This window comes from Rhineura floridana, chromosome 2 (genome assembly GCF_030035675.1).
Source record: "Rhineura floridana isolate rRhiFlo1 chromosome 2, rRhiFlo1.hap2, whole genome shotgun sequence".
In the NCBI taxonomy this organism is placed as follows: domain Eukaryota; kingdom Metazoa; phylum Chordata; class Lepidosauria; order Squamata; family Rhineuridae; genus Rhineura; species Rhineura floridana.
The window spans coordinates 86,356,559-86,857,549 of NC_084481.1; the positions used below are offsets into that span (position 1 = coordinate 86,356,559).

A 500,991-nucleotide genomic window follows, 5' to 3' on the forward strand; every position below is an offset into this window, starting at 1 on the left:
TTGATTCGCTTACTCTTTGTTCTGTGGCTGCCCACATTCATTTGCATGCCTTGACCTCTCCTTCTAATTGCCTACCAACTTGGTTTGTCATTCTCTGGCTGGCTAGCTGCCTGCTCTTCTTTCTCCTTCTCGCCCACCCACCCCAGTTAGCTTCTCCTCAGTAGCAACAGCAGAGGTGCCTATGCTTCCCTGCTCGTTCTGTCTTCCTCCACAAAATCACATTCTTTTCTCAGTCTACCGCTTTTCCAGCAACTGTTCAGCTCCAAGTAAGCTGCCTCAGTAGCCAAACAATGATGCGGTTCTGTCCTCACCTCCCACCTCTGTCTCACCCTCCCTTGTTCACTGAACAGCCTCACAGAGGAGAGCAATGCCCCCTAAATAAGCAAAATGTGTGACAAAAGAGCGGAACAAATATTATAGAGATTAGATATCCTTGGTTGCTGTTGTGACTTGTAAGCAAAATGCCTTGTTGTATTAGTGAAAGAAGTATGTAAGTTTGAGCTTTGTCTTGGAATACTATATTCCAATAATTAACAAACTCCATTTTTTTTCAATTCATTTGTTAGCTGTGCATCCTTCAGTATCTCTTTCCCAATAGGTAAGTTTAGTTAATGCTTTGTCCTATAATTTTGAGCCAAATATCAAACCCAGAAAATAGTCACTGCAGCTGTGTTTACATCCCACTGACTTCAATGAGATGTAGCAGCCTGTACACATGATTGCTTCCTCTTCCCAAAAAGATATATTTGAAAGCAGCTTTCCTTTTACTTTAGCACCCCACACCATGGGGTTCTTGTGAAATGCTCTGAAGCCATTCCCTTACATATTAGCTTCCCCATTTCTGCTTATTGTAGAAATGCTTAATTGTGGAGCAATTTATCAAACCTGTGATTTCCGAAGCTCGTTCTTATAACTGCCTCCCAGGGGAAGCCCAGTTCCTCCGGCCTGACAACCACATAAATTATTTTTAGGTATTAGAGCTCTCTGTTATTTGAGGGTGAGTTATGCTGTTCACTTAGGGAAGCTCTTGGGCTCCTGAAGAAATCTCCTGTGTGATTGCTTCCCAACACCAGCATTATGACAAGTAGCCACAGCTCCTGGCCCTGAATCTTGATCCTGTCTCATAACAAATGGTCTCAATTAATGAAAATCCTCCAAAGGCTATGTTAATGCCAGCCTGAAAGAATTACATGGGTCAAAACTGGAGGTGGGAAAGCTCATTGGAATGAATTCTACAAGCCGGAAGAGATGGGTCTCCCTGAGCAGAACAATGCAGCTCTTCAGAATGTCAGCTTCACCCATACCTGGGTGACATACTGATCTGATCCAGGTCTTGAGAACAGAGTTTCAGAACAGGATGTGGCCCACACAAAAAACATGGACTTGTAATCAGCAAAGAAAAGAGTTCTCTAGTGCCCACCCAATGGTTGACTCGCCTAGGGGTCATCCTGGATACCAGAACTTGGTCCAGCTGATAGCCCTTGTAATGGTGGCAAGGTGACAAAAGGCTGATAGCTCTAGTGATAGCAATGAAGTATGAAGAGAGGTGTGAAATGAAAAGATGTGTTTAGACCAGGGATTGTAAAAATCTGGTAAGTAAAAAATTGGGGAAGACCCTCCTGAAATGATAAATCCAGATTATATGAGGGGAAAATATGAGAAAGCAGTTTGATGAGGATGACGTTGCATGGGTTCTTCAAAACACTTCCATGCATGAGCAACACAGAGTCCACAATAAGCTGCCATCTAGAAGCACCATCTGCCTCAGCAGACAAAAGTTACAGCCACACAAGGAATGTGTGGGCTGCAAACAGCTTCCTGTGAGCCGTCTGTTAAGCCATGCTACCTAATCCAAGACAGTAAATATTTCGTTTGTCTCATGCGCACAAACTGTTAGACTCTACCAGTTAGAGGATAATCATAGAAAAGAATAAAAATGCAAGGCTGTGAATGAATAATATGTTCATCCAATTAATTCAGGAAACTCTGAGGTCTAGGGGAAGGGGGAGAACTGTCTAACATCGCAGGTGACAGAAAAGGTCACAAAATTGCATATGTATTGTTTTGCCCTTTGCCTTTGTTTCAATGGGTTATTTGTCCTCTGCTCTTTAAGAAGTTAATTAAGTTGCAGTTTCTGTGTTTGTACATTTATTAATGCATGTATTTAATCAGTCTTGTAATTAGTTCCACTGCTAAGCTAAGAACAGCAACCTACTACCTGAGGCTTAGAGAATCAGTCTCATTTGTCTGTGGCTATGGTAGCCTCCAGCTGAAAAGAAAAGAAAGGAACTGGAGGGACTAGACTATTTCCAACCTGAAATAAAACCTAAGCAAAAGGCTGGTATCTTAAGGTTGGTCTCTATAGTAATTTTGAAATCTACTATCTCATCTAATTAAACCACTCAGGACCTGTGCCCAAACCTGTATAACCCCCATGCACATGGCTAAGCTAGGCCTGAAGAAAGGGGCAAAACTGGGCAGTCTAAGTGTCGTCTTCATCATGATCATTTTTCTGTACTCTACTTTTCCGTAATGGCCGGTGTGGTGGAGCAGACCCACAGAGCCACCCTCCTAACACCGATTATGCTATAACTTAGCATAAGGGCTGAGGTGGAGCAGGACAATGGTGAGGTCAATGCTCTGTGGATGCACCAATGGAACTGCCAGATTGGCTCCAACAGTGCATCTACACAGCCTCAGCCTCACAAATGGCCTGTCCCTCTGCCCTGGCTAAAGTAAGGTGTAGCAACACCAGTGTCGGGACACCAGTTCCACAGCTCCATCTCCACACTTTTTCTTCTAAAAGGAAGTCCAAAGCAGCTAACATTGTGCAAAAACAAATGGAATAGAAAAAGGCAAGCAATATGAAACATTATATGACAATTCCAATAATTACCAATACAAAATGTGTGAAACAACATGTCAGTAAACAATAAAATGACAAGTCATATGTTAGCCAGAAAATGCACACCAGTACAGCCCTCTTAAGCAGCCAATACATGAAGCCAGTTGGTTGTGATGAAAAAGAGGGTAAATCCACACTAGAGCAAGCCAAAGTCAAGAGATGAACTATCCACAAACAATTAATATAATAATAGCACAGGATAAAAAGGGCCACCATTCACCCAAACAACCCTCATGTCAAACCAGACTTCTCACGGCAGAAAAGGGGGAGGCAGCCCATACTATTCTCATGTCAAACTGGCAGTCCCCCAGAGATGGTTGGGGCTTTATAACCCTGCCTGCAGCACACCCATAAGGTGCTGATGACACACTTCCTCCAGGTTGATGGGGTGGGTACAGCAGTCTCAGCCACTCGCCAGGCCTGATGTTTCAGGCTGTTTTACTTGAAACTCAGTGCACCTCCGCAGGTATAATAATAAATTCAGGGTGGGGAGAAAACACAGGGCCCTTCCAGACTGCTACTGTTTGCAGGATCTACAAATCATCACCATCATCATCTGTGGGATTCATTGGCATACCAGCAAATTCAAGTTGTGCAACTAAAGTAGCTTGGGTACCCCTCCAAAGCACTCCCCCCAAAAAAAACCCTGACTTCCTGGGGTCAGGATACTGCTATAAAAATACATTAGAAAGCATTGGGTAGCAAATCAGAATGAATGCTCAATAAACAATAAAGGTTGTCTGAAAATGACCACAGTCCCTCGTCTGCTGTATGCTTCTTTCAGTCCCATTGTTGAAACTGCACAGGCAAATGCTCAGGGGTTTTCAGGCAGTGCCAATCAGCACACTGGAGGCACCTATAAACCCCACTTCCTTTGCCTGCACAGTTTGAAATCAAACCATATGGACAAGGGCACAGGGGTTTCAGCTACCACCAATCAGCTGACTGATGCCTAGGGATGGGATCCACTTAGTGGTGCCGGTTTGGATCATATTCCACCAAACTAGTAGGTGATTGCGGTCCATTTCTATTATTTTTCCCTCTCCTTTGCTTTTATCAGTTCATTTTTTCCCTTGAAAAATCATGATATTGTTATCATTATTTCTAACATTGTTTTCCTTTCAGAAAAAAAAGAAAGTAGCTTTCTCTCTGCCCCATGTCCACCTGCCCTATCCTCCCCTTCACCTCTTCCTCCCACTCTCAAATTGTATTGGATCTCCCCACCCCCAACTGTGGGAGAAAAGGAGAGATGGCATGGTCAGTTAACTTGAGACAAAGGGAGACATTGCCTGATCAGTTTCACCTCAGCAAAGCAAAGATGCTGATCAGTTTAATGTTAGCACAGCAAAGAGTCAGTTTTACCTTCACAAAACAAAGATCCATGCTGCTCAGCTTCACATTAGCACAGCAACACAGCACAGGGAATACAAAGATAATAATATTATTATATCTGATGATTTTTAAAAAAAATCTAGTGTCAGGAAAAACCACAAAAGTTCACAGCATTCAGGATTGATCTTCAAATATCACAAATGTGCATACTATGGGCCTTTATCTGTCCCATAACTGACATCATATATGACATCAGGTCTGGATTAGGGGAGGGGCAGCACATGGCTACCAGTTGCTTGTCGGGCCCAATTCAAGGTGTTGGTTTTGACCTTTAAATCCCTACACGGTTTCAGCCCAGCCTATCTGAAGGAGCGCCTCCAGCATCATCAGCTATGCCGCCTAACAAGATCGGCCTCAAAAGACCTTATCTCTATCCCACCAGTCAAAACAGCTAGACTGGTGAGGACTAGAGAAAGGGCTTTTTCAATTGTGGCCCCCACCCTATGGAACTCCCTTCCAAATGATCTCCGCCAGGCCCCCTCTACAATGAGTTTCTGCCGGGCTGTGAAGACCTGGATCTTCAGGCAGGCCTTTGGGGTGGGCTAGATTTTAACATCATTGCTTTTAGATTTTAATGTTATTGTATTGATGTGTCATTTTGTGCTATTTTGCTTATTTTGTACGTCGCCCAGAGTGACTGGTTAGCCAGCCAGATGGGCGACTAAGAAATCGAATAAAATAAATAAATAAATAATGACCTCATATTAGCATTGGCACTGTGTTTGCTGGGAGGGAGAAGGGCATGAATGAAGTACCAAAGATGTCAGGGTCGTGTGGGTGCAGTGATGGGAACACTGGATTGCCTCCACTGCTGCACTTACACCGCACCAACCTACCTGCCACCTCACTTCTCCCCCACCCAGTAAGCACAATGATGTGGGTGATGGGAGACCACATATGAGGTGCCACCACTCCCCGCTCACTGATCTAGCATCAGTTGTAATACAGGTGAACATGGCTTAGCTCCATAGGGCTATTACCAGGCCTAATTAGGCACACAGGTTCCCTGCTGCTAACTCATAACTCTTGTGCATCCCATCTCCTTATACTTATTCACTAATAGGCAAAAAACCTTGCAGTTGAAGAACATACCTATAGCCCACAGATATTTCTATCAAACTTTAAAAAGCAGGGAAATTGGGCAGCTATAGTGAATGCACCAGGGGAGCAGGAGACCTGACCTCCTCTCTGAGATGTTGGACTGCCCTACAAATTTGTCAGAATGCAAACACAATTTGGGTTGGTCTTTCACAGTCTAATCCACTTGCTGTGTAGCTTGCAAGAATTTGGTAACATGTGCCTCTGACACCCCCCCCTCACGCTGGCAGATAGTTTTCAATCCCAATGGAAACATTCTGTGAATAACAAATTGCTTTCCCTCGGTTTCTCGATAAAAGCACTATTAGACCTTGGTTTTTCCAAGGCTAAAGATGCCATCACTCAACGAATAAGAGATACCGAGATGCAAAATAACCTGAGTTTAGTAGCAGCCTTTCCAAATTTACGGCTCTATGGTGCCTTCCCCATGCCTGCAGCCTATCTGTCCAACCTTAGTATTCCTAAGTACAGAAGGGCGTTCACACTTGCAAGATTTAATGTACTTCCCTCAGTGCTCTTAGATGGTAGATTCAAGAGAGTTCCTTATGACTTATGGCTCTGCCCCTGTGGCTCTGGAGCAGTCGAATCAGTAGACCATGTTATCTTATACTGCCCCCTTTATCAAGACCTCTGTGACACCTTCATTTATCCTCCTATGTATAACATGTGCAGAGGCCCAGAGACAATTGTCGTTTACCAACTCGTGGACGATCGGGATCCACGGGTTACTAATATGGTGGCCAAGTTCTGTGTAGCTGCCAATGCACGCAGGAAAAAGTGGGCCTAAAGATTTTAAAAGTTTTTATGATAATGTATTTTATGATTACATTTTCTATCTGTACTGGCTGGTCCTTGACCGAAATAAATTTATTTACGATTTACGAGCTTATGGGAAGCATCAGAATGGCATGGGGGTATTTTCAATTTACCATTGTGGAATGTGAAAAATCCCCGCTGGCTATAGTATACAGCCACTCTTGTGGCTGTATAATAACATGTATGAGCTTACCCACATTTCATTAACACACCAAGTATAGTAGGACATGAGCATGGGCTGGTCCCCACCTGTACATGGAGCTGTACTTGAGGATGGAGAGGGTTGTGCCCTACATTCTTTTTTTCTAATTCTGATTTCTCCTCCCCCTCCCCCTTTTTTCTTTTTGGTGCTTAGCATGCTACAGAAAAAAGGGAGAGTTGCCCTTCTTAAGTCCAGTGGTTGAGATGCCCCTTTTGCAGAGTATATCATGTCACAGGCAGGAGTCTTTCCCTCTGCTGAGTGCTTGTTTAGGGTAAAACATTTGTTTCCTTTCCTTTCAAAATCTCACTTAAAATATTAATGGTATGATAATTTCCCACCCTATCTGCTACAGGAAGGGCTGTAGCTCAGTAGCAGAGCACTTACGTTGCACGCAGAAGGTTTCTGGTTCAATCCCTGTAATCTCCAAGTAGGGCTGGGAGAGAACCCTGTTTTAATTCCTGGAGAGCTGCTGACAGTCAGTGTAGGTGATACTGAGCTAGATGGAACAGTGGTCTGACTCAGCATAAGGAGTTTCTCATGTTCCTTTAAAATATATATATCTCTCAAAAGGCAGCATCAAAGAGGGGAGTTCCTGCTCTTTCTGACTCAGTTCGTATTTAATGTAAAATGTTTTTTAAAAACCCTCCTAATGTAAATTCCAAAGCAAACACAGATTGTTCTCTATGTGGCAGGGTGAAGGGGCTGTAACTGAGAGTGTGACTTATAACAACCCCACAGTGTAGTGCACATTGAATACGGCAGGTCAGGCTCTGAGTTGTTTATAACAACCCTGCAGTGTTGTCCAGCAGAATTAAATCTATATCACAGGTTGGGCTGAAGTGAGAGAGTACAGCAACCCTGAAATGTCTTCCATTGTTTGTATTTCCACATTGCAAGTTTGGCTGAGAGAACAGTACACAGCAACCCTGCAGTGTAGTTTGCTGCTATACCCCTATTGGAGGGCTGTGCTGTAAGACAGTAGCATACAGTAGCCCTGCAATGTAGTCCACTGCTAATACTGCAGCCCACACCTACATATATTACCCCCTCAGACCTCCTCCCACACCACTGACTTATTTGCATGCAAATCGGCTGCACTTTTTATATGTTCAAAAACTATAGATCAAAAGATGCATTTGAATGACCCAAATTAGAACAGCAGACTCTTGCCTTTGTTTCTTTCAACTTCTCAGGCCCGGGCTCAGGTAATAATACATAGGTGCCAGTCACGGGGCCCCTTGCAAACATATCACAGTTACTTTTGACAAATTGTATAAAGAAGTAGTAAGATTTGTTAAAATAATATATATATATTATATTAAAGGATTGATTTGTACCTCCTGCCCCCCCCCCCGAAATCTGATTGATTTTTAAAAGGCAATCGTGGCTCTGCCTTGGCTGTTCATTCACATTTCTGGACTTCCATCACAAAACAAAACAAGAAAAAAACTTGTTAATGCAGCCAGAATAAGTTCCAAAGACAAAGGTCTTGATTAAACGAACCAAAATGCTTTCACTTGTCTTAAAAAAAAAACCTTAACAGCTGGACGTTCAAAATAGCTGAGATCCCAGTTTCACATTATTTTGCTCCTCTCTCCAATTACATACAGCTATTTTCCCCCAGCTATTACTGCGGATCTGTGTGCACAAAATTTACAGAAATGTGTCAAATGAGAAAAGTAAAGGCTGTGTGAAATCTTCTTTTATCTACTAGATGGGAACAAAAGAGATGGCAGGAGATTACACAGAAAGGAGATTTCAACCACCTGAGTACAATCTACATAACAAATCCTAAAATAACACATCAGATGTACAAGGGAAACAATTCAAACCCTGCTTGAATAATCAGGTGTTCTTTTTGAAGCTGGGAAATTGTTGTCTGGTGCTTTTCTTTGGCCCCCTAAGCAGTTTTCTGTCCTTAGTAAGTGAAGAACCTTCAGTTTCTTGCCTGACTTAATATGCAGATAAGAAAGGTGTCTTCATTTGCTAATTTTCTTCCAGCATTAGATGAAATTACACAGCAGGTCAAGTCTAGGATTAGATATAGGTCTTGTAATGTTAGGTCTATTACAGCTAAAGTGCAATTCCTTCCCTATTAAATACAGCATCGTTACCTCCTGCGCCAAAGGGAACATTTTAGAAGATAACACAAGCCAGCGTGAATGGTTTCATATTCCTCAATGAAACCCTTTCATAGAAACCATCGATGGGGAATATGTAGCCTTCCAAATGTTGATAGACTCCAGTTCCCATCAGCCCCAACCTGCATGGCCAATAGCCCAGGACAATGGGAGTTGTCACCCAACACCATCTGGTGGCTCGCACATCCCCCCTTCCCTGATATAAAAGACTTCTCCTCCTTTGAAGGATTTCTACTTTATCCCAGAACATTTTAGGATATCCATAGTTAGCTCACTGGTATGGACAAATCATACATCATGGGCCCAGAACATCTCTTTCAGATCCTCCTGAGCAATCAAGAAGCGCTTCTGCCTGAATTGGAGGGAAAGGCTGCACATTTGGACAACACTGACAGCCAGGAAATAAGATGTCCCAGTAGTGATCAGCCCACGAGTTGCAGAATTAGTAGATGGACAGGCAAGGAGGCTGGACCTTTTTGTCAAGTTCAAGATGGAGATAATATGCCACCTGGGAAGTAACACATTCCTGCCTTTCCAAATAGCTGGGGAAGAATCACCAAGAGATTGTGATATTTTAAAGAGTAATAATGTTATAACTGCCATTCCCTCTCATCCTGATCACCCTAGGCTGGTGTTTCTCAAGTGTTTTAAACCTCTAAACTCATTCTAACATGTGCCCATCAATTAAATCCCATGTGAGCATACAGAGATTCTCATGCACGGTTGTTTATAGCCTAGTGCTTAGGGTTGCCAAGACAGAAGCATCCCTAAACCTGAGATTTCAGGGGTGGGCCTGAGTGATGTCACAGGGGCAGTCCTGAGTGATATCACAGGGGTGGGCCCTAGTGATGTCATTAAGCATGATACATTAATCATCGATCACAGTTGCTTGGAGCATACAATTAAAAAACGTTTCTCTGATTGGAAATTGAGATACAAACCTTAGCTAAAAGATGGAGCCTGGGTAGGGAACATTTAATCTAGCCTACTTGCTTTCGGCAAGAAGGGTTTAAGTGCCCTCAGGCCAGGCCAGTCACCAGAAGGTCACTGTAGGGACAAAGGAGCCTAGTGTTGTGGAGATGTTAGATGGGAGCTTTGGGGAGTAAAGATGGAGGCTCCTGAAGGCTGCAATTCTAAACACACTAACTAAGAGACTAAGCCCCATAGAACTCAATAGGACTTACTTCTCCATAGATATAGTTTGGATTGTGCTGCTGGTAAAGCTTGACTAAGGATCCCCTGAAATGATATGCATATACAAACAAGGTTGGCAACCCCCTGCCTGGAATGCCCTGCCCCTATCTTTTAACATGGCTGCTCCAAACTTCTTTACAGATTTAACCCTTCACTTCAGAAAGAGTTCTGAGAAATGAGTAAGAGAAGATTCTCTACCCTTTCTGTCTACCCTGTGGGCGGCTATAAACTCAATTTGACAGCCAGCCCAATTCCAGTGAGTAATAACTGACAGAGAGAAAACACACATGGTTTGGTCTGCCTTCACAGGCAGCAGCTTGGGAACAACAATTGCAGCCACACTTCCAAATATGTGAATTCTCTTTTACCACTATTGGTCAAGAAACAAACTGTTATGCAACCAACAAGGTGCATCATCAGTGGGTTTTAGGGGGTTGAGCCGAGCACATGGAACCACTGCTGTTGCTTCTATGGATGTACGGGAGTGAGGTTAAAGGTAAATGAAATGCAAACAGAAAAAGAAAAAAGACAGTGATGATTTCCTAAATGCAATACCATACCAACCACAACAAGATTCCTATGAGTAAGGCAGACAACTCAGTATCCTACAACCAGTCAGGATTCATAACCAAAACCCCAAACTAAAAAAAAATCCTGGCAGCCAGTCAGCCAAGGTCACAGAAATCCCCATGCCACACAACCTGATCCAGGGGCTGCAGTTAATGCAGAATGCTGCAGCACGATTGCTGACATGAGTGAGATCCTAACAGCACATAATACCTCTGCTCTGAAATCTGCATTGGTTGCTGATTTGCTACCAGGCCAAGTACAAGGTGTGCTTTCCATGTTATGGGTGCCTCTTGGAGTCTGGGCCTGGCAACCAAGAGGTCTTCTGTATCTTTAAAAGTTGTGCAAGGGGAAGGAAGAATTTCACCTCGTGGTTTTTCCCATTACAGTGTTGCAAGAAAACCTGCACTTGGCTGAATTTTCTCTTATCTTAAAGATACAAAATTATTCTCAGGCCTTGAACCTGGCAACCCTACTCTCAACATTCTTTACCCTCTTTATGGGCAGAGAAATGGGTGGGGAGGGATTTCGCCATACTTCTACAGGGGGAAGAGAAATTCTCAAACAGTGGTAGTGATTAGACCAAGGTAAACTGTAACTTGCAACTCATCCTGAGGGCTCTTTGACCTATTCCCCTCACCCATTCCTATGACCTCGTAATAATGTTAGGTAGATGTCAAAGTTGCTCTCTTTTCCTTTAAACTACAGGTAAATTCTGACACCATTTCACACTTGTAAGCTTTACTATTAATTCGTTAATTAATATGTTATGCGATAAGAGACTCAGACCAAAAAAGGAATAGGGATCTTTCCCACTCACAAAAGCATAAGGCCTGACCTCATTTCACAGGGGGGAGAAATTCTAAATCTAGAGCTTTGAAAGCTCTAATTTTTTCATTAGAGAAATGAATTAAACATTTAGAATCAAAATCTATTTAATCAGGCAGCAAAACTTTCTTCATTTGAAACAGAAGCACTGCAATGATGCTGTAATTCAGGATTTCTTGAAATGAAATGGCAAATGATTTTATTATCAAAAATATTAAATATTCAATTTATTTATTGTTCTGGTAACTATGGACCCACAGAAACATCCTCATCCAGTGGATGGCTAATTATAAAAGAATGCCAGTGAAGCAGTGACATTATCTTGCCTTTTTTGTTTGTTTGTTTGTTTGTTTGGTACTGCCATACCTTTATTTATTTATTATTTGATCTATATCCCACCCTTCCTCCCAGCAGGAGCCCAGGGCAGCATATATAATAGAACTGTGCTAAACCTTCAAATGGTCTATCTTTATTTTGACAATTCAAAGGGAATAGGAGCAAGTCGCTTCTGAAAACAGCAAGGGATGATGGTGGTGAGTGCTATAACTTCATTATGAAGAAGATGATTCAATGCAGGAGCAGGCCCAGCACCAGCAGTCAGTTGGCCAGGCTGGGCACTGGCCAAGAGCCCCAAGAATTCAGAAGGGCCCCTTACTTTCCCAACCCAGCTGTGCCACCACACAATACTTCCCTTGCTGGCCTCCCAAATGACCATTTTAGTGGTGGACAGGCAGAGGTGCCACTGTTGAATGGGAACCAAGCTCAGCTCTCATCTGTAGGGGCCACCTGGCACCTCAGTGTACTCAAAATTGCCACCCTGGGCTTCCTTGGGAAGGGTGGGATATAAATTTAATAAATAAATACATTGTCCCAGCCTAAAGATCTAGATTTAATAGATGTATAGGCTGGGGATTAGATTTTGGGTAAGTTAAGTTGATAGGTAGCCACAGAGGATGGGGACCAAGGTTGGCTCTCATTCAACAGTGGTAGCCTCAACCAGCCACTGCTGGGACACTGCCAACAGAGTAGACAGTAAGTGGTGTTGCTGCAGCTCCTACCATGGCACAGCCACAGTGGCACCATGCTGTGGGCCCTGTAAATTCTGGTGTTGACCTGGCAGGGAGGGTTGTGTTTGCTGTGGGAACTCTTTGAGGTAGCCAAAGGCTCTTTACATTTGCTTCTAATGTTTTTGAAAAGCCCCGTGCTACATGAAGTGGTGCAGAGCTCTTTGCAGATATGATTCCAGCATGGCAGGGCTTCCTGGAATGATTGTCACCAAATAATATTGCATGAGTCCCTCCTTCAAAGCAGTGTGGGATCTTTGCAAACAAGACTGAAGTCTGGCAGGGTGTCCTAAAACAATTGTGTATGAGCAAGTGTGGGACATTTTTTAAAAAAGGTGTTTGAAGCAAATGAAAAGATCCTTGGCCACCTCGTATAGTTCTTACGATAAGGGCACCCTCCCATCCCCTCCACTAGGATTCTTTATTTTTTCTTTAAGTCCTTTCAAGTCCTTTTTTTTTCTCAAGTCCTTGTTATGCATTAGCAGAGAATTGAAGATGCGGTGGAGTTAAGCTACATGTACTGTGTGTGATTTACCTGAAAGCAGCAAAGCTTTTACCCTGCTTTCAAATTACTGAAACTTTAGACTTTGTAAAAAAAGGAAAGCTACTTTATTTATAGAAATGCATAGTTGATAGGAAAGGAATAACTAGTTCTAACTAACTAAGTTGGAGGCACAACAGCCAGGCTTGATCATTCGCCCCACGCTAAGGGAGAGGAACAAAGACAAAATGTCTCCTTTGGCTGGATGGAGAAGAAAGGAAGGAGAAAGTGAGGTCAGCTCCATGAGAGTATCAGTTCACAATGGAACTAAGACAGGTAGAGGAACACGGGTAAGGTTAGGCAGCCTAGCCAGCTGGAGGACCATCTCTCTATCACCCTGCAGGAATGCAAAGAGAACTAAGCCGTTCTTGCCACTCTTCCAACAGTCCTCCAATTCTCTGTGAAAGAGGCAGGAAGAAAATGCCTGTCACAGGTGCCTCAGGAGAGCTAGAACTGCTGGTTCATATAATTAGGGTATCCAGCATGTGGGTTATACCAGTGATCCAAGTTTATACTCACCTTTTGAGTAGTTCATTATGGATCATAGACATAGCAAAGAGCTGAACCTACAGTTCAGGAATGACCAGATCTGTATTCTATCTGCCAGCTGAATCCCAAAACCACATCAATCTTAGTTAAATATAATTTAACATGTGATTTTTCAAACTTTCTACATTTGTGTAAGTCCTTTGCTGTTATTGTTAGATCTGTGTGTATAAAGCAGAGCTAGTATGTGGGGCTTTGATAATAGCTGTGATGCCACTGTGTTGTAGTACAAGGAGAGCTGAAGGGCCTTCTTTCAGAACAGGACCAAAGTTATATGCCAGAGTGCCATTTCTTTGCTCTGGCAAGTGTTTAGGTGATAACAAAATGTTCAAGTTTTACTTTTGTTTGTGACATATTAGCACAGAGAATGAGGAAAATAATCAAGCTGAGACTGTATACTTCTTTCACTTTCTTTGATGGGGCACCTACTTCATGCAGTTTAAAAGATAAAACTTTGCAAGATTGTTTGCAGTTCGAATTAGAAGCAAAAGATTTTTGTTAATATATTTGTTAATATTTTCAGCTAGCTGAAATGTGTTGTGCAAGATGAGTCTATGCAGTCAGAAGTAAACACCACTCAATTCAATGGAGCTTATTCTCAGATAACTGCATAGGATTGCAGTCATCATGCTGATCCTAACAAAACGTTTGGTATTATGTTATGTGCTAACTTCTGCTTTTGGGGTAATGTTTATTACACACCCACGGGCTTGTGCACATGCAAACACATAATATAAATATAGATCAAAATATCTGTCTTTTTTTGGACTTTCCTATGGGAGCTGTCATTATGTGCTCTTGTAATTCAAAATTTACCGTTACAATGCTGTGTGACACTCACTCATTAACTAGTTTGTTAATACTTAACGTGGAAAACTAATTCATTAGTACCTTCTGTGTTCTGATCAAGTGATAGTTCCATTGTTTTTCAGCAATCTTTGTTTTTCCTGTGAAAATGAAACAAAACCAGAAGTTTTAAAAACAAATCCCAAATGTTTGTGCAAATCAGCCCTCAGCAGTCAATAAAGATAAATATTCAGACATAATCAGGAACTTCAGATTATGAAGCATTGGTGTTTTTTTAAGCTGTACTTTATATAGTGTGAGTGTTTAATGATTTGGAGACACTGATGACAAGTTCTAAAATATAGAAAAGCCAGAAAAGATACATAATAATGAAATCATGCATATTTAATCAGAATATTTATCTCTAATTGTTCTCTGCTCTTTTTCTTTCTTACTTGCTTTCAAAGGGTTTTTTTAATGAACCTATGATGAAGTCATATTATGATCTAAGTATATGTTGCCAAGGCAAATTCCATGTTACTTATAAATATAGTGGGCAGCTAAATGGCTTCATATGGTCTTACATCTCTGGTAAAGCTTTAGAAAAATTGTTTTCTAGATTTGTAGAGTCAGGGACCTCCTGGCTCCCACCTCATACTCTGTTGGGGAAGACAGACATAATATAAAATGAAGGAATGTATAACACATTCTTCAGTTGTACATCTTCCACAACTGAACTAGTAAGTGAGTTTACCATAGTATCATTGGTTCAAAGCCATCACTATCTCCATTTCCAGCTGGGTAGACTTAATGTGTGCCCAAATCTGGGTCATTTGATGGACCAACAGAGCATTTATGCATCTCAGATAGCTGTTGTAGGGGGCGTTTGTTAACTTTCCCCAGGTGGGAGTGGGGGAGGAAGAAACAATGGTGGGCAAGGAGAAGGGAGGGACTGAGGGGGCAGAGAGCAGCAGAACTGACTGGCTTGGACCCATGTTAGATCCACTATTATGCTAATTCAGTTGTGAATGTGCTGTAAGTTCTTTTTTCATATTACATCTGTCTTAAGCCTTATTGTGAGAACTTTTCAATCAGTTCATCCAGCTATCATGAGATCTATCCAGAAAGCACTCATGTGCTTTTCCCTTTCTAAGTTTGTATGGTGTTGAGACCAGCCCGGTAGCCAGCCTTCCTTGTTAAGTGCATCAGCCACATTTCTAAATGGGGCATTTTAGGAGAAGAGGGGTGCATAGTGCCAGCCAATTCCCCCCACCCACTCACTGGTGGAGACGATGCAATGGCCAGGCCAAGGGAACTTTCCCCTCATTCCTTCCTCCGTGCAGACAATAACTTACATAAAGGGCTATGTAAAGGAATTAAATGACTGGCATATTTTTTGTTTCACAAGAAAAAAAGAATGTTAATGATACAGTGAACAAGGGGTAATAGTGTAAAACGAACTAAATAGTTTATGCTATAACTAAGAAGTTAAAAAGTAGTGTGGAGCTTGTTTCCTCAATGAAAAAGAATAAAAAATAGTCGCTATGGTTGAAAATATAGTGATTGCTTTAAAGGGGTAAAGGATATTTTTTCCTATCATTTTAAGTTATCTTGTTATTTCACCTTTTATCAGTAACTAACTCATCCTGCTCTACTCATCATAATAACTGCAGAATAAGCAAACTCTTACAACTTACTGCCAACAAACATGCTTCTTTATTGCTGGCTGGGTAGAGATTGAGAACAAGCTGAAACTGAAAAGCAGAGGAAAGGAAAGTCCAAGGGGTAGAGCCTAACTCTAAACTATAATATAAAATTCTAATATCTAACTCTTCAAAGGTCATGTTACTACACAGGCTTTTTTGTTTCAGGATCGCTCAAGTAATTATAGCGTGATTGTAATCAAGAAAAATCCACACTCAGGGAAAGTCATGAATGAGCAGAGTCTTGGGGGCTCTTCCAGATGAGACGGTTTTTGTGCCTTCGCCTGGCCTTAATCACTGGGGTTTTTTTCAGAGGGTCCTATTCTTAACTTGCTCGTGTTCTTAAAACAAGCGGTTGTTTCCAAGGCTATCATTGTCTGTCGTGGCACAAATTAAAAAGACAAATTTCCAAAACAATTCAGAGGGGGAACAAAGCAGAACTCTGGGGTGATGGCCCCATTTGCCCCAGGGCTGGTTGGGACCAGTGGGTTGGTGGGCCATTTTGAAGTGCAGGTGCTCATCACAACAGCCCCCATAGCCATGACCACAAGGAGAGTCCAAAAATGCAAGCACCTCTGTCGATCATTTATTGTTATACACACATACCAAAAAGTACCAATGTGTAGCATAATACCCAGTTGCTTGAAAGCATTATCCCCTCATCCATTTCTTCAGAGCAAGGAGGATCTATCAATTACCCTTGTACTCTAACAAATGATGTCATTGGTCCTACTCTGTGTGGGGGGGGAGTAAGCTCTTCATTCACAACACCACTGGTCAGGACCCATGGCAGACTTTTCCTCAGTCCTAATGGCAGTATGGGATATTGGAAAAGGAAAGAAAAAGTAGATGAGGGATGAGAACAAGAGTAATGAAAAAGAATGGCGCCCAACTTCTTTGAGAGCCACCAAAGAAGAAGGGCAATGGCAAGTACACCTTCCCACAATGATCAGATACGCCATCAACAGCTGAAGATGCGTTCAGAAGCAAAAGAATAATTGAGATGAGAAAATGAAAGAAGGTCCAACAAAAAACAAGACAAAATGATTCCTTTAGTGGGGGAGAAAGGTTATTACTAATCTGACAATACAGGGAAGAATTCATGGCACACTGCAGAGGATGACAAAGGAGATAATAGCAATTAGTGGAACAATATCAGAGAAGTGATCCTTAATGCTAAATTACTAGGTGTTCCTGACATACTACAAATTATTATATGATAGAGGAGGGACTTTGCGCATAATGCATGAGTGTATTATGAATAATTATTGAGAAGGATTTCCCCCCCTCTTCTGGTTAAACCTAATAAAGGCTTTAAATAGGGAAGATCTGGAATGGAAGACACTGATTTGGGTTGATTCACTTTTCAGTTTTATGAAGGATATGGCAGCATCCATGAAGACTGGGGTCTTTTTCATGGCTGCAATTCCATGGGTTAAACAGATCTTGTAGAAATAGCCCATCAAAAGTTAATTTCAAAGAACTGCTGCAGGTGTGGTCATGCAACAAAATGCTGCAGTGTATCCCATATGTGTGTGTTTCCTGAACCTTTGGCTGAGAGGACACAAAAGTTAGCATCAAAGACAGGAATCTCTGCGCTGCTTTAACTTGAGACTTATTTCATCTACATTTTATTTTCAAGTATCTGAAAACTTTTAAGTGCATATCAGTGCATGAGGCTTGAACTGAGGGCTTGATTTAGCCTGGAGGGAGATATTGGGGGGGGGATTTAAGAAGATTGACCTTTGCTGCAAACTGAGAGGTGGGGGGAGGACTTTTGACTGGGAATCCAAGCCAGCTTCAGCCCCACCTATGATCTGTAACATTAACAACGCAGTACATTGTGGGGCAGCTGTAAGTTACTGTATCCTGCCTGCTAGGGGTGTGCACAAGCCCCCAAATTACCTTGTATCTGTGCTTCAAAAAACAATTCTGATCTGTTTCTGGGTCACTCTGTACTCCTCTCTGATCTGTGATTCAGGTTCCAAGCTGCTCTACATAAAATGAAGCTGTGTTCTCCATTCACTCCTATGGGGAAGCTATAAAACTGCTGCAGTTTTCTGTTCCCCCAGAAGCAGATGAAATGTGCAAGCACAAGAGTTCCTCCAAAGTGGATTAAGCTTTCAAAACTGAAGGTCCAATGGCTTTTCTAGGAAAAGTAAAAGGGACTCACTTTCTTCCATAATCCATATTAGTGCAATTCCTTTATTAGGCCAAATAAAACTCCAAAATCGATATTAGTTTTGTATTTTTGAGGGGTGAGTGGGTATTTGTCTCTTGCTCTTTCTTACCTTAAAATGATTAAGAAGCGGCCAAGTAGTGTGTATTCTTCCTTCTAAATTTTTATTTTAAAAAATCGGCAGCTTCATACTGGCTTGACTCAAGGAATGGCAAATTACCACAAATCACCCTGATTTGCCTATGTATGTATGTATGTATTACAGTTATATACCACCCCATAGCTGAAGCTCTCTGGGCGGTTTACAGCAATTAAAAACATTATAAACAAGTATACAAATTTTAAAACACAAAAAACAATTTAAAAACACAATTTAAAATTTAAAAAAACAATTTAAAATCACATGCTAAAATGACTGGGAGAAGAGGAAAGTCTCGACCTGGTGCCGAAAAGATAACAGTGTTGGCACCAGGTGTACCTCGTCAAGGAGATTATTCCATAATTTGGGGGCCACCACTGACAAGGCCCTATCCCTAGTTGCCAGACTCCCAGCTTCCCTCCGAGTAGGCACCCAGAGGAGGGCCTCTGATGTTGAGCATAGTATACAGGTGGGTTCATGTTGGGAGAGGTGTTCCATCAGGTATTGTGGTCCTAAGCCGTGTAAGGCTTTATAGGTTAAAACCAGCACCTTGAATTGAGCTCGGAAACACCGCCATGCAGTTCCTCCCACTCCCAACTCAGCCAGTCTTCCCAGAAGGATACCATGGTCGATGGTATCGAAAGCCGCTGAGCGATCAAGGAGAGTCAGCAGAGTCACACTCCCCCTGTCTCTCTCCTGACAGAGGTCATCATATAGGGCAACCAAGGCTGTTTCTGTGCCAAAACCAGGCCTGAAACCCAGCTGACATGGGTCCAGATGATCGGTCTCATCCAAGAGTGTCTGGAGCTGGCCTGCCACCACTCGCTCCAGGACCTTGCCCAGGAATGAAACATCTGCTACAGGCCTAATTATTAAGATTTTCTGGGTCCAGAGTGGGTCTCTTCAGGAGTGGTCTCACTACCGCCTCTTTCAGGCGGTTTCAGTAGGTTTGTTTTGAATGTGAATTTCCACTGTGAAATCTTGAGGATTCCATGAGTTATCCCTTTCACAGGACAGTTATTACGTTGATATAAAATTGAGCCTTTAGTGTCATCAGCCCAGTTCTCTGGAATATTCTGCCGACAGAGGTTTGGCAAGCATTTTCTGTTTTAACTTTTAAATGCCTGCTGAAAACCTTTCTGTTCCACTAGGCTTATGCAGGCAATTAAGATGTCTTTTTGCAATAGTTGACGTTTGCTTTATTATATTTTTTATTGTATGCTTGTTTTTTTACTTGTAAGCCACATTGATGTTTTTAATGAAATAGAAGTATACAAATAAGCACCTAACATGATTGAAGTATGTGCCTCCGTATTACATCAGTGGTTCCTAAAGCAAACATATAAACTTTATAAGGTAAACACTGTAAAGCAAACATGTATACATTATGATGTGTTGACGCCATGCACACATCTTTGAAACACAGAGGTTGATGGGGTGGGAGGGCCTATTTAAGCTGCCTCAAGGGGAGGGTCTTTCCTGGAAGGGTGGAACTCCCAATCTATGACAGCATCGGGTTGCTGGGCCCCACAACCCAATGCTGGCATGGATTTCCAAGCAGGAGTTCCACCCTCCCAGCCTAAGGAGGCCCCCCTCAGGGGCCCTTCTGGGCTGTAGGGGCCCTCGGCCAGTGGCCGACCTGACTGATCGCTGGTGCTGGGCCTTGGTCCAGGGTTCCCAGATACATCTACATCAGTGTTTAAAGACAATGTGCAATCCACACAATCTTTGTGGGTCTGTGCTCCTCACTGGTGTTTAAGCAGCAGTCATGCTTGCTGTATACTATTTGCTGAGTTGGCCACAGTCTCAAGTACTGTGCGCATTTTTCATGTTTTAATGATAATGTCATACCCACAAACAATTATCCCCCAGAAGTAAGTTCTTCTATATTCAGTGATGCTTACTCCCATGTAAACATGCATAGGATTTCAGTCTTAATCTTACTTTAAACCATTTGTTTCAATGGCCCTAAGCATGCTCAGGTCTCTATTTTTATAAACAATTGCACTGGCCCAGAGGCACACATCCTGTCAGAATCAAGGGAGTGCTATCATTCTTATAAATTAACAAAGAATAACCACAGCACTGCTCAAAATACCCTGCCTTGTGCAACAACAGGATCTTGAATATTTCCAGGAGCAGTCCTTTCTTGAGAAACTTTCTTCTCCCTACTCTCTATGGACAATCTGAAACATTTTTTCCCCTCGCCCACAAAAATCTGAAATGGTGCCCTTAGGCTGTATCATCAATAAATTGGTGTTAGGGGCATCAAGGGAGAAATTCTATGCTCTTTGAGAGGGTGGGTGAGGGATCATAGAATGTTGTGGACATGGACAGAGGCCTTCCCAGTGTAACAGGGGAAATCTCTACCACTGTTACTCTGCTGCCAGCAGTGCTCAGCAGGTGCTATGGTCAGAAATTGTTTGTGTTGGGGGGCAGGGCAGATCGGTGGAGGCTTGAGAACTGCAGGATTCAAAAAACCCTCATTCCCACAACACCTCCCCCCCAAAGGGCAGAAAAGAACACACCTATGTGACTTCTGGAACTGATGTAGTTATTTTGCCTTTCATGGGTGTCCATGGGAGGGATTTTTTTTAAAAAAAAGTGCAGGGGAGGAAATGGAAAAAGCTGTCTCCCCCCTTCTGCTCTGGCTTGAGCAAGCAGCAGGGCTTAGACATTGGCAGCTCCTTCACTACAGAATCTTCTTTTTCAAGCTGCCTAGGATTGCTCATTTAGTTACCTCTAGCCTCCTTCATCCCGAGTTCCTATCAACCCTCCAAAGGGACAAAAAGAATATGACGGAGTTTATTGCAAAGCTGGCATAAAGTTAATCCCTTGGAAGCAATGATGAATAGTTTGGTTTTGGACATGTTTATAATGTCACTTAAGTGACAGTTCTCTATTCTCTAGTCATTCTTTTTTTTCCCTATGGCATTCAAAACTGCAGGAAAAGATGTATGGTTTATTGTATGCAGAATGGGAAGTAAATATAAAGCCACCAGAACTATTTGGATCTTGAATAAAAATGCAGCTAGGTAGAGAGTTTCAAGGGAATTGTTACAGATTATCACAACAGCTATTTAGCTATTGCCAGTGGATTTACAGAGACTTTTTTTTCCTCTAGTCAGCTAATGTGTGATTTCCCCAGCCCTGTAGCCAGCCTTCATTGTTAGATGGGGCAGCTACATTTCTAGGTGGAACATTGGAGGGAGGTGCTTAGCACCAGCCAATTCCCCCCCCCACACACACACACATAGACACTGGTGGGGAGGATGTGAGGGCCAGGCCAGGAGAAGGGAAAGGCAGTGATCTTCCATGTCACTCCTCCTCCATCCAGAGTGTGTGTTAACTTACATGAATGAAGTTTAATGTGTTGAACTGTCTCACTCTTTTTTGAGAGATCCCCAGGAATACCAGACTCAAACGCATGACTTTGCCTATAGCGACAGTCCCCTTTCACCTGTGGCCTGTCCCTGTGTTCTTATTCTTCATGAACTGAACTACTTTGGTAAAGACAGTGAGCTCCTGAAGTTGACTTTGATGCTGCATTAGGTATCTCAGTTTTAGATTCCACCTGAAAAACAAACTTGTCCATACTACAAGTTTAGGGAAGGGCAGAGAGAAAATAAATACTATAGGGTCTGTTTGTTAACTCCTCCTTTAGAGTCCCTCACTCTTGTCTTGTTCCTGGCCTTTAGATTTTCCTTCCTGTTGGACAATCAAGGGAAACTTTTTAACTGCCTGCTATATAAAGGACAAACTAAGCAATTGGAAACTAATTGTGGAAAGCAAATTTTTACTGGTTGCTGGATTGATTTTTCTGCCCACAAACCCTGAAAAGACCTCATGCTGAGCTGCACATGTTGGGAATCAGAAATTAGGCCTGAGTTATAGTCTAGGTAGCCAACCAGCCAGATAGCTAGCTGTAGTGTATACAGCAATATTTCTATTCCTCTATGGCTGTTTTCATCCTTTGCCATCAAGTAATCAAGAAAAAGAAGAAAAAATGATTGTGAGTATAGTGAGTGCTTTAAAAAATCACTTCAAGTTATCCCTTTATTTCACCCGTTAGCAATAAGCACCCAATCCTGCTCTACTCATTATAATAACTACAGAATAAACAAACTCTTACTTCTTACTGCAGGCAAACAAATATGCTTCTTTATTGCTGTCTGAATAGACAGCACAATGAAACTGAAAAGCAGAGGAAAGGAAAGTCCAAGGGGTGGAATCTAACTCTAGCCCATAATATTTAACTCTTCAAGGATCATGTTACTACACAGGCTTTTTTCTTTTTCAGGATTACTTAAGTAATTTTAGGGTGCTTGTGATCACGAAAAATCCACCCTCAGTCAGGGAAAGTCTTGAGTTAGCAGACTTTTGGGGGCTTTTCCAGATTAGACTTTTGTTGTGCACTTGCTTTGTCTTATTCACTGAATTTTTCAGAGGGTCCTATTCTTAAATTGCTCCTGTTCTTAAAACAAGGTATCTTTAAAGGGAGGTTGTCATTGTCTGTTATGTCACATATTAAAAAGACAATATTCCCAAAAATCCTAGGGGGAGGGCAAAGCACAGCTCTAGGAGTGGTGATGCCCCTATTTGCCGCCCCCTGGCTACAGGCCTGAGTTGCCCCCTCCTCTTCGGAGCTGGCTATTACTGGGATTCTCACTTTCCAAATATGGCATGGACAACAATTCTTCTTTTTTCAGGGGATTTGTCAGGCTCAAAGTCACTCTGAAATTTCACCCTACCAAAACCTAGTAGTAAAAATCTTATTCCTATTCATAGGAAGAGACTATCATTCTCACAACTGTAAGATGAACACATTATGCCCTGGAACTGTCTATCAGGCAACATGACATCTAGAGAAGTCTGATGAACATGCAACATTTATTTGTATGCTAGGTTCATCTGTATTGGCCTACAATTCACTTTTGAAAATGTATTCTGTGCACCAAGGCACTATAGTAAAAAAAATTCCTTTATAAAAAAAGTTCCTTTTGGAAATGCAAGAGCCCAACGCGTTTCAGCTTGTGGATTCAAGCCTTCATCAGGGGCTAAAATACATAAAAGATTTTTTGAACTTGCTTTAAAAATATTCAGACATTTTAAACACACAGTCAAAATTATAATTATACAGTCGAAATTATATGTACATCTTATTTAAATGATTTTTTTAGCGTAAGAAAAACAGTTACAGAGATGCTTCTACAACAATATTGCTTTTAACTTAAAACAATCTCAAAATATACTTACAGAAATTAACTCTTCAACAACATATAGAGACCAACTTTCACTGTTGTTTTCCTTATAGCTGTTAGCATGTAAAGAACCAAAGCCAAACCCAGAAATATAAAGCTCAGAAACATACAATAAATTGAACCAGCTTGATAATTAGCCCATCACACCTGATTTGAGTTGACTATTCTTTCTTTAAATCAAAGTAAAGGCAGGAGGTTGAATTCCTCATTTAACCCATTAGGAATCATGGTATCCAATTCTAAAATCCAATGTAGTTCTCTACGCAGTAAATTGTCTATACTTTTACCATAAACCTTTTCCAAAACCCAAAATTTATATTCTGTTATAGGGTAAGGGCACTGATTGTGATGTTCTACAAGCGGTGCCCCTCTTCTATTATTCCTTAAATTACTCCAATGCTCCCCTATTCTTATTTTTACCATTCTTGTGGTCTGTCCTATATACATTTTTTTACATCCACATTGTATAATGTAGATAACTCTATCTGTACTACAAGTGGAAAAGTGCCTCAAATGATATTTCTTCTGATTAATTGGATTAACAAAATTTGTCATTTTGCTGGTATTTTTACAAAAAATGCAATGGCCACAAGGATGATGGCCCAGGGGAGAAGTTATACCTGGGAGTAAACTTTGTCTAGATTGGATGACGTCTTTTAAGTCACTATGTATCAGGATGTCCTTGAGATTCTTAGTTCTTTTATAAGAAATCTGTGGAGGGTCCTGACAGCCCTTAAGATGTTCTACTATATGCCAATGTTTCCTTATACTATTCTGTAACTTGTTGGTGATATGGTCAAATGTTAATACACAGTTTAAATGAGTGGAATCTTTTTGTGATGATTTTTTTAGGAGTTCCTCCCGTTTCTTTTTAGCTGCTTGTTTGAAATTATTCTCGATAATAGGAGATGGGTATCCTCTATCCCATAGTTGTTTTTTTAAGGATGAAGATTGTGTCAAGAAATCTTCTTCTGTGGTGCAATTGCGTTTTATTCTAAGGAATTGTCCGTGGGGTAAATTATCTCTTAATGTTTTTGGATGTGAACTGTCATATTTTAAGTAAGTATTTTTATCTGTAGGTTTTTTATAAATCCTAGTGTGTAATTTATTATTCATTTTCTTAATGTCTAAATCCAAAAAATTAATACGACCCAAATTGCACTGATAATCATATTGAATATTGCTGTCCTTATTATTGACCCATCTTACAAAATTACTGAGGGATTCTGAAGTACCTCTCCAGATCAAGAAAACATTGTCAATATATCTCCACCACCCTATTAGTTGTTCAAAATGAGGTCCCTTGTTAATATCTTTTTCAAACTTTTCCATGTATAGATTTGCTATTTCTGGAGCCATAGGACAACCCATTGCTACTCCTTTGATTTGCCAATAGTAATGATTATCAAATTTAAAATAGTTGTTACGCATAGCTGTTTCTGCTAAATCATAGAGAAAATGGGTAGGAGGATAGATGTCTGTCTCAACCATGTTAAGGACTCTTGCTGAGGAGGAGGTGAGGTGGGAGACACTGAAAGCTGCTTTCCTACTTTCAGAAAACAGCCAGTTCCTGCTTGCTTATGTGAAAACTGACCAGCCTCAGTCACAGACTCACAGTGGAGGAGGAAGCTGCAGAGCCACTTTCCTTTATCAATAATTTCTTTTAAATTATCAATATTTTCTTTCAAAACATCAATATTTTCTTTCAAAATACTACTTTTTCAAAAACTATTGATGTTTTCTTTCAAAAATATCAATATTTTCTTTCATGTATCATATTTACTTTCAAAATATTGATATTTTGAAAGAAAATATTGATATTAATATCAATATTTTGGTGGAGGGAAAAATTGGACCAGAAAAAGCAGCAGAAAGTGGACAAAAAAAAGAACTCAGTTAGGTACTATCTATGTACTGCCTGCTAGGTCAATGGAATGCTTTTGAAGTGGCATGGGCCAATATATCCCATCCCTACTGTTGAGATCTTTGTAAAAGTGCAACCCCTTGTGGTTGCTTCCTGAAATGGTCCATGGAGAAGGCTTCCACCAGTATTAGAGTCCTTGTAGCCTTCAGATTTTTCCTCTAATACAAAGATATCCAAGTCCCCATCCTAGATGGTGGCATAGCAAATATTTGAATGATCCTTTAGTGATTACGGTATGTTGTCATCTTCAAGGACTACATTGTCCCATCCCTAGAGAGAAATAGAGAGAGAACTGTACAGTGTGATCAATGAATTCATATCTTGTTGACCTCTTTTCTAACCTTTGGAAATAAGAAATTGGTATTGCCTGAGTCCATGAATTACCATGAATTTGAAATCGGATTATAGGATATAAATGTGATTCAATTATGCATGCACAGTAAAGGGAAACTAAAAATGTAAATGTACTGCCTTCAAGTCGATTCCGACTTATGGCGACCCTATGAATAGGGTTTTCATGAGGCTAAGAGGCAGTGACTGGCCCAAGGTCACCCAGTGAGTTTCATGGCTATGTGGGGATTCAAACCCTGGTCTCTCAGGTCATAGTCCAACACCTTAACCACTATGCCACGCTGGATCTAAGAAGGGTTAATAGATTGTGGCCTCAACTGCCTTGTGATCAAGTGTTCATCTGGGGAAAAAAACACCTCTTTAATTATTTCTGCCGTCCATCTCTAGATCCTTTCTATATCTGAATACAGCTATTTGTCATGCTATTTAAAGGAAAGAGGAGAATCAGATGAGAAGCTTTTTTTAGCGTGACTGTGCAAGAAGACGTTCTCTTAATAATGTGTTATTAAAGAAGAAAATGAAAAACAACAGAAACATTTATTTAGGTCTTCTGAGCATTATATTTCTGATTAGATTTTACATCTATCAAGATCTGCAAAGTTTGAAGTTTTTCTCAAATGCCTTTGTCCTCTGAATTCATCATTATATGGGAAAGGACAGATTGGAATTCGCTTTTATACTGTATATTGTGTTAAGCCTTCACCCTGAAAAGACACGGGTAAAGGCTTAATTTTAAAGTTCTGTTCATAAATCTTGGCTATAATGGGGCTATTAGTGAAGACATCCAGTTTTGCAAACTAAAGAGTGTTGCACAGATGCCACAAAATGCCTCTGTCACTTCAGTCTATTCCAGCTGTACGGAAAGGCCACAGAACACATACTGCTGTATATTGAGTCAGGTCATTGACCTATCCAGCCCAGTCTACTCTGACTGACAACAACTTTCAAATATGTGAGACAGAAGTCTTTCTACACCCAGCTGCCTTGGAAGTCAAAAAATTAAATCTGCTGCATTCCGAGTCATATAATTTCTGTAGTGTCCCGTTCCTTGCTGTAAGGCCAAACGTTGAACTGGCAACATATTCTCTTGTGCAGTATTGCTTCTATCACTTCTCAAAACTATAGATCTGCGTATTAAATGTTTGTTTGTTTATTTATATCCTGCCCTTCCTCCCAGGAGAAGGAAGATGTAGAGATACTGCATCTTATAGAAAATAGTTCCCATAGATTTTCACCCAAAGTGAAGTTCAAATCAGCTTTTGGGATTCCTGCTCAGGCAAAATATCTGGTACTTTTCAAGAGGAGCCAAAAAGATTTTGGATGGCAATTTTTGCTTCTTCTGTCACAGCCGTCCACTTATCTGAACTTTGCAATACAGTTCTCCAACCAAGCAATGCTTACAAAAATGCATATATTACGGGAAAGTGTGCATAAAAATGAATATATAAATGAAAATAACATAAAATGCATTACATTAGAAGTTGTTTGAAAAAATGTATACATTAGTAAAAAAGGCATAAAAATGTGTGTTAAGAGAAATTCACACTAAAATGCTGAAGAATTTTCATGAGGATTGAAAAAATAAAACCTTGCAAGTTGTTGCAGAAATTAAGACTGGAAAAATGAGAAACAGAGAACTGAAACTGACAGATACTCCCATCCTTATTTAGCATCCCAAAACACCCAACCCCAAAACATCCCCACAGCTTTCAGAAGACTGCATTTTATTCTGCTTCACTTTTCTCATTTGACTGCAGAACTTCCACTTGCTATTAAAAGTTTAACAGCAGCTCTGTATGTGGAGTGCTCTTAAGGGCATTGAGCCCAGGCAGTTGAGAGAGAAAACTGAGGCATAATTGAGTTAAGGGCACCCTTTAGGAATCTGCTAATACATTATGACTGGTGGGACTTGGGGGTGCCATTTAGGCCTGACATGCACATTTTGAGTGAACGCTGGACAGTGGGGCCTGGCTGAGTGGGTTGGAATCATTCCCAAGGATCGCCTAGCAAAATTTCCTTCCCATCCTTTGCTGGGGAACAAGAGGTCTGGAGAGATGCTTCTCTACCAGATTTAGCTAAAGTCCTCACCTGCCTGTTCTTTCTGAATTTGGTTAATTTGGTTTGTGGTTCCTCCAAGCTGTTATATTAATAAATATAACCTTATTCCAATGTTTTCATCTCAAGAGTCTTCTTTCTGGGTGTGGGGCACTTCTCTACACATGTAGTAGAATGAAATAAGAAGGGGTGGTAAATTCCTGAGGTGGTATAATTGACTATACAGAGTACAGATGGGGGGAACCACATTTTTTGAATGTTTCCCTATGACAAGAATGTATCCCTGCAAGTAGAAAACCACCATGCTATCTATCTATCTATCTATCTATCACATTTATATACCACCTCATAGCCAAAGCTCTCTGGGCAGTTTACAACAATTAAACTATTTTTTAAAAAGTTGCCCAACCTTTCTTTTGTCATAGAATCCAAGGTGACAAACTTGTGGTACCAAGGCAATCTCCCATCCAGGCACTGACCTGCTTAGCTTTAAAACTTTTGTGCCTTCACACTATACCCAAGACCTTTGTCCTGGATATACATCTTTTTATGGAGGGTTCTTTTTTCTATATGCAGGAGAATTTCAAAAATGTCAGCCTGAAGTGGTACAGTCACTTTATTTTGCTTCACATGTAGAAGAGGCCTCAGTTAAAGACCCTTAGGGAAAATGCAATGAGAGATGGCAGCATTTGTGCCAGGTATGGGGAACATTTGGCCCTTCAGACGTTACTGAACTCCACTCCCATCAGCCCTAGCAAACATGACCAATGACTAGGTATGATGGGAGTTGTCGTTCAACAACATCTGGAGGGCCAAAGGTTCCTCACACCCAATTTATGTCTTTGGCATATACTGTATATATATGCTTAGCATATAGACTTATTTAATTGTCTATAAACCAATTAACCAAGCGGCTTCAATCCAACTTGGTTTGAACATGCTTATAACCATTGACATAAACGGTCTTAATGGAAGGCAGGCAGGTTAGAGAGACCAAACTCTTTCTATCTGAATAAAGGAAAAACTAGGAAATATATGACCTACAAATAATGAGCAGGACCATGAAAAACATGGAGTGTCCAGAGGAGCAAAACAAAAACAAGGGAAGAGCATGTTCAAAGAAGCTATGTGTGTATTTGGAGGGTGAGGTACAACATCAAAGGAAGATGGAGAAAAAGGTCACAAAGGGGCCATTTTGTCTAACTAGCAAGATCACACAAAATCTCTTTTGTTTCAGTCACAGTAAGAGGACCCATTGGTATGATAACAGAAAACCATACATCTAAGAGACAATTCAGATGTTTATAAGAAGAGCAGATTTTAGAAGTATCCTTGGCTTCTAACAAAATATCCATAGCAGGAACTCATAGATGTCACCACAGTGCTCAGGGGACATCTCAGCAGCACACAGATTTCATTGTAGGTGTGCAGACAACATGCAAACATTATCTTGGAATGGCCCCAATGATGTGCAAACAGACCAGCTTCCAAAGGAATATAGTAATGTGGAAATGCAAAGCTGAAGAGCTCAAGAGGGGACCCTCCATGCCTTTTCTGCCAACTTTGGCAATTTCCAGGTTAGCTCCTAGTTATGGAAGAAAAATGACAAGGAAAACCAAAGCTGGATGGGCTCAAAAGAAAAAAAGAAAAAGAAAGAGATGTGAAAAATAGAAGGAAAGAAAACCTGAAGTGTGTATGTTTAAAAAAGAAAGAAAATAACTCTCTGTCTATTATCCTCTGAGCAGAAAAAAAGACTTGAAAAAATTGCTGTTAAGACAACTTCTCTGTGATGATGTTTCTTTGGAGGGCAATGGACCTGCTGAATTGCATCTTATAATTGCAATTGTGCTTGTGTTTGCGTACAATGAGATAGAAAAAATAACAACAATCTGAACATGCTGCTCTTTGGGCACTCCAGGCTGCAGGCATGCCTGAGGCAAGCCGCATGTTGACTCCAAGAAATTAAAAATCAAACATGTATCTAAATAGCATTAGAACTCACTACTGAGATGTCTGTCTTCCATCTGTGCCTCTCCAAATGAATTTCACCTTTTAAAAAATGCAGCAGCTCTGCTTCTAGCTCTAAAATCCAAAGGAGTATCTCTCTTAACTGATTAAATTATATTTTATTTTTTGAAGGAAAAAACACACCATCATTTCTGGCTTTATTTATTAAAATATTTACACAGAAGGTCTTTCAGCTATCAAAGCGACAACGACAACAACAAACCATCTGGTGTTGCAAGAGGACAGGAACAATAGAACAATATTGGAACACACCAGTCAAATTGAAGGTATCAGAAGAAAACTGTTGCAATCTAGCCTTCTCTAAGATTTCTAATAACGTGAAAGAGCATGCCATTTTCCACTTATAATGGCTGTTCAGACAACAATTTCTCCTCTCTTCCTTTGGAAAGGACCCCCCACTGGCATTTCCCCTTTCTTAAACAGTCAACAAAAGCTACTTTATTTTTGCATTGCGCTTCTCATCCAGACTTATGTTCAATAGGGAAAGGACAGAAGAATGCTACCAGCAACAGTAATATGAAAGCTGTTCCCTGCAAATAACCATGTATTGACATTGTTCCATGTAAATAACCATTCAGCTGATATTCATAATACTGTGGGGGAAAGCTATAGAGGGGATATCTAGGACTGCCTTTTGAGACATTACAAGCCAAATAGCTTTTCTCTCTCTACATTACGAACTTTGCTTTTCTACCAATTTCACTGTCATGGTATCCCCAAATAATTCCCCAATGAAACTGTAGGTTTGGGAAGATGTTGATAATTTCCTAGCTCTTGAGTAGCTGACATGGTGCTTCCATCTGCTCCACCCACCACAGCCAATGGCAAGGGATGGTGGAAGTTATAGTCCAGCTACATCTGGATGGCACTATGCTGACTATACATGACTTAGATGACCCCCCGCCCCCCCACACACACATATACATAACTACAGTTCCTAGGATTTCTGAGGGGGGAGGCTTCCCCTTAACACTCTAGTGAAAGTTACCCCATCATGCTTTGCACAAGTACATCCATCCATGATAGGCATATACTGCTCTCTATGCTTGCAGGTGATACAGAAACCAATTTCCTCTGTACTAGCTTTAGGATCTAACTGTACTGTTATCTTTATTCTGTATATGTTTTTGATATTTTTTTGGTAAGTCGCTTTGAGTATCATCTTGGAAAAACAACAACTAATAAATATCAGTAATAAATAAGTACTAGTGTAAACGGACATGACATAGAGAGCTGAGATTCTCTACATGATGTAGTCACTACACTGATACAAAGGAGACCAAAAGTAAATATCTAAGGTACCCTGGGCAAGGGAAACTAGGACAGCACAGCTCCAGAACCAAGACCCCAAAGCTAAAAGGGATAAAATCAGAAAGAGGCAGCCACTGTTCACCCAGCTTGGTTAACATACCCATAATGTCCATTTAGTTCTACATTTGGTTGACTGGATATAGGAAGGATTGGACTCCTGCAGCATTAAGAGTTGCCTGAAGGGAACAGAATTTCAGTAAGTGCAGCTTTTCTTACCCCTTAACATGACAAGCTGCACCTGCCAAAACTGTCTCTTTAATGCAACCAGGCACAGCAGCCCTGTCCCCATTTATATCTAGTCATCCCACTTCTTACATACCACCCAACAGTGAAGAAATAACTCATTTTAAGATTTGTAGTGTTTGGGAGGGGGAGCTCCAATATTTCACTCCCTACGTGGCAAGGTGAGGACAAGAAATATAATAGGACATTGACAGTCTCCTTACTTAGAATCCCGGTAGGACTGCTTCTCACCCACCCCATAGCAGTGGCCAAGTGTGAGAGAAAATGCCTGCTAGGGGAAAATCAAAGGCTGTTCATCACAAATCCTCCAGCCCATAGCAAAAAGCAGCAATGAAATGGGCTGAATTTGCCCGCAAGAAGCCTTTCAATTTGCTGAATGGGACTTACTTGTGCACAGACATTACAAAATGGATCTTGGCCACAGGGAAGGCCAACATTGCTGGATAATGTGCTCTATTAGTGAAGTGGTGTCTGTAGCCTCCGTTTCTAATTTCACATCCAGGCAGCTAATTCCAGAAAAGGAATGCCTTGCCTGCAAGCATCCTGAGACTTATTGTGCCTGAGAAAGGGACAAAGAAGAAGTAATTGGCACATACATGCAGCTGGTAAAGGACAGGCTACAGCTTTATAAGCTGTGATTCCAGTTGACCTAGCATATAGGGAATATTAACCTACTCAGGATGACTTCTAAGAGGCAGCTTGCACATTAGCCCAGCCCCAACCAGCCTTCTCAACAGTGTCTCCCTTCCCCCTTTCGTGGACCAGTCTCCAGAGGAAGGCTCACCTGGTACGACATCTTTTTGGCACCAGGCCAACATAGAGCACAACAATCAGTTTTATGATTGATTTTGGTCAGTTAGCTTTAGCGTATTGCATTTTTTAAAATGGATACATTTCTTATTTATTGCATTTTTTGTATTTTATTGTCGTGAGTCACTTCAGGACATCTTTGCTTGTGGGAAGCAATGCATAAATGATGCTGGTGGTGATGATGATAATGATGGAGGTGAAGGAATGGCAACACAGAAAGACAAAATGCAGTTGAGTTCCCATGCCCTGAGCCATTCCTCTGGGGTGACCAAAGACTCCAAAGTCTCTTAATTAGAGCCTTCACAACGAGGATCTAGTAGGGTGGACAAGCCTTCCCACCCAAAGGCCACATTCCTGACCAAAGCAAAAGCAGCAGTTGTGACACAAGCATACAAGTAAAGTATTCAAACCAGCATGAAGAAACATGGGTCATCAATTGGAAGGAAGACCTAAATAAATAAATAAATCCCCCAAACCAGAAACTGACCTAACTCCAGAGTAAATCAGAAGCATTCCCATAGGGTGGCCATATGCCTTACTTTACAGGACTGTCTGGTCTAAGTCTAGTTTAAGGGGCCATGTGAGGGCGAGCAGGAGTCTTGAGGTTGTTCATCCACAGTTAGCAACTAGTCAACCAATTGAGCAGGCACACAGGTCTCTTGGTCCCAGTCTTCTCTACTGTGGTGAGATGTACTGAATTTCTATTTAATTTAGAGTATTTTTTTCTATATTGTGCACCCACATACATCAATTAGCATATGCGAATGTTATGCATATCTGTGACCTCTTTTGTCCTCTTTTTTGGGTGATGCTTTTCATCTTCTTTGGTGATGTAAAAGTGGACACCTTAGAACTGCAGGAGGCTGGGACTAATGACATAAATACTAAGGGCAAGCAATGACTGAGGTTGAGGGATGCCCGATGCCTAAGTAGATGGTCCTTCATGACCCTGGCCTGAAGGGCAGGGCAGAAAGTATACAAGCACAATCCCCACTCCCAGCTGGTTTAGAAAGCTGGATGGAGACAGGCATGTTGCTGCCCGATTGCTCCCTCTCTTCATCCTAGTCCAAGGAACACATGCCCGGGATAGAAACTGCCATAATAAGTGTAGATTCTTTCCATAATAATCTGTGTTTTCTATAAACCAAAAAGCTTTTTTTATTAAAAAAAACCCTTCAAAGATCTCTTAGCTTTTTTTCTCAAAAAGCCAATAACTGTAAGCATCAATAAAGAAGTGCTAACCTCTGTCACTAATGAAATGTACTACTAGTGATCGCTGCCTTTATTTAAATGGGAGGGGGGGGGCTGGGACTAAATCTTGCCTTAAAATCATACACTGACTTCAAAGCCATCTCATCTAATGCCCAATGAGGAAATATAGGGGCTAGGGCTGAGTTCCAGTGAGCCTTGGTGGGGATCTTTTCAAGAGCTTGGTGTTGACAATTAGATTCTGCAGCTTGGCTCAGCTATGTTATTTTAGGGACTTATGGTGCATTTACACAGCTATCATTGAAAGCTTTCTTGTTTTGCCAGTTTAGCCAAAATTTATTTCTAAATCTCTAAATTCCTGCTTGTTGGAAATTATAAAACCCCACCCCAACTTGCTGCCATTATATGTATATGATGAATTCAGCTAAGGCATTATGTGAATTCTTGCTCTAATTGAATTTTACCACTTGCTCCAAACACTTCATTCAGATCTGACTGGAGCAGCAGAAATGAACAGAGTTTTCCAGTTTGAAAATCAAATTGGAATATCCATTTTCCTTTCAGGGACACTTGCATTAGTTTTTCCCCAGCATATCTAGTATGAGGACTATGCACTATATGGTTTTTTTTCCTCTTAAGGAAGCAGAAAAAGAATGAAAAAAGTAGATAGAATACAAACTCAGTCCCAAAATGAACAGCATGTTGCATCCTATGTAGCCATCTGCTGTATCTGCACATAGGGAATAGTACAGCTTATTATAAATGAAATGGTGTAGGCAGCACTAACACATGTGTAGCATGTGTCAATAGTTTATGTCGTCTACATGCTTGCTTGGGAATAAATCCCATCTGGAACTAGAGCCCATGTTTCCCTAATGTTTTTGAACTTGTCTACCCATTTCTTTGTAATAAGCAGGTCGAACTGTAACTTTAATGGATCCCTCGGCATCACTGCTGCTCTCCTCTGCCTGGCCTCTTTCACCTTTGTTTCCTTTTGGGTTCTTTTGTTATGCTGTCATATTCTTAACTATTATCCAGTACACTACAGTTCCTTTTCCCTTGATTCTGCTAGCAATCCTGTGCATATATATATATTGCTTCATTTCACACATACTGCTTTTTAATTGTTCTGAATGAATTTAATTGTTGGACTTTCCATCTATGGATTGGCTTTAAATTAAACTGCAGTACAACAACTGAAGCACTAGCCAATCTAGATCCAGCTGGCTGGCTGAACCCAACAGAAACAGATGCTATGGAAGCCTATGGAATGCAATACAAAGTGTGCCTCCTGCCCATTGCAAGTCTTCACAGTCAGGGACAGTGTCTGGCACAGGACTGCCATGAGGCTCATTCATACATGCATATACATCACTTGATTCATTTACGTAATTTGATTCACGTATATGATATTGTTTACCATTTGATGACTCACAGATTGAATATGAAAGTTGTCTATGCAGAGCTTGGAAAAGTTACTTTTTTGAACTACAACTCCCATCAACCCAATCCAGTGGCCATGCTGGCTGGGGCTGATGGGAGTTGTAGTTCAAAAAAGTAACTTTTCCAAGCTCTGCTTACCAGAAATAGCAAGTCATTTGCACATGCATGTAATCACATGATACTATAGTAATCAAGTTATGAACATTCAAGTGTGAACCAGCCCTCTGTCTCCAGTGACATCATCCACTGGGTTGGGTCTAAGTCCCTGCACATAAAGCTGCCAACTGTCTGATCATGCCAGCATTAGGACCTTTTGAGATATGAATTAGCCTAGCCAGTCATTACTTTCATACTCCTCCTCCAGCTGTTGCTGCTGCTGCTGCTAGTAGTAGTAGTAGAAGTAGCAATAGTACTAACAATAATCTATAATGTGTGAGAGCCACTGAGTGTCAGAAATAATAAGACATGAAAATGATATTCCAAACCTGAACCATGGATACTTCCAAAATTGAAAGAATTCATCTAGCAGTATATTGCGGTGCTGCCACAGTTAATGAAGCTGTAGGTTTGAAGTTGGAAAAGAATGAAATAGGGGGAAATGTTAATAATATTCAAAACAAGAATTGGTAAAATTGCAGTATACATGCATTTTCACAGAAAAAACATTTTTCATTAACTCTAGAATGAAAAAAAAAGCTTAATATCAAGCCTGGTACAAATAATTTTATGACATCACTTATGGATTGCCTTAATACACAGAAGCAGAAATTGAAAAAGAGCACATATCTCATGGGACTGTAAGAGTTGGAAATGCAAACAACAGAACAACTTACATAGTGCCTGTCAAAAGCAATTCTACAGAGAATTGAAGAAAGACACAAAAACACCACTATTGAAAGCCCCCTTCATGTATTAATTGTATAAAGCGGGCATCATGTGATTACCAGGAGTAGGGCTGCACTGCTCCCCACCACCGACATCAAGGAATTGGTGTGGGCTCTCTTGATTGAAAAAGTGTATATGTGAGCAGCTACTTTTACATAGGCTTCCATGCGATTGGGAGTCCTGATCACATGGAAGTCTGTTGTTTGTTTGTTGGGTTTTGTTAACAGCTGCTCATACATAGGCTATTTCACTGAAAACAGTCTGTATTAATGCATCTGGGATGGGGTGGGCCAGCTGTGTGTCCAGTGCTGGTGGCCAGGTGAGCAGTACAGTCCCAGTAATTATGTAATACCCTCTGAGCATGAGTCACATTGGAATGGGCCTATAAATACACTAAAAACTTCAGGAGGGGGATCTAGTAGCTCAAAATGAAAAAAGGTGCATGGAGTTATATCACGGGTGCTAGAAGTATTACTATCAATACATTAACAGAAGATATAATAGAAGATGAAATCAAAAAGGTACAAAATGGAAGAGGCTAATACAGGAAAAATACAGAATATGGAATAATATAGAATTATTCTGGGGTGCTGCAGAATTATTGGCAGGAATAGTTTTAAAGAACACATAAACATCTAACACTTATTTTCTTCTGGAGCCACTAATCTAGACTAGGTCTCACTCTTGAAGTTCTCCAGGTTTGTAAGTCTGGTGATCCCTAAACCAAATAACTATTGTTTTACTACTAGCCATGCATGTATTCCTACCAATAGGAATGCTTGCAATTGCCCATTGTATCCACCATAACTGGGGTACCAACAACAACTATAATTACAAGGAAACAGAAAAGATGTTGAAGAGGAGCACACTGCTGCAAAGATCATTGTACTATGAATGTTCTAATTTTGAATCACACACATGTGAGGAAATATGATCTCTTGGTATTATACATTAATTACTAGAAAGCCTTTGATTCCATGCCAAAATACTGATGAGGTTTTCATCTACTTCAGGAGTACAACAGGAATCAATTATACTTTCAAACTACCATTCGCCAGCCTGGTACCCTCCAGATGTTTTGGACTATACCTCAGCATGGAACTGGCTTGGTAAAGGCATTGTACAAATTGCTGCATTGTACAAATAGTATTGTATAGTGAAACTATTATATAGTGATGCTTGGAAATTCTAATAGCAAACTCTAATAGCATAACTGGGCAATATTCAAGGAGATTCAGCTCAATGTGATTCTGCTTTCCTTTTCTAGTGCACTCAGCAATATTAAATCGATCATCCCTATAGAACACTTCATGGTCTAAATTTAAAAAATACAGAGAATTGCACCCCTTTTATATAACGTGTGTGTGTGTGTTATGTGCCTTCAAGTTGATTATGACTCAGGGCAACCCTATGAATCAGCAACCTCCAGTAGCATTTGTTATAAATCACCCTGTTCAGATCTTGTAAGTTCAGGTCTGTGGCTTCCTTTATGGAATCAGCCCACCTCTTGTTTGGTCTTCCTCTTTTTCTACTCTGTTCTGTTTTCCCCAGCATTATTGTATTTTCTAGTGAATCAAGTCTTCTCATTATGTCCAAAGTATGATAACCTCAGTTTCATCATTTTAGCTTCTAGTTCTGGTTTAATTTGTTCTAACACCCAATTATTTGTCTTCTTTATGGTCCATGGTATCCACAAAGCTCTCCTCCAACATTGCATTTCAAATGAGCTGATTTTTCTCTTATCCACTCTTTTCACTGTCCAACTCCTTTTATATAATGCTGATTGAATATTACATGCTAATTAGACTGACAGATTTTCAGCAAAATTTTAAAAAGTTGTTGATCTCTACGTGGGGCTGCCTTTGAAGACAGTTCGGAAACTGCAGCTTGTGCAAAATGCAGCAGCCATATTAGTAACAGGCACCAGACAGTTCGAACATCTAAAACCAATTCTGGCCCGCTTGCATTGGCTGCCTGTATGTTTCCGAGCTCGATTCAAGGTGCTGGTTTTAACCTATAAAGCCTTACACAGCTTAGGACCAGAATACCTGATGGAATGCCTCTTCCGACATGAATCCACCCGTACACTACATCCAAGGCTCAACATCCAAGGTCCTCCTCCGGGTGCCTACTTGGAGGGAAGCTGGTAGGATGCAACAAGGGAGACGGCCTTCTCAGTGGTGGCCCCCAAATTATGGAATGATCTCTCTGACAAGGTGCGCCTGGTGCCAACACTGTTATCTTTTCGGCCCCAGGTCAAGACTTTCCTCTTCTCTCAAGCATTTTAGCATGTGTTTTTAAATTGTTTTTAAATTGTATTTTTAGTTTATTTTTTGTGTTTTAAAATTTGTATATTTGTTTTTAATGTTTTTAATTGCTGTAAACCGCCCAGAGAGCTTTGGCTATGGGGTGGTATATAAATAACTAAATAACTAAATAAATATTAAAACAAAACATTTTTCAAAAACATACTAAAACAAAGCATTTTAAAAACAGCTTTAAAAACATCTTAAAAAGCAATTCCAACACAGACTGGCATAAGGTATCTACTTAAAAGGCTTGTAGAAAGGGGAACAGCTTCAGTAGGCCCCCAAAAGCTAACAGAGATGGTGGCTATCTAATATTTAAGAAGAGGGAATTCCAAAGGGTAGGCGCCACTACACTAAAGATCTGTTTCCTATGTTGTGCCAAATGGACCTTCTGATAAGATGGTGTCTGCAGGAGGCCTTCACCTCCAGAGTGGAGTGATCGATTGGGTATATAAGGAATAAGATGATATTTCAGATATCCTGGTCTCAAGCAGATTAGAGCTTTGTACGCCGAAACCAGAACCTTGAACTTGGGCTGGTAGCTAGTGGGCAGCCAGTGCCATTCTTTCAGCAGTGGAGTAACATGTTAGTGATACCCTGCCCCAGTGAGCAGTTGAGTCACTGCATTTTGCACCAGCTGCAACTTCTGGTCCAATCTCAAGGGCTGCCAAACATAGAGCGCATTACAGTAATCCAGCCTGGAGGTTACCAGTGCATAGACAACAGTTGTCAGGCTATCCTGGTCCAGAAATGGCAGCAGTTGTCTTACCAGCTGAAGCTGGTAAAAGGCACTGTAGCCAATGAGGTCACCTGGGCCTCTAGAGACACAGATGGATCCAGGAGCACCCAGAAGCATACAGGAGCTCTTTCAGATACCCATCTCATCAAGTGAACTCAGAGGGATGCTATGGTCAATGGTATCAAAAGCCGCTGAGAGATCAAGTAAGAATAACAAGGTTGAACTCCCGCTGTCCTTCTCCCAATAAAGGTTATCCATCAGGGAAAACAAGGCTGATTCAGTCCCATAACCAGGCCTGAACCCCTGTTGCAATGGGTCAAGACAATCCGTTTCATCCAAGAGTACTTGCACTTGCTGCACCATAACTGTCTCAATTGCCTTCTTTAAAAAGGGGATATTTGCGACCAGGTGGTAGTTGTCACAAAACCATGGGTCCAAGGTGGCTTTTTCAGAGGTGGTGGGATCATTACCTCTTTCAGGATGGCTGGGACCACTCCCTCCTGTAAAGATGCATTAACCACACCCTGGATCCACTCAGTCATACCTTCTTGGCAAGCTTTAATAAGTCAAGAAGAGCAAGGGTTGAGAGGACGCATTGCTGGATGCATCATCACAAGCACTTTGTCCATGTCATCAGGCCACATCAACTGCAACTGATCCCAAGAAGTTGCAGCAGACATTGCACTGGACACCTCACTGGGGACAACAGTAAATGTGGATGGGATATCAAGGTTGCTACACAAGTAAGCAACCTTACCCTCTAAGTGCCTCAGAAACAATTCACAGTGGACTTCCGGAGGGTCTAAAACTCCATTTCCTGGAGTTGATGTTAACAGACCCTGGATAAGACAAAAACCTCCACTGGATGGCTACTTGAGGATGGAATGGAGGCATAGAAGTGGGCCTTTTTTGCTGTCCACACTGCCACACAGTAGGCATGGTTATGTTGTTTCAGTCATGCCCATTCAGCCTCACAGCACGTCTTTTGTCACTTGCTTTCTAGCTGTCATCTGGCCTGTTTCATTGTCCTTAGTTCACTGATGTGCCAACATATAATTAGACCTTAAACCCCCTGAAATATATAACAAGTACCGCAGATACAGAGGGTTGAAGAAAATGTAAAGATAAATCAGGAACAGTAGAACATGTAATCACTGGCTGCTTTTCCTTATCCTGTGCAAAATATCTTAACAGAGATATTCTGATTGCAAGAACCATTCATTGCTAACCCAGCTAGGAATGCTGTACAAAGTATTCAAGTTGAGAATTCACAGGATTGTGAATTAAGAGCATGCCTGTTCATTTTTATTGCAGTTTATTATGATGATAGGAAGCAGAAAAGGAGATATGGAGAAGAACTTTTTTTTAACAAAGGTTGCAATCGAATACCCGCATACCTGGGAGTAAGTCCCATTGAATCCAGTGGAGCTTACTTCTGAGCAGACATGTATTGGATTGCACTGTTAGTCACTAGTTTAATAAACTGTCATTCAGTATCTCAAAAAAAGAGGCTCCTATCTGAAGATTTGTTGGGGGGGGTGTTGGTAGAATGTGCATTCATTTAAATGTAATTGATTAGCCCATGGTTAAAAGGTAGATGATTGATCAACTAAAATAATTTTGTTGCCTGGCAGACTCAAAATAATACTTAGATTTACAAAGCATTTTTCCAAAAATTCCAATAGTGTTTTTACACTGAAGCTTCAGCTGTTTTTCTGATTAATATTAACTTACATAGACACTCCTCTGTTTATTCTTGCTGTTCCATAGATGAGTATGTGTCTGTGGTGGGGAGATCCAGAGACAAAATCTTCTGGATTAACTAATTTGAAATAAAGACTGCCCTTCTTCAATTTCCACCATGGCTACCTCATATTAGTATTCCCAATTCTAGGCAGATCTACTCAGAAGTAAGTCCCACTGGCTTTGATGGCATTGCTCTCACGTACATATATGGGAGTATGCAGAGGATTTTTGTGGTTGTTAGTGCAACAAGCCAATACTGCTACCACTCAGGAAAGCAAGTGAAAGTAATTCCTTTCTGATTTCTGTATTACACAAACACACACACATGGAAGAAACATGTCTATTTGTTGTCATAAGGCTGGGAGGTGGGGACTGATTGGGTTATACCCAACATTCCTGCTCCACTAGCACAAGAGACTTCTGTTTGTGGAACAGAAATTGCCCCTCCTCTCCCCTGCAGACTTCTTGTGCTCCTTCAAAATCAGCTCTGGAGAGGTGAGGGACCTTTGGGAGCAGATTTTGAGGGCAGACAGAGGAAGGAGAGGAAGGAGAGGAAGGAGAAGTCCAGCTGCTTGAGCAGAGTTCTGCTCACAGAGCATTGGATACAACCCATTTCCTCCAAGTGATACAACCAGGATTTTTAATTTTTACAAAACCATCAGCTTATATATATATATATATATATATATATTAATCAACTAAGATATGGCCTGTTCCAAGGGTTCTGAAACAATACAGGGTGAGGGGGAATGCACTGGAAAAACCCAGGAAAACTGAGGAAAATGAACAGGAAGAAAGAATCCAGATGGCACTGTAGCCTTCAGGAGACTTTGGAAGTCATGTAGAAAGAGCCTGAGGTCTACATGCAGTCCCCAGATTGCAGGTTGCCCACCTGTGGCTTACTCCACATCCCATCTCCATCACTCCACTCTCAGGACTGAAGGAGAATTGTCAGCATTCTTCCCCATTCTCTTGTGCACACATGTGGAGAAGAGTGTGAATTGTGACTGCGGATGAAAAGGTCTGTCAATTTTGGTTCTTTCGGTTTCTCATTTTTCCAGTCTTAAATTTGGTTTTCTACATTCCTGCAGCAATTTGTGAATTTTCTTTTAAAGATCCTCATGAAAACTCTCCAGCATTTTAGTGCCAATTTCTCCTAATAAAAACATTGTTGTATGCAATTTTGACTAATGTATACGTTTTTGCAAGCAATGTATCCAGTTTAATGCATTTTATATGTTATTTTCACTTATATATTCATTTTTATGCACATTTTCCCCAGATACGTGCATTTTTGTAAATATTGTTTGGTTGGAGAACTGCATTTCAAAATTCAGAGAAGTGCAAATTCTGACAGGTGACTGTTTTAGTTCTCATATTGTTTTGGAAAAGAGTGAATCTGATAAATTCAGCTTGACATGCAAACTGAATCAACATTCTCGCCCATCTCAAATCAAACCTTTCCCCCATCCCTACTTGAGAGCTTTTTTCTTTCCATCCCAATAGCCCTTAACCATCTAATGAATGAATAGGGCAAAACTGAGATCCAGTGTTATTTTTCTAGGCAACCCAAGAGGGATTTTGGCTTGGTTTGGTTCTTTCCTGTCTAAACCTCTGGTATCGGATCCTACAGGGTTTTTGTGTGTGTGTCATTTGTCTTACCTAAGATTCTAAAGAGAGTCCAACATTCAGTAATTAAACTTGGAGGGCAGGGGACCTCAACCATAAATAAATTATTCTCGGCTTGATGCAGAGATGTACTGTTCCAGGGATCGGGAATCTGTAGCCCTCTAGATGTTGATGGACTATGGGCGTGATGGGAGTCATCATCACCATCATCATCATGGTTTATTTGTATGCCACCTTTCCACCATAATCTCTGCTCAAGGAGGCTCACAACATGAAAAAGATAACATAATGCACTGTTACAAAGCAAAATTCAAATAGTCAAACAATACAAACATCATAAGAAACATACAATAAATTGAAAGTACATTATAAAATATTGTATTATTTATTGTATTGTATATTATTGATGGAGTCATAGTCCAGCTGCATCTGGAGGAATACAGGTTCCCCATCCCTGTGTTAGTGGAACAAATTCTGGCAGTGGTCCTGTTCTGTGAACAGTTATGTAAGAAGAAGCAGAAGACATTGGACACTTTTAGGCGGCAACTGATGGCAATGTGGTGCTGCGCCACTCACCTGACCTGTGTCTGGCTGAGATGATGTAGCATACTGGGATGGAGAGGGGGAGGGACATAGTGACAATGAGGATGGTGTGGTGCAATTGTGCTGGCAGGAGCACTGGATTGGCTCCACCACACAGTCTGCTGCTGCTTCCAGACAGGCTGTTTACTGGGCATTCATTCTGATTTGCTTGTGAAGAGACAACATTACATCAAGTAACTGTTATTCACTAACAGGCAAAAAACCTTGCAGTTTAAGAATGTATAGCCCACAGATATTTCTGTCAAACTTTAAAAAGCAGGAAAATTGGGCTGCTATAGTGAATGCACCAGGGAGCAGGAGACCTCACCTCTTCCTTCATATATTGGACTGCCCTACAAATTTGTCAAAATGCAAACACCATTTGGGTTGGTCTTTCACAGTCCAATCCACTGCCTTTGTAGCTTGGAAGAATTTGGTAACATGTGCCTCTGAGCATATAGTGGGTGGGGGCAACACCTGCCATCTCCAAAGATGGAGAATTACATTTTTATATGTTTGTTGGCACTCTTCTTACTTTGCTACTTTTCTGTGTTACTACTGTTTCTACACAGAATCTAACCTAGAAACTTATGTTTCTCTCATTCATCATAGAAATCTGTGTCAAATTTATTTTTATTAATTTCAAAGCCTTTTTATTGGTCAATGTCATATAAATATAGCCTTTTGTGTTTCAAACTGGAGATTATGCTCTATTTCTATTTTGGGCACAATAACAGTTGAATCTGAAACTGAAGTTTGATGTAAAATAAGACAGATTACATTATGTTGCTACTTAAGCAATGACCGTAGCTGTTGGAAAAAACAAACTTGGCCTGCCCAAGATGCATGTTTTCAGCCTGCTATGCTTAAACTACTCCACTTAAGGAAAGGTGGACATTGTCAATTAAAAACATAGAGCACACCTAGAATTTTGCTAGAATATATTTCACCTCCCACTGTTTTATCTTGTGCAAACTGAGACAATCCTCATGTTCATTGGAAACTATTCTGCAGAACAGTCGGTGCTATTATTCCATAATTGTTTCTGGAGCTTTTTCAGGGTTTCCCCCAACTTTTTATTCTACAGCAGGCACATGCAGCCTCCCAACCAAATTTAAACCAAAGCTGTCCCTGGCCACATCCACACCAGACCTTTATTTCACTTTAGCCAGTCATGGCTTCTCCCAAAGAATCCTGGGAAGTATAATTAGTGAAGGGTGCTGAGAGTTGCTAAGAGATGCCCTGTTCCACTCACAGAGCTTCAATAAGAGCTACAATCCCCAGAAGAGGGGCTAACCGTTAAACCACTCACCGCTGGAGCTCTGTCAGGGAAACAGGAATGTCCTCTCAGCACCCTTTACAAACTACACTTCCCAGGATTCTCTGGGGGAAGCTGTGACTGTCTCACATGAAATCAAAGTCTAGTGTGGGTGTGGCCCCCTAATTAGGCAAGCTGAGCAGCTTGGGAGTCTGGCTTTTAGAACACTGACTTTGGTTCTTACTGAGCATGCCCAACATTATTGAGTTCAAGCCAAAATTTCTTAAATTAATTAAAAATCAGCCAGGCATATTTTTAACTTTTAAACTGCAGAAGATGAAGGTCAGCGTATGGGGCAAGGTCAGTAATAGGATTACAGGTACTCTGTGAACATGGCTGATTTTTAATTAATTTCAACAGATTATGAGAAAAAAGTCCAAAATGGGTCTGTTTTTTTCCTCTCTCTTTTTACACTTTGAATTCTTGATTCTATCTGACTATTTTGTGTATCACCATAAAAATTTAGAGGGTTGTTAAGGAAGCATTTCTGAGTTCATAACTATACATTGTGTAAGGTTTTGTTTTTAAATGAGTTTATGGGAAGCATCAGAATGGCATGCGGGGGTATTTTCAATTTAACATTGTGGGATGCGAAAAAATCCATGCTGACTATAGAATACAGCTGCTGTCGTGGCTGTATAATCCCACACTTTTCAGTGCATTTCCCCATCACTTTCCCTATTACAAAACGTCCAGTGTTTTGGGAGGAAGCACATTTGTTACACAATCAAATAAACTATAGTTGTGCAATCTGAATTTGCCAGTATATGATTGAATTCTACCTGAAAATAGTGACATCCTGGAAGTGTCCATTGTGTGATATTGTTCAGGATGTTGTGTAACAGCACATTGAGAGTTGTGCAAGAGATTTTGCAATTATCATATGCAGATGCAGCATGGCTCTGGATTTCAGCTCTCTTTTTTCTCACAGGGATCTTGAGCTAAATCTTTTTTTTTTAAGGTCTTTGGTAAATGAAAGAAACATTCTGCGTCTGAATCCAATCCTCAGTGTTTTGCAAGGAATTTTTTTGTGTTGTGGTATGGTTGAAATACAGTTTATTTGAAGGATAAAATAGCATAAACTGACTGAAAAAAGCAAATTGAGATCACCATAATTTTACTACACTTTCTGTCCCCAGCTAGGTTTTTTTTAGCCAATACAAGGGATTCATTAACCTTTGTATAATTTGCAGACCAAACACCATCTACACCTGTTCACCTTTCAAGTTAGTTCTCATCACAGGACAGAGGGAAATTGAGTAGATGTGACTCAAGCCTTGATGTGTATCATCAACCCAACCACAGAATGCAAATCACCAAGCTTCCAAAGGGGAGGGGGGGAAAGGATTTAGCCATTAGCATGTAAATAGACCCAATACTCTGAGGAAAGCTGGAATCCATGGTTTGCAAAACCAAAGAGGTGTGCATAAATACCTCCCTCATCATGTTGCAGCCTCCCTTAAGGGGTAGGTTCCTAGCTCAGCTGTAGAGCATATGGGGCCCAGGTTCAATCCCCTGAGAGCATCTCAACATAGGACTGGAAAAGACTCCTGCCTGAAACTCTGGGCAGCTCCTGCCAGCCAGCATAGACAATATTAAGCTAGATGGGCCAATAGTCTGATTCGGTGTAAGGCAGCTTCCTATGTTTCTGTCTTGGGGACTGACATCAGCTCAGGGACTAGTGGCACTTCAGAACCTCAGTCCATCATCTCTCCTATCCAATGGCAGAAAGAACACTGAACCAGGAAATATTTTATTTAATATACTGAATAATACCCCCTTCCTTTTTAAGTATCTTAGGCTACATCACTTAAGGCCACCCACTGCTTCCTTGGAGCAAGGCATGTTGAGGCTTTCAGGATAATTATTTCATTCTCAGGACAGGAATTCTCAATGGGCCACAGGTACAGAGTTTCTTTCCCAGCCAGCATCCATCCTGAGAAGGTAACATACTGTCCAGAAGTGGCTCTCCTGGCCTCTCCTTACCTATGCTACACATGTACTTCTGATGTGTCCAGCCCACACAAGACTTAAACATACTCCCAAGAGCATAGCAGAACCTTTTGCTGGATTCAAAACCCACATGTTGCTCTAAATATGTTATCCTACCCTTAATAACCCTCAAAAAACCCATACAAAGATTATGGGTGTAGCTGTATACTATAGCCAGCGTGGATTTTTCACATTCTGCAATGTTAAATTAAAAATACCCCCATGCCATTCTGATGCTTCCCATAAGCTCATTTGAAAACAAAACCTTACAAAACTTATACTCCTGAACTCAGAAACTCAAAACAGTCAGAAAGACTTGAGAGTTCAAAGTCTAAAGAGAGAGAAAAAAATGCCAGATCCCTTTTGGACTTTTTTCTGTCAGAGTTCTCATAATGTTGAAATTCATTAAACATCAGCCATGTTCACAGAGTTCCCGTACTCCTGTTACTGACCTTGCCCCGTATGCTGACATTCATCTTCTGCCATTTAAAAGTTTTTAAAAGATGCCTGACTGATTTTTAATTAATTTAATAAATTTTGCATTGAACTGAATGATAATGTCAGGCATGCTCAGTAAGAATCAACTGTCACTGTTCTAAAAGCCAGACTACCAGCTGCTTGGCTAGGCTAATCAGGGGGCCACACCAACTCCAGACTTTGATTTCACATGAGACAGTCATGGCTTCCCTCAGAGAATCCTGGGAAATGTAGTTTGTGAAGGGTGCCGAGAGGAGACTCCTATTCCACTGACAGAGCTCCAGTGGCCAAACTGGTCTGTGAGGGGAACAGAGTGTCTCCTAGCAACTCTCAGCACCCTCCACTAAGTACACTTCCCAGGATTCTTTGAGAGAAGCCATGACTGTCCAAAGTGAAATAAAGGTCTGGTATGGATGTGGCCAGGGACAGCTTTGATTTACATTTGTTTGGGAGGCTACATGTGCCTGCTGTAGAATAAAAAGGTGGGGGAAATGCTGAAAAGCAATGATACTCTTCACAATATTTTCCTTTTGGAAAGGAAAGGGGCTTCCCCTCTGCCCAGTGCCCACCAATCCAATTTCCTACCCTCCCCCTCCTCTTCCACTCCCTGCCCCTCCCCTGGGTCAGTGTTGGACTATGACCTGGGAGACCGGGGTTCGAATCCCCACGCAGCCATGAAGCTGACTGGGTGACCTTGGGCCAATCACTGCCTCTCAACCTCAGAGAAAGGCAATGGTAAAGCCACCTCTGAATACCGTTTACCATGAAAACCCTATTCATAGGATCAACATAAGTCAGGATCGACTTGAAGGCAGTCCATTTCCAATCATGATTGCACAGAAATAAATCCCACTGAACTCAAAAAGTATGCAAGTGGTCAAACCCATCCTCCCTTCTCATCCTTCCTATCCCCTCCTTCTTGCCCCTTACCTCCAATCCCCTCCCCCACCAATCCCCTCCCCCTTCTCCTCCCCATGGTCAGTTTTACCTATCTTAAGCATGATTGCACGGGAGTAAACACCACTGAACTCAATAAGCATGCAAATGATCAAACCTGCCCTCCCCTGCCCCTTCCCCTCCAATCCCCTTCTTCACCCTCCCTCTCCTTCCGCTCCCCTCTCCCCTCCCTTTCTCCTTCCCTCTCCTCTCCTCTCCTCTTCCCCTGCTTCTCCCCCATGGTCAGTTTTACCTATCTTAACCATGATTACATAGGAGTAAATCCCATTGAACTCAATAAGCATGCAAATGATCAGACCTGCTTTTCCCCTCCTTTCCCTCTCCTCTCTCTTCCTCCTCCCCTCCCCTCTTCCTCCTCCCCTGTCCACTCCAGCCAGCCCTCCCTCCCTCCCAGTCAGTTTTACCTATCCTAAGCATGATTGCATGGGAGTAAATCCCACTGAACTCAATAAACATGCAAATAATCAAACCTGTCCTTTTCCTCCCCTCCACCCTCCCTCCCCTCCCTCCTGCTCCTCCCCTTTCCATCCCCTGTGGTCAGTTTCACCTATCATAAGCATGATTGCAGGGGAGTAAATCCCATTGAACTCAATAAGCATGCAAATAACAAATCAATTCTCAGCAAGCTTGTACATGATCCCATTTCTTACCTCCTGGATTAAAAAGCAGAGAATTTCACTAACAGGCAAAAAACCCTGCGGTTTAAGAATGTACCTATGGCCCACAGATATTTCTATCAAACTTTAAAAGCAGGGACATTGGGCAGCTATAGTGAATGCAGCAGGGGAGCAGGAGACCCGACCTCCTCTCTGAGATATTGGACCACTGTACAAATTTGTCAAAATGCAAACACAATTTGGGTTGGTTTTTCACAGTCCAATCCACTATTAGTGAATATAATAAAGGTTGGCTTATTAAAAGAGCAAAAGGAAAGTATAGCATTCACTTTACAGTTAACAAATGGGCAGCTAATATAATCACATGCTAGAGCTATGAAAATTAGAGATATTCACACTCAAGATAGTGAGTACATAGACTCACACACACATAAAAAAATACCCCAAGAAAAAGAGAGGAGAGGAGAGGAGAGGAGAGGAGAGGAGAGGAGAGGAGAGGAGAGGAGAAGAATATACCTTTCCTGAAGAAGTTGAGACACAAAGTCAGGAACAAGACTTCTATGTCTGGCAAGAGTTAAGCTGTCCCTTCTGAATTAGCCAGCAACCAGACACAAAAGATCTCACTCTTCTTTAGTCCAAGGTCTAGTACAGTGAGTTGGTGATGTGACTTGTCCAGGAAACTGTTGGAGCCACAGTTTGTCCCGGGGAAAACCTTTACTTTAAATGTGTTTTGGGGTCTCATTGGGTTCCAGGTAAACTCGGAGAGGATGCAGGTAAGTGATCTAGGGATATGAAAGGATTTCCTTTGGACTATATGCCTTACCTAGGTAACATTAAATATTATTCCTGCTGTCTCTGGTGGTATGTATGAGTGTAAATTCCTGTTTCTGGGAAGAACTTGCCTAGCTTGTGTGTGTTACATTAATCTGACCTATACATCGGGCTAGGGGCCATTGTCAATTTAAAGGGATTATTCCTTAGGTAAAACCTCAATGTTGGAACCTTCCTCATTATTCACTAACTAATTGGTTGATGTCATCCTGAGGTCAGCAAAGCAATTCTGGGCACCCTGATGTTCGGGGTCATGCGGGCTGTTTCCCAGAGTGCACTGCAACTGAGCTCCTATGCCTTGATCCATTAATATGAACTAAAGAAGAAAATAACCAAAATGTGCATACCTCCTTACACCTACTCCTTTGCAGAGCTTGGAAGATTACTTTTAAAAAGTAATAAACTACAGTTACAATTACATGGCCCAAAAAAGTAGTAATTACTGTTATGATTACAATTGCTCTGAAAGTAACTGATTACTTTCTCAAAAGTAATAACTACAATTACATTTCAGTTACTTTTTAAAAAAATGCCTACAAGGTGCTGACCTTGGTTGATGCACAACTAAGTAGCCTAACACAACATTAAAAAATAAACACGCATATACAGAGGTAGTAGAATAATTCTTTTTATCCATAAGATAGGAGTGGTGGTCTCTCTGCTGGTAAGGGAGGCGGGGAGGGAGGCAGAGGCCACCACTCAGATCTTTGCATGTCAAACCAAGTGCGACCCCCCCCCCTCAGCCAGCAAGCATAATCTCTCTCACTTAACCATCTCCCGGACCCTGCCCTGCCACCATCTAAGGGACACTCACCCAAGCAAACATTTTCCCGAGATGGAAAATGTTAAAATACTGCACATGCAGCACAGTAGCCAGTGAGGGTGGTGGAGGCCACTTTGTGTGGCAAGTGCAAACACAGTTTTCTCTCTCACACACTCTCTCTCTGTGCCATCTTTCACTTCCACAGTTCTTTATCTCCATTCTGCTGCTCCCTCCTTCTCCTCCTTTATCCATGTTCTTGCCCTCTGGCTCCTTTTTCCCTACGTTCTTCAGAACCACCATCCATTTTTTAAAACAATTGTTTTCTCCACCCCGGTCTCACTCTCCACCTCCTCCCTCGTTACCTCCTACCCACACACAGAGCATGAGGGAAGAGCAATGCTGCACAGAAGCCCAGTTTGAGGCACATGATTTTCATCCACAAATCAGAGGAGCAGAATACTTCCCCTGCTCCCCCCCCAAGTAATGCCCCAAAGTAATGCTGGAAATATTACAATTACTCCATAAAAGTAATAAAATTACTTCTAGTTCTATTACAATCAAAATGTAAAGGAATTACCCACTCGTTCCTCAAAAAAGTAATGAATTACAAGTAGTTTGTTACTTGTAATGAATTACTTCCAAGCTCTGCTCCTTTGTTATCTTCTGACCCTCACTTTCTCGGTCTCTTCACTAGCCATCAGAAGCTTTTCAGGGGTGCAGTGGAGGGGCTCTTTCACCAAACACCCTTGCGTGGCCACTGCACTGGAGCCATCATGCTCAACAGCTTAGGATTTGCTTGTTTGGCAAACAGCTGCTTTAAGGAGAGAGAGTGTGGGTAGGCAAGGTTGCTTGGCCAAAGTCTGTTCCCCCATTTGCCAGCTATTTACGGCTGTGGCAACAAATGTCCCATTTTTGCTTCTGGACTCATCGTAACCAGCCATTCTTTGGGTATTCTTCAAGGACACATTCAAGTTGGCAGATGAGGATTTGCAAGATTTACAGCCCAATACTATGTGCATTTGCTCAAAAGGCCAGATTTGAGCCAGAGATCTCCAGTTGTTCAGACCTGCTCTGTAGGAAAGAATATTTTAGTGCTTTTTTCATTCTTTCCCCAAATCTAAACCTGCATTTCTTAGGTTCTGGAATGCTTAAGCAGACCGTTCTATGTGGAGTTGTAATACAGTTTTCAAAACCAGGTATCGTGTCTGAGCATGCCTCCCTTCTCCATGCTTACCTTTATCAACTCTTCATATTTCAGTTTGTACTAAGACGATCATCTAAGAGATCCACCAAGTTGAAGGTCCACTGCTTAAATTAACATCTTAGCTCCTAATACAATCTTGCCAATGCAATGTCCCTCTAGCATTATTTACACGACCATCTTCATGAAACAGCTGCAGAACTTTCCATTCCCATAATCCTGGGACACAAGGCTGCTGTATGAAATCCAAGGAAGGTAGTGCTGGTGAATAAATTGCTCAAATAGGGTCAGACTTGATCCCATTATCTGATCAAACAACTGCCTAACAGGAATATGAGGGTTTGCCTAACAACAGCACTACTGAGAAAATGTGTGAGAAGTAGAGATGGCTGAATATGTCAATTTCCGTTTCTCTCTACTTCTCATTTTTACAGTCATAACTTCAGTTCTCCAAATTTCCACATTAGTTTGTGTTTTTTTTTAAAGTTCTCATGAAAATTTGTCACCATTGTAGTATGAATTTCTCCTGATACACAGATTTTTGTACGCAATATTCCCCTAATATACACATTTTTGCAAGCTACTATAAGCCACTCCTGTAAAGCTCACCCCTTCCACCACACCTGTGCTCAGTATCTTAGATCTCATTCCCTATTGACCCTAAGCTCAAGTAAAGGCCTTTTCTCTGGTTTCTCTCCATATGTACATTGAACACATAGAGAGAGAAGGATTGTGCCCTCTTAGCCCTTATCATGATGCCTGCAGGCCACACAACACCATCTATTCACATTCAACTGAACATGAGTAAAGAACCCTTTCACCTGCATACCTGTATCTGCATAGGCAGTAGTGTAGTGGCAAATTCAGAAGTGCAGGGTCCCTTCATGATAGTCACAAATATGACTCTTTTTTTTGCTGTTGGGTTGAGAATCAGATCCTTGTTAATTCTTCTCCCACAATAACAGATGTCCCTAGGAGCCAATCAGCATTAAAGGAGAGAGTGTTAGCTACTAAGAAGAGTCTTCTCATTGGCTGACTTACTTCCTTTCACTCTGATTGGCTCCAATGAGCAGGAAAGGGCAAGGAAGCATGTTAGAAGACTCTTCTAACACAATCCTCTTTCATGCTGATTGGCTCATAGGATAGAGGAGACATAGGAACCCTGCTCCCAAAAAAGTAAGGGGTCTGAGACGCCATGAATCCTGGGATGACTACACCCCTGTGTATAGGGGTCATCTTCATAGATGCACAGGGTGAAGGCATGTTCATTGGGAATAGCCTCACCCCCCATGCACTCATGAGAATGAATGACAAGGACTTATGAATAACTGTATTTGTCTTAATTCATCCCTTGGGTCTTTGGCCAGACTTTATCTTCTCCTGTATTCCCTCTCTGTTGTCTCCCTCTGTCAAAGTTTAGCTTGTGTGGTTGAGAGCTGCTCCCCCCTCCCACAATTCCCTGCACTCTGTAAAGGGCCATGGCTGTATGTTGGTGATACTATACAATCATTATTGTTGTTTTGTTATTGCTGTTGTTGTTATTTTGGAAATGATGAGAGTTCAAGTAGTCTAGTGAGATTCCTGCTACATTTTCCTTTTTTGCTATTTTGGGGATGTTTTTTCCAGCCATGTGTTTGTCTTTCCCCTGCAATTAAAAACTACAGAAATTTAACCAATTCTCCCTCCCTCATCACAGAACGTTGATTTCCACTCCCTGTCTCCTCTCTTTTATATAAAGTTCTCCTAAGGAATCATTGTAGCAGCTTTAACAACAACAACAACAAAAACCTCATATAGAAATGTGATTTAGCTTTTGTTTGATTGTCCTTTTAAAGCTCACAATCCCATTTGCTGTTGCTTTTTTAATTCTCCAGGCTCTCTAATCAAGAAGCAAGCAGTTTTCCACAAAACATCCAAAGTGTGTGTGTCCTCCCCGCTTTCTTTGTTTCACCATGCCAGCAATTTTGAGCTCCACTCTGAATGGGCCCATCATAAAAATGTGGGCAAGTGATCTAAAAAAACCTCCTAATTATTTCTGACCACTCTCTGGCACGTTTATTAATGATGCAGACCAGAAAATCACTTCCAGCAAAGACCATAATGCTCCAAATAAATGATCTCTTCAAGGATTAAAGTTGGGATCACTAATGCACTTTTTATCCATTTTTTATTCAGGCTGCTATGATGTGGTCCAAAGCAGCAGCAGAGCAGCAAGATTAAGTTTTGGGAATGATTAAGCTCAGGTGCTGGAAAGGGCAGCAGCAGTGTGGTGGGATGATCAGAAATGAGTGCAACAAGGAAGAGGACAATATATCCCACCTGGCATCATTGGTACAAAAGGAGGGGGGTTCTCAGTCTGACACTTTCTCCTTTCCCACAGAAGAGCAAGAGTTGGATTCTTCTGACAGTCAGCACAAATGAATCAGTCAACTAGAAACTCGGCTCCAATAGTTGACGGAGTTTCCAGCCCAGGATGTGCCCTGTACAAGTGCAGTGGTGAAGTGACCACCAATTGCTTGAAGCGCTTTTCTGCATTTGCATGGGCAGATTATTAATAAATGAAAATATATGGTGACTCTGTTTTCAGGCAGTTTTCATTCATCTCATTCAGCAGGTATTCATTCATTTTCAAATCTCATCTTGTAATAAGCAGCCTTTTGATTATTATTATTGATAGAAAAGAGCTTCCTCGGCTGTGTCTTTCCTTCCCTCCTTCTGCCTCCCAGTGAGAAAGAGAGACAAAACACGATTATCAACGCTGTCCATTTCATGCATCCGATGAATTGGATTACAGAAACTCATGCGACAAACAATTTCTTAGATTTCAAGGGGGCACTAGACTCCTTGTTATTTTTGCAATAAATACACAGAATGCAATTAGATGCAGAATTTTTTTTTTAAGGGAAAGGTTTTTCCCCTGCATCTTTCATCGTCTAAGATCTCCCTTCTCTTTCCCTTTGCAGACAAGATCACAGAGATTTGCCCCTCCCCACGCACACAGTTTCCTTCCTTCCATTCCCACCTTTTCTTGGGTGATGTTAGCTCTTACCCCCACCGCCAACTAGCCCTATATGAGAGAGAGAGAGAGAGAGAGAGAGAGATGCGATGCGATGAGCAGCCAACTTCCACTGTAACTCGGACGCTTCTCGTCAGGGCGGGATAATAGTATCCAGAAAGGATCCTCCCTAAGAGCCGGGAGGTGCGACGGGGAGGAGGCTGAGAGGAGGTGGGGTGAGCGGAGTCGGCTCCTCGCGCCTATAAGGAGCTGTTCAGCGCCGGGCTCGCTGGATCCCAGTAGCAGCTCCTGGAGGTGGATTTCAGCACCTGCCTGACGCGCGCCTTTTGGCACCGAGGCACAGCTCCGTTTGCTTGTTGTGCATTGGGCCTGCCGCTCCTTTCAAGCAGATTTGGGGCAGGAAGGGGGGCCTTTGGCGTGCTCCCCTCCCCAGCGTTTTCCAAAGCATGCCTGGATGCCGGATGGAGTAAATGAGCAAAGGCAAAGGAAGCCGAGCCAAAGCAGCCGCTGTCTGAACTCAGGGATTAAGGAGGCAGGGACAGCGCAAGGAAATGGAGCCTATCCCTCAACTCTTCCGCGCCGTGACTTTGCTGCTGTTCGGCTTCTGGCGTCTGGGATCGGCGGCACCCAACTGTAAGTCTCCAGCGAGCCCTTTCCCTTGCTTACACCACGTTTGGCGGAGCTCCTGGAGCCAGGAGGTTTTTTGCTTTCTCGTAATGGGGGAGAGGGAGAGGGAGAGAGGCGCGCGGCTCCCCGGATAAAGTTCGCTGAAGCGCTTTCCCTGCAAACCGGCCTCTCTGTATAACGGGGAGCTCAGGTGATGTGACGGCCCTCTTCCCACCCTGACCTTTCATGAAAACGGCGCGTCCTTCCCCTTGCAATAGACCGATGTGCCCGGGGCTTCTTTTAACTCAGGTGGCTCCCTCCCCGCATCCCAGGGTGAATTGCTGTTTGTTGATACTCCTCTGTTAAGACTTCGTTTTTCATGCCGCTGATGATGTCAAGGAAATGCCTTCAGTCACTTCTGTTGCAGAGTGTGGAGTGCCTTCTGCAGAGGGTTGAACGATTCATAACTACCCTCCCGTTTTCTAAACTGAATGACACTCATACTTTTATTTTGTTGAATCCTACAGTCATGGAATGACTCCCACCCTCCCCACTGCATTCCTGGTGTTATTATTATTCTTTTAGGAAAGGCAGGAAACAATAGCCGAACCACACTAACAGCAGCGGCTGCTCCAGGTAAAAATCCTGGTGTCTGTTCCCCCACTCCAGGGCAGATTGACTACATATTGGAAGGCAGAAAGCCAGATCTTGACAGAGCATGACTTGTGAAGTGCATGTGACTGTCAAAGAGTCCATAATATGAAAGAAAAGAGCAGTGATGCCAATGTGACAATTGGACTGTCATCTGTAGTTTTTCTCTTTGCTATCTGAAACCATTGTCTGTTTGACTTGGATGATTCTGTCATCCATTTGACAAGAAGCCTCCATAAGCTCTTCTCCATCCACCTCCCTCACCTAAAGTGTTATGAGGATATTCCCCCCACACACACGTTTGTTCTTGCAGTTGTCCTAGTTGTGTAAGGTGTTGCTAGACAATTATTGTGATGAGATGTTCTGTGGAGTGCAGTATCACTGCAAAAGAGGGACAGGAAGCCAAGCACACTTATACTTTTGCTGAGCTTCATTTCTGATTCCTCCATGGAGCTATTGCCAGGGTAATCCTGGAGCATGACTGTGGGTAACTAACCATGCAGTTAGCATGCTGAGTCATAAGTAAGTCCCGCTGAACTAAACAAAGATTACTCCCCTGGAAGTGTGATGAGGATTGCAGCCTAAGAGTGCAATATAAGTCAGTGCTTTGCTTTAGAAGGTGAAATGGGGGGGGGGGAATAGGAGACAGTGGCAGTGTTGAAAACTCAGGATTTAAATGAATTGCCCATAAAACACTGCTAGATTTGGGTTAGTTTGTGTAATGCCTTTATGCCAGGAGAAATTACAGAGGTCATACCTGTCCATTGAAGTAGTTCCGAATCGAAACCCAGCTATACAAATTACTATAGGAAATAGATGATGACATCTGCCTTTAAAGAGATGCGTTTTGTTGGACCTTGTTTTGGATGTGGCTTAGCTACATGCTTAGCTGTTCACTGATTGCAGTTAAAAATGGTGGGAATATATTTTAAACAAATGACATTCTTCATGCAGTGATGGGTAAGAACTTGCTTTTTCTGGAGTTCTAATGGGTTGGTGAACACTAGAGGTCACTCTTGTCGTTTTAATTCCATACTATAAAAGCAGTGTGTGTGTGTGTGTGTGCTAAAAGGATATTTTACTCTTCTGTACATGAATAGAATACTTTAAATAAAAAAAGTGAATGCAATAAGCATCATGAATTGGTATGAGTCCTTTTAGTGGGTGTGCCTTCAGGTTTGATTTAAATTAATAAAAATACTAAGCAAGGAGTAAACTTTGTCTGAGCTCCAACAACACTTTGGTTAATATGGTTTAATAATGTTGAGGAATGCTAAACGGAGGCGATTTAAACAAGAAGCCTTGCTATTACCAATCTAGAAATAAACTTAATTCATAGCTTTTAAAAGGAAACTCTGCTTTAATGAGTTTTACTATTTTATGGGTGACACTTTAATTTCCCAGTACTCATAAATGTTCCCATTGAACATACAGACTGCTTCCTAAATATTTGGGATTCAATCTTTTTAAAGTACATGAATCGGTCATTTTATTATGCTGCACAGTTTTTACTTATTCACTGAGTAATGCATTAGGTTGCATGTTCTTTCCCAGGAGGTTACAGAAGTCACATTCACATTGCACATTTATCCCAAAGAATCATGGGAAGTGTAGCTTGTGAAGCTTAACAAGAGTTGTTAGAAGACCCTATTCCCCTCACAGACCTGCGATTACGAGAGTTCCCTGGAAAAAGGGATTGATTGCTAAACCACTTGAGGAATTGTAGCTCTTTGAGGGGAATAACATCTCCTAACAACTCTCAGCACCCTACAGAAACTATCTTTCCCATGATTTTTTTATTTTTTGGGGGGGGGGGAAGCCATGACTGTTTAGACTGAAATAAGAGTGGAACAAATATATGGGATGAATGTGACTAGATTCTTTCACAAAGCAGCAAAAGCTGAATGTTTCCAATGCATCTTAATAATTTGGCAGTATGCACACATGCTGCAGTGAAATATTATTCAGCCATTAGCATTTTTTTTTTACTTTTCAGTACCCTTCGTAATTTTTCTTCAGATGTTGACACAAATTCATCATTAGTGATACACTGTTTCCAGTAGTTAATAAGCTGGTAACATACACTGGGTTGGATCCAGACCTGTCATTCCACAAACACAAAGACTCCTTCTGTTTGCCAAATGGGCTCAAATGCAGCAGAGGCTCCTACCGGAGGATGGTGTATATATGGTGCTGTCCCACTGTTTCTGAAGGTTCCCAACCCTCTGGAGCAGATGTTGGAGGGCACAGGGGACTAAGGGGAAGGGAAAATTGGCAAAAGTGCCTTTTCTTCCACCAATAGGATAATTGATTGAGTGGAACTTGGCTCAGAGGAAATTTGGATTCAACTCAGTAATTACAGTACTCCTATTTCCTCTTGCACTGGCTTAACAGACATGCAAAAGATTACTTTGTAAAACCACCAAGCAGGGCCACCGGATACAAATCCTATGCGTGTTTACTTGGCAGTAAGTTTTAGTATGCTCGCTGCAGCTTGATCCCAAGGAAATACGCACATGAATGGAGCCATAAATAATGTGGCTTAAATTCTAGTTTCAGCGATATCATAGTAACTGGACAGCCCACAAAGGAAGATGCCAAGTTTGATGATCCGTGCATGAACTTTTTACACACAAATTACCAGTTGTAGTAAGACTGTGAATTTGTGCTCTGAAAATCTGAGATGCTTTACGCTTCACTTCAGTAATTGAGTGCAACACTAGTCAACTTTCAATGGATGACAGCAATTTCAATGGAACAAACAGTGTTTTTCAGGAAGGCAGCATACCTTCCAGTACTGTAATAGAATCCATATATTAAAAAAAACCTCTTCTCAGTTTATCTCTTCTGAGTCCATCATGTTACTTTACAGTAGCAATAAATTGGAAAAGTCCTGGTTTACCAAAGGACAAATTGGAACTAACAGAAGTCAAACTCTCATGTTGGAAAAAATGAATTCTAGTGAGTGTAGAGAATCATAGGATTGAAAGAGATCAGAAGAAGGTCACCTAGATCCAACCTCTGCAGTAAGGCAGGATTTACCAGACTCCTAATGGATTAGCCCCATGTCAATCCAGATCATAGTGTACCCTAGGCAAGGTGTTTGAAAACAGAAGTTCTTTCAGAATAACGAATAGCTCTGGCAAAATCGCTGGTGATTACTTCCTTTTCTCTAAACTATTTCTGCATGGGCTGACATTTCGTGTAAGATTTCTATTTTCTTATTTCTTCTTAGTACACACACTATCCTCCAATTCCTTATATTTTTGTAATTGAATTATGCTGATGTGCCTTTGATTGGTTATCTTCTTGATAAGGATATACATGATTACTAAGGAAACATCTCAAGAAATATTATAATTCCAGCTACAGGATATGAAGATGGGGTCAAGGGATATTGTCATAGATGTTAAAGTTACTTTGGTCTAATTCAGTTCCAGAAATACCTCTGGCTGGCTTCATCACAACACTTTATTAGATTAAATAACTACAGCAGCAATGAGATTTCTCCCCAGGATACTAATTACTGGGAAACAGATACAACAGACACACATGCGCTAGTGAATGCTGTATCACTTGTAGAATGGGCAGCATTTTAATCCAAGTTTAATCCAAAGGAAGTTTGCAAAAAGAACCCCCTGTTGAAGTTAGTGGCCTCTTTGTCCCCATTTGGTGCTTCCCACAACTGCTGTTATACACATATGCTCTTCTTTTTGTATTTAGTAGACTGTGCTGTGAATTTGGAAAGGTAAATTATGGGGGGGCTGTTTTGAAAATGGCAACAATACATGTGTATGTGTGTGCCTATGTTTACACACACACACACTAATGAATGTATGCAATGGGATGAATTCAGCTAAATCAAGGACTTAGCTTTGTCATGTCGATTGATTCTCACAGGTCCATTCAGTATGAATTAGCTGGCAAGGTCCATTGATTCTAGCTGGTCTACTCTGAGTGTGAATTAGATGGCAAGGCAGAGTCCAGGCTGGATACAAGGCAAGACGGGATGAGGTTCAGGTGAGATTACAGGGTTCAGGCAGTGCTCTGGGGAACACAGAGCTCTGAAGTTACTATAGCAAGACTCAAGCTGTAACTGAGTCCTTAGTAGTAGCTGCAGGTGCAGTCTGATTGTTAGCACCACCTGTGCTGCAAGCTGCTGCTAGACTTAAAGGGCTCCAGCCTTCTCTAGTAATTTCCTGCTGTGACAGAGGGAGGGATCCTCAAGTACTCCAAAGTTTTCTACATTGCAGGCCTTTGAAGCAGCGGATGGCAGTGCCACAACCTTGGGCACTGTCTCCACAGGTCTCCATCTGATAGCAGCACTTCTGGGGATGGCCCTGCTTGTCCTTTCCTTCAAATTCAGAGTCCTTGCCTCCATCACTCCACGAAGAGGAATATGAATCTTGGTCCCTGACCAAGCATGTGGTTCCTTCCATATGTGCATGGGATATTTTCAGTGTTTTGTGTTTGTATAAAATCTTCCCAGAACCCTCCTCATAAGTTCTTCATCCCCTTGGAGTCAGTACCTTATGCGGTGGGATGGGCTGCTGTCAGATGACAAATTCAGCCTCCCTGGTGTATGCATGGAAGCACTTTGTACTTTCACACGGTCTTCTCTGGATCTAATACATTCTACAGACCGAGAAATGGGTTAGTCTTTGTATTTTTAAATGGCAAAAGTAGAAGAGGAGCAGTGACAAAATTGTAGTGCTGAAATGAGACTAGACTATAAACCTATGACCAAACACTGAAGGTGTTTCCGTAATAGTAGTACTTGTTTTATTAAAGCACTATTTCTTACTGCACTGTACAGTTGAAGTGCAGGAGGAGAAGTTGGGACCGAGTGTGGATTTCAGAAGTTCCTTGTAATATATATACCAAATGATGGCAAAGGAGGAACCAATTGGCACAGGCAGAATGATAGATTCTTTTCCCCCTGCTGTAGCTCTGTTGTTCCCTGGACACAACAGAATAAGGAGGCTGGCAAGCTATTAATTTTTATTGGATCAAAGGGTCACATCAGATGCAAGAAGAGATCTGGCAACACAGAATGCTGCTAAAGTGATAACAAACAGATCCACTACCCAGTTTGCTTGGCATTTTCCTATTTCTGAAAATTTAGCCCCATTTACTTTAAAATGAATGCGAGAGGGACATCCGTAAGCTGATGGATGAGATAAAAGGCAAAGGGAGAGTGATTTTTGCTCTGCAGAAAGATCTTGGTGTCCAAGCAGGCCATACACAAAAGTTGCTGCTCCAAAAAGAAGCACTGGATGAGCAACTTGTTCAAAGAGGCAGAACGGTTCTATGGCAGCCCCAAGAAAGAACTTCGTCCTGGTGCAGGAGATGTGACTGAACCTGTGGGAACCCCGGTCTTCCGGGTGGCCCCTCCCTTCATCATAACCTACCTTGTTTATTCCTGGGAGACCGAAGAATTTGAATGTCTGAAAAGGAAGAACCCGGCTGACTGTGGAAATGATGAGTAATTTGATTGATAACAAAGAAAACAGTTGCCAGAGTTATTCTTGTTCTTGCCTTGTGGACATGTATATACAAGTATTTAAAGTAACACTTGCTCAATAATTTGCTTTTAATAATGTTATTTGTTATCTAATTTTGAGAATTGTTATTTAATTTTGAGAATTGTATTATTTTATTGAAGTATTATGTTCTATTGATGTATTGATATGTTCATTTTCTTTTGTAAGCCGCCTTGAGGGCCTTTTGGCCATAAGGCGGGGTTTAAATTTAATAAATAAATAAATAAATAAATAAATAAAAGATCTGAACATTGACATTCCATTTTAACTGGAATGATAATCTTCTTGTGATATCTTGTAACATGTTTCAACATTGCACAGTTATTACGTATAGCTCTTACAATATCTACAATAAATTAAGAAGATGTCCAAGTAGAAGGCAAATAAGGTTATTGTATTAAAAACAACCCAGGACTCTCTTTGCTAATAAAAGAGATGGGGCCGGTGGGAGTTGGGGTCCAACAAAATCAGGTTCCCCATCCCTGATCTAGGGAGTTGGAGCATCATTCCTTCAAAGTAAGGTACTCCAACCCTCCTGATCATTTTGGTTGTCCCTTTATGCCCCTTTCTCAGCTCTTTGATATCCTTTGGACGATAGGTGACTGTGTGCTGCCATTCACAATACACTACAGATTGATTGCTTCTTTTTCTTCTTTTCTTTCTGCGAAATGTTGCAGAAGGGAGTTGTGAGTTGTGTAAGGAATCAGAGCTGAGGAACTAAGCCAAACAAGTGAGAACCTAACAACACGCTGAAACACTCCATAGCCAGAAAGTCCCTTGATTGCTTGGGTGAAGTCTGAATACAAAGCCTTCTGTAGGCCTTATGTAGGCCTTCCAGTTTAGGAGGACCTACCGGGAAGCCTAGGTGGGCGGGGGTCAGTAGAGAATCTGGGAATAATTCATTGTGCAAGGAGATGCTTCTAACTGCAGTGCTGTGGCTCACCACATGGGATGGTCGTGCACAGAGCTGAGGATTTCAGGTCTCTGTGGACTCCTAACTAATAAGAATGGTAAAAGTAGCTGGATAGATTTAGGGCACTTTGGGCAGGAGCAGACATTTAGCTCCATTGGGTCAATTGTAAAGATTTATTTATTTATTTAAAATATTTCTATCCTGCCCTTCTACCCTATCATAGGGCACTCAGGGTGGCTTACAATAAAATCAAGCCCGTACATAATAAAATTGTACACAATAAAAATCACAAAAAACATTACACTAAATTAAAATACATAAAATGCAATTGAAATACATAAAATAATATATATACATATACACACACATACACACATATATGCACAAAGATGGGGAAGGAATCCAACAGTCTGTGATTCTGAAGTGACACACCTGATCCAATATTACGGATTATCTGGATCCATACCAATCGGGTTTCAGGACTGGACATGGAACTGAAACAGCCTTGGTTGCTCTGGTGGATGATATGAGGAGGGCATTAGATAGGGGAGAATTCACCTTTCTTGTCCTCCTGGATATTTCAGCGGCTTTTGATACCGTTGACCACGGTATCCTGTTGGATCCTCTGGAAGGATTGGGAATTGAAGGCACTGTTTTACAGTGGTTCCGTTCCTTTCTCTCTGACAGGTGTCAACAGGTAGCATTGGGAGATGAGGCTTCAGACCCTTGGCCTCTCACTTGTGGAGTGCCACAGGGTTCTATCCTCTCTCCCATGCTATTTAACATCTATATGAAGCCGCTGGGTTCCATCATCAGGAGATTTGGGCTGCGGTGTCACCAATATGCGGATGATACTCAGCTCTATCTCTCGTTTAAGTCCTCACCAGAGTTGGCTGTGGAGACCATGTCCAAGTGCCTGGAATCCGTGAGTGGATGGATGGGAAGGAACAGGCTGAAGTTAAATCCTGGCAAGACCAAGGTGCTGCTTGTGGGAGACAGGGGAAGGTTGGGTCCTGTTGACCTGAGGTTTAATGGGGTACAATTACCCCTGAAGGACCAGGTCCGCAGCCTTGGGGTTGTTCTTGATTCCAAGCTGTCCATGGAGGCTCAGATTTCGGCAGTGAGCCAGGCAGCCTGGTACCAATTACACCTCATACGTAGGCTGCAACCCTACCTCCCTGTTCATCAGCTCCCACTGGTAGTTCATGCCCTGGTCACCTCTCGATTAGACTACTGCAATGCGCTCTACATGGGGTTACCCTTGAAAATGGTCCGGAAACTTCAACTGGTACAGAATGCGGCGGCTCGTTTACTTACAAACAGTCGTCGCCGTGATCATATTACGCCAGTATTATTTAATCTACACTGGCTTCCAGTAGTTTTCCGGGCCCAATTCAAGGTGTTGGTGTTAACCTTTAAATCCCTATACGGTCTCGGGCCAGTGTATCTGAAGGAGCACCTCCAGCATCACCAATTATGCCACCTGACAAGATCAGCCACGCAAGGCCTTCTCTCAATCCCACCAACAAAAGCAGATAGATTGGTGGGGACTAGAGAGAGGGCTTTTTCGGTGGCGGCCCCCACTCTCTGGAATTCCCTCCCATCTGATCTTCGGCATGCCCCTTCCCTAGACACCTTCTGCCGAGCCTTAAAAACTTGGCTGTTTGGACAGGCCTTTGGGACCACCGGGATGGGCTAATTACATACTGAATGCCCGTTGTTTTGTACTGTATATGCTGTTGTTTTATTACTGCTGACTGTATTGTATTTTATTGTATTTACTGTATTTTATTGAAATTTGATATGTACGTCGCCTAGAGTGGCTTCGGCCAGATAGGCGACCTAAAAATTAAATTTACATTTACATTTATATACCTGGACTAATGTGGAGATCAGGGCAGGATTTCACTCTAGAATCCATGCATTGCCAGATTCCCACTCTCTTAAGGATCTTCATAAGAGGTGGCCTGACGGATGCCTATACAGTATGTCTTTTAAAAATGTTAGTTCAGCTGACTAACAGTGGCTAACTAGTGTACGAGGCTCCTGCCACCACATGGGTTGAAATGAACATTACAAATCCCACTGTAAGCACAAGTCTTGATGACATGCTGTCATTCTCAGGGGACTGTTATGTATTTTACACATTTGCATATTTTCCATTCAATTCCTCCTAAGATTCTAAGGGGCAATTGAACAAAATACATCATCAAGACCGAGTGCTCCCAGTGGGACTTGCTACACTGATTTCAATGTGTAGGGTGGGAAGAGCCCCATATGCCAGCTAGCCACTCTTAGGTGGCTCAAATTACATTTTAAAAATAAACAAAACAAAAGACAGTCAAGCTGCCCTCAGGTCACCCCTTGGGTACTCACAGCTTGGAGCACCTTGTGTGTGTGTGTTTTAAAAGTTTATGTCGAAAAAGCTCTGTGCAGGTTTTTAAGAATATATACATATTGTCCGGGAAAAGGATGGAACGAACTTTAGGCTTGCCCCATGATGAACCAGCCTGACACAGATTTTTTCATTGGGCCCATCTGTTGCAGAGGAATGTGAAGAGCAGATCTGAGCAGGAAAAGAACAGCAGGTTTGGCATCGCTTGAATTTTGCAGTTGTTTTCTAAGAGACTCTAAAGTTAGAGACCTGCTGAGTTGCAGATTCACAGGATCCAACTGTGTTTTGCAGGCTGCTTACTGCACAAGCAGACCCTCATGATGCTGGCTTATTGTTCCATTTCCTAAATCGTATTCAGTAAGACTAAATTAGCTGGATGATGGTATGTTAAAGACTACCAAATGCATATCATTCAGTAGAACATGGACTGAAGTGACTGTGGTATTTGAACATTTCATATTTCTACACAAGGGCCAAGTTTCACAAAATAAAAGCAGCTGCAGAGAATCACAAGTGACAGCAACACTATAGGATTGATACTATAGAGATGTGCACTGGCCACAAGATGAGACTGGTGTCTGTGGTTTTGGGAAGTAGCCCAATCTAGTTTGGAGCTGCTCTGTATGTTTCCAGACTGACTTGTTATTTAAGACCAAATTAATTTCGTTTTTAAAAAAGTGTCTATTCCTTCCCATTCACTATAATGGGGAAATCTAAAAACATCTATAACTGTTTCCCCTTCCCACCGAAGTGAATGGCATTTGTAGGCATATCGGCCCCTACAGTGTGGATTAAATCTGCCAAACTGTAGGCAGATACACCCAAGGGCTTTTGCGCAGGGCACCTTCAAAATTTGATTTTTTTTTTTTTAAGCAAAGGAATTTTGTACCAGAATTTAATTCAATTTTCAGGCATGGTCACCCCTTCTGAGGGAATGAAGCCTGCCCAATTTCAGAATGATGATAGCTGAAGCGGTTGTCCAGCAAGGACAGATGTTTAACATTTTGGGGTGCATATGGTAGGAATCACGGTGTGTATGTGTGTGAAAATAGAGCATGGACCTCCATCCAGGAAAGACTGAGATGGGGAAAATGTCACCCCCCCAGCAAGGGTCCTGTTTCCCCAAGGGTCATTGGGGGAGCTTCTCCCCTCCCCAGATTCTGCTTTCTCCCATTGGATACAATGGAGAACTCTCCATTGACTTACATAGGGAGAGGCATAGATCCATGTGGAAAACAATCACAGTTCTAATTCCTCCCTCAAATCACTGTGATTAGAGTTCTCTGAGAAAATAATTCACTGAATAAAAGCTAGACCTGTCTTTTAAAAGAAAAGATCCACACCATACCCTCTTGAGCTGTGGGTCTTCCCAAGTCAGCTCAGTTTCTTTTCTCAGGAAAAAGGCCATAGAATCACCCAGAAGTTCAGGGAGTCCCCGATCTGCTGTGGGCCATCTTGCTAACCTTTCATAATGCTTTGATAACCATTGATAACCTTTCCCTAATCACCCTGATTTACATTGTAATTCAGGGCACACACAGAGCTGATGCACAGCCCTAGTTATCAGTTAACACTTTCCCCCGTGCCATTTCCCTAAAATGACCCCCTGACCTGTTACTTGGATATGCTACTGTTTCTGTAAGTGTGCCAAAAATGTCAGCTCTGGTTTTTCTTGGGTTTACTTCACACAGAGAACTGCAGGGAGAAGACAATCACTCTTTCATGCTGATGCTGACATTAGCGCCTGTGAGCCTCCCCGTCTTAATACATTTTTGCTTGTTTAATAAAAAAACCCCTCTTTTTATTTCTCAGATACTTCACTCAAAGAGGAACATCACATTTACTGTGAAATATTGCTTTAGGCAAACTCAATGCCACCTCTAATGGGTATGGGATGTAGATATGGTGTTATGGATATGTGATATCCATCCATAGCACAGTGTTCCTTGGAGGAAAACTAAGTTATCCATTATTATTTCCCTTCTGTAGATTGTTCTGATTTTTTTACACTTTTTTATTCCTGGCTGTGATCTAAGTAAAGCTCAGTCATCCTACTTCATAAAAAAAGGAATCTAGTTCAAACTTCCATCTATAAATAAGCATAGATTTATGTACAGACTTTTTCCTTTCTTTTTAATCAGAGTAATCACACACACACACACACACACACACACATCCCAGTTCACTAAACTGTCCACTGTTTAAGGAACAGTTTGATTTCTTAGTTGTGGTAAAAATAAAAGACAAGATTGGATGTGCGCACAGAGATGTGATGCACTTTTACTTATGCAACACTTATGGTTGTGTCCTTGACCCAGTTCTAGTGATATGTCTAGTGGCAAGTATCCCACTTCACTTCCAGCAACAAACACATCCATCCAATTCACATAAGCCTAAATAACCATCAAAACGTGAATTTCCAAACTGAAGGCTGCGGATGTCTCTGCTCCACACAATGAAGAAGGAAGCCTCGTGAGACTTCCTTCTAAGGGGAGGGGGTGAGGGACTCTTGTTACCTGGCTTGTTCTAGCCAGTAAGGGGGAGTGGGTTGCCAGTATATGGTGAGATATTCTTCTTTCTTTGTCTTTCTGGTATCCTGCCCTCCCGTCCTATGAGCAAAATGGGCTTTGCAAGTTTTGAATTGGGGCTCAGTAGGAATTTTTCAGGTGCACCCTGATTGGCTTTGGGGTGCACTATTTTCTGCCTCACTGATTGGCTTTGGTAGCTTGGGTGTGCTTTAGAGGGCACTTCACTGATCATCTCTTATTGTCGATCCGGCGGCTGGGTTTGATGCTGAATGCTGAACAGTGGGAGTGGCTGTCCCACATCAGGTCACACACCACAGCTTCCTATCATGCCAGCTCGGGTGCTGGAGTTGATTTTGAGTGGTTTGGCACATAACAGCAGGCAAGCAATTTTCTCCCTTCCTCACTCGTTGTGTGAGATTGGCACACTTTCTTCCTAGTTCTATTTTAATAACTGTAATCTTTTACCAATTCCTCTCTTCTGAAGTCTTCATTCCAGGTGTGGGGCAATGAATGTGCATTGGCAGCTATTCCTAGGGGGTAATTTTTGGGTGATTTTTACTCTGGATCAATTTAGGAATGTATTCTTTTGAAGATGTATCTTGCTATCTTTTGAGCAAACAAACCATTTTCTAAACTCTTCATCTGGTCTTTTCACAACAGAAGTAGGAAGTCCCAGTGGGGTTTATCCCCATGTAATTATACTCTGCTTTCCCAGCCAAATCTCAAAGGCCCTGGCTGTTAAAGAAGGAGTATCATCACAGTGATCAACATGTCTGCCTAGTATCTGAGAAACAGGCAGATTTCTGTATACAGTACTGAGGAGATATCACTGATAATAAATTCTCTTATATTAATTTTATATTTGCATTTTCTGATTGCCCTGCACAGATTCTTATGGGCTGCTCCTGCCATCTGCTATACTGATTCAGTAAAATTGATTGAGTTTTAAGCGATGACAACAGTGCAATATAGAACCAAGAGAAAGAAATGAATGCCAAAATGCTGCTGTATTTTATTTTTAACTATCCAGGCTGTTACACAGTTTAAAAAGAGTAAGTACCAAGAATTCAGGAGTATGGTGACAAAACTGCCCTGACAGACAGATGCTCAGTAGGTGTTTCAGTTCTTGTCCAATATCTGCTGTACAAAAAAAAAAAAGGACAAAAAAGTAATTTATTAGAAGTGAATGGAATGCTTGAATTTAGCGGTTGTTTTTATTTTTCCATTAGGAACTCTTTCTGCTTTTTATTTATTATTTTCACCAGAAACATGCCAATATTCTTTTTGGCTCAAATGTTCAAAGTACTTCCCATGCATTATCTCGTTATTACCCTTACAACCACCATGCAAGGTAAGTCAACATTATTATACCCCCATATTACAGATTGGAGACTGAGATGTGCCTAGAGTTAAAGGCAGAGACAAGATTTGAATTGAGGACTTCCTGATTTAAAGCTCAGTCTCTTAGTTGCCTTACTGTACCATTTCTCTGCAGAACACATCCTGCTTTTCTCCATTCTTGTAAACATGATATGATATGAAATCTAAAGCCAGAACTAGATATTATGTGGCAGACTTTGGATTCCCAGCCCTGTGGTTACCACTTTATGTGAATATAGGTTCTGTGTGTTGGATTTTCAGGGGAAACATGTCAGGCAAGAAGATGAAGGCTTTACCCCTGTAATCCCTCCCCATTTTCTCACTACTGAACATTCTCCCATCTCAGTGCTTGACTGGGAGGAAAGCTCTGGTGTGAAGAGGTTGCAAGGGAAAAGCAGTGGGTGGGGAAAGGGTTAAGCACCCTACTTCCTTCCTGCTCATCATTTGCCTGCTGCAAATGTCCCCCGTTCCTATATCCACATTAAAAGGCAGAATGCCAAGCCCAGCCTCCAAGAGGTCTTCTGTATCTTTAAAAGTTGTGCAGGGGGAAGGGAGAATTTCCCCTTGTGGTTTTTCCCATTACTGTGTTGCAAGAAAACCTGCACTTGGCTGAATTTTCTCTTCTCTTAAAGATACAGAATCATTCTCAGGCCCTGAGCCTGGTAACCCCACTATAAGGCCATCAAGTCCAATGCCCTGCTCAATGCAGGAATCCAAATCAAAGCATTCCCAACAGATGGCTGTCCAGCTGCCTCTTGAATGCCTCCAGTGTCGGAGAGCCCACTATTTCTCTAGGTAATTGGTTCCATTGTCGTATGGCTCTAACAGCAAGTTTTTCCTGATGTCCAGTTGAAATCTGGCTTTCTGCAACTTGAGCCCATTATTCTGTGTTCTACACTCTGGGATGATGGAGAAGAGATGTTGAAGAGCACTGGGCCCCGGATCAAGCCCTGTGGTACCCCACTTGTTACTTCTGCCCAGTTTGAGAAGGAACCATCGATAAGCACTCTTTGAGTACGATTCTGGAGCCAATTGTGGATCCACCTGATAGTTGTTTCATCCAGCCCACATTCAGCTAGCTTGCTAATCAGAATATCACGGGGCACTTTGTCAAAAGCTTTGCTGAAGTCAAGATATATTATGTCCACAGCATTCCTACAGTCTACAAGGGAATTAGTACTTGTTAGTACTTCTGAATGTTTGCTTATAGGCTGGTGAAATTGATGAACTATCCAGAAATGTCATTTTTATCACCCCTGTGGCATCAGACATAATGCTAAACCAAAGTTTAGCATTAAAGGAGCATTCCTGCATAAGCCCCTCCCATCTATTCTTCCTTTGCACAGATAAGGAGATCAAATACTTCTGCTTTCATTTTACAACAAACCACTGTTACCCCATGATGTCTGAACTTGGGAAACTTGTTTGTTCTAAATATTGTTTGTGAACACAACTAGGGTAAAATTATGGTTTGATATTCCCATTTTGTTAATAACTAACAATAGTTCAGATAAACCCATAACTCTGCTTGGCCAGCAAATAAATCACAGCAGACTACAAAATTAACACAGCATCCAAAACATTCTCAATTGTGTATTTTAATTCTGTGTAGATATATTTTTATAGTTGGTTTTATATTTATAAAATGATGATGATGACGACAACAACCACCAGAATTCTTACCTTTCATGGAGACATTACAAACATAGGGATGAGTAGCTTCCAGTACAAAGTGGCGGTAAAGAACAGCCTTAAAACATTACAATGGTCTGCATCTCTTTCCACTCCATTCTCTGAAACACATCAACTAGATTTTAATTCTTTTGCCTAAGTAGAATGCATACTCACATGTACACTGAGGCAGAGAAGTTATTCCAGAAAAAGAATTTGCCACAGAGATCAGTTCAAACATAAACAGCAAATTATTTCACAATTATTTTATTTGTTTATTATTTATTTATTAGATTTATATCCCACCCTTCCTCCCAGTAGAAGCCCAGGGCGGCAATTATGTCTCAGAGAAGAAGTTACAGTAGGAACTGAAGAGAGGTGGCTATCGCATATCTCCACTGGTCTGGAAATAAATTTGCCAAGATAAATTCTGAAGGCAGCTGAAGGTGAACCCAAGGATCTATTTAAGGATATATAAAAAGCCAATATAATTAAATATTTAAAAGTCTTATTCAGCTTTCCTCTGGACTTTTTGCCCGCATTTTGCAGATGGGGGAAAGAGTACTGCAACTTTTCACAATTTGCACAAGGTTGTTTCAAAGGTCAGTGATTGGTGAAATACCAGCTCCATCTCTATTTAAAGACCCCTGCGTTATCAGCATGAGTGTTCTAATTAGCTCAATTAGATCCTGCACCCTGTGGATGTTTTGTGTGGTCTCTGAGACCCAGAGCTCACACATACTTATCCAGAGTCTATCTCCAGCTGAAGCAGTGCTCATTAAATAACTCCACCTCATACTGAGTTCCAGGCACTGCATCTTGTATGATACTCAAGTGTGAATATTTTCAGAGTTTTAATAATATTTCAGGGGCAACTGATACAACCATTTACAGTATCTTTTCCTGTCCATGAATCCCTTGCTGGTGCCCAAGGTTAAAATGAAGATGACCCACTTTGCCACTTGTACAGTGCCATCTGAATAAGAAAATTATCCCAGAAGGTTGCTTGCGGGCCAAACTCAAAATTATGACAAGACAGTCTCCTCCTTGCTGCCATTTCCTCCAATTGCCACTATTGCTCTGTTTCTGGTTTGCTGAAATTTCACTGATATGACTATTTTTATAGGGTTTTTTCTTATTTCTCCCTGGGCTCCTGCTGGGAGGAAGGGCGGGATATAAATCAAATAAGAAATAAATAATTTTACTATATTTAAGTGGATTTTTAAAAAAAAATGTGAATGGGCTTTACTTATCTTTTTGAAATATAGAGCGGTATTGAGCTAGCATGTCTCATCAGTGCAAGGATTTCCACTAGCACAGCTGGACTTTCTCCCCCTTCTCCTCCTCCTGTGCTCTTCTTCGCCCCCCTCAAAAAAAATCTGCTCCAGAGGGTTGGAGGAACCCCTAAAACAGGTTTATAGGAAGCATGGGGGGGAGGAGAGGGGGAAGAATGTTACATTGTGCAAACAGAAATCTTTTTACTGATGGAACTTTCATGTAGTGCTACATCGGGTACAATCCACAGTCACAGAAATACGTACTTGGTTAAATGCAAATCTCCAACCAGATGCAGTATTCACTGTTATGAACTACAAATTCTCACAGATAGAAGTTCAAGCCTAGACAATGTGCTTGGACAATGTTTAATTAAAATGGAGACTTGCTAATAAAAAAGTACAGCTCTTCACCAATTGCTGATCTTTTAGAGGGTGTGGACATTTAGAGAACATTTATTTGCAAGGACTAGCCGCAGTTGAGTAGTCTGTGCAGGTTGTATAGAGATGCTAAGTTTAGCCCAAACAAGCAAACACATTAAAGCTTTTAAAATAAAATAAAAAATCATGCTTTATTACTGTTGTTTTTGCATTTTTGCTGCCTTGCACTCTTTCTGAAAAACAGGCAAGCTAAGAGTTTTTAAAATAAAATAATGCAATCCATGCAGTAGCAATTCCCCCCCAGTTCCATGATTGTTGCCTTATCATAACCCTAAGCAGAATATTCTTTGCGGTATTCTTTGAATGCAATGACTCCAGGATGCAGCTATTAGGACTTAAAATGTCCCTTGAAAGGAGACTGAGGAATGGGGTTTGTCTTGTGAAGAGTTATCATCTGTCCAAGGGGTACAGCTCAAGAGGGCTGGGGTTTGAATACAGCGCCACTCCCACTCCTTAATGTGGGTGAATTTTCCACAAACTGCTTTTTGGAATAAGTATGACCTTTCTGTCATTACTCTGGCTGCATGGCTCAGACATGGGGTTTATTGCGTTGGTTTTACTGATTATAATAATAGCACTTCTGTCCCAATTTCTGGTATTCCTTTCACTGCAGTACCTGTTGCATTATGGAAATGTGGCCTTTTGACCAATATATAGTCACACCACGCTAAATTTCATTCACACCAGTGGGTGAGGTGTGACACAGCAGTGAATGTCAATGAACATGTCACTACTCCCTCACTCTTTCTGCACATGCACCTTTCTGTTCCCCCATGAAAATGGCAGGAAAGCACTGTATGCCAGAATACCTCCCACAATTGTCTGGATTAATGCGGCTGCAAACAGTTATTTTTTTCAATAAACACAAAAATTAATACTGAACTTCCACAAGATTACACTAGATTTCCAGAAGAGGCTTTTATGTCATCTGAAAGATTGAATAAAACGTGGAAATTATCAGGTAGGAAATGTCAGTAAAACAGAAAACTGCTTTCTGAATGTATCCTCTGTCTTACAAGTCTTCTTCCAAGGTGTGTGGGAAATAGCAAGTGAGAATCAAGCTCTATTCAGTCATTGTTGCTTCTGTTTTGAGCAGCATAGGAGCAGGGGATGGGGTGGTGCCAAGTAGCCCCACAATAGATGTTGTTCATGCCAAGTTCTCCCACCCCCGCCCTTGACTCTCTGCATATAGTGTGGACAGGGCCTTTGTGGCTACAGCTGAATATGGGATACCTAGAATCCTGATTGCATGGCGTGCCAAATCACATACAGCTGTCCATGCAAAAGCATTCTTCCTGCCGATATTTGTCCCATACACATGGACACCTTGATGAGCGGCTACTCAGCTCGTGCAATGTCAGAGGCAGGGATACTCAACACAGTCCTGCTCCCCGCTTCTACATGACTCTACTCGGGGGCAATAATGACAGAAGAGGTCTACAGAAATGCAGCCCTGATAACATGGTTTTTCTGATCATAGGCTTTTAAAGGCAACTTTCTTCCTGCCTAAAGGGTTGTCATGATGTTGTTGTTTTATCCTTGACAGAGCATCTGTGCTTTTAACCATTTCACAAACGGACGGAGAGATGTAAGAACCCTGCTAGATCAGCATCCCATTTCCCATAGTGGCCAAAGAGATGCCTTCAGGAAGTTCACCACCAAGGCTTGAAGTCAATAATTCTCTCTCTCTTTCTCCTGCTGTTGCCCCCCCAGCAACTGATAATCAGTAGGATACTGCCTCTGAAGATGGATGTTCCATATGGCTAATAGCCATAGATAGGCTTATCCTCCATGAATATTTTAATGCCCTTTTAAATCTATCTAATTTATGGGGGGTTTAGAGGGTCCAATCCCTTTACCTCTAGTGATGGCCCACTTAGATACTGGTTTTAGAAGGCTAAAGGGGGGCATTAGTTGACCAAACTTTTCTTGTTCCAGTAGGCATTTTAAGGTAGTGTTTGGTTTTATGATGATTGCATTATTTTATTGTTTATTTGATGTATGGCTTGTTTTTATGTACACTGCCTAGAAATGCAAATGATTAATGCAAATCTCCCAGGCATTTTAGCATGTGTTTTTAAATTGTTTTTTAAAAATGTGTTTTTAAATTTTTATATTTGTATATTTATTTTTAATGTTTTTAATTGTTATAAACTGCCCAGAGAGCTTCGGCTATGGGGCGGTATACAAATGTAATAAATAATAACAATAATAATTAAGTGGTATATAAATATTTTAAATAATAAATAAATCTGAGGGGGGGGAATCAAGGGTTGAGGCTTTTGGATTTCATTAAAGTTGTGCCTGCCTCATCTCCCTCCCCCCCCAAAAAAATTGAGCTCTGTTTCTTGTGATACATAATCTTTCTGAGAGAAAAAGAGAAAAAAGCAAGCCTATACAAAAATAATATCAAATTAAAGTCCCAACTTCATTGGGAAAAAATCTTCCTGCATTCTTAACACAAAAATTAGATGACTACTTTCCATTTCCCTCAGACTGTTACTATGTTCTGTGTATAAATAGTGCAGCTGAGCTACTCAGGCAAGATAAATGCTTCTGTCAAAAAGGAGAGTCTTCATGTGACCAGAAAAAATGGGCTGAATTTGCAGAGAATTTATTTTGTTGTTTTTGCTTTTGGATGTTATGAATAATTCATCCTGCTCTGCTAGCCTGGAAAAAACAAACAAACAAGCAAAACCTGTGTGCACATAAGAACTCATTAGAAAAGTTAATCCCACAAATGGCTGAATACAAAATCAGTTTTTTGTTGGTGCTCGTATTTTTTAAAAGCAGATTTGCTCCAATCTGCTCTAATATGATTTTGCTAGTGGAGTACAATTTAAGTCAGCTTGAGCAGGGGTACTCAATAAATGAAGCTATCAATATTTAATAGAGGACAAAGGACAATCTCTTCCAAGCAAAGGAGAAATTGCTCTTCCAAATGTTGCTGTTAAGGGGTTGAGGGAAAAGTTGAGGGAAATATTCCTTGTGCCTGCAAGTGACACCAGTGAACTTTCCACATGGAGCAAGAAGTCTTCTTTGTATTAACACGATTATGAAATGAAGGTGAGATGACCTGAACAAATATATATAATGTCTTTCCAACTTGACAACTTCCCCATCTCAAACCTGATTGCAAAAGGGTTTAAAGGCAGACATTCTCTCCCTACATTCTGTCAGGGAGAGATAAAAGTAGCTAGCTACCTTGTTCTTTTCTAGAAGAGGGTCCAAACATTTTATACTGCAGATGGACATGCAACAGACTTTTTTCCTGGTATAGGAATGCAGTTATGAAGAAAGCTTTCATAGCAGCGCAAACCCACCATCTGAGGCATCTTCATCATAGTTGGTCAACTTTAAGGAGATAGCTTATTTCAGCAATGCCCAGTCTGCATCTGAGACAATTTCACTGAACCCTGACTGAAATAAATGAAGCTGTATATTATTCTGAAACTGGTGGCTTTTAGTTTGTTTCCATTGACATATAGATGAACACAAAATAAAAAAAGAATCGGTAACACGGCCTATTTTTATAAATTATATTTTTATATAATATATGATAACATATATTTTTTTAAAAAATTATAAGCTGTTCTCAAAGTGAGCAGCTAGTAGATGGAGCATTTCCCATGGGGTTCCCTACAGGAAAACTGCAGATCAGCAAAAATAATGTTTACTGGTTTGGATTACAATATGCCCTTGAACACCCAGATTTATCAGTTAGTATTTGCAAAAAGCCTGGAAACTTTCATAGACAAGTGACAGAACTGTTTGCTGTCACTCAAAACCCTTCATAGTCCATCACTTCAAAAAGCTTGCAGTTATAAATAACAATCTGGATGGGGAAGGAATCCATTGGTGCTTAAATAGGGAGCTTAAGACTGCTGGGTTTATCTGAACACAGCAAAAATAATAATAAAATAAAAAAAATACCATGCAATGATGTGAAAAGGGGAGGTTTAGCAAAGAAGAGTGCCCCATAACCTTTCCCACTTCCTATTTTCATTTTGTTTACCTGCTTGAGATATACAGTTCTAGCCATGTGGCAAACCATTTATAGAGCAAAAAATAATGTGGCAACCCATTCATTTATAGGGTATTTACTTTAAATCAGGTGTGGGGAACCTTTGGCTCTCAGATGTTGCTGAACTACCATTCCCATCATCCTTGGCCCCTGGCTGTGCTTGCTGGAGTAGATGGGAGTTCTAATTCAGCAACATATGGAGAGCCAAAGGTTCCCCATACTTGCTTTAAATTATATGTTTAATCTGAGCCAAAGCAACTGAAAGCCACTTCAATGGCAAATGAGAGAGAGAGAATGTACATGCATGAGTGTATATATGTATTTAAAGATTTCTGTTCCATCTTTCTGGTGCTAATGCACTATGCATGGTGGCTTAAAACAATTTAAAGCCACAATGCCTTATAAAATGATGAAAAAGGAAAATACATTAAAAATACAACAAAGGCAGAGACCACATGTAAAACATAACCTTTACATAAAACAGCAGATATGTAGCAAGAAAAAGCCTGCTGGAATAAAAATATGTTTACCATTTAGCTCATATAATACTATGTAAATAGAAGAAATCAGAACCACCTAGTGGCTTCTGACACTTTAGGATAAACTGCTATTGCAACTGTAAAGATTAAACCTTATATCCTAGCCATGTCTATTCAGACAGGTTGAATCCAAATGCCACCAAACTCCACCAAATTCGTTTTCACGTTGTGAACTTACAAAAAGGAGAAGCCAATGGGAATGAGCTGTGACAGTTCAAGACTTCACCATCTGTCCCATCAAGCACTGTGATTAGAGAATGTTGGGTGGGATTCCAGCCCCAGATTGGAAGCTAGAGCTATTAGTGAGAAACGTCCAGCTCCCCTCCTTTCCTGATCCTGGCATTCACCTTATATGGTGCTGTAATTAATAATTTTAATACTTTGAAGATAGGCTATCTGGCTTCCTTTACAAAGTGTTTTGAGCACTGAAGCACTCCGGGTAGACCCAATTCACTCTGGAACATTCCAGAACTGCATCAGCCCAATCTGGAGTGGCCCCAATTCAGCCCAAATTGCTCTGATTCAATTTGGAATTTAGCCAAATTGGTTTCACAGCCCTACCAAATAGCATCCTAACACCTTGCTTGGGCCAACACTTTAAAAAGTTTGGTGTACAATTCAGACATCAACTTTTCTTGTCTGTTTCATGGTGCTGCCTGAAGTAGGTCACTGGGGTGTTGGCCCTAGCAGGGAGGGGACATTGGCTTCTGGGGCCCGCATTTCCCATAAATCTTGTGGAAATTCTTCACATATACAGTGCATGAAAGGGGGCTTAGGACACAGAGGCAGCAATGTCCTGAAATATGAATTCAGAAGGATTGTCCCCAAGCACGCCATTTTGCTGGAGTGCATCAGTGTATGTTTTGTATTAAATTCTTTATCTGGCATCAGTTTCATATCAATGAGCCATTGTCAACCACATTGAATCAATATTTCCATTCCATTTGGTTTCATGTTAGGCACTATATCTTTCCACTGACAGGTTGATAAAGATCTGCTGTAAAAATCAGATTTTGGCTGTCACTTGATATTTACCAGTACCATTTTCTAGTTGAGAATTATGTAAATTCTCTGAAGGTCTAGGGCCACAAGCATATGCAGAAAGAAGGCTGGTTCTGCTTTCAGGACTAACAATACTGTTCCTGGTGGCATTCTATGTGTTACCAGTCTGGTCTAGTACATTGTATATTATACATTCTGGGTGTTTTAGTTTAAACTGCAATCCTATATGCAGAATAAATTGAACTCTCTAGGACTTCAGTAGGGATGGGGAGATTTGATTTAGTTTGCATTTAAAGGCAAACCTATCTAATTCACACTTTCCAAAACTTATGCAAACCGAAAAACAGCCATTCTTCAAACTTGGCACTTCTCTGCATTTTTTCATTGCAGTTCTCTAGCCAAGTAATGTGTACAAAAGTTTATCTATTAAAAGAAAGTATGCATAAAATCATATATAAATGAAAAATACTTTGCAAAAAATGTGCATGATAGGCAAAATTGCATACAAAACATGTATATTAAGAGAAATTTGCACTAAAATGCTGTTAAATATTCATGAGGTCTTTTTAAAAAATTCAAACTGATGTGGAAACTAGAGAACTCAACTTAACAATGGAAAAATGAGAAATTGAGAGAAACTGAAACTGGCAGATTTGACCATCCCTATTTCTGAATGCATAGACTTGGGCTGTTAGACTAGAGCCTTCTAGATACGGTAGAGTTCAGGCTGGAATGAATGAAATCATGTCATCATACCAAATACATACTTAGAAACTCTTCACAGACATGGAGCTCTGGCACAAGGAGACGCTTTCCTTTTCACTTTTGTGTTCGAGACAGCTCTGTGTATGGACTCCTGGAGATCTTTGGGTTTGTGCTGCTTCAAAGTCAACAGTGGTGAGTCTGTGAAATGACTCAGATTCACAAAAGGCAAGGAGTATTCCTTTGCTCAAGTAGCTGTTATCCCATCCTGTACTAACAACAACAACAACAACAAAGCAAGGTGGTAAAATATCTCAGGAAGGGGGCATTTCATTTTCTGTTGACAAGCAAGTGCATTATTGAAACTGCGGCTCTTGCTATTATCCTGTATTAGATATTCACAGTAAAAACATTTCATTAAGGTATTTTGGACAAAGGGCCAACTCCTGTGATTGTGAAAGGTAGGGGAAATGGGGATCTCATACCTCTGGCTGCTTTTGCAGCAAGGGTAATAATAATGAAGCTTCTTTCAGATTTTTGAAATAGATGATCTGAGATGGATCTCTGCCTCTTCATCTTCATTCCTTGAGAGCCACTATGGGCAAAAACAAAGACTGATATGCCATCAAAAGAGCAAACTTCTATGTGCTTGAGGAAAGACACAGGAAATGCTATTCATGCCATGCCTAATTCTGAAATGAAATTGTCAAGGGTTATCCTACAATTCTGCTTTAACTAGGCCAGAAGCCACATGCATACATGCAAAGCAAAGCAAAACCAGAAGAAAATCCTAGGAGGAGGCTTCAAATGTAAAATGATGATTTGATTAAATATATTCATTTATGGTATTTAATGTTGCCTTTCTTCCAGAAGGCAATCAAGGCTATGCACAACATTAAAAACCAACAATACAATGTAACTGAACAGAAAATAATCAAAATGGAATGCAACCAAATATCAAAAGCAAATCAAAAGTGAAGACTTACAACAAACACTAGTGGTAACATTCTCTTTATCTCCTTGAACAACACATCACTAGATGGAGTAATGTTAACAGCAGCTGATGGGAGCTTGAACATGAAGTTGCGTCTATAACCTCTGTGTCCACTCATACCTATTAAGCACCAGCTGATGTAAGTTGGGATCTTGTACGGGCTGAACACGTAGATCAGTTTATCAGCTTATATGTCTCTACATCTCCACTTTATTTTTCTGGAGTTGTGGAGGATGACATGGAGATTCACAGTGTGGTCACCTTTATCCATGTATTAAGGCTACAATCCTATACACACTTACTTGGCTATATGCTCTACTGAAAACAATGAGATTGATTGACTTCCAAGTATACATGTCTAAGATTCTGAGTCTAGTAAGTACTTCAAATATTGTAGTGTAACAGAAACAAGTAATCATGGAAACACCTTTCAAATTGGCATCTCCGTGGCAAATGTGCGTTTTGACCTTAAAAGAATAAAAAAGCAAAAAGCCTCAAAAGATGATTTATGTTTGTGATGGGTGTAATGGTTGTGAAGACAGAGTTAATGATAGTCATAACTTGGATGAGATTCTCTCTCTCTCTTGTGCATTTTTTTTCTTTTGGCGACATGAAATTAGTTTGTCAGCTTTTCAACTTGACACTATAACTAATGCCTTTAATTGCAGTTTGGTGTGTAGTCATTACCTAGGGTTGGAGCTCCAGTTGAAATTCCCTACAGAACTATGGTCGTGGACCACTATTCTGGTCCATTTCCCAGCTCCATCTCTGTGTGTCATTTTTTAGGTTTTTGAAATTTTCCAGTGCAGCATATATATGGAGCATTCCTTGCTCCATGGAGTACATTTGCCCTTGGTGATTCATGGACTAATCTGTCACTTTCAATTTCCATATGTTTTCATGTTTCTAATCTTAAATTCAGTTCTCCACATTTCCACATCAGTTTGCAATGTATTTATTTGTTTTTTTAAAAAGTCCATGTGAAAATTCATCAGCATTTTAGTGTGAATTTCTCCTAATATACACATATTGGTATGCAATTTGACCTCAGGCACACATTTTTGCAAAGCAGTTTTCCCTAATCCAATGTATTTTTTGGTGTTATTTTCACTAATATCTGCATTTTTTTTACACATTACTTGGCTGGAAAACTGCACTGCAAAATTCAGAGAAGTGCAAATTTATAAGGATGGCTATGTTTCAGTTTGTGTATTGTTTCAGAAAGTGCAAATTAGGTATGTTTGCCTTCAAATGTGAACTGAATCAAATTTCTCCCCCATCTGTGTACATGAGTGTATGGTTTTTTTTAATGAATCTTCTGACATCTTGTGATAACAGCATCTAGACATGAGAAGTGTTAGATTTGTAAAAAAAGTTCCAGTGCTAGATTTGTAAAAGGCCATTGAAATTGCCTAGAGACCATGAGGTTGTCACACCAAATTGTATTCAAAAACACATTGACATTTGCCTCCAGATATTTCAGCTATAATTATTGCCTAAAGGAATGTCAGAAATAGCCATCATACTCTTGTCATCAAAATACCTCCTGCTACGCATAGATCTAGAGGGCATGCATCTCTTGTATATTCACTCAATAGTATACTATATTGGTGTATGATGGTGGTGCCATTTCTTGTAGACTATCCGTGGCAGCCACTGTGGTGTTTTAATAGATGAAACTGCTAGAGGTCATGGCATAGTGATAGAGTGGCCTTCCTGCCCTTACTTTCTGCAGTGGAAGAGGGGCTGAGGCAAACCATTGCTGACTGGATATATATCCTTCCTGACATCAGCAACCTACATCTATGCTGGGATTCTCATCCAGTCAGCAACTCTATGCTTGCCCAGAACTGACTTCCCTTGCTGCCTCCTGGAAACCCCTTATTTCTATTGCCATATCATAAACTTCCTGCTAAAACAGGGTGCACTTGGCCAAGAGACACAAGCCCTGTTCTGGTGTTATGCTTCAACAGGGAATGGTAACATGAATCAGGGGTATGGGAATGTGCTTGCCAGACCTCCCACAACATCCCCATGCATGTTGGGCCCACCCACAGCACCCCTGGGAAGGTCTGAAGCCTCCTTGTGATGGGGAACCCTGAAAATGCACGATTCTTGGTGGCAGGGATGTTTTTAAGTGCATTCAGCTGATGGCCCTTTCAAGGACTCTGTCAAACCCTTCTGCTCAATGTGGGAAGGTCGAGGTGATGGGGTGGGGACATTGGGGTGGGGTTGACACACACACTCCTTCACCTCCCATTCCCTGTTAAGGCATAACAGCTGAACATGGCTACAAAGAGACCAAAAAAGTCATTATTCCATTGCCCTATTCAACACTTTTGCTGGCACAAATTTGCTGGTCTGATGTAGTACAAAAGCATATATATTATCATATATACCAGGGGTAGGGAACCTTTTTGACTCCAGGGACCAGATCTTTACCTAGCCCCATGCGGGCCAACTTTGACAGGTGGGCAAGACAGCCCCTGTGTCAGTCACATGATATGACATGATATGACATGATCAAGAGGTGGGTTGCCCCACCTTCCTTTCAAAATACCTTGCGCTGCAGTTCCCAAGCACCCAACAGCTAGCTGGAAACAGCAGCACATGGGGTGTTTTGGGAAGTGCCAAGGATAGGGCTGGCAGAGTGCTTCCTTCTCACCTCCCCACTAGCTAATGCATGGGGGGGGGGAGATAAAGAATCCTGCATTTTGCAAGCATCAGTTGCAAGACAAATATAGTCTTCCAGCTAGAACAGCAATACTTACACACAAGTGAGAAGTATATTAGCATGACTCTGTGTGTGTGTGTGTGTGTGCGCACGCATGCGTGCACGCATGCGCATACATGAAGAACCAGAAAACCAGGTGGGAAGCAGGATAGACTAGAGTATAATAGAGGAGGGTATGGGCGACTGTCTTCAAACAGTAAAAGGAGCAAAATTTTATTGCATGTCCCACCTATATAATAATCATTAGGAAAGTGCTTTTTAGAAGCCAGCAACCTGAGCTACTTTTCTGATTCCTATTTTGTTCAGCTGTCCCAATACTGAACTGTCAATGCCATCATCTTCCCTTATAAGGAAGAAAAATGAAACGAGTCACTTTGAGCAGTCATATTTCTAGAGTTGCAAGTCCCACTGCTACAGTTCCAGCCTTCCAGCTGTTGTACCAAAGATGCCATGGGAAATCAGTTTGTCCTCTTGAGCTTAACATCAGACTGTGCATGGCTCCGATATGGAGACATCAAAGGGGGAGCTTTAATCTAGCATTGCGAGAAAGTTTGGCAAAGAACTTCCCGGCAGAATGCAGAAAGTTTATGCATGTAGCTTGCAAACATCAAGAGGCTTTCTTTCCCTTTTAAAAAATTATTATTTGCCAATGCATGGTTGTCAGTTAAACGACCCACAGCCACTGCCAGTTCTGTTTCATTCTCTCCCTCCCTCCCTCTTGCATGCTTTCCTGTGCTTCCACAGTGGCTTATTTTTCATCACTAACCTCATTACTCTATTTGCTCCAGGGAGTTATACAAGACTCCTACCTGCCACTAAGACAAATCTGCCTGCATCACTCAGGTTTTGATTGTAAGCTTTTCTGCTCATTTCTCCCCTCTTGTTTCATCAAGAAAAATACTGGTATGCAATGAACCAGGATATGCTTTAAATACAGCAGGGGGGCGGGCGGGCGGGAAAGCTGCCATCTAACTCTTCTCTTTTGGAGGGTTGTTTTGCTATTGAGACTTCTTGCAGCTCAGCCATTCTTGTTTTGGAAATTTTAGACACTTTATAACTAGTCAGATATCAGCCTCAGTCTGGTTTGATCACTTTACCAAGATTTATTACGACCCGACGGCACCCGTGGCATCTCCCACGAGATGCATGGAAGAAAACTGGCCCCCGGTCTCGCCACTGCAGGTAAAGTTGCTCATCTCTACACTGAAAAAGGGTAAGGCCCCAGGGGAAGATATGCTCCCCCCGGAATTGTTTTATAACTTCCCCGAGTGGTGGATTCCCATCCTAGCCAAATTATTCACACAGATAAATAATACGGGTACTTTTCCGGAGGGCTGGAAACAAAGCATAATTATCCCCATACATAAAAAAGGACTGAAAGACGATCCGAACAACTATCGCCCTATTAGCCTGTTAGATACTGGTGCCAAATTATATAGCAAACTACTTTTAGACAAGCTTGAAGAGTGGGTATTGGATAATTCAATAATTTTCCCAGAACAAGCTGGTTTCCGCCGTGGGCAGAGTACTATAGATCACTGCGCCACTTTATTATACCTTGCTAGGAAATCGATAAGGGGTCCTACAAAACACCTTTATGCCGCCTTTGTACACCTAGCGGCCGCCTTCGACTCAATAGATAGAGTTCGCCTGTGGACTAAATTGGGGCAAACAAACATGGACAGGCGCCTTTTATACCTAATTAGAGAACTCCACTCCTCTAATTCCACCGGAATCAGAGTGGGTAATAATCTCACAGATTCTATATTAATAAATAAAGGCGTCAAACAAGGATGTTTATTAGCCCCCACCCTTTTCAACCTATATTTGAATGATATTGTCACCGAGTTAGAGGGCCCAAAATTCTTTCCTCCATCTGTAGGTTGCAGAAAGATATCTCTTCTATTATATGCGGATGATATGATTCTTCTATCATTGACTCCTATAGGAATGAGAAGACTCTTGACGAAACTAGAATCTTACTGTAATAAGGAGGGCCTCCAAATTAATTATAAGAAGACTAAGATCATGGTCTTCGGTAATAGATATCGCCGTCATAACTGGTCTATTGGGAATTTCCCAATTGAGCAATGTCGCTCATTCAAATATTTGGGAATTTATTTTCAATATAATCTTGCTTGGAAAAAACAACTGGCAGCTATAAAATTAGCCACCTCTAGAACCGCAGGGGCGATCCTTAAATTCTATAGGATGGCTGGGGGATACTTAGCCTCTCCAGCTTTGAAAATATTTCAGAGCAAAGTCATCTCACAGATAACATATGGTGCAGCTATCTGGGGATGGATGGTCCCCTCGTTTCCGACATTAGAGACCATTCAAAATAACTTTCTCAGGTGCTTGTTATCTGTACCCCCGGGTACCCCGGCCGCGTTTATGAGAGCCGAAACCGGCCTACTCTCAGTTTCAGCAAGGATTCATGAAACACTCTTGACATACTGGGCTGCATTACCTAACACAACATCCAAGGTAATAGCAAAGGCATGCTTTGATGTGGCAACGACAGAAAAATTCTGGCTCACTAAATTTAAGTTGGTACTATCCTACTATCACATTTCAATACATTCAATTCCCTCTTTGCACAAGTTTAACTTTCAGGCTCAGATAGAGAGGAACAGTGTATGGCGAGATAGATTGGCTATCTTAAATTCTAAGTTCTCTAGATGGTATGGTTTAGTTAAAACCAATCATCTTAGAGCCAATTATCAGACTTATCCTTTACCTATACAGATAAGACATGCTTTTACGGCTTTGAGATTTCAATCTATGCCCAACGCCATTATAAATGGCCGATATCAACAGACTAAATATGAACAAAGACTATGTATTTGTCACCTAGGGAAGGTGGAAGATCTAAACCACTACCTATTTGAATGCCCGATCTATACACACCCCAGATCTAAATATCTTGACAGTTTGATAACCCACCCTAGACATGAGGAGGATGATTGTTTTGTTTCTTTTCTATTAGCAGACAATAACTTTCAAATCACCTATTCTGTAGCGCACTTCGCCCTCGCCGCTCAAAAGCTGAGGACAAAATTTCTGATTAACACAGGATTACAGAACTAAATGAGCTGTACCTATAAACCTGTCGGCATTTTAACTATAATTGATGTAGCTTATTAAAGATTGGTCTATGAGATAAATACAGATCTTATAGATCAAGGTTTTATTGTGGCATTCTGTGCTGTAATAGTTTTAAACACCAATGTTTTATCTTTTGATTCTGTTAATTTTTATATCTCTGTAATCTTGATGCTTTTATTGTCGTAACTGCTGTATTTATATATGTGTTGCGATGGCCTACGGCCTGCAAATAAACTATCTACTACTGCTTTAACATATCCCATTCTTGTTTTCAAATGCCTTTCTTAACAACAACAACAAAAGACCTCTGCCTGATATTTCCCACTGAGTTCGGACCATGCTACACAATATACAGTCAGTCACTAAATATTTGCCTGAAAGAGACCCCCTCAACTATGAATCCTGCCCAATGTCCTTCTCCACCAAAAGATACAGAACTTCAAGACAGAATGACGACATGCCATGCACATGTCTTGATATGGGAAAGGCAAAAGCCTCACATCCGTAGGTAGCCCATCAACCAGTGACTAACATTTGTCCACGGCAAGCACAACTTAAACAGAATGTGGGACTGGAAGCTGACAATGGCAATGCTGAAGTCATGGCTTAAATAGCCTCAGCACAGAGCAGAGGGAGGAAGTGTTCCCTCTAGTCTGCATTTGAGGCCCAGCCACCAACAACAACCAAGCACTCTGATGGGTCCATGCAGAGTCGCTACTGGTCCAGGCCATGGTTCAACAGTTCACTGACCAATTGGGAGCTGAGTCTGCTCCCTACCATCTGCTGCACTATGAGCAAAAGTGGACTCACCGTGGAATGGCAGCGAGCCAGTGCCTAGTGTACTTTCCCCCCCAAAACACATGTTGTTACACACTTAACACACTTTACATCAATATGTATTACATTGTAATAAGTTTGTAATAAACCTCTTGTGTGAATAAAAGACATGTTATCCCATTTAGCTGGACACAACCTGTGCAAAGCAAAATTAGGATTGTTAGATATTAGCATTCCGTTTCAAGTCATGCCAGTTTCTAATAGCGTTCCATTTTACCCACTTTTTTTCCAGTTAGCACACACAGGTGTGTTGCTCACATGGCGACTACAATATCAACTGATAAAATGCCTGTGAAAATTAACTGTGGCAGTTTAATACCACACACAAAAAGGTATATATTACCCAGCATTGCTTGACACAAATATTTTCAATGGAATGAGTGCTCACACTCATAGCCACTCATGGGCTTCACAGGGCTGCAAGATCTAACCTTGCCCCTGCAGATGATACATGCCATGGCTATGCCCCCTATACCCAGCACCCACAATGGACACGCTTTGCCACCATCCACTTATTTGACCAGTGCAGAAAGGCCTTTATATGTATACTGATATATGTGTATAGAGCTCCTTCTCTTACAAGAGAAGGGACTCTGATTGCCCCACCCCCACAAATGGAGGATTTCTATGTGCATGCATTGGTATGCACACGGAGCCTTTCCCCATGCCAGGTGAATGCAGAGACAGTGACAAAGCATTTCCACTGTGGGAACAGAGGGAGGGGCCATATCATGCATCATTCACAAGGGGCAGGACTAGAACTTCCCTAGAATGTACTATAATTGGGGAGAGAAATCATAAGAACATAAGAACATAAGAAGAGCCTGCTGGATCAGGCCAGTGGCCCATCTAGTCCAGCATCCTGTTCTCACAGTGGCCAACCAGGTGCCTGGGGGAAGCCCGCAAGCAGGACCCGAGTGCAAGAACACTCTCCCCTCCTGAGGCTTCCAGCAACTGGTTTTCAGAAGCATGCTGCCTCTGACTAGGGTGGCAGAGCACAGCCATCACAGCTAGTAGCCATTGATAGCCCTGTCCTCCATGAATTTGTCTAATCTTCTTTTAAAGCCATCCAAGCTGGTGGCCATTACTGCATCTTGTGGGATCAAATTCCGTAGTTTAACTATGCACTGAGTAAAGAAGTACTTCCTTTTGTCTGTCCTGAAGCTTCCAACATTCAGCTTCTTTGAATATCCACGAGTTCTAGTATTATGAGAGAGGGAGAAGAACTTTTCTCTATCCACTTTCTCAATGCCATGCATAATTTTATACACTTCTATCATGTCTCCTCTGACCCGCCTTTTCTCTAAACTAAAAAGCCCCAAATGCTGCAACCTTTCCTCGTAAGGGAGTCGCTCCATCCCCTTGATCATTCTGGTTGCCCTCTTCTGAACCTTTTCCAACTCTAGAATATCCTTTTTGAGATGAGGCGACCAGAACTGTACACAGTATTCCAAATGCGGCCGCACCATAGATTTATACAACGGCATTATGATATCGGCTGTTTTATTTTCAATACCTTTCCTAATTATCGCTAGCATGGAATTTGCCTTTTTCACAGCTGCCGCACACTGGGTCGACATTTTCATCGTGCTGTCCACTACAACCCCGAGGTCTCCCTCCTGGTCGGTCACCGCCAGTTCAGACCCCATGAGCGTATATGTGAAATTAAGATTTTTTGCTCCAATATGCATAATTTTACACTTGTTTATATTGAATTGCATTTGCCATTTTTCTGCCCATTCACTCAGTTTGGAGAGGTCTTTTTGGAGCTCTTCGCAATCCCTTTTTGTTTTAACAACCCTGAACAATTTAGTGTCATCAGCAAACTTGGCCACTTCACTGCTCACTCCTAATTCTAGGTCATTAATGAACAAGTTGAAAAGTACAGGTCCCAATACCGATCCTTGAGGGACTCCACTTTCCACAGCCCTCCATTGGGAGAACTGTCCGTTTATTCCTACTCTCTGCTTTCTGCTTCTTAACCAATTCCTTATCCACAAGAGGACCTCTCCTCTTATTCCATGACTGCTAAGCTTCCTCAGAAGCCTTTGGTGAGGTACCTTGTCAAACGCTTTTTGAAAGTCTAAGTACACTATGTCCACTGGATCACCTCTATCTATATGCTTGTTGACACTCTCAAAGAATTCTAATAAGTTACTGAGACAGGACTTTCCCTTGCAGAAGCCATGCTGGCTCTGCTTCAGCAAGGCTTGTTCTTCTATGTGCTTAGTTAATCTAGCTTTAATCATACTTTCTACCAGTTTTCCAGGGACAGAAGTTAAGCTAACTGGCCTGTAATTTCTGGGATCCCCTCTGGATCCATTTTTGAAGATTGGCGTTACATTTGCCACTTTCCAGTCCTCAGGCACGGAGGAGGACCCGAGGGACAAGTTACATATTTTAGTTAGCAGATCAGCAATTTCACCTTTGAGTTCTTTGAGAACTCTCGGGTGGATGCCATCCGGGCCCGGTGATTTGTCAGTTTTTATATTGTCCATTAAGCTTAGAACTTCCTCTCTCGTTACCACTATTTGTCTCAGTTCCTCAGAATCCCTTCCTGCAAATGTTAGTTCAGGTTCAGGGATCTGCCCTATATCTTCCACTGTGAAGACAGATGCAAAGAATTCATTTAGCTTCTCTGCAATCTCCTTATCGTTCTTTAGTACACCTTTGACTCCCTTATCATCCAAGGGTCCAATCGTCTCCCTAGATGGTCTCCTGCTTTGAATGTATTTATAGAATTTTTTGTTGTTGGTTTTTATGTTCTTAGCAATGTGCTCCTCAAATTCTTTTTTAGCATCCCTTATTGTCTTCTTGCATTTCTTTTGCCAGAGTTTGTGTTCTTTTTTATTTTCTTCATTCGGACAAGACTTCCATTTTTTGAAGGAAGACTTTTTGCCTCTAAGAGCTTCCTTGACTTTGCTCGTTAACCATGCTGGCATCTTCTTGGCCCTGGCGGTACCTTTTCTGATCTGCGGTATGCACTCCAGTTGAGCTTCTAATATAGTGTTTTTAAACAACTTCCAAGCATTTTCGAGTGATGTGACCCTCTGGACTTTGTTTTTCAGCTTTCTTTTTACCAATCCCCTCATTTTTGTGAAGTTTCCTCTAGAGACCAGGATCACAACCACTGGCCTGACCACAGTGGAAATTCTCTGTGTAGGTTGTTTTCAAACATTTTGAATGCACAGATGTTGATTTTAGAATCAGGCGCAAATCCTCCTCCCTCTGAACACATGTTCATTACTACAGATATGTCACTTTTATGAATCAGGCCTCAGAAACATTTTATAACTTGAACAAATACATGTATTTTTTCATGAAAACATGTTTTTCAGGATTAACTTTATTGCTGAACTGTTATGCTGCTTGATGTTTTATTACGATTTCATATTCTCCTAACAGTTCCCTCCTAGTTGTACATATTTTCTAGATGTCCTATAATGCATGCCCAAGTATAGTTCCCCTGAGGCAACAGCACATATTAATGGTTTCTCTCTTTTTCATCTACTATGAATGAATGGCTTCGAGGTGGGGGAAATGACTGCGTATCCAGACTGTCTTTTGTTCAATATGCAGTTACCTGAATAATTTACTCAGCACATTAACTGCTAGATAAGACTGATAAACTTGATCAGATGCTTGACTGTAGAACAATAAAAATACAGTGGAATTCTGGGGAAAAACCTCTACCTGTTTGGTCAGCAAGCACTTTTATTGGCAGTAAAAAAAATTGTCTGCACTGAGAAGGGTTGTGAGCAGATCAAGCCTCTGAACACCAGCTGCTAGGAATCACAAGTTTGGGTGAGTGCTGTTGCTGTCAAGTCCTGCTTGTGGCCTTCCCATAGGCATTTGTTTGGCCACTGTGAGAACAAGATGCTGGACTAAGACTGACCGTTGGCCTGATCCAGCAAAGCTCTTAATATGTTCTTAAGCATGCATATGTCCTGTGGTGTTCCATTATGCAGGTTGCTAGAAAAGCAAATGTCAAGACCGTTCCACTGTTACTGATTTTATTATAAGGTGAATCAGGGTTCCCAATAGTGCTTTCTCTTCTCCAGGTCTCACCCAGGTATTGGGATTTTTAATATCAAGAGCTGGTAGTCCTGTTCTCTCTTGCCCAATTGCCAATGCCTGCTTTATTTATTTATTTAAAGTATTTTTTATTATTTTTAAGGCCACCCTTCGGGGTAAGAAACCATCCCATGGAGGCTTATATCACATCAAACGGCAATCATAGAAATGCAAGACAAATTTATGACACAAGACAACCCACTATCTCCACAGGTTGCTGAATGCAGCAGCAATACATCATTGTGCCAAGTGATCCTTCAACAAAATGTTGGGCAGAATTTTATCCCCCACTTACACCTTGGTGGGGTAGGGTTACTCCTAGGATTGTGCACCAGTGGAGCAGTATTCTATGCTGGAGAAGACAGGGGAAGTTATACTGGAACAGCAATACCCGTGTTCTAGTGCAGCCTTTCCCAACTAGTGGGCCACCAGATGTTGTTGGACCACAACTCCCATCAGCCTCAGCCAGCATTGCCAATGGTCAGGAAAGATGGGAATTGTGGTCCAACAACATCTGGTGGCCCACTAGTTGGGAAACACTAGTGGGAGGGTAAACATCAGCATAAGCCTTACAATTTTGACAGCACAAGGAGGAAAACTTGGTGGCATTCAGTCATGGTGGGGAAGGACTGGACGTTAGGCAGAATCCTACGCTTGCTCAGGGTCCATCCCATGCCCATCAACAAAGTGATGTGACACCTGTGAAAGTGGTGGCATAATGTTAAACCAGGCTTCCCCAATCTAGTGCTTTCCAGGTGTTGTCCAGTCCCAGCCCAGCATGGCCAATGATCAGGGATGATGGGAATTGTAGTCTCGACAGCATATTGAAGGCACCAGATTGAGGAAGGCTGACTTTAAACACTTACATTTCAGTCAATGGAGTTTGTGGCTGTAGGCATCACTTGTTGATCTTCTAAACATAGATAGCTTCTGACAGGAGAGGCACTGCAGATTCTCCCTGGCAGCCTGCTTATATATTTTGTGTGTGGAAGGAGATTCAGGATAGGTAGGATAACATCATCTGTGATACTGGAGCTATTACCATGTGCAACTTGCAACTAGGTGCTTTTAGTGCATGACTAGTATGGGGGTAATCAATACACAATTTCATGATTGGTAGATGGTGGATGATATTTTTCAGGGTACTGTGAGAGTGGCTTTTGGTGTTGCTGCTTTGCCCTTTGTTTCCAGAACAATAATTCTTTATGGGAGTGCAGATAGGAATGCAATTACATTATTTTAGCTTCAGTCCTGGTATAGCAATAGTAGGACCACAGAATTGGCTTGCCCATCTTTCTTTGGGGCCCATCAACTGTGTTTGTCCTTTGGACATGAAAGGAACACTCCCAAACCCACTTTTGTGTCATTGTTCCAAACCTTGCCATTTGCTTCGTGGACCACTGTGTGGCTCACATAATCCTTCTTTTGAAATAATTCCCTCCTCAATCACATGAAAGTTCATTGGGCAAAGGATACAGCAAAAGTGGCAGCACTTTGATTGATCGCACCCTTTTTGCTCATCTTAGTGAAAAATCAGAGCAAGCCCTCTTTATCCTGGCTGAGTGTCAAGCCATTCTTTGCATGTGAGGCTTGCCGCTAGTTTGGTATATAAATTTTAAGCTCTATTGTTTGGAGGGTTTGACAGTGTATGATGGCTTAAATATGGCTCCTCTGCTGATAAATATGTGTCTTTTACTGGACAGATTCTAAAATGCATGGCACATAAAATTATTGATCCTGCTGAAGGACCCAAATGATTTTTTTTTGTACCTTCACCTCAAGCTCTATTAGCAATGTGGAAAATTGAAAAGGGCTCTCAGGAAGGAAGTGGCATAAGTCTGAAATGACAGCTGAAGGGCTGTCAAGTGCAGACGTCCTGATGAATGATAATGAGCAGAGGCCAGAGGTGGAATTACACTTTGGGGGTTTAATGAAATCAATGCTGACGCAGCAGGTACCACAGCAAACATCCTAGGAAGATCCCTGGTAAGTTTTTGCCAAGGACTAAAAACTTGGTTGTTTCAGCGGGCATACAGGACTCCAAGCTTACAGTGTATAGATGTAGGTTGGTGGATTATAACGGTATTATATGTTAAAACTGTATTATATGTTGTATTTTAATTTAATTATGTACGCCGCCTAGAGTGGCTGTTCATTCGGCCAGATAGGCGGCCTAAAAATAAAATTTTATTATTATTATTATTATAAAGAGGAACACAGGGACCCCTTTTTTCTCTATTTTTGAGTTAGGTTCTCAACCCATGAGGTTGGTGATGTTATGCTAGTGGAGATAGCAATTACATAGTTGAAATAAATATGTTGACCAAATCTAAAAACAACAGCAAACCCACAACCTAATTCTGACCATGTTCCTGCCCCTATTAGAAATTCCATCCAGGTTAATTCAGTTTGTTCTATGGATTATAGGGCTGTCAACCATTCAGAAGCATTATATTTGATTAACTCTCTTCCTTTTAAAGTTTGATCAATACACCGATTGACTGCAATAAACACTGCAGTACCCCAAACACAGGAAATACAATGGAAGATCTTTAATGAGGGGGGTATTCTCTCAACTAAATACCACGGACAAATCATTTTTGACTGGAGGGTATCATTACTCCAGAGCCAAAGAAGTAGGCTGGATAATAGGAAAGAGACAAAGTGGTGGAGATAGGGAGGAGCAAATTCTATCTCTTTACTAATTGGTGGGTTCATTCTGATCTGCATTTCACTCCTAAAATTCTGGTTTCAGCAGGAGCATTTTTTAAAAAAAAAATCTAGAATTGGAGCAGCTGCAAGTTCATTTGTATCTTGCTACTAATGTACATATATACACTGATAAAAACACTGCAAAATCCATTTTGATGAGACCATATTTATGACTACAGAAATTTTCTTGTGTAGTGTTCTCCTGATGTGCTCTATCCAGTGTATTGGGTAAAATACCAAACAAAACGAATCTTGATACTGTCATAGCTACAATAACTCATGCATGCCAGAGGTTAGTTGAGTAATGCTTTGAACCCTCAGTGATTGGTCATTAACATACCTCATGCTCAGCCCATACAGGTTGCATCCACAAGAAAGATAAATCCCATAGCTTCTTCATTTATAGTGCTTACTTGGGGTTCAAAAATCTCTCACTAATCTCCATACTATACTGAAGTCCACTTTGAAATTCTCAACATACAATTTGTTACCTGATGTGCTGCCTAGTCATTTCATATTTTCACCCTGAGTTTTACTAATTCTAATTTATTGAGTTTTACTAACTCTGTTGCTTACTGGCTGCTCGTCATATCTTGCTGGACATCTCCAATGTCATTGAATGGCTGCCATATTGTTAGAATTAGCCTGCCATTTCAGTTCTCAAGATGTAAAGCTTTGAAGTTACAGCATAGAATTTGGTGGGGGATTTAACTTTTTGAGGATCTTAGCTTTCATTGTGAGGAAAATCTGGATAGTTCCAATGTTACTCAGGCTGTAAACACACTAGTAGCCAGATCAAAGTGTTTCCATTAGTTGCATCCAGAGGAGAAAGGGTTGATTTGCTGATCAGTTGTGAAATCTCTTTGAAGCTGATTTTTTAAAAAACCCCACTCACGCTGCTGCCACCAGATTTTACAGTAAAAAGGGGAGAGGTTTGACTAGTGTTGTGTAAGAGAGATGGAGATGCACTGGAACTGGCAGAACAATGAGTGCATTTCTACCCTCTGATAGAGATGAGGACAGGGCTCTGCATTTTTAAAAAGTAGGCTAACTTTTTCCATCCTTGCCTGTCACTTTTCATCTCCAAACTATATCCTTCCAAATTTTGACTCCTTACTTCTATCATATCATACCGATAGCTCAGGTTCTCCAAAAACAGTGCAAATAGTTCATTTATCAATATTTATGTCATTTCTACTGAAATTAATAGCGTGCAAAGTACTTCATATAAAGGACTGGATAACATAATTGCATGTGCATACATAGTGCACTCATGCATTCCATACATCTACATTATTAATTATTATTATTATTATTATTATTGCTCACCCTTCACCAGCAGGTCCCAAGGCAGGTTACAACAGTTTAAAATTCAATATTAAAAACAATTAAAACTCATTAATTTCCACCAGATGATTTAGATGGGCATGGCCTGCTCATGTACACATGCATAAGCCCTGATTCAGAAAAAAAAGTGTCCTACATATGTTGGGGACTGTCTGGGCCTCACACGCTGTCTATAGAGTAGAATGTATACATCAGGGCTATAGGTTATCAGGCCATAATTACTTTATTACTCATTATTTAAGTGAGGCTTTTATCACTAGATTCATTAATAGCTGTGCAAAATGGTAATGAGAAGGAATGTCATTTGGTCAAGCCTGTGTGAAAGGAAGCCATCAGAGACACAATGGCAACAAAGGCCCCTTTTGAAGCAACACCCTTTGAGAAGTTGAACACATATTGATTTTTTTCATCTAACCTCCCATATTACTCAGAATTTTGAATGTCACAAAAAGAAAAAAGATGCACTTTTCAGTTTAAACTATCTTTGAATAATTATGGCTTAGATCAGTGATGGATAACCAAACAAGTATGAGAGAGTGGCCCCTATTCCTTGGTGTAGCTTTGTTGGAAGTCTGCCGGGCAGGCAGGCCTGACCAGAGCAAGGTGCAGGGATCCTTTTGTTCCTGCCCAGGAGTGCCACAAAGCCTTACATCATCTGTGTTGTGTGACACATGATATCATGTTCCTGGATGTGGTTCAAATCAAATCTGCCTAGGTCTGCTGTGAGAAAAAAATCCAGACTTAATTTTACTATACCCATCGCATCAGGATGCAGAAGGATAAGCTGTACGCAACTTCAGAATTTGCATGGTCAAATGTTTTTAATGATTACAAAGACATGGTACTGGATAAGATGTGTGCATTATATGTAGACATGCTACTTATGTGCAATGAAATCCTATACATGTTTACTCAGAAGCAAGTCCCACTATGCTCCATGGGATATACCCCCAAATAAGTGTTTAACAGAATTTCAGCCTAAGGCTACAACCTTATGCCCTCTTATTTCAGGTGAACTTCCTGGTGGCGCTTACTTCTGAGCAAGCATGCAGAAGACCCATGGTATATATCGAGCTACCAAAGTCAAGACTGGGGGGAAAGGAAAGCCCCTTGCAAAACTGTCGCAGGATTTGCTGAGAGAGCATCAAAATAGACTGAAAATTTATGTCTTTCAATACTTACTTTTCTGCTCAGTTTCAATGGGCAGCTGAAATTGTTCATCTTCTTAAGGCTCCATTCCCTACCAGCTTTTTATAGGAAGGCAATAGATTGACTCATCAAAGCATCCATATTTAGACAGCTATAAACTTAAGTTAACCGCACCATGATTGATAGCTCTCAGCCAGGGAGAATATTACTAATTAAACTGTGAGACATTAGGCATGCTGTAAAAACACAATTTTATTCCATGCAAATGAAGTGGCTAAATCCAAACTTCTTCCAGTGACTGCGTATGAAGATGTCTACATTTTTTAATATATCAGAACTCATATTAGCTTGGACTGGGCTGGATAAAACTTAAAGACAGTCAATATAATATAATGTATGATGTGTACACTTTAAAATGGAAAGTGTTAATGCAAGGAATGTATATTGTTACATCCGTAGAGTACCTTTTAAAAATGCCCTCAGGGACATTGACAGTACAGTCTTATGCATGTTTACTGAATTCTATGGAGTAGACACACCAGTATTGCTGAAATACTCCACAGTATTTGGGGGAAAGCCCTAATATGTGAAATGGACCAAAAATGGAGTAAATGTTCATGAAGTCATAGAATCACAGTGCTGGAGTTTATACAGGTGCTAGATGACACGTGGGAGGAGAAAGGAGAAAGGGGAGGAGAAATTGCACACTGACCAAAGATCATGGCCATCCCACATTTGAAACTCTGCACACTACAAGAATACAGTGAACAATACACTGCAGAATTACTGTATACTTATTTATGACTCTCCAGAATGCTATTCAGTAGTTTAGCCCAACCGCCTGTTCTTCTCAAATTAATCCACTTCCATACCACATGAAAAAACCCCAGACAGATCAATCCATATGGCTCCAACTATAGTGAGCTACAAGCACTGAGCAGTGAGGAGCAAGGTATATGATGCCAGAACAAATGGGACAGGGGGAGTTGAGTTAAAAATAAAGTAAATGGCTCAAACAAACAAGACAAGCCACATACAATAGCTAAATGCTAAGCAGTTCCTTATAGAGATCATAAAGGTTCCTTCTCCTAAGATTCATAACGGCTTGTAATTTGCAACTTTTCCTTCCAGGTGTGCAAAATTGTTTCCCCTAGAGAAACTCAGTGTGTTTCCTGTCGCATGACTTTTTGTTATTGTTGCAAAAGTTCATCTGACTGTTAGCCAGTAGTGTAGTGGCAAATTCAGAAGTGCAGGGTTCCTTCATGTTAATCACAGCCATGCCCCCTCCCTGTTTTTTGCTGTTGGGTTGAAAATGAGATAATGACTAGGAACTAATAAGCATGAAATTTGTGAGTGTTAGCTACTGAGAAGAGTCTTCTCAGTGTTTGACTCACCTCTTTTCACCCTGATTGGCTCCAATCCTCAGAAAAGGACAAGGAAGCATGTTAAAGATCCTTCTTAGTGGCTAACACACTCCCCTTTCATGCTGTTTGGCTTGTAGGATGCCGGGGACATAGGGGCCCTACTCCTCAAAAAGTACAGGGTCTAAGACCCCCTGAGACCCTGCATAACTACACCCCTGCTTTGAAAGCTTATGTTTCTAATTTGCAAGTAGAAATGTACATCATAACGTCTAGCATAAATGATAATATGAAAAATTGGTGCTTTTACTTCTAACGTACAATTAGGCATGCATCAAATGAATATAAATATTCATACACCTGAACATGAACTAGTTTTTACTGGAACACACACACACACAGAGAGAGAGAGAGAGAGAGAGAGAGAACACAGGTAATATTGCTATTTACCCTGCTGGGCATAGCTGTAACTGTGTAGTCTCTCGTTTCCTTTTGTGTCCTGAAAAGATTACAAGCCCAAAAAAGATTTCTTTGGGGGGAGGTGTTTAAATCCAGTGCAAGGATGTAATCATAAGAGTAGAGGGAGAGGGGGGGAAAGATCACTTTGCTGGATGTTATCAGTTTGGAAGCCCTTACCAGGGCCAACAAATAGTGTTGTAATTATATTTCTAAAGTCTTTTGCCTGATACAGAATTATTTTCTCCTGATTAAACCCTGGGAGTCCTGATATGGTATGGCTGAGTAAAACTAATTTTGAATTGGCTGCCAGAAGTTGTATTATTTCATCTTTCATTATCTGTCTGTTTTAAATCATGTTCCCCTATTCTGATACTTCGTAATATTCATTTTGTGTAGCTTGTCAAAACAATGGGCTTTAAAATCAGACATGATCACCACTCCAACAACGATTAATTATTGTACTCTCTCTCCTGGCTGTGTTTATTTATGTGCCTGTAAATATATATCTTACAGTGAATGTGCATTGAATTGAATGAAGACTGCACAAAAGCACAGGCCATTGTGCACACTTCCAGGTTGGGGGAATGTGCACAAATTGACAGCATACACTGGGATTTTTATTCATTTCCCATTCTATACAGAGAACCCATGGGAATTATGCATATTGATCTAACGTTCCATAGGCTGTTCAAAAATGTTAGGGAAATAACTCCACATGGTTGAGGCTGATACTATCCAAGCCATTCTTGCTGCTTTTGAAAACAAACTTTTCTCCTCACAGGCAATTTGAAAATTGCTGAGGGTCTTGATGGACCACTTAATTATTTTTCTCCATGTCGTAACAATGATAATGTGCAGCAGTAGACATTTTAAATTGCATTTGTATTGCTTCTTTTATTTCTTATACTGTATTTTATTGTGTTACAGTTGTTGTTATGTGCCTTCAAGGCGATAATGATTTATGGCAACCCTATGAATCAGCAACCTCCAGTAGCATCTGTCGTGAACCACCCTGTTCAGATCTTGTAAGTTCAGGTCTGTGGCTTCCTTTCTGGAATCAATTCATCTCTTGTTTGGCCTTCCTCTTTTTCTACTCCCTTCTATTTTTCCCAGCATTATTGTCTTTTCTAGTAAATCCTATCTTCTCATGATGTGTCCAAAGTATGATAACCTCAATTTCATCATTTTAGCTTCTAGTGATAGTTCTGGTTTAATTTGTTCTAATGCCCAGTTATTTGTCTTTTTCGCAGTCCATGGTATGCACAAAGCTCTCCTCCAGCACCACATTTCAAATGAGTTGAATTTTCTCTAATCTCCATTTTTCACTGTCCAGTTTTCACATCCCTACATAGAGATCCGGAATACCATGGTCTGAATGATCCAAACTTTGGTGTTCAGTGATACATCTTTGCATTTGAGGACCTTTGCTAGTTCCGTCATAGCTGCCCTCCCCACTCCTAGCCTTCTTCTGATTTATTGACTATTGTCTCCATTTTGGTTAATGGCTGTGCCAAGGTATTGATAATCCTTGACAAGTTCAATGTCCTCGTTGTCAACTTTAAAGTTGCGTAAATCTTCTGTTGTCATTACTTTAGTCTTCTTGATGTTCAGCTGTAGTCATTTTGTGCTTTCCTCTTTAACTTTCATCAGCATTCATTTCAAATCATTACTGGTTTCTGCTAAGAGTATGGTATCATCTGCATATCTTAAATTATTGATATTTCTCCCTCCAATTATCACACCTCCTTCATCTTGGTCCAGTCCCACTTTCTGTATGATATGTTCTGCATATAGATTAAACAAGTAGGGTGATAAAATACACCCCTGTCTCACACCCTTTCCGATGGGAAACCAATCAATATCTCCATATCCTGTCCTTACAGTAGCCTCTTGTCCAGAGTACAGGTTGCACATCAGGACAATCAGATGCTGTGGCACCCCCATTTCTTTTAAAGCATTCCATAGTTTTTCATGGTCTACACAATCAAAGGCTTTTCTGTAACATATAAAACACAGGGTGATTTCCTTCTGAAATTGCTTGGTCTGTTCCATTATCCAATTTATATTTGCGATATGATCTCTGGTACCTCTTCCCTTTCTAAATCCAGCTTGGACGTCTGGCATTTGTCGCTCGATATATGGGAAGAGCCTTTGTTGTAGAATCTTGAGCATTACTTGCATGGGATATTAAGACAATAGTTTGATAATTACTGAATTCCCTGGGATCCTCTTTCTTTGGAATTAGGATGTATATTGAACGCTTCCAGTCTGTGGGCCATTCTTTAGTTTTCCATATTTCTTGACAGATTTTAGTCAAAATTTGGACAGATTCAGTCTCAGTAGCTTGTAGCAACTCTATTGGTATACCATCTGTTCCTGGTGATTTGTTTCTTCCAAGGATTTTAAGAGCAGCTTTCACCTCACATTCTAAAATTTCTGGTTCTTCATCATATGGTTCCTCCATGAATGAATCTGTCATCCTGGCATCTCTTTTATAGAGTTCTTCAGTGTATTGCTTCCATATTCTTTTTATTTCATCTCTGTCAGTCAGTGTGTTTCCCTGTGGATTATTCAACATCCCTACTCTTGGTTTAAATTTCCCTTTAATTTCTCTAATATTTTGGAATAGGGCTCTTGTTCTACCCTTTTTGTTGTCCTCTTCTATTTCTATACAATAACCATGGTAATCATTCTCTTTGTCTCTACGTACTAGTCTCTGTATTGTTGTATTTAGGGTTCTAACTGAGTTTCTATCTCCTTTTGCTTTTGCTTTCCTTCTGTTTAACCATTTTAAGAGTTTCTTCAGTCATCCATTGAGGTCTTTCTCTCTTTTTAACTAGAGGTATTGTCTTTTTGCATTCTTCCCTGATAATGTCTCTGACTTCATTCCATAGTTCTTCTGGTTCTCTATCAACTAAGTTTAAAGCCTTAAATCTGTTCCTTATTTGATCTTTATATTCTTCTGGGATGTTATTTAAATTGTATTTTGGCGTTATGATTGCTTTATTGTTGTTCTTTAGCTTTACTCTGACTTTCAATATGACCAGTTTATGATGTGTACCTCAGTCTGCTACTGGTCTTGTTTTTGCAGAAAGTATGTAACTTCTCCATCTCCTGTTACCAATTATATAATCAATTTGATTGCTATATTGACCATTTGATGATGTACAGTGTGTTTGTGAGAAACAAATTATTGGCTTCACAGAATTCAATAAGTCTTCCTCCTGCTTCTTTTCTGTCTCCTGAGCCGATATCATAATGCCGTTGTATAAATCTATGGTGCGGCCGCATTTGGAATACTGTGTACAGTTCTGGTCGCCTCATCTCAAAAAGGATATTCTAGAGTTGGAAAAGGTTCAGAAGAGGGCAACCAGAATGATCAAGGGGATGGAGCGACTCCCTTACGAGGAAAGGTTGCAGCATTTGGGGCTTTTTAGTTTAGAGAAAAGGCGGGTCAGAGGAGACATGATAGAAGTGTATAAAATTATGCATGGCATTGAGAAAGTGGATAGAGAAAAGTTCTTCTCCCTCTCTCATAATACTAGAACTCGTGGACATTCAAAGAAGCTGAATGTTGGAAGATTCAGGACAGACAAAAGGAAGTACTTCTTTACTCAGTGCATAGTTAAACTATGGAATTTGCTCCCACAAGATGCAGTAATGGCCACCAGCTTGGACGGCTTTAAAAAAAAAGATTAGACAAATTCATGGAGGACAGGGCTATCAATGGCTACTAGCCATGATGGCTGTGGTGTGCCACCCTAGTCAGAGGCAGCATGCTTCTAAAAACCAGTTGCCGGAAGCCTCAGGAGGGGAGAGTGTTCTTGCACTCGGGTCCTGCTTGTGGGCTTCCCCCAGGCACCTGGTTGGCCACTGTGAGAACAGGATGCTGGACTAGATGGGCCACTGGCCTGATCCAGCAGGCTTTTCTTATGTTCTTATGTTCATTTCCCCACAATTCCTAGTTCTTCTCTGTTCCCTGCTTTTGCATTCCAGTCCCCCATGATTATCAGCACATCTTGTTTTGGTTTGTGATCAATTTTTACTTCTGCATAAAATCTCTCCAATTCCTCTTCTTCTGCATTTGCCTTTGGAGTATAGACTTGGATGATGGTTATGTTAATAGGTTTCCCATTTAATCTCACTGATATAGCTCACTCAGACCTTGTGTTATAGCTCTTAATTGCTTTTGCTGCATCACTTCTCACTATTAAATCAACTCAGTTTCTTCTTAATTTCTCACTTCCTGCTCAAAATATTTTGTAGTTGCCTGATTGAAAGTGTCCTATTCCCATCCATTTTAATTCACTCACATCAAGTATTATAATGTTGATACGTTTCATTTCTTGCTTGACAATTTCTAACTTTCCCTGGTTCATGCTTCTCACATTCCATGTTCTATTGTGTGCATCGTACAACTCCTTTCGCATCTGTGCGCATCAGCCTCTGGGCTTCCTTTCGGCTTTGACCCAGCTGCGTCATTAGTCACAGCGCTCCTCGTACTTGTCCTTTGTTCTTCCCCAGTAGCTCGGTGAGTGCCTTCTGACCTGGGGGTCTCATCTTCCAGCACTATCTCGTGTTGCATTTTGGATACTCTGTTCTTAGGGTTTTCAGGTAAGAGGTATTCAGAGGTGGTTTACCATTGCCTTCCTCTGAGTATGGATGCATCTTAGTCTGGTGTTTCAGCTTTGACCATTCCGCCTTGGGTGCCCCTGCTAGGAGTCTAGCCTCTTGGTCTAGATTCCTGATGCCATTGCTCTCAGCTTCTTCAACACTCTCAAGCCCCCTCACCACGTTAAGGTGTGCATCCTAAAGGGAGAGTAGTGCTGAAAGCTCATCTTATGTCCACTAAGACCAGAACCTTTAGTGTGTCATAAACTTTTTTTGTTATGCACTCCTAATGAACATCAGGCATGCACTTACAATATTGGCATTTACTAGGCAGCAGCTTAAAATTCATCTCATGATTTCACTGATGAGTGTTACAACTCTGTTGATGTATTAAGGTGATCTACTGATTTGTAAGTTGCAGTCGTTTTTATTTAATTGTATTGTTGATTTTATGCTCTTCACTGCCATGATATTTTACTTAATGTTAGTGGCATGGATGTTTTTGCTGTGGTCTCCCAGCCCTATAGTTTTGCCCTAATCACAACTGCACTGGTAGTTGTTGTAGATGAAGTATAACCTTGTGCCTGTAATCTCTAGCAGAACTAGATAGAATTCTAAGAATCTTCTAGCCTCAATCTTAGATGGGATTATGGCCAGCAGTACTGCATGACAGCTTCTGTGGATCTGGACAGGAAGCACCAGAGCAGGATCACAGACAAATGCCACCATCAGAACAAGGGCACATGTTCTCCCTTTGTACCATGTTGAAGCAGACCCTGACCATTGCCTTCCTCTGAGTTTGGATGCATCTTAGTCTGGTGTCTCAGCTTTGACCATTCCGCTATGGGTGCCCCTGCTAGGAGTCCAGTCTCCTGGTCTATACTCCTGATGACATTGCTTTCAGATTCTTCAGCACTCTCAACCCCCCTCACCATGTTAAGGTGTGCATCCTGGAGGGGGGTTGTAATTGTAATTCTGTCAAATTGTTCTTCACAGACATATTGTGGATCACCTGGATTTAGCTCATGGACCACAGTTTTAGCACCCCTGGTGTAGTAGACTGATGGTAGATTTGACTTTTTGCAGATTTATGTTCAATCACTGCTCAGACTGACTGTGAAAGACCAACCTAAATTGTATTTGCATTTTGACAAATGTGTAGGGCAGTCCAATATCTTAGAGGGGAGGTCAGGTTTCCTGTTCTCCTGGTGCTGCCCAATTTCTTTGCTTTTTAAAGTTTGATAGAAATATCTGTTGGCTATAGGTACATTCTTAAACCGCAAGGGTTTTTTGCCTGTTAGTGAATTTACTCTATTATTAAATTGGCTGATAACAAGGGAACATTTATTTTTACCCCCAGCTGTAGAATGGCTCACTGATTTGAGCTATATTTAAAAATCAGTTCCTTGCTTCCTGTATACAGACTATAAAGGCAAACTACCTTGCTTTCTCTCAGATATGCAATAAGAATACTTCACGGGGGCACAAGGTGGATTTGATGACACTTTTAACTCTAGGATATTGTTGGGCTTTGATGGGCAGGGCTATATCAAAAGGGCTGATATCCATGGTCCTAGTCCTTCTCTTCCTGTGCACAAAAGAGCCACAACCACAAGATTGTTCAGGTTACCCTTGTTTATTAGGGACTGGGTGCTATATCATACATTCTTCCCTCAGTGTATATCTCCCAGCAGTTTCTTGTTGGGGCACCAGTTGGGCATAGTATCAGGCCTCACACCTTGCCCTGTTATCTGCCAGCCCCTCAGAGCCTCTCTCTGCCTCATCTCTTTCCCTCTGCCTCCGTTATAAGGAACTCTGCAGCCACACTGTCTACAGCTATGCTCTTCCCAGCTGTTCCTTATCTGCTTTCTCTTGCAGTCATTGTCCATTAGCAAGCCCTGCTGACCAGAGGCCTGATCCTGCATCCACACAGAAGGGAAGCCCAGGGAGTGATGTGGCGGTGGTCCTTTGCTCTGGAAGGGAGAAATTTGGTTGCCAGGCCCAGCCTCCAAGAGGTCTTCTGTATCTTTTAAAATTGTGCAGGGGGAAGGGAGAATTCCACCTTGTGGTTTTTCCCGTTACAGTGTTGCAAGAACACCTGCGCTTGGCTGACTAAAAGATACAGGATCAGTCTCAGTCCCTGAACCTGGCAATCCTAATACTAGTGGAAGCAACAAACAAAAATACAGGAGAAATTGTTTGCAAAGATGTGCACATTAGTCAAAACTCATACAAAAATGTGTTTATTAGGAGAAATTTGCACTAAAATTCTGAAAAATTTTCATCAGGATTTTTTTAAAAAAATTGCAAACTGCTGCAGAAATGTGAACTGATTTAAGATTTGAAAAAAGAGAAACGGGGAGAACTGCAGTTGATAGATCCTGCCATTTCTATCCTTCACAGATACCAAGAACATACTTCAATTCTTTACAATATTATTATTATTATTTGGAAGCACAAAAAATGTCAAGCATTATGTATAGGGCAAATTCAATGTTGTGTACTTATTTATTTATTACATTTATACCCCACCTTTCTTTTAATGATAGAAACCCAAGGTGGCTTACATGTGGTTCCCAAGCAGTCTCCCATCCAGACCTGATCCTGCTTAGCTTCAGCAGGGTGCAGGCCTCATGTGCCTTCAGACCATAGCCTGGGACCATGGTTATGTATGAGTCCTGTCTCTGTACGTCTATAGTATTTTCTATTCCATTTTGCCTTATTTATTTATTTATTTATTTATTTATTGCATTTGTATACCGCCCCATAGCAGAAGCCCTCTGGGTGGTTTACAACAATTAAAAACATTAAAACAAATATACAAATTTAAAAACACATTTTAAAAAAGCAATTTAAAATCACATGCTAAAATGCTTGGGAGAAGAGGAAAGTCTTGGATATACTTGCTATGAGCAACCATGGGTATAAAATGTAACAGTGGAACAGGGAAAGGAATGTGCATTTAAATAAAGATGTCATCTCATTATTCCATTGTTTCTCTGGGGTGTCTATTTATATGCACATTTTTATGTGCAATCCAATTTGTGGGGAGAAGTGTTCAATAAATGTAGGAGTTCAGAAATCCTTGAACTGTATCAAGCTGAACCCAGTCTCCCATTGTCTGACTTTCATTTTGGTTTGTAATGGGTCTGGGCCATCTCTCGTTTGCCACTTTCCCTGCTCCCCATTGTTGTTGTTTTTTTGCATTTTCACAAACTTACCAAGCTGTGGGGGCAGGGGAGAAGGAAAGCAGCTGATGCTACAGCCTTGGGTGCTTCTGTACTGCTCTACATCCCAAGGGCTTCCATCTGATGTGAACTCTGAAAAGTGTAGGGTTTCTTTATTGCTCTTGACTTATTTACCAGCGGGAATGGTACCACCAAGGGGGTGATGTCTTCCAGAATTACTTTTAGGGCTGTTTTAAGCAGTTACTCACTCTGTACTGTAGTGAAGACTTCTGAACATGATCTCAGCTTGCACTGCTGACTTTGGAAAGTTTTTTTAGTCTTGTTTTTGTTTTTTGTTCCTTCTGATTCATACGACAAGGAACACTCAAGGATTTGCAGAAGCCTTCATTGCAAAGAAACTGAAATGGAAGGAGACCCCCTCAAACTTTTGTAAGCGTTTTTGGCTGCCATTTTCCCTTTCCACATTATATTGTCTTACATTTATATCCTGTCTGTCTTCTATCATGGATGGAGCGCAAGGCAGCATAGTTCCGAGGTAGCCTTCCATCCAGGCACTGATTTAGACCTGCTTAGCTTCAGCAAAGTGGTGGCTTCAAGTGCCTTCAAACCATACAATTCCAATTCTACATAAGTTTGGGGCATGTGGAAAAGAATTGGAGAGGAAAACTAGCATACAAAAAGCCTGGTGAAGGTGGAGGAGTTTCCTCGCCCTGAGCTTTTTCTGAGAATTCTCCAAAAACCTCAGAAAGACCCAGCCCATTCTGAATGGATATGGACAAGTTTAGTTCCTCAGCATGAATCTGAATGTGCATTCATTAATGAGCCTTCCAACTAGCTTATGTGGAAGCTTATGTATCTAGACCAGCATTTTCCCCTCTCCAAGTAGCTTGCACAAGAATTTCTGCACCCAACTGCCACTGATTTTTGTTCCCTAATGGAAAGTAAATGGGATAATTTAGAATTCAGGTTAGGCATAATTATCTAACACTGCAGAACTACAATGCCTAGCACAAAAATAGAATCTGCCCAATTTTATCAGGTATCCCTAATGTGTGTCAAAAGACTCAATGTGTCAAAGGGAACACTCTCCCAAGCATTGCTGCTCTTTTGAAAAAGGGTTGCATGGGAATCCACATGAGTGCCATCAAAAATGAGTGGTTTCTTATGCTTAATTTGGGTTCAATTGTCAAATTAAAAAAATTACTTGTGCCAAACTTTTTAAGCTTCTGAAAAAATTGTTTCACTCCTTTTTAGCTAACAGCAAATACTTGGCTCTCCCATTTAAACTACTGCTATCCATCTCAGCAAACTGTCCAGTCCCAACTTAAATGTATCCCATTTGTCTTCCCCATCCATGTGTTGTGGCTTCAGGGGCCTATTAATGTGAGTCTAACCAACTTATTCCACTATATGGATCTTTCTAAGAGTCTGAATGAAGCAAAGGAATGAGGGATGGAGAGAAGTGTCTTTCTGGAAGGAGAACAGTACATCGACAGCCAAGTGAAGGGAGGATTCTAAGCCCTCATGCTTCAGGGATTGGACAGTAACTCAGTTTTTTAAAAAACAAAAACAAATTGTCACTTTCCTTCTCCAAACCACATATATCTAGAGACTTACAAGCCATTAAGAAATTACATCTTGTAACACCTCTTAGGGCAAACAATTTAGAACTGCTTCCCACATTAAACCAATGATAACAGAAGCCAAAAAGTGACATGGACCATTTAGAGATGATCATCTCATTCAGACCTCAGGTTACATCCTGTGGCTGGTGGTAACTGAAAACAGTTTTTGTTCTGTTTTCTTGACAACAATGCCCTGATCTATCTGAAAGGACCCTCCGAATAAATGTCCTATAAAATGCATACCTCTTATATTTATGATATCTCCTTAAATAGCAGCACTGCCTTGTCTGGCCACATAAATATTTACAATTTTATTTATTTCAACCATGTTTCAATCCCACCTTCCTCTCAGTTCAAGGCAGCTTACAAAACCAAAAATTGACAATAAAACACCATAATCTAACAGAAGTAATGTTGAAAAAGAAAAAAAAAGATTGTGTACAGGGGAAAAAGTATATAAAACCAGCAGTACCAATCCAGAAGACATTAGATGCATTTGGATCCCATTAAAATTCCTTTGAATTGGGGCTAGCAAGGGAAAAAAAATACTTTCCTTCTTCAGCCATAAATTGCTGAGAAAAGATGGACCTTGTCAGTGTGTATGTGTGTGTAATAAAAATATAACTGACAAATCAAAGTAATTCAAAGCCATAATGTATGTTTGTCCCCTGTGTGAGCACCCATTTGGGTCATTTTTCTCCCTGCACCCTTGCAAAAGGATGTGAATGTGTTTGCAAGGGAATAGGAGTCTGGGGGAAGAAGGAAAGGATCTTTGTTCCCGAGGAAACCACCTCAACATCCTGCTCTTCACTCCAATCCAGTTACATGTAGTTGACTAGTGGCAAAACATGGATGGAACTGTGCATCAATCTGAACACACATCCTGTTGAAAGCAATGCAGTGCAGATATGTGGTACCTGCATTTGAACACACATTTAAATGCATTTGAACTGCATTACTTTCAAAGGGATGTATCTATTTATTATTACAATTATTTGTATTATTTACATCTCCATCCACATTCATAGAATAACAGAATTGTAGAACTGGAAGGGGCCTATAAGGCCATTGAGTGCAACCCACTGCTCAATGCAGGAATCCAGCTTAAAGCATATTCTTCCACAGGTAGTAGTGCAACTACTAAACTGATGGGCAACTCTCCCTCCTTACCTTAATTTGGAAATGGGTCACCACCAGTCACACGCAACTGTGGAGAACAGGTTTTTTTTAATCATTCTTCTTCCAGAGAGTTCTAAATTAACTCATAATGCTGGCCATGTTGCATTGTGTTCCTTTCAGTTGTCATTTATGTTTTTGACTAAGTCCTGGATGATAGTCATTGCTATTCAGACATAGCTTAGCAAAATTCCTAACAGACTATTTTAAGGCTCTATATAACTATGGACAAAACCCAAGAAGCTCTGGAAACTTGATGGGGAGGAGGGAGGGGGTGGGAAAAGCCATTAAATCCCTGAACTTGTTTGATCTGGCACTGGGAAAACGTTCAACACAAATGGCCTATAACTTTTCTAAATGGGTGTGTGTGTGTGTCTGTGTGTGTGCATTCTCTGTTAGCCACCCCATAGCACATTCTCTGAATATTCATAGAACCTAACTTTATATTCCAAATTGTCAAGCAAATAAGGTTCAATTCCAGTTGTGGCCAAAGCATTGCGGGCGAAGGCACTTCATATTCCAAACAGCTAATTATGATGTTCATTCACTGATGTTACTAGCAACTGAGTTAAGATTAAGGTTACAGTCTGGCTGTGGAGCACTGGTGGGCAATCAAGATTTCTCATGGGGAACTTGTTGCCTCTACTCCCATAGCCATCCCCACCACTCAGTGTGAGGACAATACAAGGGCTTCCTTGTTCTTTAGTGACATCTTTATTAAACCCAAACTGATTGGCTACATGACACTGTGACATCATCTCACATTCATTATGTCATCCTTTCCCAACCTTGTCCCCTCCAGATGTTTGGACTACAACTCTCATTATCCCAGCCATTTTTGCCGATGGTCAGTGATGATGGGAGTTGTACACCAAATCATCTGCACTAGGCTGGGGAAGGCTGCATCCCTGATTTGTGATTCCTGATTGGCAAGAATGACATAGTGAAGAAGAAAAAGGCAAAAAATTAATGGGTGGGTAACAAGGGTTGGATTGGAGCAAGTGAAAAATGACTACAGATAGGGTTTGCACTCTGTCCCTGGAAAAACCTTACCTTATGTAACACACCTTTCTGATTGTGTCCTGAGTTTGAAATGATGCTAGTATGAATGAGTCCACTAGTTGAATCCACACCTTAGTCATAAACACACTATGCTTAAAGCACATCACTGTTCTATTGGCTTCACCATCCACAACTGCAACATGGGGATCACGCTACTGGTCTACCTTGTAAGGACGATCGAGATCTCTGTGTGAAGTGCTTCAGATGTGCCATACGAGTTATGCTAATTATGATTTTGTATGCTACTCAGCATGTAAATCAGCTATTACTTTCCTTGGATAAAGTCCCACTCCAGTTCTGTAACCCTATACTGGATGAGTTTGGCAATGTGTAGACAACTGTTCTTTCAGTATGTAGCATTCTACTAAAAAAAACCAAACAGATGTTTTATTTGTGTTTAAGGGTAGCCGTACAATAAAATGCATCCTATTTCCTTAAGTGTTTGACTTGGGCTTATTTGAAGGCTCTTGCATAACCCAGTCACTCACTGATAAGTGTAATTCTCTCCTAATGAGTTTCTAAAAACCTCACATTACCTGTAATTAACAAACATATTAGCAGATACAATTATCAAACATTTCAGTCCATTTAATGAGAAGAGTAGCTACATGTTGAGCATCTGTTTACAAATCCATTCCCCCTCCTCCCCCCAAAAACATCTAGAGTGGCACAAGCTCCCTGTTCACTTTTATTTCATATGCCAGTGAAATCACAGGATCTGCCAAGACCCTCAGCAGTTTTCAACTGATCCATGGGAAAAAATGTTTGGGAACTACTGTTCTAAACAAAGTACTCCACAATTACTTTGAACTTGTGTCCCACACCAGTGTCAAGCATCCAATAGCCTACCTTCCTGATGTCCATGTTGTTTGAAAAGGAAGCCTACAGGCAGATCTGCATCCATCAAAGCTTACACCTGATTGGGTGGAGACAAGTCTACATATGTACAGAATATGCACTTATTATGTAGACATTGAGAGGGGGTGCAATGCTGATAGTAGAACTGGTGGCCACATCCTCCTCCTCACTCTCTAAGTGGATGTATACATGGAGAGGGTTGTCTGGAGGAAGAAAGTCATATTTTCAGGTGAGCAGGAAGATGGGAAGTCACACTCACTTCCCCTCCAGTAGAAGACAAATACCGGGGAGGTCAGAGTTTCAGAATTGATTTACATTTACCATGGTCCCTATCTGAATTCCTTGAAAGCATGGAAGAGCTGCCAGCAACCATTTACACAGAGGCACTCCCTGTCTAAGACCCACTGCCAGTCACCATAGACAGCACTGAGATGGACCGATGGTCTAAGTTGGTATAAGGCAGCTTCCTATGTCCTTATGTTAATGAAAACATGAGGACTATACATCTTGCCACTGCAATACCAACTCAAAAAAGGGTATGTACTCAAAGAAGGCACATGATGCATTGCTGAAGCTAAATGACAGGTGTGGGATTGGCTAACACCTGGGTTGAAGATTGCCAGTGAGCCTAAAGTACACTGTCTTGAGTTCCAAAAGAGAAGAAAGAAAGATATGTCATCAATAACCAGAAAGGGTTGCCATACCACACTAATAATAGTGGCTATATATTTCTTATTTCAGACAACCCCACAGTATGATTCCTGCCCTGCCGTGGCTCCCTATGTATCTTAATAAGCTTGGCAGGGGGGAGGGAAGCTACAGCAAGTTTAAACAGGTCCTGATTCTGACAGATACCAAGTAGAATCAAAGTATAACTCTCCTCCACATTCCTCATACTGGAGGGATGCTGTTTTGTTTTTGTTTGTTTTTTTCATTTACTGAGCAGATTAGGAGTACCCAAGACCAGGATATTCCAAGGGAGAGGTGACACATTTTTTTCAAGCATATTTTATTGGCTGCTGTGGTGCTCCAATGTGAATAAGAATCTTCATATATTGTAATAAGTTTGGAGTTAGACTAAATGGATTTTATGGGGTCTCCTGTGATTTTATAGCTGTAAGATCTGAGTCAGCAGAAAGAGGGAACTGCTAACATGGTCAGACCCATTTCTTTGTTAAGTAAATGCCCCTAATCAGATCTGTTAAGGATCTGCTTTGTTATGCAAGTTTTTGCCAAAGTGTTGCCCTATAAACTGAATATAGCATAAATAAGTGACAAGGCAGCAAGGAGATGGGGGTGGTGCAAATGCAATGCAGGGGTGCTGAATTGGGTCCATCAGTGCGTTTGCATCACACCAACCTCCACCTCACCCCTTATCCTCTCAGTAAGCAGCAGAGACCCATCTGCCAGGAAGCTAGTATAGTGGCTCCACGCCATCTTATGAGCTGCTTCTGCTTCTGAAGAATAATCACATGTGCAATGAAACACATAGTGGGTGTGTAGGACTATGTCCCCATCAGTTTTTTCCTTTGTAAATGGTATCTTGACTTATTTTATTTATTTATTATTTGATTTATATCCTGCCCTTCCTCCTGGCAGGAGCCCAGTGCGGCTCCCCTCCCCCATCATTTTTGTTTACATACTACTTTCTATCATATTCTACCAAAGAAGTTGTATTACATGTAAATGTGTCTGAAAAGATGTTCTGTAACTATTAGCAACATCCTGTTTACTGGAGAAGTGATTTCAGAAATGTAAATGGGATCCACTTTATATCAATGCATACAGAGAAAAACAATGTTAAAGAGCAGAAAGGTACACACAGTTAGTGAGTACATTTAAACCTGGTATGTCATTCTAGTGTGTTTTGGGAGCAATTGCTGTCTGTTAGATGGGTATATAGATGGGTTCAAGTTCTCTCACTGTATGAATGTTTCTTTTTAAAGCCTCTTAGATCATGGCAGGAGAGAGTAATCCAGTGTAAACCATTGTATAAATCTCTGTGTTAAAGTCACAAAATGATGTCGCAATAACCTAAATGTAATGATACATCACAAATGATTACTTCATTACTCAGCCTGCACTTTGAATTAGTAACAGATTAGTGAAGACATTACCCTAATTCAGTTCATGCATATGAATAGTTGATGTAATATTAATTATCTGTTGGGCTGGGTGACATTTCTTATTAAATATCTTCCCCATCCAGAAAATGGATTTTCACATTTTAAAACATCTACAATTTCTCCCAGAGACACCAACCAGATTTTAAGAGTTTATTTCCAGAGTGTTTGGAACAAAATTGATATATTTGGGGAAGATGTTAAAAATGTACTTCATTTCACTGAAATGTGTATTGATTGAGTTTTACATCTATATTCTTCCTCCGAAATATGAACCCTCACAGGGCTGTTTATGGGATTCTTACCTAAATGTAGAATATATGTCTTGCATGGGAGCTGATGTAATCATGTGAGGAAGTGTTTATGCCTTTTGAAGTTGACTAAAATGTATTGCAAAGAGCATCCTATGCCATGTAGAAATAATGAACGTTGCTCCCTGATACATCAAATAGTGGCTGATGTTCATTAACAAATAGGATAATCTTAATGAGTTTTGAGGAGTGAAGTATGCATTTCATAGAAAAGCCAGCATGGCTTCCTGGGACAAATGGATTAGCTATGGTATATTCTCATAAAACATCTTCAACAAAAGTCACATGGAATTTAGTATATAGCTAAATTAAACTTTCATCCCAACACAAGGACTGAACAAATCCAGAGAAATTTTAGACACTGCTGATTTAGATCCAAGAGCATCTGGTTTGATTTGGATGAGATCCTAGTATGTAAATTTATCTCCCAACTATGCAGGTCTCTAGAGACTGAAGAACAGACAAGGAAAAAACTCTGAGAATTACAGTAATTAATTCTGTCAAAAGATTAATTAGGGTTTTTTCTCTGTTAGAATGCTGTGCCTTCACTATTTTTTATTTTTTTATTATTCTAGAGCCCATTCTGTCTCTAAGGCTCAGGGATAGATATGCAACCTTTTTTTCTCTGATGCCTCATCATATACCATTTCTGGCAGGTTACTCTTGTGTACATTTTATGGACTGGGAAAGTGAGAACAGGAGAAAATGGGCAAATACTAGATTGCCAGGTGATCTCGTGGGTGACCTATTTGATTCTATTGCATCTCTCTCAGGTACAAGTCTCAAGAGTAACCCAGTTACTTGGGAGTAAGTTCTACTGAACTCAGTGGGGCTTGCTTCTGACAAAACATGTATAAGATTTTTTTTATCCTCTGTGATGTCCTTTGTGAACTTGATTGAGAATACTGATGAATGAACCTTGCAGCAGTATCCAGATGTTTTCACACATTTGGTTTTGCTGAAGATGAGCAACCCATGTGAATATTGGCTGCAGCAGAACATTTTGTAAGGAATTTTAGAGGGAGCTAAGAATATTATACCCTTTGCTGTAAGAGTCAAGATGGAGAACTTAACAATGCTCAAGATGAGTCAAGATCACCCAGGGTGTGCTATTAATTTATTGCTGGATGAAATAACTGGGAAAGAAGTGCAAAGAAGAGCATTTGGGTGTTTCCAGCTAGGGATGGCAGGATCTGTCAGTTTTGGTTTTCTCAAGTTCTCATTTTTTCAGTCTTAAATTCAGTTCTCCACATTTCTGTAGCAATTTGCATTTTTTTAAAAAAAAATCTCACTAGCCCAGGTTGTATTGGGCGTCCCCCTGATTCTCACTTTCCTTTTTGGTCTGATCATCTTCTGCATTATTGAGTGTTTGAATATGTAACTATGTGTGACTCCATGATGTGCCTTTATATATGGTTTTGTTTTTGTATTTTATGTCATTTTTGTACCCCCCTTTTTATGAACATTTATTTATTTATTTATTTATTTATTTTATTGGATTTCTAGACCGCCTGACTAGCAAAAGCTCTCTGGGCGGTGAACAACAAAAAAATGCAAATACATCTCATAAAAATTACATGATAATACTACAAAACATATAAATACAAAGATCAAAATTTCATAATAATTTCCTGTATAAATTTTAAGTTAAAAACGCCATAGAGAAGAGGTAGGTCTTAAGCTGGCGCCGTAAAGACAACAGCGTTGGCGCCATATGCACCTCATCGGGGAGACTATTCCAGAGTACGGGGGCCACCACTGAGAAGGCCCTAGATCTCGTCACCACCCTTCGAGCCTCCCTATGAGTCGGAACTCGGAGGAGGGCCTTCGATGTAGAGCGCAGTGTACGGGCAGGTTCATATCGGGAGAGGCGTTCCGACAGGTATTGTGGTCCCGCGCCGTATAGGGCTTTATAGGTCAAAACCAACACTTTGAATCTGGCCCGGAAGCATATTGGCAGCCAATGCAAGCAAGCCAGAACAGGTGTTATGTGTTCCGACCGCTTGGTCCTCGTTATTAATCTGGCCGCCGCATTTTGGACCAGCTGTAGCTTCCGAACGGTCTTCAAAGGCAGCCCAACATAGAGCGCATTGCAGTAGTCTAATCGCGAGATTACCAGAGCATGTACTACTGATGTAAGATCCTCTCTGCTCAGGTAGGGACGTAGCTGGGCTACCAACCGAAGTTGGTAGAACGCATTCCGTGCCACCGAAGCCACTTGAGCCTCAAGTGACAGGGAAGGATCTAACAAAACTCCCAGACTATGAACCCGCTCTTTTAGGGGGAGTGTAACCCTGTCCAGAACAGGGTAACTATCCAGCACCTGGTCAGAGAAACCATCCACGAGCAGCATCTCAGTCTTGTCTGGATTGAGCCTCAGTTTGTTAGCTCCCATCCAGTCCATTATCGCGGCTAGGCAACGGTTCAACACATTGACAGCCTCACCTGAAGAAGATGAAAAGGAGAAGTAGAGCTGCGTGTCATCAGCATACTGATGACAACGCACCCCAAAACTCCTGATGACCGCACCCAACGGCTTCATGTAGATGTTGAAAAGCATGGGAGACAGAACCAACCCCTGTGGGACTCCATATTGGAGAACTCACGGTGTCAAGCAATGTTCCCCAAGCACTACCTTCTTGAGACGACCCACCAAGTAGGAGCGGAACCACTGCCAAGCAGTGCCTCCAACTCCCAACTCCGCGAGCCTCTCCAGAAGGATACCATGGTCGATGGTATCAAAAGCCGCTGAGAGATCAAGGAGAATCAGCAGAGTTACACTCCCTCTGTCTTTCTCCCGACATAGGTCATCATACAGGGCGACCAAGGCTGTCTCAGTGCCGAAACCGGGCCTGAAACCCAATTGAAATGGATCTAGATAATCAGAAGCCTCCCCCGTTTGTTCTTGTTTTTTTGTTATGGGGGAACTATTTCTATTTCCCCTTTCTTCACTTTTATTGTTCTTTCAAAAATTCAATAAAAATGACATAATAAAAATGCTCATGAATATTCTTCAATGTTTTAATGCAAATAAACACATTTTTGTATGCAGTTTTTACTAATGTACACATTTTTGCAAACAATTTCTCCTAGCTTAATGCTTTTCGTATGTTATTTTCACTAATATATCCATCTTTAGGGACACTTTTCACTTATATACACATTTTTAATTTATTTAATTAGTGAATAAATAATAATTTTCTACAATGTTGGCTGTTGGCAACGGCATTGACAGGTGACTGTCATGATTTGTCCTTCATATTTCATTTCCAAAGGTTGCCAGTTTAAAACTTTGGCTCCTGTCTTGGGATTTAGAGAAATAGCTCATAGCTAAGTGGATTTCAGTTCTAATCCTACAGTATATGAACACTTCACCCCAAAATCAGACGCTATAGGAATAAAATATCCTGTGAAGTGGTGAAATCCTATGGAATGCCTTTAGCTATTATAGTTCAAACAGTAGTTTGTATAGTGGAGGCCTAAAATAGCAGCCATTATTTGACAAATGGGACACAATACTAAGACTGTATCACACAGAGATGAATAGTGAAAGGCAAATGCAGGTCAGGCTGAGCCCAAGCACTTGCTTGCCTTCAGGGGGCATAAGTCATGGGTATATATGTATGAGTAGATTCACACACTTTCAATTTAACATCGCTAAACACCTTTTTACAAGTCCATATTATATATTGGAATTCCAAAAAACCTATTTTGTGCTGAGGGAGCTGCACTTGCTGCCTGTTTGCCACCCAGTCAGTTTTAAGGTTTTGCTATACAAAACCCTAAAACTCTGGACCTGGTTTCCTGAAAAACAGCCTTCCGTTCTATTGCCCAGTAAGGGCATTTGTGATCAGCAAATGGATCCTATTTAGTTTTGAAATTGGCCTGATGATTGTTAGCTTGTGGTAATAAATAATAATAATAATAATAAATTTAATTTTTGTGTCGCCTATCTGGCCAGAGCCACTCTAGGCGACATACACATTAAAATTCAATAAAATACAATATAATACAAAATAGAATACAATGCAGTCAACACTAATGCAGCAGTATAAAATCATTTAAGGCAATCAATGAATAATTATAAAGCAATCACAGAAAAATTAGCCCACCCCGGAAATCCCGAAGGCCTGTCCAAAGAGCCAAGTTTTTAAGGCTCGGCGAAATGTATCCAGCGAAGGGGCATGGTGAAGATCGAATGGGAGGGAGTTCCAGAGAGTGGGGGCCGCCACTGAAAATGCCCTCTCTCTAGTCCCCACCAGCCTAGCTGTTTTCGTTGGTGGGACTGAGAGAAGGCCCTGCGTGGCTGATCTGGTCGGGCGGCTTAATTTGTGGTACTGGAGGCGCTCCTTCAGGTAAATTGGGCCGAGACCATATAGGGATTTAAAGGTTAACACCAACACCTTGAATTGGGCCCGGAAAACAATTGGAAGCCAATGTAGATGAAATAATACTGGCGTGATGTGATCACGGCGGTGGCTGTTTGTAAGCAGACGAGCCGCCGCATTCTGCACCAATTGTAGTTTCCAGACCGTTTTCAAGGGTAACCCCACGTAGAGCGCATTGCAGTAGTCTAATCGAAAGGTGACCAGGGCATGTACTACCAGTGGGAGCTGATGAATAGGGAGGTAGGGTTGCAGCCTCTGTATGAGGTGTAGTTGATACCAAGCTGCCCGGCTCACTGCCGAAATCTGAGCCTCCTTGGACAGCTTGGAATCAAGAACCACCCCGAGGCTGCGGACCTGATCCTTCAGGGGTAAACTTACCCCATTGAGCTGCAGGTCAACAATACCCAACCTTCCCCTGTCACCCACAAGCAGCACCTCGGTCTTATCAGGATTGAGCTTCAGCCTGTTCCTTCCCATCCACCCACTCACGGATTCCAGGCACTTGGACAAGGTCTCCACAGCCAACTCTGGTGAAGATTTAAAAGAGAGATAGAGCTGCGTGTCATCAGCATATTGGTGACACCGCAGCCCAAAACTCCTGATGATAGCTCCCAGCGGTTTTATATAGATGTTAAATAGCATGGGAGAGAGGATAGAACCCTGTGGCACTCCACAAGTGAGGGGCCAAGGGTCTGAAACCTCATCCCCCAATGCTACCTGTTGATGCCTGTCAGAGAGAAAGGAATGGAACCACTGCAAAACAGTGCCTCCTATTCCCAGTCCTTCCAGGCGATCTAACAAGATACCGTGGTCGACGGTATCAAAAGCCGCTGAGGGATCCAGGAGGACAAGAAAGGTGAATTCTCCCCTGTCTAATGCCCTTCTCATATCATCCACCAGAGCGACCAAGGCTGTTTCAGTACCATGTCCAGTCCTGAAACCCGATTGGTATGGATCCAAATAATCCGTTTCATCCAAGTGTGCTGACAATACGGAGGTTGACTGAAATACAAGAGGCTCATCTGTATTGGCATTCCACTGGCTCCTGAAGGCAAACCAATGCTGCTTAAGGTCTTGTGATATCATTGGCCAAGTCAGCTTTTCATCATTTGACACATAATCCCAAACTCCCAGCATGCGGGCTTCTCGTGGGCATCTGGCTCGCCACTATGAGAACAGGATGCTAGACTAGATGGGCCACTGCCCTGATCCAGCAGGGCTCTTGTGCTCCCTCTGGGCAAGGAAAAGAGGGGATTGCTGCAAAACATCCCATGCTGTTTTTTTTAATTAAAAAACAATGCAAAACACCAATGTGTAGGTGCAGCAAGAGTGATGTACAAATGCATTAGCAACTGTACCTCAAACGCTTCCTGTGGCTGGACAATTACAAAAACCACACCCTGCGTGCATGCTCAGTAAGGTGTAACAGGTCCTTGGTGGAAAGCATCAAGAAAGGCAAAAGTCTGCACAAGAACAAAACAGGCAGTTTCAGACGTGCATTGCACACTGGAGTGGATGTGATACCATGCATGTAAAAACCTAAAATTTGAAATCTTACATTCTGATAAACGTGAAACAAGAAGGAAAAGAAATTGGTGGAAGGCTTCCATGTGGAAACTGCTTAAGGGACAAACTCTTGTATCAGGTAAGTAAATGGACACCAATGTAAATGCTGGTCTCTTTTCTTCAGCAGTTGCCAGCATCCCTTCAAACAGTATGCAAGCCTACCAATTAAGGAAATGTTCTGTCCTGTTGCTTATAATCAGACTATTGACTGGCAACAGAAATTGCAAAGAGAAACAAACCTGTTGGACAACAATGCTTTCTGGAGATAGGCTATACTTTAATTCAGGCTATATTCTTTTGTGCGGTGTATCCTTTATCCTATCTTACAATAGCTGTCTATATATAGAACTGCTGGAAAGAAAGTTGTTAATTAGCCTTGAAATTGGCACAATCTTCTTTAGGTCCTCCTTTGTACAACCTCTTTAGTAGGTAAGAATGGAGTTGCTTGTGTTTAGTCCTGCTCTTGACTTTTCAGGTGCCTCTTCACTATTAAGTATTATTATTATTTCCTATCACTCATTTCCTCAAGTGCCAATAATGATGGAAACTTGAGAACACAATGGTTCCATTTTTACATCTTGCCAACTAGGTGACTCTTTTCTATAGAGAAGCAGAATATCACTTTGCAGATGCATTTCCTTTATCACCAAGATGCATGGCAGGAAGAGGAGGACTAGTGGTACTAGTGTTATCCATACAGAGTTGGTAAATAAAAATAGAGCTTATTCATAGCTTGTCACTGTGTATGCCCAGATGACAACTTTTTAAACGCTTGCTTTTTGTTTTTTGTCAGGGTGAAGGTTGATAGGGTTGCCAATTTCTTTCTTGATAGAGCTGCAGGAGAGGAGGGGACTGGAGCTGATCCATATATTACATATGTGCCCTAGGTTGTGTGAATAAAAGCTCATGTACCTGGTCTGTTTTCTTATTTGTTCATTTTCAAGTGTATACTGTGGTAGAGCTTCAAAACAGTCTACAGTTTAAAATCCTAAAAGAGAGAAGGGGAGCCTGTGGACCTCCTGATGCTGATGGCCCTCCAACTCCCACCCGTCAATCTCAGCCAGCATGGCCAGTGGTCAGGGATGAAGTGAGTTGGAGTCCAGTAACACCTGAAGGGCCACAGGTTCCCCTTCCCTGACCTAAAACAATCCCCAATAAAATATCAAATACAATAGTCCATATATACAAGGTAACTGTTTAAATAACAAAAACAGAGGTACTAAAATCCTGGCTACTGGTTGATTAACCATAAGCTTTCTGTAGTCCAACAAATGCCTTTCAGAAGAAGAAGAGGAGGGGACGAGGATGGTGTTTACTAGCGCTGTGCATGGGCTTCATGATCCAGTCTAGTGCTTCAGAGTGGTTACATTCCAACCTGGGACAATTAGGCTCTGACTCAACCAAGATCCAGACCCCGAACTAATTGGGGGACTTGCACAGTGTTTAATTATGGGTTACAATCCTAATTAAACATGTGATCAGGAGGGAGTAGAGGGAGGTGCATGAAGGCTGCAATTCAGGGTTCCCTTGATCCAGTGCACAACCCTAGTTTTCACTGCCTGTTGGCATCTTCTTGGCTTAATATATGTCCCTCAGAAGAAAGCTCAATAGGATGGACTATCCCACCAATAAAACTTGTCATTTGATACCCAGTCACCAAGATTTTTATAGGGGGGGCACACAAACAAAACGGCCTGATATGATATTAAGGCACATGGAGGGACATATGTTATGAGATGTTCCTTCAGACTCCTTGACCCAAAACTGTTTTCATGAGCAGTGCAACAGGGAAGAGGAGCATGCGCAGAAGCCTCCATGAACAGGATGCTCTGTGAATGTGGAAATCCCTTCTTACCAACATTTATATTCATCCATTAGTAGTTTTCTCTCACATTACGCTGTTCACATGAGCAGGTGGTTTGTGTCAGCTGTTACATACATAAATCAGATATGCTGCATAACATATAAATGGGTTTTTGCACCTCTTAGGGAGTTTCTGTCACTTTCTCATCTTATCCAGTCTTAAATTCAGTTCTCCACAATTCCACATCACTTTGTGTTTTTTTAAGTCCTCATGAAAATTCATCAGAATTTTAGTGTGAAATTGTCCTTACATTTTTGTATGCATTTTGTCTAATATACACATTTTTGCAAAGCAATTCTCCCTAATATAATACATTTTGTATGTTAAGTTCTCTAATATATCCATATTTGTACACATTTTACCCTAATATATGCATTTCTGTACCCAGTACTTGGCTGAAGTATGCCACAAAATTCAGAGAACTACAAATGTCAAAGGATGGCTGTGTTTCAGTTAGTATACTGTTTTGGAAAGTGCAAATTAGGTAGGTTCATCCTTTAAATATGAACTAAATTGAATTTCTCCTCCATCCCTACTATCTCTCTTCATGTCTTGGGGGAAAATTTGGATCAATTAAATTTTTCATACATTAAGGGCATAGGATACAGGGTTGTGCTAAATTCCCCTTGAGACATTTTGCTAGGTTTTATAGTGGGGTGGAGAACTGCCAGCCTCCAGGCCAGATCCAGACCATAGCTCATTCCTGTCCAGTCCATGGCCTTTCTTCCTTGGCCTTGCCTCCAGCTCCTCAGCCTTGGCCCCCTCACCTAGCTACAATTTCCCATCCCACTGCAATTTCATGCTGAGTGGGGGATGAACAGAAGCTTGTTTCTGTCACCACAGGAGGCAAGGCAGCTGCTGCTGGAAGAACAGATCACTCTCTTTCTGCCCTGTCAGTCCATTTCAGTTTGGGCCCAGCATGGAAACTCTGTTTTTGTTCTTCACTTCCCATTGGAACATTCACATGTGGAGAGAGACTTAGCAAAATGTAAACCACAGCCCATTTGAAGGCTGTCAGGATAAGGAAGGTGAGTCAGGATAAGGAAGGTCAGATTTTAAAGTAGGCATGGCTTCGCAAAGCAGAGGGAAACACTGAGAAAGAAAGGGGAGAAAAAGAGTGAAAGTGAAAAAGGGAGTGGAGAGCGAGAGAGCTGTTCCTTGTGAGGGACTCTGGCCCCACCCACAACTTGTTTATTTTAAACATGTATATTTGCTTGCTGGTCTATGACCGTAATAAAGTTATTTGATTTTTGACCCTGTCAGTGGCAGTGACCAGTACACAGCACCCACTTGATTATTCTTGAGGGAATGTAGCCCTCAAGATTTTTTTAAGAAATAGTTATCTACCCCTGCTTAATAGAAACGGATTTGGCTTCCTTGAGAATTCATTGGATGTTTGATTCAGAGGAATTGCAGTTTCTTCCAATTCCAACTTAAATTAAATTTGGGTGGCCACCTATGGATATGAGTATCTCCTATGGAATTTTGCTTGCCTTGTGAAACTCCTTTGACTTGCGTTGAAATTCTCAGCCCAAGAAAAAACCCTTACATTCACTTTCCCCCCCCAAGCCAACTCAGCTGTTGGTGTCATTATCATGTAGGTGCTTGAAAGAAACTGTAGAACCAGGAAGAAAGGATCCTTAAAATAATTCACATTAAATTCCAGAATTCTTCAGAGAGCGGAGCAAATTAAAAGTGGAATAACATTTTAATTATGTTTAGACCATGTATATGTATGTGATACGTAAAAAGAGAGAAAAGAAGAAGAAGAAGATGCTATCTATAAGAATTACAATCAAAGAGAAGATAGTTGGCACTGGACACTTCACAGATGGGGCCTTAACTTGCACCAGTCATAATAACTCCCCATTATAAGTGATGGAAGTTTACAGTGCTTCACTCTGAATAGATGGTGCTCAGTGTCCCTACAAATACAGTAATACCTCAGTTAACAAATCCTCCAGGAAAGAAGTGCCTTTTAACAAGTCTTTTTTGGGTGCAAGGGACATGGAGGGGCACACACTCGGACACAGTCAGAATGTGGCTCCTTGTCTACTGGATTGCGGCTGCTGCAGGTAGCTCTCTCATGTGAGGCTGGAATGGTACTCCTTGCCATGTGGCGCCGGTGCCTCCACAGTAAACTGTGTTTCAGGTCCCTGGAAGCATTGTTTACTGTAGATATGTCTGCTTGAGTGTAGGGGAGGATGGCAGAGAGAGAGAGACCAAGCACAGGGTGGTAGTGGTGGCTGCCCCTTGCCTGCCTGCTCAAGCGTATGGAGAGAACTGTGCCCAAAGCTTTACAGCAATACAGACAAGAGGAACAATAGCATATGCACAGCAAAGCTCTTATGGATGAAAGTGCTGATTGTCTTTTGTACCTCTGTTAACATTCTCTTTTTAATGTCGCAGGGCCATGCAAGTTGGAAGGAACCTGAAGGACATTTCAGCCTGATCCAGTGCTTGCTTACTTGGAAGCAAGTTGCAGTAAGTTCAGTGACACTTACTTCCAAGTAAGGGTGTGTAGAAGTGTAGCCTCTGTCTGTGTTTAAGCAGACTTCTCCCTACTCTTAAGATTTCTCATGAAATAGATGATAGAATCTAGACTGAATCAGAGCTTGGAAAAGTTACTTTTTTGAACTACAACTCCCATCAGCCCAATCCAGTGGCCATGCTGGCTGGAGCTGATGGGAGTTGTAGTTCAAAAAAGTAACTTTTCCAAGCTCTGAATACAAACATATGACATTGAGAACAGAGATGCCTGTAAGACAGAAAACTTCCCCTAAAGCCCAGTGTCCTTTGAAGAAGGGGGGTGGGATATGTCATAGCATCTGTCAGTTAAGAAAGCACGTGCATGGCATCAGTGCTGTAATACTAGTTCCTAATGAGTTCTGTCTTTACTGCTCTGTCCTAGATGTCCTCCTGGAAACAGCAGCATAATACCTCAATTGTGGTTGATCAGTACACATCAGTTGTACACAATGATTTGCTACTGAGAAGCTTCGTTCAGGTGGACCACTCCACGTGCCCCAGAACTATGTAATTATTTTGGCTTCATGCTGTGCAAGGAGTGTGGGCCTATTGCAAAGCAACAGGGACCGCTTACGCCCATATGTACCTGCCCGGGATTTAAGATAATCTGCCTCTGGTCTCCTCTGCATGCCTGGAATAAAAGATGTTAGACTGACAGGCATGCGGGAGAGAGCTTTTCCAGCTGTGGCCCCCAAGCTTTGGAATACCCTACCCCAAGAAGTCTGCTCTGCTCCCTCCCTGTTGGTTTTCCGGAGACTTCTGAAAACGATCTTGTTCTGGAGAGCCTTTGGGAGGGACTGAAGGTAGAGCCTGACACCGATTTTCTGCCTTCTACATTAAATTTTACCTTTGTTGTCCCTTTAATACCACCCCCCTATATATATATGTATATATGTGTGTGTGTTGTATTTTATGTATTTTAATTGCATTTTATGTATTTTAATTTATTTTAATGTTTTTATGATTTTACTGTGTACAATTTTATTATGTACGTGTTTGATTTTATTTTTGTACGCCGCCCTGAGTACTCTATTGTAGGGTAGAAGGGTGGGATAGAAATATTTTAAATAAATAAATAAATGCAACGTCACTTTAAGCTTAATGAGTTCCTATACCAACAACCAGACTGGAGAACAGTATTACAGTACTGATGCCATGCATGTGCTTCGTTTGTTATGGGTTGAGTACCATTCAGGCATGTGATGCCTCTACCCTATGCAATCTGAAGGGGTACAGCTGAGAGTAAGACACAAGTTTACCACCTCATCAGCTGATTGTGACAGTATTGATGCTTGGAGTGTTCAACAGATGAGTTGCACGAAGATCCCTAGGAAATCAATTCACGGTTATCTATTTTGCTATAGTAACACGCCCTATAGAAGTAACCATAAAGAACAATCCGAACTCCTCTTTTCCCAGCCTGACAGGGCTTTATGGAGTGGCAGGGCCACTGCTGAACCCACAGCTCTGCCATGCATGCCAGCTGGGATGGAAGGGGGCAGGCAGATTGCTGTGCCAGCCTGGAGATGGTGCAGTGATTGGGCATGACCAAGGTCTGATGCCATCATGTGATGGCAGCAGGGCTGGCTTGGGATCCAATGGATTGCAGGCTGTCTCAGTCTTGCCACCTGCCGCTTTGGAGCTTACTGCTGGAATCCGCCTAGCAGGGATCCAGCTGATGGCACTTCTAACTGCCCTTTCAGTGGGTGGAAGGGGGAGTTCCATGCCAGCAAAATGGCAGCCAGGCGGAGGTCGATGGAGCTCAGCAGAACTGGGTGGAAGGAAACCTCCACCCAATCAATGCCTGCCCAAGTTCAATGCAAAGAAGATTTAGATTGCTCTGTAAGTCAATTAGCCTAATCCAATGTGATGTGATAGGGATAATGGCGAAGACACAGGCAACACCAGTGGAACAAATGGCCCAGGATTTTACAAAACACTTATTTCTTCTGAGGTTTTCAATGGTGAATTGACTGCTGGCTATATGCACCAGATTCACATGAGACCCGAGCCAAATTGGGCCCGTTCAGATGTTTTTGGGCAACGGCCGAGTTCTGACAGCCATAGATCACTACAGGTCAGATGAGATGACCCAGAGCAACCTGGAGCCATCTGGGGGCAGAGCATCAGGCAGGAAGAAGAGGCAGCCGCCGCTCTCCTTCCTGCCTGATGAGCAGAGGCAGTGGTTCTCCAGGTCTGCAGGTGCTGTTTTGTAAGGAACTTTCTTGTAGGAAAACCCTTTGCAAAACAGCTTCACAAATGATAAATTGACCTTGCTCTCGGTCGGGGGGGGGGAAGGACACAATATGTTTAATAAATGTGAGGTTTTCATCCTAATTAAACATGAGCCCTGCCCCAAAACTTATTTGGGAGAGGCTCTAAGCTAGGGGTGGTGGTCCCCACCTTGACTCATGTTGGGTTGGCCTGATGCCCCCCTCTGTATTGGAACCACGGACAGATATGGGGTCTGTGCACAGCCCTATTGACTATCCCCGGATTTTACATCTGCTTCTTCTCAAGGAGCTTGCAACATTAAGGTACTGTTTATAATTTGGAAGTGACCATAGCTGAGTGGGAGAGCAAATACAAAAGATCCTATTCTCAGTCTCCAGCATCTCCAGTTAAAAGAATCAAATGGCAAACTAAGACACTGAACCTCAGACCGAGGCCCTTGAAAGCCACTGCTAGTCAGAGTAGACAGTACTGGGCTACATGGACAGCTTTGCAACAAAACCCAATTTTGTCTGTGAAGTGCAGTTGCAACATGGACATGACATATCTTTACCCCCTTCCAATCTGTTGATGCAGTTTTTAAAAAAAATACACTTTCAGTATTTAATCTCCATCAGGTCTTCCCAATTTTCAGAGTTGCTGAATCTTTAGCAGATGGTTGAAAAATGATGTGCTTTCCTACTCAGCACGGGGAGAAGGCTTGCTGAGTTTGGACCCCTGAACACACTTAATCAAGTCACTGAAAGCGAGACAAACAGCGGGAACAGTTTGGAGCTGACTTGATTATTGTTGAAAGCCTTAGGCAGTAAATGACCTCGTCAACCTGAGCCTCATGCTTAGTATACCTAAGCTAGAGTCTGGCAGTAGCCATGCTACCTCATTCAAAAACAAAACTGAAAAACCCAAAACCTTTTACAGGAAGCAGGAGGCAGCTATTCCAGTTTTTTTCTGGTGTTAATTTCTCTTTGTTCTCTCGATTATTTAAATCCTGTACTTGCCCCCACTTTGTGGCTTGTAGCACAAAACAGGAAGGGCCCTGGCTTAGTGGTAGATCATCTACTTTGCATGCAGAATGTCCCTGGTTCAGCATCTCCAGGTAAGGCTAGGAGAGTACTCTACCTGAAATCTTTGGGAGCCACTGCCGCTCAGGGTAGGCAATATTGAGCTAGATGGACTAATGCTCTGACTCAGTATAAGATAGATTCCTATATTCCTAAAGGTCTTTCAATACTGTGGCTTTTTTGTTTTGTGCCAGGCAAACTCTTAGAATGATGGAGTTGGCAGGGAACTCATGGGTCATGTAGCCTATCTTCTGAATCAGCATGGTTCACCCTTCAAATATTAAAGGGTCTTTTGTAGTTTCTTCCTAGAACAAATGTATAGCTAGGTGACCCTTTTATAAAAGATGAAAAGTGCCAGAAGTTAGGGATATTAGAGGAATTTGGGGAAATTATATTATAAACTCTGCTGATCTCCTAAACTAATGTGCAGGTTGGAAGATATCCATCAGTTTTCACACTTTCTGAATGTTTTGATGCAGAATGTTCTCTTTTCTGAGAGTTCTGATGCCCCCCCAGTATTTATAAATGTATACATTATTTTAATTACTTATATTTCAAATATAATTGTAGATTTTCAAGCAGCTTTTAAAAAAACTCAAATAAATCACAGATTAATGTTAATGCAGAAAGAGATAGCACAGAGTTTTGTGGCCTAATGCCAAAATAAGACACGGACACCATTCCTTGGGTTAAAATCATGGGCCACTTTATGAAACAGAATCAAATTCACTAATAGGCAAAAAACCTTGCGGTTTAAGAACGCACCTATAGCCCACACATATTTCTATCAAACTTCAAAAAGCAGGGAAATTGGGCAGCTATTGTGAATGCACCAGGAGAGCAGGAGACCTGACCTCCTTTCTGAGATATTGTACTGCCCTACAAATTTGTCAAAATGCAAACACCATTGGGGTTGGTCTATCACAGTCCAATCCACTTGCTGTGAGGCTTGGAAGAATTTGGTAACGTGTCTCTGAGCATATGGTGAGTAGTGGGAAAACCTACAATCAGGAGTGGATTGGAAGGGGATGGGGAGGGAGGGGCAAAGGAAGGGGAGGGGAGGGGCAAGAAGGAGGGGATACAAGGGAGGAGAAGGGAGGGTGGGTTTGATCATTTGCATACTTTTTGAGTTCAATGGGATTTATTTCTGTGCAATTATGTTTGAAAATGGAAATGGACTGCCTTCAAGTCGATCCTGAATTATGGCAACCCTATAAATAGGGTTTTCATGGTAAAAGGTATTCAGAGGTGGTTTTACCATTGCTTTCCTGAGGCTGACAGGTAGTGACTGGCCCAAGGTCACCCAGTAAGCTTCATGGCTGTGTGGGGATTCCAACCCTGGTCTCCCAGGTCATAGTCCAACACTGACCCGGGGTAGGGACAGGGAGGGGAGGAGGAGGGGCAGGGAAGGTGATTGGGTGGGTGGGCACTGAGCAGAGGGGAAGCCCCTTTCCTTTCCAAAAGGAAAACATTGTGAACAATATCATTGCTTTTCCACATTTCCCCCACCTTTTTGTTCTATAGCAGGCACATGTAGCCTCCCACCCAAATTTAAACAAAAGCTGTCCATGGTCACATCCACACTATGCCTTTATTTCACTTTGGGCAGTCATGACTTGTCTCAAAGAATCCTGGGAAGTGTAGTTAATGAAGGGTGCTGAGAGTTGCTAGGATACACCCTGTTCCCCTCACATAGCTTCAATCAGAGCAGCTGACTGATAAACCAGTCTGACCACTGGAGCTCTGTCAGTGGAATAGGAGTCTCCTCTCAGTAACCTTCACAAACGACACTTCCCAGGATTCTTTGGGGAAAGCCATGACTGTCTCAAGTGAAATTAAAGTCTGGTGTGGGTGAGGCCCCCTGATTAGCCAAGCCAAGCAGCTGTGAGTCTGGCTTTTAGAACACTGACAGTTGGTTTTTACTGAGCATGCCCGACACTATCATTCAGTTCAATGCAAAATTTCTTAAATTAATTAAAAATCAGCCAGGCATTTTTTAAAAAACGTTTAAACTGCAGAAGATGAAGGTCAGAATATGGGGCAAGGTCAGTAATAGGATTACAGGTACTCTGTGAACATGGCTGATTTTTTAATGAATTTCAACAGATTATAAGAACTCTGACAGTAAAAAGTCCAAAAGGGCTCTGGGGTTTCCCCCCCTCTCTTTTTAGACTTTGAACTCTCTACTCTCTATAGCCATGAAAATTTAGAGGGTTGTTAAGAAAGCGTTTCTGTGTTCAGGACCATACGTTTTGTAAGGTTTTATTTTGAAATGAGCTTATGGGAAGCATCAGAATGGCATGGGGTATTTTCAATTTAACATTGCGGAATGTGAAAAATTCACGCTGGCTATAGTATACAGACACTCTCGTGGCTGTATAATTGGAATAATGAACCTGTAGCGGGGAAATTAAGTGCAGGAGCATCATGATGAACCAGGCAAAGCCTGCTTGCAGCTATAGGGCAACCAAACCCTGTCTAAGCCAGGACCTGCCCCTGTGCCAGACCCCAGCTCAGGCCACACCCTGAAGGTGCGTACAAGGCTGGCTCCAGACATGCCGGGGCCCTTGGGCACCAGCTTGCCCTGGGCTCTGGCACATGCACTCACATGTGCATGCATGCACGCACACACCTACCTGTCTCTCACAAGGAGGGAGCTTCTTCCGCCCGCCTGTTCGCTGGCTGCATCTCTCCTGTCTTTTGCAGCTGTGCAGGCTGCTATACATGCGCATTGCTGCCATTAATCAAGATGGCACTGGAGGCTTCAGACCCTTAGGGAATCCTCACCACCATCTTGGTTAATGGCAGTCCTGCAGACACAGCCTGCACAGCCTCAAAGGTAGGAGACATGGGCAGGTGGAAGAAGCTCCCTGTCTGCGATCTGCAGCAGCTACTCTCTGCTATGGATTACAGAAAAGGAGCGCTACTCCTCCCCCAGCCTATCGAGATGCTCCTCAGGGGCCTCTGTGGCTCCAGGGGCCCTCAGCCAGGGACCAACCTGGCCACCCTTTGGGACCGGCCCTGGTTGTGTAGGGGGTCCAACCTGCATCACCGACCCTTGGTATCATGAAACTCTGAGCGGATGAGGCACGTTGGCCCCAAAGGTGGCCTATATTCTGCCCCTGGGCCGTATGACCCTGAGCTGCAGGCCTCCGGACTTCCTATCACCCCCAAAGGTGCCTAAAGGTGTCACCTAGTTGCCCTTCCCCTTTTAACCTTTTGCCGCACTTCTTTGCCCAAGTGACCATTTAAACACATTAAATTCAAACAAACCAATCAGCCTATTAACAACAAAGGCACCCGTGCTAACCCTTGACAATTTCAGCCAATCACAGTAGTAGGCAAAGGAAACCTGCTGGTAAAGCAAAGCGAGCAGGCCAAAAATTCCTAGTTGGCCCCATAAAGACCAAGTTAATCACACTGCAGCAGAGGGAGGGTCGGGCGGGTGCCGAGAAATTCAAAGGAGGGCAGGAAGCAGGGGGCATGGGTCTAAGTCACCTTGGCCACCCCGCTCCTTCCATTGTGCCGAGTCAGTGTGGAAGCACCACACACGCATGCCCCCCCAAGATGGCAGCTCAGGCTTCAGCTGCGGCAGCAAAGCTTGCCCTGCAGCTCAGTGAGTCCTGGGGCACAGAGCTGGATTGTGGCCTAATGCCGAAATAAGACACAGACACCATTCCTTGGGTTAAAATCATGGGCCACTTTATTAAACAGAATCCATTTAGAATAATGAACCTGCAGATGAGAAATTAAGTGCAGGAGCATCCTGATGAACCAGGCAAAGCCTGCTTGCAGCTATAGGGCAACCAAACCCTATCTGAGCCAGGGCCTGTCCCTGTGCCAGACCCCAACTCAGGCCACACCCTGAAGGTGCTTAGGGGGTCCAACCCACATCACCGCCCCTCAATGTCCTGAAAATCCGAGCAGATGAGGCATGTTGGCCCCAAAGGTGGCCCGTATTCTGCCCCCGGGCTGTATAGCCCCGAGCTGCAGGCCTCTGGACTGCCTATCACCCCCAAAGAAGCCTAAGGGTGTCACCTAGCTGCCCTTCCCCTTTTAAACTTTTCCCTCACTTCTTTGCCACCAAAGGGGGACAAGCCTCTGCTTAGTCCCTCTTTATCCCACACCTGCTAAGAATCTCCTGTAGGCCTCTGTGCAGGTCCATCAGTGGGATATCATTGCCAGCGTCGGTCATATGCACACTGTCTGGCTGAAGCAGCTCCAACCTATCATGTCTTATCTCTGGGTGATGAATAATAAAACCACCAGAGTCCCCCAGAGCCTTCTGGATTTGTCTATTAACTTTTTTGTGGGTCCTGTCCATCCCCCTGGGGTCACCAATGCAATTCCATTTCCTGTGTGAAAGGATGTCTGACCACACCAAGCACACCCCCGACCAGTGATGTTTAATGGCCCAGAGGTCACATGCCTGCTCAAATAGGGACTTTCAACATACACAAGTCATTATCCCCTAGGTGGATGACAAGAAACTGGGGCACAGCCCGTTCCACAGCTAGCTGGAACAATGTGGGGAGGAGCCCGTCCCAACGTATCCTATGGCGGCTGAGCCACTGCACTGAGGCCCATTGGCTAAGACCCAGCTGGATACCAAAACAAGACTTTGCAGCTCTGCAGCCTGCCCAGAATACCATACTGTGGTCACAGAGGAGGATGCATGCCTGCTCCATTCCTTTCCAGCGGCCTCTCAAAACAAATAACATCAGCTTAGGAGGAAGGGGTAACAAATTAGCAGTTGGCTGTCCGCATCCCAGATAATGGTCTGATATAAGCTTTGTATGCATCAGAGCACCATCTGACCACTGCCTGTAGCCTTTCTTTTGAAAAGCCCAGGTGGGCAGCTGTAGAGGCCACACCTATCCGAAAGGAGTGTGTCCCAAAATTATGCTGGTCCACACCCAAGTTGTACAGCACAGCCTTTGCCACTGCCCAAAACTGATACTTGGTGAGGGGCTGGGCATCCCTGTACATAAATAGGTACCCTGACTGCAGCCCCCGAACTGCCACAAAGCGCCGTAGGGCTGTTACTGGGCAGAGTACATCCTGTTTGGAGGGGGCTAATATAATCAGGCGTCCCTTCCAATGTTGATCTGTCTTGGGGGGTCTGAGTTGCAGGAGGGCCCGCTCATCCTTCCAGCTGAGGTCAGAAACCAAAAGGGCCCGACGGGAGTAGTCAGTCTTAGACCCCAATACCACTTCCCTGATTCAAAAGGCCCTAAAAAGTAGGATGAGGGCAGCCATGTGATATAGCAGTGCCTCAAAAGGGGAAGAACGTAAGTCTTTCCACTGTCCCTGCAGGCCAAACAGTAGCTCCAGGGAAAAGGGGAGGCGAGCATCCAAGGGGGGCGGACACTTGCGGGACCAGTCCTCAAATGTACGGCAGACACAAAAGCCACCAGAGTAATCCTGAAAGCCCTGCACCCTGGTTAGGAAAGAGAGACCTGAGAGTTTACCTCGGATGGTAAGCCCCTCTTTTTGCCCTCCATGCAGAACTTAGTGAGATGCTCCATGGGGATGGGCCACTCCTGGGCATAGCCCTTGGCCTCCCTGAAAATTGAGAGCTCCCTACCTTCTCCTCGGTAGCTGGCCACAGTGCTGGGTGCAACGGACAGGCTTATGGCCCTTTCCAATTCACTCCTCTAATCTCCCATACTGCTGGGGGGATTATGTCTGGCTGAGCCTTTGCAAACAGCACCAGCTGGCGAAACCTCTCCATCTGGTTTCATGATAGAGCATCGGCAATACTGTTATCAATACCCGGAACATGGCACACAAGGAACAGAATATTATGGCGAAGGCATTGCAGTAAGAATGCTCGCACAAGGCACATGGCATTGGGGTTTCTCGAAGACAGGGTGTTGATGACATGTACTGTGGGTAGATTGTAACACCAAAAGTGGATTGAGGAGTTACACAACTTGTCTGGGCAGAGGTGGACTGCCACAACAATGGGAAAGAACTCCAGGAAAGTAAGGTCTAGGGTTAACCCAGCTTGTGGCCAGCCCTGTGGCCAACTGCCATGCACCATGAGTCATTGAAAATAACCCCAAAACCCAAAGAACCTGAGGCATCAGAGTGTACCTGTAGTTCAGCCTCTAACAGGCGGTCCCTTCTCCAAAGGAAAACCCCATTAAAATCCTGCAAAAAGGTAGACCAAACTGATAACTCGGCCCCAAGAGCAGCCGAAACCCGTGTGTGGTGTTGGGGTTGTGATGAGCCAGACATGGTGTCATATATGCGCTGCAGGAATGCACATCCAGGCACTACAACCCTGCACGTGAAGTTCATATGGCCAGCCAGTTCCTGGAGTGTAGACAATGTCACCTTCCTAGACCCAGCGACATATGAGATTTTATCTTGAAGAGCCACCAGCTTGTCTTGAGGGAGCCTACAGCACTGGGCCATGGCATCGATCTCGATGCCCAGAAAAGTGAGGGCAGTGGATGGGCCCTCAGTTTTCTCGACTGCGAGGGGGACGCTGAGTTCCTTTGCCGGTGCTGCAAAATGGTCCATAACGGCCTTACATACACCAGAATCTGCTGGGTCTGCAAACAGGAAGTCATCCAAATAGTGCACAACTGATTGCAGACCTGCCCGTCTCCTGACTGCCCACTCCAGGAAAGAACTGAAGTGCTCAAAAACTGCACATGAAATCGAGTAGCCCATAGGCAATGCTCTATCCACATAATATTCGCCTGTGAAAGTGAAGCCCAACAGTTTAAAGTCCTGTGGGTGAATATGGAGGAGACAGAAAGCCGACTTGATGTCACACTTTCCCATAAGGGCCCCCCTCCCACAGTGCCTAACCATCTGCACCGCACAGTCAAATGATGTGTAGCAGACAGAACACAGGTCCTGAGGGATAAAGTCATTAACAGAGTCACCCTGAGGGTAAGATAGGTGGTATATGAGGTGAAATTTGCCTGGCGCCTTCTTGGGAGCAATACTCAGTGGGGAGACTCTGAGCAAGGGGATGGGTGGTGCCAAAAAGGGGCCCAGCACTTGGCCCACCTTCCTTTTTCAGTTTTCCCCAGTATGACCAATTCCTTGCCCACCACTGACTTAAGAAAGGCATGCTTGGGACCCAAGCAGGGGATCTGAAAACCAACTGTGAAGCCTTCCAACAAAAACTGTGCATCCTGGACTAAGGGGTAATGGCTGAGCAAACGTTGGAGTTCCAAGAGATTAACTGGGCTGGGGTCCTTTTCCCTGAGCTGCGCACATAGCTCCCTGCCTTTTTGGGCTGGTTGTGTCCCGGTTCCTGCCCCTGAAGGGCCGGCCCCTGGGGCAACTGGTGCAAGCATGGGGCCCCTCACATATGGCACAGTCACGCCTGAATATGCATGGGCTACGACCACAGAAACCACAGGAGCTGAACTCCCAGCAAAGCAGCTGGGGTTGAACCCCCTGCCCCGCAGGCCCATGGGAAGGAGCCACTGCAACTTGCCTGGTCCATAGGTGGCCACTGTCTGTTCTATCACCAGCCATGGGCTTGGAGTGTGACATAAACTGCAGCCACAGGTCAGCCTTCGTCTTATCCCAGGGGAGGCAAGTATCAAAGGCCACCCTCATACGGAACATCTCATCATAGGCGAGCCAAGCAGCCCCTTGGAACTCAGAATAACCCCGATAGATAATATCAAGGTATTTAATAAGGACTGAGTCCTTCTATGGTTGCTTCTGCATCACTGCTCCCATATATGTTAGGTATACGGGCAGCCAGTTGGTGTATAAAAGTGAGAAGAGGTCCACATACTCCCTTTTCCATATTTTCTCCTTGGTTGCGGGCAGTAAGTGAAAGTCTAATGGGGCAGACATGTCCCCAAAAGGTATAGCACCATCTCTAACAGAGCCAAGGGGGTCAGCTGCCTCTGCAGGAAGGGTGACAGATAAGGAGGACGGAGTGTCCCCTTCTGTGGATGTTCCAGAAGAGGGCTGCCACACTTCTTCACAGGCCCCCAATAAGGGGGACTGTTGCTGTGGCAGGCTACCCCCACCCCCAGATGAAAACCCTGATTGCCCATCCACCTCCATCCCCTACTGGGGAGAAAAGGGCCAAGCCTGTCCTATCCCCAGTAGGGGAACCATCATGGGGGCCAGCTCCACTGTGGCCAACCTCCTTGGTGCGCAACTGCGGAAGAGTCACCTGATGCCTGATCCGCTGTGGGCCCCTGCAAGGACTGCAGAGTGGAAGCTGCCCGTTTCCGTGCTGGGTGCCCCCGCATCAGTGCCACTGGACCCAGCCTCGAGCGCATCTAGCCAAGCAAGGATAAAATCAATAGTGAACTTGTTAGCCCTGCTCACCACACATCGTGTTTGCCTGCAGGATTGCCTAGCTGATGGCTCCTTTGCTGCCATTGGTGCAAGCTGAGCCTGAGGTGTGCCTGGCAGGTGTGAGCACTTAGCCAATGGCTCCTTTGCCTTTGTGGCACAGGCTAAACCTGAGTAGCCTCTGGCTGGCATGAACCACCTGCTAAAGCTTACAACCTGGCCAGTGTGGCCACCCAGGGCGGCCCCTCCTCCTTCCCCCCATCCAAAAGAACTGGAGGTGGGTGCCCACCCCTTGATTTGGGGGCTTTGCCTTTTCCCTTCTGCCCACCTTGCCCCCTTCTTGGGGACATCTCCTAGTGTTGTTATCTTCCCCCTCTGCCCTTATGTACAATAGGCCCCACAAAGAACCTGTTCCCATGCAGCCCAAGCAGGGCTAAGGCCTAGTGTTGTGGTGCCACCCACCCTTGTGAGTCCCAGGGCATGGAGCAGGAATGGCTGAATGCATGTGAAAGTAATCTGGACTGGAAATAGACTAAATCATCCGTCCCTACAATAAAAAATAAAATGAAATACAGAAAAGAATAACAAATTAGTATGCTTATGACATAGCTCCCCTACTTGAAAAAGTAAGAAGGGAGTCAACTGATGAGACCACAGTACAATTGTTCTATGCTAGTGATGTGTATTTTTGATGCCAATCAAAATTACACGCTAAAAAGAGCCATCAATATAATTCATATGCATGCATTTTTATTTATAATCTTACTTTTAAGATTTGAGCTTCAAAGCATTTTGGGATCTTGGACAAGGACTAAAGGGATCAATGGGAATGGAAGGAGGAAAGAGCAGGGAGAGGGAGATTGGAGACAGAAAGGCAATTCTCCAGCTTTGAAATTCCTTTCAAAAATTACTATTTGTAAACTGGATTTTCCGCCCCCACCAGCAATTCCATTCATGAATATAGTGGCATTTTTTTTAAATAGAAAGTAAACATGGTTTAAAATTAGGTAATTTGGAACTGAATATTGTCATTAAAATTTTTCATAAAAGTCAATTCAACATCTCATTGCAGTGGGAACATTTAAAAGAAATATTATTTAAGCTGACTTTGATACTGCTCTGTTCCAAAATGCCTCATAGCAAAATAACCTAATTACAACCAAGCAGCCATCAAGGATTGTTGAAAAAGTTTCATATTGATTGGACAATACTAAAGTTTATTTGGGAGCATTGTGTGGTTATTTCTATTGATGCCAACAGATGGAGCTCTTGCTTAATTCTCTGAAAGTAATTTTCTAATTAAGAGAACTCTGGAAATAACTCTTCATGTCACTTTTGTATTATCTCATCCCCTACCCATAATGAAGTCTTTGGGCTTCACACTGCCTCAGTGGTATGGGTGTCACTAGTATGCAATTCCTCCTATGCCACTCAAGTAATGTCACAATCTCTGGGATCCATGGGAGGAGTCAGTGCCATTGCCCCAAAACACTTCTCATATGGCCTGGAGCATCTTTTTTAATTTAAATTTTATGTGGCCTGAAGCCATGTCACAGTCGATCTCATTACGTTCAATGTAATATGAAAGGGCCTACAGTGTGGAATCAAGTCTTTTCCTCCTTCTGTTTCAGAAAGGCTTGCCAGTCTGGGTTCAGGCCTGCTTATGGGACTGAATTGGCCTTGGTTGTCCTGATGGATGACCTTTATTAGGACAGGGGGAGTGTGGCCCTGTTATTCTTATTTGATCTCTCAGAGGCTTTTGATACCATTGACCATGGTATCCTTCTGGGCCAACTTGGTGAGATGGGTATTGGAAGCACTGTTTTACCGTGGTTCTGATCCTATCGCCACGGTCACTCTCAGAGAATAGCATCGGGTGATTGTTTTTTGGCCCCCTGGCAGTTGTGCTGTGGGGTGCCACAGGGTACCATTTTGTCCTGCATGCTGTTTAACATCTATATGAAGCCCTTGGGAGTGGTCCTCAGGAGATTTGGGGTAAGGTGTCCGCAGTACATTGATGTTACCCAACTCTATTTCTCTGTAACATTTGAATTAGGAGAGACCATGCAAGCCCTGAACCACTACCTGGACTCAGCGATGGGCTGGATGAGGGCCAATAAAATGATTCTGAATCCTAGCAAGATGGAGATGCTGTGGGTTGTTGGTTCTGAGTTCGGATAATTGGTCAGTTGCCTGCTTTGGATGGCATCATACTTCCTCTGAAAGAGCAGGTCCATAGTTTGGGGATGCTCCTGGATCCATCTTAGTTGCTAGAGGCTCAGGTGACCTCAGTGGCTAGGAGTGCGTTTTACCAGCTTCAGCTGGTAAGACAGCTGTGGCTGTTTCTGGACCAGGATAGACTGACCACTGTGGTCCATGCACTGGTAACCTCCAGGCTGGATTACTGCAATGCACTCTGTGTGGGGATACCCTTAAGGCTGGTCCGGAAGCTGCAGCTGGTGGAAAATGTGGCAGTGAGACTGCTCACTGGGGCAGGGTATCGCCAACATGTCACCCCGCTGCTGAAAGAATTGCACTGGCTGCCTATTAGCTACTGGGCTAAGTTCAAGGTTCTAGTTTTGGCGCACAGAGCCCTATACAGCTTGGGACAAGGATACCTGAAAGACTGTTTTATCCCTTATATGCCCAGTCGATCACTGTGCTCTGCAGTTGAGGGCACCCTACAGATACCATCTTATCAGGAGGTCCGTTCTGCACAACATAGGAAACGGACCTTTAGTGTGGTGGCACCTACCCTTTGGAATTCCCTCCTGTTAAATATTAGACAGGCACTATCTCTGTTATGTTTTTGGCGCCTATTGAAGATCTTCCTCTTTCAACAAGCGTTTTAAGTTGAGACCTTGTCCCAGTCTGCATCTGTTTTGGAATTGCTTTTTAATATGTTTTTAAATCTTCTTTTAAAAAATAGACGTTTTTAAAGTTAGAAAAAATGTTTTGTTTTAATATGTTTTAATGGTTTTTTTGTTTTAACATATAACAATAACAATAATAATAGGAGGAAGAGGAAGTGGAGGAAGAGGACTGAGCCACATTAATAAACATCTCCTGCCATCACCTTACCTTAATGGTGGCAGCCTTGTAAACCCATTCTGGTTGTGTTCATTTACAATCTATTTCAAAGGGAATAGAGGGATTTTTTCTCACTTGCAGTGCAACAGGCTCAAAGCAGCATTGGTGATAATGTGATAGTTATGGATCTTCATCGGAATCTATTCTTGACTATCAGATATAAGCCATCACAAGATCATCCTTGTCAGTGACTCAAATGGGAGACTGAACTAATAATGTCTTCTTGTTATCACATTGTTGATCAAAGAGTGGGGACTTAGGGGGAAATGAAATCTGCATTTGAGGTTAAAAATAGTCTATGTCACATCTATCATCAACATGATATTCACTAATAGGTAAAAAAAAACCTGTAGTTTAAGAATGTACCTATAGCCTACAGATATTTTTATCAAACTTTGAAAACCAGAGAAATTTGGAAGCTATAGTGAATGCACCAGGGGAGCTGGAGACCTGACCTTCTGTCTGAGATATTGTACTGCCCTACAAATTTGTAAAAATGCAAAGACACTTTGGGTTGGTCTTTCTCAGGATTGATCATTTGCATGCTTCTTGAGTTCAATGGGATTTACTCCCATGCAATCATGCTTAGGATAGGTGAAACTGACTACTGAGGAATGGGGAGAGGCGAGGAGGAAGCTCAGGGATAGGGGAGGAGGGGTAGGGCAGGAGGAAGGGCACAGGGGAGGAGGGGGATGGCAGCCAGTGGGAGAGGAAGCAGAGCAGGTTTGATCATTGGCATGCTTATTGGGTTCAGTGGGATTTACTCCCATGCAATCAATCCTCTGCAATTAGGATAGGTGAAACTGACCATAGAAGAGGAGGAGGAGGAAGGAGGGAGGGGTGGAGTGGGCAGGGGAGGAGGAAAAAGGAAGAGGGGAGTGGAGGAAGAAGGGAGTTGGAAGGGAAAGGAGATGGGAAGAGGGGAAGGGGAAGGAGAGAGGGGGAGGGGGGAGGGAAAAGGCAGGTCTGATCATTTGCATGCTTATTGAGTTCAATGGGATTTACTCCCGTGCAATCAGGCTTAGAATAGGTAAAATTTACCATGGAGGAGGGGGAGGGGGAAGGGAGAGGGAGGGGAGGGAGGGGTGAAAGGGAGGGAATAGGAGGGAGGAGGAGGGAAAAGCAATTTTGATCATTTGCATGATTTTTGAGTTCAGTGGGATTTACTTCCATGCAATCATGCTTAAGATAGGTGAAACTAACTTGGGGAAGGGGCAGGGACAGAGAAGGAGGGGGAATGGGAGGAAGGGAGGGGAGAGGGAGGGGAGGAGAATGGGTGGGCAGGCACTGGGCAGGGGAAAAGCCTCTTTCCTTTCCAAAAGGAAAACACTGTGAACAGTATCATTGTTTTTCAGAGTTTCTCCCACCTTTTTATTCTACAGCAGGGACATGTAGTCTCCCACCCAAATTTAAACCAAAGCTGTCCCTGGCCACATCCACACCAGACTTTTATTTCACTTTAGACAGTCATGGCTTCCCCCAAAGAATCCTGGGAAGTGTAGTTTGTAAAGGGTGCTTAGAATTGCTAGGAGAGGCCCTATTCCCCTCACAAAGCTATGATTTCCAGAAGATGGGCTGACTGTTAAATGACTCTGGCCACTGGAGCTCTGTCAGGGGAATAGGAAGGGAAATAAAGTTCTGGCATGGGTGTGGCCACCTGATTAGCTAAATCAACAGCTGTGAGCCTGGCTTTTAGAACACTGACAGTTGATTCTTGCTGAGCATGCCCAACAGTATAATAGACTTCAATGATAAATTTCTTAAATTAATTAAAAATCAGCCATGCATTTTTAAAAAACTTTTAAACAGCAGAAGATGAAGGTCAGAGACTCAGAGAATGGGGCAAGGTCAGTATTAGGATTACAGGTACTCTGTGAACATGGCTGATATTTAATTAATTTCAACAAATTATGAGACCACTGACAGAAAAATGTTCAACAGGGGTCTGGATATTTTTTGTCTTGTTTTACACTGAACTTTTGATTCTCTCTGACTGTTTTGTGTATCGCCATGAAAACTTAGAGGGTTGTTAGGAAGCATTTCTAAGTTCAGGACTATAAATTTTGTAAGGTTGTGTTTTGAAATGGGCTTATAGGAAGCAGCAGAATGACATGGGGTATTTTCAATTTAACATTGTGGAATGCAACAAATGTTGTGGCGATATTATTCTATTGAGTTTCTTGGATAAATACATTTCAAGGGCTGTTTGAGAAAAACAAACAGTGAAACCCATTCTGGAGTTGGGACCATGTTCCCAGTTTTTCTGCTGGGCCCTGAAGCAGAAAATCTGTGGTTTGTTTTCAGCCTAGGCAAATACCTGGCAGCAGATTTGAGAGTATGCATCTTTTCTTTCCTAGTCTTAACATGCATAACCATAAGAAGATTGAGGTATAAAGGCCTAACACTGGTGTCCTTACTTTGAACTCACCATCATAATTAATATGACTGTGTTCAGAGTTTTGGATGTGAAATTGTATTTCCTTAAGGAGTAGTTTTTGTATATCTGTGTCTAGTGATTCTCCCAGTTGATTAGGGCTGTTGGAAAAGATAGCAATGTCTGTTAGAAAAGCTGTGTTTATAGATCCCATATAGATCCCATAACTTTATAGGATTTCTCACATAGCAAGACATTATAAGTAATGGTTATGGGGCTTCAATATAGTGATTTCAAATGACATCATTTTTTTTAAGATGGTAGCCTAAAGCACTCAGTTCTTACACGTCTATGAAGCATAGTTAGGAAGGGAGGGAGGAACTCTAATATCTCCAAGCAGGAACTTCCAGTCTCTTTTGGAAATCATCCTTTGGATGGGAGCATCCTGCACTCTGCTACATAGAAAATAGTCTCAAATGATGAGACCCAACTTCCATGTGATTTTCAGCCTTCTTCATCCTTGGGTTCCTAGAAGTTGTTAGACCTCAATTCCCATTATCCCTGACCATTGACCATGCTGCCTGGGGATGATAAGGATTGTACTCCAACAGTAATTGGGTACTCGAGGTTCAGGCAGGCTGCTCTACTTTGTCTTTGCAGTCCCTATTTGACATTCCAGAGGAATCCCACCAAATTATAGGTTTGGAAGGTATCCTCTATAAAGGTAGGAGAAGTGCACCTTCAAGTACCCAACCAGGTCCTATAGTATAAAATTTGAATTTGGCTTGGAAGCAAATAGGCAGCAGTGCAGTGCTTTCAGCATAATGGCCACATGTTAATTGACTGTGCCATGCAGCAAACTTGCAACTGTATTTCACACTAGCTGCAATTTCTGGACCACTTTCAAAGGCAGCCCCAGACATTCTGGACCACTTTCAAGGGTAGCCCAACATAGATTGCATTAATGTAATCCAACCTTGAGGTTACCAGGTCGTGGGTCATTGTAGCCAGGCTATCACTGTGCAGGAACTGCTGGCAAAAGCTGGTAAAAGCACTTCAGCAACAAAGCCTTCAGCAACAGTGATGGATCCAGAGCTTGGAAAAGTTACTTTTTTGAACTACAATGCCCATCAGCCCCAGCAAGCATGGCCACTGGACTGGGCTGATGGGAGTTGTAGGTCAAAAAAGTAATGTTTCCAAACTCTGGATGGATCCAGGAACATCCCAACTATGCATCTGGCTCTTCAGAGGGAGTGCAACCTCATTTGGAACAGATAACCGGACCAATTACTGTACTCAGGACCTACCCACCCATATAGCCTTCATCTTGTCAGAATTCATTCTCAGTTTCTTGGCTCTGTCCATGCACTGGTCTAGAATCTGCACCGCTTCACCTGACTCAGATGATACAGAGAAATAAAGCTGGCTGTCATTGGTATACTGGTGATACCTCACTCTAAATCCCCAGTAACTGCTCCCATTGGCTTCATATAGATGTTAAATAGCATCATGGACAAGATGGAATCCTGCAAAATCCAACAGCATAAATGCTCTGGGGCTGAGACATAGTCCCCAATGCTACCTTCTGAAAGCAGCCCAGGAGGTAAGAGTGGAACCACCATAATACAGTACTTCCTAATCCCAATCCACAGCAAGATACCATGCTTGATGGTATCAAAAGCATGGAGAGATCAAGGGGAATTAACAGGGTCACACTTCTCTGTCCCTCTCTTGATAAAGCTCATCCATCAGAGCAACCAAGTCTGATTCAGCCCCCCAAACTGGTCTGACCCCAGACTGGAATGGGTTCAGGTAATCAGTTTCCTCCAAGAGTGCCTGGTTCCCTTTGTGCTTGTTCCACTGTGGAGTGATCTGTAGAGGCATCCTAGTGGCTGACCCATAGGGGCCAATAGGTATTCGATCTCTCCACAAGTTGTGTACATTGCATAGACAAAATGTTGCTTTTGAGTTACAAGAGGGAATATTCTCCTTGACAGGTCAGGGAGAACGGAGATCTGCAGCATGCTACTCCAGGCAGATGACTGGTTTTTATCCCATCCACAATGTTTGCCCAACAGTACAGAGTTCTGGCAGTGGATCTTGTTAGAACATCTTCCAGGTTCCTTTGATCAATAGTACCACCACAGATAGTGACTATCTTCACCATAAAGCAGTGTCATTTTATTCCTCAGAACATTGTACATGGCTTTCAACCATTTGACTCTATTAAAAGTTAATATGCATTTCCTGTGACAAGCCTCAAGGCAAGTGTGGACTCTTTGATCTTTAAAAGGCTTTTGCCAAGCCAGGGAATATGTATGAATAGTATACTTATTCATGCAAACATTTGCAGGTAATTAGATTTTGAGTCTCAAGGCTTCAGGAGTTTGCAGGAATTAATCACATTTCAAAGAGCTCAAAATAAATGCCACCTCTCAAAGTATCTCCAGAGTTTTAGGAGTGCATGAACCAAAACATTAATGACTGACACCAGGCTTTGTTAATTATTTCACTGAGGAAAGGGGTCCTGTATAAGGTCATGTTTTTAAACGGAACATAGACTAAAGGTTAAACCTTCGGGAATGTGAGAAAACAAGTTCAAAGAGGTCTGAGATTAAACAAAATTAGATGCCTTCCAAGTTAAGTAAATGCTAATGTTGAATTCTGTTCTTTGTTATTTTAACTTAATATGCACTGATAAATATATAGCATTATAATTATGTATGTGACATTTGATTTAGTAACTCACTATGGAGGAAGGGGGAAAATCTGTCTACAGTATGATGACAAGCAATTAAGAAGGCAGGCTAAGCTGTCTGTTTGTCATCTTTGAAAATAAATTAATCAAATTAGTCCCAAAGTTATTCTAAATTTAACTTCTGGGGTTGTAAATGACATCAGTTCCCACATTAAATTGAAGGTACCATTTTCTATAGCACTGAAAGATGGCAATTAGAATTTGTGTGTGTGTGTGTGTGTGTGCGTGTGTGCGTGTGTGCGTGTGTGCGTGTGTGCGTGTGTGCGTGTGTGCGTGTGTGCGTGTGTGCGTGAGAGAGAGAGAGAGAGAGAGAGAGAGAGAAATATATATATGTGTGCATGGTAAAAATCATGACATTAAAAAACTTGTATAATGCAATTCTGCACACATCTACTCAGAAGTAAGTCCCATTGAGTTCAATGAAATTTATTGCCAGGAAAGTGGGCATAGGATAGCAGATTTAAGATTTTTAAAAAATTGTAACATATGAATATTTAAATAGAAAATTTGGAGTTGTGCGAAAAATATATTTAATGATAAGTGCTAACTTACAAAAGAAAAGACTGAATTATTTGCTATTGGGCTGAACCCAATAGCACCACCAACCTAACCTATACAGATAGGGCATTATTTTTAAAAAAGAGAAGTGGCTTCCTTAACTATGCAGTTTCATCAGCATCATAATAAACAACAAAAATGCACAGCTTTATCCTATTGGTGATGGTAGACTGGATCATGAAGATGATAATGGTTGTACTTTAAAAAAATATCAAAATTTCACAGATAGAATTGGATACAAGATAAGATTAACTCCTACACTGATACTTTTTAATGTAGCTGGAGATGGTATAACTGTGAACTTGAGACCACTTGTAAATATTTTGTTGGTAGCAGCAAAAATTGCATGGGCAAGAAAATAAAAGAGTCAACAGGAGCCAACAGAGTAGGAATGGTTGATGAATGTGTAGAGCTGGCTGTAATGGATACATTGACTGAGATAGTTTGAAGATGGGAAGTAGGGCTGGGGAAAAACTAATTTGTTGACAGATGGAATCATTTTGCTGAGTTCTGGAATTTATCTTATGGGCATGTTATATTGGAAAGAGTCTTGTTTATGTGACTATAGTAATGATAATAACTCAAACTCGAACTGATTGGTCAAGTTTGGAAACTTTCTTACTTTGTGATAAATAGCCATATTGATGTAATTATATCAATTATAAAAAACAATAAAAACAGCACAATGGTTGTATTTTTGTTGTGGAGTGAAGCTTTGATCCTAAACATATTTTAGACAGACGTTTTAGCTTTGGAGATATGCCTTATATCCTGAATGGATTTCTCCACATTCTGTAACAATTGTGATTTTGTCATTCAAATGATCAAAAGATGACTGAAAACATTCTATCAATAATTATATACAAGTGAGCATTGCCTTGCTTCAGAGTTTCTCTAGAATACTCCTGTACAATTCAAATGGCCTTTCACTGAAATGTAACCTAGAATAAAGCAAGTGGTTTGCAGACTGTCTAATGTATTATGTCAGTTCACTTTGCCCTAGCATGAGAGGGTTTATTTACTACAGATCATTTTTACTTTTTGCATGTTTTTGGGTCAATCTGCCTGCTGCCTCTAGTACAAAGAACATGAATATGGATGAAGAAAGCCCATAGGCTGTGAACAATTGTTTGCAAATGTTCTTGCAGTGTTTGCATAGCACTTGCTGTTAAACAACCTAACACTGGGGCCAGGGATGGGAATATTTTGTCATACAGTTGATCAGGCTGTATTATTACAGAGAGTAAAGAGATGCTGTTTACCTTTTTTTGGGGGGGGGGAGAATGGTATACTTGGTCTGCAGTGTCATTTAAGAGGTCCTGAAAGTAATGATAATGACACTTGGCAGCATATATGCCAAGAGGGTAGGCTGCAATTCTGTGCTGTTCATGCTTACTTGGTGTAAGTTCTATTCAACTCAGAGAGGTTTATTTCTGAGTAAATATGCATGAGGAATTATCGGGAATTAAAGGTTCACTAGGATTACCTTTTATTATTTATCCATCTGGTAAATTTCTAAACCTGATATTTTACTTACATGGTTTTTTTCTCATTATATTGTGATTGTGAGTTTGTAGTTGTGTGTTGTTAGGCACCTTGAACACCATGTGATAGAAAGACTAAGTGCAAAAGCAAATAAAGAAAGCAAAGGGGAGTAAAGATAACAGAAAGAGGCATGCACATCCACTTCAGCTTTAAGAGCAGCATGGATGGATGAGCAGGCAGGAGTGGAAAGGCAGACTCTTCCCACCAGCCATGCCTTTTTTGGCCCAAACCTGCTTCTCCCCAGCCATTTTCTCCTAGCAGTGATTTCTTCTGATCTTGGAGCCCCAGCCCTACTAAGTGGAAAACAACAACTAGAGTAAAGCAATTTGAGGACAAAAGCAGGACAGGAAAGGGTTAAGCACTCCACTCCCATTAAATCAACACACACACATTTAAATCACTACACATGCATGCACACACATGCCTGCACACACACATACCCCTCTTATATGAATTTGACTGTAACCTGGCCCTTTCACCTGGGTTTCTTGCAGTATCATCTAGTTCAGGGGATCCCAAACTGTAGTCCATGGACCACCAGAGATTCACAAGCTCCATTCAAATGGTCCATACAATTAATTTTCATACAGCACCTAGCACAGTACAAACTGCTGCAGCAAGCAATAATAATAATAATAATAATAATAATAATAATAATAATAATAATGTGGTCTGCCAAGGCCCTCAGGAATTTTCAAATGGTCTGCAGACAAAAATGTTTGGGGACCACTGATCTAATTGGAAGAAACACTTGTGATAACTATAAACTAGTTTGCTATTGCTGCAGTATGATAAAATTACTATCGTATTTTAAAAATGCATCTATTAACAACTTCACTGGTATAGTAGTAGTTTGATAATTTTAGCTAATCCTTATATATATATATATATATATATATATATATATATATATAAAAGTGCAAATGCACAAATTATGATATCCATACACAGTGTTAGAATTGTATCCAATGTTCACCCTACTCAAAGTAGACCCATTAAAAGTAACTAACATGGCTAACTTACACCCACTAATTTCAGTGGGTCTACTGTGAGTAGGGCTAACATTGGATACAACCTTTAATTTTTATCATGCCTGGGATCCAAAGAGCCCAGTACCCACTAAGTTTTCCCCCTGTGAAAATGAACAGATTCTGATGTCATTTCACAAGCTTCCAGGAGTTAAAATGCCATGCCTGGGGCTAGGGATGAATGAGAAATTTGATAAAGGCAAATTGTACATCGGAGTACCCCACAGTTCACGTTTGCTATCATTATTGTTATCAATGACATGTTTGATCTGAACTGCTGGAATGTGTATTCCCTTTAACTTCTGTGGCATTGAGGTGATGATGGTAGCCATTAGCATTCATTGTTTGATTCTTAGACTGTCTCCCCCTTGTATCTGATCTTTAGTTGTCTGTTGCCTCAGACAGGCAAAAAGAATCTTGCTACTACCACACTAGGGATGGAATCTATTGGTCAGTGCCAGTTTGAAATCATTCTACCGACCTAACAGGCTGGCATCAATTTAAGTTCACTCTGTATCCAATAGCCACTGCTTTTACTGATACATGGTTTTATTCACTCAGAAAAACATCATTATTAATATCAATATTTTACAAGGAAATATCAATATTTTGAAGGAAATATCACTAAATCATCATTCTTGCAATAGATATTTTACAGGCATATTTTTTTAAAAAGAAGTCTTTCAGAAATAGCAGCAAAAATTCGGTATGTTAAAATCTGATCCTCAGTGACTGAGAATAAGCTAATTAATGGAAGATTCAGTACCAAATCCAAATCGGGTAGAATTCTAGCACATCCCTACACCACACTGAAAAACTGACTGAGGGGGATGGAGAGGAAGCATAACAAGTCAGTTAACTTCAAATAGGCTAACTGTAAGTTAAAGAACCCAACAGACAGCAGCACTCAAGGCTTGAAAATCAATCACTTTTCATCTTTCAAAATTACATCACATACTTTTTTTAAAAAAAAATAAGTGCATAAGCTTCATTTAATTGACTGAGGAAAATATTTCATCTCCTCTCCTTGGATAGACAATAACCCTAAAGCAAGATCCCTACTTGATGGGCAATTTCCTGGCTCCTTTACTTTTGAATAATAATAAAAAATGCAGGCTATTGTTAGAAAAAATGAAAACGATAACATTTTTCAGCAATGCAAAAGAATGAAATGGAAAAAAAGAGAAGATAACAAAGCGCTAACTACAATGGACTGTAACCCTGCCAGTTTACTGAAATGACAACTCAACTGGCTCCAAACTGTGAACTACATCCCTACCTGCAGTGTTGGCTGGTGCTCACTAGACCTGGTAGGGCTGCTAGTAGGTCATGTGGGCACGGCCAATGATGGTCACAGGGGTGGGCCAAATGGTTTGGGTTTTCTCCCGCCCTCTTCCTTCACAAAGCTACTGTGGACACAAGCATTGCAATTTTACAGGTAGCACCTACTTAAACTGAAAAGTATTTTACTTTGGGTCAGAAGGGGGCCCTGCTGTCACAGTTTCTTCTCTGCTGGGAGAAAAGTGGTGTAGCATGTACTGGTTCTGGTTTTCTCCCTATCCTCCTCCTTTGCAAAGAAACAGTGGACACTTACACATTATTGTTTCATTTCTGTTGTAAGCCATGACTCTTTGGCTACCCCTTTGATTTAAAGGCTGCCAGAGCAATGAACCCAGCACTACACAATCAGCCAGTGACAGAGAGAAGGAGTTTTAAGTGAAATCTCCAGATCCTCTGGTGTGCTTGTTTTGTAAAGATATAAAGACAAGGAGGCTCTTGCAAATTGGCTTACTGAGAAGGAAAATATGCAGGCAATATTCTATCCAATCAAAGTGTGATGCAACCTAAAAGGTTTAACGATTAGCACCACCAACTCCTGTTCACACACATAGCCTCCTCTCACAGAGGAGACATGGTTAGGAACTATAAGCCTCAGAAATAAATGGCATGAGCATGCAGAGAGTGTGCCTCCCTCACCAGTGAGGAACCTCTGTTTGTATTTAATAATGTGACTCCACAACAGGTACCCTTTGCGTAAACAGTAGGTCTTGTAATCACCACAGTAGGAGCCTGCTGGAACAGACCAGAGGCTCACTGAGTGCAACATCCTGTTCTCACAGTAGCCCAGTGGAGGCTGGTGGAACCTAAACCTGGTGGGGCACCTCTGAGGTCATGTGGACACAGCACCTGAGCTCCTTGCAAAGGAATAGTGCGCACTAAAGCAGTACAGTTCTACAAATACTTAGCACCTAAAAGTGCCTTATCTTAGTTCAGAAGGGTTCCCTTCAGTCACAGTTGCAATCATTGCTGCATCTCCACATACACACCATCTCCCAGACAATCTCATGTTTACCATGAGAAGACAGCTATCTTCCTTGCTGGTCCTGATTGTTGGGAGTAAAGCACCAACGCTTGTTGCCTGGCAACCAAGGGGTCTTCTATATCTTTAAAAGTTGTGCAGGGGGAAGGGAGAATTCCACCTTGTGGTTTTTCCCATTACAGTGTTGCAAGAACACCTGCAGTTGGCTGACTTTCTTTTCTCCTAAAGATACAGGATCAGTCTCAGGCCCTGAACCTGGCAACCCTAAACCATATGGAAGAGATGCTTCCTTTCTTGTTTGTGGGTCCTCTTTATTCAGTAAGAGATGGTTTTCTTCAGGCATCTGTTGTGTGTTTATGTTTAATTTTGGATACCAACCCCCAAGAGGTTTCTGGTCTTTTCAAGACATTTGTAGAGGGAGATATTGTTTATGCTTGTAATTAATATAGTATAGCCTTAATTACCTTGAATGGTTTGGGTATGCCCCACCAGCAAAGATTTGGAAGTCTGAAGATAGGAAGGATTTTGATGCCAGTGATGCTTTTCTGTTACTTGCCTCCTTCAGTATATTCAGAGGCAGACTGCTTCTGAAACTGGAGAAGGAAAGGTACATGTCAGTTGATTGTTGTATTGAACTTCCAGAGGCACTCTACCTCTGAATATGCTGAAACTGGAGAGAATAACAGAAATGGGCTTTTGATCTTAAAACCTGCTTTCTCTAATCACCTTTTACAAGGTGTCTCAACCACTCACATAAGAGGACTGGCTATTTCTGTCATCTGCCCCACACAAGTTTTACAATAAAAAGGCTTTACAAGAAAGAAAGGGAGGGTTGCCTCCTTACCTTAATCAAGGAAACCTGTGGAGAGGAGTTCTCCTGTTGCCTTAGAGTACCTCTGTCTTGTGGTAGTTAAATATAAATGGGGGTGGGAATGAAAAGACAAACTGAGACTCCCTTACACACACACACTTCTCTCTCTCCCTCTCCCCCCCACCCCTCTGATGAGATGGCTAATAAGAGGTGGGTTTGCAAGAAAAAAATACAGCTTGAGGGACCCACCTTACCTATCGTAGGAATCAAAAAGCCAATGTGGAGTAGCTCTCAGGCATACACATCAGCTTTTAAGAGGGATCTGGTGACTTCAGGCACACAAATTAAACTAGCGATCACTAGGGCTATCGACTCCAGTGAGAGCAATAAAATGTGTTACAACCACAGATTTCTTCAAAGTCACTTTTACCTTGCTTGTTAACTCAAGTCAAAAAAGAGCATAGCCCCTATTTTCCTCTCTTCCATTCATATGGGACTCTGATTAACTCTTTGAACAAATCAACCCCTAAAGCTAGTTAAGGACACCCTCAAAGAATAACTAATGGTATGGTATAAAACAGATTGCAATTGCATTTTCCTCTCCTGGTGTCCTTCCCTGAACCCATCTTCTCCTAATTCTTGGGTTGATTCTTCTTCATACTTTCCCTCTGGATTTGTGCTGGTGGGCTGGTGTAGATGCTTGTGTGTGGGTTTTAAGTAGTTGTATTCTTTCAAGACAATCCAGTCATTACACTTGACAGGATTATTGTGGTTCTGCAGCCCTTCCCTCTCAACTACCCACTGTCTTTTGCTTATTTGTTTGTATCTCTCTCTCTCTCTCTCTCTCTTTCTCTCTCTCTCTCACACACACACACACACCACACACACAGAGGAAATAAGTAAAAAGGGTATGGCGGCGGCTGCTACAAAGCTTTGCTAGCTGACCTTGTGAGTGTTCTGAAAGTGACAGGGAATGATCTGTCCTCACCCACAGGAAGAATGCATGGTTCTGTTTGACTGGGGGTGGACCTCTGGCTCTGGGCAGATTTCAGAGTGGCCATCTTCTTATTTTTTTGTGGCTTATGTCCATTAGCTATTAAGAGAAATAAGGGGAAAGGGAACAAATGGCCAGCCCGTTTCAGCCTGTTTCTTCTTGCCACCCTACACAGTGTCTTTCCAATGTGAACAAGTAGTTCCTTGATTTTTTAAAAACCGGTTCCCTCCCAGGAGATGGGTGAGAACCTGATCATAGTGATTATGACTGAGGGTAGGGAGAGAGAGGAGATGAGCAGAGGCATCTAGGAAGCCTCTCAGTCAGTGCCAATGTATTAATATGACTGTGAGTGACTTAGGCAGGAAGACTGGTCTATGGCTTTGGAGGGTTTCAGAATCTGGGGACAGTGCTGCCTCACTTGGGCCAACAAAGAAGCCTTCCCTGCTGTAGCCAAACAAACACACAAAGCATTTTTTAAACCTAAAGAAAAACAGGAATACAAAACCACCATACTTCTCTGAAATCTAGAGACACACAAACTCCACAGTTCTAACAACACACAAGTGTTGAAAGTGGCAACACACAGAGAAGCCCTCCATCATTTCTCTTCCCTGTCTTCCCCCCTATTTACAAAATAAATGCAAATGATTAAGTAAAAAAATAGATACTATAGAAAGATACCCACACACTCTCTTTACTACTGCTTTCTTAACAAATACTGTATATTAATAATAAAAAAACAAGCTGCTCAAACTAGCAACCACTCCATTCTCCTGGCTAGCTACAAAGAATGTGGTCTGAGATGTGGCCTTCAAAAAACCCCAGGTCTGAACATACTCGGACTGCCCTTCAAGGCGGCCCGAGTAGGCTGGTCAGTCCTCATAACAACAGATAGCATAAGAGCCTTCCCAGATTAGGCTGGAAATCTGGCAGCTCCACTGCTCAATTTTCACTTGGCTTTTCTGCCTAGAGACACATGGGCGAGGCCTCTTTGCCAAAAGCTATACTTTGCCAAAGCTATACTTTTGGATTAGGATTGGGTGAATATTGCAGAGACCAGATTGGCCAGAGAACAATAGATTGACAGAAATGTTGCATAGTTTCTCTGAGTTTAATGCAAGTATAAAATTGTGTGGAATAGGAAAAAGTGTGTAGCTTTGAGATTTGGGGTGGGGTTAAAATTGCTTGACATTCTCCTTAGGAGGGCTGTGCCCCAGTGGTCCAGACTCCAGTGCCTACCTGACACGGCAGTGATGGTGCTGCTGTTGAAAAAATGCAAGACTGTGAAAGAGAACAGGTAAGTCTGAAAATTAATAGGTTTCCAGAAGGTAGCACAACATTGAAGAACAGCACTTTGCCTTCTTCCAGGGTAGTTGAGGAAAGGCTAAGTATGGGCAGCCCTCATGATGGCTGCTGACATCAGTGGCATCAGATAAGATGAAGGAAAGCAACACGATATCATCCAGAAGTTGTGGACTATAACTCCCATCATCCCTGACCATTGGCTATGCTGGCTGGGGCTGATGGGAGTTGGAGTCCAACAGCATCTGGAGGACAACTTGATTTAAGTTGTAGGCACGCACACAAAAAATTAAAAAGCCAACAATCCTTGTCAAAAATAAGACAACACTGTAAATGTTGTCTGCAGGATCTAGGGCTCTCATCTTCAAGGAATATGTTGGTATTAAAATGATTCTTTTTTAACATTCTATTTATTCTATTTCTTTTTTTGGAAAGCGGATAGCAAATGCAATAATTAAGCACAATCTGATTGAGAATGGTTCTGACTCAGATCGGGACTCCCCTGCGAAGAGAGAACAAAACCCAGACAACTGTACTTCAGTATACTTTTATCTAACACCCTTGATGCCGGCAGGAAGTAGTACTGTGCTGACAATGCCTTCTGTGTGCCCCCCATCATTCTCCCTCAATTAACGAGAACAGAAATTGCATTTGAAAATTCTCAAAGGAGAAATACAATTTCAATGAAATTCTTAGGGGTGGGGTGCATGTTTTTTGTTTTACTTACTTTGGGGGAGGGGTGGCTGAGAGGTTTTGTGAGTGTCCTTTGTTTCACTCCAGAAATCATCTGGTGGCCTGCACTTTTTACTTTTAAAGAAATCTTTAAAATACTTTTAAAGGTAAAAGGAAGGGCTTCTCTTAAAAATAAAAGCAGATTGCAGGCTGATTTCTGGCACCTGGTAGTCAGCCTCCACTGTGTTTAACTTAAAGCCCAGGGAAAGACATCACAAGAGAATTCCTCCCATGGGGCCAGAGCTTGGAAGATTATTTTTTAAAAGTAATAAATTACAGTTACAATTACATGGCCCCAAAAAGTAGTAATTACCTTTACAATTACAATTGTTCTGCAAGTAACTGATTACTTTACTTTTTCTTAAAAGTAATCACTACAATTACATTGCAGTTACTTTTGTTAAAAAACATCTACAAGATGCTGGCCTTGGCTGCTGCACATTCAAGTAGCCCAAAACAACATTAAAAACACACACATACATAGGGTTGCCATATTGCCCGAATAGCCGGGTTTTACCCGGATTCTAAGCATGCCACCCGGCGCCCGGCTAGCCCCTTAGGTGGCCCGGATTCTCAGCTTTCATTTTTTAAAAAAATTAAGTTTCTAGGTGGTGCGGTTCTCGAGATATATATAAAAACGTCAGGCACCCCCCGTTAAATCTTTTTTTAAACTACTGTATAGCACTTCGTAGCTTTAACCCTGCCCGTTCAGGATTGCAGCCAATCAGGGATTGTGTTTCAGTTTCATTGACCTTAGGCAGTGTCTAGAAAACAAAATGGTGGTTTCCCCCCCTGTTTATCTGAAAATCTCATAAATTGGGTAAGTATATACATTTCAGTTTTTCCCCCTCTTGTGTGTAGGAGTCAGATCCTGGGCAGTGTTTTGAAAACCTTCCCAATACTTGCTTTTGTGGAGGTAAAAGCATTGCTAATCCCATATGTCCAGAGTAAATCCTATTGAATTCAGTAGGAATTACTTTTGAGTAGACATCATTATGAATGTGCTGAAAATCAATGGGACTTTGGAGTGAATGTAAAAAAGAATTGTGTTTGTGTTCTCTTTCTGTCCCCCGCCCCCAGTCCTATTTTAAAGCAAGTAGGCAGGGCTTACTTAGGTATTACAGTTTTTATTCTGTAGGATCTAATATTGATTTTTTAAAAACTAATACTGATTTTTCTGCAATGACCAACTGGTTTGACAATAAACTATTATATGGGCTGTATGTATTTATACATCTGCAGTGTGTGCGTGTGTGTGTATGCAGTCTTTCCAAGACCCCTGTGAGGTAGGGTTGGAAACCAAGGCAGCTCACAACAAGAAATAAAGCCATTTAAAATCCAATAACCATAAAAACAAGTATAAACAGTTGCAAAACAGTGTAAAGTGGCATGATTTGGAATTTTGGGTTGTGTGAATGAAGTTGCTTATCACTTGAGGTTGCATTTCTGTCCCTGTTTGAGTAAGCCCCACTGAATATGCTGGGACTGGCTTCTGAATAAATAAATTTAGGATTGCACTATAAATATCTTTACAGTTTGTGTAAATAATAAATATATTTGATAGTCATGCTTATATAAATATTTCTTCATTTATCATATTTTTGGTTTTTGGTTAGGAATCCTGACTGGTTGTGAGATGCTTAGTTTTTTGCCTTACTCATAGGAATCTTGTTGTGGTTGGTATGGTATTACATTTAGGAAAGTGTTACTGCCTTTTGTATTTTTTTTCCTATTTGCATTTCTTTAACCTCACTCCGTTACAGCCATAGAAGCAACAGCAGTATATGCAAGATAATTAACTCCCATTAGTGATAAAAACAAGAATTTATCATTATTATTTCAATTAAAACAAGAGGCTTATCAAGAGGACCAGATATTTATTTTCTTTCTGAGCCCAGGACTGGGTCTTTCATGATGCCCGGTGTGTGTGTGTGTGTGTGAGGGGAGCAGGAGAGTAGTCGATAAGACAGACATCCTGGCATTGATAATTGAATTAGCAAGGTATGTGTGGGGTTGTTGTACAGTTCCAGGCTCAGTTTCATTTTGAATATGGAGGTGGAACCTGTGTAGATGTGGTTATCAAAGGGAGAAGAAATTTTGAGTTAAGCAAAGCTCTGCTTTTATAAAACATAAGAAACATACAGATACTTTGAATGTCTGAGTGCCTGCACCAGTGGAATACTGGAGGAACTTGTAAAACTTGCTGCAACAGTATTTATAACTGAGCATGTGGTGTGAAAGACTCCTTTTCCTAACATTTTGGCTTGTTTTTCTCCACCCACCACATCTCTGAAATATATCGTATATGTAATGGTTAACCGTGCTGCTGCCCTGACTTACTTTATGTTTGTTGCTATTTTGTGTTTTTATTGTTTTTATATTGATTGTGTATTTTGATTGTTTTTATTATATTTGTAAGCTGTGCTGAGCTCTGTTTTTAACAGCAAAAGGGCAGGATATAAATTCTCTTAATCAATCAATAAATACTCCATAGTGTTGGAAACTAGAGTCTAGGCATTTAAGGCTGAAAATATTGCTTAAAAAAAAAGATTTCTCACATCTTTCCCCAGTTTTTGGTGGTAATTCCTAGGCACAAAAACAAAACAACTGGACAATCCAAATATTAATATGCAAATAATTTGCATAATATGCAAATTAACCTACCCGGATTTGTGGAACTGGAATATGGCAACCCTACACATACAGAGGTAGTAGAATAATTCTTTTTATCCATAAGATAGCAGTGGTGGTCTCTCTGCTGGTAAGGGAGGTGGAGAGGGAGGCAGAGGCCACTACTCAGATCCTTGCACGTCAAACCAAGTGCAACCCCCCCCCCACCAGCAAGCATAATCTCTCTCACTTAACCACCTCCCGGACCCTGCCCTGCCACCAACTAAGGGACACTCACCCAAGCAAACATTTTCCCCTGAGGTGCAAAAAAGTTAAAATACTGCAAATGCGGCACAGTAGCCAGAGAGGGTGGTGGAGGCCACTTTGTGCGCCAAGTGCAAACACAGTATTCACACACACACACACACACACACACACACACGTTGTCATCTTTTACTTCCACAGTTCTTTATCTCCATTCTGCTGCTGACTCCTTCTCCTTCTTTATCCATGTTCTTGCCCTCTGGCTCCTTTTCCCCTCCACTCCATTTTTTACCACCACCATCCATTTTTTAAAACAATTGTTTTCTCCACTCCACCCTGTCTCACTCTCCACCTCCTCCCTCGTCGCCTCCTACCCACCCACAGAGCATGAGGGAAGAGCAATGCTGCACAGAAGCCAAGTTTGGGGCACATGATTTTCATCCACAAATCAGAGAAGCAGAAGACTTCCCCTGCTTCCCCCCCAAGTAATGCCCAAAAGTAATGGTGGAAACATTACAATTACTCCACAAAAGTAATAAAATTACTCCTAGTTCTATTGCAATCAGAATGGAAAGGAATTACCCACTTGTTCCTCAAAAAAGTAATGAGCATGGGTTTTTTCAGATCAAGAAGTGTGGCCAGCCAGGGAGGCTGTACTGTGCTGGATGTAAATAAAGGTTTAATAGAAAGAAAGAAAAACAAGCACACCATCTTCTACCACCTCACAATGATTAGATAAGTTTAACTCTGTGCCCAGAAGAAAAAGAAAAGTCACAAGTGAAAAAAACTGTTTAGAAAATGGATGACCGGTTTTGGTCCAGCACAAATTGGAGGGGATCACAGCCCTCAACCAGGACATGTCAGCTGTATGCTCTAGTTGCAAAGTCTAGACTAGAGGCTAAGAATAATACTACACCCATTTCTCCTTATCACCAGCAAAGGAGCATAAGGGCCCCTGCTGTTGAAGTCCTGTGCTTCTATGACAAAATCCAAAGCCCTATTAGGTGCAGTTACAGTTCAATGGTTCCTATGTTAGAGTAATCAACACTCTTATGAGCTGCTGCCATTGCATTGTTGACAAGCATTGGCAATCCTAATGGAATATATTTGCAAGTGTTTAAATGGAATCTGAGGGGAGAGGTGTCAATGGAAAAGATCACACCAAGCCCACACAAATTAGTCTGATACAAAAAGTGGCACCATACCTGATAAAAAGAACACTGCTTTGAATTATATATATATAATTCATATATTATATATATAATTTTATATATATATATTGCCTCCTTATCTCAAGGATTCTCTTGCAAAGAGTAGCCTCCTTTTTAAGGGGAGAAAATGGATTTTCCCCTGAAGAAATGCATTTTTTTGTCTGAGGTTACTGAGACATGAAATGATTACTTATCATCCCATGAAATGACATTACATATTAAATGCAGTGGTACATGGGCACTTACTACTGCCTTCATCTCTGCTAATCTGCACTCACAGCCTGCAAATTCAACAGCCTCTCTCAGCACTATTGAAAGCAGTCAAGCTCCATCTGAATTATAATTGCTTTTTAGTATGCCTTTCTTCATACTATTTGATTTGAAAATATTCCCTTCTCTCTCTCTCTCTCTATATATATACACACACACACACACAAACATAGCAAGCACCATTTGGTAAGTGTCTCTTCTATTTTTAATCAGCTGCAGTCATAATTTGAAGGATTGAGTGAAGAAGGAGAGAAAAGATGAAAACGGAGCTCATCTGACCATGATGAATTTGAAAATTCAGCATGCAGTTCAAGCTGTATTGATGTTTTAAAATTACTCCTCATAACGCATGGACATGTCTATGGAATACTTATGGCATTTTATGTCTTTATCACTTTTTTCAATGCTTGCTTCAGAGTTTAGGGCTGCAGATTTACAGTGTGAAAGAAACAGATCTAGCAAGGATGAAAGATTGGTACTCAATGGCCTCCATGGTTTTCAGTCTATCTGACAATTATATATATATATGAACAGTGGCGTAGCTAGAGTTTTTGTCGCCCAGGGCAGTCCCTGAGTTTGCCGCCCCTCTCAATACACTCCAAAAATACTACAAAAAGTCAAAATGACGTATAGAGAAATAAATTAAAACACTGTTTATTTTTGAAGTAAAACTTTAATTCCAACATTCTAAAATGTTATTTTTCTTGCTTTTCTGTTAGCAAAATCGTCGATGACATTGTCGAAGTCTATTTCATCACTCAGTTGCTGTTCTATAGGCAGTATTGCAAGATTTCTTAAATGCAAGGTACTCATTGTAGATCTTAGGTAATTCTTAATCAACTTTAATTTAGAAAAACTCCTCTCACAACTAGCAACACTTTCAGCAATTGTGAGGAAAATTCGCAGTAGTATTACAATATTTGGAACTGAGTTCTCGAGACTGTATTTTAGAATAAACTGCAAAAGATCAAGGGGACCGGCCTTCCACGTCTATGTTTCGTCTTGCGTAGCAGCAACAGAAATAAAACTCTGAAGTCTTTTTCTCTCAACGAGGAACTCTTCCTTATTAATGTCATCGTGATCATGATTTAGTTGACATTCATATTTATCATTCAAAAGATTCGATGGAGTAAGGAAGGCATATTTTTCAGCAAGAACATGAAGCTGTTGAAATCTCATGGTGATTTCTTGGATCACTCTGTCCAGTGAAAAAAACATTTCTCTCCTCAACTCAGTTTCACGTGACAATTCAGCATCTCGTGATTCTTCACCTGCCATCAGTTTCTTCTTTCTACACCGACGATCCATGAGCCCAGATCATCACAGATATCTGTGGCGTAAGCTACTGAATTGTTAACTAATTTGTCCCTGTTTTCAGTTAAAAATGCTTTTAAAGCCTCGAGTTTTATGTCACATTGTTGTATATTCAATCCTTTGGTTTGGAGGTAGACCTGTGTGTCGTTAATTTCTAGAAGGACAGATTCCCACAGGCCAAGAAAGCACAGGAAGGAAAACTATTGTAACGCAACAAGCAGCATGCCAGCATCTGACCTGGTAACTCTAGTGTCTTCTTCACCAGTTAAATGTTCTACAACACTTAAGATTTTCAAGTAATTTTTCTTTACAACATTCACAGCATCTCCCCATGCACTCCACCGAGTTTCTACTACACGCTTGACACTTTGACCAGTGACTGAAGTCAGAATATCCCAGCGATGGGTTGAGGAAGAAAAAAAGTGAACAAACGCTCCACAGTTCCAAAAAAGGTAACAGAATTCACAGCAACAGAAGCTGCATGTATACCCGCCAAATTCAGCGAGTGATTTGTACATGCGACAAATTCTGCTTTTCCATTAATTTCCTTGATGCGTCTCTGAACGCCAGTATGTTGACCAGCCATCACAGCAGCATTATCATATCCTTGTCCTCTACAATTTTGAATATCAATTCCGTCGTTCTCTAATTTTTGCAAAATCATAGTTGAAATATTCTCGGCGGTTTTACCTTTTGTTTCAATCATGAAATCAACAAATGATTCCACAACCTTCACTTTATTTCCATCGATCATAACGTAGCGTAAAACTTGGCTCGTTTGATCCTTATGAGAAATATCAGGGGTGCTGTCGAATATCATAGAAAAATACTTTGCTTCTTTTACTTGCTCAATAACTTTGCTTCTTACTTTTTCTCCCAAAATTTCTATAAACTCGTTCTGAATAGTAGGCAACATATAGGATTTAGCAAACTTTTTTCCCATCTTGATTCTTAGAATATGTTCACGTAGCACTGGATCGTATTTCGCCAACAAATGAACTAATTCTAAAAAATTTCCTCTATTTCCCATTGATTCAGGTTCATGATCAGTCTTGTAATGAATTCCTTCTCGGTGACCCTGTAAAGCCAAATTTTGTTTAGCTAGGAATCTAATGATATCCAACAATCTTGAAAGTATCTCCCTCCACTTCTTTGCTTTGTTTTCAACTTGTTCTTGTGCCTTTTTATCAATTGTTGCTCCACATCGGATTCTAATTTCCAACTCCTTCCATTGTGTGAAAGATCGAACATGTGCCACACTACATTCATGGTCGAATATTTTAGGATTAAGTTTCCACCACATGTTAAATCCATCTGCAGAATCAAAATTTGAATGACTTCTGTCTGCAAATAGTCTGCAACAAAAGCAGTAAAGAGCTTTCTTGGAAGGAGAGTACGCCAACCACGACCTCAACATTTTTTCATTATTTGGCAGAGTTCGAAAAAACCACTCGCTTGTAAGTTTTCTGTTTCGTCCTTTGATTGACGCACCCTCACGAATCACTTTACCAAAATCAGAATCTAGATGTTGAACGACAGACGCACCTTGACGTACCAGTAAGATCCATGTGTCGTCGTTAATCTTACTTGGCCAAAGACCAACATCTTTAGCTGGAATTTTTTGTTTGTTACACTCCTTATCGCTTGTTGAAGTTGAAGAATCACTTGACTTTGACGATGGTTTGAATTCGGAAATTGCTTCATCAATAGTAGTAGTAGTTTCACGATCGCGACTGAGGTATTGCACCTTCATTCTTTTTTAATTCTTCCTCCCTAGCCTTTTTCTTTTTTCTAAAGGCTGCACCACTTTCTTTTATTCGCTTCATCTTAAGTAAGACTGAAAGAATAATAAGAAAAAGAAAGATATTCATAATAACTAATAATTAAATAAATAAGGAATAACAGGGATACATAAATCCCTTTTAAAATGTTAGTTTGTGTAGTCTGCACGCCTACAAAACTGTGATACTCTAACTCACCTCAGAAAAACAAAGAACAATGTAAAATCACAAAGATATTACACGCACTTAACGAGATCAAATTATAACAATCTGAGGCTTAGTCACCGTCACCACTCGTCAGACTGGTGGGCGTTTTCGTGGGGGGGTGGGGGAATGAAGGAATAGTAAAAGTGTGTGTGTGTGTGTGTGTTAGTGAAAGAGAGAGAGAGAGACTTAAATTACTGATATTTCTCCCTCCAATTTTCACATCTTCATTTCGGTCCAATGCCACTTTCAACCACAACAAATGCTGGAAGAAATAGGCCATAACAAGACAGGCACCGCCACCTAGAGGCCGAAGAGAGAGGCCGGCCGGCAAACATCCCTGTTGCATGCTCCTGGCCCATCAGTTTCTCCACTCCTCAGGCCCAGTGAAGAGGGCCGGGGCAGGGGGCAAGCATTGCCTGCAGAAAGTCCAGGCTTGACCCTTAGCACCTCCAGTTCACAAAGGGGGAGTCAGCGATCCTCGCCCTCACGGCACCTTCCAGGCTCTGGGTTCCATTTGCACCCACCCCACAATGGATGCCGCCGAGGCTGCCCTCAAGCAAGGAAGGGCCGGGGAGGAGTGAGGAGGGGTCCCAAGCCATGCCAACGCCCGGCCTTTCCAGGCCTTCTCGAGCCCCCAGCTCCTCTCCGGCTGCCCAAGCCAGACATGCTTGACCCGCCGACTCCAAGTCTCAGGAGTGTGAGTCCGCCCAGCAGTTTATTTTATTTATTTATTTATTTTATTTTATTTATATACCGCCCTAAGCCCGAAGGCTCTCTGGGCGGTGTACATAAAAGGTAAAAGCAAGCACAATATATAAATACAATAAATACAATAACTCAAGAAACAGAAACACACAAACAATACGAAAACCAAACAACATCCAGAATACAACATAGTAATAAAATACTATAAAAATACACTTTAGAATGCCTGGGAGTATAAAAAGATTTTCACCTGGCGCCGAAAAGATAGCAGCATCGGCGCCAGGCGCACCTCATCGGGGAGACCATTCCACAGTTTGGGAGCCACAACCGAAAAGGCCCTATTTCTAGTCACCATCCTCCGAGCTTCTTGATGGGATGGTACTCGGAGGAGGGCCTTAGATGTTGAGTGCAGTGTACAGGTAGTTTCATATTGGGAGAGGCGCTCCACCAGGTATTGCGGTCCCATGCCGTGTAAGGCTTTATAGGTCAAAACCAGCACTTTGAATTTAGCCCGAAAACAAATAGGAAGCCAGTGCAGATGGGCCAAAACAGGTGTTATATGAGCGGACCTTCTGGTCCGCGTCAACAATCTGGCCGCTGCATTCTGGACTAACTGTAGTTTCCGAACTATCTTCAAGGGCAGCCCAACGTAGAGCGCATTGCAGTAGTCCAATCTAGAAGTTGATGGGGCGGGGCATGGCGTTTAGGTTTAGCTGAAGCGGGGCACCAGCGGGGTGCGGAGGGGGCCTCCTCGCTCTCACTCGAAGGGACCTGCTGCTTGACCTGCAGCGGAAGACCCCCTTGACCCTCGGTTGGAACCGCCTAGGGCAGGCTGAGCTGCCCTTCCGTTCATTGGGAAACTCGCCTCATTTTGCGTTAGGGTGGCGTGGCAGCTCTTGCGCGTGTGCCCTTTGAACAGAAAGTGGGAAGGTGCCGAACGAACGCACAAGGGGGAAGAGTTTCCTCCGGCCAGCCCAAGAATGTGTCGCCCGGGGCGGACCGCCCCGTCCGCCCCCACAGCTACACCATTGTATACAAATGGAAGAATATGTCATTACAGCATGGGTTGTGGGGAAATATAGGGTGGAGGTAAGGACAAATAGAGTGATCATGGAAGCAAGACATGTTTTGGTTGAGGATGTTATACTTATAGTTCTTATATTAGACAACTGAGTTCTTATATCAGCAACTGAGTACACGCTTGCTAGATTTTCAGACACTGGGCCATTCTAACCAATTAGCTTTGTACTCCCAATATAGGGACAGATTATGCATCTCCCGGTGGAAGATATGCAGAGTTCTGTTGGGACATTACCATAAAAGCCTAAACATTGGAAGCTGTCTTGTACCAGGCCAGGCCATTAACATTTCAGGGTTTCAAAGAGAGTCTTTTTCATCTCTATCTGGAGATGCCAAGGGTTGGTCCGACTTGTTGCGTGCAAAGCTTGTACTCTGTTGTTAAACTATGGCTCTTGCCCAAAACAGGATACACAACATGGATTGATTATCCCAGATGCTTTCACATCTAAACCGCGGGATAAAAATCTAATAAATAAATAAATAAACATGTTCTGAACAGACACAATCAAGGCTTTGAGGCTAGTTTGTGTGAATTTCAGAGTGGCTTGGCACCTCAAATTATATAACAAGCAGAGAAATCTTACCCATTTGCTTTTTGTTGTTGTTTTAGTCTCTGGATATATTTTTTTTACTCTGTACTGGAGCAGGCACTGTACAATTAAATAAAGCTGCTACTGTAACATTCACAGCTTGAAAATGACATCCGGCATAAGCATTCTATTCTTACAAAGAAACATGGCCGGACCTCTTATCTGGAAAATATCTGATCCTTCAGCGTATCAAATTCTACCTTCAGTTCAACTTAATAAAACTATGGGGCTTCTATCTCTTCCTGGATGCACAAATACAACTTCTCCTATCCTGCTGCTTTCCAGTGCAACAGATCTGCATCAAGTTGTACAGGTTGTACAGAAGAGATACGAGTTAGAGCTAGTGGATCTGAGGCTATAGGATACCAACCAGAGACAGTCAGGGCCTGCTTCAACATGGTAGAAGGGGAGCTGGCTGGTCTGCGACTGAAATAAATATTGATATTGATACAAGGGGAGAACATGTGCCCTTGTTCTGATGGTGGCATTCGTCTGTGATCCTGCTGTGGTGCTTCCTGTCCAGACCCACAGAAGCTGTCATGCAGTACTGCTGGCCATAATCCCATCTAAGATTGAGGCTAGAAGATTCTTAGAATTCTATCTAGTTCTGCTAGAGATTACAGGCACAAGGTTATACTTCAGCTACAACAACTATCAGTGCAGTTGTGATTAGGGCAAAACTATAGGGCTGGGAGACCACAGCAAAAACATCCATGCCACTAACATTAAGTAAAATATCATGGCAGTGAAGAGCATAAAATCAACAATACAATTAAATAAAAACGACTGCAACTTACAAATCAGTAGATCACCTTAATACATCAACAGAGTTGTAACACTCATCAGTGAAATCCTGAGTGAACAGATTAGTTTTAAACTGCTGCCTAGTAAATGCCAGTATTGTAAGTGTATGCCTGATGTTCGTTAGGAGTACATTCCAAAAAAACCCCACCAGTTTATGACACACTAAAGGCTCTGGTCTTAGTGGACATAAGATGAGCTTTCAGCACTACTAAGAGTACCTCTCCCAAGAATCAGAGTGACCAGGAATATACAAGGTAAGGCATTACTGGAGGTAACCTGGTCCCAAGGAGTTATATGAAAATAGCAAAACCTTAAACTTGGTCCAGTAGCATATTGGGAGCCAGTGAGAGAAGGGTGGGAGAACATTATCCCATTTAGGAATGACATGACATTTATTTTAGCAGAACCCATCTGCCAACACAGCAACTTTGCTGAACCTAAGTTGTTCTGGATCTGTTCAGGACCTGGATGGCAGACTTCCCATATTGGTAGAGTTCCATCATGGAAGAAAAGTATAATGTGTGTTCTTCCTTTAGATGGATGCTTTGAGAGGGATCGAGAGCAGGGTGGGGAAGTTGGACTCAGGCTAACATGAAGGCACTGCTTGGCATGTACTTTCAGAATTTGGAGAAAGTCAGAATCTTTCATACTGTGAAGATAATTTATACCACCACAACAACAATCCTGTTACAGAAGTTAAACCCACGTTTTCTTTTCTGTGTAGAAAAACCAGGAACATTTCCTTTCTGTCTTTGACAAGTGCTGTCATGTGTTTCTAAGACTGAGTCACTTAGGTCCCTTGCCAGTTTCAGTCTGCTGCCATTGCTGTTCTCTGAGATCTAAATGCTGCCAGGCTGTAATAAAACCTCTTTCTGATGCAAAGATGGCCTGTGTTCTCTACAGAGATGACGGCTGGCTAACAAGCTTCCTAGATCACAGTTTCATGGGGGGAGGCCTGCACAATTGGCAGTGAAGCATGCACATTCTGGGCCACTTTCAAAGACCTTTCTTTACTTATACGAATGGGGTCTGCACTTCACTCATTTTGATGTATCCTAATGGAAGAGAATGTTGCTACTTTCTCTCAATATGAATGAACTGGGGGGCATGGGAAGAAATAGAACTAGTTTCCAGGAGATAAAAAAGAAACATACTTTATACATGAAGACTAAAACTCTACAGTAAAAGAGTGTTATCCTGCCTCCAGAAAACCCATTCAAATCTTGCAGATAGAATAAGCGATGAACATCTGGTGAATTGACAAGAATTAGTATACACCAACTAAATCTGCAGTCCTATGAGAGCACTTACATAAGGAGTAAATCTAAAGAATTCATCAGGGTTTACTTCCGAATAGAAAGTAACAGGATTTGGGTTACAAATCTGCGTATTCCATTACTTAGTATGAGTTGGTGATTTCTCCCCCCCCCCCGCTTCTTTGTTGGTAACTGAAATGAAAAGTGGGGAAGGGAAAGACATAAAACGTTGAAGGGAAATAGTAGAGCTGTAGACACAAAGACTAGAATATGAGGCCAGCATACATTTAAAGGATTATATACCACTTTAGCAGCACAACTCTCCCCAAAGAATCCTGGGAAATTTAGTTTGTTAAGGATGCTGAGAGTTGTTAGGAGATCCCTCAGAGTGTTAAAATTCCCAGCACCCTTAGCAAGCTATGGTTAATGGGCTTCTTTGGGGGAAGCAAAAGTGATATTATAGTGCTTTAAATGCATGGTGTGGATGTGGCCTGGGACAATGGTGGTATTAAAAATTGTACTTGGTAAAGATGTTGATGATTACATTTATTACCTGACCTTCATCAGCAGGTCCCAGGGTGGGTTACAACAGTTCAAAATTCAATGTTAGAAACAATTAAAACAGATTACAACCAATATGGTGCATCCTGAAAATATACACCTCAAGTGTCAAAGGCCAGTGTAAAGAGGTGTGTCTTCAGCATTCAGTGAAAACTGTACAGTGGAGATACCAGACACACCTCTGTGAGCAGTGATTTCCATAAGTTAGGGGCTGCCATCTCCAACTACTAAAAACTCTACTAAAACCTCTTTCGGTTTTATGTGGTGGAAATTGTGTGTGTCCTTTTATGTTTATTAGAAATAGACACTTGCCCTTGAAGAAAAAAACAAGCAAACAACCCTGAGATTTCTCTATTTTTATTTTGTGTGGGAAGAGACTACTCAGTTTTATTCTTCACACCACTGCAGATTCCTAGAATTCTCATTTCGGTGAACCACCTAATTATGCTATGGAAGTTGTATAAAGAGTCACTTGAAAGCACTTTTCCCCTGGCAATTAGAACTGTAAGAAGTAGGACAGACAACAAAACATTGCATAGTAGCATGATCTTCATCAGGGTTCCAGCCAGCCGTGCCCTCTTCCAGGTTACACAATTCCAATGCCCAGTACTGTAGTGGCAAATTCAGACTTGCAGTGTCTCTTCATGATAGTCATGCCATACCCCCTCATAGCCACACTCTCTCAGTCGCTTGCTTGCTCTCCATCTCATCTCCACACTCCTCAGTCCTTCTTACATGTGCCTTCTTCCACAACAAAAGACATCCCTATGAAGCAATCAGCATAAAAGGGAAGTGTGTTAGCTACTGAAAAGAATCTTCTCAGTGGCTGACTCACCTCATTTCACTCTGATTGGCTGCAATCACAGGAAAGGACAAGGAGGCATGTTAGAAGATTCTTCTCAGCGCATAACACACTCCCCTTTCATGCTAATTGGCTTGTAGGATGCTGAAGACATAAGGACCCTGCTCCCAAAAAATTAAGAGGTCTAAGACTCCCTGAGACCCTGGACAACTACATCCCTGCCAATGCTCCTCCCATCTAGTTTTCCCTCTGGCTCCTCCACCCGTCAGTCAGCATTCCATGTCCACTGAACATGCTCAGTCTTCGTTGGGCTGTTGTTTTGGAGGGGAGTTCTCCCCAGCCTGTTGATACCTGCCTCTTGTGATTGGATGGTGCCTTCTGGCTACACAAGAATCTAGACTTGGAAAATGAATTCGCTATTGGAATACATAGTGAAGATTTATGGCAGTTGTAATAATTATGGAATTCATGTTGGTTTTTGTCTGAAGTGAAATTTGAAGTGTGTTTAAATAATTTTATTTAGGCAAAAATAAAATCTGGTTGCAAGACAAAATGTCTCAAGGATATGGGAAGTTATATTTCTCTGGTTGTTATTTAAATATTACTCACAATAAATGAGGACTTGAATGCTCTTCAGTGCATGAGATTTCCTTCATGTAATCAGTCTAGTTTGTATAAAAATGAAGGCTTACTTGAAATATTTATTCCATTTATTCCTGCATGTTTTCCCCTTTCTTCCATGATTTTTAAACCATCATCTCCAGTTTGCAAGTGATTATATCCATCTCTTGATTTCTCAGTCCCTCATCTTGACTGATGATCCATTATATGCCTGACATCAAGAGCACTTCATCAATAAAAATAAGGCAAGCTTTTTAATTAGACTTTTTTTTTTAGTTCTACCAGCCTTGCTCATACATATGGATTGCACTGTTTGTGCACAATAAGAAGGCATGGGCACAAGGATAGCATAGGAGATGCTATAGAAATAAGTGGATTTATATGTCAGAAGTTTAAAACATAGGAAGCTGCCTTATACAAAATCAGATTGTTGGTCCATCTAGCTAAATATTATCTACACTGCCTGGCAGAGCTTTCCAGGGTTGCAAACAAGCATCTTTCCCAACCCTACCTGGGGATGCCAGTGATTGAACTTTGGACTCTTTGCATGTAAAACATGCACTCTATTACTTAGCCACAGCCATTCCAATCACCAAGTTAAAGCCCATGGGGAAAAAGTTAGCTGTTTCATAACTGAAGGATTCTTGCACAACGGCAGGGAAAAAAAGAATGCTGTTTATCAATAAGCACCTTCTCTAGTGCCTTGTGGCTTGAAAAACAGGTACTGTTTCTGCACTAACAGATGGATTTCCCAGCTGTTTGTGTGGGCAAGCCTGCCGGGTGTGTGTGCGAGAAGAGGTTTTCACTGCCAGGAAACAGGACTATATCTACCTCAGTTTCCCATTCACATCATAGAAAAATGATGGGATGGCAAACTGAAACATGGGAACTGGGGGGGGCAGGAATAAGTGTAGGCAGTGTTAGTTGCAGTAAATATAGTGCCTGCATGCCAATGCTCTTCCTAGCTATGGACATGACAACTGCTTGTTTAATGGTCTGTTCTTTTTGCTTGTACTTGATTAAATCTGAGGTTATTTCTCTCTCTTTGATTGCACTATGAAAGGTACTAGGTCTGTTTCTAGCTGTAAGGGCTTGTTTCTGTTGACAGCAAATTTGAATTACTGGTAGTGAAGATGGAAAACCAATGATCCTAAAAGTTGGAGTTGTTGAAGACTTTGTAGAAAAATGCTACATTTATGTCTTTAAAACAAAGTAGGGCATTAAGTGTGAAATAGTAAGAGAGGTTTTATCTCACATAATATAAAATTTAAAAAATGATCTTTCCAACTGTACAGAAACAATTTACAGTTTCAATCAAAGCCATGCATGCTGCATGATCACAACATTACGTGCAAAAGTTATTAGGATTTTGACAATGAATAAAACAATACATTGGAAGCTAAAATCCAGGAAAGTCAATAATGAAAACCAGCTAGCTTCTTCTTCCATAGTAGCATAAATTTCTTTTATTTTTACAGAAGTTGAATCACTACTGTATGACTTTTGCTTCTGATTCTCTTGCTTCTGATTTGTTTAGCACTCTGTCTCATTAGTTATTTGTCAATGTACATCAGACTTAAAAGCAAAACACTTTCCAACCTGGATCTTTAAGATGCTCTTGTTAGAAAGGAATTCTTGTGCAATTCTTTGCTCTGCCTATTAGTCTCTGGAACTGAGTTTTATGTTCAGAATTTTATTTATCTTTTAAATTCTGTTAAATGTACATTTGTATGGATGAATTCAATAAAATATATACTCAAAAAAGGAAAAGAAAGGAATTAATTTATTATTTGAGCAGTGTTTCATTTTTACTTAAGGGTTGTTGTGGGTTTTTTTTAAAAAAAAATAGCCTTCATGGCATTAGAGAGTTGAGTCACAAGTGACTAAGAACAGGTTTCAAAATCATGCATAATTATGATGACCAGAATATGGCCCGATGACTCCAGAAAAATCATAGGATACAGGCTTGGATTTATTCTGTTAGTAAATCCACACATTTTCAATTGTTATCTGATACCTGAGAGACCATCTTATCCCTTATATACCCAGTTGATCAGTGCACTCTGCAGTTGAGGGCCTCCTGCAGATACCATCTTATGTCCATTCTACACAACATAGGAAATGGACCTTTAGTGTGGTGGCACCTACCCTTTGGAATTCCCTTCCCTTAAATATTAGACAGGAACCATCTCTGTTATCTTTCGGTGCCTATTGAAGACCTTCCTCTTTCTACAAGGCTTTTAAGTTGAGACCTTATCCATTCTGCGCCTGTGTTGGAATTGTTTTTTAATATGTTTTTAAATCTTCTTTTTTAAAAACATGTGTTTTTAAACCTTTTTTTAAAAATGTTTTTACAGCTTTTAAAAAATGTTTTTAAATATGTTTTGTTTTAATATAATTTAAAGTCTGTTTTCATGATGTTTCAAAGTGTTTTTTGTGCTTTTGTTTGCCAACCTGGGCTCCTACTGGGAGGAAGGGCGGGATAGAAATCAAATGATAAATAAATAAATAAATAATTGTTGAGATTCTGGGTCCCTCACAATGAGAAATCATATTGATTGACTTCCTAGTTCTGACTATTTCCTCATGGAGAAACTCCCTTCTAGGAAATATGTGGAAGATGTGGTGGTGTACACTCTGAGGAACAATAGAGTGTGTTAGATGGGAGATTGCATTATGACCTTCTTGTTTCAATTTTTAAATTTTATTTATTATGTTTAGCTCCCTGTCTTTCTACTAGTGAGCTCAAGGCAACATACACGTTTTGCTCCTCCTCATTTTATCCTCACAACAACCCTGTGAAGTAGGTTAGGTTAAGAGGTAATGACTGGTCCAAAATCATTAAGTAAATTCCACGGCTGAGTGGGGATTTGAACTTGGGTCTCCCCAGGCCCTAGTCCAACATTCTAACTACTACCACACTCTGGCTCTCCCATTTGCCATGAGCCTCCAAGGGTACTTAAGCAAGCCTCTATTTGCCACCACGCCAAGGAAGATTCATGACACAGAAATGGAATAATATTATATTTATTAAAATCTAACAAATAATGAAATCTTAGCCAATTTAATCCAAACAACTGGATTCAAACCGCTTCGGGCAGGTGAGGACAAACCTAACTGTGAAAGAGTATTCCCTCCATTCCTCTGTACATGTCAGTCACCGTGGACTGTAACCCACCAGTCAAGGATGTGGGAGAACCAGGCCCTCCTTGCTAGTAGAGCCAGGTATGTGGTTCCAACCTCCGCAGTGTGGCCCCGCCATACAGGCATTCACCCTGCTGCGCAAGTTGGCCCCACAAGGACACCCCCCAGATCCCCACCAGACCTTCAGCACTGATGGTTTCCTAGCAAGTGCCCTTTACCAAATTGCCTCAGTCTCCTGTTTCTACCCCCTGCTTCCTCACCTGCCCGAATTCCATGTCAGCCAAAGCTAGACAACCTTACCCCCCGAAAGGCCAACTGAATCACTCCAAACAGTATGGAGTAGGCAAAATGAAAGGGACTCTGAAATCAGAATCCCCCCCCCCAAAAAAAATTCCTACTCAGCCCCAACTGGCGACTAGCAAAGCACATACTGACCAGGGACGGAGGGCGGGTGCCGCAAGTCGAAAGAGGCAAGTTTGCAAGGGAAGAGTGGGCTTTTAAACCCCGCTAGTCCCTTCTTTCCTATAGGTTGTGAGACCCCACCTGACCCAACTTGAACCTTTGGGAATATTCCTGAGTCTTCCCAAAGAGTGGGGGGGTGGCAGCAAACACGCCTCCATGCAAGGCAGGGACGCCATTCTCTGACTGAGTCGCCTCCCTAAAATATAACAATCCTACTTTCTAGTATTCTTATAAAGATTACTGAGATAATGGCCTCATCTGCACTATACATATAAAGCAGTATTGTATATCACTTTAAGCAGTCATGGCTTGTCCCCAAGAATCCTGGGAAGTGTAGTTTGTGAAGACTGCTGAGAGTTGTTAGGAGACCCCATTTCCCTCACAGAGCTACAATTCCCAGAGTTCCCTGGTAAGAGGGATTCATATTTAAACCACTCTGAAGGTGTCAGCCAACTCCTTACACACTAGCCAATAAGGTTTGGGGAACGCCAAACACAACAATGAGGACTAAACATGTTCAGTAGCCATGGCACATTGAGTTAGTTGAAAAATAAAATGGAGGAGAAAGGGTGGATTGAAGCAATCTTTGAAGAAGCCTGTGTAGCTGGGGCAGCCCCTAAAGCACGAAAAGGGAGACCTCTGCCGGAGGGCTGAATGTGGCCCTCTATGGCTTCTTTTCAGGTTGGAAGGGGCTGTGGCTTAGGACAACCCTTTTTAGTAACTCATTGAAGCCTAATATTCTATTGAAGCCTTATATTCTGTTGACTTGCATGCAGACTAGTTATACTTTTAAATGTTCAGAACTACAACAAAAGTGCACAAGACACAAGCTAGAATAGGGATTCCCATCCTTGATGTTAACTTTTGTTTTTTCGGTCCCCACAGACAGAGACTCTGGTAACACACATACACTAGGGATGTGCTATAACATTTTGTTGCAGGGCCCCTTTCCATTTGAAGCTGAATATTTCATAGCTAATTCCCCTTAGGAATATGCTACTTTCTTTGAGATTAGGGATATGCAGAATCTATATTCCTATGCTAGTGCTCTGGACAGTAATAATAAATTTTAATAATCCTAGCATGTTTCTATTTACTAGAATAAACCTTTAATTGAAACCATGTTGACAATTCAGTCGTATTCTTTGTGTGTGTGTGTGAACAATGTTTTATTGAGGTTTCTGGTAAATGTAACAACAAACAAATAAAACAACAAACATGTCACTCTATATAAAATAGAAAAAGAGTACATTCAGGAACAGAAGCTTTATATATAAAATAGAAAGAAAACCAGAAAGCAGAATAACAGAATTAAAAAGCCGGATACACATCCCACCAAAAGGAAGTTAATGATGAGGGTGGTCTCGCTTCTACCCCATCTTTGATAGCATAACATAAAAAGGGATACCATGTTGGAGTAAATTTATTAGAGAATGCCTCCCCCCAAGCTTTTTTCTTTTCTTTTTTTGCTCTTGAGTTAATTCTTCATTTAGTGCAAGTTGCCAGAGTCTGGTAAACCATTTTTTTATTGATAAATATTCTGCCCCCTTCCCATTTTTGGCTATTTCAAGCCTCGCTGCAAGTAGCAATCTGGATAGGAGAGACATCTGAGTTTAAGGAACAATGGAACCCCCTTTAAGGAAAAGAAGTACAAAGGCCAGATCCGGGATAACTGTAGCTTTAAGAACTTTACTAGCAATTTGAAAAAACATCCCTCCAGAATTGTCTCACTTTATTACAGTCCTATAGGGTTGCCAGGTTCAGGGCCTGAGACTGATCCTGTATCTTTAGGAGAAGAGAAAGTCAGCCAAGTGCAGGTGTTCTTGCAACACTGTAATGAAAAAAACCCACAAGGTGGAATTCTCCTTTCCTCCTGCACAACTTTTAAAGATACAGAAGACCTCTTGGAGGTCGGGCCTACACTATTTGGCACAGTACCCTCATGCTGGTTGCACAGATTGGATCCAGCCTCCTGGTCATAGGCTGGTATACAACTAAATAATAGGGCTAACACAAGGATTAGTGATAGCACAAGGAGTATTCCAGTGCTGCAACCTTCACACACCCTCTAAATCTTTTCTGGGTTTTCCCATCAACCTTCTGGAGCAGATTTGGGGATGGTGTGGGAACGTGCAGGAAGAGGAAGGGTGGAAGGTCCCATTGTGCTAGCACTATTATCCAGTTGAATTGCTTTGTAGATATAACAGTTTGCATTGGAACTGCTTGCCAAAGCTGAGCTTTCCCCCTCCATTTTAGCAAGAAGTTCTAAAGTAAACTGCTTTATGCTCATTGAGCAAGCTTCTTTCAAGGAGTACTCCCACTGCCAATCAGCTGATTGGCACCTTCAAAAGACATTACAGTGATCCCTTTGGACTTTGACAGATGTCAATCACTTGACATCATTAGGATAGTCCAAGTTTGCCTGGAGAGGACTGAGGGATCTGGCCCACTGGCTGGATCCAGTTTCCCACCCCAATATAATCTTCTGAAATAACTGTAAGCATACAAGCCTGCCCCAGACAGAAAGCAGGGGAGAGGAGTGTCAATGATGACCATTGATAAACTTCCACAAGATCTGTTGAAAGCTCATCTCCATGTGATCTGAATAAAATATAAACCCAGTCTCTTCTGTTTTCTTCATGAATGTGTTATCAACAATACTGTCTCTCTTTTAGGAGCAGCTGATTAATGGTGAGCAACGTGTAGGAGATCAGACAGCTTTGCAAAAAAAAGGGGGGGAACAGGAGAGAAAGAAAGACTGAAAGAGGGAGGGAAGCTCTGATAGGCCAAAGGTGTACTACTTTTATGTTTGATGCCTGCTATACTTTCTCTTGTTCTGCAGATAATTGTGAGGAGACACTGATTTTCTCGTTACCTGCGACAGCCTTTGACAGCTCCTCTGAGCTCTCCAGCAGACACAGCCCCAGCTTTGCAAAGCTTAATGGACGGGATGGTAAGATCACTGACACTCATAATATTGCTGTGATGCATAATTCATTGGAGTTGTTCTTTGTAGAATCTTCAGTTAGCTTGAGCAGAAGCCTCCCAAAATATCCCACAGATAGCACTAGTTTGAGACAACTGAAGAGATTACAGTGGAAAGGGGTACAGAACTGATGTGAACTCTTTTGCACTTCTTGGAAGGGAGCTGTAGCATTTAGCAATTATAGCAGATATCTTTCTTCCAACATTCAGTTACATACAAGTGGGGAAAAAATCTCCTCTGGAATTCCTAAGTCCTGCCCTAACATTCCCTTTGTGACATGGAAGCCACTGCAACAGATTTCCTTGCCACGCTGCCCCAGGGCAGTAACACAGGTACTTCCCTCTTGGGGACCTGGATAATGCTAGCAAGGAAAGGAGCCAAATTCCAAACTCCTCCCCCATGACTTCAGCTTTCTGATATTAACTAGGAGTGTTAGTAATAGTAATAGTAATAGTAATAGGAGTGTGAAGGAGATGTATTGCATCAGCTCTGATGCTACTGAAACGGCATTAGGGACATAGTCCACGGCTATGTAATAGAGTATACTCAAACCCATGGAGGCATTCCTCTTTGTTTTTATTTTGAACAGCTCCAAAATAATTCCTTTATCTGATGCACCTGTTGCTAAATGCCTTTCCTATATCCTGGACATCTGATTTAGACCGTTGTAAACACTTCCTTATTGGATTTCCACCCTTCTCTCTTCATTGCCTTCTCTCTTCATTGTTAATAATGCTATTTTCCTTTATCTCATTAAGGACTCATTTCTTCAGCAAAGTTTCCCCCCTACAATTCTGAGCTATGCAGGCCTCGTCCAACATGCTGCTACATCAGACACTCCCCAGTCTGCCTCTACTCCTTATCTGTCATTCCTTGATCTTTCCCATTTCCTGCATCTTCCCTGTGTGATGTATTTATTTATTTATGATGTATTTATTTATTTATTTATTTATTAAATTTATATCCTGCCCTTCCTCCCAGAAGGAGCCCAGGGTGGCAAACAAAAACACTAAAAGCACTTTAAAACATCTTAAAAACAAAAGATGTAGCTTATGATCCCTTGCTGTAGTGCAGCGATTCCCAACGTGAGCGGTAGAGCCCCCCTGGGGGGCATTACAGCCTTTCAAGGGGGCGTTGGCATAACTACAAACTTTAGGGGGGTGTTTGGGTTCATTAGGGGGGCATTGACATTTGGCGGTCTGATGCGACAGTTGAAGCATTTAAGTTTAATTTTATTTAATACACAAATCATTAATTTTTAAACTGTTTTGTCCCCAGTTAGAATTTAATAGTCTCAATTCATGGAAATAACACTGTAAATAGTGTGTGCTCTTTAGTAAAGAAATTCTGAATAGCAGCCAGTGTCATATCAAGGAATTGGGATATTAGCCACGCCCCAGCACTAGGTAATGTTCCGATGCTGTCTTGAGGGATGTTGGAACCAATCATGAGAGACTGTTTGATAAGCTGGTGGAGGGCGCATTCTTCCAACGGATGAGTGCCGTGTGCAAACAGGTGACACAGACAGTCAGTTATTCGCTGGTTTTCTTCAGGAATGGGACACACTCGCTACCCGTTGTTTCTGTGATGTTTAAATGAACTTGTTTAACGAAACAATGCCAGTAAGCTGAATGAGTTTGTTGTTAAGTAACACAGTGTAAGACTATTACTATCCAAGTATACTCCAGATATTGTGAAGTTAGCCAAAACTCATCAAGCTCAAGGATCACACTAGTATTTTATAATAAATCTCATTTTATTTACTTTTCTATAACTATAACTATGTATGTATATTAATAAATCATACTAAGAATTCAATGTGTAATCTAAGTGCAATAAAAAGGCATGATAAAAACGATCAGTAATAATCACTGAAAATACCTTTTATGCATTACTCATATTTTAAGGGAAGAATAGGAAGCATTGGCATATACTTAATCTGAGGGGGGCGTTGGGCACAAAAAGATTTTGCAAAGGGGCGTTGGGTCGAAAAAGGTTGGGTAACGCTGCTGTGGTGGAATTACAGTAGGGATCTGCCCAGTTCAGATCTGGTCCTGAATTTTCCATTAATTCATTTATTCTCAATTGTTGAGGATTGGATTTTTATGTAGCGGTTTTCTGTAGCTAATTTCAAAAATGGAAAAAAATCACTTCTAAAATAATATTAGGAATGATAATTTTATCTATATTGCCTTTAAAAACATTGATACTTCCTTTAAGATTATCCATACTTCCTTTAAAAATATTGATATTAATATCAATATTTTTTGTGAGGGAAAATTGACATAGACAAGGTGCTTGTGATGATGCGGCCAGCAACGTGTCCTCTCAACCCTTGCCCTTCTTGGCTTATTAAAGCTTGCCAAGAGGGTTTGACTGAGTGGATCCAGGGTGTGGTCAATGCATCGTTGTGGGAGGGAGTGGTCCCAGCCACCTTGAAAGAGGCAGTGATCCAACCACTTCTGAAAAAGCCCACACTGGACCCATTGGTTTGTGACAACTACTGACCGGTTGCAAATACCCCCTTTTTTGGGAAGGTGATTGAGAGGGTTGTGGTGCAGCAACTGCAAGTACTCTTCGATGAAACAGATTATCTTGACCTATCTCAGTCTGGGTTCAGGCCTTGTTATGGGACTGAATTGGCCTTAGTCACCCTGATGGATTACCTTTATCGGGAGAAGGACGGGGGAGTGAGACCCTGTTATTCTTACTTGATCTCTCAGCGGCTTTTGATACCATTCACTATGGTATCCTTCTGGGTTGATTTGGTGAGCTGGATATTGGAGGCACTGTTTTACAGTGGTTCTGATCCTATCACCATAGTCGCTCTCAGAGAATAGCATTGGGTCACTGTCTTTCGGCCCCCTCGCAGTTGTGCTGTGGGGTGCCGCAGGGTACCATCTTGTCCCCCATGATGTTTAACATCTATATGAAGCCCTTGGGAGCAGTCATCAGGAGCTATGGGGTGAGGTGTCAGCAATATGCTGATGATACCCAGCTCTATTTTTCCATAACATCTGAATCAGGAGAGGCCGTGCAAGCCCTTGACCGCTGCCTGGACTTGGTGGTGGGCTGGATGAGGGCCAATTAACTGAGTCTGAATCCTAGCAATACGGAGGCACTGTGGGTTGGTGGTTCCCAAGTTCAGATAATTGGTCAGTTGCCTGCTTTGGATGGGGTCATACTCCCTCTGAAAGAGCAGGTCCATGGTCTGGGGGTACTCTGGATCCATCTTTGTCACTAAAGGCCCAGGTGACCTCCGTGGCTAGGAGTGCCTTTTACCAGCTTCAGCAGATAAGACAGCTGTGGCTGTTTCTGGACTGGGATAGCCTGACCACTGTTGTCCACGCACTGGTAACCTCCAGGCTGGATTACTGTTATGCACTCTATGTGGGGGAAGCTGCAGCTGGTGCGAAATGTGGTGGCGAGACTGCTCACTGGGGCAGGGTTGCGCCTACATGTCACCCCGTTGCTGAAAGAATTGCACTGGCTGCCCATTTGCTACTGGGCCAAGTACAAGGTTCTAGTTTTCGTGTGCAAAGCCCTATACAGCTCAGGACCAGGATACCTGAAAGACCATCGTATCCCTTATATACCCAGTTGATCACTGCACTCTGCAGGTGAGGGCCTCCTGCAGATACCATCTTATCAGGAGGTCTGTTCTGCACAACATAGGAAACGGACATTTAGTGTGGGAGCACCTACCCTGTGGAATTCCCTCCCCTTAAATATTAGGCATCTAAATATTAAATATTAGCCATCTCTGTTATCTTTTCGGCGCCTTTTGAAGACTTTCCTCTTTCAACAAGCCTTTTAAGTTGAGACCTATCCCATTCTGCGTCTGTGTTGGAATTGCTTTTAATATATTTTTTAAATTTTAAAGAATATGTTTTTAACCCCTTTTAAAGGATTTTTTAAAGCTTTTTTTAAAAAAAATGTTTTTAGTTTTGTTTTGGTGTATTTTAAGGTCTGTTTTTTATGATGTTTTGATGTGTTTTTAGCGCTTTTGTTTGCCGCCTTGGGCTCCTGCTGGGAGGAAGGACGGGATATAAATCAAATAATAAATAAATAAAATAAATAAAAAGCAGATTGGTAAAAGCAGCGGCTAGTGGACAAAGAACAAACTCAAATTGATACAGGCCTGGTCAATGGAATGCTTTCGAACTGGCACCGGCCAATGGATCCCATTCCTAAACCACAGTGCCTTGAAGTTCTACACCAGTGGTTCCCAACCTTTATGAGCACGGGAGCCCCTTTATAAGCTGAAATTTTTTTGTGACCCCCTCCCCCTAGGGAGGCAGGCTGGCTGCCAGGAAGGAAGGGGGAAAGCAGCCTTTCTGTGCAGCCTTGCTTCTTTTTGCTTCACAAAAAGCCCTCTCCTCTCATTCTAAGTAAGGGTGTTGCCAGTAGCGGCAGTGCAAGGGGACAGGAATCAGTGATAGTAATCCCCTCTTCTTCCTGGTAACTCCACCCTCAGCCTCCTTTGGCATCTGCCATGTATTTTATAGGCAGATGCCTGCCCTTAGTGCGCCTGAAAGAAGCTCTGGTGCTTCAGCAAAAGGCCTCCACTCTCGTTTGGAGCAAGGGGGAGGTGTCATCTGCAGCGCCAGTGGAAAGCAGACAGTGTCGAGGGAGTGAAGACTTCTTTAAAAATAATAATAAATAATTCATTTATTTACTGTTCACAGCCCCTTCTGGATTACTTTGCGGCCCCCCTGGGGGTCCTGGCCCCCAGGTTGGGAACCACTGTTCTACACAAAGTTGTCATGAAAAACATGCTAAATAATAGGGAAAAAAGTAGACTCTCAGGCTTTCATTATGCATCAGAAGACAATCTAAGTGATTATGCCTGGATGAACACAAAGGAGCAATTTGATGGAGTCTGGATATTGGAGTGACAACCTAAGCTCTAGGGAAATAAATTGAGTTGTGCTTCTATGCTTATTTGATGGCACAAAGGCCATCTTCTCTCAGCCAAAATCAGCTGGGAGTAGTCCAACACAGCACTGCTCCAAGACTGATTTCAGGCTCTGTGCATTCACTTACCAGCTGGCAAATGTATCAAGATAGTGGTCCAGAGTGTGCCATGACCACCCACACCTGCTCACTGCTCAGCTGCCATCCATGTGTGTTGTATGCTTAGTGAATATGGAAAGCCCATCCTATGACAAACTAATTTTCAGGAAGCTCAAGTTGTTTTTCTGGATGCCCTACATTATTTGGTCTTTGATTTCACTGGGCCCATTAAGTAGATACTCCACGTATCTTTAAGAGCCAAAAACGTTCAGATATCACAAAAATCAGACCAAAGCATCTTTATATTTAGCTGGAGACAGCAGACTGTCTTGTTCTGATACTAGAAAGAGGCTGAGTTGATTCAGAACTGTGATTACAATCAGCAAATTGAGAGATACTGTAACAAATTGAGGGTAATGTTGCTATCCAAGGGACCACCTCACCACATATATATAACAACTGCACTCCTCAGATGGGGCACTGCTGACAGTACTGCATGCCTCAGAGGTATGCTTAGTTTGTACTTTAAACCAGGCTTTTAGTGTTGCAGCTCCAGCTACTGGGAATCAATTACCAGCCAAGATTAGACAGGCAGCTAGTGCCATAATATTAGGTCTCTGCTGGAGACATTTTTGTTTAAGAAGACCTCCCCAGATGTGTGACCTAGTCATTTATAAAATATTAATTGTATATCTGAAGAAATGCCTTTTTGTTTTTAAACTTTCAATTCCTGCTTAGCTCAGATGAAAGTGACTGAGCACACAAATGGCTCTTGGTTTTGTTTTTATTTTTCTATGCTGTGTTATAGTGTTGGGTGTAGAACACAAAGACTTGGTTTAAATGCATACTTCCTCATTAATTCTTCAGATTTCTTGCATGTTGAGAGGCAGGATGTTCAATGTTCAGAGGAAGTAATGCTCAAGATTCTACAGCAAAGGCTCTTACCATATATGGAGCAAGAAATGCCAGACGTCCAAGCTGGATTTAGAAAGGGAAGAGGCACCAGAGATCATATCGCAAACATACGTTGGATAATGGAACGGAGCAAGGAATTTCAGAAGAAAATCACCCTGTGCTTTATAGTTTACAGCAAAGCCTTTGACTGTGTAGATCATGGAAAACTATGGGATGCTTTAAAAGAAATGGGGGTGCCACAGCATCTGATTGTCCTGATGCGCAACCTATACTCTGGACAAGAGGCTACTGTAAGGACAGAATATGGAGAAACCGACTGATTCCCAATCGGAAAGGATATGAAACAGGGATGTATTTTATCACCCTATTGGTTTAATCAATATGCAGAACATATCATACAAAAAGCAGGATTGGATTGGACCAAGATGAAGGAGGTGTGAAAATTGGACATGTTAGGAGTGCTTATCTCACTCTACCACTAGGCTATCAGAATGCACCTCCATCTGGAGGACCAAGAATGCAGTATCAAGGTGGACTACAACAGTTCCCTCAGCCTGGCTTGGGAACAAATCCCTTAGCTGCATCTGTGGGTGGACTGAGTCTTCAACCAGAAGGATTAAGACCTATGTAACTCTGTGGGTGTATAAATGGTAGTACAAGTCAGTGCAATGATTTGGAATGCCACCCTCATCTTGTCTAGGTCCAAGCAGCAGGTTTCATTTTGAGCAGGTGGACTTTCTGTAAAAAGGTCCTGCTCAGGACCACAAACACGAATTATAATGTTAACTTACTGAACGCCTACAGCCACTTAAGAAAGAAAAGCAGCAGCCTGGAGAAAATATGCAAGCAGAAAGGCATTGAAATAGACTGGGGAAACTATTCACTAAGTTACATTAAGTCTGACCTAGTTCTGCATTAGGAGAAGGTTTATTAGTTAAATTTGCACTGCCCCACACACTAGAATATTACCTTTTAGATAAATAATGAATGGTTGCATTTGACAAAGTTTACAGACCTGAGTTGGCCAAGGAAAGAATAATTAATGCTCAGGGGAACCTTCCTGAAGAAGCCTCATTATGCATGTGCAAGGTCTTACTTCCACGTGTGCAGGTGAGCCTTTAATTTTCTTGTAAAATGGCATCCTTCTCTGCTTATGCGGTGGCACAGGAAAGCTTCTGTGCAAGAAAAGGAAAGAAAAGAAAATATAGAAAAAGACCAATTTGGAAGCTTAACTGTGCCTGCTGCTCTTCTGTGAGTATGTTTGAACCAGACTCTGAATCTGCAGGTGTCAGCTTTGGCTCAGTGTTTTTTATTTGACTTTTTATTAACTAATAATGCTTTTTCTTTTACTTCTGAGCATTGGAATTTTAATTCCAATTTCAAGGGCTTGGAAATGTTTGCTTGCATTGCCCAAAATAGGCAATTTGGGTTGCTACTTTAAAATTAAAAATAATGTTTAAGATGCAAACTTCAACTTTAAAAGGAAATGTTTGGCTCAGACGTACTGAAAATAATAGATTCACATGAAAAGAATCAGATAATTAGATAAGGACCACTGTTAAGATTCCAAATTTCATGTGTTTATCATGGAATGCAATAAACAATGAAACTTTTTTCTCACATATAATGCTTCCCTCTTGGCAGACCCCCACCTTCAACCCTGCCAGCTGCTTTTACCACATAGATATTTCACATGTGGGGCAGGAAATCCCTGGCATGTGGGCTGGATGTGGCCCATGCCCTAATTTCATCCAGCCAAATTTCACCTGGTGGTTCCACCCCTTCAGTCTTGGGAAGTGCATAGTTGTTTCAAACTTCAATTGGTTGATTTCACTCTGGCCCCAACTGTAGTATACATTTAAAGCAGTATCATATAGGGTTGCCAGGTCCATGGCCTGAGACTGATCCTGTATCTTTAGGAGAAGAGAAAGTCAGCCAAGTGCAGGTGTTCTTGCAACCCTGTAATGGGAAAAACCACAAGGGGGAATTCTCCCTTCCCTCTGCACAACCTTTAAAGATACAGAAGACCTCTTGGTTGCCAGGCCCGGCCTCCAAGAGGTCTTCTGTATCTTTAAAAGTTGTGCAGGGGGAAGGGAGAATTCCACCTTGTGGTTTTTCTCATTACAGTGTTATAAGAACACCTGCACTTGGCTGACTTTCTCTTCTCCTAAAGATACAGGATCAGTCTCAGGCCAGGAACCTGGCTACCCTAGTCCCCACCATGAGAGAATTGATATATTTTAAAAAAAGATTCTCCTTTGATGATATTTGCTCAAAGAGGCAGCGCATACCATCAGTATTGCTGATCTAAGTTCAGTACCTCTTCTGAGCTAGGAAAATAATGAGGAGAATGTTGAAAATGATACATACCAGCTACTTGCAGAGCTTGGAAGTAATTAGTTACAAAAAACAAATTACTAATAATGTATTGCTTTTTTGAGGAACAAGTGGGTAATTCCTTTACATTTTGATTGTAATAGAACGAGGAGTAATTTTATTACTTTTGAGGAGTAATTGTAATGCCCGCATTACTTTTGGGGATTACTTGGGGGGCAACAGGGGAAGTTTTCTGCTCCTCTGATTTGTGGATAAAAATCACAAACTGCCTCAAACTGGGCTTCTGTGCAGCATCATTCCACCCTCATGCTCTGTGGGTGGGTAGAAGGCAACGAGGGAGGAGATGAAGAGTGAGACGGGGGTGAGTGGAGAAAACAATTATTTTAAAAACTGGATGGTGGTGGAGAAGAATGGAGTAGAGGGAGAAAGAAGCCAAGGGCAAGAACATGGATAAAGGAAGAGAAGGAGGCAGCAGCAGAATAGAGATAAAGAACTGTGGCAGTGAAAGATGATAACTGTGTGTGTGTGAATACTGTGTTTGTACTTGGCATGCAAAGCGGTCTCTGCTGTCCTTCATGGCTAGTTTGCTGCATTTGCAGTGTTTTAAAATTTTTGTATCTCAGGGGATAATGTTTGCTTGGGTGTGCGTCCCTTAGTTGGTGGCAGGGCAGGGTCCGGGAAATGGTTGAGTGAGAGAGATGATGCTTGCTGGCTGTGTGAGTGTGTGGGGTTGCACTTCATTTGACATGAAACGATCTGAGTAGTGGCCTCTTCCTCCCTCCCCGCCTCCCTTACCAGCGGAGAGACCACCACTCCTATCTTATGGATAAAAAGAATTATTCTGCTACCTTTGTGTCTCTGTGTATTTATTTTTAATATTGTTTTAGGTGACTTAGGTGTGCAGCAGCCAAGGCCAACACCTTGTAGGCACACTAGTTTTTTTAAAAGTAACTTAAGTGTAATCGTAGTAATTACTTTTGAGTAACAGTAAAGTAATCAATTCCTTTCAGAACAATTTTAATTATAATAGTAATTTATTCCTTTCTGGGGCCATGTAACAGTAATTGTGACTTATTCCTTTATAAAAGTAATCTTCCAAGCTCTGGAATGCTTGATATGACATTTTACTTGGCATGAGATTTTAATTAAAGCCACAATTTATAATTTTTTTGTATTACTGAAACTTCATTGCATCCAGGAACATATGAACCCCCCCCCTGAGATATTTCCCTGGTCTTAACAAAACTCTTCTAGATTCTCCACAATTTTCTTGAATATTATGATGAAACATGAATCTGTAAATTCACCTTCAATGTCAGTTTAGGCTGAGGAATTCTGCTAGTTTTCTCAAAACTGTTTTGCTTTCCCTTAAATTTCTTTGGATGTCTGGATCAAACAGGAATCTTCAAATTCACTTTCAATTTTGCTTTGGGCAAAAATTGGTGGAATCTGTATTCAAATCAACAAAGCTATGTTCCATTGCAGTTTCCATAATGGATTCTGGAATTATTGCTGCTGCATTTGTTGGAGGTGGTAACATTGTGACAGAAGTTTATTATTAAAGGATAGGTGGATGCTAAAGACAACCTTTAAACTGAGAAGGGAATTCATTCATGCGTAGATTATATTCCCCAATAGTCAAAAAAAACCCTTGCGGTTTAAGAATGTACCTATAGCCAACAGATATTTCTATCAAACTTTAAAAAGCAGGGAAATTGAGCAGCTATAGTGAATGCACCAGGGGAGCAGGAAACCTGACCTCTCTGAGATATTGTGTTGAGCTCCAGCTCCCTCTGGGGGATCAAGGAGGGGGGCTGGATGAGCTTCAGCTCCCTCAGCTAGGGCAAGAGGAAGAATCAGAAGGTGTTGAGACTTTCGGGGACAATGAGCGAGGGGGTGTGGTTGCCACTGTGCCAATTCCCATGGACAGTTCTCCTGACAAAGAAGACTTCGCTCCACCTCCAGACACCCCAACAGAACCGTTGGGAAATGTCCTGGAGTGCGCGCCAACTCCACCCCCCGAGCTCCCCTTCTGACACTTCAAACGCTCCCCCACCTCCTGAAGCCGAGCCAGCACCTATTGAGCTTGTACTGTCAGATGAGCCAGCGGAGGCTCTTGCCCCGTGTGAGACGTCGTGAGAAGCGCTTCGGTCAGAGGGAGAGTCTTTGAAGGAGTCAGAGATTACAGGCGAAGACCTTTCCTACTTAAACCAGCGCCCCCCTGACCTGGGTGCTGAGTCAATTTTCTTCACATGCTGCAGAGTATGCTTAGGTAGCTTATTTAGGGACAGTAGTGAGTTAGCTTAGCTAAGTCTATGAAGAGCGCTGCCTTTGATGTTTCAATTCCTCTAATAAAACAAGAATTAATTTCATCCTTGTCTCCATCTCGTGACTCGCACTCTGGGCAGGACATATTGTGAAAAATGAAATGGACAGCCTTCAAGTCGATTCCGATTTATGAGCAACCCTATGAATAGGGTTTTCATGGTAAGCTGTATTCAGAGGTGGTTTACCATTGTCTTCCTCTGAGGCTGAGAGGCAGTGACTGGCCCAAGGTCACCGAGTGAGCTTCATGGCTATGTGGGAATTTGAACCCTGGTCTCCAGGTCGTAGTCCAACACTTTAACCACTACACCACACTGGCTCTCCTGAGATATTGTACTGCCCTACAAATTTGTCAACATGCAAACACAATTTAGGTTGGTCTTTCACAGTCCAATCCACTTATTGTGTAGCTTGGAAGAATTTGGTAATATGTGCCTCTGAGCATATGGTGGCCACCTGATTAGCCAAGCCAAACAGCTGTGAGTTTGGATTTTAGAACCACTGACAGTTGGTTCTTACTGAACATTCCTGTGCTTATCATTGACACCAATGTTAAATTTCTTAAATTAATTAAGAATCAGCCAGGCATTTTTAGAACTTTTAAACTGCAGAAGATGAAGTTCAGAGTATGGGGCAACATCAGTAATCGGATTATAGGTACTCTGTAAACATGGCTGAGTTTTAATTAATTTCAACATATTGTGAGACCACGAACAGAAAAAAGTCCAACACGGGTCTCGATTTTTTCCTCTTGTTTTACACTTTGAACTCTCAATTCTCTCTGACTGTTGTGTGTATCAGCATGAAAATTTAGAGGGTTATTAAGCAATCGTTTCTGCATTCAGGATTATAGGTTTTGTAAGGTTTTGTTTTGAAATGAGCTTATGGGAAGCAGCAGAGTATCATGGGGGTATTTTTCAATTTAACATTATGGAATGTGAAAATTCCATACTGCCTATAGTATACAGCCACACTTGTGGCTATATAATCTGTGAATTAGAACAAACACTGTTTTAATTCCTTTTTCTAAAATGCACCAGAGACATATGCATTCACACATCTTAGCCAGTTCCATTACAGTGGGTTCTTCTTAAATGGTCTTTTAGCAACTTTTACTTGTGTGTGTGTGTGTGTATATGTGCATGTGTATCTTTTACCTTTTGTCTTACATTGTTATTTGTTGTTTAAGGCTGAAAAACCAGAATGTCTGTGTCACCTGGCTTATGTTGTACTACATTTTGTTACCATGGAAAATATAAGGTCAAACATAAAGGAGTTCTCTGGTACACAGCCCAAATGAAAGACCCTTTCTCACACCATGTTCCATATCCAACTTGTGGTGAGAAGCAAGCATAGCTCTTTGGGGGAGTGTACTTCTTTCTGAATAGGTACAAGTTTGCTACAAATGTCAGCGGAATATGGGCAAAAGGAAAAGTGGAAAAATGATGCTTCCATAGAAATTGGGTTGTATTCAACTAAATCCTACTTAGAGTAGAATCAATGAAATTAGTGAACCAAAATTAGTCTATTAAATTCAGTGGACCTACGTTGAATACGACTAGCACTGAATGCTGCCTGTTGTTTTGCAAACTGCTAAATAATACAGAAAAACAATTAATCACCCTATTCTTCTAATTTTATTAGCAATCCTGGGATACTGTGGCCATTTCTGACAGTGGTGTAATAAAACCACTCATTTGGCTGATGTTTATTATACAGCCACAAGAGTGGCTGTGTACTATAGCCAACGTGGATTTTTCACATTCTGCAATGTTAAATTGAAAATACCCCCCATGCCATTCTGATGCTTCCCATAAGTTCATTTCAAAACAAAACCTTACAAAACTTACAGTCCTGAACTCAGAAACGCTTGCTTAACAACCCCGTAAATTTCATGGTGATACACAAAACAGTCAGAGAGAATTGAGAGTTCAAAGTCTAAAAAGAGAGAAAAAAACCCCAGAGCCCTTTTGGACTTTTTTCTCTCAGCGTTCTCATAATCTGTTGAAATTCATTAAAAATCAACCATGTTCACAGAGTACCTATAATCCTATTATTGACCTTGCCCCATACTCTGACCTTCATCTTCTGCAGTTTAAAGGTTGAAAAAAAATGCCTGGCTGATTTTTAATTAATTTAATAAATTTTGGCTGACACCCTATGATAAGCCTGGGCATGCTCAGTAAGAACCAACTTTCAGAGTTCTAAAAGCCAGTCTCACAGCTGCTTGGCTAATCAAGGGGCCACACCCACACCAGACTTTGATTTCACATGAGACAGTCATGGCTTCCCTCAGAGAATCCTAGGAAGTGTAGTTTGTGAAGGGTGCTGAGAGAAGACTCCTATTCCACTGACAGAGCTTCAATGGCTAGACTGGTTTAACAGTAAAACTGTGAAAGACCAACCCAAATTGTGTTTGCATTCTGACAAATTTGTAGGGCAGGACAATATCTCAGAGTGGAGGTCAGGTCTCCTGCTCCCCTGGTGCATTCACTATAGCTGCCCAATTTCCCTGCTTTTTAAAATTTGATAGAAATATCTGTGGGCTATAGGTACGTTCTTAAACCGCAAGGTTTTTGCCTATTAGTGAATAACAGAGTATAATCACTGAAATGCACCTGCAGTACGCTTTACTCCTTTACCAGGGTTTTTAACCTGCTCCTGTTTCATCTCTCTACTGCAGATACTGCAGCAATAAACTTTCATTTTCCTGGCCCTCAGCAACTGACATATGCTCCCTGGAGTGTATATGTCACAAGAGGGTGGTAGAACAGATGGCAGGAGGAAAAAATCACCACACTCTAGACATGCCAAAATATGCACATTCATTAATTTTTTTTATAAAATACGAAATAAAACAATCCAATGAAATAATAGGGGGAGGGGGAAGGAGGCATGCCCTCTTATGAATAGATGCAAACCTGTCTTTAGCTGTTTGCATTAATTGTGCAAAATGCATGTATTGTACTTGGCAAAACCAAAAATATTTACTTTAGCACTTTGAACAACACCTGGCATGCAGGCTGCTTCTGCAAAGTTGAGAATCTCTTACAGGAAATCTAGAAGGCTGGAAAGTGTGTATCTTTAAAACCTGTGCTTCCTCTCCTCTACACCCAATTAATTCCATTAAACATAAAATTAGCAAATATCTGTTTGTGTCAGTTTGTTGTTGTAATTTCTAACCTGCCCAAGGTAGGTCACACATCAAGTGGAACACTAAAAAACAATCAATTGACAATACACTCCTATGCAAGTTTCCTCAGAAGTAAAACCCACAAAGTTTAATAGGACTTACTCACTAGGGTTAGGATTTTGCCCTTAGTATGGTAGGTGTAAAACAGAGAAAAAATTGTTTCAAAGAAGCTAATTCATAGTGATAAACTGTTACAATTACATGCAGCAGCTACCAAGTATGGATTATAATTTATAGAGCTGTGTCATGTGTGTGTGTTCTTCTCTATCCTTTTCACACAACAGCACATGGAGAGTGAATGGAATCTGCTGGTCCCATCCCTAGGGATGGGGGAGAAATTTGATTCAGTTCACATATAAACCCGAATCTATTAAATTTACAGTTTTAAAAATAGAATGACAACTGAAACACAGCTATCCTTAAATTCGCTCTTATCTGAATTTTGTGATACAGTTCTCAAGCAAAAATGTTTACAACAATTCATAAATTAGGGGAAAGTGTGCATAAAAATATAGTCACAAAAATAACATAATGCACTATATTAGGAGAAATTGCTTGCAAAAATGTATATATTATATTAGTCAAAATAGCATCAAAATGTGTTTATGAGGACAAATTTCACACTAAATATTTGAAGAATATTCATGAAGATTTTTGAAAAACAAAATGCGCAAATTGCTGCAGAAATATGGAGAACTGAATTTAAGATTGGAAATGTGAGAAACTGAGATAAGCAAAACTGACAGATCCTTCCATTCTTACTTAAGTAAGTGTGTTTGGGATTAGAGCCTGAGACATTGAAATAATACAGCAAATACTAGCAAGTGAAACTGTATGGATAGTGTTTGGTGAAATTTCAGAATATCATGTTTTTGATGTGTGGTCAGAATCTAGATGAACAGAGAGTAGTCTGCTTTCAAAAGTAAGGAAAGCACCATGTCACCAAAATTTATCATGTGAAGTGGAGGTATTGAAGATGCAGCCATTATGATTGCTCTGTGCACCACTGTACATGGAGCCATAACCATGAAGGGCCAAATTAATAGGGAGAGCCAGGCAAGGTGGCCAATCTGCAAGTTGAGGGGCTATAGGGTTTTTGAATCAGATGTTACTGACAAAAATGGCTTCAAGAGGTTTGTCACTTCCTACAATGCTGCCATCTGGAATGGAATCTTCATTCTTTATGGCTGCAACACATTTATAAGCTTTGGCTTGGATTTGGTCAGGTGAAATTGGTGTTCTGCAAGGCCTGTAGGATGTTGAGCATTTGCTTTAAAAAATAAGACTTTGTGGATAGCAAGAGCTAGCTGAGAGGAAAAGAATATGGGGTTCAGAGATCAGCTGTGTTTTAGCAGTTACCCAGTTCCAATCCCATATTGTGGGGGAGCATCACGAACTCACTGCTAGTGATGGATGACTTCTCTTTTCCCCTCCCCACTCCTCTCGCACTGGATTAGCTCAGACTTGTAGTAGCCCTAAAGAAAACTACATTTCCCAAGGGTTACAAGGGCCTTACTTCCTGGTCTGCTACCGACACACCAGACAGGGAGGGGAATATCAGATTTCCTTCCTTCCCTCTTTGCATGGCCAGCACTGCCACTGTAAGGCTAGGTAAGCCTTGCTTAAAGGGAAGAGGGAAGGGGCTTTCAGGAAGTTGAGTTATATTATCTGCCTTGAATTTTAAGCAGAGCTGGAGAAGATTCCAGGACCTTGTAGTGCATACCAATCCTTTGAGAGTTGCAGACTTCATACACATTTCTGTTCACAGCCATTGCATCACCCTGGGAGAGGACTGCCAATAAACCTCACCCCAGGCTGGAGTGAACAATGAATGATATTTCAAAATAGAGGACAACTGCAATGCAGCAAATCTAGGGAGAAATGGTGGGCGAAAGGTTACACATTATTAATATGCAAATTGAACATGTTAAAATAGCATTCTTAATTAGTGCTATTCTAACCGGTCCTTTAACTCTGTAATGTAGAGTGTGTACATAACTCAGATTGCTAAAAGATAGCTGAGACAGAAATGAATGGAAGGGATGAGATGAGATGAGAGGATGGAGGGGTCAAATGTGGAGTACAGAGGAAAGAGAAAAAAGAAATCCAGTGGGGGAGTGCAGTCTAGTAGCAAACTCCCATCCCTTGATATCTTTGTATTTATTTATTTATTTATTAACAAAATTGATATACCACTTACTCAAACTAAAGACCTCTAAGTGGCTTACAGTTCCCTGTTCCTCCATGCTTGCAGCATTCCTTTATTTGTAGGGTTCAGTGTGCACCGATGAAGTTCTGAGGCTCAGCGCTGCATGTAAACAGCATCATCTAATCTGTAAATGCCAATTCCAGGTATTTGGGAGGAAGCTGTAGTCACTCAATGGTGAAAGCTAGTGTTCCCAAAGAGCTTTCATTCTGAAAAGCTCCCTGCACTTCAATTTTGTCTGTCTCCATCTTGTCTGTAACTATCTAGCTGGTAATCCAGGACAAAAATGCTGGATAATGAAAAGAGAGTGTCCTAGCCCTAGGACTATGGAACTCTTGGATGCGCTAGTCCAAAATCTCCTGCATTCTAATTTAATCAGGGGCAGTTTGCCATTCATTAATTGACAATGTCAAGCTAATGGCTGTCCATTAGCTTCTGGGCCAAGATCAAGGTTCTAGTTTTCAAGTACAAAGCCCTACACAACTTTGGACCAGGATACCTGAAAGATCGTCTTACCCTTTATATACCCAATCAATCATGCACTCTGCAGGTGAAGGCCTCCTGCAGATACCATCTTATCAGGAGGTCCACTCCACAGAACATAGAAGTGGACCTCTAGTGTTGTGGCACCAATACTTTGGAATTTCCTCCCCTTAAATTTTAGACAGGTTCCATCTCTGTTATTTTTTTGGCACCTATTGAAGATCTTCCTCTTTCAACAACCCTTTTAAGTAGAGACCTTATCCTACTCTTCGTCTGTGCTGGAATTGCTTTTTAAGACATTTTTAAAGTTGTTTTTAAAAGAAGGTTTTAAGATATTTTGTTTTAATATGTTTTAAAGTATTTTGTTTTAAAGGCATTTTAGAGTGCTTTTAGTGTTTTTGTTTGCTGCCCTGGGCTTATTCTGGGAGGAAGGGCGGGCTATACATGTAACAAATAAATAAACAAGAGCCCTGCATTTTCGTGTAAGCTTCTACCCATCCCTCAGAACAACAAACATCAACCATCTTTTTTTCAGGGAGAAGTCTTAGCATCTCTACCTTTTGTTTCCCTAAAAGTCCTTTTGCACAGATAGCCTGGTGTTTTGTTTTGTTTTTAAACTTAGGGTATAAACACACTCACTGTTCTGCTGGCTCCAGTGTGTCTTCCCCTCTCTCTCCTGAAAATGGGGGCACACAATGCTAGTCAAACTCTGCCCCTTTTTACTCTAAAACCTGGTGGGAACAGTTCAAGTGCATTTTTTTAAAAAAAAAATCAGCTTCAAAGAGATTTCACAATTGATTGGCAGATCAACCCGTTCCCCCTCTAGGTGTGGCTTATGGAAATGCTTTGCTCTGGTGACTAGTGTGTTCACAGCCTTACTTAGGCACTTACATTTCCTGCGTACCTGTATTCACTAATCTTCTTTTGAGTCGTGTAACACCACCAACATCCATGCTGCTCACAGCTTCCTCTTTCTCTGTAAGTTCTTTGCCAGATGATCCATTTCATTTCTTAGCCTACAATTTTGTCCAATAGACTCTACTGAGTTTTGGAAACACCAGATTCCCTGGATCATCTTGTTGTTGTTGTTGTTGTGTTTACATTTGTATACCGCCCCATAGCTGAAGCTCTCTGGGCAGTTTACAACAAAGATCTCTTTCTTTTTTCCCCTTCTTCCCCTCCTTTTCATCCTTTCTCTCTACATTCGCTTTCTCTCTCTCTGCCAGGATGCTGCTACCCAGTCTTGGCTGCCTGTTCCCTCTCATCCTCTGATCTGGAACAGACCCAGAAGTACTGAAACTGTTGTGCTCCAGTTGATTTGACACATCCTAGTTTCCAGGCCAGCTATAGCCTGTGAGCCAGGGGCAACAGAGGGAAGAGTTTCCTCCACCACCAGAATAAATTCCCCTAACCTTCCATTATTCCTGAACAGTGTTGCCTTGAATACAGAAATAGATTTCATACATGTATGGATGTCTGACCTGAGAAGGCATTCTGCATATGCTTACATAATCTCTTTTTATTACTAGGACTTTTCATGCTCTAAAGCTGAGTCTTGTCCAAAATAGGTTGCAGAACTGAGTCTAATTAAGCTTTGTCATGGGTAAGTTGATTATACAGTCACAAGAGTGGCTGTATACTATAGCCAGCATGGATTTTTCACATTCTGCCATGTTAAATTGAAAATACCCCCATGCCATTGTGCTGCTTCCCATAAGCTCATTTCACAACAAAATCTTACAAAACTTATAGTCCTGAACTCAGAAAGCCTTTTCCTCCTCCCCAGTGGTCGGTTTCACCTATCCTAAGCATGACTGCACAGGAGTAAATCTCATTGAACTCAATAAGCATGTAAATGATCAAACCTACCCTCTTCCTCCTTTCCCCCTCCTCCCTCCACCCTCCCCTCCCTCCTCCTTCTCTCTGCCCTCCCTCCCCCTCCCCTCCCCCATGGTTAGTTTCACCTATCCTAAGCACGATTGCAGGGGAGTAACTCTCATGGAATTTAATAAGCATGGAAGTGATCAATCAATTCTCAGCAAACTTGCACAGGATCCCATTTCTTACTCCTATATTAAAAAAAGAGAGAAATTCACTAATAGGCAAAAAAAACCCTTGCCAACAGATATTTCTATCAAACTTTAAAAAACAAGAAAATTGGGCAAATACAGTGAATGCACCAGGGGAGCAGGAGACCTGACCTCTTCTCTGATATATTGCACTGCCCTATAAATTTGTAAAAATGCCAACACAAGACAAACCCAAATTGTGTTTGCATTTTTAAAAATGTGTAAGGCAGTACAATATCTCAGAGAAGAGGTCAGGTTGTGATTTCCTTGTATATAGATATTACTGTAAATATGGTAAGTGCGGGTTTATTAGAGTAAATGAGGTAAGTAGGCGGAGTACATGGGCTAGAATGCTGGAGAATGCTGTATGATGATTGGCTGAGCGTTTGAGTGGCTGAAGGTATAAATGAGAAGATGACAGTTGAGGGGGGGTCAGTAGTTTGTGGTTGTTGTGGGTTGGAGTTGGTTGTGGGTTGGATTGTATTAGGCTGGTATTGAGGCAGATTATATATGACTAGAAACATAAAGAGTAACACAATATATGAAACCATATGCTTGTTAAATATACCATAAGTAATCTTGTTATTTCCTGGTGTTTATAAATAAATATTTTCTTGGTTTACCGAAAGCCTGATCCTTGGCTGGGGCTTTCACAGACCAGAAGGGAGGGCAGGGTATTTACCAAGGTGCAGAAACAGTATCAAATGGTGGCAGCGGTGAAGAGATAGTGTATCATCAAGTATCCAGGGCAACCCAGGGCTGTATGCTTTATTGGCACAAAGATACGGGGGGTTGTGGCCTGCAAGTGCACCCAGACACAAAGTAACAATAAGCTAGAAGGAGACTAAGGCAAAGTCTCAAAGCAATATTGTGAAATAGGGAGTGGCTGGTGGTGCTGCCTAGCAGTGGGATCTTGCGAGATCTGTGCTAGAGCCGGTGAGAGAACAAATAAAAACCAGGATCCTGACTGGAGGGACCTGACAGGAGGTGGCAGCAGGTGGGATCCTGACACAGGTCTCCTCCTGTCCTGGTGCATTCATTAGAGCTGCCCGATTTCCCTGCTTTTTAAAGCTGGATAGAAACATCTGTTGGCTATAGGTACATTCTTAAACCGCACGTTTTTTGGCCTATTAGTGAATTTATAATATTACCATTGTTGTGGACTTCTCAATACAATATTTTGTCCCAGTGGATATCACTACTTTCATCAATAATCATGCTGCATTCTCACATGCATATTTATTTTCTGTAGCTGGAGGGCTTGTGTGTGTGTTTGGTTGTTGGTAATCCCTGCCACATACACAGAGCTGAGCATGTGAAGCATGATAACACATACATGTGAAGAACATACCTCAGAACTCCGAAGGCACATCCAAGTTTGTCAATTTCCTCAATAGTTCTGCTGCAACCACTTCCTTTGAACCCTAGTCAATGCATTGGAAGCTTCCAACAAATAGACCAGGATAAGAGAAATCATCAGCTGTGATTCCCCTGTTCTCAATTTCCAAGCATGAACAAGAACTCTTTACACATGGGAGGGAGAGATCCCTTTGAGCTCATGAAGATACACAGTCAAAGTCCCAAATTACAAAAGATTTATTTAGAATCAGAAAAAATAAAAATAAAAATAAAAATGGGGTGGTAGTGGGGATAGATCAGTATGGAGAGGTTATTAACAACTTTACATTAAAAAGATTATTTTTATCCGAGACATTTAGTATTTTAAGCTGCATCTGGATTCCCATAATACACTAGGAACATGAAGGTCAATTTGGATGTCCAGAAGAAGACATTTTTTCATAGCACAATATTGGACATAAGAATTCTGTGGACCAGGACAATGAAGGAGGCACCAGGGGAGTTGGATCTTCCATTCAGGTATGACCATTTGAGTATGGACATACCTCTGGAAATAGAGCTATAGGTTATGTCAGATTTGCCATGAAAACCACATAGATGATGGTCTGACACCTCCACAGGGTAAGAAGTGTAGGAATGTCATCCATTACAGAGACATTACAGGACAATTAACAGAAAATTATGTGGCACCTATATATGTGGTGTGACCTGTACATGAGAGTAAGCCCTTCATGGGTAGTGAAACCTAAGCTAATGACAGGCAAAACAAGGCATCTTAAGGGCTCCCCGGCTAACATTTTCTTCTTCATAACACATTCTGAATATTATTCTTCTGATTTCAGTGGCATGCCAGACCTTCTTTCAGGTATAAGGAGACGATAATATACATAATTTTACCAATAGGTATGTATGTGAGATTTATTCTGACTCAGGAGAACTCTGATTCTTCTCTCCTAGGAGCCGGTGGCTGGTCCCCATTGGATTCTAGCCAGGAACAATGGCTGCAGATTGATTTGGGGGACAGAATGGAAATTACAGGTGTTGCAACTCAAGGAAGGTACAGAAGCTCAGACTGGACAACAAGCTACTTTCTAATGTTCAGTGATACAAGTCGCAACTGGAAGCAGTATAGAGAAGAAGACATCATCCGGGTAGGTCTAAAGCTCTTAGATTAATGTTGTGGTATAGTCAACCACCTGTAGAGGAAAGATGTGACATTCTAAACCCAAATGCAGTTTTTTTCCCTTCTCTAGAATTGTTGAGAAGGATAAACTATTGTAAGGGAACAATTGCATCTTTTCAAGCTTCAATAGGGATACAAATGGGAGTTAACAGTGGTATTACTAGAATCTTAAACAAGTCAGTTTCTAGTCTTATGGCTATGGAGAAAAGATCAAAGAACTACACAGTATTATATATCCAAAGGCTCACAACACAAGACAGCAAATAAAGAACATCATCCCAATGTGCAACACAATTTTTTGTAAATCCCACAAACGATGTTTTGGTGAGGTCGTGGCAGTTGTGGAGTCTTTGATCACTCCACTTCACGCTCATGTTCTGCATTGGTATTTTTTAATGTTGGGTATTAGTGGTTTCCATAGGCAATGCTCTTTGTTCAGATGGAAAAAAATCACCTTCTGTTCTTGTAACTTATGCAATAATAATATGTGGATTGTGACTGGTACTGGAGCTGGTTTTGTGAATTATTACGACCTCTGTAGACCAGCAACCTTACCTCTGCGGTTGTATGTTCTGATTTAGTTTAATTAATTAATTAATTACCACTTCTTATCACTTCTAGTGACATCAGGGTGAGAGGTTGTGTGGTATAACAGCTAAGAATGTGAGCTGCAGAGAGGAAAGTATCTTATTCATGTATAATCTCTTACATAAATTTACTCAATGGCCTTATGTAAGCCACCATTTTCTTAGCTATTAATTAGCCTCTAATGTGAAGATAAATTAGCATACCTTACAGTGCTGTTGGAAAGATTATTGCGGGTGTATGAAAGGCTATGAACACTCAACAAGTCCATGGAAATGCTAAGTATTGCTATAGTTCCATCTGTTCCTATCAGGGCTCACAATATATAACACAGTTTGTCAAACTGTCTCTTTGCCAAAACTATTGAGTTCATTTAATAGTTTAATTTACAATAACATGAATAATGAATCAGTGTGAGTTCCACTGACGTTAATTATTGTTAACTAATACTGTAGCTTAGGTCAACCACTTCTGTATTATGGGTGACATCCAATGAGGTCCACCCGCTTGTACAATGGAAATCTGCTTGTAGAATGCCACTGTGGTTTCTCTTGTATCCCCCAACCTCCTAGGCACCTCCAAAATCTGCATGCATGGGGACCATAAGGGGAGAAGAAGGAGAGGCCCTGTTGCATGAGTGGACACCCACACACAACATTGTGATCTCACCCTATTTTATTTATTTATTCCAAAGTTTTATGTCGGCCTTTGGTATTGCTATTCCCAGTGTGGCTGACAAACCAGCAGGTATCATAATGATAAAATAATAGAAACATACAGTATATAAGTCAATCAGTGAAATTAACATGGCAGGTAGGAAAAAACAGTAGGCTAAAACACTACAAAACACGCAAAGCACAGCCAAAATGAAAAGGCTGTGGAAAATAAAATGGTTTTAACCTGATACCAAAAAGACATGAAGGTCAGGCACCAGGTGTGAATGTTCCAGATCTGGGCCACTGCAACTGAGAAAGTCTTCTCTCCAGTCACCACCTACCTCACTGCTATGAGTGGTGGCATTCAAATAAGGGCCCTCAATGATGAGCTTAACATGCATGCAGCAAGAAGAATGTGGAAGAAGGCACTCTGGGCTCCTTTGCGAGGAAGGGTGGGATAAAATAAATAAATACAGTAGGGCCCCGCTTATATGGCAGGTTAGGGACCAGGCCCCCGCCATAAAGCGGAAATTGCCATAAAGCGGAACCCATTTACTTTAATGGGTTGCATCGCGCGAAAATGACGCGAAAATGCCGCAAAATGGCAAAATCGGCTTTAAAACGGGGAATTTCCCGATTGAAAGCTGCCGCATCAGCGGAACGCCAGAAAGTGGAACACCGTAAAGCGGGGCCCTGCTGTAACAACTAACTCTGCAGAGTACACCACCAGCAGTCTTCGCCCTTGGCCTATTCAACAATTCCGCTGAGATGATGTGCAGTTTCACAAGTTATAAATTCTAGGATAAATTCAGTTGTCTGATTTAATTCACATGAGAATGCAACATCAGGTTTCTTTTAAAGGGGTTATATTTCAGGATTCTCAATTAGGCTTCTGGCTATGCCCCAGTAGTTTGGAAACAATATTGAGAGCCCTAGCCTAAGCCTGCAGGTAGGAATGTCTCATTTTTAAAGAAATCAGTGCTCACACTCTCTGTGGTCTTAGCTCCTGAATTATGTATTTAGCTCCAGACTTTGGTCTGACCATTGCTTGGCCCAAGACATTTTCCTGTCTGACATGAAGTGCAAATGGTGACACTCCCCTGGCCTGCTAGGACCAACCTTTAAATCTTACAGCACCATTCAGATGAGAGCTGTGCTCAGAATTCTTCAGCCTATATGTCGATAGAGAAACAGAGGGACATTTTACTGAATTTATCTGAGGGAGGAGAAATTCTCCAACAGTTTCTCAGAATTTGGGAGGGTTTTCTTTTTTGCTGCCCCTGCAAGTAGGAGCAGTAGCAACTGTATTGGCAGCCTGGCCACCATTTTGTATCCAGACCTACCATAATTCCAGGGCACTCTTGAGGGTGTTTTTGGAATTGTGCCCCTCTACAAAATATTTGGAAAAAAGTTTGCAAAGGGGTGAGAAAAAGAAGAGGGAGAATCTCAGACATTTCATCAGAAAAGATCTTCTGGAAAATAGTGTCTAAGGTCTAATTCAGACCCTAATTCCTGCCTTCATCACTTCCTCCTGATGGTGCCACTTGAAGCAGGTTTCCTCACCCTGCTGCATGGCAGGGCTATCCCTGGCCAGAACTTGAAAAACAGGAAGGAGATGGGTTTCAAAATATATGTGCATGCTTGCTTACATGCATTTGGAAAATATATTGGGTAGCATTTCTTTACACAAACATAGTACATAGAATCATAGAGTTGGAAGGGGCCTATAAGGCCATCGAGTCCAAGTGTATTATTATTAAGTGTATGTTTGAATGGTTTTAATATTGTAAATAGTTTAATTCTATTTATTTTTGATTATTGTATGTTCTTAATTATATGTATTTTTATCTGGAAGCCGCCTTGAGTTCCAGTTTGGAAAATAGGGTGGGGTAAAAATAAAGATAATAAATAAATAAATAATAAATAAATAAATAAATAAACCCCCTGCTCAATGCAGAAATCCAACTTAAAGCTGACAAATACTTGACAGATGGCTGTCCAGCTGCCTCTTAGATGCCTCCAGTGTTGGAGAGTTCACTACCTCCCTAGATAATTGGTTCCATTGTCAAACTGCTCTAACAGTGATGAAGGTTTTCCTGATGATCAGCCGAAATCTGGCTTCCTGTAACTTGAGCACTTTATTCTGTGTCCTGCACTCTGGGATGATCGAGAAGAGATCCAGGCCCTCCTCTGTGTGACAACCTTTCCAGGACTTGAAGAATGCTATCATATCTCCCCTCAGTCCTCTGTTCTCAAGGCTAAGCATGCCCAGTTCTTTCAGTCTCTCCTCATAGGGCTTTGTTTCTAGTCCCCTGATCATCCTTGCCCTCCTCTGAACCTGTTCCAGTTTGTCTACATCCTTATTAAAGTACAGGGTTAAGAACTGGATGCAGTACTGATGATGAGGCCTAACCAGTGCCGAATAGAGGGGAACTAGTACTTCATGCAGTTTGGAAACTATACTTCTGTTAATTCAGCTGAAAATAGCATTTGTATTTTTTCCAGCCACATTGCATTGTTGCCTCATATTCAGCTTGTGATCAACAACAATTCCAAGATCTTTCTCGCATGTAGTATTGTTGAGCCAATTATCTCCCATCTTATAACTGTGCGTTTGGTTTCATTTTCCTAGGTGTAGAACTTTGTACTCATCCCTGTTAAATTTCATTCTGTTGTTTTCAGCCCAATGCTCCAGCCTATCAAGATCCCTTTGTTTCTGTCTTCCAGGGTATTAGCTATCCGTCCCAATTTTGTATCATCTGCCAATTTGATAAGCATTCCTTGCACCTCGTCATCCAAATCATTAATAAAAATGTTGAAAAGCACTGGGCCCAGGACTGAGCCCTGCTTGTTCCCTCCCCCCCGCATTTCAGAAGGAACCATTGATAAGCACTCTTTGAGTACGATTCTTTAGTCAATTGTGGATCCATCTGGTAGTTATTCCATCCAGCTCACATTTATTAATTTGCTAATCAGAATACCAAGGCGCACTGTCAAAAGCTTTGCTGAAGTCAATATATATTATGTTCACAACATTCCCACAATCTACCAGGGAGATTACCCAATCAAAAAATGAGATTAGTCTGGCTGGATTTGTTCTTAACAAATCCATGGCTTCTAGTAATCACTATATTGTTTTCAAGGTGCTTACAGATCAACCACTTTATAATCTTCTCCAGAATTTTCCCAGGGATTGATGTCAGGCCAACTGGTCTGTAGTTCCCAGGTTCCTCCTTTTTGTCCCTTCTGAAGATAGAGACATCCTGGGGGACTTAATTGTAACTGAAAATTAAGATGGACTAGATGAATTAACAGTAAGAATTCAATTAAACATGCTTTGTTATTATTAGGTATTGCCAACATAGTCATAATTTAATTTTGTTATTATAATATTATTTGTTATTTAATTTAAGTTTTGTAAATTGTATTGCTTTTATTGTATTTTATTGTATTTTTATATTGTATTTTTATACCTGTATTTTTCTTTGTAAGCCGCCTTTGGCTGAAAGGCAGGGTATAAGTAAAATTTAATAATAATAATAATAATAATAATAATGGAATTTTCTATTGTGCTGAAAATTTCTCCAACATTTTTTCTACCATTCCCTATCAGTTAGAGGAAATAAATTGCATATGAAAATTATCAAAAGGGAGAGGACATTTCACTGAAATTCTCATGGGTGGGGAGCAGGGATTTTGTGTGTGTGTGTGTGTATGTGCTTACCTTACTTTCAAGATGAACAAAACTTGCTTGTGAGTGTCATGTGCTTCAATAAAATGCAAATCATCTTTCTGGTGATCTGCACTTTGCAGCCTTCCTGGGTGCCCAGGTTTCCTGAAAACCTCATGACATGCTCAGCTGGACTTTCCTGTAAGCAGAGGAAAGACTGGGAGTCAGCTTACTATGCATCTGACACCCGTTCTTTGTTGTTGTTGTTCTTTAAGTGCATTTTTTTTACTTTTAAAGAAATCAGTGCAGCATTCTCAGGTTCTTGTATGCCAGCCTCCCTGACTTCCTATTCTTCAATTAAAACTTGGGCAAAGACATCGCAAGGTAACTTCCATGTGACTTTTTCAGATCATCAAGTGCTGGCAACTGTGGAGGCTGCCGAACACTGGATAGATTTTCAATGGAAAGGGAAACACCCACACCACCCTCAGCTACCTCACAATGAGAGCTTCGGCTATGGGGCGGTATACAAGTTTAATAAATAAATAAATAAAATAAATAAATGATAAAGCAAGCTCAACCTTGCACTCATGAAGTTATAAAGTCATTCTAAAGTGTCCTGAGAATGAGGCAGAAAAATTGAAGCCTCTTTCACAGGGGAGAAAAAGCTGTGAAAAATTGGAGGGCAGATTTTGGCACAGCAGTAGAACATTCAAAGATTTGGGCAGGGATCTTGAGAGATGAACCCAGGCCTCAGATCAGGGTGGTATACATTGTTCCTGTCGCTCATATCAAGTTCACAAGATAGCTATTAAAGTATGTTAGGCTGAGGTAGAAGAAGAAAAGAGGTGGGGGAAAGACGAGTGGCTGAAGGTTGCCCAGTGGTGTTTTTTTTCAAGGCTGGGTGAAGATCTGAACTCAAGTCTTCCCATTCTAACCATTACACCACAATGGCTCTTCTCAGGCAGTGTCCTCAACTCTGTTACCAACATTACAGCATAGCCTTTAAGCATTTCATTCCCTGATCAACATTCGCAAAAATATCTAGTTCCAATTATAATTGCTGGGAGATGCTGTAGTCTTAGCAGTTTAGATGCTATCAGATGAACAATGAAATCTTATCAGAAAAAAGGGTCATAAAACACGATACACTATTTTTGTAAAAGAAAAAGCTGAAGGAGATCAGGCAAAGTTATGCTTTCAAGTATTTCTGTAACACTGTGTGATTCCTTGTTTCTATTACTGTTCACCATGAGAATAGATAGCTTGCAGATAACGGCAGTTTCTACTAATGCTGACAATGGTGAAATAAGTTTCTTGTGGGGAACACAATTATAGAATAGTAAGGATGGCAAAGAGCTGAAGGTTATCAAATCTTTTTCCTCTCCCCCACATTGATTTAGTGTCTTCCATATTCACCCAATTTGAACGAGATGAAACCAATAAAAATTCAATATAGCTTGTGGTCACCCAGATTTTAGTACCACACAATGTGAAACAGAAAAGCAAGAGGATTTGTTTTTTTTTTTAAAAAAGCCAGATCATGCTAGAATTGTGTTCAGCATAACAAATACAGTTATTGAAGTGTATTCAGGTCATTCCAGAAATTTATTTGTGCCACACAATATGTTTTTTTTTTATAATAATTTTTATTCAAATTTTCATAAAACAAACAAAACAAAATCATAAAACATTCAAAGACAAAAAACAAAACAAAACCAAAATGATTAAACAAAAAAAATAAAATGTTGACTTCCCATTTGTCGCAGATCAGTTATAGGTCTACAATATATAACAATCCTGTCTCTTAAATTATATTATAAAATCACTTTCCTCCAGTAGTTATCTTAATTAATCATCAAATCTCATAAACATTACTTTATTCTTTCCACAAAAAGTCAAAGAGAGGTTTCAATTCTTTAAGAAATATATCTATCAATTTTTCTCCAAATAAACATGTCGATTAATCCATCTCGTTAATAATAATAATAATCTTATTGTCATAACCATAGTCCAAATAAACATATCGATTAATCCATCTCATCAAAATCTGTTAGGTCCAATAATTTCAATAGCCATTATTCCATTATCCATATTAATTCCATCTTCCATCTTCAATAGTCCTGTTAAGTCCAGTAATTTCAGTGTCCAATCTTCCATTATCAGTATTCCATAATAATCTTGCTGTCATAGCCATAGTCATATAATAAGAGTCTGATGGGAATTTCCTCTATCCCAAATATTTTCTTGCCATCGATTCTGAATAAGTTGCTGAAATATTGTTGTAAAGTCATATCTCTGTTCTTCTTTTTTACAAAATGCACTGGCTCATCTCTTGAGAGTTTTTCCATTGTCACATGGCTGCAGTTAATTCCATAGATTTTCTCTATATCAAGCTCCATCACACCATTCCAGTCCAGAAAATTATCCAAGCCATTGATAACTTTATCTCTAATATCTTCATTAATTTCTTCAGAGATAACGTTAAATTCCAAACAGTAGATTTTATTTCTAATATCCATAAACTCCAGATCTTTTTCCAATTCCACATTTGTTCCAATCTCCAGGGCTTGTATCTTCCCTTTATTTTTTCTTTTCTCATCTCTGATCTCATTCTCCTCTCTCACAGGATCCCCTATTTCTTTAAGCTCCTGCATCATTTTGCTCAGTTCAATTTTCAGCTCCTTACCGCCCTGTCGCAGGGTTTGTTTCGTTGTCTCAATCTCATCCATTATTTTCTGAAACATAATTACTTCCAGATTCTCAGCCACTTTCTTGATTGCCATTTTTAAAAGCACGAAAACAAAACAAAACAAAAATAAAGAAGAACCACTTCTTATTTCAGCAACAATTGGGTTAATATTCCAGGCTTGATGACATCACAGTATAAACAGAGCAGCCTGCCTTATCTCTCTATGTTCAAGAATACAAAACAAATTTAGTTCCCAGCATCAAAACAGTTAGTGGCGTCGTGAAGAAGCAGATTCGTCAAAATAAAATAGACCAAAAAGAGAATAGTCCCAGACAATATAATGTTCCAAAGTTCATATTTTTTATTTTTTTCTCCTCAGAATAGAAATCCCTCTTCTGTTTATATCTTTAGAATGCACTTCCAGGACAGCTTTTTGCAATAGAAACAGAGATAAGCTGTTAATTTCGTGAATAACAGAGAAGAGTTATAGCTCACCCAGAAGTTCTTTAAAGCTGATTCATTTGACAAATCTCTTTTTGCTGCAACAATTTAAACCAAGTAAAAAAAAGAATAGAAAGAAGGGTGCTTGCCTGTTAGTCCGTTTTCTCTTTGAAGAAAAGATAAACGTGTCGCATTAATCAGATAGAGCTTGTTCGGAAGTCCGTCCGGCATTGCTGGCTGGACCTTTTCTCATAAATTAATGAAATCCAGTCCTCCCAACAAAAACAGGCTTTTGAGGTGTGCCACACAATATCAAAGGAGAAGAGGTTTAGAACTTCCAGGATTTCCCCTCTCCCTCCTCCTGATGCTAGAGGGTGTGAAGGAATAGGGTGTTCAGCCATTTTGCATTTGGTTAAAATCTGAGTTGTAAAAGTTATAAAGGTTTGTGTGTTTGGAAGGACTCTGCTGCAGCTGTTGCCATTTGCCCACAACTTTGCCATATTTTCTTCTGCTCCATTTATATAAAGGGGAGGGGCTGCCTGAGGCAATGCCTCAGCATGTGTCTTGGCATCACGCAAAGTGTGATACTAAGTGAAAAGTATCATGAAGGAAGAGGCCACACAGAGGATCTAACAATAACAAAAACTTTACTATAACTAATTATATACAGAGAACAAGGCCCACAGTATGGTGCTGCTTGTAAGGCAGGCCTGGACCTGAAACTGCCACAGCCTGGGGCTGACTCAGCAGTTCCTGGTATGGCAAGCCTGGAGGGCCAATACACTACACCCCTCCCCCCAGCTCTCATAGTCCTGAAATACTTGTGATGAATCCTGGTGCGGGTCGATCAATGACAATTTTGCATTGAAGCTGATGGTGCATCCCCTAGTTCCCCATTTGGCTCTGGTTCATGCTGGTCCACTTCAGCGTCCAGGCGCAAGTGCTCTTGTCTGGCATCAGGAGCAGCCACTGGCTCATTTTCTCTTTCCACTTGAGTAATTCCAGCACCCTCAGAGAGTACTGATGGAGCTGGGCTTTGTCCTCTCATCTGGTCTGCATGTCGACGTAACACATGGCCATCTGGTGTTTGAGCCCTGTAGGACAATGGGCCTGTGGCTTGGGTCACAGTGGCAGGAATCCACGTTTCACCTGCACCATAGTTCCTGACATACACCAGGTCACCTGGGGTGAATACCCGTGCAGGTTCTTGAACTGCAACAGACTGCCTTGGTCAGTCCTCGGTCAAGTCAGGATGCAACCGATCAAGCAGAGTTGTTAGTCGCCTGTTCATTAATAGCTCAGCTGGGCTCCTTCCGGTTGTAGTACAAGGTGTGATATGCTGTGTCAGGAGAAAACTTGCAAGGAGTCGGTCCCAGTCACCTTCTACAATCCGTTTCAATACATCCTTTGTTGTCCTGACCATCCTCTCAGCCTAGCCATTGGTTGCTGGATGAAAAGGGGCTGAAGTGACATGCCAAATCAGTTCATTATCTAGGAATGTGCAGAATTCCGCGGATGTGAACTGGGCCCCATTGTCTGAGACAATGGTGTTGGGCAACCCATGTGTTGTGAAAAGCCTGTGTAAAGTCTTGATAACAATACGAGATGTCATTGACAATACCGGAACCACTTCTAACCATTTGGAGTATAAATCAACAACAATCAAGAAAGTTTGTCCCTGCAAAATCAATATGAAGCTGTGACCATGGCGTTTTTGTCGGTTCCCATGTGTGCACTGGGGCATGTGGTGGAGCTGGTCTTGAAACCTGACACTTCTCACATCTATTGACTCTGTACTGCCATTTGCTGCCAAGAAAAACTCCACCCTGGCTGCATAACTTTTCCACTTGCTGGGATATGCAGGGTTAAATTCTTCAAGATGCCCTTGGGTGGCCATATTCCACAAAATACACACTGACCTGGAGTGCTTTGCAGTGGTTTCCACAAGGCCCAAGCTGATGTCCTAATCCAGTCTAAGGAGAAATGTTCTCTCCCTTTAAGCCTCTAATGCATGAAGAAAACACTTTGTGTGCCTCAGTATCCCATCCTCATCACCAGTGAAAAGTATCATGAAGGAAGAGGCCACACAGAGGATCTAACAATAACAAGAACTTTACTATACCTAATTATATACAGAGAACAAGGCCCACGGCATGGTGCTACTTGTAAGGCAGGCCTGGAACTGAAACTGCCACAGCCTGGGGCTGACTAGCAGCTCCTGGTATGGCAAGCCTGGAGGGCCAATACACTACACTAAGTGTGCACTTAGCGTCGCACTTGGAGTCATATTGGAGTCAGTTTGGAATCCATCCCCCATCAAGAAAAATCATCACCGCAAGTGCTGTAAAAAGACGTACAAACTGACAATTTTTTGTGATTGAAAGCCTGCCCTTCTTTAGGGTGAAATTTGATATGTGAATGATTTTTGTTCCTCAATTGAGAGATGAAGGAAGGGTCATTGCTTACTATGTTGGAAAAGTGTTTCTATATACCCACAGGGTGAGAGCCTGGTGGGGATAGTTTCTGCCCCCTTGAGTGAGGGACGAGGGGGAGTGTTTGGGATGTTTTATTCAGTGTGTGTGTGTGCATTATTTGGCTGCATGTATGTAGCTTTGAGTGGTTCTCAAAGGTATAGATATGTGAGTGTGTGTTTTTAGGATGTGAGGTTGAATTATGTGAGTGCTTGTAGAATGTGATTTGAGGTGTGTTAAAATAGTAAGCTTGAGTGTGTTTGTTTGGAATGTTGGTATGTTTGAACATGTATTGATCTTGTAAGGGTGTGTTTGAGTAAACTAAATGATATCTATTTTCAACTGTAGTTAGATGAAATTTTGTTATAAAGGGGGCTGGCTGTTATTGTTTTGTTTTATTGCATTATGATTTTTGAAAAAGTTGATTTTGTTTAATCTACTATGTCTAAAATATGCTTGTTTTTTAACTTGTTTTTTGTTTTGTTTTTAAGGCTAGGTGATATTTTGTTTAGTCTGCTATGTTATTATTTTTTCTTGTACTTAAATTTATATGCAGTGTTTATACTATATGTTGATACCAAAGAGGATGTTTTTTCAGTTAATTGTACTTTATCAATTGTAGTTTTTTGTATCTGCTGTTTTAAGATGTTTGACTTATGCTGTACACTGCTTAAGAGTTTTATCTAAATATAAGGGGTATATAAATGGAATGAATGAATGAATGCTCTCTTGCATAGGAGGGTGTTTTGCCAGAGACAATTTATAGTGTAAAAGTGTAAAAGGCTAATATTTTTTTGCAAATTTGGGTACAATAACAACACAGGGGATGAAAAATCACAGGTTTATTAACTACTAAGGAAAGTATAGAGATACAAGAAGCAAAGCAGTTAATCTTATATGCCTTCTGTTGTTCGGGAACCCTTCAGAACAACAATGAATGGACCCCAGTTGGAGCTTTGGCATTCAGCACACTGTCCTAAGAGCTTGGATCTGCTACACTGATTTCCAATGTGAGTTTTGCAGGGCTTTTTATACTTTGGATGCTAATCAGCCACACCTGCTGTTTATGGGTTATTGTGGGGATGTTTATGTTTTTCACAAAGCTTAGACAATGCTTAGTAGACAGAATTCATGAGAAATAGCTCAGGTCTGTAGTTGACTAGTGAGCTTCCCTAGTTCTAAACAATAGGTGCAGAGCATGAGACAGTGAGCTCATCTCATGTGAGAAGACTTAATGGTCTACATCAGATGGAGATATTTTCCTAGCTGTTTTTACTATTACTCACAGTTCTCATGCTGCTGTTGCCAATATCTATTATCCAAGTTCTCATATGCTGTACTATTAAGGTGCATGCAATCTAGCACAGTCTCTCATACTGAGTGTTGAGCTGGCAGTTCTCAGCAAAGAACTTTAAGAACTGCAAGAAAGCTAATTTAGCTCCTGAAGGAAGCCTTCTACTTACTAGCTGTCCCGTTCAGAGCAGGATTCACGAGGCTTCTCATTGTGCAGCCCATACAATCACATGATGGTAATAATTCATACAGCAAATTTTCAGCTTGAATTTTAGCAGCACTTCATCTCAGATGATAGCAAAATAACAGCTATGCTAGTAGCTACTGCAAAACTAAATTGGAAGAGTTCCCTCCTCAATTTTTCTCTCTTCTGATTGCTATCCAACATCAGTCTCTCTGGTCCACTTGTCAAAGAATTGTCCTCCTGGGGTCCCATGTCCTCAACACCCAAGGGGGATTCTTTGCTTCTGAGAACAGGCCTTTGGGTCTCTGCTTCTCAGGCAAACTATCCCTCCTTCAGGATTAAATCAATGGTAGAACTGCCACCACCCCTCTTTCCAGCTTCCTTCTCTGAGCAAGGGGATCTCAGAGAGCTTCGTGAGTTCTAAGGGTATTAACCCACAGTAATTATCAGTAATCAGTGGCATTCAGGGATCAAGAACTGCATTTAGTTTCAAGCCAATACACACCATTTATAAAAGAGTAGTTTATTTAAAAGAAAAGAAAGGTATATACAAAAAGAGAGCAGCAATTGTTTCCTCAAAGCTAATCACCCTCAGCCGGCTACAGGAGATACATTGGCATGACAAAGGTGAGAGGTTCAATACAGACAAAGAATATAACAAAGAGCTTGCTAAGCTAAGATCCTATACTCACAGTAGAATAGCCTGGTCCCCAAATGGCTTTTCTTTTCTGTAAAGCTTCAGGTGAGTAGAGTAGATGGAAATAGGGAACCACAACTGAAGGAATATCCTTCATTTTTATGGTTTTTCTTGGTCCACAGGGAGGGGGGTGGCAAATAGCCATATTCCGCCCCTGCCGTGATCCACTCCTTTGAAGCCTTTGAAGATAAGGGGGCTAGACAGCATCACCCAGGGGTCCTGATCTACAACACCCCCTCTTCCTGACTTTTGATCTCAGGAAGCTGATAAGGGATAACAGCTAAGGTTCAGTTGCATCTTCTTGCAAGGTTGCAAATTGTCTGTCTGACATTGAGCTGCAGATCTCCCCTAGTAGGGTGTCCCAGGGATTCACAGACTCCCAGAATTCTCTCTGGTTGACCCATTTCAGCTTGACCAAAGTTAGCTATTCTTGACACCACTTTCTCAAATCAAATAAGATAAGGACACGTAAGTGTGAGTGGAGCAAGATGTGAGTCTGCTGCTCTATGGAGGCTTTTTCACATAAGCACAGTGGCAATTGGATATGCCACTGAAAGTACACTTGACAGGGAGCCATAGACAATACCAGTTCCCTCATGAGTGCATGTGTGTAGTTCCCATGTTTTGTAAACCCAAGTTCATCCCCTCTTGTTTTACTACAAAAAATATACAGTTGTCAGCCCTTGGCAAAGGTCAAGTTTCAGGCATGCAAATTCAAGGATTCAGAGATACAGGAGAGTTGGTGATAGAATATATCAGAAGCAGAGATATGGTCCAAGGCAAGATGAGGTCAAGTTCCCAAGCAACAATAAAAGTTGGAGAAGAGTTGTTTATGCTGACAACATGCTAAAACAAATCACTTAGACTAAAGAACAAACTCTGTGGTCAGGCTTTATAAGGCCTGCTGGATAAGGATTGGCTCTTGAGGTCAGCTGACATCCTTAGGTAGGCTCGTACTACAACCTAAACCGAGTTCTCAAAGTACAGAGCTCAGGGCCTAGCTACACATATGTTAAATGTGTAGCATGCATTATCATCTGAGGATTTTTTAAATGGATAGATAATCTGATGGAACCAATTTTTTATTGGGATTACGGCATATGAGTAGGAGAGGTTTGTCCTTTCTTCCTGCAACCATGATCATCATGGAAAAAACTCTCCCTGCCATAGAAATTACCCTGTGGGAGAGGTCCTATTAGTGCTAATGAGAACTTTTCCCCCGAAGGGTAAATACTATGCTCGGGAGGAGAGATTTTTGTGGAGACTGTGACTAGAAAGAGAAGGATTAAACTTCCCTTTCTCATGTACTGTGGCCCCAGTGAAAATTGGAAAAAATAGGCACTCGGAGGAGGGTCTTCGATGTTGAGCCTAGTGTACGGGTAGGTTCATATCGGGGGAGGCGTTCCATCAGGTATTGTGGTCCTGTGCCGTGTAAGGCTTTGTAGGTTAGAACCAGCACTTTGAACCGGGCCCGGAAACATATAGGCAGCCAATGCAAGCGGACCAGAATCGGTGTTATATGTTCGGACCGTCTGGTCCCTGTTAATAGTCTGGCCGCTGCATTCTGCATGAGCTGCAGTTTCCGAACCGTCTTCAAAGGCAGCCCCACGTAGAGCGCATTGCAGTAATCTAATTTAGAGGTTACCAGGGCATGAACTACTGAAGCGAGGTTCTCTCTGTCCAAATAGGGGCGTATATATTGATGATGATGAGGCATATTGTGATGTATGTAACAAGCTCTCACCTCACTTATTATTAATGAGAAAACCATGCTGGCTATTTTCCAGTCGAATTAAAATAAATCTTTGTGCGTATTCCTTCAGCCTGCATTTATGATGTTGGTAAATTCTGCAGCTGGGGTGCAAGACAAAATAGATTAGACATTTAAAACCAATTTCCCAAACTGATTTGTATTTAAATAATCCGTTACAAAATGATGTTGTGGTTTACAGCAAAGCAGGGTTATAATTATATTTTCAATATGAATGTCAGCTGTGTGTGGACTCGCTGACGATTGATTGGGAAACAGAAAGCATTGGTCTTATTACTTCAATCAGTAAATGATTTTATTCAGTGTTTTAAATACTGAATTATTCTCCATGTTATTTACCTGCTATGCAGGAGTGTCTCTTTGATGTACACATTACTGAAACACTTCTGTAAAAGCTTGGCTGCAACTCTTTTTTCAGAATGTCTAATGCCCTTGTGTCTTATGCCAGACATGGACTTTTCAGGATGTTTTCCAGAATTCAAAATGCTATGTTACATCAAGAAAACCATGGACTATTAAAACTTTTCCTTTCTATAGAACCACACACGTAACTATATTTGTTACCCCATCACCATTGAGCTCACATATGGAGACAGACTATATCCTATCCCTAAATCTAACCTTGCCAGTAATTTCCACAGTTTAGTGATACGTCTGAACTATAAACTCTATGGTTTGTTGAAACATATACCAGCTTCATATACTATGGTTTGAAGTTGGCTTATTTCAAACAAAGCATCATTAAGATGAATCACAATTTGTCAGGTTTGGCCAACACAACAAGCTGTTGTTAATCAAGAATGAAAGCAAGAACGTCCATTGCCATGTTGGAGAAGAAGGGGGGAGGCTAGTTTTCTGTGAATCATATTTAATTGTGGTTTATGTCCAAATGTAGCATAAGTCTTACCCAGTGAGACCAGGATGGAATATATGGACATTCTACTGTATGCTCACAACAACTCGTCATAATATGCAAGACTGAGAGAAAGCTACTTGCTAAAGGACACCAGTAACCTTCATAACTAGACATGGATTTTAGAAAAGCTCAGTATAGCTCTCATTGCATGACTATATTTTAAATATAATATTGAGTTACTTTATTTAAGATTGGATTACATGGCAGGAGTTGATACTTTATAAATTTTAAGTACAGTGGGGAAAATTTCTCTCCAGTCACATATTATTTTGGGCTGTATTGAGCAAATGACCATTTACAAATGAATTAAACTGAGGAAATGTTACAGAACACAGACTGTAAAGTAATTTTTCCAGGGAGAGAGAGAGTAGGAAGGGGATGCATAATTCATTCATTCTTGGCAAACAGCTTACAATGATTGGACAAATAAATGCATCTGTTAGATAAGCATTCATTAAATGGGTACAGTTGGTACATGCACAATATATAGTCATTTTGAAACAACGATGTATGGATTGACTATGGGGCTTTAGAGATGGGTTAGATTGCACTTAAATTGCTCCCTTAGCCACTGGGGAAGTGCATACAGGTTAGCTAAGAGAATTTCCCCTGATTAATTAGCCAATTCATTTTGTGGTGTAAGGCTAATTTAGACTGTATGGATTACTGTGCTGGTAATGAGAAAGCCACTGTGGTTCCATGTTCTGCTAAACCATCCTTCCCTAACTGCATCAGTTCCCATCATCTTGACTACTGGCTATGCTGGCTGGGGTTGACAGGAGTTGTAGTTCATCAACATCTGGAGGGTACTAGGTTGGAGAAGGCTGCTCTAAATTGTGGTTTGGAATTACATGCATGAGCTTGTGCTAATGTGATTCTCTTCCTCTAGTGTGGCCATTACAGATTTCATTATGTCTGAACCAGGAACCATAGTTAGTGTTTCCTAGAGTTTATTGAAAGAAACCAGAATCATTAACCACAGTTTGAACTTGGCTTTTTCCAGTAAACCACAGTTAATACTAATCAAAGTTTGTCTGGGCTCAGATGTAACAAGAACCACAATTAGTTGAAAATGGAAGGAAAAGCCGTGCCAGAGGAGGAGAGGGAAGGAGGAAACAGAGAAGCCTGAGTAAACCAGGTCACAGTCTTTTCCTATTAAAAAAACTCTTTTTGAATCTATTCCATTGGGTACTCTTCTAGGAATGCTTGGAGTCTTTCAGGAGCAAAGTCAGTCTGTTCCAGTAAGATCTTATGAAGATTCAGTGAAAACATGCCCTGAACTCCAAACACAATTGGCTACATTTGGATGAGCTCCTGGTGAGATTATAAATGTGGTGGTATCACTATTGTACACTCTAGGAATATATGAATTTAAGAATTTAGAATTTATGGTATCAACCACATTGAGAACTCATGAGAAATTAGCCCATGGAAAATAGCCCATGGAAACTCAACAAGAAGGGAATCTAATCATTCAGGAATTTGGTTTGTCTCTTCTTCAAGTTTGGGCTCAAACATTGCTGCTTACAGACCAAACGTGGATCCTGGATGTCTCTTATTGCCACAGTAATGTGTCCATGCCAGCATAGTTGTCCGAGTTTATTCAGAAATGATATGGGAACAAGAGAAATTTCTACTCCTTTTCTGCCCCTTCTCTCTAATTGTATCTCCTTAGCTGAGTTCACTTAAGCCCTAACCCTTTGGGCCTGGGGGTAACTTCCATATGGTCTGGTCCCATTCCACATCAGTAACAAGAATGCCGGTTGGTGTGGTGACCTATGGGTTCCTTTTCATACCAATTTTGTCTCTTTGGCCTATGTAAAATGTATACATTTTAGCAAATTCCATCAGCTGTAGGTAAAACTGTGGTGAAATGCTGAGACCTATTTAAAATCAGGATTGAGATGCTGATGAGATGCATGGCATCACATCATTGTCATCCTAAGCATCATCCATATAGTTTAAGATACTCATTAATATACTTAAGTTCAGATGTTTACAGAGGAAAATAGAGGACCCTGTTCTATTTCCAACAGGATTTCTATTTCAGATCTCAGAGACTGCAGTAGATAAGAACATAAGAATAGCTTGATGGATCAGGCCAGTGGCCCATTTAATCCAGTACCCTGTTCTCACAGTGGCTAAACAGATGCCTATGGGATGAGCCTCCACACTTCCTGACCCATAACTACACAAATCAATTAGGTAACCAGTCCGATAATGGTATACCCCCTTCCTCTTCTACAGTTTTCTTTGCTCCACTGGTAGATTCAAATTCTTCTTGTTGTTTTCTAATGTAAGATGTCTTTATAGTCCTGACACTGTACTGTCAATCAAAAATACAGTTTCCTCTTTCTCTCCAACAACTCCTCATACCTTGAGAAAACACATGTACACACTGTATTGCACCTCTTTTTCTCACTGTGACACCTGAAACGTATATTTTTAGGACCCACCCCATTTTGTGTTGGTAAGTTGTTTTTAATTGTTTTCAGTGCCAAATTTTAAAATTGTTGTAATCTGCCATCTGGAGCAGTTTGGGACATTGTGCTGACCCCACTTATCACAACTGCAGTGTAACTCACAACACTTCACTGTTGCTGATGTCCCTAATACCATGAGGTACCACAAATGTTAACTATGGAAATCCATAAATTCAAAATCCCCAAGTGAGGAAATGCATTCAACTTGATACTGAGCTTGGTTGTGAATGAATAATATAATGGCTCCAGCTCAAATGTCCTGGGTGTTCTGGCATACGCCTGGTATAACCAATGAGCACAGGAAACTCCACAGTACATGTTCAACTGTCCTCAACACTGCCTGCAAGGAAGTGTCACATATGAGTTGGAGTTTGTACACAGTGATCTTCTGGCTCTGGTTTTATTTCATCCACCAGGGGCAACTGTACTAAATCATTGTTTAACATTATTAATTTTTCATAAGCAGCAAGTCATCCCAATCACTGGTGGTTTAATGGGAAGAGATGAAATTGTTCTCTTTGGCTACAATCCTATACAGACTGTGCATTTACCTTTAAGTAAACATGCATAGGAGCATGCTGTAAAGCTCTCTTTTGATATTAATTACATTATGTGGGATCTGCTGAGAAACAGTTGCTTTCCATGTGGCTGACTCAGGTAATGTCAAAAGCCATGGGTTACATAGGTGGAATCCATGATATGATTCTACCCCAAGCCAGCATCAGTTGGTTCTCTCTCTTTCCTTCTCTGCTTGCAAGTCTAACACCTTCAGTTGAACTTCTGATCAGCTTCTCTGATGGCAAAATATGAGTAAGCTTTACCCAGGACTAGCCGGTCCTGCAGAAGCAAGGTGAGTCACGGCCTGTATGTGGTATGTTTTGCCATTCAAAAAAAGCAGTCTCATAGAATAAATCTATATTGTTGAGCCCCAGCTCTCCCAGGAGGATCAGGGAGGGGAGTCGGTCGAGCCCCAGCTTCCCCAGTTAGAGCAGGAAGAGGAATCAGAGGTAGATGAGGCTTTTGAGGACAATGAGGGAGAGGGTGTAGTTGACAGTCTGCCAGTTCCCATGGACAGTTCTCCCACTGAGGCAGCCCTCGCTCCACCTACAGACACCTCAACAGAGTCATTGGGGGATGACCTGGCATGCGTGTCAACTCCACCTTCCAGGACTCCCCGCCTGGCACTTCAAACACTTTCCCGCCTCCTGAAGCCGAGCCAGCCCCTATCAAGCCTGTACTGTCAGATGAGCCGCCGGAGGCTTGCCCCCCTTTGCCCTTAGGTGAGATGCCGCAAGAAGAGGGTCAGCCAGAAGGTGAAACTTCAGAGGAGTCAGAGATTACGAGCGAAGACCTTCCCTACTTAAGGCGACACCCTCCTGATTGGGGTGCTGAGTCAACTTTCTTCACACACTACAGAGTATGCCTAGGTAGCTTAGTCAGGGATAGTAGTGAGTTAGCATAGTTAAGTCTATGAAGAGCACTGCTTTTGATGTAACTGTTACTCTAATAAAACAAGAATTAGTTCCCGTCTCACCTCCATCTCGTGTCTCGCACTCTGGGCAGGACAGTTTGACTCAGCCACCATCCCTCTTTTCTGACGTCTCCATGACTAAGAACATGGAGGCTAGTGGTGGTGCTGAAGGGGGAATCCCAGTGACCCTTGAGACCTTGTACACTGAGCTCCAGAACCTCCAAGCCGCAACTCAGAACCTTTAGCTCAAGAACCAGAATTTCCATGCCTTGATTGCCCAGGGAGGCACGGGACAGGTGGCTGCAGCACCTTCCGGAATCAAGTCTTCCGCAGGGATGCCCTCCTGCTATGGTGGCCAGAGGGACCAGTTCACTACATTCCGTGTCCAGTGTGAATTGTACATGCGTGTACGAGAAGCCGAGTTTCCGACAGAGTACTCGAAGGTGGCGTTTCTCATCAGTCTGCTAGAAGGAGAGGCTGCCAATTGGGCCACCCAGTATCTGATCCGAAATGACCCTGCCTTGATACAATACTCTGCTTTCGTTGCCGCCATGGAAGAGATGTTTCGAGATCCACAACAGAAGGAGACGGTAGCCCGCCAGCTAGGAACCCTGAAGCAAGGAAGGGGGTCCATGAGGGTCTACACTAACCCCTTCCATGTCCTGGCCCAAGAGACTGAATACAATGACCCGGCCCTGATGTACTTCTATTGAAATGGTTTGAACCCCGAGGTGTTAGACAAACTGGTGCATACGTCCCCACCAGGCACCTTGGCTGAGTTAATCCAGTTGTGTCTACAGATAGACAGTCAGCTCAAGGGCTGTTGGTTGGAGTGCACAGCAGGGCCGATCCGTTCCCAGGCACCTTTACCTCTCCCCTACATTCATCACCCGCCTAGCGTGGGAACCTCGACTTTGTCAGGGGTGGAGCCCATGCAAATTGGCGGGGCCCGACCATGCTTGTCAGAGGAGGAAAAGGAGAAGCACAGGAGGGAGGGGTTATGCCTGTACTGTGGGAAAGGAGGATATCTGGCCCAAGGATGCCCCTCCAAGATCAAGAAGACTTCGGTGCCGGAAAACTCCAAATCCCAGCTCTCGTAGAGGCCCAAGAGCTGGGAGCCAAGTCAATGACGCAGTCTCATCAACAACCCCTGCCTTCACAACCTGCTCATGCTGGTCCAACTGAACCTCCCACAGGACAGAGTTTCCAAGTCAAAGCCATGATTGACAGCGGGGCATCATTGAGTTTCATGGACTGGAATTTTGCCCACAATCATGGTGTTCCCATTCAGACACTGGAGCAACCCTTGTCCGTCAAGACCATTGATGGGGGGCCTCTAAAGTCGGGAACTGTGACCAGAGTGACCGAGTTGTTGGGAATGGAGGTCCCGGGACACATGGAGGAACTTTCATTCTATGTGGCTTTCCTGCCCCGCTTCCCAGTGGTGCTAGGAATGCCTTGGTTGGTCCAGCCGAATCTGACCATTTTCTGGGACAAGGCGGTGGTGGCGTTCGCCTTGAAATACTGCCAACAACACTGTCAACCCCGGGGCAAGCCCAACCCTGAGGTAGTGGCTGTCATGACACAGCAGGAGGAAGTCCCTCTACCCAAGAAATATATGGACTACCAGGATTTGTTTGACAAAGGAGAAGCCGATCAACTGCCCCACCACCACCCATATGATTGCGCCATCAACTTGATGCCGGCAGCGCCCATCCCATCTGGGCGCATCTATTCCCTGTCAGAACAGGAGTTGGCAGCGTTGAGGGAGTTTCTGGACACATACCTGAAAAGAGGCTTCATTCGACCCTCTCAGTCCCCGGCCGGGGCAACTCTGCTGTTTGTTAAGAAGAAGAATGGAGAGCTATGCCCGTGTAATGACTACAGGGCGCTAAATCAGATCACCATCCCAAACAGCTACCCCCTGCCTCTCATCACAGAAATGCTGGAGCGACTACGCTCAGCCAGGGTCTATACCAAGCTCGATCTGAGAGGGGCTGAGTCAACTTTCTTCACACACCACAGAGTATGCCTAGGTAGCTTAGTCAGGGATAGTAGTGAGTTAGCATAGTTAAGTCTATGAAGCGCACTGCTTTTGATGTAACCGTTACTCTAATAAAACAAGAATTAGTTCCAGTCTCACCTCCGTCTTGTGTCTCACACTCTGGGCAGAATCTCCCCCCCCCCGGTGGTTTCAGCATAATATGGGTTTACTATTCAGAGGATTTTCCCCCCAATAAGGACTTTAAAATTATTTACTATTATCATCATTAGTAAGCAAGTTTTATGTGATCCCTTTTTATAACTGCTTTAATATTTCACTTTTTGAATTATAGTTTCCTGTTGTCTGGAAAAGGCAAAGGAGGAAGATAAGAGAAATATTTAATATATGCCCTCTTGCCTGTGCAGGAAAAAAACCACATACAGGGAGGATGATATCTTTAAAATGTATGCAAATATCATGCATTATAAAAAGGACACTGCCGTTGTCTTGATATTTGCCCTTTACAAAACAAAATTATTTGTACTCAGTAGCATCTAAATATATGTAACATGCACATTTGAAATAAAAGTGCATCTTGATGGTTATTACTGTGATTAATTTTAATTTGAACTGTTACTTTCTTGTTCGCAAAAGGAGGTTTGAAGAAATGCCTTTTGATGAAAATAAATTATTGGAGGTGTCAGCAGAATTAATAACTCTGCAGTGCTTCTCTAGAGAATGTAACATGTCTACCAATCTGTCACCTGATTGTGAAGTTGTTTTTTTAAAAGTAAATAAAAAACTGACACTGTGGAGGAGTGAAATATATCAGCCTTGCAAGACTGATCCTAAATTTCTAGTGGCATTAATTAATTTTAAAAGGGAAGGAAACTAATGTAAGGTCTACTTTAGGTGTTTAAGCATATTAGCTGTAACGAGTAAAGTGCAAATATCTAGTAGCTATGTAGGATATTTCTGGCTATGGAGGTTATTAGGAGTTGCATAAGTAGGATGGAGATTATTATGAGGCCCATAAGTAGTAGGGTTGCTAGGTCTTCGGTTTTTGCCTCGAGACTCCAGTTTTTGGGGTCCAGGTCTCCGGGTGAGCCACCTTAATCTGTGGACTCTTAGAATTCTTTTTTTTAAAAAAAAAAATAAGTTTCTAGGTGTTCTGGTTCAAGAGATATATACCAAAATGTCAGCTGTCCCACCACAACTTCTGTTAGAAGCTGGCTGCTCTAATCCTCACACATCTATTTATTTATTTATTATTTGATTTATATCCCACCCTTCTTCCCAGTAGGAGCCCAGGGCGGCAGACAAAAGCACCAAAACCACTTTAAAATATCATAACAAACTTTAAGATATATTAAAACAAAACATCTTTAAAAACTTTTTTTTAAAAAGGCCGCGACAATGGACTGGATGAGAGTTAACAAACTGAAGCTCAATCCAGACAAGACTGAGATGCTGTTGGTGGACGGGTTCTCTGATCGGATGGTGGATATATACCCTGTCCTGGACGGGGTTACACTCCCCCTAAAGGAGCGGGTTCATAGTCTGGGAGTCTTTTTAGACTCTTCCCTCTCACTTGAGGCTCAAGTAGCCTCGGTGGCAAGGAATGCATTTTACCAACTTAGGTAGGTAGCCCAGCTACGTCCCTATTTGAGTAAAGAGGACCTTACATCAGTGGTACATGCTCTGGTAACCTCGTGTTTGGATTACTGCAATGCGCTCTATGTAGGGCTACCTCTGAAGACAGCTCGGAAGCTACAGCTAGTGCAAAACGCGGCAGCCAGACTGCTAACAAGGACCAAGCGGTCCGAGCATATAACACCTGTTCTGGCCCGCTTGCACTGGCTGCCAATATGTTTCCGAGCCAGATTCAAAGTGTTGGTATTAACCTATAAAGCCTTATATTGTGCAGGACCACGATACCTTGCGGAACACCTCTTCCGATATGAACCGGCCCGTACACTACGTTCTACTACGAAGGCCCTCCTCTGGGTTCCAACTCATAAGGAGGCCCGGAGGGTGGTGACAAGATCTAGGGCCTTCTCAGTAGTGGCCCCAGAACTATGGAATAGTCTCCCTGAGGAAGTGCGCCTGGCGCCGACTCTGCTCTCTTTCCGGCACCAGGTTAAAACCTTCCTATTCTCTGAAGCATTTTAATTTTAATTTAAATTGATTTAATTTTAAAAATGTTATTGTATTGATTTTAGACTGTATTATTTTGTATTATATTGTGTCATTTATTGTATTTCCTATGTTATTGTATTTCTATGTTAACCGCCCAGAGAGCTATTGCTAGTCGGGCGGTATATAAATTTTATAAATAAAATAAATAAATAAATAAATAAATTAAAAAGCAATTCCAACACAGACACAGACTGGGATTAAGGTCTCAATTTAAAAGGCGTGTTGAAAGAGGAAGCTCTTCAGTAGGCACCAAAAAGAACAGAGATGGCACCTCTCTAATATTTAAGGAAAGAGAATTCGAAAGGGTAGGTGCCGCCACACTAAAGGTCCATTTCCTATGTTGTGCAGAACAGACCTCCTGATAAGATGGTATCTGTAGGAGGCCCTCACCTGCAGAGCGCAATGATCGACTGGATATATAAGGGATAAGACGGTCTTTCAGGTATCATGGCTTTGTACACCAAAACTAGAACCTTGAACTTGGCCCAGTAGCAAATGGGCAGCCAGTGCAATTCTTTTAGCTGCAGGGTGACATGTTGGCGATAGCCTGCCCCAGTGAGCAGTCTTGCTGCTGCATTTTGCAGCAGCTGCAGCTTCCAGACCACCCTCAAACGCAGCCCCACATAGAGTGCATTACAGTAATCCAACCTGGAGGTTACCAGTGCACGGACAACAGTGGTCAGGGTATCCTGATTCAGAAACAGGCACAGCTGTTTTACAAGCTGGTAAAAGCTGGTAAAAGTCACCCCTCGCCACTGAGGTCACCTGGTCCTCTAGCAACACAATTAGGTTTTTAGCCAATAAGTGAAGTCAAGGTTGTTGTTTTTTTTTTACAATAATTTTTATTCAAATTTTCATAAAACAAACAAAACAAAATCATAAAACATTCAAAGACAAAAAACAAAACCAAAATGATTAAACAAAAAAATAAAATGTTGACTTCCCATTTGTCGCAGATCAGTTATAGGTCTACAATATATAACAATCCTGTCTCTTAAATTATATTATAAAATCACTTTCCTCCAGTAGTTATCTTAATTAATCATCAAATCTCATAAACATTACTTTATTCTTTCCACAAAAAGTCAAAGAGAGGTTTCAATTCTTTAAGAAATATATCTATCAATTTTTCTCCAAATAAACATGTCGATTAATCCATCTCGTTAATAATAATAATAATCTTATTGTCATAACCATAGTCCAAATAAACATATCGATTAATCCATCTCATCAAAATCTGTTAGGTCCAATAATTTCAATAGCCATTATTCCATTATCCATATTAATTCCATCTTCCATCTTCAATAGTCTTGTTAAGTCCAGTAATTTCAGTGTCCAATCTTCCATTATCAGTATTCCATAATAATCTTGCTGTCATAGCCATAGTCATATAATAAGAGTCTGATGGGAATTTCCTCTATCCCAAATATTTTCTTGCCATCGATTCTGAATAAGTTGCTGAAATATTGTTGTAAAGTCATATCTCTGTTCTTCTTTTTTACAAAATGCACTGGCTCATCTCTTGAAAGTTTTTCCATTGTCACATGGCTACAGTTAATTCCATAGATTTTCTCTATATCAAGCTCCATCACGTCATTCCAGTCCAGAAAATTATCCAAGCCATTGATAACTTTATCTCTAATATCTTCATTAATTTCTTCAGAGATAACGTTAAATTCCAAACAGTAGATTTTATTTCTAATATCCATAAACTCCAGATCTTTTTCCAATTCCACATTTGTTCCAATCTCCAGGGCTTGTATCTTCCCTTTATTTTTTCTTTTCTCATCTCTGATCTCATTCTCCTCTCTCACAGGATCCCCTATTTCTTTAAGCTCCTGCGTCATTTTGCTCAGTTCAATTTTCAGCTCCTTACCGCCCTGTCGCAGGGTTTGTTTCATTATCTCAATCTCATCCATTATTTTCTGAAACATAATTACTTCCAGATTCTCAGCCACTTTCTTAATTGCCATTTTTAAAACCATGAAAACAAAACAAAACAAAAATAAAGAAGAACCACTTCTTATTTCAGCAACAATTGGGTTAATATTCCAGGCTTGATGACATCACAGTATAAACAGAGCAGCCTGCCTTATCTCTCTATGTTCAAGAATACAAAACAAATTTAGTTCCCAGCATCAAAACAGTTAGTGGCGTCGTGAAGAAGCAGATTCATCAAAATAAAATAGACCAAAAAGAGAATAGTCCCAGACAATATAATGTTCCAAAGTTCATATTTTTTATTTTTTTCTCCTCGGAATAGAAATTCCTCTTCTGTTTATATCTTTAGAATGCACTTCCAGGACAGCTTTTTGCAATAGAAACAGAGATAAGCTGTTAATTTCGTGAATAACAGAGAAGAGTTATAGCTCACCCAGAAGTTCTTTAAAGCTGATTCATTTGACAAATCTCTTTTTGCTGCAACAATTTAAACCAAGTAAAAAAAGAATAGAAAGAAGGGTGCTTGCCTGTTAGTCCGTTTTCTCTTTGAAGAAAAGATAAACGTGTCGCATTAATCAGATAGAGCTTGTTCGGAAGTCCGTCCGGCATTGCTGGCTGGACCTTTTCTCATAAATTAATGAAATCCAGTCCTCCCAACAAAAACAGGCTTTTGAGGTTGATCTCTACGTTTCTCCCTGCCCGGGAGAAATTTCATCAGTCAAAAAAAAAATGTTCTGACTGATTTATATCTGAATAAGCTTCTTCTGAGGCGGGAGCCCGTCTCAAAAGCAGGCACAAGCGAAGTCACCCTTCCCGGAAGTCAGTGAAGTCAAGGTTGTGATTGACAAGAGATTAACTGGCCTTCTGGCAAGAGCTAGAACCCATTGCAAATCTTGAAAACAGTTTTCTTTTCCTGTTTTTCTGCACATCAGAAGTTGAGTGAGTGTATAATACATTATACTTCCCTAATTATAAGGAGCCAAACAAGTTTAAATTTTACTGGGCTGTTGAAGAGGGCAGTTTATTCCTCTAATTCACAGCCTCTTTTGAAAATCTTCCCAGTATGAAATTTTAATCCATTACCCACTTATCTGGGAGTAAAGCTGCAATGCTAATCCCACATATTTGGGAGTAAACTCCATTGAATTCACTAGGGCTTACTTTTGAGGAGACATGGTTAGGATTGTGCTGTTAATCAATGGGACGTTTGAATGACCATAGCAAAGGATTGTCCTGTAAATCTTTCTCTCCCCCTCCAATACTTTTTTTTAAGCAACTATGCAGGGCTTACTTAGAATTATTATGAGAATTAGAATTAATTACCTGCCCTTCACCCAAAGGTCAATGCTTTTATTTGGTAGGAAATGAATACTGATTTTTGAAAAAAATGTTCTGCAATGACCAACTGGTTTTGATATAAGGTGTATGTATTTTTACATAACCAGTGTGTGTATAAAGTGGAATCTTTCCAACAACCCTGTGAGGTAGAGTTGGAAAACAAGGCAGCTTACAAAAAAAAATCCATTTAAAATCCAATAACTATAAAACAAGTATAAAACAGTTGCAAAACAGCTTACAGTGGTGTGATTCTGAATTTTCACTTGGGTAAGAGAAGTTCCTTATCACTGAATTGCAGTCCTGTGCATTCTTCCCTGTCTGAGTAACCCCTGTTGAATACATTGGGACTAGCTTCTGAGTAAGCTTCTGAGTAAACATGCATAGGGTTGCACTGTAAATATCTTTACAGTTTGTGTAAATAGAAAGCATATTTGACATGCATGCTTATATAAATATTTCTTCGTACTATATCAATATGTGTGTGATTTTGCACTATAGTTGTACACTATTATTTCCTCTACATTTTAAGTGTGCCCTTCTTGCTTGTGGTGGTCATGGTCCCGCTCCATTGTTTTCACCTTGAGGGGCATATTAGGCTGAGAGATGGTGACCAAGTAAATTTTGTAGCTGATTTCCATTTAAAAAAATAATTAAAATGATTTATATGTAGGCACAGTTTATGAAGTAATGCAGATCCACACAATACATTTAAAGCACATCCAACTCGCATTTAAAGTGCATGACTTCCCCCAAAGAATCCTGGGAAGTGTAGTTTCCCTCTCACAGTTATAGTTCCCACCACACTTAACAGACTACAGACCATGATTCCATGGTGGGATTCATGTGCTTCAAATGTATATTGAATGTGCTTTAAATGCATGGTGTGAATCTGTCCTAGGTATGTTGTGCATTCATTAGTGAATTGAAAAGAACAATTTTAAAATTTTTTTTTAAACAGGGAAGGGCTGTAGCTCAATGGTAGGGCACATGCTTTGCATGCAAAGGTCCAAAATTTAATCTCTGGAAGAGCCTATTGCCTGGAATCCTGGAGAACAAATGCTAGTCCATGTCAGCAGTACTGAGCTAGATGGTACCAAATGGCCTGACACAGTATAAAAGAGGAAAGAGACCCAAGGGCCACAGTGACACTGACATTTATTTATGTATTTTATTTACAACATTTATATACTGCTTTATCGTAAAAAACCCCAAAGTGGCTTATAGAAGGAATTAAAACAACAAAATTATTGGCAAAAACAGTTACAGATAGGTATTTAAAACATTCAAAATAATAAAACGAACAATGAGTTAAAAACACATTAAAAAACATAATAGCTTCTACATGCCTGGGAAGGCTTGCCTAAAGAAAAAATGTTTTTAGCAGCTTTTGAAAAGAGGACAGCGAAGGTGTCTGCTAAATGTCAATAGGCAGGGAGTTCCAAAGTGTAGGTGCTGCCACACTAAAGGACTGATTTCTTACAAGAGCAGAACAAGTACTATGTGGCTCCCATAACATGGAAGGCACACCTTGAACTTGGCCTGGTAGCAAATTAGCAAATTAGCAACCAGTGCGGATTTCAGAGCAGAGGTATTATTTATTTATCTAGACCATGTAAATACCACTTATATTTAAATAAAACTTTAAGTGGTGTACAAGAAGTCAAAACATCTTAAAACAGCAACTACAAAAAACAATCAATAAAATACAATTAACCGAACAAAACATCCTCTTTAGTATCAACATAATATAAACATTGCATATAAAATTAAGTACAAAAAATACAAGAAAAAACTCATAATATACTAAACAGAATATTCCCTAAGTTTCAAGGGGGAAAAAACAAGGTAAAACAAGCTTATTTTTAAACATAATAGATTAAACAAATCAGCTCATTTCTTAATCACAGTATAATAAAAAGCAAAACAATTAAAACAGCCGGCCACCTTTATAACAACATTTTGTCTAGCTATAGTTGGAAAAAAATCATTTAGTTTATTCAAACACACCCATAAAAAATCAGCACATTTGTATTTAAACTTATCACTATTCTGAGCTAACACACTCACGCTTACCTCAAATCACACTCTACAAGCACTCACATAATTCAAGATCCTAATAACAGCATACTAACATGTACATACCATGAAAATCACTATGACAACCACTCAAATCTACATACAGCAAAATAATGCACAAACATATTCCAAGTACAAAATTCATACCAAATACTCCCTGTTGTCTCTCACTCAAGGGGGCAGAAACTATGCCCAGCAGGCTCTCACCCTGCGATATAGAAATGGCTTTTTCCAACATAGTATGCAATGACACTTCCCTCATCTCTCAACTGAGGAACAAAAACCATTCAAGTGTCAAATATTCACCCTAAAGAAGGGTAGGCTTTCAATCATAACAGCTAGTTAGTTTGCCTTCTCTCTCCAGCACTTGCAGCAATGATCTCTCTTGGCATGTGATGGATTCCAGACCCCAAGTGCAATGCCGAGGTGCACACTGAGATGCTGGCTCTGGCAGCCCCTCCCCTTTATATCTTGGGAGCAGAAGAAGATAATATGGCAAAGTTCTGGGCAAAGGGCAACAGCTGCAGCAGCACACAGTGTCCTTTCAAACAGCACACAGTGTCCTTTCAAACAGTGCTGATAGGATCTCACTCATGTCAGCAATCGTGGTGCAGCATTCTGCACTAACTGCAGCCCCCAGGTCAGGCTATGCTGCATGGGGATTTCTGTGACCTCGGCTGACTGGCTGCCAGGATTTTTTTAGTTTTGTTTTTTGGCTGGAAATCCTGACTTCTTGTGGGATGCTGAGTTTTCTGCCTTACTCATAGGAATGTTGTTGTGGTTGGTATGGTACTGAATTTAGGAAATCATCACTGTCTTTTGTTTTTCTTTTTCTGTTTGCATTTCATTTACCTTTACATTTCTGTTTACATTTCATTTACCTTTACATCCATAGAACCAACAACAGTGGTTCCATGCACTCAGCTCAACCCCCTTAACTCACTAATGATGCACCTTGTTGGTTGTATGATGGTTTGTTTCTTGCCCAATAGTGATGAAAAAATTCACATACTGGGAAGTGTGGCTTCAATTGCTGTTGTTCGTAAGGTACTGACTGTGCAGCTAAATCAAACCATGTGTGTTTTCTCTCTGTCAATTGTTACTCATTGGAATTGGGTTTGCTGTCAAAGTGAGTTTATGGCAGCCCACAAGATAGGCAGGAAAGGGTAGAGAATCTTCTTAACTCTTACTTATTTCCCCAAATGTCTTTCTGCAGTAAAGGGTCAAGCCTGTAAAGAGGTTTGGAGCAGCCACGTTAAAAGGCAGGGTGGGACATTGCAGGCACAGCATTGCCAACCCTGCTTTGATATTGTTATCTTTGCAGGGGATCCCTAGTCAAGCCTTACCAACAGCACAATCCAAACCATATCTACTCAGAAGTCAGTCCTATTGAATTCTACGGGGCTTACTCCCTTAGTAAGTGTGTTTAGAATTGCAGACTTCAGGGCATCCATATTTACTCCTGAGTGCTCCCATCTAACATCTCCACACACAAGGCTCCCTTCTTCCTACAATGGCTTTCTGGTGACTGGCCTGGCCTGAGGGCACTTAAACCCTTCTTGCCAGAATCAAGCAGGTAGATTAAATGTTCCCTATCCAGGCTCCCTAAACAGGTGAGAAGGAATGTTCCTGTCACTTCAGCTGGACCTGTGAACACCCTTATTTAGCTAAGATTTCTATCTTAATTTCCAATCTGAGAATTTTTTTTGTTTGAGTGGTGTGCCCCAAGCAACTTTGGTTGATGCTTAACATATCATACTTAATAACATCACTAGGGCCCCGCTCCATGACATCACATGGGCCCCACCCTTGCATTCTCAGGGTTTGGGATGCTTCTGACCTAGCAACCCTAATGAGTAGGCTTACAGCTTGAAAGTTTGGCAGAAGGTTGCCCTGTTAAGCTACTGCTACTGAATACCAAAGAATGAAAACTAATTAAGCTTATGAGAGTTTAATGCCTAACTTTTGGCCTAACTTTTATATAAGCAAGCCAGCTTTAATTATTGTCAAAACCTCTCCTTTGAAGGTTTTTGCTTTACTGAGAGTATATCTAATTCTAGATAAAATGTATTATAAATTCTATGTGCTATGAAATCAGTTTGGGATACAGGCATACCATTTTCCATTGAGGGCTTGCTAGGATAAGCCATCAGAAAAGAAAACTAGGCTGTTTTGTGTCCTAGTGATTTAACATGGTAGGGAAAGACAGTAGCCATTGCAAAGGTGAGGGAAATTTCCCAAGCTGTTTGAGTTTCGTTAATCCTACCAAGTTTATACTAGCAAATAACCTCCAGGATATATGGATATTTTGATCATTGCTACCAAGAATGTTATTTTTTACAAACATATATTGTGTATAAAGGGTGTTTTGAGTATGGATGTACATGCAGATAATAGTGACATAGTATGCAGGTACACTAAGGAGGTAAAATAACATGTCCAGTGAGGTTCCAGTATAGTGAAACACCTTCTAAAGATGGTGCACATATGTTCACATTATTTGCTGGAACCTACCATACACTGGCAATGCATAGACATAGTGTGTACTTCAACACAAGACAGCTAGAACCACCATTCACATTAGCTGTAACTAGGGCTGTGTATGTACCCCTCCCCATGCGATTTGTGGCCCTGATTTGTAAATACAGATCAGTCCCAATCCAGTCTGGACAGATTTGGATTTGATCCGACCTGATTCAGATCCAAATCACAATCTGAATATTAAACATCTCCAGAAATCCCATTAACTTACATTGCAAAACCAAGATGATTTTTTTTTTTACCTAAGACATGAAAGTTGGAGACATGGTAACTTCTATATAGGGACCATTTGGCTCCCTCCTGCAGCTCTCTGTTCTGGCAGCCGATATGCCAGGGAAAGAAATGGCATAAGGAAACATGTATTTTGCTTCCTGCTGGTGCAGCCAGCATCCTCCCCTCCCAGAGGCTCCTAAATGGCAGCTGGATGTGGCTGCCCTTTCTGCTAGCTCCATCTGCTCCTGCCAGCCTCCAATGAAATGGATTGCTCTGTAACTCTGCCAAATTTTAGGTAAGCAGCTCCAGGGGTTTTCATGCTAGCCACCTTTAACATTTGCTTTTTCCAAGAAAGTCTTTTTTTTTAAGACCCTGTCATATAGGGGCAGATTACCAACAGCAATAGTAAGTGAGGGGAAAATAAAACTACTGTTTAATACTAACAGTACTCACTATGGTTAGTAATGGGAAATAATGATGATGATGAAGATGATGATGATGTGTAACCACACAAGCTAGCTGCTTCTTATTGTTTGTGACTAGCAACTGGAAAATTATTGTTGTTGTTATTGTTATTATTGTGTTGAATTCAGAAAGCTGTGGCTAAATATGCCCACAACGTTTAATAATAATTCTTAGCAATCAGAACTGAATTTCAAAAAGCACACACACAAACAACAAACTTTTAAAAAAAACACAAATTAAGTAAATAAGGATGGGACTGGGACTGATTTGGAAAGAACAGAAAACATACACAAGCTAAACAAACATCACCCAAACCCCACCAAACATTTCTAAGAGACAGAACTTACAAAAGTTTTCTCCATTTTAAGACTTCACCCCTTCCAAGCAATGTGGTTGGAGACTGCTGGGTGGGGTGATAGCATTCTAGCCTTCCTCCCTTTCTCACCACCCTGGTGTTCTCCTTTATGGTGTTGTAATTGCTCCATTTCAGAGACATCCTATCTGGGTTCATTAAATACTGGTTTGAGCTACAGATCTGTACAAATTTCTATAAATCAATTCAGGACTAGCCAATCTGTTCTGTAGAGATTTGTAGCTGCTTCAACTCTTATTTGGACAGGATACAAATCGGCCCTATCTGCATTGCGATTTGTACAAATGCAGTGCACAGCCCTAGCTGTAACTTTTAAGAATTTGTGCTTGAGCTTGCATCCCCCGCCTCCCTTTAATTCCTTTTTCCCTTATGTGTTGTGTCTTTTTAGATTGTGAGATTGAGGGCAGGGGCTGTCTCAGAACTTTTTTTTTTTTTGCTAAACTGTGGGGTATAAATGCTGTAAATAAATAGCAAATGGTATTTATTTATTAACACATTCTTTGTTCTGAAAGATTCGGGTGCTCAGGGGAAGCCTTGGGATCCTGCTGGGCATCAGGGGAAGCCTTGGACTCCTGCTGGGAGGAAGGGGGGATATAAATCAAATAATGAATGAATAAATAAATTAGGACGGTTTGCAGCAATTTTTCTGTGAACTACACCTGCAGAATGATTGCCACCTCCTGCTCCTCTGCTTGCATTGAACTTTGAAACAGATGGAGTTTGTGACTGAGCATCAGTGTGTATATATAAAAAAATCTTGTTTATGATAAAGCAGTTTTTTTACTGCACAAACTTTCCAAAAACTGGAATTTATAACAAATAAATTGAAAGGATTAATGTAGTATTAAACTTTCAGTATTACACTGAAATGTTTGCTTTTACCCTGGATAAATTTACAAAATTTACATTGGTTTCTAGTCACATGAAGCAAAGCAAGATGCTGCAAAGCAATGTTCCACAAACATGGGGACCTACCACTCACTCAGCTACCTCTTTGATTGGATTAAAAAATTCTAAATCTATTTTTAATAACTGCAAAAGAGTAAACAGCAACAGAATAAGTTCATTCCTGCCTGATTTTAATGAGCTCACTCAGGCATCACCTGGACTGGATTGTCCAAAAATGATAAATCTATTTTGAAAGACTACAAAAGAGTAAGTGTACTCCTGCCTGATCTTAAATTCAGAAAACAATCTTAATGTCACCCCGCCCCTCTGTCAGGGCTTTACAGAGTGGCAGGGCCACCACTGCACCCACAGCCCTGCACCTCACAGCAGCTGCAGCAGAAGGTAAAGGGTGCAGGAGAATCAGGCCCAATGCCATCATGCAGACTGAGTGGTAGAGAATCTGCTCAGGGTAGAAAAAATGCTCAGTGGTAGAGAATCGGTGTTGTGTGCAGAAGGTCCCAAGTTGAATCCGCAGTATCTCCAAACAGGGCTGGGAAAGACTCACTGCCTGAAATCCTGGACAGCCGCTGCCAGTCAGTGCAGACAGTACTGTGCTAGATGGACTGATGGTCTGACTCAGTATAGACCAGCTTTCTATGTACCTAGTGGCAGTGAGATCAGCTCACAATCCAAGAGATCCTGGGAAGGCTCAGCCTAACCCCTCCTCAGAATGCCCTGGGAGACTGGCTTAGCTGGAAGAAGTGGGTGGAGAGGTACCCTCATCCAATTCAAAACCTACCCAAGCCTGGTGTAACAGTAATTTGCATTGCTCTGTCACTCAGCTACTCCCTGGATGAAATAAATAAATAAATAAATAAATAAATCTATTTTGAAAAACTGGAAAAGTGGAAACAACTTCAAAATGGCTAGGTTGCTCCTCCCTGACCTTACACAATCCAGCTACCCGAACTGGATTCCCAAAAAAAGAAAGAAAAAAAAGAGAGAAATCTTATTTTGAGAAACTGCAACAGAATGAACTCCTGCAAAAGAATACATTTGCTCCTGCCTAATCTTAAACAACTCACTCAGCCACGCCAGAATTGGGTTCCAAAAATGATAAATATAAACTAGAAAAGAGTAAACAACATCAAAAGAGCAGGTTTGCTCCTTCTTGAGCTTAAATAATTCACTAAGCTACCCATGGACTGGATTCCCAAAATTAAAATCTAGTCTGAATAACTGCAAACTGCCACCGCATCAATGCAAAAAGAAATAAATGGGACTGTTCTTCTGCTGCCAGCCCGTTTTGAAATCTTCATAGTTGTAGGAGGATAGAAAGAGGGAGAGGAGACCATTCTTTCTTTCAGTCAATGACATGGCTGTCTGGGTGAGGCATCAATCAACACTGGGCTCCTGCCAGGAGGAAGGGCGGGATATAAATCAAATAATTAATAAATAAATAAGCCAGCTAGCCAGCAGTGGTTTTAATTGGTTATTATGCTAAACCAGCATAGCAACCAATTCAAACAGCTCAGTTAGTCAGCCAGTAATAGTTCAAAATATTATATTTTTCATTAGCAAGCAGAGAATATGTGGGACTTCATCACCACCATGGATCTTTGGCAGCTGTCTGTAGATGCAAAGTGTCTTTCTGCAGCTCCAGAAACAACAAAGAAGTAGTGGATACTAGTGCATCTTCAAGCTGTTGCTTAATACCTCCCTTGCCACCTTGTAAGGTTAGTTTTTACCTGGAGGAAGCTTCTAGCTGGGGCCCAAATCTTCTTTGATGGGGAAAAACTTCCATTGCTCCATGATAATTACAGGCGTGAGCCAGCAACAAAAATACAACAAGATGTAGGTTGACATCAACACACTGGATTTGGGCTATGGATTTGAATGATAGCCTTTATGATAAAGGCTGCATTTTTTCTGTTTTGAAATGTTCATCTCACACACACACACACACACACACAACACACACACACAAGGAAAGAAAAAAGATATATTTTGCCAGAGGACAGAGAGGCTGCTATTTCTTGTAGAAATAGCTGCTTTTTCTGATGAAAAAAAATCAAATTTCCTCAGTGATGTTCACAGGAATGAATCAAAAGCCAGCCACTGAAACCTACTTAGATTAGAAAGGTTATTACAAGTAATGGAGAAAGATTTCAACAGATGCATGTAAGAATGTAGAATTAATACACCTCACTAAGTAGACCTTTTTATATATACAGTATACAGACTGCTGAATCTGACCCTTTGTGTGTTGATAGAGATGATAAACTTAAATATAATGCCTATTTCCAGTGCCATCCTTTGCTTTATCCTTGAAAATTATGCATTGACTGAGTATTAATGGAGTGTGGCTGTATCTCCTTGATAGAGCAAGAGTATTTCGTGACCTTGTGTCAATAAAGGAGATTAACCATGAAAATGATAAAGGCCTAAAAGAAAGTGAACTTTCAAAGAGATAAAAAAATGGTGAGAGGGAAAAAAACATGATCCATAATAATCAGACTCTAGAAAGCTAGCGCAAACAGCGGCAATGTGTGAAGGTTTTGAGAATGATGGAAACTCTGTGTTGATCTTTTTGTTGGAATAAATGTGAACTGAAGAAGATTTACAGAGCAATCCTAAATCACAGATGCCTCCATAACTTAATCTGGTTTGTTACGTGGTTCTCAGCTGAGCCAGCTGATCCCTGGCTGAGCCAGAATGAAGAAGTTATGCCAGCATTGCCTGGCTGAGCCAGCACCCAGCCAACTCAGACAGAGATCTGTCAGATCCTAACTCGCTCATCCCAATAGATCCCAATAAAAATTGTATGGGGGCTGTCTCCATACATTTGGGGCAGCTATATTTTGTAGGGTTTCCAATTATGTATACATGGAGGAGTCTTAATGATCATGGTGGAAATGCATCAATTATTTTACAATGATTTATCAATCCCACATTTCTGCTGGATCCTTACAAGTAATCTGATAAATAGAATCTCCAAGTTGAGCAATGTCTCTAACATGACTTAGATTGTGAGTTATAAACACAGGAGGACCTATGACAATCATGAAAGGACATCAGTTTGGATTATGCCTTGGGTATACATTGACCCAGGAAATAATTAGTGCAATGGTAGTTAAATGACCCATTGCTTTTGAGAAGAAGAAAACATAATTCTAAAGAATATTTGATGAAATATTATATTGGCACCTGTGGATTTCAAGTATATGCATGCCAAGAATCTATACCAAATTAGTCCCATTCAAATCAATACATATAAGCTTACATCTGTCGGAAGGCAGAGCTGGGGTCCCAATCCCGGGGAGCTGGATCCCGGAGAGTTGGGAGAAGAGTATTCGGATGGATGGCAGAGGGAAGGGGGAGGAACTTCCCCCCTTTGGAGCGAAGACGAAACAGAGGAACTGCCAGTGATAAGGTCGCTTAGCAACGGGGAGCCTGAGCCCTCCCTGGACATTCTCACGCCTCCCCCTCTTTCAGGCTCAGAGCAAGAGGGGAAAGAGGGAGGGCTGCTCACAGCCAAAAAGCGGGGAGGCAGTTTACCATCAGCCCCTCCCCTATCCCCCATCCTGGAATCGGAAACTTCAGAAGAGGAGGGGGTGATGCTTCCCCCCTCACCGCGCACACGCAGACAGCTGAAAAGACAGGAGAGAAGGGGGGAAGGCGGGCAGTACCTGAGGGGCAGTTAAGGAGGAGCGAAAGATTGCACGCCCGTTTGGGCCCTTCTTAAAGAACAGGCGGGAAGAAGTCCCTTGCTCTGTCAACTTTCTCCCAATGCCGCAGGACCTGTATCCCTGTATTGCTTCATGAGAAAACGCAGTCTTTGTTTGGACATTACCCTAATAAAACACGAATTAACTACAGCCGTTGGTCTGGTTCCTGAGTCACATCCTGGGCCTGACAGCTTGACAGAGCCACCTAAATCACCCTCAATGCTCTCTTCACTTGACTGGGACAAGATGTCAAAGGGAGCAGCGGGGGGGACAAACCCCACTTCTGAGACGGAAGAAGTGGAACTCTTGAGGACTAAGGTAGCTGATTTGCAGATGGATGTTCAAGCCCTGCTAGCAGCAGTCAAGGCGCTGAAGACGGATAATCAAACCTTGAAGGCCACAATAGACCAGATGCGAACAGCCCCTCCAGCTGCCGTAGTAAAGGTTCCCATTGGATTGCCCCCAAAATACGCGGGACAAAGTGATCAGTTGGCAACCTTTGTGGCTCAATGTGAGCTATATCTGGATGTCAGGCACACGGAATTTCCAGACGATGGGGCTAAAGTAGCTTTCGTGATTAGCCTCCTGGAGGGAGAAGCTGCAAAATGGGTGACTCCGTATCTCGTGAGAAAGGATACTGTCTTAGAAAGGTACAGAGGATTTATACAGGAGATGACCGAGATGTTTCAAGACCCGCAAAGGGCTGAAACAGTAGCGCGGCAACTAGGCGCTCTGAAGCAAGCTAAAGGGACTGTTTCCAAGTACACTAACGCTTTTAAAATTCTGTCCCAGGAAACTGGTTACAATGACGCTGCCCTGATGTTTATGTACTGGAGTGGATTAAATGCTGAAATCCTGGATGAGTTGGCCAGGACCTCCCCCCCCGCTGACCTACCAGGGCTCATCCGGCTATGCCTACAGATAGATCACCGGATGGAAGGAAGGCGCCTGGAAAGGAAGCAGGAGGTCCCGAGATACTCAGCCTCGGCATCCCGCAACAAGACCCTTCCCACTGCAGGGATGGCAGGTAATGCAACTGAGGGACAGGGAGGGGCTAGGCCAAGACTGTCGGAAGAAGAAAAGGAAAGATGATGCCGGGAACATTTATGCTTTTATTGTTCAAAGCCGGGCCATGTGGCCAGAGACTGTGGACTGAAAGGGGGGAAAGCCGAGCCGTCGGGAAACTAGAACACCCAGTCCACGTGCAGGCTGGTGGACTGGGGGCAGCGTTGTATAAAGGCCCCCCAACGATCCAACCTCCCTCAAAGGGGGTGTTGGTCTTGCCTATTCGGATTACAACTTCCAGAGGAGTGGTGTTTAATTCCACTGCCTTAATTGACAGTGGAGCCTCCACAAATTTTATTGATGCAAAGTTAGTCAAGCGTCATGGAATTTCCCGGTGGAAACTGGATGCTCCCCTAGCTGTGGAGACTATCGATGGGAGACCCCTGAAGTCAGGAGGGGTGACACAAGCCACGGAGGAAGTGAAACTTCAAATCCCTGGGCACGAAGAGTTCATTTTGCTATACGTGTGAGATCTCTCGAACTTTGAGGTGATTCTGGGAATGCCCTGGCTAGCAAAGCATGAACCCAAAATAAGTTGGAAGGAGGCGGTGGTGTGGTTCACCTCACAGTATTGCCAGGAGAACTGTCAACCTGAAGGAATCAAGAACACCCTAGCGGGGGCAGTGCAAGAGATCGAGCAAGTGACCCTGCCGCCAAAGTATGAAGAATTCAAAGATGTGTTTGATGAAAAAGAGGCAGAGACTTTACCCCCCCCCCACCGCCCTTACGACTGTGCGATTGATCTAGTGCCAGGAGCCAGCATCCCATCAGGGAGAATCTACTCTCTCACAGAGAATGAGAGGGAGGCCCTGAAGGAATTCCTGGATAAAAACCTGAGGCGAGGATTCATACGCCCTTCACAATCCCCTGCTGGAGTGCCACTATTGTTTGTGAAAAAGAAGGGGGGGAACTCAGACCCTGTAACGACTATCGCGCATTGAACCAGATCACCATCCCCAACAGCTACCCGCTGCCCCTGATCTCAGAGTTGCTGGACCGACTGCGCTCTGCAAAAATCTTCACGAAGTTGGATTTGAGAGGAGCGTACAATCTGATCAGAATGAAGGAGGGAGATGAATGGAAAACAGGATTCTTGACCGCTTACGGACAGTATGAATACCTGGTCATGCCGTTCGGGCTTTGTGGAAGCCCAGGAATTTTTCAAAAATTCATGAACGACGTGTTTAGAGACTTGTTGGACACATATGTAATCTGTTACTTAGATGATATCCTGGTGTTCTCAAAGAACCAGGAAGACCATGACCAGCATGTGAAGACGGTGTTGAAGAGACTGAGAGAAAATCACCTGTATGCTAAATTAGAGAAATGTGGATTTGACCTCAAGTCTCTAGACTTCCTTGGATATCGAATCTCAGCGGAAGGCGTGGAGATGGACCCAGGGAAAGTAAGCTGCATATTGGACTGGGGCCAACCTGTCACCAAAAAGGATGTACAACGGTTTTTGGGGTTTGCCAATTATTACAGAAAGTTCATTCCAGGGTTTTCCAAATTAACAGCTCCTCTGACTGACTGTTTAAGGGGGAAGAAGAAGTTTCAATGGACAGAGAACGCCACCGAGGCCTTTGAGGAGCTGAAGAGAAGGTTTGCTACTGAGCCCATTCTGCGCTTTGCTGATCTGAACCACCCTTTCGTAGTGGAAGCAGATGCTTCAGATTTTGCCATCGGGGGGGTCCTGCTACAATTAGACCAAGAAGGGAAGGAGCTGCACCCCTGTGCGTACTTCTCTCGGAAGTTAAAGCCTGCAGAGAAGAACTACACAGTTTGGGAGAAGGAGCTGCTGGCCATCAAGGACTCTTTTGAAAACTGGAGACAATACCTAGAGGGGACCTCTCATCGAATTGGAGTGCGCTCTGACCACAAGAATCTTGAAAGCCTCCAAACCGCCAGAAAGCTGAACCAGAGACAGATAAGATGGTCCCAGTTCTTCACTAGGTTTAACTTCCAGATTACTTACCATGCCCAAGCCAAAAACCAGAGAGCGGATGCCTTATCCAGACAGCCACAATACAAAGAAAGTGAATCCGAGGACCAGCCTCAGTACGTAATCCCGCCAGAGAAATTAACGTTGGGAGTATGCCAGCCTTCATGGGAAGAGGAACTCAAAAAGGCACAACAAGAAGATGCAGACATGCTAAAATATCAGCAGGAGACGGGACAAGATCAAGACTCAGAAGTAACCTTTCACTGGAGAAGTGGACTGTTATGGTTCAAAACCGCCAGATATGTGCCAGAAAGGGAATTAAGGCTCAGAATCCTACGCCAGTGTCATGATTCCATCACAGCGGGACACTTTGGGATTTACAAGACCATTCAGAACGTGGCCAAGGACTTCTGGTGGCCTAAAATGCATCGGGATATTGAGAGTTATGTAAAGTCCTGCTCTGTCTGTCTGCGGACAAAAACACAAACAGGGACACCAGCAGGACTGTTACAACCATTGCCTGTCCCACACGAACCCTGGAAGGACCTCTCCATGGATTTTATAACTGATCTACCCAAGTCCCAAGGAATGACAGCCATCTTAGTAGTGGTGGATCTACTTACCAAAATGGCACACTTTCTTCCTTGTGCAGGGGCCTTAGAGGCTAAAGAAATGGCCAAGTTATTCATAAAAGAAGTCTACCGGCTGCATGGATTGCCAAACAGCGTAGTCTCAGACCGAGGAACTCAGTTCACAGCCAAATTTTGGAGAGCAATGTGGAAACAGTTGCAGACGGAATTAAAACTCTCCTCCGCCCATCACCCCCAGACAGATGGGCAGACGGAACTCTTGAACGCCGTTTTGGAAAGATATTTACGAAGTTATGTGTCCTATCAACAGACTGACTGGGTATCATATTTGCATTTTGCAGAGTTCGCCTACAACAATTCTCTGCACTCCAGCACTCAACAAACCCCGTTCTTCGCTAATTATGGATTCCATCCTAAAGTCTTTCCAAGCAGCTCAGAAGGAATGCTGGTACCGGCAGCTGAGAACTTCCTTAAGGAATTGCAAGCGGCGCAACAGACACTGAAACAGCAGTTAAACGAAGCCAAAATGGAGTACAAGCGAGTTGCTGACCTGCACAGGAAGGAGGGCCCCCCCCTTCAACCAGGAGACCAGGTATGGCTGTCCACCCGCTTCCTCCAGATGCCGGGCAAATGTAGAAAATTACAAGAAGGGGGTGGGTCCTTTCGAAATAGAAACTCAAATCAATCCTGTGGCGTACCGACTGAAGCTGCCTGACACGTTTAAAATACATCCTGTGTTCCATCGATCCCTCTTAACGAAAGCCGCCCCTCCCAGTGAGTTATGGCCGGAGGAACCTCCCGGAGCTCCACTCCTGGTAAATGAGCAGCTTGAGTTTGAAGTTGAGGAGATCTTAGATTCCAGGATCAGACGCCACAAGCTGCAGTACTCGATTCACTGGAAAGGCTATGGGGTGGCTGACAGATCATGGGAAGATGCAGCTGATGTGCATGCTCCAGAATTGGTAAAACTTTTCCATCAACGTTTTCCCCACCGTCCCAAGCCAGACAAGGGGAGGGGGGCACAGCCTGGGAGGGGGGATGGTGTCGGAAGGCAGAGCTGGGGTCCCAATCCCGGGGAGCTGGATCCCAGAGAGTTGGGAGAAGAGTATTCGGATGGATGGCAGAGGGAAGGGGGAGGAACTTCCCCCCTTTGGAGCGAAGACGAAACAGAGGAACTGCCAGTGATAAGGTCGCTTAGCAACGGAGAGCCTGAGCCCTCCCTGGACATTCTCACGCCTCCCCCTCTTTCAGGCTCAGAGCAAGAGGGGAAAGAGGGAGGGCTGCTCACAGCCGAAAAGCGGGGAGGCAGTTTACCATCAGCCCCTCCCCTATCCCCCATCCTGGAATCGGAAACCTCAGAAGAGGAGGGGGTGATGCTTCCCCCCTCACCGCGCACACGCAGACAGCTGAAAAGACAGGAGAGAAGGGGGGAAGGCGGGCAGTACCTGAGGGGCAGTTAAGGAGGAGCGAAAGATTGTGTGCCCGTTTGGCCCCTTCTTAAAGAACAGGCGGGAAGAAGTCCCTTGCTCTGTCAACTTTCTCCCAATGCCGCAGGACCTGTATCCCTGTATTGCTTCATGAGAAAACGCAGTCTTTGTTTGGACATTACCCTAATAAAACACGAATTAACTACAGCCGTTGGTCTGGTTCCTGAGTCACATCCTGGGCCTGACAACATCCAAATAAATCTTGCTTAAACTATGGACTGGGCTGTAAATATGCAGAAATTATTTGTTGGCAAGTTTACTAAGGAACCTAGAGCTCTGTAGTAATACATTCTGGATGGCAATGAAGCCAGGCATGGCAAAATGAAAAGAATTCCAGAGACTTTGTTCATACAGGATTGGAAAGAAAATGACGACGATGATTTATAATTACCATGATGAAAGTAGTGATGATTTCCCAGCCATGTTTTAATAGTAGCCTCAGGGGTATCTTAGAAGATTATGTCACAGTCAGGTGATTCTTATCACAAATTTAGCTATTTATCATAATTGGGTTCATCCCTTGGACTTAGTCCAGACTCTTTATTTCAGCATGGGAAAATGCACACAAGCAATAATGCTTCACAAAGTGTCCATCTTTGTTTCAGTCAATTCATTTTTGTCCTGATTTAAAGGTGCCCTCCTACAATTGAAGTATAAGGTGACAGTAGAGGGAGAACATAGCTGTCATTTTTCTGACCCTCTTTTAAAGACTTCAAAGTAGGTGGACATCACTACCTCTTGTGGGAAAGAATTCCATAGCTTAACTATGCACTGTATGAAGAAGTACTTCATTTTGTCTGTCCTGAATCTTCCAACATTCAGCTTCACTGGATGTCCATGAGGTCAAGTGTTATGAGATAGGGGGAAAAGCTTTTCTCTGTCCATTTTCTCCATGCCATGCATAACTTTATACACTTCTGTCATGTAAGTTCTGTCTCGTCTTTTCTCTGAACTAATAAACCCCAAATGTTATAACCTTTCCTCATAGGGGATTTGTTCCATCCCCTTGATCATTTGGTTGCCCTCTTCTGAACCTTTTCCAAGTGAGGAAGTTCTGCAATGGATGGAAAATTAGCAGGATGATATTTGGCTTAAAAATACAATAATTGCCTTTCCAAAGTAGATCATATTCCTACTAGTAATTGCATTCTTTCTTCAACAATGGCTGGTCAAGCTTGCATATTTAGAATACTTATATCCCACTTTATAGCTCAAGATACCTCAAAGACACAGCTTACAAAAAAGTCTGCATATAATCAGAAGTAACATTTGTTGTTATGTGCCTTCAAGTCGATTATGACTTATGGCGACCCTATGAATCAGTGACCTCCAATAGCATCTGTTATAAACCATCCTGTTCAGATCTTGTAAGTTCAGGTCTGTGGCTTCCTTTATGGAATCAATCCATCTCTTGTTTGGTATTCCTCTTTTTCTACTCCCTTTTGTTTTTCCCAGCATTATTGTCTTTTCTAGTGAACCAGGTCTTCTCATGATGTGTCCAAAGTATGATAACCTCAGTTTCATCATTTTAGCTTCTAGTGACAGTTCTGGTTTAATTTGTTCAAACACCCAATTATTTGTCTTTTTCGCAGTTGGTGACATGTTTATTCAGGCAGTATATATATTTTTTGCGCTCTTTGTTGGCCTTCTCTGGTGTTGCCCAACAATGCACCCACTAAGGACCTTTGAAGTGGGCAAGGATGAGCAGCTGGACCTCACTCTGTCCAGTATGAAGAAGCCATGTCTTCCTTTGCTGGTAGTTGGCAGTACCTAGGCAACAGTTCTCAGTGAGCACCTCTGACCTCATTTAGCCCAAGATGGAACCAAGTCATCCCTTGGAAATAGCTACCCCTGTTATGTGTCTTCTAAGATTGAGAGCTATACTGCTTCATGGCATGGAAATATCATGCAGCTGCCTCAGCCAACAGCTATTGTTGGATCTATCCTTTATGAGGAACCTGGCTTGTACTGACTACTACTACTACTACTACTACTACTACTACTACTACTACTACTACTACTACTACTACTACTAGCATTTTGCCCTTCAACCTGAAGTTTCCCAGGACAGTACATAACAATATATTAAAATAATCAAATCAATACAAGAACCATACAGCCAACAATATAAAGCACATGCTGAAACAAAACATCAATTATAATATATTGCTATATGGGAAAGGAATGTGGTGTGAGTGTGTGTAAGTACACAAACATCCCTGTGTTCAACCTGAAGGACCATATGCTCTAAATGCGTGCATATAAAACACTTGCAGATACTCAAAGTACCTGCCACTTCCCCTGCCTTGGCCTTCCCTTGCTGTCTCAAAGATCCACCAAAATTGTCTAGGGCAAAGAATGGGGAGATGGCCAAGGCAAGTGTTCCAATTTCCTGATGAAGTGTTCCTTCCTACTGAGCTGGAAAGTGAGGACCACACTTCCTAGCATCTCTGGCAGGAATGTGATGCTATTCACATTGGTTTCTACCACTGAAGGCCAAGAATTAAAGGCCCTAATTAATTACCTTTTTGTCCAGGAGCAGTCTCTGCACTGGAGATAATCATCAGTATGGTATGCCTTAAGTCTTACATAGGCAGCTGGCTGGCTGTCCTTCACACACCTCCCCACCCTTCCCTTTCTTCCCTCTTCATGAGGTTCTGCAAGGGTTTTAAACTGGCTTTCCAAAGTTACCCAAAAGTCATTTTCAAGTTCACCACCAGGTGTTTACCAGGTGTTCACCACCAGGCACTCATTCTCTTTGATGCACACAATAATGAGACTTTTTCATGTTTGCATTACACATACAGTAATTATGTGAAGGGAACAGACCCAGACCTGCTGGCCCCTTACTTTGCCACACATTGAGAAGAATATATCAAAAGATTGGGACCCCCAATCATGCTCTTGAAGGTGTGGAGCTATCTAGGCACATATAACTGGCGATAATCATTTTCACTTATCCCTCTCAATGTGTGGAATTTGCAGGGGACCAATGGGAACTGGTCCTACCCCCTTGTTGAGGCATATTGGGTCCTACCATCAGATGGGAAATTGAGAGATGACCATCCATAGCAGCACCAGTATTTTATATAGCTTCACATTCATACAGGTAACTTTCTGAGCAGCTTTATTTCTCAATTTTAGTTCCACTACAGTTGGATTCTGAAGGTGTTTAAAATAATTACATATTAAACTTGCATATCCATTCTGCTGCTATTGTCTGAAACATTTCTGAACAAATTTACCTGTATATTAAGAAGGTGAAGACAAAGTATACTAAAAAAAAATAGCAATGGGAATTTCATCTCAAGTCCCACTGCAGCTTTCATGGGCTGTTTTGTCTTTGTTAGTTTATAACACACTGCTATAAAATTCAATCAGTTTTAGCTTTGAGTTTAGGTAATACTTGTATATATTATAGACCTCTGGAGACAGAAAGCAAATCAGCAAAGTGATAAGAGGATGAAGCCTTCTAGATTAATAAAGGGGATGGCTGAATATCCCTAGGGCTGAGAATGTAGCCTTATGAATTTTCAAGCAGATTAATCATCTATGTAAAGTAGCCAAAACACCAAGAGTTCTTCAAATGTTTCCTCAATAAGGCACAACTGAATAGGGGTGGGAGGGGGGTGTTACAATTTGCAAGTAAAAAATGAGAATATTTATTTCATTTATGAAACATTTGCATTTGAATTCATCTCCTCTGAGAATTTTCTCTTCTTTCATTTGTGATATTTTGATCTCTTCTGTACTCATTTGATTCACCTTTGTTTCATTTGAGAAGGTGCTATTTGCCTTGATTTGGTTTGTGTTCAATATACAGTTTCATAGAGTTGTACTCCTGGGAGGAAGTCTAGTATTCAAGGCATGGAAAGCAATAATGCCATGCTCTACTGAATCTGAGATGAGGACTGATTAGTGTTTAGTAGAGTCTAGGGTGCTTCTTTTTGTGATTCAAGAAGCATAGGGACTCCTAAGAGCGGAATGCAGAGGAGAGGGGTTGACTGTGATGAAGAGCTAGGTTGGTAAATCATACAAAGAAAAGTTGAAGGAAGTCTCACTATTTGGCTTGGGGGACACCTGTGCTAAATAGTGTGTCTTCTGTCATGGAATTAGGGGAATTGTAGTTTTCTGCAGATGCTGAGAATTCTTTGGCAGGAAACAATGACAACTGTATTTTTCATTTTGAGATTAGACATACCTTTAAAGCAGGCATGTGGCACTTTTGGCTGGTGGGCAGGGCCACCCACTTGTCAATCACCTGACATTGTATGACATCAGGTATTCAAATTTCAATGGAAGAATAAGAAACACATTCTATGTGTACTTGCAATCTTTTTTTTACCTGAGGGTTCAATTCAAGCCACAGCTGCAAAGATTTCTTGTAGTTGGTGCTGAAATTCAATGCCAAACGCAAGCCCCGCTTTCAGCAGGGACCAGCTGTTCTCAGAAGCTCGGCATTGAATTTAAATTCAGTGGGGATAGTATTCGACATGGATTAGCTCCGCTCCGATTGGGAGCTGTCATGTAGAACCAATCCCAGGAGGACTAAAACTACTGACTCACAGGCCAAATTAGAATTTTGTTGGACATAATTTGGCTCATGAGCTGGAAGTTCCCCATCCCTACTTTAAATGAAAGAAGTTAGATTAGGTTCTAAAGATGAAGGCAGTTTTGTATTTATGGCTTAGAGGTGCAAGTACAGAAGACAGGACAAACCTGCAAAATACATGGATCTTTATGGTAAGTGAAAAATCAGCTATGAATTTAACACATGCATAATTTTCATGGTTCCAAACATACTAGCAAGATCGGCAATAACTTTATATCAGATATCTGCAGGGATATTACAAGATTCATGTCATACACACACACATATGAAAGGGACAGGTAATTTTTAAAGCATCATACAGCGCTTCAAGTGAGTTTGCTCTAGATATTGGAAAGATGCAGTTAATGACTAAAATATACATTACAGTAAGTAATAAAACAACAATATTATATTCTTAAGCAGAATATTTCAGCATCTACCTTTAGCTGTTCTGATGTGAATCCAAAGGTGTGGTGAGGACGGAATATTTAGAAGTGTATTTGCTGTAGCTGAGTGATGTCAGATATTATCCTCCAGGATAAGGCCATGTGGTGGTAAGGGGTCAAGTCTATATAAGTAAACTGCTTTGTACTGTGTTTCATATTTTATTTTATATATTTAATTGGTGGCATATAAATACTTTTATAACTAAATAAATTAATAAATAGACACAGTTTCTAGTTTCCAGTGTTCTTGGATCAGATAGCATATCTTTTGCAATAATTGTTAAATCAGACAGGATGTGATTATCTGAATTAAAATGTTTTTTAACCAGTAGTTCCTCTTTTTTTTTTTTTTTGCCAAGATTCTGGATTTATGCTTCCTAAAATGAGTGTTTATAGGTCAGTTGTTATTTTACCCACATGCTAAATGAATATGGCATCGTGGCCATTTGTACTCAATAATGTAACTTACATCGCAGGCCCTGCAGGTAATATTTTGTTTAATACAGTTAAGTTCTGCTAGTCATAGTGCTCTTCAAGACAATTGTCTCTGTGAGGTCAAGAGAGGTTATATGGTGTTTGAATTCACAAGGACATGATTCAGGATGGCTGACTGGTGGTCTAGGTATTGCTGTTGTTATATGCCTTCAAGTCTATTACGACTTAGGGCGACCCTATGAATCAGTGACCTCCAATAGCATCTGTTATAAACCATCTTGTTCAGATCTTGTAAGTTCAGGTCTGTGGTTTCTTTTATGGAAACAATCCATCTCTTGTTTGGTCTTCATCTTTTTCTACTCCCTTTTGTTTTTCCCAGCATTATTGTCTTTTCTAGTGAATCATGCCTTCTCATGTGTCCAAACTATAATAACCTCAGTTTCATCATTTTAGCTTCTAGTGACAGTTCTACTTTAATTTGTTCTGACACCCAATTATTCATTTTATTTGCAGTCTATGGTATGCACAAAGCTCTCATCCAACACCACATTCCAAATGAGTTGATTTTTCTTTTATCTGCTTTTTTCACTGTCCAACTTTCACTTCCATACTGTCAGGCCCAGGATGTGACTCAGGAACCAGACCAACGGCTGTAGTTAATTCGTGTTTTATTAGGGTAATGTCCAAACAAAGACTGCGTTTTCTCATGAAGCAATACAGGGATACAGGTCCTGCGGCATTGGGAGAAAGTTGACAGAGCAAGGGACTTCTTCCCGCCTGTTCTTTAAGAAGGGGCCAAATGGGCACGCAATCTTTCGCTCCTCCTTAACTGCCCCTCAGGTACTGCCCGCCTTCCCCCCTTCTCTCCTGTCTTTTCAGCTGTCTGCGTGTGCGCGGTGAGGGGGGAAGCATCACCCCCTCCTCTTCTTGTTGGTCAGTGACGCAGGTTGTGAGACTTACAGACAAGGTTTTTAGCAGAGAGAGAGAAACCTGAAGCAGAAGGGTTAAACTGTGAGAACAGAGTTCCAGACAATCAAGGTCAGTGTGGCTAGCTGAGGGTGTGATAAGCTGGGAACTGGCAGGAACTCGAGTGTGGGGGAAGAATTGTCAATGGAGGAAGATGTCTCTAATGTCTTTGCCTAGTAAAGACTCTTACATGAAACTTGCCTGGCCTGTCTTATTCCTGTTCTAAACGGCTCTTGGATCCATACCACGTCTCACCTACACACGCAGTGCACTACAGGGGTTATGGGCCCAGATTATGAGGCGTTGTAGCGGGTTCGAGAACTGGTGAAGTGGCGTTGTTGCAGAGAGAAACAAAACGCAAGTGAGAGGCAAGTAAGAGTGAGCAACATGGCTGTAAATCTGTCTTCCGGGATGCCGATGGAGAGACTGAATGCTGTAAACTACTCCAGTTGGAAGTGGAGAATGAGAGCTGTTCTGATTAAAGAGGATTTAAATGATGTCGTGGAAAAACCCCCTCTGGCAGCTCCTTCAGCAGCGTGGCTGAAGAAAGACGAGAAAGCGAAGGCTTTTATTACTCTGGGGCTATCAGATTCACAACTGTTGCTGGTGAGTAATGAGCCGACTGCTAATCAGATGTGGGAAAAGTTAAGAGCTGCACACGTGCAACAAACTGCGGGAAGCAGTCTGTGTTTGGCACGGAAGCTTTATCAGATGCGTTTTACTGATGATGTGACTATGGAAGAGCATTTGGCTGAATTTCACAGATTAAATGCAGAGCTGCAAGATCGAGGCATTCATCATAATGACTTGCAGATGGTTTATCTCCTGTTATCTTCATTTGATCAAAAATGGGACGTGCTGGTTGCTGGTCTTGAAAGTCAACCAGACGGGACTCTATCTTTGGACTTTGTGGAACAGAAACTTCAACAAGAGTGGTGTAGGAGACAAGAAAACAAGAAAATGGACTTAAAAGAGGCTAAGACTGTGTCTGTACAACAACGGAATCAAAGAAGCAGGGAAGAGACTAAAACTTGTTATTTTTGCGGGTCACGTGGGCATATACAGAGACATTGTTTAAAGAAGAGGAATTACAGAGACTTTGAAAGTCAGAGGGCAAGCGTGAACTTTGTTTCTAAAGAGAGCAATAAACTGATTAACTCTAAGTGGCTTCTTGACAGTGGAGCGTCTAATTGCCTAATCACAGACTCTAGTTTATTTTACACTTCAAAGCCGACGCAGGAGAAGCTTTATCTGGCTGACGGATCAACTCAGAACGTGACCGCAAGAGGAACGCTGAAGATGGGTAATTTGGGAATTTTAACAGATGTATTATTGATTTCTGGTTTAAAATATAACATTCTATCAGTGAGAAAATTGGCTCAAATAGGTTGTAAAGTTACATTTGAAGGGGATAGATGTTTTGTGAGAAAAGATGGTGAAATATGCATGCAAGGGAAATTACAGAACAACATGTTTATAGTTGAATGCAAGATTGATAAAGACATGTGTGCTTGGATAGCAGTAAATAAAGAGAAACATGAGAATTGTGTCAATGAATGGCACAGAAAATTAGCACACGGACATTTTCAAAAGATACAAAACACCCCAAAATATAGTCAAGATTTGAAGTTAACACACTGTGAGCATGTGGATGAGTGTGAGGTATGTTATAAAACAAAAATGACTGTGAATCCAGTAAATAAGAGCTGTGAAAGCACGACTTCAGAACCCTATCAGCTTATACATGTGGATTTAGCTGGTTCTTTTCAGTGCTCAAAAGGTGGAGCAAGGTTTTATTTAGTGATTGTGGATTATTTTTCCAGATTTACACATGTGTTCTTATTGAAAAAGAAAAGTGACGCAGAAGAGAAATTAAAGGCATTCATACAGAAAACAGAGACACAACATGGGGCTGTTATCAAAAATATCAGATCAGATAGAGGAGGAGAATTTACCAGTAATTCATTTCAAACATATTTGGAAAAGAAGGGAATAATTCATAGTCTCACCGCTCCCTTCAGCCCATCCTCCAACAGCACGGCAGAGAGGAGGAACCGGTCATTGCAGGATTCATTGAGAGCAATGCTAGCAGATGCTGATTTGAATAACACTTATTGGGATGAATGTATACTGTACACTGTTTATATTCAGAACCGCCTAATGCACAGAACAATAGGCATGTCTCCCTATGAGAAACTGACTGGGAGAAAACCCAGGGTGAAACACATAGAACGTTTTGGGGCAAAATGCTGGGTACATGTAGTAAAACAAAGAAGACATGGCAAATTAGGCTCAAGAGCACAAGCAGGACGCATTTTGGGATTTCAGAATTCATATTACAGAGTTTGGTTACCTGAGAAACAACAAGTAGTGTTAAGCAGAAACATAAAGGTGATAGATAAACCTTGGAGACACAGCCAAACAGTGATCTTAGAGAGTGAAAACAAACAGGAAGCTGCAAATGTTCCTTTCGGGCAGCAAATTCCATTAAAACCTGCATTAACAGATTTGATTCAGAGTGGCAAATGTACTGTTAAAAGGCTGAGAAGTGAAGACATGACAACACATGATACAGAAATGCCAAGTACGAGTGCTGGTCCAACTAAAGTTGAAAGTGAGGAAGAAATGGAAATAGATAATGTCAGGAGATCAGAGAGAAAAATGAAAGGTCAACCTCCTCAGAGATTTGCATTTAATGTTACACAACAGAATAATGAAACAGATGAAATTCCAGTGGAATGGGAAAAAGAGGGGCCTATAGATAAAGAAACAATGGATCTAATGTGGAAGTATTGTGTTGAAGAATGAAATGTAATTGTATCATCAAATAAAAGCAAACATGAATCTGTGAAACTTGTGTAAATAAAGAATAAAGAGGAACTGAACTGAACTGAAACTGTAAATAGAAACTGTAAGAATCCATGTACTGAAATGTATTTGTAATGAAAAGGTAATGTTGTAGAAATGTAATAATTGTAACTTGATGTTTTGAAGTCTGCAAGTCTCAGGTGGGGGCTGTTGGTCAGTGACGCAGGTTGTGAGACTTACAGATAAGGTTTTTAGCAGAGAGAGAGAAACCTGAAGCAGAAGGGTTAAACTGTGAGAACAGAGTTCCAGACAATCAAGGTCAGTGTGGCTAGCTGAGGGTGTGATAAGCTGGGAACTGGCAGGAACTCGAGTGTGGGGGAAGAATTGTCAATGGAGGAAGATGTCTCTAATGTCTTTGCCTAGTAAAGACTCTTACATGAAACTTGCCTGGCCTGTCTTATTCCTGTTCTAAACGGCTCTTGGATCCATACCACGTCTCACCTACACACGCAGTGCACTACACTTCTGAAGTTTCCGATTCCAGGATGGGGGATAGGGGAGGGGCTGATGGTAAACTGCCTCCCCGCTTTTCAGCTGTGAGCAGCCCTCCCTCTTTCCCCTCTTGCTCTGAACCTGACAGAGAGGGAGGCGTGAGAATGTCCAGGGAGGGCTCAGGCTCCCCGTTGCTAAGCGACCTTATCACTGGCAGTTCCTCTGTTTCGTCTTCGCTCCAAAGGGGGGAAGTTCCTCCCCCTTCCCTCTGCCATCCATCCGAATACTCTTCTCCCAACTCTCCGGGATCCAGCTCCCCGGGATTGGGACCCCAGCTCTGCCTTCCGACACCATCCCCCCTCCCAGGCTGTGCCCCCCTCCTCTTGTCTGGCTTGGGACGGTGGGGAAAACGTTGATGGAAAAGTTTTACCAATTCTGGAGCATGCACATCAGCTGCATCTTCCCATGATCTGTCAGCCACCCCATAGCCTTTCCAGTGAATCAAGTACTGCAGCTTGTGGCGTCTGATCCTGGAATCTAAGATCTCCTCAACTTCAAACTCAAGCTGCTCATTTACCAGGAGTGGAGCTCCGGGAGGTTCCTCCGGCCATAACTCACTGGGAGGGGCGGCTTTCGTTAAGAGGGATCGATGGAACACAGGATGTATTTTAAACGTGTCAGGCAGCTTCAGTCGGTACGCCACGGGATTGATTTGAGTTTCTATTTCGAAAGGACCCACCCTCTTGTCTTGTAATTTTCTACATTTGCCCAGCATCTGGAGGAAGCGGGTGGACAGCCATACTTGGTCTCCCAGTTGAAGGGGGGGGCCCTCCTTCCTGTGCAGGTCAGCAACTCACTTGTACTCCGTTTTGGCTTTGTTTAACTGCTGTTTCAGTGTCTGTTGCGCCGCTTGCAATTCCTTAAAGGAAGTTCTCAGCTGCCGGTACCAGCATTCCTTCTGAGCTGCTTGGAAAGACTTTAGGATGGAATCCATAACTAGCGAAGAATGGGGTTTGTTGAGTGCTGGAGTGCAGAGAATTGTTGTAGGCGAACTCTGCAAAATGCAAATATGATACCCAGTCAGTCTGTTGATAGGACACATAACTTCGTAAATATCTTTACAAAACAACATTCAAGCGTTCCGTCTGCCCATCTGTCTGGGGGTGATGGGCGGAGGAGAGTTTTAATTCCGTCTGCAACTGTTTCCACATTGCTCTCCAAAATTTGGCTGTGAACTGAGTTCCTCGGTCTGAGACTACGCTGTTTGGCAATCCATGCAGCCGGTAGACTTCTTTTATGAATAACTTGGCCATTTCTTTAGCCTCTAAGGCCCCTGCACAAGGAAGAAAGTGTGCCATTTTGGTAAGTAGATCCACCACTACTAAGATGGCTGTCATTCCTTGGGACTTGGGTAGATCAGTTATAAAATCCATGGAGAGGTCCTTCCAGGGTTCGTGTGGGACAGGCAACGGTTGTAACAGTCCTGCTGGTGTCCCTGTTTGTGTTTTTGTCCGCAGACAGACAGAGCAGGACTTTACATAACTCTCAATATCCCGACGCATTTTAGGCCACCAGAAGTCCTTGGCCACGTACTGAATGGTCTTGTAAATCCCAAAGTGTCCCGCTGTGATGGAATCATGACACTGGCGTAGGATTCCGAGCCTTAATTCCCCTTCTGGCACATATCTGGCAGTTTTGAACCATAACAGTCCATTTCTCCAGTGAAAGGTTACTTCTGAGTCTTGACCTTGTCCCGTCTCCTGCTGATATTTTAGCATGTCTGCATCTTCTTGTTGTGCCTTTTTGAGTTCCTCTTCCCATGAAGGCTGGCATACTCCCAACGTTAATTTCTCTGGCGGGATTACGTACTGAGGCTGGTCCTCGGATTCACTTTCTTTGTATTGTGGCTGTCTGGATAAGGCATCCGCTCTCTGGTTTTTGGCTTGGGCATGGTAAGTAATCTGGAAGTTAAACCTAGTGAAGAACTGGGACCATCTTATCTGTCTCTGGTTCAGCTTTCTGGCGGTTTGGAGGCTTTCAAGATTCTTGTGGTCAGAGCGCACTTCAATTCGATGAGAGGTCCCCTCTAGGTATTGTCTCCAGTTTTCAAAAGAGTCCTTGATGGCCAGCAGCTCCTTCTCCCAAACTGTGTAGTTCTTCTCTGCAGGCTTTAACTTCCGAGAGAAGTACGCACAGGGGTGCAGCTCCTTCCCTTCTTGGTCTAATTGTAGCAGGACCCCCCCGATGGCAAAATCTGAAGCATCTGCTTCCACTACGAAAGGGCGGTTCGGATCAGCAAAGCGCAGAATGGGCTCAGTAGCAAACCTTCTCTTCAGCTCCTCAAAGGCCTCGGTGGCGTTCTCTGTCCATTGAAACTTCTTCTTCCCCCTTAAACAGTCAGTCAGAGGAGCTGTTAATTTGGAAAACCCTGGAATGAACTTTCTGTAATAATTGGCAAACCCCAAAAACCGTTGTACATCCTTTTTGGTGACAGGTTGGCCCCAGTCCAATATGCAGCTTACTTTCCCTGGGTCCATCTCCACGCCTTCCGCTGAGATTCGATATCCAAGGAAGTCTAGATACAAATCCACATTTCTCTAATTTAGCATACAGGTGATTTTCTCTCAGTCTGTTCAACACCGTCTTCACATGCTGGTCGTGGTCTTCCTGGTTCTTTGAGAACACCAGGATATCATCTAAGTAACAGATTACATATGTGTCCAACAAGTCTCTAAACACGTCGTTCATGAATTTTTGAAAAATTCCTGGGCTTCCACAAAGCCCGAACGGCATGACCAGGTATTCATACTGTCCATAAGCGGTCAAGAATCCTGTTTTCCATTCATCTCCCTCCTTCATTCTGATCAGATTGTACGCTCCTCTCAAATCCAACTTCGTGAAGATTTTTGCAGAGCGCAGTCGGTCCAGCAACTCTGAGATCAGGGGCAGCGGGTAGCTGTTGGGGATGGTGATCTGGTTCAATGTGTGATAGTCGTTACAGGGTCTGAGTTCCCCCCCCTTCTTTTTCACAAACAATAGTGGCGCTCCAGCAGGGGATTGTGAAGGGCGTATGAATCCTCGCCTCAGGTTTTTATCCAGGAATTCCTTCAGGGCCTCCCTCTCATTCTCTGTGACAGAGTAGATTCTCCCTGATGGGATGCTGGCTCCTGGCACTAGATCAATCGCACAGTTGTAAGGGCGGTGGGGGGGGGGTAAAGTCTCTGCCTCTTTTTCATCAAACACATCTTTGAATTCTTCATACTTTGGCGGCAGGGTCACTTGCTCGATCTCTTGCACTGCCCCCGCTAGGGTGTTCTTGATTCCATCAGGTTGACAGTTCTCCTGGCAATACTGTGAGGTGAACCACACCACCGCCTCCTTCCAACTTATTTTGGGTTCATGCTTTGCTAGCCAGGGCATTCCCAGAATCACCTCAAAGTTCGAGAGATCTGACACGTATAGCGAAATGAACTCTTCGTGCCCAGGGATTTGAAGTTTCACTTCCTCCGTGGCTTGTGTCACCCCTCCTGACTTCAGGGGTCTCCCATCGATAGTCTCCACAGCTAGGGGAGCGTCCAGTTTCCACCAGGAAATTCCATGACGCTTGACTAACTTTGCATCAATAAAATTTGTGGAGGCTCCACTGTCAATTAAGGCAGTGGAATTAAACACCACTCCTCTGGAAGTTGTAATCCGAATAGGCAAGACCAACACCCCCTTTGAGGGAGGTTGGATCGTTGGGGGGCCTTTATACAACGCTGCCCCCAGTCCACCGGCCTGAACGTGGACTGGGTGTTCTAGTTTCCCGACGGCTCGGCTTTCCCCCCTTTCAGTCCACAGTCTCTGGCCACATGGCCCGGCTTTGAACAATAAAAGCATAAACGTTCCCGGCGTCGTCTTTCCTTTTCTTCTTCCGACAGTCTTGGCCTAGCCCCTCCCTGTCCCTCAGTTGCATTACCTGCCATCCCTGCAGTGGGAAGGGTCTTGTTGCGGGATGCCGAGGCTGAGTATCTTGGGACCTCCTGCTTCCTTTCCAGGCGCCTTCCTTCCATCCGGTGATCTATCTGTAGGCATAGCCGGATGAGCCCTGGTAGGTCAGCGGGGGGGGGGAGGTCCTGGCCAACTCATCCAGGATTTCAGCATTTAATCCACTCCAGTACATAAACATCAGGGCGGCGTCATTGTAACCAGTTTCCTGGGACAGAATTTTAAAAGCATTAGTGTACTCGGAAACAGTCCCTTTAGCTTGCTTCAGAGTGCCTAGTTGCCGCGCTACTGTTTCAGCCCTTTGCGGGTCTTGAAACATCTCGGTCATCTCCTGTATAAATCCTCTGTACCTTCCTAAGACAGTATCCTTTCTCACGAGATACGGAGTCACCCATTTTGCAGCTTCTCCCTCCAGGAGGCTAATCACGAAAGCTACTTTAGCCCCATCGTCTGGAAATTCCGTGTGCCTGACATCCAGATATAACTCACATTGAGCCACAAAGGTTGCCAACTGATCACTTTGTCCCGCGTATTTTGGGGGCAATCCAATGGGAACCTTTACTACGGCAGCTGGAGGGGCTGTTCGCATCTGGTCTATCGTGGCCTTCAAGGTTTGATTATCCGTCTTCAGCGCCTTGACTGCTGCTAGCAGGGCTTGAACATCCATCTGCAAATCAGCTACCTTAGTCCTCAAGAGTTCCTCTTCTTCCGTCTCAGAAGTGGGGTTCGTCCCCCCCGCTGCTCCCTTTGACATCTTGTCCCAGTCAAGTGAAGAGAGCGTTGAGGGTGATTTAGGTGGCTCTGTCAAGCTGTCAGGCCCAGGATGTGACTCAGGAACCAGACCAACGGCTGTAGTTAATTCGTGTTTTATTAGGGTAATGTCCAAACAAAGACTGCGTTTTCTCATGAAGCAATACAGGGATACAGGTCCTGCGGCATTGGGAGAAAGTTGACAGAGCAAGGGACTTCTTCCCGCCTGTTCTTTAAGAAGGGGCCAAATGGGCGTGCAATCTTTCGCTCCTCCTTAACTGCCCCTCAGGTACTGCCCGCCTTCCCCCCTTCTCTCCTGTCTTTTCAGCTGTCTGCGTGTGCGCGGTGAGGGGGGAAGCATCACCCCCTCCTCTTCTGAAGTTTCCGATTCCAGGATGGGGGATAGGGGAGGGGCTGATGGTAAACTGCCTCCCCGCTTTTTGGCTGTGAGCAGCCCTCCCTCTTTCCCCTCTTGCTCTGAGCCTGAAAGAGGGGGAGGCGTGAGAATGTCCAGGGAGGGCTCAGGCTCCCCGTTGCTAAGCGACCTTATCACTGGCAGTTCCTGTGTTTCGTCTTCGCTCCAAAGGGGGGAAGTTCCTCCCCCTTCCCTCTGCCATCCATCCGAATACTCTTCTCCCAACTCTCTGGGATCCAGCTCCCCGGGATTGGGACCCCAGCTCTGCCTTCCGACACATGTATAGAGATCGGGAATACCATTGTCTGAATGATCCTGACTTTAGTGTTCCCTGATACATCTTTACATTTGAGGGCCTTTTCTAATTCTCTCATAGCTGCCCTCCCCAGTCCTAGCCTTCTTCCAATTTCTTGACTATTGTCTCCATTTTGGTTAATGACTGTGCCAAGGTATTGATAATCCTTGATAAGTTTAATGTCCTCATTGTCAACTTTGAAGTTACATAAAGTCTTTTTGACTTTCAGCTGTAGTCCTGCTTTTGTGCTTTCCTCTTTAACTTTCATCAGCATTCATTTCAGAACATTACTGGTTTCTGCTAGTAGTATGGTATTGTCTGCATATCTTAAATTATTGATATATCTCCCTCCAATGTTCATACCTCCTTCATCTTAGTCCAATCCTGCTTTCCGCATGATATGTTCTGTGTACAGATTAAAGAAACAGGGTGATAAAATACACCCCTCTCTCACATCCTTTCCGATTGGGAACCAATCGGTTTTTCCATATTCTGTTCTTACAGTAGCCTCTTGTCCAGAGTATAGGTTGCACATCAGGACAATCACATGCTGTGGCACCCCCATTTCTTTTAAAGCACTCCATAATTTTTCATGATCTACACAGTCAAATGCTTTGCTGTAATCTATAAAGCACAGGGTGATTTTCTTCTGAAATTCCTTGGTCTATTCCATTATCCAACGTATGTTTGTGATATGATCTCTTGTGTCTCTTCCCTTTCTAAATCCAGTTTGGACATCTGGCATTTCTTGCTCCACATATGGTAAGAGCCTTTGTTGTAGAATCTTGAGCATTACTTTATTTGCATGGGATATAAGGCTTCCTTTTATTTCATCTCGGTCAGTCAATGTGTTCCCCTGTTGATTATTCAACATCCCTACCCTTGGTTTCTGGCTGGTCTGTGACTGAAATAAATATTGACATTGACACTGACATACCCTTGGTTTAAATTTCCCTTTAATTTCTCTAATCTTTTGGAATAGGGCTCTTGTTATTCTCTTTTTGTTGTCCTCTTCTATTTCTATACGATAACTGTTGTAAGGTTTCTTTGTCCCTACGTACTAGTCACTGTATTGTTCATTTAGGGTTCTGACCGTGTTTCTGTCTCCTTTTGCTTTTGCTTTCCTTCTCTCTAACCATTTTAAGAGTTTCTTCAGTCATCCATTGAGGTCTTTCTCTCGTTTTAACTAGAGATATTTTCTTTTTGCATTCTTCCCTGATATATTTTGAATGTTTTTAAATAGTTCTTCTGAATCTCTATCAACTAAGTTTAAAGCCTCAAACCTGTTTCTTATTTGATCTTTATATTCTTCTGGGATGTTATTTAAATTGTATTTTGGCATTATGATTACTTTGTTCTTCTTCTTTAGCTTTACTCTGAGTTTTGATATTACCTGTTCATGATCTGTACCTCAGTCTGCTCCTGGTCTTGTTTTTGTGGAAAATATGGAACGTCTCCATCTTCTGCTACCAATTATATAAACAATTTGATTCCTATATTGACCATTTGGTGATGTCCACGTGTACAGTCGTCTTTAAAGTTGCTCAAAAAATGTGTTTGCAAGAAACAAATTATTGTCTTCACAGAATTCAATGTCTTTCTCCTGCTTCATTTCTATCTTGCAAGCCCCATTTCCCCATAATTCCTAGTTCTTCTCTATTCCCTACTTTTTCATTTTAGTCCGCCATGATTTGATGTGTGATCAATTTCTTCCTGTACTTCTGCGTACAGTCTTTCCAATTCCTTTTCTTCTGTGTTTGCCGTTGGAGCATAGACTTGGATGATAGTTATGTTGATAGGTTTTCCGTTTAATCTCATTGATATCACTCGCTCAGACCTTGCATTGTAGCTCGTAACTGCTTTTGCTACATCACTTCTCACTATTAAAGCAACCCCATTTCTTCTTAATTTCTCATTTCCTGCACAAAATATTTTGTAGTTGCCTGATTGAAAATGACCCATTCCCTTCAATTTAATTCACTCATGCTAAGTATTGTAATGTCGATCTGTCCCATTTTTTGCTTGACAATTTCTTACTTTCCCTGGTTCATGCTTCTCACATTCCATGTTCCTATTGTGTGTGTCGTACAACTCCGGACTCTCCTTTTGCATCTGTGCGCATTAGCCTCTGGTCTTCCTTCCGGCTTTGACCCAGCTGTGTCATTAGTCACAGCGCTACTCGTACTTGTCCTTTGTTCTTCCCCAGTAGCTCGGTGAGTGCCTTCTGACCTGGGGGTCTCATCTTCCAGCACTATCTCGTGTTGCATTTTGGATACTCTGTTCTTAGGGTTTTTGTGGTAAGAGGTATTCAGAGGTGGTTTACCATTGCCTTCCTCTGAGTTTGGATGCATCTTAGTCTGGTGTCTCAGCTTTGACCATTCCGCCTTGGGTGCCCCTGCTAGGAGTCTAGCCTCTTGGTCTAGACTCCTGACGCCATTGCTCTCAGCTTCTTCAACACTCTCAACCCCCCTCACCACAGTAAGGTGTGCATCCTAGGGGTGTGTGTCTAGGTATAGCTCTTCCTAATAATCTACATGGATTTGGAGGGTAATGAAATACTGTAACAGAAGGATTGCTGATTACTTTAGCAAGATGTTCAGAGTTTGCTTACATTGGGTAGACTTCTCTAATTGCCAGGTGATAGTTAGAAAATACTGGATGGGATCCCTGTGGAAAGGCATTCCAAAGCTGCGCTGAATTACAAAAAAGCAAGGCCCATCCTTAGGACCACGTTACTTCAAAAGTAATTATTTTATGTGTATGCATTTAAACATGATGTGTACACACTCCAAATGTGAGTTTACCACCTAAGGATTGGCCTTGCATCCTCCCTGCATGTAAACATGACTCTTCATATGGTCTTTGCATGTACTGTGGAAGTGGCAAGGAGTGGAATTGTGATAGAAAGCCCCCCTCGACCTTTTGCGTATAGTAGGCTGTCTGTATTATCCTTGTGCATGTTCAGTGGGCACAGAATGATCATGAGAATAGCATTCTAGTGAACAGCAGCCTTCCATCTACTTTGGAACCATTGTTCTGATGTATGCTATGCCGCTGAGCTGTTCATTATACATTTCAGTCAACAAGAAAATATGGGTAGATGATTGATGAATGGCAACACTTTCATGAACCATCTCCGAGTTTTATATCAGTTTCAAATCAGCATTCATTTATGTCCTTTGTGAAGACCAATGTTAAAATAGAAAGATATACCATTTCTGACAATATTTAATGTTTTGATATTAGACATTCAGAACCTGAGACATTGATGAGATTACTGTCTTGACAGTGCAGTGGTACAACCTAATTCCCATTAAATTATGCACCCAGGGAGTTAAAGGAGTCTCCAGATCCTTTTATATCACAGGCTAACTGCCCTATTGATTATACTTGTCATAACTATTCTAAAAAGAGGACCCCAATGAAGTTGTATTTTATAGCCAGAGTGGTTAAGGTTTTAAAAGCTGTCTGCAAAGCCAGTCTGCAAATGACAAAATGTCTTTAGTTGGAATACCTTCAGGGCAAAGTATTTTTACCACCCTACACTGAAATCCTTTAAAATCCCAGTTCTTGCAACACTGTAATGGGAAAAACCACAATGTGGAATTCTCCTTTCCCCCTGCACAACTTGGAGGCCGGGTCTGGCAACGAAGAGGTCTTCTGTATCTTTAAAAGTTGTGCAGGGAGAAGAGAGAATTCCACCTTGTGGTTTTCCTCATTACAGTGTTGCAAGAACACCTGCACTTGGCTGACTTTCTCTTCTCCTAAAGATACAGGATCAGACTCAGGCCCTGAGCCTGGCAACCCCAAGGCAGACACCTTCATTGTACTCTTTTCAGCACCTGCTAAAAACATTCTTGTTTAGGCAAGCCTATCCCAGCATGTAGAAGCTATTGTGTTTTTATATATTTTGAATGTTTTTAAATACCTGGCTTTCACTGTTTTTGCCAATAATTTTATTGTTTTAATTCCTTCTGTAAACTCCTTTTAGATTTTTTACAATAAATGTTGTAAATAAAATAAATACATTTTTGAGTCACTGTGGCCCTTGGATCTCTTTCCACTTTTAGGAACAAAGGAATCTGCCTTATACTGAGTCAGGCCATTTGCTACCATCTAGCTCAGTACTGATGACATGGACTAGCATTGGTTCTCCAGGATTCCAGGCAATAGTCTTTTCCAGAAATTGAATTTGGGGCCTTTGAATGCAAAGCAGGTGCCCTACTGCTGAGCTACAGCCCTTCCCCTGTTTAAAAAAAATTATCTTTTAAAATTGTTCTTTTCAATTCACAAATGAATGCACATCATACCTTGGGCAGATCCACACCATTCATTTAAAGCACATTCAACACACATTTGAATCACATGAATCCCACCACAGAATCATGGGAACTGTAGTTTGTTAAGGATAGTGGGAACTATAACTGTGAGGGGGAAACTACACTTCCCAGGATTCTTTAAGAAATATTTATATAAGCATGACTGTCAAAAATGTTATTTACAAAACTTGTAGATATTTCTAGAAGCAAGTCTCAATGTATTCAATGGGGCTTACACAAAGAGGGAAACGTTCACAGAACTGCAGCCTCAAGTGATAAGGAACACTCACCCAACCCAAAATTCAGAACGATGCCACTTTAAGCTGTTTTGCAACTATTTATACTTCATTTTTATGGCCATTTGATTTTAAAGGGATTTATTTCTTGTTGGGAGCTGCCTTGGTTTCCAATCACTAATCCTACCTCATAGGGTTGTTAGGAAGACTCCGTATACACACACACACACACGAGATTTAAAAATACATAGACCCCATATATTAGTTTATTGTCCAAATAAGTTGGTTATTGCATAACATTTTTTTAAAAAAAAATTAAATCAGTATTAGTTTCCTACATAATAAAAGCAGTGCTCTCTATGTAAACCCTGCCTAATTGCTTTCAAAATAGCATTGGAGGGAGAGAAAAAGATTTACAACACAAACACAATTCTTTACTATGTTCACTCAAAAGTTCCATTAATTTACAGCACAATCCTAACCATGTCTACTCAAAAGTAAATCCTATTGAATTCATTGAATTCACTGCCATCTTCAACAGGAACATTTAAACTTGTGAACACAAGATAAAAAAAGACTTGGTACTTACTCAGTTTGTGAAATTTTCAGATAAACAGGAAAAAACAATGCTTTTCTACCTTTGCAATGGAGTCTAAGGGCCCCCAGAAATGGAGGCCCAGAACTCCCTTGTCAATTACAATAATGACTTCACTTATTGGCTACAAATCTGAAAGGTTGGGGCTAGAGCAGCCAACAAAGAGATCATTTCACATAAGTTGTGGGGGGCGGTGGCAGCTGACGTTTTGGTGTATATCTCGAGAACCAGACCACCTAGAAACTTTTAATTTTTTTTAAATGAAAGCTGAGAGTCCAGAGATTATGCTGACTCACCCAGAGACCCGGAGAGTACACCAAAAAGCCGGAATATCTTGCCAAAAACCGGACATCTGGTAACTGTAATCAGGATAGATAAGCAATTGCTTGATGATGGTGATGATGATTACTTATGTTTCCTTCTATTGCTCTCATTTTGTTGCCCTGCTCTCCAGGCCAATAGGAGTATTTTTTTCTAAAATGACAAGAGAATGTTTATTCCTCTTATTTTTTGCCATCCTTTATGCACTGAATATAGGCTATGAGGTGCAGCTTTCACATTTTAGTTTCATCGATCCAATTTAAGGTGTCAGCAGCCCTTACTAATGCCGTATTAACAATAGTCAGCATGTTGTGACAGAGACAGCATGTAAATGGTCTAGAATCTGTTGATATAATGATAGACGTAGTTAAATATGGCATATAGAACCTAAAGGAGTGGAGAAAATAGACTTTATACAAGTTCCAGTGGCACCTGCAACAATATATTGCAATAGGTACATCCTTAGAGGTGAACTTTTCCTCAGGGTGCCAGCCCTCCACTAAGATACTATAAGCTGTTAGGGGCTCAAGCAGGTCCCTTTATTTTCCTCCCTACATCCACCCCATACCTCCCAGTATCCAGTTGACTTTTCCAGCTAACACCTTATGTTCTGGGGCTCCTAGGGGAGTTTTTCCTTTGTCTACCTAGAGAGCCTTCCCAGATTGTAAAATCCACTAACTTATTTGGGAGTGGAAGAGTGTAGCTTCCTATCTGATGGGCACTCAACTACCTATTAGTCTGTGCAAGTGGGAGCTATAACAAAATACTGAGCTGTGTCCCTAGTGTGTTATACCTCTAACTTCATTTTGCCTTCTTTTTTCCTCTGTGGTCCATTGTTCAATCTGCTGCTCTTCCATGTCCCCTGTCCTTGCTTGATGCTCTCATCCTCCCTGTCTTGTAATAGAAATTCAGTGGGCTTCTCTAAGAGTGGTTAGAGCTTCTAATGAAAGAAGTGGCCTCAGTGGCTAGGAGTGCCTATGCCCGGCTTCAGCTGGTGTGCCAGTTATGGTCATTTCTAGACAGGAGTAGCCTGGCCACAGTCACCCACACTCAGGTAACCTCAGACAATTGTAATGCACTCTACATGGGAATACAGTTGAAAACAGCCCAGAAATTATAACTGGTGGCAAATGCTGCAGCCACCGTACTGATGGTGGTAGAGGGTTGAGCCCATTTAACACTCATTTTACACCAGCTGCATTGGTTGTCTGAGAGTCAGTGTGGTGTAGTGGTTAAGGTGGTGGACTACGACCTGGGATACCAGGGTTCAAATCCCCACATAGACATGAAGCTCACCGGGTGACCTTGGGCCAGTCACTGCCTCTCAGCCTCAGAGGGAGGCAATGGTAAAACCCCTCTTAATTCTGCTTACCATGAAAACCCTATTCACAGGGTCGCCATAAGTCAGGATCGACTTGAAGGCAGTCCATTTCCATTTTTCACATTGGTTGTAAGTTGGTGCTCTGGGCCCAATTCAAGGTGCTTGCACTCCTGTTTAAAGCTCTTAATGGCCTAGAGCCAAATATCTGAAAGAACACCCACTCCTATATAGATCTGCCCATGCTTGGTGTTCCCTTTGCAGCATGAAATATGCAGTATATGGGCCTGCAGAAGAGCTTTTTTTCAGTGGTGGCTCTGCATCAGTGGAATTCCCTCTCCACTGAAGCTCACATTTCATGTGGGCAGCTTGGCTGATGGGCCCACTCGCTTCCTCAATGAATCCCTGTGCCTTTCCTCCCCACTCCCATCCCATGAGCACACACATATAATAGTAGTAGTAGTAGTAGTAGTAGTAGCAGCAGCAGCAGCAGTAAATGTTTTGTAATCCTCTTGGTTCACCTGAGTGTTCAGTTATCTCCCTTGTGCTTCTCACTGGAGCTATTTTGCCTACAAAGCTGTCAGCATGGCATTAACTGTCATGGCAGTGTTGAAATATACTTCAAAGTGTGGCAAGTCGGCCCTGTTGTGCTTGGTGTCCCTCTTGTTCAGCCTTGTTCGGTGGTGCCCTAAATGTCTGCCCCACCTTGCCAGCACCACTGCCTTCTACATAAGGCAGGGGTTGCTTTGACTGATCTACTTGCCTCCATCCTTTCTCATGCTGCAAGCTATAGCCTGTGCTGTTCCAACTGTTTATCTGCATAATGTTGTTGTGGGGTATCTATTATGATGGATTCCTAATGGATCTTTCTGCATCAAAAAGGTTTGCTTTGGCTTGCTTTCAAATTGGTAGGGTGGGTGGATGCGTAAAGATCAAAATAGAGGTAATCGCCCTGTTTAAAAACACACTTTCCCTCCAGAAAGTCAAGCACTATCATTTGATGTTTTAAGAACAGAAGAGAAAGAAAAAAGAGAGAAAACACCCAATGTATTGTTTTAAATGTTAAGAGATGACCATAGGAGATGGTCATTCAAGGATCTTGATGAAAGCACAGCATCAAACAGAGTCTGTTCTACATGGGGAAGGATCATTCTTTGTAGGCGTCATATGAATCCTTGTTTACTTCATCGAGGGAATGTACACACAGCAATTTAATAACAAAACAACACGTATCTTTTCCTCCTAGGTGACAAAAGCAAAATCTGTGTCTGTTATTATCAGCCTTCCCATTAACAACTCATTGAAGAGGAAGAGGAGGAGAATTATGTTATTTTTTTCCCTAGTGTGCCTTCAGAAATTATGTGCTTCACATAAAACAGGCATAAGAGAAACACAGCCACATCTCTCAGGCTAACAAGCCAAGACTAGGTTTTTACGTTACCATGGCTGTGGGGGAGGCGCAGAAGCACTTCCCCCTTTCTCTTTTCAGCATTTCTATTAGAGAGTTGGGAACTGTTGGAATAGGCAAATATTGCATGGTCACTTTAAGGGATATTTGGGAAATATCCCATGTACCTGTTTACCATGATGTAACTTCCTAATGGGTGGGGTTTAGTTACCTGACTTCCTCCTCCTTTCTCCTGGGGGATTTTTGAATATCCTCCATTGCTGATCTTCCTACCTTTGAGAGAGGCCGCATGGCACAGATGCTCTCTCTGAGCATCAATGCTAAACCACCAAAATGGACTGAGGCTTCTATATTTTTCTTTCATCTAAGCTAGAACCTATGTTTCTGAACATATGCAGAATTTGTGAGTAAACATTCTTTTGTTTTACCTAAAGGATTGTGTCTGGTGTTATTTATATAGAGAAAGGTGGGGCTGGTTTATATTCTCATTCTGCTGCTTGTGTTTTTACAACTCTGCTAAGAAATAGGACCCACCAAATTAGTTCCTATTTCTGTGTGTATTTTTATAATACCGAATAGGTTATGGGCCCAGAAATAGTTGAGAATTAAACCAGATTTTTCGGGTTTTGTTTTAAGTATTTTTGCGTGTTTTGTTTCCCCCTTTGCTCTGTATCAGGCACCAACTTTAAAAGAGACTATTTTTGCTGCTGTTACTTCCTTGAGTTGTTTTTGCATAACAAAGTTCTTCTCAGACCAGGAAGCATGTATCAGTAAGACAATAGAGGATTTTCAAGGAGAATGCCTGAACTATCTGCTGTTAACTTTGACCAGTGGAGGAGTAGAATCATGATTATTTTAGCAGCAGAGAAAGTTATTTGCTGTATTGAAAATCCTAAACCAGGAGAGGAAGATCCTGAACAAATAAGCGTTTGGCAGGACAAAGATTCTCTTGCAAAAGCTATAATATTTGATTCTCTGAGGGAAGAACAGCTTGTTTATCTGAGTAACTGTAAAAGTGCCAAAGAGATGCTACAGAAACTTGAAACAGCTTTCGGATTTCAAAGCTTTAGATGCCAAACCATGTTGATTAAAGAGATAGTGTATTTAAAACTGCAGACAAAGGAAAATTGTGAAAAACATATCACTTCCTTGTTGCTTATTTTCAACAAATTACAATCGGCTGGGCTTGATTTTAACCACCAACAGAAGTTGGGTTTTCTTTTGGGATCTCTTGGAAAGAGATTTGATCCATTTATTTCTCTTTTAAACCACAACCCTGAGATTCTTTTTGAGGAGGCTCTGGCAAAACTTAGAGAGCAATGCATTGTTCAGAGAGACCCAATTGATAATGGATCAAATTACATGGCTAGCAGGGATAAAGGGAAGGGAAAAGCCCCTCCCAAGAGCCAATCACAATGCTGTTTTTCATGTGGGAGGCACGGTCACCTGGCCAGGGACTGTGACTCACCCAAAAGTTCAACAGCCAATGGCAGCTCTCCCAATTTTAAACAAAGAGAACAAAGGGAGCATGCTTCATCTAAGGATAAGCAGGAACCTCAGAGAGAGGGATCCAAAGGAAGAAATTTCCTTTTAACGCACACAAGTCTTGTGGCTAATAATTACAAACAAAAATCAAACAATTGGATTTTAGACAGTGGATGTACAAACCACAGTTGTTATAATGAAGATTTATTTGATGAAATAAACAGTGATACTGAAGGAAGAATCCAGACTGCCAATGGTCAATATATGAACATTAATGGATCTGGATCCATTTCTCTCAGGTGCAAGGTATCCGATCAAACCATAGCAAATGTGGCAGATCATGTTTTATATGTCCCAGACTTAAATTTCAATATGCTAAGCGTCTCAGCTTTCGACAAGAAAGGATTTGCAATACATTTCCAGGATGGAAAGTGTACAGTGACCAAAGATGATGAATTGCTTGTACTAGCTTGTGAAAATGATGGTGTTTATGAACTGAGACTTACAGCTGAACAAGAAAACACAGCCATGGTGGACAAGGAAGAGACCAGCCTAGAACTTTGGCACAGAAGACTGGGACATCGTGATCCAAAGGCGATCCTACAGCTACAAAAGCAAAATCTTGCCACAGGTATCAAGGTAAACCAAGAGTACCATGATAAAGCAAGCAGGTGTGTAAATTGCATTGAGGAAATGGGTGTTAGGCCCTCATTTCCACCAAGGACTGAAAAGAGAAGCACCAAGGTGCTAGATCTCATACACAGTGACCTCTGTGGACCATTTAATGTACCCTCACTTGGGAAGAATAAATATGTTCTAATTTTTGTGGATGATTTTTCAAGGTACTGTATGACTTACTTATTGAAGGACAAGAGTCAAACACATGAGATGCTGAAGAAATACATCTCCATGGTGTCCACAAAATTTGAAAGGAAGCCGAAATCTCTACAGACGGACAACGGTGGTGAGTTTATATTGCACCAAACACAAATTTTCCTGGAGGAACAAGGCATTTTACACAGGAGGACTGTCAGTCATACTCCAGAGCAGAATGGGATTTCTGAAAGGAGACTTAGATCTCTTCTGGAAATGACAAAATGCATGCTTGCTGATGCTGATCTACCCAAAAGGCTGTGGGGTGACGCGATCGTGGCTGCAACGTATATCCAGAACAGATTGCCAACCAAGGGCACCACACACACACCATTCCAGATGTGGCATGGCAGAATTCCAAACCTAGCACATATCAGAGTGTTTGGAAGCATTGCTTTTGCCTACATAGCAAAACAAAAGAGGCAGAAGCTAGATGCTAGAACAGAACAGACTATTTTGATAGGATATGCTCCTGGTAGCAAAGGCTACAGAGTTATGAACCTAAAGATAGGTGAAGACAGCACAAGACACGTTGTCTATTTTGATGAATGAAGCAGAGCTGACAAAAGAGGGACTGTGCTAGATTTCTCAGAAGAGCAAGGACACCATGTCCAATCTCTTATAGATATGCCAGCACCCACATACGAAATACCAGTGACATCACAGATATCTGCACAACCTGACCCAAGCCTTAAACAAGAGGAAGAGGCAGAGATTGCAGAAAGTGATGATGAGGCTGAGAGAGGTACAGACACAGATGAGATGACTGGAATGGAAGATGCTGCAGAGCCAGACCAGATCCCAGAACAAGCTCCCAGATCCTCATCGCGAACCAACAAAGGTGTACCACCTCTACGCCTGTCCTACCTTGCAAGGTCGGTGCTACCCAGAGAACCATCGACTTGGGAGGAGATCAAGCAGATGCCAGCATCCGAGGCCGCTCAGTGGAGAAAAGCCGCTCAGGAGGAGATGGATGCACTGCACAAGAATAAGACTTGGCTTAAAAAGGGCCTGTATGGACTCAAGCAAGCTGCAAGGGCCTGGAACAAGAAACTGGATAAAATGCTCAAGGAGCTAGGCTTCAAGCAAGGTGATGTAGACCAATGCCTGTACACCAGAAGCAAAGATGGACATTTGACATATATTCTGATTTATGTCGATGACTTGATCGTGGTGACGCAAAGAGATCAAGACTACAGAGAAGTTGTACATCATTTGAACAAAGAAGTTGAAATCAAAGAGCTAGGCACTGCAACATACAACCTAGGCATCCAGATTGAAAGAGAAGCAGATGGTTCCTACCTACTCAACCAAAAACAAAAGATTGTTGATCTTTTAGAGACTCTAGAACTCAAAGATGCCTATCCTGTAGCAACGCCTATGGCAACAGACTTTCTTAAAGACAATGATGTAGGTGAACCTTTACCAAATAATAACAAGTACAGAACAGCAATAGGGAAGCTTTTGTACTTGACCACCAACACCAGACCTGACATAGCAAGTGCAGTAGGGATCCTATGTAGGAAAACTAGCACACCCACGCAAAAGGACTAGATTGCTGTCAAAAGGGTGGCTAGATACTTGAAAGGGACTATGGACTTTAAGCTGAGATTGCCAGCTAACAGTGATCCAAAGCTTGTGTGTTACACTGATGCTGACTGGGCTGGAGATAGCTCAGACTCCAAGTCAACTAGTGGCTTTCTGTTTATGTATGGAGATGGACCTATCTCCTGGGCTAATCACAAGCAAGACATAATAGCATTTTCTTCCACAGAATCTGAGTATATAGCTGCTGCAGAAGCCTGCAAAGAAGCCATTTGGCTCAACAGACTACTAAAGGACCTTGGAATAAGGGTGCACAGACCTATCCAGTTGATGGAAGACAACCAAAGTTGTATTAGACTTTCTCAGACTGAGATAATCACTCCACGGACTAAACGTATAGCTATAAAATACCATATTGTACCTGAGTTGACAGAGACAGGATTCATCAAGATGAACTACTGTCCAACTGCAGAGATGACAGCTGACATCTTGACAAAGCCATTACCAAGAGACTGTTTCCAGAGACTTCGTGTCAAAATGGGCTTGTTAGATTAATGCATGCAAATTAGAGGAGGAGTGTTGGAATAGGCAAATATTGCATGGTCACTTTAAGGGATATTTGGGAAATATCCCATGTACCTGTTTACCATGATGTAACTTCCTAATGGGTGGGGTTTAGTTACCTGACTTCCTCCTCCTTTCTCCTGGGGGATTTTTGAATATCCTCCATTGCTGATCTTCCTACCTTTGAGAGAGGCCGCATGGCACAGATGCTCTCTCTGAGCATCAATGCTAAACCACCAAAATGGACTGAGGCTTCTATATTTTTCTTTCATCTAAGCTAGAACCTATGTTTCTGAACATATGCAGAATTTGTGAGTAAACATTCTTTTGTTTTACCTAAAGGATTGTGTCTGGTGTTATTTATATAGAGAAAGGTGGGGCTGGTTTATATTCTCATTCTGCTGCTTGTGTTTTTACAACTCTGCTAAGAAATAGGACCCACCAAATTAGTTCCTATTTCTGTGTATATTTTTATAATACCGAACAGGAACTATGAATCTCATACCATTTGAATGGAATTACATCTAACATATAGATGCTCTTTGTAAGGAAGTAGGTGTGCAATTTGTAAACTTACCAGAATTAATGTTTTGGTTTACTTGTTATAAAAGGGTATCTTTCAGTAAGGAGTTGCCTTTGCATTTTTGACCATATCTGGTCAGTAGTAAAATGGTTTTCTTAAGTAGATTTATGCCCGCAATGAAGTAAGGAAAGTGCTCCCGCTTCTTCCACAGGTATGTTCAAAACAGGACATTGACCACCTCAGTCTGTGTCTGTTCACACTGCAGATGTAAACATTTATTGAACCAGAGGTTAATTAAAACAACTGCCTCCCAGTCACAAATAGACTTTTGGGGAGCAAGGTGACTGTGATGTTGTTGGCAGCCCAAGTACAGGTGTTCAAGAATGATTAGTTAGACCTACTCTGTATTCAGATCTTGTTTGGGGATTGAATCGGCTTTGGCCGTCCTGAGGATGACTTTTATCAGTAGAGGGATATGGGGAGTGCTACCATCTTATTCCTGCTTGATCTCTCAGGGGCTTTTGATACCGGCAAGAATAGCATCCTCCTGGATCAGCTCTATAAAATGGGAGCCGAGAGCACTGCATTGTAGTGGTTCTGGTGCTATCTTCATGGATGTTTCAAAAGGCAGCATTGGGTGATTGTACCTTAGTCCCCAATCTGTTATGTTTTAGGGTGCTGCAGAACACTATTCTGTCCCCAGTGCTATTTAACATCTGTATGAAAACCATTGGGGGATCATTAGGAGTTTTGACATTCAGCTGTATTTCTCCATTACAACTGAGTCAGGAGTGGCTGTGGTAGTGGTTGAAATGATATGACTATTTGGATGCTTTAACTGTTGTTACTTACTGCTTTTAACGTTTTATGTTTTTTGTGAACCACCTTAGATGCACAAATTCCTAAGTGAAAAGTGATATATAAGTTTTTATAAATAAATAAAATGTGCACGGTTGCTGGTCCTCCCTGATTGCCTGGGTAGGGTCTTTGTAGGATGTCTCCAGTAGCAGATATAGCATTGAGTTTTCTTTGGATTGTTAATTTGTAGAGTTCTATGGTCTAATACCTGCAGGGGCTTCTGAGAAAACTAGTGTTTGCAGTCTATCCTTCTACTTTATTTTTAGCTTTGTAACAGCAGTTATCAGATCAAAGTCATGGTTATGGTGGTATCAGTGTGACAATGACACAGATCCACTAGTATGAATCCTAACCTGATCTAGAGGTTATAATGCAGTGTTAACCGTCAAAGTGCTCTTGTGTAAAACTGATATCTCTCAAAGGTTTCATTTACTTTTGGAATGCCAAAGTTCCTTAGGACAGTCTCATAACTAGCTCATTGTTCTTCAATCAGTTGCAAACTGCTAAACAAATAAAATGCCTCTGATCCAGCGCTTTTGAAAATGACAGCTAACCTTTTCTTTGCTACCTTTCTTTATAGCTTCATAAAGAGGTCAAATTCCTATCTGATTATTTTCCAGTTCTTTACTGGAAATTTGAAGACAATGAAGTACACTGGAAGTCTTGAGATGCTCCAGCTAGTTTCGTTTGCCAGTCTTTACTTTTAAGTCCCACACACACACATTTCCAACTTTCCCTGATGCTCAGTACAGTTATTCTAATTTGCATTAGAATTGCATCAGCCATCCATTTAGTAACAGTATTTTGATAACCTCTAAGGATCCATGCTGTTGTTAACAAACACATATCACTCCCCTCCTAATAACAAACTCTGTGTCCCTGTGCCAACAGGCATTGAACCAAAACAAGAAGATATTAGAATGTTCAGGGGAACTCTGAAGTTTGCAGAAGTACAAAATAACTATTGCAGAGTAGCGAAATTGGGAATGCAGCATCTAAGTGAGGCTGTGTGTGTTTGAATCTTTGCTAAAGATTACACCTTCCCTGTGAATTAGTTAGACAGAGACTTTAAGCTTTAAAATAAGAAATAACTATTCTGGAAGTACATACTTGATAGGAAAGAGTTCTACATCTAGCTAACTAGCTAAGTTGGAGATGCAAACACTAAGCCTAGTGTTTGCCCTCATGCTGGGAGGAGAGGGAGAGACGAAGAGAAGATGTCTGCTCTTCCTCTCAAGAGAAAAGAAAAGAAGGAGGGAGGGAGGAGATGTGGTCAACATCCTATGCATATCAGTCTAGCAAGAAGGGAGAGACAGCAGGAGATCAAGGAAAGGTATTAGCCTAGCAATCAGCAGGTCTCCTCTCTAGCTACCCTTTTTAACCCCATGCAGCCTCAACCCACAAGTTAGAGTTGAACCACATATTCCAACACCCCTTCTCAACGAGAACTTGGTTCATTCTACAAGGTGAATCTTGCCTCGTAGCTTCTGGTGTCGGCTTTTGCGCAGTGGCTTGGTCAATGCATCAGCTGTCACCTCTTCTGTTGCACAGTAGGTCATCTCTAGAAGTCCTTTCTCCCTTATGTCCTTTAGGTAGTGGAACTTCACATCAATGTGCTTCATGCGAGAACTTTGTCCTTCTGATGCCGCGAGTCTTATGCAAGCTTGATTGTCCTCAAGTATTCTGATAGGCTCGGGTTCAGATATGTCTAAGTCTTGTAGAAGCTTGCGTAGCCACATCATTTCCTTGCATGCTTCATCAGCTGATACATACTTTGCCTCTGTAGATGAGCGTGCTACAGTCTGTTGCTTTTGACTCGCCCAGCAAATAAGTGACTGCCCATAGCAGAACAGGTTTCCACTGGTTGACTTGCAATCTTTGGTGTCTCCAGCCCAGTCAGCATCAGCGTATCCCAGAAGCTTGGGATCTTGAGTAGCTGATAAATTTAGTTTTAGGTTTGCAGTGTCTTTCAGATATCTTGCCACTCTCTTGACTGCTTCCCAGTCTTTCTTGGATGGCAAGCTGGTTTTTCTGCAAAGGTATCCCACTTCTAACGCCATGTCATATCTGGTTATTGTGCTGATGTATAGGAGTTTTCCTATAGCTTGTCTGTAGCTTTCATTGTCTTCCCATGGTCGATTGTTCTGGTCTGGTTTCAAGTATTCTGCTTCCATTGGTGTAGGTGCTGGATGTGCATCCTTCAGTTCTAGACTCTCAAGTAGGTCTTGAATCTTTTGTTTTTGATTCAGTAAAAAGGATCCATCTTCCTCTCTTTCAATTTTTATTCCAAGGTAGTATGTGATGTCACATAGACATTTCACTTCAAGTTCCTTGTTTAGATTATTTACAAACTCTTGCTTGTCTTGTGGACTCTCATAAGCCAATAGTAAATCATCTACATAGATCCAAATATAAGTCCATTTGTTGTCCTTGAATCTGCTGTACAGGCATTTGTCTGCTTTGCCTCTTTTAAAGCCTTCTTTCAAGGGCATTTGGTTCAGTTTGTCATTCCATGCTCTTGCAGCCTTTATTTCTAGATGCTCTACTTGCATCTTCATGTTGGCTGTGACATTCAGGAGTGTCCTGATTGTTGTTTGCTTGACTGTAGTTTCAATCTCTTTCCATGTCTCTGGGTCTGGAAGTTCATCAGCTCTTGCAAGGTAGGACAGTCTCAGTGGAGGTACACCTCTGTTGGTGCAGTTAGAGCATCTTAGCCCAGGATTCTCTGCTGCCCCTTCTGGCTGTGCAGGTTCCCCTTCTTGCTCAGATTCCTCACTATCCTCCAGAGCTGGCATATTGCTATAATCTGTACTACTGTATGGTATTTCTACTTTATCTTCTTCACTTTCATGCTCTTGGGATCGGCTCCTTCTGGTTGAAATGCACCTTGACCTTCATCAAAGTAGACAGCTCTTTGGATTTCAATCCTTTCTGTTTTGCGATTTAGGATTCTGTATCCCTTTTATTTTGTAGAACATCCAACAAAGATTCCTTCTTTTGTAGTGTTGTCCAGTTTGGTTCTCTTCTGGTGTGGTATGTGACTGTACACTATTGATCCAAACATCTTCAGATAAGTCAAACTGGGTATGTGTCCATACCATAATTTGAATGGATTCTTGTTGCCATTAGCCTTTGTTGGCAAACTATTCTGTAGATAGGTGGCAGTATACATTGCCTCTCCCCAATGTTTCTGTGGGAGATTGGCATCTTCTAGCATTGATCTCACCATCTCAATAAGAGTTCTAAATTCTTTCTCCGAGATGCCATTTTGTTCTGGGTTGTGAGGTACAGTGGTCTGATGCTCAATCCCGTGTTCATGCAGAAACTGCTGGGTAGCATGAGACATATATTCTCCTCCATTGTCAGAACGTGGTATTTGTGGCTTTCTCTGGAATTTAGTGGTCACCCTTGCAATATACTCTTTGAGTTTCTGAAGCACTTGCCCCTTTTCTTTGAGTATATAGATTACAGTGAATCTTGAATAGTCGTGAATAACACTAACAATATATCAATTTCCACCATTTGAAAGTATTGGCATTTCACAAATGTCACTGTGAATCAACTCTAGAGGGTGCTTAGTCGTCCTTTCACTCTGCTTAGGAAAACTTATTCTTGTCCCTTTAGCTTTAACACAGCATGTGCATCTTCCCTTTCCTTGGCAGGGTTCAATTTTCATGCATTTTACTAAATTATTCTTTTGAAGGGTATTAATTTTAGCAATGTCTCTGTGTGCTAGCCTTCTGTGCCATATTTGCAAATATGGCTTGTTACAGCAGTCCTTCACAACATTTGCCTCTGGACCTTGCTGATCAATTCCATACATTCCTTTTCTCTTGGTAGCTGTGCAAATGATCACACCATCTTGAGACATTGTGCAGAAATTTCCTTCAAATAAGCACTGAACGTCCTTTATTGGTTGCCTCACTGATAGAGATCAAATTATTAGAAATCCCTGGAGTCCAGAGCACATTTCTAAGGTAAATCTCTTTGGCACCACTTGACATCTGGCAAACCAACATTGCATTCCCTTCCCCCTTTATTGGCACTTCTCGTGAGTCAGCAACTTTAACTGAGCCTCCACGTGGGGTTAAACTTTCAAATAGGGCTTTTGCATTTAGCATATGAGTGGTTGCTCAACTATCTACATATATTTTATTATTATCATTACATTTTTCAGTATAAGTAACTTGTAAACTGTTGAAATCTTTCTTGTCTGTCTTTTAAAATCCTTTATTTTGTCCTTCAGACTTCCCTTTCTTGTCGCACTGATTTTTACAATGAGTCAGTCAACCACATAGAAAACAGCCCTTGGCTTTAACACATTTTGACTACTTCTTTTGTTCTTCAAATCTGCATATGACTGGCATTCGGCTATAAGTCTGTTTGGTAAGGAATGAGGAAACAGTGTCCTTCTCTGTAGCAATTTTCTCACTGTGCTGAAAGAATTGTTCTCTAACTTCTGATACAATTTCATTCAGAGTCCTTTGCTGTTGTTGCAGTATTAGGCAGAAAGTACTCATTGATTCTGGGACGGAATCTAGAAACAGAGCAATTTGAGTTGGCTCATCCAGTTTAGAGCTGCATTCAGCTATTCCCTGATTTAACTCTATAAATTTAGCGAGGTGCTCTTCAAATGAGCCATTCTCCTTCATTTGCAAGTTAATAAGATTTCATAACATCGAAATTAAAAGGCCTTGACTTTTTGGGTGGTGGTTTGACTCCAGAGCAACCCACATTTCTCTGGCATTTTTACAGTTAATGATCAAAGGGATTTGCAAGTTACGCATTTGACAATGAGGTCCTGAGCTCTTTCATCTTTCTCAGTCCAAAGTCTCCTTGTTTCCTCTGAGGCTTGTGGTCCCGGTCCTGGGTTTTTAATCACTTCCATTAGCTTCTGTTGCTTTAAATGACATCCCATTCGAAAGGACCACAGCTTCCAGTTTCCAGGTGACAGTTTGTTGATGCTTAGCCGGTCTTCTGTGGTAGCCATCTTTGAGAAAAAGTCTTAACTCTTTACTGACTAAACTCCAAAGGTCTTTGCTAGCTTTCTTGATTCGCAACACTAAAGCTCCTTTAATTACTCAGATCTCCCCTGCATGGCTAGTGCCCATGACCTGTTGCAGAGTAGTGAAATTGGGAATGGAGCGTCTGAGTTAGCCTTTATGTGTTTGAATCTTTGCTAAAGATTACACCTTCCCTGCAAATTAGTCAGACAGAGGCTTTAAGCTTTAAAATAAGAAATAACTACTTTATTCCGGAAGTACATACTTGATAGGAAAGAGTTCTACATGTAGCTAACTAGCTAAGTTGGAGATGCATACACTAAGCCTAGTGTTTGCCCTCATGCTTGAGGAGAGGGAGAGACAAAGAGAATATGTCTGCTCTCCCTCACAAGAGAAATAACAAGAAGGAAGGAGGGAAGGAGATGTTATCAACATCCTTTGCAAATCATTCTAGCAGGAAGGAAGAGACAGCAGGAGATCAAAGGATAGGGATTAGCCTAGCAATCAGGAGGTCTTCTCTCTAGGTACCCTTTTTAACCCCATGCAGCCTTAACCCACAAGTTAGAGTTGAACCACATATTCCAACAATAGCAGCAGCAAAAAAGCAAGGAGGGAAGCACCCAAAAATGCTCCAGCCAAAGAGAGGAAAACCCTCAAGGTGCCAAACCAGCAGACAGCAGAGAGTGAAAATAGGATTTTTTCTTGCAGCCCAACATGTTTTGGATGTTGACACAACCCTTTGTCAAGGGCTACCTTGTGTAAATATCAACCTGATCTCTATGAGATACCAGCTTGTTATTTGCACAAGGTAGCCCTTGACAAAGGGCTGTGGCAACACCTGAAACGTGTTGGGCTGCAATAAAATTTCCTATTTTCATTCTGTGCTGTCTGTTGGTTTGGCACCTTGAGGGTTTTCTTCTCTTTGGCTGGAGAAGTACAAAATGACTTTTAAAAACAAAAAAGGTTGCAACCCCATAGAGAACAAGAAATCCAGTGAGGACTGAGCATGCTCAGTGGTCACAAAACCACAGACTGGTGTTAGCTAAAAAATAAATAAAGCAAAATAAATAAAGCAAAATGTGTGTGTGTGTGTGTGTGTGTGTGGGTAAATTGGCTTACTTGAGCCCCAGGAGTCACCAGTCTTTTTTGGCCAGTGGGCCTATTGTGAGTTTTGAGAAAGTGCTGTGGGCACCAGTCACAAAATGGCTGCCATAGGGGTATGGCATAATACAAGACAGCTGGCAGAGGGACAAGATGGTGTGGGCATGTCCCCTCATCAGCCACCCCATCACAGGGAGAAAGAGCATGCACATCAGCTGCCAACACACTCAGAGAAATAAACTCTCCCTCCTCTACTGTTCAGAATGGAAGGGAGGGTGGGTATCCAGTCCTGGTATCCAGTGAAATATGGGCATGCTTAAGCAGATGTGTTCAGCATAAAAGATGCCAAGCCAGTGAGATATGAACTGAACAGGAAGAATCAACAGTATCTCATGCATTGTGCATTTTTGAGGATATATTTATTGAGAGTTTTGTGGATGCAATAAAAGGTACTAGGCACACTGACATCTGTGAGCTCCACAATGGCAACCCCTGCCTTGATGACTTATAGTGCCAAGAAGGCATGGGTGGGTGACTTTAACCCTGAACAGGAGCACTCCTGCTGGGGATGGTTGGTGAAGTTACACTGCAGCATTTTGTTGGTGGTCCAACTTGTTGATATCTAAAGCCTATTTATAACTATTTGCACAATTTATAATTATTGGAGGGAGAGACAACTCATAAGTAACTGCTTATTCTGCAAACTCAGCCCCTGCTGAGAGTCTCTCTAGGTTCACAGAGCAAAGTACAACCATCTTAAAGTGGCAATATACACACAGTCATATTCCAAGGGAGCTTTTATTTAGATTATTACCTGCCAAAATGCTGAAGACAGCTCTTTCTAACGCCTCCTAAAAGTGTTGTGCTATACCTGTATCTTTTTCTGTAAACCAAATGTCATCTGTAGATCCCACTTCACATACTCCCTGCTCTCACTTATGTTTAGGAGTATAATGAGAAATGGGCGAGAGGTTTCTCTGAGTTAGATGTAATTTTAAACATTTGTTGTTGTTTAAAAAAGGAGTTATTGATTCTGTGAAAACTTCTACTCACATCCTGTGTTAAAAAGCCTGCTATTGATAAGTGCAAATAGGCATCTTGCAAGGGTTTGTGTTGATGCCTGGTTACATAAATAAAACTGTGCAGAGTGATGGAAGTAACAAAGCTTAAAATAATCAAGAGGAAAACAAACTGGAGAAGAAAATGCTCCCACATGCCATCTTAAGTAGGAGTTACTTCAGTCTTAAATATAATACAATGTACTTAACACAGGATTTGATTGTTATTTGTTGCCATACAAGCAATTTCTCACTCACTTGGGGCTGCTTGACTGTCACTGCTTGATTGTCCCATCCACAGGTGCAAGTTATCAATCCTGCCACTAGATGCCCAAGAGGGCCACACCTTCTGATTTTTGTCTATGAACCTGTCAGGATGTAAAGGAGATTTCTTCTGCAGCCAAAACGCTTTGTAAGCACTTCAGGATAATTCAGTGCTCCAAGCAAGAAACTGGAATGCAACATTTAAAGAGTCAGTGTGGTGTAGCGGTTAAGGTGTCAGACTACGACCTGGGATACCAGGGTTCGAATCCCTACACAGCCATGAAGCTCACTGGGTGACCCTGGGCCAGTCACTCTCAGCCTCAGAGGAAGGTAATGGTAAACCACCTCTGAATACCACTTACCATGAAAACCCTATTCATAGGGTCGTCCCTAAGTCAGAATCAACTTGAAGGCAGTCCATTTTTTCATTTCATTAAGGAGAAGATGGATTCTCCCCATGTGCTCCTTTTACAAAATGCTGGAAGAAAAAATTGAATTAACCCTTCCAACCCATTTTTGACATCATAGTGTTATTTTGCAGGTCTGAGTAGAGGCGGTGTCATACTGTTGCCTGTAAAAACACAGTCAGATAATGAAATCAAATTTTTCCTTTGAAATTCACTAAAGTATGGAATAATGAAGATCTTTCTGGTATCACTTCATTGGACGTAGCTGGCCAATTACCAAGGACAGGAATGGGAGAGATTATGGTAGCTGGTTAACTGCTTACTGATGATGTTAATATAGAAAGGCTTTAAGCATTGTTCTCTACTGCTAGACACTAAACATATTCATTGCATTGTTGATCACGCTAATTCAACACAGTGCATGATAAAACCACAAGATTTACGCAAAATATAAGCATAAAAGATTTTGTTACTACTGGATCTGTGTTGCAGTTTATTGCCTAAAGTTAATCTAGTCAAGGAGAGTCCCAGAGAAATAGGGATGCCTTTATGTGATGAAACTTTTAAGAGACATTTCACTGAACATCACACTTGGATGAAACCAGAATATTTTTGCAGAGGTTTTTAGTGTATGTTACTGTTTAGGCTTTATGGCATATAAGTTTCCTAGTGTTCTTGTAACATTAGTATTAAATATATATATAATGTATTTTATGGCATCCCAGCATGGGTTACCATTCTGAACTGATATTGTAAAAGCTATATCTGAGGAATTCACACCCACTGCTTAAGCAGAGCCACAGAATTGAATAAAGCATCCCTTTATTGGGTTGGGAAATGCTCCAGTCCACACCCAAACATAGGAATTTAGGAAGCTGCCTTATACCAAGTCAGACTGTTTGGTCCATCTAGTTCAGTTCTGTGAACACGGACCAGCAGTCACTCTCCAGGGTTTCAGGCTAGGGTCTTTCCTAGCTCTATCTGGAAATGCTGGGAATTAAACCTGGGACCTTCTGTGTGCCAATCAGATGCTCTGCTACTGAGCTATGGATGGCCTTTCTCTAATGAAATGCCTACCCTGATAGCCTGTAAACTCCAGGTAGAAGAAAGATAGCTGCTGATAAGCTAGTTGAGAAATCTAGCAGCACGGATCACCAAGCATAGGTGGAATTTTCTGATTAACCTGAGTTGCACATACACAATATGCTCTCAACCATGATTGCTTGAAAATATGTTACATTGATTTCAATACAATTTACTTCCAGTTAAGTACACTCTGGAATTGCAGCCTAAATCTGTGATCATGCCATCAATGCCTAGATATCATAACAAATAATAAATTAATTATTTCTGATGAGTATTACAAACTTCGGCAGTGCTAAAGTAAATCCTCTTTGCAAAAAGCAAGTACTTACATTGTTAGTATTTTGCTTGCGATTTGAAGCAGAGAAGTCGTGTAATTTAGCAGCTCATGATGGGTGTTTCTGCTTGAGTGAATCATTCAATCAAAATGCACTGATGTGGAGGACAGCATCTTATCATAGCCTAGTCAACTGGGGAGAATAGTCCATCTCCTCTGCTTATGTTTTTTTTTAACAAATGGCTAGTTCTTTAGGTATGACTCCAAATAAACAACCTCATCAACTAACTTAATTGCTGCATATATTTTGCCAGATCTCCAAACAACATATAAAGGCACATTTTAGAAATAGTGTACCAGATTTGTTACTCAGTACTGTTTTGGGGTGTGTGTGTGTGTGTGTGTTTAACATGACATCAGAATTGCATGATATTTTTCATGGAATTTAAGTAGGAGGAAGGAGAGTATTTTAATCTTTTCAGTAAGCATAGATTAGATCATTTGACAAATGATTTCTCCTATCCTTATAGTAATGTATACAAAATATCAGGGAACATTATTTTCAAGGAAGGTGCTCTCTAAACAGCAAGAGATTTTCACGATTAAGGCTGCAATCCAATACATATTTACCTAGGAGTAAGTCTCATTGAATCCAATGGAGCTTACTTCTGAGTAGACATGTACTGGATTGCAGCCTAACAGCTATTCCTAAAGCTGTGAGGAACAAAACTGCAGGAAGGTAGTAGACACATTTTAGAATACTTAAAGTTCTTTATACTTCTACTTCTACTTAACAGGTTTCTCTCTTTGTAAATATTTCTACAGAACGGCCAGATGCAAGAGAGGCAAGAGGTCCTGTACCTTAGTGGTGGGGAACACTTTGCCACTCTGGCCTCTTCTGGGGGGAAGGGAGGAATATAAATTTAATAAATAAATAATTACACTTTTATCCTGAAGGCCACATTCCTTTCTGGGCAACCTTCCAGGGCTCACATGCCAGTGGTAGGCAGGACCAGAGAAAAAAGTGGGCAGAGCAAGAAATATAAATGTTACCTTCATATAGTAGGGTACATCCTGCACACACTCACAGACCCCTCTCTATCTTCCATCCAGGCAAACAAGAGTATTTGTCAAAGCTCAAGGACACATTTCACCCATAGCCAATGTGAGGCAATGAGGCTCCTTCTCCAGTGGTATCATTGAGTACACAGCTCTGCTTTCTCCCATATATAAAAAAATAGCTGCCAATTAATCCTATGAAAAAACATGTTGAGTACCATTTGAAGCATTGTCTTGCGGTGAGGGAATGTGTATTTAGGAGAATGGTATCAGATGTATGAAATATTATCCTGAGTTTCAAGTACATATACATAGTTGGGGATGGGGAATTGAAAACAGTGAGGTCAGAAGGAAATTAAATACAGAGGGGGAAAACCCAGTTGTTGATTAGACAGACATCTTGGCATTGGAAAGGTAATTAATGTCAAAGGGAGACTGAAGCATGAAATTTGAATTACAGTTTCTCTAGGACTTCAGTGCCATAACTTGGACTGAATCAAGACAAAATATTTTTATAACTCTACATATGAGTCTGGAGTTGTATGGCGCACACAATAGGAACATGGAATGTGAGAAGCATGAACCAGGGAAAGTTAGAAATTGTTAAGCAAGAAATGGAATTCATCAACGTTACAATACTTGGTGTGAGCAAACTGAAATGGACGGGAATGGGACATTTCCAACCAGGTAACTACAAAATATTTTATGCAGGAAATGAGAAATTAAGAAGAAATGGGGTTGCTTCTCACATGTTGTATTGCTGAGCCAAGTATCCCCCATCTTCTAACTGTGCATTTGGCTTCTTTTTCCTAAATGTAGAACTTTGCATTCATCCCCATTGAATTTCATTCTGTTGTTTTCAGCCCAATGCTCCAGCCTATCAAGGTCTTTTTAAATTTTGTTCCTGTCTTCCATGGTGTTAGCTGTGCCCTCCAATTTTGTATCATCTGCAAATTTGATAAGTATGTTCTGTACCTCCTCATCCAAGTTGTTAATAAAAATGTTGAAGAGCCCTGTGGTGCCCCACTTGTTACTTTTACCCAGTTTGAGAAGGAACCATTGATAAGCATAATCCATGACAGCATATGTCATAATAAACTTGTTAATCTTGAAGGTGCCACAAAACTCCTAATAAAATAACATTAATAACATAATAAAATTAATAACATAATAAAAACAACATAATATCCCTAAAACAATACTGAGAAGCAGCAAAAATATAAAGGTACTATTATGCAGAAACAGAGACCATTAAAATGCTTGGGCAAATGCAAATGTCTTAACTTGACTGCAGTGCCAGTCAAGCCTTACTGGGGAGGGCATTCTGAAGTTGAGGTGTCACCATTCTGCCTTTAAAGCTTTGAGTTACACACACGCACACACACAAACAAATTATTCAGGGCAGTTATGTGGTGGCTTCTGAAGCATTCACAGCAAGCCAAGTGGGCAGGCAAGGCGGGTGGCTGAAATGAGCAAGCTGCAGCCTGAACACTTCAATTGGGTCCCTTGGTGGTGGTGTGGAGGTAGCAGCAGCTGCAGCAGGGAAAGAGGGGATGTGTGTTTGGGGGTGCTTGGACTCTGTGTGTGTGCCTGGGCTGTTTGTCTCCCTCTGTGTGTGTGTGTGTGTGTGTGTGTGTGAGAGAGAGAGAGAGAGAGAGAGACTGTGTGTGTGTGTGTGTGTGTGTTTGGGGGTTGGTGTTGGTGAATGAAGCATGCAGGCCCTAGTAAGATGTAATTTTGAATTTATAAACCAAATATAGTGCTTCAGAAGATTCATAGGCCTGCTTCTTAAAGTCAGTGATCCCAGCATACTCAAAGGGATGATACTCAGCATACTCAAAGGCAAATTTTGCAAGAGTCACAAATTGTGCATATGCACTAAATCTCATTGTAATTAATTAGTTTTTTTCAGGTGCCCAACCAGGCAGAGGATTTCAGCCTCCATTAGCGGATATGAAATGCCCTGTTTGTTCATTGGAATGCAGTGGGCAGGGCTGTGTCTCTGCACTTTCTAACATTAGGAATGCAATAGTGCAAATTAAGAACGTCTGTCATGTGTGCACCTGCACATCCCTAATCCTTATTTTTCCTTCAGTTCAGATCACCTCTGTGACTTTGGCAGAAGAAAGCATTAGCTACCTCTTGAAATAAGTCCCTGGAAAAGCAGTTAATCTACAGTCTGCCATCTCACCATTCATGTCCGTGTGCAACACTCCTTCCTTCCATTTACAGTTCAAATCTGTCCCATTACCTGCTCAAGAAAGTAGGAGAGAAGATAATCACCATAGTCATTTTAGTAGCCAGCTTGTGCAGGTCTGTAAATACACCACTGCTTGCCTTTCTAGGGCTTGTGCTATCAAGTGAGATAGACACCTCAGCCTGAGCTGGATGCTGCCACTTAATTTATTCTGCTTTGAAGAGCAGTCTTTTCTAATGGAATCCTGTGCCTTTTCCTCCCTTTACATGCATAGCTACAAGGTTCTGCCTGCTTTTTTTTAGCTGCTTTGCCAAAGGTTGATTCTTAAAGTAGTGTGTGTGGGGGTTCCCCCTCAGGCTAATTCCCAGCAGTATCACTGCAGACAGACATATTAGTCCCAGGTGGAGCACAATCTTTTCCTTAGTTATATAGCAGCAGTACAGCCTTTGTAATGGATTGAATTGGATTCTGATATTGACAGGTTAAAGTGTAGTCAAATGAATAGTATTGTAGATTTTGATCGTTGTCAACACAACCCTGAATTCAAACTCTTGTGTCTGGGGGCCAGACTGTAGTATATCATCTCAAGACTATTGTTATAGACATATACATCTATCTCCCTATTTACCATCTTCATTTTTTAGGTACCATGTGTTCAAATCTAATGTGACACTGCTTACTTCTAAATATCTGCTGTATCTGTTGCTAAGATTAATCTTCCAAATGGACTGATCAACAGAGTGAAAGAAAGCCAACCACCATCTCAGATACTCCAGATGAACTCTACTTTCTCATTTCCAGTGGGATAAACTTACTGTCTACTGCAAAATTTTAGGATGGTGTCAGAAGCTATTATTCACAAGATATTCTATGAAAATACTGTCTATTTCAATCTAACACTCATATACTAATTGGTCATCTTTTATCTCTAAACCCAATCTAAATGTTTTCAGGCCACACACAGTCAGCTCTGAGTATCTCTTTGTCAGATGATGTATGGCTAGAGCTGTCTAGAGTTGCCAGCAGGGATGAAGTGATTAGTTGCAGGTAGAAGCACAAGAAAGGGAGAGATGAAGGCAGGAACTGAATGGGGCAGCAAGTCTTTTTAATGGTTGGCCCTATCAATGAGACAAAGGGCACCATGTGGGCTCTGCTTCAGGCAGAAAAAGTCTTGGGCTGCCACCGGGTAGAAGAACTGCTACCATTGCTTCTACTGGGAGGATGGGGAAGAAATTTGGTTTGATTCCGATTTTTCATAGAATCATAGAATAGTAGAGTTGGAAGGGCCCTATAAGGCCATCAAGTCCAACCCCTTGCTCAATGCAGGAATCCAAATCAAAGCATTCCCAACAGATGGCTGTCCAGTTGCCTCTTGAATGCCTCCAGTGTTGAAGAGCCCACTACCTCTCTAGGTAATTGGTTCCATTGTCGTATGGCTCTAAGAGTTAGGAAGTTTTTCCTGATGTCCAGTTGAAATCTGGCTTCCTGCAACTTGAGCCCATTATTCTGTGTCCTGCACTCTGGGGCGATCATGCAAACCTACCTAATTTGTCCTTTCCAAAACAATATGAGAACCAAAATGAAGCTGCCATTCAATATTCGTGCGTCTCCGAATTTTGTGAAACAGTTCTCTAATGAAATAATCTGTACAAAAATGTGCTCATTAGAGGAAACTGCATAGAATGAAAATAATACTTGTGCATTCATGAAAATAATGTATAAAATACACTATATTAGGGACATTTGCTTTCAACAATGTTTAGATCAGGCAAAATTGCAATAAAAAGTCTATTTTAGAAGTAATTTTCATTAAAATCTTCACAAAATGTTTGTGAATACTTTTTTTAAAAAGGGGCTTTGCTTTTTTAAACTTGGGGCTTTGCTCCTGCCCACTTTGTAAGTCAACCTCACCATTCCCTGGCATCAACACTCCCTTCACCAACCTCCCTCGCCACCCCACTAGTGCCTCCAGGTGTTGGTGCGCGTCACCCACCATGGGTCCACTTATGTTCTTTGCCTATTCCTCTGCTGCTGGCAGACTCCACTGCTGCCCTGTCTCCATTTCTCTCCTCCACTAAACCTTCCTAGCCCTGCTTTAGTCCTACCTACCTCTGGTTCTCTTCTTCACTAAACCTTCCCACTCCCCATTTTGCTCCTGCCTGCCTCCATTTCTCTCCTGCTCCTTGGGTGTGCGCGTGCACACACATGTCTGTTAGTTGCATGCCTTGCACACTCACTCTTCCATCATGCTTGGCCTGGCCACCAGCATGGAATGCTGCAGGTTGTCACGCTGTAGTTTGTAGCACCATGTGTCTATGACCAAGTGAACTGCAGTGTGACACTTAACATTTTTAAACTGATGGACAAATGTAGAAAACTGAACCTAAAACTTGAGAAAAGGAGAGAAACCGCCATCGACAGATTCATCCATCCTATTCTACCACTCTTAGAGCAGGCACAGTGATTCCTTGCAGAGCCATTCAGTTACTTGCATACATGCACAAGAAAGAAAAATGAAAAAATTCACCCAAACTTCAAAGTCAGATTTTGGATAAGAATGCATGATATCACTATCTTTGGCCAAGATCCAGAGATGTATGGAAATAATTCCATGAGCTCACTGAGGTTTTAGACTAAGGTTTTCTTAAACTACAGACAAATCCACTATTCTGCATGGGAACTTGCTTTCAAAACTGAGTTTTGAAAACTGTTTGCAATATAGCAAAATGATCGTGATGGTTAGGCTGTTCAAAGAAGAAAAATGTGCTGGCTTAGAGGAAATTCCTTGTGTGTTCCAGACAGAAACTACCCATATATTGGAGTTGCAGATTTCGACACAGTAACAAAAAGGTGTAAATTTATCTGTTATCTGTGCTCAGACATGAACATCAATATTTAAGTAATGGACTACAGTAATACATAATTCAAATGTTAACTGTGTTAGAAACATAGGAAGCTGCCTAGTACTGAGTCAGACTACTAGTGCATCTAGCTCAGTATTGTCAACAATGACTGGCAGTCCAGTGTTTCAAGCAAGGAAATATCAGAAGGAGCATCAATTCACATTTCAACCTGCTCACGCCTAAAGATTTTCTGCTGAGGCCTTCTCCTGTTATTACAAAGCAGAGGGCTTTTTCATCAGCAGTGCCCCAGTTACTGAATGCCTTCCAGAAATAAGTTTGCCTGACGCCTACATTACAATATTTTCAACTCCAGCCTAAAACATTCTTTTTTACCCAGACATTTAAATCTGTTGTAATTGTTAGTTTTGCTTTTAATTTGTTGTCTTGTTATTTTATATTATAATATGAAGTCTGGTTGTTACACTGCCTTGAAATCCAAATAAAGCAGAGTTCGATAGATAGATATTTTAAATAGATAATTAAATCATCAATTTGCTAACCATTTTCGGCTGATTGAAGCTTTATCTAGGCTTTTTTCTCTTTGCAGGTCTTCCAAGGAAATACCAATGCTGACAGTATTGTACAGCACAGGTTTCTGCACTCGGTGAAAGCTCGCTTTGTGCGCTTCATCCCTCGGAAATGGAGTCCAAGTGGAAAAATAGGCCTGAGGGTTGGGGTCTTTGGATGTTCATACAGTAAGTATTTCCTATGATTCGTCAGAAATGCTGCCTTTCTGCTGACCTTGCCAAGAAGCCACTTCTGTTGTAAGACCATCAGAACATTACACAACTACAAACTGGTCTTGTGACCAGCTGTATACTTAGTAGGAAGCTGTAGTCACTTCCAGTCTCTAATAAATTGTCAGTGTAATGTGCACCCCCCCAGGTTGCTTGTCGCATTTGTCCTTGTAATATGTAAAGTGGCCTATAATGTTACAGAATTATAATATGGGCATGCACAACTATTTTTTAAAAAGTTTAATTTCTTCTGTGGCAGATGGGCAAACTATAAATGATTTTTATTAATTGAGAAATATGTGCCCATGATTGCCTTTTTATATAATGTCATGGCTATTAATTCCCCCCCAAAAAAACCCCTCTAGCCATGCAAGTTGTTATTGCAGTAGTTTTATTCCAGAAATATTAATTTATTTTTTTCCTAACAAGCAATCAACTGAAGTTCTTTGCATAAACATACTGTAGAAACTAATAAAAATGTCCAGTAGAATAAAGACAGACGTCCTGGGAATCCCAAATACTTGGGAAACAAGCAATATCATTTAGTTAGCCATGCATTGAGATGGAACACAATGGGAAGCGTGAATGAATAAGGAGGTCACGCAGGGTCCATTGAAGGCAAGCTCTTTGAAAAGGGAAGACTGGGTGTATATGTGTGGAGTTTCTGCGTGTGTGTGTGGGTCCTGCTTTTTTGTGTGAAGAGACTGTTTTGTGCTAAGGAGCGGAAAATAATCTATTCCAACAGGCAGGAGGAGTACAAAGGTTGAGCTGGGCTATGCTAAGGGGAGAAACCTGGCTTATCCTCTGTACTCCTCTTGCCTTTGAGGAAGACAAAGAGGAAAGGGAACAGGCAAGAGCAGTATGGTGAAGTAGATGCTTATCTGCTCCTCAGCATAACACAGTCTCTTCACAGTTAGGGGACTCGTGATTCTTGATCCTTCCCCCCCCAAGTATTATTCTTCAAGTACTGGCATCATAGTCAGAGAAGATGGAGGGTATGGGGATAAAGTAAAAGTCCTTTTTCTAACAGCCTAATGTAAACCAAGAGGATGAAACAGCAGGGAAAAGAAGGAAAAAAGGATTGTGGATGAATAATATTGTTGCATAGTGCAAATATTTTGGAAACAGTAGCAGGAGGCGAAGGGTTTATGGAATGCTTTGCAGAAAGGAGTAGGTCCTTTGGCTGGAGGCCAGTAGATAGGATAAATGGAATCTTTCTATATTTTAGTGTATCCCAGTAGAATAGGACTAGGGACACATCTAGCTCATCCAGACAGAAGAGCAGCATAAGAAAAGCTACTAGTGGGCGAAGAATAGCGTTTGCCAACCTGATACACTCCAGATGATTTGGACTACAACATCATCGGCAAACTCCCTTGGGAGTTGTACTGCAAAACATCTAGATGACATCAGGTTGGAGAAGGCTAGGCTAGGAGGTTAACAACAGGAAGTGGCTAGCATATAAAACCAGGGGAATATGAGGAAGGAAAATCAAAATGCTAGAAAAATAAGTGTTTATTTGCAATCCAAGCCCAACACGTCTGAGGCGTTTGTATCGGTAAAAGCAGTTTGCTTATTGGAAGATCATAGAATCATAGAATAGTAGCATTGGAAGGGGCCTACAAGGCCATCGAGTCCAACCCCCTGCTCAATGCAGGAATCCAAATCAAAGCACTCCTGTCAGATGGCTGGCCAGCTGCCTCTTGAAGGCCTCCAGTGTCAAAGAGCCCACTACCTCTCTAGGTAATTGGTTCCATTGTCGTGTGGCTTTAACAGTTAGGTTTTCCTGATGTCCAGTTGAAATCTGGCTTCCTGCAACTTGAGCCCATTATTCCATGTCCTGTACTCTGGGACGATTGAGAAGAGATCCCGGCCCTCCTCTATGTGACAACCTTTCATGTACTTGAAGAGTGCTATCATCTCTCCCCTCAGTCTTCTCTTCTCCAGGCTAAACATGCCCAGTTCCTTCAGTCTCTTCTCATAGGGCTTGGTTTCCAGTCCCCTGATCATCCTTGTTGCCCTCCTCTGAACCTGTTCTAGTTTGTCTGCATCCTTCTTCAAGTGTGGAGACCAGAACTGGATGCAGTATTCAAGATGAGGCCTAACCAGTGCTGAATAGAGGGGAACTAGTACTTCACGCGATTTGGAAACTATATTTCTGTTAATGCAGCCTAATATAGCATTTGCCTTTTTTGCAGCCATATCACACTGTTGGCTCATATTCAGCTTGTGATCAACAACAATTCCAAGATCCTTCTTACATGTCGTACTGCTGAGCCAAGTATCCCACATATTATAACTGTGCATTTGGTTTCTTTTTCCTAAGTGTAGAACTTTGCATTTATCCCTGTTGAATTTCATTCTGTTGTTTTCAGCCCAGTGCTCCAGCCTATCAAGGTCCCTTTGAATTTTGTTTCTGTCTTCCACGGTATTAGCTATGCCCCCCAATTTTGTATCATCTGGAAATTTGATAAGCATGCTTTGTACCTCCTCATCCAAGTCATTAATAAAAATGTTAAAGAGCACTGGGCCCAGGACAGAGCCCTGTGGTACCACACTTGTTACTTCCACCCAGTTTGAGAAGGAACCATTGATAAGCACTCTTTGAGTACGATTCTAGAGCCAACTGTGGATCCATCTGATAGTTGTTCCATCCAGCCCACATTTAGCTAGCTTGCTAATCAGAATACCTTTGTGCCAGCCTTTATTCTCCTGATGAAGGCCTAAATATACAAAGGCTGAAACGCGTTGGGCTTGGATTACAAATAAACACTTATTTTTCTAGCATTTTCATTTTCCTTCTCATATTCTCCTAGGCTAGGAGGTTATCACTCTTCATGCAGAAGTGATTTATTCAAATGTGTTCATACCCCGCTTTCCGCTTTAACTGAAGCATGGGCACTCGGGAACAGAGCTTGGAAGATTACTTTTAAAAAGTAATAAATTACAGTTACAGTTACATGGGCCAAAAAGTAGTAATTACTATTACAATTACAATTGCTATGAAAGTAACTACTTTACTTTTTCTCAAAAGTAATCAACAACAACAACAAACTTTATTGCATATAGCCAAAGGCCTTTGCAAAGTACAAAAAATATAAAAACAGATAAATACAAATAAAGGTCGAGGAGGCTAAAGGTAGTTCCAGTTTAGATAATCATAAAACATTATAAATCTTAATATGGCTCGCCCATAGCTTCCTAGCGGCCAAGGCGAAGTTGGCCACTGCAACTGTTGTTTGTTTACAGTTGTCAGCTAAAAGTTCGACTACCAGGTCCTGGGAATTTTTCCCAGCGTGGATATGCATACAGATGTAATGGGCTAGAAATTTCCTTCTAGGGTTCTCATACAGGGGGCAGTGTAACAAATAATGGGTGATGTCCTCAATCTGGTTACACCCATAGACACATCTCCGGTCCTTGGTCGGGATTCCCAGGTATCTCCCATCCAGATGAGCTGAAGGCATCATTTGGAACCTGAGTTCTGTGAACGCCTGGCACAAGGGGATGTGCGTTAGTACTTCAAAATAGTGTGGTCTGGCATGGTTAATCTTAACTAGGGGGAACCAGGAGGAGAAAGGGGCTACTGCTATTACTGCCCGATTCTGGCACGCATCAAGGTCAAAGACCCAGTTCCTGAGGGCGTGTTGGCTGAGACTAGAAAATTCCTTCATGGAGAGATTACAGGACACTAATTTCGCTTGGCACCTGGTGGCCCATCCCCCCATCCTGAGTTGCTCTGTCCAACAAAGTTTCGGTAAAGAGCAGTCCATCCTAAATAGTTTCCGCCAATATCTAAAGTACGCTAGGTCGATTCTTGCTGCGAGGGAAGGCAGGCCAAGCTCTGCTCTCAGATGGGCTGATGGAACCCCCTGGGGCAAACCCAAGATCTGCCTCATGAATTTATTTTGGAGGACTTCCACTGTCTGTTTGACCAGGTCCCCCCACAATTCTGCCCCGTAAAGGATTTGGGGCAAGATTTTGCCCTCAAAAACTTTAAGCACAGGATCAATTAATTGTCCCCCTCGGGTGTACAAAAACCTTCTGGTTTGGCCTATTGTTCTGGCACATGAGAGTTTGGTTGCCTCTAGTTGATATTTCCAGGAAAGTTTCTCCCCTAGGTGTAGGCCCAAGTATTTAAATGATTGAACCTGTTCCAATTGGTGCCCATTTAAAGGCCAATTCGACTTAGGTCTCTTCTTGCCAAAAATCATGACCTTGGTTTTAGAATAGTTTATGGTCAGATGCTGCTGTTGGCAAAATTTACCCAGGTGAGCGACCATCCTTTTTAACCCAGTTTTATTCAAGGAAAGGAGGACCAAGTCATCAGCATAAAGCAGTGTTGAAATCTTGCGGGACCGGGCCAATGGAGGAAAGAAGGAGAGGGAGGTCAATGTGGGGATGATATCATTGATATAAAAGTTGAATAGAAAAGGGGCCAAAATGCAGCCTTGCTTCACTCCCCTCTCGATCTGGATGGGGCGAGATAGGGTGCCCTGCAGACACAACTGGACCTGCAAGGTATTGGCCTGGTGGAGGGTCTGGATAAGCCATAGCAGCCTTTTGTCAATGTTAGTAGTTACAATTACAATTGCTCTGAAAAGTAACTACTTTACTTTTTCTCAAAAGTAATCACTACAGTTACATTCCAGTTACTTTTTTAAAAAAACACCTACAAGATGCTGGCCTTGGCTGCTGCACATCTAAGTAGCCTAAAACAACATTAAAAATAAACACACACATACAGAGGTAGTAGAATAATTCTTTTTATCCATGATAGCAATGGTGGTCTCTCGGCTGGTAAGGGAGGTGGGGAGGGAGGCAGAGGCCTCTACTCAGATCTTTGCATGTCAAACCAAATGCAACCGCCCTCTCAGCCAGCAAGCATACTCTCTCTCACTTAACCACCTCCCGGACCCTGCCCTGCCACCAACTAAGGGACACTCACCCAAGCAAACATTTTCCCCTGAGATGCAAAAAAATTAAAATACTGCAAATGCAGCACAGTAGCCAGAGAGGGTGGTGGAGGCCACATTGTGTGCCAAATGCAAACACACATACACGCACACATGTCGTCATCTTTCACCTCCACATTTCTTTATCTCCATTCTGCTGCTGCCTCCTTCTCCTTTATCCACGTTGTTGCCCTCCAGCTCCTTTTCCCCTCCACTCCATTTTTTAAACAATTGTTTTCTCCACTCCACCCGTCTCACTCTCCACCTCCTCCCTTGTTGCCTCCTACCCATCCACAGATCATGATGATAATGAAAGTTAAAGAGGAAAGCACAAAAGCAGGACTACAGCTGAATGTCAAGAAGACTAAAATAATGACAACAGAAAATTTATGTAACTTTAAAGTTGACAATGAGGACATTGAACTTGGCAAGGATTATCAATACCTCGGCACAGTCATGGAGACAATAGTCAAGATATCAGAAGAAGGCTAGGACTGGGGAGGGCAGCTATGAGAGAACTAGAAAAGGTCCTAAAATGCAAAGATGTATCACTGAACACTAAAGTCAGGATCATTCAGACCATGGTATTCCCAATCTCTATGTATGGATGTGAAAGTTGGACAATGAAAAAACAGATAAAAGAAAAACCAAATTATTGGAAATGTGGTGTTGGAGGAGATGTTTGCGGGTACCATGGACTGCGAAAAAGACAAATATTTAGGTGTTAGAACAAATTAAACCAGAACTGTCACTAGAAGCTAAAATGATGAAACAGGTTATCATACTTTGGACACATCATGAGAAGACATGATTCACTAGAAAAACAATAATGCTGGGAAAAACAGAAGAGAGTAGAAAAAGAGGAAGGCCAAACAAGAGATGGATTGATTCCATCAAGGAAGCCACAGACCTGAACTTACAAGATCTGAACAGGGTGGTTCATGACAGATGCTTTTGGAGGTCACTGATTCATAGGGTCACTATAAGTCATAATCAACTTGAAGGCACATAGCAACAACAACACTTAAGAGCAGAATATGTACAATACAACCAAGACATAGTTTGGTATGATCAGCATAGAAACAATTCTTCATTTTGTTACTTTTAAAACTACATCTAAGAACAAATAGTGTGTGTTTGGAATGGGTTTTTTTAGCAAGATTTATAATATGTTATTTTGATTTTGTAGAATATTTTGATTCATAATTCATTTCACCTTGAAATAGAATTATTTCTTTATAGTTTCTTATTGTTACTAAAATCTCAGAATTTCTAAAAGTACATAATGGGGTCTGAGAAAGCCTTCATTTTATCACTTGGAGAAATAATTTATTTTGATAAGGTTTTTGTTGCAGATATGTTAAAAATATTCATATTTTGATATTCTTCTGCTGAATACTGATGATTTTGTTTCCTTTGCAAACAGAGATGGATGAATCATTCTCTTTCCAGTCTGCATCATTTTTGCACGTTCTGATTCATAGTCCATTCTGTCCTATTTCCACATTGATCCATGCAAAAATCCATATTTGAATGTGTATTTATCCACATATTTAAATATGTATTTTATCTCAGTGTATGCATTTAAGCATTTTTTATCCTAAAATGCTTTTTTTTAATTACACATTTTGGTATGGTTTTTTTTATACCACAAAATCTGGAGAAGAGCAAAATCCAAATAACTATTTCCAATACATGCCTTAGTGCAGGGGTGCCCAACCTGATACCCATGAGCACCTTAATGCCCCTGAAAGCCTTCATTGGTGCCCCCAGGGGGAACCATAATTCCCAGGCTCCTTGCTTTCATTTTTTAAAAAGTAAGTTTCTAGCATTTTTAGAACATGAGACAAAGTGTACAGATAAGATTCTTCTCCGTTTTTTGAGTAATCAGCCTGCTCTACAATGTTTTACTTTGCCCCCCCCATCCCTGCGGGTGCCCATGTATTTATGGGAGAGAGAGGTGCACTTGGGAGAGAGAGGTAGAGATGGACATATGTTCTCTGTGTGTGAGAGAGGGTGAGAGTATATGTATGTGTGGTCTGAGAGGAAGAGATGTACTTTGGCTGAGAGACAGGGATATGTGAACTCTCTCACATGTGCGTGTGCGTGTCTGAGAGAGGGCGGCAGGACGAGCGGGGGGCGAACAGGAGGGGGCGGCGGGATGAGCGGGGGGTGGCAGGACGAGCAGAGGGGGCAGGTGAGCAGGCTGAGGAGAGGCAGGATGAGTGGGGATGGCAGCAGGGCAAGTGGGCCAGAAAGGGTAACACACACACACACACACAACGTGAGAAAATGTGTTGCAAAGCACTTTGTTTAATTTCCCCTTCTGCAAGTTTATGTTGGTATTATTTCATCTACACAGCATGCTGCCAGTGCAAGACTGAAAAACTTATCTCACTGCCCTAGACAGAAATAATTTATGGCACTGACAGTGGTATCTGCGCTAGAAAACAATTATGTTTCTGTGTTTATACCGTTAGCTTCAGTCCAAACCTATCCCATCTTTACTGTGTAGTATGTGTGTTTAGGATTGTAGACTAGGAGCATATAATGACACAGGCTTTTTCCTAGAAAAAGGTTCCTACCACAGTAAGTGTGTTGGTGCCTTTAGTACAGTGCCACAAAAATCTTTGTTGATTTTATTAGAGCTGTGTCATCCTATGATCATGTAGAATAAAACACATTATTTTTGAGGGGCTGTGATGGGAAAAGACATTTTTCAAAATTAATGACAAAAAATATTCATCCAGCAAATAATCTCAAGTGATATTCATTCCTATTAGATGAAGTAAGGACAGAACTGTGAAGAATGGAGATGGGTTTGAGGTTGACAATTCTGTCATATTTATAAATATATCTGTATGTGCGTATATACACACACAGCTTTTTGTTTGTTTGCTAAAAATGAGGTGCCAATATTCATACGTTGATAAAAGTGCAACAGGTGCCAGCACCAAAAAAAAGGGAGGGAAAAGAGGCGACAGTACTGCATAATAGTAGCATTACAAAAAAGATTACAAACAAACCCCATATATATGAATGACACTGGCTTTTAACATTTCACCGAGATACCTCTTGATTTATTCTTATGTTTCTATTTATTGCCTAGATTTAATGTTGCATTTTATGGCTTGTATTTTCTTTTTAACATGATCTAATCACCTGTGGCCAAAACCTTTTTTAAAAGACAGCATATACATTTTATAATAAAATAAAATATTTTAAAATAAGCATTCCTTATTTTAGTCTTTTATGTCTTCCCAGCACAAATCAGCATCCTAAAAACATCTCTTATCTCAGAATACTATTAGGCAGGACAGCTCAGATTTCGGGAGGGGGAAAGGAAAGAGCTGACCAAATCCATTTTTAACACTACCAGTACAGGTGGGCTTATGCACTGTACTCCTTGGGAGGAGTGGGCAGAGAAACACTTTCACGCAGCAACTCCTACAAGGCCAATTTTCTCTCTGGATGTTAAAAGGTAGGGGCAGGGCATTCCAGGCAGGGGGTTGCCAACCCTACTTGGATATGGATATCTTTGCAGAGGATCCCTAGTCAAGCCTTACCAACAACACAATCCAAACCATATCTACTGAGGTCAGTCCTATTGAGTTCTGTGGCGCTTAGTCCCTTAGTAAGTATGTTTAGAATTGCAGCTCTTTGGCGGCATCCATCTTTATTCTCTGTGAGATATTGGACTGCCCTACAAATTTGTAAAAATGCAAACACAATTTGGGTTGGTCTTTCACAGTCCAATCCACTTCCTGTGTAGCTTGCAAGACTTTGGTAACATGTGCCTCTGAGCATATGGTGAGTGGTGGCAACACCTGCCATCTCCAAAGATAGAGAATTATTATATTTTTGTATGTTTGTTGGTCTTCTTCTTACTTTGCTTCTTTCCTGTGTTACCAATGTTTCTACAGAGAATCTAAACTAGAAAAGTTTATTTCCCTCATTATTCATCCCAGAAATCTGTGTCAAATTTATTTTTATTAATTTCAAAGCCTTTTTATTGGTCAGTGTCATATGATGGTGAAGACAGCCTTTTGTGTTTCAAATTGGAGGTTATGTTCTATTTCTATTTTGGGTGCATTAACAGTTCTGAAACTGCCGTTTGATGTAAAATCAGACTGATTACAATATGTTGCTACTTCAGCAATGACTCTAGCTGTTGTAAAAAAGAGGATGCATGTTTTCAGCCTGCTATGTTTAAACCACTTTATTTAAGGCAAGGTGAGCACGGTCAATTAAAAACATAGAGCCCACCTAGAATTTTGCTAGAATATATTTCACCTCCCACTGTTTTATCTTGTGCAAATTGAGACACTCTTGAGGTCCACTGGAGACTATTCTGCAAACGTCAGTGCCATTATTTATTGTAAACCGCCCAGAGAGCTTCGGGTATGGGGTGGTATACAAATGTAATAAATAAATAAATAATTCCACAATTATGTTGGGAGTTTTTTTAGTGTAAATCTGCAAAGTGTTGATGCAGTTCACATCTTCACAGAAACAGAAACAAAAGAAAATGATTTCCTATAGGAAACCATAGGAGAAGGGGAAGGAGCATATTGGAGGGGGAGAAAGGGAGGGCAGGTTTGATCATATACATGCTTATAAAGTTCGATGGCATTTACTTCCGTGCAATCATGCTTAAGATAGGTAAAACTGACCATGGGAATGAGGAAGGGGAGAGGGAGGAGGCGGAAGGGGAAAGAGGGGATTGGAAGGGGATGGGGATGGGTAGGGAGGGGCAAAGGAAGGGGGAGGGAAGGGGAAAGAGGGAGGGGATAAGAGGGAGGAGAAGGGAGGGTAGGTTTGATTATTTGCATACTTTTTGAGTTCAATGGGATTTATTTCATTGCAATCATGTTTGAAAATGGAAATGGACTGCCTTCAAGTCGATCCTGATTTGTGGCGAGCCTATGAATAGGGTTTTCGTGGTAAACAGTATTCAGAGGTGGTTTTACCATTGCCTTCTTCTGCGGCTGAGAGGCAGTGACTGGCACAAGGTCACCCACTGAACTTCATGGCTGTGTGGGGATTTCAAATCCTGGTCTCCCAGGTCGTAGTCCAACACTGATCTGGCGGAGGGGCAGGGAGGGTAGGATAGAAGATTGGGTGGATAGGCACTGGGCAGAGGGGAAGCCCCTTTCCTTTCCAAAAGGAAAACATTGTGAACAGTATCACTGTTTTTTAGCCTTTCCCCCACCTTTTTATTCTACAGCAGGCACATGTAGCATCTCACCCAAATTTAAACCAAAGCTGTCCCTGGCCACATCCACACCAGGCCTTTATTTCAATTTTGGACAGTCATGGCTTCTCTCAAAGAATCCTGGGAAGTGTTATTAGTGAAGGGTGCTGAGAGTTGCTAGGAGACGCCCTGTTCCCCTCACAGGCCTTTAATCAGAGCGGCTGACTTTTAAACCAGTCTGGCCACTGTAGCTCTCTCGGTGGAACAGGAGGCTCCTCTCAACACCCTTCACAAACTACACTTCCCAGGATTCTGTGAGGGAAGCCATGACTGTCTCAAGTGAAATCGAAGTCTGGTGTGGATGTGGCCCCCTGATTAGCGAAGCCCGGCAGCTGTGAGGCTTTTAGAACACTGACAGTTGGTTCTTATTGAGCATGCCCGGGCTTATCATAGGGTCCCAGCCAAAATTTCTTAAATTAATTAAAAATCAGCCAGGAATTTTTTAAACTTTTAAACTGCAGAAGATGAAGGTCAGAGTGTGGGGCAAGGTCAGTATTAGGATTCCAGGTACTCTGTGAACATGGCTGATTTTTAATGAATTTCAACAGATTACGAGAACTCTCAGAGAAAAAAGTCCAAAAGGGATTTGGGTTTTTCCCCTCTCTTTTTACACTTTCAACCATCTATTCTCTGTGACTGTTTTGTGTATCGCCTTGAAAATTGAGAGGGTTATTAAGCAAGCATTTCTGAGTTCAGGACTATAAGTTTGGTAAGGTTTTGTTTTGACATGAGCTTATGGGAAGCATCAGAATGGCATGGGGGTATTTTCAATTTAACATTGTAGAATGTGAAAAATCCCCACTGCCTATAGTATACAGCCACGAAAGTTAACAGAATTAAATCTGTTAAGTGCCCTGAATGCAGATGGTGCTATAATAATAATAATAATAATAATAATAATAAAAGTAGTAGTAGTAGTAATATGCTTATCTTACAGTGGGCCATCTAGTCCAAAATTCTGCTGTTAATCTGACAGACAGTTGCTAAATTTGCCAATGCTTCTTTGTTTTGCCCATGTTTCTTTCTTTCAATAATGTACGGTGCCTTTGCTGCTGCAGGACCACCTCATTGGGCTTGTGCTGCAGCCCTGATGGTGGAGGTGGCTTCTTGATCTCTTTGGATCTTGTGAGAGCTCCCTGGGTTCTTGCAAGAACCTGTGCGAGCTTCCACAATCTTGTAAGATCTCCAGAAGGGAGCAGGATGGCAGCATGTTTAAAGTACTGGCCACCATGGAGATGTAGCCTTCACTGAATGATGTTTTCCATCCACTGTCCCTCAGTGTTAAACCCTTACTGTGAACTTTGCTGGTTAGCAGGGCTGGAAAGGAATTTTACTCCCAACCACGATTTGGCTCTTGGTTGGGAGGTTTTCGCCTTTCCCTCAGTTAAGAACACAAAATGTACTGTTAGACATTACAATTTCCTATCACAACTGAGGCTGAAAATGGCATTGGGTGGGATTATCTACTAAAGGGGAACCTCCATATGGGGTTGTGGGAGTGGCACAACAGTCTTGGGAAGGGGGCGACTTGATGTCACTCACCTCAAGTTGCCTGCTGGTTCCCAAATGCTTGACCTGAGCCAAAATGGTGATTGTTACACTGGCAACTCCCAAGGGCATGTCCAGAAGGCAGGTTGGGTGTGGTTCAAATACAGCTTGTTCAAATACAGATCCCTGTCCTATATCATGCCAACCTCACAAACTTGCTTGTAACTATTTTTTTTATTTATTCATTAAATTTGTGTCCCACCCATCCTCCCGAAGAGAGTGCAGGGCTGCAAATAGCAGATGTTATCCCCTACCCACAATGCAGATTGCATGCAGAGAGAGTGGGGCCACATGTTCTGCTCTGCCCTGCCCCCCATGGCCTGCATCCCCTGCTGGCCCAATACTGTACTCTCCTTGCAAGCAGGGTCCCAGACAGATGGAGAGCCTACATATGTAGCCTTCCCCTTTAGAAACAACAGGTGGGCAATGTGGGAGCAGTGCTGGCAGGGGATGCAGCTGTAGGGGTTGTGCCAGTGTGTACTGCATGGCTCTGTCTCTCTTCACATAAACCTGAATGGCCTGAATGGGGCTATAGATTTGTTTTCTGTGTAAAAGAAAAAAAGGGGGAGGGAATCCAGGTCTACATAATACAAATGAAGAAACCGTTTACTACCTAGTCCCAAACAGCAATCTGATCATGATGTCAAGACAAACAACCAGTGTTACATCAGAAGACATGTGGAGACAAATAGCAAGCTGATTGTTTGGGATGCCAGGAGGGAAAAAAAGTTATCTTTATGTTGCAGAAAGGTCTTGTTAGCTTATCCATGGCAAATTCTGCTGACCGGTGGCAATATGTTGTTGTTGTTTTAATAGAAAGAGATTGGTAGCCACACTTCAAAGGCTGATTGTATTTTACAACTATGTAATGGTCTAAAAGGAATCAGCACAATCCAGCATAAATTCTGCTAACTGGCTAGGAAGAAGTATATGTGTAGGAGAGAAAAGGAGGGAAGGAAGCCATTCTAATCTAATGACTGCAGGAAACTCTTTGCTTTCAGAGATTAGGAAGTTTGATTTCACCTTGGTAAGGGGGCTAAACTGCAAAGAATAAGAATTGATATTGTGCTTTTTGAAGAAAATGATTATGCAGGCTTCTCTTATACCACCTCTTCTTTTCTCTCACTAACTGTGTCTTTCATGCCATGAGATAAAATTAATGTACTGTAGGAGAAAAGCTTATGGACTGAAAGCAGAGATAGTTGAAGTCTTCATAACAAAGTAAGAAAAAAATGAATACAATAATTATCAGCATAAGCAACCTAAGTGGATACTTAGCATGGCACTATTTTAGAGATGTCAATGAAACAGCAGAAATCTGAGAGTTCCACAGCAACATCCTCTAGATATTGTGGGCAGGGATGCTGGAACATGCCCTGTTGGTGATGCCATGCAGCTGCTGTGCGGGGGAGGGGAGATTAGCAAAATGTCATAGAACAACATTGGTATCTAACTCATAAATTGGAAACATTCTACAGACTGGAGGTACACAAGTTGCTGTCCACACATTACTCAGCTTGGGACTGGATTTACCGGTGTTTTGTTGTAACTGAGATTGTTAGCTGCCCATGAAATGCTAGTACTGAAGGACAGGATATAAAGAAAAAATCTGTAACACCAATAACAAAAATGTTTAAGTGTGTAGTGTAGTGGTTAAGGTGTTGGACTACGACCTGGGAGATCAGGGTTCAAATCCCCACACAGCCATGAAGTCCACTGGGTGACCTTGGGCCAGTCACTGCCTCTCAGCCTCATGAAAACCCTATTCATAGGGTCGCCATAAGTTGGAAGCAACTTGAAGGCAGTACACATTCATTCATTCATTCATTCATTCATTAAGTTAAAGCAGAGCCAAACATTCTCAGAAGATACTTTTCTGAGAAAATGCCTGAGATTGTTTTTCTTTTTCTCAGCCACCTAGAAGAAGGAGGCTACTTTGCTGATTTCTCCCCATATTATATTCTCAATCCCTTTTTTTTTGTCATGGCAAAAGAGGAGGAGCCTCTGCCTATTCAGCTGTGAGCAGACAGCTGGCAAGAGAGAAAAAGTGTCACTTCTGTGTTATTCTGGGCTGGTGATGGACAGCTCTGTCAATTTTGATTTATCTCAGTTTCTCACTTTCCAGTCTTCAGTTTGTTGGATTTCCACATCAGTTTGTGATTTTTTTTTAAAAAAGTCCTCACAAAAATTCATTAGCATTTTAGTGCACATTTCTAATACATCTAAGAGCCAGGTTTCCTGAAGACACAACATATCGAATGTAGCGGATAAACTCGGGGTCAATGAACTTGTTTGACCAGCCTGCCATATTCCATGAGAAGATGCGTAGAAGGTGTTCTGGATGATTTACTGTTAGTTTATCTTGGTTAAAAGGCCTGTGGGGTCTAAAAAAACGCTACCGTTGTATTTCTGGGCTAAGCACGGCTGTCTCTGCCCTTCCCCAGCCTGGTTTCGTTGGTGGCTTGGGGTAGAGCTACTCAGTTCTTGTAAGTCCAGATGTCTGTAGGATGTCCATCTCTCAGTGGTGGGAATTGACCTGTGGTATACTCTGTTATTCTCGATGGGGTCGCTTTTCTCATTCTCCCCATAGGGTTCTGGGGAAACTAACTTGCCTGGAGTCCAGGGAAGAACCTTGACGTTAAACGGGTGCCCGTCTGTGGCCTTGCTTATCCCTATTTCATTTTCCCTTTTATCTGTAAGGCTAGATAACCGCGGATTCATGAGGGGAGGTTGATTTGAAGCTGTGCTTCTTGTATTTCGATGGTTGTCCCTCTTAATTTGGGTCAGCTTATCCTGGAGTTTTGCTAGCTTGCCCAAGATCTTACATTGATCCTTGGCAGAAAGATTATGAAAAGTGGTTATCAGATCCTCCTCTACTGGCTCAACCCAATCTTGCTGGTCTAGATCTGAAGCCTTGTGGGTTGGGTTGCCTGAACCCATTAGCATTTGTCTGGAATCATCAGTGGTATCTTCCATTATTATGGTGGCTCCAATTGGGGTGGTGTTGGTATTTAAACTGTTCCTCCGTGCCAATTCCTTATGACCACCGAAGTTTATAGTGGGCCCAGTTGTATGGGGCTGAAGAGATTCCCTTGCTATTTCCCCCTTTTTAGTGTGCAGCAAGGGTGTTATCCTTGTATCTTTAAAATGTCTATGAGGGCATACTCCTTTCTGGATTAGTAGGTTTTTCCTTCTCATAATCAATGCAGGAATTCTCTGTGAGTTGAAAATTAAAAGAATTTTCCTGGTGTATCCATTGTTAAAAAGGCTTCTTATGGAGGATAAATTTATTAGTCTGGGGGGGAGCCCCAGTAAAAGTGAGAAGTGTCGTTTGGCCCAGACAGCTGTGTTCCAGTTGGGTAGAGGTCCCTTATAGGGGGATAAGTGAATAATGACTTCACATGGTCTTAATATCAAACTGGTTGAAGGCGGAGGAGTGCTTATTTCCTTGTCTTTTAGTAGGTTCTTGGGGACTGCGCACGTGGACTCCCCCTGTCGTTCCTGGTGATAAGCGTTGAGAAATGCAGGTGTGGGGAAATGCCTGTTAAAGAGACAGTCCAACTTTTCCATGATATTGTTCAGCCACTCATATATGGAATGGACTGTCCAGCTGGTCAGTAATACTTGCTCGACCAACAGGTCGGCTTTCCCAGATGTCAGCTTCTTTTTCTGCTCATACGGTGGGAGAGGGGGGGAGGATACGCTGCCTGCCTTTCTGTCTTCTGTCTCGGATTTATGGTCAGGTGTTTCCATAAGCAAAGGGTCAAAGCGGTTCCGGACTGCAACTATATAATTTCCCATGCCAGTATCGGGGGTTTCCCTCAGTCGGAAATATTTGTCCACTCTGCTTTGTTTAGAGTTTGGGGGCAGCAAATTATCGCCCTTATCAGGACTTCTGGCTCTTTTAAGTTTTCCCATCTTCACCGCTGAGGGAGTAGTTATTCCTTATCTCAGAGCGTTGTGTTTTTTCCCCCCTCCTTCAGGGAGGGCTGGAGGAACCAGACAGAGCAATTAAAAATGTTTCCGAAGGGAATATTTACAGCTTATAGTCCAGGTATCTCCATCTGCACTCCCCAGTTTTAGAAGGATTATAGCTGTGACTGAGCACAGCGTGTGGGAGCCATGGGAGGAAGGTGATACAGATAAAGTTAGTAAAGCAGGTGTTCTCAAAGGCTTTTACCATCGACTTTTTGCTGCCAGACAAACTGCAGCTTTCAAAGCAGTTTGGATTAAGTTTGAAAGTTGTAAGATGACCATAAGATTTCAAAACTATCGTACCAGCCGCAGCGCTCGGAACCAGGCAGCCTCCCTCATCGCCATCTTGCCTCATTTCTAATACATGTATTTTTAGGCACACTTTCCCCTAATATATGCATTTTTGGGTTGGAGAACTGCATCACAAAATTAAGAGATGCCTGCGTTTAGGACAGCTATATTTTACTTCATGTTTTGGGAAGTGCAAATTAGGTAAGGTCACATTAAAATGCAAGCCAAATAAGTTTCTCCCCATGCCTATTCTGGGCCCATAGCACTGATACATTTTCTTCCTTTCACAGCTGTGACATCCCCAGAGTCCCACAGAAGGCACTGGGTAGGTCACCCAGCTGTCCACTGAGTACAAATTTCTCCATCCATTTATTCCATTATTATTCCACTTTAAAGTCATGGCTTCCCCCAAAGAATCCTGGGAAGTGTAGTTTGTGAAGGGTGCTGAGTGCTGCTAGGAAACCCCTATTTCCATCACAGAGCTACAGCTGCCAGAGTGGTTTAATAGTTAGTCCCTTGTCCCAGAGAACTTTGGGAATTGTAGCTGGGGGAGGGGAATAGGAGTCTCCTCACAACTCTCAGTACTCATCACAAACTACACTTCCCAGGATTCTTTGGGGGAACCCATGACTGTTTAAAGTGGAATGATAGTGGAATAAATGGATGGTGTGAATGTAGCCTTAACTGTGTATGAAATAAACTGCTGCCACCACCAACTGGGTTATAGAGAGTAGTGGGACTCTCCTTTTACAGTATATGCTCAACTGTGTGAATCCAAGCAAAATGTGAATTCAGATATGTTAGAATCTACTAAGGCCAAAACACTTTGAGAGTGTAATTCAGTAAACATAGGAATGTAAGAAGCTGTCTTATACTGAGTCAGAGCATCAAGCTCAGTATTGTCTGTACTGACTTGTAGCAGCTCTCCAGAGTTTCAGACTGGAGACACACTCACCCCTTGGACCTTCTGTACGAAAAGCAACTGCTCTACCACTTCCCATATTTCTATAGTTATTTATAGGATATAACACATAGCCATTTGACAAGGAATAAGAGAGAATGGTTCTGTCTAATAGCCTAGTGTAGCCTAAATCTCCTTTTCAAGAATTATCCTAAGCGCTATCCTTTTGGCTATGCCTTTTCTCTTTTTCTCCAATGTCTACTAATTCACTCTTCCAACTGACTGTAACTCAGCTGACATTCTACACTTATTTATTTATTTATTTATTTGTTTGTTTGTTTGTTTATTATTTGAGTTATATCCCGCCCTTCCTCCCAGCAGGAGCCCAGTGCAGCAAACAAAAGCACTAAAAACACATCAAAACATCATAAAAACAGACCTTAAAATACACCAAAACAAAACAACTTTAAAAACATTTTTTTAAAAAGCTTTAAAAGCATATTTTAAAAAGGGTTAAAAATATTGTTTTAAAAAAAATATTAAAAAGCAATTCCAACACAGATGCAGACTGGGATAGGTCTCAACTTAAAAGGCTTGTTGAAAGAGGAAACTCTTCAAAAGGCGCCGAAAAGATAACAGAGATGGCGCCTGCCTAATATTTAAGGGGAGGGAATTCGACAGGGTAGGTGCCACCACACTAAAGGTCCATTTCCTATGTTGTGCAGAACGGACCTCCTGATAATATGGTATCTGCAGGAGGCCCTCACCTGCACAGCGCAGTGATTGACTGGGTATATAAGGGGTAAGATGGTCTTTCAGGTATCCTTGTCCCAAGCTGTATAGGGCTTTGCACACCATAAGTAGAACCTTGAACTTGGCCTGGTAGCAAATGGGCAGCCAGTGCAATGATTTTGGCAGCAGGGTGACATGTTGGCGATACCCTGCCCCAGTGAGCAGTCTTGCCACCGCATTTTGCATCAGTTGCAGCTTCCGGACCAACCTCAAGGCAGCCCCACATAGAGTGTATTACAGTAATCCAGCCTGGAGGTTACCAGTGCATGGACAACAGTGGTCAGGCTATCCCAGTCCAGAAACGGCCGCAGCTGTCTTACCAGTCGAAGCTGGTAAAAGGCACTCCTAGCCACTGAGGTCACCTGGGCCTCTAGCAACAAAGGTGAATCCAGGAGCACCCCCAGACTATGGACCTGCTCTTTCAGAGGGAGTATGACCCCATCCAAAGCAGGCAACTGACCAATCATATGAACTCAGGAAACACCAACCCAGTGCCTCTGTCTTGCTAGGATTCAGGCTTAGTTTATTGGCCCTCATCCAGCCCACCACCAAGTCCAGGCAGCGGTCAAGGGCTTGCATGGCCTCTCCCAATTCAGATCTTATGGAGAAATAGAGCTGGGTATCGTCAGCATACTGCTGACACCTCGCCCCAAATGTCCTGATCACCACTCCCAAGGGCTTCATATAGATGTTAAACAGCATGGGGGACAAAATGGTACCCTGAGGCACCCCACAGCACAACTGCCAGGGGGCTGAAAGACAGTCACCCAATGCTGTTCTCTGAGAGAGGCCCTGGAGATAGGATTGGAACCACTGTAAAACAGTCCCTCCAATACCCATCTCACCAAGTCAACCCAGAAGGATACCATAGTCAATGGTATCAAAAGCCGCTGAGAGATCAAGTAAGAATAACAGGGTCGTACTGCCCCTGTCCTTCTCCCGATAAAGGTCATCCATAAGGGCGACCAAGGCCAATTTAGTCCCATAACTAGGCCTGAACACAGAATGAGATGGGTCAAGATAATCTGTTTCATCCAAGAGTACTTGCAACTGCTGCACCACAACCCTCTCAATCACCTTCCCTAAAAAGGGGGTATTTGCAACCGGTCGGTAGTTGTCAGAAACCAATGGGTCCAAGGTGGGCTTTTTCAGACATGCTTGAATCACCGCTTCTTTCAAGGTGGCTGGAACCACTCTCTGCCACAACAATGCATTAACCACACCCTGGATCCACTTCGTCAAACCCCTTTGGCAAGCTTTAATAAGCCAAGAAGGGCAAGGATCAAGATTACATGTTGCTGGCCGCATCATTGCAGGCACCTTGTCTACGTCATCAGGCTGCATCAACAGAAACCATTCCCAAAAAGTTGTAGCAGACACCTCATTGGGGACTACAGTATATGTGGATGGGGCATCAAGACTTCTACAGAGGAAAGCAACTTTACCCTCAAAGTGCCTTGCAAACAATTCACAGTGGGCCTCCGAAGGGTCTAAGACTCCATTTCCTGGAGCTGATGTCAACAGATCCCTGACAATACGGAAAAGCTCCACCGGATGGCTCCTTGAGGATGCGATGGAAGCAGAGAAGTGGGCCTCCTTCGCCTCCTTCACTGCCACACGGTAGGCACGGTTATGATGTTTTACTCGTGCCCGATCAGCCTCACAGCATGTCTTTTGCCACTTGCGCTCTAGCCGTTGTCCAGCCTGTTTCATTGCCCTTAGCTCACTGGTGTACCAAGGTGCAAACCAGATTCCATTAGGCTCCGGGGGTGGACCATCTTAATCTGTCCAACACCCCTGCAGGGAAGGATCAGAGCCATAATTCTAAACTTCACCAGGAAGTGATCTGACCATTACAATGGAGTGACATCCACCCCCCCATCTCCAGACCACCCCTTCCTCCATCTGGAGCAAAAACCAAGTCAAGGGTGTGACCTGCCCTATGTGTCGGGTCATTGACAACTTGAGACAGCCCCATGGTCGTCATGGCAGCCATGAAGTCCTGAGCCAGAACACTAGAAGCAGCTTCTATCATTCTGGGCTCCTCCAACACCACAGCCAAGATGGCATCTGCCAGCTCAGTCAGAGAAGCTGCTGGGCAGCAGGGTGGACGGTACACCAGCAGCAACCCTAGTTTACTGTCTCCTTGGCCTGACACCAGGTACAGGCCTTCACAGCCAGCTCCAAGACAGAGTGGTTTCCTGGTGACAGAGATGAAAGTTCTGTAGACCATAGCAACTCCTCCCACCTATCCCTGCACTCTGTGCTGGTGTTGCCCCGAGCATCCAGATGGGCAAAGCTGGGTCAGATCAACCCCTCCCAGCTCACTCATCCAGGTCTTGGTAATGCACACCAAATCAGCACCTTCATCCACAATCAAATCATGGATGAGAATGGTCTTATTGTGTACCGTTCTGGCGTTAAACAACAACACATACAGGCCAGTGGGCACAGCAGGTGAGCAACGAGGAACCCATCCATGAGAGGAGTGGCAGCAAGGAACAAGGCGCAGATAGCCTTACCCTCATCTTCTATGGTAATTCACCACATCCCCACGGCTATATTTCCCTCTACCTGTGCTCACTGAAATTGGGGTGGCATCACCCATGTTCTTCCATACTAAGACTCCTCCTAAACACCTGATATGGACCCAACATCAGCCCACCAACAAAACCTGTCAGAGCCAATTATTCCAGTATGCCCCTGTGAGAATTGGGAAGAATCATACCCATTCAAACTTTTTCACACAGGGCCCATCTACTCCCCCTCCTGTCTCACACCCAGGGAGGGCTAGCCTTCTGCCAGTTACAGACTCTCACTCAGAAGACATCTGGCGACTTTCTCCTATCATTCAGTTCATTGTACAGGCTCTCATCCTGTGCAGGAACTACACATGCAGCACATGCCCTCCCCACCACCAATCTCCTCTAGATTGGTTTAACAGAAAACAAATTAAAAAGAAAAAAAGAAAAGGTAATAGAAGAGGGGTAGTGTTCTCGACCTATGGACTCCCTAACGGGCTCCCCAAAGGGCAACCCCCTTTGGTGTCATCCCTTTAGTGGCAACTCCTCCGGCGGCAGACCCGCCGCCCAAGGGCAGATGGGCTTTTATGCCTCCTGCCCCAGCCAGCAGGTGATGCAAGAGGCTGCAAGACTGACTGCTGCCTCTCTCTGGAGTGTCAGGCAGGGGGTCCCAATCCTTGCAGTACTTACCAGGGACTTCAGTTGTCTCAAGGGACAGTAACCCAGAGGAGCGAGCAGGAAGCAATAGATGCTCAAGTACTCACTCCCAGGGCAGGTCTTCTTCAGTCCCCTAGTACTGCAGCTGTTCCCTTTACCACTCACTGTGACTCCACCCATCATTCAATCTGTGGTCATTCATTTTTCCAGTCATTGTCTTGTTACATCAGCACTCAGTGGACCACTGGGAAACAGAGAGAGAGAGAGAGAGAGAGAGAGAGAGAGAGAGAGAGAGGGAGGGAGGGAGGGAGGGAGGTCCAGGGGAATCCTGAGTGGCACAGGTGGTGGTGCTTCTCCTCTGTGGCTGGTCTGCAACACACCTGCAATTGTTCCAGACCACCCAGAGTAGTAAAGGTGGCAGCCTCTGCCTGCTCTGCACTGCTCTGAGTGGGCAGAGGTGGTAGTAGCAGAAATGACTGGCAATGGAGAAGCTTGTGATTCTTTGGACAGCGATGGCAAACTATAGCTGGGAGGTTCAGAGTAGCACAGGTGGCAACACTAGTTTTCCACTACTGGCTAATACTGCCAGTTCAGCTGGTGCCACCCACCCAGAGTAGTGAAAACAGCTGCTTGGAGGTAGCGAGGATGGCAGAAATGGTAGCTGCTGATGACCAGCAATGGATCACAGCCATTTTGGTTATCCCTAATGTCTCTGGGATCTCTCCCTAAGATGTACCTCAAAGTTAGGGCCAAGAATGTAGCAGGTATACACAAGATAGGATTGGCTTTAGTCATTTAATAAAACATTAAAAAAAAGAAGAAGAGCCCAGCATCAACTTTAGTGGGCCTTCTGATGCCTGAGAACACCATTAATTTGTCCTAACATATTGGGTGCTGATTTTGGGTCTGACAACACTTGGGGGGCCCTCCCAACAAAACAGCCCTCTGATAGCTAAATATAATCAGTAGCCACAGAATGTTGACTGCCAGCTAGGAAAAAAACTGGGAAGGGGAATGTGCTGCCTGGGCCTGTAACAGCTCATAGTATCCTTGAGGAAGGCTTGGCCGGCCAGCTGGCAACCTGAACAGGAACACTCCTGCTAGGAGGTGAGGATGCACTGCAAAATTTTATTGTAGACCACACTTGTTACTTTATATTTCTATATGCTCTGCCTAAATGTTCCAAAGGGCTCCCCTATTTTTTTCTTTGTCTCAAAAAATTTCTGATTTCAGGCCCCTTAATGGGATTTGATGCACCTGCCCCCTAAAAATATTGAATTGATATTTCTCAGCTTTGTTTCCTCACTACTGAAGTGTTTGATTTTGACATGTAAGAAGCTCTTATTATATTTAAATAGAAGGCAATGATTTGTTGTCATGCAAACTGCCACCAATGACTTCAGGATGTCAGAAATGTTGGTTCTGTGGGTGTCATCTGTTTGTTTTGCTCAAGGTTCTTCATTTCCCCACAGATTTCATGTCTGCAGTACAGCAGAAGTCTCACATAATTTTTCTCCCCCACCCTACCCCATGATAATGCTCTTCTGCAAAATGCACGCATACAGAAAAAAAAATTAGAACATACATGATAAATCGTTGCCAAGTAACAATGTACCATTAATCCATTTGCTAAACTCCTTTCTCAAACTTGAATGAGAAATGACAACGCCTCCTGATAACTGTGGGTATGATGCAAAAATACAGAACTTATTCCTCGTCAGTATCAGGAGAATTATTTCCACCTTTGCTGGACCTCTTGTGTGGCAATAATCAGCCACCACTTACCAATTGTCTTTTGCTGGTGTGAGGGGTTGCTGTAAGCAGGGGGTAAAGAGAAAACAAAACGTGATGATGATGATGATGAAGAATTACATTTGTATACCGCCCCATAGCCAAAGCTCTCTGGGTGGTTTACAACAATTAAAAACATTAAAAACAAATATACGAATATACAATAATGACAAGGTTCTCTAATTCTTCTAATTCTAATTCTCTAATTCTGGAAACTAGAGGCATGCCTAATCTCAAAAATTGGAGTTACTTTCCAAAATACCCTCATGTTATTAAAACAGAAATATTGACAGAATATTTACTATTGACTCTTGCAGAATATGCAGCAGTGTCCACAGAGTCTTGTGATGCATCGGATACAATAATCACTAATACAATACAATAATAAGCATCAGAAGATTGAATGCTGCACAATAAGCACAAAGATCATATCAGTTAACATCAGTTAGCATCTTAAAAGAACAAGACAACAGTTTGACAAAGAAATGAATGTGGATATATTGTTTCAAAGTAGTAAGAACATGGTCCTGCCATGCAGCAGGGAGATGCATCCTGGTTCAGGTGGGATCATGAGAGGGGAATAAAGACTGAAATTGATATCTGAATGGTGTAGCAAGACTTTTTAAAGAGTTAGCCCGATCAAGGGGGAGGTTCAGCATTTGGGCTCCACTTCTGGCAGTGGCATGTCTTGGGGTGACACTAGAGATGTAAGGAGGCAGGAATTTCTGTCCCATCCAGTGTTCATTGCAACCAGCACTGTTTCAGTTCTACAGTTTAACTTTTTGCTATCCACTTATGGCAGAAACTAACATAATTAATTATGCAATTAAGGTCAGGACATTTCAATGGAAGAGAAACATCAAAAACAAAGTAGAAAATAACATATTTATTTATGCAACATAATGGCAATTTCCACTCCAATTTCCATTTCTGGTGGAATTCTCCAACATCCCCAGATGACACTGAACTTAAAATTCAATTTCACAAATATTTTCAATTACTAATGAATCCCTAAAGATTTGGAGGCTTGGGCCTATAGCCATGTAGTATCGAAATGATTCTATTTTAGACTGGTGCTGTGACTCAGGTCTACCAAATCAGTTAATTATACAGCCACAAGAGTGGCTGTATACTATAGCCAGCATGGATTTTCCACATTCCGCAATGTTAAATTGAAAATACCCCCATGCCATTCTGATGCTTCCCATAAGCTCATTTCAAAACAAAACCTTACAAAAAGTATAGTACTGAACTCAGAAACGCTTGCTTAACAACCCCATCAATTTTCATGGCGATACACAAAACAGTCAGAGAGAATCGAGAGTTCAAAGTCTAAAAAGAGAGAGAAAAAACCTCAGAGCCGTTTTGGACTTTTTTCTGAGAGTTCTCATAATCTGTTGAAATTCATTAAAAATCAGCCATGCTCACAGAGTACCTGTGATCCTAATACTGACCTTGCCCCATACGCTGACCTTCATCTTCTGCAGTTTAAAAGTTAAAAAAATTCCTGGCTGATTTTTAATTCATTTAAGAAATTTTGGCTGGAAGCCAATGATAAGGGCGGGCATGCTCCATTAGGACCAGCTGTCAGTGTTCTAAAAGCCTCACAGCTGCTGGGCTTGGCTAATCAGGGGGCCACACCCACACCAGACTTTGATTTCACATGAGACAGTTATGGCTTCCCTCAGAGAATCCTGGGAAGTGTAGTTTGTGAAGGGTGCTGAGAGGAGACTCCTATTCCACTGACAGAGCTTCAGTGGCTAGACTGGTTTAACAGTAAAACTGTGAAAGACCAACCCAAATTGTGTTTGCATTCTGACAAATTTGTAGGGCAGTACAATATCTCAGAGTGGAGCTCAGGTCTCCTGCTCCCCTGGTGCATTCACTATAGCTGCCCAATTTCCCTGCTTTTTAAAATTTGATAGAAATATCTGTGGGCTATAGCTACATTCTTAAACCACAAGGTTTTTTGCCTATCAGTGAATAATATTAGGGCTGTGTATCCTTTCACATTCAGAGAACTTGATGCCTAATTTGCAATTTATAGCTGCTCAGTCGAGATGGCTGTGGCATTACCAAACTCTATGTGGCAGGAGTTATCATTACAGAGAAATGTTTATGTGTAGCAAGCAAGTTTCTCAAGTTTCAACATGCCACTGCATGGCTTTTTCAGTTTGTGCAGTGAGCCCCTACACATTAAGAATTCACCATGTGAAGATTTGTGTTGCTTAACTTTGTAGAGAATTCAAACACCTTGGCATATATGAGCTCAGCAATCTATACAAGAGAAAGGCAAGGTTACATACTGCAGATCTGGGACCTCAATTGAAAGGTAATACCTTAATTAATTGAAATATTTATATTCCACATTATTATTAAAGTATATCAAGGCAGTGTATCCTAGCTAAGGCTACATATTAAGCTGGTAGACTGGGAAGATTTTAATTTAGGGATGCTTTATGAACTTAAAAAGACCTCTGCTGGATCAAGCCAAAGGTCCATGTAGTTCAGCATCGTGTTCTGACAGTAGCCAACCCAGTTGCCTATAAAAAGCCCATGAACCAGAAATGAGCACAACAGTGCTCTCCCTGCTTATGATTCTCAGCAACTAGTATTCAGAGGCATACTGCCTGTAATACTGGAAGTAATGCACAGCCATCATGGCTAGTAGTCATTGCTATCCTTAAATTTGTCTCATCCCCCTTTAAAGCCGTCCAAATCAGTGTTCATCACTACAACATGTACTAGCAAATTCCATAGGTTAACTATGCATTATGTAAAGGAGTACTTCCTTGTGTCTGACCTGAATCTTCCAACACAATTCACACTCTAATTAGGCTATACTAGTATACAATCTAGCACCCCAAACAGCTCACTTTGCCTACATTTAAAGGAAATGTTCTAAAGAGTTAACCTTATTGTATTTGACTTCAGTTAAGAATGTGTTTGTGTGTGTGTGTGTGTGAGTGAGAGAGAGAGAGAGAGAGAAGAATTTGTGTGTGTGTGTGTGTGTGTGTGTGTGTGTGTGTGTGTGTGTGGAGTGGGGAATACCTAGAACAAGTTTTTTCCCCAAAACGTGTGTTCATTCCTAAAAATTGAGAAAATTGAAAAAAATTGGATTATCAAATATTTTCTTTTAGAATTATGAATACAATGATTTCTGAAAACTGTGTAATGGGAAGACCATGTACAGTATCAGATCATTATAATTCCTGTATACTGAGGACAAAGCAAGTCCTGAGCTATACACTACGAGTATACTCTCCAATGCAAGAGCAAGATGAATTTCTACCTGTAGGAACCACTGCCATTGACACAAGAGGATGATTCAGTGCCTTCTTTGCTTGTGGGCTTTCTCTTGTCGCCATAGTTGGTTAATCTGTTTATGTCCTCTCGACTAGGCCTCAAAGGACTGGGAATGGGAGAAAGTATAGAACAACACAAAGAAGCAGAAACTGATATTGATAGCTCAGAAAATGAGACTGATTAAATTTCATTCATTATTCTTCATCATCAACATCACAGTAGTTTTGGGAATTGGTACAAACTAGTATTAAGAAAATTCTGAAATACGAGTTGAATTTTGACCCTTTAACAAAGCTATTGGGTTATATTAATGATGAGGGTATAACTTGCTTCTATTTTGTGGAAGATTGGTAGCCAGTGATCATATATTTGGAAACTAAAGCTGTGAATTGGGACAAAAAAATAAGTATAAAACAATATATTTGTACTGACTGCTTTGAAAGAAATGGGTTTCTGTTTGTTTTTATGCTAAGTGAACCAAAATAAAAGTAGCCAACTGGGAGGGGGAGGGCTAAGCTACCCTCTCTTGCCAGCCACTACTGGAGGTACTCTGTTAATACAGCTAGGCCACATTCACACCAGACCTTTAATTCACTATTATTCCACTTTAAACAGTCATGGCTTCCCCAAAGAATCATGGGAAGAGTAGTTTGTGAAGGGTGCTGAGAGTTGTTAGGAGACCCCTATTGTCCTCACAGATCTACAATTTGTCATAGTGGTTTAACAGGCATTTCCTCTCTAGAAAACTCTTGAGAATTGTAGCTCTGTGAGGGGAACAGGAGTCTTCTAACAGCTTTCAGCACTCTTCACAACCTACACTTCCCAGGATTCTATGGGATAAATGTCTGGTGTGAATGTGGCCAGTGATTTTACTGTGCCCCCACCTTCTGCCCCAGCCGCTTTGTGCAGCACTGCTGTGGACTTCTCCACAAAGCCCTGCTGGTGTGGGTGGGAGGGTTTGGATGGGCTCTTAATTGGTATTGGTACATAATACAACTATCAGGATGCTTGTGTAGGGACCAGGTGTTTGAAACATAGAACACGAAAGCTGTTCCAGATGCATTAGCTGTCTATTCAGTTTAAAGTGCTGGTGTTGACCTTTCATGTCCTAAAGAGTTCAGCAACAAGTTATTTGAAGAACCACCTGCACCCATGCAAACATGCCTGGGCTTTAAGATTAGCTTCTGAGGTCATTCTTACAAGTCCACCAACAAAATCTATCAGACAGACAAGCAGTAGAGAAATGGCCTTTTAAGCAGCGGCCCTTATTTTTGGAACTCTGTCCCAAAATATGGGAGGCCTGATCATTGTTTCTTTTTAAATGGACCTTAAAAATGTCTTTGTTTCAAACTGTGTTCTATTATGAATGCCGTGTGTCACTTTTTTTTTTGTAATCGGTTCATTTTATTTGTATTAATTTATGAGTTTAATTCTCTTTTGGAGAAGACTTTGCCCTGAACAATGCATATATGTACTTTAATAAATCTACTTTATGTACATAAGTAAATAAAGAAATATTGATCCCTTGTGCTTAATGTCTATTTGCCTTCTTTCCCCTGTAGAATCTGATATTGCTGACTTTGATGGGAGGAGCTCCCTCCTCTACAGGTTCAACCAAAAGCTGATGAGTACATTCAAAGATGTTGTTTCGCTGAAGTTCAAAAGCATGCAGGGAGATGGGGTCCTGTTTCATGGAGAAGGGCAGCGTGGAGATTATATTACACTGGAGCTGCAGAAAGGAAAGCTTTCTTTGCACATCAACCTAGGTATGTTCAAATATTTCAGCATATTTTGCATCAACGTTATTGTTATTAACATCATCATCATTATTCTCTTTAGCCTGCCATTTCCAAAGGCAAATTGGTTAAAACAAGTTGGGAAAAGGGGAGTAAACTACTGGCACAGATTACTAATTCTGTTAAAATATGGTTCAGAGATCTGAAGGATCATGTCTTAAGCCCTGTTTCTGTGCAGAAGACCTATCTAGGTACTGTATAACGAATACATGGACAATGGAACACACCAGCTAATCCAACCCCTTGACCTTCATTGCCTTGATCTTAACCACAGCACAGAACCAATTCGCTACAAGCTGTTCATCTGTAGGCTCTCTGCATGTTCTGCATCCTGGGTTTTTGAAGGATAGGTAATAAAGGATGCTAGCAGATAGTACTATAATTGCCAACAATTGGCAATTAAATAACATGCATGCTAGCTACCTAGAACTAACACTTGCAAATTACCTGCAACGTTTTGACCATCAATTATTTCTATCTTGAAGAAGCTGTCACCAACCTACATGCTATATATTTGTTCAGATAAAACTATTTGGCTGCAGTTCTTTGCCTGATGGTGCAGACAGCATCCCATGGAAAACAGTGAGATGAGCAGTTTGATTCTACAAATGATAATACTCCAAAATAAGTATCACTGTTTTCAGGGGGACTTACTTAGGGATGGATAGGGATGGAAACATCTGTCAGTTCTGGTTCTCTCCATTTCTTATTTTTCCAGTCTTAAATTCAGTTCTTCACATTTCTGCAGAAATTTGTGATTTTTAAAAAAAATCCTCATGAAAATCGTTCAGTATCTTAGTGTGAATTTCTCCTACTAAACACATTTTTGTATGCAGGTTTGACTAATGTAGACATTTTTGCAAACAATTTATCCTAATATAAAGCATTTTATATGGTATTTTCACTAATATATTCATTTTATGCACATTTCCCCCCAATACATGCATTTTTGTAAATATTTTTTGGTTGAAGAACTGGATTGCAAAATCTGAATGTGTGCATTTTGAAGGATGGCTGTGTTTTGGTTCTCATGTTCTTTCAAAAAGTAAGAATTTGATAAATTCAGCTTTAAATGTGAACTGAGTCAACTTTCTCCCCCATCCCTAGGGATGGAGGAAGATTTGGGGGTAGTAGGTTATGCATTTTGAAACAAAACTCACTCAGTCTGTAGTCCCTGAAGCGGAGTGCGGGTTGGAATGTGGTATGCTCTGGAATCTATAATCTTGTGGAGTTTGAATGGTATTGTCTAATGGCTGCTCTTTTTATTTTATTTTCCTTTATTTGGAGCACCTAGAAATCATGGTGCTGTATGTACAGCTTGAAAAAAGCTTGCTGCTAAAATGGCCAAGGAAGGGACTGAATGATATTATAAGCAGTAAGTGTGATGTGTCACTGGTCCTGAAAGCACTGTACTAGCTGCCAGTGAGCATTCAAGGTCTTAGTACTTATGTACAAAGCCCTAAATGGCTTGGGACCTAACCACACAAAAGAGTACCTTCCCCAGAATCAACTGTTGGGAGTTGGGGGTAATGCTTGGCAGTGGCTCCGCTCCTACTTGGTGGGTCGTCAACAGAAGGTGGTGCTTGGGGAACACTGCTCGACACCCTGGACTCTCCATTGTGGAGTCCCACAGGGATCGGTACTGTCCCCCATGCTTTTCAACATCTATATGAAGCCGCTGGGTGCAGTCATCAGGAGTTTTGGAGTGCGTTGTCACCAGTACGCTGATGACACGCAACTCTATTTCTCCTTTTCATCTTCCTCAGGTGAGGCTGTTAATGTACTAAACCGTTGCCTGGCCGCGATAATGGATTGGATGGGAGCTAACAGACTGAAGCTTAATCCAGACAAGACTGAGACGCTGTTAGTGAGTGCCTTCTCTGCCCAGATGGTGGATGTTCACCCTGTTCTGGACGGGGTTACACTCCCCTTGAAAGAACAGGTTCGTAGCTTGGGAGTTCTTATCGACTCTTCCTTGTCTCTTGAGGCTCAGGTAGCCTCAGTGGCAAGGAATGCTTTCTACCATCTCCGATTGGTAGCCCAGCTACGTCCCTATCTGGACAGTGACGACCTCGCCTCAGTCGTTCATGCTCTGGTAACTTCTAGATTGGACTACTGCAATGCGCTCTACGTTGGGCTGCCCTTGAAGACAGTTCGGAAACTACAGTTAGTCCAGATTGTTGACGCGGACAAGAAGGTTCGCTCATATTACACCCGTTCTGGCTCGTCTGCACTGGATTCCTATTTGTTTCCGGGCTAAATTCAAAGTGCTGGTTTTGACCTATAAAGCCTTACACGGCATGGGACCGTAATACCTGGTGGTGCGCCTCTCCCAATATGAAACTACCCGTACACTGCGCTCAACATCTAAGGCCCTCCTCCAAGTACCATCCCATCGAGAAGCTCAGAGGGTGGTGACTACAAATAGGGCCTTTTTGGTTGTGGCTCCCGAACTATGGAATGGTCTCCCCGATTGTCATGGCCCCGTCAGAGGACTCCTCAGATGAGGACGACTCGGGAGTAACAGCAGCAGACCCAGGAGCAGCAGACTCAGAAGGAGACACGGAGGAGCCTCCTGAGAATCCAGCTCCTTCTCCCCCTCAGCTGCAGAGCACCCCAAATACAGCAGAGGCCCTGCAGCCAGACACAGACAGTGCACAGGATACTCCCCCCTCACCTGCAGAACGTAGACAGCAGAAGGTCAGGCAGAAGAGGGGCAGGCCTGTCTCCTTAAGGCCCAAACGCTGAGGGCTCACACCTGCTGTCAACCCTGCTCTTGATAAGGCACACCTTGGCTGCAGCTTGTTGCTGACTGCAACGTCAGGCGTGGCTTGTGTGTTCCTAGTTTCCTGGCACCCTCTTTTGGACTGACCCCTTGGCACTTGATCCCGGACCTCTACTGACCTCACTTCTGGACTCCTGACTCGGCAAGTACGCTTCAGACAAGCCTGGCCCTTATCAGCTCCCCTCCTCCTAGACCTGGCAGATTTATGGCCAGACTGCCGGCTAAGGACTTTGCTTCCCTGCCAACCACCCAGGAATTTCCAGCCCCCCACCGGCACTGCTGACGCAGTGTAGAGCTGACAGTTTGTAGTCAGCCCAAAACAAAGCAGGCAAACGAGGGAGTGGGGGAAGTGCTGACCATGGAGCAACTCCAGCAGGAAAACTTGCTCCTGTGCTCACAAGTAGACCAGCTGTTGTTGGCCGTCCAAGGCTTGCAAACCCAGCTAGCAGCAGCCCCATCCCCTCTCCCTACAGGGAGAGCCAAGTGCCCTGTGACTCTCCCTGAGAAATTTACTGGGGCTTCCGACCAGCTCCCAGCCTTCTTGGCCCAGGCCCAGCTCTTAATTATTTTATTTATTTAATTAAGCTTATATACCGCCCGACTAGCAACAGCTCTCTGGGCGGTGAACATTAAAAATACAATAAAAATAACACAAAACTGTACACAAAACTGTACAGTCTAAAATCAAAATATAATAATTTACAATTAACAGGAATTAAAATGCCTCAGAGAAGAGAAATGTTTTAACCTGGCGCCGAAAAGATGATAGTGTCGGCGCCAGGCGCACCTCCTCGGGGAGCCCATTCCATAGCTCTTCATGGAGTTACGACCAGAGGCCTTCCCAGATGATAAGACCCGGGTGGGATTCTTGATTAACCTGTGCACCGGGGCCGCAGCTAGATGGGCCACGCCCCTACTCCTCGAGCGGAGCCCCGTGCTCAACGACTTAGCCACCTTCACCAGAGAACTGAAGGCTATGTTCGAGGACCCAGTCCAATCAGCTACAGCCAACCGCCGCATACGCCGGCTGCGGCAAGGCCGATGCCCCTTGGGGGAATATGTAACAGACTTTCGTTTATTACAACAAAACCTGGGCTGGAACGAAGCAGCTCTCATGGACCAATTTCAGGAGGGGTTGTCGGATGAGCTTCTGGATGAGCTAGCTAGGGTGGAGCACCCTGGAACCCTGCACGCCCTCATACGCCTGTGTCTCCAGATTGACGGGAGGCTGGAAAGCAGGCGTGCTGCCAACCAACCCCGGCCAGTCTACAGAGCATCAGCCCCAGTGGCTGGGCCCTCGGAGCCCGCCGGCAAGGACCCTACACCCCCGGCAGAACCGATGCAGCTGGGAGGGGCTCGGCCACATCTCTCTGCGGCCGAAAAGCTGCTGACGCCGGCAACAGGGCCTCTGCCTGTATTGCAGGGCCCCGGGACATTTTGCAGCCCAGTGTTCCGCGAAACGACCCACAGCCCCTGCCTCGGGAAACGTCCATGCCCCGGCCTTCACAGGCCCCTGAGCCGGGGCAACCTCGTGGTTCAAGGGGCCTGCCACCTCAGTTCCTCACCGCCCAAGCATCTGACCGTGTTGATCACACTGACAGTCCCCGGAAGGGGGACCCTACAAGTACCCGCCATGCTGGACTCGGGATCCACCAGCAATTTTATGGACGTGTCCTTTGCCAAGCTCCACCGGGTTCCTAGTCAACCCATTCGCCGCCCCCTCCTGGTGGAGACTATTGATGGCTGGCTTCTCGCCTCGGGCCCTGTAGTACAGGAGACAGTGCCGCTCGACGTGGCCCTGGGGGAGCACCAGGAAAGCCTCCAGTTCTACCTGGCTGCCCTACCCACTTCCCGGTCGTGCTGGGCCTGGCGTGGCTCCAGCGGCACGACCGCATCATCCAGTGGTCCACGGGCTGGCTGACCCTCGGATCCCCCTATTGCCAAGCCAACTGCTGGAGGCCAAAGGAGCGCATCCTGATGACCCGGGAGGCAAGCTCCGCGCTCAAACCCTTACCGGAACAGTACTGGGAGTTCGCAGATGTGTTTGGGAAGCAAGAGGCAGACCAGTTGCCGCCCCATCGTCCTTATGACTGTCCCATTGATCTGCTACCCAGAGCCAAGATTCCCGTCGGCCAGCTTTACTCCCTGTCAGAACCCGAACTGGCAGCCCTCAGAGAGTTCCTAGACAAGAACCTGCGCCGAGGGTTCATTCGCCCTTCCACATCCCCTGCAGCCACCCCTGTCCTCTTTGTCAAAAATAAATGTGGGGAACTCCGGCTGTGCAATGACTACCGCACCCTCAACCAGATTACAGTTCGGAATCACTACCCGCTGCCCCTGATCCCAGAACTGTTAGAGCGGCTGCGGGGCGCTCGCATTTTCACCAAACTAGACCTGAGAGGGGCCTACAACCTGGTGCATATGCGGGAGGGCGATGAGTGGAAGACGGCCTTCTGCACCCGTTATGGGCACTTTGAGTACACCGTGATGCCATTTGGCTTGTGCAACACTCCTGCCGTCTTCTAGCACTTCATGAATGACATCTTCCGGGACCTCCTAGACCGCTTCCTGGTGATCTACTTGGATGATATCCTGATCTACTTGCGGAACCCCTCGGAACATAAGGAGCACGTTTGAGCGGTGCTGCAGTGCCTGCGGGAGCACCGCCTCTTCGCCAAGCTCGAAAAATGCGCCTTTGACCTCACGACCGTGGATTTCCTAGGCCATCGGATCTCGCCCTCGGGTATCCAGATGGACCCCGCCAAAATTGAGACCATCCTCCACTGGGCAGCTCCGCGAAGCCCCAAAGATGTGCAGCACTTCTTGGGCTTCGCCAACTATTACCGCCGGTTCATCTCCCACTTCTCCGAACTCACCATGCCCATCTCAGACCTGCTTCGAGGCAAAGAGAAGTTTGTTTGGACGGAGGCCGCTCAACAGGCCTTCTGGCGCCTCCAACACGCCTTTACATCTGAACCCATCCTCCAGCAACCCGACCCTACCCGACCTTACATAGTGGAGGCCAATGCATCTGATAAGGCAGTGGCAGCAGTCCTACTTCAGCCGGTGGGGAGCAAGCAGTCCCTGCTCCCCTGTGCGTTCCATTCCCAGAAACTCAACGCTTCGGAACAGAACTACACCATTTGGGAGAAGGAGTTACTGGCCATCAAAGTAGCTTTCGAGACCTGGCATCATCTCCTGGAAGGGGCACGCCATCCGGTCCAGGTACAAACGGACCACCGAAACCTGGAGCACCTGCAAAGCGCCCGACGGCTGAACCAACGCCAGATCCGGTGGTCCCTGTTTTTCTCCCGGTTCCAGTTCACGGTCACCTACCTCCCTGGCCGCCGAAACACCCTAGCAGACGCGCTCTCTCGCAAGCCGGAATACTGAGCCGAGCAGGTCGATCACCCCCTTCACCCAATCCTCCCCCAGAGAACTTCGCCGCTACACACCAACCACAACCCCTCCTGGACCGGGTGCAGGAGCAGCAGCAAAAGGACCCCTATGCCCTGGCCCAGCAGCGAGAGCTCCAGTCCGGGACGGCCGCCTGGGACAGCCCCTTTTCCTTGCATCAGGGCCTCTTGTACCACCGGAACTGGTTGTACGTTCCCCCGGGAGCTCTGCGGGGAGAGGTGCTCCACCTCTGCCATGACAGCCAGCCTGCAGGGCATTTTGGAACGTATAAAACCCTCCACCTGGTCCTACAGGATTTCTGGTGGCCCCGGGTCCAAGTGGACGTCAAGGACTATGTAGCGGCCTGTGATACCTGCCAGCGAGCCAAGAGCCACCCCGGCAAGCCCCCGGGGCTCCTGCTCCCACTGCCTACCCCCCCAGGGCCCTGGCGCTCGGTCTCCCTGGATTTTATCACGGACTTACCAGCCTCCCGGGGAATGACCACCATCCTCGTAGTCAGAGACCTGTTCACCAAGATGGCCCATTTCCTCCCCTGTGCCGGACTACCCTTCGCGTATAATAACTCCGTGCATGCCTCCACACGCCAGACCCCGTTCTTTGCCTCCTACGGCTACCACCCCCGATTCTTCCCCTCAGTGCGACCCCCGTCGCTGGTCCCCGCTGCGGATGTCATGCTGCAGGAGTTGCAGGCCCTGCAGGCCGTCCTGAAGGAGCAGCTGGAGCAGGCCAAGGACGCGTATAAGCGCTTTGCAGATCGCCACCACCAACCAGGCCCGCCGCTGAAGGTAGGCGACCGGGTATGGCTCTCAACCAAATTCCTGCGTTCGCAAGGGCCGTCTCACAAGCTGGAGGCTCGGAATGCAGGTCCCTTCCGGATCACCCAGCAAATTAACCCGGTGGCGTTCCGGCTCCAACTCCCTGCCTCCTTCCGCATTCACCCTGTCTTCCATAGAACACTGCTGACTCCCGCTCTCCCACCTCACCCCTTGGGTAGTCAACCATGGCCCCCACCACCGATACAAGTCAACGGGGAAGAGGAATTCGAAGTGGCGCAGATCCTGGACTCCCGGAGGCATCGGGGCCGCCTCCAGTACCTCATAGACTGGCAGGGGTACGGCCCTGAGGAACGCTCATGGGAAGATGCGGTGCAGGTGCATGCCCCTCGTCTGGTCCGGAGCTTCCACCAGCGCTACCCGGATAAGCCGGGCCCCGGTGGGAGGCGGAGGGTTGGTCGTGGGGCGGGGGATAGTGTCATGGCCCCGTCAGAGGACTCCTCAGATGAGGACGACTCGGGAGTAACAGCAGCAGACCCAGGAGCAGCAGGAGACACGGAGGAGCCTCCTGAGAATCCAGCTCCTTCTGCCCCTCAGCTGCAGAGCACCCCAGGGACAGCAGAGGCCCTGCAGCCAGACACAGACAGTGAACAGGATACTCCCCCCTCACCTGCAGAACGTAGACAGCAGAAGGTCAGGCAGAAGAGGGGCAGGCCTGTCTCCTTAAGGCCCAAACGCTGAGGACTCACACCTGCTGTCAACCTTGCTCTTTATAAGGCACACCTTGGCTGCAGCTTGTTGCTGACTGCAACGTCAGGCGTGGCTTGTGTGTTCCTAGTTTCCTGGCACCCTCTTTTGGACTGACCCCTTGGCACTTGATCCCGGACCTCTACTGACCTCGCTTCTGGACTCCTGACTCGGCAAGTACGCTTCAGACAAGCCTGGCCCTTATCAGATTCCCTCCTCCTAAGACCTGGCAGATTTATGGCCAGACCGCCGGCTAAGGACTTTGCTTCCCTGCCAACCACCCAGGAATTTCCAGCCCCCCACCGGCACTGCTGATGCAGTGTAGAGCTGACACCGATGAGGTGCGCCTGGCGCCGACGCTGCTATCTTTTCGGCGCCAGGTGAAAACCTTTTTATATTCCCAGGCATTTTAATGCGTATTATTATATGTATTGTTGTATTTTGCTACTGTTTGATTATTTTTGTTTACCTTTGTTGGTTTGATTCTATTGTATTATTGTATTTATATATTCCTGATTGCTTTATTTTATGTACACCGCCCAGAGAGCCCTTGGGCTTAGGGCGGTATATAAATTAAATTAAATAATAAAAATAAATAAATAAATATATTTGGCCTTATGACCAGTAGGGAAGGACCTGTTGCTCATGCCATCGGTGGGTAATGTCCTGCTGGTGTTGGCCTGTAACATGGCCTTCTTGGTGGTAGCTCCTCATCTGTGGAATATCTTTTTTTTTATTTCATTTTATTTGTATATAGCCATAGGCTGTTACAAAAGAGCAGTACAATCATAACATTTAGCACAGATACATTTCATGATTAAAATGTGAAAAGTTTTAATTTTTAACTATTTGTCTTAATAAAACTGGTTCTGAGTTTCTTAGCGGCCAAGGCAAAATTAGCCGTAGAAATTACTACGTCCGGCTGGGGCGAAGATAAAAGAAAAATTACTTTCTGAAAACTATTAAAATTAGTTAACGTATCGAGAATTGAAAATAAAAATTTTGCCCTTGGATAATCAAACAATTGGCAGTCTAAGATATAATGAAATACATCGTCAGGGACAGTACAGCCGGCTATACATATCCTTTGGTCGTATGGAATACCAAGATATCTATCTTGCAAATAAGACGAGGGCATCACTTGAAAGCGGAGTTCAGTATAGGCTCTACGCAGTGAGGCCCTCGTCAGGATATCTAGGTAATTGGGCCAATCGCAATTAGGTTTGATATACTGAAAACATTTGGAGAAGTGAGAGTTTGCAATTATTACTGTGTCTTGGTGTCTATCCTGGGCGTAGATCTGATTGCGAAGAGTGGTGGGATTGAGATTTGAAAGGAGAGAAGGGGTTAGAAGATACTGTACACCTAGGGCTGGAAAGTTTTTTGCCCAGCCACCCTTTGCCAGCTGGTCCTCCCAACATGATTTAACCAGAGAGGGAGTATCAATAACCGAGAGTTTCTTCCAGTAGCGTAAAAACGCTAAGTCAATTCTGGCCATTAAAGAAGGGGAATTGAGTTCGGATCTCAAGAAAGCTGCCGGAGTGCCTTTAGGAAGGCCTAAAATGTGTTTGAAGAAGGTATTTTGGAGAGGTTCTAAAGTAAGACGTAAAGAGGGACCCCAAATCTCGCTCCCATACATAATTGCCGGAAGAATTTTTGTTGAATAGAGTTTAACCATGGGTCTCACTAATTGGCCACCCTTGGTATAGAAAAATTTCTTCAGGAGGCCAAAGGCCCTTAATGATTGGAGCTTAATATGGGCCAGTTGCTGGGACCAAGACAGATTATTATTGATATAGATGCCCAGATATTTGAAGGTGTGGACCTGTTCCAAGCTAAGGCCGTTTAATCGCCAGGTGATGATGGTTTTACTACCTTTCCCGCAGACCATTATTTTAGATTTTGAGTAATTTATTTTAAGAGATTGTGAATTACAATAGTCTTGCAGGTGTAGTAGCATTCGTTTGAGACCTATCTTGTTCTGCGAGAGAAGGAGAAGATCGTCGGCATAGAGTAGAACAGGGATCTTCTTTTGATTAATTGAGGGTGGAAAGAATGATGGGGAGGCCATGGCTGAAACAATATCATTGATAAAGAAATTGAATAAAAAGGGGGCCAATATACAACCCTGTCTGGCACCCTTTCTCATGTGTATTTCTTGGGATAAGACACCATTAAAGCCAAGTCTAATTTTTATATTGGTGTCATGGTGTAAAATTTGGAGGAGATATAGTAAACTTTTGTCTAGGCCAGCCTTATCTAATTTCCTCCAAAGGAGAGAATATCTTCCCTGGTCAGGTGTGTCTCTCACCTTCATACTGACTGTCAGAAGGAATTAAAAAATGTTCCTGTTTACCCAGGCATTTGATGGTTGAAAGAGACAAACTTTGTTCCTCAAATTATGAGTGGTGAGAGTATGTGATTGCTTTACTTTTTTTAAAAAAAAAATGTATTTATTGCATTCTTAATTGTTTTCTGTTGTTTGTGTTTGCCATCCTGGGCTCCTTTGGGATGAAGGGTGGGATATAAATTTAATAAATAAAATAAAAATAAAATATACTGCCCCTTCCTGGGTAATTGCACAGGAATGAAAGATAGCTGTGGCCATCTACTGATGGGGGCAGCCATTTTTTCCCTTATATGATTACCCAGGAAGCACAACATTAATATGCATGGTTGCTTTCTGGGCCATTTTGGAAGGTTACTATGTGGGAGCACCATGTCTTCTAAGCGTGGAAACTGTAAAATGAGAGATTAAAACATAAATAAATAAAGCAACCCTCAGACCAGCACTTAAATTGTAAGTACTTTTAAAAATGTTTTTTAAGATATTTTTTGTGGGTTTTTCTTTTTAAAATCTCATATTAAGTTGCAAACTGGGGCATAACAGACTTTCAGTTGGTCATGTGCGAAATAGACATGACCAAATTAATATGGTTCTGTCCATCTCTAGGTTTATTCCCAAATAAGTGTGCATAGGATTGCAGCTCTGAAAACACCGATTAGTGCATGATTGCAGCTTCAGGGCAAATCCATCACACAGTTAAGGATTCTTAGATCCTTTTTATTCAGCGTGACAGGAGGACAGACCTATGCATGTTTATTCAACAGTTCCATGAGATGAATCCCATTGAATTGACTGCAGTCTTAAATGCACTTAACCGTGTGCTGGATTGTCCATTTTGAGGTGTTTTCCTTCAGCCATGCTTCCTGAATGACATTAATTTGTAAGCAGGCACTGATTTCATTTGACTCCATTTGGCTGTGCCTTCTCTATAGGTAGCAGGTTGATTCCTTGCTTGCTTACTGCTTCTTAAGCCACAAGTGGTGTGCTTTCTCTTTGAAGCAGGTTCATTTCCTTAGATTAAATCATTTCAACCACTTTAGCTGCTCTTATATATTGTCTGCTTCAGTGTGTGTTCATTACAGTAAATCAATAAAAATTAGCTTGTTAGGCTGTCAGCTTGTCAGAAAATATGGTGATTTGATTTAATATTTGATCATTTCAATTCCTTTTGGAGATGCCATGTTTGAACACCTTTCAGTTTGAAAATAACAGAAGCACAGCAAAACTAGTATTTTTGAGAGGCAGCAATGATAAGTATTACATTCTTGAGATAACAATAGTAGCATTTATTCAATGGGATTAATTTTTCCTGTAAATTTTACAAAGGAATAGCAGCTTCCCCTTTTTTTCAGTGGATTTGGATAGTATCACCTCTGGGCTTGCCTTAAAACATTTTAAAGATTATTATAAGAAATGTGTGTGCCATATCCATTTGGTTAACAAGATCCTAACATGTAATTTCCTTTTCTTAGGATGACTTCAGTGTGTTAGACCCACACAAATCATTATGTCTAAAAAGAAGTGGTGAAAAAGACATAAGAAAGTAGTAGTTGGTAGTAAAGCTTCCCCCCCCCCCAGTGATGGCATGCTTCCTATGGCATTGTTAGGAATATGACAGACCCAGAAGTGGCTCACCTGGTGGGGCGGAGCTGTAATGCTAGCTTCCCAGCTGCAGGGTCACTATCACTTTCTGGGAGGCAGAATGAAGGGGTGGGGAGATCAGTGTGGTATGGGTGCACTGATGGAGACAATCTGGTGTTCCTGCACTGAACTGACCACCCTGCCACCTCACTCCTCCTGTCCTGTGATGCTGCTGGGAAGCTGGTGCTGTGGCTGTGTCCCAATGTGCAAGTCACTTCTGGACAGACCTTGATTCAGCCCTTAATTTCTGAACAGAAATATTGTTTTTATTGGCACAATTTCAAAAGGTACCAAAATGGGCCCACCTATCACTAGTTCTCATTTAAGGCAATGTTGAATACTCAACTCTTGAGCCACAATATTGAACCTGGTCAGTCTTGGAATACATGTACACTGCCTTTTCTCCCTTTTGGTTGGAACAGCACGATTAGCATGCCAAGGCTCTATCCAGTCTCCCCAAACTACATAGAAGCCAGTGTTAGCCCCACTTCTGTCTCAGTCAAAGGCCAAGACAGAACCAGAACAAGAGGTTGTGCAGTTCAAATGATGGAATCAGTTATGTGCTCCCAGGAGACACAACATTGATTCTTCTTTCTGGATATGGTTGCATAGCCCTAACTGGTAGTTCACTGTGTTTGGTATTCTTCTAGACAGATCTGGTAAATAGTCTTAGAGTCAAGGTTAAAACACTCTTATTTATGCTCATTTTAATCTGTTAAGAGGCAAACAGTTAATCAACTAAAACTACAAATTGTCAGTGATCTTGTTTTTGTTCTTTACCCTTTAAAACACACTAGTTCAAAAGAATTCAGTTATGCTGTCTGCCACAGCTTTCTCCTTCCTTCCCTCCCTCTTTATCTCTAGTTAGAAAGTGATTCTTTTCTCTGATGATCATTTTAGAGCTGAGGTGTGTCCCAGCCCATCTGCCCACTTCAAGGATTCCATTCACAGCTGTTGTAGCTCTTATTTGTGCTGGGTCATCACTGTCCACACAGAAAACAGGTCTTTGATTCCCTGTAATTGAACCCACCCACCCCCTGCGTTCACTAAGGTATGTTAGTTGTGTATGTGCTGCATTCATCTATTGCTATGCAATCAGGCAAGGGAAATAAGAAAAAGAGTTCATGTGAAGCAAAAAGATAGCATCAGATCCCCAAGGAGAAACACCAACAATAAAAAAAAAACCTTCTTGTTTTCCTCTTACTTTCTGGTGCTTGTTTTTCCCCCTTTCCTTTTTAAATGTAAACTCAATGCAACTGTTCATTATCAGATAAGAGAGATGTTCTTTCTTGTGATTAAAACATAATAATTAAGTATGTTATGGTTATTCCTGAGCCATATCCTCTTACTTCAGAAACAAAGGATTTTCTCTTCTATAATGGTTTCCTGATCTCTTAAACCATATTCCAGGGACAGGGAACATTTTTCCAGCCTGAGAGCCACATTCCCTTCTGGGCAAATTCCTGTGGCAACATAAGGTCTCAGGTCTCTCTGTCTGGCCCATGGAGCTCTCCCTGCAATTCATGGGCAGGATCAGGAGCAAAAGTGGCTAAGTTACTCTACTGCTTCCTATATTGCCTTTTTCATTCACAAACAAGTTGAGGGGGAGTGACACAGCCCTGCATAGAACCATAGAATAGTAGAGTTGGAAGGGGCTTATAAGGCCATCCAACTCCTTGCTCAATGCAGAAATCCAAGTTAAAGCATACCTGACAGGTGGCTGTCCATCTGCCTCTTGAATGCCTCCAGTGTTGGAGAGCCCACCAACTCCCTAGGTAATTGGCTTCATTGCCATACTGCTCTAACGGTTAGGATGTTTTTCCTGATGTTCAGCCGAAACCTGACTTCCTATAACTTGAGCCCATTATTCCATGTCCTGCACTTTGGGATGATTGAGAAGGGATCCTGACCCTCCTCTTTGTGGCAACCTTTCAAGTACTTGAAGAGTGCTATCATATTTCCCCTCAGTCTTATCTTCTCCAGGCCAAACATGGTCAATTCTTTTAGTCTCTCTTCATAGGCCTTTGTTTCCAGTCCCCTGATCATTCTTGTTACCCTCCTCTGAACCTGTTCCAGTTTGTATCCTTTTTAAAGTGCAGTGTCCATAACTGGATGCAGTACTCAAGATGAGGCCTAATCGGTGCTGAATAGAAAGGAAATAGTACTTCATGCAATTTGGAAACTATACTTCTAATTTGCCTTTTTTTATAGCCACATTGCACTGTTGGCTCATTTTCAGCTTGTGATCAATAACAATTTCAAGATCCTGCTTGCATGTAGTATTGCTGAGCAACGTATCCCTCATCTTATAACTGTGCACTTGGTTTCTTTTTCCTAGGTGCAGAACTTTGCACTTATCCCTCTTAAATTTCATTGTGTTGTTTTCAGCCCAGAGCTCCAGTCTATCAAGATCACTTTGAATTTTGTTTCTGTCCTCCAGGGTATTAGCTATCCCACCTAATTTTGTATCATCTGCAAATCTGATAAGCATTCCCTGCCCCTTCTCATCCAAGTCATTAATAAAAATGTTACTGGGGCCTGTAAAAAGGGACTGAGCCCTGTGGTACCCCTCTTGTTACGTCCCCCCAGTTTGAGAAGGAACCATTGATGAGCACTCTTTCAGTACAATTCTGCAGCCAACTGTGAATCCACCTGATAGTTGTTCCATTCAGCCCACATTTAGCTAGCTTGCTAATCAGAATATCATGGGGCACTTTGTCAAAAGCTTTGGTGAAGTTGAGATATATTATGCCCACAGCACTCCCACAATCTACCAGGGAGGTAAAAAAATGAGATAAGATTAGGGTTGCCAGGTCAGAAGCATCCCAAACCCTGAGATTTCAGAGGTTGGGCCTAGTGCTGTCGCAGGGTGGAGCCCTAGTAATATCACAGGGTGGGGCCCTAGTGATGGCATTAATGATGATAGGTTAAGCATCAACCACAGTTGCTTAGAGCATAGCACTAAAAGAAAAACTAGAAATTAAGATAGAAAGCTAAATGATGTGGTTCCAGGTCCAGCTGAAGTAACGGGATCATTCCTTCTCACCTGTTTAGGCAGCCTGGGTAGGGAACATTTAATCTAGCCTACTTGCTTCTGGCAAGAAGCGTTTTAAGTGCCATCAGGCCAGGCCATCACCAGAAGGCCACTGTAGGAAGAAGGGAGCCTAGTGTTGTGGAGATGTTAGATGAGAGCACTCAGGAGTAAAGATGGATGTCCCTGAAGGCTGCAATTCTAAATACACTCGATAAGGAACTAAGCCCCATAGAACTAAATAGGACTTACTTCTGCAGAGCTTGGAAAAGTTACTTTTTTGAACTACAACTCCCATCAGCCCAATCCAGTGGCCATGCTGGCTGGGGCTGATGGGAGTTATAGTTTAAAAAAGTAACTTTTCCAAGCTCTGCTTCTGAGTAGATATTGTTAGGATTGTGCTGTTGGTAAAGCTTGACTAGGAATCCTCTGCAAAGATATCCATATCGAAGCAGGGTTGGCAACCCCATGCCTGGAATGTGAGTAATAATTGACAGAGAGAAAACACTAATGATTTGGTCTACCTTCACAGGCAGTAGCTTGGGAAGAACAGCAATTGAAGCAACACTTTCCAGTATGTGAACTTTCTTTTACCACTATTGGTCAAGAAACAAACTATTATGCAAACAATAATGTGCATTATCAGTGGGTTGAAGGGGATTAAGCTGACCACATGGAACCACTGTTATTACTTTTATGGATGTAAGGGAGTGACGTGAGATGTAAATAAAATGCAAATAGAAAAGAAAAACAAAAGATAGTGATGATTCCCTAAATGCAATATCATACCAACCACAACAAGTTTCCTATGAGTAAGGCAGAAAACTCAGCATCCTGCAACCAGCCAGGATTCCTAACCAAAAACCAAAACTAAAAATACCTGGCAGCCAGTCAGCCAAGGTCACAGAAATCCCCATGCAGAACAACCTGACCTGGGTGCTACAGTTAGTGCAGCATGCTGCAGCACGATTGCTGACATGAGTGAGACTCTGTCAGGCCATAATGTCTGTACTCTGAAATCTGCACTGGTTGTCAGTTTGCTGCAGGCCAAGTTCAAGGTGTGCTTTCCATGTTATGGGTGCCACATAGTACTTGTTCTGCTTGTACAAAAGACCAATCCTTTAGTGTGGCAGCACCTACACTTTGGAATTCCCCGCCTATTGACATTAGGGAGGTGCCTTCATTGTACTCTTTTTGACACCTACTAAAAATATGTTTTGCTCAGGCAAGCCTACCCAGGCATGTAGAAACTATTATGCTTTTAATCTGTTTTTAACTTGTTGTTGGTTTTATTATGTTGAATGTTTTTAAATACCTGTTTTAACTGTTTTTGCCAATAATTTTATTGTTTTAATTCGTTCTGTAACCCGTTTTGACATTTTTTAGAATAAAGTGGTATATAAATGTTGTGAGTAAATACATAAATAATTTTTGGAGTCACTGCGGCCCTTGAGTCTCTTTGCTCTTTTAGGAACAAAGGAATTTGCCTTACACCTACTCAGGCCATTCTGTACTATATAGCTCAGTACTGATGACATGGACTAGCATTGCTCTTCAGGATTCCAGGCAATAGTCTTTTCAAGAGATTGGATTTTGGACCTTTGCATGCAAAGCATGTCCCCTACCACTAAGCTACAACCCTTCCCCTGTTTAAAAATTATCTTTTAAAATTGCTCTTTTCAGTTCAACAATGAATACACAACATACCTAGGGCAGATCCACACTATTTAAAGTGGATTCAATGTACATTTGAAGTACATGAATCCCACCACAGAATCCTGGGAATTATATTTGTTAAGGGTGGTGGGAATTATAACTTTGAGGGGGAAACTACATTTCCTAGGATTCTTTGGGGGAAGTCATGTACTTTAAATGCAAGTTGGATGTGCTTTAAATGTATTATGTGGATCTCCATTACTTCGTAAACTTTGCCTGTGTATAAATCATTTTAAAATAAAAATCAGTTTACTTGGTGACCATGGGCTACTCACCATCTCTCAGGGTAATCAGCCCCACAGGGTGAAAACAATGGAGGGGGACCATGACCACCCCAGGCAAGAAGGGCACACTTAAAATGTAGAGGAAATAATAATGTGCAACCATAGTGTAATCAGATACATATTGAGACATACTGTAGTATGAAGAAATGTTAATATAAGCATGCATTTCAAGGATGTTTATTATTTACACAACCTGTAAAGATATTTGTAGTGCAATCCTATACATGTTAACTCAGAAGCAAGTCTCAATGTATTCAAACAGGAAAGCGTGCATAGGACTGCAAACACAAATGATAAGGAACTGCACTCACCCAACCCCAAATTCAGAATCATGCTACTTTAAGCTATTTTACAGCTGTTTTATACTTGTTTTATGGTCATTGGATTTTAAATTGATTTATTTCTTCTTGTAAGCTGCCTTGATTACTAACCCTACCTCAAAGGGTTGTTGAAAGATTCCGTATACACAGACACTGGAGTTGTAAAAATACATACACCCTATATTATAGTTTATTGTCAAAACCAGTTGGTGATTGCAGAACCTTTTTTTAAAAAAAATCAGTATTCATTTCCCACCAAATAAAAGCATTGACCTTTGGGTGAAGGGCAGGTAATAAATTCTAATTCTCATAATAATTCTAAGTAAGCCCTGCCTAGTTGCTTTTTAAAAAAAAAGGATTGGAGGGGGAGAAAAAGATTTACAATACAATCCTTTGCTATGTTCACTCAAAAGTCCCATTGATTTAGGATCCTAACCATGCTTACTCAAAAGTAAGCCTTACTGAATTCATACTCCCAGGTATGTGCGGTTAGCACTGCACTTACTCCTAGAAAAGTGGGTAATGGATTAAAATTTCATTTTGGAAAGGTTTTCAAAAGAGGCTATGAATTAGAGAAATAAACTGCCCTCTTCAACAGCGCAGTGAAATTTAAACTTGTTTGAGTCCTTATAAGAGAAGTATAACATATTATATACTCAGTCAAATTCTGATGTGCAGACAAACAGGAAAAGGAAACTTTTTTCAAGATTTGCAATGGGTTCTAGCTGTTGCCTGGAGGTCAGCAAATCCCTTGTCAATTACAAACCTGACTTCACTTATTGGTTAAAATCCTGAAAGGGCGGGGGTTAGAACAGCCGGCTTCTAACAGAAGTTGCAGGGAAGCGGCTGGTGTTTTGGTGTATATCTCTTGAACCAGACTAGAAACTTATTTTTTTTAAAATGAAAGCTAAGCAGCCACAGATTAAGGTGACTCACCCGGAGACCCGGAGAGGACCCCCCAAAACTGAAGTCTCCGGGTGAAAACCACAGTCTCCAGGTGAAAACCAGAGACCTGACACACTATATAAAATGAGTCTGGCAGGATTTATTCTTGACAAATCCATGTTTGCTTCTAGTAATCACTACATTGTTTTTAAGGTGCTTACAAACTGACCACTTTATAATCTGCTCCAGAATTTTCTCAGGGATTGATGTCAAGTGGACTGGTCTGTAGTTCCCAGGTTCCTCTTTTTTGCCGTTTGTCCATCCAGGCAACCAAGAGACATTATCAAGGACACATTCCACCGAAGCATACAAAGCAGGTCTGGTGAGAGGTGTGGCCTGAGGAGAGGCCTGAGGGGCAGATAGAGAGGCCTGAAGGGCCACATTTGTCTTCCATCCCTGCCCTTAATCAGAGACTACTGTTGAACTATTAGAACCTGGATGGTAGTAATTTAAAAACATCATTGCATAATGATCTCTCTCTCTCTCTCTCATGACAAAATTGAATATGGGGCCTCAGGCATGTAGGAGGAACATTGTGGGTGGCAAAAGAGCATTAAGCAGATTGGTAATAAGACATAGCAAGAACCAAGGTAGTATATGCAGAAAGACATTTGAAAATAATGAAATAAGTTTCATCAAATTGGCTTTTCTACAAAACAGTGTTTTCTCCTGAGATATTTTTTGTCTGCAGAAATACATCTTGCATGGTGACAAGCTTGATAGGGTTAGAGCAGCAAATAATATTTCACAGTCTGTATTTTTAGATGGGTGAATTTGAGCCATGCCTACACAACTGGTGATTCATAAAGCCAAAAGCAGCCCACCAGCCATATGTTATGGCCTTCTAGGTGCTTGATAGCCCCCAGTGCCTACCTCTGTACTTTAGAAAGCAGGTAACAACACAAAGGTTTTTCAAGGCCTTTGGACCATGTCCAGTTTGCCTGCATTTGGAATTCACTCACTTTTGTAGGCCTGATTTGAGGACTTTTTGTTTAAATTACACAGTTTAAACTAGACTAACTTTGTGTCACTTATTAGCGGTGAATAGCATGGAGATATGCAGCCTCTCACCCCCAAGGAATTTCACTAGCTTCTCAAATCTTTTATTGTTCCCCAAAAAATTCTTCAGATGTTTCACTTAAGCAAGAGTCTAGAAGTGTTCTGTGAAATTTTAAGTCAAGCAAAATACATACAGAACAGGTTGGGTTAAAAAAAAGCAGGCCTTTTCAACTACCAAAGAGTACTACTACTACTACTAATAAAAAAACCCTACTACAAGCCCTTGATTTGAGAGAAAATAGTCCTAGTATGAATTAGCATAAATTCCAACACAGATCAGAATTTTCTGCAAGAAGTTGAAGACTATACTGTGCTGTCTATCATCCACCAATCTTGGGAATGAACATCACTTCTCAAATGCAATAAACAATAAAGTAGAACAGGTGTCTTCCAAGGGTATTTTCTTTGAAGTTTCTATTGAAAATTTCGGTTGTCTCTCCTGCACGTGTTCAGACATTTTTATAAACATTCAGAATACACTGTCCTTTGAAACCAGTCACAAACCTGCATTCATACATGCATCAAAGGGACCTAAAGCTGACAAGAGTATAAATGTTTCAGCTGCTTAGAGTTATTTATTACTATTTGTCCATAAGTTTTTTGTATGATATGTTACTTCTTGTTCTTTGACAGTAGCAATATGATCTGAGTTTAGATGTCACCCATTTCTCAACCCCCTGGATTTCAGCTGTTTGGGTAGATGACGTAAATTTTGGGGGGGGGATGATACTGGTAGTGTTTCTCCTACTTCCTCAGTACTGCCAGCTGCCATTTTCAGTTCTTCATGTATTTATATCTCTGTTCTGAGGGTCATTCTGGGGGGAAATGGCTCCTTAGCCACCATTTCCCTTAGAAATCTCCTAGAGCGATGCTGTATCATGATGTAGCATAGCTCTGTAGGTGTTATGGGGAATTAAAGATGATGGCCAGCAGAAGTGAGGAACCAAGGGAGCTCATCAGTGAATTTGCTGCTCCTCCTAAAAATCCCACCTCACCCCCTAAAGTGCAAAAAGGGAAAATAAATGTAACTCCTTTTTCTCAGTGGATCCCTCTTGTAACCAATTTTTCAAAAGTTCAGCCACTGCTCTAGCATGAACATTTGCAAAGTTTGTGGACACACTTCTATGCTTTCCCCTCCTACATGTAATGCTGTTCATGGTGGGCTAACTTTAGTCTTGTGGGAACCGCTTTTTTAAAATAAAGCAATCACTTACCTACAGGAGATTAATGCATTACAAATGCAAACTATCAATTGCCGAAGGGTTTTTTAAATCCTAACAATGTTACTTAAATCTATAAAAAAAGAATTGACGCTTAACAGCTAAGATATGTCAGTTCCATAGTAGGACTTGCTTCTGAGTAAATAGGAATACGGTTGACTATAAATCAGGGTAGTGGTTCACCAGTGGGCTACAGTTTACTTTCTGCCTACCCTGATTTATAGTCAACCGTATTCCTATTTACTCAGAAGCAAGTCCTACTATGTTCAATGGTACTTATTCCAAGTGTATACATAGGATTGCAGCCTTATAGTGCATTCTTATGTCTACTCTAAGACCCCTCAAGCTCAGTGTGACTTTCTTATAGGTAAACGTGCGACGGATTGCAACCCTAGTCTAGGTTGAAATTAGGTGACATCTAATTATATGATTAGGTTATATTTGCTAAATTTAAGTAGATTTTATTTTCATCTGAAGAGACTGAGCAAAAAGCATTAAAAGGAGAATTAATTCCCTTCTCTCATCTTCTATTTTCTGATTAATTATGTTTGTTTAAAATGCAAGTGACAGTTTCTCAAGCTTTTCCCTTGTTGATACATAAACCCATTAACTGGCTTTGTCCTTAACTAATCTCTTTCTTATATTTTTTATCAGAAATTATGTCTATTATTCCTTACCTAAAGGAGATTAGTGAATTAGAAATGCAAAATATCCATTGCTGAAAATAACTTTAAACAATGAATTCTTTGGCAGTATTATACAGTGGCTGTATAATATAGCCAGCATGGATTTTTTGCATTCTGCAATGTTAAATTGAAAATACCCCCCATGCCATTCTGATGCTTCCCATAAGCTCATTTCAAAACAAAGCCTTACTTATAGTCCTGAACTTGGAAACACTTGCTTAACAACACTCTATACACAAAACAGTCAGAGAGAATTGAGAGTTCAAAGTGTAAAAAGAGAAAAAACAACCCAGAGCCCTTTTCAGCTTTTTTTTGTTAGAGTTCTCATAATTTGTTGGAATTAATTAAAAATCAGCCATGTTCACAGAGTACCTGTAATCCTATTGCTGACCTTGCCCCATATTCTTCTGCAGTTTAAAAGTTTAAAAAATGCCTAGCTGATTTTTAATTAATTTAAGAAATTTAGCATTGGAGTCAATGATAACCAGGGCATGCTCAGTAAGAAACAACTGTCAGTGTTCTAAAAGCCAGGTTCACAGCTGCTTGGCTTCGCTGATCAGGGAGCCACACCCATACCAGAACTTTATTTCATTTTAGACAGTCATGGCTTACCCCAAAGAATCCTGGGAAGTGTAGTTGTGAAGGGTACTGAGAAGAAACTCCTATAGCCCTGACAGAGCTCCAGTGGCCAGAGTGGTTTAACAGTCAGACACTCTGACTGAAGGTCTGTGAGGGGAACAGGCATCTCCTAGCAACTCTCAGCACCCTTCACTAACTATGCTTCCCAGGATTCTTTGAGGGAAGCCAAAGTGGAATAAAGGTCTGGTGTGGATGTGGCCAGTGACAGCTTTGCTTTAAAATTGGGTGGGAGACTACATGTGCCTGCTGTAGAATAAAAAGGTGGGGGGAACCCTGAAAAAGAATGCTGCTGTTCACAATGTTTTCCTTTTGGAAAGGAAAGGGGCTTCCCCTCTGCCCAGTGCCCACCCACCCAATCTCCTCCCTGCCCTCTCCCCTCCCCCTTCCTCACTCCTCTTCCTGCCCTCCTCCTTCTCTCCCTGCCCCTCCCCCAGGTCAGTTTCACCTATCCTAAGCATGATTGCACAGGAGCAAATCCCACTCATTCAAAAAGCATGCAAATGATTAAACCCACCTTCCCCTCCTCCTATCCCCTTCCTCTTGCCCCTCTTTCCCCCTCCCCTTCCAATAGCCCGCTCCTCTCCCTCCCCCTCCTCCTCCTCCCCCAAGGTCAGTTTTACCTATCTTAAGCATGATTGGACTGCCTTCAAGTCGATTCCAGCTTATGGCAACCCTATGAATAGAGGCAGAGCTGCCCCTAGGCACCAGGAAGCAGGGCAGTTGCCCCAGGCCCCATGCTTTGGGGGCCCCCTGTGCTTGGCGATCTGCATATAAAAGCAGCAGCAGCGTTCTCCTCACAGCCGCAGTAGCGAGCTGAGGGGAGCATAGAAACGAGCCGGGAGGTGCAGCAGCGGTCTCCTGACCGCCGCAGTAGCGAGCCGGGATGGAGAAAACCTCGCAGTGAGAAACGCTAAGCAAGTCTACAACAAAGGCTGCAAAAAAGGGAGCCGCAGCCAAAAAATACAAAGCCGCCTCCGCCTCCAACGAAGGCTGCAAAAAAGGTAGCAGCAGCCGCAAGCTCCTAGCGGCCGAAATACAAAGCCCCAACTATGCTTTTGCCCTGGGCCCCGCACATGCTAAGGGAGGGCCTGAACAGGGGTGTCATGGTAAGCAGTATTCAGAGGTGGTTCACCACTGCCTTCCTCTGAGGCTGAGAGGCAGTGACTGGCTCAGGGTCACCCAGTGAGCTTCATGGCTGTGTGGGGATTCAAATCCTAGTCTCCCAGGTCATAGTTCAACAGCTTAACCACTACACCACACTGCATGGAAGTAAATCCCACTGAACTTAATAAGCATGCAAATGATCAAGCCTGCCTGTCCCTCCTCATCCCTCCCATCATCTCCCTTTTGTCACTTCCCTCCCCCTTCATTTGCCCCTCCTTCCCCATCCCCATTCCCTTTCAATCCCCTCCCCTCTTCCCTCCCCCTCCTCCATGGTCAGTCTTACCTATCTTAAGCATGATTGCAGGGGAGTAAATCCCACTGATCTCAATAAGCATGCAAATGATCATACCTGCCCTCCTCCTTCCCTCCCCCTCCTGCCTGCTCCCATCCTCCTCCCCCCCTCCCCATCCCCCTGTGGTCAGTTTCACCTATCCTAAGCATGATTGCAGGGGAGTAAATCCCACTTACCTCAATAAGCATGCAAATGATCAATCCATTCTCAGCAAACTCCCACAAGATCCCATTTCTTACCTCCCGGATTAAAAAGCTGAGAAATTCACTAATAGGTAAAAAAACTTTGCGGTTTAAGAACATCCCTTAGCCAACAGATATTTCTATCAAACTTTAAACAGCAGGGCAGCTAGAGTGAATGCACCAGGGGAGCAGGAGACCTGACCTCCTCTCTGAGATACTGGACAGCACTACAAATTTGTCAAAATGCAAACAAAATTTGGGTTGCTCTTTCACAGTCCAATCCACTTCCTGTGTAGCTTGGAAGAACTTGGTAAAATGTACGTTCTTAAACCACAAGGTTTTTTGCCTATTAGTGAATTAGTGACTATGCTTTTCAGGAGGCTGTTCAGAGCATCTCATTGATTTTAAGCACAGAGAAGGACTATGTAGGTAGCAACCTCATACATTATAGATGAACAGACTTTTAGCGATTGAGGGCCACCCATATTCCCTTGGGAAAAAGTGTTCAGGGGCTACATAAACATACCCCACCCATCCATTCACATAGACATACACGCACGCAAACATGCACCTACCCATCCATTTTGTCTTTCTCTCTCATTCACAAGTATACACAAATATGTAGGCATACCATTCATTCATCCTTCCTTCTTTCTATTTACTTTTCCAGCCTGAAATTGGTGGTGGTGGTGGTGGTAGTGATGATATCCCACTTCTTATTAATTTTTAGATAAGAGTTTTAAGACTTGCTGAGATACAGTATGAAGTGCTATGTAAAAACAAACAATCTACCTTAAAAGGTTGTGAAAACAAGGAAGGCAGAGAGCACTGAATACAACCCTTGGAGTCCAGAGCCAAAAGTGGACAGTGTGTTACTCATCTTTCTTCCCTGCTTTGATAAAAAAAAAAATGTAGGAGGAAAGCAGAATGTCAGTAGGTATTAGAGAGTTCCCAGGTGCCTACTGGACTTCCATTAGGTGCATTCTTTCTCTGTGTCCTTATTACTGGTAGGCAGGTGCTATAGTATTTGGCCTGTTCTGGATGAGGCTGCACTCCCATTTAAAGCTCAGATTTGCAGCTTGAGGTAAGGGTTTCTAGATTATGTTTTTCTGCTTGATGCACAAGTGGTATCTGTAGCAAAAACAACGTTTCACTAATTTTGCTTCACTCACTGGTTCAGCTCGGGAAGGTGTGGGGACCTTTGGCCCTCCCAGTGTGACTGAACTATAACTCCCAGCAGCCCCAATGGCCAGGGGTAATGGGAATTTATTTCAGCAACATCTGGGAGGGCCGAAGGTTCTCCACATCTGAGCTAGGGCTAGAGCTTGGGGCTGAAGTCCAGGGCCCCGCAGCCATGTCCCTCAAGACCACCCACAGAGTGGCAGATTATTGAGGAAGCAGCAAAGATGCCCTGCATAGGAATGAACAAATCTGTCCAATTTGGTTACTCTCAGTTCCTCATTTTCCCATTGTTATTCAGTTTGCCCCATTCCCACATCAAGTGCAGAGTAGGTGCACTATGGAGTAGTAGTGGCTGGTGTGGTGGGGCAGTGCCATCCTTTTGACAGTGGTGTTGCTGCTGCTTATCTGGGTGGAGCGGTAGGAAGGTCAGGGTTGCATGAAAGCACCAGTGGAACCAATCCAGTGTGTCTGCTGGTACAACTGAACAGCCCTTACTGCCACCATCCTACCTTGCCCCATCCACATAAGTTGTAGCAACACCAGTGCTGGGAGGGCATCTCCATTGCTCCAGCCTACCCCACCAGCTGCTACTGCTCTGGAGGTATTCTTCTACTGTAATGAAGGACAAAATGTGATCCTATGGGTGATATCCATCAGTTAAAGTCCACTCTTGAGTATGACTTATGTTGGGTATTTTGTTGTCGATTATGACATATGGTGACCCTATGAATCGGTGACCTCCAATAGCATCTTGTCATGAACCACCCTGTTCAGATCTCATAAGTTCAGGTCTGTGGCTTCCTTTATGGAATCAATCCATCTCTTGTTTGGCCTTCATCTTTTTATATTTCCTTCTGTTTTTCCCAGCATTATTGTCTTTTCTAGTAAACTGTGTCTTCTCATTATGTGTCCAAAGTATGATAACCTCAGTTTCATCATTTTAGCTTCTAGTGATAGTTCTGGTTTAATTTGTTCTAATGCCCAATTATTTGTCTTTTTCGCAGTCCATGGTATCCTCAAAGATCTCCTCCAACACCACAGTTCAAATGAGTTGATTCTTCTCTTATCCACTTTTTTCACTGTCCAACTTTCACATCCATACATAGAGATCAGGAATACCATGGTCTGAATGATCCTGACTTTAGTGTTTGGTGATACATCCTTGCATTTGAGGACCTTTTCTAGTTCTCTCATAGCTACCCTCCCCAGTCCTAGCCTTCTTCTGATTTCTTGACTATTGTCTCCATTTTGGTTAATGACTGTGCCAAGGTATTGATAATAAGTTGGGTATTTACCTACGATAAATATCATTCTATGTTGACTTCCGGGAAGGGTGACTTCGCTTGTGCCTGCTTTTGAGACGGGCTCCCACCTCAGAAGAAGCTTATTCAGATATAAATCAGTCAGAACTTTTTTTTTTTTTGACTGATGAAATTTCTCCCAGGCAGGGAGAAACGTAGAGATCAACCTCAAAAGCCTGTTTTTGTTGGGAGGACTGGATTTCATTAATTTATGAGAAAAGGTCCAGCCAGCAATGCCGGACGGACTTCCGAACAAGCTCTATCTGATTAATGCGACACGTTTATCTTTTCTTCAAAGAGAAAACGGACTAACAGGCAAGCACCCTTCTTTCTATTCTTTTTTTTACTTGGTTTAAATTGTTGCAGCAAAAAGAGATTTGTCAAATGAATCAGCTTTAAAGAACTTCTGGGTGAGCTATAACTCTTCTCTGCTATTCACGAAATTAACAGCTTATCTCTGTTTCTATTGCAAAAAGCTGTCCTGGAAGTGCATTCTAAAGATATAAACAGAAGAGGGATTTCTATTCCGAGGAGAAAAAAATAAAAAATATGAACTTTGGAACATTATATTGTCTGGGACTATTCTCTTTTTGGTCTATTTTATTTTGACGAATCTGCTTCTTCACGACGCCACTAACTGTTTTGATGCTGGGAACTAAATTTGTTTTGTATTCTTGAACATAGAGAGATAAGGCAGGCTGCTCTGTTTATACTGTGATGTCATCAAGCCTGGAACATTAACTCAATTGTTGCTGAAATAAGAAGTGGTTCTTCTTTATTTTTGTTTTGTTTTGTTTTCATGGTTTTAAAAATGGCAATCAAGAAAGTGGCTGAGAATCTGGAAGTAATTATGTTTCAGAAAATAATGGATGAGATTGAGATAACGAAACAAACCCTGCGACAGGGCAGTAAGGAGCTGAAAATTGAACTGAGCAAAATGACGCAGGAGCTTAAAGAAATAGGGGATCCTGTGAGAGAGGAGAATGAGATCAGAGATGAGAAAAGAAAAAATAAAGGGAAGATGCAAGCCCTGGAGATTGGAACAAATGTGGAATTGGAAAAAGATCTGGAGTTTATGGATATTAGAAATAAAATCTACTGTTTGGAATTTAACGTTATCTCTGAAGAAATTAATGAAGATATTAGAGATAAAGTTATCAATGGCTTGGATAATCTTCTGGACTGGAATGACATGATGGAGCTTGATATAGAGAAAATCTATGGAATTAACTGCAGCCATGTGACAATGGAAAAACTCTCAAGAGATGAGCCAGTGCATTTTGTAAAAAAGAAGAACAGAGATATGACTTTACAACAATATTTCAGCAACTTATTCAGAATCGATGGCAAGAAAATATTTGGGATAGAGGAAATTCCCATCAGACTCTTATTATATGACTATGGCTATGACAGCAAGATTATTATGGAATACTGATAATGGAAGATTGGACACTGAAATTACTGGACTTAACAGGACTATTGAAGATGGAAGATGGAATTAATAATGGCTATTGAAATTATTGGACCTAACAGATTTTGATGAGATGGATTAATCGATATGTTTATTTGGACTATGGTTATGACAATAAGATTATTATTATTATTATTAACGAGATGGATTAATCGACATGTTTATTTGGAGAAAAATTGATAGATATATTTCTTAAAGAATTGAAACCTCTCTTTGACTTTTTGTGGAAAGAATAAAGTAATGTTTATGAGATTTGATGATTAATTAAGATAACTACTGGAGGAAAGTGATTTTATAATATAATTTAAGAGACAGGATTGTTATATATTGTAGACCTATAACTGATCTGCGACAAATGGGAAGTCAACATTTTATTTTTTTGTTTAATCATTTTTGTTTTGTTTTGTTTTTTGTCTTTGAATGTTTTATGATTTTGTTTTGTTTGTTTTATGAAAATTTGAATAAAAATTATTGTAAAAAAAAAGATAAATATCATTCTATGTTCAGATTTCTTCCATAGTATTCCAAAACATTCACCTTCTTGTTTGATGTGTTTTTCCCCCTCTGATGTTGCCTAGATAACAATGTTCTCAGTAAAATTAAAATTAAATCTACAGTGTTTAATGGCTTGAAATGAAAGGAGTAATTAGACTGTATTGCCCCTGGTTGTAATATACTGTATCTGTTACATTTGTATGCTGAAGATTTTCAGTTAATCCAGATGGTGTGTTTAAGCGTTACTGACTCAAGTGCTCTTTAGATCTGGGTCACAGTTGATGTAGCAAATTCTCCTAAGATTGTCAATAACATGTGTAATGGCATCCAATTTTCAGCAACATGCAGATCCCAATCCTCTGGAATGGATTTAAACCATAGGCACTATTGTGGCAAATTCAAGGTTGATTTGACAGAATACTTTTCAGATCCATTATGTTTTCAAGTTTTCCTTTGGCAGCTGATTTGAAATGGAGTATGTATTCATACCTATTAATTACAGCAGGGGTGGCCAACCTGGTGCCCTCCTGATGTTATTAGACCATGACACCTACCATCCCTGACCATTGTCCATCCTGGCTTGGTGTTGGAGTCACATACAGTGCTGTCGGTTAATACTGCTAGTGCAGGGTGCACAGCAGAACTCTTCCCTCCTCTTCTCTCTATTGTAGTCCCCCCCCCACTACACATATACCCTCAGAATTTCCTCCATAGGGTTTTCCAGATAATATTTTGAGGGCACATAGGGAATGGAGATAAATGGGAAGTCTTGTTGCATGAGCGGAACTCCAGGTGTGCAGCATTGAATACAACCCTTGGAGTCCAGCAACATTTAGAAGCCATCATGTTCACTACCCCTGAATTAGAGATGGGAACTGTCATGCCAGCCTGATCCCCTTAATTATTTTCCTGGGTCGCTTGTAGCAAACAGTTAAACTTTTTGTATATTTTTCCATCTCAGTGACCTGGTGATTTTACAGCCCAGTTGTATCAGCTTGCAGCAATTTGGCACCTCTCTATCAGTAAGAGGGGCCTGGTTCCGCCAAGGCCGTAAAACTCGTTCGGCTTGTTATGAGAAACCAGGAGGAACGGCGCCAGGTGCTGTGGGAACATCATTTCATCATTCCTTTGATGAAAATGTTAATTAGGTGATTGTCTCTGGCTGAGGCAGGAATTTTCTCCATAAGAGGAGGCCTCGGACTCTGGGCTGTGTTCCACTTGTGGGCACCACCTTGCTTATGGTGATGCTCTGGGGTGGCTCCATTATACCTCCTGACTGGCAGTCCCTGAGGGGAAGGACGCTAACTACCGAGAGAGAGCTGAAGCTTTGTAAGTATAGCTGAGGCAGTTAGCTTTGTTATTTTCATTTTGTGCCAAGAACCTTTTGTAGATTGTTTTGTATTATACCTTACCCCTTTGGGTGTATGATCCTAGGATTTGATTTGCTGCTCCCAAATTGTTTGTATGTACCTTTTTACTTTTTGTACCCTTTTATCCCTTTTCTTATTTTTTTCTCTTTTAATAAACTTTACTTATTTTAAAACAACGTGTGTTTATTCCAGAGAAGGGGTTCAGTTCCTAATTCCAGTCCTGGCTGCTTGACCATACTACCGTGTACTAGAGGAACATTTTCGCCTAAGACCTCTGAAGGGGCCAGGAGGGTATCTAGCCTCTGGTCCTGAGAGGCTCAGATGTTCAGTGGGCTCTGGGGTTCCCTTCACCCCAGAGTAGTTAACCAATAGAAGGGTGGTGGCAGTACTACCGTGCAGGGTTGGTGTAAGCATACACAACCTTAGCAGACCAGGTTTGCTAGGATCAATTGCCCGAGGCTGGGAATTGATTCCTGGGACAGTAAAAGTAGGAGGAGTGGAACTCCCTGCTTTCACTACAGGAACTTTATCTAAATGAATAAGAGGAGAAATTGCCATTATGTGGTAGTACATTTCATGTCCTGCCTTACCTGTTTCTCTTATAACCTCCTATTCCACCAATTAGTGTAGATAGAAACCATATCTGATGTCGGGCTTTACAGTTGGCTTTTTGTGCATATATCATCTTGACACTAAAAGAAATGTTGGAAGTGTTTCATCCAATGGACAAATTAAAAAGTGATGGATCTGGTATGGCCAGGAGGGAACCTTAATGAAAGCTGAGAGGAAGAAGACTAAGGAAGCATATTAGCTGCTCTTCATTTTAGAGACCTACTGCTAAAGACAAAGAATCTATGAGTTACAACCTTGTCTTTTAACTGTACCTGCAGGAGATGCCAAGCTGCGTTTCAGTAACAGCCACACATCAGTCACCTTGGGCAGCCTCCTTGATGATCAACACTGGCACTCGGTTCTGATTGAGCGATTCAATAAGCAAGTGAACTTCACGGTGGACAAACACATGCAGCATTTCCGGACGAAGGGAGATTCTGATGATTTGAACATTGATTACGAGGTGTGTCAGGCTTTTTTGTGTATGCAGTCATACTGTGGACAAGGTACAAAGTATGAATGAATTTAAACATTTTGTTGTACTAGAAGGAGTATTTTACAAGTATGTAGCTACACATTGCAATATAGTGTGATAAGTAATGTAAGTAGCAAGTTGTAGCATAAGTAACCACATTAAGAATGGGTAGCGGCTTATCTAGAATAGTATCCTATCTTTGTGCACTACTCTGAATTACTAATGTATACAAGAGTACTTGGCAACAAGCCATGCACCCCTCTGCCCATATCACTGACATCTCTGTGTTGAATTGAACTCATGAAAGGGGACCCTGTGTGCAGGCATCACATGGCCAGAGAACCATGGCTAGCCCATGCCAATTTAGATTCCTCCTCATGCATTCTCTGGCTATGCAAGGGGAATTTTGTGAAAAGTACTTTGGGAAAATGATTTTTTCATCAGCCGTACAACCTCGGGACCAGGATACCTGAAAGACCATCTTACCCCTTATATGCCCAGTTGATCACTGCAGTCTGCAGGTGAGGGCCTCCTGCAGTTACCATCTCATCAGGAGGTTCGTTCTGCACAATATAGGAAACGGACCTTTAGTGTGGCGGCACCTACCCTGTGGAATTCCCTCCCTTTGAATATTAGGCAGGCACCATCTCTGCTATCTTTTCGGTGCCTTTTGAAAAGTTTCCTCTTTCAACAAGCCTTTTAAGTTGAGACCTATCCCAGTCTGCATCCATGTCAGAATTGTTTAATATGTTTTTTAATAATGTTTTTAACCCTTTTTAAGGTTGTTTTTTAAAATGTTTTTAATGCTGTTTTGTTTTAATGTATTTTAAGATGTTTTTATGATGTTTTAAAGTGTTTTAGTGCTTTGTTTGCCGCCCCGGGGGTCCTGCTGGGAGGAAGGGTGTGATACAAATTAAATAAATAAATAAACCTGACTAGTTCAGCTGGCCTGCAGAGAAGTAGCAAGGGTTTGTTCTTTTCTCTGGCAATCAAGCCCAACTTGCAGCACACACTAACTGAAGGGCAAAACAGTTGGCTAAAAATGTTGACACCATCTATTCCAAGCGGAAGGAAGTTCTCACTGGCTGGAAAAGGCCCATTTTCTTGGCAGCAGCTGTGTCTATATACCTGAGTTTGTATCTGAGACCTGTATCATCCTTTTTAAATGACAAGCATTTCCATTCCAAGGCAAGGATCCATATTGGCACAAAATGATGTAATCCACACCTTTCCCATCTTTCATTTGGTTGTTCATGTCTGCCATGCCTCTTGGAATAACGAGATTCATATGTATTTTTAACTTTAACACTGTAGGTTGCTTGATTTCCTCCTTCTCTGCCCTTTTCCTAGCAGTTTAACAATTCTGCTGCCCCTAAAAAGCATGATACAGTTTGCTGAGTAGGTTTTGTGAGGGGTCATGTTAAGCAAGCCCAGTCAGCACTAGGATATTAAGAATATAACAAGATCCTGCTGGATCAAACTAATGGCCCTTCTAGTCCAGCATCCTGTTCTCACAGTGGCCAACCAGATGCCTATGGGAAGCCCACAAGCAGAATGTGAGCACAAGAGCACTGTCCCCTTCTGCAGTTTCTAGCAACTGGTATTTGGAAGCATACCACCTCCGACTATGGAGGGAGAGCATAGCCATCACAGCTAGTAACCACTGATAGACTTAACTTCCATGAATTTGTCTAATCCTCTTTTAAAGCCATCATTTGGATGCTGTATCCAACTGCTGATGTCATGTGATGCTGACTTCTTTTCTCTTTAGAAGATTGTCCTAATTCACTTTTAATTCAGGAGCAGATGGCTTACTAATAGCAAGTGCTTGGCTTGGTCACTGTACACATACTGTCATTTTGTCAGCTCTCCCCACACCCTATAGCCTAATGTGAGGAAGCCTTCCCTTCCACCCGAAGCCCTGCATCAAGCAGCAAGAAAGAGAGATGTTTGTACCTTCTAGTAGTAATTAATAACTGCCCTGCATCAAACAAGATGTTGCATTTTGGAGGGTTCAGCGTCCTCATTGAAATGTGGTGCAGAGTCAATAGTAGAGTTGCTATTCCTGCATGCAATTAGCTTTCTTTACATAACCTTTCAGGAAGTTAGGATAACTGGTTGTTCTAATTTCCCTCTTTTCCTTTTAGAATACAGGAACATAGAAAGCTGCCCTCTACTGAGTCGGACCACTGGTCCATCTAGCTAGTATTGGCTTCCATTATATAACCCAAGTGTGTGCGTAAGATACTTAGGCAGCCTTCCATCCAGACACTAACCAGACCCCAAACTACTTAGCTTCAGGAAAATGGTTGCATCATGTGCCTTCAGATAATGCCGTGGTGGGACCAAATAGGCACAACTTAACTTTTCCATGTATGTGCAACCTACTTTATGATTGCCCTCTTTGATAGCTTCTTTGTGTATATCTTTTTGGCAGGGGAATTCAAGCCAAAAAATAATTTCTATACTAATATTAATACTATACTATGCTAATCCAGAATAGTTATTTTATTAAGATAAACTGAAACCATGCTCAAATCAAGTCTCTTCCAAAGCAAACATAAACCACAATGCTGTTTCCCTGGTTGGCTAGTATGGGGGTGGGGTGGGGAGGCCCAACCCAATAACAACAAGAACCCCTTTCCTGCCCAAGAATGACTGCATACCTGAAATAAGGAGAAGGGCCATATTAAGAATTATGTAATAATTAATATGAGAGTTTGTTTTCTCTCCTCAGTCTGCTAATTGTTGTTGTTTTCTTATACTAGAGCAACAGTGTTAACAAGCTTTTTTTAAAAAAAAAACACCTGTGGTTGAAAGTAAAGGTTTCAGGGTAATTTTAACACTTCCTCTTACCACTCATATTCCTCTGTGGTACCACAGCACTTTTTTGGCAGCAGTCATCTGTGCAGTTTTACAGAAGGCCAGTGCACACGTAACACGAAACCATGTTAAATGAGCAAGTCTTGGGGTTGTCCTTTCTCTTCTTGCTCACTCCAATTCATTCCCGACATTAGGTTTGGAGCTATTGTTTGCTGTTAGTTCTAAATAAGCAAAATGTGGTTTGCACTTGCCCTCCAAATCAGAACCAGAAATCACTTTCAAAGCGTGATTTGCCATTCTGGTTTGGAGGGCAAAAGTAAACCATAGTTTGCTGATTCGGATTTCATGGCCAGCTATGGTTTGCCATGATGAACCAGGAAGTCAGGGTCAACACAGCAAGGGGAAGAGACAGAGGGGGAAAAAGATGTACTGTACACACATCTGAGGTTCTCACTCATATCACATTAAACCATAATTTGGCATTACGTGTCAACTGGGTCATTAAGTTCCATTGATTCAGTGGAACATGAGTATGTGTAACTTCATATGATAGTGATTTTGATTCATTCTGTTCTATGGATGTTTGAAAAATTCCAATTCAGACTGACCTGATCTGTTATCGGAACTTAGCTATCAGTGCACTTTCATGCTTCAGAAATGTTCTAGCATGATTGTTCATTCAAAGAATGTATCAAAATATATTTGAAAACACATACTATTGTTTAGTTTGATTTGAGCAACAGTCAGTCCATGATTTCAGATTTTATTTTTTTACATGGTTTTACTGTATTTGATTGTTATAAACTTTTTTTTATGAATAGTGGTATACAAATATTTTACAAATAAATACAACTATTAGAGAAAACTCATTTACAAATGCAGATCCAGCAGCATTGACTAAAAGGGATAATTTTTGGATTTACTCTCTGGCCACATTGGCACCACATGGCCTGAACCTGGAGGACAGTACCACCACTACTTAGCTTCTGCAAATGAAGCCCTCTGAGCATTCCATCCTCAAAGCTCTATACCTGCCACCTTGGTAACAGGATTTGTATGTTAGCAGCTGATGAAGGCGGAAGCTGAAACGTTTTGTTAATACAATAAAAACCTCTGTTTGGTTAATCACAATTACATTCATATATATTCTCATTTTTCCTCATTTTTAATGACTCTATCGCTTCACCCCAGCACTTCTGTAGTCTAATGAAAGTTTCTTAGTACACTTAAAGACCTAGCTAAGGGAAATAAAACAATTAGTCTGGTAATTAAAAATATTACTGATCACTAAGGAAACTGGGTTTTTTAGTTTTCCAATAATGCAGCACTATAATTGATATTGATTGCTCTGTTTTTCTTTTTCTTTTAAGCCCAGATGTAATCCCTGAGTTAGAGATTTAACTAGAGAACTAAAGAAGGACGAGCAGAGGTAGCAAATTGTCTGAAGCAAGAAATAGTAAGTCCCAGAAAAAGAGCTAGCCCTTTAAATAGAATTCCTCCTGTCAATACTAAATTTAGTATGGGCCTTAACATTAGATATGAATATACAGTCCTACTATCATAGTGAAGAGGTACTTGAAACAAAACAAGTTTTGGTTGCTGCCCCCACGCTGGCGTTGCCAGATGAATTTCAAACAAGTTTCAGGTTTTGCGTCTTAACATAAGAACATAAGAAGAGTCCTGCTGTATAAGCCCAATGGCCCATCGAGTCCAGCATTCTGTTCTTGCAGGGGCCAACAAGATGCCTATGGCAAGCCCACAAGTAGAACCTGAATACAACAGCATTCTTCCTACAATGCCCAGCAACTGGTATTCAGTGGTATACTGCCTCTGAGCTATGCCAGAAGAATGGTGTGTGTGATGGTGTATATGGTGACACTCTGTCCTCCTGAATCTTGCAGCAGCTTCTGCTACCATCAACCCTAGTATCTATTGAAAGGCTGTCCAGTATGGGAATTTTGTTATTCCCAGCTGGATGGCCAATTCCAGTATACCAGAATACTGTTCAGCTCTGTTATGGACTACCCAGCTCTATTATGGCTTCTGTGCTTTGATGTGCCACAGGAGTTTGTCTTCCACATTCTCTACTATATCTATATGAAACCACTGAATGAGTTCATCTGGAGATTTTAGGTAAAGTGTCATCAATATGTGGATGACACCCAACTCTTTTTTTAAAAAAAATCTAATTCAAGTGAGGCAGTGGGAGTGTTGAACCAGTTTCAAGCATGGTGATGTACTGGATGAGGGTCAGCAACCAGTTCAGTCCAGAGAACATGGAGGGACTAGTGGTGGGTGCTTTGTCTACCCAGGTTAGCGGTGTTTATCCTGTGCTGGATGGAGTTGCAATCCCCCTAAAGCAGTGGTTCTTAACCTGGGGTGCGAGACACTTTTTCTAGGGGTGCGAGGCATTGTTCAAGATAATTTAAAAATTCATTTAAATAGAAGCAAAAACACACATTAAAAAAAATGAACAGTATTTTTTCAGGGGGCGTGAGACCATATTTTGGAAATCCAAGGGGTGCTGGCAGTGGAAAAAGTTAAGAATCACTGCCCTAAAGGATGGATGGACAATATTTAGGAACATAAGAAGCTGCCATGTACCAAGTTAGTCCACCAATCTAGCTCACTATTGTCTACATTTCATCTTTACTTGGATTGGAATACGAATGTGTTGGTCTTGCAATGTTCTCTTGTATTCTGATTTGCTCCCATTACCTCATAGTTCTTCCCTGGCTCAGTTTCTAAAGATCTTCACTGGAGGACCTTAAGCAGATGCTGGGCCACCATCTGTCTGGGATGCTAGTTTCAGGATTCCTGGATTAGACTAGCATTGGACTAGGTCATAGATGGGGAGCCTGTGGTCCTCTAGATGCTGTTCAACTCCCCTGAGACCCAGCCAGCATGGCCAATGTTGATGGATAATGGGAGCTGGAGTCCAACAACATCTGGAGAGCCATACATTCTCTATCTCTGGACTAGATTGCCTCCAAGGTCCTTTCTAGCTCTATAATTCTATGATTCTTTGATCTTCTTTCCATGTTCTCTTTGTGCTCCTTACTCCTACTTACTTACATGGTTCCTTCTGCTGTGGGAAGGATGGAGGTTTCTCCACCCATCCTCTCTCCCACCCTAATGACTTATGCTATGTGAGGGATGGAGTTTTACCCCCTCCTTCATGGAATGAATGCTGCTATAGCAGCATCCTAGGAATCTGGAACCTTGGTTTTTCCCAAGTCTTCGAGGTATGTGATGTCCATATAACAGAGTAGGAACCACAGGTGCTAGGCAAGGGAATCTGGGGGCCCACAAAGGTTTGAGGGAAGCAAATTTAGAACTGTCAAGGGGAAAAATAACTTTACCCTAAACATTCTCCAGTATTGCTTGTAGTTGCCACCCTGGTCCTTAATTTTAGTTGGATATTTATCCTAACCTAGCAGGCATACTGACGTTTAACTACACTTCTTTCTGAGCTTGAAATTGCTTTACAGTAAAGCTGCAAAATAAATACAGCATAAAACTGTGGCAGGCAATGAAAAGTCTTCCTCTACTGTTCTTTCTTTTTCAGTATGATGATAACATTTAGGCCCCATCTGCATTATACACTGAGAGCAGTTTTATACCTCTTTAAACAGTGATGACTTTCCTGAAAGAATCTTGGTTTGTTAAGGTCACTGAGAGTTATTAGGAGATCCCAATTCTCATTACAGAGCCACAATTCCCAGAGTTCCCTGGAAAGAGGGATTGATTATTAAACCAATCTGGAAATTGTAGTTCTGTGAGGAGAATTGGGATCTTTTTACAACTTTCAGCACCCTTAGCAAATTAGTGTTACCAGGATTCTTTGAGGGAAACCATGGCTGTTTAAATAGGTATAATACTGATTTAAACATATAGTGCTTATGGGTCAACCTTTGACACTGGAAGGCATTAGAATCAAAAGACCTCTTTATTCTGTTTCTCTTGGTCTGTTTCTTCATGTGTACACACAAGCAAGAGCTTTATTCTCTTTTTTCCCCACCACCCCTTTTTTATGGCTGTTGGAGGTTAAAATAGTGTTGGATTTGTTCTTGTCCCAAAGCTCAGTTTTGGAGGAATCCCAGTCCCAGGAAAACCAGGAACTTTTCTGAAGAAAAATTTCCATGGCTGCATTGAGAACCTTTATTACAATGGAGTCAATATCATTGACCTGGCAAAAAGGCGGAAGCCACAAATCTACACAGTGGTAAGAACCCAATGCATATTTTATTTGCTGACTTGTTCTTTTCTTGAAATTGTTGCTGTTGACAGGTACTGCTCACCCTACCAAGCAAAAGACTCTTACATCAGACAAGTCATGCATATGATTTGCATCTTTAAAAGATGTGCTTGAAGGCTGGTGCAAAGCTAAGAGATATTGGAAAAACATGTTTAGAAGTTTCAGGGATCCTGATTTAAGTGGGATTCAGAATTGTTAGGGAAGCTATACGAGGTATAGAGGATATAGAAAGAAAAATATATAGAAGATATCATTGGTAATACATAACATAAAAATACAAAATTCTGAAAACCTTGAAAATGAGTTTTCAGATTCCTGGTTAAAGTATTGGTTTCACCTAGGGATAGAGAGAAATTTGATGCAGATTGCTTTTAGAAATGAACAAACCAAATTTGCACTTTCAAAACAATGTGTGAACCAAAATACAGTCATCCTTCAAAATTTGCACTTCTCCAAATTTTGTTCTCAAGCCAAGTAATGTGTAAAAAAATGCATATACTAGGTGGAAATGTCCATAAAAATGCATACGTCAGTGAAAATAACATACAAAATACATTATATTGGGGGAAAATGCATTGCAAAAATGTGTGTATTAGATAAAATGTCATACAAAAATGTGTTATTAGGATAAATTTGACTGAATTTAATGAATTTTCATGAGGTTTTTTTAAAAAAACATAGCAAATTGCTGCAGAAATGTGGAGAACTGAATTTAAGATTAGAAAAACAAGAAACTGAAGTCAACATATCCATCTCTAGATTCACCTCCTGTGCTTCAGTTTCTCTCTCATACACAAATTGCCTAACAGTTTAATTCTATACATGTCTAGTCAGAAGTAAGTTACATTGAGTTCAGTGGGCCTTATCAAGTCCTGTTGTGTTAAGTTGAGCTTACTCCTATGTAAACACATATATGATTGCTGTCTAAAGTTTCTGGAATTGTCCTTTGACTCTTCCATTTATAGTTAATTTTCTAGCAAGACTAAACCAGGTGGTATGAGTGTTGTTATCTTGGAATCCTGCCAGCCATGGTTGGAGCTTGTGCCATTTGCAATGCTCAGGTATGTGTGGTAGTATTTAATCTAGATATGTGAGAGAAATTTTGTTCAGGCTATAGCGTATGATCAGCAGTCTTTCAAGCTGAGGCTACATTTGTATGATTCATTTATAGACTGTCCTACATTCAGTTAGGATTGAATGCCATTCACAATACATTAATGAAACAATAAAAATGCTATACATAAAACCCTTAAACCAGAAGTTTACAATTCCTCATGTCAATAAAACATATGACCAAAAAACAATGCAGATGCCCTAACCAAAACATCAATATCTCCCAAAAGCATGGAAAAATAGATGTGCTTTTGTTGGTAATGAAAATGCAGTTGAAAGGCTGATTGACACACCTCCAAAGGGAGGGAATTCTACAAATAGGGCACCACTACAGTGGTAAAATCTAATATAGTCCTATACTTAGTGCAATCTCATATAGAAGCAAGCCTCACTGAGATCAATGGGACTTACTTCTGGATAAGTGCTTATAGGATTGCATCCTAAAACAGTTATTCTTATGTCTCAGCTGTAGGGATGGGGTTCACCGCCTAGTTCCAAGCTGCTTGTACTCTGATAGTACGTTGTTCAATCCCAATCCCCCCTTTTTTTGTTTCCACTTTCTTTGGTTCTTGCCCATTTGATCGGCTGTGTGGTGGGGTTTTTTTGGTGATCCGATCCATGGTTGTTGTTGTTTTGGTTTTGAAAAAAATAATAATTTCTAACGTAAACACTTATGTAAATGATCACAGTGTTCCACAAGGGTTTTTTTCCCCTGTTTACATATCCATGAGGCAGATGATCACCTTTGAGTTTGTCTCTTGCCTCGGACTAACAGATATGCTGCTTAATGATTTCCCTCGCTTTAGCTATTCACGATTCTTGAATTAGTTTGTCAGCAGTGCTCCAACAGCATCACCTTGTATTTTTATTCACACATACACAATTTAGCAGAGAGAAAGAGAGGCAGCTCCTGATGAGCTGAGGACAGCAGCAATGAAAGTGGGGTGGGGTGGGGTGGGGGTCAGTCTCTTTCATCATCATGTTTCCCATGCAAGAGGATGGAGATTCAGAATGCTCTAAGCTGTCTTGTTTGAAAAACATGAAATTGCAGGTTGATTTGACAATTAACATTGATGACATATGTAGCCTAGGGCAGGGCAGGCAAGGCAATATTTTTTTGCATTATATGGTGATAATAATGCAATAATATATAAATATAATGGACAAATGGTGATCAATATCACACCTACACTGTTACGAATGCAGCAACTTTGTGGAAAATATGAAGATAATTACATAATATACATAATAAAATAGGAGGAAAACTTTTTTTAGAAAATCTGTGCCAATTGCAGTTGCAGCCGCAAAATCCATACCAAATGCAGCCATGGCCCACCACAAGAAATTAGTGCTGGACTGAAAAGATAGCAGACTACCAAATTCAGTCGGAATCTGGTACTAAGTCTGATTTAGCAGATATTCTTCCCCATCCCTAGTCAGCAGTAGTTTGAGGCCACAGATCTAGTAAAGGGCTGCTATTCTATGACAGGAGAGATTCTTCTACAGCAGGAGTGGGATGATCAGTGGGATGATCTCCCCTGGCTACTGGCTGAGGCTCATGAGAATTGGAGATCAACAATATCTGGAGGGTCACAGGTTATCATCACTGTTCTACAGTCTTGCCTTTGTTCTGTTTGTGACAGTTCTAATGTATGTTTACTAATGAACTGGATAATGGACTGCTGGACCATGTACCACCTAACTGGTGAGACATACATGTGTATATATATTAATGCCTCTATTTTTTTATCCTGTGCCAAGAGACATTTTGCAGGGACATTTCACACACACATATGCACGTATGTATATTTGTGGATGCACGCATAGTTGAAAATACTAGAAGGGCTTTCTATTATATCAGCTGTAACCATGGAGCCTGTTTGATGCTATGCCCTTGTAACACTTACGATTATTACTGAGTCCTTCCACGGCTCTAAACCTATATATTCTAATTTCAAAGTGTTCTTCTCCTTGGCCTGCAGTATATTCAATGCAAAGTAGCCTATCATGGCTTCTTAAAACAGCCACCACATGGTTGTTGTGGTTTTTCAAGCAGTGACCTCACTCATCTAGAATGGAAGGCTATGGCCATTTCAGGTATGCTAAGATTTTGTTTTCTGCAACTATCTTTTTGTGTGAAGGAGAAAAGTATAATGGAAAACAGGGCAAGTTCACAAAAAAACTGTACCAAGTATATTGGATCCACTGATGTAAACCCATCACTCATTGTCTATCCAGTTCTGCTCCAATTTGACACTCACTGAAGACAGTTGTGTATTGTTGCCCCCAAGATTACCGCTCCTCGTCATATTATTGTTAAAGCCAGGAAAGCAGAGAGTGACTTTCCAAACTATATTATCGTTTGAAATCCTTGAGGAAATTGAACACTAAACTGTTTCCCAGCGTGAACAAGGAGTGCTTTTGCTGTTACTCCATATCAAGCTGTGATGTCCCAATAAGAGATTATAATTGAAGTATGAGCTCTGGAAAGCAATTTGCATACTGCTTTCCTAGTACTTCAGGAAGTTATAGATGGAAATACTGCAGGGTAGTGATAGAATTGCACTAAAAGTTCAAGAAAACTTTTGCCACCACACCAAAGAAGACTCGTGACACATATATGGAGAAATGTTATATTTATTAAAATATAACACATAATCTATCAAATTCAAATCAGCCAATTAATGAATATCAAATACTTCGGGCAGGTGAGGCTCAACCTTGAGGGTATAGACCCTCCAAACCAGGAGGCAAGTCAGTCACATCGTACTGCAACTCCCCAGTCAAGGATGTGGGAAAACTTCTCCCTCCTTGCAATTGGAGTCAGGTATGTGGTTCCAACCTCCGCATCCTGGCCCCGCCGTACAGGCGTTCACCATGATGCGCAAGCCGGTCCCACGTGGACACTCCCCAGATCCACACCAGACATTACACCTTGATGTTTCACCAGGGGGTGCCCTTTACCAAAATGCCTCATCCACCTCAATTTTAGCCCCAATTACCTCACCTGCCCGAATTCGACACCACAAGAGGGGATCAGCTGAAGCTTGGTCCCCTCAACCCAAAGAAAACAGAGCCCCCAAACCCAACCTATAATCCTCCAATAGTAAATCACACCCACTCTCCGAGAGATGGACACCATCATCCCGAAACAAATGTGGAGAATGAAAACGGATCCTGTCATGCGGGATGTAAGCCCCACCTAATGACAAAACCAAATTCCTAACCTTCTTATTCACCCACTTTCTGGATCTATCGATTCTGTTAGGGTGCTGTGTACCCCTCCAAACACGCCTCACCAGCATATCAGACCACACTATAACAAGGTCCGGGTATGACTGGATGAGTGCATTGAAATCCCACGTGATCTTGAGCAGCAGATCCATACCTGGCTGCTGCACCAAGTCATTTTCACCCAAATGAACCACCAGCACATGGGGCCAGTTAGTTAATGACATAATACGACACACCAAAGGCATGAGTGCATCCCAAAGCATGCCCCTCTGAGCCTCCCAGCCAACCGTTGCTCTAGCAGAAAGCTGCAGCTGTGTCCCGGCAAGAGTAGAGAAGGGCCTCTGATGGGCCCAAAATAAAATCGAGTGGCCACACAGGACGACCCTCACCAGCACTGGAAGGCTCAGCACACCTAAGAAAAGAAAGAACAAAACATTAGAATCAATACCTGATATAAGACTTAAAAGCGGAAGAACGCCACCTTCCTATCGCCTGAATATCCTCAACGCTCATGCCCACGAGGGCAGCGGTCGTAGCCGCCCCAATCCAAAAGGAATGCAGCCCATAGACTCCCGCATCGCGACCACTGGCCAACAAGGCCCGCCGAACAATGGCCCAAAATTGAAATTGAGTCAGGGCAGAACCATCCGCATGTATAAAGAGATAACGCTGGCCCGCCGGCCTGATAGACAAAAATAGACGCACTGCAGCAACTGGGCATAATTCAGGAACCTGGCAAACATTCAGAGTAATAATACTGCCACGTCCCTTTTGATCAGTCTTAGAGACTCGTAGTGAAAGCCTAACTATATCAGCACCTAATATGCAATCGCCAAAGCAGAAGGCTCGGTAGGACACATTACGCTTCGAGGAAGCCAATACTTCACTAGGGCGAAAGGCACCATAGAACATCATCAGAGTTACTGCGTCGAACAGGTTCGACTCATACGGCGATGAGCACATAGACCTAAATAAAGGCAGGATCTGAAGGAGAACATTGGGCGTGATTGGCCTCCTTCAGTCAGCGGGCCTGTGGGTGGAACGCGACCAACCCTGAAGGACCTTTCTGACCCTAAATCTACAGAATGATCCTGCAATCCTCTTGCCTTGGAAATAAAGGCCAGCGCAGAGAGGTGTCCAGTGATGGTAGAAACAGAATTATTTTGTCCTTTTAAATATAACATAAACTGCAGCAAATGTGAGACAGGAATACGCCATGCAGAAGGCAAAGCACTACTGGCACGAAAAGCCTGAAATGATCCAAAAGCACGCTGATATGCTCTCCGGGTGCTGGGAGCCAGGGCAGAGGCTATGGCAGCCCCCACTTCTAATTCCCAAGGCTCCACAGGAAGAAGGGGACCGGGACTGAATCCTGAGCTGCTCCTGGTGCCAGTTCCCGGAAATGTGCCATCTGTAAGTGGGAGAGAGCATCAGCAACACAATTCTGTAATCCAGGAACGTGGCAAGCGACAAATAATATATTAAAACGCAAGCATTGCAATACAAAGGCCCGCACCAGGCGCATCACCTGAGGAGATTTTGAAGTCTGGGTATTGGCCACACACACTGTGGACAAATTATCACACCAGAAACGCACAGTGCGATTTTGGAATGCCAAAGGCCAAATATAAACTGCCACCACAATTGGGAAGAATTCCAAAAAGGTCATGTTTGAGGTGAGCCCAGAAGCTAGCCACTCCGAAGGCCATCTCTCAGCACACCATTGAGATCTAAAAATGACACCGAAACCAATGCCACCTGCAGCATCGGAATGTACTTGCAGCTCAGCTTCCAATAATAAGTCCTCACGCCAGAAGGAGAGGCCATTGTAATTATCCAAGAAAGTAAGCCACATTTTGAAATCCTCTCTCATTCCCAACGTGACCCTAATAAGATGAAAACGAGAACGAACTCCCTTCATGGCGTCACAGAGACGACGAAGGAATGCTCTACCTGGTGAAATGACTTTAGAAGCAAAAACTAAATGACCCAGGAGCTCTTGCAACTGAGCAAGTGTAACCTTCTTAAAAGTCAAAACTGAGCGTAATCTCTGCCTCAATGTGAGCAATTTATCCTGAGGCAGACTGGAAGACTGGGACTGTGTATCCAAAAGAATTCCCAAAAATGAAAGGGAAGTAGAAGGGCCCTCAGACTTCTTTTTGGGAGCTAAAGGAACACCCAATTCCATGGTTAACTCCTCAAAAGTTTGCATCAAATGCAGACAATAAGAATCGCCTGCAGGGCCAACGAACAAAAAATCGTCCAAATAATGAGCAGACAAGGAAGAACCAGCCCTTGTCTGTAAGGCACACTCGAGGAATGTGCTAAAGGTCTCAAATGCAGCACAGGACACGGAGCATCCCATAGGCATTGCCCTATCTACATAATACTGGCCTTGAAATTGAAAACCTAATAAATCAACATCGTCAGGGTGCACTGGGAGCAATCGAAATGCAGACTTTATGTCACACTTCGCCATAAAAGCACCCTTTCCAGCCTTCCTGACTACCTTAACAGCCTCATCAAAGGAAGTATATCGAACTGACGTATATAATGATGAAATGCCATCATTAACAGAGGCACCTTTTGGGAAAGACAAATTATGAATAAGGCCATATTCACCTGGCTGCTTTTTGGGAACTATCCCAATAGGAGAAATCCTCAAATTCGACAAAGGAGGATGAGTAAAAGGGCCAGAAATCCTATCAGCAGCTATTTCTTTATTCAATTTTTTGAGGACCACAGGAGCCATAGCCAAAACAGAAGGCTGGTTGGCAGGGGAAGTGGGAACCCTCGGGCCTTCAAAAGGAATACAAAAACCCTCTGAAAAACCATACCAAAGGCATCTAGCCGCAGATCTATTGGGATAGCTGTTCAATAATCTTGCTAGGGGAAGCAACCGAATAGGGCTACTGGCCTTGCGACGTACTGCCGCTGTTGCCGGATCCACGTTTAGGTTGTTGTTGTTCCCCTGATCCCCGGCGAGCCGGACGGGCTCTCTGGCAGGTGGAACTGGGGTGAGTGCCTGTAACAGCGTCCAGTACTGTTGAAGGTCCAACAGACCTGAGGGGATTGAACCCGCTGCCAGCCCTGGCTGGAACTGGAGGCTGCAGTCTGCGCACGCACCTAAAGATGCCCGCTATCAGCTCTGTCTCCCAAGGAGGGTCTGGCTGACGTCATAGAACGCAGCCAAAGACCAGGATATTCAACATCCCAACGAAGCGTGGGGTCCAAGGCCGCCCTTTGCCTAAAATTCTCATCGTACCGCAACCAAGCGGTACCAGAGAATTCCCTAAAGGCCCTATGAATGATGTCCTCATATTTAATCAGGGACATGGCCCTGGATGGATAAACCTGAGTCATCACACCCATATACACAGTAAACGCATTAAGCCAATTAGGCCATATGCAATCAACTTTCTTTCTTATTGCTACCTCACACTCATTCGGATCCCAACCCTCTCTGGACTTTATTTCAGATTCCCGAAAAAGGAATGTGAATATATCAATATATTCACCACGCCAAATCTTTTCCTTAGTGGAAGATAGTAAATGATCACCCAATGGCAGGGAAGTATCGCCCTGTGGATAGACGCCAGAAGGAAGAGGCAGCGGAAGAGAAGATGTACTAGCTGAAGCCATGGACGGCTGCCAGGGCGTTACTGCCGCAGTGGGCCAAGGAAGCACAGACTGCTGTGGAACTAAGACGCCTCCCATATAAACTAGAGATTGCTGTGTTCCACCTAGTGCCTGAGGAGCTGCAGAATACTGCTGTGTCTGTTGAACCTGCAAACCAGAAGAATGTGATGGTACACACCACTCACCCGCATAAGCAGCTGCAGGTGTGGCTACCCCGGAAGGAGCAGTAGGAAGAGCTTGAATGCCAGGGTGTACCGGATGCAGTTGTTCTTGGGGAAGTCCAGCGCCAGCGGAGACTGGAAATTGGGAAGAAGTGGATGCCAAATGTGCCGCAGATGTGCAGACTGGTACCGCTGGAATGGTGGAATCGTCTCTGGGCGCTGCCGCTTCAAGGATACCAATTCTAGCAACCAAATCAGAAAGAATACCTGATTTAGTTGCTTTAGCAGCCAAACAGGCCGACTTCTTACCTGAAGGGGCGGTGCTAGGCCCGGCCCCAGGCTCTGAAGGACGCCTGCGCTCTCCCTCAAGGGCCTCCACCCTTGCCACCAAAGCACGAATTGTCCCCATATCATCTTTGTCATCCGAGGACAGGTGCTCTTGCCGCAAGGGGGGGCGCTTAGTCGCCTGCTTCACCACTCGAACCCCTCTCTTTTGTTGAACCTTCTTTGGCGGCATATTGAATTCCAGCTAAACTTAACAATATTAACAACAACAACAACAACAACAAGAATAACAACAATTATTAGCAATATGCGATGCAGACCAAACGCCCTGGTGAAAATAACCCAGATACTGAATCGACCACCACCGTAAAATGTGAAGAAATAAATCACAGGCACCACCCAATTGACCAAATCAATTAAGGCACAAGTAAATTAAAATGGGGTGGGTGGGGGTGGGGTAAATTTGGAAGGGAGAATCAATTCAAAATATTTATAATCAGTTATAAATATATCACTAATTAAAACTTATTTAATTATACGGAAACAATATCACTTAATTATCCTTAATTAACTATATGGCTTAACTAATTAAATTAATTAAGAGAAGAGAAATATGGATTATATTTAAACCTAAATTAATTTTATTTTATTTTATATATTTATTTATTATAAAAATCACCAATCAATTATAAACCTGTTAACTTTTATATCAAATGAGGATAAATATTGCTAACATTGATTAATGGAAACAACAGGGAGCAATTAGATCCCGACCTCACCCAAACTCGCCAACTAGCAGGCTGAATCTGGAACGCAGAGAGGCGGGAAATTCGAACAAAATTACCTAAGGCAGGCAAACGCTAATGCCTTTAGCAACACTAAACAAGCCCAGAAAAGCCTCCCACGCCCGCCTCACAGCTGATCTGCGGGGAAAAAGGAAGGAAATTAAAGTGCCGCGGTGGGATCAAAGCACCCGGCAGGGCCCCAGAAGCTGCGAAGACGATGCTCACTGGGACCACAGATTAAAGCAACGCCAGGAGGGCTACCACGCACCACAACTAATAGCGGCAGCAGACACACCGGAAAAGCTGCCCCGCACACACTGCCCGATCAAGTGAGCGGAAAGGACGGCCCTTCCCTGTGCTTCACAGCTGACCCGCGGTAGGAACCAAAAATGGGAAAAGAGCAGCCAATAATCAGACTGCAAAGCAAGCCCACAATAATAAGGGAATATGCCGCTGTAATTATTATATTGCCGGAAGGCAGGGAGAATGCCACCAAGCCCCTGATCCCCAGCTAATGCGTGGGGACAGATGAAAAGAAAAAAAGGGGGGGAAGGGGGGAAAGCGTAAAAGGAACCCCCCCACCCGATCCGGCCCGTCTAAAAATTACAGGGAATTAAGGGTATAAAAACAAGAAAACAAGTTATGTGATACAATCACCAGCGACGACTCAGGAGCAAGGTTAACGATGAGCAGAAAGATCTGGGTCACAGTGCGTTATCACAGCGTGCCGCAAGGCAAAAAAGGCGTGTTTTTAGGGAGGAGCAGGCAATATATAGCTGCTCAATCCCTATTCCCAATTGGTCAAGATGCCCCACCTGACCAATTACAAATTTTTCTCAAACCTTCCCAAGTCTTCCCAGAAATAGGGTGGCGGCAAACCCGCCCCTACAAAAATGCAGGAACGTTATTGTCACAATAAATTTGTTAGTTTAAAAGACACTGTTGTTTTTGCTGCAGCAGACTAACTCTGGCAATATTGCACATTGGTTGACCTGGAATTTGTCTGGTTTGCTACTCTCTAAAAGTATATTATCATACTAAAGTCAAGATGGTGGCTTCTTGCATTACTGATCACAACAGAAAACAGAGATTTGGAAGTTTCATAGAGAAAGCAAGGGATGTTTTTCTCTGGAAGGATCATAAAGTGAATGTGAGAAGTTAACTGTGGGGATTTTACAGTCTGCACTGTTATCAGATACATAGGCTAGCAATAACTAGGACAGGTTAAACACCTCACCTGTTTGGGCTTCAGGGCCTGGAAGTGCTGAAACAACACTGCTGATCCTGTAGATAAGATCCACCTGGAAGAACCTTAGAGAAGCTCTGTATGGAAGTACATGTGAGTGTATCATGCTGCTTCTAAGAGGTCCAGTTACAGTGCTTTTTAAACTTGCAAGAACTATGTCCACTTTACAAACTGAACTTTCCCAGTATGAAGTTTCAGAGGAATGCAACCACCCCAAAACAAATAACCTTTTATTGTATTGTGGTGGAACTCACAAAACCTGCATACGCAATCATAAAAAGAATGTCTTCCTGGCAGTTGAGATCACCTGATGAGATCTGGCTCCAGATTCCATTTTAGGGGGATGCTAGATAAGCATCCACCAGGAGTAGCAGCTCTTTACAAGAGGAGTGTGCACCATTTCTTCCCTTGAAGTTTGCTAAAAGCTTTCACTTTTAGAAAGCCTTTGAAAACCAGTCACTGTTGCTTTCTATGCTCTGTTTTGTTGACTGGTATTGCAGCTATTTATACTCTCTGTTGTTTGAGTTTCTTCCTTATTGTTGCTGTATCATTTTATTGGCGGTCTTGTAGATGTCTTTAATTTATAAACCACTGTAAAGTTTTGTAACAGTGTCTTTTTAAAAAATAAGAACCTAAGAAGAGCCTGCTGGATCAGGCCAATGGCCCATCTAGTCCAGCATCTTGTTCTCACAGTGGCCAAACAGATGTCCATGGGGAGCCCGCAAGCAGGACATGTGTGCAAAGAGCACTCTCCCCTCCTGTGGTTTCCAGCAAATGGTATTCAAAAGCATGCTGCCTCCAACTATGGAGGCAGAGCTTAGCCATCATGGCTACTTGTAAAACAATAATAAAAATCAAATATGCTATCCTAATAATCTATGTCCAGCTTTGTTATCTATTTGACTTCACATTTTTTACAGTATATTGTTGTCATTTAATGAATCAACTTTTACGTATGTTAAGAGGTGATTTAAAAACATACCACTGAAATCCCAAGATCAAGGTTTGCTTTTATTCTTTTTAAAAATAAAACAGCACTGAGCTGAGTTGGAATGCTTATCTGAACATTTGGCTTGGAATTTTGAAATGCCATGGAGAGTTTCAGATGTTGATGAGATCTAATAGCAAAACGCAAGGACTTTTTGTTTTCCTACATGAGCAAGTGTGTGTTTTTCTTTCCTGCAACATTGAGGCTTTAGGGTCTGGCATCAGTGCAGAATGTGAGTGACAATTCAGAATAATGGGTCATATTTGGCAACAAAGTGGGCTGTATTGGGAAATGAACCAAAATGGGTAGTTTCAAAAGAATAAAGAACTATTCCCAGTGAATTTTAGCTAATAATGCATTCTCTTTCTGTGAATTCTACTATGAACCACCTTAGACATTAATCTAATTTTTAAGGAAATATTGAGTACCTTTGATCTTTATAATTTTCAAAGCATTTCAGATGTATAGCAGTACATAAAGGACTTTTTCAGGTTAGAAGTAAGGACAGAAAAATTGGGGGGCTGCATTTACTGATGCTATTCTGTGAACAGGAGTCCTTCCATTTGTGGAAGAATATTTGATCTAGCAGGAGACTTCAGTAATGGAAGAGAAGGGGATGGGATTTTCATTGATTCCACCCTTCCTTCTGCATCTTCCATGCTGTTCACTCTTCTGGAGCAAATATTCAGGGGGAAGCGGGTATCTTCAAAAATTGCCTCCTACAGAATCCTCTGCCACATGAGTTCCTCTTTTGTGAATGCAAGGGCACCATTAGATTCAACTCCGTTTTTATGAAGCCAGTCAAGCTTAAAATGTAACCAGCTATGTCTTGAAGTAGTTTTGGTATGCTTTGCTGACAGATGCTAGAAGATAACTATCCTGACCAGTAACCAGTGATAAAGCTAAGAAATGCACTGCACCTGATATTTATTTTCAGAAAATGGAACAGAATGTCACTCTACTTTATTGTTGTCCTTTTAAGATGGGGTAGGGAATATTTTTTGGGTGGGCTGAAGTTGCATTGCCCCACTGGAAAGCTGTCAGGGTCTACATTCCAGTAGTAGATGGAGCCAGAAACAAAGGTGGCTGAGGAAAAAACCAATCATACATCTTTATAGCACATGCACAGCTGTTTACCATGCAAACAAAAATATTGAATTCTTAGTAATTCCAGTCAAGTTTTATCTTTCATTTTCTTCAGACTTCCCCCCAGCCCGTAGTTAAGTTTTTTAAAGAGCTATCCAACACCCTTTACCTGTTCTGATTATGCAAAAGACAATAAGGACTCAGTAATCCCAGCAGAAGACTGCAGATAGCTTATCTATCCGCGTTACAGCTATTTAACACCCCCAACGTAAACATATAATTGTATCCCAAAAATTCAATTATGTTCAAGTAGAAAGGTAGCACAGGAAGAGGAAAACTGATATGGTAGGTTATTCCTTGCAGGGATAATACTATGTTATACAGCAACAAGAGTGGCTGTATGCTATAGCCAGCATGGATTTTTTACTTTCTGCAATGTTAAATTGAAAGTACAGCCCATGCCATTCCCATAAGCTCATTTCAAAACAAAACCTCACAAAACGTATAGTCCTGAGCTCAGAAACACTTTCTTAACAACCCTCTAAATTTTCATGGCGATACACAAAACAGTCAGAATCGAGAGTTCAAAGGGTAAAAAGAGAGAGAAAAACCAGAGCCCTTTTGGACTTTTTTCTGTCAGATTTCTCATGATTTGTTGAAATTAATTAAATATCGGCCATGTTCACCTTGCCCATACTCTGACCTTCATCTTATGCATTTTAAAAGTTAAAAAAATGCCTGAATGATTTTTAATTAATTTAAGAAATTTAGCATTGGAGTCAATGTTAAGCCTGGGGATGCTCAGTAAGAACCAACTGTCAGTGTTCTAAAAGCCAGTCTCACAGCTGCTTTGCTTGGCTAATCAGGGGGCCACACCCAGGGCAGGCCTTTATTTCACTTGAGACAGTCATGACTTCCCACAAAGAATCCTGGTAAGTGTAGTTTGTGAAGGGTACTGAGAGGAGACTCGTATAGCCTTGCCCCTCTCTGGATTGTCACCTTGTAGTGGTGAGTGGGCTTGTGTGTTCCAATGAACCCTGTGAGCCATGCCGTCAGGAGTCATGTACTCCCAGCAGGGTTACCCATGGCGGTAAGGTCAAGGGAGAGGAACTAGACAAAGAATGATCCAAGAATGTCCTCAACGGCAGAACAGGCAGAGGATAACATGTGCCTGCTGTAGAACAAAAAGGTAGGGGAGACCCTGAAAAAGAATGCTGCTGTTCACCATGTTTTCCTTTTGGAAAGGAAAGGGGCTTCTCCTCTTGCCCAGTGCCCACCCACCCAATCTCTTCCTCAGAATTTTCCGTTACCCATTGTTTACTGGTCTCTTGAGCTGACCTTTTCCTTTCATACCACCCTTTTCTCTCTCATTGCCGTTCCAGCTTATAACTCATTTATAGTGACCTCCCCACTACCAACCATATAGTTAATGCAGAACTTTAAAATGAGTTGAAATCCAAAGATCTTGCCAATGAATTTAATGAGCCTTGGATGAACTGCAAAATTGATCTTGGTTCTTGGTCTGCATGGTCTAAACGTTCTTGAATAAGCTTGGATAACAAGTGTTTTAAATTTCTCTTCACTTATACATGCTATCCACCTGTTGGTTTTGTATTGTCTGAAAGTGATTTCTACTTAGTAATCCCTGGAAGACATTCCAGAAAAGGGTCAAGCCACTTAAGTGGCTATACCAGATGTGTAGAGAAGAGGGAAATCAGGTTTAAGCAACTCCATGCTTATCAAAGGGGAAGGACAAATAAGTGGTTTCAAAAGGCTGTTTGTTGTTGTTAATAAGTAGATAGGCTATTTGATTGGCTGACATAGTTGTAACTTTTTGAAATGATTTTTTGTCCTGCCTTCCTTCTGTCATTTTGATGGGCATTTTGAGCTGACTGAGTAGTTGCATTATTTGGTGAGTGATGAGCAGGTGTTCAGCTATAGCAGCAAGTAGCCTCACCTTGGATAGAATTTTTCATGTTTGAAAGTACACTTTGATGCTCAAAGTTAAGGACTTCAGATAAATAAAATTGAAAGAGGCTGATTTTCAGAAATGAACATGGAAGGCAAACAGAATTCTACTGCAGTTAAAGGTGTGTTTTAATTAAAGCATTAAAACATTTTATCCTTGAGAATAAAATAATAATTTTCAGACCATTATATTCCCAATTTGGCACAAAATTTTAAATTTGCATTTGTGCAAATTCACCCCTTTTGGCTGTCCTATCTGGCAAGGTGAATTTCAAAGACATGATTTAGTTTTCCTTTCTTCTCTATTCAAAAGAGGAAAATATCAAGTGATCTATATTATGTTTGTCCATTTCTCATTTCTGTTTTTTTCACCTTTGTTTTTAAGTAGAATGATTTATGATTTTTAAAATTGGCTGCTGCTGTCCTCTGCAGTCACATCTCAGCTACTAGACCAGGCAATGAAGTGATAATGCTTGGTTACTGCAGGTGTGAAGGCTGTAAAGTCTTTTGTTGTGCTGCTGGCTGGTGACCTAAAAGCTTAGGAGACTCAGATAAAGAAAATTCAGAATTGCTTAGCCAAGCAAATGATCTTCCAAGAGTCTCAAAGGGATGAAATTTCATTCTGTTGAACACTTTTCTTTTTGTTACCTGATACTTTTCTGTGCAGGGACATTAAAGTATCCAAAGAAAGGAATTCAAGTATGAGTACCTCTGCTTTTTGATGACAATTGATGATTTCACTTCTTTCCTCCTGAAAATATTGGCTTAGTTATGTACAGTAGAACTTCTGTATTAACAGCACCTCAAGAACAGAACTGTCCTGTTCACCAACAAAATACCCCACCATCCTCTTGATTTGACCACCAAGTAAAGAAAGATCTTTCTTAAGGGAGTCTTTTTCTTCCACTCATTCATATCCTCTCAATGAAGACATTATCCCTGAATCAATAACAGTCTTAACAGTCTTAACAATTCTTAATGAGCATCAGTAGCTACATACTTTTCCGCACCTTTTTTGCCTGCTTTCATAGCCATCATGATTATTTCTTAGGAACTTGTTATATGTTACTCAGGTACATAGAGTGAGTACAAAATGCATGTGTGCATCACACCAGTTTCGGAGGGTGCTTTTGTATATAAGTTTGCTTTCATAGCATGTGCATGTAGAGACCAGGAGACAAATGGGCTGTTGTTTCCCAGTATTTTAATGGGGGAAATGGTATTTATACATGTCAAGAACAAATCCTGCCAGACTCATTTTATCTCATTTTTTGATTGGGTAACCTCCCTGGTAGACTGTGGGAATGTTGTGGACATAATATATCTTGACTTCAGCAAAGCTTTTGACAAAGTGCCCCATGATATTCTGATTAAGAAGCTAGCTAAATGTGGATGGAACAACTATCAAGTGGATCTCCAGTTAGCTGCAGAATCGTACTCAAAGAGTGTTTATCAATGGTTCCTTCTCAAACTGGGGGAGGTAACGGGTGCGGTATTGCAGGGCACAGTCCTGGGCCCTGGGCCCAGTTCTCTTCAACTTTTTTATTAATGACTTGGATGAGGAGGTGACGGGAATGCTTATAAAATTTGCAGATGCTACAAAAGTGGGAGGGATAGCTAATATCCTGGAGAACAGAAACAAAATTCAAAGGGATCTTGATAGGGTAGAGCAACAGAATGAAAATTAACAGGGATAAGTGCAAAGTTCTACACCTAAGAAAAAGAAACCAAGTACATGGTTATAAGATGAGGGATACTGGGCTCAGCAATACTACATGTGAGAAGGAACTTGGAATTGTTGTTAATCACAAGCTGAATATGAGCCAACAGTGCAATGTGGCTGCAAAAAAGGCAAATGCTATTTTAGGCTGTATTAACAGAATTATAGTTTCCAAACTGTGTGAAGTACTAGTTCCATTCTGTTTGGCACTGGTTATGTCTTGTCTTGAGTACTGCATCCAGTTCTGGACACTGCAGGATAAGAAGGATTCAGACAGACTGGAACAAGATCAGAACAGGGAAACAAGGATGATCAGGGGACTGAAAACAAAGCTCTATGAGGAGAGACTGAAAGAACTGGACATGTTTAGCCTTGAGAAGAGATGACTGAGGGGAAATATGATAGCACTCTTCAAGCATTTGAAAGGTTGTCACACAGAGGCGGTCCAGGATCTCTTCTTGATCATTCCAGAGTACAGGACATGGAATAATGGGCTCAAGTTACAGGAAGCCAGATTTAGACTGAACATCAAGAAAAATGTCTTAACTGTTAGAGTGGTACAATAATGGAACCAATTACCTAGGAGGATGGTTGGCTTTCCAACATTGGAGGCATTCAAGAGGCAGCTGGACAGGTATACTTTACCTTTCCTGCATGTTTTGGATTCCTGCGTTGAGCAGGGGGCTGGGCTTGATGGTCTTATTGGCTCCTTCCGGCTCTATGATTCTGTGTGTTTACTCTTCGTAAGTGCTCCAGTGTGGATGTATGTGTATATCTTCATCTGAGTACTATAAAGTCTTATAATAAGAAGCCAAGTGAAAGTGGAAACAGGGCTGGAGTCTAACTGGAGGTTGTGTTTCAGAAAGAGTCACACAAAGGATTTCTGTAACATCATAACTGTGGTATTCCATCATGATGCCCATGCTACCTTATATCCCAACTACCCTCTCACCATTTGTTGAAATACCCTTCCTTCTGGAAAACCCAAGCTGATATTTTTCAGAAGCTGAAGATCCAGAGTGAGTTGCTCAGGAAGGCACTCTCAGCACTCACTCAGGTCTTAAATCTAGCAGCATCAGCATAGGATGGGGCACTGAGCTGAAAGATTATTTTTATGCCTCCTGGGTTCATAACTCTGAGAGTTTAATTATCCTCATCACCTGCACTCAAAGACATGTACTTTCTTCCAATACAATAGTCATCCACAACCGATTAATCAAAATAAGCAAGAAATGGAGAACTAGGTTTCATTCATTGATCATACGTGCAGCTGGTCTTAGTATAATTGCTAAGTTTCCCTCTTGGTCAGAGGACATAAGATTTCCTCAGGGATCTGCAAGTCATTTGTTTATGAAGGTGATATATTCCAAGACATGCTCCAAATGTGCCCCAACTCTCTTGTAAAGATTTTAACTAACCAACGTTTCTGTTTTTATAGTTCCTACAATGGCTTGCTTGCAACAACAATTCCTTTGCTTGCCATGTTACTCCTGAAAATAGATAGTGGCAGAACTCTTCCTTGAGTGGATGAGGGTCAAGGCAATATCTACCAAGGAAATGTTAAATGTCTCCATTTAATTGCCTGAATTTAGGAAGTTCAAATTGTAATAACACCAGCAGAACCCCTTTTGGAATAGATTTCAGTCCCTGTTAAAGGAATCGTTAATCAGACTGGAAACATTGGACTCAGTGGAGTTTGCAAATACCAGACGAGTGCTAGATGGAGTTTTTAGCTGCTAGACATGTCTGATCTTCTAGTTTCCCTCTGGAGGCTAGAAACTTCTCATTCTATTTCACAGTCAGGGAAAAGTTTGAGTCCCCCCCTCTTTTCAATTAAAGTGAGTTCAGTTCCAATACAAATGGTTTCCGGGAAGGCACTAGAGATGAACTTAAGACCTAATGTAATTTTTTAAGTGGTCTTGACCCCCTGTCATGCAAATCTCACCAATTCCATCAGTGAAAAGTGGTGGTGACTGGGTAGCTTGACCACACAATTGTACAGAAGCAGTGACTGTATCATGTTCAGCCATCTTTAATGTATACGTTCAGGCACATCCAAAATTATATCCATCTTAGATATAGGTGTGTAAATCTATCAGCAGGGTTACACATCATCACCAGATGAAAAGGAGGACAAGCTCCTGCATTTTTACTTTACTAGTTGCTTAGAAGAAGGAACATCAGCAGTTTTTCCACATTCATTTAGGAACTTGCCGGGTCATCTACAGCAATGAACAAGAACATCTAATTCCCCACAGAGAACACAAGGTTCAACTATCTGTCTTAGTGTCCATCTTGGACAACCTTGTCAGTTGGCTACAATATAGCCCTGTGGCCTCTGCCCCTGCCATGTTTGGTCACACACTATAAATGAAGGAAATAGCTGGGAAACATAAGCTGACCAAGTCAGTTCAAACGTGCCTAATGATTGTAGTCCTAATACCTTTATAGATCCCTGCTGGGAGAAACCTGAATAGCTGCAGGATAACCATCCTCACTCCCAATTTCCAAAGAAAGCAGAACACTATTATGAGGAATGTGGGTGTACTGTTATCAAACAGAAGTGAAATCCCATAATCCAACCATTGCGCAGCCATCAGATCACCGCTTGCTGAAGTTTAGGCTTACAGCCGCCCTTTCCCTCTGCAAGGGTGGAGGACCTATTAAGCGGGTCCGACCTCGGAGACTAATGGATCCTTTGGGTTTCCAAAGGGCTCTGGGGGATTTTCCGGCTGATAAGACTGGCGCTCCTGTCGAAGCCCTGGTCGAACTGTGGAACACGGAAATGACCAGGGCCGTGGACACAATCGCTCCTGCGCGCCCTATCCCATGCAGAGCTCATGCAGCCCCGTGGTATACCCCGGAGCTGAGAGTGATGAAGCAAGAGAGGAGAAGGCTTGAGTGCAGATGGAGGCGTACTCCTGACGGATGCAATTACGCCTTGGTAAGTGCCTTCACTAAACTGTATACAGAAGCGGTGAGGGCAGCGAAAAAGCGATATTTCACTGCTACTATTAAATCATCCCTCAACCACCCAGCGGAGCTCTTTAAAATTGTCCGAGGGCTCTTACATCCTAGCCCTCAGGAAATTATAGAACCTTCAGTCACCCGCTGTAACGAGTTCGCTGGGCACTTCCAAGATAAAATCTCATGCATCCGCCGGGACTTAGACTCCAGTATTATGGCAGTTGAACCTAATGAGGTATCCGGAGCATGGTCTTGTCCTTATTTATTGGATGAGTTTCAGTTGGTACAGCTTGAGGACGTTGACAAGGTGCTTGGACTGGTGCGTGCAACCACCTCTGTGCTGGATCCTTGCCCCTCTTGGCTAGTGAAAGCTGGCAGGGCTGGAACAGCTGGCTGGGCCAGGGAAGTGATAAATGCCTCCTTGAGAGATGGAGTGGTCCCTAGTTGCTTAAAAGAGGCAGTAGTGAGACCACTCCTGAAGAAACCTTCCCTGGACCCAGATAATTTGAACAACTATAGACCGGTAGCGAATGTTCCATTCCTGGGCAAGGTCTTAGAACGGGTGGTCGCTAGCCAGCTCCAGGTGCTCTTGGATGAAACCGATTATCTAGATCCGTTTCAATCCGGTTTTTGGCCCGGTTTTGGCACTGAAACAGCCTTGGTCGCCCTGTATGATGACCTGTGTCGGGAGAGGGACAGAGGGAGTGTTACTCTGTTGATTCTCCTTGATCTCTCAGCTGCTTTTGATACCATCGACCATGGTATCCTTCTGGGGAGACTCATGGAGTTGGGAGTTGGAGGTACTGCTTGGCAGTGGTTCCGCTCCTACTTGGTGGATCGTCTCCAGAAGGTAGGGCTTGGGGAACATTGTTCGACACCCTGGACTCTCCATTGTGGAGTCCTGCAGGGATCGGTCCTGTCCCCTCTGCTTTTTAACATCTACATGAAGCCGCTGGGTGCGGTCATCAGGAGCTTTGGAGTGCATTGTCACCAGTATGCTGATGACACGCAACTCTATTTCTCCTTTTCATCTTCTTCAGGTGAGGCTGTTAATGTGCTGAACCACTGCCTGGCCGCGATAATGGACTGGATGAGAGCTAATAAACTGAGGCTCAATCCTGACAAGACTGAGACACTGTTGGTGAGCGCCTCCTCTGACCAGATGGTGGATGTTCAACCTGTTCTAGATGGGGTTACACTCCCCCTGAAGGAACAGGTTCGTACCTTGGGGGTTCTTTTCGATCCACTCCTGTCTCTCGAGGCGCAGGTGGCCTTGGTGGCACGGAATGCGTTCTACCACCTTCGGTTGGTAGCCCAGCTACGTCCCTATCTGGAAAGCGACGACCTCGCTTCAGTTGTGCATGCTCTGGTATCCTCTAGATTGGATTACTGCAATGCGCTCTACGTGGGGCTGCCTTTGAAGACAGTTCGGAAACTACAGCTAGTGCAAAACGCAGCTGCTAGACTGCTGACGAGGACTAGGCGGTCCGCACATATAACACCTGTTCTGGCTCGTTTGCACTGGCTACCTATTTGTTTCCGGGCCAAATTCAAAGTGCTAGTTTTGACTTATAAAGCCTTACACGGCACGGGACCACAATACCTGGCGGAACGCCTCTCCCGATATGAACCTACCCGCTCACTACGTTCAACATCTAAGGCCCTCCTCCGAGCTCCGACTCACAGGAAAGCTCGGAGGGTAGTAACAAGATCTAGGGCCTTTTCAGTGGTTGCCCCCAAATTATGGAATAGTGTGTGCGATGAGGTGCGCCTGGCGCCTACACTTTTATCTTTTAGGTGCCAGGTTAAAACCTTTTTATTCTCCCAGGCATTTTAACCTATTTGTGTTTTTAATCTATCTTGGTTATTTACTTGTTTAATACTGTATATTTTACTGTTTTTGTGATTTTATTGTATTTTATCCATGTTGTGCACCGCCCTGAGAGCCCTTGGGCTGTGGGCGGTATATAAATCGAACAAAATAAATAAATAAATAAATAAATCAGATCCACAAATGAAGAAGTTAACTGCTTACCATCATTGGGCTCCTTAAAGTTCCTGTTCCTAGAGGAATATTTCATCAACTGTACCATCACTATCCAACTCACTTCAAAATTTGCATGGGATCTGCATCTTGATATGATAGATGAAAATTCCCAAAATAAGAAAAGAGAAGAAAAAACTCTGTAGAGAATTGGCCGTCTGTTACATGAACTTTAACTGAGTTCTTCTTGTTCTGACATATGGAATGAATATCATGTTCTACAGGGCTAGATGTACTGGAACAAAAGACAGTCTTTCCACTAAACAACCATCACGTTCAATAAGTGGCATCTGGCAATCTTACCTGGACCTTAGCCAGCATCTAATTATGATAAAGTGTAGCCGTGCCAGTGACATCTTCTCTTCAGATGAAACAATAAGGCAATCATAATTTTTAGGGCTGATCTGAAAGAGCCTCACCGCCTTCACAGTTCCATTCTTGGGCTATAAAGGTGGGTGATGCACTTTCTCACATTCCACTCTCTTTCTCTCTCTCTCTGTGGTAAATATATTTTTATGACTTGTGGGAGCAGGGAATAAACAGGGAACTTACAGCTTTAGCGGTTTATGAGTCATTGGCTTTGCTTCTCTTTGGGTGTTACATTTTCTTTTCTTTTTTGAAAAACAGGGAAAACAATGGCAGCAGTAATCTCCCCTAATCTGGGGTCATTCTCAGCCACAGTGCATCTGAGGAGATGGAAGCTGCATCAGATTGCAATGTCCATCATGGTGAACTTCACATATGGGCATGCATATGTGAAAAATGGCTGCGCTCTCTTTCCTACTGGACAGCAGTCATGTGTCTCCCACCGATACATAATAAAGAATGGTCCATCATGTGACATAGCTGTCTTTCACAAATTCAGGGTGAGCAAAAATGCCCCCCATCAGGGGAGAGATCATTGCTCCACTTTCCTGCAGTGCTAAGTCCTGCTTAAGTAAAAGGTGTAAACAAACAAACAAAAAACAACAACAAAGTGAAGCTACAGCTAGTAACTTGCAGATTGCTAAAAATATTTTTTTTTAAAAACCCACTATTGAAAGTGCCACCAATGCTTGAGAATTTCTTCATTCTAACAGGTCTCCCCTTTTCCATCCCTCCCCCACAAATGCACCAAAAAGGTTCTTAAAAGAATGTTCAGTACAGCCATAATAATTTCATACAGTTTTTGATTAGATTTCCACTCCACCTTCCCACTCAAATAATGTTGGAGGTGTTACAGATAAGAAGCCATTCAAACTGGACTCATTGAAATGCACTTACTCCTTGTTCTGATATACTTTTGTCTTGTAATCTAGAAAAAAAGGAGAAAGATCCCATTGAAGCTTTTGTTTCATCTAGCAGCAAATTAAACCTCTTTCCAGAACTTTGTTTAATTTCTTCTTGTCAACTAAGACTTTTTCAAAGCTATTGAAAGCGATAAGAAGCCATTCCATCATCTCGTCCTATCCTTTTAATAAGGAAATCCCCAAGTGCCCTATAGCTTCCTACAAATCAGTCATCAGCTTTTGTTCATTCTAATGATACTGTTAGAATAAGATATTGGTTCTAATGAGAGGCTGCACTACAGAGGATGCCTTTTACTTGAGTGGTGTTATCAGATTTCAGTTGATATTTCACCAAGTGTCTTGGTTCAAAAGCAAATGGGTTATAGCTCTCCCGTTGCCCACAAACTCCTGTACTATCTTTAAAAGTTGTGAATGTGCTTCTTCTCCTTTATTGTTAATTGCTTGTTATATAATGAATACATTTACAAGGGAATTACCAAGAACAAGGATCCTTGTTCCTCTGGTTGAACCTCTGGTTGTCCACTGTGATATCTCTTTCCAATAGTAGTTAGATGAAGTTCTGTTTGCTATTATAAAGGGGACTGGCAGTTTCAATTGTTTTGCAATGTTTATACTAAATGTTGATACTAAAGAGGATGTTATGTTCAGTTATTAGTTGTGTTTTATAGATTGTAGATTGTAGTGTGTTTTGTATTTGGTAAGATATTGTCTAAGATATTTTAACTTATATTGCACACCACTCAGAGTTTCATTTAAATATAAGAGGCATATAAATGGTTCCAGTAAATACATACATAAATTTTTGTATTTTTTTTTCACTAATTTAGTCATTTTATGCTCACTTTCCCTTAATATATGCATTGCTGAATGTAAACATTCTTTGGTTGGAGAACCACATTGCACAATCTGGAGAAGTGTGGATTCCAACGAATGGCAGTGTTCTCATATTGTTTCTGAAAGTGTGAATTTGATAGATTCGGCTTTAAAGGCAAACTGAACTGAATTTCTCCCCAATCCCTAGTTCTAGAGGTTACCCCAATCCTCTGGACCAGATTTGGGAAGGTTGTGGGGCATGTACACAGGGGGAGGAGAGGGGGAAAGTCCTAATGCCCTAGTGGTAATCCTTGCACTGCTGGGATGTCTTCGTTGAATACCGCCCATACAGTTATAATCCTAAAGGTAGATTACTTTCTTGTTCTGCTGTTGTGATAACTGCAGTATCTTCAGAACCGCAGAATGAGGAAACAGCTTGATTGTTGTCTGTTCCCCCTCCTGTTTTTATTGCTTTGCAGGGTAATGTGACCTTTACCTGCTCAGAACCACAAATCACTCCCATCACCTTTGACAGCACCAACAGCAGTTACTTGCTGTTGCCAGGTACTCCCCAGCTTGACGGCTTGTCAGTTAGTTTCCAGTTTCGAACATGGAACAAGGATGGTTTACTCCTGTCCACTGAGCTGTCAGAAGATTCTGGTTTACTCCTGTTATATCTCCAACATGGAAGGATAGTACTCATCATCCAGAAAGCAACAGAGAAATATGTTGCCATCAGTGCAGGTATTGCACATCTAATAGAAACATTTTTTTTCTTTTTCATCTTTTGTTTCTAATATTAAATGCATCATTAAGTTTATTTATTTATATGCTGGTTTTCCAAATTATGCTAAAGCAGCTCACAAGTACAGTAAACAAATCTGTATGAAGGTACAATTAAAATATAGTCGTAAATATGTCAAACACATTTCATAAGTGCTTGAATCTACATTAGCAAACTAACAAAAACATTACAATTAAAGTTCCTGTAAGAATATGAAAAATAAAGGTTTTTTTTTAATCCTTTCATAAATCCTTGCCTTGTATACTCCTTTCCAGTCCTATGATCTTTGAAGATACAGTCTTAGTAGTGCTGTATGCTCCTGAGGTTTATCTATGGATTCTCTGTTTGTACTGATATATTTCTGTGTATAATGTTGTATGTATATTCTTTTTATGACATTATTCTGTTGTTTTATATGTTTTGTTATGTACATCGCTCAGAGTGGTTGGTAAATACAGCCAGATGGGCAATTAATAAATCGAATAAAATAAAATAAATAAATTATGGTATTTTATGTAAACCGCTTAGGGAGTTTGCATATTAAACTGTATATAAATATTATTAATGATAATTAATGATCTTATGTTCGATAAGACCAGAGCCTTTGGCTCAGTGGCACCTGCCTTTGGAATGCACTCCCAATGAAAATCAGCAGACACATACCATATTGGCATTTAGGGGCCTCCTTGAAACTCATCTGTTCATGCTGGCTTTCTTTGATCCAGTTATGCTGATGTATTAAATTGATCTACTGATTTGTGATGTATTTTGTACTTGGTTTTGGAATTTAATTTTATTGTAGATTTTATGCAATTCACTGTCATAATATTTCTTTCCTTGATGTTGGTGGTATAGATTTTTTTCGAATAAGATATAAATAAATGCAAACTTTCTCCAAAACGTACGTTTATTTAATAAACCCTTCACTGAGCTCAGTAGCAGAAAACATCAAAGTGTTACAATTTAGACCAATTAAATTCAACAGCATCTATCAAAGCAGCAGCATTTCAATTAGGCAGCAAAAAAAAAAAGAGGTGCACTGATCTCAATCAGTACCAAATTCTTCCTATAATATGCATCAAATGGCGTGGTGCTTTAGAGTCACATTTCAGCCACCTTTATAGCTGGAGTCAGTCAAGTTCCTACCCTCCCAGGCCAGGTGGAAATGAGCCAGAAAGAGAAATAGGGACCAGATCTTGTTGGACTCGCAAGTAGACAGTCTCTAGCTTTTGACCTGAAACATGACACTAAAAATAGTATCATTTGTTTTTAAAGGGAAGTGATAATTGAACAACCCAAACTGAGAAGAACCACCTTTTATCCTCTCTGCTAATTCTAGTGAGAGGGAAAATCTGAGCAATATGCTGGTTTGTGGTTGACATGACAACAAGCACTTGGCTTGATATTAGTTTAAAGGTCACTGCATGCTGAGATGGCAACTTAAGAGACAAGAAGTAGTAAAAGCACAACACCTTAAACATTTAATTCATTTGTTAACAGGACAAGCATTAGGATGCAAGGACTTCCTTGCAAACAATGAAGTAAATTTACGCTTAAGAAAGTAAGTAGTCTTTAAGGTGCCCCAGACTTCTTTGGCAGCTATCCTAAGTGAAGCCAAGCCAAAATTTTCATTTATTTTTTGCTCACCTTGTTTTTGAAAAGCATTTAATATTTTCCAATGTTTTACTGTTGTAGTTATATCCAAGCCTTGTTCCCAGCCTCATTTAATCAGTCACATCAATTTAAAGAATCACAGGATTTAAAGTATATGGGTTGTATCTAGAGATGTCAGAGAATTCTGACAAAAATGGAAATGGGGAGATGTTTCCTTATTGTCTCTTGTCTGGAATGGAAATCAATCAAGTGAACACTATTGCATTTGCTGCTGTTGTTGCCTTCCTTCTGCATTTACTCATTTGCAATGTGTTTCCTTTGCAATGAAATGGATGGAGGGGAATAACATAATGAGAATGCAACCTATGTAATTTACACAATTAATTATGTAAGTTACGTTATTTCACCACAGCAGACAGCAAGATGATTACTATAGGTTTTGGCAGAAGATGAATTGCTGCAGAACAGAGACAATGCTGCATGTGACAAATACAGGGCAAAGCAGAAAGCAATGTCTTCTGCCATCCCTAGTTGTATCTAATGAAGTCATCCCATTTGCACAAGGACTTCCAATTACAGAATGGGACCTCCCCTCCCTCTCTCCCTCCATGTCTCTGTGATGTTCCTATATTAATGTATATATGGTAAGTGTTGTTGTTTTAGAAGATACATGGTAAGTGGAGTGAAAGAGGAGGGGGAGTGAATGGGCAGTAGAATGCGAGATGATTGGCTGAGTGTTTAAAATGGCTGAATGTATAAAAGGAAGAGTGAGAGTGGAATCGGGGGGGAGAAGAGAAGAGTGGATTGCTTGGTGGGGTTTGAGAGAGTTGTTTGTCAGGAGAGAGTGAAGAAGGAGGGAGGTGGAGTTCGGATTAGTATTGAGTAAAACCATATGCTTATGTGCCTTAAGAAGAAATCTTGTTAATCTTGTTAGCTTTGTTATCTGTAATAAATACTTAATTTGGTTTACCAAAGGCCTGATCCTTGGCTGGGGTTTCACAGACCAGAAGGGAGGGTAAGGTAATGACCAAGGCTGAAGGGAAACTGTAACAAATGGTGGCAGCGGTGAAGAGAATAACAATACCAGTATTCAGAGTCTCTGGGAATACTAGTATTGGGACGTTACTGGTGGTTGCCTAGCAGGGGGATCTGTTGAGATCTGTGCTAGAGCGGATAGGTAAACCATAAGAGAGTGCGGTCCGGACTGGTGGAGTCCCTGGTGGTGCCTAGAGACAGGCAGTAACCACGAGCAGGTAGGAACCTGACAGGGAGAGCCAGGGAAGGACGCATCACATGTGGCAGTAGCGGTGGGATACGAACAACAGAGAATCCAGATACAGTGGTGTGGCAAACAGAAATAACAAAACAAGATTTCTTGTGAGAGTGACTGGCAAAGAGTGTGTGGCAAAGAGTGAGTGAACTCAAACACCATGGCTGAATACATAAAAATGAAAAGAGAGGAGCTTGTGGAGAAGTGCATAACATTCAATTTACCTCACGAGGGTAAAGGGGTAGATGAATTGAGGGTAGCACTTATAGGATTTGCTACTGCCCAGCAAAAACAACCTGTCAGAGAAGAGACCCCAGAAGGATATTTCAGCAATCCCGCTTATATAGAGTACTTGAGAGAGAAGTTAAGATGGGAGGCTGAGGAAAAAGACAAGCAGAGGGAGTTGGAAGCTGAGAGATTGAGGAGGGAGGCTGATGAGAAAGAAAAGCAGCGGGTCTTTGAGGCTGAGGAAAAAGATAAACAGCGAGAGTTGGAAGCTGAGAGATTGAAGATGGAAACTGAGAGAATGAGAATGGGGTTGAGGAGAGGGAGAAGCAACGAGCAGTGGATGCCAAATTACAAGTAGAAAAGTTAAAATTTGAAAGAGAGAAGTTTCATTCTGATGAAACAAGAAACGACAGAGATGGAGCAAAAATAAAAATTACTCCAAAGGACTTTGCTGTCTATGAGCCTGGTCAAGATCCTCAAATTTACCTCAGCACCTTTGAAAAAGCAGCTCAGTTGTGGGGGCTACCTGAAGATAAATACATGCAGTATTTATCAAATCTGATTAAAGGGGAATTGGCTGAGGTATACCTATATTTCCCCTCAGACAGGCCCGTCACCTATGCTGAATTCAAAGAAGCAGTGTTTAAAAGATTCAGACTGGGGCCTGATTATTTTAGAAAGCTTTTCAGAAATTGCCAGATACAGACAGGAAGGTCTTTTGTGGAACTGGGAGCAAAGTTGATGGATATATTTGGAAAGTGGATGAGTAGTGCCAAAGCTCAGTCAGTGGAAGAGGTGAAAAGCCTCATGATACTGGATCAATTATAGCATCAGTTACCACCAGAAATAAGGCTCCTGGTCAAAGATCGTTCCCCTACATCTGTGCAGGAGGCCGCAGAGATGGCGGATCACTTTGCTTCCAATAGAACTGGCTGGGTGGGGAAAACATCAAGAGAGTTTAAACCCAGACCATATAGTGCTGGCAGAAGGCATGTGGTACCACAGCGAGTGAGTCCTCCATTAAAATCTGAAGGGCACAGGACACCCCAGAGTAGATCTGTGTACCCTAAAAGTGAGGAGAAATTATGCTACTAATGTGGTAGACCGGGGCACCTACGTTTTCAATGTGAGGTTGCCAACCCCATTAGTAATCCTGCTCAGACAAGGACAGTGAAAACAGAGCCCAAGGCTTTAGAAACAGCGAAAAAGGTTCAGTTCTGCCAGATAAACTGGACAGAAGTAACAGACCTTGATTCAAGTCTGAGAGAGGAAGTGAGTGTACAAGGGGCAAATTATTGGGCATTGCTTGATACTGATGCCGCTCAGACATTACTGAGGCCAGATTTAATAAAATCTGAGGTAATATTACCTCAGGAAACTGTGACTATCCAAGGAGTGAGGGGTCAACCAGAAAGTTTGCCTGTGGCCCTGGTGGAAATGACTTGGAGAGGCCGAGAGGGCCGATATAAAGTAGGCATTAATGCCCAGCAACAAGAACCAGTAATACTGGGAAGGGATGTAATGGGCGCCCAAGGAAAGATCTATGTAGTGACCAGACAGCAAATTGGCAGAGAAAAAGAAGCCATATTAAGGGGGGCTGAAACAAACAGGGTGGAATCTGTTAGCCAGCCTCAGGTCACCATAGCAACCACTAGCAGGCCTGCTGAAGGAGACAGACTGTATCAAGTGGTCTCTGGGGAAGAAGCAGAGCAATTCAGGGAAGAGCTGCATAAAGATATAAGTTTGAAGCAGATAAAGGAACAAGCGCTGACCCAACAGATTCCTTTCACTGACAAACTGAGGAATCAAGTTGTGTGTGAGAATGGGATTTTATATAGACTGTGGATGCCTGCTGAGAGAAAGGATGAATGTGAACCAGTGAAGCAATTGATAGTACCTAGCAAATACAGAACCAGATTTAATGGAGTTTTGAAGGGCATGATGGGATGCTTCTTGTTTGCATACAGAGAAGTCCCTCAAGAGTCAACAGGCTTCTCACCCTTTGAACTAATGTTTACTAGAAAAGTGAGGGGATCTTTGGAACTGCTAAAAAAATCATGGGAAGGAACTCTGGGAGAGTACAAAACTTCTGTAGTAGATTTTGTATTGGAATTCCGCAATAAATTAACATCAATGATGGAAGTAGTGAAAGAGAATTTGAGTCATGCACAGGAGAAGCAAAGTTACTGGTATGACAGAACAGCCAGAGAACGTGTGTATGATGTGGGAGATATGGTTATGGCGTTCATACCCAGGAAACATGACAAATTACAGGCTAACTGGGAAGGACCATATACCATCAGAGAAAGGCTTGACACAGTGACATATGTAATCACCACAGACCAATTAAACAAAAACAAAGTGGTTCATGTAAATATGTTAAAGCTTTACCATACCAGGGATGCAAAGGTGTTGCAAGTTACCTTATTCCCTGAGGGAAGTGGGCCTGAACTTCCAGATTTGGTACAGAAAAGCAAAGACAAAGGAGGGGTAGATCAAGTGGAATGGTCAGAGGAGGTAGAGGAGGAAGTAAAAGAAGAGATTCTGAGAGTTTTGAAAACCTATAGGAATCTCTTTAGCAACAAACCTGGCCGAACCAGTATAGTTATACATTCCATTGATACTGGAGATCATGCCCCAATCAGATCTGTTCCGTACCGTGTGAATGGGAAAGTTTTGAATGAGATCAAAAAGGAGGTGGAAGATATGCTGGAATTAGGAGTGATCAGGGAATCCATCAGTCCCTGGGCCTCAAGTATTGTCCTGGTTCCGAAAAAAGATGGAACGACAAGGTTTTGCATTGATTATCGGCTAATCAATAAAATTACTGTCCCAGATGCGTATCCTATGCCTAGGGTAGACGCAATGTTAGAGTTATTGGGGGCAGCAACCATTATCTCTACACTAGATCTCTGTAAAGGATTTTGGCAAATGGAACTAGACGAGCAATCTAGAGCCAAAACTGCCTTCAGTACACCAGATGGGTTATATGAGTTTGTGACCTTACCCATGGGACTAAGGAACTCACCAAGTTCATTTCAGAGGCTAATCAATACTGTGTTGCAAGGCATGTCAGATTTTGCAGTGGCCTATATCGATGACGTGGCCATTTTTAGCAAGTCGGTGCCTGAGCATGTCCAACACCTGACAACAGTATTGGAGGCCTTAAGAAAAGCAGGCCTCACAATAAAAGCTAAGAAATGCCAGTTTGGACTAAAAGAAGTAATCTATTTAGGACATAAGGTGGGGAGTGGGAAAATCACCCCCTTATGGAGCAAGGTGGAGGCAATACAAGCGTGGCCGATCCCCTTAACCAAAAAACAAGTAAGGGCATTTCTGGGTGTGGCTGGATTTTATAGGAAGTTTGTGAGAAATTTTGGGGAAATAGCAACCCCCTTGCATGAATTAACAAAGAAGAAGTGTTCTGAGCGTGTGGTATGGACGGATGAATGTCAGAAGGCTTTTGATCTACTGAAGCAAGCCTTGTGCCAAGGACCCATATTAATAGCACCAGACTATGAGAAACCATTCATCGTGGCTACAGATGCGTCGGACCTGGCGCTGGGAGTCGTCTCACTGCAGGAGAGAGAAGGCACCAGACATCCAGTGGCGTACCTGAGTCGCAAGCTGACGCCGAGGGAGAAAAACTATTCGTCGGTCCAGAAGGAGTGCCTAGCGGTCGTGTGGGGACTGAACAAGTTGCGCCCATACGTGTGGGGACGAAGATTCACAGTGACTACGGATCATCGGGCCTTGTTATGGTTGCAGACTATGAAAAACCATAACACTATGCTGCAGAGGTGGTCCTGGGCCCTACAGGACTATCAAGTGGACTTCCAGTTCATCAAAGGCAAGGACAATGTACTGGCCGATGGACTTTCCAGGCAAGTGGCTGGGACTGCAGTGACGTGACCAGACAGAGGAACAAAGAAAGACATTTTCCCCATAGAGACTTTTATTTGTTAACGCGACGTATAAATCCTGGAACAGGAATAATACTCTGCTGTTGTTTAATGGGGGGAAAATGTGATGTTCCTATATTAATGTATATATGGTAAGTGTTGTTGTTTTAGAAGATACATGGTAAGTGGAGTGAAAGAGGAGGGGGAGTGAATGGGCAGTAGAATGCGAGATGATTGGCTGAGTGTTTAAAATGGCTGAACGTATAAAAGGAAGAGTGAGAGTGGAATCGGGGGGGGAGAAGAGAAAGAGTGGATTGCTTGGTGGGGTTTGAGAGAGTTGTTTGTCAGGAGAGAGTGAAGAAGGAGGGAGGTGGAGTTCGGATTAGTATTGAGTAAAATCATATGCTTATGTGCCTTAAGAAGAAATCTTGTTAATCTTGTTAGCTTTGTTATCTGTAATAAATACTTAATTTGGTTTACCAAAGGCCTGATCCTTGGCTGGGGTTTCACAGACCAGAAGGGAGGGTAAGGTAATGACCAAGGCTGAAGGGAAACTGTAACAAATGGTGGCAGCGGTGAAGAGAATAACAATACCAGTATTCAGAGTCTCTGGGAATACTAGTATTGGGACGTTACTGGTGGTTGCCTAGCAGGGGGATCTGTTGAGATCTGTGCTAGAGCGGATAGGTAAACCATAAGAGAGTGCGGTCCGGACTGGTGGAGTCCCTGGTGGTGCCTAGAGACAGGCAGTAACCACGAGCAGGTAGGAACCTGACAGGGAGAGCCAGGGAAGGACGCATCACAGTCTCCCCAATCTTTTCTGGGTTTCCCCCCAACTCTCTGGAGTAGGGGAGGGGAGAGGGAGAGAAAGTTATATTACAGAAGCATAAGTCCTTGGATGAATGGGATTACTTTGTTGGAGACAGACCTATATAGATGTTTTTACCTAAGCTTTAGCTCAATTAAGTGGAGGAGCTTTCTCCGGTTTGGTCAGCAAAGCTTGGGGATTGCATAGCTCTGTTGCTCCTGAAGCTGGACCATGGGAGGCACTCTGTGGTGAGCCAAGAACCAGGTTCTTAGGCATGCTTATAGGCAGGACTGAAAAGGGAATTAGGACTGAAGGACAGATCCAGAGGCAGGAGCAAGGAGCAAGCCAGAAGCAGGGACTGAATGACAAATCAAAGGATACAGAAACACACCAGAGTGCAGGAAGACCTTGTTACTCAGCTGCAACAGAAAGACTTCTTATATCGCTTTTCATATAGGAGGATCCAACAGCCTTGGTGGGCCTGACTCAGTCTAGGGCAGGGATGGAGAATCTCAGGCATGGAGCCAAAAACAGTCTTCCAGGTACTCTCCCTAGGCCAGATAACATTTGCTATTAGCTCTCCTTTGTACCCTCTTCCAGTCTACTGCAAGACTGTGTAATCTACTGCACAAAGTCAAAATTCACATTTATTGCTCTGCCCAGTTTTGCCTCTGTCTCTGCTCACCACTGCCATGAGGTCCCAGAAAGAGTCACCATGTGACCCTTGGGCTGAAAATGTTTCCCTACCGCTTATCCAAGGCCTGAGGATGTTAAACTGCTTTGGCAGATGTAACAACATGCAGTTCAGTGGCTCACCATGTGGGGCAGCTGTACACAAACCCAGAAGTTCCTAGTTTGAGCCAAGATAGTTCCTGACAGGTGTAGGATGTTCCCTGAGCCAGCTGGTGTGGCCACTAGTTGGGGATTGTGGGAGTTGTAGTCTAAAAAGAAATCTGGATTGCATCAGGTTGGGAAGCGCTACTTGAGCAAAGCCCTTTGAGATTCTTCAGGGGCCCACAGTTCCCTGGAAACTTAAAAGCTACCATCTGTGACAAATATTATTATTATTGTTGTTGTTGTTGTTGTTGTTGTTGTTGTTGTCTTTATTTATACCCCGCCATTTTTCCAAAACTGGAACTCACGGCAGCTTCCAGATAAAAATACATATAATTAAAAACATACCAAGTCTACATTAAAATAAAATTAAACTATTTCCAATATTAAAACCATACACACATATAGCTAAAAGAGTTCAAACTAGTTTAAATAATATAATAGACATTAGCAATGCAGCACCCTTCACATCCTATCCTTAACAGCCTTCAATTCCAAAGGCTTGTTGGAATAAGAAGGTCTTTGCTTGTTGGCGGAAGGACTGCAAAGAGGGGGTCATTCTTACCTCCCTAGGAAGGGAATTCCAAAGCCTAGGGGCAGCCACCGAGAAGGCCCTCTCACGTGTCCCCACTAGTTGTACTTGAGAAGATGTGGATATTGAGAGAAGGGCCTCTCCTGAGGATCTCAGGGCCCGGGCAGGTTCATACAGGGAGATACGGTCTGATAAATAGCCTGGACCTAAGCCGTATAGGACTTTATAGGTCAACACCAGCACTTTGAATTGTGTCCGGAAACAGACTGGCAACCAGTGGAGCTTTTTTAACAGGGGGGTAGTACGGTCCCTGTAACCAGCCCCAGTTAGCATTCTGGCTGCAGTACGTTGTACCAACTGAAGTTTCCGAACAGTCTTCAGAGGCAGCCCCACATAGAGCGTGCTATAGTAATCTAAACGGGATGTAACTAAGGCATGTGTCACCGTGGCCAGATCAGACGGCTCAAGGAATGGGCGCAGTTGGCGCACTAATCTTAACTGTGCAAAAGCACTCCTGGCCACCGCAGAAACCTGGGACTCCAAATTTAACGCTGTGTCCAGGAGCACACCCAAACTGTGAACCTGTGTCTTCAGGGGGAGTGTAACCCCATCCAGCCCAGGCTCTATCCCTATTCCCTGATTCACCTTACGACTGACCAGGAGCACCTCTGTCTTGTCTGGATTAAGCTTCAATTTGTTCACCCTCATCCAGTCCACCACTGACGCCAGACAGCTATGAATAGCTATGAATTGGGTAAAAAACAGTGACACTTTTGTTTTTTATATTATAGAAAGGGTTAATCCTCATTGAGCATGCTCACTTTGATGTGAAAATTGAAACTCAGCTCAACTCTAATCAGAAACATGAAAACAGTTAAACTTCCAAATAAAGGTAGTTAGGATTAGGACTCGGATATCAGGGGCAACATGATACGATTGAAAAATGAATTGGATGCCTTCTGAAGTGCAATGTTTATTTTATCGTTTGTTTATGTAAGATGTATATATACTGCTTAATTACCAACATCTCTAAGTGGTGTTGTGAAGGATCATAATTTTCATGAGAAAAGGCCAAGCCTACCCACTCCATATCTTTTTATGTGATGCTCAGATTATATCGCTCCATGCAAGATTTGACTTCTGGGTGAGAACAATATAAATAAAACAAATGAAGAAGTAATGCAGAAAAGATAAGTGTGCAGGATGGCTCTGGTCCACCTTTCTTCAACCTGGCTGAGACTGATGGGAGCTGTAGTCCAGGTTGGTGAAGCCTTCTCTTCAACGTGGATTTCAAAGCAGCAGACATGTGCCTCAAATTCAGCAATTCCTTGGTGGCAGGAAGAGGAAACAAAGTACTTGTGCACTATCTCCTTATCAAGGGATTCCCCCTTTATTTATTTATTTTATTATTTATTTATTAAATTTCTATACCGCCCCATAGCCGAAGCTCTCTGGGCGGTTTACAACATAAAAAATCAATTACAATATAAAATATACAATTCAGCTTTGATACAGTTAAAAGGAAAAACAATACCACATTTTAAGTAAACATAATAAATCTCATAACATAATAACAGAATAAATGAAACAAAACGAACAGAGCAGTTATAACAATATCTGCAACATTCTCCTTCATATAAAATAATACAAAAACAACAAAACATTTTACAAAAGTAAACAATGAAATAAGAGCTAGCTAGCATTACAAATAACATAATAAAAACCCAACAGAGTAATAAAACAGTTCAGTGCAGGGTGGAGATATGTATTGGTAGCCATCCCCTTGACTGAACTTACTGGGAAGGTTTGCCTACATAGGAACTCCATGTCATGCATGTGGAACTCTGGCTTTTCAGGCAAGTATCATGAATGTTAAGTTGTTTATACTTGGTGTGTGTGTGTGCACGCACACAAATACACACGTGCACATTCATTCCCCTTGGCATTGTCTGCCTGACAGTTTTATTTCCCTGAAGGACAATAATTATTCACAAGCATCACCTCCCCCTGTTCTTCTTTCTTCTCTCCTGTGAATGGTTCATCTGTTTTAATCTCCTTGTTTGTTTCACAGGCAGCAGTCTGTATGATGGCCTGTGGCATGCAGTTAACATCAATGCTAGAAGACATCGCATCACCCTAACTCTAGATAATGATGTCACATCTACTGTTCGTGCAACCACTGTTTCACAGATTTATTCAGGGCACAGCTACTATTTTGGAGGTAAGTTGTTTCCCACTGAATCTGAAATGGCTCAAAACAATGAATGTGATTTTCATAATATTTCTTCTTAAAAGAATAATAGTGGGTTTATTTTTTTATTTTATTTTATTTATTATTTGATTTATATTCTGCCCTTCCTCCCAGTAGGAGCCCAGGGTGGCAAACAAGAGCACTAAAAAGACTTTAAAACATCATAAGAACAGACTTTAAAATATATTAAAACAAAACATCTTTAAAAATATTTTTTAAAACAACTTTAAAAACTTGGTTTTTTTTTTTTAAAAAAAAGGTTTAAAAACATCTATTATTTAAAAAAGAAGGTTTAAAAACATATTAAAAAGCAATTCCAACACAGACACAGACTGGGATAAGGTCTCAACTTAAAAGGCTTGCTGGAAGAGGAAAGTCTTCAATAGGCACTGAAAAGATAACAGAGATGGCGCCTGTCTAATATTTAAGGGGAGGGAATTCCACAGGGTAGGTGCCGCCCCACTAAAGGTCCGTTTCCTATGTTGTGCAGAACGGACCTCCTGATAAGATGGTATCTGCAGGAGGCCCTCACCTGCAGAGCGCAGTGATCCACTGGGTATATAAGGGATAAGACGGTCTTTCAGGTATTGTGGTCCCAAGCTGTATAGGGCTTTGCACACCACAACTTGAACCTTGAACTTAGCCCGGTAGCTAATATGTAGCCAGTGCAATACTTTCAGCAGCGGGGTGACAGTTAGCAGTCTTGCTGCCGCATTTTGCACCAGCTGCAGCTTTCTGATCAACCTCAAGGATAGCCCCACATAGAAACACATTAAAGTAATCTAGCCTTGAGGTCACCAGTGCATGGACAACAGTGGTCAGGCTTTCCTGGTACAGAAACGGCTGCCACTGTCTTACCAGCCAAACCTGGTAAAAGGCACTCCTAACCACTGAGGTCCCCATTTAGGATGCACACCTTAACATGATGAGGGGGTTTGAGACTGTTGAAGAATCTGAGAGTAATGCTGTCAGGAGTCTAGACCAAGAGGCTAGATTCCTAGCAGGGGGCGCCCAAGGCAGAATGGTCAAAGCTGAGATACCAGACTAAGATGCATCCAAACTCAGAGGAAGGCAATGGTAAACCACCTCTGAATACCTCTTACCACAAAAACCCTATGAACAGAGTATCCAAAACATGAGATAGTGCTGGAAGATGATATTCCCAAGTTAGAAGGCACTCACCAAGCTACTGGGGAAGAACAAAGGACAAGTACAAGTAGCGCTGTGATTAATGACGCAGCTGGTCAAAGCCGAAAGGAAGCCCAGAGGCTGATGCGCACAGATGCGAAAGGAGAGTCCAGAGTTGTACGACACACACAATAGGAACATGGAATGTGAGAAGCATGAACCAGGGAAAGTTAGAAATTGTCAAGCAAGAAATGGAACGTATCAACATTACAATACTTGGCATGAATGAATTACACTGGATGCGAATGGGACATTTTGAATCAGGCAAGTACAAAATATTTTATGCAGGATATGAGAAATTAAGAAGAAATGGAGTTGCTTTAATAGCGAGATGTGATGTAGCAAAAGCAATTAGGAGCTACAACGCAAGGTCTGAGTGAGTGATATCAATGAGATTAAACGGGAAACCTATTAACATAACCATCATCCAAGTCTATGCTCCAACGGCAAATGCAGAAGAAGAGGAATTGGAGAGATTTTACGCAGAAGTACAGGAAGAAATCGATCACACACCAAAGCAAGATGTGCTGATAATCATGGGGGACTGGAATGCAAAAGTAGGGAATAGAGAAGAAGTAGGAATTGTGGGAAAATGGAGCCTAGGAGATGGAAATGAAGCAGGAGAAAGACATTGGATTCTGTGAAGCCAATAGTTTGTTTCTTGTGAACACATTTTTTGAGCAACTGAAAATATGACTATATACGTGGACATCACCAGATGGTCAATATAGGAATCAAATTGATTATACAATTGGCAGCAGAAGATGGAGAAATGCCATACTTTCTGTGAATACAAGACCAGGAGCAGACTGCGGTACAGATCATAAACTGGTCATATTGAAAATCAGAGTAAAGCTAAAGAACAACAACACAGCAATCATAATGCCAAAATACAATTTAAGTAACATCTCAGAAGAATATAAAGATCAAATAAGGAACAGATTAGAGGCTTTAAACTTATTTGACAGAGAACCAGAAGAACTATGGAGTGAAGTCAGAGACGTTATCAGGGAAGAATGCAAAAAGAAAATAGCTCTAGTTAAAAAGAGAGAAAGACCTCAATGAATGACTGATGAAACTCTTCAAATGGTTAAAGAGCGAAGGAAAGCAAAAGGAGATAGAAACATGGTCAGAACCCTAAATGCAACAATACAGCAACTAGTACTTAAGGACAAAGAGAACTATTACAATAGTTATTGTATAGAAATAGAAGAGGACAACAAAAAGGGAAGAACAAGAGCCCTATTCCAGAAGATCAGAGAAATGAAAGGGAAATTTAACGGAAAGGACCAAGGAATTTCAGAAGAAAATCACCCTGTGCTTTATAGATTACAGCAAAGCCTTTGACTGTCTAGATCATAAAAAACTATGGAATGCTTTAAAAGAAATGGGCGTGCCACAGCATCTGATTGTCCTGATGCACAACCTATACTCTGGACAAGAGGCTACTGTAAGGACAGAATATGGAGAAAGCGATTGGTTCCCCATCGGAAAGGGTGTGAGAGAGGGGTGTATTTTATCACCCTATTTGTTTAATCTGTACGCAGAACATATCATACGGAAAGCGGGATTGGACCAAGATGAAGGAGGTGTGAAAATTGGAGGGAGAAATATCAATAATTTAAGATATGCAGACAATACCATACTATTAGCAGAAACCAGTAATGATTTGAAATGAATGGTGATGAAAGTTAAAGAGGAAAGCACAAAAGCAGGACTACACCTGAATGTCAAAAAGACTCAAGTAATGACAACAGAAGATTTATGTAACTTTAAAGTTGACAATGAGGACATTGAACTTGTCAAGGACTATCAATACCTCGGCACAGTCATTAACCAAAATGGAGACAATAGTCAATAAATCAGAAGAAGGCTAGGACTGGGGAGGGCAGCTATGAGAGAACTAGAAAAGGTCCTCAAATGTAAAGATGTATCAGGGAACACTAAAGTCAGGATCATTCAGACGATGGTATTTCTGATCTCTATGTATGGATGTGAAAGTCGGATGGTGAAAAAAGCTGATAAGAGAAACATCAACTCATTTGAAACGTGGTGCTGGAGGAGAGCTTTGCACATACTATGGACTGCGAAAAAGAAATAATTGGGTGTCAGAACAAATTAAACCAGAACTATCACTAGAAGCTAAAATGATGAAACTGAGATTATCATACTTTGGACACAACATGAGAAGACATGATTCACTAGAAAAGACAATAATGCTGGAAAAAAACAGAAGGGAGTAGAAGAGGAAGACCAAACAAGAGATGGATTGATTCCATCAAGGAAGCCACAGACCTGAACTTACAAGATCTGAACAGGGTGGTTCATGACAGATGATCTTGGAGGTGACTGATTCATAGGGTCACCATAGGTCGCAATCGACTTGAAGGCACATAACAACAACAACAAGCCACTGAGGTCACCTGGGCCTGTAGCGACAAAGATGGATCAGGAGCACGCCCAGACTACGGATCTGCTCTTTGACAGGGAGTATGACCTCAGGTTCCCCCAGGCACCTGGTTGGCCACTGTGAGAACAGGATGCTGGACTAGATGGGCCACTGGCCTGATCCAGCAGGCTCTTCTTATGTTCTTATGTTCTTAATGCAGGTAACTGACCAATTATCTGATCTTGGGAACCACCAACCCACAGCATCTCTGTCTTGCTAGGATTCAGAGTCAGGTTATTGGCCCTCATCCAGCCCACCACCGAGTCCAGGAAGCAGTCCAGGACTTGCAGATGCTCTCCCGATTCAGACATTACAGAGAAATAGAGCTGGGTATCGTCAGCATACTGCTGACACCTCACCCCAAATCTCCTGATGACAATTCTCAAGGGCTTCATATAGATGTTAAACAGCATGGGGGACAAAATGGTACCCTGCGGCACCCCACAGCACAACTGCCAGGGGGCTGAAAGACAATCACCCAATGCTATTCTCTGAAAACAACCTTGGAGATAGGATCAGAACCACTATAAAACAGTGCCTCCAATATCCATCTCACCAAGTTGGCCAAGAACAATACCATGGTCAATGGTATCAAAAGCCACTAAGAGATCAAGTAAGAGTAACAGGGTTGCACTCCCCCTGTCCTTCTCCCGATAAAGGTCATCCATCAAGGCGACCAAGGCCAATTCCATCCCATAACCAGGCCTGAACCCAGACTGGAATGGGTCAAGATATAACTGAAACTTGGTGGGATGACTTCCATGACTGGAATACAGCAACTGAAGGATATAACTTGTTCAAAAAGAACAGAAGGAATAAAAAGGGAGGTGGAGTCGGACTATATGTTAAAAATATATATCCCTGCAGATAAATACAGGAAGATGAGCTTGGTAGCTCCACCGAGAGTATCTGGATTAAAATTAATGGGGCAAGTAATCAAAGGAATGTGGTGCTTGGAGTCTACTACTGACCACCCAATGAAGGAGAAGACAAGAATGTAACTTTTGAAAACCAAATTGCCAATGTTTCAAGGAGGAATGATATAGTAGTAATGGGGGACTTCAATTATCCTGATATCTGTTGGGACACAAACTGTGCGAAACATGGCCCCTCCAAGAAATTTTTGACTTGTATTGGAGGTAACTTTCTCCTACAGAAGGTGGAGGAAGCAACCAGAAGCTATCCTGGACTTTATTCTAACCAACAGAGATGATTTAGTGGATGAAGTGGCATTTATGGGAACTCTGGGGGAAAGTGACCACACCATACTTGAATTCTTGATTTAACAGAAGCAAAAGCTGAGAGTAGGCATACGCGTACCCTGGACTTCAGGAAAGCTGCTTTTAATAAACTCAGAACAATTGTAAGTACAGTTCCATGGCAAGCCACCCTAATGAGAAAAGGAGTCGAAGATGGGTGGGAGTTTCTAAAAAAGGAAATTCTAAAAGCGTAATGGCAAGCAATTCCAACAAGGAAAAAGGGGGAAAACATCAGAAGAAGCCAATGTGGCTTCACAAAAAGCTTAGAGATGACCTGAAAACAAAAAAGGACACATACATGAAGTGGAAAGAAGGCCAGGCCACAAAAGAAGAGTACAGGAAAGTATCACGGAGTTGCAGGGATGGTGTCAGGACGGCTAAAGCTGAGAATGAGCTGATGTTAGCGAAAGATGCTGAAAGCAACAAAAAAGCTTTCTTCAGCAACGTGCGTAGTAAGAGACAGAGAAAAGAAATGGTGGCACAGCTACTCCATAAGGATGGCAAAATGATAACAAATGACAAAGAAAAGACAGAAGTGCTCACTTCCTACTTTGGCTCAGTCTTCTCCCAAAAAAGGATCTGTGACCCTCCCAGGAAACATGAAGTAGAAGGGGCAGGATTGGAGCTCGAGATTGATAGACAAATCGTCAAGGTACCTAATCACATTGAACGAGTTAAAATCGGCAGGGCCCGATAAACTGCATCCTAGAGTATTGAAGGAACTGGCTGTAGAACTGTCAAAACCGCTATTATCTTTGCAAAATCATGGAGGACCGGTGAAGTGCCGGATGACTGGAGGAGAGCTAACGTTGTCCCTATGTTCAAAAAGGGCAAAAAGGAGGAACCAGAGAACTACAGACCAATCCCTGGAAAAACTCTGGAGCAGATTATAAAGCAGTCAATCTGTAAGCACCTTTATTTATTTATTTATTTTATTTTTATTTATTTAATTACATTTCTAGACCGCCCTATAGCAGAAAGCTCTCAGGGCGGTGTACAACAAATAAAATCACAATTAAAATATGAGCAAGTGTGAAAAATATAACATGATAAAAATCCGAAATAGAATTGCCATTGAGTTTATAAATTAAAATCCATATTAGGTTTAAAATTAAATTTAAAATGTTTAAAAAGCCTGGGCGAAAAGATAGGTTTTTACCTGGCGCCGAAAAGATAACAAAGAAGGCGCCAGGCGTATCTCGTCTGGGAGGGCATTCCATAGTTCGGGGGCCACCACCGAGAAGGCCCTAGATCTAGTTGTTGATCTTGAAAACAATGCAGTGATTACTAGGAGCCAACATGGATTTATGAAGAACAAATCCTGCCAAACTAACCTTATATCAGTTTTTGATTGGGTAACCTCCCTTGTAGACTGTGGGAATGCTGTGGACATAATATATCTCAACTTCAGCAAAGTTTTTGACAAAGTGCCCCAGATATTCTGATTAGCAAGCTAGCTAAATGTGGGCTGGATGGAACAATTATCAGGTGGATTCACAGTTGGCTCCAGCATTGGTCTCCAGGGGTGGACCATCTTAATCTGTCCACCACCCCTTCAGGGAAGGATTGGAGCCATAAGTCTAAACTTCACCAGAGAGTGGTCTGACCATGACAGTGCGGTGACATCCACCACCCCCATTTCCAGACCACCCCTTCCTCCATCTGGAGCAAAAAAGCAAGTCGAAGGTGTGCCCTCCCTATGTGTTGGGCACGTGACAACTTGAGACAGCCCCATGGCCATCATGGAGGCCTTGAAGTTCCAAGCCAGAACACTAGAAGCAGGCTCAGTGCAGACATGGAAATCACCCAGGACTATTGTTCTGGGCTCCTCCAACACCACAGCCAAGATGGCCTCTGTCAGCTCAGTCAGAGAAGCTGCCGGGCAGCAGGGTGGACTGTACATCAGCAGCAACCCTAGTTTCCTGTCTCCTTGACCCGACACCAGGTGCAGGACCTTACAGCCAGCTCCAAGACAGAGTGGTTTCCTAGTGACAGAGATGGAAGTTCTGTAGACCACAGCAACTCCGCCCACCTGCCCCCGTCCCTGCACTGGTGTTGCACTGAGTATCCAGGTGGGCAAAGTTGGGTCAGATCAACTCATCCCAGCTCACCCACCCGGTCTCAGTAATGCACACCAGCACCTTCATCCACGAACAAATCATGGATGAGTGTGATCTAACTATGCTTATCTAACTGTACTTATGTTCAAGTTGCTGTGCAGTTATCCCCCAACCTCTATGCCCTGTCATCACAAAATTGCTGGCTACTTGCCAGGGAACAAGGAATGCCGAAGGTTCTCCCTTTCTGCAGACTACCCCCTTTTAACATATACTTTTAAATAAAATACTTTTTAATACAGTATTCCGTTAGTAAACAATTATATCATCACATTGCCTCTCAAATCATTGGGAAGCCAACTGCTTTTGGGTTTACCTTTTGAAATAAATAAGAAAGTGAACAGTTGCAATATACTGAGGAACCAAAATATACATCCCTGTCAAATGTAAATGTGTCTGCTTTGTATGCAGCCCAATGAATTTGACATGAGTAAGGTGGTGGCAGAGTTCGGGAAGGCTGATAATAATTGATAGCAGTGGATTGCACTTTTTTACATCAGTGATGGTGTATCTGTATAGCGATTTGGCATGCTCAGTTCCAGTTGAAATTGACTGAAGAGAAATGAAGAGTTAAGTGTCCATGTTTCATTGCTTTCAGTGATAATTAATCATACCTAAGCTTCTCTGGATTGCACCTTAAACATTTCCTGTAAATAATATTCACTCTGTATGATACATTTCTTTTATTTGTTCCACTGAGTGTCCTCCACTTAGTTTTAGTATTGTGTGAGAAAGTGGAGCATCAGAGGAAGTAGGCCTTCTTCAGTTTGTTCTATTATCTGCTGGTCGATGACCGAAATAAATAAATTCATTCATTCAATTTCTTCTATTCTCTCATCATCTGTGTATCTAAGACTCTTTGAGCCCACATATGGACACATAAGGTTGAAAATAAGTGTGTGTGTGTGTGCGTGTGTGCATGTGCAGGGTCTCTTTTGATAGAGAAGTTCTTATATACATGCTCTGGCTAAACTTTTTAGCCTCTCAGTTCACACATCACAGTTGGGAATGGTAATATTTTTTTCCAGTTCTGTTTCGTACTTTCTAAGGTACATTGACCAGAACTATACCTGTTACTCAAAAAGTGGATGTATCACTGCAATTTATATCCAGGCAATATGATATTTATATTTTTGTTTCAATCACTTTCCCAATAAGCCTCTGCACACTCATTGACTTTTGAACATTACTAACCAAGAACATTTAAAACAGAGGAATTTGGTTTTCTTTGGATTACTCCAAGTGAATCCATTAGCACAGTGTTACTTAGTTTCAACAAATGTAATCCATGGAGCCAGAGAGAGAGAGAGAGTACCCCAGTTCAGCATCCTGAATGTTCACAAAATGGTGCTTTGTGAAGAACTGAATTTTCAGTATTCAGGTCATGTACTCTCATGATGCCTGCATGCAGAATTGCACTTTGCTGAACAGGTGACTGGTACTGTCAGCTCTGACAACACTGGTCCCCTGTTTCAGGAGAAAAGATGGTTCCTGGATTCAATTCTCTAGTCCTTCCAAAGATGATCAGAGCAGATTGTGCCAATTAATTATTTGGCAACACACACCTAGCCCTGGAATACTATGCACACACTCCCTCTGGCCTGTTCAGTAGGAATCTCTGGATTGGGGGCTATAAATATGAGGATAGCTTATCATTGTCTGGATGAAGGCCCCAACACAGTCACCCTGTGTTTAGCTGAGCTATTGTTCATTGCATGGAGATTGGCCCTAGGGAGCAAATCTAGGAAAAGCTGGGCATATCTAAAGGGGTAGTCAGGGGACAGCAGAAAGCTCAATTGTTCAGATCAAAGAGCAACTTTGATGTACAAGCTTTCACAAGGCTGAGGCTATGTCATATGGCCTGTTCTGGCCTCTCAGGGTATAAGATGCTTCTAGGAGGTCCAGCTGGCCATCCTGTGATTTCCTCAATTTAGGGGCACAGAAACTATAATTGTGTGATTGGCTAAGGCTTCAGGATTCTGACTCACTGTGGACACAAACCTGAAGTTTGCTGCTATATTTTCAAATACATTTCTTTGTCTACGAGCCAGTCATATATTGCTTGTTCAGATAAGGCAGTGTTACTACAAAAAAGTTGTTTTATGCACTATTATACTGTCTAATATAATATTTCAGAATCATAATCTACCCTACACTTATTCCAATATAAAATACTTACAAATATATACCATTTAAAACTGATATGCATTATAAGTTCTATGTTAATTTTTGAACTATGGATTGGTGTTTCCTTTATAACTATGTGGGGTTGACTTCCAGTTTTTAATTGAAATAGTTTTTAAAATTATTATTATCAAACTAGAGGCTTGGCAGGTATTTATGCCATTCAAAGCCCATGTGATTAAAATTAGGAAAGGGGGCAACAGTAACATTGCAAGGAATTTAAATAATTACCCATGTGAAAACACATTTAACAGCCTTTCTGCATTCTGGTTCAGTTTAGCCCCCATAAAAAGGTCTTATAAACTCAAATCTTACTTTCCTTGAGAAGCAAATATAACTAGCACAGGTTAAATTTTGTGGGACCTCTCCATATTTGTGAATAATCTTTGGGATCTTAGAATTCTTTGTTCCTAAAAGCAACAGGCACTCAGAGATGTATAGTATTGACCCATTCCAGTTTGGGTTCAGGCCTGGTTATGGGACTGAATTGGCCTTGGTTGCCTTGATGGATGACCTTTATTGGGCGAAGGACAGAGGGAATGCGACCCTGTTACTGTTAATTGAACTCTCAGTGGTTTTTGATACCATTGACCATGGTATCCTTCTGGGCCAACTTGGTGCGATGGGTATTGGAGGCACTGTTTTATGAGTGGTTCCAATCCTATCTCCAAGGTTATTTTCAGAGAATAGCATTGGGTGATTGTCTTTTGGCCCCCTGTCAGTTGTGCTGTGGGGTGCCTCAGGGTACCATCTTGTCCCCATGCTGTTTAACATCTATATGAAGCCCTTCAGAGAGGTCATCAGGAGCTTTGGGGCAAGGTGTCAGCAGTATGCTGACAATACTCAGCTCTATTTCTCTGTAACATCTGAATCGGGAGAGGCCATGCAAGCCCTGGACCAGTGCCTGGACTCGGTGGTGGGCTGGATGAGGGTCAATAAACTGAGTCTGTATCCTAGCAAGACAGAGATGCTGTTGGTTGGTGGTTCCGAAGATCAGATAACTGGTCAGTTGCCTTCTTTGGGTGGGGTTGTACTCCCTCTGAAAGAGCAGGTCCGTAGTCTGGGGGTTGCTCCTGAACGATCTTTGTCGCTAGAGGCCCAGGTGACCTCAGTGGCTAGGAGTGCCTTTTATCTGCTTTGGTTGGTAAGACAAGGGCAGCCGTTTCTGGACCAGGATAGCCTGACCACTGTTATCCATGCACTGATGACCTCCAGGTTGGATTACTGTAATGTGCTCTATGTGGGGCGATCCTTGAGGTTGGTCTGGAAGCTGCAGCTGGTGCAAAATGCGGCAGCAAGACTGCTAACTGTCACCCCGCTGCTGAAAGAATTGCACTGGCTACATATTAGCTACCAAGCTAAGTCAAGGTTCTAGTTTTGGTGTGCAAAGCCATATACAGCTTGGAACCTGAATACCTGAAAGACCATCTTATCCCTTGTATACCCAGTCAATTCCTGCACTCTGCAGGTGAGGGTGTCCTGCAGATACCATCTTATCAGGAGGTCCATTCTGCACAACATAGGAAACAGACCTTTAGTGTAGTGCTACCAAGCCTTTGGAATTCCCTCCCCTTAAATATTAGACAGGCACCATCTCTGTCATCTTTTCGGTTCCTGCTGAAGACCTTCCTCTTTCAACAAGCCTTTTAAGTTCACAGCTTATCCCAGTGTGTGTTGGGATTGCTTTTTGATACGTTTTTAAACTTTTTTAAAAAATAAAATAGATGTTTTTAAAGCTTTTTTAAAAAGATGTTTTAAAGCTTTTTTAAAAAGATGTTTTTAAAGATGTTTTGTTTTAATATATATTAAAGTTTGTTTTTATGTTGTTTTAAAGCGTTTTAGGTGCTTTTGTTTGCTGCCTTGGGCTTCTACTGGGAGAAAGGGCAGGATAGAAATAAAATAATAAATAAATATTGATCAGTGCAATTCTGGTCTTTGTGCCTATGTTTGAAATGTCAACAATATTATAATAATGTGTCCTGATTTCCCCTCCCTATCACACACACTTTTTTGTGCTGCATCAGGAATGTTGGGCCAACATTAGCCTCAGTTTAACATTCTTTTGGCATTGATGTTTGTATGTGTGATGGTGTTTCTGTTGCTTACCTTTGTGTGGGATGTGAGGGCATTAAAGGTTTATTTTTGGTTTGACTTTTGCACCTCTGATATTTCACAGACGATTGATATTTTGCAGAGTTTACTCTGTGCTTCTCAATTATATCCAGAGTGCACATTGCTATCAGATGACATTTTCATTTCTCCTCTGTGCTGTCCCTAAGCATAGCAGTGGTTTTTGCCCAGATGCTGACGTGACCCTCGCACTGACATGACCCTCGCAAGCTGGCGTAAAGCTCAGTGCAATCAAACACCATATTGGAAAAGGTGGCATAGGGTTTCTAGGGCGTACCTTATCAGCAGGTGGCATGAAGCCAGTACGTAACATTTGGCAACTGTTGCTTCATTGCTGCTATTATCTAATTGTATTAGCTTATGATTGCTCCATGGCTTACCCAGGCATATAGAGGTTTTATTCTTTTCTAGGTTTAGCTTGCGTGCTAAGTGCTTGCACAACCTGTGATCCAACAAACCCAGTTCCGTAACCAGTCATGTATTATGACTTGCCACCAACTTGATAATCTCCCTGTTTTGGCAGGGAAATGTGTGAGAGCAGTCTTTGTGCATTACACTGGGCTGCAAGGACTTACTCAGAACAAAGCTCAGAAAGTGAAATGATGTTTATGGTACAGGAAGCAAGAGGCCTTCCTAGTTTATGATCCAACAGGAAGTCTTGCACTGAGGAACGTGGACTCACTGTGGAAAGTATAACCAGAACAAATCTCTTCATATAATGCCTGAGATGCAGAAAGATGGGGAAAATAGATGTCTATCATTAAATCACATAATTCCATGAGCAAAAGTTTATATTCTTACAGAATTTGTGCCCATAAATTTGGATCTCTAAAAAAAAAAAAGCACAAGAACATGAACGGCCACTTGTATCATTGTGATATTGGACTGCCATCTTCTGTATCATTTCACATGTTCACTGAGATCTTCATCTTTCTTTGGGGGTCTCTGCCATCTGAAGTTAGGTTGGTGGTGACAGTAGAAAGAGCCTTTTTTGTGGTGGTTTCTCACCTCTGGAATGCTCTCCCCAAAAAGACTTGCATGATGCCCACATTACCAGCGTTATTTTTCCCGGCTTTTAAGAACATGAGATCATTGGAATTTTTGTTGTTATTAAAAAATGCCTTCTGGCGAGTTCTGTGGGGTTTTTTTTACTGTTTTATTTGTATAGGCTTGTTCCTATTTTAGTTTGTCATATGTTTTGCTGCTTTAATTGTTATAGTTCAGATTGTTTTTAATCTGGAACTTCCTACCCTTAAATATTAGACAGGCACCATCTCTGTTATCCTTTCGGCGCCTATTAAAGACCTTCTTCTTTCAACAAGCCTTTTAAGTTGAGACCCTATCTCAGTCTGCTTCTGTGTTGGAACTGCTCTTTAATATGCTTTTAAACCTTTTTTAAAAAAACAATATGTTTATTAACCTTTTTTTAAAAAACGTCTTCAAAGATTTTTAAAAAATGTTTTTAAAGTTGTTTTGTTTTAATGTATTTTAATGTCTGTTTTTATGATGTTTTAGAGTGTTTCTAGTGCTTTTATTTGCTGCCCTGGGCTCCTGCTAGGAGGAAGGATGGGATCTAAATCAAATAATAAATAAATAAATACATTCCTGTTAGCTGCCTAGAAAATCGTGATCTGATTGTGTTGAAGGTGTGGGATACCAGAAGTACAAATAAATATGTGGGTGTCTGTCAGCTCAACATGTGAGCAGAATATGTTACATTGAATTAGACCCGTTTTAGGTTTGCTTTTATTCCTGCATGCTAGTTTTCAGTCTCATGCATGCAGATGATGACGACGACAACAGACAGACAGACAGACAGACAGACAGACAGACAGACAGACAGACAGACAGACAGACAGACAGACAGACAGATAGATAGATAGATAGATAGATAGATAGATAGATAGATAGATAGATAGATAGATAGATAGATAGATAGATAGATAGATAGATAGATAGATTCAGGCTGTCCCAAAAATCATTACCTTTTATTTTTCAGGGCCATTCATCTCCTCTGAAATGTGGGATATTTCTTTGAAATTTTTGAGAGGGTGAAAAAGTTCTCTTATATTTCATGGAAGACAGATCCTATCATGATAGATATGAGCTGGCAGAGGGTTGCAGTCAGCCTTTCTTTTGCTGGTAACAAGCAAACAAAATTCCACCACTTCCAGTGATGGCAGAAATGCAATAAGCAGAAGCAGCAGCCTGATGGTTTTCCTCACTGAGGAATTACCTAAGGGGAAAGATGTGATTTCATGACGCAGTGTCATTGTCAGAGTCAGTCATGATTTAGAAGCAGAAAGCTGTTTCCAGTGGCAGTGTCCCAAATGGAAACATTTTTTTAAAAAAACAAAAAACAAAAACAATGCCGTTAAGAATTACACTATATAATATGACACAGTAATGCCCCAATTGGCCAGTTCTCAATGCAGAATGAGATCAAGATGCTGCCGCTGCTGCTTACTAGTTAAACAAAGACACACTCCATCCATCTGTTGGCTCCTGTTTATCATCATGGTAATGCACCCCTTCCCACAAATTGATAGGTTTCTCCCAACCTGAAAAGACCGCAAAGTTTTGACAACCAAGTTTTAGCTCCCACAGATTGCCAGAAAAGTCTGGACTGAATATTTTGGCCCATAACTAGTTTTAGGTTTTTCTTATACTGTACTTGGGTTCTATATTTGCTAGTAGTTATATCATCTATTGATTAACAAATACATTCTGTCAGCTGCTTATTTGTTCTTGTATGGCACCTCTCCCACAACTTCCCAAATCATGCTTTGTATTCTCCTTCAATTTGATGCTTGCTACATAGCATTACTTTATAGTGTGAGGTTTTTTTACATCCTTCACCATTGTTGTAAAATATCAGACAATAGCATGTGGTCTTCTTGGGGCAGTTTTGTTTGAATTCCCATGTAGTGAAATCACTATGAATATGACTGTTTCAGTTTCAACATTAAGGCAAGGTGGAGTAGGACTATGTAGATCATAGATGACAGATGCAGATTGTTTCAATAAAGGAACTAGTTTGGGCTTAGGATCTTAAGTAAAGAGCTTAATCTGTACTGGTGCAGTATCATTGTCTGTAGGGCTTCGAGAGTGACTGATATGGTGACAGATGTTCCTAAGTGTGTTACAGCAGTTGTAGGAGCTCATTCATAAGCTTTCTTCCTGGGGAAACTAGTTCTATTGTTACTGTATCTCTTAGGTGGTGGGGCACTCTCTCCACTCAAGGACAGTTGGTAGGGCAGGCCAAGGCTCTTGTGTCATTCCCATTTCTTTCAAAGGATGGGACTATTATGCATGCAGAATGCTTGAGGTTCAATCCCAGTTTTTCCACTTAAAAGGAACAGGTAGCAGGTGCTGGGGAAGACTTCTGCTAGAGATCCTCTCTAAAAGTTGCTGGCCATCAAAGTAGACAATACTGGTTTAGATGGACAATTAGCTTGATCTGGCATATGAGGCTGCTTCCTAATGGAATTTATGCCAGAGATGTTCCAGGTAGTCTATGCCCTGCAGATCCAATCCACTAACATCCAGCTGAAGACTATGGCAACACTTTTACTTTGCACTTTGTAGCTTTAAGACTATCAAAAACATCTCCAAGTCTCTGTATTCTATCACCATTATTGGCTGTTTGCTTTCTTAAAATGTTATTTATTATCATAGAATTTGTAACTTGCTCACATTGAGCAGGAGATGAGAACACTAGGAATAATTAGACCTTCCCTCAGTGAATTCCCAAGGAAATGAATGATTATTTAAGTATTCTCCATCTCATCCTTTTCTCCCCTCTTTGTCCCACAGCGTGCCCTGACAATTTTACCGATTCAAAATGTTTAAATCCCATTACGGCTTTTCAAGGCTGCATGAGACTCATCTTTATTGATAACCAACCCAAGGACCTCATTTTAGTTCAGCAAGGTTCCCTGGGGAATTTTAGTGATTTGCACATTGATCTCTGTGGCATCAAAGACAGGTAATTATTCTCTCTCTTTTTTTGCGTTTTGTTTTCTTTCTTGTAAGTACAGTTTGCTATAAGTGAAAATTCTAATCTGCCAACATTACTGCTATTAGGTATAATGGAGTTACTAATAAGAAGTATGGCTGCAAAGAATGGTAAACTGCATGAAGCGCCTTCCTCTCTTCCTGCCTTTCCTCTCTTTCTCTCCATGTTAGTTTGTGGGCGTATGGCAATGAAATCAAACTTCATTTTTGTGCAAGGATTAAATGTTATGCACAAACAGCATTTGATAGCTTTGAAGTTTTGAAGGGATGGTGAAGAAAAGGAGACATTTGAATTATCAAAATGTGTCATCTCCTTAATACATCTGACATTTTGCTTAAATGGAATCCTTTACAGGTTGCAGACTAAAGTGTGTACCAAAGCATATTTGGAATGAAGGTGTAATTTAAAAAAAAATTCCATGTAGTGGAAATTTAGAAAGTGTCTTGAAGAAGACCAGTCTGCTGTAGTAAAGTGGAATCCCCTTTATTCAATATTCCATGATTACTAATAACCACTCCTCTGGTTGCCAGTGGTGAGGGAGGTTTTGCATGCTTACCTAAGAGTAAGTCCCCCTTGAATTCAGCAGGATTTAACTTCTGAATAGACATGCATAGGATTGTGCTATAAGATAGGGATGTGGAGATTATACTGACTAATTTTATGTTTTAATGCTTTTATCAGAGTTGTTGTATTGTTAGTTTGATTTTATATTGTTGCTATGGGCTCCTACTGGGAGGAAGGACGGGATATAAAATAAATAAACAAATACTTTACTCCATCATGAGATCACTTTTTTGATGAAGAATGGATTAAAATGTAATGAAATGTGTGGCCAGATGAGCTATTAAAAATTCTTGTGAGCTTGTAATTTTTTGTGGACCTATTTGCCAGTTTGCACTATTCCTGAGAAATTAAACTATACTACAGATTTTAAAATTTGTCAGTAGAGGGGGCTGGAGAGAGGGAGAGGTCATACATTTGAATCTGTGTCTTTCAGTCTTATCTCATTAAATATACACTGAATTTTTAGAACTTATGTTTTTTATTTTTAGTTTGAGCTCTAATGTCTTCATTTGGGGATGGATATCGGAGGTGGATGTATGCGTAGAGTTGAGGAGAGGCAGTGATCACACCTGCAAAATCATTGTTTCCATATGCCAGAAGGAAGGAAAGAGGCAATTAGAACAAACTAGGACACAGCTTTATTAAAGTTCTAAAATGGGTATTAATTCAATTAGCCTAACTAGTGATGAGTGAACTTGCCTCAGAAAGCATCTCACTTTTCCAGGTTTTCATTAAGAATTTGAGGGCAAGGGGACGTTTGTGTGTTAAAGCTCAGGGACAAAATGCTAGAAGATCACTGTTTGTATGACTTCTTGCTGCTCCAGTGGTCTTTCTCCTCCTTTGGCACCCGGTGCTGCTTGGGTTGTAATGTTTGCCTTGATTTGATGCAAGAATTGCAAGCTTCTGAAGCTCTTGTTTCTGAGCCGGTGATGTAGGCAGAGCTACCATTTTCCCTGTGAGAGAATGGTACCTATTCCCAACCATTTAAGCTAATACACAAGCTGTAGTTCTCCAGGTTGCATCATACATTATGAAAGACAAATGTCAGTTTTTAAACATGCATGTTTGGATGTCAGGGTTACCTACCAGCCATAGCTTCATGGGTTTTATGTACATTTGTCTCTTTTACCCGTTATATTTTAATGAGGATGTGCATGCTATTAAAATGTTTAAAGAGAAACATTGCTGGGATAATTGTCAAAGGAGCTTAGCATGTCTCAGTTCGTACCCACTCTCCCAAAAAACATTTGATGCTCTAAGATGCTCTAAGCCGTTGCATCTATTTACCAAAGCTTTTGGGTGCTACTGATGTTTGGTTGGGTGATCTGTATTGTTTTTGGTATCTGCTGCATTGAAACAGGGAGTTCAAAACTCCTGGTTTTATCTAATGTTTAGTAGATTGGACAATGATTTTATGGATAGTTTTTTCCCCATTGTTTTAGTGTTGTATTGTGAACTACCCTGTGATGCTAATTGGATGAATGGTGGCCTAATAAATAATAGCTTAATTAAAATAAATTGCTAAAAGCTGCCTGTGGTTCAAGGCTGCCAGCTAACCCCAGCCTATGTGGAATCATGCTAATATCATCTTTAGGGATTGATGAACCAGTCTATTTCCTCTTTGTTGAATGTATTCACTTGTAAGTTCATTCTTTCCCATTTCTACATTCATTTTTTTTAAACAAGAAAGTCTGCAAGAAAAGTCATGTGTAAATCCATACTTAAGTATTATTTTGGATATATATTCTCTCTTTCTTTGAACCAAGTTCTGTGTTGCAGTATTGGGGGAAGTGTGAAATCCAATTGATAACTATGTTCTGATCTGTACATTAGTCCAGGAGGTGCAGATCAGATCAGTTAATACAGAGCCAGGGAAGACTCCATCTTCCATCAACTCCAGACAGCGTGGCCAATGGTCAGGAATGATGGGAGTTGTAGTTCCGCAACATCTGGAGGGCCACAGGTTCCACAGCCCTGAGTTAATAACCAAGTTTGCAAAGATTGAATATCCATCCCTCCATTCCTATGCCATTCCAGGTGGAATGTATCGGACTGTTAACTTTTTCAGTCTGCACAGGTGCTGAAGTCTACACAAGGAAAGTAGACACAAAACTGTGCTACAACCCGATACCAACACTTGTATTTCTAGTTTTATATTTTACATTAAAGAAATGTGCAAGAAACTTCTAAATGAATATAGTTAGAATAACAGTCAGCAGAATTGGTGTAATGACAGCCCCAGAGTTAGTCATTCTGTACTTCTGTGTTTCATATATGTTATTTCAACTTCTTTGAAAAGCATGCCCAGTGCTTATGACTGAAAACCCCTTTAAAAATACCGTGTTGAAGTTCTGAAATTCTTCTGTGGTAAATCTCAGCTCTGTTGTTGCTGGTTGGCTGATAAAATGGATGAAGAGAGTGCTCCAGCTTTTCAGTGAAGAGAAATTTTATCTCTCTATTTTCTACCAGAAACTACAATAAGGTTAATGAAATTTCTGTCCAGCGCATGGATGACTTTGATGAACACATAGTGGATATTTTAAGCACCAAAGGATCTATGGAAAGGCACTAAGTTTACAAAAGCAATTTCAGAAGGTTTCAAAGGGACATGGTGGGTTACTGGGTGATGGACACTATCATTACACTCTTTGTGGAAATCTAGGTGGAACCAATTAACGGGGAGGAGAGCCTGGCTGGGAGTCCAGAGTCTGTGAGTTCAAATCGCCGCTCATGTCTCCTGGGTGTAAAGGACCAGCTAAAGATCACCCCCACAGTGAGTGGCTCAGGGGTTACGTGCCCTGCTGCCTGTGCAGCCGTGAGCAAGCTGCATAGTCCCAAGGAGCCTAGTTGCCCCCCAGCTGGCAGTTGTGGACAAGGAAGGGGCTGGCTTGTGCAGCTGTGGCAAGCTGAGCCAGCCTTAGCCAGCTAGGGAGGACTAGTCTCAGAGGGAGGCAATGGTAAACCCCCTCTGAATACCGCTTACCATGAAAACCTTATTCATAGGGTAGCCATAAGTCGGGATTGACTTGAAGGCAGGCCATTTCCATTTCAAATGAAAACATAAGGACAAATTTGGGGGGAAATAGCTCCAGAAAGTCTCAGTACTTTGCCATCATAGGTTTCAAATGCAAATATCATAGGTTACGCACACACACACACACACAGAGAGAGAGAGAGAGAGAGAGAGAGAGAGAGAGAGAGAGTAACATGGTTAATGAAATATAATCCATCTTCTCCTGCAACATTAAAAAGTGAAGTTTTGCAATGAATCCCAGAAATCTGAGTTGGTGTGTGTGGCCTATGGCTTATCCCCTCAGTCCTTATTTCCAGCTGCGACCACCTCATGTAGCTGCAGTTTCACTCATGTTTTTCTCCTTGCCCATGTCTTACCAACCTTCTATTGTTTTCTTCCCCTCATTGTCTTGGAACATGGATATCTGCGTGTGTGAAAAACTCCTTCCCTTCTTAATAGTCATAAAACGCTTCAGGTCCAGTTCATGCTGAGCTTGACAGTCAATCCATAACAGGAGTCCAAGATCGCAGGTCTGAAAAGTGATAAAATATGAATGCAAGATTATGGTTAGACTTGCAAAATATTGTTAATAGCTCCCTAACGTTCTGGCACAATTAGGTGTATTATATGCTTTGGACAAATCTATTTGTCTAATTGATTGGGGATGATTATGTCATCTGCAGGCTTGTTCCTGGAGAGCTCTTCAGTCAAAATAAGGACACATAAGCAGCATGCTATAGCCTTGTTCAGGCATTATGCCTGAATGAGGAAATGTAAATATGAACAGGAGGTGCGGGAGCATGCATGCTGTTCCCCACCTTCAATATCTCTGTATGTTCAGGCCCCTGCATGCTCTACCCCTGAACTTCCCACATTGCACGGGAAAGTCTGGAGGGGGCTTCTAAGTGAATGTACTTAAAAGCAGTAGCAGTCTGGGAGGGTGGGCAGGATGGCATTGTTTACCTGGCTTCCTGACACTGTGTGCTGGTGGTGGTTAATGACAGTACCTTAAGGAAACCTCGGCCACCATCTTGGTTAATGGCAGCGCTGCACACAGCCACAAAAGACAGGAGAGACAGGTAGGTGGAGCCAGGGAATGGGAGGGCAGCTTTGAACCTCTCTCCCTGAGATCCGCTACTCTGCCGATCACGGAAGGGGAGCGCTACTCCTCCCCCACCCTATTGAGGGCCCCCTCAGGAGCTCCTGTGGCCATAGGGGCCCTCGGCCAGGTTCCAACCTGGCCACCCTTTGGCACCAGCCCTGGAGTTGATGTGTGTACCCCTGCAATTGCTGTGCATATTTGCATTTCTTGTCCAGGCATAGGCTTGCCATATTCCAGTTCCACAAATCTGGGCAGGCTAGTTTGCATATTATGCAATTATGTAAATTAAGTATATTAATGGTTGCATTGTCCAGTTGTTTTGTTTTTGTGCCTAGTAATTACCACCAAAAACTGGGGAGGATATAAGGAACTTTTTTTTAAAGACCTTACATTTTCAGCCTTAAATGCCTAGACTTTAGTTTCCAATACTATGGAATATTTATTTATTAAGCCGATTTCTATCCTGCCCTTCCACTGTTAAAAACAACTCAAAATTCAGATAATAGTTTTAGAAATACTGTAAGATAAGTTCTAGATCTAAATCCATTGTGCTACTGGTCCAACTTTGTAAATAATATTTCCCTGCTGATTTTGTTCCTTATAGCTCTTTAATATCTGTTGTAGCTTACTAATTCTGTATTGCACTACCATGATGTTGGTCTGCACAGAAGACTGTAAAATATATGAAATATCTCTCTGGCTTGTGAAACTTTACACTGAACATCTATGCTAAATGAGTCAGGCAGAATAGCCTTAACTGGGAACAATAACAATATATGCCAGAGCTATGGGAAATTCTGATCATATCCTCAGTATGAGCTAGTGAAAGAAAATGAACAAAATCTATTTGAATTACTCCACTTAATCTATTTTTTTTTAAAATATATACATAGAAAATCTAAAAAACATAAACAATAATTAAGGCTGCAATCCAATACACACTTACCTGGGAGTAAATCTCATAGAACCCAATGGAGCTTACTTGAGTAGACATGTATTGGATTGCACTGTAAATGATACAACTTTACTAGTCTCAAAAATCACATCTAAAGTACATTTAAATGTACATCTAAAGAGACAATCTGATCATGTATTCTACTACAGTAATCAACACATTTATTCTGTTTCTCTAAAAAGATATATTTTGTCCCTCTACATTTAATATTTACTCCTCATCTTTTTAGCTTTGTTTTAAAAAAAACTATAGGATAACACTGGCAGAATGGCTATAATATGTGACCAATGCAGTTTGTAGCAGTGTACTACACAGGAGAATGTTGTTATAAACTACGAATCAAAGTCTATGTAGAATATTGGTATGATATTAGAGTTACCCAAGATAAAAGGTTTTAAATCTGTTACAGAAATTGTGAAAGGATTTTAGACTTGATTTTGTAGACTAGACAAGGGATTAGCAGGACCTCCTCTATGACTGAAGTATGCTCTTACATTGATCCTTTTGGGTTGAATGTTGCCTAAGACTCGGGAGCTGCCAGTCTTCCCCCCCACACACACACACTCAAGGGCCTGCGGCACGACTTAGCTCACGCATGAGAAACACCATCCCCTGGACTCACTATAGCAACCTGACCAAGCAAAGGGCGGCTGCGGTAACAACAAAAAATTACTCGCGGGCAGCACGTGCACCCACCAAAGCTCTAAAAGAAAAAGCAAGGAAGTGACATAGGCTTATGGGCTTTATGGATGGAGACTGGCATCACTCTGGTCATCTCAATGGTGAAAACTCTAAATACTTTGCATTGGAAGTCTGGGCAAAATGGGCAGAAAACTGCCTCCACGTTTTGCTTTCTATCTCTGGATCCACAAGGGCTAGAGACTAGCTTTTTTTTTTTTTTTTTTAAAGGAAGCGGAGAATCCAGGCCACATAATGGACTAAGTGGGCACTGGGTGGCATGGATAGAATCTGGGTAAAACCAGGCTAACCGGGCAATATGGCAACCCCATCCAGGCATAACATGAACAAGGCTTATATTCCATATCTTATTCCATATACTGTTTACCTCATGTATTCATGGAAAACCATTTTTCACGTAAAGTCTCCAAAAACAAATTTTGAAAGAATTAGCTTACTTTAGATAGGTTGTCTGCTAATTCATGTGGTGCCAAAATCTGTCCTCCAATTCAGAGCTTGGAAAAGTTACTTTTTTAAACTACAACTCCTATCAGCCCCAGCCAGCATGGCCACTGGAGTGGGCTGATAGGAGTTGTAGTCCAAAAAAGTAACTTTTCCAAGCTCTGCTCCAATTTCTCAAAAGTTTTCTTTCCCTCTGAAAGATTTTTCTGCCTCATTCTCTAAAGGGCACTTTGGAAAATCTTTAGAATCTCTGTAGGTTTGGAGTTTTGAGCTTTTCTTATCATTGTGATGTAGCTGAGGGTGATGCATGTGTTTTTCTTTCCAGTATACTTTTCTCCAGCATTCTGCAGTCTTCCCAGCTGCCCATGCTTTGTGATCTGAAAAAGGCACATGGAGGAGTTATTTCATTATGCTTTCCCCAAGAATTTAATTGAAGCATGGGCACCCAGAGGGGCTGCAGAGTGCAAATCACTAAGGAGATTATTTGTAGAATGAAAGAAGGGACCTTCACAGACACTCTTTGGTTACCTTTGAAATAAGGTAAGCATGACAAAAACCCTGCATCCCACCAATGAAAATTTCACCAAATTTTCTTTCCACTTTGATAATTTTCAAATGCAGTTTTTTCACTCATTGATGGAGAATGCCCCCCTTCCCCCAAAAAAACAAAAATAAATGGGAGAAATTTTCACATAACACTACTGCTAGGGTTTCCAGATGTCTGGTTTTTGGCTGGGGACTCCGGTTTTGGGGGGTCCTCTCGGGTCTCTGGGTGACTCACCTTAATCTCCAGACTTTCAGCTTTTATTCACATACTGAATTCACATACTGGGCAGCGTGGCTGCAATTGTTGTTCCCAAGCTGCTGCCTATGAAGGTAGACCAAATCATGTGTGCTTTCTCTCTGTTAATTATATTCACTGGAATTGGGTTGGCTGACGAAGTGAGTTTATAGCAGCCCACAGGGGAGACAGAAAAGGGTAGAGAATCTTCTTACTCATTTCTCAGACCTCTTTCTGAAGTGAAGGGTCAAATCTGTAAAGAAATTTGGATGTTAAAAGGTAGGGACAGGGCATTCCAGGCAGGGGGTTGCCAACCCTACTTGGATATGGATATCTTTGCAGAGGATCCCTAGTCAAGCTTTACCAACAACACAATCCAAACCATATCTACTGAGAAGTAAGTCCTATTGAGTTCTATGGGGCTTAGTCCCTTAGTAAGTATGTTTAGAATTGCAGCCTTTGGGGGCATCCATGTTTACTCCTGATTGCTCCCATCTAACATCTCCACAACATTAGGCTCCTTTCTTCCTACAATGGCCTTCTGGTGACTGGCCTGGCCTGAGGGCACTTGAACCCTTTTTGCCAGAAGTGAGTTGGCTAGATTAAATGTTCCCTACCCAAGGTTCCATCTTTTTGCTAAGATTTCTATCTTAATTTCCAATCAGATAAATGTTTTTGTATGGATTGTATGTGCCAAGCAACTGTGGTTGATGCTTAATATATCATGTTTAGTGAGGCACTTGGACCCGCCCCATGATGTCACTTGGACCCGCCCCTCAAATCTCAGGGTTTGGGATGCTTCTGACCTGGCAACCCTAACTACTGCTAATGAGAGCTGGCTTATAAAATCTGTTGCGTGCCACCCAAATCTCCGAGCAGTGAGATTTCCAGGGATCCCTGCACTCACCCAGGATTTGGCTTCCTTGGAAAGAAGGTCAGCGGAGACTGTGGTGTCTTTATGAAATATGGTTTACACACATTCCAACCTGAGCTTAGGATGGAAGGGTTAAGGTATCAGCAGTCCAATATCCAGCTTTTCCATCAGGGTTACAGGAGGCACTCCAAAGCCATAATGCAGAGAGCTAGTTTCTCTGCCTGCCTCCAGTTCCCAGCCTTTTTCAGACACAACTAACTACACAAGCTTCTCCTAGGCCCCAGGAAGGGGGGGGCTCTCCTAAAGAGTTTCAATGACAAAAGGATCTCCCTGGCCCATTCACTAGTTGATGGGGACCTGAGAGACCCATTAACCCACCTTGCCACTCTATTAGATTAACAAAAAAAACTCATCTGACCAGCAGAGCAGATTTCTCACCCCCAGGCACAGGATTCCAAATCAGAGGCTGGAAGGGGACTCATAGAAACTATCCATCTCAACCCCAACCCATAACAAACCTGATTCTCCTTGTGGCCTGTTCTGATGTTCTTCCCCTCAACTAGCTTTCTGCTTTGAAATGTAATTTCAGACTTAACATTTTCTGCTCAAACTTACATTGCTTGCATGTACTGTACTGCATAAAACAGACCATAGGGAAATTAGATGCTATTGCAGTTTGACAAAAGGAAAAAGGAAAAGGAAAGAGGGGAAAATGAAAACTAGAGGATTGTTTTTGCACAAGCCAGCTCTTCTCTAACATTTAATTTGAGGAATATAGCTCATCTCAAATTATTAATTTATTTTCTTTAAATAAAACTGGCCCTGGAAACAAGAGAATTTGCTTTCTAATTATGTCCCATATGTTTCAACTGTATTTGTTTTATACTGAAATCAAATTCCCTTGCTGGGACTGAAGAAGTGAATATTTAATATTGTCTTTGCCCCAAAATAATTAACCTGCAGTGATCTAGAAAAAGTTGTCAAGAGAAGACACTACTTTGGAATCCTTCCTTATTCTTCACTGTGTTTAACATCCTGTCTTTGGAGATCTTCACCATTCACTCTGCATTCACCTTTTCCTTTCTGACAGCATATAATTGTCAGCATCATCACTATCTGCATAACCACTCACTCTTGATCAGTGGATTGCCTTGCAATTAAATTGATCAGTGATGGCCCTAATTCTGGAAGGGCCTAGATGGCTCCCTTGAGTGACCATTATGCATGGACTTTTCCCTAGGGAAGTGCAGGCAAGTGAACAAGCTACCATGGCCTGCAGATGTCAACGGAGAGCAATGGGATGGGCATATGAACATATGGAGCTGCCTGATATGAATCAGACCATTGGTCTATTTAGACCAGTATTGTCAATTTTGACTGGCAACTTCACAGTTCAATGGACAGTGTTATATTTCTATAGTGGAAATCCCATTAACTTGTGAGTAGCCATGCATACGTTTGCAGTGTCAGAAAGACTTTTTCTCTGGTACTGCTACCTGAGACATTGCATATAGCTGAAGATGTCAGGGACTGAACCTTGAACAAAATCTGAGCCAAATTTCCCAGAAAAGAATTTATCTGATGTTCTTTTGCTGGCTTCCCCAAACTGTTGAAGAATTTTGAGGCATTGTCCTGATGCACAACCTATACTCTGGACAAGAGGCTACTGTAAGGACAGAATATGGAGAAACCGATTGGTTCCCCATCAGAAAGGGTGTGAGACAGGGGTGTATTTTATCACCCTATTGGTTTAATTTATATGCAGAACTTATCATATGGAAAGTGGGATTGGACCAAGATGAAGGAGCTGTGATAACTGGAGGGAGAAATATCAATGATATGCAGATGATACCACACTACTAGCAGAAACCAGTAATGGTTTGAAATGAATGCTGATGAAAGTCAAAGAGGAAAGCACAAAAGCAGGACTACAGCTGAACATCAAGAAGACTACAGATTTATGTAACTTTAAAGTTGACAATGAGGACATTGAACTTGTCAAGGATTATCAATACCTCGGCACAGTCATTAACCAAAATGGAGACAATAGTCAAGAAATCAGAAGAAGACTAGGACTGGGGAGGGCAGCTATGAGAGAACTAGAAAAGGTTCTCAAATGCAAAGATGTATCACTGAACATTAAAGTCAGGATCGTTCAGACCATGGTATTCCTGATCTCTGTATGAAAGTTGGACAATGAAAGAAGTGGATAAGAGAAAAATCAACTCATTTGAAGTGTGGTGTTGGAGGACAGCTTTGCAGATATCATGGGACTACGAAGAAGACAAATAACTGGGTGTTAGAACAATTTAAACCAGAACTATCACTAGAAGCTAAAATGATGAAACTGAGGTTATCATCCTTTGGACACATCATGAGAAGACATGATTCACTAGAAAAGACAATAATGCTGGGAAAAACAGAAGAGAGTAGAAAAAGAGGAAGACCAAAGAAGAGATGGATTGATTCCTTAAAGGAAGCCACAGACTTGAACTTACAAGATCTGAACAGGGTGGTTTATAACAGATGCTATCGCAGGTCACTGATTCATAGGATCACCATAAGCCGTAACTGACATGAAGGCACATAACAACAACAACAAATTTGGTGGAATCCCCCCTCCTGCTTTTACCACTTGTGAAATGCAACATATTTTAATATTGTTGTATAGTTGAAAGAAGCAATGGGCTTGGCTCCTACTCCGTCTGGTCCTCCTCTCTTAGCTTATTGCATCATTAACCCACCAGTATGAACCAGCCACATTGTTCTGTTCAGCATTACTTGATCTTATATTTCTTGGAATACAAATTTCTGAAACTTTTTTTTTAACTGTTAAGAGAATTTGCCTTTCATAGAGACTATTCAGTGAAATCATTATTGAGTTGAATGTCCTTCACCCAATTTTGAGGCTGTTTCCCCCCCCCCGCCTTTCATGGCACAGTGGTTGGAATATTAGACTAGGATCTTGGAGACTAGGTTTAGATCCCCATTCTTGGGTGACCTTGCACCAAGTGACATCCTCTAAGCCTAACCGATGTCACAGGGCTGCTGTGAGGATAAACATGGGGAGGAGAAGAACCATAGCTCCGTGGAGGAAAGGTGGGATATAAATGTAATAAATAAATAATATGCTCTGTCACTGAATTGTGACCTCCCCCCCCCAACACACACACAGAAAGATATGCCATGGTTCATTGACATATGGGAAATTCATACTAATCAAAACAAATATGAAATAAGATAACAACAATCAGGAAGCCTGGCTAGTTTAAAACCAGAGACATAGCAACTCTTTCAGGCACAGGAAGGAGGAGGTTCAAAGGTTTCATAAGAAAGATGATAAAGAGTGATTTAAAGTAGGTAAGAGAGGTGGTATCATGCTGATGTTTCAAAAGACAGCTCCAGGCAGGAAGGCAGAAGAAGCTTCTTTTGAGGAAGTAGGAGACCATTAGATGGCTGAGAGAGGTGGAACTGAAGGAATGAAAGCCATGGGCAGCAATGTAGAGTGAAGAGATAAGGGGGAACAAGGGAGGTCTCTGAAGGTAACAAAGAGTTTGTGCTGGATCCAGGAAGCCAGTGCAAGGATTTAAGGATGGGCATCACATGCAATGTACAACATGCAATGCAAAAGGTGAATGGTTTTTGGCAGCACACTGAAAGGTAGAAGTGAGGGGACCAAAGCCTTGAGAACAGAAAGCCACAGAGGAGAACATCACAGTAGTTTAGATGAGTGTTGACAATGGCAAGGTCCAGAAGTTTTGCCAAGGAGGCAGAGAGGAAGGACCATATTTCTGCAATTTGGTAAATGGAGAAAATGCAATGTTGCTGTAAAGGGAGCTGCAATCAGTCTACTGGGCATTTGTCACACCAGAATGTTTACATTTCTCCTATTTACCCAGTAACTTAGAAAAGAGCAGATCTCTTAGGCACATACAAAGGGACAGAATTCAAATCCAAAGGGAGGTTAGCATATGAAAATAAAATATAGGGTGATAAAGAATTCAAGTCACTTCATTGTAAACCAAAGAAAATAATGTATTTCTAGAGCCAGTTTGTTTTTTCACTTATTCTGTCACGGAGTCTTGAAGCACAGATGACACATGCATATGGCTGTGTAGGTCCTGGGATTAGATGATGCAGAGAGAAGCAAGGGATTCGGAATGTGGACTTTATTGGTAGGTAGTGTAGTTTTTAATTGCATCATATGCTTTGTACTTAAAGCGTATTGGAATCCCAGAATAAATTGTAGAATGTCAGGACCCATTTTATGCATTCTGGGCTTTTTAAAGAGAGTCATGCATTGGAAGTTGACAGTCTAAGAATATAATTATTTTGTTTTTAAATGAAATGTTATGAAATGTTAAGGAGGTTGATTTTATTTTATAATAAGGTTTTGTTTGTCAATATTATGTGTTGCATTTGTCAGGTCCTCACCACGAACTTAAGAGTGAAAAGATAATATTGTACAGAGTTGATCCAGAAACATATTAGCCTTGTACGTGTGTGGGGTGGTGGTTTTTATTTTCTTTTTTTCTTTTTTTCTTTTTTTGGAAAGCAGGCAGAGCTAAATACATTTTTGGTATCACCTTCTTCCATATGTTCTTCCCCGGGAAATAAGATCAATTTATAAGAATCTGATTCACATTCCACTTTTTACAGTGGCGGCTTGATAAAATACAAAGCAGCCCCATTTCAGAAGCATCCATACTAACCCATTGACCCAGCTGGGGAAGATTTCTCCCTGACATTGCACATCTTCCACTGTCAGCTTCACATTTTCTGTTTATTCAAGCTTCCCCCAACCCCTGGGTCAATGCTGAAATGGACTGCTGTTTTTTCCCCCTTTTTTTAAATCTGTGCTTTATATCAGTTTTATATTGGTTTTAATCGTGTTGTGCATCACACTTGAATATTTTATTGTAGAAATGTAATTGCAAAAATATAGTTATGTAAGTAAGACCACACAACACATATACTAGTTGTAGATTAGTTCTCATGTGCAGAAGGTTCCACATTCATTTCTTGGCATCTCCAGGCTAGGTCTAGGAAACACTCCTATCTGAAACCATGGAAAGCCACTGTTAGACAGTATAGACTAGGGATGGAATCCTCTCCTTTTTTATGTTTCATTTTTAAGTGTTTTCCCCAGTGGTCATTAATGATCTGATTCCTTTTTCCTCCCATATCTTTTCATTTATCCAATCTCCTCCAATATATTAAAATATATTTGCTTTGCAGAGAATTATCAATATTATAATTACTATTTATTCACTAGTCTCCACTGGCATCTATCTTTATTCTGAACTCTGTAATTATTGCCTGTTTACATTCCTTTTCAAGTGCATTGCAGAGCAGATTAAGGCAGATAATCAAGTCAGTGTCTTCCCTCCTCCTGCTTACAATCAATACCTCATTCTCCTCTGCTGCTTTCCGTTTGTCAGTTACAATCAACACTTTATTGACATCAGTGAAAGGGAATACACATTTAAAGAGCTCATATAGAAAGTAGATCCATAAAAGTATCACTCACACTATCAATGGTTTCAAAACAAATTTTAAAAAAAAGAATCAGAAAAGAAGAAGAAGAATGAATTGGAAACCAGGCGTGGAGAGTTGCTACATCAACATTTTCTCCTCAAAGAAGAGAATATCAGAAATAATTGATCTGATTGCAAATCTAATTATTGCAGAAACGGAGCCTATCACTAGTATACATAGTCCTAAACTAGATGGACCAATAGTCTGACTCTGTATAAGGCAGCTTCCTTTGTTCTTGTAATGGAACTTTCAGACAAGCTGGACTAAAATAGAAAGAAATTACTCATTTATAGCCCAGGTTATTCTACTTGAAGTGGAATGCATTTATTCGTGCCTCTGTTATTTGGGAAATACAGGCCTCATCTTTTAAGATATATATAAAGACTTGATCTTGTAGTTGAAGATTGCTGGGTTTACCGATCTGATTGTTCCTAGAGTGTGTCTGACAGGGAGACATAATAAAACTGAGAAATGGCATTGCCACCTCTCAGAGAGCCAAGAACTCCTCCTGTGATAATTATCTGGCAAGAGTTTGTTTATTATTTGTCAGGAGCAAGGACAGTGCAAAATTAGGCAATCAAGCCAGAACAAGCTGGCGAAGGAGCGGCAGCAGGAAGCCACTTTCTCAGAAATTCCATGGAAGGAAACAAGGATAATGTTACGGGCCAAGATCAGGGTTTTGATTCTTCCCCTTGCTTCCTCCTTCTCTCTGGTTAGGAGGCTACTATAGAAGGAGGACTATATTCTGTGAAAAGTTCAGGACACTCAGACATATTCCTATGATTCACCAGGAGCCAATGTATTTAGTTATCAACTCTCTGGAAGGATCCAGGCCTCTCAAACTACAGTCCTGTATCTGTGTCTGTCTCTGTCTCTTTCAACTTGCCCTTGGACACAGCTCAAACACCTGTGTCCAGGAGATGATGATGCCTGCAGCAACTAATTCCTTCATGGAAGGAGAATGCATAGATTATGGATGGGGTTCGCTGCCTAGTTCTGATCTGCCTATATTCCGATAGTTTGTCATTTGATCCCGATCTGCCCTTTTTTTGTTCCTGCTTGCCTTGGCACTTGCCGATTCAATCTGCTGTGGGTTTTTTGGTTGTGAAAAAATAGCATAGTTTTTAACATAAATGCCTATGTAAATGATCACGGTGTTCCACATGTTTTATTTTTTCCTGTTTATCACATCTACACACTGTTAAGAATGCATCAAGTTAGAGGAAATTATGAAGATAATTACATAAAATTGGAAAAAATGGGGAGAGGATTTGCTGATTACAGCTGCAGCCCGCCACAAGAAATCAGTGCTGGTCTGAAAAGAAAGCAGACTGTCCAATTTAGTCAGAATCTGGTACTAAGTCTGATTTAGTGGATATTCTCCCCTATCCCTAGCATAGATAGAGAATCTAAGAGATACGTAATTTGAGACAGAGGTAATTGGATCAAGAGTGTTCTCCATAAATTAGTATTGCTGAGAATGGCAGTGAAGCATAACAGTGTTTTGTTAGGATGCCACAGTAGAGAGGTAAAAACCAGCTATGTTTATGATGTCACTGATGCACATATAATAATGAATCACAGTGACTTTCCTCTATTGAAAACACATTCACCCAACTTACCTTTGTTTGCAAATGAGTAACCAACATTTGGAGGGACCCCAAACAGAGGCAGGCAGGCAGGCAGGCAGGCAGGGAGAGAAGGCGCCTGTGAGGAGAGTGAAGCAGAGATGAGTGACCTCCCTGTGACTCCTCAGCTGGTCCAGCGGGATGTGGAGTTGTATGGAGGTGATGTCCTTAAGGAAGCCATGAAGCATGAAGAGCCACTGTATAAAGAAGAAAGCAGAGGGGGATGTGTGTGAAGGAGGAATCCACAGGAGAAAACCAAGGAGGAAGAATGTGGAGAGGGAGAAGAAAGGTACTGAGGAAAAGGTGGAGGCAGTGCAGACAAACATAAAGAATTGAAGAAAGAGAAAGGTACTGAGGAGGGGGGCAGAGGTGACACAGATAAAAGGAAGAATTACAGAGGGGGGGCTGCCCTGTCCCGATGAGGGCTGGAAGAAAGGAGAGGAAGGATGAGGAGACTGGGGCTGCTAACCCCAGTGGCAAGCTAAAAAGAGAGAAAGAGGAAGGAAGATGGTTAGGGCAGAGGGAAAGTGTACAATTACACAGAGAGCAGCTCTGTGATGAGATGGCACACCCAAATTCTCTGAGAAAGAACCCTCCAGTGGGTCTCTGATGATAAGAGACCACCTGGGGTTATGAGGACCTTCAGGACCCTAGGTAGAGCAACCTTGACAATCCCTTTAAACAAACTCCAGTTTCATTCCTCCCTGATAGTGAGCGGGAACAACAAACCATGATCCAAACTGGAGATGGTGTTTTGTTCCATTTCAAGCAAACCACCATCTAAAGACAAGGCTTGTTTTTGACTCACCAGTCATAATTTGAACAAAATAAACTATGATCCCTAGTTTGGATAGAATGCTAAATCAAGGGTTGTGGTTTACTGATTCAACTTGTTTGGGAAGAGAAGCAAGAATGATCTGTGCAGTCATGGTAAACCATCAACCATACCACAAAGGTAAGTTTGCAAAGGAAGGAGAAGGGAAAACTAGCAAATGAGGGATATTTTAGACACATATCAAGTATTGATAAAGACATGGCTTGATCAATGGGTTGCTGATTTGTTTGTTGTGAGTGGCAGAGGGTTCTATTTCAAGCTCCCCCATCTCAAGATGCCAGTTTGAATCTTAAACCAAAAGGGGGGGAATGGGAATGTATGTTTTATTTTAAAAATATCTGCATATAAATGAATGCATGTATTTGTCATTACAGAGTTTAAATTATAGGGGATAATTATATATATTTCATGCACCTATACTGACCAATTACAAAACCTGTGATCAGGTATAAAAAATGGTTATAGTCATAATATTTGTTGTGAACCGCCCAGAGAGCTTCGGCTATGGGGCGGTATAGAAATTTAATAAAATAAATAAATAAAAAATAAGATATTAAACGTTATCCCACTGCCAAACCACCAGGTGTGTTTTAAGTGTTATAAGGAAGTGGCTGTGGCAGCAGGACATGATGGCATAGGGGAAACTCATAACAAGCTGCAACTCAGCTTTTAATGAGTTTAAGCGTGGCACATAGTCCTATCTGTTCGTCAGCGACTTTCCCCCTCTACAGAAGCAGGGAACCTATTAGAATGATCAACCCTTGGAAGTCAGTGAATCCAGTTGGTTTCCAGATGGCTGTGGGATCTTGTCTGGCTGACAGATTTGGTAATTCTACCTCTGGTCAACGAGTAATGCAAAAATGACCACTGCAGTTGACACAATTGGCCCTGAGTGCCCTCTTCCACTTTGCCGAGACTGGGTGGCACTGTGATACATCCCTGAGGTGAGGTTAATGACACAAAAGCAGGTTGAATGATGGGTAGAATGGAAGTGGAGGAAACCTACAAATTAATACAGTCAAACACTGGCCTGAAAGAGGTGGTGGAACCCTCAGTAACCTGCTGTGATTTATTTACAAGAAATGTTGAAGATGCAATTGCTTGTATGTGTAGGAAACCAGACTCCACTATTATAGCAAATCAGATTCCAGGGGGTTGGCCAGAGTGCTCTCTGGTCAGGCATTAACGGATGAGTTTCAGCTGATAAGGCTCAAGGATGTTGACAAGGATTGGTGTGGGCTACCACTTGCATTCTTACCTCTTGTGGTCAATAATATCTGACAGGGAGGGAGCTGCTGGCTGGGCCAAGGAGGCAAGTAATGCTTCTCTGAGAAAGTGATCCAAGACTGTCTGAAAGAAATGGCAGTGAGGCCACTTTTTGTTTTTTAAAAAATCCTACTTGGAGCCAGAAGACTTGAACAACTATAGGCAACTGAAAATGTCCTCTTCCTGGGCAAAGTTCTTGAGTGGGTGGTCAGTTACCAACTCTTGAATGAAACTGATTTCCTAGATACATTTCAAATGGGATCCAAGCCAAATTTTGGCACTAATTGCCTTGGTCACCCTATATGACGATCTGTGTCGGAAGAGAGACAGGGGGAGTGTGTCCCTATTGATTCTTCTTGACCTCTCAATTACATTTGATTCCGGCAACCATGGTATCCCCCTAAGAAGGGCATCTGAGTTGGGAATGGAGGACATTGTTTTGCAGTAGTTCTGCTCTTGGATGGTCATCTCGTGAAGGTGGTGCTTGGGGGATGTGATAGTTTAAAAAACCAATTAACTCACTCTGTAGTTTCAAACTTCTATATCATTACTAACAGAAATAATGTGGGCAAGATTTCTACATGTGTATTTATTTTATTTGACTGTTATCCATCCTGAGAACATTAGTGCTAAAGGGCAGAATATAATTTTTGTATTTTTTTTAAAAAAAACACAAATGACTAAATAAATGTTTACTTGAGAAAAAAAAAGGATCTGAATCCAAGCCACTTGTGCCCTCAAAGTCCTAGCATTGTAGGTAGATCATAGGTGAGCTATGAAAGAAAGAACAAGAATGTACATTATTTATTTCTTTTAAATTATGCCTTTCCTTTTGACACAAGTAGGTTTTGAAAAATGGCTTATAATCATACCTTATAAAACAAATTAAATTCATTTGAAAGTATAATTGGCTAGAAGAAATCAATAGGATTAAACACTACAAGCACTAATACCACTACAGAAATTAGGTAATTAAAAGTGCTCCCTCCCTTTTCCATCTGAAAGTCTCCTTCTTTTACAATACAGGACTATGTTCTGAAGACTTCATCGTGCAGATGTCTTAGCCAGAGGCCTGATGCAATGATATAGATAGATGGATAGATAAATAAATAAATGTGGTGTGTGAGTTGGTTTCCAGTTTTTAAATTTTGAAAAATAACTCTACATAAAAACAACTTGTATTCCAAAACATTTGGATCTGCCAGGTATCAAACTTATCTGGGTTCTCTCTTTTCATATAGGTCAAGGATCAAGAGGTCATGAGAGCAATGTCATTATAAAATCATGAGAGTGGCTGTATACTATAGCCAGCGTGGATTTTTCACATTTATATATATATAAATTAAAACTAAATAAATTCCACAATGTAAATTGAAAATACTCCCATGCCATTCTGATGCTTCCCATAAGCTCATTTCAAAACAATCAATCACTCAATCATGGACTGCCTTCAAGTCGATCCTGACTAATGGCGACCCTATGAATAAGGTTTTCATGGTAAGCGGTATTCAGAGGTGGTTTACCATTGCCTTCCTCTGAGGCTGAGAGGCAGTGACTGGACTAAGGTCACCCAGTGGGCTTCATGGCTGTGTGGGAATTCGAACCCTGGTCTGCCAGGTCGTAGTCCAACACTCTAACCACTATGCCACACTGACTCGCAAAACAAAACAAAACCTGAATTTTTTCACCCTTTTTAGACTTTGAACTCTCTATTCTCTCTGACTGTTTTGTGTACCACTATGAAAATTGAGAGGGTTGTTAAGCAAGTGTTTCTGAGTTCAGGACTATAAGTTTTGTAAGGTTTTGTTTTGTGAGTCAGTGTGGCATAGTGGTTAGAGTGTTGGACTACAACCTGGGAGACCAGGGATCGAATCCCCACACAGCCATGAAGCTCACTGGGTGTGACCTTGGGCCAGGCACTGCCTCTCAGCCTCAGAGGAAGGCAATGGTATAACTACCTCGATACCATTTACCATGAAAACCCTATTCATAGTGTTGTCTCCCAAATGGGTTCGTTGCCCGGTGCACAGTACAGCCAAATGACCACACCCAGGTTGAAGGGTCCAACAAGCTTTATTTCATTCTGGCCAGAAGAGGTGCAAGGCGATAATTCGCAAAACAAGCACACCCCTTATGGGGGGGGGTGCTACACTTTTATACATTGCAAGCAAAAATTCATGACACATTCTAATTGGCCCTCTAATGCCATCCTGCCACCTTTCCATTGGTTCATCTTCTAACTTATGCATGCCCATCATTTCTTAAGCATCCGGCACATTAATTTCTCCACCCATATCTGCATTTCAAGCTAGCCATCACACAACAGCTTCCCAGCACGTATTCTTACTGATAAGCTTCAGCAGGGCATGTAACTTCTCTAGGCCTTGTAACATTTAGTTTCTCTTCTGTGCATTTTTCTTAAAAACACTGGCTCTTGAGTCATCAATAGGGTCGCCATAATTCCAGTCGACTTGAAGGCAGTCCATTTCCATTTTCAAACATGATTGCACAGGAATAAATCCCATTGAACTCAAAAAGTATACAAATGATCAAACCCACCCTCCCTTCTCCTCCCTCCTATCCCCTTGAAGAGGCACGTTACCAAATTCTTCCAAGCTACACAGCAAGTGGATTGGACTATGAAAGACCAACCCAAATTGTGTTTGCATTTTGACAAATTTGTAGGGCAGTCCAATATCTCAGAGAGGAAGTCAGGTCTGGAATTGAGCTATCAGGTTGGCTCCACCACCCACTGTTCCTGCTTCTGTTGACTTCCTGGGTTTCACTGCTGTTTATGTTGCTTTGTTCATTTCATAAGCACTTGGTATCAAAGCTCTGGAGAAAAGGTGGTGAGGGTGAGAGGATGAGTGCAAAGTATACTTTTAATAATCTGAAAAACAAAACACCCTTCTCTTTACTCATATATTATTGGTATTTTCATTGTGTGTGTATCCCAAATTGCAATGCAAAGAGAAAAAAAGGTGATGTGAAAAGTAGGCTTTGCTGAAAGAAGATTTTGCATCACTTTCCCCCTGATATTCTCCTTATCCAAGGCCATAATAAAACAGGTGTTTTAGGTAGCCTAGACAAAGGAGGAAAGTAAGGCCTCCTCTTCCCTCCCCTCCCCGGCCACCTTTTTTTGGTATCAGTTTGGCTCCATTTTGAATTAATTCCATTCAGCACAAGCTATTTTTTTGAAGGCCTTTGTTTCAAGCTAAGCACAAGACTGAGGAAGAAAAATGGTTTCCTTCTCTGAGCCACAGTTTGTAGCCCTTGGAACTGTGGTGGCTTGGGGAAAGAGATGTAAAATGCAATATGTTGCGTAGTTTATTGCATATGTCATCTGGTTAAAATGTACTAACCCTTTGTTGTTCTTGTTGTTGTTGTTGAACTGTTTCCTGCTCAGGTGTCTGCCAAACTACTGTGAACATGGAGGAGAATGCTCCCAGTCCTGGACAACGTTCCATTGTGATTGTGGTGAAACTGGCTACAAGGGAACAACTTGCCATAACTGTAAGTGGATCTTATTGTGAAAGGCTGTGATGCAAAAACATAGAGGAAAATGTGACAAGGAGGTTTTTTTTAGTAGGACAGCAAAATATTTCTATTGTACAGGCACAGGAAATGTAAAGTTAAGAAGCTGATTTACAGCCCAGGCCTGTGCATGTTACAAATAAATCAAGAGTTCAATGAGACCTACTTGCAAGTAAATATGAAAAGGTTTGTATGCTGATATGCAGGAAGGAGCACCTCAAGTCATATAAAATTAGAAAGTGGCCTGGATGTGGCCTGTGGGAAACCAGTTGCCTACCTCTGAAAGAGTGACAGAAACAAAGGGCATGATTCTTAGAGAATATGCATATTTACCAGAGAAAATGGATACTGCTTGGAGAATGTATAAAGTACTGTTGAGATACACATGCCCCAAACCGGCCTGGGATTATACATATTGCCTAGAGTTATCCAAGGCCTGTTGGAGACTATATATAATGACTGGGGAATGTACAAAATGCAGTTGAGATATATACACACACACATTCCACAAGGCGTGTTTAAGGGTATATACATTGATGGGGAAATGTGTACAGTTCCCTCTTGATGGACAGATTATGTAACATTCTCCATGAGGCATAGTGAATGTGCATGTTATGCACATTAACGCCTTAATTTCAGGTGGGTTTCAGGCCTGGTTTTGGCACGGAAACAGCCTTGGTCTCCCTGTATGATGACCTCTGTCCGGAGAGAGATGGGGGAGTGTGACTCTGTTGATTCTCCTTGATCTCTCAGTGGCTTTCAATACCATTGACCATGGTATCCTTCTGGGAAGACTGGCTGAGTTGGGAGTGGGAGGGACTGCATGGCGGTGGTTCCACTCCTATTTGGCGTGTTGGCTCCAGAAAGTGGTGCTTGGGGAACATTGCTCGGTACCCTGGACTCCTCAGTATGGGTTTCCACAGGGGTCAGTTCAGAGCTTGGAAAAGTTACTTTTTTGAACTACAACTCCCACCAGCCCAATCCAGTGGCCATGCTGGCTGGGGCTGATGGGAGTTGTAGTTTTAAAAAGTAACTTTTCCAAGCTCTGGGTCAGTTCTGTCCCCCATGCTGTTCAACATCTACATGAAACCATTGGGTGCAGTCAATTGGAGTGTGTTGCCATCAGTATGCTGATGACACACCGCTCTAATTCTCCTTTTCATCTTCTTCAGGTGAGGCTGTCAATGTGCTGAACCAGTGCCTGGCTGCAACAATGGACTGGATGAGGGCTAATAAACTGATGCTCAATCCAGACAAGACTGAGATGCTGCTAGTGGGTGGTTCTTCTGACCGGATGGGGGATGTCCAACCTGTCCTGGATGGGGATTCACTCCCTCTGAAGGAGCAGGTTCGTAGCTTGGGGGTTCTCCTAGAACCATCTCTGTCACTTGAGGCTCAGGTAGTCACGATGGCACGGTGTGCCTTCTACCAGCTTCGGTTGCTGGCCCAGCTACGCCCCTATCTGGACAGGGATAACCCGGCTTCACTTGGTAACAGGGACCAGATGGTTTGAACACATAAAACTAATTCTGGCCTCCTTGCATTGGCTGCCTGTATGTTTCCGAGCTCGATTCAAGGTGCTGGTTTTAACCTATAAAGCCTTACATGGCTTAGGACCACAATACCTGATGGACCACCTCTCCCGACATTTATTTATTTATTTATTTATTATTTCAATTTATATACCACCCTTAGCGAAATAGCTCTCAGGGTGGTGAACAAACAAAATAAAATACAATATATCATAATAAAAATACAAAAACATATACAAACAAACAACGAAAAGCACAGCAAAAACAAAATAAATACTACAAAAATTAAAATACAGATTAAAAGATTTAAAAAGTTAAGAAGATTAAAATGCCTGGGAGCATAAAAAGGTCTTTACCTGGCGCCGAAAAGATGGAAATGTAGGCGCCAGGCATACCTCTTCAGGGAGGCTGTTCCACAACTCAGGGGCCACCACAGAAAAGGCCCTAGATCTCATAACCACCCTCTGGGCTTCCCAATGGGTTGGTACCCGGAGGAGGGCCTTAGATTCTGAACGAAGTGAACGGGTAGGTTCATAGCGAGAGAGGCGTTCCACAAGGTATTGAGGTCCCACGCCGTGTAAGGCTTTATAGGTCAAAACCAGCACCTTGAATCTCGCCCGGAAGCAAATAGGAAATAGGACATGAACCCACCCATCCACTATGCTCAACATCTAAGGCCCTCCTCTGGGTGCCTACTTGGAGGGAAGCTGGGAGTCTGGCAACAAGGGAGAGGGCCTTCTCAGTGGTGGCTCCCAAATTATGGAATGATCTCCCTGACGAGGTGCGCCTGGCACCAACACTGTTACCTTCTCGGCGCCAGGTCACAACTTTCCTTTTCTCCCAGGCATTTTAACATGTGTTCTTAAATTGTTTTTATTGTTTTTAATTGCTGTAAACTGCCCAGAGAGCTTTGGCTATGGGGCGGTATATAAATGTAATAAATAAATAAATAATAAATAATAAATAAATAATTTTGCACTGGCACCCACAACACTTACATCAAGGTATGAGTACGGCATCTCATTTTTTTTTTTTACCAAAAAAGCACTGCCCCTGACATGTATAACTGGATTAAAGTTCTCCTTATGGATCTGTTACTTGTTAAATAAAGGCTGAGGGCAAAGACTTTCTCATTATGGAAGTAAGTAAGCAGTGGCGTCCCCCAACAATCTGTATTGAAATGGGTGCTGTTGAACTAGTCAAGTTTGGGAATGACTCCAAATTATTCAGGTTGGCAAAAAACCCAGTAGACTGTGAAGAGCTCCTAAAGGATCTCTCCAGATGGGTGAATAGGCAACAAAATAGCAAATAAGGCTCGGTATATGTGACTTGAAAGAGATGCACAATGGAGCATAATACACAGTTGCTGGAACGCAAAGAGCAAGGAAGGATAGTTGTCTTCATGCCTTGTTTTTTGGGCTTCCAGAAAAAAGAGAATGGTGCCAAGATGATCCATTGGTCTGATCCAGCAGGGTCTCCCTATGCTGTTATGGACTGTACTTTATTTATTTATTTATTTATTTATTTATTAGATTTGATTAGATGCCCATCTGGCAGAGGTTAGTGATGTACAGTTGCTTTGTGGGAGCATTTTAAACAGATTTTTTTTTATCATGCAGGCAGAGAGGAGGTATTAGCAGTTCTAAGAAGCTGTAAAATGTTAAAGAAAGAGAAAGAGCCTTCAGACCACCTCATAAGTACAGTAGGGACCCATGTGCAGATATATTGTTCAATAATGTTGTAGACCAGGGGTGCGGATACTTTTTCAGCCTGAGGGCAACTTCCCAGGGGCCACACGCCAGAGGCCAGAGGCAAAAGCAGGCAGTGGGCAAGGCCAGAGGCAAAAGCAGGCAGAGCAACAATGGTGAATGTGACCTTTGTGCAAGAAGCTAGCTTCTTCACACTCACATATCCACTGCCCGGGCAAGCAAGGAGGAGTTCCAGCCGGGCAAAAACACTCAAGGAGTGGGCGTAACAGGGCTGGTGAGAGTGGTGTATGTGTGTGCGTGTGGCCTGGAGAGAGTCCTGGGAGCCACCTAGAGAGGCCTGGAGGGTCACATTTGGCCCCCTCGGGTGCAAGGTTCCCTATCCTTGTTGTAGACAGCGGCCCAAAGAATGGGAACCGAGTGACCCCTCTCTGGAGCAGATGGGGGCGGGTGGCTGGTGTACATTGGGGCTGGCGAGGCAGAAGGCAGGGAGCTCAACAGTAGGTGGAGCCAGACCCAATAACAAGTGAAGCCAACCAATTGTAGTTTTGTCTCTAACCTCCTCCCTGCTGAGTTCTACAAGGGCAACACTAAGTTTAAGGAGCCAAGAGGCATTACCACCCCCTGGACTGGATGTAAGGAAGAAGGGAGGCAGGTGGGGGCTGGCAGAGGGCAGGCTGAGGTTGTTGGGCAGTGCCCCCATTTGCCCCAATGGACTGGCCTCCACTGGACAGGGGCTGGAAGGGGCTACCCCACGATTTGAGAACCTACAGCGTCTAATGAATCGGCATTTAAGGCGCCTTGAGTTTACGACCTGTGAAAATGCCCTGTTGAACTCCTCCCAAGCTCGCACCCCTGCGGGTGTAGAAGGGCAGCCATTATGCAACCTGGAAACAAAAGGAGGGGAGATCCATGCATGGGCCCAAGGGTGGTGAAATGAATCATTGCTCTCCAAAACATGGAGTGAATTGGAATCCTCTGCATCCTAAAGGGTATAATACTGTGTATAATGTGCTATAAAGTCTTGTATTTTTAGCAGAATTGATAAAAAATAGCTGATATTAAAATCAAGGAACAAGATAGAGGTTAGAAAAAATTTGTGCAGATAAATTTGAATTCCCCCCCCAGAAAATTTCATCCCTAACTAGTTAGAATATACAATGAATATAGAAATGTTTCTCTTCTGCATTATATTCCTCATTGTGAGAGCTTGTCCCCTTCCACTATGGATCTCAAGGGTCTCAGAGCCCCAGCGGTTCTCTTGCTTTGAGAAACCATCTGGTGAGCACTCCACTCAGAGGAGCTTAGAGCCCTTCTCATCCTTACAGCTGTTCTGAGATCTATTATTTAAGCAGTCTTTCTTCCCCATGACTCCCTCTGTGGGTGTATAAGTAGCTTCTCCCTTCCTTCGGTTAACCCTTTTTCTTCCTTGACTTACCACTGGGGTGCCTAGCCCCAGAACTGTTGCTCGTTTCTTCCTCCTATGCCATGTCCTAAGTCACCATGGCAAGGCTTTCTCATAGCCTATCTCTTTATTCTTTTATTTTTCTGCTATTCCTTCTCTGTCCTTGCTTCCTCTCTGCTTGGAAGACCCCCTGAATGTGCCATACCTTTATGCTCCAGCTAGTCAAGTGTCTCTTTTTCTCTGGTGGGGCCAACCTGCCTAGCCTGTACAGTGACATGCCTCACCTGTAATGGAAACTCCCCTTCCCTCCATTGGAACTGGTTAGAACCGGCTGGAAGCTTTTCCTTAGTCTTAGTTTTTGTCTTTCTCTTTGTCTGTGTGGCAAGGCCCAGTCCTAGCTACTATGCTATGCTGAGATGCTACTCTGTTTACTATAAATAGATATAACCATTGAAGTTCTCCTGACTCCTACTGCTTCCTGGTATTAGGACAGACCCAATTCAAGGTTTTTTCACACAGTGAGTACTTTTCCCCAAACCCATGGGACAGTACACAGCATCTTCTGGTCTGTATGGCTCACCTTCTAAGCTGACTGTCAGACTGACAGTGTGACTGAGGACCTGCTGCACCAGCTGCTCGTGACATACATGAACACCATTCTCAAATGAAGTGTTCCTAATTCTGGTGTTGAGTAAAAAGTGCACCTGAGATGCATTTTTATCTCAGGATGTGTGATCAACATCTCTCATACAATTAAATACCATTTCCCTTCCTGCTTTATGACCTTCTGAAAAGTCCATTTTGCAGTTTTTGCTTCCTGAGACACCTATTCTTGGTTTTGCATCCTTCTGCTACCACTACTGCCATTCATCCCCCCCCCCGCCTTGTGAGCTCATTTTACTATCCATAGATGATATATTACATTTCCTCGGCGATGCAACAGAAATAGCTTCACCCTTATGTTCTGAAAGTTGTCAGCATGTCCAAACATCTTGGTATGAGATATTTAACAAAAATTACTACAATCCCTGACATTTGACTCCATATATGCTAATCTTAAACATACAAGAAATGTCTCTTAACAAGCTTTCTTTGCTGCCGGAGGGATGATCCTTACCAAAAGGGGAGGAAAAAAGGAAATGTCAGACAATTTCCAATATAACATATGCAGAATATTAACACAGTTCCATAAATGGAAACTTCATCCCACAGGAAATGTCAACATTTCAACATTCATTTTGGCCCAACTTTGAAATGAAATTCTTAAATATAGCAATATTCAGGTAGAGTGAACTTTCTGCTTTGCTAAGTGTCCTTTCAAAAAGTTGAATATTTACATTTTTTTCCCCAACCATCAAAATGTGCCTTATTTTTTCTCATTAAAATTACATTTCTAGACTGGAATAATTTTGATTGGGATATTTTGATTGTTTATATGAAACAGGGACCTAATTATCCTGAAGAAAGTGTGTGTGTTTTAACACATATCTTGTATTGGCTTACCTTAGCTATATTTTTGAGTGTTCTGATAGTTAAAATTAAGGCATTTCTCAAGGAGCAGCCAATAATGATTTTATTTAAAAATAATATGTGAGTAGATGTTACATTGTTTAGCAACATATAATAGTGTAAGCAAATGTCTCTTCTGCTACTGTGTTATGATAATGTCTTATCCTAATAGGGCATTTGACTGCTGTGAGAAGATGCCTAGGAGAGTAGACAGACAATAATTTCCTAATTGAATAAACAGTTTTAATGGCTGCCATATATAGACTATTAGATTGCTGTACACATATGCCTTTGGTTTAAGAAGGGGTAGTAAGCATATAGTGCACTTACAAAATGCAATGCACTTAGGGTTGCCAGGTCAGAAGCATCCCAAAACCTGAGATTTTAGGGGCGGGCCCAAGTGATGTCATGGAGCGGGCCTGAGTGATGTCACGGGGCAGGCCCGAGTGATGTCATTAAGCATGATACATTAAGCATCAATCACAGTTGCTTGGAGCATACAATTAAAAAAAATATCTGACTGGAAATTAAGCTAGACATCTTAGCTAAAAGACGGAGCCTGGGTAGGGAACATTTAATCTAGCCTACTTGCTTTCTGCAAGAAGGGTTCAAGTGCCTTCAGGCCAGGCCAGTTACCAGAAGGCCGCTGTAGGATGAAAAGAGCCTAGTGTTGTGGAGATGTTAGATGGGAGCATTCGGGAGTAAAGATGGATGCCCCTGAAGGCTGCAATTCTAAACACACGTACTAAGGGACTAAGCCCCATAGAACTCAACAGGACTTACTTCTGAGTAGATATGGTTTGGATTGTGCTGTTGATAAAGCTTGACTAGGGGTCCTCTGCAAAGACATCCATATCAAAGCAGGGTTGTCAGCCCCCTGCCTGGAATGCCCTGCCCTTATCTTTTAATGTGGCTGCTCCAAACGTCTTTACAGATTTGACCCTTCACTTCAGAAAGAGGTCTGAGAAATGAGTAAGAGTAAGAAGATTCTCTACCCTTTCTGTTTGCATAGATGCCCTCATCCTTTCCCTGTGCCCAACAGAAGCTCTGGGCCAGGCAGGACGCAGTGGCATCTCATAGAGGATACCCTCCCCTTTCATGGGGTGTATGATTTGTCCTGGCCCAGAGCAGATATTGGGGTGGGCACCCCCAATTACTTATTTTTCCTGTATGTCTTTTTCTGCTTTGATTTTATATAGATGCCCTCTTCTGTGCCCTGTGCCCAGCAGAAGCTCTGGGCCAGGTGGGATGCAGTGGAATCTCGTAGAGGACACCCTCCCCTTTCCTGGGGTATATGATTTGTGCTGTCCCAGAGCAGATTTTGGGGTGGGAACGCCCAGTTACTTATTTTTTCCTGTATGTTTTGGTCTGCTTTGATTTTGCATAGATGCCCTCCTCCATGCCCTGCGCCCAGCAGAAGCTCTGGGCCAGGCGGGACGCAGTGGCATCTCGTAGAGGACACCTTCCCCTTTACTGGGGTATATGATTTGTCCTGTCCCAGAGCAGAGTTTAGGGTGGGCACCCCCAGTTAGTTATTTTTATGATTTTATGACATCATTATGTATTTATGATAATATCAGAAGCCTGATGGTTTTGATTGCATAAATGTATTGTTATTCTTGACGGGGAGAGTCCCCCGATCACAGTGATATATCATACAGGGTACCCCAACATATATTTTGGGGTTCAGAGACATGTTAAGTTTGGTTTGAAGTTGCTGTAGTTGTCAACTCTTCTTTTTTAGTGTTTTGAACTTTCAAGCAAATAAGGAACTGGGAAATAGGAACCAACTTCAGCGTCGTATCAGTTAAATAGATTAAACAGTCGAGGGGGCGGCTGACGTTTTGGTGTATATCTTGGGAACCAGACCACCTAGAAACTTTTTTAAAAAAAAATTGAAGCAGAGAGTCCAGAGATTAAGGGGTGTCAGCCGGAGAGCCGGAGGGCCCCCCAGAAAAATGGAGACTCTGGCCAAAACTGGAGACCTGGTAACTCTAAATGCACTTGCTGTATAAATTCTGCTACATGGCTGGGGGAAAAAAAGGTTTCCAGGTCCTATATTTAGAAAAAGAAGATCCAGAAAATGTACCTTTTATTTTATTTTATTTTGCAGGCCCATAGCAGATCTGCTGTCATGCACACGGCACTCCTGTATTAGTGTTATAACTTCTGTCACTTGTAGTACAAACAGATGAGTACAGATTCAGGAGGAGGATGCTGGGGATTCGGAGTGGGAGATGTATGTGTTACCAGAGAAGCACTCGGGCAAGGGAAGCCTACTGTGCCAGTACATCTCTGGCTAAGGAACATGTCGTTGCCCTTCTCTGAGGCCACATTCACATCATACATTTATTCTGCCATTATTCCACTTTAAACAATCATGGCCTCCCCCAAAGAATTCTTTGCAGTTTGTTAACAGTGCTGAGAGGAGACCCCTATTCCCCTCACAGAGGTACAATTCCCAGACTTCTCTGGGAAGAGGGACTGTTAAACCACTTAAGGAATGGCAGCTCTGTGTAGACCTGTGTCTGCATGTCTACTCAGAAGTCCTGTTGAGTGTAATGGTGCATATAGGGAAACATGTATAGGATTGCAGCCTTAAGAATCCTTCCCCCCACCAAGTAAGTTTCTTCTTTTCTGTACCCTTCTGTTACTTTTGCTCCTGAATAACTTTTGCATTTCTCACACAACTGCTGCTGACCAGCTGTGCTCAGCTAGTTTTGTTTCCCATCACCCTTTATTCTCACTCAGTATAGCACATGTGGATGTTTGAAGCCCAACTTGAAACTTGGTTCTTCTTGTGTGAATAATACTCCAAATGGCAGTCATCTCATTGAAAGGGGAAATGTCAAAAAGAAATGAACACATTTTGTGACCTGAAAAGGAAGAGAAGAAAAATGAATCATTGTAGTGCTCTCTCTCTCTCTTTCTCTCTCTCTCTCTCACTTTCTCTCACTCATGTACACACACATGTGCACACTCATCTGAATTTGTTCATTCACATCCTAGATAATTATTAAAAGATATCCTGGGTGTTTTAAATCAGCTAGCAGGATCTGTGTGCTATTAAAAGCTGAAAAGACCATTGCATCAATATTGACAACTTTTATCACAGAATTTGGATTGGCTAGGTGGGGAAAAACCTGTGCTCAAAAAGATCCCACAATCTGTGTCACAGTTTGAAATTTGAATTTCAGGTTTTGAACTTGTGGATCTGTTTCTCAAGTGTTAAAAAGTGTTAGACACTCCTTCCCCCCCAAAAAAAGTATTCTTGTGGAAATAAGATTTGTAATCCCATAGATTTATTTTCTCACATAATGGGAGACTCTTGAAGTAAAGATCAAGTAAGAGACTTTTTTGTCCATGTGCCTTTTCTCTTTTTGTGCTCACTCTTCCTTCTTTGTTAGGTTTTATTACACCGGAGATGAACTCTTTTCTCCCAGGGTGACTGGCTCTAGAGCTTTTGTGTGATGTAGAAGAAGCCAAAAAAAAAAAAGGAAAGGAGACTGTAGGACAGGTGCCCTTTCCCTTGTCCACTAGGACCCACAGTGTCATTCTAAATGTACTCATGAAATTGTAAGCTTTCCTGGTACAATCCATTAAAAAGCTTTTACCATAATATTGTTAAAAGGTGCTATAAGACTCTTCCTTATGTTTTCTGTGTCAGACTAATGCAGCTGGCCCTCTGGAAAGATGTAACATAATCAAAACATTCCTTTACAAACAGTCTACTTTAGATTCTAAAATTCAGATTTTTAAAAAAGCTATATTTGCACACCAGAAACACTGTGCTATTCTTTTTTTGGTGCCATATCAGTAAATACGTATTTTTAACTAGGGGAAAATGAGCCATCTGTTATTCCAGAACATTGCAGCAGGGACTTTATTAATGTGTCAACAGTGGGGCCTGTCAAAGTCAGCTTTTCAATAGGGCAGATTTCATTTCTTTTTGGCATTTAACATGACAATTGTATTAGGAGAGCGAGCATGACAGTCACTTCTGTTAAATTCACCACCAACCTCTTAGTGCTTCTGCTATTAGAGCAATGAGAGAAGATGGAGAAGCCTTCCGCTTCCTGCTTATAGCTTTATTTGTTGTTACTGAAAATGGTGTTTCATCCAGCACCCATTATTACAAAAGATGCCTGATTATGCCTGTCAGATCAGACTGATAAATGTTGTCAGTGACATCAAGCCCTAGGAGAAAGAATGCATCAGGATAAAGGAATCTGATGGCAGAGAAATAAGGTGGCAAGGGCTGGGAAGGAAGTGCTGGACACAGGAGCTAACAGGAATCCTGTGTAAAGGTTTAGGGAAAGGTATTACATGATATGAACAGTAAAGTGAATGATGGAAGCGAGTGAGAGAGGGGTGAATGTGATGTTCCTGCTTATATGGTAAATATGGTAAGTGCTGTTTAAATAGAAGACATATGGTAAGTGGAGTGAAAGAGGAGGGGGGAGTACATGAGCAGTAGAATGCTGGATGATTGGCTGAGCGTTTGAATGGCTGGGAGTATAAATGGAAGAATGACAGTTGAATCTAGGAGGTTGTGGTTGAGGTGGTGTCTTTGAGGGGTTGAGAGAGAGGTTGGAGGTTTGGAGGTGGTGGTGTTGAGAGTGAGTTGGAGTTCTGAGGCAATTAGTAAAAAGTCAAGTACCTAACAGAATATAGATGAAACCATAAGGTTGTAAAATATTCCATAAGTAATCTTGTTATTTCTGATATTTAATAAATACTTATTTGGTTTACCAAAGGCCTGATCCTTGGCTGGGGGAATATACAGACCAGAAGGGAGAGCAAGGTAATTACCAAGGCTGAACAGAAACTGTATCTAATGCAGAGCTTGGAAAAGTTACTTTTTTGAACTACAACTCCCATCAGCCCAATCCAGTGGCCATGCTGGCTGGGGCTGATGGGAGTTGTAGTTCAAAAAAGTAACTTTTCCAAGCTCTGATCTAATGGTGGCAGCGGTGAAGGGAGATATTGTAACAAGTCACGTATCCAGAGCAACCCAGAGTTGTATGCTTTAAATATAAAGATACAAGGGGGTTGGGAACAGCATAGGCACACAGTCACAAAGTAACAAGCTATAGAGAGACTTAGGCAAAGTCTCTGGGAGTTTGGGTTACAGAAAGTGACTGGTAGTGCTGCCTAGCAGTGGGATTTGTTGAATCTGTGCTAGAGCTGAAAAGGGTAAGAAGAAAACCTGACATTCCTGTCTGCTGGTAGCCACAAGTGAGAGCTTCACAGGTGGTGCTGGGGAAGGACGTCACAGTGAACAACAGTGGAAGGCCATAGAAAAAAAGGATGTAGTAGTCAAGCAGGAGATGGCCAAAGTGTTAACTAGAGTTTTTGGGAGGTGGGGAGTGCAGAGAAAGAGCTGTAGGTTTGTAATCATGTTGTACAGGGAAAAGTAGCATGACTTGCTGAAGGACTGCATATGAGGAGAACATGAGAGGGAAGAGCTAAAGATAGGGCCAAGGCTTTGGGCCTGATCAGGAAGGTGGTAGTAGTGATGTCATTCATGGAAATGGAGAGCATATAAGGAGAGGAAGGCTTGAGAAGTTCAATCTTGAAAATAATGACAGTGATTTAGCCAATGCTGTTCAGTTATCTGAATGACAGAACTGGTTTATTGTGAAAATGGCATTTTAATGAACTATATGTATTGGGTAGGCAGGCATCACTACTGAGCTAATGGTGTTGATAAATTGTCACTGCCTGCTGAGTGTTTCTGTCTTCCTTACATCTTCTTGCTGTGCTGTTGGACATTCTTTACTTCTTGCTTCGTCCTTTTCTTAGCATTGGCTGACTTACATAGTTGTAGACAGCTAAGTCATACGCAGAGTTTACCATTTGAAGTAAATGAACTTAAGTTATTCATGTGCATTAATTTCAGTTGATTGGCTCTAAGTATGACTTAGTTGGATGCACCCCATTGTATTGCTCAACCTCCACTGATGGAGTCAGCCTCAGTAAGGTGAGGAATAACCAACAAAATGTCTCACAAATTTTATCAACTAGATGCTACTTACAACACTGGGAAAAGGTAGGAACAATAAGTCAGACCAACAATGACTAGAGTCAGCATTCAAACATTCAGAAAGAACACTTGGGTATTGTCCTCACAACATGTTACCACCTCAGTGTGCAGATACTGGATTTATTGTTTGGACAAGAGGTATTGATTTGGTGTTGAGCCAATGTGGTGTAGTGGTTAAGGTGCTGGACCTGGGAGACCAGGGTTCGAATCCCCACACAGCCATGAAGCTTACTGGGTGACCTTGGGCCAGTCACCACTTCTCAGCCTCAGAGGAAGGCAATGGTAAACCCCCTCTGAATACTGCTTACCATGAATACCCTATTCATAGGGTCGCCTTAAGTCGGAATCAACTTAAAGGCAGTCCATTTCTTTTGCTTTGAACATTGCAGACACGCACATACATGCTGAAGGGGTACTGCCATGTGTATAGAATGTACCACATGCTCTTTCTGAATGGCTCTGAATAAAACATACTGTCTGAAATGCACATTCTCATTGCCTATGGCTATCATATAGTCATAGGATATTATGCTATAAGCTGCCAGAAAACTAATAGAGAAAACCAGAGCCACACAAATCAAGGAGAAGAAAGCCAAGCATGGGTCCAAAATGTCATATTTTGAGAGTGAATATTCAAAAAATTGAAAAGGAAATAACTTCATTTCACCTCTAATCTTTTTGAAAACAACCATGTTACTCTAGAAGAGTGCTATGCAATTTTAAGCCCAGTATGTGGTGTAGTAGTTAAGATGTTGGACTACAACCTGGGAGACCAGGGTTCGAATCTCCACACAGCCATGAAGCTCACTGGGTGACCTTGGGCCAGTCACTGCCTCTCAGCCTCAGAGGAAGGCAATGGTATAACTACCTCAATACCATTTACCATGAAAACCCTATTCGTAGGGTTGCCATAAGTTGAAATCAACTTGAGGGCAGTACATTTACATGTATGTTACAGTCTGCTTTGGTTTTCAGGATGTGGATTTTTCCCCCTAATTGGTTTGTGTGATAACCTCAAAAGGACTCTTTTCTTGGCACAAATGCCCCATTGTACCATCTGCCTGCATAATGAGTGGAGTTTCACATCTTTTGTTATTACTTCGGAGAAATCGTATGAGTGCTCCATCAAACATAGCGAGTGAAAAGGTTATTAAAAGGCTAGTTTTATAGAGCAGTTTCTAGAAACATCCACAGCCCTCAGCTATTCCAGTGTATTTTATTTGTTTAATTGTTTTGCTGCCCCATATCTGGTAATATGGGTATATTTGACAAGGCCCTTAAATAGAAATGTAAGTTGTGAAACTGTTAGCAAATTCAGTAAGTGAATGGCAAGACAATTATAGCCACAATGGTCACTCTTAAATATTTCTAACTTTTCTGTCTTATGTACATTTTCTCTGTACATGGGAAAGATCTATAATCAGAACTCTTTCTTTCTTTCTTTCTTTCTTTCTTTCTTTCTTTCTTTCTTTCTTTCTTTCTTTCTTTCTTTCTTTCTTTCTTTCTTTCTTTCTTTCTTTCTTTCTTTCTTTCCAAACTGAAGTGCCAGTACTCATATCTTGATACAAGTGTTGTAGTTGCCAGCAAAAAAAAAAGGTTTGTGGTATTCTGTACCAGCAAGTACAGTCACAAACCCCCCACTGTGTATAGTTCATTTATATCATTGGATTTATGTTTAAGGATATAATCCTGTGATCCCTGGAATGGCATTTCAGGGGCCATAGGATAGAGTGAATCATGGGAAGGAGGTCTGTGGACCGAGATGGAGGTCCACCTTCACAAACCTCCCTGTTGTATGTATGTATGTATTTATTTATTTATATCCCACCTTTCCTCCCAGAGGGAGCCCAGGGCGGCAAACAAATGATAAAACACTAAAGACATCTTTAAAACATCTTGAAAACAAAAACATCTTAAAAATAACTTTAAAGCAAAACTTTTTTTAAGAAAAAACCTTTTAAAAATCTTTAAAATATTTTTAAAATCTTAGAAATAAATAGACACAGAAACGTCCAGCTCCTTGCTGCTTTGCTGTTGGTACTCCTACAGTGGTAATGGCAAAAAAGGGGCAAACAGGTATGTATAGGGGTTTTTTTAAAGGCTGTGCAACAAGAAGAAAAATGGAATAATATTTCCCTCCTTCAATCTTCTGTTCTGCTGGTAACAAGTCCAGCAAGGCTTTGGATGTGGCAGTTCTTCCACCTTGTATTCTCCCTCCCCAAACCCCATAGGATTGAGCTGTCCAACGCAGTTATACATGGTCTCCCATACAGTGAGCTTCCAATCCCTTCCCTCTCTTTCACCAGCCCTTTGATTCCCCAAATCCCTCCCTATTACCTTTGAACTCTACTTATGAGATGTGCTGGCAATGGTAAAAGGTCCCCAAGGACTATTGAAACTGCAGTAGCACTTGGTAAATTTAAATTTTCCAAGTCCCTGGGGACCAATGATCCTGTATTGGTGTTTCATAGAATGCCAGGCATTGGTGAGGGGAATGAGACTTCCCTTGTTCCATCTCCTTTTGGCTGGCCAGAGTGCCATCACTACTGCTGCTGCACCTATCAAGGTAGTAGCATTTAAGGAAAGAAAAGAGCTGTGGGATCAGACAGTGTTATTTATTTATTTATTTATTTATTATTTGATTTATATCCTGCTCTTCCTCCCAGCAGGAGCCCAGGGTGGCAGTAGAAGAAGAAATGAGGGTCTGAGGGAGCTGAGTTTCACCCAGCAGTGGACTTTGGCTTGGAAATAAACCAAACCACTTTCTGGTTTGTGGTAAAATAGTTCAGCTCATTTCTGAGCCGAAGCTCACTTTGGACACAGTAGGATCACACTAACTAACAGACAAATCCTTGATTCAGACACATACATGAAGAGAACTGAACTCTAATGCATCTGGTTAATACGCTTTTTCTGCTATAAATTATCTGGTGCAACTACTGTGTCAAGCAAAATTGTTCATTTTATTGTATCAGTCCCAAAACATCAGAAGTTTTGGTATATCTAAGAACATAAGAATCTGCTAGATCAGGCCAATGGCCATCTAGGCCAGCATCCTGACAGTGGCTAAACATATCCTGTGGGAAGCCCAAAAGCTGGTCGTAAGCACAAGAGCACTTTCCTTCTGTGGTTTCCAGCAACTGATATTTGGAAATATACTGCGTCTGATTGTGAAGGCAGAGCACAGCAATCACGGATAGCCTTAGTCTCCATTGATTTCTCTAATGCTGTCATAGCCATTGATAGTCTTATTCTCCATTGGTTTGTCTAATGCTCTTTTAAATCCATCCAAATTGGTGGCCATCACCGCCTCTTGTGGGAATGAATCTCCAAGGTTTAACTATGCATAGTATACAGTAATATATTAAATTGTAAAGTCATTAATTGGTTAGTGAAAATTAGGACTATTCATCACTAAGATTCTTTAGCCATTTAGCAGTATTATTTTGATTTTATGTCAGATTTGAAAAGACCTATTCACATCTGTTGCACAGAAAGAAAGCTGTTAAGAAAAGTAGCAGAGCTTGCCTCAAGGGGTTTATGTTCTGCCAGACAAATCAGTAAAATCTTGAGATTAGTGTATAAAAACATCTTGTCATTTTCCCCAAACAAAATTACTACACAATTCAAAACTTTTTCTCCCTTACAACATTCTTATAAAGTAGCTTATCTATTAACTGCATGATTTTGATAGCTAGGGAATCATTCCCTTTTTGGAGCCATAAGCAAAATATATTGGATTCTTACGAGGTCCCCCACGTCTCTTGTAATATGTGTTGTCATTGCAATTCTGTGCAGAGTTCTGTTATGGCTGTTGGATGTTAAATGTGTACAGGAGATTGCAGGACAACAATTAAAAAATAGAGATTGACCTTGAAACAGCCAGTGATAATCCCCAATTACATTGCTTTATGTTACCATTAACATTAATAAGTTTATTCTTTTATTATGAAGAGCAAGCATCTGTGTTTGCTTGCATTCTTGCAAGATGTTTCCAAAATATTTTGCTTCCTATGGAGGGAAAATATCTTGATCAATGGGCTGTGTGTGGCAGAGTGTGTGTTTTAGCACTTAGCTAAGAGGAGGGGAGGACAGTAAGCAAGCTGTTATGGCTAATGAACTCAAATTAATATATTACACTGATTCCATCCTTGTGAAGTAGAATCAAGCAAATATGTATATAATACAGGTAAGCAAAGTGGAAATTCAGGATTGATTAAAAGAGACAACATATACAATCCAAGGATCAAGGCACAGGAGCTATATCAATATTACATTATATAATGCTTGAAATGTGCATTTAATTCATCCCCACAGCAAATCTACAAGGAAGTTCATTATAATTCATATTTAAATAACTAACCTGAGATAGATTTTTCCAAGCCTATCTAAGGAGTCTACGCGTCACATGACACTTGAATGTTCAACATTTTCAGCCTGTAGTTGTTCTGCACTTTATCCATTTAACCCTGACTTACAGTACAATCCTAAACATGTCTACTCAGAAGTAAGTCCTATTTAATTGAATGGGGCCTATTTCCAGGTAAGTGGGGCTAGGATTTCAGCCTTAATTGCTCCCTATTTGTTTCCTAATATCTTCTCCCTTTTCAAATTATCACAGTATATTCAATATTATTTGTGAGGAAAATTTACAGGCCTTCAGTGATAGCATTCGGATTTAATGAAAGAAAACAACACAGTCCCTATCTATGTGCTTGAGATAGCGAGGCCTGTATTTCCATTGAAGATATCTGGCAAACAAAGCCCGATTAAAGACTGTTGCTTCCTCTTAAACACGACAAATGTGTGGGTGGTTTAAGATGTCACAGAACTGCTTGGTGGCTGCTTATAATCTCATTGTATGACAGCCATATCCATGTGTGAAGGTAGTTTTATATACCAACTGGGCATGTGGTTTCCATGCCCTTGCTAGCTAACTCAGAATAATGTGGAGTTAGCAAATGTATGGTCAGGTCTGCTTTACTGCTTCATCTTCAACTATAGATTGCCAGCTCCCTGCATAGATACAGCCACCATGCAGTGAGACAGGCTGTTGCTACACAGCATTAAATTACCCCAAACTACCTGAAATATTTTGTTGATGTATGTACTGCAAATATCTGTTTCTCTTTCTCCCAGCTATTTATGAGCAGTCATGTGAAGCCTATCGGCACCAAGGGAAAACATCTGGTTTCTTCCACATTGATTCTGATGCAAGTGGTCCACTTCCACCACTTTTAGTCTACTGCAATGTAACTGGTAAGAATGTACCACTATCACATCTGCATTTAGCACTGGTCATGATATTTTCATTATAAAATATGCAGCCTAAAATCTGTTTTATCTTTGGGTGTTGATGTAAATGAGCTGGAAGAGAAAAGTAGGTTTTATTGGAATGGGAAAACTGAGTGAAATCTTCAACGTAGTCTGAAGAAGCTTCAAATGTTATATAAATGTGGTAGAGTTGTAATGAGCAAAGTACAGTTACAGGTATTTCCCTTACTAGAAACAAGGTTCTGATGTTTTCTGAGGCTTATGGATTGGATATGCCACACTTTACACATCAACTGTTAGCACAACTCGCTAATGCTTTACGGCTTCTTGTTTTGCTCTGTGTAATGTTTAAAATGGGTATGAGATAGACAGGAGGTGAACTAATACATGATATGGAATAGGGAAGGGATCTGCTTGGTGGTGCCAGTTCAGATCACATTCTGCTGAACAAGCAGGTGGTTTTGGTCCATTTTCGTTACTTTTTCCACAAGCCTTTGTTTTTACCAATTTGTTTTTTCTCTCAAAAATAATGAAATTGTTGTTGATGTTATTTCTAACAATGTTTTCCTATCAGAAAGGAAATCTGCTTTCTCTCTGCCCTGTGCCTACACCCCATCCCCCACTTTGACTCCTCCACCAGCTCCCAAATTGTACTAGATCCCCCAACCCCACCCAGCTATCGGAGAAAGTGAGATATTGCCTGGTCAGTTACTGTAAGAGAAAGAGAGAGCTCGCCTGGCCAGTTTCATATTAGCAAAGCAAAGATGCATGCTGATCAGTTTGTTAGCAAAGCAAAGAACCACACTAGTCAGTTTCACCTTAGCTTGACAAAGACCTTTGCTGGTCAGTTTCATGTTAGCAAAGCAAAGATGCTTATCAGTTTAACATTAGTAAAGCAAAGACCCCTGCTGATCAGTTTCAAGTTAGCAAAGCAAAGACCCATGCTGGTCAGTTTCACCTATTACAACAAAGACTCACTCTGCTCAATTTCAAGTTAGCACAGCAACACAGCACAGGGAATACAATAATGATACTATTATTATATTAGATACAGCTTTTTTTAAAAAATCCAGTGTCAGGAAAAGCCACAGAAGTTTGCAAAATTCAGGATTAGTCCACAAAGACAGTGAATGTACGAACTACAAGGAAGTCCAGTGTCAAGCTTGATTTTGCGAAATGCCTACCAAACCCTAATGTGGAATAGAGAGGCTATTGCGGTACATTTTTGACAGTGTTAGAATCCTTCCACATCTAATTCTCACATGTCAAATCTTGTTTAAATGTTAAAAGTCAATATCCAGGCACATTGCTGCCTTCAGAGCACCTTCTGCAAAGTTGGCATTTCCATTTTCCCTCCTACAGAAGTTAACACATGTGTTAACTCTTCCCATCTTACGTTTTATACAGATTTTGGACACAAAAAAAGGAAGCAGAACCATTTCTTTGTTGTCTAGCCTTAATGTAACATCAGTGTGTTTATTTTGCCTAACAGTGTGAATCTCTGACAAGTTGTGATAAAACATATTGGATCCTTCTTAATGTTTGTCTTCTGGAGTATTATTCACTATCCTTATGGCATACACTTTAAATCAAAGATTGCTAACAGGCAGTCTGCATGGTAGATCATGGCCTACCAGTCTTTAAGTCAAGGTGTGGTAAAAGATCTGTACTTAGTTTCACTTGTAAGAGAAAGATAAATTTTGAGACATGGTTATATCTTTCTTCTATCATTTTCTTTCTGCTCTCTCTTCCTCCCTCCCCCCAACCTTCTTGTGTTTCTTCTCTCTATCATCACTATATCATAAATATCACTAGATTTTAGGTGTGATTCAGAAAAAAACATTTAGACACGTAATACAAAAACCTTTAACCCATTGATTTTAGCACAGATTAGGAACACTTCACTTATCTCATTTTATTAACATGTGCACTCATGCACGCACACACACACCAGCTGGTGCTTGATCTCATCCATCATGGACTTGAGAGATTCCCCCTAGGGTATAATAGAGGCTTGTTTTGTCTGCCTTTTTCTGTAGATTGTGCACATGGTGCATGACAGGCCATTATGTAGAATAAGGAGTGGAGAGTGTACACATCCCTCCTTGCTCTACTCAGTCAAAGAATGAAAGCTTGTGTTTCTTGATGGAGCAGAGGGGAAGGGCAGGGCAAGGGGGGATCCAAGGGGATGGAGCGACTCCCTTACGAGGAAAGGTTGCAGCATTTGGGGCTTTTTAGTTTAGAGAAAAGGCGGGTCAGAGGAGACATGATAGAAGTGTATAAAATTATGCATGGCATTGAGAAAGTGGATAGAGAAAAGTTCTTCTCCCTCTCTCATAATACTAGAACTCGTGGACATTCAAAGAAGCTGAATGTTGGAAGATTCAGGACAGACAAAAGGAAGTACTTCTTTACTCAGCGCATAGTTAAACTATGGAATTTGCTCCCACAAGATGCAGTAATGGCCACCAGCTTGGATGGCTTTAAAAGAAGATTAGACAAATTCATGGAGGACAGGGCTATCAATGGCTACTAGCTGTGATGGCTGTGCTCTGCCACCCTAGTCAGAGGCAGCATGCTTCTGAAAACCAGTTGCTGGAAGCCTCAGGAGGGGAGAGTGTTCTTGCACTCGGGTCCTGCTTGCGGGCTTCCCCCAGGCACCTGGTTGGCCACTGTGAGAACAGGATGCTGGACTAGATGGGCCACTGGCCTGATCCAGCAGGCTCTTCTTATGTTCTTATGTTCTTAAGATATGGTAAGTGCACACAAGCTTTCATTCCTGGTAATGACCTGGCATGTGAGGGCCCATGGGCTGTGGAGAAATTGAGAACATAGATCTCTGTTATCCTTTGTGGAAGCCCCTTCACAGACATGGTAGACTGAATTGATCCCTACTCCCCAAATGGAGACAATAGTCAAGAAATCAGAAGAAGGCTGGGACTGGGGAGGGCAGCTATGAGAAAACTAGAAAAGCTCCTCAAATGCAAAGATGTATCACTGAACACTAAAGTCAGGATCATTCAGATCATGGTATTCCCAATCTCTATGTATGAATGTGAAAGTTGGACAGTGAAAAAAGCGGATAAGAGAAAAATCATCTCATTTGAAACGTGGTGTTGGAGGAGAGCTTTGTGCATACCATGGACTGCGAAAAAAACAAATAATTGGGTGTTAGAACAAATTAAACCAGAACTATCACTAAAAGCTAAAATGATGAAACTGAGGTTATCATACTTTGGACACATCATGAGAAGACATGACTCACTAGAAAAGACAATAATGCTGGGAAAAACAGAAGGGAGTAGAAAAAGAGGAAGGCCAAACAAGAGATGGATTGATTCCATAGTGGAAGCCACAGACCTGAACTTACAAGATCTGAACAGGGTGGTTCATGACAGATGCTCTTGGAGGCCACTGATTCATAGGGTTGCCGTAAGTTGTAATCGACTTGAAGGCATATAACAACAACCCCCCTCCCCTAAATGTGTAACAGACAATTGAAACACAGCAAGCATATCCAGGTACAGCTACAGTCAAATAAATGTCAGGCTGATAAGCGTGTTTGTTCTTAATATATGAAGTGACCCTTGGGTCAGCCTGACATTGTGTGGATTGCTCCCTCCGTGTTTGGAACTTCAGGGGTGCTACTGATGATTTTGTTTAGTACTAAATCACTACTGATAATTTTGTTTAGTAATAAATCTATAGCTATTCACTCCTTGTATTGTGCTGGTTCACTAAACTACTTCTATATACTGAAGTATGTTTAAAATGAACCCTACATGCCCCCAAGGGGACTATGTTTTAACCTCAGTGTCTGAACTATTTGGTTACAATAGCCAAAGTCATTCTACTGCTGTTTCTCCCAGTGTTGCAGTTTTGTTGTACTCCCAGACCCCTGGCCAAGAAATCAATAGCACTTAGAAGTTGGTATGACAAGATCAATGCTTAATTTTAACTTGGCCAGGTATTTATCCATTATTGAAACCTGTGCTGCTGCTGATTGTTGTTGTTGTCGTCTTTGAGAGAGTTGGGAGCAGAAACAGTGAATCCTTTTCTCCGACTGCCAATGAGAGTACAAAAAGCAAAAACAAAAATATATGTTTGGAGAACACCACTATAAAGACAATAAGAACTGACTTTCAGCCGTGAGTGAGGTCTCTTATTTTCACATCTTGATATTTCTAGTCACGGGACTGTAGTGCCAATGGTGGCTCTCTTTTCCAAGAAGAGCAGAAGTTATCCACATAAAATAGCCATGTGCAAAACACCAAAGCCAGTCAATGAGATGACTATACTCCACATCTGGAAAGGTTAAAGGCTTCATTTAGGGACACGAGAGTGCATGTTCCATCTCCACTAACGTTCACCAACCTGGTGCCCTTCATATATTTTAGATGAAAACTCTCATCAGCTGAAGCTGTCACAGAAGGTGATATGCAGAAAAGAAAAAATGAATCCACCAGAAAGTTTTGTATAAACAACGCAGCTTTGATTCACTTGAATATCATTTGCTGAAGTAGTCCAGATAGTAGGCTATCTGTTTAAAGGAGAATGAATGAAGTGGAAGGAAGATCAGTGATCAAAAGTAAGAGACTGAGATGCTGTCTCAGTTTGGTCAGTACTTGGCTGGACTGGGAAGGATGCAATGCGAGTCAATTATATATTTTATCAAAGGAGTGGATTCTGGCAAATTATAGGGAAGAAGCTGCCATTTCCCTGATTCTTTCTAGGACATTTCTTTGTCCTATGTAGCAATTTGAGCAGCAGATATATTCAGCAGAAGGAGTTAACATGTAATGAATAGTAGACATATTTGGGCCACTTTGCATCACCGTGCTTTGGGACTATTTTATGAGAGTCAGACGTGTCAAACAGTGGTGTGGCAAAGCCCTCTCTATTTTTTTCTCCACAAGCTTCTGATCTAGGTAAGGAACTCCTGTATATTAAGGACTTATCTGCCAGCCTCTGTATAGAAGATAGTGCCTCCCTTTATGTTGTTACTGGCCAAGGGAACAGGTGGGCTGTTAGTTGGAAATAAAAGAACTGACACTTCACAGTGTAGGAAGGATGGCTTTCTGAGGAGGCTGATACCTGAACCTTTGCCTTAGGAGCAGTAGCAGACAATGTGGTGGGCTGCTGTTGCTCACCTGACCTTCAGTTGTTTGCATCACTGCTGCTTACCAGGAGATAGCAGGAAAAACACTAGGGAAGTTGGTGTGGCACAAACACACTGACAGGAGAACTGGCTTGGTTCCATAGGTGCATTTACACTGCACCGACCTTGCTGCCTCCTCACCCTTTCCCCTCCATTTCCCAGTAAGCAGCAGTGATATGATTGACCAGGGGTCAGGTGAGTGGCACTGTCCTGCCATGCCATCCTTTACTGCTTGGGAGAGATACACAAATGAGAGAAGCATCTTATTAATTACATTTTTATTCTGACCTTCCTCCAAAGGCATTCACATCAGGAGTGGGGAGGTGCTGCTGGACTCCAACATCCCTGACCATTGGCCATGCTGGTTGGGTTTGATGGGGGTCTAGCAACATCTGAAGGGGCATGGGTTTCCCAACCCTGGCATGTGAGGTAGGAGGTCAGGCTGAGAGATGGTGACTGGTCCAAGGTCCAGATCTTCCTGCTTCTAGTACAATACCTGCCTTATCTCACCATACGTTTTAAGCTACATGGAGAAAGTGAGTAATTTAGGAAAACTGAAGCTGAGATAATGCAGGTCTGATCTATTTTCCCCTCTACTTTTCCCACATACCTCAATTTTGAAGCTCAGCTGGGGCTCATTACTATATCAGAGTGTTTGTAGTATGCCTAGGCACACAAATCTTTAAGGAGAAGACATAGACAGCATTACCAGGCACCATGGAACAAATGCGTTGTATCAACTCACAGAATACTTTTTTTCCTCTTGTAGCACTTACCATATGTTTGGCTTGTTTGAAATTTAATCAGTTTGAATAATCTTGTTCAGTGACAAACCTTCTAAATCACAGGGAAATTATTTTGTTTTCAGGAGAAAATCATTGTCCGTAGGGATATTTCAAACAAGACAAATAAAAAATGAGAACTATATGAGAACTTCTGGCATTGGGTGGGACAAAAATTCTTGTATTTTTGCCCAGTTTAATTTATATGCTGTCAGGGCCAGTGCAAGCTATTCAGAACATGATCTATGGAAGAGATTTAAGATCTCTTCCTGTTTCAGAGAATATGCATGCACTCATATATGTTGATACTATCGGGTACCTTGGCAGGGCTATTCTTCTTTGAAATTCCCCCTGTCCCTTCTAGGGAAGAGGGAGAATATCTGCTAAATTGGATCTATCACTGGATTTTGACATAATCCAACAATCCACTGTGTTTTCAGACCAGCATTGATTTCTTGCAGTGGGTCATGGCTGTCATTGGCATGGTTTGTTTTTTTTAAAGAAACCACTCCGGATTTTACGTTATTGTCTTCGTAATAGGCTTTCCCCTAAGGTGATGCATTCTTAATGGCTGTCTAGGCGATAACGATCACCATTTATATCCATTAACCTTCCTCCAATTTTCTCTTTGTTTTGTTAATTCTCAGAAATTATTTTTTCCCTCTCACCCATTAAGTTGTAGTACAGAACAGGTTGGACAGGTTTCCGCCCTGCCCCCCCCCCTGGGTTTTGAAAAGAAGTTAAGCAGTGGTGATCGACTTTCCAACAGTAAAAATCAAAAGTACTACAAAACAACAAGGATAGTGAAATGGAGGGGGAGTCATCTTTAAGCAGCATATCAGTTAGCCTGAGGTAGGAGACAGGCAGTGGGTGAATATCTGCCTCATTACTATGTAAATAGAAAAAAAGGTGGAACAAGTGCCTATAGCAGCCTTTCCCAACCAGTGTGCCTCCAGATGTTGTTGGACCACAACTTCCATCAGCCTCAGCCTGCTGGCTGAGGCTGATGGGAGTTGTGGTCCAACAACATCTGGAGGCACACTGGTTGGGAAAGGCTGGCCTATAGCATAAGCATTTTCAAAAGCATTTTCGTTAGAAATTACATTATTTTCTTCTCTTAAAAAAACCAGCGAATTGGCAGTTGTGAAAACAAGCTGGAACAAAAAATGGCAGATTGGCACCCAAAGCCGGACTATTGGAATTAAAATGGATAGGAACCAGTTAGCGAACCCCATCCCTAGTTCCTTCCATGTGTTTCATGCCACCCAAGGGGGGGTATTCCACGGTTTTAGAGACAACAGGTTCCCCATCCCTTGGGTAGATTATTTGAAGCTTTGCCAGGTTTCGGGCAGTTAAGAAACTATGTAGCCTATGACATTTTGCATCTTTAAGAACTAGTGGAAACTTAATGGACGTTCTCCATCATTAACACAATGTACCAAGCTCACTAGAAAAACCACTTTGTTTTGTTGTTATTGCTATGACTACCTTACAATTTGCCTTTAAAAGAACTGTACTGACTGTCTTTTTTTACGCAGTTTACAGTCTGAAAAGAGGTGTATGCTCACTGAGGTAAATGCAGGTTCAAGAATTCAGGCTGGAATCTCAGGCCTTTAAGGGTCTTCTGGAAACATTTGCTCATTAGGCATCATGGGTAGTCAGTGGCACGACCTTGGTACTGGCAGCTTGATAGTATTTAGTCTTTGCTCCCAGATTGTTTCTTTCTGCAGTCATGGGCCATGCAAATTTATTCATGAGAGCAGTTCTTATGTTTTTAAAAGATAGCTTTTAATCAGATACCATATGTGCCTGGAATGCAGAAAACAGCTAGTTTTCCTTAAAAAAAAAAGGTTATCCTCATCCGTGCTATGTACATAGTGAAGGGGAATGGAAGCCTCATCAGGCCAAAGGGGAACAAGAAATTAGGACAGGCACATAAAAGATGGGAATAGTTCTACCCTCCTTTTTCCCTAGACAATGCATCATGCAGGGTTAGCCAACAGGAAGGCAGATGCTCTTGGATTAGAACTTCTGTCATCCCTAACCATTGACCATTCTGCATGAGGTTTATGGGAACTGGACTCCAGCTACATCTGAAGAGCACCACTTTGGTTATGCCTTCCACAGTGTAGGAAACAGGATTTTGTGTAAGAATTATATTAAAATGTAATCTTTATAGACAATTTCAAGTTCTCATTTTTTCCAATCTTAAATTCAGTTCATATTTCTGCATCAGCTTGTATTTTTTAAGCTCTAATGAAAATCCATCAGCATTTTAACATGCATTTCTCCGAATATGCACATTTTATATACAATTCCCCTAATGTATATATTTTTGCAAGCAATTTTCCCTAACATGCATTTTTGGATGTTATCTTCACTAATATATACATTGTTATGCATATTCCCTTATTATACACATTTCTGTATGCATGTTTTGGTTGGAGAACTGCATCACAAAATCTGAAGAAGTGCAAATTTCAACAGATAGTTGTTTTTGGTTCATGTGTTGTTTGGGGAAGTGCAAATTATGTAGGCTTGTGTGAAAACATGAACCACCACCCAACGTCCTTTCCCATCCCTACATTCTGGAATTAACCCAGAGCTGTCTGCACATCACAACCTCTTAATAAACTGAACCATTTAGTTCTAAGACATATGATTGTAGTGTTATCTTCGAATTTAAGCATTGCCACCCATGCTTTATAAAACAATTTAACAAGCACTTAGGATATCTGGCTTTTGCTGGCTTAATTTCATTTTTTCCTGAGTTAATATAATGCAAGGAGCATTAGTTGTCCTTCAAATGCTCTACCTGAGCATGGTATGAAACTTATCCAAGAGTGTAATGAAATAATAAAGCTGTGTGTGTTGGGAGGGAGATGAGAGAACTTGTGGGGAGAGTTGTTTCCTCATTCTTTCCACACATACGCAAGTCCAGGGGGACCTAATTAATTAAAGTCAATGGAGAGAGGAAAAGAATAGGACATAAATGTGTTAATGTTCTTCCATGTTTATTGAAATGAGGAAAGCAAGCAAGGCTTGTTTACATACCCTACGAATCGCAGCCTGTCTGGCTGGGCCCTCTCCACAATTATTTCTAAGGCAGAAATGGATGTAAGAAAGCATGTAATTCAACTGAGCCAGTACCTACAATCCCAGAAAAGTCAATTCCTTTGGAAAGAAATATTCAACCCCTGCAGAAATCTGGGGCATCTCCAAGCAGACAGGGGAAGTAGTAGCCTTTTAAAGAGAAAGTAAACCATGCTTTCACACACCAACCAAATTTCAAATGTTAATGGTGACAACAAACATTCAGTAGGACCTATATTTCCTCAAGCAATTGTACTCTGTGTGTGCACATGGATGTAATATTTTCTATGGCCAGATCTCCCTTCTTTAATATGATACATGATGCTCACATATTACATCAAATAATTTCCTAATGCCTAAAATTTTGCATAGCCCCAAACTGTTCTTTCCATCTTTCACTGCCCTTGTACTGATTTTTCCCAACCCAGGGCATACTTCATATTGTTGCAATGCACTGACTTCCTCACTTCACACCATACTTTTATACCCACTTAATTGGCGGTAAAATCCATTCATCTCAATTGGACTTTTGAGTTAGACATGCATAGGATTGTGCTGTCAATGGTTATTCTTTTTGGCTCATCCGCTATTTTTGTCTAAGGTCTGTTTCACTTGATCTTTTCTCTCTTTCCCTTCTCTTGGCCCAGCTTTGACAGTACTTGACCTACCATTCCTTTGCTTTTGATTAGCCTCTGTATTTAATCTGAATTGTTTGAATAATGTAGGTCTAACACTAGAGCCAGTGGACCCAAGCCTGATCCATAATGTACCAAAATGAAATGCTAGGCTGGAGCTCTTCCGTCTTGCTAGATATTCTTTCTCTTAAAGAGCGTCTATAGTTATAGAGCACTGCTAATGGAATTTACAATGGTGTGGAGGGGTAGTAAGCCTTCCAGATAGTGGCACCACATTGGCTTCCCCTGCTTTAAGGGGTGGTTCACACAAACATGTAGCACAGGTCCAAACTAGATAGGCCAGTGGAAGTTAGATAGGTCATTATCTATCCAGCACATTTGGGTTTCTGCCCTATAAAGAATATAAGAAGAGCCTGCTGGATCAGGACGGTGGTCCATCTAGTCCAAATCCTGTTATCACAGCAACCAACCAGATGCAGTTGGGGTATGTGTTTGAAGCTGTAAAAAAGCACAGAACTGGTGGGCAGCAGCCAGAAGTGGAATGCTTCCTCCATCCATATTTTCCCACCAGAAAACATTTTATCACAGCTGTGTTTTTTTCTCCCTAGGGGCTGCATGCATGGAGTAACCTGGGGCAGGAGAAAAACAAATGAGGAGAAGTGAGAGAGAGCATGGCTGGGGAAAAGGTTGAGCTGCCCCATGCTGCCTGTGCTCCACTTTAAATTTCCCTGGTGCACCCCCTCTTCCAAGGGAATTGGCACAGCCATCACTTCCAGTTGTGCCCTCGTCAGTCAGTGACTTGAAGCTGAATGCCTCCATTGAGAATTATAGTACTTGAGATTTGGTAGATGTGAAAATGCCATCTACAGTGGTTGATACATGATGGACATTCAATCCAGACACATCATTACTTGCAGTTTCCTGGTGCTGTAACACATCCATGGCAGAGGTGGAAACCAAGGGAAGAGTGTAATGAAGGAATGCAGAGGCTAGGAGAGAGAAAGATTGAAAGCTAACATAATGTTACGATTCTGTAACTGTTGGCATCCAAATCTCATATCTGCATATCTTTGCCAAATATATATCAATTGTCCGTTCAGATGGGATGGCAGATGCAGAAAGAGAGCATGCACCACAAAAAAAAATCAGTGCAGCTATGCTACCTATGCAGCTATTCCCATGCAGCTATTGCTACCTATAAATTATGTGTTTTTCTTCACGTCAGAAGGGTTGTAGCTTGGTAGATAGCAATGAAGTAGCTCAGACTGGGAGCTTATATAGGAACTGGGGTCTGCACCCCTTCCTGGCTCTCAGTAAGGCCTTGATCCAAGCAGATAGTTTCCATGTTCTTCTCCCTCCTCCTGAGTTCCTCCTTCCCATGCAGCTAACTGGTTATTCTCCTTCAGAGCAGTGGCTCTGAAGTTCTTGCCTTGCTCACCATCTCTTCTGCTCCTGTGCCCCTGAGGAAGATGAGAGAGAGGGATCTCAGAGCTGGCCAGGAACCCAGGCAGCTGGTGTGGTTGCCTCAAGTCCCTGGGACATATTTGTCCAGATCTGATGGCTTCTCAGGCTTATTGTCAGCATGGAGGTCTGCTGAAGGGTCCTGCCCCATGGTTCTCATCAGAAAAGACTTCAGGTTCAAGTTGTTTGAAGGGCTGAACCCTCGCAACCATTAAAACAATGGGCTCATCATAGCTGTGTATGAATGTGATATTTGCTCCAGAATTCAGCTTCCTAGCTGGGAATCCCAGTTTTCACTTTAAAGCAACAACTTTTTGGCCTTGATGGCTGCAAAAATGTGAGCAATATGTGGTGATGTTTCAGAAGTTTAAAGAATGGGGTAGAGTTCCAGAGACCAATACTGGTTTTTATTCTTTTCCATACCTAGCAGAACCAGCATACCCAACAAAACCAGCATAAATTATGCAAAGTAAATTTACTTTAGAGCTGAGATGCTAGGACTCTGCTGTTAGTGGACACTCCCAGTTTAGTCTCATCCAGTCAAATCCAGCATAATGTTTGTTTTGTGAAAGTTACAGTAAACGTCCACTTTAGACAGTCTGTTGGAATGAAAAGTGCATTACAACTGTAGAATTCCCCCACCCCTCAAAGAAACCCTCTGGTGCTACTAGCACCTCTCACCCAGTTATCCCCTTGTTTTCTCTGGTATCTATCCATGTTCTTTTGGCTTCTGTGAAACCAACCCATTTAAAGAGCACTCTTTCCAATCCCCCCCTTTCTGTCTTTCTTCTCCTGTTTTCACAGCAAGGTTTTCTTTATATATTAGACAATTGCATAAAACATAGGCTGCAGGTTGTTCCCCATGTATTTTGTAAGTGCATAGAGCACATGAACCAGTGAAAAGAGCATCTGTGTTGGCAGTGAAAGAGAATGATCATTTGTGCCCATCAGTATATCCATTTGACCCAGAGTAAACATGTTATCTGTGTGATTTACTGTGGGTGGGTGGTTTTGTTTTGCATTTTTAAACAAAACTTTTTTATGAGCAGCTTTAGTGATACTCCGGGTGGCAAATATCTGTGGCTTAAAGAGGAAAGCTCAGCAAGAGTCTTTCAAGTGGCACAGCAAGCTGCAACTCCCACTGCTAAAATGTGGCATGTTGTCAGAGGCACTTTAGTGGATTAGCAAACTCCTTTTAAAAGTTAGTATGCATTTGCATTGCTTCCCCTCCCTCATTTCCTCTTGAATTGCTACAAGACCCAATTATAGATAAATACTGGAAACCATCAAGCCTGCTTTTTCTTCTAAACCTGTAATGTGCAACTTGAACTAAATTTGCCATTGCCAAAAAGACCTAATTGGGTTGGGGAGGCGGAAGGTTAGAAAGAAGGCTTTGTACATAAGAATTAAGATGTTATAGCGAGTGAGCCTAATGCGGCTGTAATAACAACAGAAGGAAGCAACAATAACTAGTGAACATTCACAGGGGGCAGATGAAGGAGAGTTGTATCCAGTTATTTATTCAGTCAACAGTATGGTAGTAGGAAGAGGGTTCTTTTTTCAATGTATAGAAGTGTCATAGGTGTAAGGTCTTCTAATGGTTTTATGATGAGATTGTTGAATCAAAGTCTTGATGCTTCTTGGCCATAGGCAACACCAGAAGAAGGGGAAAGGGGGCTCAAACCAACATCTTCTTGTTTTCTTTTAAAAATTAAAAAGTAGATGTGGGATTAGGCAAATTCTTGGAAGATGAAGTAACAGGGGACTTCATTTACACCAATATCTGCTGGGAAACAAATTCTGCCAAACATGGCCCCTCAAAGAAATTCCTGACTTGAGTTGCTAATAACTTTCTTTTACAGAAAGTAGAGGAAGGAACTAGAGGATCAACTATCCTTGACTTGATTCTAACCAATAGAGATGACTTAATGGATAAAGTGGCAGTTATGGGAACTCTGGGGATTAGTGACCATGTTATAACTTCTTTATTTTAAAGGAAGCAAAAGCTGAGAGTAGCCATACACGTATCCTGGACTTCAGGAAAGCCAATTTTAATAAACTCAGTAAGTAAGATTCCATGACAAGCAACCCTAATGAGAAAAGGAGTCCAAGAAGGGTGGGAGTTTCTAAAAGAGGAAATTCTAAAAGCACAATTGCAACAATTCCACCAAGGAAAAAAGGTGAAATACAGCAGAAGAAGCCAATGTGGCTTCACAAAAAGCTTAGAGATGACCTGAAAACAAAAAAGAATACATATAGGAAGTGGAAGGAAGGCCAGGCCACAAAGGAAGAGTACAGACAGATAGCACAGAATTACAGGCATGGCATCAGGAAAGCTAAAGCTGAGAATGAGCTGAGGTTAACAAGGCATTCTAAAAGCAACAAAAAAGCTTTCTTCAGGTACATCCATAGTAAAAGCCAGAGAAAAGAAATGGTGGTACAGCTACTCAATGAGGATGACAAAATGATAACAGATGGGCAAAGCCAGAAGTGCTCAATTCATACTTTGGCTCAATCTTTGCCCAAAATAGGGTCTATCACCCTTTTGGCAAATGTGAGGTACAAGTTGAAGGGACAGGATTGCAGCTTGAGATTGATAGACAAATGATCAAGGAATACTTAATTACTTTGAACAAGTTCAAAACTACAGGGCCCAATGAACTGTATCCTAGAGCAGTGGCTCCCAAGGGGGACAGTGAAATAATCCAGAGGGGGCTGCAAACAGTAAAGAAACAAATTTATTATTATTATTTATAAAAAAGTCTTCACTCCCTAGATGTTGTCTGCTCCCCATTGCCGCTGCACATGACACTTTCCCCTTGCTCCAAACAAGAGGGGAGGATTTTGCTGAAGCATCAGAGAGTCTTTCAGACACGCCAAGGGTAGGCATCTGCCTATACCGCATATGGCAGATACCAAAGGAGGTTGAGGGAGGTGCTTCCAGGAAGAAGGGGAGATTACTATCCTGACTCCCGTCTCCTTGCACTGCTGCTGCTGACAATGCCCTTACGAAGAATGAGAGGAGAGGACTTTTCATGAAGTAAAAAGAAGCAAGGCTGCAAGGAAAGGCTGCTTTTCCCCTTCTTTCCTGGCAGCCAGCCAGCCTGCCTTCCTTTCTTGACTCCTACTTCACTGCCATCTCCTTTTAAAAATTATTCTTATTTGCGAGGCTGCCCACATCTCGCCTTTGGCCCAGATGAAGCCAGGGAACGATGAGGAAGCTCAGGACTTGCTCACCCCCCATCTCTGTGGCTATTGTGTGTGCCAGTGTCTCCCCTTTCTTCCCCCTACATTCCGCCCCCACAACCTCTCTCTCCAAGATGCTGCAGCAGTTGAGGGTTCCCCCCTCCCAAGTGTCCAAATGCAGGCATGCCTGCAGATGCTTGTAGGAGGGGCAGGTGTGTTTCTGTGTGTGTGTGTGTGCATGCGCTGATCTGTCTTCTGCTCCACTCTCATTCCCCAAGTGCACACTAACCAAGTCATCAGTTCTGATGATCATCCCAAGGCCTCAAAGCACTAACCCCGCTCCTTAATTTGTCCACCCTTTTGTCTTCACAACCTAGTATCCCCTCAATTACCACATTGCTGCTTCTTGATGATGATTTTTTAAAAGCTCAGCAGGTTGGCTGAGGTTGGGGTCCGCATACTGCAGCTGAAATGTTTTTATATATTTAATTATTATTGCGTTTATATCCCATCTTTCCTCCAAGTTGCTCTAGGTGGTGCACATGGTCCCTCCCCCTTTCTATTTTATCCTTACATCAATCCTGTGAGATAGGTCAGGCTGAGAGACTGTGTCTGACCCAAGGTCACCCATTGGGCTTCATGGCTGGGTGGGGATTTGAACCTGGATCTTAGTCCAACACTGTAACCCACTGGTGTTGGGAGACAGGACTGTACATCTTCAGACTATGGAAAGGAGGGGTATACCAATTTGATTGGACCTTAGCATTAAGAAAAGAAAGCAACACCTCCCTGTCTGCAGTATGGAAAGCAATATTTTGAGATGAGATTTTGCCATACACCAATTTTTTTCAATTAACAGAGGCTAAAATTACAATTAGCATGGGGGGGAGTGTCACAAAACATTCTGAGCTTACAAAGGGGGTCCTGTACTCATAAAGATTGGGAACCATGTCCTAGGGTATTGAAGGAACTGGCTGAAGAACCTCTGTCTATTAATTTGTGAAATAGTGGAAGATGGGTGAAGTGCCAGATGACTGTAGGAGAGCTAATGTTCCTATCTTCAAAAAGTGTTCTGCCCAAACTCAAGGAACTCAGACTCAGAAATGGCTGTAGTTTTTTCTTTTATTGAAGTAAGAGAAGTTTCAATTCAGTGTGCTTCATGAATCTACCTACAGCTTAGTGAGAACTCAGCATCCCTCTCTAACTAACTAGGCACAACTTAGCGGCATAAAGACATTGACTCAGCAACTAACCGTCCGGCCTCACCCAGCTTAAGTAGGGCTGGGCGGCCCCCTGCTTGCATATACCCTGAGTAGCGGTTGGAGGCAGGGGTGTAAGCACAAACTCCTCCTATGCTGGGCTTGTTGAATCTCCTGCCGTGCCCGCCTGCTGGACCTGGGCAAAAGTGGGGTCTTGGCATCAGTCCCATCCTCTTCCTCCACATGGGGAGAGCTCTCTGGTGGCAGCAGTGGCAGCGGCAGAGGAGTAGTAGTGAAGGGCTGGTCTGGGGGTCCCTCTTGGGGGGTGTCTGGGATGGCTGAAGGTGGTCTGTCAAGGTCTGGAGCGGGGACTGCTTCAGTGTCCCTCCCCTAATTGGGTCCTTCCCCAGCCAGGATGTCCCAGTCCAAGTCTTCCTTCCCCCGCCTGTGCATCATTCCATCCCTGGCTAGTATGGCTCACGACAAAAAGTGCAAAAGGAGGGAACTCCAGACCTTTCAGCCTGAGATCAATTCTGGAGCAGATTATAAAGCAGTCAATCTGTAAGCACCTTAAAAACAATGCAGTGATTACCAGAAGCCAACATGGATTTATCAAGAACAAATCCTGCTAGACTTATTTTATCTCATTTTTTGATTGGATAACCTCCCTGGTAGACTGTGGGAATGCTGGGGTCATAATATACTTCGACTTCAGCACAGCATTTGATGAAGTGCCCCATGATATTCTGATTAGTAAGCTAGCTAAATGTGAGCTGGATGGAACAACTATCAGGTGGATCCACAGTTGGCTCCAGAATCGTACTCAGAGTGCTTATCAATGGTCCTTTTGCAAAGTGGGGGGAGGTAATGAGTGGAGTACCACAGGGCTCAGTCCTGGGCCCAGTGCTCTGCAACATTTTTATTAACGACTTGGATGAGGATGTGCAGGGAATGTTTATCACATTTGCAGATGCTACAAAATTGGAAGGGATAGCTAATACCTTGGAAGACAGAAACAAAATTCAAAGGGATCTTGATAGGCTGAAGCATTGGGCTTGAAAACAACTGAATGAAATTTAATAGGGATAAGTGCCAAGTTCTACACCTAGGAAAAAGAAATCAAATGCACAGTGATAAGATAGGGGATACTTGGCTCAGGAATACTACAAGCAAGACAAATCTTGGAGTTATTATTGATCATTAGTTGAATATGAGCCAACAGTGCACTGTGGCTGCAAAAAAGACAAACACTATTTTAGGCTGCATTAGCAGAACTATAGTTTTCAAATAGTTTAAAATAGTCCCTCTATTTGGCACTGGTTAGGCCTCATCTTGAGTACTGCATCCAGTTCTGGTCTCGGCACTTTAAGAAGGATCCAGACAAACTGGAAGAGGTTCAGAGAAGGGCAACAAGGATGATTAGGGGACTGGAAATGGAGGCAACAAGGATGATTAGAGGACTCTCCCTATGAGAGACTGAAAGAACTGGGCATGTTTAGCCTTGAAAAGAGAAAACTGAGGAGAGATATGATAGTGCTCCTCAAGTACTTGAAATTTTGTCACACAAAGGAGGGCTAGGATCTCTTCTCGACTATCTCATGATAGCGGGCTCAAGTTACAGAAAACCAGATTTTGGCTAAACATCAGGAAAAATTTGCTTACTGTTAGAGTGGGAAGACAATGGAACCAATTACCTAGGAAGGTGGTAGGCTCTCCAATACTGGAGGCATTCAATAGGCAGCTGGACTGCCACCTGCCTGGTATGCTTTAACTTGGATTCCTGCATTGAGCAGGGGGTTGGACTCGATGGCCTCATAGACCCCTTCCAACTCTACGATTTCAACTCTAGTATTCTAAGATAAGCCTATAAATGACTACAAATCATGATGGCCATATGCCAGTATAATGGCAGAATGCCTGTAAATACCAGTTGCTAGGGAACGTGAGTAGGAGATGTCTATTGTGTTCATGTCCTGCTTTTAGGCTTCGTATAGGCATCTAGTTGGTCCTTTTGGAAAAGAGTGCTGCTTACCAGGAGGTAGAGCAGGAGGTGCAGGGCAGCAGCAAAGTCAGCATGATTCAAATGCAGTGGCATTTGCACCTTGCTGCTACGTCCCGCTCCACCTCAACCTCATGGTAAGCAGCAGTGACACAACTGACTGGAGGTCAGGTGAATGGCAATGTCCCACCACGTCATCCACTACTGGTCTCTGTCCACTCCTGTCTCCTCTCCTCTCCTCTCCTCCTGCAAGATAAATATGCATTGGTCTCATTCTTTGAGAATGTACCAGCTATAAATACACACAAAATAGCACAGGAGATGTGTGTGTTTTGAGGGTGTTTGTGTGATTAACCTTTGTCCCCCAACTTAGATCAGTCCTGTAGCAAATGTAATTGCTGACCACCCCTGCATTGCTGTTGTATTCCTTTTTGTTCTTTAAAGGTTTATGAAAATGCACAATAGTTTGTTGTTGGAGAGCCCTCACAGTTCTATCTTGCTTCCCCACCCCCTTTTACTATAGTCAAGAAGCTATTAGCCAAAATCTGAGATCAGTTCTGTTTTACCCTTAAAATGAAAGAACAAAGTGTCTGTTTTATGCTGCACTAAAGTAGGAGAACATTTTTGCCTTTCCGTCAAGCATGATTCTTCAAGGTCAGCACTTAACAGAAGAGGTGGGCAAAGAATTCTCCTTAGTATCTATCAGTTTGGGGAGTTTTGTTGTTTTGGAGAAGTGCAATGCTGATGCCCAGACAAAATATCATTATTATTGTTGTTGTTGTTGTTGTTATAATATTCAGCTCTTCCTCCAAAAGAGCCTGGGAAGGCAATCCGGTGTCAGTTATTTGCTTGGATAAATGTCCAGTGTGCTTTTTTGACTAACATTGAATCAAAGTGTAAAGACTGGGGTTCTAGTCATCCAAATTTCCATGAGGACTGTTGTAATTGTAAAACATCTGAATTACATTTGTATCACTTAGGTTTGCAGATAAACCTATATTGTTCTAAGCCCCAGTTTGATGTATGGCTTGTCTTTAAAAGTGCCATTTTTGAATCCTTCCTGTTTTTTGAGTTAGAACTTTATCAAAGGGCATCCATTTCAGTGCTGTTGCTAAATGCTCTTGTATCTAACAGAGACATGCACCAGACCTCAGATGCTTTTGAGTTTTCCGGCTTTGTTTACCTTTCTTCCATTTCATTTCACTTAACAGAAGATAAGATCTCGACTGTGATCCATCACAACAACAGTGAACTGACTCGAGTCCGTGGGGCTGATCCAGGGAAGCCATACACCATGAACTTCAACTACAACAGCAGCACAGAGCAGCTGGAGGCGATGATAAATAGTGCCGAATACTGTGAACAGGAGACAGCTTACCACTGCAAAAAGTCACGTCTGCTCAACACCCCAAGTAAGTGTCATAAAGTAAAATATTTCCTCTTTAACTGTTATTGATTGCACAGTTAAGATTCCACGCTGCTACCCCAGCAAAAAAGTAGAGCACAAAGTCAGGTGCATCTTTGCTTTCCCAGACATGCACAGTCTGGTGTCATGCCAGATATTCTGCTTTGATAGAAAGCAGAATGCTACCACGTATGGGTGTACTGCAGATACAGACACGTCCTCCTGTGAGAGAACACATTTGCAATATCCTTGTTAGCCACATCCATGGATGTTGGAGAATTCCAACAAACATGGAAAAGGAAGCTGAAATTGCTGCAGTTGGCTTGTTCACTGGTGGTCAGAAACAGAAACCAGTCAAGCAAATATGATCAGTATTTGTTCACATCATTTTCAGTCCTTAAACAATACATAATTAGTGCCATTACTTTGAAATGAATGTAAGTTACATAAATAGTTTACTTACGTTAAATAGCGGGCAGCAAGATGAATAACATAGTATTTGGCAGGAAATGAACTCCAGCGACACAGAAACAGCACTAATCGTAATAAATACTGTTCAGAATGAAAATCGCTGTCTTCTTACATTCCTAGCCACATCATGTTACAATTAGCATAGCTATTGTTATCACCAAATGGTGAACATGTGTATTGAGCATGGGACTGTGGGCTTTTGTACAATATGCACCAGTTTAGTGATGTTAGAGTTATGTTTGAGTAATCACGTAATGAGAGATCTGGTGCAGAGACCCAGCCAGCATTGTCAAGGATCAGAGAGTGATGAAAGTGGTAGACCAACAGCGTGTGGGCACCTGTTTTCCATCCTTGATTTATGTTTAATGTAGAATATTAAATCTATTGAAATCTCCTCAACATTGAAAATGGCTTTTCCACAGTAACACGGGGACAGGTTTGCCCTCATCCTTTCCTTGGGAAAAAGACTTGGGTTGGTATCTCCCGAGGAGAGGGGTGATTTGGATGGGGTACGGTATGTCCCCCGGCCTATGGGAAAGGATGTGGCAGAGCTTAAAAGCCTGTTCTGGCCCTCCAAACCTCCTCCTTGCATTTTGTTTGCATCCACCCTCCCTCCCTACATACAGTATGGGCTACGGCAGTCATCTTATTGGGGCCAAGTAGGAGCCGGAATGTTTTAGTTGGGACTCCTTAGTTGGGGACCTTTGCATTTCACCTACTTCATACTGTTGGGTCTAATTTGTTTGGCTTTAGGGAGAGGTGTGACAGCCTGCCTGTTATGGCATTGAGTTTGGGCAGGTGAGGAACTTGGGAGTTGTAATTAGGTATAATGACGCATTATTGGGTAAGGGGTACCCTTCAGAGATCGCCCAGGCCTTCGGTCTGGGGTGAACTGGGGGGTGCACCTTTGTGAACTGTCATGTGCATCGGCATGAACACAAGTACAGTGGGAAAAGGGTGTACATGGGGGATCCATGCTCAAGGCTCACCTAGCAAGCAGGCAAAGTTATTCCACATTCTTGGCTGGAGAGTCACAGCTACATGCTGGAGTATATGCCCAGGGGTCTGGAGGGAGACTTCCCTATCAGAAGTAGTTGAATTCCTCACCTGCCTGCATGTTCTAATTTGGTTAATTGGAGATGTTTTAATTGTGATTTGCATATTTAACCCAATGTCTGGTCTCATGAGTCTTCTTCATGGGTGTGGGGGCAATACTCTATGGGTTGAAAACAGGGGGAAATGGTCCATTAACTATCAAATAACCCAATCCTTGCTTCTTAGTGTGCTTGAAGCATGAGGTCTAGAAATTTACTTTTAACAAACTGAAAGCTCAGAGGCTCTTAAATAGAAAGGCCACAAGTGCCACAGAAGTACTTTGCAAACTTCATGTGACAACAGAACATATGTAATCAGGCCCTGCTTTAAGCATCATGTAGTCTTCATGTTCTTAATGGAAAGAATGAAAGCTCATTCTAACTAATCAGCAGTGCAGAACACCTTGTAATTGTTGGTGGCAACAGAACTCCACTTATTAGTGGAGAAATTCCCAGATTACTAGCGGCCATCACAGTTACTCCCAATTAGCACGTAATTAGCACCTTAGAGAGAATTGAAAAAACAAGGATTATGTCTTCAAGACAAAGCTGGAAATATTTATGAAAGCTACTATATCATACATTTTAAATCTAATGCTTCAATAATTACCAGCTGGAATCAGGAAGTATTCCCTCCCTTCACGTAGTGCAGTGCTTTTTTGGTAAAAAATGAAGTGTCGGTACTCAAATCTTGATAAAAGTGCCATGGCTGCCATGGGCAGCAAAAAGATTAGAGGTGCTGGTAATGATTATAATTGTGGTTTTTAGTCTCTTGTTTAAATTATACTTTTTATTGAATAAGTTTTTAAGTTTTCTAAGAACTTCACCAATATTTTCTAACATAAATACACAAATAACTAAATAAAGGGTGAGAGAGGGGGGAATGAAGGAATGGGAGCTGTTCAAGGAATTAAATGGAAATGTTATTGTTTTTTCTGGAGTATTAGAGGTGACCACAGCTGAAGATGTGACATTGTACAAGTGCTTGGACTGCTGTTTCTGGTTTAACTCCAGCCACTTTGTTCCACTTCTTTTCTTTGCTGGCCCATGAATTTAGCCTTCAGTGTAATATATCTCACAGGGCAAAATGGAATGATTCTTTCATCCAGCTTTTGTCATGAATGCCACACGAAGTGATCTGAAAGCACATACACAAATTACAGTAAATGGTAATTTGTCAGAAGTACTTTTATCCATTGTTTTTGAGTCTCCTTCAAAAGATAATTTCCATGTTATCCTAGATGCAGCACTTGCCACTGTATTATAAAGAGTTGTGTCATTGTTATATAAAACAATAAGGGCCATGGTCTCCTGTCTTCTGAGAAAGGCTCATGAGTGTCAGGTACATCTTCTACAGTGTAATTATTACTTGGCTAATTGGAATCTTCGTTCTGAGAATTATCGACTAGGAGCCTGTTTATCACATATTTCTGACTCTTTTCTGCCATCAGTCAAACTGGCGATGTTGGCACTTCCCCCACTTTAAAAACAAGCCATTCTATATTTAGAACATTCAGGACAGGAATCATTGGAATGAGGGTGTCATCACATGAGACAAAGAGATATTAAGTATCTAGCAGTGTGACACAAACAAAATTAACGGGAAGAGTTTATACCCATATAAATGGCTCTTCAGAAAATGTTTAGGCTTTAAAATCCAGTCAGTGCTCTCCATTCTTGTAAGGCCATCCATGTCCCACACTGCAACATATCAGATGAAGCCATCCATAATGAGGCATGACATGAGCAGAGAGTGGGGTGGTCATGGACATGTGATTCTAGGACAGGGATTGGCAATGTGATGCCCTCCAGATATTGTTGCAATCCAACTCCTGTCTTCCACAACCAGCATGGTCAGTGGTAAGGGATGATGGAAGTTGTAGCCCAATCAGATCTGGAGGGCACCATGTTGGCTATCCCTGATTTGGGATATACATAATTTACAGTGCCCTTCATCTTATGTGTCATTTTCCTCATCCTTTTCCTTTTTGGATTGACTTCCTCTTTTATCTACTCTCTTTGCTCTCCCAGATTTCTACTTTGCTCCAATGAGTCCACCCACTTTGCCTGCCACTCTTTGGTGCTATATGCATACATTTATTAAGGGTGGTATTCAATGCTAGTCATACAGAGTAGTCCCATTAAAGTTAATGGACATGACTAACTTAGATCCATAAATTTCAATGGGTCTAATCTAAGATGTCACTCTTCATATTTATTCATTCTTGATATGAGTTTGCTCTACTGCTGCTACAGGTAAGGCTCACAAAAAAGCTGATACACCTGCCACTGTTGGCCTATACCTACTTGCCATTTCCCGCATTGCTGGGAGTAAAATAAATTGATGGCTTCAAATTTATATTGCAATTTTATCAATTTGTCCAATAAAGTACCAACATCCTGAGCTGTGCTGTAAGATTTATTTTATTGATTTTCAGAATGTTCTCATTCACATTAAGTACTCACAATCTAATCAAAATGAAACAATATATGTGAACAAATGTGTGTCTGTATCCATATATCACATTTTTCATTCAAAAAAATAAATGGAGCTAATTTTTCTACAAATTTGTCCAAGGCCTATCTTCCCTCCTGCATCCAAACAGTTTTGTCCATGTTGCTATTGTAGTATCTCCTTCTTATAATTCTGGTGTGGGCTGAAAAGACTAGAGTTTCAGTATAGCCCCCTTTAGGTATGCACATTAGGGTTAACTAAACATGCAAGGGAAATTGCTCTAACTTTTTTTGTCTGCCAGAATTGGATTCAAATTGCAGGTGTGGTTACTCCTGAGGGTATGAAGCCTGCTAAATGTTAGACAGATAGGTGCAATGATTCTCCCACAAGGACAGATATTACTGTTTGGGGAAACATAAATCAGTTTGAAAATTGGGGACATGTGGAGGGTGCCCTTGGTAGGAAACCTGCTAAAGTTTAGACAAATAGGTCCACGGGTTATCATGGTAAGTGATTTTACCTTCATTATATATGTAAAACACACACACATAGGAAAAAACAGCGTGGTTTTTTCCCACTATCCCCTCCTGGAAGAATCCTCTGTAAAGAACAGAGCGAGGGCGTGCTATGGTTTTTAATCATTTGTTAGGCAAAAGAATGATTGGGACAAGAGCAAGCCACCCTAATAGCATAAGTCCATGACTCACTCCCTGCTGTCAGAGCCAAAACTTGGAGAAGGAGGATGACCTTCCTGCTTACTTCAACAGCCCATGATGTGTTGTTGTTATGTGCCTTCAAGTCAATTACGACTTATGGCGACCCTATGCATCAGTGACCTCCAATAGCATCTGTCATGAGCCACCCTGTTCAGATCTTGTAAGTTCAGGTCTGTGGTTTCCTTTATGGAATCAGTCCATCTCTTGTTTGGCCTTCCTCTTTTTCTACTCCCTTCTGTCTTTCCCAGCATTATTGTCTTTTCTAGTGAATCATGTCTTCTCATGATGTGTCCAAAGTATGATAACCTCAGTTTCACCATTTTAGCTTCTAGTGATAATTCTGGTTTAATTTGTTCTAATGCCCAATTATTTGTCTTTTTCGAAGTCCATGGTATGCACAAAGCTCTCCTCCAACACCACATTTGAAGTGAGTTTATTTTTCTTTTATCTGCTTTTTTCACTGTCCAACTTTCACATCCATACATAGAGATCAGGAATACCATGGTCTGAATGATCCTGACTTTAGTGTTCAGTGATACATCTTTGCATTGAGGACCTTTTCCAGTTCTCTCATAGCTGCCCTCCCCAGTCCTAGCCTTCTTCTGATTTCTTGACTATTGTCTCCATTTTGGTTAATGACTGTGCCAAGGGATTGATAGTCATTGCCAAGTTCAGTGACCTTGTCAACTTTAAAGTTCCATATATCCGTTATTACTTTAGTCATCTTGACATTCAGCTGTAGTTCTGCTTTTGTGCTTTCCTCTTGAACTTTCATCAGCATTCGTTTCAAATCATTACTGGTTTCTGCTAGTAGTATGGTATCATATGCATATCTTAAATTATTGATATTTCTCCCTCCAATTTTCACACCTTCCTCTTTGTCCAATCCCGCTTTCCGTATGATATGTTCTGCATATAGATTAAATAAATAGGGTGATAAAATACACCCCTGTCTCACACCCTTTTCGATTGGGAACCAATCGGTTTCTCCATATTCTGTCCTTACAGTAGCCTCTTGTCCAGAGTATAGGTTGCGCATCACGACAATCAGATGCTATGGCACCCCCATTTCTTTTAAAGCATTCCATAGTTTTTCATGATCTACACAATCAAAGCTTTGCTGTAATCTATAAAGCACAGGGTTATTTCCTTCTGAAATTCCTTGGTCCATCCATTATCCAGTGTATGTTTGCGATATGATCTCTGGTGCCTCTTCCCTTTCTCAATCCAGCTTGATCCAGCTCATGATACACATCGTCTTTTTTGTTTGTATGTGCATTGTACATACTAAGTTGTATCTTATGAAGTCCTGAAATCAAAGTACTTAGGTTAATGTCAATTAACATCAGTGGTTCTACTCTTGTCAAATATAATCCAAACTTTACATACTTTTTAAAAAAAGCATTAGAAAAATAAAGATGTGTTATAGTGCACATACATGCAGTTCTGGAATAAACAGTTGAGAAACAATTTCTGATTGGTTCCTGTGACATGTGAAGCTATTCTGTTTTCAGCATGCATTCTCTTAGAGTGGACTGTGTATGGATTCATTTCAGTTCTTGTATTTAATCTATCATATGGCCACTATTTTGTGAAATGAGTCATTTGGCATAAGCGGTGGTGCACATCAGAAGATAGGTCATCTGAGAGAGAGGCTAGTGAGGCAATTCCTATCAGGGTGCTTATAGTATCTAAAAAAATCTGTCCGGGGCAGGCAGCCCAACAATGTCTGTGTTTCTCAATGGGAAGTGAACATTTCTATCCAGCATTGGAATAGTGGAGGTGCACACATCCTTCCACAAATGTGTCTATCAAATAACTGTTTCTTATGAGAAAAATAGAAGACATATGGGCAAACAGAACACTGCATTCCTGGATCTACATAGGGATGAACAAATCATTCTATTTCCACTGCCACTTTCACGTGTTAATTCATAAGTAGGAATGGAGAAAAAACTATCTTCACATTTTAATGCAAACCTACCTAATTCACACTTCCTGAAGCAATACTCAAAATGAAATGCATCTTCACACTTTTGCAGTTCAGTTCTCCAACCCAAACACGTGAACAAGAATGCATATATTGGGGGGAATGTACATAAAAGTGCATATATTAGTGGAAAATTACATAGAAAAATTCATTATTTTAGGGGAAATTGTTTGCAAAAATGTACTTTAATCTGTTCTTTTTTAAAAAATCCGCATGAATTTTTGTTTTACTTGATCCAATATAATCAAGGGGAACATTAGAATATCAGGAAATGTAGCTTCATTATGAATTGAATTATGAATTCCACAGAGATGAAATATATTTACTTCCGTTTATGAACGTAAGGTTAAAAAAGGTGTATAAATATCTGTGAACTTTTGGATTTTATTCAACTATTTAATTCCCATCCATTATTTAACTGTATATAATAACATGTAACTTTGCATCTCCTTCTTGTCCTCTTTGTATGTGTGTGTGTCTGTAAAAATACTTTCTTTATAAAAATCCACATGAAAATATGCATTTAAATAATATTTAAATACATAATATAAACATCAACATTCATATTTCTGAGATTAGTTTCTGAGGTGATCATCCTAAACACACTTACTAGGAGTATGCACCATTAACACAATAGGGTTTAATTTGGACAAATAATGCACAGGACTGTGTGGTAAATGCATTTCCCTTCAAAATGCACAATTCTAAAAATATGTTTTCTCTCAAACTTAGTTCCAGTTCCAGTCCATACACTGGTACTGGAATTCACAAAGATCAGATTCCTCGACCAACCCTTTTCTCAACATGTTATCCATTTGCAAGAGTGTTGTGTATAAACAAATGTTATTTGTTCTTCAGCCAAACAACAACTGAAAAGATATGATTCAGCTTTCTTCAGCTAAACAACTGACAAGATATGATTCAGCTTTCAATGTGTGTAAAACTGGGGAGGTTTTACAAAGAGCTCTCACCAACAAGGTGATCTGGAGAAAGGTGCATGTTTAATCATTCCTCAAGGGAAGGCTGCCTAAGAAAGTGCCTTGCAGTGGTTAAATCTTTTGCTGCAAGTATCTCATTTGTTTGCTCCTGGGTGATATTTTCATCTGGTCTGAGAACCCTCCAGAAATTGCAAGATTTGATATACAGAGTAGCCGGGGACAAAATATACTCAGAAAATAAATGTGGAACATTTCTTGCATGGAAAGCATCTTACCTAATATGCAACCTGCTCACAGTCCAGATGCCTTATGAAAACAAAATGGGAGTGGCAGGGGAAGTCATTCAAACCCAGAAAACATCATTTGAGATTTCTGGGCTTTTACCTTATCCCAGTCTGCATCTGTACTGGAATTGTTTTTTTAAATATGTTTTTACATATGTTTTTAAGATGCTTCGTTTTTAAGATATTTTAGTGCTTTATCATCTGTTTGCTGCCCTGAACTCCCTTTGGGAGGGAGGGCAGCATATAAATATAATAAATTGTCAGAAGTACAGAGCAGGGGTAAGAAACGGGTGGCCCACCCAATGCTGGTGGGCTCCAACTATGGAGGAGGAACTGTTGATTTCAGTTTCTCTCAGTTTCTCATTTTTCAGGCCTCCACATTTCCACATCGGTCAGCATTTTTTAAAAAAACAATCAGTCTTCATGAAAATTCAGCAGCATTTTCTGCAAATTTCTCCTAATATATACTTCTTTGTATGATGTTTTGCCTAAAATACACACTTTTGCAAATCAATTTCCCCTGATATAATGAATTTTATGCTATTTACACTACTATATGCATTTTTTACGCATTTTATCCTAGTATATGCATTTTTGTACATTACTTGGTTAAGAACTGCATTGCAAAATTTGGAAGAGTGTGAATTTCAAAGGATGGCTCTGTTTCAATCTGTGCATTGTTTAGAAAAATGGGCTCAAGGAAGCCAGATTTCGGCTGAACATCAGGAGAAATTTTTTAACTGTTAGAGAGGTATGGCAATGAAACCAATTGCCTAGGGAGGTGATGGGCTCTGCAACACGAGGCATTCAAGAGGCAACCAGAGAACCACCTGTTGGATATGCTTTAATTTGGATTCCTACATTGAGCAGGGGGTTGGACTTGATGGCCTTATAGGCCCCTTCTAACTTGACTATTCTATGATTCTATGAATTAGATAGGTTTGCCTTTAAATGCAAACTGAAACTGAATTGAATTTCTCCCTCATACCTAGTTCGAGCTCCCACCAGCCCTATCAACAACAACAACATCAGGAGGGCAAAGATTCCCCATTTCTAGTATAACACAGTGCCAAACATAAATCAGAGTCATATCTATCGCAAATATGTCCAATGGGAATAACACCAGGATGGCATGTGCCTGGTAGACCCTAGGGAGAAACACTGTCACTTTTTTGAACCATCCTAAATATTAGAAACATTGGAAGCTGCCTTACACTGAGTCAAACAATTGATCCATCTAGCTCAGTATTGTCTACACTACCTGGCAGTGGCTCTTGGAAGTTTCAGGCAGGGTTTACTCCCTGCCTATCTGGAGATGCCGGGGACTGAACCTGGGACCTTATGTAGGCAAGGCAGCTGCTCTACAACTGTGCTATGGCCCTTCCCCTAACATTAACACAAGAATGTAAGAAGAGATCCGGTGGATCAGACCAAAGACCCACAATCCTGCTTCTTCTCACAGCAGCCAAAAATATGTCTGTGGGAGGTCACATTGTCTTAAAGAAAAAGAGCCTTCATGATATTTTTAGAAAAGTAAGAAATGAAGGTGATAGCTTTGTCTCCCAGTAGAAAAGGGTTGAAGACAGGGCCAGCAGCAGACTAGGTGGTCTGTGGGCACCAGACTGCAGTGGACCCTCAAAGGTAGCAGTGGCGACAAGTCGGGACTACTGCCGCCACCACTGGGGCTTTAAATAGGCCTGGCTGTGTTAGTGGGTTGTGCGTGCATGCCTGCCATTACCCAAGATGGTGAGGGGGGCATGACGGGGGAATGTCTAGTGTTCCATGAGTGGAACTCTGCTTATGAATCCTTGCCCTTCCTCTCCTCCCTTCATACTCCACCCAATATCTGCTCTGGGGTGGGTCCCCCAACCCTCCGGAGCTGACTTTAAGGATGCACAGGAGGCTGCAGGTGAAAGGAGAGGAAGGGAAAGTTCAGCTCCACAAGTGGAAGACTGTTATGCTAGCAGAACAGGAAAGTTGGATTCTGCCCAATGTTATTTCAGTATGCAGATGTGTCATATTTCTGCAGTTTTAATCTGATACTTTTAGTAAACATTTTAAAATGTACATTTAACACATTTTTATGCTAAGCAATTTTAATTCCCACTGCACCAGTTGTTCAGTTTTAACCCCCCTCTCTTTCTTTTAAACACACACACAAACACATATTCACATCCACATCCAGTTTTAAGGTATCACAGGAAATGGAGTTTTAGACCCTTCGGAAGCCCGCTGTGAATTGTTCGCAAGGCACTTGGAGGGTAAAGTTGCTCGCCTCTATAGCAATCTTGATGCCCCATCTACATCTATTGTAGTCCCCAGTAAAGTGTCTGCAAGTCTGCCACAACTTCTTGGGATCAGTTTCAGTTAATGTGGCCTGATGATGTGGATAAGGTGCTTGCAATGATGCACCCAGCAGCGTGTCCTTTCAACCTTTGCTCTTTTTGGCTTATTAAAGCTTGCCAAGGAGGTATGACCGAGTGGATCCAGGATGTGGTCAATGGTAATCCGTCTTTGTGAGAGGGAGTGGTCCCAGCTGCTCTGAAAGAGTTGGTGATCCAACTGCTCCTGAAAAAGTCCACCTTGGATCCATTGGTTTGTGATAATTACCGCCTGATTGCAAATGCTCCCTTTTTAGGGAACATGATCAAGAGGGTTGTGGAGCAACAATTGCAAGGACTCTTGGATGAAATAGATTATCTTGACCCATTCCAATCTGGATTCAGGCCTGGGTATGAGACTGAATTGGCCTTGGTTACCCTGATGGATGACGTTTATCCAAAAAAGGATGGGGGAATGCAACCCTGATGTTCTTACTTGATCTCTCAATGGCTTTTGATACCATTGACCACGGTATCCTTCTGAGCTGACTTGGTGAGATGGATATTGACAGTACTGTTTGACAGTGGTTCTGATTTTGTCGAAAGGGTCGTTTTCAGAGAATAGCATTGGATGATTGTCTTTCAGCCCCCTGGCAGTTGTGCTGTGAGGTGCCGTGATGCATTATGCCCCATGCTGTTTAACATCTATATGAAGCCCTTGGGAGCGGTCATCAGGAGATTTGGAGTGAAGTGTCAGCAGTACGCTGACAATACCCAGCTCTATTTCTCTGTAACATCTGAATCGGGAGAGGCCATGCAAGCCCTGGACAGCTGCCTGGACTCTGTGGTGGGCTGGATGAGGGCCAATAAACTGACTCTGAATCCTAGCAAGACGGAGGTGCTGTGGGTTGGTGGCTCCCGAGATCACATAATTGGTTAGTTGCCTGCATTACATGGGGTCATTCTCTCTCTGAAAGAGCAGGTTTGCAGTCTGGAGGTATTCCTGGATACTTCTTTATCACTAGAGGCCCAGCTGGCCTCAGTGGCTAGGAATGCCTTTTTCCAGCTGTGGCTGTTTCTGGAACAGGATAGCCTGACCACTGTTGTCCGTGCACTGCTAACCTCCAGGCTGGATTACTGTAATACATTCTATGTGGGGCTGGCCTTGAGGTTGGTCTGGAAGCTGCAGCTGGTGCAAAATATTGCAGCGCAATTGCTCACTGGGACAGGCTATCGCCAACATGTCACCCTTCTGCTGAAAGACTTGCACTGGCTGCCCATTAGCATCCGGGTGAAGTTCTAATTTTGATGTACAAAGCCCTATACAGCTTGGGACCTGGGGGCTCATCTACAAGGTCGTTTAGTGTGTGTTTGGTGCTACTTACATTCCCTTTAATTCACATGGTTCACATGACATTACCGGCAAACAGAAGCTATCACACAGCTTTCCTGCTGTAAATCCGTACTAACCCAATCCTCTGATAATACGAAAAGGGAAGGAAAAAAACATTTTCACCCCATATCTCTGGTGCTTGCAGATGCTTTGCTCTGATGCTTTAGGTGGATGTGCCAGTCATTCTCCTCTTCACACCCACTGCTTCCTCCTCCCTTCTTTCATTTCATTTCCTGTGGGCTGACAAACAACTTGCTCTCGCTTGTTCTGCAAGCTTTTTTTATGTTCCTACGAACCTCTGTGTGAGGAGGTAGAAGAAATGTGTCTGCTGGCCATTCCCCAGCCACCCCCCATTCTGATTCACCTGCTGGCCATACCCCTGTCCACAGCGTCACACAACTGAGCATGAGTGAGGAAAGAGCCCTTCATATGTACAAATCCTCCCATCTGATCAGGAAATCTGATTTGCCAGGTTTCCCACTGAGTTGGACGAACCCTATGCATGTGTTGGTGTATGCATGGAAGCTCCTTTTCTCACAGCTGCTAGGGGACATGGCTAGTAGGGATGTTAGCATGGGATGGGTAGATTAGTCTCATCAACACTCAGCATTCAATGAATACGTGAAGGGGTTCATTTGAACACCACTTTTGTTTAGTTCTATTAATATCATGACCAGAACAGGGATATAATGTGTCTTTTCCTACATCCCCATATTCAGTTACCCACTAACTGTATTTTAACTTTATTCTCTGCCAAAGTATCATCCACAGAGGTGATATAGTCTTGATGAAGCATATATACCAGATGTTTCTTACTCTGCTGATGATTTACAATACTCTGCTATGAATTATTTGTGAAAATAAATGGGCAAGAAATAACATTGCTTCAAGAAGCACTATGAATTCCAATAGAGCTTGACCTCCAAACCACAGAAATCAATGGGGGTTCCCCCCATTTACTTCAGTCATTCCTATATTCTCCAAAACATGTGATACATTAACATGAAGAATGATTTAACAAAACAGCTAAATAGATTTTGGAAAAGCCTATGTCTGCAATGGAGAGGGATATTTTCCGTTAGCAGCAGACTCAGAGGGCGTTTGCCTCCAGCCCTGTTACACCTCACAGTTCTTGAGGATTTCTCAAAGATGATAGGCAGCTGTTCTGAGTATATCTACAAATTCATTTAGTGACCCAGGGTGCAGTTCTTCTGGCCCTGAAGACTTGAAATTGAACTCATTTAAGGCAGCCAGGTTTTTCTTGACCAGCTCCTTATCATCCTTGAACAGTACTCCTGACCCTTCACTAGTCATGCTACTTATGTGGGTTTCTATGCAGTTCCCCTTTTGGGAAAAGACAGAAACAAAACAGGATTTGAGCAGTTCCATCTTCTCTTTGTCACACATGGGAAAACAGGCTCAAGGATCTTCCATCTTGATTCGACTGATACTCAAAAGCAGCCAAACTTATCTTGATTAATTTCCTAGCAAATGGCAAAATTGCACCTTGTGACCTTCTCTCCATGTCCTCTGACTTTGGTGACAAATGAAGTTGTTGAATGTATATCTGGATTTAAACTATGTTAAATAACCTTGATGCTTTATCTGAAACCAATGATTTGAACCGGTGTTCTATCTCTAGCTACTGCAACACACTGGTTCAATTTCCTGTCCAGATCTTATTTAAAGATTTAATACAGCCTTTCCCAACCTTTGCCAACCAAATGTTGCTGGACTACAATTCCCATCATTCCTGACCATACTGGGTGAGGCTGATGGCAGCTGTAGTCCAGCAACATCTGGGGACCCAAAGGTAGGGAAAGGCTGATTTAATACCAAGTTGCCAGAAAGAGATCTGCTATTATTGTAGTCTTAGAAATGCAGAACTCCAGCTCCTTTTGTATATCTTAACCTTCTGTTAAGCCCTCCAGATGTTTTGAACTACAACCCCTATAAGCCCCAATCAGCATGGTCAACAGTCAGGGGTGATAGAAGATGTAGTCTAAAACATTAGGAGGACACCAGTTTGGGGATGGTTGGTATATCTGAGCATTTCATTAATTGAAGGTTTTGAATGTTCCACATGATATCCAAATACTAGTCAGACCCAAAGCCTGAAAATTGTTTGTGCTGTCTGCTATATTTATCTTCTGCACTGGAAACCCACCTGGTCACATCATCCACTACCTCTCCCTTCTCTCCACAGCTGAGACATTTATTTTCTTATCCTCACTTCTCTAAAACTGACACTTTACCTAAAGGTTCAAAATTATGCATTCAATTAACAAGCTCCAGCACTTCCTCCACATTAGCATTAATAGTGCATGAAAGGGGTTCTTGGTGGTTTTTGTCTGCTGTAGGCAACCATCCCCACCCCCATTTTTCTTTCTATTCAGCCTATGTCAGTTAATGAGGCCATAATGTTAGCTGTGGCAGTTTGCTGATGCAGTAGCAAAGGTGATAATGGTTCCTGGGTTATACATTATTTCCCCTTCCTTCTTCTTTCTTGTATTACTTAAACCAAATGCTACACTGACAAGTTTTCCTTGCTGATGAAATCAGGCCTTCAGAGGGACAAGATTACAAAAAAAAATAATGTATCGGAATTAGCCTCCATTGCATATGAAAGGGAATATCCAGTGTACTTTGTTACATTAGAAGCTGCCTTGTACCTAGTCAGACCACTGGTCCATCTACCTCAGTAATACAACCCTGACTGGCAGTTAACTGTCCAGGGTTTTCAGACAAGGGTGTCTCCCAGCCCTACCTGGAGATGATGGGGACTGAACCTGAAAACTTTTAAATACAATGCTTGTGCTCAGTGGAGGCTCCTCACTAAGCACAAGTGGGGCACTAATCCCCTAATCCCCCCCGTTCCTTCTCTGTTTCTTACATTCATGTTCAATACATTACCTCACATTTAGAAACATTTTGGACTCATTTCTGTCCATCTCCTATGCTTGCCAATCATATTTGGACAACATAGCCAATTACAATCATCCCTATGATTTCACCCCTGTCTCCAGAGGTGGTGGTGGTGGTATTATTATTATTATTATTATTATTATTATTATTATTATTATCATCATCATCATCGTTGTCGCTGTCGCTGCTGCTGCCGCCGTCGTTGTTATAGTTATTTCCAGTGGGAGTGGCTTAGGGAGGGCAGGGAACCCCTCTGAACCTCCATTTTCATTTTATATCCCTTGGAATATACTCTAGCCAATCAGGAGTCCCTCAGAAATACATTGAAAGTACCATAGCAATAGCACAGGACTGTGAAGAGTGTCCCCAACCATGCAGAGGCATGCATTTCAATCTGATCCAATCAGATGCATGCATTTGCAAGGTGCTTGTTGCTCTTCTCTGAGGCTGAGTTACCTTTCCCTCCAATTTTTTAAATTGTGTTTTTAAATTGTTTTTTGTGTTTTAAAATGTGTATATTTGTTTTTAACGTTTTTAATTGCTGTAAACTGCCCAGAGAGCTTCTGCTATGGGGCAGTATATAAATGAAATAAATAAATAAATAAATAAATTTGCAAGCACTAGGCTAAAGCAGCAGGAAGCACAATATTTTTCTTTTCTTTTTCTGTGGCTAGCTAGTCTACAAGTCTTTGTAATCAGCATTACAACTCTGTGAGTTATTATTATTATTATTTAAATTTCTTAGATGCCTACTACTAAAGATAGACTCAAGGTAACTTACAGTATAAAAGTACTATAAAACGTATATTCTTTACTTCCCAGTGGGATATACATAAGCTAAATCAACAGTGTTCACTGTTCACTGTTCAACTTCTGGGTTCATCACTACCATATATATATAGACATTTCAGTGGGATGAGAAGAGGCAAATTACGCCAAAAGCATGTTGGGCTGGCGTGTGTGTGTGTGGGGGGGGGGAGAGTCTGGTTTCTTCATTGTCCAGACTGGGCCTTTTTATTGTCAGGGTGGGGGGTAGAGGAGATTCTTGGTGGCAAACTGCCCCAAGACTAGACTGGGCTGGACCTTTTTTATTCATGTTTGTTTATTTAAGGTATCTGAAATTTTGAATTGGCCTTTGCAAGATAATGAACCCCCACAGAGTTATAATTATTTTAATTAAAACAAAAAGTTCTGCAGACTTTGAAGAGGACCAGATGTTTATTTTCTCTCTGAGCCCAGGACTGTGCCTTTTATGATGGGGCTGGGGGAGAAGAGATCAGAAGAGTAGTTGATAACACAGACATCCTGGCATTGGTAATCCAATTAGCAGGGCATGTGTGAGGTTGCTTCCAGCCCCCAGTTTTGAGTGAGGAGGTGAAACCTGTGTAGATGAGATTTTAAGTTAAGCAAATCCCTTCTGTTATGAAAATGAAACAAATTAAAAAATCCTTTGTCTAAATGTCTTGAGTCCCCCACACTAGTGGAATACAGGAGGAACTCATGGCACTTCCTGCTACATATTTAAAACTGAGCATATGGTATGAAATACTCCTTTTTCTAACATTTTGGCTTCTTGTTTTCCCCCCACTTGCCATATCTTTTTTTCTCTGAGCAATAGGACCTTACTGCTTACAGGATTGGTTTTTTATTTTATTTTAAAAAGAAACTTTGGATATCTATGGCCAATGGCTATTAACCATTACACTTAAATACACTGCTCCAGGTCAGGGAGGTTCTTTCTGCATACCAGGGAATAAGCCAGGCATAGCTTAAACAAAACATAATATTCCCAGACATAATATTTGCTGTTTTCTCCATAGAAGTGATATAATCTCACATATGTAATGTTTATACTGAGGAGGAGGTATGATTTAGCTGTAGTAACTAACATATTCCTATTCATTTTACCAGGGCTAACATCAGGCAGGACTGGGTCATTGGGCACCACCTGCCCCACGCCTGCAGTGCCATACAGCCAAACATCCCCACCCAATACAGGCAGTGCAGTTAGTGCAGAATGCTGTGGCATGATTGCTGACATGAGTGAGACCTTATCAGCATATAATACCTCTGCTCTGAAATCTGCACTGGTTGCTGATTTGCTAGCAGGCCAAGTTCAAGGTATGATTTCCATGTTAAGGGTGCCACATAGTTCTTGTAAGCAGTCAGTCCTTTAGTGTGTCAACACGTACACTTTGGAACTCCCTGCCTATTGGCATTAGGCAGATGCTTTCATTGTACTCTTTTCAGCACCAGCTAAAAACATTTTTAGCCCACCCCACCTACCTGTCACATCAGCACAACACGCCTGCCATCACCTAGGATGGCAGTTGAGGCATCAATCCCTTAGGTGCTCAGGTGCCACCTTGAGCCTTGAAGAGCACCTAAAAGTTACTCACCTCACCATATCACAATGAAGGGTACAGTGAGGGAAACTTAAGCAGAATTCTCGCCCAGTGTTGACTGTTGTGGAAAAGCCACTAAGTTTTCAGCCAGCACACTCGCTCTGCAAAGAGCGAGCATGCTAGCTTTTGTAAAATCAGGTGTCAAGTCTGACTTCTTGTCCATTCCTAGAGGCCACATAACTTTTCTCCCATCAGAAAAGCAACTGTGACAGTAGGGACCTCTTCTGAGCCAAAGTAAGATGCTTTACAGTTTAGTTATGTGCTATTTGTAAAACTGCCATGCTTAAGTGTTCACCCTATGTTTGCCAGGGAGGAGGTTGGGGAGAAAACCAAAACTTGGCCATGCCCCGATAGCAGCCCTACCAGGTCTAGTGGGCACCAGTTGCCACTGCTTATGTTCTGCCACTGAGCCATGATCCTTCCTCCCATAATGTTGATAGCATTAATTAATATATATTAAGCCCAATACATTTCAAATGAACACTTGCTTTTTCTTAGGGGCCCTATGAACATAAACAATTTCAAACTATACTACAAATATTTATACAAGCTTTAATAGTGAAACATAAAAAGTGAACATATTGCCCAATTCTGTTATTTGAGACCCTTTCAGTGCATATCCCTAGAGCAGCCATAAGCTCATGGGTTGAAGGTACTTCCAAGTGAATGAGAGAGTGGAACAGATTAGCCTAAAGAAAGACAGTCAATTTTTAAAATCATTTTAATTTTTCAATACTGTACATATGATGACAGTACGAAGGGTACTTGCTGTGAGTGTCATGTCCCACCACAAAGAGATAGTTCTCTCATCCACTGTACATTTCCCAGGTAATGCTCTTTTTAAAGTAAGAGTATTAGGGGGAAAGCTGTAGCTCAGTGGTAGAGAATCTATTTTGCGTGCAGAAGGACTGAGGTTCTGTCCCCAACATCTCCAGGTAGGGCCACTTCCAGTTAGTGTAGACAGTACTGAGCTAGAGAGACCAATGGTTTGACTCAGTGTAAGCAGCTTCTTATGTTCCTATGTTCCTAAAATGTATTTTCTTAGAAATACTTTGCTCTTTTCAAGACTCAGTGCTTTTGCCTATAAATGTATTTCAATGAGCCTGTGAAGAAGTTTCAGAGCCCCAGTTTAATCAGCCACAGGGAGAGAGAAGTTGTTTATCCTGGTTTGTCAAATTACAGCTATGTATTCTAGCCAGTAACACTAAGGGTCAACATCTTGGTTAGGGTGCAAAGCAATTGACAAGCAAGTAAAATATAATCAATAATAAAATTACCCCAAAAAATATGTGCTGCCCAAATGTCTGTGAAAACAAAAATGTTTTTGCCTGGCATCAAAATAATGATAAGGTTGGTACCAGATGGGCCTTCCTGGGGACAGCATTGCATTTCTGGGTTGGCTCCTCTGAGTAACGTTCCCACTCACAGATTGTTCCTGCTCACGGAATTCCCTGCACCTCCCAAAAATATTATATGGAACGTTAGAGGATGATCTGAAACAGCATGGCAGGTGAGCCAGGAGGCTGTAGGAGGAATCAGAAGTTTCTGCTGGATTGTAACCCATTCTGTGAAGTAACTCCTCCATTTATGGACTGGTTACTGTGAGTTAATGATGGGCTCAGTTTCTGCAATGATTGGATTTGCCATCAGATTAATTATTATTTCTGATATTCCCTATCTTTGCGGAGAGAATTTTGAAGTATCAACTCTTCTCACCTGATTTCTGATTCATCTTTCTTTTTTTCCAAATTGTTTTTTTTTTAAATCACTTTGAAATCATTGATAGTGTGTGTGATACTTTTATGGATTTATTTTCTATGTGAGCCCTTCAAATGTGTCTTCCCTTTTCCTGATGTCAGTGAAGTGTTGATTGTAACTGACAGACAGAAAGCAGCAGGGAGGAAAGAGGTGTTGATTGTAAGCAGCAGGGGGAGGAATGAGGTGTTGATTGTAACTGACAGACAAAAAACACCAGGGGGGATGAGGTGTTGATTGTAAGCAGCAGAAGGGAAGACACTGACTTGATTATCTGCCTTAATCTGCTCTGCAATGCACTTGAAAAGGAATGTAAACACGCAATAATTACAGAGTTCAGAATAAAGATCGATACCAGTGGGGCTCATGAATAAATAGCTATTATAATATTGATAATTCTCTGCAAAGCAATGTCTGTCTGACTGTCTGTCTATATTTGAGGAGATCAGAAACATGAAAAGCTTTTGAAGGAAAAAGGAATCAGATCATTAATGGCCACCAGGGGGGCACACTTAAAAATGGAAGGTAAAAAATAAGAGGATTATATCCCTACTGTGAGTTAAAGCCCTTGGCCACAAGTAGTTTTGAATGGCGAGAGCTTTTCTCAGCTGTGTACAAAAGCAACAAGTATGAATGAAATTTTAGTTGCTCACAATCCTTGGTGGCTTTACTATAAATGGTGAAGGGTGCTGTTTTATTTATTTTTTCCAGAGTTTGTCAAGATGGCTTCTGGTAAGCCATCAGCTCTAAAGCAGACAATAACATGACTGGTTACTTAATTCCTGCTTGATATATACATTTTGATTTCAGAAATCAGAAAAATTGCTTCTTTGATGAGGTGCAGTTTCAAACAGTCTTCAGAACAAAAAAACTAAATAGGTCAGAATTTTATTTACTGAGTAATCAACACATCTCAGCATCTGAGTAATCACCTTATCTGCAACTGATGTTTCCAAAAGGAGAGACCCCGGGAATTTATCTCATTTTTCTACAAGTCTAGGGAGTCCCCAGCCATATTGTACTGAAGGCTGTCATGATCCCATTGTATAAAATGTATGGTCTATGTAATACACACCTTTGTGTCAAGTTATACAGTAGTGATGAAACTAGAAATTGAACAATGAATTCACAGAGATATATTTCAAAGGCCAACATTTTTAGGGCCTATCTGACACCACAAATTTCCTCTACGAGTGGCTACTAACCCTGAATGCTTCTGAATACCAGTTGTTGGAAATCGCAGGAGGGAAGAATGATGTTGTGATCAGATCCTGCTTGTGAGCTTCCTATAGATATTTGGATGGCCACAGTAAAAACAGGATGCTGGACTGGGGCCACTGGATTGATCCAGCTGACTCCTCTTATGTTCTGAAGACAGTAACACACCCTCTTCACTTTGGAGAACCAAGAATGCCATGGGCTCCTCTGGTGCTGATACTTCTGTGGAGTCAGGAACACCAAATAGTGGTTTAGAGAGCACATTCTCCTCCAAGCTGAGATGTCCTCTGAATCCATGGCCTCTTCCCCTGAGGATGGTGAGTCAGAGCTCATAATCATGACACCAATGTTTCAGGGTAATAATGACGACATAGTGAAAGAAGAGCTGCACCACTTTAGGTATGACAGCAGCAAATTCATTTACTTTTATCCAAGTTTAAAAATCCTCTGCCAAGTCAATCAGATCTGGTCCCCACAATCAGTACCAGTTCCATAGACCCTTGATGTTTTTCGACCACTCTTAATAAAGTAGGAAAGTGTTCAAAAAGGGAATTTGGCTAAGTTTTATCATAGTACCAACAAGCAGCCCAAGCTCACTTGCATAGAAACATACTACATCAATTGTTTCTCGCCTTCACTGGCTTCCATTTTCCTTCCAGGGCCAATTGAAAGTGCTGCTTTGGACCTATAAAGCCTTTCACAACTTGGGACCTCAGTACTCCTTCTGTTTGTATCTAGTCATATTTTAAGGTAATCTACACACACCCTTCTCCAATCTGAAGGTGCTTACAAGGGAGAAGACTTTTTCAGCTGTGGAATTCCTGGTTGTAGAATGCTCACAAGAAACCTTTGTTAATGACTTTTCAGTGCTGGCCCAAGAAGGTTCTTTTCTCCCAGGCCTTTTATACATCTTCTATTCATCTATTTTATTCATTCATTCATTAAATTTATATCCCACTCTTCCTTCCAGAGGAGGCTAGGGTGGCAAACAAAACACTAAAACTACTCTAAAACAATTTAAAAACAGATTTTAAAATATATTAAAACAGAACATCTTCATTGTTGTTATGTGCCTTCAAGTCGATAACGATTTATGGCGACACTATGAATCAGCGACCTCCAAAAGCATCTTTTGTATACCACCCTGTTCAGATCTTGTAACTTCAGGTCTGTAGCTTCCTTGATGGAATCAATCCATCTCTTGTTTGGCCTTCCTCTTTTTCTACTCCCTTCTGTTTTTCCCAGCATTATTGTCTTTTCTAGTGAATCATGTCTTCTCATTATGTGTCCAAAGTATGATAACCTCAGTTTCATCATTTTAGCTTCTAATGATAGATCGGGAATACCATGGTCTGAATGATCCTGACTTTAGTGTTCCCTGATACATCTTTGCATTTGAGGACCTTTTCTAGTTCTCTCACAGCTTGCCTTCTTCTGATTTCTTGACTATTGTCTCCATTTTGGTTAATGATTGTGCCAAGGTATTGGTAATCCTTGAAAAGTTCAGTGTAGTCATTGTCAACTTTAAAGTTACATAAACCTTCTGTTGTCATTTCTTTAGTCTTCTTGATGTTCAGCTGTACTCCTGCTTTTGTGCTTTCTTCTCTCACTTTCAACAGCATTTGTTTCAAATCATTACTGGTTTCTGCTAGTAGTATGGTATTGTCTGAATATCTTTAATTATTGATATTTCTCCCTCCAATATTCACACCTCCTTCCTCTTGGTCCAATCCTGCTTTCCGTATGATATGTTCTGCATATAGATTAAACAAGTACTGTAAACTGCCCAGAGAGCTTTGGCTATGGGGATGGATAAATAAATAAATAGATAGATAAATAGGGTGATAAAATACACCTATGTCTCACATTCTTTCTGATTGGGAACCAATCGGCTTCTCCATATTCTGTCCTTACACTAGCCTCTTATCTAGGGTATAGGTTGCGCATCAGGACAATCAGATACTGTGGCACCCCCATTTCTTTTAAAGCATTCCATAGTTTGTCATGGTCTACACAATCAAAGGCTTTGTTGTAATCTATAAAGCACAGGGTGATTTTCTTCTGAAATTCCTTGGTCCGTTCCATTATCCAGTGTATATTTGTGATATGATCTCTGGTGCCTCTTCCCTTTGCCACCACACAAGGAAGACTCGTGACACAAGATTGGAATAATGTTATATTTATTAAATATAACATACTAAATCTAAAGCAAGACAGCCAATCATTCAAATATAATTACTTCGGGCAGGTGAGGCTAATCCTAACTATGTGGGGCTACACCCCCACCTTCAAAAGGCATCAATTCTCATTATTGCATAACTCCAGAGTGAAGGACGTGTGTAAAATCCTCACTCCTTGCTCTTGGAGCCATGCGTGTGGTTCCAACCTCCACACCATGGCCCCGCCGTACAGGCGTTCACCATGATGCGCAAGCCGGTCCCACAAGGACGTCCCACAAGGACACTACCCAGATCGCCACCAGACATGAACCCTGATGGTTCCCTGTGAAGTGCCCCTTTTATGATGCCTTAACCGCCTAAATATATAATCCCCATATATACCTCACCTGCCCGAATTCTATGCCACAAGAGGGGATCAGCTCAAGCTTGGTCCCCTCCACCCAATGAAGACAACAAAACCCTTAAACCCTTCATAATATCCTCCAAAAACAAATCGCACCCCTGGTCTGAAAGATGAACACCATCCCCACGAAACAAATGTGGGGCATGGAACCTAATCCTGTCATGGGGAATGAATGCCCCCCCAACCGACAGGACAAGAGTCCTGATCTTCCTATTCACCCATTTCCGGGATCTATCGATCCTGTTGAGATGAATAGCACCCCTCCACACCCTTCTAACAAGCATATCTGACCACACAATTATAAGGTGTGGATATGAATTAATAAGCCACGTGAGATCGCGAGTGACCTTAACAAGCAGGTCCACATCTGGACTCTGTACCAAATCATTTCCCCCCAAATGGATCAATAATATATGTGGCCGATCCATAGAAGACATAATACGGCACACAGAAGGCAAAAACGCGTCCCATAACATGCCCCTCCAGGCTACCCAGTGAACTGTAGCAGTAGCAGAAAGCTGCAGCTGGGTCCCAGGAGCAGATGAAGAAGCCCTCCGATGAGCCCAAAACAAAATTGAGCGGCCACACAAGACGATCCTCACGGGAATAGGGATGCTTAGCAAACCTAGGGAAACAAAAACAAAATCTTATTATTAAAGCCTGACATAAGATTTGAATGCATCGGAACGCCATCTTCCAATCACCTGTATATCGCTAACGCTCATGCCCACGAGGGCCACGGCCGTAGCCGCACCAACCCAGAAGGAATGCAGCTTATAGACTCCAGCATCGCAACCACTGGCCAACGAAGGCCCGCCGAACAACGGCCCAAAATTGTAATTGAGTCAGGGCAGAACCATCAGCATGTATGAACAGATAACGCTGGCCCGCTGGCCGTAGAGACAGGAATTGCTGCATTGCAGCCACAGGGCACAATTCTGAGACCGGGCAACTGCGTCAAAACACAATACTGCCACGGCCTGTTTGATCAGTCTTAGAGACACGTAGGGAAAACCTAACTATATCGGCACCTAATGTGCAAACGCCGAAGCATAAGGCTCGATAGGACACATCGCGCTTAGAGGGGGCCAATACTTCACTAGGGTGAATAGCACTGTAAAACATCGTCAGAGTTACTGCGGCGAACGGTGCGACTCATACAGAGATGAGCATAATGAATTAAACAATGCCAGGATCTGGAGGAGGACATCGGGCGTGATTGGCCTCCTCCGGTCAGCGGACCTGGGAGCGGAACGCGACCAACCCTCAAGGACCTTTCTGACCCTAAAATCTACAGAATGATCCGGCAGCCCCCGTGCCTTAGATATAAAGGCCAGCGCCGAGAGGTGACCGGCAATAGTGGAAACAGAATTATTTTGCCCTTTTAGAAATATCATAAACTGCAATATGTGCTCCACTGGAATAAGCCACGCCAAAGGCAGCTCCTTGCTGATGCGAAAACTCTGGAACTTAGCAAATGAACGCTCGTACGCATTTTGAGTACTGGGAGCCAGAGCAGCTGCAATCGCAACCCCAACTTCTAGTTGCCAAGGTTCCACAGGAAAGGTGGGACTGGCACAGGATCGAGTGCCGCTCCAGGTGCAAGCTCCCGAAAGCGTGCCATCTGTAAGCGGGAAAGGGCATCAGCAACGGAATGTAGCAAACCTGGAACATGCCTGGCAAAGAATAAAATATTAAAGCGCAAACATTGCAAGACAAAAGCCCGCACTAAGCGCATAACACGGGAAGACTTAGAAGTTTGTGCATTGATAACACAAACCGTGGACCAATTATTACACCAGAAGCGCACTGTGAGATTCTGAAATGACAATGGCCAAATATGAACAGCTACTACTATTGGAAAGAATTCCAGGAATGTCAAATCGGAAGTAATTCCACTGGCCAGCCAAGAAGCAGGCCATCGCTCAGCGCACCACTGGGATCTAAATATTACTCCAAAACCAATGCCCCCAGCGGCATCAGAATGCACCTGCAATTCGGCTTCCAATAATAATTCCTGTCGCCAAAAGGAAAGGCCATTGAATTCTGTCAAAAATTCAAGCCACATGTGCAAATCCGCTCTCAACCCTGCAGTAATACGAAGAAAGTGAAAACGAGAGCGAACACCCTTCATGGCGTCACATAAACGCCTGAGAAATGCACGACCAGGGGAAATAACTTTGGAAGCAAAAACTAAATGTCCCACCAGCTCCTGTAATTGACCCAGTGTGAGTTTCTTTAACACAAGCACTGATCGAAGCAGTTGGCGCAGTGCAACCAACTTATCCAGCGGCAAACGTGATGACTGAGCTACTGTATCCAACTGGATCCCTAAGAAAATAAGGGAAGTAGCAGGGCCCTCAGACTTTTCAGGAGCTAGCGGAACTCCCAATTCCTCAGTTAAAGAGGTGAAGGATTGCATTAAATAAAGGCAGTGAGAAGTCACAGCTGGCCCCACAAATAAAAAATCATCAAGGTAATGAGCAGAGAAGGAGGAGGAAGCTTTCCTCCGCAGTGCCCATTCAAGAAACGTGCTGAAGGCTTCAAAAGCAGCACAAGACACGGAACAACCCATTGGCATGGCCCTATCTACGTAAAACTGGCCCTGAAATTTGAAACCCAATAAATTTACATCATCAGGGTGCACAGGCAGAAGGCGAAAAGCGGATTTTATATCACACTTTGCCATTAAAGCACCCCTGCCTGCCCTCCTAACTACTCTCACTGCCTCATCAAAAGAAGTATACTTAACTGATGCATGTAACGAAGAAATGCCATCATTAACAGAGGCACCTTTCAGGTATGATAAATTATGAATAAGCCGGTATTCGCCAACCTGCTTCTTGGGCACAATACCTAACGGGGAAATCCTCAAATTTCTCAAAGGAGGACAAGGAAAAGGGCCTGAAATACGATTAGCACTTATCTCCTTATTAAGCTTAGCTAACACAACAGTCGCCAAATGGCTAAGAGAGGGCTGATTGACTACTGATGTAGCAATCCGTGGACCCTCAAAGGGAATGCGAAAACCAACAGTAAAACCTTGCAGTATGAAAGTAGCAGCCTGTCTATTAAGGTAAAACTCTAACAGCTTAGCCAAAGGAGCCAGCTTGACCGGGCTACTGGCCTTGCGACGTACTGCCGCTGTTGCCAGAACCGCGTTTGGGCTGCTGGTGCTCCCCTGTGCCGTGGCGAGCCGTACGTGCACGCTGGCAGGAGGAACTGGGGTGGTTGCCCCCACACACTGCACAGACGTGTCTGAACCTACAAGGGCGTCTGAGGCATCTGCCAGTGCTGTTGAATGCCCAGCAGACTTGCTGGGATTGAACCCAGTGCCCGCCTTGGCTGGAACCAGAGGCGGCAGTCTGCGCTCGTGCTAACTGTGGTGCGTCCTTCCCTGGCTCTCCCTGTCAGGTTCCTACCTGCACGTGGCTACTGCCTGTCACTAGGCACCACCAGGGACTCCACCAGTCTGGACCGCTCTGTCTTATGGTTTCTCTCCCCGCTCTAGCACAGATCTCAACAGATCCCCCTGCTAGGCAACCACCAGTCACGTCCTAATACTAGTATTCCCAGAGACTCTGAATACTGGTATTGTTATTCTCTTCACCGCTGCCACCATTTGTTACAGTTTCCCTTCAGCCTGGGTCATTACCTTACCCTCCCTTCTGGTCTGTGAAACCCCAGCCAAGGATCAGGCCTTTGGTAAACCAAATTAAGTATTTATTAAAGATAACAAAGATAACAAGATTAACAAGATTTCTTCTTAAAGCACATAAGCATATGGTTTTACTCAATACTAATCCGAACTCCACCTCCCTCGTTCTCCACTCTCTCCTGTCAAACAACTCTCTAAACCCCACCAAGCAACCCACTCAGTTCTCTTCTCCCCCCCTGATTCCACTCTCACTCTTCCTTTTATACGTTCAGCCATTTTAAACACTCAGCCAATCATCTAGCATTCTACTGCCCATTCACTCCCCCTCCTCTTTCACTACTTACCATATATCTTCTAAACAACCAACACTTACCATATATACATTAATATAGGAACATCACATTTCCCCCCCCTTAAAACAACGGCAGAGTATTATTCCTGTTCCAGGATTTATACGTCACGTTAACAAATAAAAGTCTCTATGGGGAAAATGTCTTTCTTTGTTCCTCCGTCTGGTCACGTCACTGCAGTCCCAGCCACTTGCCTGGAAAGTCCATCGGCCAGTACATTGTCCTTGCCTTTTATGAACTGGAAGTCCACTTGATAGTCCTGTAGGGCCCAGGACCACCTCTGCAGCATAGTGTTATGGTTTTTCATAGTCTGCAACCATAACAAGGCCCGATGATCCGTAGTCACTGTGAATCTTCGTCCCCACACGTATGGGCGCAACTTGTTCAGTCCCCACACGACCGCTAGGCACTCCTTCTGGACCGACAAATAGTTTTTCTCCCTCGGCGTCAGCTTGCGACTCAGGTACGCCGCTGGATGTCTGGTGCCTTCTCTCTCCTGCAGCAAGACGACTCCCAGCGCCAGGTCCGACGCATCTGTAGCCACGATGAATGGTTTCTCATAGTCTGGTGCTATTAATATGGGTCCTTGGCACAAGGCTTGCTTCAGTAGATCAAAAGCCTTCTGACATTCATCCGTCCATACCACACACTCAGAACACTTCTTCTTTGTTAATTTATGCAAGGGGGTTGCTATTTCCCCAAAATTTCTCACAAACTTCCTGTAAAATCCAGCCACACCCAGAAATGCCCTTACTTGTTTTTTGGTTAAGGGGATCGGCCACGCTTGTATTGCCTCCACCTTGCTCCATAAGGGGGTGATTTTCCGACTCCCCACCTTATGTCCTAAATAGATTACTTCCTTTAGTCCAAACTGGCATTTCTTAGCTTTTATTGTGAGGCCTGCTTTTCTTAAGGCCTCCAATACTGTTGTCAGGTGTTGGACATGCTCAGGCACCGACTTGTTAAAAATGGCCACGTCATCGATATAGGCCACTGCAAAATCTGACATGCCTCGCAACAAAGTATTGATTAGCCTCTGAAATGAACTTGGTGAGTTCCTTAGTCCCATGGGTAAGGTCACAAACTCATATAACCCATCTGGTGTACTGAAGGCAGTTTTGGCTCTGGATTGCTCATCTAGTTCCATTTGCCAAAATCCTTTACAGAGATCTAGTGTAGAGATAATGGTTGCTGCCCCCAATAACTCTAACATTGCGTCTACCCTAGGCATAGGATACGCATCTGGGACAGTAATTTTATTGATTAGCCGATAATCAATGCAAAACCTTGTCGTTCCATCTTTTTTCGGAACCAGGACAATACTTGAGGCCCAGGGACTGATGGATTCCCTGATCACTCCTAATTCCAGCATATCTTCCACCTCCTTTTTGATCTCATTCAAAACTTTCCCATTCACATGGTACGGAACAGATCTGATTGGGTCATGATCTCCAGTATCAATGGAATGTATAAATATACTGGTTCGGCCAGGTTTGTTGCTAAAGAGATTCCTATAGGTTTTCAAAACTCTCAGAATCTCTTCTTTTACTTCCTCCTTCACCTCCTCTGACCATTCCACTTGATCTACCCCTCCTTTGTCTTTGCTTTCCTGTACCAAATCTGGAAGTTCAGGCCCACTTCCCTCAGGGAATAAGGTAACTTGCAACACCTGTGCATCCCTGGTATGGTAAGGCTTCAACATATTTACATGAACCACTTTGCTTTTGTTTAATTGGTCTGTGGTGATTACATATGTCACTGTGTCAAGCTTTTCTCTGATGGTATATGGTCCTTCCCAGTTAGCCTGTAATTTGTCATGTTTCCTGGGTATGAACGCCATAACCATATCTCCCACATCATACACACGTTCCCTGGCTGTTCTGTCATACCAGTAACGTTGCTTCTCCTGTGCTTGACTCAAATTCTTTTTCACCATCTCCATCATTGATGTTAATTTATTGCGGAATTCCAATACAAAATCTACTACAGAAGTTTTGTACTCTCCCAGGGTTCCTTCCCATGAACTTTTTAATATTTCCAAAGGTCCCCTCACTTTTCTAGTGAACATGAGTTCAAAGGGTGAGAAGCCTGTTGACTCCTGAGGGACTTCTCTGTATGCAAACAAGAAGCATCCCAACCGTTCATCCCAGTCTTGTGGGTGATCTTGAATATAGCTTCTGATCATGCCCTTCAAAACGCCATTGAATCTCTCTGTTAACCCATTAGTGGCGGGATGGTAAGTAGTGGTCTTTAGATGTTTTAGACCACAACATTTCCACATACATTGCATCACTTCTCCCATGAATACACTGCCTTGATCCGTCAGCACTTCATGAGGGAAACCCAGCCTCATAAAGATTTTTAATAAAGCCTCTGCCACTACAGGGGCTTCCACGGATCTTAGTGCTTCTGCGTCTGGGTACCTGGTGGCAAAATCCACCACCACCAATAGATATTTCTTGCCATGCCTTGTGGGTTTGGAAAAAGGGCCCACCAAATCTACCCCACTCTATAAAAGGGTTGTCCAATTATAGGAAGGGGCTTTAAGGGTGCCTTAGTCTTTACTCCACTTTTTCCCACCTTTTGGCATATTCCACAAGATAGACAATGTTGTTTTACATCTTTGGAGATGTTTGGCCAATAATAGTGTGCTGCCAATCTCCTCTTGGTCTTTTTTATTCCCAGATGTCCTGCACATGGGACATCGTGGGCTACCTCTAGCAATCTGGTTCTGTATTTGCTAGGTACTATCAATTGCTTCACTGGTTCACATTCATCCTTTCTCTCAGCAGGCATCCACAGTCTATATAAAATCCCATTCTCACACACAACTTGATTCCTCAGTTTGTCAGTGAAAGGAATCTGTTGGGTCAGACCTTGTTCCTTTATCTGCTTCAAACTTATATCTTTTTGCAGCTCTTCCCTGAATTGATGTGCCTCATCATTATCAGAGACCACTGGATACAGTTTGTTTCCTTCAGCAGGCCTGCTAGTGGTTGCTATGGTGACCTGAGGCTGGTTAACAGATTCCACCCTGTTTGTTTCAGCCCCCCTTAATATGGCTTCTTTTTCTCTGCCAATTTGCTGTCTGGTCACTACATAGATCTTTCCTTGGGCGCCCATTACATCTCTTCCCAGTACTACTGGTTCTTGTTGCTGGGCATTAATGCCTACTTTATATCGGCCCTCTCGGCCTCTCCAAGTCATTTCCACCAGGGCCACAGGCAAACTTTCTGGTTGACCCCTCACTCCTTGGATAGTCACAGTTTCCTGAGGTAATATTACCTCAGATTTTATTAAATCTGGCCTCAGTAATGTCTGAGTGGCACCAGTATCAAGCAATGCCCAATAATTTGCCCCTTGTACACTCACTTCCTCTCTCAGACTTGAATCAAGGTCTGTTACTTCTGTCCAGTTTATCTGGCAGAACTGAACCTTTTTCTCTGTTTCTAAAGCCTTGGGCTCTGTTTTCACTGCCCTTGTCTGAGCAGGATTACTAATGGGGTTGGCAACCTCACATTGAAAACGTAGGTGCCCCGGTCTACCACATTTGTAGCATAATTTCTCCTCACTTTTAGGGTACACAGATCCACTCTGGGGTGTCCTGTGCCCTTCAGATTTTACTGGAGGACTCACTCTCTGTGGTACCACATCCCTTCTGCCAGCATTATATGGTCTGGGTTTAAAATCTCTTGATGTTTTCCCCACCCAGCCAGTTCTGTTGGAGGCGAAGTGATCCGCCATCTCTGCGGCCTCCTGCACCGATGTAGGGGAACGGTCTTTGACCAGGAGCCTTATTTCTGGTGGTAACTGATGGTATAATTGATCCAATATCATGAGGTTTTTCACCTCCTCCACAGACTGAGCTTTTGCACTTGTCAGCCATTTCCCAAATATGTCCATCAGTTTTGCCCCCAGCTCCACAAAAGACCTCCCTGTCTGTATCTGGCAATTTCTGAAAAGCTTTCTAAAATAATCAGGCCCCAGTCTGAATCTTTTAAACACTGCTTCTTTGAATTCAGCATAGGTGACAGGCCTGTCTGAGGGGAAATATTGGTATACCTCAGCTAATTCCCCTTTAATCAGGTTTGATAAATACTGCATGTATTTATCTTCAGGTAGCCCCCACAACTGAGCTGCTTTTTCAAAGGTGCTGAGGTAAATTTGAGGATCTTGACCAGGCTCATAGACAGCAAAGTCCTTTGGAGTAATTTTTATTTTTGCTCCATCTCTGTCTTGTCTCATCAGAATGAAACTTCTCTCTTTCAAATTTTAACTTTTCTACTTGTAATTCGGCATCCACTGCTCGTTGCTTCTCCCTCTCCTCAAACCCCATTCTCAACTTCTCAGTTTCCAACTCCCTCTGTTTGTCTTTTTCCTCAGCCTCAAAGACCCGCTGTTTGTCTTTTTCCTCAGCCTCCATCCTCATTCTCTCAGTTTCCATCCTCAACTTCTCTCTCAAGTACTCTATATAAGCGGGATTGCTGAAATATCCTTCTGGGGTCTCTTCTCTGACAGGTTGTTTTTGCTGGGCAGTTGCAAATCCTATAAGTGCTACCCTCAATTCATCTACCCCTTTACCCTCGTGAGGTAAATTGAATGTTATGCACTTCTCCACCAGCTCCTCTCTTTTCATTTTTATATATTCAGCCATGGTGTTTGAGTTTACTCACTCTTTGCCACACACTCTTTGCCAGTCACTCTCACAAGAAATCTTGTTTTGTTATTTCTGTTTGCCACACCACTGTATCTGGATTCTCTGTTGTTCGTATCCCACCGCTACTGCCACCACATGTGAGGCATCCTTCCCTGGCTCTCCCTGTCAGGTTCCTACCTGCTCGTGGTTACTGCCTGTCTCTAGGCACCACCAGGGACTCCACCAGTCCGGACCGCTCTCTCTTATGGTTTCTCTCCCCGCTCTAGCACAGATCTCAACAGATCCCCCTGCTAGGCAACCACCAGTAACGTCCCAATACTAGTATTCCCAGAGACTCTGAATACTGGTATTGTTATTCTCTTCACCGCTGCCACCATTTGTTACAGTTCCCCTTCAGCCTTGGTCATTACCTTACCCTCCCTTCTGGTCTGTGAAACCCCAGCCAAGGATCAGGCCTTTGGTAAACCAAATTAAGTATTTATTACAGATAACAAAGCTAACAAGATTAACAGGATTTCTTTGTAAAGCACATAAGCATATGGTTTTACTCAATACTAATCCGAACTCCACCTCCCTCGTTCTCCACTCTCTCCTGTCAAACAACTCTCTAAACCCCACCAAGCAACCCACTCAGTTCTCTTCTCCCCCCCTGATTCCACTCTCACTCTTCCTTTTATACGTTCAGCCATTTTAAACACTCAGCCAATCATCTAGCATTCTACTGCCCATTCACTCTCCCTCCTCTTTCACTACTTACCATATATCTTCTAAACAACCAACACTTACCATATATACATTAATATAGGAACATCACACTAACAAATGCCCACTATCAGCTCTATCGCCCAAGGTAGGCCTGGCGGGGGTCATGGATCGCAGCCAAAGACCGGCATGCTCAACATCCCAACGGAGGGTGGGATCCAATGCCACCCTTTGCCTGAAATTCTCATCATACCGGAGACAAGCGGTGCCAGAGAATTCCCGGAAAGCACGATGAACAATGTCCTGATACTTTATCATGGACAAAGCCCTAGACGGATACGCCTGAGTCATAACACCCATATAAATTGTATAGGCATTCAACCAATTAGGCCAGACGCGATCGACCCTCCGTTTAATAGCGGCCTCACGCTCCTTAACCTCCTGACCATCCTTAGGTTTTGTTTCATTTTCACGAAACAGGAGAGAAAACAAATCGATGTACTCTCCACGCCAAATTTTTTCCTTGGTTCCTAATAATAAATGGTCCCCTAAAGGAAGAGATGTGTCACCCTGAGGATAAATTCCTTGAGGAAGGGGCAAGTAAGCAGGCGCCAGAGAAGAAGAATTGGAAGGCGGCTGCCAAGGAGACACTGCAGCAGCCGGCCAAGGGAGCTGTGGGTGCTGAGGAACCAACACCCCCCCCATAAAAACAGCAGGGTGAGGAGAATCACCCAGCACCTGGGAACCCGCCGCTGGGGTATCCTGAAGAAGGGCACTGGAGGCATGTACTTGTGTAACATGAGGGTGTAATTGTTGCCCACCTGTATAAGCTGCAGGAGAAGCAACGACCAGCGGCATGGTGAACCCTGGAGACCCAGGAATGAACGTGGCGGGCGCTGGAGGAACAGGCATCTGTACTTCCCGACGCTCAGATTCAGGCAAGGCAAGATTCGTGGACGGAACCGCAGGCAAACCCACTGGAGGAGTATGCAACGAAGACCCCTCCATGGGTGTAGCATCTTCAAGCACACCAACTCTAGAAACCAAGTCAGCGAGAAGACGAGATTTAGTCATTTTGGAAGCTAACCTAGCAGATTTCTTACCTACAGGTCCAGAACTGGGACCCGCATCGACATCCTTAGGCTGCCTGCGTTCCTTTTCAAGCGCTTCAACTCTAGCCACCAAGGCACGGATGGTCCCCAAATCTTCCTCTTCATCAGAGGATTGATGCTGCAGTGAAGGAGGGCGCTTGTTGGCCTGCTTCAGCACACGAACCCCTTTCTTCTGTTGCACCTTCTTGGGAGGCATGGTCAAAAGACCGAGATAAAACAATTACACAATTAACCAAGTTTAAAAACCACCAAATATGTACAATAAAATTCTACAACTTAACCAACGAACACAATTGCCAATTATAATAGTAAACAGAAATTTGAAAATATATTGATTTTATGATAATTAAATTTATTTATTTATTATTATTATTATTATTATTGTTTATTTATATAAATTAAATATTATTTATTATTTGATAATGAGTAATAGAATGAATAATATACTATAAACTATGGGGGGGAGGGAAATAGGGAAAAAAGGAGGGGGTGTTGAATTTCAATCAACTAAATATAATTAAAAAGCAACAACTATAGAATAAATAGCAATACACACAAAAATTGAAATATAATAAGCAAAACTATTAATTTAAATAAAAGAGACTCCAAATAAAGTAAAAGATCAAAGAGCAAAACAATATATAACAGCGATTACAAAGAGAGAATCGGAAAGTAAAAGGGGGGTTAAACGAGGACAATAGCGAAAACTAAGGCAAGAACGAAGAATTAAAGTCTAAATTGACACAGGAACGACTACTCCACCAGCTCAGCTCCAAAATTGGGACCAAAGAAATTAAGCGAACTGAGGCTTTACATACAAAAAGGGGGGGAAACAAATGGGAAAAAAGCTGCTAGGCGCGCGGGCGGACGCCCGCCGCCCAGCTGATCAGCGGGGTATCGGGGAGGGAATTTCAAATCGGGAAAACAAAATCAAAGGACTACAACGATCGAACAGGGAAAAACCAAGCTACAAAATCCAGAATAAGTAGAAACAATCACGCCAACACGCCGACGGAGCCACGGGAAGCACGAACCAACTGCATATGCCGCGAGGCAAAAAAGGCAAGAGCGGGAAGAAGAAGAAGCCTTTTATACGCTGCTCCAACACCCTTCCTGATTGGGTGAACGATCTCACGTGGCTCCAAAATGTTTATATCGCGAGCATTCACGAGTCCTCCCTTTAATAATGGCGGCGGCAAATACGCACCTAATAGGAACGACATTCTAAATCCAGCTTGGACATCTGGCATTTCTCGCTCCATATATGGTAAGAGCCTTTGTTGTAGAATCTTGAGCATTTACTTTCATGGGATATTAATAGTTCAATAATTACCGCATTCCCTGGGATCCCATTTCTTTGGAATTGGGATGTATATCGAGCGTCTCCAGTCTGTGGACCATTATTTAATTTTTTCTTATTTGTTGACAAATGTTTGTCAAACTTTGAACAGATTCAGTCTCAGTAACTTGTAGCAACTCTGTTGGTATGCCATCTGTTCCTGGTGATTTGTTTCTTCCAAGTATTTTAAGAGCAGTTTTCACCTCACATTCTAAAATTTCTGGTTCTTTATCATACAGTTCCTCTGTGAATGAATCTGTCATCCTTGCATCTCTTTTATATAGTTCTTCAGTGTATTGCTTCCATCTTCCTTTTATTTCATCTTAATCAGTCAATGTGTTCCCCTGTTGATTATTTACTCTTTGTTTAAATTTCCCTTTAATTTCTCTAATCTTTTGGAATAGGGCTCTTGTTGTACCTTTTTTGTTGTCCTCTTCTATTTCTATACAATTACAATAGTTGTCCCTATGTACTAGTTGCTGTATTATTGCATTTAGGGTTCTGACCATGTTTCTATCTCCTTTTGCTTTTGCTTTCCTTCTTTCTTTAACCATTTTAAGAGTTTTATCAATCATCCATTGAGACCTTTCTCTCTTTTTAATTAGGGTTATTGTCTTTTTGCATTCTTCCCTGATAATGTCTCTGACTTGTCCATAGTTCTTCTGGTTCTCTATCAACTAAGTTTAAAGCCTCGAATCTGTTCCTTATCTGATCTTTATATTCTTCTGAGTTGTTACTTAAATTGTATTTTAGAATTATGATTGCCTTGTTGTACTTCTTTAACTTTACTCTGATTTTCAATATGACTGGTTCATGATCTGTACCGCAGTCTGCTCCTGGTGTTGTTTTCGCAGAAAGTATGGAACTTCTCCATCTTCTACTACCAATTATATAATCAATCTGATTCCTATATTGACCATTTGGTGATGTCCATGTGTACAGTCATCTTTTTGTTTGCTCAAAAAATGTGTTTGCAAGAAACAAAGTATTGGCTTCACAGAATTCAATAAGTCTCTTTTCTGCTTCATTTCTATATCCTAAGCCCCATTTCCCCACAATTCCTAGTTCTTCTCTGTTTCCTACTTTTGCTTTCCAGTCCCCCATGATTATCAAAACATCTTGTTTTGGTGTGTGATCAATTTCTTCCTGTACTTCTGCATAAAATCTTTCCAATTCCTCTTTTTCTGTGTTTGCCATTGGAGCGTAGACTTGGATAATGGTTATGTTCATAGGTTTCCTGTTTAATCTCATTGATATAATTTGCTCAGACTTTGTGTTATAGCTCCTAATTGCTTTTGCTATATCACTTCTCACTATTAAAGCAACCCCGTTTCTTCTTAATTTCTCATTTCCTGCATAAAATATTTTGTACTTGCCTGATTGGAAATGTCCCATTCCCATCCATGTTAATTCACTCACATCAAGTATTGAAAAGTTGATATGTTCCATTTCTTGCTTGACAGTTTCTAACTTTCCCTGGTTCATGCTTCTCACATTCCATGTTCCTATTGTGTACATCATACAACTCCAAACTCTCCTTCTGTATCTGTGTGCATCAACCTCTGGGGTTCCTTTCGGCTTTGACCCGGTTTGGTCATTAGTCACAGCTCTACTCCTGCTTGTCCATTGTTCTTCCCCAGTAGCTCAATGAGTGCCTTCTGGGTTTCATCTTCCAGCAACATCTCACATTGCATTTTGGATACTCTGTTTATAGGGTTTTTGTGGTAAGAGGTATTCAGAGGTGGTTTACCATTGCCTTCCTCTGAGTTTGGATGCATCTTAGTCTGGTGTCTCAGCTTTGATCATTCCATCTTGGGTGCCCCTGCCAGGAGTCTAGCCTCTTGCTCTAGACTCCTGATGGCACTGCTCTCAGCTTCTTCGACACTCTCAAATCCCCTCACCACGTTAAGGTGTGCATCATAGAGAAGGAAACACCTTTAAAAATATATATTTTAAAAAAGCTTTAAAAACATCTTAAAAAGCAATTCCAAAACAGATGCAGACTGGGATAAGTTCTCTTCTTAAAATACTTGTTGTAAGAGGAAGGGCTTCAGTAGACGCTGAAAAAGTTACACAGATGGTGCCTGTGTAATATTTAAGCAGATGGAATTCCAAAAGGTAGGTGCCACTACACTAAAGGTCCATTTCCTATGTTGTGTGTGACTGACCTCCTAATAAGAGGGTATCTGCAGGAGGTCCTCACCTGCAGAGTGCAGTGATCAACTGGCTATATAAGGGATAAGACAATATTTCAGGTATCCTGGTTCCAAGCTGTATAGGGCTTTGTACACCAAAATCAGAACCTTGAACTTGGCCTGCTAGCTAATGGGCAGCCAGTGCAGTTCTTTCAGCAACAGGGTGACATACTGTTGATAGCGTGCCCCAGTGAGTAGTCGGGCTGCCTCATTTACATTCTTTCATATTTTTAACATATTTTTGAAAAACAGTTAGCATCTGTATGTCTGTTTTGTTACCACGGCTCTTTGTTTTAATAGTCTTTTGTGGGGGGGTTTGTCCTTCTTAGCTCTTTTTATATGAGTAGGTTGTTGACACTTGCTCATCCTGGCTGCTGAGAACTAGCCATAGGGGACTAACCAGGTGGGTCCAAGGAGTGATTAATGCTTTGCTGGAAGAGGGGGAGGTACCATCTTCCTTGAAGGAGGCAGTGATGCATCCCCTCCTTAAGAAGACATCCCTGGACACAGAAGTGTTAAACAGCTATTGCCCAGTGGCAAATATCCCCATTTTGAGCAGGGTACTTGAGAAGTTGGTGGCTGTCCAGCTTCAAGCACGCTTGGAGGAAACTGATTATTTGGATCCATTTCAGTTTGGTTTCAGGCCTAACCATGGCACTGAAACTGCCTTGGTCGCCCAGGTTGATGACATCTGTCGGGAGAGATATAGGGGGAATGTGACCCTGCTTGTTCTCCTTGATCTATCAGCAGCTTTTGATACTGTTGACCACAGTATCCTTCTGGAACATTTCAAGGAGCTGGAGGGTGGGGGCACTGTACTTCACTGGTCTGCTTATAACTCCAGAGCCACTTGCAAAAAGTAGTTATAGGAGGCTACTGTTCAGCACCATGGAAATTATCCTGTGGTGTTCCGCAAGGTTCCATCTTGTCCCCCATGCTTAACACAACGTTCTTGTTGTAGTGAATGTAGTCCTTTTGCAAAATTGTGAAAATGTGTAGGTCCTAATTGCAGTGTTAGGTGAGCAGTTTAAGCAATAATATATCACCTAAGCTAATGAAAAGACATTTTCATTAAATAATGGACCACATCACAGATTTAATTGTGGAGCAAGGCTGTTGGTGCTTCTTACAGACAAGGTCAATTACCTTATCCAAGAGAGCCAGTTTGAAGTGTATTATGAATAATTCACAGACCCAGAAATTAGCTATAAAAGATGTCCCAGATATAACATGGTGAAAACATTCAACTTCATTCTTCATGTATTTAAGATAATAGCTAAAGAAAAATTATCGCCTCTTAACTGCAACACTACTTAGGTGACAAAAATGACATTTGTACATTTAAAGCCATATTAAAATGTTTTACACCCTTTTGTACCAGTTTAATAAAAAAAGGGCAACATGCTAACTTTATTCTCTTTCCAGCCATTGTCTTGTTCTCCATTAAACCAAATACAAGATGATAGTTTTATGCTCTTCTTTCAAAGGAATCAAAAGATAAATTCCAGTTTGAGCAATGCCATTGGAAACATTCTTTCTAAGGCATAGGAAATAATTGTTTCACTCCTTTTAATGAGCAGTATCATAATACATAGCATAGCATTTAGACATTATCTACCCCCCAGCTGGACAATCATAAGTCACTTGGATTTGACTTTCAAAGTTCTTGTGAAACTGGAATGCAAATAATAACTTTCTTAATGAGAAATTATAAAATGTTAGATTTAGAGTCAGCTGAAACTGACTTGGTGGATTATTGTTCAATAGTCAATTTAACAATTGCTGTGCAATCCTATACATGTCTATTCATAAGTCTCTTTTAGATTAATGGAATTTACTCCCAGGTAAGTGAGTATAGGACTGCAATCTTATAGGGCCATCCTAAATGGGGCTGGGGAGGAGTGGGACAGTGGATGCAGCCAATGCAGATGGTGAGGAGTTTCTCCCTTTTTGTTATTTTATTTTTATTTATTTATTATTTAATTTGTATCGCACCCTTCCTCCCAGCAGGAGCCCAGCTCTAAACTGAGTGGCCTGAGGATACACACTTAAAAACACTTTTATGTGGATTGTGAGGTGGGAACTGCATTAGAACATTTAGGAAGTGCAAAAGCCAGCAGATATCTAAATTCAGAACCACATGTAAATCTGGGAGGTGCAGATCAGGTCTATTCATACTGGATTATACGAAGATGAAATGCATTGTTTTACATTGCCACAAGTGTGTACATTGCCTCACTAAGAATGGTATTAAGTAAAGCAGGAAAGTGATATTTGCTCTGAAAAAAAACAAGGAAAGGAAGTGAAAGACAATCATTTATAGAAAGTGTGGATATGCTAGATTGGCAAGCAATTATGTATGTGAAAATGTATCTAAGGTGTTATCACCCATTACCATTAATTAACTTGGTAGTCACGAATGCTTAAAGATCTTTGGGGATTTGATACCTAGAGAAACATTGCTTGACTGCCAGCTAAATGGTTGCAAACCATTGCCATAAATCCTTCCTTATTACTGACCTATAAAACTTTGTATGAAATATATGAACAGGGAACAAGCCTATGTATGTTGAAATCACTGTCAATAGACCTTTTGCACAGCTTTTTCCCAGGACTGCCACTGTGTGTGTGTGTATGTGTCTATGTCTGTGTTAGAATAGGGAGCCTAAGGCTGTTTCAAATGAAAGGTAAAATGATCCTACTGAAGATCAAGATGGCTTGACGTATGATGACCTTAACTGAGTATTAAAACCAGTGTAAAGTTGCAAGTCTAGGGAATAACAAGCTCTTTCAGTATATTGTATCTTCAAAGAGAGAACGGTAACCATAGCTTTCTCCCTTTGAGTTTGTAATAAGCTATGACGGCCAAAGGAAATCTCTTTGGGCTGCATTTTTTCGGATGGCTTAGGAGACAATGGCTAATCCATCAAGTGCCTCTGGTTAAGTGTCTGCATTTAAAGAGTTGACATTTTGTTGCTTTTGAGCTTACCTATTGTATTTGCTGTAAAGGGAAAATTCAGCAGAATTTGAGAAGATGTGGGTGAATTGTATATCTAATGAGGCATCAGGCAACCCCAGTCCTCCTCCTGTTGATGTCAGTGTCAAAGCACACAGTAGAAACATGAAGGTAAGCTTGGGGAAGAAGGTAAGCCAGGTTGTGGGAGAGGACAAGGCAAAGTCAACACACTTTTCCACTATGGGATGTGCTGCTGAAAGCCCTGCTGAAAAAGGAAGAGGTAGAAAGGAAGAGAGAAATATAAACTATACTTATTTTCAACATTCTTTGTCCATAGTTTTCTTAGGACCCAGAATCTTCTCTTGTACAGAAAGGATTTTTGACATTTTACATATATTTTATCCCTGGCCAGTATTAGGTATTCCAAAAAGGTCCTGGAGAGGATAGAGAAAGACTTGCCTGAGCAAAACAGATACTTTACATTGTTGTTGTTGTTGCTGTTATGTGCCTTCAAGTCGATTACGACTTATGGTGACCCTCTGAATCAGTGACCTCCAAGAGCATCTGTCATGGACCACCCTGTTCAGATCTTGTAAGTTCAGGTCTGTGGCTTCCTTTATGGAATCAATCCATCTCTTCTTTGGCCTTCCTCTTTTTCTACTCCCTTCTGTTTTTCCCATCATTATTGTCTTTTCTAGTGAATCATGTCTTCTCATGATGTGTCCAAAGTATGATAACCTCAGTTTCATCATTTTAGCTTCTAGTGACAGTTCTGGTTTAATTGTTCTAACACCCAATTATTTGTCTTTTTCGCAATCCATGGTATGCGCAAAGCTCTCCTCCAGCACCACATTTCAAATGAGTTGATTTTTCTCTTATCCACTTTTTTCACTGTACAATTTCCACATTCATACATAGAGATCGGGAATACTATGGTCTGAATGATCCTGACTTTAGTGTTCTGTGATACATCTTTGCATTTGAGGACCTTTTCTAGTTCTCTCATAGCTGCCCTCCCCAGTCCTAGCCTTCTTCTGATTTCTTGACTATCGTCTCCATGTTGGTTAATGACTGTGCCGAGGTATTGATAATCCTTGACAAGTTCAATATCTTCATTGCCAACTTTAAAGTTACATAAATCTTCTGTTGTCATTATGTTAGTCTTCTTGATGTTCAGCTGTAGTCCTGCTTTTGTGCTACTTTCACTTTCTTTTTTTTTTTAATTTAATTTATATACCGCCCTAAGCCCGAAGGCTCTCTGGGCGGTGTACAAAAAGATAAAAAACAAGCAATGTATAAATACAATAAATACAATAAATCAAGAAAACAAAACAAACAAACAATAAAAGAACCAAACAACATCCAAAATACAAATAATGATAAAAATGCCATTAAAACACACTTTAAAATGCCTGGGAGTATAAAAAGGTTTTCACCTGGCGCCGAAAAGATAATAGCGTCGGCGCCAGGCGCACCTCATCGAGCAGGCTGTTCCACAGTTCGGGGGCCACCACAGAAAAGGCCCTGGTTCTGGTCACCACCCTCTGAGCTTCTCGATGGGATGGCACTCGGAGGAGGGCCTTAGATGTTGAGCGCAGTGTCCGGGTAGGTTCATATTGGGAGAGGCGGTCCACCAGGTATTGCGGTCCCATGCCATGTAGGGCTTTATAGGTTAAAACCAGCACTTTGAATCTAGCCCGGAAACAAACAGGAAGCCAGTGCAGACGGGCCAGAACAGGTGTTATATGAGCGGACTTTCTGGTCCGCGTCAGCAATCTGGCCGCTGCATTCTGGACTAGTTGTAGTTTCCGAACAGTCTTCAAGGGCAGCCCAACGTAGAGTGCATTGCAGTAGTCCAGTCTAGAAGTTACCAGAGCATAAACAACTGAGGCGAGGTCGTCACTGTCCAGATAGGGACATAGCTGGGCTACCAGGCGAAGATGGTAGAAAGCATTCCATGCCACCGAGGCCACCATTTCAACAGCATTTGTTTCAAATCATTCCTGGTTTCTGTTAGTAGTATGGTATGATCTGCATATCTTAAGTTATTGATATTTCTCCCTCCAATTTTTACACCTCCATATACTTCATATATGACTTCAAATGTGACTTGAAAGTCAATGTAAAATGTTACATGGTTTCAATAGGACCTAAATGCAACTAACTTGATCAAAATCCAATCCCTTGTATGTGCAGTATATCGTTATGGCACCATTGTCAACTTGACCTATGCACATTCATTGTGAGGTCTAAAAAGACCTCAGTGCCTACATTGTTTTGCTCACAGAACCTTCGCAGGTTTCATGAATGCACAGAAGTCTTTTCAGACCTTGCAATTGTGTTTTTCCATCATCACTGGGATTACCATCTCCTGATTGCAAATGCCTGGATCAGGAAATCCCCAGGAAGTCTGCCTCAGCTTGAGTCAGATATGCCCTCTGAACCACAAGCTTCAGCCCCACCACCTTTTCACCAAATCTGTCTGTAAAATTGGTATAAGGTATAGGTACAGAATAGGTTTGGTAGCACACTGATCAAGCTGACACGTGGGATTTTGAATCAGACAAATAAACTTTATTATATACAAGATGTTAAATGTGATAATAAATGAGTAAGTTGTTATTGTCCGTATCCTAGCCCGCTAATCCCAATGGGATCCTCCCCCAAAACCTCAACCGTTCTGACTAGACGTTCCCTTCCTGATCCATAATTCTATCTAACTGTCAAACCCCAACCGTTTTTCTCTTTAAAGCTCCCTTCGGAATTCTCACTCACACACACCCTCCCACCTGTCAGTCACATCTCATCTGCGCCTGTTAACATTCTATTAACACTTTCTTACCTGAAAACAATTTCTGGTAAAAATTTACAGTTTTTTAAAAATAACTAATTCTGATTTCTTTACAGCAATCAATATACATAGGCTTTCAGACCTTATATTTAATACTCATTGATACGCATAGAGTTTGACACCATGTTGCTCCTTGCCTACACTTTTGTTCATGCAAAGAACTGTGAACTGAAAAGGGCCTATGTGAATACCTATAATTTGTGGATTTTGCTCATAAGCTGCAGACAGGAGACTTAAAAGAACTACACCACATGTATTTAGAGAGCAAAAACCACAGTTTATATGCACGTGTTCCACCAAAACATAATGCTGTTTGTGTAAACAGGTACAAAAATGTACTGTCCAAAGCATCCCATAGAGGCTTTCCAGCTGATAGTCTCATTTGTATGCACAAATATAAACAGATGTTTTACATGGGACTGTTAAGGGGACCAGCTGTTTGAGAGCCATTGATGTATTTTGACTAAAGCAGAGCTGTGTGCTTAAGGCCACTTAGCTCTCTTGTCAGAGAATACATAAAAATGCAGAAACTGCCTGTCTGTGTCTCTCACAGTGTTGAATCTTTGTTTTTGCTTTTAATCACATAGCTGCACCCTACCTGCATACTCTGATGGACACTTGTACTTTATCTTAATCAGAAGGGGATGGGGTTTGTTAACAACATGCTTTCCATACATTTCTCCAAGAACTCCATGGGATATATTTTTGGATACAACTGTTTGCCTGTGGCTGGCTATTCTGACAGGCGTTGCTAAAATACAGCATAAAAGTGGGGAATCATTTTGCTCTTCATAATAAATATCCACATATGGTGGATTGTGCCCTTGTGAATAGACTCTTTATGCACTACAACTACAACAACATTAATACCTGACCTTTTAAAAAAGCACTGTGCCAAGCCTGCCATTAGGGAAATGACATTCATTTTGAAAACATTCAGAAGACCAGATTGCTAGTGGATGTCTGCCCTGGGATGATTTCCAACAGATCACCTGGTGATAGAACAAGAGTCCCAGAGGCATAGGGTGTAATAGAAGCCTGGTTCGTAGCATATTGAACTAGAGTAGAGAATGTTCTCTTAGGCTGTGATTCTATGCACACTCTTGGATGGAAGCCCCATTGAACACACTGGGACTTGCTTCTGTATTGGGATGGAAGGATCACTCTAATTTTGGCCCATGTCAATTTTTAAGGAATTTCTTTATACATCTGTTCTGTTGTACTTCTGCATGAATCTGCATTTTTAAAACAAAACAAACATGTATTTAAATATGTATTTTAATAATTTAAATACATATTTTATTTTAATGTACACACTTCTACGTGTTTTATCCTATAACAAATCCATTTGTGTACTTCTATCAGCATTTTGCTTTTGTTGAGCTGCAAAGTGTTTTGCAAAATTCAGAGAAGTACAAAATCCAAAAGATAATTATTTTCTGATCCATGTATTACCTTGGATGTGTAAATTAGGTTAGTTCACTTAAAATGTAGATCAAAACACAATTATCCTCCATCCTTAATTCTGAATAAATATACATAGGATTGCTTTGTTAACTGAATATTCCACCGAATCATTAGTTACTCCTTCTAATTTTAATCTGAGCATGCTTCTTTTTTGAAGATGTGGAAGAATGCTACATGAAGTAGAGTTGCATCTGTTATGTTGGGGAACCGGGTTCTGTTAGCAAATGATGGGGAAAGAGGTGTTGGATGAATTATGAGGAGCTATAAACTGGAATTAATAATTGTGCAAGCATCAAAAATATGACAATCCTTTTACACAGGAGGTGTAAAAAAGAGAAGAAGTGAAACTGGATTCTGTCTAATATTGGGCAGACACACAAACACTGCAATCCACGTCCATGTATGTGAGATGGATACAAATGGAATATTATTGTCCCATTTAAAGGTGGGATATGAAGTCCAGTAAAAGTAGAAGAGGGGAGTGCTAGAAAACTCATTATTCACTAGGTAAGAAAAACATATCAAAGCTGATTAAGATGCTCCATAAAGAAGATAGGTTATTGTCATGCTGACCTTTAAAATTGGTCAGGATGTATTGCCAACAGTCTGCTGGGTACAGTATTCTATGAATTTTCTCATTTATATTCTCTTGGCATTTTTTTTAATCCTAACATGCTGGCTTATAGCCAGTTCATTTCATGGTGCTGCCTATACATATGTTCTGCTACAGCTGCATTTTTCCAAACTGCACAATCTCGCAGCCCTTCAGCATACCATGAGATGACAAATGACATCCCTGCTGCTTTGACCAACGAAGACATAACTGCAGGTTCTGAGTGAGACAGCTGAGCCAGGATGGGTGCAGTAGTTTGTATATGCCCTTAAGTTGTAATTGTTTATTGTGGCATGATTCCCCCTTCCACCACTTAGAACATTAACTACTGACGTTAATTGTAACTTTTCCAGTGTTGGAATTACTCAGAGGCTGACAGCTGTTTACAGTTGCTCTTTAATGTATTTTAACACATAAGACTATAAAGTAGTTTAATGAGGGGCATTAACACTTTTGGTGACTCACCAACTGTGGGAAGTGTTTCCATTGATAGGTCACAAACAAGGGTAAATAGCTCCTCTCCACTGATGGTGCTGGCCTTTCACTTGGGATGGTTTATTGTTCTGGACATGGCTGGTGGATTTACTTATAAAGAGCCAGAGCGGGGCTAATGAAAGGGTCTGCAGAATGTTCCATGCTGTCAGAATGCATAGGTGGAGTTTTATATATTTTTATAAAACTTCAGAGGTCATGTAAGTGGTAGGAAGAGTTAACGCTCCTTAAGTACAAGTCAAACAGGAAACAAAGTAGCCTTGCTTTCTTCTCTTGTCCTTCTGAAATAGTGATCAATTGAAAGGCAGAAAAAAATGTCAACCAATATATTCACAAGGTGAATGGAAGAGGGTAGGGCTTGAAGAACATGAATAGGGGAGAGTGTTTCTTCCTCAGACACAATTATTTGCTAGTGACTACATGTGTGGTGTAGTGGTTAAGCTGTTGGACTACAACCTGGGAGACCAAGGTTCGAATCCCCACATAGCCATGAAGCTCACTGGGTGACCTTGGGCCAGTCACTGCCTCATGAAAACCTATTCATAAGGTTGCCATAAGTCAGAATCAACTTGAAGGCAGTACACACACACACACACACACACACACGCACACTTACCCATCTGTAGTACAAAAATGTACAAAATTCAATTTTTCTCATTATGGAATCATTCATGCTCTTCTTCAACATGCTGCTTTAAATTTAGATTGATGTAGATCCTGCCATTCAGGCAGGTGGGTGTGGTTACTTGAAACCCCTCCCCTTGATTAGATTGCACATTTGAAAACCCTCCTCTTGCTGTGACTGCTTACATTGGTTTTTAAATGGACACACTGCAGGGTAATGCAGAATCAACCTGTAATGATCATCTATCACTCGCAGCACTAAATCCTTTTGGAAGCTTGTTTCCGGAGCTCTAGCTGACCATAATGGAAGCCCAGATTGTTATATGCCAGCAAATATCTGGGAGGATTATTTTCGTGCTGTTTTCAACTATCCAAAAACATCTAACTTCAGTCCTCCCACTTATCTGCTCTCCGATATCCCTGACTGGCCCCCTGTTGATACTAATACTATTGAGGAACTATTATCCCAGTTAAAGATAGGCAAGGCTCCTGGACCAGATGGCATCCCTTCGGAGCTGCTGAAAAGTAATATCAGCTGGTGGGCCCCTCTGTTGGCCTCCCTCTTTACTCTAATAAACAAATCAGGAATAATTCCCACAATTTGGCTGAAAGCCTTCATTGTTCCCATCTATAAGAAAGGACCCAAGAACGACCCGAGTAACTATCGCCCAATCAGTTTGTTGTCTATAGTGGGGAAGGTGTTCGCCAGCTATCTAGGCTTAAAGTTGAAAATGTGGATAAGAGACAACAACATCTTGGGAGAAGAGCAGATAGGATTCAAACCACGATGCTCCACACTTGACCACTGTCTGGTATTGGCCCACTTAGTGCACAAACACTCTAAATCACAAGGAGGCAAACTTTTTATAGCCTTCATAGACCTAAAATCTGCTTTTGATTCTATCTCTTGTGATCGTCTGTAGAGTAAATTACCTTACAATTAACTATTCTAAATCTAAAGTAATAGTAATGGTTCATGGGGAATGACAAAATCAAACAGGTTGACTCCTACAAATACCTGGGTATCTGGTTCCCTGAAATAGTCAGCTAGAGAATCCATAGCAAATATGTTAAGGCCAAAGCTGAGAAAAACATGGGTGCAATGACCCACTTCTTTTTCATAAAGGGCGGGAAATTTTTGCCAGCAGCAGTACATGTTTTAAGAACTAAAATAGTCCCGATGATACTCTATGGGGCACCAATTTGGTATCCCTACTTTAAAGGATCACTTGAAGGAATTCAATCCTTCTTCCTTTGATCTATTTTTGGTGTCCCAAGATGTGTTTCTGGAGCTACCCTTAATTTGGAGGCTGGCCTTAACTCTTTAAAATGCTTAGCTTGGATCCATGTCATTAAATTCTGGCTACGCTGCTGTCTTACGCTCACTCAAAGCTTATTTACGTCTCAGGTAATGAGAGACCCTCTTAAGCCATCTTGGACCAAGATGGTGGTGGATAAAGTTGTTTCAGTTGGCCTTTCTCCTTCTGACTTGCTCTCTATGGAACTTGGTAGGGCCAAGGCAATTGTTAAACAGTGGCTAGTGGACATTGACATCTAAGAGCTTCTTGTAGCTGCTTCAGGCCTCTGTTCCCCTTGATCACTGGGTCTAACAGGTTTCCCTTGTAATGATGGGATGCTCTATCTATCTGTACCTAAGAACAGGAGGGCATTGTCTCTGGCCCGATTCAACTCCCTACCTTCTAAACTCTTGGAGGGTAGATACGATAAAACTCCAAGGAATAATAGATGCTGCCCCTGTGATAATGCTGAAGTGGAGTCTGTTTTACATGTTCTGTTTAATTGTAGGTATTATGAAGGGGCCAGAAAAGATATTGTACACCCCATTATGCAGTCCCTTCCACGCCGCTCCCCTGAGTCTCTTCTGCCTGTTTTACTAGAGGGATCTGACAAGGCAATTACCGTTCAAGTGGCCAAATTTCTGAACTTGGCCATTGTGACCAGACCCTGTAAGATTGTGAATTGTAATTAATTTTATCGTATTTTGATG

At 41.8% G+C, this 500,991-nt stretch overlaps 2 protein-coding genes across 2 annotated transcripts; both read left to right on the forward strand.

Annotated features, from left to right (window-relative positions):
* The first annotated feature begins 54,168 nt into the window (after window positions 1-54,168).
* On the forward strand, window positions 54,169-369,117 carry LOC133376648 (contactin-associated protein-like 5). Its single transcript, XM_061609196.1, has 8 exons — window positions 54,169-54,431; window positions 171,162-171,272; window positions 192,166-192,359; window positions 279,681-279,828; window positions 307,425-307,628; window positions 337,616-337,800; window positions 344,717-344,860; window positions 368,711-369,117. Exons 1-8 carry the CDS (start codon window positions 54,350-54,352, stop codon window positions 369,026-369,028), a joined length of 1,386 nt encoding a protein of 461 aa, XP_061465180.1. The 5' UTR covers window positions 54,169-54,349; the 3' UTR covers window positions 369,029-369,117.
* A 9,821-nt stretch (window positions 369,118-378,938) lies between these two features.
* LOC133377914 (contactin-associated protein-like 5) lies at window positions 378,939-493,050 on the forward strand. The gene is made up of 7 exons (XM_061612712.1): window positions 378,939-378,957; window positions 380,275-380,424; window positions 395,598-395,769; window positions 416,902-417,008; window positions 434,367-434,486; window positions 453,226-453,426; window positions 492,990-493,050. Exons 1-7 carry the CDS (start codon window positions 378,939-378,941, stop codon window positions 493,022-493,024), a joined length of 804 nt encoding a protein of 267 aa, XP_061468696.1. The 3' UTR covers window positions 493,025-493,050.
* Window positions 493,051-500,991: the final 7,941 nt, after the last annotated feature.

Excerpts from the sequence above, each read along its gene's own strand:
- LOC133377914 (XM_061612712.1), top strand. Across the intron at positions 395,770-416,901 it reads CTCTGTGGCATCAAAGACAG|GTGTCTGCCAAACTACTGTG; the intron begins GTAATTATTCTC and ends TTTCCTGCTCAG. Across the intron at positions 417,009-434,366 it reads GGGAACAACTTGCCATAACT|CTATTTATGAGCAGTCATGT; the intron begins GTAAGTGGATCT and ends TCTTTCTCCCAG.
- LOC133376648 (XM_061609196.1), top strand. The coding sequence starts at position 54,350 with ATGGAGCCTATCCCTCAACTCTTCCGCGCCGTGACTTTGCTGCTGTTC. Across the intron at positions 279,829-307,424 it reads GGTCTTTGGATGTTCATACA|AATCTGATATTGCTGACTTT; the intron begins GTAAGTATTTCC and ends TTTCCCCTGTAG. Across the intron at positions 344,861-368,710 it reads AGCCACAAATCTACACAGTG|GGTAATGTGACCTTTACCTG; the intron begins GTAAGAACCCAA and ends ATTGCTTTGCAG.